Source organism: Sorex araneus, chromosome 6 (genome assembly GCF_027595985.1).
Source record: "Sorex araneus isolate mSorAra2 chromosome 6, mSorAra2.pri, whole genome shotgun sequence".
In the NCBI taxonomy this organism is placed as follows: Eukaryota; Metazoa; Chordata; class Mammalia; order Eulipotyphla; family Soricidae; genus Sorex; species Sorex araneus.
The window spans coordinates 100,596,447-101,087,036 of NC_073307.1; the positions used below are offsets into that span (position 1 = coordinate 100,596,447).

Genomic DNA, 490,590 nt, shown 5'->3' on the forward strand with positions numbered 1-490,590 from the left:
CCTTCCTTCCTTCCTTCCTTCCTTCCTTCCTTCCTTCCTTCCTTCCTTCCTTCTTTCTTTCTTTCTTTCTTTCTTTCTTTCTTTCTTTCTTTCTTTCTTTCTTTCTTTCTTTCTTCCTTTCTTTCCTTTTTTCCTTCCTTCTTTCTTTCTTTCTTTCTTTCTTTCTTTCTTTCTTTCTTTCTTTCTTTCTTTCTTTCTTTCTTTCTTTCTTTCTTTCTTTCTTTCTTTCTTTCTTCCACTATATCTTTCTCTTGTTATGGATAACTGAATTTAAAAATAGTATTTCATTTAAAAATTCACATGAAATAAATTAAGGTTGCCTCTAGATTAGATGTCATGAGGGGTTCTACCTATGTTTTCCTCAGTTCTTTATGGATTCAGGCCTGATACCAGGTCTGTAGTCCATTTGAATTGACCTTTATGCATACTGTAAGACAGGTCTAAGTTCTTCTTTTCTTTTTTGCCTGTGACTGACCAGTTACCCCAACACCATTTATTCAAGAGGCTTTCCTTGCTCCACTTAATACTCTTACATTTTTCAGTTAAAGAGTAAATGATGGGGGGTATGGTGCTGCCAGCAGGTCAAACTGTATCTGCGGGGCAATTGCATCAGCAGCCTGATAGTGCCTTCAGGCTTCCTGATACCCCAAAATTGCTGCTGTGCCTTTGGCTGGACCCCAACTCTTGGGACCAAGTTTAACAAAAAATTAAAAGGCCAAAAGTTAGGTATGTGGGAGTCATGCCCACAAACCACCTCCAGTTCAGATGTACAAGCTCATTTATTGGACTTATTTCAGAGACCCATAACTAAATCTCAAAAGAGATCTAAAGCCACAGTCAAGCTTGGACCCGTGCATGGCTGAACAGACCAGGATAAATCAGAGAGGGGCGGGCTGGCCTATGCCCACCCAAGCAGAGCCCCTGACAGCTGCTTGCTTCCACAATCCAAAATCCAAGGTACTCATAGTTTTGCTCCCTGACATTCGGTGAGGGCAGCAGAGAGGAAAGAGAAACCTCCACCATCTCAGGATGGACCTCACCAAGATATAGTACTGCAGCACTATCCTCCCATTGTTCATCGATTTGCTTGATCAGGCACCAGTAACGTCTCCATTGTGAGACTTGTTACTGTTTTTGGCATACGGAGTACGCCACGGGGAGCTTGCCAGGCTCTGCTGTGCAGGCAGGATACTCTCGATAGCTTGCCGGGCTCTCCGAGAGGGATGGAGAAATTGGCCCAGGTCGGCTGCATGCAAGCAAACGCCCTACCCACTGTGCTACTGCTCCAGCCTCACCAATATATAATCTTTTGAAAATTCTTTTATGCAGGTTTTGTGACTGAAATCTCCAGGCAGCCTTCTCAGGGTTGGGATGGGCTACCTCCCCGCCACTTCCCTGTACTTCTGGAAACTTCAGCAGTCACATCCATATCCCAAAGTGGCCACCAGCTACTCCAGCCTACCATTCTGATAAAAATACCAAATGCCCTGAACAAACACCATGACCTCTTAGCACCTGTACTGCAAACTATAATGCACAAAAGGAAGAAAAGGAGAGAGCCAGAAGGATAGTGCCTCCCATAGGGGGAGGCTGGGGGTGGGTGTGAGAAGGTTGGGGCCTGGTGGTAAGGAAACGGGGGACACTGGTGGTGGGAAATGTGCGCTGGTAGAGGGATGGGTGCTGGATCATTGTGTGACTGAAACCCAATTATGAACAGCTTTGTAATGGTCTATCTCATGAACATCCAATTAAAAAAAATTTAAAAAAGTAATGTGGAGTTCATGTCCAATTCAATCAGCTTAATCAATGGCTAAATAAGTAGCAGTACTCCTACATTTAAAAGAAAAAGAGTAAATGATGATACACTTGAGGATCTAGCTATGGGCTTTCAATTTGACACCACTGGTCTGAGAGTCTGTCCTTATTCCAGCATCACATTTTCTTGATTAGCTTTTCTCTGTAATGTGTTAAATAAATCTATCCTAACAGCACTCCTTGCCCCTGCCTTTCTACCCACCTTACCTTTTCTCTACTAATAGTGTTTTTTTTCTTGGTGTGTGTGTGTGTGTGTGTGTGTGTGTGTGTGTGTGTGTGTGTTTGAGCCATACTTGGTTGTGCTTAGGGCTTACTCCTGGCTTTGTGTTTAAATCAATCCTGGAGGTTCTCAGGAGTTTCAGGTATTGAAGGGGGGCCGGCAGCACCTCACCTGCTGTACTGTCTCTTCTGACTAGTTATGTCTTTCTACCACTTATATGGGATGATTTACAGATGGGAGACTTCCTCTCCAATATATTTTGATAAATTTTTCATACAACGATCATTTACTAAGGTTTTGCTTTTTTCTGGAGCTCGGGATAAAACCCAGGACCTTGGACCTTCTGCTTGCTGCTCTGACACTCCAGGTGAGGTGTGCCTTCAGGTGACATCACTGGGCCTACTCTGGAATGGGGGGTGGGACCCCTCCCTTTCCAGCTAGGTCCCAGCAGCCTGTCAGCATTCCCACCAACATCAAAGGAGAGTCCCTTTCTTCCTGAATCCATGCCATATTAATGGCCTGTACCACAGGCTCTGAAGGATCAATATACTCAACAAATTACAAGCTACTCACGGTTGTGCTTCCTGACAGTCAGTGAGGGCAGCAGAGAGGAAAGAGAGAAACCTCCAGCATAACTACAAAGTCTTACCCTCAGCACAGAAAGAACACTAGAAAACCAATGGTGAAAACCAACCAGCTCAGAAAATCCTCAACAATGTCTTTAGTGACACCATGATGAGGATGCTTAATGATCTCAAAAAATGATGGCACAGGTCATCAGCAAAGCACAAAAAAAGTATAAGAGTCAAAATTAAAAAGCAACTATAATCAGAAATTATAGAAATAGAGAGTATGGCAGATGATATTTAAAAAATTATGGAAGTTCTGAATAATAGCAGCTGAGTAAAATATCGAGGAGCTCCAACATGTGAAGGAGAAAATCACTAGGGAACAGCAGGAGGTAAAAAATAGTGTGAGGGGCTGGAGCGATAGCACAGTGGGTAGGCGTTTGCCTTGCACGAGGCCGACCCGGGTTCGATTCCCAGCATCCCATATGGTTCCCTGAGCATCGCCAGGAATAATTCCTGAGTGCAAAGCCAGGAGTAACCCCTGTGCATCGCCAGGTGTGACCCAAAAACCGAAAAAAAAAATAGTGTGAAAAGAAATGAACAGCATACTAGAGAGCTATAGGATGAGTTTAAGAGGAGCAATGTAAGAATCATTAGAGTCCCTGAAGAACAAGAAGGGAAACATGATGGAGAAACAATGGTTAAAGAAACCATTGATAAGAATTTCCGAGAGGGGCTGGAGCGACAGCACTGAGGGTAGGGCGTTTGCCTTGCACGTAGCCAACCCAGGTTCGAATCCCAGCATCCCATATGGTCCCCTGAGCACCGCCAAGAGTAATTCTTGAGTGCAGAGCCAGGAGTAACCCCTATGCATCGCCAGGTGTGACCCAAAAAGCAAAAAAAAAAAAGGATTTTCCGAGAACTGAGGAATACAGTACAGCGATCCAAGGGGCCTGAAGGGTCCAAGCAAAAATAGACTCAACTGAGGAAACGCCAAGACACATTGTACTCAAAATAACAAAATCTAAAGACAGAGACAGAATATTAAAAGCAAGAAGATCATAAAACAAAGTTACCTACAAAGGAAAGTTCATAAGATGTACAGTAGATCTATCAAATGACACTCTAGGAGCCTGAGGAATATAGAAGGATATAGTACAAACACTCAAGGAAATGAACATCTCATCAAGAATACACTATTCAGCTAGATTGTCATTCAGATTTGAAGGAATGGTACAGAGCTTCATGGAAAGGCAACAGCTTAGGGAATGCATAGCTTTAAAACCAGATGTGTTAATAGAGCTCATTTAAGGGACAGGAAAAGTTCCCAGTATGTGGCATTGACTGTGGCACTTAGTAATGGTGCGTATGATTGTCCTCTATTAGATTAAGAAAGGGTATAAACCTAGAAATCAATCATCACAACATAAATTTTATTGATTCATTTTTGTATAATTTTATTTACCATTCCTTTAAATTTTGTTGGAGCAAGCCATATGAAATAAATTTATCATATTCCTGCTAAGGGGGGCAGGCTGAGGGATGGGAGGGATTCTGGGTGGAGAGAAGGGGATGTTGGTGGTGGGATTTGTGTTGGAACATTGTATTCTTGAAACAACTGTATTATTTGTAAACCACAGTGTCTTAATAAGAAAAACAAACAGACAAACTGCAAAGAAATACTAGTATTAAAGAAACTTTTGGAGTAAAAAAAAAAAAGTAAACCCAGGACAGGACCTTATGCACTTACGCATGCTAGGTTTGTGCTCTACCCCTTAGCCACACATCTGCCCCAACTGCTGAATTTTAACAAGTGCATTCCCTAAGAATAGATGGAGAGCCCCTTTGCAACATCCCAGAAAAATGCCTCTATCTCTTCCCAGACTATCTCCTATCTCCAGAGTCAGCCACTTCTGTGTTGTTCACCAGTAATATGTTTTAGGGAGTGGCTGGCAGTTGGAACTCTGGGAATGATGAAATACCAAGTCATTTGAGCGACCAGTCCCCCACATTCTGGATCTCCAGGAAAGGGAAAGACACAAAAGGAAACTTACATGGATTTCACTTTTTTGGAATGTGCCTACTAAAACTTTAGGACGATCTATGTGGCTCACATTACATTTTGATTGAAAACACTATTTACAATTTTTTCTCAGCATACACAAACACAATCAAGTACAAATATGTAGTTAAACATAATTCTTTCCCCCCTTTTTCTTTTAGTCACTGTGATTTATAATTTGACAATACAGTCAATAATAGAGTTTCTGAAAACAACATTTTGACACCCCCGTCCCCTGCCTGCCCCCAGGAGGACATTTCCCTCCGGGACTGAGCTTACCATGGCAGTGAGATGTGGTGGGGGGCAGGGGAGTGAAGGTGCTCAGAGACAGTGGTGGAGGTGAACAGAGGGAAACCCTGACAAGCCCTGGGGACTCACCCATGGCTCTGCAAACCCTCTGATCTTCTGAGCCTCCGAGTCACTGACGAAGTCATGGAAGAGAACAATGTCAGGCTCCAGGTGGATGACCTCCTTCCGGACGGGCTGAAGCAGCAGGTAGGGGCTGGAATTGGTCTCATAGGAGCAGGAGAGGCTGGGGATCTGGTAGTGAGTGGGCTGTAAGGGAAGTCTAGACTTAATCAAGGGGAAGGTTCTAGAAGCAACAACATAAGAGAAACTCAGTAGAAAAAAACACTTCAGGGACTAGAGCCATAGCACAGTGGGTAGGGTGTTTGCCTTGCACGGGGCCGACCCAGGTTTGATTCCCAGCATCCCATATGGTTCCCCCAGCACCACCAGGAGTAATTCCTGAGTGCAGAGCCAGGAGTGACCCCTGTGCATCGCCAGGTGTGACCCCCCCACAAAAAAAACCCACCTGAATGTATGGGGCCAGCGAGATCTGTCAACAGGCTGGAGCACATGTTCAGTATGTGGGAAGCCGGGTTCAACTCCTGGCACTGTATGGCTCCCCAAGAAATAAGCCCAGAGTAGCTGCTAAACACCACACAAAAACCAAACCAAATCAACAAAAAACACTTGAGAGTCAGAGAGGTAGTACAGGGGTTAAGGTGTTTGCGTTCCATATCAAAAAGAACAAGAAAAAACAGTGCTGATGCAGATCCAGGGAGAAAGGAACTCTCCTTCATTGTTGGTGGGAATGAGGACTAGTCCAGCCTTTTTGGCAAACAATATAGGTGTTCCTCAAAATAACTAGAAACTGAGCCTCATTTGACCCAGCAATACCACTTCTGGGAATATACCCTAGGGACCCAAAAACACACAGCAGAAACGACATCTGCACTTCTATATTCATTCAGCACAATTCGAAATAGCCAGAATCAGGAAACAACTGCAGTACCTGAGAACAGATGACTGGATAAAGAAATTATGGGACATCTACACAATGGAATACTACTCAGTCACCAGGAAAATATGCAGTCATTACATTTGTCTATAAACGGACATGGGGAGTATCATGCTGAATGAAATGAGTCAGAGGGAGAGGAACAAGCACTCATTTGTGGGATATAAAAAAGAAACAGAGTATAAGACTGATACCCAAGGACAGTAGAAACAAGGGCCAAGAGGTCTAGTTCTCGGTTGGAAGCTTGCCACAAGCGGAGGGATTGGGGAGGGTAGTTAGGATAGAGAAGGGATCATGAACTGAGTGTTGAAAGTAGGTAAAGGGTCGCCTGTAGTGCAAACCATAATGCCAAAAGAGAAAGAGAGAGAGAGAGAGAGAGAGAAAGACAGAGAGAAAGACAGAGAGAAAGACAGAGAGAGAGAGAGAGAGAGAGAGAGAGAGAAATGTACCTGCTATAGCGGCAGTTGTGGTGGGAAGGTGAAAGTAACTGGGGACACTGGTGGTGGGAAATATACACAGGTGAAGGGATGGGTGTTGGAACACTGTATGACAGAAACCCAATCAGGAACAACTTTGTAACTGTGTATCTCATGGTGATTCAATTAAAAAAAATTTTTTACAAAATTTATCTGCCTTATAAGCAGCTGACCCTGGTTCAATCCTCTGTACAGAATATGACACCAAGCATGATTCCTGAGCATGTCAGGAATAAGCTCTGAGCACGGCCAGGTGTGATACAAAATCCAAAACGTGGGAGATTCAGAATGTGGTCACTCATGGTAGCCAAAGAGTTTGATAAATATTTTCAATGCCACAGTCCGTACCCCTTACACTGTCCCAAGTTAACCTTTTCCCTCTCTAGCCAAAATTATTCTACCCGTGTCTGTTTCGAGGAGTCCCACCTGAGAGCCCAGGGTCTGGCACAGCTCCTCGTAGACGTCTCTGGTCTGCAGGTGCGGGACATTGGGCCTCCGGATGGCAGAGTTGGCTACTGCCTTTTTGGAGTCCTCTGCCAAGAGCTTTTCGTATTTCAGGATATTCCTGGCCATCCTCTTATTGTCTGGGCCTGGAGAATTCAGAAGAGGGGACATTACAGATGAGCAAACTGGCCCAGAGGTGCTGCCAAGGATTCCTATAACCTCACTGTTGCAAATGGCAAAAATGTTCCTTTACCACCTCGAGTGGCAAATGATCACAGGATAGGGGCTCCAGGGCAGTGTGGTGGTGGCCAGTTCTCTGCATTCATTTGTTAATTTATCCATATTTTCAATAAATCTTCAATAAGTGGGGCTGGAGTGATAGTACAGCGGGTAGGGCGTTTGCCTTGCATGCGGCTGACCCGGGTTCAATTCCCAGCATCCCATATGGTCCCCCGAGAATGGCACTGCCAGGAGGAATTCCTGAGTGCAAAGCCAGGAGTAACCCCTGAGCATCGCTGGGTGTGACCCAAAAATAAAAAAAAATCTTCAATAAGTATCTACTATGTACCAGACACTGTGTTGGAAATCCCAGAACACAGAGTTTAATGGATAAACACAATAGTGTGAACTTACATAAGGTGCAGGAGATAGGATAGAGGAGTTAAGGTTCTTGTCTTGTGGCCAACCGCAGTCAATCCTGAGCACTGCAGGGAACAACTCCCCAGCACGGAGCTGGGAGTAGCCTCTGAGCACTGCCAAGTCTGATCCACACCCCCCTCCCAACCCTGCCTGAAATAAAACTACTTACATACAAACATTGGGGCTGGAGCGATAGCACAGCAGCAGGGCACGTGGCTGACCCAGGTTCGATTCCTCCGCCCCTCTCAGAGAGCCCAGCAAGCTACTGAGAGTATCTCGCCCACACGGCAGAGCCTGGCAAGCTACCCATGGCATATTCGATATGCCAAAAACAGTAACAAGTCTCACAATGGAGACATTACTGGTGCCCGCTCAAGCAAACTGATGAACAACGAGAAGACAATGACAGTGACAGTGACAGTGACATACAAACATGTCAAGTAAGTGCTCTGGATAAAAAGTGTGTAGAGCCAGGGCCAACGGGAGAGACCCAGGCTACTCTCCCTTGGAAAACTGTAAGTGAATTTGTTCTCGATTCTACTGGGTCCTTCAACATTCCTAAGACATGAGGCAGAGGGATAGAAACAAAGGGTTCCAGATTTGGTTCTAGCCTATGTCACCGTGGGGGTCTCATATCTATCATATTCGGGCCACCTGTTTGTACCCACTTTGGCTGCACAACGTCCGCTGGGTTGGCAACCAGCCCCACCCCCAAGATGGCTGACTTTTGCTTCTCTGCACAATTCTCAGTACATGTCGGGAGATGCTGAATTGATTTATTTTATTTTGGGGGGCTTGGGGCCCACATTCAACACCTCCAAAATGTTTCTGCTCAGGGCTTCCACCTGGATTTGCACCAGGAATCACTCCTTGGAGGGCTCCAAGATGACCTGGGCCAGCCATGCACAGACAAGCGCCTTTGCATTCTCGCTCCATCCCCATGCAGAACTGATTTAATGCCCCCACAGGAGTTAGCTCTTAGGAGCTCAATGTGCTTCTAATCACCATCACCCTGGCAAATGAGTCAGGGAAGGGGCAGAACTTACCACCCTTTTGCAAACAAGAGGAGAGAGAGAGAGAGGACAGAGCAGGGGAGATAGTACTAGTTAGGGCGCATGCTGGACAGATGCCAGCATAATCCCTGGCATGACCCCTGAATGCTGCTGTCTGTAGCCATGGTGGCCCCTATCTCCAGGTAGCCCTGGGGGTCCCCAACACCACAGAGCCTGCAGAACTCTGCATCCTTGGGCTCTTGCAGTCAACCACACCACCCAGTTGGTTGAGAATCACGGGGAGTAGCCCCTGAACACCCTGAGCTCTGCTCCTGAGGATTCCCCTCCTCCCCTGAAAAAAAAAAGAGAGGAGAAATAAAGTTTAGAAGAACAGAACACCAAGTCAGCAATGGAACTGGGAATCTTCCTTTGTTGAATCTCACCTATCCAACTATGACTGACTGCTCATAGTTGGGGTTTTCTGTAAAATGCAGAGATTTTAATAGATCTAGCACAAAGGAAAAAAGAGGGGTCAGGTTAGAGCTTTTCCTGTACTATTAATCACCCACATTTCTAATCACACAGCTACTTCTTTATCCTATGGTTAGCTGCTTTATCAGAAAGGGATGTTATTAAACAGATTCACTAACAATAAGTACATATCATTTCCTACATTAATTTGTGAATTTGAAAACATAATAGTGATGTTATTATCTTAGTATCCAAATATATTATTAAAGAAAAACTTATCCAGTTTTCTACCACCAAAACTTTAAGCAAAAGTACCTAAGCAGAGTTAAACTAGAAAGTCTTTTTCACAACTTGCAAAATAAAAATCCAACCAACTTAATTTTAAAGGTCTAATTTGCTTTAGTGAATAATTCATGGACTGGACAGTACCACATCTAGCAAGTAGAAGAGAGTTCCGAAGGCTATACCAGGCGCCAAAGAGACAGCACAGTAGGTAGGCAGCTTGCCTTGCACTCAGCCAACGGGGGCTCAATCCCCAGCATCTCATATGATCCTTCATAGCCAGCCAGGAGTAATTTCTGAGAAATTACTGAGAAAGTGCACAAGAAAAGGGAAGAGGGAATTATTTCAGGTTTAGGTACTATGCCTATAGGGAATGGAAAAAGGTCTCCTGGCAGATTTTCTCAGCTTCCTTTGGGGAATAGAAAGATTGGCTGCTGATCACAAAAGTCCACACTGATCTTTGGAGATTTTAAACTGTCAGCTAGGTCAGGTGTTAAAGCTCAGTGGGCTCAGCTTGAGCGCCTCCTCACTGAGAGCATCAATTTTCCTTCCTAACAAACTAGCAAAGGGCTGCCTGAGAGAGTTACAGTTGATCCCTGAGGCTGGCTGGGCAGGATACTTGCTGTGGGTTCAGGGAAGAATTGAGGCCTGTTTGTTGCTAAGTAGTCGAGGTGAACACTCCAGCTCACTCTCCGTACTGACTGCCTCCATTCCCTATCATCTTCCTGAGGTTTAAAACATTTTTAAATGTTTGCACAAAGTGGCTCCCAATCCTGCACATACGCCCCCGCAAACACCCAACTGGGATGGGAGTGGAGGAGAAGGGGGGAAGGTAATATCTCCCTCTTAGCAATTTCCCCACTAATTTCAAAACTGCCCCTAGTACGCTGATGCATTAAATTCAAAAATTAGTGATGAGGCCGCAGCAGTATCTCAAAGAACTGGAGGTGCACACACGCTTTGCAGGCGAAGAGCCCTGGGCCTGATCCTTCCCTAACACTGAGCTGGGAGTAGTGAGACAAAGGAAAAGAAATATGCCTTGGATGGAGAAATAAGTTAAACATAATCAGGTAGCTGCATTTCACTTGCAGAGACGAAAGGCCCGTGAGCAGAAGAGATTTCCCATTGAATCAAGCCTTTGGCTTGTCTCTTATTATCACGTACTGTAGAGGAGAAGCTCTTGAGACAGGCTGAGGGCATATGAGACATTTCCCGCCTACAAAAGAAAAAAAAGAAAAGGAAAAGAAAGAGTTAACTACTAAGGATACCTCCTGTGGTAAACCACTAAGCAGATTTTTTTTTAAAAAAAAGAAAAAACAACTATAAAACAGTCTTGCCCCAAATAGGTAATCTGATATATTTCCATGAACAGCAGCAGCCTAGAAATGAGAGATTCTTGTCTAAATTCAGGATCAGTTTCTGCAGGCAACTCGAGGCTCCGTTACCTCCATCACACATGACTTATTACCACCCTCCCCAGGAAAGGGAGGAAAAAGAATGAAAACATAATTTCTAAAGCACCTTTAAATCTTACAGCATGCAATGTCGTGGGATTACAGGGTGTTGCTATTCTGGCGCATTTAATTATTAAACATTTGGAACTATGATACCTCTAGTAAAGGGGCCAGAGAGCTAGTACCAGGTTAAGGCACAAGCCTTGAACACGGCTGACACTGATTTAGACCCCAGCACCACAGGGTCTCCTAAGCATACCCGGGTGCAGCCCTGGGGGTCCTTGAGAACCCAAGCAGCAGGACTGAGCCACTGGCCCACTCAGCCAAGTGTCAGTGGGCCCTGGCCCTGGGTTTCCTGGTGGTGACTTCGTTCTACACTGTATTCAGAAATATTTTTATACTGTCACATAGTCTTCAAAGAGAATGTTTTTCAATATTACTTTTAATTGTGGTTTTACAAAAAGAGAACATCAATTTCATTTTGAAATTGAAATGCGGGCCAGAGTGATAGTACAGCGGGTAGAGTGTTTGCCTTGCACGCAGCCCACCCAGGTTCAGTCCCTGACATCCCAAATGGTTCCCCAAGCACCACCAGGAGTAACCCCTGAGCATCCCTGGGTGTGACCCCAAAAGCAAGAAAGCAAGAAGGCAAGAAAGCAAGAAATTGAAACTCTATGGGCCAGGTTGATTTTCAGGGGAGCATAGACCAAGTTCAATCCTCAGCACTACATGAGCCCCTGAACATCACCAGGTACTTCTGTGAAGACCCCCAGCACTTCAGGTGACTCTGGTGTGCCCCACCCCGCCCCTTTCTGCCCTATCCCCACTCCCACCCACTGGGACCAAGAATTCAACTGTGTTACCCAGGTGACCAGTAGAGTCCCCAAACTCCCTAAGCATTGCTTGGGAAAGTCCATCCAAAAAATAAAACCTAAACTCAAACTCTTATAGGCAACATCACTTCAACACCCAATTCCCTTAGCCCCTTCACTAGCCCTGAAAACCCAGCATTCTCTTCGTTTAAGGGTCATACCGGCTATGTTCAGGGCTTATTTCTGGCTCTGTGCTCAGGGATCACTCCTGGTTGTGCTCAGGAGGACTATATGGGGTTCTGGAAAGCAAACTCAAGTTGGTTACGTGCAAGACAAGCACCTTACCCACAACACTATCTCTCTGACCCCTAAACACATCATTTGTTTATTTGCTTTTGGGCCACACCTGGAAATGCTAAGGGCTTACTCTGGCTTGGCACTCAGGGATCATCAAGGATCATTCCTGGTGAGAGTGTAGGATCATAGGGGGATGCTAGGGAATGAACCTGGTCAGCTGCATGCAAGGTAAGCACCCTATCCACTCTACTATTGCTCTGGCCCCCAAAACAACCATTCTTGTTTTTAAATTAATTAATTTATTCTTTTATTGAATCACCATGTGGAAAGTTACAAAGCTTTCAGGTTTAAGTCTCAATCATACAATGCTCAAACACCCATCCCTTCACCAGTGCACATATTCCACCACCAAGAATCACAGTATACATCCCCCCTCCCCCCTACCTCCCCAGTCCCCCTCCCCGCCTGTGTAACTGATAAATTTCACTTTACTTTCACTTTACTTTGATTACATTCAGTATTTCAACAAAAAACTCACTATTATTGTTTGGATTTTTGCCCCCCTAAAGTCGGACCTGCTGAAAAGGAAGCATTTGATAATTTGTTTTCCATTGCTGAGAATGAAGAGATATGAGGTCAAGGGCCGCACTAGCAGCCGCACGGTTTTGTATTTCTGTATTTTAGTATTTTAGTAACTAAGTCCAGAGAAATATCTGCCAGAAATTGGATCCTTGCAAGCTTGTACCTCTCAGCTACTTTATATTCCACATATGAGTGCAATCTTTCTATGTCTGTTTCTTTCTTTCTGACTCATTTCACTCAGCATGATACTTTCCATGTTGATCCACTTATATGAAAATTTCATGGCTTCATGTTTTCTGACAGCTACATAGTATTCCACTGTGTAGATGTACCAGAGTTTCTTTAACCAGTCATCTGTTTTTGGGCACTCTGGTTTTTTCCTGGTTGTGGCTATTGTAAACAGTGCTGCAATGAACATAGAAATGCAGATGTCATCTCTACTATACCTTTTTGCCTCTCCGGGATATATTCCCAGGAGTGGTATAGTTGGGTCAAATGGAAGCTCAATTTCTAATTTTTTGAGAATTGTCCAAATTGTTTTCCAAAAGGGCTGGACCAGTCGGCATTCCCACCAGCAATGAAGGAGAGTCCCTTTCTCCCCACATCCACTCCAATGCCGGTTACTTTTGTTTTTGGGGATGTGGGCCAGTCTCTGTGGTGTGAGATGATATCTCTTTGTTGTTTTGATCTGCATCTCCCTGATGATTAGTGATGTTGAACATTTTCTCATGTGCCTCTCAGCCATTTGGATTTCTTCTTTGGGAAAGTTTCTGTTCATTTCATCACCCCATTTTTTGATCGGGTTGGCAGTTTTCTTCTTGTGGAGTTCAACGAGTGCATTGTATATCCTTGATATCAACCGTTTATCGGATGGGCACTGCGTAAATGTCCTTTCCCACTCTGTAGATTCTCTTTGTATTTTGGTCACTGTTTCTTTTGAGGTGAAGAAGCTTCTTAGTTTGAGATAGTCCCATTTACTTATCTCTATTTTCACTTACTTGGCCAGTGGCATGTCAGCTTTGAAGATACCGTTGGCTTAAATGTCGTAGAGGGTTTTGCCAACCTTGTCTTCAATGTACCTTAGGGATTCTGGTCTGATGTTGAGGTCTTTAATCCATTTTGATCTGACTTTTGTACATGGTGATAGGTGGAGGTATAAGCCCATTTTTTTGCATGTAGCTGTCCAGTTTTGCCAGCACAGTTTGTTAAACATGCTTTCCTTGCACCACTTCACATTTCTTGCTCCCTTATCAAAGATTAGATGATCGTGTATTTGGGGGGTGCAAAACCAACATTCTTAATGCTGACAAAATAGAAATGGAGCGGCAAGCAAGTAACAGAGGGATCAGAGGGCTTGGAGACCCCTCACGGTATAGTCGTGAAGTATACTTCCAGACCACTAGATATCAAAATTATGAGACCCCAACGGTGACAAAGTTTAATGTAACTGTCAAGGAGTCAGTTGGGGCTAGGAAAGAATCTGGGGTACGTGGTGAAGGGAAGGGAACAGCTGGTGGATGTGTTGGAGGGGGGAACATTGTATGCCAAAGAAGCCATTGTAAGCAGCCATGCAAATCACAATGTCTAATTATTATTATTATTACTATTACTATTATTATTATTTTGATTTGGGAACCACACCCAGTGGTGCACAGGACTTATTCCTGGCTCTGCACTCAGGGATCACTCCTGGCAGGGCTCGGGGACCATATATGGTGCCAGGAGTCAAACCAGTCAGTCACATGCAAGGCAAGCACTCCACATACTGTACTATCTCTCCAACCCCATAAATAATTTTTTCTTTTTTTTTCTTTTTTGGGAGGGCCACACCCGGCAATGCACAGAAGTTACTCCTGACTCATGCACTCAGGAATTACTCTTGGCAGTGCTCAGGGGACTATATGGAATGCTGGGAATCAAACCCGAGTCAGCCATGTGCAAGGCAAACGCCCTACCCACTGTGCTATTGCTCCAGCTCCAAATAATTTTTTCTTTAAAAAAGCAAGCAACAAGGGAAAAAGCAATGACCAAAGGGGAAAAATAAAACAAATATCCCACCATCCTTCATCCAGGGAACTAACTCCAAAGACTGAAGTGCCGACTTTTCATGTAAGAGGCTCAGTTTCAATCCTCAGCACCGGATGTCCCCTGAGCACTGCCAGGAGAGACCTTGAGCACTGTGCTTGGTGCGTAATCTTTGTTACTGCTAGGTTTGTGGCCCTAAGCCTGGGGCCTCTCCAGGTAATACTCAGCCTGGCCATGCCAGCAAGCTGAATGGGCCAGTGCCTGGGCACATCATGCAGCCCGTAGACACTGAGGGTTCCCTAGGGGTATGCAGGAGTTCATGGAGTGCTGGGGATCAAATTCAGGTTTTTGAGCCTGCTTGCCCTGCACCCCAGCCTCTGAGCTCTCTACCAGCCAAAAACACCAGGCTCTACATGCACCTGACTCCTCAGGGTCACCTGGAAGGAGAACCACACAGGACACATCTCGTGATTGCTCATTGCACTCACTGGGGCGTCCTCAAGGTGTCACCAAGGGCCAGCATGGGCACAATTTCCTTTCTCAGGCTAAGTGCTATTCTACTCAATGTTTATCTATTAATAAAATGAGTCATTTGAGAAGGACTCATTCTGGGAGGATTAATGTGAAATAGTATGTGAAATTTTGATATTTTGGAATATTACCCAGGTCTGACTTAAGAACCTATGACTTTCAAAGACTGTACTATAAAGCCTCTTATTACAAACAGGTACTGAAATAATGCTTTCCTTAGAATGTAGCGTGGGGGCTGGAGTGATAGCGCAGCAGGTAGGGTGTTTGCCTTGCACGCAGTCGACCCAGGTTCAATTCTCAGCATCCCATATGGTCCCCTGAGCACCGCCAGGAGTAATTCCTGAGTGCAAAGCCAGGAGTAACCCCTGTGCATCGCCAGGTGTGACCCAAAAAGAAAAAAAAAAGAGATGTAGCATGAAAAATGTTACATAACTTTTTTCCAGTTAGGCATATACATAACATAGATATAAAATATTGCATGATAATGGCAGGTACACAAAGGGACATTTATCTGAGGACACAAACGGGGCCATACATCATCTGGAGACTATGCCTCGCATACTGTGCTTTTTTTTTTACAGGTGGGTTGAGGATCTTTTTTAAAAAAAAATTTATTTTTTATTGAATCATTGTGAGATACAGTTACAAAGTTTTCATATTTGATCCACCACCAAACCCCGCATACCCCCCTCCCACTCCCCGGACATTTTTTTTTTTTTGCTTTTTGGGTCAAACCCAGCGATGCTCAGGGGTTACTCCTGGCTTTACACTCAGGAAATACTCCTGGCGCTGCTTGGGGGACCATATGGGATACCGGGGATCGAACCTGGGTCTGCCGCGTGCAAGGCAAACGCCCTACCCGCTTTGCTATCGCTCCGGCCCTCCCCGGACATTTTTCACTTTACTCTATCCTTACTTTGATTACGTTCAATTTTCAACAAGAATCTCACTATCGTTATTTGGAGATTTTCCTCCAACAGTCAGACATGTTGGATGGCATCAATAGATTGTATGTTTTCAATTTTTAGAAAAGGTTGCGTGGCCGCATTAGCAGCTTCGCGGTTCAGAGTTGTCCCAGTCCTGCATCCCGGAGCCATGTTAGTCGTTGCTCATTGTCGCCGGGGCTCCATCTGGAGAAGGTGTACCGGCTGTGCCTCCTCCATCTGGCTCCCCGGTGTTGCTGGCCCGGTTTGGGGTCCGGAGCAGTCTCCGGCCTGCTGCGCTGCTTACCAGATCGCCCGGATTCTTCTCTGTTGAATGCGGCAAGATGGCGCCGAGTACTGGGCATTTTTTTAAAAAGCTTCAGAAAGTTTTGAGAGCACAAAGAAGTCAAGTCTGAGGACCATCAGAGAGATTTCACAAAATTGGTGTCAACTGAGCTATGCCCTGTAAGATGAGTAAATGAACCAGACAAAGCTCAACTATGAAAGGGTCCTTCAGGGCCTGAAAGTAACATGGGTCTGGATTTAAAACCGCCTTTTCTGCATTAATCGCTTTTAGTTGCTCTCAGTCTCCACGCCAAGGCTCCATTTTCTTCCTCTATTAAAATTCAATTATTTCTTGCCCTTTGTGATGTCATGGGGATTCTATTTCCATTTGAATATGTTGCCATAGAGCTGGAGTTGGGAAGAACAGCCTGGAAGATTTTACTCCAAAGATCCACTTACCAAGAACTTCCCTGAGAGAAACAGGGTCATTTGCTGCTTCCAGAACGAATCTGCTTTGGCAGCAACCCATAGGTGAGGGCTACCCAAATTCTCCCTCGCCAAATTCTCAGGAACATGACAGAATATAAATGTATCAGAAATAGATGTATTTTAGGAAATGATGGCAACGGGTATGGCGTTTGCCTTACACTCGGCCAACCTGGGTTCGATTCTTCCATCCCTCTCGGAGAGCCCGGCAAGCTACCGAGAGTATCCTGCCCACCCGGCAGAGCCTGGCAAGCTACCCATGGCGTATTCAATATGCCAACAACAGCAACAAGTCTCACAATGGAGACGTTACTGGTGCCCGCTCGAGCAAATTGATGAACAACAGGATGACAGTGCTACAGTGCTGATGGCAACTAGGTATCAGAAATGGGTGTGGTGGGGAAGGCATACAGTGTATAAAGGTTGATTAGTACTGGGAATTCTGGGTCTTCACTCTTGTAATTTTTCCAGGCGGTTTTTGAAAACTGTTCAACTTTGGTGGGAAGTGTGGTATTTGGCTATTCCAAAGTGTGGCAGCTCCCTTATTTAGGAAAATGAGGTTCCTCCTAGGCAGAACTGATTGTAGATCAACTGTGCCAGGGAAAACCTACAGCTGGAGGTGGCACAGAATCTGGTACTGTGCATCAGGCCAAGTCAGCTCTGGAGCTGGGCGTACTGGCATTCTCAGATGGTCCCCATTGAAGCTGGGAGGAGGCAGCAATCCAGAACCTCCCTTAAGAACTTGGTGATATTGCGGCCTAACACTGGTGTGTTATGACTGCTGGGAGCGCAGAAGTGTGACTACACTAGCAACCCATCAAATATTTGTTCATAAAGTGAGCCCCTCTCTCCTACCTGGAAATAGGCAAAGGCCAAATGATCCAAGGCGTCCTCCAGACTCGCCTCATCCTCTGTCTTCCACTCTCCGTAAGATCCTTTGAAGAGACTCACAGACTCCTCCAGCCACAGGATGGCGTGATAGTAATCCCCCATGTCATAGGCCACCTGCAGGGCACATGAGAGGTGCCATGAAAACCAGAGCACACAGGTAGAGGTAAGGGGACAAGGAGAGAAAGAGAAGTCCTTTGGAAGCCAAGCAAGTGCATTATCATCTCAACTGTGATTCAATTCAAGTTATTAACATCTGCTATATGCAAGGCATTGTCCTTGATGCAGAGAAGTGGCACCTAAGATGGGCCTACTTAGAAGAACAAAAAGAATGAACAGAAACGGAGCAGAAACCATTTTTTAAGATAAGAGAATAATGGGGCTGGAGTGATAATACAGAACATTGGGCTTTGGCTTTGCACATGGCTGATCCAGCATACCCATATGGTCCCTGAGCACCACCAGGAGTAATTCCTGACTGCAGAGCTGGGAGTAACCATTGAGCATTGCCAAGTGTGGCCCAAAAAACAAAACAAAACAAAAAAGATAGTGAACAATGAAAACTTTTTCTAAGGAGCAAAGGATAAGAACACTGATATCTGAAGCAAGAATATATTCAAATGTTCAATGTGGCTATAACCTGCAACGAGGAGAAGCAGGAAAGGAGACTGAAATGCCAGTTATGCATGCCATATTGTAAGGAAGACTTTGTCAGTAGTACTTGAATGCATTACATTTATACACTTAACATTTATTCAGTATTTTCAATGTATCTGGCGATTTCTGCCCTAATAGGTCTTACAATCAAGTGAGGGCATATGAATAAAGTATACCTTAAGCCTGGCCCCATAGGGGAATAGTATGAAAGCTCAGTGGATTTGCTCCTTATTAAATGTTGGAACGTGCGGCAGATGGCCACTCATTCATTACAGGCATTAACTCCCACCTAACATCTTACAGTTACCAAAAATACCAGCCCTGCTCGTGGGGGTTCCTGGGGCTTGATTTTGGAGGCAGCAAGGAATGGTGAAGTCATAGAGCTGGAAGAACTCCGACAACACAATCTAATTCTGGCATCACTTCCTTACAGGTAGAAAAACAGGGACAGAACCAAGAGACACTACCATAAATCACTTGCTGTCCCAGGTCTGACAATACCCTGTAGTGTTTTCTCACTGGCCCTCAGGTTTCTTAGTTGTATAAAGGGTGAGATGAAAACTGATCATTACAAATAGCTAAACTTTTTTTTGTAAGTGAATTTTTTAGTGAAGCACTTCATGCCCCGCCAATGTGTTGGTTGAGATGACTTAGAACCGTTTCAGTCACCAAGACTTAGGCATTTGAATAAAATATAACAAAATGTAAATATATTGAAAATAGATATATTTTAGGAAATAATGGCAAATAACTAAGTATCAAAAAAAGAAGCTGAGGGGCTGGAGCAATAGGACAGTGGGGAGGGCATTTGCCTTGCATTCAGCCAACCTGGTTCCATTCCTGGCATCCCATATGGTCCCCTAAGCACTTCCAGGAGGAATTCCAGAGTGCAGAGCCAGGAGTAACCCCTGAGCATCACCGGGTGTGACCCAAAAGGCCAAAAAAAAAAACTAGAGCGCTGGAGTGATAGCACAGCGGGTAGGAGGTTTGCCTTGCACACGGCCAACCCGGGTTTGATTTCCAGCATCCCATATGGTCCCCTGAGCACCGCCAGGGGTAATTCCTGAGTGCAGAGCACAGGAATTACACCCTGTGCATCACTGGGTGTAACCTAAAAAGAAAAAAAAAAGCTGAAATTCTACACACTAATCTTATGAGCGTATGCAGAAGCTATGCAGGATGGGTGGTTGCTTAAACCATAAATACCCACATAAGAACTGAATATGAACTTTCCTTACATTTCCCCAAATCTAGGAATTGAAATTAATTCATAAGGGCTGGCAAGATAATACAGGGGTTATGCACTTGTCCTGCATGCAGCCGACCCAATTTGAAGCTCCCCAATTTGGGAGCAATCGCTGAGCTCAGAACCAGAAGCAGCCCAGGGAGGCACCTCCTCTACCTCCGCTAAAAACAAACAAACAAACAAACAAACAAACAAACAAAAAACAACCCACTACAGAATCAAAACTCAAAAAAACCGACCCACTGAAGAATAGCTGCTTTGGGATATAAAGTTTCTCCTTAGACCATCCACTATGTTGACAGGTACTTCACAATTGGATGTGCCTTATTCATTTTTTAAAAAGCCAGGAGCTGGAGAGATAGTATAGAGACAATACAGTGCTTGCCTTGCACACGGCTGATCCAGGTTCAGTCATAACACATATGGTTCCTGGGCCTGTCAGAGTGATCCCAAAGTGCAGAGCCAGTAAAATCGGGTATGCTGTCCCCTGCGCCCCCCCAAATAATAACAACAACAACAAACCCTAACCAATCAACATTTTTTTTAAAAAACAGATCTGAGTCCAGTGATATCACTAGGGTTTCTGGGAAAAGAAAACCCAGTAAACTGTGGAGAGATATTTCCACCACTCCCTGTACAGAGACTGTCTGAGGGGAAAATAAGCCTTCAAAAAATGAACACACAGTCAAAGAGGGGAAACATATCAGGCACATATCAGGAAAGAGTCAACAGACAGAACAAAAGGGTAGGATCACAGATGTAACTCAGCAATAAAGCACTTGCCTAGAATGTGTGCAGGGCTGGTTTGATCCTTGGCATGGTAATTATAGGACTGGAGGAACAGTTAAGGCATTTTCTTTGCTTGCAGCTGACCCCAGTTCTATACCTGGCACAGGATATGGTTCCTCTGATCACTGCCAGGAGTGATTCCTGAGTGCAGGGCTAGGAGTAAGCCTTAAGCACCACAAGGTATGCTCCAACCCTCCCCCTCAAGATGGTAGGGTAATAGAAGAATTCAACAATTAGGAATTTCATGACCAGTGGTGAAACACATGGGTTTAATCCTGAGAGTCACACAGAAAAAAATAAAATAAAAAGGCTAACCTGGTTTATTTTACTGGTGGCGAGTCCCCCTAATGGTGTTAGGGACCTGGAGGCTGTGAGATTTGCTTGCTCAGTTCTCGAGAAAAGTTCTAGGGAAAAGCCCACATTCTCTCTTAAGCATGTTATTCTCTCTCCCACTTCTCTCCTTCATTCTCCTTCTTCACTCTCCTCCTTCCAATAAAAATCTGTATTTACTTCAAAACCATGAATAACAATAGCAGCTTTATGCCCAGTTGCCCTTGCTAGAAACAATGGGCTGTGTTGGGGCATATGGAATTTTAAAAAATCTGAAACAGCTGGAAAGATAGTACAGTGGGTAGGGTGCTTGCCTTGCATATGGCTGACATGGTTCAAACCTGGGCACCCTTTATAAATACTAAGTCCCACTTATACTGACCCCTGAGCACAGAGCCAGAGTAAGCTCTAAACACACTGGGTGTGGCCCCCAAACCAAAGACCAAAACCAAAAAGAAATAAAGGTAGGGAGAGAGAGAGAGAGAGAGAGAGAGAGAGAGAGAGAGAGAGAGAGAGAGAGAGAGAGAGAGAGAGAGAGAGAGAGAGAGAGAGAGAGAGAGAGAGAGAGAGAGAGAGAGAGAGAAGAGAGCTGACACAGTAAAGGGGTCAGGGAGCTAGGACAAGCCTTGTAGGCTTTGCATGCCCCCAACCTGGGTTCAATCCCCAATACCACGTGGCCTCCCCTGGACCCCCGAGCACTGCTGCGCAGGACCCCAGCATCCCTGCATTCCTGGGCTCTGACACTGAACCACAGGTCGGGGTGACCTAGAATCACCGAGAGCGGGCCCTGGGTCTCTCGAGCACCACATTTAAGACACCTCCCAAATCCCACTACTTAAAGTTTTAGAACAATAGATTCCAGAAATGATTCCCAAGGAGGCACTCAGTGACTTCCTAAATCTTCAGCACACGGTCGCAGTTTCAGAAAGGCCTCACTGATGAGCTTGTGTTCGTGCATCCATGGGGCTCGCTTCACTGGCCTACAGTGAAATCAACCATGAACAGGATTCCATTCAGAACCTCAAAAGAAATAAAGGAAAAGTGGCACATGGAGAGGCTTAGGGCAAGCTACTCTGCCTTTAATGTGGAAGAGAGGTTCCCTCAAACTGAAGTGGGAACATAAGTGGCTCGCGCTCAGATCTAATGCATTCTGACAAGGGCTAGAGAAAAATTCACTTTCCTGTCATAAACATCTTCACATAAACAAAATCCTGAAGTAAAGCAGGATTTACTTCATTGTTTCTTTCCCTTCAATAAAGCAAAGGTTAATAAAGAGGATACTGTAAAATAACTATTACAAATTTTAAGTTTGCTTATAACTTTCTATCAGAGTTCAGTTAAAGGGGCTGGGGAAATGGCCTACAGAGCTAGAACACTCTAGAACATTTGCTTTGCCTAGGGAGTCCTGGACAAACCCAGAAGCAAGCACCAAGTAGCCCGCAAGCCTGCTGGGTATGGTCAGCCAAACAAACAAAAAGATGAATGAACTACCACATTTAGGAGGTTCCAAAAGTCTAGGGCAAGTTGGGTTTTTGACCCTACTTTAATCGAGTGTTTCTTAGTGTCCAGAAAATGTAAGGGGTTCTAGAAAGTCTCAGGAGACTGAGTTCCTGGGCACTCACTTCATATCACCTTCTCTTTGCCCTTTCCCGCAGCCTTCAGCCCTGCTTCCCCTTCCCACCCTGTGTTTCATCTACCTGCAGATGCTAGAGTTACGGTCACCAAAGGCCCAGCTGCCAAGGACAGCCCCAGCCTGTTGCTACTAAGCAGACCACTTCATTCACCAGATGTAAGAATATATGTGACCACCACCTTTGTGGAAAGAAGCATGGGATTCAGTGTTCACAAAATGCGGCTCCAAAATTTATTTTTGGGTCAGGGAGGCAGCTCAGTGGTAGGGCTTATGCCTTAGAAGCATAAGACCCTGGGGACTACCTATCCCTGACCATGCAAAACAACAACAACAATAATATTTATTTCCACTACATAAAACTGGGTGACCTTGGGCACACGATGGTAAAGTTATCAACCCTATCTGAAGCTTAGTGTCTTTCTCTGAAATCAGAGCTAAGATCACATTTTCAAACATGCTGTCAGGATGGGGACACACCCAGAAGATAGGAATAGAGTGACTTTGCCTGTTCTGTGCACTCTTACCTTGCCGACCTGGAAGCAGTCATCTGCACTGAGGGAGAACAGCCGTGTAGGCCTGTACAGGTCAGTGACCGCAGAGCCAGTGACTCTCTGGAACAGGCCCTGGGCGAGGCCCTTCACACTGAGCAGGTAGACATCCTGCAGCCGCATCAGGGCGCGCGCCGCGCCCTCCAGGTCCTCAAAGGCTGGCAGGTCTTGCTCCACCTTCTCATAACCATCCTTCAGAGCTGGAAAGATCCAGAGTCGTCATCTCCGTGCACACAATAGGGCGCACGTTGAGTGTGTGCTGGCCTGAGTACCTGTCCCTACTTTTCACAAACAAAACTAGGGTTCACTTTGTTCCAGTGGCGAGCACAGTCCCTGGCCCAGAGCAGATGCTTAGTACCATCTTCTGACTGAGGCACAAGGTTTCTGGAGTTCAAACCGAGGCCCACCCCTCCAGCACCTCTCCCCACTCTGTTTTCCAGAAGCATGACCTTTGGAAGGAGATACTCTTCCTCTACTTCTGAACTTCCCCAATACCTACAAGTGTCTCACAGTACAAAGTGGAGTAAATTAGGAAAGTGACTTTGTTACCATGACAAGTGTTACCAAGACCAGTGTCTTCACTGTATAACTATTTCACTGTCATCCCATAGCTCATCGATTTGCTTGAGCGGGCACCAGTAATGTCTCCACTGTGAGACTTGTTACTGTTTTTGGCATACCGAATATGCCACAGGTAGTTTGCCAGGCTCTGCCGTGTGGGCAAGATACTCTTGGTAGCTTGTTGGGCTCTCCAAGAGGGGCAGAGAAATCGAACCTGGGTCGGCTGCGAGTAAGGCAAACGCCCTATCTGCTGTGCTATCACTCCAGTCCACTGTAGTGTCTTAACTTCATAAAACAGAAATTAGGAGAAGCTATTACTTCCCGTGTATAGGCAAATTGGGTGATGTAAGCCACAGTTAACCACAGGTTTATAGTAAAGGTCAAAATGAGGTAACAGAATGAAAGTGCTCTCTACGTATAACATATTAACCACAGTCATTTAAAAAACACATCATTGAAAGGAGTGGTTTGTATCACACCCAGGGTGGTCAAGGGCTATTCCTGACTGAGGGGACCATTAGATGGTACTGGGGGTTGAACAGACATTGATTGCATGCAAGTCAAGTATCCCCTACATTAGCTCTCTAGCCTCACCGTGATTGCTAATAACCATGTTAACAACTAATCTTGACAATATTAGACCTACACAGATCAGGCAATACTTGAAGACTTCATTGCGCTTCATCCCATCAGTATCTCTCTCCTTGTCCCTGGGTCTAGAGACAGAATCTTCTCCTCCCCGCCCTCCTCCCCCAGCCCTCCTCTTCGTTACCTTGGATGTTCTCACTGGCCTCCAGACTGTGCACCACGTTCCTCCAGTCAGACTGCAGGCGCTTGATGAGAGTAAATGCAAGCAAAGGATTAGACACAGTGACGGCTGAGTCCTCATGCAGAGAAAGCACCTTCTCATAGAACCTGAAAGAGAGAAGTAGAACCTTCTCAACTACTAGGCCAACCGCCATGCCAAGCAAAGGTTGCCATGGTGCATGAATATAAATGCTGAACCCTGGAGCTCATGTCATATTTTAACCAACACATACAAAGCATGTGAAAAACACCCACACAACCAACTTAGGGCCACCCAGTTATTCACTCATGAGCCAGTCTCTACTGGCAACGACCATAAGTCAGACAAAGGGTTATGTACTAGAGATATAAAGTCCAGGGGGGCGGTCAGTGCTTAAGGAGCTCACAAAGAAGAAAAACTAATCTTCTTCTCACCAGGCTACACCCAATACTCAGTCTACGGTACAAGCCCAAAGACACTGCACAATTCATTCCTATCCTGCAAGGCAAGCTATGGAGGGAGGTGGGCACATCATACCAGGTAATGCCATGACAATTGGTAAGCAGGGCACCTAACTCTGGTGGGAGTTAGAAGGGCTGAGGGGGGATTCTGATCTGAGACATGAGGATTAGTTCAACATTGGGGGCTCCTGCTTACCAAGCCCTTACATGTATTAGGCACCCTGCAAAGTGCCTTAAGAATATGGTCTTATTTAAGCCTCCTTTAACCCCTGAAGCCTTTGAGCAGGTATATATATAGAGATATATATATATAGATATGTAGATTATATCTATATCTATCTATTTATCTATCTCTATATATATATATATAGATTCACTAGTTAATTCTTCCAAATCTTTAAAGAGGACTTACTCCCAATCCTCTTTAAGCTTTTTCAGGAAACTGAAGTATCAGAAACACTTCCCAACAGTTTCTATGAAGCAAATATTACCCTGATAGCAAAAGGAGACAGAGATACCACAAAGAAAGAGAATCACAGACCGATAACCCTAATGAACTCAGATGTAAAGATCCTCGAGCAGGTTTTGACTCCTATTTTGCGAGAGGACACACAGGCATACTGCTAGTGCGTGGCAAGGCCTGGGATGAACCAGAACTACCTGCCCAGGAAGCCTGATTTCTCTGTGGATTTTGCTATTCTGAGTTTTTGTTGTTTTTTGTTTGTTTGTTTGTTCTGTTTCTGATACTGCCCAAATGACCTGGGACAGAACTCCTCCTGCTTTGAAATCTCTTTTAACCTTTTTAAATTTTTGGGTTTTCTAATGCCCTAGAACAGACGATTGGTTGAAGAAACTCTGGTACATCTATACAATGGAATACTATGCAGCTGTTAGAAAAAATGAGGTCATGAACTTTGCATATAAGTGGATCAGCATGGAAAGTATCATGCTAAGTGAAATGAGTCAGAAAGAGAGAGACAGACATAGAAAGATTGTACTCATTTGTGGAATATAGAATAATAGAGTATGAGACTAACACCCAAGAATAGTAGAAATAAGTGCCAGGAGGTTGACTCCATGGCTTGGAAGCTGGCCCCACATTCTGGGGAGAAGGCAACTCAGATAGAGAAGGAAACACCAAGTAAAATGTGGTTGGAAGCCATGCAGGGGAATAGTGATGCGTGCTGAATGTAGACTAGAGACTGAACACGATGGCCACTCAACATCTTTATTGCAAACCACAACACCCAATTAGAGAGAGAGAACAAAAGGGAATACCCTGCCACGGTGACAGGGTGGGGTGGGGGGAGATGGGATTGGGGAGGGTTGGAGGGATTCTGGGTTTATTTGTGGTGGAGAATGGGCACTGGTGAAGGGATGGGTTCTCGAACTTTGTATGAGGGAAATATGAGCACAAAAATGTATAAATCTGTAACTGTACCCTCACGGTGATTCACTTATTAAAAAATAAATTTAAAAAAAAATAAATAAAATTTTGGGTTTTGTTATGGAGCCACAACCAGATGTGCTCAGGACTTATTCTTGGCTTTATGCTCAGAGAACACTCCTAACAGTGCTCACTGGACTATATACAATGCTGGGGATCAAATCTGCGTTCACTGGTGCAAAGCAACCACCTTATTAGCTGTTACTTCTCCAACCTCTTTTTAAATTTTTTTAATTTTCATAATGTTATTCACAATAATTTATTATGTTCAATATTTCAACAGCAATCCTACCATTATTACATCAAGCGCCACCATTATTTTGAGTTCTCCCACCACCACACAAGCCTGACTCAAGGCAGATGCCAAATAATTTTTTATTGCTTGTTATGAATAATTCACTAAAAATGATCAAAAAAAGCTTCCTTAGAGGAATGTGTGTGAAGATTTTTGCATCCAACCCTGGAGACATTAAGCCTGGGGGCTGGAGCGATAGCACAGCGGGTAGGGCGTTTGCCTTGCACGTGGCTGACCCAAGTTCAATTCCCAGCATCCCATATGGTCCCCTGAATACCTCCAGGAGTAATTCCTGAGTGAGGAGCCAGGAGTAACCCCTGAGCATCGCTGGGTATGACCCAAAAAAGCAAAAAATAAAAAAAAGAGAGAGACATTAAGCCCTTCTATAAGAGATCACTAACATGTTCTTACAGGTTGAGCTTTGGATGCACATATGTGCGCACACACACACACATATATATGTACACTCACACACACACATATATATGTGTGTGTATATATATATTTGTCAAGATTAGTTGCCTTCTACTTTATACCTCATGCAATGTGTTGGTACTCTTGGTATATCAGTGATTATAAAGTATATGATGCACAGCTGAGAATGTGGCTGCGTGCTCCAGGATTTCTAAAATTTTAAATAGGGTGACAGAGCTGTAGTTAAATTTTTAACTGGATGGTGATTTGGTGTCCCAAGGCATCTCTGCAGCATGTTTCTCTCTTCCAAGATTTATTTGTGAGTCTCTGGATCATGGCCTTAATGAGCTTATAAGACACCCAGAGGTAGTTCGTGGGTGTGACTGCAAAGTACCCGGATGCACAGGGAGATGAGGGGTGGGCGTTCGTATCTGATTCCAGGCGAGCCTGGAGATTTCAGTCACAAAACCCACATACCTGGGTTTTTCAGTGGATTCATTCTCATGCATGAGGGGCTCAGGCATGGAGATCGGCCATGAGCATGATGGCACTGGATTCTGGAGGTTCTCGTCTGCCAGGATTCTGTTGGGGCAGGTGGTGAGCTCACCACCTGAGGTACCCTGGATGAAGTCAGCCTGTCTGGCCTCTCTTTAAACCTATTTTCCCAACCAGCCCTATGTTACTCCCCAGCCTTAATTTGCAAGTAAAATGGTGTTTTGAGGGACATAAATCTACCATCTTCTCAGGTTGCTAGTCCCTAAATAGTTGTGTTTTTTATAGCAATGCTTGTCTCTCAAGTAACTGGACTTTAAGTCATGAGCACCCAAATCTGCATCCAGAAATAAGTTCATACTGATTACTGTAGGCAGTGGACTCAGGCTGATACAAAGGCAAGAGTGAGTTAAGGCTCAGTGAATCTATGGGCAAGAAAACAGCTGTTATTCTCATCACTCCATACTTAAGCTCAACTTGGAAGTCTATGAAAGAATAAATCAAATCTATGCTTCCAAAATCTAGTGGGGATCTTTGAATAAACTAACAACATGGTTTCAAGGTCTTGCAGTGTAGAAGGAAAGATGGACACTGATAATTATATTACATACTTGATATCAGATTTCAGAACATGACTGGGAGCTAGTGCAGAAAGCAAGAGGTTGATTGGGCAATCATAGCTCATGGAAGGTTTCAGAGAGGCTTAATGAACTGAGACTTCAAGAGGCAGGGAGGGAGAAGGGGAAGGAGGACGCCTTCTGGGAAAGAGGCGTCCTCCTTCCCAGAAGGCGGAGGAAGTTCCACTTACGTGAAGGTCCACAAGGGCACAGTAGGGGAAATATACACAGCTGGGTATTGATGGAGCTCAGGGGTTATGGGGAGCCTGGGTAGGAGAATGGAGAAGTGAGCAAGACCTCGGCAGTCTGCTGAGAATTTGGGTTTAATCCTGAGTGTAATTAGGAGTCACCAGTAGATTGTAAGAGGGAGCGCTCCGAGACGTTCATTTACATCAGTCTGTGAGCAGATGGGAAGAGGGTTTTGAGTAGACAACAGACACTGGTGGTGCTTATAATGGAATGAGGTGGTGTCTGTTGGACATGCTTCCAATCCTCTGGCTTCCCAACATTTGCAAAACAGTAAAAGGGTGTGTGGGGAGGAGGAGGGGACTCAGAAATGGTGGGGCCCAAAGAGATCCTTTTTCCAAAAATGTCCCTCCTCCTGGATCTAGAGTATGTCCACAGAATCAATTCATCTGCTCCCTTTTCCGTGAACTAGGATACTCCACTTCCTTTCTCTTGTTTATTGAGGGGTCACGTGCAGTGATGCTCAGGGGTTATACCTGGCTCTGCACTCAGGAAGGACTCCTGGTGGGCTCAGGGGTCTATGGCCATACCACCCTGAACGCGCCCGATCTCGTCTGGTGGGCTCAGGGGACCATACTGGGTGCCAGGGATTGAGCCGGAGTTGGTGGTGTGCATGACTAGCTCCCTACCCATTGCACCACCCTCCAGCCCCCAGGTTATTCCATCTCAACACACTACTGGGACTTACATTCTAGAACCTTATTGATTTGTAAAAGGAAGGTTTGAGTTCTAGTTTTGCCTTCTAAGAATTTTTCTCTTGCTTTAAATGATTTCAGGCCAGGGGCTGGGGCAATAGTATAGCGGGTACGGCATTTGCCTTGCATGCAGCCGACCCAGGTTTGATGCCCAGCATCCCATATGGTCCCCCAAGCACTGCCAGGAGTAATTCCTGAGCTCAGAGACAGGAGTAACCCCTGAGCATCGCTTTGTGACCCAAAAAGCAAAAAAAAAAAAAGATTTCAGACCAGAGAGGTAGTACCGCTGCTGACCCAGGTTTGATCCCCAGTACCACATATGGTTTCCCAAGTATCACCTGAAGTGGCCCCTGAGCACAGAGCTTGAAGTAAGCCTCGAGCAGAGACATCTGTGGCCCAAACCCCTTCTCCCCAAAGAGACTGATTCCAAGAACAAATTCACCACAATGGAAGAAAAAGCGAAAAGGCTATGGATTTCTGTGAACGTGTGTGTGAACACAGCAGTGTTCGAAGCCCTTCTGCCCTCCCCTCCAGTCCCTCCTTTCTTCATTTGTCCCTATTTTCCCTTGTCAAAGCCTCCTCCTCCATCAGAACACTCCACGGAGGAGGAGGCTTTGACAAGGGAGGATAGAGACAAATGAAGAAAGGAGGGACTGGAGGGGAAGGCAGAAGGGCTTTGGGATCTTGGGGGGGAAGGGGTTGTTGTTTTTTCTTTTTTTGCTTTTTGGGTCACACTCGATGTTTCACAGAGGTTATTCCTGGCTTTGCACTCAAGGCAGTGCTCAGGGAACCATATGGGATGCTGGGAATCAAACCCGGGTCAGCCACAATGCAAGGCAAATGCCCTACTTGCTATGCTATTGCTCCACCCCGGGGATCTTGATTTTTTGAGCAGAGTCTAAGCTAAGGATTTCTTAAGGGTAGGGCCCTCCACATAGAAATGGGGTCTAAATAAAAGCTCGCCTAAGAAGAACAAAATCATGCAATGTGCCACAACAGAGATGCAACTAGGGGATATCATGCTGAGTGAAGCCATTCAGAAGGAAGGAGACTGACACAGAGGATAGCTCTCATTTGTGGGACTCACAGATACACAGCTTGGGGCTAAAGAAATAGTATAGCAGGTAAGGCACTGATCTTGCGAGAGGCTGGCCTAGGTTCAATTCTTGGCATCTCATATGATCCCCTGTGCACAGCCCGGTGCAGTTCCTCAGTGCAGAGGCAGGAATAACCCCTAAGCATTGCCAAGATGGCCCCCTAAAAAGCAGAAAGTTACACAGCTAGGTAACTTCAAATAGCCAAAGGCAATCCAATAGGAGAACTGACCCACACAGTTGAGTTCGGGGAGTAACTGAAAGGTAGAGGTGCTGGGGCGGAAGGTTACACTGGTGAGTGGTGCGGTGTTCGATGTATGTGCATGGGAAGCCATCATTCACAGATCAACAGTACTGTCAATCACAGAACCTCAATCAACTAAAAAAACTGAGAAATAATAAAGCTGACTTCCTTTGTGGAGCTTAGGAGACTCTGTGCCTGGGGACCCCAGAGGAGGGAACTGGAAACCAGGGTGTCTTTTTTTTTTTTTTGGTAAGTTACCCATTATTTCCTGCTTTCAGCTCCATATGGTTTTACTTAGTAAAACATTTTCTATTGCTAGATGAAAAAACTTAGAGACTATGGCTTGAGGCCAGCCTGAAAAGTAAGTGTCCCGTGACAAGTGAGGCTGAGTGGACAGTGATTCGACGATTTTAGAAGGCGGCTGGATGGGGAGGAGAGCTGTGATGTGTCCTGACCCAGCCCCCAACATCCCTCAGTTTCCTCCTTTGTGGAAGGAGGGACCTACTCTAGCCTCGCTCTTTGTGTCTCCTTCCATCCCGAAGGTGCTCTTGTTCCTACCTTCTCCACAGCTGAATAAATACATCCCTCTTTCATGTTTGAAGACTAGTGTTCATTACGTATCAGCAGAAACTGAGGTTGTGCCAGAGGGATAGGACAGGGGTTAGGGCATTTGCCTTGTATCCTGCTGACCCCAGTTTGATTCCTGGGCACCATATATGGTTGGTCTCCTGAGCACAGAGTCAGGAATAACCCCATGTACTTCGAGTATAGCATAAGAAACAAAACCAAAATAAAATTTTTTAAAGGAAACAGACACCAAGAGACAGAGATGAGGCAGAGAGATTACTCTTTTCCAAGCCATCTCAGATGACACACACAACCTCCATAGTGTTCTCAGGGCAGCCTGCCTTGTACTGGGGACCAATTCTCTTAGACTTGGGCTTGAGTCTAAACTACAGCAATACTTTAATTCAGTATTTAACTGTGCATTTTCTGTCACACTAAGGAAAAACATAACTGATATCTGAGGCTGGTTTGGAATCTAAATGCTGGCATTATGCCCAGTCTCTGAGCAAATAGCTGATTTCCAAAAGACCGAGTTACTGGAAGCTAAATTCAAACAAATGCTGCTGAGAGTGGAAAATCAGATCCTTTCCCTCAAAAATCTGCACATAAAATATGCAACCAATGCCTGCATGAAACATAGTCTGGGCGGGTTTTCCAACAGCAATGCAAGAGCTATTTGAATTCAATATGTTTCTCCCTGTAGTTCAGAGATGATTTGTTTCAGCTTTTCTAGATCATCTGCATGCTTAATTCTTTACAGAGAAATAATTGAATAAACTCTTCATGTTGGTGGTGTTTAAGGCTGCAACAACAGTTAGGGAATAACTACCGAACAATATTAGTTTATTCCATAATAGCTATGTGCTCGCATACCGTATATTAGTGTATAACTGGAGCAATGATAACTTGTATAATTTTTATTTAATACCTTGGGTTAGGGAGTAGTTTCAACACTTAAAAATATTCCATTTTGGCCAGCATTTTGGCTCAGCTGTAAAGTACACTTCTTGACCATATAAGACCTGGGTTTGGTCCTCTGGCATGGCAAAAAAAAGAGGAAAAGATGGCCAGAGATGGAGTTGAGCAGTAGAGCACTTGCTGTGCAAGGCTGCAAGGCCCTGGGCTCCATCGCTGGCATCCAAGGAGGCATTGATGGTATAATAGTGAGCAAAGCTATCTTCCAATGCCTGGCATCAAAGAATCTTATTTAGATGTTCAAGGAAGACTATTAGATAAACTCCTTAGGAACAACATCTTGAGATACATAAAATTACTAGATTAGGAAATATAGGACTATGTTGTATAGAAACTGCCAAATTTCTTGTTTTAAAAATTAATCATCTGGGGTTGGAGCGATAGCACAGTGGGTAGGGCATTTGCCTTGCATGCAGCTGAGCCAGATTCGATTCCCAGCATCCCATATGGTCCCCCAAGCACCACCAGGAGTGATTCCTGAGTGCAGAGCCAGGAAAAACCCCTGAGCATCGCTGGGTGTGACCCAAAAAGCAATAAATAAATAAATAAATAAACATGAACATTTACTAAGAAAGAGTCACTGAAACATCAAAGTAAACTTTATGAAACAAAAGACTGAAAAGTCATGTGAGAAGGGAATCTAGAATTTTCTTGTTCTGTCTTATTACCTGGATTTTATAATCCTAGTAATGTTTAAAACCAAAAGGGGAGACTACTTTTACAGCTAATCTTAAAATAAACAACGTTGACAAAATGCCAGTATGTGTTGAGCAATTAGTACCTTTCAAACACAATGACAAACAACTTTATGTGGTTTAAAATCTTTTTTAACAACTTTACAGGAAGAGGCACTATCATTATCATCATTTTATGGGTTAGAAAACTAATACATATAAAGTAAAAGAAACTGGCCAGCGTCAGAGCCAAGAATTCACACAGAGGTTCATTCAACTCCTGAATCCAGACTCATAACCACTATATAATTCAGATGCTCATAAAACTGCAGTAGCTCTGGGGTTTGGTTTGGGTCTTGGCATATTAGAGAAAGCACGAAGTTAGTACAGTTGAAAGAAACAACCATAAAAATCGTATCTTAGACCTGGATTTGCTACCTACTCGATTTGAAATATTGAACAAGGCACTAAATTAACATATTCTCATCTTTTATATGACTTCCATGTTATGAAGAGAATAATACAAACCTATTTCAAAGCATTGTGTATGAGAATCAAGTGACATAAGGTGTGTGCAAAGACATCCCACTGAAGCAAAGCTGTGGCAAGGGCAATGCTGACAGTGAAGGAGAGGAGCGTGCAGAGGGAACCCTGGTGAACTGCTTTGTCCTTCTGCTTAGTCTGTTCCCAGAGAGATGCCAGAAGCGGGATTCCGAGCATAGCCCATCTCCCTCTGAGTTACCCACAGAAAGTGGGATGAAAGATGAGTGGTATGGCAAAAGCATACACATGCCAAGGAAGCACAGCAGGATCTGAAACCAAAGAGAAAAAGTCTGTCCTATTTCTACCAATGAACTTAATTCTGACTCAGAATACATGAAAAAACATTTTGTTCTACCAACAGAGCCCACAGAATAGGTCCCAGGCTACCTCCACAAGTGGCAGAATTTCTGACAGTGTCTAAATATGTTGTTAAAGGTAATGCACATGTTTATATCTATCGAGCTATTTCAAATTAACAGCAAATTAAATATGCATGACTGCTTATATGCAAACTACAGACTTGTACCATGTACCAAATTATCTCAGACTTCAGCCATCAGTGAGTAGCACAGAAGATTTCACTCCCACATTTCCATACACCAACGTGGCTGTCTATACTGTCCACAAGCTTTCTCACCTGTCAGTGTCCCCTTACATACACCTTCCCACCCACCTTAGAATGGGGATGACTGTCACACACACATACTGGCAGTTGTCATCTATATTCCGTGCAGGACCATGTGGCATCAGAGCAGTATGAATACATTCAGATGGCTTCATATTACCCCACTGGCTTAGTGGTTACCCTGCTGGTTTTCACTTTGAGGACTTCTCAGTGTCTCAGGCAACATTCCTACGTATGCGACCATATATAACCACTTGTCTTTCCTAGTTTGTCAGTCTGTGCTGGAAGTCCCCACAGTGTTCCAAAGCTCACAGAAGCTCCCCTCACAGCGTGGAGCATTAGTGTGTGACAGCACTAGAGTGTTATTACACAACAAAACAATATTGGCCGAGCATCCTCCTGTCTGAACGAGTCGGTGTCCTCTGACATCAGTTATAGTTTGCTCTCATGTTTCCTTGGTTTCAAATACTTTCCTATCCAGGCAACCTCTCCATTGCCATGCTCCTACTGACAGCTCAGGAAGGTGTCAAGAAAAGGGTGCATATCATGGCGCCACAGACTCCAGGACTCCGATGGGCAGGCTGGGTCTTTTTCACTCTCTTGCTCCCCAGTGCAGGATCAGCGCGGGCTCACACACAGAGTTGGTTTTTTTTTTTCTGTTTTTCTGTTTGGGTCACACCCAGTGATGCTCAGGGGTTACTCCTGGCTCATGCACTCAGGCGGTGCTCGGGGGACCATATGGATGCTGGGAATCAAACCCGGGTTGGCAGCGTGCAAGGCAAACACCCTTCCCGCTGTGCTATCCCCCCAGCCCCTGAACACATAGTCTTACTCATATGGGACAATGTGGGGATCTTGCCATGTGACATTCAAAGTGCCAAACCCCACCAGTCCCGGTGACATGAAAATATCCCATCCAGACACGGATTGTTACCTCATGCAAACATTCACTCCCCAGATCACATGGAGAACACGTGTGTGTGTGTGTGTGTGTGTGTGTGTGTGTGTGTGTGTGAGACAGAGAGAGAGAGGGGGGGGGGGCGGGAGAGGGAGAGAGAGAGAGAGAGGAGAGAGAGAGAAGAGAGAGAGAGAGGAGGGCCCACACTGTCACTTCTTTCTCCCCATCCCACTGTCTGTGGCAGTGCGCCTTCAGTCTCACCAGACTAGACTCAAGCCCTGGGGTGTCCTGCTTGGTGTGGAGTCGCCCCACACTGTTACACGCCCAGCTTTGCTGTGTGATGCTGTACCTGGGGTGCCCCCGGGCTGTGCCCACAGCGTTCCGGGAGTCCTCATGGTGGACACCGGATCTGCGACCCCTGCTAATGAGCGCCAGAGTCCCTCTCCAGCCCGTGGCACAGTGTCTGGACTCGCCCTGGGACAGCGCCCGGTCTCGTCCATCCGCCCCATCTCACCTGGTCAGGTCCCGCAGCCGCGCCTCCTCCCCGCGCAGGTAGCGCCGCAGCAGCCCCAGCAGCCGGCGCTCGGGCGCCAGCGCACGCGCCACGCTGGTCAGCGCCGAGAACGTGTCCCCCCGCGTCGCGGCCCCGGCTGGGTCCCCAGCGCCGAGCGCCAGCGCCAGCAGCAGCGACGCCAGCCGCGCCGCGGGGCCCATGGTCGGCCCGAGCGCGTCCCCTCGGACAGTCAGGGTACCCGACGCCCGTTGCCCAGGCCACGCCCCTCAAGATTACCCCGCCCCGGACACGCCCGGGCCCGCCCTAATCCCCGCCCGTCCCAGTTGCCCCGCCCTAGACACGCCCCAGACACGCCCTCTCCTGCCACCGGGCTGTTGGGCTGCTCTGTCGGCTGGGGTCTTCCCGCACTTCGAGGGTCCACCATCTTTGTTCATTTTGTTGTTCCCTCACTTTGTTGTTTTATATCCCATGCATGAAAGAGATCACTTTGTGTCTGTCCCTCTCCTCCTGGCTAACTTCAATCAGCATGATACTCTCCAGATTCATCCATGTAACAGCCAATTTCATGATTTCTTCTTTCCCATAGCCAAGTGGTGTTTCATTGTGTCTATATACCGCAGAGTCTTTATCCAATCCTCTGTTTATGGACGTTTGGATTCTTTCCAGATTTGGGCTATTGTTAATAGTGAGGTAATAAATATCGGAATACAAATGTCTTTATAAGGTAGTGGGGGGGGGCTGCAAGAGAGGAGGGGTTAACTTTATCATGGTAAAGAAGAGCAAGGAGACTAGGAGTAGGGAAGGGCTGTATTATGCAGCGTCCTCTGGTTGGTACTGGTCAGGCACTGGATGCTTCTCAGCGCAATAGTGTTCTAAAGGTTCCAACTTGGCTCAATCAGAGCAAGAGAATGCAAAAGGGCAACTTCTCCCAGAGAGAGAACATCACACCCTCCAAACTGTAAGTCTCAGGCCAGTTTGTTTTAGCTTTCCCCAACCCAAGATAACCCTAGATTTTAGGAAGTAGAGAGGGAAAAAGAAGTGGTAAAGTTGCAAAATGCTTTGACAGGATTTTTTATGTGCTTGTTTTTTTGACCCTATTATTAAACAACACCTATTTTTGAGTGTCAGAAATTGCAAAATGCATTTTAGCTCTGAGGGAGTAATACTATTGTTATTTGCTTTTTAGTGCAAAAAATGTGAAAGTTTGAAGTAGGAACAAAACACGAAAGAAAAGATTGAGATTTTTCAATAAATATCAAGACAAGAAATAAGAAAACTTCCCAGAAATAATACTCCTCTCAGCTTCATGTCATGCCACTTTGCCTGCTCACACCACACCAGCCGTGCTGGTCTTTTCGTTTTCTTACTTCTGCCAAGTTATTTCCTTATTCATGCATAATTTCTGACTCCTACTCATCCTTGAGTCATTTCCTCAAGGATCTGTTATTCGTCTGCAGACTAGGATCAATCTCCCCTTAAATAATTCAAAACACCCCCTACATGTTCCCTAGGTTACATGGGTTATGATTATAACTCCGGATATCTATCATGAACGGTGATCTGCTCTAGTGAAACTTAGGTAGGCTGGGTATAGGTAAGGCTGCCTGCGAAGGTAGTGCCATGGTAATTTCTTATAAGTTCTTGTTTTAAAATAGGATAATGGAGTAGAAAGAGCATAGCAAACAATCCCATTTTGTTCAGGGCTCTCTATGTTTCTGTCTTCTTCCAAATCCTTTAAAACTTGTATGTCTCCTACCTCTTCACTCTGTGATTCATCAGTATTGCTCGGCATCTTGCAGGTAAGAAAATGTAGTTCACTCAAGTGAAGTGATTCAGGAGCAAGATGAACAGCCTGAAAATGAATCCTGGTCTCCAACTCTCTTTCCCTCACTTGTCACTTCAGCAGTCCTGTGGTCAGCGCTGGCACACCCGCTTACTACATCTGGGGAGAATATCTGGGAGTCTCACTGACATCTCAGTTTTTCTCCTCCATACAACTGATGAGTCAATGTTTCTGAAGGAAAGCTCCACAGTCCCATGTCAGCTTCAAACAAACCAAGTGGGTGCACTTGCGAAAAAACTCAGATTCCAGAACTCCTCTCAGGCTCACTGACTCAGGCTATGGGAAAAGAGAATCAATGTCCGGGGATTTCATTTGTAAAAGACACTGAGAGGTGAGTGTTGGGCACATCTCAGTTTTGATTCTCTTACTAGGTGATTTCCAGGATTATCTTCTTTTGATTGTTTATTTGTTGAATGTCAATTTCCCTAGCTAGCAAGGTCAGGGCTTACTCCTGGCTCTGTGCTTAGATGTCACTCTTGGCGGTTTTCAGAGACCATATGTGGTGCTTGGGATTGAATTAGGGTTGGTCAGGAGTAAGGCAAGCCCCTTAGCCCCAGGACTGTGTCTCTATCACTCCCCTCACCCCCAGTTATAATATTTAAGAGGAAAGGAATAAAATTATTTCCATCTGGTTTCCAGCTGTTAATGTGACCTATGAGGTAAATCATGTTTCTGAAATTTCATAATCCATAAATCCAAGTTGAAAATTCCTGCCTGTATCCAGTAGACACTAACAGGCTAACTGCCTTCAAATTCATGGTGACTCAGCTACTGCTCTCTCCAGTGGACCAAAGGGTGAATTTATTCAAATGCAAAACAAAATCATCATCAACTTTGAAGTTCGCTTTTTATTCAAAGTAGGTTGGATCATTCCCGGTTAACATGTTTTGCTTTTTGGGAAATCTGAAACATTCCCATAGTGCCCCCTAGTGGAATGCTGAAGCAACTCAAATGGATCATCATGAATGAGGCAGTGAATATAGTCTGTCTGTCTGCCTGTCTGTCTGTCTGTCTGTCCTCTGTGTACACTGTAAGATTTTGTGCGCCTTCTCTTTGTTCTAAGAGCTCAGAACTCACTGATGCTTCCCTTCAAGCATTACTGACATTTGTTGGTGCCAGGTGCAGTGCTGGGCACCAGGAATGCAGCAGGGGAGCAGGATGGCCTCCCTCCTTCTCTCTGAGCCCTCTAGTCAAGACAGGCCAGCAAACAGCCTCCAACCCCTTTCATGATAAGGTTTTTTTTTTTTTAATAAAAACATGCCGAATTTGAAATCATAACTTGGAGCAAAGGAGACAGTCACTGAGATGAACTGTGTTATTTATGGATATCAAGTTGAGCCTCCAACTGGGTGGAGGTTAATAGAAATTAAAATGGAGGTGACAGGGATGGTGGCTCAGAGGCAGAGTGCTTCCCTAGCATGTGAGAGGAGCTTGGCTTTATTCCCCAGTCCCCAATATGCAAAAAAAGAAGGGAGGGAAGTTGTAGGGGGAAGCACCAAACCCAAAACAAAATAAAACAAAAGCCCAACAGCAACAACAAAAAATTTTCAGGGGCTGGGGAGATAACCTAATCGACTAGAGTACATGGCTGGCATGTGGCATTGATTCTGGACACAACATGGTCACAGAGCACTGTGCAGAGAAACAGGACAAAAGCCAACCCCAAATATGGTGGTGGTGTGCTGCGGGAGGGGAGAGGGCTAACAGAGGTCACTGACACTGCGTATGGTCTCCTGTGCACCACGGGAGATTCCTTGCAGAGGCAGGAATAGTCCCTGAGCAATGCTTGAAGCTTGGTTTGGGCTTATTTTTGGTCACTCCTGATTGTGCTCAGACGTTACTCCAGGCACCATGTTTGGGGGTCACTCTGATGTAGGCAGGCAGGCAGACAGGGAAGGGACCCCTCCCCGGGCAATGGCAGCAAATTTCCTGGGAATAGCCCTGAAGTGGCTAAGGCCAACCTAGGAGAAAACAGAAACTAAGGCCCGGTAAGACCCTCATCTGGTACCTGCAACAGATCCGGAGAAGGCTGACCCCTCTCTGACAGCTCCAGCAGGAACAAAAGGCCAGGAAAGGAATTTCAAAGAAGATTCCCAAAACCCTTGGTAACAGCCTTATCAACGAAATCTTACCTAGCTAGAAGCCCCACATGGGGGCAGGTTGGAGAAACCCTCTAAAGGCCACCTTGAGCAAAGGAAGGGCGAGCATCTGCTGCCTGAGCCCATGTGCTATTTGCAACTGAGTGCAGGTGGTGCCCGAGCACACGTGTCACCTGCATCTCCCCTCTTGAGATGTGTACTTCCATGCTTTTGTGTCTAATGCTGGATGTGTGTAGGGGCTCTCTGCGCTCAGAGATGCCCAGGTTACTCTCCAGGCTCTCCCACTTCCTCTTCCTCCTCCCCTTCAAAACCTCCAAATAAAATCTATTTTATTTCACTGCTCGTCTACTCCTGGAATTCCTTTCTGTGAGGCGAGACAAGAACCCAGTAACCCAGCAACCCGGGTGGCAGAGGCAGATCGAGAGAAAGTGGCATCTTTCTCCTCTCCACTTCATATGAGCCATCCATGGGGCCCACCAACATCAATTCTTGGCAGTGTTCAGGAAAATGTGAAATGACGGGGCTGGAGGCCCTGCCACCAGCATCCACACTGCCCCTCTGGGCTCTCTCCTGGACCCATCCAGAGACTTTTGTGTGCTTGGATAATTCAATCTTGAATGACACTCAAGGGTCAGGCAACACTGGACATCCATGGGGGAATCCCACTCCATTCCCTCCTGCCCCTCCTTCCACCCCCACAGACCACAGCACTTGGCCCATCCAGAATGGTCGGTGCTGCTGGGTTCCGGGGCAGGTCTGTGTCCATGGTGACTGGCTGGTCCCTGTGGGCAGTTAGAGCCATGGAGGGACTGTCCTGTCCTGTGTGGCTCTCGATTCTGGCCTTTTCTCTCAGGAAGCGGGTGATGCTGCCGCCCCCAGGGGCCATGAGGCCCTGGTGTCCACTCGGAGGGCTGCCCCTGCAGGTGTGCCTGCCCTGCTGGCCTCAGGGCGCTGCTGCTGCTGGCCGGGCCGGCCCCGTGTGTGAGGAGTGGGCACCAGCGCAGAGGGGAGGAGCGGCTGGCGGGAAGCCTGGCCCAGCTGACCCAGGAGCGCTGCTGCCTCGTGGACGGGCTGTGCGCCCTGAAGGAGGAGGACTCGGGGCTGCAGGCCGGCCCGGGGGAGCCCAGGCTCCGGGCCCCGGCCCAGAGTGACCACCGCGAGGTGGACGTCCACCTGGGCCTGACGCACAAGGTCAACGCTTTGGTTCTGGAACTGGATGAGGAGAGACGCCTTCGCTGTGGCCTGGAGGGGGAGGTGGTGGAGATGATGCTGGGCTCCAGGCCCTGGAAGGGCCCCAAGGAAGCCCTTTGTCCACCTGCCTGGGGCCCAGAGCCCCTCCCCCAGGATGGCTCCCCGGGAGCAGCCAGGGCTGTCAGAGCAGCACAGGGCCCTCCCCTCCACTCAGCCCAGCCTCCAGGCTGTGTTGGGTCCCCTGTGGTCACCTGAGCACTGGAGGTCAGTGGGGGGCAGGGGGGCCCCCACTCCATCCCCGGACTGCAACTCTCCCAACTTTATCTGGGGACACAGCCGCCCCCTCCCCTCTATAAGGCATTGGGATGCCTGCGGAGGGGAGGAGGTGTTTGGCTCGGCCCTAGCTCTGTGCCTGAACTTCAGAGGCTCCCAAGCACGTCCTGGTGTGGCCCTGGTGCCCCCCAGCTCCCTCCTATAGTGGGTCAGAGCATGGGCTCCTCTGCCCCCTTTGCCCATCTTCATGTAGGATGATGGCTTGGGAACCCCCACAGTCCAACTCCCTCTAATGATTGAATTGCTAGAACCCACTGGACGTGCAGACTTGATGTTATTCACAGATGGGGTCATCTCATTTGCAGAAATGTGCTAGAAAAGAGTCTCCTTTTCTTCATTTCAAATCTTATTAAGTCATAGATTTCAAGATCACTCCGGGAAAGTGGGTGACTTACAAATTTGGTAATATTACCTATTAGAAGTATACCAGTCATATCTGCTTACCCTATTGTATTATAGTTTAAAAATTAATAAAACGGAAAAAAAGAGAAAAAATAAAAATAAAAAAATAAAATGAAATAAAAATTTCGATTGACTATATTATTATGTAAATATATTATGTGCATCTTTGGTTTAATAGTTGAGTTATGGCATATATGTTAAAGAGTTGATTTCGCTTGTGGGTTGGGTTGAAAGTTTTAAAAAGATGCCCACTTTGTCTGTATTGGGATTACTATTCTAAGCTTAGAAAATGCTGATTTTAGGAAACCATAACCATCCTCATGTCATGATGTGTGAGCCCCCATAATGTCTCAGAGTGAAACAAATTCATGATGAGTTTGTAATAATTTTCTATCAAAAAGGGACCCCTGAGTGTTGTGTAAGGTTTCAAGTGCTTGCCTCGCTAGACCCACATGTCTGATCAAATGGTATAATAAAGATCTTCTATTTCTCATGAGTGAAAAAGAGAGAGACAGACGTAGAAGGACTGCACTCATTTGTGGAGTACAGAATAACATCACATGAGGCTGACACCCAAGGACAGTAGATACAAGGGTCAGGATTGCCCCATAGCTGGAAGCCTGCTTCATGAGCGGAGGGGAGAAGGCAGATGGAATAGAGAAGGATCACTAAGAAAATGATGGCTGGAGGAACCAGCTGGGATGGGAGATGCATGCCGAAATAGATAATGGACCAAACATGATGACCTCTCAGTGTCTGTGTTGCAAGCCATAATGCCCAAAAGTAGAGAGAGAATATGGGGAACATTGTCTGCCATGGAGGCAGGGGGAGGGTGGGAAAGGGGATATTGGTGATGGGGAATGTGCACTGGTGGAGGGATGGGTGTTTGATAATTGTGAGATTGTAACCCAAACATGAAAGCTTGTAACTATCTCACGGTGATTCAATAAAATTTAAAAAATTAAAAAATCTATTTCTCCCATCATAAATTGCCTCAGCATGTTAGATTAAGGAAACACCCTTTACAACAATATAAAAGAAAAATGTTTGCGCTCTCCTCTGCCCCAACGACACCTGGAGTTGCCGCCCACGAACGGCTCTTCTAGCTACTTATTGAACTCCGTTAACGGCCATGATCCCAAAGCACACAAAGGAATCTTGGAACCCAGCGGCTTTTGGCAGAAATCCTTCCAGACCTAATTATTAAAATATCAGAATTCCAAAATCTGCTCTTCATATGCTCTTCATAATAAGCAATAGAAAACAAATTACCTAATGATGCCTTTTCAGCTGGTCTGTTTGGGGAAAATTCCAAATAATGATGGAGGGTCTTTTGTCAAAATATTGAATGTGATCAAAGTAGAGAGAAAGGTGGAAATCATCTGCACACAGGCAGGGGGAGAGGTGGGATGGGGATATACTGGGGTTCTTGGTGGTGGAAAATGTACACTGGTGAAAGGATGGGTGTTTGATCATTGTATGACTAAGATTTAAACCTGAAAGCTTTGTAACTGTTCTCATGGTGATTCAATAAATTAAAAAAAATTTTAAAAGTTTGCTTTTAAAAATCATTTTAAAGGGCTGGTGATCATATAACAGTAGGATATTACCCTTTCACATGGTCATCCCAGGTTCAATTCCCAGCACCACACATGGTTCCCTGAGCCCCAATGTTGAAAGGGAGTTTCACAAGACACAGGTTAGCCAAACTGGGAGTCGTTATTAGAGAAGCTGGTGACTAGGAATGAATAGAGTCCCAAATTCAAGGGCCCAAAAGGAGTTGGGGTTGAGTTTCTAAAGGCAAAAATCATATTCTATTCTGAGCATGGATACAATGGGTAGATGGCTGCAGGAGCTGAGATCAGCAAAGCAAGTTACAGAAGCATAATTACCTAGTTAAAGGGTGATTAATGTCATGGAGATGCATTGGCCTGCAGGAGACTATCCCGATTGAGAATGGAGTGATTTTGGAGCTGTAAGTTTGTTTATGGACTGTACTTGTTAATGGTTTACACCTGACCCCTGGAATAACGGGAGGCGTTTCCTTCCTGCTGACAGGCTTGAAGAGGATTCAAGATGGAGCCCCTTACATCAGGAGTCTTTGTTAGTTCCTCACAGAATTTATGACTGTGGAATCAAGTCGTTGGGTCCTCCATGTCTTCTGCTATTAAGGGGTTATACTGAGACTGATATTGCCCTATGAGTTGTCTATAATGGAAAGTTTCACAGACCCAGAGTAGACAGAAGAATTCCCGAACTTACAGTTAAAATTGACTTTTCTAGAGCCGGGGTGAATGCAGCGACAGATTTGTCGTGCACCCTTCTATAGCCGCTGCCTAAACCCAACCCTTTCACCCTCTGGGTCACCATGGGGCCTTTCCTGAGACACGGGCACCACACCTTTGAGAAGATCACATTGATCCAGTTTGAAATCCTTTTTGACACCCAAAGAATAAGCTAGATTAGCATAGATCTCCCCAGTTCACCCATTCCTGAAGGTGAAATCTCAGCATTCTCTATGCAGCTGCCCTGTCCAGGCTCTCGACCCAGACCAAGCTGAGACTGGTCTCCTTGGTTTTTCTCTTCGTTGAATGCTTGTTCAGTCATTTCTGCAGATCTGAGATCTAATTTTTGCAGAAAAGCAGGTTACTGTAATCTGGTCTTTTTACCTTTACTGGTGATGTACTGAATAATTATGGTAATGGGTTGTTTACTTTTGTAAATATTACTAGTCATTTCACATAAGCACAGTAAGAAATAGATTCCTTTCCCTTAACACTTAGATTAAGCTTCAGTGATCTCTCTGGGCGCAGGTGTAAGGTTAGAGCAGGGTAGCTTTTCCTGGAGACATCTTCTTATATTCCCCAAACTACGGGCCTCAGGCCAGTTTGTTTCAGCTCTTTCCAACCCATTTGGATCCTTGTCAGTTGTATTTTTTTCTTCCCCCCACTTTCCTCTTTTTGGGCACTTGAGTTGTTTCCAGATCTTGACTACTGTAAATAATGCTACAATGAACACAGGTATGCATGTTTGTGAATTAACGTTTTTCATACATTTCACACATCCACATACATTAATGAATCAATATATGTCACAAAAATGACTTTGGTTTGACCTGCACATGCCCTATAGCAATCCTTCAAAGGACCTGGGGATCTCCCTTGTCCCTCCTGTGTGCACAGTGCTGGTCTGTCCGTAGACAAGGCCATTGTTACAGCAAGCTCACAGAGGTGCTCTGTGAAGCTCTGTAGAACATGCAAATAGTCCCTTTTCTGCTGGGGTGCTTAGCAGTCAGAGATGCTGTCATTTCCCATCCCTGAGGCTTCAGTTGTCATGTGATGCTGCCTTGTTTTCATTTGTCCTTTTTTTGTACTAGCGATTGAATCCAGGGCTCCCACTTTTGTTCCTAAGTTACATATCCACTGTTTCCATGCATTTGGAGGTGAGATAATAGTATTTATAGTCACAAGAATATAAAGGATAAAGGAGATGTGACAAGCACGGTATCCAAACAAAGACTCAACGAATATGTATTTCAGCCTCCATTCATCAAGACCAAAGAAGTCTCACCTCCTAGTCACCGTCTCTTGCTCTTTCAAGCCAGTTATCTGGAGCTGGCGGGCTATTACAGAGGGTGAAGTGTTGGCTCTGCAGCATTTGGCCAGACCAGTCAAATATGGTTCCTGCAACAGTCCTAGAGATCACTCCTGAGCACAGAGCCGGGAATACTTCCTGAGAACCAGTGGGTGTGGCAAAAAAACCCCCTAATAATCTCAAGTTAAAACTCAGGTATAAGAACCAAAATTTTACTGCCCAGGGTCCCCCTGTATCCTCCAAGAGGAAGTATGGAGCAGAAACACTAGGTTTGGATTTTAACACTAAGCTGTATGAATTTGGTAACTTTAACTTCCACTTAAAAGGAAATCACTTACTTCAGAGGGTTCTTGTGAAAATTAAATGAGAAGTGTCTAAAGTGATTTAGAGGATGCTCAAAGAATTGTTTTTTCATGATTATATCTTGCCTGGTAAACACACGAGGCTGATGAGTGTCCGGAAATCCATACATGTGATCATGCTGCCCCTCTGTGGCGAGAACACAGCACAGCAGAGACACACCCAAAAGGGCTTGGAGAGATAAATCAGATCGCCATGGCTGTCTGGGGACACACTGCACAGGGTGCCTTTTTTCTCTCTCTCTTTTTTTTTAATCTTAAGGGAGCTTATTTTACCCTGGAAATATTTAAACCAACAATCATCAGAATAAATGTGCTTGTTAGTATGCAAGTGAGAGGCCAGAGAGATAGTAAGATAGTACAGCAGGTAAGGTGCTCGCCTTGCATGAAGCCAACCCGGGTTCCATCCCCTATGGTCCCCTACGCACTTAATAGATGGGACAGAGTCTAGCAAGCATCCAGATAATACTGCCACTATTGGTCCACCAACCACCCGAGGACACAATCAAAAAGCGTCATGCCAGAAACGACTCAAGAGCCATCAGCAGCCAGTTACTGAGAGAGCCTACCCACCTGTATTCACATGGCATTGTGAAGGAGAGGAACTATTTATCTCTTTTTCATATGAGCAAACTATAGCACAGAAAGTATGTAATTCGCTCATATTCTAGTAAGAGTGGGTTCTGGGTTCTAATCTAGGTAATCTAGCCCCATGGCCTACGAGAAGAGCACTGACAGAGCAGATCACCCTCGGAGGCCAAGGGCTGTGGGGGTGAAGCAGGAACCCAGGGCAGGTCTCTGTATCGGTCCACGGCTCCAGGTTCTTCAGTAGTTTCCAGAATTAAAATATTAAATAAAAAAGATGCTCACATTCAGAATTGGAAAGACAGAGAAGTTGACTGATAAATGTAAAGGAAACAAACTCCCCAGCCGAAGAGAAACCCAATTTAGGACTAAGTATGGAGTTTTGGAACGTGTGTGGCTTGTGTTATCACATCAGAATTCCCAATTGTTTTCCAGAGATGCCATTAATTTAGGGGCCATCTGTGTTGCTAAAATCAACATCTTTCATTCGCACTTAGGCTGGTGGGAACTAAGGCTGTTTAGGTTATATATCTGGCCATCTATCCCTTACCTCTGTCTCCTGTGAGCCTAGGACCGGGGGTGGAATTTACAGCCTTGAGAAACTATAGTGTCAGACAGAGCCCAGAAACCTGCAGGAATGTTTAAAATGGAGAAGCCAAGCTAATGTGGAGTTGCTCACAGCTGGCAAATGGGAAGTGACAGCTTCCTTTTTCAGAGGAAAGCAGTAAGGGTACTGAAGTGATCCGAAGCTAGGGCAGGGGGTGTAGGACAGAAGGGACACGTAAAGAGAAAGAACAGTTTGGCAGCTGGGACATGGACATGAAGCTCTCTGAACCCAATTTCCAGTCGTGCCCAGGCTTCCCTGTATCAACAAACAATTCTTGGATGCTAACAAAGCTCAATGATTCAACTCAATTCTGACACTACCAGGAGAGAACAGCACACTTAATAGGTTCAAGGCTGCCTCATTCCCCAAATTGAAAAAAAAAAAATCATGTTTGGGTAACCCAGTGATGCTCAGGGGTTATTCCTGGCTTTAACACAAGGATCACCCCCAGGGACCATAAGGGATGCTGGAGATGGATCCTGAGTCAGCATGTGCAATGGCAAGTGCCCCACCCACTGCACTATTGCTCGGGCCTCACTTGCCAAACTTTACATATCGGTTGCCAGCTCAGGCTCTTATCTATGCATCTGGCCAACTAGCTGCAGTCCAGAAGTCAATTCAAGGGTCACTGGGCTTAATGAAGTCAGACATCCACACACTCACCTCATCACCGATTTATTAGAAAGGACATCCCTCAGAACAGCCAGGTGAAGAGATGCACACAGGGCGAGGCACGGGAGAGGTGCAGAGCTTCTGTGTCTCCTCTAGGTGTGCCATCCTGCCCTCATCTCCACGTGGTTGCCAACAAAGCAGCTCCCGGGATCCTCCGAGAGCTTTTATGGAGGCATTGACTAAATCATGGAATACTGGCGACTGATGACAATCACTAGCTTCTCTCTTCCCTAGAGCCCTGGGGTGGGTAAAACCATGAGTGCCAACCCCCAGACTGCAAGTCTGGTTCTCCAGACAACTGGCTGCTCTCCTTAGACAGGGAACATCATCAGCATACACAAGACCTAATTCGTGACAAACTCCAAGGGTTTGAGGAGCCAGAGCCAGAAGTAAAATGTACTTTGACCATCTGATGTGTTGGTCTGGGGGCCACACCCAGCAGTGTTCAGTGATCACTCCTGATGCCCCCCCCCCCCCGCCGCAGGGGAGGGAGGAGAGGCGGGGGGAGGACAGGAACCATATGGCTGGAGATTGAAAATGAGTTTGCTGCGAATAAGGCAAGCACCCTAACCACTGTGCTATCTTTCCGGCTCCTGATACCTACTTCTTACAAATCACTGTATCCCAAGCTTAAGAGAGGGAGCCATTCAGAGGGGACCCTGGCTAACTAGTCTGGACAAATTTGAATGGTTACTTACTGTAAGACAAGAACAAGTCTCAGGGTAAGGTGAGTTCAATTCAAAAAATTGGGAAGAGACCTCTGTCCATGGCCGGGTATCACTCAAAAAGGAAAAAAAAAAAATTGGGAGGAGGGGGAGGTTAGGGCCATACCTAGATGTGCTCAAGGTTCTCTTGGCTCTATGTTCAGGGATGACCCTTAATGGGACTAGGGGTACCACATGTGGTGCTAGGGATCAAACCCAGAGACAAAAGGTGGACACTGCACTACTGCTCTAGGCCTAACTTTAGAAATGGTCAATTTAAGGGGCTGGAGCAATAGCACAGTGGGGAGGGCGTTTGCCTTGCACGTGGCCGACCCGGGTTCCATCCCCAGCATCCCACATGGTCCCTGAGGACCGCCAGGAGTGATTCCTGAATGCAGAGCCAGGAGTAACCCCTGAACATCGCCAGGTGTGACCCAGAAAGAAAAAAAAAAAGGTCAATTTAAGGGTTTTTTTTTTGTGCTATGGGAGAGAAAAAGTCAGGTGAACAAAATCATCCAGATCCAGCAGCTGACTTGGTTCTGTAGACACACTTTGGGAGCTGATATATGTGAAGCCATAAGTGTCATACATCGGTCTCTTCTGGGCCAGAGTCAATCTATCAAGTCCTGGCTAGAGATGCGACTGGAATCCAACTCTCCCAACTTGATTCCACTGAATCTTTAAGGCAGAATATAAGATAATGCTGAGTGCAGGGATGGCGTCCTGAAACACTGCGGCGGCTAGATCCAATGAACTGTTTCCTGCTCCTGGATCAGCAGAAAACACCACCACAGAGAAAGAGCAAACCAATAAAGGTTGGGAGATATTTATTTTCTTTAAACAAGGTCATAAATAACAAATAAAGTAGGTCCCAGACTCCAGACCGTGCAGCAGGACAGGGACAGGAAGTTGGTGGGTGACAGGGTGGAGAGCATGGCTTACGCAGCACACAGAAGTGATGGGCTCCAGAGCCGTTCCCGCCCTGCCGGGGAAGGGGCGAGCCTGGGCAGCAGGGGGAGGCTGCGGCACTGTAGGAAGCAGCTGAAGAAGGCAAAGACTGAGGGCGCTGGGCTGTCTGATGAGGAGCGACATGGATTCCACACACGGCGATCAGCTATGGGTCTAGAAGAGGCGAGCGGGCACGCTGCACACCTCCAGGGACCAGTGATGAAAATGGTTCAATTGGACTCTTAAAAACAATTCCACAGCAGCAGGCTGAGGCTTTGTGCATGGGCTGTACTTAACCTGGGTTGTTCTGTGGCAGGTGAGGGGAGCAGCCTGGCCTCAGCCCAGGGCAGGTGCCCAGTGGGAGCGGGACGGGGGGCCATGTGCTTTGACTGGCCGGACCTGGTTTTCAGCTGGTTTCTTGTGATGCAATCCACCACCCCTCCCTGTACAACGAAGGACAAGAGGGATTCAGGCCTCTCTGGGTCCTCCAAGCCTGGAAGAGTAAGACTAGATAAAAATGTACCTGACTGGTATTTTTTGAAAGGGGGAAAAAATAAGAACCACCCCGTGCGTGGCCTAACCTGTAAGGCAGGGCAGGACCATGTAAGAACAATTCCAAAGAATGGAGGTCCCTGAGTCTGGGGAGACATTTGGACCCAGGTGCATTGCCCAGTGCCAAGAAGAGGGGCCAGGGTAGCGGTTCTGATGGTGGCTTCACCCTTGGTGAAGCTAGGAGAACTGGCAGGAGCTGCCCCCACACAGGGCAGGGGCAGGAGCTGGGGACCCTGAAAGACAATGCATTTGGCAGGAATACACACAAGGATTTGTACATCTGGGGGTGCCCATCTACAGGGAGCCGGTGTCACGAGGCTGGGCAGGGTGGTAAGGAGACAGCGGCATCACAGTGGCCTCTGGTGCAACGTATTTGAACAGCTCAATGTTGAAGGAGGGAGGGACGAACAGCAAGTCACTAACAGCCAGGAAACACACTGCAAAATGGAAGGAAGACATAAAACCATAGTGACAATCACAAACTTTCCTCCCGCGTCCCTGCCTCCTCCAGGAAGCCCTCCCTTATGAACACCATGGCCCACATCTCCCCATAGTCCCACTCAGAGTAAGACACAGGGTCTGCTCACTCTGTACTGACGATTGGTCCAAGGCTCCAAATGATCCAGGGGCCCCATCAATCACTGTTTGCTAAGAGAAATGAAATCTTTACTGATCTATGGGGTCCGTCAAAGGCCTGTTGCCTGAGAGGCCTCGTGTCCCCAGTGCTCACCCTGCCTGTCGCCCTCACCTCCCTCCCCGTACTGCGAGCTCTGCAAGCACAAGTCTTTCCCTCCTGTTCAAACCTCCTAAGACTGCGGATCAATTCCCTAGTGTCCTCACCAAAGTCTGGTAAGAGACTTCCTAGTGAGCCTGGGGGTTCCCTGAGGATTAGAGTGGCAGGGCCAGGAGCCTGGTCTGGGTCACTGTGCTCTCCCTCCCTCCTCATACAAGAGCCCAGCTGTCTTCTCAACGTTCTTCCTCTGGTCCAATATTTCCAAAGCAGACAGTGCTACTGGACGTTGGAATGATTTAGGGTGGGGGGCGAAGGGGGCAGGGAGGGGAGGGTGGTAGCAGACTCAGGTGCAACTGGGGGACACTGTTTGCTTACTTAAAATAAGGTACATTTCCAGGGGAGTGCTCTGTGTGTGTATAAATTACACATATATATATAAAATTATAAATATGTTTATAATGTATTTATCTCCTAGTGGTAGGCCACATGAGTTTGGAAAACCTCATTTGATGAAATAAGGGTGATTTTGTTCCCTTGAGAAATTGGGTAAAATGAAATGAGGTGCTCTTGGCCAAGGATGTTGTTAAATATTCCACATAGTACAGAACAGCTCTCCACCACGGCAGCAGTGCTGAGGGCAAACCCTGCTCTGGGTGTCTCTCCCCACAGTATCCACAGCCTGCTCAGCTTCCTGAGCAGCCAGACAGAGGGCACACAGGACTCCTCGGAGTCTGGGGGAGCACAGAGTCCCGCCCCCGCTCTGCAGAAGCGCTCCTCACAGTGGGCAATCTGGAGGGGGACTAGGCACACTTCATTATATCTTTTCTTCTTCTCTTTTGTTTAGGGGTCATACCCACAGTGCTCAGAGTTTACTCCTGACTCTGTGCTCAGGGCCACTATCTGTGGGGGCTGGGATGACTTGCGTGGTGCCAGGGATAAAATGTCGGTGGATCACATGCAAGGAAAGTTGCATTCTCTCTCTGGCCCACCAGGTACACTTTAAGGTCCTCTGGACCAGAGTCCATAGAAACAAGCATCCACGTAGCAACACACACGCCACGTAGCATAGCTTGGAGACCCAAACTATGCAGGAGGAAGGCAGAGATATGTGCAACTTTTTGCAAAAAATTTGCAAGATCTTTTTTGGAGGGAGGGAGGAGCGGGGGTGGGGGTGGAACTTGTTGGCATCCTTACCACTGGAATCCACCGATAGGCTCTGCAAACCTGTGCCGGATTAGGAAAGCAGCGACAGCCTCAGCTACCTGGAGAAGAGACATCACATGAGCAACATCAGTCCTGGAGGGTCCGGGCTCGACAGTGACCTCTTGAGGCCTACAGATGGGGTGGGGGGGAATCAAAACCAGGACTCCAGTCCTGGCAGGGCTAGGAAACCTCCCCATCATCTTTGCAAGGGATGGCTGCAGGGAAATCAAGAGAAATGATGCGGGGCCCAGAGATGTAGTACAGTGGGCAGGACGCATGCTTTGCACATGGCTGACCCAGGGTTAACCCCCAGCACCACATATGAGCCCTCAAGCACCATCAGCAGTGATTCTTGAGCAGGAGTAAGTCCTGAACACTGCCAGGTCTAGTCAAAATATTAAAAATTTAAAAATACATAAAAGAGAGAAAAAGAGGTATGATGTGAAGTAGTTATCTTTTCAGAACCACAGATTACTTCCTGTGACTGTTGGTTAGGGAGTAGTTTCTAGCTGAAACAAGCTTCCAATTTGGTCTCTGGGGTCTTGATGGAAAAGCGGGGTGCCGGCAGCTCTGCAGCCCACACCAGCAAGCAACACACAGGCACTGCATAAAGAGCCCTGGGAAACTGCAGCTCCACAGCAGCTCCTGCAGGCTGACCATTCTAGCTTGTTTCAGTCGTCACACACCAGACTCACCTTGTCTGGGGCATCTTCATGGACTGCATGGCCACACTGGGGCAGGACCTGCATCTGGAACTTTCCTAGAGAATAAACAGATTCAGGCACCCTCAGGGACGAACTGCCAATTCTCACCCACTGCGGCAGGCTCCAGGTCTCCCCAGGAGTCCCGGCCCTACCCTCACCCCGTTTATCACAACTTTGAGCAAATCATTTATTTCACTTCACTATTTCTGCAACTATTTCCTACGTATACACTTTAAACCAGACAAAAAGAAACAGTTCTTGGTTATTCTCAGGGACTTAAGAGTCTAGACAGGAAGCAATTTTAACCACAGCAAGTAGTTCCTATGATCAACCTGAGTATCATAGGAAGAGCAGAGGAACAAGGAATCAAGGAAGGTTTCCTGCACGGGACAAACAGGCTGCACAAAAGGAACAGCAGGAAGCAGGACCTGTGGGGCACACACTTGTGACTGTCAACAACGGAGCCAGAAAGGTAAGCAGGGACCATAACTGTATGGGTTTGTGAGGTACGTTAAGGCTCTAAGGTTTATTAACACACTAATTCACATTGTTTTAACAATGTGCCAGACACTACTAAATAAGCACATTTCCAAACTGTGGAACTCTATAGGTTTGCTACTAATGCGACAGCTATAAAGTATGAAGAGAGAAGGGTAAAGCAAGGTTAATGAAAGGTAGTGGGACCAGGAGCTCCCACAGGTAAGAGCAAACTCTCAGAGCCTCAATGACTCTGTTGACAAAGACGAACTAAGTGCTGCAGTCCTGGTCATCTCATCCTTGATTCTTAGCACAGTTACAGACCTTTGAAAAGTTTCAAAATCTTCTTTATCTGCTGTTTTCTTCTTCCAGTAGGGGCCATACCTGGCAGGACTGGGGGGAGGAGGCTGTGGTGCTCGCTCAGGCCTGTGCTCTACCATTGTGAAACTGTTTGTCCCTCAGTTGAGAAAAATCTAAGTCTGATTAAGGGGACTGAATTAACCCAAGAACCCAATACATGGGAGGTAAGTACTCTACCACTAAGCTGCACCCCCAGCTAGCCATTTTTGGGGGCTGGGAAGGGGAGTCAACAAGAGGCATACCCAGTGGTTCCTGGGAGACCATAGAGTGCTGAGGGTTAACTCAGAGTCTTGCACACGCACTGTAGCCCTTTGAGCAATCTCCCCAGCCTCCCAGCTACCCCATTTTCCTCATTTATTCTCAAATCTACACTAAAATGTAAGACATATATTGATATCCCTTTTCTTTTAGTGACTTTTTTACTTTTTGTGTGAAAACTTTTGGTGAGATGCTGAAACTAAAATGATCCCATTAATAAGTTGCTCTGGGGACCTAACCTAGCCTCTCTAACTTATTCCTAACGTACTATTTGTAACACATTAGGATCCTGACGGCAGTGTGTGCTCAAGTGAGTCTTGGATGAATGCATGAGAGTGAACAACTAGATTCCAACCTAAAATTCTAACGCCCTGGCCCTATGAGGTAAGTCTCCGAATAGGAAGCATGTATTTTTAACCTCACTGGAAGAAGTCAAGTACACATACACTGACATGATCATGGGTAATTCTCATAATTCCTCTATAAAGTGGAAATATTTCTAAGCTCAATTCTACTACCTTACACAAAAGAGGAACCTTTAGGATCAGTGAGTTTATTCACCAAAATTGCATCATGAATAAGTAGCAGGTTTCTAGGATTTCGTAACGATTTCATCAGGCTTGAACACAGTACTGACAGGCTGTGGCTGGTAATCTGTGTCAGCCTAGCCATTTCCCTCTGCTTCTAGGGTACCCTTCAACCAAGCCGTTTATTCTCTATACCCATGAGATGCTTTTGAAAAGGAAGACTGTCTTGGCATAATCCTTACTGGAAGAAATGATGGTATCGAATGAAGAATCAGGAGTCACTTGTCAGACACTTCACCCACATTTCATCATTTAAAATCCACACAATTATACTGAATTCCATCATTTCTACTTTAGAGAGATGAATTCAAGATTAAAGAAGCCAGCAATTCACTCATTCCACAAAAATTTTAACAGCGATATAACAAGCCCAGGACTGTCTGATTCCAGGGCTGGTAATCAACACTAGCTACAAATGCTATTCCAGTACACTCCAGTGCTTTCTGCAGGGACCTGGCTGTGACCTATCTGTGCAACATCAAGCAAAAGTTGTGTGCAGAAAAAGTGCTAAGAAAAGATTTGCTTGAATGGAATTCAAAGAAAGGGGTCTAAGTTCAGAATTATCAATACCAGTACATCCCCAGCTTAAGACAGTGTTCTAGACTTCAGGATAATATGTAAGTGGAGGAAGGGAAAGGTATGAGCGGCTGATAAATTATTCGGGAGTCAAAAGGAGAGAGAGAGCAAAAGGGAATGCACTGCCACAGTGGTAGGGTGGGGTGGAGTGGGGTGGGGAGGGATGCTGGGACCATTGGTGGTGGAAAATGGGCACTGGTGGAGGGATGGGTACTCGATCATTGTATGACTGAAACGCAAGCACAAAAGTTTGTAAGTTTGTAACTGTACCTCACTGTGATTCACTAATAAAATATTTTTAAAAAATTATTCAGGAGTCTTTGAACATATAATTGTGGCAGATTATCACTCCCTTTTCTCATAAAGCTTTCAGAGACCAAAGAACAGTTTGAGGGTCCAAGAAACGTGCAAGTAGACATGGCCAGCAGATTGGATACTAAGAATAGGCTTAGAGCTGAGGAGAGAGCTATGGGTTGGAAATTTTATTTGAAGCTAGTAGGGTATAAAAATAAAGCAAGAATGAAGCCAGAGAGAGAAAGCAGAATAAGTATAAGGTCAAAAGAAAGGCCAAGTTGGGGAGTACCTGGGAGCCTGACACAAAGAGCGCCCTCCACTGTCTGTCTGTGTGTCTATCCTGAAGCCCAAAAGCCATGGTCCCCTTGCTCCCCCTCTCACTTCCCGTGTGCTAATATGAGTGCCCGAGAACAGATGAATGGATAAAGAAACTACGGTACACCTACACAACGGAATACTACACAGCTGTCAGAAAAAATGCAGTCATGAAATTTGTCCATAATTGGAGAGACTTGGAGAGCATCATGCTGAGTGAAATGCGTCAGAAGGAGGGGGACAGATTTAGAATGACTGCATTCATTTGTGGGATTATTTAAAAAAAAAACACACAGTATTATATTAATATCTAAGGCCAAGGAAAATGGGCTGGGAGGACTAGTCAATGGTGGGTCAATGGTGTGGGAAATGGAGGGTAGTTAAGACAGAGGAGGGTCCATTATGACAATACTAGTTGGCAATGATCACTCCGGGCAAGAACTGAGTGTTGAAAGCAGGCAAAGGAGTATAGATGATAACCTTTCAGCATCTGTACTGTAAGCCATAATGCTTAAAATGAGAGAGAGAGAGAGAGAGAGAGAGAGAGAGAGAGAGACAGACAGACAGAGACAGAAAGAGAGAGACAGAGACACAGAGAGAGAAGAGAAAGGAGACGTACCAGGCTGGGGTGGGGGGGAAACTGAGGACTCTGGGAAATTACATTGGTGGAGGGATGGGTGTTGGAACATTATATAACTGAAATGCGATCATGAACAATTTTGCAATGCTTTATATCAGTGATTCCATGAAAATATTTTTTTTAAAAAAAAGAAAAAAAAAGAAAAACCAAGAACAGAATCTGTTTTAAGTCTGAGACCTTGGGGTTGGCAATTCTTTCCATTAACCCACAGATTAAATGCTGACCAATTTCACCTTCACTATGCCCTTCATGCATACACAGGAAAATCCAAGAGCCTCCAAGCTGGCCCCACAACTTCGAGGTCATCTGAGCCACCCTGCACTGGAGAGCAACAAGTTCCTTTCCTATTCATTACGCCTCACCTCCTGTGAGACGGCCATCCATCTTCTCATCTTTCACAAGAAAGACAAAGCTAAGGGGAGGCCAAGGAATTTGCCAAGATCAAAATATGAGTAGAAAAGAGTTAAACTAAAACTCAGTGCTCCCAACAGCCGAGCCCTAGTTTGTGCCACACCTCACCGCACTGTCCTCTAGTGTTTTCAATGATCTTTGGTTTGGGGGCTACACCCAGCAGTGCTCAGGGCTTACTCCGGCTCTGTGCTCAGAGATCACTCCTGGTGGTAACTGGGGGACCATATGTGTTGCTGAGGATCAAACTTGTGTGTGCAAGGCAAGTGCCCTCCCCTATACTGTTTCTGCACCTTTTTTCTTCTCTTTTTTTCTATCTTTGGACCATACCTGGCAGTGCTCAGGGGTTAGTTACTCCTGGCTCTGCAGTCAGGAATCCCTCCTGGTGGGGCTGGATGCAATGCCAGATCAAACATGGGTCAGCAGGGTAAGCACCTTACAGGCTGTACTGTCTTTCTGGCCCACCCTTCTTTTTATATCTGAATTATTATGGATATCTCTAAAAATTCTAATAAAAATAAATATATGTGGAGGGGGGGTTGTGCGGGGACCTTCCCTTTTTCTTGACTCTGTGCTTAAGCGGTCATATGTTGTGCCAGGGATCGAATCAGGGACAACTGCTTACAAGGCAAGTGCTCTACCTGCTGTACTGTTACTCTGGCCCCTGAGTATTTTATAATGCTTCTATCAATAATATCTTGTTTTAATATACCTAACTGCGAAATAGGAGGTAGTCGAACTATTTTTAGATGGTCAAAGAAGAAGAAAATTGAAGCCCAGGACTGCACATGAATGGGAAACACTTGCCTATAATCATAGTGGGTCAGGAACAGAGATGAATGCCAGTTAGGTCTGACGCTAAAGCGCATGCTCTCTCCATTGCTTCAGGCGCTCACCATCTTAGAACCGTAATTTTTATAGGACAGTGTTCCTTCCTTTGCCCTCAGAGGACTCAGAATGTAATGTCTTGATTACTTACCTTGCATTTGGCCAATAGTCAGATCTTTATCCAATCTATCAACACCTAAAACAAGAGAATTCTTAAGTAGTTTACTAGAAATGATGTCAAAATAGATTCTGCTATTTAATTATGAAGTAAAATTGTTACGAAGTTGTATACATGGTGACATTCTCGATTTATGCTAAGGTCTAGCTTAACTCCCTGAGGGTAGACTCTCAAAAGAAACTTTTGAGGTTTTCTGCAATCATTTTGCTCATTTACTCTGGACTAGGAAACATACCCACTAGGGTCCCTGGAGCTTCAGCACCAGTGCCTCTCCTAGTGATGGGCCTGGTATTGTGGTCATGATATACCCAGGGGCCACCGGGCCACCCAGAGATGCTCAGAAGCCAGTCATGTGGTGCCAATTACACGCTGGGCATGTGCTCCACCCACTGAACTATGGTCCTAACCAGTTTTATTTTTTTGATTTTCATTATACTCTGAATATCCTTACAATGCAGTAGGGGAAAGACTTGGGCTTGACCAGGCATGGAAGCCACGTTAGAATCAGGCCATCCTAGGCAGATGCTTATGCTCTAGTTAGGTTGAGGTATTTGTCAGGGGGAGGAGAGAGGGCTCAGATAAAGGGGGATGGTACTGCACTTTGGAGATCATTTAGCAAGTAGTTACTTACATGACAATAGATTTACATTGCTATAAACAGAACTGTGGGCTTCAAAATTAAATGTGGAAGTAATATGGATATAAGTAATTTTGGATAAATAAGGAACTAAGACTAATTAGGCAATAGGAGTGTGACCCTCCTAAGACAGATTTACTGTCCTTTTAAGAAGAAATCCCCAGAGCCTGCAGTTTCGTTTTCTCTCTGCCACGTTAAGAACATAACAAGGGAGCTACCTGAGAACCAGGAAGAACGTTCCATCAGAATTCAACCATGCTAGTGCCCCGATCTCAGATTCCCAACTCCAGAACTGAGATTAATTTGCTGTTTAAGCCACATAGCCTGTGGTATTTTGTTATAGGAGCCAGAGATAACTAAATCAGATGTATGTATGTGTGTGTGTCTATTTAGACTTACCAGCCAGGAGCAGCAATTTAGGAATAGGACAACTAAGAAAGAGATTGGATAATCCTCGGAACCAGCCATCCCAGTATTTTTCTGTTTTTGCTAGCTCAATTCTCCAAGTGTATGGATGATCTTTCTTGGTCTGGAGAAATGAAAGCAAGTTTTGAAAAATCCCTAAAGGAACAGAATAAAGACTAGGCCCCTGGGTAAAAGGGAAGAAAACCAGGACTTTTTAATGGCCTACAATGTCTCAGACATTTGAAATTTTTTAAAAGAACCATTATTTACAAAGTAACAATATTTCAACACCAATCCCACCACCAGTGTCAACTTTCCCCCACCAGTGTTCCCATAACCCCCGCACCCCCCGCCCATCACCTTGACAGGCATGCTTCGAACTGGCTGTAGTATGGATCTCATGCTCTCAGTATTGCTGAGTCTGTGCTCTGGATAGATGGTTATACCACTCTCCCACCTTACCCGTATAACCAAGGCCCCTGACCTCTGTTCTGCATTACTTCCCTTTCTCATCTTCCTTTACCCCTTGATTTCTTTCTTTCTCTGTTCACCTCCCTATACTCTGGGGCCAAGGCTGATCTAGACATCTCCTTTACTTCGTTACATTTCCTTGTCCAGTTATTCTATATACCACTCATAGCTGAGATCATCCTGTGTTTGTCCTTCTTCTGGCTTACTTCACGATCAACATAGTTATCTTTCAGTTCCAGACATTTTACTAGATATTTAATTTTTAAACCTTGTGATACAAGTTAATATTATAATTTCATTGATATCTGTAATTTCTATTTTTACATAATTACAATTTTACTATGTACTTCTATTAATACACTTCGGAAACTATCTTAAGATCTTGTATCTAGAAACTGGTAGGGCAAAGATGTTAAGTTCTCAAAAAGGATAAACTATCAAAACAATAGTTAGAAAAATATGTTGTAAGTGCTGGAGGATAGTATAGCTCAATGGAAAAGTATCTTGCACGTGTGAGGACCTGGGTTTGATCCCTGGCACTAAAAAAAAACCAAACAAATGCATATGAAAAAAATAAATGCTTTGCTCTAATATTAAATGAAAACAAGCAGTATATACCAAGTTAGGACAACTCCTAGAAAATGTGATATGATTTGGGGAAGAACTGGAAGAGAAAACTGAAAATAGGTTTATCTTCTGGTAAATCATTTTGATTTATGCTAATATGTATATTAAAGTTTCTGCAATAATAATTACAAAAATAGTAATCTGACAAAACTGAGGAACTGTAAATATCTGTTAAATCTCAATACTTATGAGATAAAAACTGGTTATGCAGTCATAAAATATAAACTGAACAAATAAATGGTTATTCTTTTCTACATCATTAAAATGTATGAGCCATTTAACAGAAATAATAGAAATACCACAAAATTTAACCACCACAACATAAAAATCTAAAGTGAACTTGAGATGGCAACATATTAATGATCACTAGAGGGTTCAATTGTACATACTACCCAAAGGAATCTGCAGATCCAACACAATTCCTATCAAAATCCCAAAATCTATTTTCAAAAATAGATTCCTAGAATTCTCATGGAATTTCAAAGTACAATAGCTTAAATAGTTTTGAAAACGAATACTAAAGTTAGATGACTTTACTCTCAAATTAAAAAACATATTACGTGATTAAAACAGTACTGGCCTAATGACTGATAAGCAGACCAACAGTAAAAAGACTCCACAAATAAACCCTCATTCATGTGGACAGATGATCTTCAACAAGGATGTCAAAACCACGCAATGGGAAAAGCTGAGTCCTTCTGATCAACAGTACTGGGAAAACCAATAATCACAAAAGGAAGAAGCTGAAATCACCAAAATTAACTCAAATGGATTTAAACAAACATGACTCAAAACTGATCCTTTTTTAGGGAAAAAGCTTCATGAAGCTTTTCATGATATTACACCTGACAATGATTTTTTTGCATGACACCAAAATCAGAGGTACAAAAGCAAAATTAGATAAATGAACTACATCAAACTTAAAACATTTTGTGCATAAAAAAAAAACAGTTAAAAGGCTTTGTAAAGAGTAAGAAAAAATGTTTGCTAATGATCTATCTGATAACAGATTAATACCCAGAATACATAAAGATCCCACAACCCAATAAAAGAAAAAAAAAATCAGAGTGATCCCCAACCTGTGGGAAGAGAGGAAGGAAAGAAGAGGCAAACTGGAAATTCTGTTTTAGGACTGAAAATGTTCTAGCAAACAAAGGACAATGCTTTAGGAACCTGGACACTTTGATGTTGGTGAAGGTGTAATACCGTTATCAAAATCATAAAAGTGAACACTATTATAAGCATGTTACCTAAGCTATAATTAAAAATTTTGGTGAATCATCTTATTTCATGTGAATTATATTAAAATTTGTTTTCAAAAAACTGCAATGAGAGGATTTTTAAGAAAATATGAATCTAATTTTAAATTAAAATCAAGATATTTCTAAGATCTACAAGATAGTCAAAGAAAGGATGCTTGTTACCAATCATTAGGGAAAGGCAAATCAAAACCATGCTGAGATACACTTTGTACCTATTGGGATGGCGACTATCAAAAATGAAAATAAATACTAGCAATGATGAGGAGAATTGGAATCCTCGTAAAAATGGTAAGCTACTATGGAAAACAACTGGCAATCACTAAAGAAATTTAAAATAAGACTACTAAACGATCTGGCAATCTTCCTTCTGGATATATTAGTTACCGTATCACTGTATCACTGTCATCCCTTTGCTCACTGATGTGCTCGAGTGGGCATCAGTAACGTCTCCATTGTGAGACTTATTGTTACTGTTTTTGGCATAGCAAATATGCCACAGGTAGCTTGCCAGGCTCTGCTGTGTGGGCAGGATACTCTCGGTAGCTTGCTGGGCTCTCCGAGAGGGGCGGAGGAATTGAATCCGGGTCAGCCGCATGCAAGGCAAACACCCTACCCGCTGTGCTATCGCTCCAGCCCCAAATGCTTATAAATTTTAGGGTAAAATGTAACCTTTCCACAACCACCATCAAGGAACAATTGTACTTCCATTGCTTAGCCATACTACCCAAACCACTGCACCCCCCCACTATGTCTTGATAATCTCAATTATGCTAACTTAGACATTCTTGCATTCAGTTTTATTTTAATAAAACTCAATTTTAAAAGTCAGACTAGTTTCTCTATAAACAAGATCCTAATGTCAATCAGAAAAAAAGAATCCCCGCAGGGTGCAAACTAAAATCCAAGACACCCCCACCCCTACTCCAAAACAATTCCTAATTATAGGATTTGGTTTCAAGTCATTTATTTGGGATTGATCTGAAAAAGCTCTGTGAAAGAGTGGGAAAGAAATAGCAAAGGGAAGAATGCTAATAAAAAGGGATATTGATAAGTGTTTTCTGGTATGGACCCCTGCGCAAATCATGCTTGCTACATTACCTTTGTGCTTTTGCAAAGAGAAAGACAGAAAAAAAAAAAAGCTAGTTAGCTGGGCTGGAGCGATAGCACAGCAAGTAGGGCAGGGTCTTGAAAAGGTGTTTGTCTTACACTCGGCCGACCTGGTTTTGACTCTTCCGTTTCTCTCAGAGAGCCTGACAAGCTACCAAGAGTATCCTGCCCGCACAGCAGAGCCTGGCAAACTTCCTGTGGCATATCCAAGATGCCAAAACCAGTAACAAGTCTCACAATGGAGACGTTACTGGTGCCCGCTCGAGCAAATGGGACGACAGTGTTACAGTGCTAAGTCCATAAAAAGCACTATTCAAAACTGTAAAGGGGCTGAAACAGTTCAAATGTTGATCAAACAATACAAATGTAGATGAATAAAATAAATATGGTATTCATGATACAGATTTACTGAAAGAAATCTCATCACGTTATGCAATGAAGGGTAACTGATGACGATGTATATATGATAATCAGGGCACTATACTAAGGGAAATGCCAGTTGCAAAATAGACAAATACCCTATGGTTCCACTTACAGGAGGTATCAAATGTGAAATTCACAGAAGCAACAATTAGAATAGTGGTTAGCAAGGCTGTTGGGCAGCTGAAGAAAACTGCACGCATTTAATGATAGTGTTTCATATCTGCAAGATAAAGAGGTTCCGGAATTTTGGTTTTTGGGGGCCACACCTAATGGTGCTCAGGGCTTACTGCTGGCTCTGAATTCAGGGATCACCCCTGGTGGGGCTTGGAGGAGCATATGTGGTACTGGGGATTAACCTGAGTAAGCTGCATGCAAGGCAAACGCCCTACCCACTGTGCTGTCACTCCAGCCTAAGTTCTGGAAATTTGTTTCCCAAGATGTGACCATACTTGACATTACACTGAGCTTACATTTAGAAATGTTTAATACAGTAAATTTTGTTGTGTTCCTTAAATCACAATTAAAAAGAAGAATTGGGCTGTAGAGATGATACGGGATTTAAGGCACTTGCTTTGCAAGTGGCTGATCTTTGTTTGATCACCAGTACTCATGGTCCCGAGTACCACCAGGACTGATCCTGAGCATAGAGCCAAAAGTAAATTCTGAGCACCACACGGTGTAGTCCAAAAACAAACAAACAAGCAAAAAAAAAAAAAAGTTGAAAGAAAATGATCACTGGGTAGAGTCAGGAATGTTGAATCTTCTTCCTTTCAAACAATTCACTCTATTCATTATTTGTTTCTATTAAAAACTTTCCAGCATAGCATACTTAGAAATGAACACAATTGTCATTTCAACTTGGAACCTCAGCCTAACAACTGACACACTTTCCGTTTATGAGCTCCCTTTGTTGTTGCTGTTTGGTTGGTTTTGGGCTACACCCAGCAGTGCTCAGGGCTTCCTCCTGGCTCTACTCTCAGGAATCACTCCTGCTAGGGCTGGGAGCAGCCACAGGATGTGGAAAGCAAGGGTCTTACCCAGTGGACTATCTCTCTAGCCCCCTAAAAGCCATTTCTAAGTGCTCCACTCCATAGTCAGACTGTAATCTTATAAGCCCCTCTTCATACATGCACATTGGACTTCAAATGTAAATGATAAATTTATGTAAGGGAACATCTAAGAGTAGAAATATTGTAAAAAGAAGTTTTTGAAATAAATAAATTTTAATCCTGAAAATTGTAAGAACAAAGAAAAAAAATTGGATAGAATTAGTTCTTGTATCTAAGGTGCTGAAAATAAATTTTCACTGGAGAGAGTTAGATCTTAAAGTTAGTTGACAAGTAGGAATAAAACAGTTCAGTGCATAAGATCTAATGCTTGTGTAGGAAAAGCAAAAAGTTATCAAGGTTATCAATCTTCCTGCATGTTCTTCAACAACCGCATCTAACCAGGAAGCCTTCTACTATTTCCTAATGATTCACTTGAAAAGTTCTTAAAAACATGGGTACTGTGTCAATCGCAACTGAAACTAAATGAAAACCTTAGTTCCAACATTAACTACTATGGGTTCCTTGAGAAAATGATTGAACTTCTTTAAATGTTTTCTTAGTTAAAATATTGGCAACACTGGAACTCAGAGGATTGTTCTGAAGATGAGCTAAAAAATTCATGTTTGAAAGCAACATGAATATGACCTGGCACATAATCAAAAAATTTGGGTAAGAATATGGAATTTCAGTAATTTTTTTTTTTTTCTTTTTGGGTCACAACCTGGCAATGCACAAGGGCCACTCCTGGCTCTGCACTCAGGAATTACTCCTGGCGGCGCTCAGGGGACCATATGGGATGCTGGGAATCGAACCCGGATCAGCCGTGTGCGAGGCAAACGCCCTACCCGCTGTGCTATCACTCCAGCCCCTCAGTAATCTTTTAATATTAAGAGAATAATAAAATACAATGGTAATTGCATTAGATCAGTGGTACAGAATTATAAGAAATTCAGGTAAAAAGACTGATTTTCTGTGGTCACTTGATTTTAAATTATTTAAATAATTAGATGGGAAATAATAATCTTTTCGATAGAATGTGCAGGGACTATAGGATATTCATATGCAAAAAAAAAAAACAAAACAAAGCAAAACTAAAAAACCCCAAACAATAATAAAAAAACAAATAACTCCATTTTAAAATAGGCCCAAGTGAAGAATCTGGGCTGGCGGGCACCGCAAGCTGGAGAATGCTCTGGACCCCAGACCAGGCCAACAACACTGGGGTGCCAGATGGAGAAGGTGCAGAGTCCCCACCTTTTCCAGATGGAGTCCCGGCTACACTGAGCTTCTACTAACATGGCTCATACGTGGGACTGGGACATTTTCTCCAAAGAGGCTGCGGGACCTTTCCTGATATACAAAAAATACACTCAGGAATGGCTCCACCACCACTAAGCATCCATTATCCCAGAGGCACAGAAACCAATCTCAGAACGCAGCAGCTGCTGGCAGATATACTCCTGGACTGTGAACCAAGCTATGGCCCCATGTAGCCCCGGGGAGGGAAAGGGTTTCTGTCCCTTGGCTTTTTCCCCTTTGCGGCAGCATGTTACCGTTCAGAACCAATTGGATGGAGAGGTAGGGGCGTGCAGTGATGGGACACATGGGGAATCTCGCAATGGGGGGGGGGCAGAACCGGCCCTGCCTCCTGCCCAAATGAGACCCCGAGTGGACGCCGACGAACAGCTCCTCCCTCCTGAACAGCCACGATCCCAGAGGCACACAAACCAATCTTGGAATGCAGCGGCTGCTGGCAGAAATACCTCGACTTAATATGAGAATCCCAAAACTGGGCAGCCGCTTTCGTGACCGTGCAACATCATATGCTCTTTGTTATCGACAATAGAAAACATATGATCTAATGATGCCATTCCGACAGGTCTGACTGCTAGGGGAAAAACTCCAAATAATTATAGTGAGTTTTCTGTCAAAAATTGAATGTAATCAAAGTAAGGAGAGAGTAAAGTGAAAATCATCTGCCACACAGGCAGAGGAGGAGTGGGGGGGGGTATGTAGGGGTTCTTGGTGGTGGAACATGTACACTGGTGAAGGGACGGGTGTTTGATCATAGTATGACTGAGACTTGATCCTAAAAACCCTGCAACTGTTCTCACGGTGACTTAATTAAAAAAATAAACTATTAAAAATAAGATAGTCCCAAACAAAAATAAAATAGGGTAAGAATCTGAACAAACATTTCTGTAAAGAAGATAAATACCAATAAATTCATGAAAAAATGGCCAACATCAATAGGCATTAGGAGAGTATACAACAAAACCATGTAAGATGTCACTCTAATAGCTATATAATCAGAAAGTCACTGGTGTTGGCAAGTACGCAGAAAAATTGGAACCTTCATACACTGTGATGCAAGATGGTAAGGATACTCTGCAAAATAGTCTGGAATTGTCTCAAATACTTAGACATAGATAGAACATAATCTAGCGATTCCAACTTGGAGATATATTTCCAGGAGACATAAAAACCTATGTTCACATGAAAACTTGAACACAAACGTTGCACGAGCAACATTTCATGCACTACTTATAATAGACAGGAAGCAGGGATCATCTAAATATCCATCAACTCATGGAAGGATTAAAAAAAATTTAATGTATGTTAGGGGTTAAATAGGATGCACACATTATATATATATATATTGAACCCTGACCTGGGTTCAATCTCCAGGCCCACATGGCCTCAAACATTGTGGGCTATAGCCCTGGAGGTCCTGAACAATAACAGAGAGTGGTCCTAGAGGTCTCGGAGCACTGCCTGGTGGCCCTTCTGGCCCCTGGCACCAAACAGCCTACGTAGCCCCTCATATGTAAGTCCACTACTGAGCCACCAGCCCGGCTGGTCTTGAATCACTGGGAGTGGCTGTGAGGTTCTCTGAGCACCACTTGGTGTATCATACGAATAAGGGTATACTGTGTGCTGGCCACTCCCAGCAGACTTGGGAAACCATGTAATGTCAGGGATTGAACCTGGGGGCTCTTGCAGAAAGGCATGTCTTCCTGCCCTTGGGATCTTATTCAGCTTTTAAGTCGAAATGAAGTGCAGATGTATGCACTTGGACCTTGAAAACATTATGCCAAGGTGAAAGAAGTCAGTAAGCCATGAAAGATCACATACTGCAAAATTTCATTAAATTAAAAATACTAAGATTAGGCAAACTAGAGAAAGAAAGATCATTAATAACTGCGTAGGGCTGAAAGATTGGGGGAAATAAGAAGTGAATGATATTGAGTATGACACTTCTCTTAGAAGTGACAAAAACATTCTGAAATGACATTGTAGAAATGGTTGTAAAACTCAAGGCTATACTAAAATTCCACTGGCTTTTATGCTTTTAAATTATCTCTCAATAAAGCAGTTAAAAAAGAGATTTACAACCTAAGCTTATTCCTTTGAAGACTAAAGCTTAAATGTTTGATCCTTTACCTGCATTTTCTTTATTGCACTTAAAAAAAAAAATCCCACTCCTCATCTGCCAGGATATCATCTTCTTTTACAAAGACAATGAACGTAACTGATCTCTTAGGTATGTCTCAAGGCCATTTCAAACACTTCAAAGAACTCAGCATAGCTCCTAGCATAAAAGGAGCTGATAGTTTTAAGTCAACCAAAGATCACTTAGCACCTTGAGACAGCATCTTTCTCTCTGAATTTCTGTTCTGTTAAGATGGGAGAAAACTCTCTTCAGATCATGGTACTGGGAGGGCCAAACCATGTACAGTTTATTTTTTGTAAACCTCAGAGAGGTATAAAGTATAATTCACTGACCTTGAAGATGACAAGAAGATCCTTTTAAACAAAAACTGTGTTCAGATTTGTTTTTTTCCTGGAGGAAGTGTCCCAAGCTAAGGGAACCTGGGGACCATTCCTGGCAATACTCAGCCAACTGAGCTGGGTTCAGAGCTCAGCGACTGAGGATGCATTGCTGCTAAGACACCCAACAGAGGCACTCCAGAGGCGGGGTGGCCTCTAAGGCCATACCCAACATTCTACTGCATCCAGGGCTACACTCAGCAATGCTCATGAGACCTTGTGGTACCAGGGATTACACTCAGGTCAGGGTGCATTGGATACACTCTACACCCTGTACGAAGACACCTTATTCCTAAAAATACTGATTTAAAAAAATGTACTCTCTCCTTTCGGCTAACAGTAGTAGTTTCCAAATGTGGCAAACACTGGGTAACATATTTATAATCCATCCCAGGCAGTGTGTGCCAATGCTTACTAATCCCTTCTCTGAACAAAAACACCCCTCTTCCCAATAACTTCAAATCAATTATTCAGCAAGTACTAACAGGGCACTTAGTAAGATGTAAGGGAAAATTCACACAGAATATCAGAGGTTCAAAACACAGAGGTTATTTTTGTTTGGGAGACAATTCCTGGGCAATGAGAAGACACTGAATTTCCATTTCAGTTCAATGACTAGCTGTAACATCAAAAAAGAAAGTATCACACAGACTGAGTGCTCTACTAGAAAGTAATTGATATAAAATGATATTAAAAAGATTCTCCAAGGAGATATACCTTTAAAGATGGTCAGTTAACAGTTGAAGCTGTTCAAAATGGTAATAAAACCTGTTCAAAATGGTAATAAAACTTGTTGCATGGGAGAGGAGTGGGAAGAGGAAGGAAGACATGGGAAGAGGAGGGGGAGGGATATTAAAATATCTAATCGTGGGCCCAAAAGGACAACACTACTTCCCTACTCCACCCTCTGCACATTCTTAACCATGCTCTCTACCTTAGCCTTCCAAGAATGCAGGCCAAACTTACCTCTACGTCATCTTCCTTTTTCCTCTTGTTTACTGACTCGCTTCCTTCTTCATCTTCTTCCTCCTCCTCTATGATTCCTTCCACAATAGATTTTGAGCATTCTGGACTTGTAATTCCTTCACACCTAAGTTTAAGGGGGGAAAAAGTGCTATCACACATCTCTCTTCTATATATAAATTACTTCAAGATACTGATACGGGCTTTAAAAAAATTACGAGTTAAGGTAATGCATTTACACCATCTTAATCGCTTTTCTAATTAAATGTTAGGAAAAACTTGCCAATGTAAGGGATATTTTTAAATGTGCATATAAAATGTGTAAAACAGGTCATGGAGAATGAAATATATTCCAAGGACTGGTTTCTAATTCTTACAGCAATACTGACCCACACAGAGGGCATGACTATTTACTAAGACCTGGTGACAAGTTTTACTGGCAATATCTACTACAGCGCCGCTTTGTGGCCTTGCGGTATCTTTAGCCTACTTCTCCCTCTGGGAGAAACTGACAATCTTCTGAGAGTTTCCTGCCCACATGGGACAGCCTTGCAAGCTTCCCATGGTGTATTCATATGCTAAATCCAGTAACAAACTGGATCTCATTCCCCTGACCCTTAAGAGCCCCCAGTGCAACATCATTTGGAGGGCTGAGTTGAGATAGATTTCTAAGATCTCAGGGAAAGGACAAAATGAGATGTTACTGAGCCCGCCCGAGAAATCGGTGATTACCGGGATTTCGTTATTTTTGTGATCTACTATAGCAGTCCTCATCAATTCTATGAAGTATCCCTGAAGAGTTAAAGAAATTGCCCATGACCTCCGTGCTCATGACTGAATGGGGTTAGGAAATAAATCCAGGTCCAATTAATTTCAAAGCATGGTTCTTTTCTACTGTAGACTCCTGACAGTGGAACTAGGCTCAAATAAACGATAGAAAGTCCCAAACTTTTTCATTTGATCCAACCTATTATTGCCATTTTCCTCCCCACAAATGTGCTTATTATTGTATAATTAGGGAAAAGAATTTTTCTGTGAATAGCTACCATCATAATTTCTTTTAAAGAGTACTCATTGGAAGAAAAAACACTGACTAGTGTTGAAAGTAAAACTCTCAAGAGCCTTGGTGGCTGCCAGTGTCAGTCTCTGTTATGCATGATTAAGAAGGATCTATTACTTTGCCCTTAGTAAAAAGTTAATGGAAAAGGAGAGATTGATAAGAGAAAAATTTATCCCAAATGAACTGAAGAGTCAGTGAAACGTCAGTGGTGGATTGAAAAAAAAAAAAAAATCCAGAGAGAGTTCAGAGACAGTACAGCAGGTGGCCTCACAAGTGGCCAGCCCAGGTTTAATGCCTGACACCATTTACGGTCCCCTGAACATTACCACAGTGATTCCTGAGCACAGAATAGGCACAAGAATAAGCCCTGCATATCACCAAAAGTGACCCAACACCCTCATAAAAAACAAAACCAAATTAGTATTTTATTGTTTCATGAAACATGGCTACAATAGTGTTAGTATTTGTGAGTTTGATGTGCAAATTTACTGCACCTCACTACTCTATGTCAAGACGTAATTGTGGCATTTTTAGAACAGAAACACATTCCCTATTTTCTTTACTAAACCTCTGGAATGTTCACAACACAGGAAAACAAGGTAACATGTTAAATTACATATTGAGGAACCAATTAGCAAATCCAGATTTGGGGGAATTCTTTAGGGCAAATGACCATTAATCAGAATGTGAATATTGCACTAGAGATTAGGGAACTGTTAATATTTATAGATATAATATACAAATTAAAAATTTTAACATGATCTATGATATATATGTATATTATATAGTGTATATGTGTGTATACACATAATATGTGTTATATATGTGTACATATATAATATATATGTATATTATAGAAACCATGTCATTAAAATAAATAATATATATATATCTTGCACAAAAGCTTGACAAATAGCAGGTATTCATTAATGCTATTATCATTTTAATCAACTCTTGTGCCCCCTGTCTATTCTGTTGGGCAACATTTTCTAAATTCAGCTAAAATTTATTTTGTGACTAACAGAAATACTTAGGATGAATATTGGGAAGATCAACTGGACTAAATAATCTTCACTTGTCCTAAGAATGCAACTTTCACTGTAGTGAAAGCTTATGTGTTCCTGTTGTTTTGGTCACAATTGGTAGTGTTCAGGTGCCAGGGGGTCAAATCCGGTTGTGTGAGTGCAAGGCAAGCAGCTTTACTATCTCTCCAGTTCTACAAGGAAACTATTAGCAGAATGAAACCAGACCTGCCAGCACTACAGTAAACTTTATTTTTTTGCAGTCCTAGAGGCTTCAAAAACTCAAGGCAGCTCTACTGCAGAGGCACATTCCCAGACCTTGAATGCTTAACTTTTACTGTTGATTTTTCTTAGAGCTGTGCCAATAAGATAACTTAGGTTTTTTTTTTTTTCTTTTGGGTCACACCTGGCGATGCACAGGGGTCACTCCTGGCTCTGCACTCAGGAATTACCCCTGGCGGTGCTCAGGGGACCATATGGGATGCTGGGAATCGAACCCGGGTCGGCCGTGTGCAAGGCAAATGCCCTACCCGCTGTGCTATCACTCCAGCCCCAGATAACTTAGATTTATATGAAGACTTTGGGATCTTTTTTTAAAAAAAAAGAAAAGAAAGGAAAGCTAGTACAATCAGTTCTACTAAGCTCAGTTGTTAAAATTATGTAAATTAAGACACTGCCTAGAAGAGGAGAGGTGTAGAGCCGCATGACCAAGAACACTCTGTTTATTATTCTCACCATGTCTCAGCCCAAGGGGGATACCTACTGTTTGACTTGGCCAACCATTGAGACACGGGCAGACTCCAAATTTCTAATCTGGCCACTCTTTACACTAGAAAAGAAAGGAGAGAAGAGGTTAAACAGCATCTATTTTATCATCTCACTAGGATCAAACTCTTCAGATTTTGGGGGTTACCTTCCTCAGATTCTAAGCTGAGTAAGTCAAAATTAAGTATAGACAGAATCAAGTCATGTCAGTTCTGCAACTATTTTACTAACAGTACATTATGTACCAGGCCTTTGTTCAAAAACACATACAGGTAATATTAACATAGTAAGGCAAAGTTCAAAGTAATCATTTTATTCTGAACACAAAGCTTGGGGCTGGAGAGACAACAGCAGATAGGGTGTTTGCTGTACAAGTGGTTGACTCTGGTTTGATCCCCTGCACTACCAGGAGTGATCCCTGAAAACAGAGCCAGGAATAAACCCTGAGCACAGCAGGTATGGCCCAAAACCAAAAATAGTAATAAAATGACAACTGAGGAAGTTAAGCCTAAAGATAAAAAAAAAGAAAAGCAATGATGTGAAAGTCAAGATGATGATTTTTAAGAGGACACGGAGAAGGGGGTTGAGGGGGGCAGAGAAGTAGTGTGATACAACAGGATAAACAGGCAAGAGGCAGAATGAGTTCTTAGAAGGTTAAACATGTCATAATAGAGCTGAGAGGTTTAGAATAGGATCTTCACAAAATCCTGTCACAGTTGCCCAACTAAGTATGCCTAAAGACCAATCAAAAGAATTATATCCCAAAAATTATGTACATGGAACAGTGGGACGCTGGTGGAATCTTGAGCCGGAGCCGATACCAGCGCAAGACCTTCGGTTCCAGAAACTGCTTCCAGACACTCTACTAGTGTATCAACTAAGCCAGAGCCCCACGCCTGCTGATGACGGGAAATAACCATCCTTTTCGGTTTTCGTTTTTTTTTCCCTTGTCAGGCAGCGTGGCGATTACTAAACAGGCGTGAACTCGGTGGCGCGGGGCAAGGGGGAAAAAGAAAAGTTATGTAACAAACAGCGGGACTTAATATCTCTATATTCTTAGCAGTGGAGAACTATCAAATGCCTCCTTGGCAATAGGACTGTCTTTTTCTTTTTTGGGGGAAACCCCAACAACGGTAGTGAGTTGTGTGTTGAAACATGGAATGTAATCGAGATAAGGCGTAAACGAAGTGAAACTTATCACTTACAAGGGTGGGGACTGGGGAGGTGGGAGGGGGCGGCAGGTATACTGGGGGGGTTGGTGATGGAAGATGGGCACTGGTGAAGGGAAGGGTGTTTGAGTATTGTATAACTGACATAATCCTGAGAACTATGTAACCCTCCACATGGTGATTCAATAAAATTAAAAAAAAAAAATTATATCCCAAACGAATGGAAAATGCCAATGGGAACAGGCAACCAGAAGAACATGTCTTTATTTTATTTTTTTTTAATTTTAACTTTTTTATTAATAAGTCACTGTGGGGGTGCAGTTACAGGGTTTCGTTCCTGTGTTACAGTCATACAATACTCGAGTACCCATCCCTCCACCACCCTCCACCAGTGCCCATTCTCCTCCATCGATATAGCCCCAGGGTCCGCCGCTCCCCCGCCGACAGGGAATTCCTTAATGTTCTCTCTCTCCTTTTGGGTGTTATGGTTTGATGGTTTGAATGGAGATGGAGATACTGGGTAGCTATCATGTTCAATCTATAGTCGGCTTTCAACCTGCCTCTCCTATCCTGAGTGGATCCTCCACTGCACTAACCAGCCAACCAGAAGATCATGTCTTTAAATCTCATTTTTTAAGCTTAAAAAAGTCAACCAAAATTTAAAAAGTGTCCCCAAGGGCCAGAGAACTAGCACAAAAGAGAGGGCGCATGCCCTGCATGCAGCGATCTGGGTGCAAACCCTGGTGCACCTATGGTCCCCAAGCCCACCAGGAGTGATTCCTAAGTGTACAGTCAGGAGTAAACCCTGAGCACTACTGAGTGCATAAAAGACCAAAACATATTCCGTTAAATAATATTTCTTTTTGGGTCACACCCGGCAATGCTCAGGGGTTACTCCTGACTCTGCACTCAGAAATCACTCCTGGCGGTGCTTAGGGGACGATATGGGATGATGGGAATCAAACCCGGGTTGGCCGCATGCAAGGCAAACGCCCTACCTGCTGTGCTATCTCTCCAGCCCCGAATCTTTTTAAAAATTACTATTTTATGAGAAGTTGTAATCAGAATTACAACTGCAGTCAATTGTAATTTTTACATTTTAGTTTATAGACTATAATTTATTACGTTCAATATTCCAACACCAATCCCATCACCATTATTTCCAAATTCCTCCATCCACCACCCACACACCTGACCCAATAGCAGATCCTAAATAACTTATTTTGTATTGCCTGTTATGAATAATTCGCTAAAAATGACCAAAAGATATTTCCTTAGAAGAATGTGAGTGAAAATTATTGTATTCCACCCTGGAGCCACTAAACCATTGTATAAGAGATTACTAACATGTTGTTACATGTTGAGCCTTGTGTGCTAATATTTTCTTACTCGAGATGGTTGCCTTCTACTTTACACTCCATCAAATGTGATGTGCTACTTCAGGTTATCAGTGGTGTGGAGTATGAGAGGTTTGTGACTGTGTGCACCAGGAACTCTAAAACAATTGTAATTCTTTATGAAAATAATTTACATAAATAATGTAATGAAATAATAAAAATAATACATTTAAAAATTTACCCAAAACTCAAATAAAAATCTGGGAAAGAAACCAATACCAAGCCTCTCCATTCCGCCATAACTTTAGTAGAATATGCAGTGAATATAATCAAAGATGGAAAAGACTTATAAGTCTCATTTTGTCTAAGCTCTCTTTTTTTTTTTTTTGCTTTTTGGGTCACACCTTGCGATGCACAGGGGTTACTCCTGGCTCTGCACTCAGGAATTACCCCTGGCCATGCTCAGGGGACCATATGGGATGCTGGGATTTGAACCCGGGTCGGCCGCGTGCAAGGCAAATGCCCCACCCGCTGTGCTATCTCTCCAGCCCCAAGCTCTCTTTTTGTAAGTGGAAGAGCACTAGAGAGCAGATCAGTAACACTCTAAGTGATACTACAGTATGCTGGAAAAGGGATGGGTTTTAGGCAACTCAGCCAACTCTAAAATATTTGAAATATTTTTAAATTTTCTTTTTATGAAATGTGTCCACTCTTGACATTACATAAAAGTAAGGCTTAGAAATGACATTTTTATTTCTTTGAACTTAGTACTTGGGCTGATGAAGCTACACTCTAACACTTAGATAGAGCAAATGTAGATTTATGTGTTACCTCCATTCAATGGCATTCTCTAAAGATGTGAAGGTTTTAGGACGACCACGTAAGAAATTCTGCATGCTGTTGAGCGCATCCATGGCTGTCCCTAGAAATTAAACAAAAGAGTTAGCCATACAGACTTCTGAGCATTTACCATTCAATTTTATACAACCATCCCCAATGAGAGCAAGATTTAATACAATCTAGAGAGGAAACATCCAGTTTGAGAAATAATTTTTCAGCAGTAAGGCACTCGCCTTGCATGTAGCCAACCTTGGTTTGATCTTCTGTCTTTTGTTCTCTCAAGTGGAAGACCTCCTTTCAACACTTAGTGTAGAACAACTCAGGTAGTCATAAACTCCATTAGATTTTATTTGAAAAAATATTTATCATATTTGAATAACAATTTTGTAAGACAAAGGATTCCTTCGTGACAATTTTTGTCTTTTGGTAATATGAATGGATATGGCATTGTACTCTCACAGCCTGTAGTATTTCTTCGAGGAGTCTACTAAAAGCTTGAGAGAGATCCCTCTGTAAGTTCTTTCTTTCTTTTCTCTGGGAGTATTCAGTTTTTCAAAGAATTATCAATTTTTTGTAATTTAGCAATTATGTTTTGGTATAATTCGTTCCCTCCCTCCCCCGAGTGACAGGGACCAAATCTAAGACCTCAAACAGGCAAATACAGGCTCTGGCTGAGTCACAGCCCTAGTGTAGGTCACTCTGGATTAAAATAGGATCTTCTCTCAGCTTTCTGGACATCTATGGTTACTTTTCTCCACAAATTTGGAAAATTTCAACTATTATTTGAGTATGATCTTCTCTGCTCCCTTCATTTTCTCTTCACCTTCTAGGACCCTAATAATTTTAAATATTTTCTCTTCTAAGGGAGCCTAATATTTCTCATAGATTTCCTTCATTTTTCTTACATCTATCCTCTTCTCATCTGATTACTGTTGTGATTTATTAGTTCTTCAATTCTTTCTCCTATTGAAACTTCATGTTACACTTAATCTTATTCTGTATGCTCTTCATCCCATTTATCTGTTTAGAATTTTTTAATATCCTGTCTCTGGTGCAGAAGTCCTTGTGCTGCTGTGTTCTTGGTATCTTGAAACTGCTTTTCTGTGTTTAGTTGATATTCTTTATCGCCATTAAGTTTTGTTCTGATGAATCTTCTCTATTCTTTGTCTTTCACTTCCTCCAGTTTTGTATCTTCCTCTGGAGACCTAGTTTTTAGTAACCCCATTTTACTTTTGCACTGGAAGCAGACAGAATTTTTCTGCTTCTGCATCTGAATTACCTTCTTTCATTTTCCTGCAGGTGGCGCTGTGGCTTTAAAGTTGGAACTCTCCTGTTTGCACAGTGAAGGGGAGAAGACTAAGGACTATGACAATGACTTGATAAAATAATTTTATGAATTGGGGGCCAGAGAGATAGCAGGTAAAAGACTTGCCGTGCACATGGTTGACCTGAGTTCAATCTCTGGCATTCCATATGGTCCCCTGAGCATCACTAGGAGTTACTCCTGAGTGCAGAGCCAGGAGTAAGCTGAGTAAGGCCAAATAAAACATTTCAACAAATGAATTATAGTGCTGCTCATGGTGTGGAGGCAGGGACAGAGAAGTTTTCCACACTTCTCTATTTCTGTGGTTACTCCTGTCTCCTAATCCTGGTATGCTTACAGTCCAACCTATAGGCCCCTACTGGATGGCTGCACTATTCCTTTCACAATCAGGGATACACATGTGCTTTGGCAAACCAACCCAAACTGTGTGGGATGAGTCTTTATTTGTGGTATATAGCAGACTTCTAAACATATTTTTAGGGGGGCCTGGAATGATAGTGCAGCAGGGAGGGCACTCGACTTGCATGCTGCTGACCCGTGTTCAATATCCAGCATTCCACATGATCCCCTATGCACTTCGAGGAGTAATTCCAGAGTACAGAGCCAGGAGTAACCCCTGAGCATCACTGGGTGTGACCCCCCAAAAAAAACCAAATGTATTTTAGCAAGAATCTCTTGTTTCTTAAAGTCTGTTTCACCATTTTTTTTGAAAGCCCAACAGTTTCTAGTAATATGGAAAAATGTTTATATAGAGTGAGGACATAGGTAAATAGGGGAAGGTGGTCAAAGACACAAGCTTCTGTGGATGTACATGTTGGAGATTTAATGTAGAATATGGCCAAGAGAGTGGATCTTAGTACTTTCCATCAGAGAAAAAAATATTTTTAACTATATGGGCTAGTGGCTATTAAAATGACATGTTGCGGCGATAATTTTGCAACATATACGCTGAATCATTATGCTATATACAAACTATATATCAATTACAACTCCATTAAAAAAAGTTCTGTCACTGTCATCCCGTTACTCATCGATTTGTTCGAGCGGGCACCAGTAATGTCTTTCATTGAGAGACTTATTGTTATTGTTTTTGGCATATCCAATACGCACGGGTAGCTTGCCAGGCTCTCTGAGAGGGGCGGAGGAATTGAAAAAAGTTCTAGGTGAGTTTTTAATCACAAAATTGCATTAACTGAAAAATATGAAAGAATGTACTTCGCAATGAGTAAAATCAATAAAACACGGTAACAATAATCTGCCACAGATGTCCCTTAGATATTAATGATTCTGATTTGGTGAATACTAACACTTACCTTCCACCACATCAATCATGCACAAACCCAGAAGGCTTGGCACTAGGTTGGATGATGCAGTGTGAACGGCAATAGCACCACCCATGCTATGTCCAATCAGCATAATTGGAGGAGGAAGGTCCCCATACATGGCTTCAACCACATTGCAAACATCTCTGCAAAGGAAAGGGGAAAAGCTGAGAGCTGTCTAGCAACACTGTAAAAAATGGTTTCCTACCTAACTCCTGCATTTGGTTATAACTACAAGTCCTAGAAATACAACGGTCTACTGAATTGTCTTGCAAATCTACCTATATAACCACACCTCTTCCCCTTCTTCCCCTCTCTATCCATGTAACTACATATCCAGCTCGCCTCATAACTGGCAATTTAAGGACTGAAAATCCAAAAGTCCTTATTTTCCTTTATTTCACATTCTCACTATTATGCAACTTTAATTTTAATTCTAAACTAGAAATTTGGAACAAATCACAGAATGATTTTACTATGTTCTAGTTTAGAATGAATCTATGTCCCAGTTTCCCATCTATAAAACAGGGAAACAATTTAATTATTAAGCATTATAATGCATTGAGGTTTGGGTCAAAAGATGAACTGCAGACCCAGATTACTTGTCCTAAGTGGACCTGGATTAGCTGTTTAGTTTCAATCTGTATAAAATAAAGATAAGACTATCCATTTATTATCTGGGTTGCTTAGAGAACTAAGACAGTGAATATAAAATTGCTTTGAAAGGATTAAAATACTATACAAATGTTAATTGCTATTTACATTTTGTCATGTAAAGCTACTTGATCTTTGAGCATAAAATGTTAAATATAGTAGTCTGAGAAACTAGAATTAGTTCACAACTAATTTTTATTGGCTTCTGTTTCTAGTCTTTAACTATAAATAGATCTGTTAATAAATAGTTGAAACCTTAACCCTTTGAAAATGAGACTAATGTATCTACTTTGGTTTTTATTTGCATGCAAGCCTACTTTAGCAAGAGTTATAAGCTGGTAAAGGCATGTTCCAAGACACCATTATTCTTCTGGGGGCGAGTGAGTCAGTCATCTTCAAAGGATAGTTCTTTCTGTCTTGCTGTGTTACTATATACACCCGAAGGACTACTGAGTCCCAATATAGTAGGTGTGGATATGCGTGCAGAATCTTTCAAGTAGAGTTTCTACGGCTTTCATGATGGCAAAGGCAATGTCATTATTTCTGGAGTAATTACAAAATCTCCTAAAACAATTACAGATTTCTATAGGGAACTGTGGCATCTGCTAACAAACTGAATGTGGAATAAAGAATTTTCATAAATGAAAACAAATGATACTTTAATACTCCTCTGGAACTCAATTTAAAGGTAAAACTTTTGGTATTAACATATAATGGCTAAAATAGAAAGATACTTGTGGAAGATTATTTACGACTAATCTCATTTTGTTTTAGGTGTGAGGTGGATAGAATGTGTAACAAACCAACTTCACATGGTAGCTTGGGAATAATATATATTCAGATAAAAGACAGTTATGATCACTCACTCGAGTATCTACCACCTGGATAACTAATATTATTAGTCAAAGTATTCATTTACCAAAATAATTGCTTTTTAGAGACAAATGGGACTACAAAGAAACTTCTGCACCTCAAAAGAAAGTGACCAAGATACAGAGACAGCCCATAAAATGGGAAAAAATATTTACCCAATACCCATCAGATAAGGGGTTAATATCTAAGATATACAAGGCACTGGTAGAACTTTCTAAGAAAAAAAAATGGGGAGAAGAAATGAACAGAAACTTTCTCAAAGAAGAAATACAAATGGCCAAAAGGCACATGAAAAAATGCTTCACATCACTAGTCATCAGGGAGAAGCAAACCAAAACAATGAGATTATTACCTTACGCTACAGACACTGGCACACATCAAAAAGAGTAAGAACCACCAGTGCTGACTCAGAAAGGGAATCTCATTCACTGTTGGTGGGAATGCTGACTGATACAGCCTTTTTGGGAAAACAGTATAGGCATTCTTCAAAAAACTAGAAATTGAGTTTCCATATAACCCAGCAATACCACTTCTGGGAATAAACTCCCAGGCTGCAAAAACACATATCAGAAATGAAATCTGCACCTGTATGTTCATTGCAGCACTATTCACAATAGTCAGAATCTGGAATCAATCTGAGTATCCGAGAACAGACAACTGGTTAAAGAAATCAGTACATCTACACAAGGGAATACTATGCAGCTGTTAGAAAAAGAAGTCATGAAATTTGCTTATAAATGGATGGAAAGGAAGAGTATTGTGCTAAGTGAAATAAGTTAGAAGGACAGACATAGAATGACTGCACTCATTGGTGGGACATTAAAAAAAACAAAAAACATAGTAAGAGACTAACACCCAAGGACAGAAGAAACGAGGGTCAGGACAAAAGGCCCACGGATGGAAGTCTGCCTCAAGGGCTGGGGGAGAGGGCAGTAGGGACAGAGAAGGGACGATTATGACAATAATGTTTGGAACGGATTGCTCCAGATTGGAGATATGTGCTGAAAGTGGGCAAATGACAAAACATGATGGCCTCTCAGGATCTTCATTGCAAACAATAATGACCAAAAGAGGGGGCTGAAAAAAAGAGAAGGGGGTGAGGGAAGGAAGGGGAGGGAGGGGGAGGGCAGAGGGGGAGAGAGAGAGAGAGAGAGAGAGAGAGAGAGAGAGAGAGAGAGAGACTGCTATGGAGGCAGGCTGGGAGGGGTGATGGCTGGATGGATACAGGGGATATTGGTGGTGGGAATGTTCACTAGTGGAGGGATGGATGCTGGAACATTGTATGACTGAAACTCAATCACGGAAGCTTTCTAACTATCTCATGGGGACATGGTGATTCAATTTAAAAAAATAAAATGATTGCTTTTCTCAAGACATGTCCTGATATTCCATGGAAAAATTTCCACAGAAAAGATAAAGAGATTTTCAGAGATTACCTAACAAATCTAATCTGTAACTGTCACTGTCATCCCATTGCTCATCGATTTGCTCGAGTAGGCACCAGTAACGTCTCCATTGAGACTTGTTACTGGTTTTGGCGTACCGAATATGCCACAGGGAGCTTGCCAGGCTCTGCTGTGTGGGCCAGATACTCTTGGTAGCTTGCTGGGCTCTCCAAGAGGGACAGAGGAATCGAACCCAGGTTGGCCGCATGCAAGGCAAACGCCCTACCCACTGTGCTATTGCTCCAGCCCTGATCTATACTAGACACTGTAATTCTGATGGATGCTTTTCAAAGAGAATCTATCACATGTACTAATAAGAGTTTATTTCATGAGAAGCAATATAGCATATTACAGATACAATAGGAAAACAAGTACTATTCAAATGACACAAGCTCCAATCTTGAATTTTACTTTTAGTATAGTTGCGTCTTAAAAATAGTTAAATTCTAAAGTTGTTATTTACAACTAATTATACTGTCAGTACTAGTTTATTTTTGGTTTTTGAGCCACACCCGCCAGTACTGAGGCTTACTCCTAACTCTGCAATGAGGGATCACTACCAGGGGTGTTAAGGGGACTAGGTACCAGAGATCAAATTTGGCTCAGTCACATAAAAGACAAGCTATAATAGAGTACTATCTCTCTGGATCCTGTTAGCATTACTTTAAAGTCTGACTAATTGCCCTCTAAGTACGTACAAATTGAGATTTTTATTTCACAAAATGAATTCAGAAAATACCTAAGTGTTTTATTGCTTCATTAATTTTATCAAGAAATCAAACTGGCAACTATCTTTATCTACTGCATTTTAATAATTTATTTTTATTTTCTAGTGCCTGTTACCTTTTCCTTTTTCCTTTCTCTTAGCACCAATTTCCCCCTTCCTTGCATGTTTTTGTCCCCGAAAGTGTTTGTCCCTGAAAAAGTTAGCTTATAATGGATTAAAGATTTGGGGATATAGCCTGAAACCATAAAATGTTGAAGAAATACTCTGTAGTGGCTTCAGTGGTTCTTGGGGGATTGGACTACACTGTACACACACAAAACAAGGAAAAGGAAGTAAGATTATACGTAATTGAAAAGGTTCTGCATGACAAAAGAATAACTAAAACAAAATGACATGCTACTGAATGGGAGAAATATTAAGACCATATATCTGACAAAGTGCTAAGATTCAAAATATATAAAGAATTCACAAAACAACATCATAAAACAACCCCAGTGAAATATAAGAAGAGCTAAAGAGAGATTTCATTAAGCTATACAGGTAGCCAATAGACACATGAAAAATGCTAATTACTTATTATCAAGGAGCTACATATCAAAATGAGAATGAGGGATCACTTCATACCACTGAGAATAGCCTATATCAAAGGGTCAGAAACAGTCAGTGCTGGCAGGGGAGCAGAGAAAAGAAACTCTCATTTAGTGCTGATGGGAATGAAGACTAATCCAGCTTCAATGGAAACAGTATGAAAATTATTCAAAACTAAACTACCTTTTCATGAATGAAACACAGCAGTAGAGCACTCAACTGCATGTATGAGGCTTTGGGTTGAACCCTGGCACCACAAAAATAAATCTATGAATAAGAACAGAACTATAATGTGATCCAGCAATTCCTAGGTATCTATCCAAAGAACATAAAAACATTAATTTAAAAACACTTGTGCCCACCTATGTTCCCTGTGGCACTGTTTACCAGAGTCAAGATCTGGAAACAACCCAAATGCCCAATGAAAGATGAATGGATAAAGAATACGTACATTATGAAAAACTTCATTATAAGAAAAAGGTCGGGGCTGAAGTGATAGTACAGCGGGTGGGGCATTTGCCTTGCATGTGGCCGACCAGGTTTGGTCCCCAGCATCCCATACGGTCCCCCAAACAACACCAGGAGTGATTCCTGAGTGCAGAGCCAGGAGTAACCACAGAGGATCGCAGGGTGCAACCCAAAAAGCCAAACAAAAATAATAATAATAATAATAATAATAATAATAATAATAAAGAAAAAGGTAAGGTCTTGCTTTTGCTACAACATGAATGAAATATGCTAAACAAAGGAGAAAGATAAATACGAAATGATTTCACTTATATGTAGTATGTAAAGAAACAGTGGCCAATGAAAGCCAATCTTTAGGGCTGGAAAGACAGTACAGGGGTAAGATGCTTGCCTATACTATGGCTGACAATGGTTAGATTCTTAGCACCATGTGGTCCCCTGAGTTTCAGGAGAAGTGACCCCTGAGCACAGAGCCAGGACTAGCTGAGAACCCCAGGTGTGGCCCCAAAAACAAAAAATAACTTTTTAAAGGTAATTTTCCTTTGCCAACCAGTATGTTGCTAAGTTGTGTCAACACACTGTAGAAGTCACAGACAAAAAACTTTCCATTCTAGCACACATACACTTGGTAACATTTCATGGGGGCTCTGCATCTACTTGGAATCATGACAATGCCAGGAACTGCACTAGTAGAAATCAAACTCACAGCCTCAACTATGCAGGCAAGGTCCTGTGCCACTAAGCCATATTGCTAAGATTCCATAATAACTAAGTACAGAAGAACCATAACCACTCCTTATATAGCAGGTCTTAGGAACCATCCACCATCATTTTGTTTTATTATGTCTCTACTAAGACACTTCCACAGTGAAGTTTTCCCTGAATCCTAGAGAAAAGATTTCTGCCAGGAGCTGGAGCGATAACACAATGGGTAGGGCATTTGCCTTGAGAGCAGCTGACCCAGGTTTGATTCCCAGCATCACATATGGTCCCCTGAGCACTGCCAGGAGTAATTCCTAAGCGCAAAGCCAGGAGTAACCCTTGTGCATCACCGGGTGTGACCCAAGAAGAAAAGAAAAGAAAAAAAAGATTTCTGCCAAATTCTTCTATGATGTATCAAAGTGACTTTAAGTCTTTCAGTTAGCCCTTGTCTTTCCTACTTAAGCAACATCTGTTTCCCAACCTCTTCTATCAGTGTTCTATCTTTTATCTCAGCCCAAGATCGTAGTGGTTATCTTACCTGTTATTCCTATTGCCTTTTTTTGGGAAAAATTTTCCAGTTTTATTGATAATAAAATTGTTATATATTTAAAAGGTAGAATATGATTATGTGATATATATACACACACAGAATATAAAATGACTCTCACAATTAACCTATATTCCTCAGAATTATCTTTTTACTAGTAATTTCTAATTTCTGAAATTTCCTGTTATAGTTAATCCTGATAATAAAACTTCCTCTTCAAATTACTGTGTGGTTTCTCTATCCTGACTGCCCCAGGATGATACTTTATCAGGTAATGATTCTTTAAGATCCTCAACCAATTAGGGGGCTGGAGTGATAGCACAGCGGGTAGGGCGTTTGCCTTGCACGCGGCCGACCCGGGTTCGAATCCCAGCATCCCATATGGTCCCCCGAGCACCGCCAGGAGTAATTCCTGAGTGCATGAGCCAGGAGTGACCCCTGTGCATCGCTGGGTGTGACCCAAAAAAGCAAAAAAAAAAGAAAAAAAAGATCCTCAACCAATTCTTCAACTTCCTCTAGAATGTCAGTCAAGTCATAATGGCCCTTTGCCTTGCAGCCTGGCCACTTAAAAAATGTATTTTATTAGTTTTCTAAGAAGCCCCTTAAGTCTTTAAAAATCACTCATATAGTTTCTTATGGATATTACCATCAAGCTTGAATACTTCCAGGCTTTATGATTTTCACACAACAAATGCATTGGGAATTAAGACAACAGATTCTTGGCTCCATTTTTGTGATTATCTTAAGCAGGTGTTCACTGAATAGAATGATACCAATACACTATTGTCTCTCCTTCTCTATGGAAAGCAATCACTGTAACTGTCACTGTTATCCTGTTGCTCATCGATTTGTTTGAGTGGGCACCAGTAACATCTCTCACTGTGAGACTTACTGTTACTGTTTTTGGCATATCCAATATGCCATGGGTAGCTTGCCAGGCTCTGCCGTAAGGGTAGGATACTCTCGGTAGCTTGCCAGGCTCTCCAAGACGGGCAGAGGAATCGAACACGGGTTGGCTGTGTGAAAGGCGAACGCCCTACCGCTGTGCTATCGCTCCAGCCCATAAAAAGCAATAACGTTCAATTATCACAATTCTATTTGTGACCTCACATCGATCTGAGGCAGTTTCCACAATAGTTTAAGAAAATCTTTTTATCTATACTAGTGAAAATATTAATTTAAATGAATAATAATAATATTCAGGGACAGGAGGTATGGCACTTGTCTTGCCTGTGGCTAGCCCAGTTTGATCCCCCGCACTGCACATTGCGCCCTGAGCAGAGTCAGGAGTGAGCCCTGAGCAGACTCTGGGATAAGCCCTGAATACCACTGGGAGTGGCATAAACCCCTACCCAAATGAGAAATTATTTTCCTTTCAAATTGTTAACTTGTACTTAATGAATTTCAGCAATTTTAAAGTACATCTTTATATTTTACAGCCATACTCAAGGCCACTCTCCACATGTTCGGACGAGCCTCACACATGAAGGAACCGGCAGAGGAACCCAGGTGTGCGGGACCCAGAACCAAGATCTCCAAGGCTGCTCTGATCAGGACTGGGCCTCTTCCACCCAGATCCCCCATTTTCCAACAGCTAGGCACTCACACCCAGAGACTGCCCCAGGTGCTGTGTAATCCCATCAATGGCCAACATCCAGAGACTATAAAGCCAAGCTCCCGGAAGAGAGCGACACAGTCCCTTGCCCCCGCGCAACATCTAATAGCCTAGTTGTCCCTCTTGTCAGAACCTGACAAGCTACTGAGAGTCTACTGACCGCATGGAAGAGCCTGGCAAGCTCCCCATGGCGTATTCATATCCCAAATATGTAACAGATATATACATTTCTCTCGGAGAGCCCGGCAAGCTACCAAGAGTATCCCGCCCATACGGCAGAGCCTGAAAAGCTACCTGTGGCGTATTTGATATGCCTAAAACAGTAGTGATAGGTCTCATTCCCCTGACCCTGAAAGAGCCTCCAATCATTGGGAAAGACGAGTAAGGAGAGTGTGCTAAAATCCCAGGACTGACGGTAATACATTACGGGTGCCCACTCGAGTAAATCGACCAACAGGATGACAGTGATACAGTGATAAAGCACATCATTGTGGCTACTATGCCAATAAAATTATGACTGTACATGAATTTGGGTTTTGAAAGGAAAATAGTTTAATTTTGAATCCAAAATTAAAGCTGCTAAAATAGTAAGGGATAAAAGTTCTTGACTAAAGTTGGCCAAACACTTGAAAAAGGGAGTTTTATTTTAGGGTCACACCTGGCAGTGCTCAGGGATTACTCCTGACAGCGCTGGTAAGTCAGTCAGTCAGTCAGTCAGTCTCTCCCTTCCCTCCCTCTCTCTCTCTTCCTCCTTCCTACCTCCTTTCCTCCCTACCTCCCTGCCCCCTTCCCCCCAACACATATTAAAGCAGGGTAGTTAGAAAAATCCTGCTTTGTTATCAGTGACTGCAAATTCTGTGCCACAAGGGATAGGTGATGAGATGGTTCTTTTTCATCTCCCCATCCCTATGGGACCCTGGAGGTCACGTCCACGGGCAGCCTCCAGCTGCTATTTAAGCTCATTAACGGCCATGATACAGAGACACACAAAAGGATCTGGGAACACAGCAGCTCTCTGCAGAGATTTCTCCATATCCTAATTATCTAGCACTGTCGTCCCGTTGTTTATCAATTTGCTCAGCGGGCACCAATAATGTCTCCATTGTGAGACTTGTTGTTACTGTTTTGGGCATACCAAATACGCCACGGATAGCTTGCCAAGCTCTGCCATGCGGGCGGGATACTCTTGGTAGCTTGCCAGGCAGTCCAAGAGGGACGGAGGAATCGAACCCAGGTCAGCCACATACAAGGCAAATGCCTTACCCGATATGCTATCGCTCCAGCCCCTAATATCTAAAATTTTAGAATTCCTGGAGTGTGCAGGCAGCCACGTGACATGTTACGCTATTCATAACAAGCAACACAAAATAAATTATCTAGCATCTGCCTTTTTGGGCAGGTTTGAGTGGTGGTGGAAAGGTGTAATGGTGGTGGGACTGGTGTCGAAATATTAAATGTAATCCATTATTGTGAATAATTTTATGAAAGTAAAATTTTAAAAAAGAAAAGAAAAATCCTGCTTAAAATACAGCGTAATAGTTTCCAAACATGAGTCATGAAACAGGCTGCATCAGATCCTAGAGCTTTCTCAAAACATCAATGCCAAAATTTCACTGGTAAAACATTAGTTCAACATTTATGAGGCAGAGCCAAATCATCTGTATTTTAATCATTTAAATAATCTGATCAATGACCAGCTTTGAGATGTACTATGCACAATATACTCATTTGATATTGCTGTTTGTTTCACTTTGAGACTTAAGGTACATCTCAAGGATCTCTTATTTATAATCATTTTTCCAAATATGGGTTCCCATTATATATCCGAGTTCTAGTCTGTGTTGTCAACAGAAGAAAACTTTCCAAAAGCTAATACGAAAAATTTACCTTGAAGTAGGTGTCTCTCAATGTGAGAAGAGACGTTTCTGTGCCCGCTTGGACAAATCAATAAACAACGGGATGACAGTGACAGTGAAGTATGTGAGGACCATGACACTGGCTATAAATGAAGACTAGTTGGAGGTTTCTTTCAGGATTAAATAGTAAGAAGATCCCAGAAGTAAACAGAAAGAAAATTTTCCCTGTGCTAAATATCGTCTAACAATCTCCCACATGGTGACTCAATAAAAAATTAAAAAAAAAAATATCGTCTAACAATCTCATCAGAATGATAAAGTATATTACTAATAGTAATCAAAGTACAAGCTATGTATAAACAATATTGGTTAACTTACTTTGCCATTGTTTCTGCAGACAGGTCTTCAGAATTCTTTACTTTTGTTTCACCTAAAAAGAAATGTTTCAAACAAAATTCTAAATGATGTGAATTATAAAAGCAAAAGTATTCTTTATCAAATATTTCACGACTGAGGAATGAGATAGGTACTCATTACTGTAAATGATGGGCACAGACATTTCTATTTAAATACATCTTTACAGTTAGCAAATTTAAGGTGGATAATTACAGTAATCTAGCAAAATTTATTCATATTCCATGATAAATTTTTTTTAATTTTTTTTTGCTTTGGGTCACACCCAGCAATGCTCAGGGGTTACTCCTGGTTCTGCACTCAGGAATTATTCCTGGTGGTGCTTGGAGGACCATATAGGATGCCAGGGATCGAATCCAAGTCAGCCTCATGCAAGGCAAATGCCTTATCTTCTGTACTATTGCTCCGGCCCCCATGGTAAAATTTTTATGATAAAAATTTATCCACGCTCACTTATTCATACATCCATACTTAAGGGATGCTAAGTAAGCCTTCTCTCAAAATACCAATATAGCACAAACCAGGTTATTTTATTACTACGATGCAAATAGTAATAACACTTAAAACTACTCAATGAAATTAGTGAATACATCATTGAGTCAAAGATTAAAAATCAAAAGACCAGAGCAATAGTACAGTGGGTAGGGCATTAATTAGCCTTGCATATGGCAGACCTGGATTTGATCCTCAGCATTCCATACGGTCCCTTGAGCAATGATGTGAGTAATTCCTAAGTGCGGAGTCAAGAGCAATCTCTGAGCATCACCAGGTATGCCTGTGTTGGGGAACAGTTTTCCCGCCAACAGTGCCTGGACCGTTGCTCACCGGGTCCAGGCAGACGTGGAGCGAAGGAGAACGTGCAGGCAGACGTGGAGCGAAGGAGAACGTGCACGCAGAGAAAACCCTCTGGGAGCAGCTGATGGCTGTTCACTTTATTGCCAAATACACACAGATATCACAGAGGGTCTCCACCTCGACTTCACCTTGCATCTAAGCTTACATTAGCAGCCCTTCAAAGTTTATTGGGCCAGATCAATTGGATACGCCCACTGCTCTCTATCCCCTATTCCTTGTTAGTGCCATAAAGCTTAGAGTAAGTTAAGAGCATAGTCGTGGACAAATTCGTCATGACCCTAACAGAAGTGACTGGACAAGGGTCATGCTAGAGTTGGGAAGGATTAATCTGGCCTGAGGACTGTAATCCTAATTACAAGATGTCTCTAGGAGGAGCCACCTTTAAGCTTAATTTGTCTCCTGCTGTGTTCATGCAAAATGACTAGAAATCAATTTAATGTGATAGTTTAAACGTATTACCAGCAAAGAGAATGAGAGGGCAATATACCTTTAAATGGGATTAACCCTTTATGATCTTTATTATTTATGCTGTCTGCCTTTGATTTAAATAAAAAAGGGGGAGATGTGGAGCAGGGTGACACAAGTGCAGATAAGACCTGACCTTGCAAAGCAGCTCAGAAGCGAAGCCTTGTGAAAGGAAGTATCTGGGCAAAGTTGGCAAGAACAGGGTGTCAGCCAGCACTGGGTGTTCGGCCTTGAGCCTCACTCGACCTCCTACTCACATGAGCCCTTGGCACAGAAACTGTTCCTTATACTTAGCAAGTGATCCTAACTGAAGCATCTAGCATTGACTGGGACTGGACCGAAGCATAGCAGAGAAGGAGCAGTGATAGGCCAGTATTGGACTTTCTTGTAAAGCTGAGACCCTCTATAATATCTGTGTGTATTTGGCAATAAAGTGAACAGCCATCAGCTGCTCCTGGAGGGTGTTTCTCCACATGCCCATTCTCCTTTGCCCCACGTCTGCCTGGACCCAGTGCACAATGTTTCTGGGCACCATTGGGGGAAAAACTGTTCCCGACATGCCTGCCCCTGCCCCCCACTCCCCAATAAATGATCGGCAATATGGATCAAGGAGTACTGCACGAGCAGAGCCTGTTGAAGTCTTGCGTTTGATCTGTACTTTGAGTTTGATCTTGAGTTTGATCTTAGCACTGTACGGTGGACCCTTGAAGCACCACCAGGAGTGCCTTGGTAGGACCTGATGAGAACTGTTGGGCTATGACTACTCCAAAAACAGGAAGGATTGAAGAGATAGTAAAGGGGTTAAGACACTTGCCTTGCTTGTGGCTAATCCTGGTTTCCTAGGCACTGCACATTATTTCCCAAGAGCCACTAGGAGTGATCCCTGAGCACTGAGTCAGGAGTAAGCTAGAAGTAAACATACCTTTTGGGTGTGCCCCCACCAAAAAAATAAAATAAATGAAAGAGAAAAAGAACTTTACTCACCATGACCTCGCAGATCCAAGGCCACAATTCTACATTGAACCCTACTAATGATAGCTGCCTAAGAGGAAAAGGAAAAGTAGAAAATTACATGTTAGCCATTTTTTCTATTAATAATGATAACTGTTGAATAATGATATCTATTAATAATGATAAATTGCTGTCAGGATTCAAGGAACTCAAGAAAAAAACCAAAAAATGTCACTTTTTATTTTTAAAACACATTTCCTGCTTATCGGTGCATTTTCTAAATTATAAATTATGAATTCTGACTTAAATATATGGCTTTCTACACCTAAATCTCTTCTAAAACCTTCATCTTTTAAAATGAAACAGAATAAGCAACTTTAAGCAATGATCCTCTGAGCTCAGTTATTACCTATAATTTTTGGTCATATTCCTTAATTATTTTTCCTAGTCTGGAAGGGACATTACCTAAATAAGGACATGAATCCACTTATATCATGACTCAGGATATCATACCAACGTGATATTCAGATCCTGAAATAACCCTGAAAGCAGTATAAATGATGAAATTAATCAAAGATTCAAGATGCAGTGATTAACTTGTTTCACTAGCTTGTACACAAGATTTACCACAGTTAAAATAAAAAATAAGGGGCCGGAGTGATAGCACAGCGAGTAGGGCGTTTGCCTTGCACACGGCCGACCCGGGTTCGATCCCCGGCATCCCATATGGTCCCTCAAGCACCACCAGGAGTAATTCCTGAGTGCAGAGCCAGGATTAACCCCTGTGCACTGCCAGGTATGACCCAAAAAGCAAAAAAAAAAAAAAAAAAAAAAAAGAAAGAAAAAAGGGGCTGAAGCGATAGCACAGCAGGTAGGGCGTGCGGCCGACCCGGGTTCGATTCCCAGCATCCCATATGGTCCCCTGAGCACCGCTAGGGGTGATTCCTGAGTGCAGAGCCAGGAGTAACCCCTGTGCATTGCCAAGTGTGACCCAAAAAGCAAAAATAAATAAATAAATGAAAATAAAATGAAAACAAACGATGCCATGGAGATACATAATTTTAGAGGTTAAAACAAAATTGAAAAAGAACTTTCCTCAACTGAACAATTTTTTTCAACAACAGGCAAGAATTATTGTTAGTGAATGTCATCAGCATTTTTTTTTAACTTTTACAAATAAAATAAGAGGGAAAAGCACTGAATGACTGATTTTTCTGAAAAGGAGGTTGTATATCATATAAACTTGTGAATCTCTGGTTTAGTCTAAATATGGCAAATCAAGACTAGCACAAAATAAGACTATCCTGGAAAAAGTATACAATCCTCATAATAATCACAGAACAAAAACCTGGAGAAGACATACCCAGAAGGGGGGAGGGAGAAATTAGAATCACCAGCAAAAGTAATCAAAATAAAAAGTATATGGCAACAATGGAAAAAGAAACAACAGAAATATAAAACAAGAAAAGCAAAGGGAATGTCAATGAGCCCCATACATAAAAAACAATCCTAAATGTGACTGTTAGAAATTACCAATTCAAAACAGATTATGGTTGAATTGGTTAAAAATCAAGATCTAGGGGCTGGAGCAATAGCACAGCGGGTAGGGCCATTTGCCTTGCACGCAGCTGACCAGAGTTTGATTCCCAGCATCCCATATGGTCCCCTGAGCACCGCCAGGAGTAATTCCTGAGTGCAAAGCCAGGAGTAACCCCTGTGAGTCGCCAGGTGTGACCCAACGAGGAACAAAAAAAGTCAAGATTTATACTATGAATAAAAGCATGACATTAGTAACAAACACAAATAATGAGTCAAAGTTTGATTTTCTGACTAGGCGTCTGGAGGCAATGTGTTTTAAGCCAGTATTTCAGGGACAAGGGCTAATTTCGAATCTGATGAAAAATGTGAACTTAGATGTGTACATCTCTTAGATGTACTAAGAGAGAACTATTATATTCTGATCAAAAAGTAAAAGAAGTTATCAATATTTATACAATAAACTTAAGGGATTCTGTGTATTAAAAGAACTTAAAAGACCAAAAGGGATTCCCTGACAACAACACAATAATTATAGTGATCACAACACACCACCTACAGCAGTGGACAGATCATCCAGACAAAAAATTAATAAGAAAACATCAACAGTAAATCAAACAACTGATGAGATGGACACAACATATATAAAGATATAGCATTGTGGCACTGTCATCCCATTGTTCATTGATTTGCTCGGGCAGGCACAGTAACGTGTCCATTATGACACCTGTTGTTACTGTTTTTGGTATATCGAATACGCCACGGGTAGCTTGCCAGGCTCTGCAGTGCAGGCAGGATACTCTTGGTAGTTTGCCAGGTTCTCCAAGAGGGATGGAGGAATTGAACCCGGGTCTGCCTTGTGCAAGGCAAACGCTCTACCCACTGTGCTAAGATGTATAGCAACAAAAATTTCCATGCCTAAGATATACATTTGTGGAGAGCCTCCACAGGACCTGCTTGGTAAACAACACCTGTTTGTTAATTGCACCATGCTTTGAAAACAACTCCTAATAAGGAAACAGGATGTCCTGTCACGCCCACCACAAGGTGTAACTAGCCTATCAGCTGCAGACACTTGGGCGTAAATAAGCAGCGAGAGGTATATAAGGGGGGAAGTCACCTGGCTAGAGGTTCCCCCTCGTGTGTCCCTCTCTCCTCCTCCTTGTTCCCTCTCCTTCCCGTTTTTTCCCCTTTCATGGAAAGTCCCTGAATAAATCCTGGCAAGAAGGATCTCCGAGTTGCGTGTTTCTTCGCTGGTAGAAGCGGCGCGCGACATACATTGTTCACAATGACATATGAAAATCTCAAATACAGGCATCACCAAAGAGTAAATCAGTAAATATGTGAAGATTTAATCATGTCAAGCATCTTTTCTAATCACAATAGGAAGAGGTTATATGTCAACAAAAAGAAGATGAGAAATACTTCAACCTGCAGACAGTAAGCAACAAATTTCTGAATAACTTGTGGGTCAACTAAGAAATCAAAGGACAAATAAAACATTACCCGGAGAATTAAAACAGATGAGTTACCAGATCCTCAGGGACGCGAACAAAAGTAATAAGAAGAGAGCTCACCACTATACAGATCCACATCCATAAAAAATAAAAGTCTCAAAGAAATTATCTAACCTTACACAGGAAATACAAAAGAACATAAAACTGAAAGTCAGAAAGAAGGAAATAATAAAAAAATATAAGCAGCAGGAATAATTAATGACCAAACCAATGAGACAAATGATCAATAAAACCAAGTGCTAAGTCTTGAGGGGAAAAAAATCTTCACCTTACTCCCTAGAAAAAGAAGAAGAAAAACCCATGATAAAATGAAAAGAGAAGTTGCGACTGGATACTGGAGAACTACACAGAATCTTAAAAGACAGAGTGGGAGCCAAGGAGATGCTTTGACGTGTGGGAGAGCATGTTTTGTACGCAGGAGTCCGAGTTCTAGCTCTAACATATCATAGTCCCCCAATTACGGCAAAGTGCTCATGAGTACTGCCAGGTGTGGGCCCAAAAGAAAAGTACTCTGAATTTTTATCTGCAAGCAAATTAGACAACCTAGGAGAAATGAACAATGTTTTTAGAATCATACGACCTCCCAAGAGTGTGGAAGAAACAGAAAGCTTGAACAGACCAAACTTAAGTACAGAAATCAAAAGATAAATAAAAGTATACCTAGTAAGAAGTCTAGGACCAGATGGCTTCACTAGTGAACTCTGTAAAACTTTAAAAGATGAATACCCCTCCAATCCTAACACCTATAGAGTGAGTTATCACTCTAATTTCCAAACTAGGAAGAGACTGCATCAAAAGAGAACTAACCTTACCATGAGTCATACATCAATAATTTCAAGGGAACTACCTATAGTTTTCTCTCAACTCTTATTCAGACATAATTTTCATGTTACAGATGCAGACATTTTATAGGGCAATTAAGAAAGCTGCTCAGAGCCCAACAGTGAGGCACTGGCAAAGCCAAGATTAAAATCCAAGCAAGCTATCGCCAAACTGTTCTCAATCTTTTTTTTTTTTTGCTTTTTGGGGTCACTCCTGGCTCATGCACTCAGGAATTGCTCCTGGCAGTGCTCAGGGGACCATATTGGATGCTAGGAATCGAACCTGGGTCAGCCACGTGCAAGGCAAACGCCCTACCCGCTGTGCTATCGCTCCAGCCCAAACTGTTCTCAATTCTGATTGCATAACAGAGACATACAACGAACTTAAGCAAGTACTACTGTCCAGGTCCTAACGCCACAGAAAATCTGAGTTAAGTGCTACCTGAAGGGGCCTAATATACGTCCATACATGTCAAGAGTTCCCAGGTATTTCTAGGGGATAGCTGAAGTTCAGCCTGCTCTGAACTCAAGAATGAGACAAAATTGCAAGCTCTCATGGTAATAAAATATTTCTGTGTCACTGTTATCTCACAAAATTATCTACTAAGTAAGTAGGCTAGGAAAATAGTTCAGTTTTAGTAACTGACAAAACAGGTCCTGAGTGGCATATTAAAAATTGGTGAAGATATGAAGAAATAAGTATCCACGGACATGATACTCTCCTCTAACTTTCTAATTCTGGCAACTGTGACAAGTGGCATTCTTTTATTTTTTTTCTTCATTAACAGTAAGATGGACCCCTGAGAGCAACAGAGACGAATCGAACTGGGTCGGCCGTGTGCAAGGCAAAAGCCCTACCTGCTGTGCTATCGCTCCAGCCCCTTATGATACATAATCAAATATTTTTATCTAGCTTTTGTTTAAACTTTAAAATACCTTCTCCCCACCTCCCTCCACTTCTGCTGTTGCAATGACCGGAGGTCCCCTGCACACCTGGTTGTGATGCTCACCAAATCTGGCTGCAGATCACCACCAGGGGTTGCATTCCTTTTGATATGGTGCCACGGTTTAATGGTAGTGCTCACCAGGGGTTACTGTGTGCTCACACACATGCTTGTCAGAGGTCATGCTACACTCCTGGCCACAGTACTCATACACCCTTAGTTGTGGGACTCACCAGGATTCACACACTTCAGTTGTGGTGTTCACATACACTTGGCTACAGTGCTCCAGAAATCTCACAATCCGGAGGTGTATTAGGTGCAGGGGAGTGTATGTGTGGGGGTAGATAGCAAGCCTCCAGGACCACAGACCATAGGAAGGTTTGCAAGTAATCTTTCTTTTATGGCTTCTACCTTTCGCGGAGGAGGGCGGAAGCACACCTGGCAATGCTCAGGGATTACTCCTGGCTCTGTGCTCAGAACTCACTCGTGGTGGTGCTCAGGGGAACATAAGGATTGCTAGGGATCAGACCTAGGTCAGCGGCACCCTTTATTATCACTGCAGCCCCTATGGTTTTTACCTTTTTTGCTTTTAACTTTTTTATTGAATCACTGTGATAGACCCTTACAAAGCTGTTCATGATTGGATTTCAGTGAGATAGTATTCCAACACCCACCCCTCTACTAGTATATATTTCCCAGCATCAATGTTCCCAGGTTCCCTCCCATCCCCTACCCACTGACTACTTCTATAGCAGGTGTTCTCCCTCCCTCTCTCCCTCTCCCCCCCTTCTCTCCTTGTGGTCAAATTTAAGAAGGCATGAGTCAAGGTTATAAATGAGTGTTCTCAGAGTTTGTTTTTTAACTTCAGCAGTTTAGGGTCAGAGCAATAGTGCAGTGGCACTTGCCCTGCACACAACCAATCCAGATTTGATCCCCAGCTCCCTATCACCAGATCATCTGAGTGCAGAGCCAGGAGGAACACCCAAGCACCACCAAATGTGGCCCCAAAACCAAAAAAATAAAATCCAACAGTTTAATCCATTTGGATTAGGTGTAGGAGAGACCTTAGGGCTACTAAGTAGTGCTCCTGAGCCCAAAGACCATGACAGCAATTCAGAGATGGCCAGGCCGAACAGTTCAAAGCCAGGGTTCAAGGATACGGTGCTGCTGCTTGGGCTCTGTGATACCAGGCAGCAGCAGGGCAATGCCAATGGTGCTCAAGGGCCACCAAGGGCTAAGTGCCAGCAATCCTCAGGGAACATGCAGTACTGGGGATCAAACCAGGGTTAAGCCCATGCAAGGCATATGCCTTAACCCCTGCACCATCTTTCTAGCCCCTGGATTGTTAACTGCACACTAACAATTTTCTTATAACCCCAGTACTATCTCTCTAGCCCCTGGATTGTTAATTGTATACTAACATTCATTTCATTCTTCAAATCTTAAAAAAAAATATCACTTTTTCCCTGATTTATTATTGTTTAGAAACTCCAGAACAAGACTGAAAATAGCAACCTACCATATCCCTAACTTTAATGTTTCACCATGTTTGTGTGTGTGTGTGTGTGTGTACATGCTTTAGTATCAAGTATATTTATAAATGTCTGGTATAAAATTTAAAAATCCATGAAGAGTTTCATCTATTCTTAGCTGCTAAGATTTTCAACATGAATGGGTGTATTTGACCAAATCCTCTTTTGGCATCAAGAGAGGATAAAGATCCACTGATAGATTTTTCTAATGCTGAACTACTTTTGTTTTTCTAGTCAAACCTAGTTTATCATAGTGTATTATTATGATAATCTACTGCTGGGTCTGGTCGCCAGAACCACATATATCAATAATAAGTAGACAAACATCAAAACGTTCAATTTCCCTGAACATTAAAATCTCAATGTGTTTGCAACTGTTTCAAATAAAACATTATTTCTCACTGTCATCTTTTATACTTGGCCAGTTTTAATTTCCAGAACATACTTCACTGTTAGACTCTTCAATACCTTTGTATTTCTCCTTGAGTGCCTTCTCTACTAATTCTACTTAAAACTGAATTAGTGGGGCTGGAGCAATAGCAGAGCGAGTAGGGAGTTTGCCTTGCACGCGGCCAACCTGGGTATGATTCCCAGCATCCCATATGGTCCCCTGAGCACTGCCAGGGGTAATTCCTGAGTGCAGAACTAGGAGTAGCTCCTGTGCATCGCCAAGGTATGACCCAAAAAGAAGAAAGAAAAAAAAACTGAATTAGTAAGTAACCAGTATCAATCTTTAAAATTCAGTAACGAAGTTTAATAGGATCATGTATGTAAGCACTAGCACAAAATAAATGTATAAAATATCTGATTTTTTTTTTAAAAAAGTTATTATAGCTGAAAGCACAGAATATGTCTCAAGTTTTATTCAGGCCAAATACTAAAATTCACATCTTTCAACTTTCACTCTGATTTTCTCTTTGTCAAAAGCATTCGCTGCTTCGTGGAAAATCTGTTCTCACCCTATCTTTAGCTCTCCTCTCTAAGGGTACTAAACGCTCAGATAGGTAACATTAGCTCAGATTTTAGACCCGGAGGAATAGTGCAAAGGCTGAGAACACCTGTCTTGCAAATGGCAGGGCGAGCTGGGAAGCCTTACAGTTTGACTATCTGTCATCTCTGGCACTGTAGTGGTTTCTGGCTCCCCGACAATTAGCTGTTTGTATAAGCAACACAAAAAGTGGTGTGACTGCAGAAAAAAACAAAACTAAAAAAGATGTGTGAGTGTAACAGCCAGGAAGTACAAACTCTGGTGATTATGTGTGTGAGCACGGCATTGGCCCTCAGCAAACAGCACATAATATGTGCCCTCAACTAAGAATGCAATCCCTAGTAAGCAGGTATGCAAGAACCACAAGTAAAGGAGCACACACCTTCGTGTCAAGTGTGTTCACAACACCCAGTCATCACAGTAACTTCAGCAATAAAAAAAAGATGGGGAAGGAAGGAGGAAGAAAAAAAAATCACTGCAGCTCAGCTTTTATACCTGAGGAGTGGCTCAAACCTTCAAAGAATATAGGAAGGCTACCTCTGGACTATGTATGTTAATTTTCACCCAAATTTTAGAAGACCCATTAAATATTACTCTTTAAAAAAAGCTTTTCCTGGGGCTGGAGAGATATTACAGCGAATAGGGCGTTTGCCTTACTTACATGCAGCCGACCTGGGTTCGATTCCCAGCATCCCGTATGGTCCCCTGAGCACCACCAAGGGTAATTCCTGAGTGCAGAGCCAGGAGTGACCCCAGTGCATCGCCAAGGTGTGACCCAAAAAATCGGAAAAAAAAAAATTTTTCCTACCCTGCACTTTTTATGAGACAGAGCCTGGAGTACACCCCCCTACCAAGTTCCAACATAGTAGATGTGTGTTCCATCAATTAGGATGGAGCCTCTTTCCTCTTCCCCATCATGCAACCCTTTTCCTCTGTGGCTCCAATGTGCTAACCACCCAGTGATAGCCTAAAGCAGAAACAGGTAAGTCATAGTATCTGAGTCATTTCTGATGGTTCTGATCTTGACTCGGAGCAATCAGTATACTTAATACTAGGTTAATAAGTATACTGATTTTTTTTGTTCCTACTAAATTAGGAACAAAAACACAATGCTATTTCCTATATTCATATTCAGAATCTTCCCATAAGGAGCTAGGGACATTGTACAAGGGCTTCGGTGCATACCTTGCTTGCACAGGACCATAATCTGACCTCAAGCACTACCCAGTCCTCCGAGCGTCACTGGGTATAGTCTTGAGGGCCCTTGAGCGCTAATGCGGTAGCCTTGGTGGTCCCTGGTACTGCAGAACCTGGGCAGTACTACCATCTCAAGTCTTAATGTTCAACTGTCTTGACCAAGTGGCTGAGAATTGCCAGAATAGCCCTTGTCTCCCCTCCCCATAAGCAATGCTTTGGAGTCGCCACAAAACAAAACAGAAAATTGGTACTCGATCATTGTATGACTGAAACGTAATCACAAAAGTTTGTAAGTCTATAACTCTATCTCACGATGATTCATTAAAAAAATACTAAAAATTTTTTTTTCTAAGTAAATAAAAAAACAGAAAATAAAACCAAACAACAAAAAACCAACCAGGCCAGAGAGATTAATACAGCGGTGAAGATGTCTGCCTTGCATGCAGCCAACCCAGTCCATCTCATATGGCCCCCCGAGCACCGCCAGGAGTAATCCCTCAGTGCAGAGCCAGGAGTAACCCCTGCATTGCTGGGTGTGGCCCAAAAAAGGGAAAAAAAATTAAAAATCCCCATCTCTCCTAATTTGCTGTGAGTAAATAAAAAATGCAGTTGATTAAAAAAAAAATCTTTCTTGACTATGTATGTATAAATAAACCTGATCACTGCCTAAAAGCTAAAAAAGTCATCATCAATAGAGGAATGTAAATGACTATTGCTATATTACTTAAGGACATGGAGCGTGTCTAATCCAAACTGAGAAATAGTTAAAGCATAAAATATACAAATTTTAAAAAACTATCAGTGGGGCTGGAGAGATAGCACAGCGGGTAGGGTGTTTGCCTTGCACGCGGCCGACCCGGGTTCGAATCCCAGCATCCCATATGGTCCCCCTGAGCACCGCCAGGGGTAATTCCTGAGTGCATGAGCCAGGAATGACCCCTGTGCATTGCCGGGTGTGACCCAAAAAGCAAAAAAAAAATAAAATAAAATAAAAATAAAAAACTATCAGTAATAATGTGAAATACCTAAACAGAATTTTTTTATAGCTTTCCCATTAACACTTTGGGTACAATGAATCAAATAAAAATATGTATTACTAAATATTGTTTCACCTGTTTCTTTTTCCCTATTTAACTTCCCTGCTAAAAAATTTAAAATCACAAATGTGGTTTATATCAGCAATCTTTAAGCTTTTTACACCTGTAGACTGGCACCTGTCTTGCATACAGTCCATGAACTGGCAGTTGTATAACCAATGTGATAAGCCAGTTGGATTTCAACCGTTCTAAACATGCAACCCAGTGTCAGTCCAGTCCATAAACCAATGACTTAAGATTACTTGTTTATTTCTACTGGATAATAGTGGTCTAGAAATATGAAAGGGTCTGGCCCTTAATGGGAAAATCTTAGTTGTGTCCTGAAAGAAAGGAAATAGCAAATGAGACAGATAAAATAACTAAAAATTATTTAAGTATAAAAATAACTGAGATTATAATAGTAAATTTAAAATGATTAAGTAATCACTGCACTGCTCACTGCAATCCTGTTGCTCATCGATTTGCTCGAGCAGGCACCAGTAAACGTCTCCATTGTGAGACTTGTTACTGTTTTTGGCATATTGAACATGCCACAGGTAGCTTGCCAGGCTCTACTGTGCAGGCAGAATACTCTCAGTAGCTTGCCAGGTTCCCAAGAGGGACGGAGGAATCGAACCCAGGTCGGCCGCGTGCAAGGCAAACGCCCTACCTGCTGTGCTATCAAGTAATATGTGTAATAAATTACTTTTATTCATAGCCTTACCCTTCCTTCAGACATATAGTTTGGAAAGGCATGACTCCATCTCCTTCATTCCAATGCACATATATATAGAAAATTTTATAAACTGTTTGAAAATTCATGCACTAAAGCCCACCCCACTTAGGAAGCTCTACGGAAGCTCATATTCCTAACTTGAAACATCAAGTCAGTGTGAGCACAGAGGGAAGTTAGTCCAGTCATATTATTCAGAAGTAAACTGATTGCATTGCTATCAACTTCCACCATCACCCACTTACCGTGAACACAGCCCAGGAAAGGGCAGAATGACCTCCTCCATGCAGAAGCAGTAGGACTGGACCCTCTGAACCACTCTTATAAACTCGAAAAGTGTAAGAATAGTTAAAGAGAATCTCTAAACTTATGTTCACTGACTTTTCTGATTACTTAGTCATAATGAAGCTGGTAAGAATATTTAGGCAGCATAAAATTATTATCAAAGCTGCAGATTTTTCAAACTTAAAAAAGACAATTTAAATAAAAAGAAGTTTCTGAGATACCAAGACTGTTTCTGAGACATGGAGCAAGTATGGCCATTTTTACCAATAAAGTGTGGGAGAAATCCCATTGCCTTAATGAAAGAGTTATGATTTCTAGTTTCTAGATGCTAAACCAACTTTCCCCCTGGAAAAAAGTTTGCCCCGGGAAACCCATGAGACCTTCCCACGAGGAAGAAATAATTTCATAAATTTAAATCTTAATCCCTTTCCAGGAGATGAGACAATTATAGCCAAGTAAGAGAAATCACATAGACTTAGAGGAATATTCTATGCTGTATAAATAGCACTGTAGCACTGTCATCCCATTGTTCATCAATTTGCTCAAGTGGGCACCAGTAACGTCTCCAATGCGAGACTTGTTGTTACTGTTTTTGGCATATCGAATACGCCACGGGGAGCTTGCCAGGCTCTGCCATGCAGGTGGGATACTCTTGGTAGCTTGTCGGGCTCTCCGAGAGGAATTGAGGAATCAAACCCGAGTCGGCCACATGCAAGGCAAATGCCCTACCCACTGTGCTATTGCTCCACCCCAAGCTGGGGAGGCGGGGGGAGTGCTGTATAAGTAGGAAATACAAAATGAAACAAGCACCAAGAATAAAGAACATTTTAGAAAAGATACATCTTCTAATTTACACATTTGCTTACTAAAAATAAGCCAATTTTTGCAAAGGATATATCCTTGCCAGTTTCATTCTCTACTTCTACATCTTCCATGGACTCAAAGTACTGACTCCAAGAAACAGGAGAGAAGTCCCGCTTTCTTCCAGGGCTAAGGAAAAAGAAAAAAAGATTTCAGGTAAGAAAATAAAATCATGACCAATAAATGCTTAAATATAAAAGTTTTATGTTGTAAATTCAATATTGTATTTCAATTACAAATAAATTCCATGCACAGATATACCCCAAAGCTACCAGCTTTCTTTGTTCTTAGTGATAAGCTCATTCCTGTCCCCCCAGCCAACTTTGTATCATTACTGTTATATTTCTGAGCACTAAAGCTTCATGTGACATATAATTCCTCCATTTTTCACAAATTTGTCATTTCCCAAGTGATCAATAGATATCTCCATTAGAAGGCAAAGTGGAAATATCAATTGAACTTTACTGAAATTTTTAGGAATGAGTATGAAGATATATTCACACTGAAGTAAAATTACCTACCAAATGTAGTAAAAGTGAAAAATTGGAAAATAACTAAAATATCCAAAAGTAACTGACTAACCTGTAGTTTACAGAGCTGTACCATTTAATTAAAAAAGGAAAACTGAATAAAATTATTTACTGTTAAGATACACTACTAAGTAAACAAAAGTATTACATAATCTACCATTTTGGGGTGAAAAGGGGGAATATATATAATTGTGTATATATAATTGTGTAACTATTTCAAATATCTCTGGAAAAATATTGATAACATGATATATGGGGGAAGAGCTATAAACAGGAAACATGAGATCAGTTTTTTACTGTATTTCCCTTTTGATCTTTTGTTTTTGACCCATACATTGTTTAAAAATATAAAATTATTTTATTTATTTTTATGAGGGTGCCAGTGATTGAAACTAGGGTTTCATGCATGTGAAGCAGGCACTTTGTCAGTTATAAAATTTAAAAGCCAAAAAAAGGAAAAAAAAAAAGCAGTCAGGACTGGGTAAGACACTTTGCATGCAGCCAACCCAGAATCAATACCTGACACCCCATGTGGTTCCCCAAGTCCTGCAGGAGTCATTCTGAGTACAGCTGATTTCAAATCTAACAAAATAAACATATTTCCTTCCCACTTCCCACTAGCAGAGGAAATCTGGCACTGAGAGAATCAAATGGTGCTGTGAAAAACAAAGGAAATATAGCCATGTGATTCAAGTGATTTTTTTAATAGATCATCAAAGCTATTCATATTCTGGTTAAGAGCTATGGGCCAAGTCACTCTAGAAAAATGTTTCCATATCTATTATGCATAGACTTCCACTGGCTTTAACAAACTCACCTACAATTCTTAAATTAGAACCTTTGAACTATGGCTTGACTGTAGCTATCTATTTCTAACAGAAATAGCAAAATTTTTGATAGGTAGAAAAGGAAAAGATACTGAATCCTGAATATTTTCTGAACTTTAAATTTTCCACTTGATACCATTAAAGATTTGTTTCCATAACTCCAGTTCTGCCTTGGGTACTTAATGTCACTAAGCCTGAGTTTCTTCATGGCAGAAAGCCCAATTTTATGAGAACTGTTTTAAGTAGCCCTCATACCTCTTGGTTGCTCTCAAATTGGCATCCTTTATTTTTGTTTGTTTTTGTTTTCTGGGCCACACATTGCAATGCTCCCTGATACTCTCAGTGGTACTCAGGGGACCATGAGGTGCCAAGAACTGAACCTGGGGCTCCCATCTACAAAACGCACACTCCAGCCCTTTGAGTCACCTCTCCAGCCTAATGCCTTGTTCTATTTTTATCACAGAACTAATCATTTTCTAAAGTTAGTCTGTTCTTGTATTTGCTATTCACTAGTCACTCCACCTACTTTTCTACTTATATGAGAATCCTTAAAGCAAGAAAAGTTTCCATTTGTTCAGCAATCTGAGCAGGGTATATGTGGTCTGTATGAAGGGCCATGTGCATAAAGTACTTAGCTTGGTATCTTTAAAGGGCAGCATGGAAACCATGAAAGCTGACCATGGAACAGACCTGCAAATCATAGATTGATAAGGGATTTATTTGTATTTAGGATGTATAAAGAACACTTACAATCTACCTTAAAATATAAGATATTTTTCTGTTACTTCTATCAATACACATATATAGTATATGTATATTTTTTCTATCTATACCTTCTAATTAAGGTATTGCTGTTGATACTTTTAATATTTTTGTCTGTTTTTCAAGTTACTGATGGATTGTGGTGCTCAGGGCTTACTCATGGTTCTTTACTCAGGGATCACTCCTGGTGGTTATCAGGGAACCATTTGTAGTGCTAAGAATTGAACTGGAGTCAGCTAGCACATGGCAAGTGCCTAACTCTCTATGCTATCTCTCCAGCTCCCCAAAGAATACTTTTATCTACTGGAGAGACAGCACAGGGACTAAAGCACTACCCTGCACAGGGCTGAGTACCATTCAGAAGTGATCCCTGAACAGTCAAGAGTTAAGGTCCATCACATATGTAAATGTCTAACATAATGAGTTAAATAAACCCTGAGCATTGTCTCCGATCCAAAAAAGAAAGAACACTTTATTCACTGTAAATAGAAAAAGGTACTTCGTAAATTATATAAACTTTCTTTTATTGAATATATATCTGTAATATATGTTTTCATCCCCAAGTTGTTGCTTGTTCTCTGAAACATGAATTTGTTTCAGTATGAAATGCATCCTGTTCTTGTTTCACAGATGTTACATTGTCCCATGTCTTTTGACAAGCTGGGTTTTTTTTAGGATCTTCTTTTTGATTGATAGAATTTTTTTTTCCAGTTTTTTGGGGTTTATGTGGTTTTGGTTTGAAGGCCATATCCTGCAATGCTCAGGGATTACTCCTAACTTTGTACTCAGGAATTATTCCTGGTAGTGCTGGGAGAACCACAGTGGGCAGACAGGGATTAAATCCAGGTCAGGCAAGCAACCTACCCCCTGTACTATAACTCTGGCCCCTTATTGTGTGTTTTGTTTATTTCTCTTTTGTTGCTAGAGACTTTCTCTGGATGTCTTATGGTTTTGCTAAGTGTGGATTTTGTTGACTAGTGTTGAATATTAAGGTTCAGCCTTTCATTTTTGTTATTGTTATAATGTTACTTCCAGCAGTGCTCAGGGGCCACCAAATGCACACTTGGCAGTACTGGGAGAGGAATGTAGCACTGGAGATCAAACAAAGAGGCTCGAAGATGCAAAGCGGGCACTCTCACTTGCACTGTATCACTGGTCCACAGCCCAACTTTCAAATAGGTGTGTTCCCCCAAATATCAATATATCCATGTCTTTTCTCAGGTCAGCATCTATTCATAGAAAACCCCTTCAATCGCTTGCCTGAATGTGAGACTAGATGCTTAGCCTTCTATAAAAGGAGCTAAACTGTCTCCGTGATTCACTCACAAAAACAAATATTTATTAAACACCTACAAGATATTATTTTAGGCACTAGAAATAGTACAGCGAACAGACAAGTCACCCCACCCCTTTTCTGAAAAGGTATTTATACTCTGTAAAGTCAGGCAGCAACAAAAGCCATGGAGAAAAATTAAACCAGGAAGGAGGACCAATGACTATCAGGATGGTACGAACTGCAATAGCAAATGAGGTGGCCAGGCAAAGCATGTCTTAGTGAAATTTGAAAGAAAAAAAAATGAAGGAGCAAGCATAAACAATTCAAGAATACAGATAGGAATGTATACCTTCACTTATACCCTATTTTCATCCTGTTGCTTTATTTTTGCCTGTAACCTTGATGAAGAAACAAAAAAGACATCTTGCTGAGAGAATCTCAGAGCTGGAGAGTGCGTGCACATCCAGGAGGCCCAGAGGGTACCAGCTAAAAGTGGTACAGAGACATCCTAATCAGAAGGATGAAAATCATAAAGATAGAATAATGAAAGCAGCATGATCAAAGAAAGAAACAATATACAATGGACTATCCTGAAGATTTACAGATGATTTACCAAACAAAGCCCTGGGGAATAGAAGATGATGTGATATAGTAAAAACAAACAAAAAATGAAATGAACTCACCAAGACTACTTTACATAGCCAGACACGCCTTCAGATTTGAAGGAAGGATGCACAATTTCACGGATAAAACTCAGGAACTTCATAGATTCAAAACCATCTTTACAAAAATAACTAAAGGGGCTACTTTAAGAAAGAATGAGTTCCACAAACAAGCCAACCTCCTATAGAAAGATTGCACAAAACTCTGTGGCAATAGTCTCTTTCAGTATCAACAGGCTAAATGCACCAAATAAGAGACACAGAATTAGAAAAATGAATTAGAATGCTGAATACAACATTCTGCTGCCTGCCAGAAACATATGTGAACAGTTAAAGCAAATACAGAACTCAAAGTCAAAGGTTGGAAAACACTCAACAAAATAGGCATGGAAGGAATCTTTAAGATAGTAAAGGCACCTACAACAAGCCCACAGCTAGTATCACTCTTAATGGTAAAAAACTAAAAGCAATACCTCTAAGATCAGGTACAAAGCAAGGACGTCCATTGTCTCCATTTTCATTCAATATATGTAGTATTAGAAGTCCTGGAGATAATCACCAGGCAAGAAAAACAAATCAAAGTGTAAAAGGAGAAATCAAATTATCATGATCTGCAGATAACATAATATACATAGAAGACCCTAGAAAGTCCACAAAAGAGCTCCTAGAACAATAAATATACAGCAAAGTCACTGCTACAAAGTCAATACACAAAAATCAGTTACATTGTTATATATAAAGAATTGGTCAAGAGGAAAAAGTGACCAAGGCGTCAGTCTTATTTAAATAGCATACAAAAGCATCAAGAATATATGAATCAATGAATGACAGAGGAGAGCTATACCATAAAAACTCTAAATCATTTAAGAAAAAGATAAACGAAGAAAACAGAAAAAATTCCATGTTCATGAATTGGAAGAATCAGAATTGTCAAAAAAACATTTCATAGAAAAGTCAGTAATAAAGTTTGTATGAAATCAGAAGAGACCACAAATAGCCAAAGATACTGAAAAAAGGTAAAAAACGACGTTGGAAGGTATCTCACTACCTAATTTGGAAACTATTATAAAGCTATAGTGATCAAAACTGCATAATACTGGGTTAAAGATAAACTCTCTGATCAACTGGTCAGATCAAATAGCAAAGAGAAAAAAAAACACATATATATGGACTGATAATTTTCAATAAAGGAGCTTAGAACATGAAATGGAGTAAAGATAGACTCTTCAACAAATGGTGTGGGGGGGGAATTGCATAACTATGTGTCAGAAATTAAAGCTCGTTACATATCTCACACCTTACACAAGAAAAATCAATTTGAAGTGCACTTTTGTGTCCTATCAGAAACTATATTGTACTCTGAGGAAAATATAGGCAGAGTGCTCCAAGATTTGGACCTCAAAAGTGTATGAAATATGGGGCTGGAGAGATAACACAGCGGGTAGGGCGTTTGCTTTGCACGCAGCCGACCCGGGTTCAAATCCCAGCATCCCATATGGTCCCCTGAGCACCGCCAGGGGTAATTCCTGAGTGCAGAGCCAGGAGTAACCCCCGTGCATTGCCGGGTGTGACCCAAAAAAAAGCAAAAAAAAAAAAAGTAAAAAAAAAGTGTATGAAATATGATACTGCTGGCAAAGGCAACATAATAAAAAATAAATGGGACTACATCAAATTAAAGAGTTTCTGCACAGCAAAAGAAACAAAGGCTAAAACTAAAAGTTCACTAAATGGGAAAAATATTCACATTCAGTGCATCAGTTAAAGGGCTGATATTCAGGATCTATAAAGTACTAACAAAGATCAATAAAAAAATTCAAAACCCCTATCAAGTATTGGGGAGAGGAAATGAACAGACACTTCTCAGAGAAAGCCAGGGGTATAGCCAGTAGACAAGAGCTCAGTATCACTTACCATTAGGGAAATTCAAATCAAGATGACAATGAGCTATCTCACACCAGTGAGAAGGGCACATTTCAAAAATAATGGAAATAATCTGTGTTGGTGGCAATGTAATTTTTTAAAAAAAAGGAACTCTCATCTACTGCTGGCGGGAATGTTACCTAGTTTAATCCCAGTGAAAAGCACTATGGAGAGTCCTCAAAACTGAGGACTGAACTGAGCTGCCAGATGACCCAGCAATACCACTTTTGGGTATCTACCCCCAGGACAGAAAAAAAAAAAGTCATTCAAAAGGACATATGCACACCATTATTCATTGCTGCAGGTATTACAACAGCTAAGATATTGAAATCATATTGGAATCAACCGAGATTGTTGTTGTTGTCGTCCAACAACAGATGGATTATGAAGATGTGGTAAGTACACACACACACACACACACACAAACACACACAGAGAATACTATGCAGTTGCAAGGAGCAATGAAATAATGCAAAATTGGAAGATATCATATTGAGTGAAGTAAGCCAAAAGAAAAAAGACAAATACAGGATGATCTCACTATCTGTGGTATATAGAATAACTGGATGAGGAAATATACTGCAGTAAAGGGGGATGCCTAGATCACTCTTGACCCTCATCCAAGGGTCAAGAAGTTTAGGGAGGAAAGGGCCAGTGCTTCAGTTATCCTGGTTATGTGGGAATGGTTTAGCTATCTATCCAAAGCACAGACGCAACAACGTGAAAACATGAGCTATAGCTGCAACCACTGAACTCTGTAATATGCTTGTCAAGATGTCAGGCAAGGCAGATGAGGGGTGGAGGGGGATGGAATATGGGAAAACTGGTGGAGGCAACACCTAATCAGAGAGAGAGAACGAAAGGGAATACCCTGCCATAGTGGCAGTTTGGGTGGGGGGAGACCGGACTGGGGAGGGTGGAAGGGATGATGGGTTTACTGGTGGTGGAGAATGGGCACTGGTGAAGGGACGGGTTCTCGAACTTTGTATGGGGGAAATATGAGCACAAAAATGTATAAATCTGTAACCGTACCCTCACGGTGATTCACTAATTAAAAATAAATAAATAAATAAATAAATAAATTTTTTAAAAAAAGAAAACTGGTGGAGGGAAGTTGACACTGATGGTGGGATTGGTGTTGAAATATTATATGCATAAAACTCAATTACCAATAATTTTGTAATTCGGTTCTTTAAAGTAATTTTAAAAATTCAAACTATATTTACATGTTACTATAAAACATACACAACAAATATCAAAGAAAATAAAATATTAACTAAATTACAGTCACAGTTATAGTATTTACTTTCTTACTCTTATTTTCTTACAATTTCTATAATCAACACTTGCAAGTATAACTTTGATTTTTATGACAAATAAGTAGAATTTCAAGCATTTAAAACTCAACAAAAACTTACTCCTACATTAAGGTTCCATTTCCTAAATATTAAGATACCTTAACATAAACAAATATTTCTACGATAGTTTATGGGGAATTTTATCCTTCAAATGTTTCCTTCAACTCTACACTTGTCTCCAACCTTTTAACTTTCAATGTCCTTCTGCAGATACTTCTGATTTTGCTTGTGTTTGGTTGTAAGCTATTACTTCTTCAACCTGTCTTCCTAAATCTTGAAAGTGATTGACTCTCTTGTACTTGTTTTGGATTTATTCTTTCTTACTCGGAGAGTCTGGTAAGCTACCGAGAGTATCCTACCTGCACAGCAGAGCCTGGCAAGCTACCCGTGGTGTATTTGATATGCCAAAAATAATAACAAGTCTCACAATGGAGATGTTACTGGTGCCCGCTCGAGGAAATTGATGAACAACGGGATGACAGTGATACAGTGATACCAAATAAACTTACTGGACTTAGGGAGAGGATAGACTAGAGGTAAAGACATGAAGTAATTTCTACAAAATTCTCTTGAATGCTACTATTATCCCTGTTTTACAAATGACGAAGGAAAAAAACTCAGTCCAACAGAGGTTAAATAACTTCCGCAAAAAGAAGCTGAGTTAGAATCATGTGCTCAGGGCTGCTTCTATGTTAGCTTTTAATACTAGCCTCAAAACAATAGGTTTCCCATTCTAGAAATCACTGAAGCTCATAATGAACACACAAAAATCCCCATGGAGAAGTAGAAAATCAGTTGCTGCTCTAGGGAAAATAACTGATGGGCATTCGATATGTTATGGAAACTAAGTCAGGTTTACTACTAACTGTAAGGATAACTGTAGAGCAAGAGGGAGGAGTGAAAAGAAGAATCAAAGACAATACCTAAATGCCTCTGACTGCCTTCCACACCCAGAGATCAAAGGTCTTTCTAAAAGAGCTACAACTTACAAAGTACTGACTTATCACATGCTTTAAAGAAAGTAACATTCTTTTAACTTTTCTGTTGATTTTTGAGAAGGTTGTTAACATTCTCAAAATGGATATAGTAGCATTTCACAGAAGTACTGAATAAAGAAACTGAATACTGGTCTATTATTTGATTGCGTGCAAATAAATGAAACTTTACCTCACTTAAAACCACTTTCAGATAAGATACTTAATCCATAGGATCATTCAAGTTGCTGAGTCAAATCACACAAAAATATACCTGGCTTTAAGTGGATGAACAGACATGCTGATGCAGCAGAGGATGACTGTAATTTTATAACTCTAATAATACAGAATTCTGCTCTATCCTACTCCACCGTTCACCCAACATACTGACATGGTAACTTCTTTTTCCGGTATCTTCTAAAATTAAAGAGAAAATAGAAGGAATGATAACTTCACTTAAATGATCTGCCTCACACATCAGAATGAAAGCAAGAAAGCAAACAATACAAGGCTTTTTTATGTGTTGGTATATGTGGCCATACTCAGCAAACAAAACATGAAAGCTACTATTTACTTTATACTATGCTGCAAAAGGAAACAAGCAAACAGATTTGGCATCAGTATTTAAAAGCAAATGAAATCTATGAAGAAGTCTAATAAAGTATTACTTTGATGTCAAGAGTCATAGAAACCCCCTACCCAGACTCAACCAAATGCTACAGTGATGCTAAAACAAACCAACAAAGAAAAAAATTCGGGGCTAGAGGGATAGTACAGTGGAGTAGGGCATTTTCCTTGTACGCAGCTGACCCAGGTTCCATCCTCAGCATCCCATAGGTGATTCCTGAGTGCAAAGCCAGAAGTGATTCCTGAGTGCAGAGCCAGAAACAACCCCTGTGCATTGCCAGGTGTGACCCAAAAAGCAAAAAAAAAAAAAAAAAATTTCATGGGCAAAAAGCAAATATCCATATGGCCACTATATGAGAGTCCCCTTCCTGGCACTTATTTATATTAGCTTCTAATTTAATTCCAATTCGATTAAAAAGACCTTTCAAAACGTCCTGAATGTCAGGCCACTTCCCTAGTGCATTTTCTGGGCAATAGGAAAATCAGCAGGCCAGAAGATCCCACTGATAAAATTAGGTTCCTGCTAGAAAGCTCATGTCCAGGAGAAAATAGTCAAGTAAACTCACTGTTTAAAATCACAGCTATGACAAAAGCAAGCCTTACATACCATATACCATGACAGCTCATACATAGGACATTCAATCTTGTTGGGCAATTATGATGAATCAAGTCAGGAAAAAATTCACAAAGATGTGTAGAGTGAAGATTTTGTTAAATCAAATGACACAAATTTTGAAATATCATCCTTATTAAATAATGACTGTAAAGGGAAGAGAAAATAGAAATCTTCTAATCATGAACGAAAGATTACTATTTCCCAATATTGAAATGAGAAGCTACTACTGACATTCTCCAACTTAAAAATGGTTTTATATTTCAAAATTTTGTTTGGAGTGATAGCTCAGTCGGTAGGGTGTTTGCCTTGCACGCGGCTGACCCAAGTTTGATTCCTCTGCCCCTCTTGGAGAGCCTGGCAAGCTCCCCGTGGCATATCCGATATGCCAAAAATAGTAACAAGTCTCACAATGGAGACGTTACTGGTGCCCGCTAGAGCAAACTGATGAGCAACGGGATGAGTGATACAGTGACAGTGATACAGTAAAGCTGCCGGAAAATTAATGCACATTTCTCCTGATTAAATGTACTATTAAATATTCTCTAGTTAGCTCTACCCCTCTATCTACTTAACTACACAACACACACACACAATTTCCTATTGAAAATCAGATTAAAGTAGTATCACTCTGCTTGACTTTGATTTTTTTTCCTTTAAAAAATATTGGGGGCCCTCCTGCCGCTGCCGAGATGTGATCCCGGGGGCCGCACGCGTGTGCAGCCCCTCCGCAGCTGCACGAGCGTGAATCCAGACCCAGCTAAACCACTTTCGACATGGGCAGCTACTTGCAGAATGTCTCCAGCCTGAACTAAGCCGCGACCCCATGCCCGCCCAGGAGGGGAAAGGTATTTCTCTCTCTCGCCTGTCCCTTCCCCGGGATGAAGGGCATGGGGACCGCCATATTATGACGATCACAGATGGGGTTTACAAGCTTGCAATGATCCAACATCCGTAAGAAATCTCCCTGGACTTAGTTGTTAAAGTACAGAAATCCAAAACTGCGCGGCCGCGCTAGAAATGAGAAATGAGAGACCTCATTTCTCTTCACAATAGGTCTGACTCTAGTGGGGTGCTCCTAACAATAATGGTGAGGTTGGTGTTGAAATATTTAATGTAACCAAAGTAAATAGAAAGTAAAGTGAAATTTATCAGTTACAAGGTGGGTTGGAGGGGTGCGGGTTGGGCGGGATGGGAGGTGTACTGTGGGTTTTTTTTCTGGTGGTGGGATATGGGCACTGGTGTAGGGATGGTTGTTTCAGCATTGTATGACTAAGACTTAAGCCTGAAAACATTGTAATTTTCCACATGGTGATTCAATAAAATAAAATTCTTATAAAAAAAATATTGGGGGACCTCTCCAGTAGTGCTCAGGGGCCCAGGGGCCACTCCCAGTTGCTGGCCTAAGTCCGCAGCCCAATTTGGAATATATCTTGAAAAATAGGTTGTTTTATTTAAATTTCCTTGTTTCCATTTTATCTAAATTTTTTAAAATTTATTTTAAAATGTTTCTGCTGGGGCTGCTGTTGTGATAATGCGAGTTGCACACATACTTCTGTGGTACTGACATAGCTGGCTGTGCTGCTCACTGAAGGTTACACGCTTTTAGTTGTGGTGCATGCACACATGCTCACCAACGGCTGTACTCTTCAGCGGTAATGCCTATGTGTATTCTACAGTACTCGCAGGGGTCAGACACTTTAGCTGTGGTGCTCACAGGGGTCTCAGCCTTGACCATAGTGCTCATACATCAACTGCAATGCTTCCCACTGCACTGCTGAGCACTAAAGGAGTCACACTCCTGGCTGTACACGCTGCTGTAGATGCCAGGCATGAGAGCTGCCAGGATCTCATCCAGTGACTGTGAGCACATTTGGGATCACACTCATGAGTACCAGGTTAGCAAGTCAGGTGTGTATGCCACAGACTCATTCGCACACCCCTAAGCTATGGGTCTCATAATAAGAAAAAGATTTAATTTAAAATATTAAATAAAGCATATGCTAGGCACTTTTTATATAATAACTATCTTCATTTTAATCCTCACAGCCTGTAATTTTGGTTTTGGGTAACACCCGAGGTGCTCAGGGCTTATTCCTGGCGCTACACTATGGAATCACTCCTGGCAGGGCTTGGAGAACCATATAGGATCTCCAAGCAGGGATCAAACTCAAGTCAACTGTGTACAAGGTAAGTGCTCTGCCCACTGTACTATCGGTTCAGCCCCTACAATATGTTTTAATAAAGATAGTAGGATAGAGTCATAAGGGCCACAGTGGATAAAGCACTTGCCTTGCATGTGACCGACCTAGGTTTGATCCCCAAAATCTCAAATGGACCACTGAGCCCCACCAGGCGCGATCCCTGAGTGGAGAAATAGGAGTAAGCCCTTAGCACCGTCAAGTGTACCCCCAAAACCAAAACTAGTCACAGAAGAATATAAACAGGGTACATGCTCATTTCTATATATTCTGAATACTCAGTTTACCCACTATACTATCACTACAGCCCCTAGAAGATTTTTAAACTGCATGTGAGGTCCTGTATTCAACCTCTGCACCAAGAGTAATAAAACTAAATTTATTAATGCAAAGATTGAATACAGGGCAACCCAGGTTCTGGCACCCCATATGTTTCCCAGAAGCAACTGGGAGTAATCCTTGAGCATTGCCAGGTGTGGCTCAAAACTAAAAATTTAAAATCTCACTTTTTGACAACAGGTGTATGGCTCTTCCCGCCGATTTACTGCCCTACTAAATGCAGAGTGAACAATTCTAAACTGTTGGGAAAAAACTGCCATGCATTTACTGAATCTGAGTATCGTGCATTCATCAAATGTTAGCTGAGCTTCTGAGTTAATCACCTCTGGTATAAATGTTAAGGTACTACAAAAGGAAAAAAAAATGGAAAAATCAGTTCAAGCCAGATGGTGAGCAAAGGCTTCAGGATCTCATTTTCAATGAATGTGGTGTATGACATCCATTAAGTCAAATCCTATAAAAACACTTAATTGTGCACTACTATAGAAAACATACACCAAATTTTTTAATGGTACCTATGTCCTGGAGCCTCCCATTTTATTGATGAAACAAAAAACTTACCATTAAACACTAAATGATAATGATTAATTTTGGTAATTACAATTTTTGATTAGCATTAAAACTGCCAAAAATAAATGTGAGAATCTGATGCAATTTTAAAATGCAAATATGTCATAAGACATAGTAACTGGTGCATGGAAATGACGGATGATCAAGAAGAGACAGAACAACCTTACAATAGTCTGAAAGAGCATCATATGTTTAAAGGATGGGTAGGTGAGCAAAGGAGATAGTTCAAGTGATAAGGCGTGAGCATAGTATGTGTGAGGGCAAGTTTGATCCCTATCAAACACTAGGTTAAGCATCACCTCAGCATCACTAGATATAGTCTCTAATTACATTAGACTATGATTAATTACATTTTAATCCTGGTCTGTATGATTAAAAAATAAAATAAAGGGGCCAGAGCGATAGCAAGTGGGTAGGGCGTTTGCCTTGCACGAGGCCGACCTGGGTTCGATCCCCAGCATCCCATATGGTCCCCCAAGCACCACCAGGAGTAATTCCTGAGTGCAGAGTCAGGAGTAACCCCTGAGTATTGCCGGGTATGACCCAAAAAGCAAAAAGTAAATGAAATAAAATAAAATAAAATAAGGATTTGTAGGACTTAAAGAAGTAAAATGGAGTCACTGAAAGAAAATTAACTTGGTATTTGCTAAGTGCAAGAAACACAAAGGGTACTGACAATGCCTGGGATATGATTATGGAGAGTTTCTAATGCTTGAATTTTTGGGGGGGAGGGAGGCTTTCGGGACACACCTAGTGGTCCTCAGGGTTTACTTCTGGCTCTGTGTTCAGGAATAACTCCTGTGGTGCTCTTAAGACCATATGGAATGCCAAGTTGGCCATGAGCTAGGCCAGAGCCCTACCTGCTATATACTATCACTCTGGCCCTTTAATTGTAGATTGTTTGCTCTGTTTCCTCACTTGGTAGATATCAAAGAATAGTACTATCTGTTTGAAATAGTCTTCATTGGAATATGAAAAGAGGCAGAAGAGAGATAGTACAGAAGGTGGGGCGTTTGCTTTGAAGGTGTCTGTCTGACCCAGATTCAATCCGCAATATCCCGTATGGTTCTCCAAGTACTGCTGGGAGTAATTCCTGACTGTAGAGCCAGTAATAGTCCCTAAACACTGCCAGGTGGCCCAAAATCCAAAATAAATAAATAAAATAACAGAGTGGCCACAGGAGATAGCACAGTGGGTAATGCACTTGCCTTGCACGTAACCTACCAATCATAACATATGGTCCCTAAGCACCATCAGAAGTGATCCCTGAACACAAAGCCAGGAGGAAGCTGTGAGCACCACTGGGTGTGGCCTCAAAACCAAAAGAACATAAAAATGAATTAAAAAATAAAAGATAAATGGAGCAAGAGCAAACAAAAATAAAATCAGTCCTACAAAATGCAACTTGTCTAAAAATAATTGATAATTATAATCAGTTCTTTCACTAATGAACCTGCTTTCAGGTTTGTGAATTCAAAAAGAAGCGATAACTGTCAAATTCTGATAAAACTAACAGACAAGAACTTTATAATTCCACCTCATTTCAACCATGAGTATTTTAATTCTCAAATTAAGACATTTGTAAGCACTAAAAACACATTTTACCTAAATGCTGCTGCTGAAATAAAGTACAGCATTTTATGAAACGAAACAGCTTTTAAAAAGGGATATATGACTTTAGTTATGTCATCTTAGTGGAACTAGGGGAAAAATAAGGATTTCTTAAGAGTGGGACTGAGTAAGATTTGGGCTTCTCATTCAGTCAGAATTTAATTAAAAAGCCTGCCAGGCCCCAGAGAAATTAAAGATGTAATTCTTCTATTACTGAAAAGCTCACCAGGCTGGATAGTTACTGAGAGCTAACTGGGTAAGGCACTTTGCCTTGCACATAATTCAAACCAACCTTAGTTCTTCCTCCAGACTGCATATGGTCCCCCAGGCATGGCCAAATTGTGACCCCACAGCTCAGAGCCAGAAGTAAGCTCTGAGAACTATAATGTGTAGCCCATCCCTGTTGGGGGCCGAAACCTTGGGAAAGAGAACTTGGCCATTCCCTAAACAAAGATTAACCACCAGGATATTAAGAAAATATATGCGTCACAAGATAATAGTTGAACTGTTACAGAGACAGACATCCTGTGCTGGGGACAAAAAATCACAGACAAACCATGCTCCGGCCTGTCAAGTCCCCTTACGCAAATACCCCTCTTGACCCCCTCCAGACCCCTGTTCCGGCCTGCCCTACAGCCTATATATTTCGTGCTTCTGCCTTCAATAAATGAGACCTTGACAACACTCCCTTGCTTGGTCTCCTTCTTCTCTCTCGCCCATGACTTTTTCAGGTAGCTCCTCCTTGGAACCCTGAATAACTGGTCCCGCTGGATGGGACACATCCCCAATCCACCCAACTGTCCCCAAAAAGCAGCAGCTAACAAATGGGTCAGGGATGGCTCATTGGCAAAGCATATACCTCATAAATGTAAGGCCCTAGGTTTGATCCCTGACACCATGCACAGAAAAAAGTCACAGGTTGTGGTCTTAAGGTGATTAATTACATTTTACATTTAACCAGTATTTACAAATAAGGGGGCTAAGTGGCATACCTAGAGAAGACTATTCAGCTAAAAGGATATGCTGAGAATATGTAACATACAATGTGTGTACTACTACAGAGAACATAATGACCAAAACCAACAAAATTTTATATAATGACCTGGTAAGAAAAGGAAAACATGGTGAGAAGAGCAATGAGAGAGTAAAAGATTTCCCTAGGTAGAGTACAAGGAACAAAAGACAAAGCAGGAGTGGCAGGGACAGTGCAGTGGGTAAGATGCTCGCCTTGCACAGGGCCAACCACGGTTTGACCCTGGCACCAAGTCCCACCAGGAGTATTCCCTGAGCACGGCCAGGTGTGGTCCCAAAACAAATACAAACAAAAGAAATAAAAATCATGTGTTTTTAAGAAAAATCTCAAACCCAAATAGGTACAATAAATCCCAACATCTGCTAGGCTCTTTAAGTCTACCAAGAGTAACTGATGAGTCATGAGCACCACAATAGCAGTGGCATATCACAAATTCCCTAGTTTAGGAGTCGTAGTAGAGGCAAAATACTGATGTTTAACTGCAGCTAGTAATTTAAATTAAGGTACCATTGCTTTAATAATAATTTTTTTTTTTTAAAAGTCCCACTACCGGCTAGCAACATTTAAAGCAAAGGAAGGCAACCAGATGGCTTCTAGGGTCATGGTAATCTGGAGCATTCATTACTAATGAAGGTAATATTATTAAAGCAGCTGACTTAAAGATACTAAAAACTACTAGACCAGGTGTCAGATATCACCTAGCCCAAATCTTATTTTATAAAAGGAACTACTAATTGTCTGTTACATATCAAGCAGTATTTGAATCCTGCAAGAAAAGCACCTCCATTTTAAAATTAGAAAATACAGTCTCAGGGCTGGTGCAAATGGCACTGCGGGTAGGGCATTTGCCTTGCACATGGCCGACCCAGGTTCAATTCCCAGCATCCCATACGGTCCCCCAGCACCTTCATGAGCACATGAGCCAGGAGTAACCTCTGTGCATTGCCAGGTGTGACCCAGAAAAAAAAGGGGGGGGGGAGAGAGAGAGAGAGAGAGAGAGAGAGAGAGAGAGAGAGAGAGAGAGAGAGAGAGAAAATACAGTATCAGAGATGTAATACACTAAGATTTAAAAAAAAAAAATGTAAAACTGGCCCAAAGCCATTTCAGGTACCCCTGGAGGTTATGATCTCTGAGCAGTTGTGTGGTCCACAAACCACGCGCGCACGTGAACACACACACACACACACACACACACAAAAGCAAGTATATCCAGTGTCAAAATAGTCTCTCTGCAATGGGGTAGAAGGGTGGTAAGAATGGTTGGGAAAACCAGGAAAGGATCCACAGATGCCCCGTATAAGGTAAAATCTAGTTTGTTTTGGCTTAAAAAGTAAAAGAAAAAAAGAAAAGGTAGGTAAGATCTATCTTGATAGGACAGCCCAGAAGAAAATAATAGCCACAGCCATATGACTTATTGGCTGAGGTAGTACTTACACTTTCACCTAGTATTTGCCAAAATAAACTATGAATCCAAAAATGAACACTGGCCTAGCCTTTTGTTTTTGTGGTCCTATCACTAAGCTTCTAGGCTTCCTTAGTATGAGGGAGATCCAAGTTTCAAAGGTTTTATCACTCACAAAGAATATTACCTCCTGCCTCACAGTTATTAACCTTACAGAATACAGAATTTTGAGTATGTTTCCTCAGGCATATAGTGATGAGACTATTCTAAGGTCTCTTCCAGCTTTCTGATTTTAGGGGAATTAGACTGTGTATTATCTAACATTGACTTAAATGAGTCCTGCCTGTGTCATAATAATCAAAGTAGAAAAGAAAATACACAGAAAAAAAATCACTTCAGGACACAAAATAATCCACTAACATGCTCTTTTCTTCACAATACTACGAAAAACATCATTCTAAAGAATTTTACTGTAAGCATTAAACCTAAATTAAGGAAACCAAAGTACCTGGGGCCAGAGAGATACTGAACAGCAGGTAAGGCTGACTCCAACCTGGGTCATCACATACTGTCCCCTAAATCCCACCAAGAGTGATCCCCGAGTACCTCCCTGTGTGGCCCAAAACCCAAAAGAAAAAGAATAAATAAAGAACACCAAAGTATATAATTAAAGAAAATAAATTACACACACACACACACACATATATATACATATAAAATCTTTTGGTTTTTCTTCCTTAGTATTTTTTCTCCAATTCTTCATCTTTGGAAATTTGCTTGGACAAAGTATGACCCTTAGCTCTAAATAAATATATCGGAACCAAGTACAGCTAATCTATTTAAGTATTTTTACAAAATTAGTACTAGTATAAGAAAGATTAAGGTTTAAGGTACCAACTAAAATACATAATACTGTTACATTAATTTCACAGCTTCTGGATAATAATGTTCCTGGATAAAGTATTTTGAGTCTGTTTCCAGAACCTCTTTATTCAATTTATAGGCCTAGAGTCCTACCTCCTTTTTCAAAGCCAAACCAAACTAGATTTTACCTTATATGGCGTATCTACAGACCAATCTTCTACCAGTTAACTCATTTTTCTACCGTGTGTCTTGGGGTTCCAATTCTATGCTTGGCTTTTCTTTCCTGGTTTTCCCAACCATTCTCACCACCCTTCCGCCCCACTGTTTGAATTTTTAGATACCTCCTTTCTTTTCATTCCTAGGACACACTTGTCAAGGTTCGGCAACTCCCACCCCACCTCCTAAAAATCAGTTTTTGTACACAGTACCTCTTCGGATGCCTAAGATTTTCCTTTCCTAACCCTATTCCCAAGAACGCCTATGGACGCATCTCTCGAACCCTAAGGCTTCCCTGAACTACTACACGTACATGTCACTGCCCTCCAGAATCCTGCTTGCTCCAGATCCCACAAATCAACGTGCAAAAAAGAAAAACCAAAAAAAAAAGCCTGCCTCGTCACTCCCCCGCTCCGGCTTTCCAGCAACCGGCTCCCATGACCAGCTCGTTGCCGTCGCGTCCCTGGGTCCACTGCACGTAGCCACTCGGCCCTGTCCAAGTCCTGGGTCTCGTCTCTCCCACGGCCCAGGAAATAGGTTCGACTCCCCCGCAACATTTCACGGTCTGGCTCAGGACTCCGTGAATCCAGAGTCCTAACAAACGAATGCGTCGCCTCCCCAGACCCCGCTGGCCGCCGGAGAGCGGGGGACACGACCTCCCCGAGCCCCGGCCCTCGCCAGCGCGGCCACTCCCCCCACCCGGTTCCGGGGCCCGCGGGCTCATCAGGCGGTGCTCCTCTTGCCCGGGGCCGGTCCCCCGAGCCTGCCCAGCTCCCGAGTCACCTCTGCCCTCCCCGGAACCGGCTTCAACCTCGGGAACGCGCTCTAGAACCTTCCGGCCCGAGTCGAGCCCGAGGAAGAGCCTCGCGTCTCCCTCGGCTTTCCGGGACATCGAGCCCTCCCTGACCGCCCCCACCGCGAATCGTTCCCCTCCTTCCCCTCAACTTTCCTGCAGCCCCCAGCCTCCCCGCCGCCTCCATCCCTCCTCCAGGAGGTCCCTCCTTCCCGTCCCCCTGCCTCCGCCGCCCCCCAACGCCCATCCCCCGGCGCCTCCTCCGCGCTCTCCCTTCTCCGCCTCCGCCTCCCCAGGCCGCCGCCGACACGCGCTCGGACCAGCAGCCCCCGCAGCCCGGCACGAGCCCCGAGCCAGGGCGCGGCGGGAGCGGGAGGAGGGGGGCACCTACCCCATGCGCATCTTCGCCCCGCTCTGACTGCCCCCGCTGCCGGGGAGCGGCGGACGGGAGGGCAGGCGGCCGAGGTGCATGCTCTTCTCGAGCGCCGACATGGGAGGCAGGGGCAGAGCACGCCGGGGGCCAGCAAGCAAGCGCGTCGTCGCACGCCCGGCGCGGCCCAACCGCTCGCGGCTCGCTCGCCAGCGGACAGCACCCAGCTCCCGGCGGCACCGCGGACCGCCTCCCGGCGCCCCAGGCCCCACCTCCTTCTCCCGCCGCGCAGCCGCCGGAAGTGCGCAACAGTCCTCCACAAAGGAAGTTGGGTAACGGAGTCGGCGGCGCCGCCCCGCCCCGGAAAGAGAAAGGCGCCAGAAGGAATGCACTCTGGGCCATGGAGTCCTCGGCGGGCCCGTCCCTCTGCGCCTGCGCAGCGACCGGCGCTTCCGGCCGGGCCGGCAGAGGTGAGCAGCAAGGCCTCCTGGGTGTTGTAGTCTCCCGGGCTTGACGGCCCCCGCGGCGCCGCCCCTTCTCGCCGCTCCCCGCAGTCTGTTAGAGGAAGCGCCGCTCCTTCCTGCCTCCCAGGCTGCCCAGCGGCGCCGGTTGCCGGGGAACCCTGGCGCCTGGGGACGGGATGGCGGGAGGAACTCGGCTTGGGTGCGGGGGACCGAGTTGAGTTGGAGAAGAGGAGCTGGGGATCGTCATGAAACAACGCAAAAGCCAAGGGCCCGGGGGCGGCCGTAGCCGCAGGAAGAGAGGTAACCTGAGGAAACAGAGGTCGGGCTCCGGGCAGCTCGGGGGTGAGGAACGCTGCAGCCAGACGCCCGCACCCGCGGACAACACAAAGGAACAGGACCGAGAGGAGCCCGGGAACCCCAAGGCTCAAGCAGAGGGCGATCGGGCCTCCCATTGGACGGGGAGGAGAGGGGGGCTGGGCTGGGGGCTGAAAGTTACGAGGGTGCAGGTAGGACTGGAGTCGAGGAGGGGAACGGAAAAGTCCAGCCGGGTTTTCCTGAACCTCTTCCCAGGAGGTATGAGTGACGGAGAGTCTCTTCAGCAGCCCAATGATCATTTGATACCTGTGTCCGTTGCGAAGGGCGAGCCGCGGAAGTTCTGCTTGGCGTCCTCGCAGCTGTTTTCTGTCTCGTTTGCTTTTTTTTTTTTTTTAATAAATAAGTGAAGTATGTGCCCTGTGGCCTCGACGGTTCACATGGGGCTAGGAGAAACATCAGTGGGCGGAGGGGAGTGTGGGGATGCCCCTCTGGCAAGGCAGCGCGGTGCCCAGAGTCCCCAAGAAGTGGCGCCAAGCAGGATTTAGCAGAGGTTACCAAAAGGAGTTGTTGAGGCATGTGACAGTCTTGAGCCTGAAGGGCTGCGGAGGGATTTGGGAAAGACAGAGGTGGAGAGAGTGAGGAGGAGTCGGGAGTGACACTGTAATGCAATCCCGATGCGAAACCTTCAGAGGACGGGAGAGTGCGTCCAGGGAAGCTTTGTCGGGTTAGAATGCCCCGTGAGAAGCTCGCTCGCCAGGAGAGGCTGACAGGGCTAAGTGCCGCAAAGTGTCGCCCTGGAAGCCCAGGACAGGCAGGAACGAGACACTTAATCTCTCTTTACTCAAAAATATTTTAAATTGGTTGACCTTTTTTAAAAATCACAGGCAGGAAGGTATTAGAAATAGTAAGAGTGTATTGGATAGTGGGTTGAGGACTGAGACCCACCGTCCCGGAATGAATGTTATTGAAGTGGTTTCAAAGTAACCAGGGCAAGTTTTGAGACAGCGGGAGGGAGGCGCGAAGCGTTCAGTGCTGCTGCTCCCCTAAGTGTCAATTCAGTTGCACATATTTGGTTGATTGAAAAATCAAAATAAGTACTGAAGAGAGAGTACAGAGGGGCCGGAGAAATAGTACAGCGGGTAGGGTATTTGTCTTGCATGCAACCCACTCAGGTTCAATCCCTGGCATCCCCTATGGTCCATTCGAGCACCAGGAGTAATTCCTGAGTGCAGTACCAAGAGTAACCACTGAGTATCACTGGGTGCGATCCAAAAAGGAAAGAGAGAGACAGAGACGAAGAGACACAGGGAGTATAGGGATTGAGGCGCTGGCCTTGTACGGGACCAACCTGAACCTGAATTCACTCCTTGGCACACAGATGACCCCCCAGGTGCCACCTGGAGTGACCCCTAAGCACAGAGCCAGGAATAATTCCTGAGCACCTATTGGTATAACCCAAGCCCCTCTCCTCATAAAAATAATAATGTTTTTCTTGACTTTAATATGCAGATGATCATATACATGTATGTATATGATTTTTCTGTTGAAACTAGTCACACATTGAGATTCTGGTGGGTATTTTCTATACGATAATGAGCAAAAAGGTTGTTTAATTTCTGTAATTTAAATATTTAGATTCCTGAGCTGACAGATGCCAGTATGTTTTCTTCTTGTGAATCATAACTGCTCCCCAAGAGAAATATTATATGAATAGGAAGGTAATAGAGGAATGTTTTCTTAAATCACCTTTAAGTCAAAGAACATACAGTGGAAAACCATCAAGGTCACTAAATGAAAGTTTTATAGAAAGTCATTATTAATTGCCTCATTTTTATTTTGGTGTGTCTATTTATCCAATAACTATTATAATAGGCAATAAATATTTTGACCCTACCTATGCTAAAAATTGTGGCAGAGTACTGGAGAGACAGACGAGCAAGCCTTGTATGCAATTGACCCAGGTTCCAACCTCAGCACTGTATATGGCTCCCTGAGTACCACCAAACAACAGTATGATAAACAAACCAATTTTTTTTTTATTTTTATTAGTGAGTCACCATGAGGTACAATTACAGACTTACATACTTTCGTGCTTGCATTTCAGTTATACAGTCGTCAAGTGCCCATCCCTCTACCAGTGCCCATATTCCACCACCAATGGTCCCAGCATCCCTCTCACCACCCTCACCCTGTCCTCCCACCCCACCCTGCCTCTGTGACAGGGCATTCCCTTTTGTACTCTCTTTCCTTTGGGGTGTTGTGGTTTGCAGTAGAGGTATTAAGTGGCCATCATGTTTGGTCTACAGTCTACTTTCACCTGCATCTCCAAAAGACACATTAAAAAATGCTCCTCATCACCAAACCAATTTTTAAAAGTAGCAGAATACAGGACTGGAGCAATAGCACAGCTGTAGGGCATTACCTTGCATGCAGCCAACCTGGGTTCGACTCCCAGCATCCCATATGGTCCCCTGAGCATCACCAAGAGTAGTTCCTGAGTACATGAGCCAGAAGTAACCCCTGTGCATTGCCAGGTGTTACCCCCCCCCCAAAAAAAAAGCAGAATCTAAAGTTAATAGTTTTGTCAATTTTCTATATGATGTTGGCTGGGGAAAAAATAATTTCAAAGTTGTCTTTGTTAAAATATGATATAGACTTAATACATCATTATTTTAACTTCTCTTACTTTGAGACAAGAGAAATTGTGCTCTTTTATGTTTGGTAATGGTTTTTTGGGTGTTTTTTTTTTTTTCTTTTTGGGTCACACCCGGCGATGCACAAGGGTTACTCCTGGCTCTGCACTCAGGAATTACTCCTGGCGGTGCTCAGGGAACCATGTGGGATGCTGGGATTTGAACTCAGGTCGGCTGCAAACGCCCTACCCACTGTACTATCACTCCAGCCCCTGGTAATGGTTTTTAAGTAAGAAAGCTAGAGATAGCAATAAATGTTGAAGCAATGACATTGTTTTGTTTTGTTTTGTTTTTTTTGGGGGGGGGCCACACCCAGCTATAATCAGGGCTTAACTTCTGGCTTTAAGCTCAGGGATCACTCCTGGCCAGGTGTATGGGGAACCATATAGGTCGCTGGGGATCGATCCCAGTTCAGCCATGTGCAAGACATGCCCCCTACCCTCTGTACTATCTCTCCAACCCCAAAATACTAACATTTTTAAAATCATCTATTATATCACTATGTTTATAAATTTTCGATGGTGTCTTCCAATTAGCAAAGTGTTTGGATTAGCATGCCCAAAGCTGGTATGTTCTGTTCTCACAGTAACCTGAATAAACCCCTTGTTAGTTTATTTATGTGGCCTAAGTATGAAATCTGTGCTCTGGTTTGGTGTGCTCTTTATTTGTCATGTATTAGATTAGCAACTAAAATGTTTCTGGTTTTTTGGGATTTTTTTGGATCATACCCAGCAGTGCTCAGGCTTACCCCTGGCTCAGCACTTAGGGATTACTCCCAGAGGTGAACATATGGGATGCCGGGGATCGAATCCAGGTCAGCTGTGTGAAAGACAAGAGCCCTACCCAATGTACTATCTCACTGATCCCTGTTTTTGTGCAATTTTATTTAAAAAGCTTTATTAGGGCCGGAGTAATAGTACAGCGAGTAGGAACTTTGACTTGTATGTGTCCAGCCTAAATTTGGTCCCTGGCAAGGTATATGATCCCCTGAGTACTGCCAGGAGTGATCCCACAAATCCAGGAGTAAGCCATGAGTACTGCCATGTATGGCCCAATAATAAATAAATAATTGTTTTTTAGCACAGCAGTTGGCCTTTCGCCTTTCACGGGGCCGACCCGAGTTCAATTCCTCCGCCCCTCTCGGAGAACCCGGCAAGCTACCGAGAGTATTGAGCCCTCGAAGCAGAGCCTGGCAAGCTACCCATGCATATTGGATATGCCAAAAACAGTAACAATAAGTCTCTCAATGAGAGACATTACTGGTGCCCACTCGAACAAATCGATGAGCAACGGGATGACAGTGACCCAAAAAGCATTTTATTGCCCTCTAGCAAAACAGGTCAATAAGTTTTGGATTGCACAGGTTCCTTTCTATTTCAATAAATAATATAAATGTATTTCTCTTAATAACATTTTCTTTTCTCTAGCTTACTGAAGACTAAAGTAAGTGATACATTTATAAGATATATGTTAGACAGTTGTTTGGTTATTAGTAAGACTTCTGGTCAAATATAGGCAATTAATGGTTATATTTTGGACATCGAAAGTTATACCCAGGGTCCAGAGAAGTGGCTACGTGGCAGGGCTTCTGCTTTGCATGTGTGGAGCTGCGAGTTTGATCTCTGGCAGCTACCTCGAGTAATCAGGTGTATTTCTTGGGTTCTGTCAGTGTGATCCCTGGTGCTGCAGCCAAGTCTTTGTGATTATCAAATAAGTAAATGCCATTCGCCCCACTCCACCCCTCCCCACCTCCAGCACACCATAATAATGAAAGGAAGTGTGGGAGTTACACTCAGATTTTCGACTGTCAGAATTCAGGGCCCCAACCCCTGTAATTTTCAAGGGCCTATTGTCTATTTCATTTTAATTTTAACTTATTCTTGATTCCTTTTGCAGGTTTGAGTGACATTTCTCCATCTACAAGCTTACCACCTCTGGTTGAAGGCCAGCTACGCTGCTTTCTGAAACTTACCGTTAATCGAGTCATATGGAAGATCACAAAGCCTCCTGCTTCTGTACTTGTTCGAGTGCGATGGTGGGGAGAAACATCCGATGGAACCCTCTTTTGTCCCAGGGATGCTCTGCAGACAGAGCCAAAAGTTGTGAGGACAACCACACGTTATGCTATTCGCTGTGGTCCGAAGCAGTTTACTTCGTACCTAACAGGTGTGTTTTTGTCTTATCATTTCTCCTATAGACCTAATAAGAAGCCTGTGGATATGTTGTTAGCTGTAGGTGTTGCTTTGTACCTTCTACCTATGAGCATTTTTAGTGACCAAAGAGTTTTATAATAGCCACTGTTTACTGAGCATATACTATGTACCAGCAAATGATACGTATTATTTCTAGCCTAAGTAATTATGCAAGATGGTTATTTTCTGATTTGGATTTAGATTTTTGATTTTGGATAATGGGATTAGATTTAGAGACATGAAATGAATACTCAGTAAGGTTACATAGTTGTGTCCCCTCAGTGCTTTTCCCTAAAAACTTGAATAGGAGTGGTGTTTTGCAGTTGTGGTTCTAATTTTATAGAGAAAGTGAAGGATAAGAGTCAGAGGCCTCATTATGTAATAAGTTGTTTGTTTGAAGAAGTAATGACTGAAGAAGCAGCATGGGGTGATGAACCTAATAGTCAGCTATAACTTTTGCTTCATTTTATTTTATTTTTAAAACTGGGAGTACTTAGGCATGTCTTGTGACCTCTCTGACCCTCATTGTTATGCTAAAATGGTACCAGAATAACTGCATGAGTGCTATTTAGAGAATGCAACTGTAAAAGAACTGTAAAAAAACCTAGCTGTTAGTAAATAACTAATAGATATTGTTACGTTCCCCTTATTTCGAGTATGCAAAACATATTATAATCTAAGGAACACTGTATGGTCTGTTTATTTAGGTAAGAGAGGGACTCTGAGGGCCGAGTGATACTACGGCAGGTTAAGACACTTGGCCTTGTATGCGGCCAATCCAAGTTCATTAGATCCCAGGACCACAAATGCACCCCAAAGCCCCACAAAATGTGATTCCTTGATTGCAGAGCCAGAAGTAAGCTTTAATTAAAGCACCACCTGGCGCTCCCCTCACCCTACTCCAAAAAACAAAAAAGACAGAGACCTTGATTTATCCTAAGTAATCTTGCCGAAGTCTTCTAACAGCCATTAAAACAACTACCATGTGAGAGAATGCTATGCTGAATGCTCTCCATACAGTACCTCTCTTCCTCAAACAATTCTGATGGAGGACAACTGTAGCATACATGGAAAATACATGAATATTTGAACCAGGACACAGTCACAAGTCTTTCATCCTAAGCACTATGCTCTCTTTGCTGTAGCATTGAACAAAAGGTGAAAATGAGCCAGTCTTTCAAGTTTGATAAGAAAATAATCAAAGGTTATACTGTCCTGAAGTAATCTCATTGAATATGCATGCAATCTGTTTCTCTGCTGTCATAAATCTAGGTGCCTATTGAAGACTGTAGTGGGAACTTTTCCATTCCTTTTCGTTCCAAGTACTCTCAGCGTCTCAGTGCCCCAAATAGGATGCAGGAGTATAGTTCCAGAAAGCAGGAATCATTGCCTATGTACCAGAGAAATCCTCTAATTCAAAATTTAGAACAATAGAAATGAAAGAAATCAGAATTACATTTATATTTTAAAACCACAGCCAAAATTCTTACCAAATTAAAATAAAAACTTTTCTTTTCCTCTGTTAAATCTCTCTCTTTTTAAAAAGAGAGACTCAATTTTTTTTTTAAGTGTGATTTATAGTCTAGGTCTTTTTTTTTTTTAAATAAATTTATTTATTTTTAATTAATGAATCACCATGAGGGTACAGTTACGGATTTATACACATCTGTGCTTATGCTTCCCCCATACAAAGTTCGGGAACCCATCCCTTCACCAGTGCCCATACTCCACCACCAGTAAACCCAGCATCCCTCCCATCCTCCCCAATCCCATCTCCCCCCATCCCACCCTGTCACTGTGGCAGGGCATTCCCTTCTGTTCTCTCCCTCTAATTAGCTATTGTGGTTTGCAATAAAGGTGTTGAGTGGCCACTGTGCTCAGTCTCTAGCCCTCATTCAGCCCGCAACTCCCTTCTCCCACATGGCCTTCGACTACATTATAGTTGGTGATCCCTTCTCTGAGTTGCCCTTTCCCCAGAATGTGAGGCCAGCCTCCTAGCCATGGAGTCAACCTCCTGGTAGTTGTTTCTACAATTCTTGGGTGTTAGTCTCCCACTCTGTTATTCTATATGTCATAGATGAGTGCAATCTTTCTATGTCTCTCTCTCTCTTTCTGACTCATTTCAGTTAGCATGAAACTTTTCATGCCGATCCACTTAAATAAAAAATTTGTGACCTCCTTTTTTCTAACAGCTGCATAGTATTCCATTGTATAGATGTACCAAAGTTTCCTCAACCAGTCATCCGTTCTAGGGCATTCGGGTATTTTCCAGATTCTGGCTATTGTAAACAGTGCTGCGATGAACATACATGTGCATATGCCATTTCGATTATACTTTTTTGCCTCTCTGGGATATATTCCCAGCAGTGGTATTGCTGGGTCAAATGGGAGCTCAATTTCTAATTTTTTGAGAATCGTCCATATTGTTTTCCAGAAGGGCTGAACCAGTCGGCATTCCTACCAGCAGTGTAGAAGGGTCCCTTTCTCGCCACATCCTCTCCAACAGCGGTTGCTTTTGTTCTTTTGGATGTGCGCTAGTCTCTGTGGTGTGAGGTGGTATCTTGTGGTTGTTTTGATCTGCATCTCTCTGATGATTAGTGATGTAGAGCACTTTTTCATGTGCCTTTTGGCCATTCGTATTTCTTCTTTGGTAAAGTTTCTGTTCATTTCTTCACCCCATTTTTTGATGGGGTTGGATGTTTTCTTCTTGTAGAGTTCAACCAGTGCTTTATATGCCATTGATATCAACCCCTTATCTGATGGGTATTGTGTAAATATCCTTTCCCATTCTGTGGATAGTCTTTGGATTCTGGTCACTGTATCTTTTGCGGTGCAGAAGCTTTTTAGTTTAATGTAGTCCCATTTGTTGATCTCTGTTTTTACTAGATTGCTTAGTTCTGTGTCACCTTTGAAGATACCTTTATCTTCAATATCGTGGAGGGTTTTGCCGACCTTGTCTTCAATGTACCTTATGGTTTGTGGTCTAATGTTGAGGTCTTTAATCCATTTTGATCTGACTTTTGTGCATGGTGTCAGGTCAAGGTCTACGCCCATTTTTTTGCATGTGGTTGTCCAGTTGTGCCAGCACCATTTGTTAAAGAGGCTTTCCTTGCTCCACTTCACATCTCTTGCTCCCTTATCAAAGATTAGATGATCATACATTTGGGGTTGTGTGTAAGGGTATTCCACCCTGTTCCATTGGTCTACGGCTCTGCCTTTGTTCCAGTACCATGCTGTTTTAATTGTTACTGCTTTGTAGTAAAGTGTGAGGTTGGGGAGGGTGATGCCTCCCATCGTCTTTTTCCCAAGAATTGTTTTAGCTATCCTTGGACGTTTGTTGTTCCATATGAATTTTAAGATTGCTTGATCCATTTCTTTGAAGAATGTCATGGGTATACTTATAGGGATCGCGTTGAATCTGTATAATGCTTTGGGGAGTGTTGCCATTTTGACAACATTGATTCTCCCTATCCACGAGCAGGGTATATGTTTCCATTTCCTCATGTCCTCTTTGATTTCATGGAGTAGCGTTTTGTAGTTTTCTTTGTAGAGGTCTTTTACTTCCTTGGTTAAGCTGATTCCGAGGTACTTGATTTTCTGGGGCACGATTGTGAATGGGATTGCTTTTTTTATGTCCCTTTCCTCTGCCTCATTGTTTGCATATATGAAGGCCATGGATTTTTGGGTATTGATTTTGTAGCCTGCAACTTTACTGTATAAGTCTATTGTTTCTAAGAGTTTCTTAGTAGAGGTTTTAGGCTTCTCTAGATATAGTATCATATCGTCTGCAAATAGTGAGAGTTTGATTTCTTCCTTTCCTATCTGGATGCCCTTAATCTCTTTTTCTTGGAGAGACTCAATTTTTAAAATTGAATTTTAAAATTTTTAATTTAAATTTTAAATTTTTTAATTTTTAAAATTAAAAATTCAATTTTTAAGAATTGAATCACAGTGAGATACACAGTTACAAAGTTATTCATGATGGGGTTTCAAATACAGTGTTCCAATACCGGTCCTTCCACCAGTGAAAATAAAAACTATTTTAAAGATATCCTCCTTATCAAACACATAAGCATGCTAAATATTTCTGTTCAGTACTCCATGCAAGGTAAGTCATTGGCAAAAACTTTATAATTCTTTTGATCTTGGATTCATCTCTATCATCTCCAGAATGATTGGGTGAGCATATAATTTGTTTAAAATAAAGTAATTTTTTTAAGTAAAACAGTTGTCTAGGGGCTCAAGAGGTAGTACAGCAGGTAGGGTACTTCTCTTGCATGCAGCCAACATGGGTTCAATCTCCAGCACCATGCATGGTCCCCAGAGGCCCACTAGACCTCAGAGCTACAGATAATTCCTGAGCACTGCTGGGTATGGCCCAAAACACAAAAACAAACAAAATTTTTTTTAAAATAGTTTTCAAATATATTGCCTTCTGCTCACTGCCAAACAAGTGGGTAAAAAAAAAAATCTGTGTATGTTGCTATTATTTCTGATTAGATATGGCTGTGCTGGTACTAGAAGTTATCACCAAGCTTGATCATCTTCCAGTTGGGAGAGTTCATATCAATGGACTAGCCCAGCTTTCTCCAACCCATCACATCAGTGGACTGTTCACCATTATCTCACCAACATCTAAGAAACTTGGAGAACTCCAGGTAAAAAAATTTTAATTCTTTTCTGCTAGAATAAAACTTTTAGGACAGGAATAGGCATTTTAGAATACCTAGGTACATGACTGCACATACCTTGCTAATTCCCATATAATTTTGTTGTTTATAATTTTACAGAAAAATTCCAACCTGCCTTTATTTCCTATGCATTTAAATCCTCTAAACATTTTATCTTTCTCTTTGTTTTTGTTTGTTTGTTTGGGTTTGTTTTTGGGGTGTGTGTGTGTGTGTGTGTGTGTGTGTGGGAGGGGGGCTAAGCCTGACAGTGCTCAGGGCTTATTGGCTCTGCACTCCGGGATCATTCTCTTTTAAAAAAAAAAAAATGTAGGAGTACTGCTATTTATTCAGCCATTAATTAAGTTGAATGAACTGGGCATGAACTCCACATTACTTTTTTTAAAAAAATTTTTAATTGAATATCCGTGAGTAGACCGTTACAAAACTGTTCATATTTTGGTTTCAGTCATACAATGATCCAGCACCCATCCCTTCACCTTGTACATTTCCTGCCACCAGTGTCTCCCATTTCCTTACCACCATTTCCCTACCTCCTACCCCCTACCCCCAACCTCCCTCTATTGGAGGCACTTTCCTTCTCGCTCTCTCTTCTTTCCCTTTTCTGCATTATGGTTTGCAATACAGGTGCTAAGAGGTCTTGGTGCTTGTTCAGGGTATTCGGTATTTTTATCAGTACGGTAAGGCTGGAATAGCTTTCCAGTTGGGTAGCAGCTTTGGGGTGTGGATGTGACTGCTGAGGCTTCCAGAAGTACAGGGAAGTTAGGGGAGGTAGCCCATTCCAGTTCCGAGAAAACCTGGAGATTTCAGTCACAAAACCTGCATACCAGAATTTTCAACAGATTATATCTTGGTGAGGTCTGTCCTTAGACGGTGGAGTCAGACTCGGGGTATGGCAGCGATTTTGGATTGTGGAAGCAAGCAGATGCCAGGGACTCTGCTTGGGCAGGCACAAGCCAACCCACCCTCAGGGATCATTCCTAATGGGATTTGGGAAATCATATGGGATACCAAGGATCGAACCCAGGTTGGCTGTGTGCAAGGCAAGTACTCTGCCCACTGCACTATTGCTCCAACCCCTCTGAACACTTTGTGCTCATCTCGAGTTTAAAATGTCATAAATCCTGTTACACTTATTACTCATTTTTTCTATTCTCTTTCTTAAATTTGTAGTAATATTGAATACATAATCAATATTCAGTTACAATTCTAGTGTCCAATATTCCATTAGTGGTCTCCCTTCAATTGTTCCTTTGGTTTCTAAAGTTTAAGATAGACAGGATGATGTTTTCTACCTTTAGGTTTTTCCCATAGTTCCCAATATAACTATAACCTCTTTTAACCTCTCTCTCTTGGTATTTGGGTTACACTTGAAATGTTCAGGGGTTACTCTTGGCTCTGTACTCAGGAATTACTTCTAACAATGCTTAGGGGACCATATGGGAAGCCACGGATCGAATCCAGGTTGGCAGGATGCAAGGCCCTACTCGCGGTTCTATCACTCCATCCTGCAAATATAGTTCAAAGCAAATAACAATTTGTTTTGTTCTTTTGTTTTGTTTTATTTGGGGGACATCCTAGACAGTGCTCAGGGTTTAATCCTGCCTTCAGCATCACTCCTGGTGAAGGTAAGGGGACCATGTGGAGTGCCCGGGATAGAACTCAGAATGGCCATCTGCAAGGCAAGCACCCTACCCCCAACTGTACTGTCTCCCTGGCCTGTTGATATATATTGTGCTATAGATTTTTATAGGGTTGAACCAAACTTAAAGCATTAAGCCTTGGGGCTGGAGCAATAGCACAGCGGGTAGGGAGTTGCCTTGCACATGGCTGGCCCAGGTTCGATTCCCAGCATCCCATATGGTCCCCTGAGCACCGCCAGGAGTAATTCCTGAGTGCAGAGCCAGGAATAACACCTGTGCATTGCTGGGTGTGACCCAAAAAGCAAAAAAAAAAAAAAAAGAATACAATATATTGTGATCCTTTGCTTCAGGTTCCATGGGTCCTGGCACTGAGCTAGTATCAACAGATGCTTGTATTTTGTCAGTTACTTGCTGGGGGCCACAACTGGTATGCTTAAGGGCCATAGAATCACACTAGACAGGCTGGAGACCATCGAGGCTCTCAGAGCCACTCCCCGAGATTCTGGGGTGGACTCTTCCTGACTGCATGAAGAGTCATGAAACACCCAGGGGACTTGATTGAACAGAGGAGCCAGACCAGCCTCTATGCTTGGGTTGTGTGATGGGGGTGCCAGTGCCGGTACTTTCTCCTTTCTTCAGGGGCTGCTAGTACCCTGAGTCCCTTTGGCCTTTCAGTTCTTTTGTGTCTAGGTGTGCTTAGATAAAACAGAACTCAATGTCTGGCCAGCATATCATACTTTAAAAAAACAGGGAAACACCCAGTGGGAGTAGAGGTGAGGCTGGGTCTGGGACTACTCCTGGGGGTGCTAGATGCGTGGCCTAGGCAATGTGAGTCTGATGGCTTAGTGCTCATTTGTGTCTTGCCAAGAGAGGTTGGCAGGACGGTCACCAGGTGGTACTTAGGAGGCCATGCAATGCCCATAGTTTATCTCAGGGTCTTACACATTCTAAGCATGTGCTCCACCACTTGAACTCTCCCCTTGACCCCAGCAGGTCATTCTTTCGGAGGAGAGAATAACAAGGGGCCATGCCCAAGGGTGCCATATCTAGCAGTGATCGGGGAGCCATATGATTCTGGGATTGACGCTGGGGCTCTGAATGCAAGTGCCCCAGCTTTCAAGCCATTTTCCTCGCTCCCCTGTAGGTCATTCTGACAGAGACCAAGGATATGGATATGGTTTTTATTTCTAGACTGTGGTTGCAGTGTTTTGGGCAGGTGATGAATGGCAAGGGAACGGTTTCTGACATTTACATCTAGGCTTCAGTTGTTTTTATGTGATTGTTCCATGAGTATTCCACTGCATTCCTGTCATTTGTCTTTTAGAAAATGTTGATGCTGAATAGACTTAAGAGATTTGTAATGTGATTGAAGAACTAAATTCTCAAGGTCCTAGTATGTTTTATTGACACCGAGTCTTAACAGTTTGCTGCACAATTTATTCCATTGGCCTTTCCAGAGACAGCTTTAAAACATTCATCAAACTTCATTCTTCATCTTTTTTTGTGTGTAGGTCATTTATCAGAATTTTAGTCTATGTCTGCTTACACAATTGCTTCTGCTTTTTCTTGTCATTGGAACTGAACTTTCAATACTGCCTCTCTTTTGGTATATAATCTTCTCTTTCTTCACTCTTGCTCTAGACTTTGTTTCTTTTCTTTCATTTTTTTTTTAATTTCTCTACCAAGCTTGTCAGAAGAGTAGAGAAACTGAGCTACAAGAATGAGATAATAAACTTCTAGGAATACCTTTTCATCTTAATACTCCTCTGTCTTTACCCTGTCTCATCCCCAGCTTAAAACTAGGACCTTACTCTTCTCAAACAGCTAACAATAAGGTGCTGTGTCTTTATTTTATTTGTCAGACCTTTAGGCATTGTTAGACTTTACTCTGCATATAGGCACTGTGCTAATTAATCCAATTCAAGAAATATGAATGTGGTAGTTCATGCCTTCAAGGATTTCCTAATTAGAATGATAAGCTAGGGGCCAGAACGAGAGTATAGTGAGGAGGGCATTTGCCTTGCATGCGGCCAACCCGGTTTTGATGCCCGGCATCCCATATAGCCCCCGAGCATTTCCAGGAGTAACTCCTGATTGCAAAGTCAGGAGAAACCAAAAAAAAGGGAAAAAAAAATAGAATGATAAGCTATGAGCTACAAATATCTTCTCTAAGCTTCTACTTTATTATTAATATTCAAATTAGGGAGAAAAATGTTTTCCTGACAAATGTATAGTGTCACAGAGCTTCTTTATGAAGACAGCACAGCTGCTGGCCTGCAAAAAATCGCTTAATAAATTTACTGGTTGTATTGATAGATACAAAGGAAGTAGAAACCTGTAGAGAATATTCACAAGCATATCAGGTAGACATCTACCTAGACACAACGTAGTTTTCACAGACAGAATAAAACTAGAGGGAGCTGTATATACAGAAGCATATAAAAATGAATAAAAGATATGTTTAGAGAACCCTAAGTAATTGGTAAATCTAGAAGGATGGGAGAAGAAGGTTAGTGAAAGGTGAGGTTTTTTTTTTTTTTTAATTGAATCACTGTGAGATATGCAGTTACAAAGTTGTTTATGATTGGGCTTTAGTCATACAATGTCTCAACACCCTTCACCAGTGTACATTTCCCACCACCAATGTCCCAAGTTTCACTCCGTCCCCCACCCCCACCACTACTATCTGCCTCTATGGCAGGCACTTTTCTTCTTTCTCTCTTTTGAAGTGAGATTTCTGAAATAGACAGGGATTTGAATTTGATCCTGTAAGAAAGGGAGATCATTCATTTATAATAAGTAGGGAATCATAGGATGAGAAAAATAACTAAAATTTTTTTTCTTCTGATATGTTACATGTCTTTTACAGGTTTCACTTGCCTTGGAACCTCTGTCAGAAACATATGACAGTTACAGTCCTCTTCCCACCACTGACATGACAGATAATCTGCTTTTAACTGAGCAAGGATTCAGAGAAAATACTGAACCCAACAATATCCAGTTTCTGGTTTCACCAAAACCTCAAAGGATACCTACTGCCAAAATTGATGGAAAAGAATTAGCAGCCAATAGTAGTCGATCAACTACTCCAAAGTAATTACCACACCTGATACCAGTTGATTTGTTAGCTAAATCTTGTTGTATTTATAATTTCTGTTTTCATTAAAAGACTTTAGCAAATAAATATTAAGTACATACTATAGTCAGAGTGAAGTATCAGGTGTTGGGCATAGAAATTAGTGAGACTGCATGGGTTTGGATTTATGGCAGGTTTGTCCCCCTGGGCCTCTCATAGTGCCCCATGCCAGAGCAAACTAAGACCTCGAACCATTGCCTGGCCCTTGCCAGTGGGCTCTGGTCACTGAAGCAGGTCGCATAGTGCAAAAAATAAAATAAATAAAAATAAATTAGTAAGAGGAATCAGCTTTTGAGAGTTGCTCAGTCTAGACTTCAATATAGACATAACTAAGTATGATTAAATCTCATCAAGATGCAAAATAAAGGTAAGGAAAAAAGAGGGAGAAGACTATTTTGCGCAATAGAATAGAGTAAGAGAAATAGGTTTTGATTTAAATTGTTATTTATGAAGCATTTGTTTTGTATCAGACTCAGGACTGAGCTCTTTATTTCATCGTCTCATTTTAGCCACAACCACACAACCTGAGTAAACTAGCTGCTATTTATTTCATCTGGGTCAAACCAGAGATGAAGCTTAGTGATGAAACACTTAAACTTTCCATATGTGAGATCCCAAGCATCATTAAAAAAAGATGTATTTGAGAGATGAAAAACAGATTTATAAAGCCTATGTTACACTGCTATACTGATCCACTGTCTTTCTGTGAAAAGTGGAATGTGAGCATGGTGTCTAATATACTGCTAAAGTTCTCCCTTTTCTTAAAAACAGGGGGAAGGACCACTTGTACTTTGCAGAGACCTCTGATACAGTAAAGGACCCTTTCTTTGGACTACAGCACCATCCTGATTCAGAACAGAACTCAGACTCTATGACTCTGAAAAGCAAAGCCCCACGGAAGCAAATGTCCCTTCTAAACAGTACTGATTTACAATCTCAAATTAAGACAGTCTCCAAGAGCCACAGTGAATCATGCATCCTTTCTTCAAACAATCCCCCCACCAAGGATCTTCTTTCAGGTATATATACATTTGTAAACTCATACTGGGCTATCTTTATTAGGATTACCCACTCATTAGCTAGCCTACAAGAGAACAAAACTTCTGTTTGAACTAAATGACAGATATTGTTGAATAATCTTAGTAGACTCCAGAGTTACTTACCATTTAAAAGCAGATCCATTAAGCTCTCTAGATAACTTCTACATAACTAGATGCTTATTTGAAATCCAGGGAAGAAAATAGTTAAATTGAGCCTGAATATGGAGTGAAAGTCTTTATTATAGACAGCTTCTTTCCTAAATAATTCAAAGTCTCATTTTTTTACCTTATAAATCGCATTTACTCATTCTACCGTGCGTAGGTTACTGCCAAATCCATTTCTCATTCTGAAAACGATTGATTTCAGGGGAACATTCAGTGCACAGCAATTACTGATCTTAAATATGAAAATTAAATACGTTCTTTGATCAGATTATAATAGAAAGGAGTCAATTTAAATAACTATGTAATGGCATAGACTTTGAGATTAAGAACAAAGAAGGGGGCTGGACCAATGGTACAGAGTGTATGGTCCCAAAAAATAACCAAAAACTAAAGAAGAAGAAGCAGCAATTAGGATCTGAAACAAATTTCCTCATGTTAGAGTGGTATTATGGATGTACCTTACTTTAATTAATTGTCAACCATATTGGGTGCATCCTCACAAACAAAATTTCCAAAGTAGAACCTCTGCTTATCACTGATCTTAAGGAAAACCTTTTAAGTAACTAATCAGGTACATAATTTACATTAGTAAAATCTTTTATGTTTGTTTTGAAGCCATTCCAGTTTTGTTCAGGGCTTGCTCCTGGCTCTGCACTCAGGGCTTACTCCTAGCTAGGGTAGGAGTACCATATGGGGTGCCAGAGATTGAGCCCATGTTGGCTGTTTGCAAGGATAGCACCCTACCTCCTATACTCTCTCCAGCCCCCTATTTATGTCTATATTTATTTTATTGATTTTGGGGCCACAACGGCTGTGCTCAGAGTTTAAGCCTGGCTCTGTGCTCAGGAATCACTGCTGGCAGTGTTCAGGGATGTGGTAACAGGAATTAAACCCAGGTCAGCTGTATGCAAGGCAAGCGCCTTCCCCTCTGTACTATCTTTCTGACCCAAGAGTATTTTTTTAAACAAAAAAATGTGTACATTTTTTTTCATGATGCTTATGATCTATTGTATAAAACATACTCTAAAATTTAATTTTATGGTGGTTTTTTGTTAATCAATTGACTTTAATCTTTAGTAAAACTCGACACTATTTTAACAAGAAAAAATATTATCCTTTATACTCAACACTTGTTGAGTCACAACTGGAATGCTTTGTATATCCCTCCAGACTTTGAAAAACGTATTTGTCCGTTCACTGATTAGTCACTCAAGCCCACCAAATATGGCAGTTTTCTAGATACCAGAAATACAGGTTAAAATTTTTTAAAGCTATACATTCCAGGTGTAAGAATCTTATATTCTAAATATGATCCGTGATAAATAGATCAGTATTTGTCAAAGTGGATGATATTGTTCCTCGAGTCGAGGGTACTTGAGGAAGCACCGCCAGTAGTATTCCTGAGCATAGAGTCAAGAGTAATCCCTTAGCATCACTAGGCCAAGAGTAAGCCCTGTGCATTGTCAGGTGTGACTGCCCCCCCAAACCCCCCAAAAGAAAAGGAAGAAAGGAAGGAAGGGAAACGCCGGAGAGATAGTACAGTGTGAATAACATTTGCCTAGGGCACAGCCAACCCAAGTTCAATCTCTGGCATCCCATATGGTCCTGTAAGCCAGCCAAGAGTGCAGACCCAGAAGTCTTAAGTGCAGACTCAGACCCTGAGCACCACTGGATGTGGCTCTGTTATGCTGGGGATCACCCAGCTCATCCTGGAGGTGCTCAGAGCCTACAAGACAGCGTCCTGCCATACTGGGGGCATCATATGTGCTAGGAATCAAACTCAGATCAGCATCATTCCAGGGCCTTAGCCCCTGGACTATGTCTATGGTGTCCATCTTCCCCACTAATTAATATTTTCCTACTAGAAAGTTTGAAGCTTTTATCTGACCTTTCTCTTAACCTGCTGTGTGATGCTACAAGTCATAAAAATATTTTATTGTGCTTTTCTTTGGACTGGAGCAATAGCACAGTGGGTAGGGCATTTGCCTTGCACGAAGCCAACCTGGGTTCAATTCCTCCGTCCCTCTTGGAGAGCCTGGCAAGCTACCGAGAGTATCCCGCCCGCACGGCAGAGCCTGGCAAGCTATCTGTGTATTCAATATGCCAAAAACAGTAACAAGAAGTCTCACAATGGAGATGTTACTGGTGCCTACCCTAGCAAATCGTTCAATGGGACGACAGTGCTATAGTACTACAGTGCTTTTCTTCATCTACAAAAGTATAAATGATTTTTCACTATGATTCCTAAAAGTTTAGCAGGTATAAGTTTTTAATTGTTTACTGGGTTTTTTGCTTGTTTGTGGGCCACACCCAGTGATGATCAGGGGTTATTCTGGCTCTGTGCTGAGAAATTAACTCCTGATAGTTCTCAGGGGGCCATCTGGGATGCTAGGGATCAGACCCAGGTCGGTCATGTGCAAGACAAATACTCTACCATCTGTACTATCATTCCAGCCCCAAGTTTCTAATGTTTCTTAGACAAGAATGACATGAAGGAGCCAGGGAGATAGCTCCCAGTGCTGTAAGCACATGCTTTGTATGCAGGAGACCTGGTTCCTCCCTCCCACGGTATATGGTCCCTGAATACCAAGTGCAACCCATGAACACTAAACCAGAAATATCCCTTGAGCACTGGGATTTATAGCCCCAGAAACTATGACAATTTTTAATTCAGTGAGTTTTCTGGGTTGAAAAATAATGCGTAATAACTGGAGAGATAATTCAGATGTTAATATGATTACCTTACATGTAGCTGCCCCTCATTCAATCCCAGACACTTCAAGGTCCACAAGCACAGAACTAAGAGTGGCTCCTAAGTATGGCTGGATATGGCTCAAACCTATATCCACCCACTCAAGTAACTAGAAAATTATGTAGAGACATTACTAACCTTGTGTATGAACACCAATTGGAATGGTCAGGAATGTGTATATCATTATTTCCATGAGGAGGTCAGTTGCTCTGATTAGAGACTTTATTGCTTTTATGTTGGCATCTAAAACAGTAAATATTTACTGTAAAGTGAGAGTCCGCAAGGGATGCTCATATGAATGGGGAGGACAAGCCATTAGAGTACACTCTACCAGTTAAGTCCTGTGATGAAGGAAAAGTGAAAATTACCAGAAGTGTTTCTGTTACAAAATCATCTATGGCGTATAGATTTTCTATATTCTTTTTGCCCTCTTCAGCTTTGTTAGAACAAGGAAATAAACTGCGTAATGCCATGGTGATTTCTACAATGAAATCAACTCCAGATACTAGCATGTTGTTGGATGAAGTTGATCTTCCTATGAAGAAAGATTTTCTTACAGAGTCAACACAGTAAGTTACAGGGTAAACATAGACCCCAATAGTTTATTCCCTAATACTTGTTAATATGTCTTTTTTAGTGGATCAGGAATAACTTGAAAATATTTGGCACTTTTTTTTGGGGGGTCACACCCGGCGATGCACAGGGGTTAGTTACTCCTGGCTTTGCACTCAGGAATTACTCCTGGCGGTGGTACATTTTTTGGTAACAGAGGTAAAATTAACATGTAACCTTGTAGTTTCAGATGTATTACATAATTATATATTGTAAAATGTATATATTGTAAAATGATCACCAAAGAAGCCTAGTCATAGTTATAAAAAAAAATTTTTTTTCTTCTTGTGACATAATTCTTAGTGTAATGAGAAAAAAGTCTAAACTAGGTGCTTAGGTATTCAATAGAACACTGGAGCCTGGAGATCGTGACTCAAGTAGTAGAGCACATGCCCCTTCACTGCCCATAAATTATCAAGTATAATTGGTGGCCTTCTGGAGCGACCAGTAATAGCGTTGAACGCTAGACACAACTAGGATTATCCACTATGTCCCCACCGCCAAGTCTCTGTCATTGCTGGTACTTGATAAATATGTCAGTGACAAAATTCTTTGCTCCCTCTGAACCAGAATGTTTTCATATATGAAGTAAAAATGTTCTCTCTCCCCCTCTCGTAGAAATGAAATGAGATGCTAACATAGGAAAAGACATTAGAACAAATTGTATTTTATGTATATTCAATGTAGTTAAATCTAAACTGTGTTAAATTTTCCATGCTGAACCATCCCCTTTACCAACCCTTTGCTTAATTTATGATATAGATCTTTTCCATATACTGGCCACTGAGAAAATATTTTTCCACACCTTAGAATTAAAGCCTTGTCTAGGGATAAACTTAAAGACCACACCGAAGGCCACTTTCTTTCTCCAACTGAGAATGCGTTCTGGAAGCACGATACAAACACTGATGCTGGAGCCATCCAGTTGCTATTAGGCAGGTAAGAAGTTTTAACTAGCTTTCTTTTTGCTGTTTTATTTTGTTTGGGGGCTACACCTGGAGACATTCAGGGGCTACTCCTGGCTCTGCACTCAAGGATCACAACTGGTGATGCTTGGGAGGAGGAGGACCATATGGGATGCCGGGGATCGAACCCATGTCAACCACATGCAAGGCAAGTGTCTTACGTACCATCGTTCTGAACCCTTAACCAGCTTTCTTCTGATTGAAAAAGGGATAATTGAACTTTGTCAGAATTAAAAATGATTGTACTTCATGGGATACTAGTAAGGAAATTAAGATGATTTAAGACATGCTCACAAAATTGGAGGACTGAACTGCCCCTGACACCAAGAAAAATCCTCTTTTTTCAAAAAGTCAAATATTGACATCATGCAGCTTAGATCAGTTCTCTCAGCACCTGCATTTTTGAAGGTGGTTCATTTATAACCTGTGGTGGTGATGAAGAAGGAGCGGAAAGTCAGATTTTTGCTGCCTATAGAAAAGAGGCACACCCATATCCCCACCGTCACCAACGTGTAAGCTCATCTACCAGCCATGTTCCAGAGACTTATAATTAAATCTCAAAAGAGATCAACTAGCTGCAAAAATTTCTTGGATACCGGGTCCCAGCTGAGACTTGTGTGGCAGTCTCAGGAGCTGGTAGGACCAACTTCCAGCCCCAACACAGCCCCAGCACTGCATTCCCAACAGCTGCTGCCATGCGCTCTCCTGTCCTACCCAGCTGCCCAGTTAAATAATCTGTATTGTTTTGGAGCGTGTGGCTGCATATGCAGCCACCTGACATCTCTAAACTCTATAATACTAACATCCCAGTAGGATAGAGCACACCGGATTGGATAGGAATGTAAAGTAGAAGTCAGCTAATCTTTTCTTTTTTTTTTTACTTTTTGGGTCACACCCAGCAATGCACAGGGGTTACTCCTGGCTCTGCACTCAGGAATCATTCCTAGTGGTGCTCAGGGGACCATATGGGATGCTGGGAATCGAACCCGGTTCATCTGCGTGCAAGGCAAACACCCTACTGCTGTGCTATTGCTCCAGCCCCGAAGCCATCTAATCCTTTTTTTTAAATTTTTTTATTTTATAAAGTAGTTCACAATATTTCATTACATTTAATATTCAGACACCAATCCCACCACTATTCCACCTTTCCACCATCATATTTGGATGTTTCCATCCTGAACCCAAGTCCCTGCCCCAAAGTGAACCGTAATAATATATTTTTGTATTGCTTGTTATGAAAAACTGCTGAAAATGCTACAAAAAAGTATCCTTAGAGGAAAGAGGGTGAAGATTGTTGTATTTCACCCTGGGTCCTTTAAGCCCTTCTTTTTTTTTTTTATTAGTGACTCACCGTGAGGGTACAGTTACAGATTTCCATATTTTCGGTGCTTATGTTTCAGTCATATAATACTCGAGTACCCATCCCTCCACCAGTGCCCATTCTTCACCACCGTTGATCCCAGTATCCCTCCCACCCCCCCAATTCCATCCCCCCCACCCCACCTCTGTGACAGGGCATTCCCTTTTGTTCTCTCTCTCCTTTTGGGTGGTGTGGTTTGCAACAGAGGTATTGAGTGGCCATTGTGTTCAATTTATAGTCTTACTTTCAGCACTCATCTCCCATCCCAAGCGGGTCCTCCAACTACACTTTACTTGGTGTTCCCTTCTCCATCTGAGCTGCCTTTTCCCCCCAGCATGTGAGTCCAGCTTCCAAGCCGTGGAGCAAACCTGGTACTTATTTCTACTATTCTTGGGTGTTAGTCTCCCATTCTGTTACTTTATATTCCACAGATGAGTGCAATCTTTCTATGTCTCTCTCTCTCTTTCTGACTCATTTCACTTAGCATGATACTTTCCATGTTGATTCACTTATATGCAAAGTTCATGACTTCATCTTTTCTAACAGCTGCATAGTATTCTATTGTGTAGATGTACCAAAGTTCCTTTAACCAGTCATCTGTTCTCGGGCACTCGGTTTTTGTTTTGTTTTTTTTTTTTTAATAATTTATTTATTTTTAATTAGAGAATCACCGTGAGGGTACAGTTACAGATTTATACACTTTTGTGCTTATACTTCCCTCATACAAAGTTCGGGAACCCATCCCTTCACCAGTGCCCATTCTCCACCACCCGTAAACCCAGCGTCCCTCCCACCCTCCCCAATCCCATCTCCCCCCCAACCCACCCTGCCACTGTGGCAGGGCATTCCCTTCTGTTCTCTCTCTCTAATTAGCTATTGTGGTTTGCAATAAAGGTGTTGAGTGGCCGCTGTGCTCAGTCTCTAGCCCTCATTCAGCCCGCAACTCCCTTCCCCCACATGGCCTTCGACTACAATGTAGTTGGTGATCGCTTCTCTGAGTTGCCCTTTCCCCAGAACGTGAGGCCAGCCTCGAAGTCATGGGGTCAACCTCCTGGTACTTATTTCTACAGTTCTTGGGTATTAGTCTCCCACTCTGATATTCTATATACCATAGATGAGTGCAGTCTTTCTATGTCTGTCTCTCTCTTTCTGACTCATTTCACTCAGCATGAAACTTTTCATGCCCATCCACTTAACTACAAAATTCTTGACTTCCTTTTTTCTAACAGCTGCATAGTATTCCATTGTATAGATGTACCAAAGTTTCCTCAACCAGTCATCCGTTTTGGGGCATTCGGGTTTTTTCCAGATTCTGGCTATTGTAAACAGTGCTGCGATGAACATACATGTGCAGATGTTGTTTCGATTGTACTTTTTTGATGGGCACTCGGTTTTTGTCCAGATTCTGACTGTTGTAAACAGTGCTGCGATGAACATACAAGTGTAGATGTCATTTAGACTATACTTTTTTGCCTCTCTGGGATATATTCCCAGAAGTGGTATTGTTGGGTCAAATGGGAGCTCAATTTCTAATTTTTTGAGACGCGTCCGTCTTGTTTTCCAAAAGGGCTGAACCAGTCGGCATTCCCACCAGTAGTATAGGAGGGCCCCTTTCTCCCCACATCCGTGCCAACACCGGTTGCTTTTGTTCTTTTGGATGTGTGCCAGTCTCTGTGGTGTGAGGTGGTATCTCGTAGTTGTTTTGATCTGCATCTCCCTGATGATTAGTGATGAAGAGCATTTTTTCATGTGCCTTTTGGCCATTCGTATTTCTTCCTTGAGAAAGTTTCTGTTCATTTCTTCACCCCATTTTCTGATGGGGAAAGCCAGCTAATCTTAACTAACAAAAACATTAACACAGAAGGTTTAACTTAGTAAATCCTCAGACGAGGACTTAATGTTCCCATGACAAGACAATTGTCACAAATTTTCTTTTGCTGAAGTATTATTTGATCATTCCATTAGCCATTTAGTGGTAGCAAGCAATATAAAGTAAATTGTTTTGTGCTTGCTACAGGGGCAGGCTGAAAGGTAGCTGGAAAATGGAGACAATGATGGAGGGAAAGTGACAGTGGTGGTGGGATTGTGTTGGAATATTATATATATGCCTGTAACAGATCATCATGAACAACTCTGTATGCACAGTGTTTTAAAAAAAGTGTAGGGGGGAAAAGATATGTGGGGTAGGGAGGCAGAGAGGTACTCAAAGGTTGAGGTGCTGATAGCAGCATGAAATGGTGCAGCCAGTTTGGAAAATAGTTTCTCAGTTACTGGAGTTTACTGTATGACTCTGAAATTTAATTCCTGTGAATACCAAAGGGAAATGGAAACACAAAAACATATGAATAATAATATTAAAATGGTTGTTCATAGCTGTCAAAAAAGATTCAATATCTAGTTATTGGATAAAATATATGATATATCTTACCATGGAATCTGATTTGGGTATAGAAAGAAATATACTATTGACTCATGCTGCATCATAAAGGAACATTGAAAACATATTAATTGAAGAAGCTAGTAACCCCTTGAAGTCTTTAAGCCAACATTATTCTATTAGGAAAAAAAGAAACCAATCACAAGAGTATGTTTAATAATTCTATTTAAATAAATTTTATAATGTGCAAATCTATAAAGTAAATTAGCAGTTTCTTGAATACTATCTATTTCTCAGGGTTAGAGGGAATAATTTTAAAACATCAGTTTTCTGTTTCACATGTGTCTTCTTTTTAACATAACTTCCCTCACGTTTAGAGCTCTAGAAATTTTCATTAAAGAATGATAGCTCAGCTGAAATTTTACTGACAGTCCTTCTGCTTTGTTTTTCTTATCTCTGTAGCACGAAATTAAGCCAAGGTGATTTCTGGAATGGACTAGGCTCTCCTCCAGATTCCCCATCTCCCAGGAGTGAGGTATACTGCAGCAGTGAGCCCAGTGACCCTCAGTATGACCAGAGTCTCCTGGAGAACTTATTTTACACAGTACCTGTAAGTATGAGACACTGGGCAAGTACCTTATACTATACTGTCTTTCTAGCTATCTCTGATTAATATCTTTGCAAAATGTTTCAGGAGCCAGGGAGATAATCTGAAGAATTAGAACATAAGCTTTGAATATAGGAGCCCTGGCATTGATCCCCACATCAGATGATTTCCCAAGTTCAGTATGGCTCAAAAACCAGGAAAGATATATATTCCAGAAACAGTTCTACTAGATCACAAATACTTTTATTGAATCTTAAGAACCTTTTTTAAGTAGGAAGATCAACTTTTAAAATAACTTGAATTTTAGGACATTTAGCCATTGGTTTCTCCATTAAGATAAATTTGTGAAAAATAATAAGCAGTTCATCTTAGTGCACTAAGATAGTACAAAGGGTAAGGCCCTTGTTTTATATGCAGCTCAACCCTGATTCAATTTCCGATACTACATGTGGTGCCCCAAGCACCACCAAGGATGACTCCTAACACAGAGCCAGGAGTAGCCCCTAAGCACTGTTGGGTGTGCCAAAAAAAAACCCTGGGGGCAAAAAAGGATAGTTTGTCTTGGGCTGGAGCAATAGCACAGCGGGTAGGGCATTTGCCTTGCACCAACCGACCCGGGTTTGATTCCCAGCATCCCATATGGTCCCCTGAGCACCGCCAGGAGTAATTTCTGAGTGCATGAGCCAGGAGTAACCCCTGTGTATCGCCAGTTGTGATCAAAAAGCAAAAAAAAAAAAAAAAAAAGTTTGTCTTGCCAAGATTGAAGGAAGAGTCATTACTGGTATGGAGCGGTTAAAAAAAAATGGAAAAGAGAATAAAAGCACAGTCTTTGCAGCCATAGAGTTAAATGACAATATATCATTTTGCCTCAAACTGTGGTAGAAACTCAAGGGTATCAGAATCTCACTTTTTACAGCTGTGACTCAAGCGAGGTTCCTCGATTCTCAGCTTTCATTTCCTTATCAAAGTTTACTAAAGACACATTATAGACGTGACATTGTGATCCGAGATGCCCACATGCAAGGGCAGACAGGTAGCTTGGTGGACTGAGCAGATGCTCTCCAGTCAGGAGCCTACATTCATTTCCCACACTGCGTGGTTCCCTGAGCTATGAGCAGTTCCTGAGCATTGAGCCAGAAGTAGTCCCTGAGTATTGTTGGGTGTGCCCCCAAACAAACAGAAAAGCCACACACATAACATATGGTATAGTATCATATCCATAGACAGTAAATAGTGGTTAATATTATGGAGAATTTAAAAGAACACTTACATTTTTTAAATTTTTTTAACAACTTGTTTTTGTGAACTTTAGATTATTTTTGTAAAAGTAAGAGAAAAAGTAATTATCTCTGTTGACAGTGAGTTCCCCTTAAAAGAATGACGTATGACTGTGCAGAAAAGAATTTCATTACTTTCAGAGAACTGTTGCATTACACTATCCCTCCAGCTGTTATCCTGTAGTAGCTCTCTTTTTATTTCTTGTCCTCTTAGAAATCTGAAAGCAGTGTCAGTGATTTCTACAGTGAAGAGGATGATAACGTCACTTCTAAAAAACTGAAACAGTCAAACGCTCCTGACAGATATCCTAAGGTTCTGGAGTCAAGGGACCATAAGCTGAAGAATACAGCAGGCAAGAGAAGTAGGTGAGTCTCCTGAATGCTTGTTGAGAGCCTAGGTAAGTTATTTTCAGAAGCTTTTCTAAAGTGAAATGACCTATATTTTTCTGACTGTCAGACTGGTTCATGAGTTATAATAACTCATACGTAGGTATTGCAATCCTCAAAATGTAATGAAATGAGTAAATGGATATAATATAATAAGGGACAAGGCAGAATTTTGAATTATGTGTTTGCTACTATCATACACACAGAAATTGCATGAAGAGAGAAAATGAAAGAGAGTACACAAAAATGATAAAGATAGTTGTATTAAGGTAGGTAATGAAAAATTAAAGTATAAAGTGAATACTCTTGTTAAAAACCTCATAAACTTCATACTAGCATAGCAATTCAGTTGCTATGCTTATATGTAAGTTATCCTTTAGATGACAAGAATATTTTTACTTTATGATATTTCTTTCCATGTAAATTGGGACCATAATTATGTAATTAAAGCTATTTCTCAATCCTTGATGACTTGTGATTAAGATACATACTGCCCTTCAAAAACTCTTTGCTTCACTGTCTTGTATAAAACCCATCATTTCATGCTGGGTCTCTTACCTTCTGCTTCATTCTTTGTTAATTACTTTCAGGAATTTAATTGAACAACAGATACAATCAGAAACTCCTGAAGAAACCCAAAGGGTAACACTAAGTCCAGATAGACTGGCCCTTCTGGGTAGAACACATTCAGTCCGAATCATCATTGAAACAATGGGAGTTCCTCCACAAAGTCCTCAAGTGACCCTAGGCCAAAAAAATTTTCCTGGGAGGCCATCTAAGCTGACGCCAGCAAAAAAGCGGTATGTCTCTAACTTGAGAAAGCTCAGTTTAACATTTCTAGAAAGTGTGTCTGCTAATGATTGTAATTGTCTGCTAATCATAACATTGCATGATTTGTTAAGTGTAATTGTATGTTTCATTTAGTTAGCAAAAATGTATTGAACCACCTTCTAAGGTGGTTACTAAGCTTGGTAAGTATGAGAATAAAAAAAATTAATACCCATACTTTGTTCTTGCATACCTTACAGTCAGCAGAAAAGAGAAACATTTAAATGACTGTCACTAGCATCAGACTCTCAGGGCCAAAAAGGATATTTTATATTAAAAGTGAGGCCAGCAATCTCATAGAGTTGAGTGTGTGCAACCTCCCCCCCATCTCCCTGTTCTCTGGGAGCTTTGCAGTCACACCTACAAACTGCCTCTGGTGCCATATAAGCTCATTAAAGGCCATGATCCAGAGACACAAATAAATCTCTGAAGAGAACAACGCACTGCAGAAATGCCTCTGGACTCCAAAGTCATCCAGTTAAAAATTTAACTCTAGCTCTATCACCCTAGGTTAAATTTTAGAATTCCTAAAGTGCTTGGCCGCATGTACAGCCATGCAACATCTCATACTCTACCCCACTGATGTACCAAGAGTGGCGCACCACCTTTGATAGGGTGTAAAGTAGAAAACAACCAATCTCGCTTAAAACATTAGCACACAAGGCTCAACCTGTAACAGCATTAGTAATCTCTTATACAAGGGCTTAACGGCTCCAGAGTGAGATACAATTTCACACACTTTCTTTCCTCTATGGTTACTTTTTTGGATCATTTTTAGCAGATTATTCATAACAAGCAATATAAAATAAATTATTTAGGACCTGCTTTGGGGGCAGGTTGGGGTGGTGGTGGGAAAATTCAAAATAATGATGGTGGGATTGGTGTTGGAATATTGAATGTAATAAACGATTATGAACAACTTTATAAAAATAAAATTAAGAAAATTTTAAAAAATTTTAAACTCAGAAATTAAGAATAAATAATAAATAAAAGATAAAAGTGGGGCCAGAGCCGTAGAATAGTGGGTATAACACTTGCCTAGTATGCTGCCAAAGCAGATTCTATCCAACTCAATTTGAATCCTGGCACTCCATGTGGTCCCCCGAGCTCCACCAAGAATAATCCCTGAGCACACAGCCAGCTGTGGCCCAAAAACAAAACAGACAAACCAAAATAGCAATGTTGAAACACAAAGATGGTTGTCTTTAATTCAGCCTCATTGGATTCTGTGAAATCTCTAAAGGGAAAAGACTGGTTCTTTCAGGACCTGGGGTTCTGAAAGTAAATTCTTGAAAGGTGGCAGAGTTTTTCAGACAAAATATATATATATATATATATATATTGTTTATATATATACATATATATATGTGTTTGTTGAGCTGGAGCAATAGTACTGTGAGTAGGGAGTTTGCCTTGCACATGGCAGACCCAGGTTCAACCCCCAGCATTCTGTATGGTCCCCAGTGTACCATCAGGGGTAATTCCTGAGTACAGAACCAGTAGTAGCCCCTGAGCATCACTGGGGCCAAAAAAGGGGAAAAAGAAAGTTTGTTGATTAGGTTTGCTTTAAAGTCACTTTGTGTGTGTGTGTGTGTCTTGCTTTTTTAGCACCTTCTTTGTGAAATACCATTTTCCTGTGGGCTTTTCCAAAAGTGGAGTGGGAAAGACGGCTCTGGTCACTGAGGTTGTTCGACTTGCCTCCAGTAAGATTACAGATGGAAGTAAGAAAAAGACTGGTTTTCTACTCCTTACACATTTTGACCCTGGAAAATTTTTATATGTCAAAGAATCCTAGAGCTAAAATGAACTTTCAAATAAACCTAGTCTTATTACTTTTTTATGTGAAAAAACTTGCTGACAACTATCCTTATATAAGACATGTTCTTTCATCTACTGCCATTTTCTCTCCTTTTTTCAAAAAAGAACTTTTCAAGATATAGTTCATATGCCATGTAATTCACACATTTTTTTTTAGCATATAACTCAGTGGAGTTATTTTGGTTTTTTTATAGGATTCACAGCATTGTGCAGCCGTCTCCACAGTCTGAGTTTAGATTTAATACCCCCCAAAAGAAATTCTGGACCTCCTATTGGTCAATATGTTCATGTTTAAGTTATTTTCAATATTTTGCCATATTTAAAAAGTAAATACTCTTACACAAACATTTCTCACCACTTAATGTAAGTCCATGTAACCCAAACATTAAAACTGCCTTTAAAAACAACTTCTTATATAATTTAACACACTCATATGAGATACATTATTTAAGTTTCCCATGACCTCAACAAAGTTTTAGAGCATTTATTTTTTTCTTATACTTAATTTTTTGTTTATGTTCACATTATCAATAACAACAGAAACTGCTGTGGAAGAATATGGAATTGATCCTGTCCATTGAAAATAAATATATTTATGGAACTTTAATATAGTTAAAATATTTTTATCAAATCACCATGTGCAAAAACACAATTTTTGGATGGGCTGGAGAGATAAATAGTACAGGGATTTAAAAGTTTGCTTTACATGAATCTGACCCTGGTTTCTTCATGGCTCTGAGTATCAGCAGTGATCCTTGAACAGAAATCCAGAGTACAGCCAGGAGTGTACAAGTTTTTTTTTTTCATCTAAAGTTTTACCCTTCTACCTATGTACGTCCCACGCGGCAAAGCCTGGCAAGCTACCTGTGGCATATTCGATATGCCAAAAACAGTAACAAGTCTCACAATGGAGACATTACTGGTGCCACTCGAGCAAATCGATGAACAACAGGATGACAGTGACCGTGACCTATGTACATATAATGATTCCTTTGAGCTTCAGTTTTCCTATTTGTAAAATTGAGACAATAGAAGCACCTTAATTTCAAAGCCAGAGAAATAGTATACTGGGTAAAGAACTTGCCTTTCATGAGGCTGACCTAGAATTGATCCCCAGCACTGCATTCATCCCTCAAGCACTACCAGGAGTGATCCCTGAGCAAACAGCCAGAATTAAGCCCTGAGCAAGCCAAGTGTGACCCCAATAACACCCCCCCAAAAAAAACCCTTAAATTTCATGAGTACCTACAAAGCAAGAGCTGTCTATGATTATAGAAGGCATTAATGAACAATCAATGGTTAACGAATGAAAAAGCATTAAACTCTTTAAATAGCTTGTAATTAGTTGTAGCCCACATTTGGGGGACACTAGAATATGTGCCACGTGCACTCTACTCAGTATTTTATGTATACTTTAAGTGTACATACACAGACGGATGAGGAAGAAGGAACTGAGGCATTGAACAATTAAGTAACTTGTCTAAAAATTCACAGCTAGTTTTATGGTAGAACTTGAATTTTAATCTAAAACTTTTTTTCCAATTTATATACTCATCTATATGCTTATATATTATTTTTGTTTACTGTGTTGGTTGAGTGTTCCCCGTGTTCTTCTGAAAAGGTCATATGGAAAGTGTGAAATATTCAAGCCAAGTATTGGAAGGAGTATGTGACACACTAATTGTGGCCTTAGATTAATCCCTTTTTTCCTAGGAAGGCCTCTCTTAGCTATAATATGGCTCAGATGGGTATTTTCAGGGTTTCTTCAACTCTGTAAAATAATCTTCTGTGGACCATTGCTAACTATTGCTTGATTTTGGTCTTCCAGTATTGCCTTAACTCTTGTTTTGCAAACTGTTTGGGGGCTTACCCAGCAGTGCAGTGTTTACTGAGAGACCACTTCTGCCAGGGCTCAAGGAATCATATGTGATGACAGGGATTTAACCTGGGTTGACCATTATGCAGGACCAGCACCCTGCCTGCTGTACTATCTCTCCTGTCCATAACTTATTTTTTAAGTGCTATTTTAAGCATTAATAAACAATGTTAAGGACTGGAGTCATAGTACAGCAGATAGGGTATTTGCCTTTACATGTAGCCTGGGTTCGGTCCCTGGCATCCCATATGGTCCCCCCAGGACCGCCAGGGTAATCCCTGAGTGCAGAGTCAGGAATAACCAACCCCTCAGCACTGATGGGTGTGACCCAAAAAGCCAAAAATAAAAACTAAAAATAAAAACAAATAAACAATTATATGGTAATAGTCTAAAAACATACAAAGAGAAATAGTAGCAGCACCAGTTTGATTCACTTGAACATAGGGGTTTTACAGGGTCCAAAATGCATTTTACAGCTATTAACTCAGTCAGTTGGCTCAGCACAGCAGAGAGGCTTAGGTATTTATTCCTTTCCCCCTAGTAGGACAAATGAGGTAAACAAGTAGGTGTAGACTTCCTAGGCCCATATCTTTGTTTACAGTCCCTTTGAAAGACTTCACATAGCAAGACAAAGATCCTGTCCATAAAACTGAGAGAAGCATAAAAGGAAAAATTAAGATGGCAAAGATGAATTGATCTGTAGGTCAGCATGGTACTTTGAGTGAATGCTGGGAATGGCAGACTCTCTATCACCAGGCCTCTTGTGAGTGTTTTTAAGATCCAGTTGTAAGGGTCTAAAAGTGAATGGACAGGAATATTATTTGTAGATAAATTGTGCTAAAGTGGTCATTAGTAATTCAAATAACTAGAATTTGTGCTTATATTCTTTGATTTTAGTTCCAAATTTCTTTATTTTAAATGAGCATGAACTCAGATGCCGACATCACCATGTTCATTTCATTATGGCAGAAATGTCCCATTGTAATACAACAGAAACTCCTTTCCATCTGAGAAACAGACCCTCCCCTGCCTAACACTGCTAACTACACATCAGCTAGTGCCTCTGCTCTGAAGTAGAAATCCCCTCATCTTCACCCAGAGGATAAAATCCTTTTCATTATTGCCGTTCTGTATTAAATTCTTCTATTCAGTTATTCCTCATTGCCCCACCTCCAACTGGTCCCTTCTTTTAATACACTATCTACCAACTTGCCTTTTATTTTTTTATTTTTTTTTTGGGGGGGGGGTTGTTTTTGCTTTTTGGGTCACACCCGACATTGCTCAGGGATTACTCCTGGCCCATGCACTCAGGAATTACTCCTGGCGGTGCTCAGGGAGCCATATGGGATTCTGGGAATTGAACCCAGGTCGACCGCATGCAAGACAAACACCCTATTCTCTGTGCTATCTCTCCAGCCCCCAAACTTGCCTTTTAAATCCTTGAGTCGGACCAGAAAGAGAGCACATAAGCTGAACATATGCTGGGGATCAAACCCATGTTGACCATGTGCAAGGCAAATGCCCTTCCCATTGTACTGTCGCTCCTGCCCCATAGAAACTCCTGAGTTGCAAAGCTGAGAGTAGCCCCTGACACTGCCCATGTGGCCCTAAAACCAAAATAATAAAACTAAAATAAAAACAATAAATCATATTACCTCCCATCCAATGAAGTGTATGATACACTAAATCATGTATTCATAAACTTGACATTCATTTCTCAAAACAGAGCACCATAACCCTGCCTATTGTTCATGTTCATATACTATACACAGAGCTTCCCTTCAACACTGCTCTATAAGACTTGCAACTATATTTCTGTGAAAGTATTCTCTAGTCCTAGATTTATGAGAGAGATTTTCATTAAGATTTGAAAGGGAGTTGGGTGGTGTTAGGCCTGAGCCGAGGATGCTTTTAGTTGAGGGTCTTGAGGTGGTTTTATGTATCTGGTTCTCCTTGCAGTGGTGAAATTCCAGCATCGGTCTGTGTTTCCGGTACAGTTTGATGGCCCGATGATAGAATACTGGTGGAATTCCAGCCTCGTTTTCCAAATTTACGCAAAGAATGCCCCACAGAAAAAGGTACTTCAGTTGATTTTGACTTTTGCCTTACCAACACACCCAGGTTTAGGAACATACTTAAAATTATAATTTTTGAATTTTTAGAATTAGAATTTTTTAATTATAATTTTAGATGTTGGCCACATGACATCTCATACTATTCATAACAAGCAATAAATTATTTAGCATCTGCCTATAGGGTAGGCTTGGATGGTGGTGGAAAAATTTGAAATAATGGTGATAAGAAGGTGTAATGGTGGTAGGATTAGTGTTGAAATGTTGAATGTAGGGACTAGAGTGATAGGACAGCGGGTAAAGCATTTGCCTTGCACATGGCCAACCTGGGTTCAATCCCAGTTATTCCATATGGTCCCCCGAGCAATGCCAGGAGTAATTCCTGAGCATCACCAGGCATGATCCAAAAAAAAAAACAAAAAAATAAAAATAAAAAGGTTTGCAGCACATGCTGGTTAAAAAAAAAGAGAAAGAAATGTTGACTGTAAACAATGTGAACAACTTTATGAAAATAAAATTGAAAACAAATTTTTTTTAATTGTGGAGTTCATGCCTGCTTCAGTCAGCTTAATCAATGGCTGAATAAATAGTAGTACTCCTATATTAAAAACAACAAAAAAATTAAACTCATGCATCACATTAGGGTCTTTAAGATCAAACAACACTAACACTTATGATTGTTGTTTCTTATTTAAAATTTGTTTTCTGTTTCTCATGTTATACTAAGAGGTTCTGCACAAAATCATTACAATAACTGAATTACGTGCATTATAATCTTTATTTTATAAATGAAAAAAACTAAGTTTAATGAAGTTAAGATCGCCCAAGCTAATCAAAGACAAAACTAGATTATCACAAGTCCTTTGATCCTTAGTCTTTTAGATCCTAAGTTGTTAATCTTTGATGTTTTCTTTTGCAGATAACTAACCTTTAACTAATAACTCAGTCTATTACCCTTAATTTGAAACTCTCTGGCTCAGGTCCAAAGTAATAAAATGCTTAGCAATTTTGTTTTGTATGTGTCTGTTTTTTATAGAGGCCACATTCAGTGTTGGGAGTGATACAGAGAGTTGAAGACATGTCCCTTGGATGGAGATAAGGACATGCATTTTAGCATATGAGTTCCTCAGTTCCTAGTATAGTAATTTTGACGATACTAGTTGCAGCTGTATAAAACCTATTTGATTTAAACAAGATAGCAGTTTTTACTTTCTTTATGATCTTCAACGTCCCCTTGTATGGGTAGATTAGGAATATATCTCGTTTTCTCTTTGCTTTTTTGAGTTTCCAGAGGATATAAATATTATATATTGTTATTTTTTGAAAAAACAAATTAGGAAGGAGAAGGAACTGGATAATTCTGTAACCTCAATATAAGCATATGACAGATTCAAAATACTTGGGGCTTGATTGATAGTGGACTAATGGGTAGGGCATTTGCCTTGCACACAGCCCACCCAGATTCAATCTCCAGCATCCTATGAGGTCCTTCAAGCACTACCAGGAGTAATTCCTGAGTATACAGCCTGGAGTATCCACTGAGCATTGCTGGGTGTGGCCCAAAAGCAAAAAAAAAAAAAATGAATTAGCATTATGACATTTAGATGGGCATCATTATATAATCAGTTTTTATCCTGGTTTGTTTTGTTTTGGAGTCATACCCAGCAATGCTCAAGGCTCACTCCTACCACAGCTGAGGGGACCACATGGGGTGCCAGGGAATCAAATCCGGTTCAGCCACATGGGGTGCCCTACCTGCTGTCCTATCTCTCCAGCCCTGGCCTTATTTTTTTAATTTTACTTTGCCTTAAAAGTTTTTATTTTTTCCAGAAATTGATTTACTCTTTCCCAATTTTATAAATATTTGAAAGGTACCCTATATATAATTTGATGCCATATTTTAATCTGACATGACAAATAATGTTCACCTTATTTCAGACTTAGTAGATATCAGTTTAATGATTGCATATTAACCATTGTAAGAATGTATTATAGTTAATCTCCAATTATTGGACATCTAGTTATATGTATTTGTATATAAGCTTTTATATATTGCTTTTTCCTATAGCACAAATTTACAGAAGTAGACTTATATACCAAGAATATGAATATTTAAGTCATTTGTATTTAATAACAAATTTGCTGTCCAAATTGTTACCATCTTATCATACCATCATACATTATATCCTATTTTTTTATAAATTTTATATGCTCAGGTAGTTTTTTGGTATGTTTCTTTGTTATAGTAGCAAAATTGGTTTTGGGGTTTTTTGTTTGTTGGTTGGTTTGGTTTGGTTGTGGGGCCTAACCTAGTGGTGCTCAGGGATAACTCCTGGATCTGCACTCAGGATTTACACCTAATGGTACTTGGGGAATGATATGGATGCTGGGGATCAAATCCAGGTCAACTGCATGCAAGACAAGCATTCTACCTGCTGTACTATCTCTGCCAGCCCCAAAATTGTATGTCTGAATTTAATTTTGGGGGGACCGGAATGATAGTTCAGTGGGTAGGATATTTGTCTTGTTCATGGTCGATCCAGGTTTGATTCTCGGCATTCCATATGATCCCACATGCACTGCCAGGAGTAATTCCCAAGTGCAGGGCCAGGAATAATCCCTGAGCATCACTGGGTCTCACCCAAAAAGAAAAGGGAAAAAAAAAATGCCTTTTTTTTAAGAGTTTAATTGAACATTTTTTTTAAGAACTTCTTTTGGTTTGTTTTTGGGCCACACCCTGTGGTGTTTAGGGCTTACTCCTGGCTCTGCACTAAGGGATTAATCCTGGCAACGCTCAGGAGATGGGGGTGATCATATGGAGTGCAGGGAGTTGAGCCAACTGGCCACATTTAAGGCAAGCTCTTAACCCACTGTAAAGTCTTTCCAGTCCCTTTGAAATGCTCTTAAAATAGAACGGGGACTGGACAGACAGCTCAGTGAACTCCAGTGGATGCTTTGCAGAGGCCCTGGTTTGAACCCTGAGCACCAAGCCAGTATTAACCTTTGAGCCTCAGCACCAAGCCTGTATTAACCTTTGAGCACCAGTAGGTGGAGCCTTAACATGAACAAAGAGAAAAATAGAAACAAGTGCAAGAAATAGCTCAAAGGATGAGCACAAGTTTTGCATGCCAGATGCCTAGGTTTGATCCCCAGTACCACAGGTTCCCTGACCCTAAAAACTGCCAGGAACACAGATCTGGGTAAGGATCCCCCTGGCACCCACCCAAAAAAAAAAGGAAAGCCAGAAGACATTTCTCTTCCTCTTCAATTACTCATGAAAAGTAGTGAAGCCCAAAATGGGGACCAAATATATTTATTTGACTTCACAAATAATTTTTCAAATGATTGAGCTGTTTACTTCATCAACCATAGATTCATTTACAAAGCCATTATTACTTCAGTTAGATTCCCCCTTGGATTTGCTCTAATTTAACTAAGTTTTTTCTTTCTTCCTTTCAGCCAGAAGTTATTGGATCAGCATCACTACCTTTGCGTGCTGTCATTCAGTCAGAGCTACTTTCTTTTAATAAGCTGCTTCCAGTGCAGCAAGAAGATTGTCAGAGTTCACTTGGCCCTCTCAAGGTACATAGATGTACATGCAACTAGTCAGTTATTTGCAGTCAGGTATTACTGGCTGGTACTCACAATGTAGCAGTGAGAAAGAAAATTGGGGTCTCTGCCCGTAGACCCTTATTAAAATAAGGCAACAGTAGTGACAGTGTATATAAAAAACCATGAATGTAAACAGTGTTGCCTAAACTATAATAAGTAAATAAAAATTTAAGTACAAAAAAATAAAAACATAGCAAAGAAGTGTGCTATAAAGGAAATTAACAGTAACAATGAGATAGTTCCTAATAGAAAGGAGACTCTGGCCATGTCACCTCTAAGAAGGTGACGTTTAGAATTCGATTTGAGGATTGAGAGCCAGTCCACCTTGGGACTTTTAGTAATGGGTACATTTAGTTTTAAAGACTTATATGATTATCATTGCAAAAGTAGTATCATCAGTCTTTTGCTAGCAAAGTTTTACCTCTAATTTAAATTTTTGGCGTGTTTGTGATAACCAGGGGTTGAACCCAGGGCCTCAGATGCAGAGAATGTAATAGACATCATGCCTCTTTCCCCCTAAATTCCTGTATGTTTCCGAAGAACAAGTTATCAGCATACATCACTGTATCACTGTATCACTGTCATCCCGTTGCTCATCGATTTGCTCGAGTGGGCACCAGTAATGTCTCCATTTTGAGACTTGTTACTGTTTTTGGCATATCAAATATACCACGGGTAACTTGCCAGGCTCTGCCGTGCGGGCGAGATACTCTCGGTAGCTTGCTGGGCTCTTCAAGAGGGGCGGAGGAATCGAACCTGGGTTGGCTGTGTGCAAGGCGAAGTTCTACCGCTGTGCTATATAACTTATAACAATTTAACATTGATACTATATATATATAATCCATACTCAAGTTTTACCATTTTGTCAATACGTCTCTACTTTCTGTTTTTGCAGCCCACTATCATCCATTCCATTTAATTATCACCCTCTCTAATCTCCTTTAGTGTGTCGTTCTGTGGCCCTTCTTGGTCTTTGAGTATTAATACTTTTTTTAAAGTAAAAACCAGTTTTTCTATTGAAAGTCCTTGATGGGTCTCTACCTAAATCATTTATTTCTGTGATGATTATAAAGAAAGGGCTTTTCATCCCCTGTGCATTTATTAATTGGCATTCTAGTATACCAAATAATTGACTCTTTCCTCATACTTGTTTATATTGGTATGGACTTGGACCAAACTTCCATTACTCAGGGGTCCATAATCTGTCTCTAGTATTACTCATCATGATGCTCAACTTGTCTCAGCTTTGGCCGGCAAGAGCTCCTGCAGCTGATTGTCTTTTCAGTCTGACTTCTTACTTTTCTGAGCATGTCCTTATTTTCTGTGTTGCACAACACAATAAGGGGATTTTCAGGTTCATCTGACTAACTGATTATCTGCGTAGCTTTTAATTCTGAATGGATTTGCCACCTTACTAGTATTTTTACTCTTAAAGCATTTGAGAATGAGATAATCCCTAACAATCTGTTCTGCCTCTAGCTCCAAAATTCTAATTCTCATTCTACAAGATATTCTTACTCCCTTTTCTGTTTCATAGGTAACTGTGGAGCTTGTTCTAGATAACAAAGATTTTGCTGGTGTCACTGCTAAACATAATAGCAAAACCCATCATACCCTACTTGGTGCTCTTTTAAGTCCTGATAAGACACTGCTAGAATCTAGCCAACTTGCTTCACGTATCAGAAATCCACAGAAGCCAGAACAGATTCATGAAGACATTGCAAATAAGGCACAGAACTTGGCACTAGCTGACCCAAAGTCACCACGCCCTGTTGTGCCAAATCTTTCAGCAGACTTTGTAAATGTGCCCACCTCCCACAATGTTGTGAATCAGACAAATGGGTCATCAAAGAAGAATGCTTTGCTGTTGCACGTGCTGTTGATGGTGCCAGATGGGAAAGATTTCATTACTGGAGACTCCGAGAAACAGCCACCTTGCAATATTTATTTAAATTGCAAGCTCTTCAGCACAGAAGAAGTTGCGAAATCTGCCATCGCGTGGGGCACAACACAACCAGTCTTTAACTTTTCTCAGGTAACTTGGTACATATCTTAACATTCCATATCCATGGGGGGCTTATGAATAGAAATAGGCTTGTATTTTCTTAAATCATAATTCTGTCATAAAAGAAATCTAGAATGTTAGAACTGAGAAAAACTTTCATAATTAGCTGGTAGGCAGACCCAATCCTATTGGATGAAAAGAGGAAAAGATATTCCCAACATTTAAAATCATTTTTTCTTCTTTCTTTCTGTTCTGGTTTAGTTCATGTGGTTTCCCACTTAGTTTTGCCTGAGTTTTTAGTTCTACTCCTTTCTACTTCTAAGATTTGAACCAGTGTACATCTTCCTTTTTCCATCTCTCCAATCTCCCCTCTTTTTAATTTGTTATATGTATTTCTTATTTATCCTCCACTTATTTCAGCATACATCTCACATGTTTTTTCTATAGAATACTGATACTCTTGCTTAAATGGTTTTCCTGTTTTATTTTCATAACTGTTTCCTTCTTCCTGGCTTCACAACTGCCCTTTTGGTCCAGAGAGATAATACAGTGAGTCACAGACATCCTGGATTCAAACTCGGCACCCCATATAATCCCGCCAAGTACCACCAGGAGTGAACCCTGAGCCCAGAACCTGGAGTAAGCCATTACTTTTTGGAAAATCAGCTCAAAGTTCATGCTTCTATGTAGCTCAGTTATTTCCCTCAAGTTTTATATCTCTATATCTACCCGCCTCCTTGTTGTCACCTGATAGATGTTCACAAAGCACCTTATGCTTGACAGCTAACACTCTGACCAGCATATCACAGATATTCAGTAAAGATGCATGGATAGGGGCCGGATCGATAGCACAGCGGGTAAGGCGTTTGCCTTGCACTCGGCTGACCCGGGTTCAATCCCCGGCATCCCATATGGTCCTCCAAGCACCGCCAGGAGTAATTCCTGAGTGCAAAGCCAGGAGTAACCCCTGAGCATCCGCTGGGTGTGACCCAAAAAGCAAAAAAAAAAAAAAAATGCATGGATAAAAAAGGAATTCAGAAATGTCCAAATATTTACTCTTCCTCTGAACTCTGTTCCCCTTTCTTCAGTCTGTCCTCATTCATATTACAATTATTCAGATACCCAGACAGAACCTAAAAATCATCCTTGGTCTATCTTATGTAATGACTCAACTCAAAAAATGCTGCAAGTTTAATCATCTCTGGACTGACTCCTCTGCCCTCCATTCAGGCCCTCATTCTTACTCCATTTAACCTTTGACTGGTCTGCTTTCTAGTTTCTCCCTGCACAGTTCTTCTTTTGTGTACCAGCAGGGTGATCTTTCTCAAATACTAATCTGATTATTTTTCTCCCCAGTTTAAAGTCTTGCAGTGAATCCCTGTGGCCTTCAGGACAGACTCCAAATCCTCAATTTTTTTTTTTAATTGAATCACCATGTTGAAAGTTACAGAGCTTTCAGTCTTAAGTCTCCATTATACAATGCGAAACACCCATCCCATCACCAGTGCACATTTTCCACCACCAGGAGCCCCAGTACCCAGTATACCTCCCCGTCCCCCCGCCGCTGCCTGTGTAGCTGATAGATTTCACTTTACTTTGATTACCTTCAATATTTCAACAAAAAACTTACTATTATTGTTTGGAGTTTCCCCCCAAAGTCAGACCTGCTGAAAAGGAACCATTTGATAATGTTTTACATTGCTGAAAATTAAGAGATATGAGGTCTCTTGCGCGGTTATTACTCTTGCTATTGTGGCCGCTCGGTTTTGCCAAATCCTCAATTTAACTGATGATGTGACCCTTTATGGACTATACTTCTTAGGTTTGGGAGATAGCTTAGAGGGTTGGAGGGGTGCCTACTTTACATGTGAGAACCTTGGACGTAACCCCTGACACTGCAGGTTCCCTGGGAACCACTGAGTAGCCACTGAGCACCACCAGGTATGCCCCCACCCTCAGATAAAGATTTATACTTCTCTAGTCTCAATTCCTGCCATTCTTCATACTAAATAATCTAGCCAAATGCTCCACTACTTAGAATTTCCTAAACAGTCCCTTCTCCTACCTCTGCCTTTTTGGTTTGGTTTGGTTTCGGGTTTTGTTTGAGCCATACCTAACAGTGTTCAAAGGCTACTCCAGCTCAGTGCTCAGAGGTTACTCCTAGCAGTGCTTGGATGACAGGTGGGCCCAAGGATCGAACCCTGGCCTCCCACATGAAAAGCATGCATTCCAGCCCTTAGAACTAGAGGCCCATGCAATACCAGGGATCACACTCACTTTACTGTCTTTGCATGTGCTATTTATTCTGCCTTGAATTTCCTTTCAACCTTCATGACTTCCATTAAGTGAAGTTTTTTGTTTTGGTGTATTCTGACTGTCCTTAAGATTAAGGGTTCCTTTATCCTAAAAGCTCTCACAGGGTTCAGTGTCATACCTTTTATATATTTGGGTTTTAACAAACAGAAATGTGTTTCGGATACCTAGTGTAATTTGAATCTCTTAGATGGATTAGAAAAGTACCTCTGACTCATTTATTTATTTATTTTGGTTTGGGGCCATACCCAGCAATACTTAGGTTATTCCTGGCTCTGCACACAGAAATTACTCTTCGTGATGTTTGGGGAACCATATGGGTTACTGGGGATCGAACCCAGGTCAGCCGCGTACAAGGCAAATGCCCTACCCATTGTACTATTGCTCTGGCTACCTGCTGTGGTTTGTTTCATCAGTGGGGTTATCTCTACTCTTACATGGCAGTTGCATTACACCTGAGTTCCTTCAGATTAATGGATCCTTGATTCTGCCATTAGTTTGACTGGTCTGCTTTTGTCACTAGATCTCTGGTTGTCTTTGTGACTTTTCTTTCTCCTCAGCTACCAGCTGGCTCTCCGGTTCTGGAGTAAATTTACATGGAAAACAGGTAAACAGTTGACCTCGCTGTTTGCCATCCCTCCTCCTGGGCAGAGTGTTTGGTTCTAAACTGCTTAATCCTTATCTGGTCTGGAGGCACCTTTGTTTCAGTAGCACCTTCTTTCATCAGGGGTTTACAAATGGGTCACTTTATCCCACGTTGGATGAGTATGGTAAGTACCATGATTGATATGTCTGACAATTCTCTTTTGCACCCAGAAATGCATCTACAGGAACTTTGTCATCAGAGAACTCATACCATGTTGGTTTTGGCCTTATATGTTAGTCTCTAAAAAGGAGATGCTTGTTGAATAAAACTATAAATTGAAATCAATCCTATGTCAGAGCCAGAGCAATAGTATAGCAGGTAAGGCACTTGCCTGGCACACGGCTGACCTGGGTTCGATCATGGAATTCCATGTGATTCCTGGAGCACCGCCAGGAATGATTCCTTAGCACAGAGCCAGGAGAAACCCCTGAGCATCACCAAATGTGAACAAAAAACCAAACTGAAAAAAAATTAAGCCTATGTCACAGTTATGGGGCTTTGTGATTGTTTTTATGTTTTGTCTTTTCCCATTGTTCCTCATTCAGGTGATTCCTGTCTCTCTGTCTTCCAAATACCTGGAAAGGTTTAAAAACAATGTGATGATAATTGAAACTTGGAACAAGGTGCGGCGCCCAGGACAGGATAAGCTGCTCGGTCTGGTGAAGCTCCCTCTCCATCAGTTTTACATGTCATTCAAGTAAATGGATCTTTCAGAGTATTCTTTTTCTTTAACGTCATATGGACTGAAAAGCAATCTTTTTGGTTTCTAAGCATGACTAGTCCAGGAATTCCTGGTAGGACTTTGCCCAGCACAGCCACTGCTCTTTCTCCTCTGTTAAAGAAGTCTTAGAGACACTGCTTACCATGCGTCAGACCCTGCGCTTAGAATCTCACACACATCAGGCAGTGCATCTCATCCTCACCACAGCTCTTAGCAGCAGCTGAGTGTATTTCCCTTATTGGACAAATTAGTTAACAGAGGCACAGAGGAGTTTCATAGCTTGTCACAGAGATCATAAGTAGTAGAACCAAAGAATTTAGAAAAAGCCCACTATCCTCATCAGGAAGCTTTTCTGCCTACAAATATTACCTCACTTGTTTCCTTTTTTCTTTTCTGTTTGTTTCTATGCGGGAGCAGTGGCATCGGGGAAAGGAGTCACACTCAGCAATGCTCAGGGCTTACTCCTGGCTCTGCACACAAGGGTCATGCCTGGCAGGCTCAGGGGACCATATGGGGATGCTGGGGATCAAACCTGGGAAAGCCACATGCAAGGCAAGCGCCCAGCCCACGTTACTTTCACTTAACCCACTGGACTTTTACTGTAACTGTGCCCCAGGCCCCCACTGCTGGTTTTCTGTCACAAAACTTTAGTGTTTACACCAGCTGTTAGCTAGGTACTTATTTAGGAGTTATTTCTGTACTCATTCTAGACTTCTTTGTAATTCAAGGTGCTTATTTTTAATTATTTTCTCACTGACCTCTTTCCCAGTTGCCTTCTATGTTTTAAATGTAAGCATGTTGTTATGGTCCCCTGATCACTGCCAGGAGTGATTCCTAAGTGCAGAGCCAAGAGTAACCCTGAGGATCGCTGGGTATAACCCCCCACAAAAGTAAAAAATAAAAAACAGTAATCATGTTAGTGCCACAGAGATAGTCCATGGTGTTTGTGTTGCATGAAGCTGACTCTAGTGATCCCCGGCACCACATCTGCTCCCCCATGAGGAGTTATCCCTGAGCACTCAAGACTAAGTCCAGGGGGCCACAGCTGTAGGACAGGGAGTGGGGCACTTGCCTTGCATACAACTGTCCCAGGATTGAGCCTAAGCATCCCATATAGTCCCCATACACTGCCAGGAATTATTTCTGAGGGTTGAGTCAGGTGTCAACACTGAGTACCACTGGGTGGGGCCATAAAACAAAAAATAAAGAAGAAGGCCTGAGCACAACTAGTTCTGGCCCAAAAGCCCTCCTGGCAATGTAAAATTATAAATACGTTCTACATCTTTAAAAGAGCACTTTTGTGAGCTCAATCAAATGAAATAACTGTGAAATATTATCATTCACCTCATTTTACAAATAAGCTTTTCTTTTGGCTTGGAGAAGTCAAACTCTCTGGCTCTCTTCCCATTATCTGTAAAAAGGGTGATGAGGGGCTGGAGCGATAGCACAGCGGGTAGGGCGTTTGCCTTGCACGCAGCCGACCCAGGTTCTAATCCCAGCATCCCATATGGTCCCCTGAGCACCGCCAGGGGTAATTCCTGAGTGAAGAGCCAGGAATAACCCCTGTGCATCGCCGGGTGTGACCCAAAAACCAAAAAAAAAAAAAAAAAAGGGTGATGATACATCCCCTGTCCTCCTTGTGGCACAAGTGTCTGATGAGCCAATGAGAAGATACAATACTTATGATGGTATCTTTAGTAACGTATTGACAGAAAGTTTGTTCTAGTTAAGAAATACTGCTGAAATCATGGATAGCACCATTTGCTGTAGGCTTTTGACTTTTCCCCATGTTTTAGCTGTGACATTAGTCTGGTATTCTCCTTCCCTTCTCATTCCATTAAAACCCATTCTTTGATAAGAGAGCATAAAACAATAGTAGGCTACTAATGGCTGAGCACGTAACATGGCCCAGGCATTTTAGTTGGTAATTTGTTTCTTTTATCTGGTTAGTCCTATCAGTGGTCTTTTGATGGAAGTTTTATTACTTACACTTACATTTTAGTCACTAGCTTTAGAATGTTAAAACTGATTGCCAGCAGTCACTTTAGTTGACAGCAGGGCTAAGATGGAACATCATGTAATCAAGAGCATTTGGACTTTTCTCATTGATTGACAATGAGTTAGATAATAACTTTTACAAGGTTATAACTATAGGAAATATAAGGTGCCCATACCTTGGTGAACTCAGTAGATGGAAGATATTATTGTTATTATCAAAATCTAATCTGCCAGACTCCGAAGTTCATGCATTTCCTAATTGAATACATTGTCTGCCTATAAAATGATGCATTTCAGCAAGTGTTCTTGAGTTCGTGCTTAATCTCAGACATTGGACATGGTGACATTATGATACAGTTATAAACCAGACACATTCTCTGCACTTAAATTATACTTTATTTGGGCTGAAGCGATAGTATAAGAGGGTAGGGTGTTTTTATCTTGTACACGGACAACCCAGGTTCTATTCCTGGCATCCCAGATGGTCCCCTGAGCACTGCCAGGAATAATTCCTAAATGCAGAATCAGTAGTAGCCCCTGAGCATTGCCAGGTATGGCCCAAAAGAAGAAAATATACATAATTAATTAAACTTCATTGCTGTTTTATAATTTGTGTTTGATTACATATTTTTATGAAATGCATAAAGTCATCCAATTTTTTAACCAAGTTTTCGCTAGTTGTGGATCCTGTTTTTAACTAATGGAGAAAATGAACTAAGTAAGAAATGAAGCAAGGAGTCAGAGCAATAGTACAGCGGGGAGGGTGTTTGCCTTGCATGTGGCCAACCTGGGTTCGATCCCTGACATCCCATATGGTCCTCTGAGCATCGCCAGGAATAAGCCCTGAGCATCGAGGGGTGTGACCTAAAAAGACCCAAAAAAGAAAGAAAAGAAATGAAACAAGCATATTGGATTGTTAGTTTCTTATCTCTAATTTCTCTCCCTGTAGAGATCCCCAAATTTCTCACATACTGCTTGATGCACAGTATCCAGTGGTCGCTGTTGATAGCTCCATGCCTGTGATTGACGTGTTCTCGGGCCAGCAGAACGGGAGCCTACGAGTCTTTCTAGCCATGGGTTCTGCAGAGCAGATAATGGCACTACAGAGATTAAAGAATGAAGAGGAAGTACGTCCTCCCTTCGGTTGTAGTTCAGCTCATATCTCGAACCCACCATCAGCAGCATCTGTTGCTACGGTATTTATCAAGTACTTGATGACTTACAAAAGCCATAGTCTCATTTTAAGTTGTACAATAAGATATTTTTATATACATTTATGTTGTAGGATGATGACCACAACCAAGCTTAACATATCTATCACTTTAACTAATTATCCCTCTGTGTGTGTGTGTGTGTGTGTGTGTGTGTGTTGAGAACAAAAGGTCAACTCTTATAGAAAATTCCAAGTATCCTAATCTCATTTGACCTTGAATGTTTTACATTTCATTGCCCCAAATCTTTGTCTCAGAGGTGAAAGTCAACAAAAGTAAATAGTTGCAAACCAGTGCTTGGTATAGGTTAAAAAAATGACTAGAACTTTTAGTGTTTAAATCTTGTGAGAGATGTCCAGCCCACAAGCCATTGTAACCCTGTGAAATCACATAGTCTGGCCCTGGTCCATGAGAGCACAGACACAGATGCTTCTCATTGTTCTACCTGTAGCCTCTTTGCCTACATTGTCTGGCCCACAAATGATTATTATAAGTATCCAAATGGCCCTTGACAATAAAAGCTTCCCCACCCCTGGCATGAATGGATTTTTGTGTCCCCTCTGAGCTCCTGAATTTATAAAGAAAATCTAGTTGGGCAACCAGATTATTATCCTCTAATTAACTAATTTAATTGCTTTAAAGTTACTGGGATGAACCCAGAATTCCTCCTAAAAGCTGTCTTAATTGAAAAAAAATAACCCTGGGAGAATAAGAAATTAAATGAGGGGTTAGAGGATCAAATGAGCCAAAAGTAAGGCAGTAAAATTTTACTGGGTTTTGTTTGTTTGGTCTGTTCGGTTTTGTGTTTCTTTGTAGGGGAAGTGTTTATTTTAGGTTTTTTTTTTTCTTGAATAAGGTTCTAAAAAGCCACCCTGATGTTTCTTTTCACCTTCCTTTGTAACTGATTTATTATTAGTTTACCATATTACAGAATTTCAGGGGTATAGCTTAACGCCTTTATGTATGTATAGAATTTAGCACACCATCAAAGTTCCTTTGTCATCCTACCTCCAAAAAGACCCCTCTACCCATTCTTCTCACACTCTACCCTTACCCTCTAGTACTCTCATAGTTTTCACCAAATCTAGACATTCATTTGGTTTTATTATTGCCACTTGTTCATTTTTATTTCACATATGAAACCTTTGGTAATTGTCTATTTCCATATTTCACTAAGCATAATCATCTCAAGTTCCATCTGTTTGTCCCAACAGGAATAGTTTCATCTGTTTTTGACAGCAGAGTCATTTTCCACTGAGTGTATATCACAGCTTTTTTTTATCCAGTCACTTGTCATGAGTGGCTATTGTGAATAATGCTACTATAAACATCATGTTGCAAATATATTTCCAAATTACTGTTTGACTAAATCCATGTTGAAAGTTATAGTGAGAGAAGTTTTTCACTTTTCAGTTATCACTGTATCTCTGTCATCCTGTTGCTCATCAATTTGTACAAGTGGGCACCAGTAACGTCTCCATTGTGGGACTTGTTACTGTTTTTGGCATACAATAACTTAAAAATAGTTTCTAGGGGCTGGAGCAATAGCACAGCAGGTAGGGCATTTGCCTTGCACCCGGCCGACCTAGGTTCCATTCCGAGCATCCCATATGGTTCCCTGAGCACTACCAGCACTCTGTACTCATGAGTACAGAGCCAGGAGTGACCCCTGTGCATCACCAGGTGTTAAAAAAAAAAAAAAGCAAAAAAACAGTTTTTGTAGTGATATCCAATTGGGAAAGCACAGTGGCATTTTTTTTTTATCTGTTTAATAAATTTTATTTAAGTATTTTAATTGGATCATATTAAGATACACAATATCAAGGTTATTCATGATTGGGTTTCACTCATATAATGTTCCAATTTATCATCAGTCTTGTCAAGGAAACTTTCTGCAAACACATCCAATCCTACTGTCAACCTGTGTCCTGAATGTGTCTAATTTTTCTTTTTTTTTTTAATTTTTAAAATTTTTTTATTTTTAATTAGTGAATCACCGTGAGGGTACAGTTACAGATTTATACATTTTTGTGCTCATGTTTCCCCCATACAAAGTTCGAGAACCTTTCCCTTCACCAGTGCCCACTTTCCCTTCACCAGTGCCCATTCTCCACCACCAGTAAACCCAGCATCCCTCCCACCCTCCCCAGTCCCGTCTCCCCCCACCCCAAACTGCCACTATGGCAGGGTATTCCCTTTCGTTCTCTCTCTCTGATTAAGTGTTGTGGTTTGCAATAAAAGTGTTGAGCGCCCATTGTGTTTAGTCTCTAGTCTACATTCGGCACTTGTCACCCCTCCCCCGCATGACCTCCGACCACATTTTACTTGGTGTTTCCTTCTCTGAGTTGCCCAGAATGAGAGGACAGTGGCATTCTTTATCATCTTTATTTTCCTACCTGCATGAGGTAGGTCACTGCCATTCTGTTTTGTAACAGTTAACAAAGAGATCGTGTTACTTGTCCAAGTTCACATTGCTAAAAAGAGAAGCGGGATTCAAATACAGACCTTTTGACACATTCCATTCCATTATCTCATATCCTACTGTATCTTATATTTGGTGTCTTAATCTGTGTTGCCTTCGTCAATTTTCATACCATTTAAGTGTGTTGTATTTTTTAATATGAATCTGAATAGCAAATGTAGTGGCGCTAACAAAAACCATTAGAAAACTATTGGTAGGCTGTTGTATATGTTCTGAACTCCTAATACCTTATGATCAAATACCGTGATGAAATTATGTAGCTGCTGTGATTCTGAGAGGGTTCTTCTTCCACTCACCAGGGAACCAAATTGCAAGTTTACTCTTATCCTCATGAAGACTTTTTAGTAGATATTTCTGACATGTTTTTAGATTTCAAAGCAAATGCCTGCCGAATAATACAATCTTTTTTACAAATTTGTTAGTATATTAAACATATGTAAATTATATTGCATGATCCTTATCAGAATTCTGATTCCCCTTTAACTAGACCCAATAATTGGTTCGAGTATCTGCTGACATTATATAGAATACAGGTAAACCTTAACTCTGAGTCACACTGCCTGAGTTCAAACCCTGGTTCCATTGTTTTTAACTGTATGCGTTAAATTAGCTAATACAAGTAAAGTATTTACCTAGTAAGTGCCTGCCAAAGTAATAATATTAATTATTAATTGTTAATAGGAGTACCTTTAATAGCAATACATTTATTACTTCCCCAAATAGTCCTTACCATTAATAAAGTGGCTTGGTATTATTGCCAATATTAATGCTAGTCACTGTCACTGTCATCCCGTTGCTCATCTATTTGTTCGAGCGGGCACCGGTAACGTCTCTCTCTCTCTCAATTAATGGTAGTAACAAAGTAAATTAGGACCAGTTTGCTCCAAATATGGTTATTTTGCTTTGTTTTCTGTGGTGCCAGGGAGTGGAGCATAGGCTCCATCCTTCAGGCATATCCTCAGCTCTTCATTTATGTGTTCTTTGTGCTAGCGTGGAAATATTCTTTTACTGGTGTAATAAGAATCAGTAGCAGATGTCGTGTTTTATCAGATGCCTTTTTAGCATCTATTAAGATAGTCTTTTTTTTTCTTTGTCTCATTAAATGCACTAAACTACATTTCTAATATTGCCCCAGTCTCAACTACTAGAGCAAATCTCACTTAATCTGATTACACTGAATAGTTATGAGATTCATACAAAATGAAAATTGAATGTTTTGGTATCAGCTAATTACACTTATTTCTTTATCCTCATTCACACTGCCTAGAAAATCAGGAATATTATAAACAAGCTTCTCATTAAAACTCATTGGTGTCTCTCTTTAATGTAATAGGTGGAGGAGCAAGGAAATATATTAGCGGATCACCACTTCGAACTCCATATAGAAAAGGTTAAAGGACTAGCCCTGCTTCAGGCAACAGTGTGGGGAGAAGCAGACTGTTATGTCCAGTACTACTTCCCAGTCCAGGACTCACAGTCCAGTGTGGTGAAAGAACCTGAGCTCCTTGAAAAGGGTAGGTTTGGGACAGTAGACTTGGCCTTCCCATCCTTGCAAGGTGCTTTTGTTGCATATACGGAAGGATTTATTTTTTCCTGAATGAACTTCATATTCCTGAACGTTTCTAATATCACCTGGATCATACAGGGAATAATTCTTTTTATTGTTATTATAACCTTTTTTTCTTTTTGAGCCACACCTGGCAGTGCTCAGGGATTACTTCTGGCTCTGCGCTTAGAAATTAATTCTGACACTACACAAGAGACCATATGGGATGCCAGGGATCGAACCCAGGTCAGCAATGTGCAAGACAAGTGCCTTACCTGCTGCACTATTGCTCTGACCCTATTCTTTAAACACTTGTCTTTTTGGTGTGTTTTTTTTTTTTTTAATGAATCCCAATTTCTGGGAAAGTTACAAATATTGGACAAAGAACTTCTATATTATTCTTTACCTTACATTTGGCACCTTATATCACACATTTTTATTATCATCTGTTTTATAGTTGATTACACCAAATTGGGAAATAATAAACTATTGCTCCACATCGGTCATAATCTTGTTTTGGGGCCATACCTAACTATACTCAGGGCTTAGTCCTGGTTCTGCACTCAGGAACCACTTCTGGTGGTGTGGGACCATATAGAATGCTGGAGATGAAACCTGGGTCAGCCATCTGCAAGGCAAGTGCCCTACCTGCTGTACCATTGCCCCACCCCTAGATTGTAACCTTATATCCTAAAAGCAACATGTCCTAGTAGTTTCCAATGTTTTCATCTTACAAAAAGGAAACAGGCCAAGCAGCCAACCTGGGTTTAGTTCCCCAAGATCCTGTAGGAGTGATCCCTTAGTACAGAGCTGGAACCACAAAGCCAAGTGGAACCCAGCCTCCTCCACCTCTTTCAAAAAAACAGAAAATAAAGACAAAGAAAAAGCAAAGTTTTAAGGTGACCAAGGTTACCCTGAGCATTACCAGGTGCCAAGGTTAACATGCAGATCCCATCCAAACTGACCCCAGAGCTAGAAACTCTTACACTGAGCCTCACTGTCCGCCACATATTTATACACAACCACTAAGCCCACTGTCTTCATTCTATGTCATCTCCGAGTGCTGAAATGAGAAGACAGAATGTTGTTATAATGAGCAAATGGGGTGACTCGAATTTTTTACCTTCTGAGCTTATTCACAAATGCAGAAGTGTTATAAGTTTTGGTTTTGAGTTTCCAGTAAAAGATTTGTATCTAGAATATATGATTCAATATGAAATGTATAAATTATAACTAATAAGGAAACCTAGTTTTCAAAGTGTCCAAAGAGATGGGGCTGGAGCGATAGCACAGCGGGTAGGGGGTTTGCCTTGCACGCGGCCGACCCGGGTTCGAATCCCAGCATCCCATATGGTCCCCTGACCACCGCCAGGAGTAGTTCCTGAGTGTAGAACCAGGAGTAACCCCTGTGCATCGCCGGGTGTGACCCAAAAAGCAAAAAATAAATAAATAAATAAATAAAAAGTGTCCAAAGAGGGCATGGGAAGATAGATCAGGGTCCCTAGCCTAGCATGCACCATTGCCAGGTTCAAAACCTAGCACCACATGGCTCCCACCCACCATGGGTGTAGCCCGAGGGCCCCCAGAGCATCTGCAGTTGTACACCTGGATTTCCTCAAGTATCACTGTCACCCACATAGCCCATAGCCCCTGAGAACTGTGGGTGTGGCCCTGGTAACCCAGGACTGCCGGGCATGAACAGCACCACGTGGTCAGGCCCAAGTATTGAACTGCCCAGCCCAGTTAGCCAATGCTTCCAGGATTGTACTGCTTAGAAGAAACCCTCCCCAAAACATGAACCAAAGACCTGAAAAGACATTTCTTAAAAGACATATATGTTTGATAAACACATTGGAAGATACTTTAACAGAGTTATTCAAGGAAAGAAAGTAAAACAACCACAGGACACCATTTCATGTCAATTAGCATGGCTATTTTTTTGTTTTCCATAAAACAAATAAGGGCTGGGAGAGAGCTCACCGTTCTGGAGCATGCAAAAGCAACATGTTCAATTTCCAGCACCACATGAACCCCCAGACATCCCCAGGGCAGGCCTGGGGTAAGCAGCACCTGTCGGTCCTACACAATCAGACCAGGTAACCAAGGGGCCTGGCCCTGGCGGCTACTTGGAAGGCCTCACCACCACTTCCAACCTCCCCCCACCAAAAAAAAAAGAAAGGGAGAAGAAGAAGAAACCAGTACTAGCAAATACACTAAGGATGTGGAAAATCTGGATCCTCACTCAGAGTGCATTGTCCACTAACAAAGCAATCATGTTCCTTTAGGGGACCATAACTCTTAAGTGAAATGAACTGTAGTGTAGGAATAATTGAATCAAAGATCAAGGTTCTAGTTCCAGGCCTGTGAACTGCTCAATCTTTAAGACCATGTTAACCTCAGGGTGTCCCTAGCCCATCTGTAAAATAGTAATACTGCCTGCCTTGTTTTCTTAAGAGTATTCTTGGGGCTGGAGCAATAGCACAGTGGGTAGGGTGGTTGTCTTGCATGCAGCGAACCCGGGTTCAATTCTCAGCATCCCATATGGTCCCCTGAGCACCGCCAGGGGTAATTCCTGAGTGCAGAGCCAAGAGTAACCCCTGTGCATTACTGGCTGTGACCCGAAAAGCAAAAAAAAAAAAAAAAAAGTATTCTGAATATAAACTACAGTAGTACTAGATATTAACATACTGTCTCACTACATTAATAAAAATACTTGTGGCCAGAATGATAGTACAGCAGGTAGGCCACTTGCCATGCACATGGCCCACCCGGGTTCGATCCCTGGCACCCTATATGACCCCCTAGCATCCCGTATGATCTCCTGAACCTGCCAGTAGTATCTCCTGATTGCACAGCCAAGAATTAGCCCTGAGCATCGCTGAGTGTGGCCCAAAAACAAAACCAAAAAATAGACAAACAGCACTAAATGATTTGTTGGATTATTGTGGCTTGCTTCTCTTTCCCAAAGGAATCACTGTGAAGCCTTTCAGATCTGCAACCACTCTCTGTGTTCCTGATCCCATCTTCACTAGTGAGCACCATCACTCTCTCCTGTTGCCAGCTGAAGTTCCAGTGCAGAGACTCCTTCTCAGTGTCTTCTCTGCACAGGGGGCCGTGCCTGGAGGTGGAGTCCAGTTTGAAGTCTGGTACAGGTACAGTGGAAACCCAAATCCTGTGCATAGGAAAGAAATGCTCAATCTGAGAGTGTCCTTTCCTTAACTAGCCCAGGTTGAATTGTAAGGAAGCAATTCAGAGCAGCTCCTTTAGCCCTGTTTTACATTATCTGGCCTTGATCCAAGTGACTCATTCCGATTTTACTAAAATCTGTTAAATCATTAGACTCTGCAGTGGTTTTATCTCACACCTTTAATAATCTTTGCTTCTATTTGGAAGTGAAGTTCTGTCAGTTTTACTCCTCTTAAATGTTTCAATAATCTTTATTTTTCTGCTTATCTTACTGCTTTTTGTTCAGCTCAGAAAATTAGCATAAACTTGTAATGGTCTCCCCACTTCTACAGTTGTTTCTTGTAATCTCTTCCACCACCAGTAGTCTTTGCAAAATGGAAATCCGCTTTTGTCATAGACTATTAGATATCCAAGAAAGATAATGGAATGAATACAGATGTTCAGACTCCTCTTTTGTTGGCCCCACCCCAGAAATCAGTAGTATAAATATAAAAGAATAGGAAATAGCATCAGAAACAGAAATAGGAAAACTCCACTTTTGAGAAACTTTTCCTGAATACAATCAAAAATCAGTTTGAGGGGCCAAAGTGATAGTAGAGCTGGAAGGGCATTTGCCTGGCACACAGCTGACCCGGGTTCAATCCCCAGCATTTCATATGGTTCCCCGAGCACTGCCAGGAGTGATTCCTGAGCTTAGAGTCAGGAGTCATTCCTGAGCATTGTTGGGTGTGTCCCAAAAGCCAAAAGAAAGAAAACAAAAAATAGAAATCAGGTTTGAGTTACAACTCTGTGATCAAACAATGGAATGCTTTGAGAAGGAAATAGAATAAGTACTAATAGGTCCTCATTTCTCATCCAAATTTGAGGGACTTAGGCCTAAATAGAATATTGGGACTGCTCCACTCAGAACCTCTCTACTGAAGAATTGATGTTTTCAGAAGTGACTGCCCCCAGAGGGCTATGCCAGATGCAGCTACCATGAACTGAAAGTCCTCGGGAAGCCAAGCATTGTTCTGAACACAGGGTGTAGTTTATGTACTTGTTCATGGTGGGCAGAAAATCCACCTAGACATGAGCAGAGCTATGAACCACAGAGAGAAATCAAGAAGATTCTACAGATAGCCAGATTCTGAAAGCTGATCCCTGGAGCCATCTGAATCATTTGTCCACCTAATTCTTCAGGCTGACAGCTTGTGCTTTTGTTGCTTACAGATACTATTATCCTACTGTGAAAGACCAGATGGTTGCCAAAGGAACCTTGCCATTATCAAGGATCTGTGCCATGGTAACCACGCAGCACCATGAGGACGTGGGAATACAAACCTTCAGTCTCCCCTTGACGCCTAGACTTGAGAGCAGGAAAGAACTGAGGAACCAGTCATCAGGTAATTAAGGCCAACACATATAAATATTCTTTATCTCTAAGTTGTTGAACACATTTTGTTTTACCCTTGTAAATAATTGATGAAAACTGAGATGCCTTCTCTTAGAAAAGGTTCTATACTCATCCTCCGGATCTCACATTCAGTCATCAGTGGGTATTAAGAAAAATAGAAAAATATATCAAGGGCATCCAGGTAGGAAAGGAAGAAGTCAAGCTCTCACTATTTGCAGATAATACAATACTCTATTTAGGAAATCCTAAAGACTCTATTAAAAAGCTCCTTCTAGGAGCTAGAATAGATTTGTAAAACAAAGTGGTAGGCTACAAAGTACACAAAAATCCAGGACTTTCCTATATACAAATAATGAAAGAAAAGAAAGAGATATTTTTAAAAATCCCACTCACAATTGTGCCTCAGAAAATTAAGTACCTCGGGGCTAGAGCGATAGCACAGCAGGTAGGGCATTTGCCATCACAAGGCTGAACCAGGTTCGGGTTCAATTCCCAGTATCCCATATGGTCCCCTGAGCACCGCCAGGAGTAATTCCTAAGTGTAAGAGCCAGGAGTAACCTCTGTGCATCGCCGGGTGTGATCCAAAAAGCGGGAAAAAATAAAAAAGAAATTAAGTACCTCGTAATCAGCTTAACTAAAGAGATGAAAGACCTATACAAAGAAAACTATAAAACATTACTCCAAAAAGTGAAAGAGAACACAAAAAAATGGAAACACATCTCCTGCCGATGTATTGGGAGAATTAATATCATTAAAATGGCAATATTTCCCCAAAACACTGTACAGATTAGTCATTTTTGAAAGAAATAGCTCAGATCATCACTGTATCACTGTCATCCTGTTGTTCCAACAATTTACTTGAGCGGGCGCCAGTAACGTGTATATATATATACGTATATATATACGTATATATACACACACACATATATGTATATAAAATATGTATCTCTTCTACTATATATATTTTTCTACTATATATAATAATATATTTTATATAGTATAGTATATATTTATAAAATATATATATATATATTTCCTTTTATGATGATGTGTCGCACGGCCATGAATACTCCTCTAAAATTTATATGAAGGGGCTGGAGCAATAGCACAGTGGGTAGGGTGTTTGCCTTGCACATGGCCGACCCAGGTTCGATTCCCAGCATCCCGTATGGTCCCCTGAGCACCACCAGGGGTTATTCCTGAGTGTAGAGCCAGGAGTAACCCCTGGGCATCGCCAGGTGTGACCCAAAAAGAAAAAAATGATAAAAAATTAAAAAAAATAAATAGAATTTATATCAAACAATAACCACTCCCCTCCTGGCCCCCAAACCCCAATAGATAAAGTAATCCCTGGGGAAAGATGGGAGGGATCACTTTCCCTCGACTTCAGACTGTACTACAGAGTGGCAGTATTTAAAGCAGTATTGAAATTTAAAAAAATATATATAGGGGGCTGGAGCAATAGCACAGCGGGTAGGGAGTTTGCCTTGTACGCGACCGACCCGGGTTCAATTCCCAGCATCCCATATGGTCCCCTGAGCACCACCAGGGGTAATTCCTGAGTGCAGAGCCAGGAGTAACCCCTGTGCATCGCTGGGTGTGATCCAAAAAGCAAAATATATATATCCATATATATATAGCTTATAAGAAGAATAGGTAAAGTTCATCTCAGCTGCGATTTTTTTTTTAAAGTACTAGGTTTTTTCCTGATAGCTTGTGATCTTGGCAAGCAGTTCATCTGAGCCATTGTTTCTTGAGTATAAAGTAAAAGCATATTCTGCCTTTATTGATCCTTAAGTTATAGTAACATGATGGTTCTAACTGTGGAGAGATTCTCTCCCATTCTATTCATTGGAATTATAGTGTCTCTAATTTCCTTCATGATCATTATTTGTGTGTTTAGTAGAATGGAAATCCCTCCAGCCAACCTTTCTACCTTGTTTGGGTTTTGTTCTCGTTCTTCAGGGTTGTTGGATGTGGGCCTAAGGTATAGAAGGACTCTGAGGACAGCAGAGGGAGTTCTTGCTGCCCGGACTGTGTCTATCTCGGTCCAGATTATTAGAGCCTGTGGTCTCCAAGCAGCAGCCAAGTAAGTCAATTTTTTTTTTCTTTCTTTCCAGGAGATTGGGGGTGGTGCTCAAGGCTAACTCCTGGCTCTGCACTGAGGGACTATTCATGGCAGGCTCGGGGAACCATAAGGAGTGCCAGGGATTGAACCCCAGTCAGCATTACATTGCCAGCACTGTACTGTTGCTCTGACCCAAGCAAGTCTGTCTCAGAGAAATAATTCTCACACCTCTTCCCATTTGGTCTGCGTGTCCTCTGATACTCACAGACACAAAACTGTGAAAAAAATGTTTCAGCTTCTTACCTACAGCTCTACTCTTTTCTTTTTCTCTTTAGAAAGCATAGAATAGGAGAGCATCACTTTTAAGCTGTGTTGTTTTGTTATTAGTATTTTTTTTGCCCTGCCCCTCCCCTGTTACTAGTTTCTTTACCCTAGTCCCACAGTTTTATGCTTTACTTAGCTTAACCACTTACTCCCATAGTTAAATATCTTTGAACCCATCAGTATAACCATGTGATCTCATTTTGGGTCTCTGAATACTATCTCCTGTTTTTCTAGCTTTTTTCCCTTCAGTCTGTTCTCAGTGAAAATTTAAGTCGGGCTGGAGCAATAGCACATCGGGTAGGGTGTTTGCCTCGCACGCAGCCGACCCAGGTTCAATTCCCAGCATCCAATATGGTCTCCCAAGCACCACCAGGAGTAATTCCTGAGTGCAAAGCCAGGAGTAATCCCTGAGTACCACCAGGTCTGACCCAAAAGCAAAAAAAAAAAAAAGGAAAGAAAATTTAAGTCAGACTTTGGCATCTCTCCATAAAACCTACCAATCACTTTGATCTAATTGAAAGTAAAAGCCAGACTCTAAAATGGCTGTAAGACTTGGCTTGGTCTGATCCCACTATCTTGATCCCTCTTCCTCCAGTTCTCCCTCTGCAAACTCTCCCCAGTCCCTGGCCTTGTGCTGCCTCTGCGTGCACCAAGCTCATTTCCCGTTGGGGGCCTTTGTCCTGCTATTTTCCTACCTAGAACAGGTTTTGTATTTTCTACATATCACCAACATGGCCTTCCTTACCTCCTTGTCTTTGTTCCTGTTTCTCTGTACCTGGAATGGTACTCCCCTCAAGACTGCAGCTTTTCCATGGCTTCCTTGTGCAGGTAGATTCTTGACACCTGGTTGAAGCACACCTTGTCCTGAATGTTTTGCTTACACTGAGTTTTCTCCACAAAGCTGTGTTTCTCTAGTCAAACCCTGCCTGTACCCCTGGCTGTTTCCCTCCCAGCTAGTCTAGTTCTAGATATATCCAGTAAAAGTGGGAACCAGGTCATTTCTCTGTTGCAGACTCGTTCTCTTGAGACATAAGTGTGAGAAGGAAGCAGATAAGGGCTCCCTAACATTTTTCCTAGAAACTTAAGAGTCATACTGTTCATTTTTAACTTCACAGACTCAAAAATTGAATGATTACATATGAGAGCCAACAAAGCATCTGGTAAAGCATTTAATTTGGGTAATATTTTTCCCTGCTAATCTCTCCAAGTCTGTTTTCCAGTTCAAGAGAAAAGAAAGATCTAAGAGGAAGGGAACATGGGGCCGGAACAGCAGTACAGCGGGTAGGGTGCTTGCCTTGAACACAACCAACCCAGGCTCAACCCTTGGCACCTCATATGGTCCCTTGAGCCTGCCAGGAGTGGTCCTTGAGCATAGAGCAAAAAGCAAGCCCTGAGCACTGTTAGATCTAACCAAAAATATTGGGGGAAAAAAAAAGAAGAAGGGGAAAAATGTGGAAACAAAAAATTTTGTTTCCTCAGGGCTAGAGCTATAGCACAGCGGGTAGGGCGTTTGCCTTGCATGCGGCCAACCCAGGTTCGATTCCCAGCATCCCTTATGGTCCCCTGAGCACCACCAGGAGTAATTTTTGAGTGCAAAGCCAGGAGTAACCCCTGTGCATCGCCAGGTGTGACCCAAAAAGAAAAAAGAAAGTTCTTTTCTGTACTTTGTCTGCAAAGTACCTCATGAATTCCTGTTTAAATCCACCCTCATTTGCAGGCAGTCCCAGCCAGGGCCGGTGCTCGGCTCCGGCCGAGTTGCGACCCAAGTGCCCATGCCTCTGCCTAGCCGGTGGATGTGGAACGAGCAGGAACCAGAGGCAGCTTTAGGATTTGGGGTTCCAGCAAGTGCTTGCAACCATGTATGGAGACTGTGAACTAAGCTTGTGCTACATGCTGTTCCAGGAAGGGAAATGATTCATTTTCCAACTTAAATCTCCGCGGACTTAATTACTATAATGCAGAAATTGTAAACCGCGCATTCTCATCAGTGGAAAACTTATTATCAAATATTTCCTTGTTAATAGAGCTGTATTCTTGGGGGATAAATTCCAACAAAAATAGTGAGTCGGTTTTGAAACTCCAACAACAATAGTGAGTTGTGTGTTGAAATTTGGAATGTAATCAAGGTAAAGAGAAAAGGAAGTGAAATTATCACTCACGCACGGGGGGGGGGGGGCTGGGGGGGTGAGGGGTTGGATGTATACTGTTTTTTTTGTTTTTGTTTTTGTTTTGTTTTTGTTGTTATTAGTGGTGGAATATGGGCACTGGTGAAGGGATGGGTGTTTGAGCATTGTATAACTGAGATATAAGCCTGAGAACTTTGTAACTTTCCACTTGGTGATTCAATAAAATAAATTAAAAAAATTAAAAAATTTTAAAAAATTTAAAAAAACCAATAGGTTAAAAAAAAGATCTAATATACTTAGACTATCAAAATGCTTTCATATTAGCATGTGCTAAATATAATAAATAAATATGACCAAATAACGACAAAAAAATAAATAAATAAATAAATAAATCCACCCTCATTTGCAGTTCACAAGTAAGCCCCACTTACTCGACCATAGTTGGTTCCTAGTGGTCTTTGACTGAAGGATGTAGTCAGTAGCATGCAATGTCTGTCCCAGGAGTAATGCTCTTATAAATAGATACTATCTTCTCTTACCCCAGTATAAAACACTGTATCTAGAATACCAAGGTCTCCAGAATGGTGCTTAACCATGGCAGGGGACAGGCTGGATAGTTGGATGAAGGGGAACAGTGTTGGAGGGAAGTGGACACTCTGATGGACAAAATGGTGCTGGATGCCTGAAATCCAATTGTTAACAATTAATGTGTGCCTGAGATAGAGGAGAGAGGGGGAACACTGGGGGAGAAGGGAGACACTTTGTGGAACTTCCAAAAGCCTACTTAGGAAACCTGGAAAGCATTCTTGGTTCTTGGCAGCCTCATGAGTATCGTGGCTGTTTTGTAGCCAGTGCGAGGATTTCCAATACTGCTTTCTGATTCTCCCCTTCTCCTTTCCAGGGCTTTGGCCGAGCAGGAACCCGCTCTGCAGTTCAGTGCTGCAGTTGGAGTCAATGCCTTTGTCACCACCCACCTCTCTTTCCTGCCCAAGGGGGAACTGCGCCAGACCCGTCCTGTGGCCTGTTCCTTCTGCCCCGAGTTCTCCCATCACATTGAGTTCCCGTGTCAGGTGGTCACTCAGCATAGCAGTGGGGAGGCTTGTTTCCTGGCGGAGCTGTTGGAATTTGCAGAGGTCACTTTTGCGATTTATCACGAAAACACCAAATCAGGTTAGTAACTAATGACTCATCCAGGGATTAAGGGGAACCCTTTTTTGGTTTTGTGTGGAGACCACAGCTGCCCATGCTCAAGACTGACTCCTGGTTCTGTGCTCAGGGATCACTCCTGGCAGTGCCGGGGATTGAACCAGGATCAGCAAAGCACATGCCTTAATTCCTGTGTTATCTCACTGACCTGGAACTCTTGTTTTTGAATGTGACAGTTCTTCTGAGTACATATAGCCTAGTATTGAGGAGAGATAAGTCACAATCTGCAATTTCTTTTTTTTTTTTTTTTTTTTTTTAAATAATTTTATTGAATCACCATGTGGAGGGTTACATAGTTCTCAGGATTATGTCGGTTATACAATTCTCAAACACCCTTCCCTTTACCAGTGCCCATCTCCCATCACCAACCCCCCCAGTATACCTGCCACCCCCTCCCACCTCCCCAGTCCCCACCCTTGTACATGATAAGTTCCACTTCGTTTATGCCTTATCTCGATTACATTCCATGTTTCAACACACAACTCACTACCGTTGTTGGGGTTTCCCCCAAAAAAGGAAAGCAGTCCTATTGCCAAGGAGGCATTTGATAGTTCTCCACTGCTAAGAATATAGAGATATTAAGTCCCGCTGTTTGTTACATAACTTTTCTTTTTCCCCCTTGCCCCGCGCCACCGAGTTCACGCCTGTTTGGTAATCACCACGCTGCCTGACAAGGGAAAAAAAAACCGAAAAGGATGGTTATTTCCCGTCATCGGCAGGCGTGGGGCTCTGGCTTAGTTGATAGACTAGTAGAGTTTCTGCAAGCAGTTTCTGGAACCGAAGGGCTTGCGCTGGTATCGGCTCCGGCTCGAGATTCCACCAGCGTCCCACTGTTCCATGTACATAATTTTTCCCCTTATATCCCATTCCCACGCCACCAGGTCTGTTTGCTTAATGGACATCACACTATGTTTGACACCACGCCGCCTTTCTTCCCGAGAAAGAAGGATATTTCTTCTCAGCCGGCGTGGGGATATAGCTTAGTTCAGTCTAGAGAGATGGCTACCACTTTGATTGCCTTCAATATTTCAGCAACAGACTTACTATTCTTGTTAGGATCTCCCACAAAAGTCCGACCCATTAAAAAGGGACATATTACATATTGCTGATGCTAAGATGACATTAGGTCGCGCGGCCGCAACAGCGGCCGCGCGGTTTTGGGTTTCTGTATAAAGTCCAGGGAAAGTACAACCAGAAATAACATCACTACAAACTTTTACCCTTTTATGGTGCTCATAAGATGGAGAAGCCTAGAGAGAGGCTCGGCGTCTCCATTTTGCGCTCAGGAAAACTGCGGATCCTGCGCTGTGCTCAGGGGGGAGGTGTGGAGAGAGAGAGAGGTTAAAAGAATTGGGGGATGCCCGGCTCCCACTGTTTCAGCGCACCGTGGGGTCTCTGGTCCCATGCCGGAATTAGTTCAGTGGGCTGTTTGGAGTCCAAGAGCGCTTCCTTGGGCTCTTCCATCATGCTCGCTCCGCAGCAGGGTCCAAAGGGAAGCGCACGTGGGGGAGGTGGGTTTAAGTATCTATCTGCTGTGGGCGGGGGTCGCCGCCCCCGCCCCCTGGGGCCTCCCGCAAGCGCGCGCGCCTCCCGTTTCAGCTGGATCGCCGTCCCCATTTTGCGCTCAGGAAAACCGCGGATCCTGCGCTGTGCTCAGGGGGGAGGTGTGGAGAGAGAGAGAGGTTAAAAGAATTGGGGGATGCCCGGCTCCCACTGTTTCAGCGCACCGTGGGGTCTCTGGTCCCATGCCGGAATTAGTTCAGTGGGCTGTTTGGAGTCCAAGAGCGCTTCCTTGGGCTCTTCCATCATGCTCGCTCCGCAGCAGGGTCCAAAGGGAAGCGCACGTGGGGGAGGTGGGTTTAAGTATCTATCTGCTGTGGGCGGGGGTCGCCGCCCCCGCCCCCTGGGGCCTCCCGCAAGCGCGCGCGCCTCCCGTTTCAGCTGGATCGCCGTCCCCATTTTGCGCTCAGGAAAACCGCGGATCCTGCGCTGTGCTCAGGGGGGAGGTGTGGAGAGAGAGAGAGGTTAAAAGAATTGGGGGATGCCCGGCTCCCACTGTTTCAGCGCACCGTGGGGTCTCTGGTCCCATGCCGGAATTAGTTCAGTGGGCTGTTTGGAGTCCAAGAGCGCTTCCTTGGGCTCTTCCATCATGCTCGCTCCGCAGCAGGGTCCAAAGGGAAGCGCACGTGGGGGAGGTGGGTTTAAGTATCTATCTGCTGTGGGCGGGGGTCGCCGCCCCCGCCCCCTGGGGCCTCCCGCAAGCGCGCGCGCCTCCCGTTTCAGCTGGATCGCCGTCCCCATTTTGCGCTCAGGAAAACCGCGGATCCTGCGCTGTGCTCAGGGGGGAGGTGTGGAGAGAGAGAGAGGTTAAAAGAATTGGGGGATGCCCGGCTCCCACTGTTTCAGCGCACCGTGGGGTCTCTGGTCCCATGCCGGAATTAGTTCAGTGGGCTGTTTGGAGTCCAAGAGCGCTTCCTTGGGCTCTTCCATCATGCTCGCTCCGCAGCAGGGTCCAAAGGGAAGCGCACGTGGGGGAGGTGGGTTTAAGTATCTATCTGCTGTGGGCGGGGGTCGCCGCCCCCGCCCCCTGGGGCCTCCCGCAAGCGCGCGCGCCTCCCGTTTCAGCTGGATCGCCGTCCCCATTTTGCGCTCAGGAAAACCGCGGATCCTGCGCTGTGCTCAGGGGGGAGGTGTGGAGAGAGAGAGAGGTTAAAAGAATTGGGGGATGCCCGGCTCCCACTGTTTCAGCGCACCGTGGGGTCTCTGGTCCCATGCCGGAATTAGTTCAGTGGGCTGTTTGGAGTCCAAGAGCGCCTCCTTGGGCTCTTCCATCATGCTCGATCCGCAGCAGGGTCCAAAGGGACAATCTGCAATTTCTGAAGGGGATAGGGGTGTAGCAGAAAGTAAGTATATTGAGAAGAGAGTACGCAGAAGAACATAAAGGACTGAGGATATAATTCAATGGTCAGGCAGATGCCTTGCCTGAGGGAGACCCTGTGTTTGATCCCCAGCTTCACATGCCACCTCTCCCACACTCCTGGCCCACAGCTACCTCTGAGAATGTTCCCATACCCTTCCAACCACTGCCAGAATTGACCTTCCATTTTTTTTTATTTTTTTTTTTTTTTTTTTTTTTTTTTTTTTTTTTTGCTTTTTGGGTCACACCTGGCGATGCACAGGGGTCACTCCTGGCTCATGCACTCAGGAATCACCCCTGGCGGTGCTCAGGGGACCATATGGGATGCTGGGATTCGAACCCGGGTCAGCCGCGTGCAAGGCAAACGCCCTACCCGCTGTGCTATCACTCCAGCCCCCTTCCATTTTTTTTTAATAATAAACAATGTAGAGAGAAAATATATGATGGTGTTAGTACGGGAATCAAGATGAAAGGTATAAAGGAACTAATTGGTAAAATTCAGAACCACACTAAGTGAGAATCTTCCAAATTCTCCTAGATACCCCAAAAGTTTTTTTCAAAAGCATTTTAAGTCTTCTCTTGCAACTATTTCTATTTTCTTCTATTAAAGCAAACTCGAAACGTAACTCATCTGTAGGGAGAAAAAAAATAATAATACTGTAAAATATTTTCTTAGGTCTTATTTGAGCCTCAGTGTACCTGAATTTTATTCAAATTAAAATAATTTCATTTACATATGATTTTTTTTTCTTTTTGGGTCATACCCGGCGATGCACAGGGGTTACTCCTGGCTTTGCACTCAGGAATTACTCCAGGCAGTGCTCAGGGGATGCTGGGATTTGAACCCCGGTTGGCCGAGTTTGAGGCAAACGCCCTACCCGCTATGCTATCACTCCAGCCTCTCCATATGAAGATTTAATTAAAAATTATTTAGAGGCCAGAACAGTTTGTGTGCTTAGGCCCAGGTTGAATCCTGAAGTCACGTGGTCCCGCAAGTACTGCTCCCCCAAGGAACAGCCCTGAACACAGAATGGCCAAAAACAAAAAATAGGGCCTGGAGTGGTAGTACAGCAGGCACTTGCTTTGCACACAGTCAACCCAGGTTCAATCTCTGGCATTCCATATGGTCCCTGGAGTACCACCAGGAATAATTCCTGAGTGCAGAACCAGGAGTAAGCCCTGAACATTGACAGATGTTCCCCCTCCCCCAATATATTTAGATGGCATTTGAACTTTGGAGCAAGGGAATTTCTAAGGTATTTTCTACCACTGAGATATAGTTAGTGAGGGTTAAGTAGCTATACTGTAGGCACAAGGCTTTTGGTCATAAATCACCAAATAATTTCTTTTTTTCACTTGATTTGACAGTCGGAAATATAACGAGTATCAATTTGTTCAAAGATTATCTGCTTGGAATAGTGAAAGTCCCAACAAAAGAGCTACTAGTCAAGAGATCTGGTAAGGACCCTGGGGTATCACTTTCTAATCCTACCTTTTCTCATTTCCCTGCAAGAGATCATATTGTTAGATGACCTGGCAAGACATGCAAACAAAAATAGGGCCCTTTCATGTGATCTTCCAAATTCTCCTAGATACCCCAAAAGTTTTTTTCAAAAGCTTTTTAAGTCTTCTCTTACAACTATTTCTATTTTCTTCTATTAAAGCAAACTCAAAACATAACTCATCTGTAGGGAGAAAATAATAATACTGTAAAATATTTTCTTAGGTCTTGTTTGAGACTCATGATAACATTACCTTGCAGAGATACAACATCATGGTATATTCATTTGGCAAATAATAAAATTAATTCACAGCAATTAAAGTGATTTACATAAGCCACACAAATAGTGAATGCCACTATTGGAAATCAAATCCAGATTCATTCTTCCTAATCTCTCTTCCCTCACTTAAGATTATGAGGTAAGTGGGTGGAGCAGGTAGGGCATTTGCCTTGCACACAACCAACCCGGGTTCAATTCCCAACATGCCATACGGTCCCCCGAGCACCGCCAGGAGTAACTCCTGAGTGCAAAGCCAGGAGTAACCCCTATGCATCGCCGGGTGTGACCCAAAAAGAAAAAAAAAAAAGAACCTATGACTGTTTCTAGAATTAGTTTCAGAGATCATTATGTTCAGCATCTGAAGAAGTGAGTAAGTCTTTTTTTTTCTATCTTTTTTTGGTCACACCTGGCAATGCTCAGAAGTTACTCCTGACTCTACACTCAGGAATTACTCATGGCAGTGCTCAGGGGACCTTATGGGATACTGGGAATCGAACCTGGGTCGCCCGTGTGCAAACTGATTGCCCGACCTGCAGTGCTATCACTCCAGCCCAGTCTTTTTACTTTTAAGACAATAATTAAAACTTTTTTTTTTCCTTCTGTAAGGGATCATAGGATGGTATCCTATCATTTTGCCTGAAGACGGAACTCTACCTCACAGCCTGGATCTTATGCAGAAGATTGTGGGTGGTCTAGAGCTCTCTATCTCCTTCACCCATCCTGGAGACAGAGAACGGGTGCTGGAAGCTGCCGAGCTTTTGGGTTGGAGCTATGAGGATAAGCTCAAGGACCTAACCAAGATGAACAAGAACGAGCCAGCCATCATCACCATATCTACCCCAAGGCTGTGGCTGCCCACCCATTGTGTGTTGCTTGCTGGCCAGACACACATTCATAAGAGCACGCACTGCTACCTCCGCTACAAGCTGTATGATCATGATGGCTTCTGGACCCCTCTGAAGAAGCCCAAGGAATGTACAAACAAAAAGCTGGTCATGGTTACTTTCAAGACATCCAAAAGAGCCGAAGTGACGAGGAGTCCATCTCTGCTTTGGTACTTCAGGGAGGAGCGGTTAGAGGTCCAAGTGTGGCGGGCTTATGGCAATGATAGTGTGGAGAGGCCCCACCAGACGGACACCTGGATTGGCTCAGCCTATGTGGACCTGGCCAGACTTGGCGAGAGGTCATCTGAGACACTGACTGTCAGTGGTAAGTGAAGAGGAGCCAGTTCTCTCTTTGTTTTGAACATCTAGATGAGACACCCCCCCCCACCTTCAGCTTTGATTTGATCCTTTCCAGGAATCTCATAAGTATCAGAGTTATGAACTATTAAATGTTCTTTCCACTGTAATTAAAGAGATTTCAAATACAAAGGGTCACTTGGGTGCGTCAAAAAGTACTTTACCCGGTAGCAGTGTACCTGGCTGGGATCGGCACAGATAAGATCTAGCCCAGGAAGTAACGCAGGCACCTCACCTCCTTTCCATCTCTCTGACCCTCAACTATATAGTTCATAAAACTGACTTTTAACTTCACTCTGAGAAGAATGGAAGTCTGGGATACAATGTGGTTTTAAGGATCAACTCAAACAGATTTTTTTATTGCATTGAAATATTTTGATCATCCATTTCCCTCAGACCTCTCCACATCCTCCACTTCTAAGCTTTGTTTCCTCTTATAACAGGGCCTTTTACAAATGTGAGACCTTTGACAGCTTGTCACATGACACAGTCTGTCCAGTCACTCTCCCTCCCATCTTTGCAAATAGAGTTAAGTTTTCTAAACAGAGATGCAGTTTTGTTGGTTTCGGTGTCTTCCCTCCTATGCCTTTTCCTTACTTTCTGCTATGATAAGCACAGTATTTTATACATTGCATCGAGAAGAAAACAGTCTACCCAAACTAGAAAAGGTCAGGGAAGGGTCTCTCATACCTCCATTTGCAAATCTTTTGGTCCCATTTTCCTGAATCAAATTAAGTCTAATTAAGTAAACCTAGAAATTCTAAAATAATAATGAGTGCTTTCTTTATCAGATCCCATTTTAATGTCAAGCATGGTGTAAAGCTCCCAGATGCCTAGGTTTAAATCTGCCCTTTATTGAACAAGTAACATTAGCAGGTTATTTAACCCTCTGAGATACTAGCACAGGAAAAACACTCAGCAAATACGATTTTCTTTCCTCCAGCCACCACCTCCTGCTTCCCTCGCAAGTGGTATTCAAGGTTATTGCCAGAGAAGTTTCTCTGAAAGGGTTTGTAGAACATATGGAAGAGAAAATAGATCACTCCTAATTTCATTAAATATTTTCAGAGTTTACAAATTGGCCCTCAGCCTCTATTCCTTTCCATAACAGCTCTGTCCTAGTAGACATTTGCCTTTTGCTTTAAAAATAGTGAGCCAAGGGGCCAGAGCGATAATACAGCAGATAGGGCATTTGGCTTGCATGTGAGCGATCCAGGTTCGGTCCCTGGCTTCCTCTATGGCTCCCCAAGCACCACCAGGAGTGATTACTGAGTGCAGAACCAGGAGTAATTCCTGAGCATCGCTGGGTGTGACACAATAATAACAAAAAAATAAAATAAAATAAGAAAAAGGCCTAAGGGAGGGAGAAAGAGAAACTTAAAAAAAAATTAAAATAACGAGAACCAGGGTTCTGACTGTTTTCCAACCCGAGTTCTCACTAGTTCCATTATTAGATAGTATGTATGGTGAGCGTGTGGGAAAAATCCTCACATCGCATACTCACTTGACAGTTTCTTTTGTGAGTTGGCATATTGAGGCCTTTTGTCCTGCCAGAGGAGGGAGTTCCGAGAGCACCTCAGCAGCCCTGAGACGAGGGAGTGGGGAGTGTTCTTGGCTCCCGCGCCCCACTTACTCTTCTCCATCCTCTTGCAGGTGTGTATCCTCTGTTTGGACGAAACGCTTCTAACCTCTCAGGAGCTGCTGTGCGCGTTCATGTGGTTCTTTCCTCTCAGGCCCCACACTTGGGCCCCGTTCCTGAGGGGGACTCCATGGACTGCAGCAGCCACAGTGAGTCTGAGCAGCTCCCGCGGACGAGCACCGAAATCCAGCTCTCTCCACCACGGGAGCTCCCGAAGTCCTCTGCCTCCATCCAGGTCCCCAGCAACAGCAACGCCACAGAAGTCGACCCGGAGGAGCCTGCCAAGCTGAAGGAGACTTTCACAGTCAGTATCCTGGTAGAAAGAGCCATGCACCTGAGCCTGAAAGGTACGTATACTCCGCACACTTATCCAGGACACACATAGCCTCTCTTCACAAGTCTTCAAATCATAGAACTCGTAAGAGCTAGTTAGTGTTTACGTGTTCTTATGTAAGAGGAGGTTCCCATGCCGTGCGAGGAGGTTGAATTCAGGGCCTCTGCTGAGCAGGCATGTTCGTCAGCCCTTGAGCTATCGCCCTAGCCCCAAAACAATTATCTTAATAATTCTCTTTTTTTTTTCTTTTTGGCTTTTTGGGTCACACCCGGCAATGCACAGGGGTTACTCCTGGCTCTGCACTCAGGAATTACTCCTGTTGGTGCTCAGGGAACCCTACGGGATGCTGGGAATCGAACCTGGGTCAGCCGAATGCAAGGCAAACGCCCTACCTACTGTACTGTCGATCCAGCCCTCTCTCCTTTCTCGTAACTCCAAACGTTTAAGCAACACGAAAAGCTTCCTGGACTTAACTGGACCTTGTTAGTTACTCAGATTTTTGCATATCAAATTTCCTAGTTGAGAATCTGAATCAGTTGAGATACCTCTTCTCTTTACCCACCATCATATCCTCTGATCTGTTACTTTGTTTTTTCTCTTAAATCTGTTCCCTCCCTCGATATTTGTACCCACTCATCTCTATTCATGATGCACCTCAAGTTAAGAGTTCTGAACACTAGATCCATAATCCAGCAAGAAGCCTAAGGATAAAAGTCAGGCCAGAGCGATAGCTTCCCTGGCTGAGTATGGCTGTGCATGCGGAAAGCCTGGATTTGATCCCTGGTACCGCATGGAGCACTAAACACCAGTGGATGTGCCTCACTCTCCCCCGGCCCCCCAAAAACAGTCAGGGTTAGTGAATTGGAATAGGAAAACAATTGCATCTTTATTATCCTGTACTAAAATATAACATTTCTTCCATCTGTCAGTGAAGTAATACTCCTTGGCAATATTGACAGTACCTGTGTTGTAGAAATCACAGGTATTTTCCTATCATGTTATGATCACCACAGATACCCTATACTATCACCAGTGATCTTACAAGTCATCACTTCAGAATTATAGTAGTTATTAACCTAGAGTTGGGTGTGTTCATTTATTAAGAACTGACGTCATGGGGATTTTTTGGTTTTTTTGTTTTGTTTTGTTTTATTTTTGGGTTTTTTTTTTTTAATTTACTGGTTTATTTATTTACTTTTGGTTTTTTGGGTCATACCCAGTGATGCTCAGGGTGTTATTCCTGGCTCTGCACTCAGGAATTACTCTTGGAAGTGCTCAGGGGGCTATATGGGATGCTAGGAATCGAACCTGATCACAAAAGCCTACCCGCTATGCTATTGCTCCGGCCCCGAAGTCAGTTTTTAATGTTTTGACTATTATTATCGATATAACTTTATTTGCCTCCGTATTATATATGAAACACTTTTTGGGAAGTTTTGTTGAAAGGACAGCCCATAGGCTTTACCAGATAGCCAGATAGACATAGAGAATCCATGGCACAAAGATCCCTACTTTTCATCTACCTTCAATCTCCCTTCAAATGTTCTTTGTCAGAGCTGGAGAGATAGTACATCAGGTAAGGTGATTGCCTGGCACAGGGCCAACCCAGGTTCAATCTCCGGCGCCCAAATGGTCTCCTGAGTTCACCAGGAATCAATCCTGAGTACAGCTGGATATGACTCAAAAACCAAACCAAAACAAACAAAAAAAAGATTCAGGTCAAGCATCATTTACCAGTTTCTCTGACACAAAAAATTCCCACCTGTTTACTCTCTGAGCTTTTTTTGCTTTCTTTATCATGTTATATATCACATAGTACTGAAATTTTTCTTTTCTTTTTCACTAGATCTGATCTATTTAAGAGTAAAGACCTTAAATAAATCAACAACAAAAATTATGTAGTGTTTGCTATTTTTACGTACTGTCCTTAGTGTTGAGGGAAAGCAATGAAGGAAATAGATTTAAAAACAACAACAACAGTGTCCTTAGGGGCCATAGCCATAGTACAGCGGGTAGGGCATTTGTCTGGTATATAGCTGACCCAGTTTCCTTTTTTTTTTTTCAAGTTTTCATGTTTGGGTTACAATCTAACAATGATCAAACACCCATCCCTCTACCAGTGCACATTCCCCACCACAAATATCCCGGATATACCCCCCCTTTCCCGCCCTCCCCCTGCCTCTATGGCAGACAATATTCCCCATACTCTCTCTCTACTTTTGGGCATTATGGCTTGCAACACAGACACTGAGAGGTCATCATGTTTGGTCCATTATCTACTTTCGGCATGCATCTCCCATCCCAACTGGTTCCTCCAGCCATCATTTTCTCAGTGATCCCTTCTCTATTCCATCTGCCTTCTCCCCTCTGCTCATGAAGCAGTCTTCCAGCTATGAGGAAATCCCCCTGGCCCTTGTATCTACTGTCCTTGGGTGAGCTGACCCAGTTTCAATCCCCGGCATCCCATATGGTCCCCCGAGCACTGCCAGGAGTAATTCCTGAGTACAGAGCCAGGAGTAATCCCTGAGCATCGCTTTGTGTGACCCCAAAAAAGTAGTAGTGGTAGTGGTAGTGGTAGTGGTAGTGGTAGTAGTAGTAGTAGTAGTCGTCGTCATCGTCGTCGTCGTCCTCATCGTAGTCGTAATCATCCCGTTGCTCATCGATTTGTTCGAGCGGGCACCAGTAACGTCTCTCATTGTGAGACTTGTTATTGTTTTTGGCATATCGAATACGCCACGGGTAGCTTGCCAGGCTCTGCCGTGCGGGCTCGATACTCTCAGTAGTTTGCCGGGCTCTCTGAGAGGGGCAGAGGAATCGAACATGGGTCAGCTGCGTGGAAAGTAAATGCCCTACCACTGTGTTAATCGCTCCAGCCCAACTCAAAAAAGAAAAGAAAAAAAGAAACAAAACAATGCCTTTGGCTAGAGAGACAGTTCAAAAGGCTGAGTGCATGCTTTGCAAGCAAGATGACTAGTACACCAGATTTCTTCTCTGGTACCACAGGATTCCCCAAGCATCCCCAGGAGCAACCCCTGAGCACAGAGCAAGAGTTCCCCCTGAGTACTGAAGGGTATAGATCCAGAACCAAAAATATCAGTGTCTTTTTGGAGCATACATGAGATAGGCATGTATTCAACTATTTTGAGAGAGAAAGAGAGAGAGGGTAGAGGAGGGAGGAGAGAAAGGAGAGAGAGAGAGAGAGAGAGAGAGAGAGAGAGAGAGAGAGAGAGAGAGAGATTGAGATTGCATTGGTAGTTCCAAGATGTGTGATGGCTTTGAGAACCAAACAACTGTAGATTAATGAGTCCACTTGCAGTCAGTAACTTGGATTGTGTCCTCCCTACTTGGTGCCAGTTATCTTAGCACTGCCCTCTCTGGGTTCATGTTGTACATCCTTGTCACTTAGGAACAAAACAAAGCTCATACAGTAACTATTGCTTCATCTTTCATTCCTTCTCCCCATACGCTTACCAACGAGACATTACTCCGGGGAATTATAAACTTTCATAATGACCTCTGGGGTTCTCATTCTCATTACCTGTGCACATCAGAGACCTTAAAACAGACTTTGAAGCAGTTTATCTCAGGACAAAGTCTTCCTCAAGCATATTCATGTTTAACTATATCACAGGTACCATGCTCCCATATGAGTCAATGTAGTCATATGCCAATGTAGCATCATGTTTTTAGTTCTTTATTACCCTACCACAGCAACCTACTTTGAACAGTTTGTTTATTTAAAACTAAATGTTTTTAAAAGAATATGTATGAAAAGATACAAGAAAAGACTTAAAAAAGTCTTATTTGCAAAATTTGTCTTTGTTTATTACTGTGTTGAAAGTAAAATATACCCTCCCCCGTTTTTTTTTTTGGGGGGGGTTTGTTTTGTTTTGTTTTGTTTTACTTTTTGGGTCATACCTGGCAATGCTCAGAGTTTACTCCTGGGTCTGCACTCAGGGATCACTCATCTAAGTGTTTAGGGTCCATATGGGATACCGAGGATCATACCCGGGTAATAGAAAAACATACTAGTAATGTTATAATTAGATACTAGGTTGCATTTTTTTTTTAAATGGCTTGTCAAGGTAATTTGACAGCAAATTCTTGAGCATCATCTTGTGCCAAATTCTATACTCATTTTTGTACATTCATTACCTCATTTATTAACACTGCCACAAGTGCACTTATGGTATGAAAAGATTACATACCCATTTACAGGTTAGAATATCAAAGATCAAAATAACGCTAAACGACCTTATTTAAATAGTCAGGGCCAGAACAATAGTGCAGCAGATAAGGCACTGGCCTTGCATGCTTCCCACACGGATTTGATTACAGGCACCACATGTGGTTCCCAGAGTCCCGCTAGGTATGATTCCATAGCACAAAGCCTGGAATTAGCCCTGAGCACCACTGAGTATGCTTCTCCCAGCCCCTCCCCAAAATAAATAAATAAATAAATAAATGGTTAATCAGTTCTACAGTGTCAGAATTTGAGTCCAGCTCTGCCTGGTTTTGGTGGGAGTTGGCCTCCCAAGCAGTGCTCAGAGGTCCTAAGGTCCTTGGCAATATTTGACCCAACTGTTCCAAGGGATATAGTTAGTGCTTGGGCATGGTGGTGCTGGATGCCACCCCAGTGCCACCCCAGTGATGCTCAGGGGGCAGTGCAATGCCAGGGATCGAACTCAGTCCTTCAGCCCTTTGAGATGTCTCCCTAATCGAACTGTGTTTAAATCTGGAACCTGTTTTCTTTTTCTATCTTCCCCCTTAGACCCATCTAGTTGTACTTGCCATTTAGTGCTTTCTGCACTGTTTACCTGTCAGCAGAGCCCAAGTGGGTATGCCTTACATAGCCAGTCCTGTGCTTACGTTGCAAGAATGGTAGTTGAATTCATCAAGTACTGCCAACTCACAGATCTGTTCCATGCTCATGCCAGAGTGAGGAGCAAATCACACATAGTTTCTGTCTCCCAAGAGCTGATAACCCAGTTAAGAAGATTAATATAACCCAGTTAATATTAATAGAGATTAATAACTAACTACATGTTCTAAGGACTAAAAGGATAATACATTATGTAGTGTTTAGAGTTTAAAAACAGAAATCATGTGTTTTTGAAATTTACTAGAACTTAATAGCAGAACTCCTACATTAAAAAAAAAAGAGAGAGATTTACTAGAACTTTCTAGATTGAATAGGATATCTAAAATGTGAGAAAGTCTAGGTGTTTTTTTTACTTATGAACAGCCTACTAAAGTAGGAACTTCATGTGGGTTAGCTTGGAGGAAGCATCAGAGATCGTGATAGGCATCAGTGCTCCTTGGAGTCCATGGTGATGGCAAAGAAGATAGAAGCAGTTATGAAGAGATAACTAAGAAAAGTGGTGAGGGAACAGTAACACAGTATGCCTAAAACATTGGAACTAGTATAGTAGACTTCAATTAAATAATCTTTATTTTTGTTTGTTTTGGTGCCATGCCTAGCAGTGCTCAGGGATTACTCCTGATGGGCTCTGGGGAGCAAGCAAGCATATGGGATGCTGGGAATTGAACCCAGGTTGGCAGCATGCAAAGCAAGTGCCTTATTGGCACTTGCAAAGCAACCTGCTGTACAATCACTCCAACCCAATAATCATTTTCTTAAGAAAGACCAGAGCTGTATCCCAGTGGTAGAACATGTGTGTGAGGTCTGAGTCCAATCTCTAGCACAACCCACCACCCCCAAAAAGGAAAATTAGGGAGCAGTAGCATGAACTCGACTAGAACTAGTTGATGAGGTTTCAGAGTGACCATGGAAGGACAGTAATGATTCTTCTCTTCCTGCCATAACCAATGACAAGCCTCCAACCCCACCTGATACCCTGCCCGTCCCCTCCACTCTGTTCCAACCACACTCACATTGTTAGCTTTGTCTGGAATATGTGTCAGTCGACTCCTGCCTCAGGACCATTGGATCAGATTCTCTTCTGATTGGAATGTTTGTCTCATTGGACTGGACTGACATCACTTTGCCTCAGTGAAACTTACTTTAGCCACCTTCCTGAAGTTCAGTATATTTTAACAATGTTTCCTGTCTTTCCTAGGAGGAAAAAAAACAAGTCTAACCAGGACAGGGATTTTGTCGTGTTTTGTTTACCGCTAAGTCCCCAACACTAAAACTATGTCTAGCTAATAATAAGCAGTACTTTTTTTCACCAAGTATTAATTGAAATGGATAAATAGGAGGCTTTGCTCAAAAGCCTTCTCTTCCATCAGGCAAGGTAGAGATAGATGTGTACAGTTCCCTGAACATTGCCAGGAGTAATCCCTGAGCACCGCCAGGTGTGGCCCAAACAACCAAAAGCAACCTTGCTCTCTTCTTGTATTTCCTCCCTCCTTTTATTTCTTTCTGTACCTCTCAGGAAAGTTACTTATGGCAAATTTAGAATAAGTCACAGATTAAGGGTTACTTATGGCAAATTTAGAGTAAGTCACAGATTTAGTAAATACTTAATGAGTTCCCACTGTGTCCAGTTTAGAGTACAGAATTGCAGCCCTTTATTTAAAGTGCCTGTCACTCTCTTTTCACTGCCTTCTTGCTCATTTTGGCCTCGAAGCTTAGACAAACAGAATAGCACTCACAGTGCTCACTGCCTCCAGTGTCTTTTTCATTCTGCCAGAGATCATATGGCAGACTGACAAATAGGACCTTGTGTCTCCACGTATAAGATACTTTGCTGCAGTCTCAGTAGCAGAGAAGTACTTACAGATCTCATCATTTCCTTCGTCATCACTGACCATTTCACACTTTTTTGCCAATGACTTATTCACCTTCATCCTTCCACCGTTTTGCCATGCTGTCAACATTTGTCCAGATGCCTTTTCCTTTTCCTTTTCCTTTCTAATCTAGCAAACTTTGTCCTCATCCTTAGAGTAGACTAAAATGAGAGCAGTACATTGACGCCTCCAGACAATCCCTCTTAGAGAAAAGCCTTTCTCTGTCCCTCCAGATTTCGCCCCCCCACCTTCCCCACCCCAACAGTTTTCCCCCTTCACATCATTTGCTACTCTGTACTGAAATGGCTGTGAATGTGTCTCCAACCCTGGGCTGTTCCCTGGGGACTCTGTGTTGTTACTCTTGCACCTTGAGCTTCAGAAGTAGCTAAGCAAATGTCCTCTTGTTTGTGAGTATGATACTTAATAGCTATATCCTTGGTATGAGTGAGACATCTGTGAATCACTTGTCACCTCTCCTCTTTCTGTTGACACAGCTCAGAGAAAACACCAGGATGCACAGCTGACTTTCAGAAGCTCTTGTCTTCTGATTCCCACCTTGCAGTGATGGGCTCATGTAGTCATTCCCCTCTCATCCTGAGACATTGCTGTGTCAGTTGGCAGTGAGGTGGGGCCTGCCCGTCATCTATCTCAGTTGGGAATCAAGACTGGGTTCTGGCCCCAACAGAGCCGTTATCTTGCTTTATAACTCTGGGCAAACCTTGTTCTCTTTTTCTTTTCTTTTTTTAAATGTAGGAATCACTGTCACTGTCATCCCATTGCTCATGGATTTGCTCAAGCGGGCACCCGAAACATCACCATTGTGAGACTTGTTACTGTTTTTGGCATATCGAATACGCCACGGGAAGCTTGCCAGGCTCTGCCATGCAGGCGAGATACTCTCGGTAGCTTGCCAGGCTCTCCGAAAGGGGCAGAAGGATCGAACCTGGGTCGGCCGCATGTAATGCTATCTATTCAGCCACTGATTAAACCAACTGAAGTAGACATGAACTCCACAATACTTATTTTTTAATTTTTTAAATTTCATAAAGTTGTTCACAGTACATTTTTTACATTCAACATTTCAGCACCAACCCTGCCACCATTACACCTTTCCACCACCATTATTTCTAATTTTCCCACCACTACCCAAGCCTGCCCCATAGGCAGATGCTAAGTAATTTATTTTGTATTGCTTGTTATGAATAGTATGAGATATTGTGCAGCTGCAAAAGCAGTCACATGCTTCTGGAATTCTAAATGTTTTTAAATATTTGGGGTCCGGAGGCATCTCTATAGCATGCTACTCTCTTCCAATATTCATTTGTGAGTCTCTGAAACATGGCCTTTAGTGCGCTTTAATGGCCTGCTTTTGGTCTCTTTCAAGATTTATTTATGGGTCTCTGAAGCAAGGCTGATAACCGAGCTTGTATAGCTGAGCCGGAGGTGGTTTATGGGCATGACTCTCCCACATACCTAACTTTGGGCCATTTAACTTCTCAGGAAACTTGGTCCCAAGTTGTTGGGTCCAGCCAAAGGCATAGCATCAATTTTGGGGTATTAGGAAGCCTGAAGGCACCATCAGGCTGCTGATGCACTCACCCCGCAGCTACAGGTTGATCTGTGGCGGCACCATACACCCATCGTTCCCTTTTTTTTCTTAGTGTGATGTCCAACAAGCTCGCCTCTGAGATCCTCTACAGTGCTCAGAATCTAAGACATAGCAATGGGCAGCGTGTGTGGGCCTGTGCATCAGTTACAGTTTGTCAGCACTTATGAAAGGAGATACTCTCTTAATATCCACTTGATTTTCATCCTGCATTCAATGGTATTCTCAATCTGTCTGTCTCTCTCGTTTGTTGGAAGCCTCTTTTGGTGGGACAGGAGTGTTGAGGACCAAACCCAGGTCCTCATACATAAGTGATATCTGCAAGGCCATTGAGCCATATCCTGGGCCTGAAGCCTCTTCCTCAAGGAAGGAAACCAGCAGTCCTTCATGCTGATGGTTCACAAACAGCTCTGAACTCTGAACTTTGCCCCCAGCAAACTTAATCCCAGGACACCACGGTTGCCACAGCAGGCCTGATTTGAGAAAAACAAAACTCCCTGAATACCCTAGATACTATTTTCAGAAAAGGTTCTGGAGAATCTTTCCTTAAAAATCAGCATCAAGGGGGGCTGGAGAGATAGCACAGCGGGTAGGGCGTTTGCCTTGCACTCGGCCGACCCGGGTTCAAGTCCCAGCATCCCATATGGTCCCCTGAGCACGGCCAGGGGTAATTCCTGAGTGCAGAGCCAGGAGTAACCCCTGTGCATCGCCAGGTGTGACCCAAAAAGCAAAAAAAAAAAAAAAAAAAAAATCAGCATCAAGCTGCTTCGGGTAGGGCGTTTACCTTGCACACGGCCCACGCAGGTTCAATCCCCAACATCCCATATAGTCCCCTCAAGCACCACCAGGAGTAACCCCTGTGCATTGCCGGTGTGACCCAAAAAGGCAAAAAATAAAAATAACTTAAATCAATTAAAATCAGCATCAGTGCCAGAGTGGTAGTCCAGTAGGTAAGGCAGTTGCCTTGCATGCATCCAACCGGAAATTGATCCCCAGCATCACATATGGTCCCCTAGGGATGCTGGATTGATCCCTAAGTGCAGAGCCAGGAGTAAGTCCTGAGCACCGCCAGGTATGACCCCAAAACAAACAAACAAACAGAAAAATCAGTGTCAGCATTTTCGTGATTTATATACTTAGACTGACAGGGCAGGTGTCCTGTTTTGTAAATGAGTCAGCTGAGAAACAGTTTTCAGTGATTTGAGGTGATTACATAAATTAGAACCAGTACAAAATGAAAATTATTTTGGGGATCTTGAGGCCTTGGCAGCCGTCTTTAACCTATCCTGGCAAGGATTAGTAGCTCCCTCTCCATTCCCACAGCCCTCTGTGCTTTCGGTGTAGTCTTTCTTCTTACAGTGTTATAATTATCTGACTGTGTTCATCTCCCCAGATCAGGAGCCAGAAAATCTGACTCATCCATGCCTCTGACATAGAGAGGCAGTGAATTTAGCTTAATGTAACTGGACTAAGTTTTTATTAACTATGAAATTGGGCGTTTATTGAAAGGGAACTCTTAGTATGACCATTAACTTAAATGATTACAGTGAAGAAAAAAAAACAGAATTGTGGACACCTAAGGCGTCCAGGATGATCACAGTGTTAGAACGCCAGACACCAAACATTCTATGAGCATCTCACTTTACTTCTCTCTTCCTCCGTTTTGTTACTTATGAAGATAGAGATCCTTGTAATGTAAGCAGGCCCAAGGTGGTATCTGCACAAGTTCAAGTGTTAGAAAACAGCTTGTTGCTATAAAGCATTGTCTAAATATGAGAGGTTGTTTCCAGTTGGTTCTGTTTCATTTTGTTTTGAAGACATCCCTCCAGTTGTGCCTGGGGGCCCCTGTAATGCTAGGGATCAAATCTGGGATTCCTCCATACAAAGCATGAACTTCATCCCTTTGAGCTATCTCCCCTACCCAAGAGGTTGTTATTTTTGTTTATTTTGATTTTTTAGGTTTTAGAACCGCCCTTGGCAGTGCTCAAGACTTACTCTTGGCTCTGCACTCAGGTGTTGACTCCTGGCAGTGCTCAGGGGATCTCAGGGCCAGGATCAAACAAAGATTGGCTGGTGTAAGGCAAGTGCCTTCCCTGCTCTACTTGTAAAACATAGAAAATTTCATGAAAACACAATAAAACCTTAAAGCTGATTCGCCTCTTATTTTCTTAAGTGCTCTCAGCATGTGCCCCAACCCCATGGGAGGTCTGGTGGCTTTCTTCCCACCTGTCTCCCAAAGTGTTTCCGAACTTGACCTTTTCCAGAAGTGTAAGCAGGCCCAACTGACTTTCCATCCTGGGCCGAGCAGAGAAACCTGATAGACCTGCTCTCCCAAGCAGATTTCTTTGTCACCTGCCTGTTTGGCTGGAGTGTTTCTGTTCCGCACTGAGAGAGGAACAGTTTTCTTCCAGTGTCATAATAATAGTTTGGTGTCAAGGACTTTAGCAAATAACTTAAAAAATAACCAACCTCCAACTGGATGGTCAGGAGGAAGAGTGATACGAGAGAGAGGTCTGAGCAGTACCATGGGTGGGGGAACCCCACATTTGTCAGTGCTCAGTGGCTACTGCCCACGGTGCTAAGGAACAATGAAGTGCCACACGTGAAACCCAGAGAGTCCTAGAACTTTGTTGAGAAGTAACTTGGGACTATATACTTAGGAGAAACTGCTGCCCCGAGAGCCAAAGTGAAGGACCCGGATGTCATAGTACATCCACGGTGCACCTAGGAAGCCTCTGCTAAACTCTTCACTGCCCCTGGTAGCCACAGGAGAGTCTCCAAATGTTTGCTCTGTGCTCAAGGAACTCACCGTTTAGTGATGGCAACAAAGACACAGATTATTCTAAACTGCCATGCATGGAGGTAGACTGTCTTTGGGGAAAAAGGTCACTGAGTGACACAGAGGCTCAGGGCAAGACCTTCTTTACTTACCAGGAGAAGTGGCTGTAAGGCTCGGAGGAACCTGACACTACACAGATAGAAAGTAAATAATTAGAATCTACATTTGGAATTTGTTTCTGTTTATCAATATTGCCCAAAGTATGGGATTTTGTGCCCCCCATCCCCCACTCCCGCCAACTCCCAGGAGGCAAGCTGAACATCTGGGGAAGGGACATAATGGCTTCAGTGCAGATGTGGGTGTGCTTGATTTCTCTTTGTTCCCTTAAAGAAGGTAGATTTCGGGACTAGAGGCAGTTGTAGTGTTAAGGCACTTGCCTTGCATTCTCTCAGCTCCTATTCAATCCCTTGCACTTAGTGTGGTCCCCTGACTCCCCCAGGAGTGAGCCCTGAGCACTGCTGCAACTGCCCAAACCAAAAAAAAAAAGAAAAAAGAAAAAGGAGGAGACAATTTTTTTTTTCTGTATAGGGGGTCATAGATGAAATAAGTTTGGGAACCTCTACTCAAAGGATCATATAAATCATTCCTAAAACGTACCATTTTCTTCTCTTTCCTTCACCTATAATCCTATTACTTACAGCATTACATGAATGGGATCTAAAGAGAATGCAGAACTAGTCTATATTACATATAATCTCTATCTAGAGTTCAGCACTATCCAAAAACCCTTTGTACTCTGATGAAAATGTCCTGTATCTTCACTGTGCAATGTAACAACCACTAGTCACATATGAGCACTGAGCTCTTGGAATCGGTTAGCAGTGCTGGAGTTCCTGCTGGCGCAGCCACCCCCCCTCAACTCCCCAAGTCATCCGGGCAGGGTAACCTGTCAGAAAGCTCCAGGGGATCCTAGAGGCAAAAGCTTCCAATATGAGATCAAATACTGGCAAAGGACTGAGACCCGGGGACCTAATGTTTCCCAGAGAATAGTACAGATTAATAATAGATTAATAATTTACCATTCACCAGACTTGAGGATGTGGGTTGCCTTTGAAATAAAATCTTTGTTTAGAAAGCTTAGAGACCTGAGTGCGTATTCCCCCCAAAACTGCACATAGCCCACATAACCATTAGTTCTCCTTTTCATTACTCTTCCTTTTGCCTCCCCGTACCAAAAGTCCTCATTCTGCATGCACTGCATTCCTTTGGTTTGCCCTGAATAAACTTGTCTATTGACCATCAGTCATAGACAGCAGTAGAATTGGCTCTTTGCACCAGACTCCCTGTGCTGTCGGATGGTACAAGTATAACTAAGAAACTAAGCTTTCTCTTCTGGGAAGTAGGGAAGGAGGAATGGGCCACACCTAAAGGTTTTGGAACTGACCTGATTGTGCTCAGGGCCTGCTCCTGGCTTTGTGCTCAGGTTGCTCTCCTGGTGGTGCTCAGGAGACCATATGTGGTGACCAGAGATTGAACCAGGGCCAGCACATGCAACACAAGTAATTTACCTCCTGTACTATCTCTCTGATTCCAGGACTAAATGTTTATGCTCCTTAATTTTTGCTGAACAGCATACATACTTGTTTATCTTGGTAGACCGTATGGCATTCATCTTCATTTTACATGTCACTTCCTGCAGTTTTAATTGTTAATTGACATACGTTGCCTACTGTTGTTTTAATCCGCATCTTAGGAGGTGCAAGTGTCATATGCCCTACTGAAGGAAGCTGTCACCTAGGAAGTTCTTGCTTCAGGTCCCAGGGAATGTACAACAGAGCTGATGATTGGCCATCTGATTCTCCTTAAGTCCTGGACTCTGTAGTTGTCTCTTGCCTGTCAATCTGGTACTCTCCATCCTTCCACAACATACCAGGAGATGGGAGAAGTCATTTCTCACCAAGGGGTATTTATGAATTGAATATTGAGCTTTGGAAAAAAAGATACTGGAATAATTTTTGATACAGGAAATAGCTTAAGCAAAGACCCAAAGTTAGGGTCAGAGACCCAAAGAAAGCTAGTAATCATTCTGCATATATCTGCATTATGGGATCTGCCAGAACATCATTTGGAGGTATCCTAAGCACAGTTAGTTCTCTCTGTTCTGTTTCAGGGAGCCCCTTGACCAAGCGGAAAGTATCAGTGCCCAGTTGCCGTGTGTCCTTTGTGACAGCTGAGGAGCCATCACCTGTCTACACCCACGTGGTTGAAAACACTGATTCTCCCATTTGGAATTTTCAACAGCAGTCGAGGTTTGTATTTTATGACTTTTCTGTCTTCTAGAATGTCTCATTTATTTCAAGAAGCGAACTCGAAGCAAGAAATATAGCAGGCACAATTTTAAGCAGACCTGAAAAATAACTTCTCCTAAAATGCAGCTATTTAATCCTAGTGCTTATAAATTCATGTTAAGCAGTGGCTTAAAACTTTTGCTCTGGTCTTTTAACTCAGTATAACTCAAAACTTACTCAGTGAAGACGTTCTTTGTGCTCAGCTCTGTTCTAAGCACTCAAGTTGAAGACTATTAATGTGTTGTAGATATTGAGGACTTTATGCTTTTTCTGAGGAAAACATGAAAAATTGCAATAAAATGTGACAACTGCAGGGTTAGAATGACAGTACAGCTGGTAGGGTGTTCACCTTGCACATGACCGATGTGAGTTTGATCCCTGGCATCCCATATGGTCCCCCATGCACCAGGAGTAATTCCTGAATGCAGAGCCAGAAGTAACCAAGGAACATCGCTGAGTGGGACCCAAAAAGCCAAAAACTAAAAATAAACAAAAAAATTTTTTGTAAAGGTGCTATAATAGAAGTGAAAATTATCCTGGTGTTGCTGAGAAAGCTTATTTAGGGCCATCTGGATGTTCAGGGAGAATCTTCTTAAACACCTCAACTAAATGTCAAAAATGTAAGGTTACCTAAATGAAGACAGCAAAAAGAATCTCACGCAAGACTGTGGGTTATAGCATCCTTGGGAAAGATTGCTAATACAACGGGAAAAACTTGAACTTTGGAACTAGAGGCATTTGAACTCCTGCCTTATCTATCCAATTTATTTATTAACTGTGTAAGGCAAATTAAATAACATCTCTGATTCTCAGATTCCTCATCTGTATGGTGGGAATAATTTCACAGGGTTCTCATAGGGTCCAAATTAAGTGACACTTAGGAAAATTACCTCAGACATAGAAGGTGCACCACAAATATTAGCTCTCTTTGTGAGGACTCAGAAAAGGGCGCTGGGGAGATCGGGTGTTGGGGGCCGGAGCAGGAAGGGCATTTATCTTCATGCAGCGAATCCAGGTTCAATCGCTGGCATCCCATATGGTCCCCCAAGACCACCACGAATGATTGTGCAGAGACAGAAGTTACCCCTGAGCATCACCGGTATGCCCAACCCCCAAAAATACAGTATTGGGGTGCTCTGCCAATCTTGTTGCCATGCTGTTCAGTGGTGGAATAGACTTGGAATAGCAGCTCACTGCAGTTCTTGTTTCTGTTAACATATCTCATTAAAACTAAATTCTGGGGGGCTGGAGCAGTAGCACAGCAGGTAGGGCATTTGCCTTGAACGCGGCCGACCTGGGTTCGATTCCCAGCATCCCATATGGTCCCCTGAGCACCGCTAGGGGTAATTTGTGAGTGCAGAGCCAGGAGTGACCCCTATGTATCACCAGGTGTGATCCAAAAAGGAAAACAAAAAAAAACTAAATTCTGGGACCGAATTGAGAGTAGGGCTGGTTAAGTGCTAGCCTTGTACACGATCGACCCAGGTTCTATCCCTGGCACACTCTATGGTCTCCTGAGCCCTGCCAAGAGTAAGCCCTGAGCACAACCGGGTGTGGTTCCCAGAACAAACAGGTCAGGTTTTTTTTTTAAGTGTCAATTCAATCACTACTTATTATTGCTATTTTCTTTACTCTGCATCACTCTTTATAAAGTTTTATACTCTTTCCATTCCTAATTGAGTCTCAACACTTCCTCACATGCTCATTGCTTTGAAATTTGAGAGACATTCATAGTGCTTACCATTCAGCACTATGAATGGTAAGCCACTGAAAATTCTAGAAATTCTGTCCATGGAAGCCAAAGTCCTTAATCTAAATATCAAAGCTGTCTCAAAAGGCAGAACACCAGAGCTTTGAGCTTCTACATGGAAATGATTTGTTCGTTCAGACCCTCAAAAACTAGATGAAGCAATAGTAACAGTCTCCTAACTTCATCTCCTCGCTTTGCCATTATTAAGACTATGGGTCTCAAAGGTTACATAGTGTGTTGATAGCAGAGGGAAGATTAGAAGAAAAATGAATAACTTTAGGTAGATATTATCCCATTTAAATCTAAGAGAACAATGACTCGAAGACAGTGCTCGGCTGCTCCGCTGATAACAGGAGAGTGGCACAGTGTCACACCTGAGCATCGAGCCTCCTAGGGATCATGAGGAACTGGCTCTATTCAGTTCCCCATTCGTGTCTGGGGAAGGCAGCTAAGTCTCTTGGTCTTCTGTGGTTCTCTGTCTTCATTGCCTGGCACTTATAAATCTGTCATTTAAAGCTGTACCATGCACATCACATAAAATGCATTAGCAGTGCTCAGGGAATTCCAAATCAGCTTCTGTATCTAGTATGAGAGTTGGGCACTTATTATCTTGGTACATTTCCTCTACATGGCGTGACTCTGAAGTCAGTCAAACTAAGATTCAGCTTCCAACCTTGCGACTTACTTTTATATGACCTTTAGCAAATCACTTTGCATCTCAGAGCCCCACTTCATCATCTGTAGAATATAATAATGCCCCTGTCTGGATTTCTGTGCAGATTACAGACACGAAGCACTTGGCAGCATACCTCAGCCCCTGCCAATGTCTTTTACTCCCTCCTCCTCCCGTCTGTTCAACCCCACACCCATGCCTTAGGAAGAAAGAAATTTTATCTGCTCTGTTTATTGCATGCTGAGTACTTTACGTGTTCCATCCCTTGACTTGATCAAGTTTTGAAGGCAAGGTGCAGGACACTGCATCGGGGGAGCGTTCTTGTTTGCCTGCTTCAGGTTCTTTGCCAGTTACTTCATCTCTGAGCTTCCATCCCTCATTTAAACTGTGAAGATTAAAATGCATCCTAGTTGCTGTCTTTTTGGGGGGAAAATTCCCACAACAATAGTGAGTTTTGTGTTGAAATATGGAACATAATCAAGGTAAAAAGAAAATGAAGTGAAATCAGTTATACAGTTGGGGGTGGGAGGCGGGGGATGGAGGTATACTGGGGATTTTGGTGGTGGAATATGGGCACTGGTGAAGGGATGGTGTTTGAATATTGTATAACTGAGACATAAACCTGAGAACTTTGTAACTTTCCACATGGTGATAAAATAAAAATTAAAATTAAAAAAATAAATAAATAAATAGATAAAATGAAATGCATCCTAGTTAAAAGGGAACTGTCAGGAAAGGGCTTCACCAGCTACAAAATATTCTCTAAATCTTAAATCTCATTGTACAAAACCTTCATACTCTATTCATTTATTGTGGTTGTTTTTCTTAATAGGCTATCGAAAGAGCTCCTTCTGGACCCAAAACAAACATTGGTCTTCAAAGTTTGGCATAAAGGAGGTATGCACTCTGTTCTGTAAATATCTACCTGGTTATTAAGTAAACTCATATCCTATTAACAAATTTCTTTTTTTTTCTTTTTGGGTCACACCCGGCGATGCACAGGGGTTACTCCTGGCTCTGCACTCAGGAATTATTCCTGGCAGTGCTCAGGGGACCATATGGGATGCTGGGAATCGAACCCGGCAAGGCAAACGCCCTACCTGCTGTGCTATTGCTCCAGCCCTAACAAATTTCTTTGCTTTAGCACTTTTGGTGCTGGAAATGTTTTCATGTGCTGAAGTGTTAATTCTCCTACGTATTATAATTACAGAAATCATATTATTTTAGGGGCCAGAGTGATAGTACAATGGGTAGGGTGTTTGCATTGCACACAGCCAACCTGGGTTCAATCCTTGGCATCCCACATGGTCCCCTGAGCACTGCCAGGAGTAATTCTTGAGTGTAGAGCCGGGAATAACCCCTGAGCATTTCCCGGGTAGCCCAAAAAATGAAACAAAATTATATTTTTTGTTTGAATTAGGTACAGGTATCTAAGTACATTTATACATTTGAATCTTTCCAATTTTGTAGACACTCATAAATTACAGCTGGTCCTATACAGGTGATTTTATTTTATATTTGTATTACAATGTCTTGCCTTCTGTGAATGCTGGCTTATTAACCAAAACCCTAGCTTTTTCAGTCACTGCATAAAAAATGGGTCTCATAATTTGTCCATTCTTGGGTTGTGTGTGTGTGTATGTGTGTGGTGTGTGTGTGTGTGTGTGTGTGTTCTATCTGTGAAGCAAAATATCTGTTAAAAGAAATTTAGAGAGAGATGAAGAGGGAGAAAGAAAGAGAACGTTGTTCAAGAGAGACAATGGGTTTGAAAAAGCCAGCAAGCAAACAAGCTTGTCCTTTCTTGTTTGTAAGAACCTCCCGAGGAAAGAGATGCTGACCTCCTAGTCCGTAGCTTAGTTTTGCTGTACTGCCACTTATTAAGAAGTATAATAGAGCACAGGCTTTGCAGCCACATTCTTGGGAATCAGGTTTCATTTCTACCCCTTACTATGTAGTCTTAATAGAGGGAAGGAAGTGCCTATTCAAGACCAAACTTTACATGCCGATCTGGGTACCAGGTTCCTGACCCCCCAACAAGAAAGGAAAGGGAAGGGGAGGGGAGGGGAGGGGAGGGAAGAAAGAGGGGGGAAGAGGTAGTAAGGGGGGTAAGAGGGGAGAGAAGGGGAAGGAAGAGATATTAAAAGCAGTAGTCAGGGCTGGAGCAATAGCACAGCGGGTAGGGTATTTGCCTTGCATGTGGCCAACCCGGGTTTAATTCCCAGCATCCCATATGGTCCCCCAAGCACCGCCAGGAGTAATTCCTGAGTGCAGAGCCAGGAGTAACCCCTGTGCATCTCCAGGTGTGACCCAAAAAACAAACAAACAAAAAAAAAAGCAGTAGTACATGCTCTAAGAATAAGCATGCTGGCATATTTCAGAGGGAGTAGCACCATCTCTACACAGATGTCTAGTTTATATAGATAAAGGAAAAGGCAGGTTATTTAGGGGTGGAATATTCTTGATTTTTCAGGAATGGAGGAGAGCTCTGGGGTGGAGATTTCAAGGACTCAAGGTACCATCACATTCTGACCATACTTAGTCACTTTCTGGGTTTGTCATGGCAATTGTAAACTGTCATGGCACGAGTGAGTTTTGTCCATCCGTCTCCTGCTTCTTCATCCCCCAGTTCAAGTGCCTGGTATTTATTAAATACCATCTCAGATTTTATTTTATTATTGAATGGCAATATGCTCTAATCTGAGTTCAAGATGTTGTTAGTTGATTTTATAGATGTACTAAAGCCCAAGAATATTTAGTGATAAAGTGAGTATTTGAATCCTGAAAATTTAGATTGGTTATTACAACTTTTGTGTTTTATACTTTACCATACTGATAAGATTGGATAACTCAAAAATGAGGCCATCTTGACTCTCTGACAGCTCCTATACCTTGAAAATGTAACCTCACTAAATAAATCCCTGTAATTCTGGCCCCTTTAAAATTCCTGGCACGGACTGATTTCCAACCCTTCCATTGTTTGGAATCACCTACAACAATTTTTATTCTCCATGGTGAGTTTAGGAGCTAATGCAAAAGCCTAATAAGGACCAAACCAAATTTGGTTTACAATAGGGACCAAACAGCTAATAAGGATATGACTTAACAGTCTGACCTGCTCTGCTTTCTCTGTTTGCCAAGGCTCTGGCCTCGATGATCATCTCATGCCCGGGGTTCGCTTACCACCCCCCTCATTCCTGTCCAGTCTCAAATGCAACAGGAGCTGATAACTCTTTTCTCACAGTCAACGCAAGAGCTTCCTGCTGTTTTTAACTGTGCTCCGAATTTCTCTCTTGCTTTCTTTTCTCTTCTCTCTAAGAGATTCTCAAGCAGGCCAGAGTTTGCTTCCATCAATAGTTATTCTTACAGGAAAAATCGAGTATGCTTTGGTCTCAGATCTGGATTCAAATTTTGGCTCTGCTGTTGCAAGCTGTGCCTGAGGTGATGGCACGTACAACTCAAGGCACCTTTGTTTCTTAATAAAGTAATGGAGGGGCTGGAGCGATAGTACAATGGGAAGAGCGCTTGCCTTGCACGAAGCTGACTCAGGTTTCCTCCCCAGGAACCCTTTCTGGTGATTCCTGAGTGCTGAGCCAGGAGTAACCCCTGAATATTGCCAGGTATAGCCCAAAAACCAAAAAATTCTAAAAATGAGGATAATGGGACATACCCTACAGGGATTTTGGAATGAGAGATAATAGATAAAAAATATTTGTCACATAGTTGGAGTATTGTTGGTATCGTGCATACTATGTGTCATACTTAGCTAGAGCTGTTGGAACAGAAAACAATTTTTAAATGTTCCTCACTTTCCAGGACCTCTGGGAAAGTGTCTCCCAGCCTTTTTCCAACTGTAGCGTCGTTTCCCTCCTGTGACTTTATGCCATGGCCACCATTTATGTGATTCTCACCTAAGGCTCCCTTGTAAAATACCCGGTGACCTGCATGGGGCCATATGGCACCCTTGTTGAGAAATGCTACCATAAGGAGTGCTATGTGTTTTTAATGTAAGTGGAGATGAGGAAAATGGACCAAGTTGAGTTTAATCATCTAGCTCTGTATTTCCGTCTATACAGATCCTCTCTTAACTCACAGATGCAGCAGATCTAACTGTTACAAAAGGTGCTCAAGCCATAGCAAGTTGTATTCAATAAATATTTGAGGGGCTGGAGCAATAGCACAGCGGGTAGGGAGTTTACCTTGCACGCGGCTGACCCGGGTTCAATTCCCAGCATCCCATATGATCCCCTGAGCACCGCCAGGGGTAATTTGTGAGTGCAGAGCCAGGAGTGACCCCTGTGCATCCCCAGGTGTGACCCAAAAAGCAATAAATAAATAAATATTTGAGGCTTGTTCTTCATGCCGTCCTTACCCTTGTGTCTCTCTTGCTTGTCTCTCTCTCATTGCCTATTTCCACTCTGGAGAAGCCTGTGGTTTTTGTTTTTGCTTTTTTTTGAACACATACTTCTCTCTTTCTCTCCCCTCACGTCTCTCTAATAAGTTTCAATAAAAATTTTTCTTGGGACTGAAGTGATAATTTAAGCGGGTAGGCTGCTTGCCTTGCATGAGGCCAACCCTGGTTCAAGCACCAGCAACCCATGTGGTCCCCTGAGCACCACCAGAAGTAATTCCTCAGTGCAGAGACAGGAGTAACCCCAGAATATCACCAGGTGTGGCGAAAAAAAAATTTAAAAAAAGGGAAGAAACCATCTTGCTTCACCAAAACAATAAAATAAAATAAATATTTAAATGTTCCTGCTCTGTGCCAGACTCCGTGCCCGGTGCTACGGAGACAGAATAAACTAAGGGACTGTCTACACACAAGTACAGCACTGTGTAATCAGGCCAATAGAGGACGCTCCGCTAGGGTACATCTGCCCCTTGGTGCCAGAGGAGGGCTTCTTGGAGCATACCTCAGTTGAGAAGTGAAGGAGCAGAACGTGCAGTAGTTGGACGAGACAGCAGGTAACAACGGCTGTTGTAAGAGTCAGAGAAAAATTCCAGAACAAAAGCTACCAGATGGAGATGGTGGGTCATACTTCTAAACTAGACATTAAGGGGCTGGAGCAATAGCCCAGCGGGGGTAGGGAGTTCACCTTGCACGCGGCCAACCCGGGTTCGATTCCCAGCATCCCATATGGTCCCCTGAGCACCGCCAGGGGTGATTCCTGAGTGCAGAGCCAGGAGTAACCCCTGTGTACCACCGGGTGTGACCTAAAAAGCAAAAAAATAAATAAAAATAAAAACTAGACGTTAAATTTGGTTCTGGAATACCACTGCTTTTTTTAATGTTCAGTTTTGCTATATTTCTCCTCGAGTACATTTGGGTGTAGTTCTTTGACATTAAGCAAGACCCACAAAGCATTTCTTAATAGCCACCCCATGGCCCACTTTGAGGAACTCAATGGGCAGTTCTAGAATCAAAGCCTGTTCAGACTGAAGGGCCTCTTCACTCTGGTTCAGTACTTGTCACTGGACCCATGAAATTTGAGGCAGAGGAAGTTAAGAGTGTCGTGTTTCCAAGTCAGATTGGCTCTCCTGGCCTACTGCTGTATCACCACCCCTCACACCTGGCAGGTCACAGGTGCTTTCAAGTGTAAAATTAGGTGGGAAGATATATTGCCAGGTATGAAGAGTAGAAGGGAACATAAACATATGAGCAATACCTGCTTCCAGCTTTCATGTGGGTCGCAGAGTAAAGAAGAGCCAGCGTGCAAGCTTTTAGACAGAGGGTCACCTGTCCACTGTCACCAGCAGTGAGCTCCAAAAACTCTGATGGAAGCTCCTTTCCAGAGTGCACACCCCTTTATTTAGCAAGCTGGCAACTGACATGTTCAGTGGATTCAACTTTTGGCGTTTTATGTAAAGGATGGAGCCTATACAAAGTTGGAACTTGTCTTGACTATTGTCCCCAGCTAATTCCATATCAAATGGGTAGACAAGAACAAAGGGTGACATGTTACATAAACGCTTGTCCAACTAAAACGAGACCACCTCAGTTGTAAGGGCAGCCCCGCCCAACAGCCAAGAGGAGCACCCAAGCTTAATTTGCACCCATTTGGGCTTTTAGGTGATTGTAAATATATGTGTATGGTACAGAAAAATTGGGAAATATAGACAAATAAAAATGGAAAAATGCAAATCCCTTGTATTGCGAAGGTGATAGTGGCGTTCAGATCCCTTTTGAATACACTATGCCGAGGAAAACCATTGGTGTTTTGCATTTTGCCTGTGTCAGGAGGTGTTAACCCTGCCAGCTTTTCCCTGCCATACAAAAAGGAGATTCATACCGTGAAAGCTGGCTGCAGTTTACTCTCATTTTCATTATATTTTCTCCCTCGATTCTGGAATTCCTAGACCTCTTCAGTCAGCTTCTTTCTGTGCAGCCACATCTGATCTCAGGGGCAGGACATGCCCTGCCACACCGCCCAGCTCTGTTCTCTTTCCCCCCCACAGATGAAGAGAGGGTGATTGGCTTTGCCTCAGTGGACCTCTCCCCACTTCTTTCGGGCTTTCAGTTTGTCTGTGGCTGGTACAACATCACAGACTTCAGTGGAGACTGCCAAGGGCAGATTAAAGTTGCTGTGTCCCCCTTGGAGAACTTGATGCACTTCAAAGAAGAAAGACAAGCAAGACGTGGGGTGGAGACCCCCGGATCACGGGTATGTATCCTGATTTACACCTGAGCCAGAAAGCGTTCTGCTGTGCAGACGCGCTGTGTGAAGATCATTTACTCATGTTTGGTGCTTGCCAGCTTACGGAACACTTTATATAAGTCTTCTAATGATTATTGAACCTTTTTTTTTTTCTTTCCATGACCTTTGAACAGTATATCAAAAACCAGAGTTGAGCATTTTCAAAGGCTGAATTTTATATGTATTTTAATTTTATACTTTCCTTTTTTTTTTATATATGATATTGGGTGTCAAACCCAGGGTCTCATGCAGTAAACCAATCCTCTTCCAGCCTAATGTTTTTCTTTTCTTTTTCCTTTTCTGGGGGATGGGGGGTGGGGGGAGGAGGGGCATGTTCAGGTCATGCCCAGCGGTGCTCAGAGACATTCCTGACTCTGCACTCAGGAATCACCCCTAGCGGAACTCGGAAGACCATAAGGGATTCTAGGGATGCAACCCAGGTCAGCTGATGTAAGGAGAGGGCCTACCCACTACTATCTATCCAGCCTATCTTAATTTTATAAACAAAATAAGGTTAGCTGCACTGTGAAATCTGAAACCATTGTTTGAATTTTTTTTTAAATCCATTACTTTAAAATTATTAGTTTTTTTATTTTTAAAAAAGTAAAAGAACAGAAGGGAACTTACAGTAAAAATAAACAATTTTTTTTTTAACATTTTGAATTATTTGAGACAGGGGGCTTGGGGCCTCACCTGGTGCTCAGGAGACTATGTGCCCTATTGGGAATCAGCTGGGGTTGGCCACACACAAAGCAAGTTCCTTAATCCTGTTTTAGATCTCTGGCTCTGTTACATATGTAGACAACTCTTTCCGTGGCCTAAGCGATAGTACAGCAGATAGGACATTTGCTTTGCATGCAGCTGGCCCGGTTTCAATTCTGGCATCCCAAATGGTCCCCCAAGCACCGTCAGAAGTGATTCTAAGTGCAGGGTCAGGAGTAACCCCTGAGCATCACCGGGTGTGACCCAAAAAGACTAGATAAATTAAAATAAATTAATTTAAATAAATGAATAAAATAAAACTCAGAATATTTAACTTTTTTTTTTTTTTTTAGTTTTTGGGCCATACCCAGCAATGCGCAGGTGTTATTCCTGGTTCTGTGCTCAGAGATCACTCCTAGCAGTGCTCAGAGAAACAAATATAATGCCAGGGATCAAAACTGAGATCATCTCCTGGTCGACCACATGCAAAGCAAGCACCCTACCTGCTGTCCTTTCTCTCCAGCCCCAGGAAAACTTTTCTAGATTTCTCCCAGAGAGAGTTCTGTCATACAACAAATGAGTAGATAAAGAGACTGTGGTATACATACACAATGGAATACTATTCAGCTATAAGAAAAGTAGAACTCTTGTAGCTATAACTTAGAAGGAACTAGAGTGTATTGTGTCTGCTAAACACAGTAAGCTGGGGCTGGAGTGATAGTGCAGCGAATAGGGTGTTTGCCTTGCATGCCGCCGACCCAGGTTCGATCCCAGGAATCCCATATGGTTCCCCAAACACTGCTACGAATGATCCTTGAGTCCAGAGCCAGGAGTAACCCCTGAGCATCACCGGGTGTGACCCAAAAAAAAAAACAAGATAAAAGAGAAAATGCAAAATAAGTCTGTGAGAAAGGACATGCTAAGAGGTTCTTTCTCATGTGGTATATAAACGAAGGGAATGGACAGTGGCAAATGAAAGAAATAGAGGAAGAGAACGAACAGTATTCACTGAAAACAAAACCTTGAACTCTGACAATAGAACTGAGGTTACTTGGTGGGGGTGTGGGCATGGGGCTGGAGCTGAGGGAAAGGGGAGGACCGAGAGAACTAGAAGTGACATAAGGACTTCTGCATTGGTGGCGGTAGATAAGCACTAACTAACGTTGTATACTAAGAACATTAGCAGTGACACTGTTGTAGCCGTATTACACAATGGCAGCAAAAAGAAAAATTTTTTTAAGGATTGTTTATTTTTCACATATGCCTGGCCCAGTCTAGCAGCATGAACAGCAGTCAGTACTAAATCATGAACGCGCAAGGAAATGACAGTCAAGGGGTCCCAACTTAGGAAAGTCTTTTTTTTTTCTTTTTGGGTCACACCCAACAGTGCACGGGTTACTCCTGGCTCTGCACTCAGGAATTACTCCTGGCGGTGCTGGGGGACCATATGGGATGCTGGGAATTGAACCTGGGTCAGCCTCGTTCAAGGCAAACAAAACGCCCTACCCGCTGTGCTATCGCTCCAGCCCCTATGAAAGTCTTTTACTCAGATCAAACCTAGTAGACTTAGGGGACGGAGTGATAGTACAGTGGGTAGGGCGTTTGCCTTGCATGTAGCCAACCCGGGTCCGATCCCTGGCATCCCCTATGGTCCCCCAAGCACTGCCAGGAGTAATTCCTGAGTGTAGAGCCAGGAGTAACCCCTGAAAATTGCAGGGTATGACCCAAAAGAAAAAAAAATAGACTTGAGACAAGAACCGTATTATCTTTGTATAGATAGAATGTAAGCTGCTATCAAACCAGGGCACAGACTGACAGAGCAGTGTGTAGAAGTGGGAAATACTGCTCTCTGGGGATGAGAGGGGAGGAACGGGGAACTGCAGGTGCAGTTGGGGGCAGATTTTATTTTGTTTCCAAATGAGTTTGGGAACCTCTAAACTAAGGAACAAATATATATAAAGTAACTGAAAAACAATATGACCACAAATTGGGGATAATAGTAGCCCAAACTCATAAGATTATTGTGCAGTTTAAATGAGAAAATATATGTTGTACAGTGTTCAGCAGTGAAAATAATAAATTGCATTTATGCACATACAATAAATCTTTGAAAATTACTTGTGCATTGCTTTGTTCCAAAAGGATTTGCAGTGACTGATGTACCATTTTCCTTCTATTTTTACAGATTCCTATATATAGTTCCTTTTCCTTCCCTGCCTCTGACATGCTCCCCAGCAGCTTTGTAAGTCAGGCCCCAGAACCATTTGCTCAGACTTCTTCAAAAGAGTTTGATTTCTCCTCTACTGGGAGGTGAGTATTTTCTTCATGGAAGAAAAGAAGTCAAGTGTGGATGTATATAAATATGCTGGCTTACCCCTTCTCTCTTTTATCAGATAAAGATGCTAGAGACAAGAAAAGAGCTTTGTTGATCTATCAAAATCCCTATGGGCCCAAGTGTCTTATAAGAGCAAAATTTTGGGGCTGGAGCAATAGCACAGCGGGTAGGGTGTTTGCCTTGCATGTGGCCGACCCAGGTTCAATTCCCAGCATCCCATATGGTCCCCCAAGCACCGCCAGGAGTAATTCCTAAGTGCATGAGCCAGGAGTAACCCCTGTGCATCACTGGGTGTGACCCAAAAAGCAAAAACAAACAAACAAACAAACAAAAAAAAAAAAAAAGAACTAAGTCCAAATGTCTTAAAGTAAAAGCTAAAACTATGTAAAACTCCTAAAAGAAAATAGGAGTACATCTTCATGTCTTTGGCTTAGGCAATGGTTCCTTATATGGAATATAAAAAATATGATCAAATAAAAATACTATTTTATTAAAATTTGAAACTTTTGTGTCTTAAATACCTTCAAGGGAATGTAAGAGGGGCTGGAGAGAAAGTGTAGTGGGAAGGGCATCTTGCATTCAGTCGACCTCGGTTCGAACCCCAGCACCCTTTCTGGTCCACCAAGCACAACTTGGAGTAATTCCTGAGTACAGAGCTAGGAGTAAGCAAGCCCTGAGCATCATTGGATCTGGCTCCGCCCAAAAAGAATGAAAAGATAGTCCATAAGTACTGTTCTTGTCATTTCAGATGACTTAAACACCACTCAGGCTGCAATATGGAGAATTTATTAAGGAAGAAATTTATAAGACTGAAGGCATGGTTATTTGGGAGATAGATAGAAGCTAAGTCAGAATTGATGGAGCTAGAAGTATGGGAGTGCAGAGATGGACACACAATACTGTTTCGGGATGGTAATTTGTATGTTGGCATGTTGCGTGTCATAACTGTCAGGGATTTCCTTTGCCTCCCGTTGATTCGTGACAGAAGTGGCATCACAAGAACGCAGGCATCACGGCACGAGGAGCATGTGCAGAACATCCGCAGGTTCCACGAGTCCCTGCAGCAGGGAGAGACAGCCTTGCCAAGTGACAACGGACTGGTCAGCTCACCCTCCCGTCCTTCCATTCTGACTTCCCTCAGGTAAGACCCACTACTGAGACACAGGAAATCATAGTGGACCCCAGGGCAATGGGCACTAGCAGTGTGCAGTGTTGCTTTGCCGTCAGCTACCTGCTCTGAGGGATTAGCCTAGGGATTTTCATGCATGTTAGTATCTAGGAGAAGATTCCTCTTGGGGTTTTCTTGTAGGATTCTATTTACTGATCCACCTGCAAATTCAGGAAATTTAGGTTATTTACAAAATGTATTAATAATCACCCCCACATCCCACATCCACTTTACAATTTATGAATCCTTATCCCTACACTGTCTTTACCTCAAGCACTAGATTCTTCCAGGCCAGTGTATGTCCTACTCACACTTCCCTGTCTCTTGTCTTAGAGTAGCCAGTATCTAAACCAGAAACACTCTGTGAACCTTGAAAGGGCCACTTTGATTCCATACATTCACAATCCCTGGATTATCCAGTGAAAAATGTGGTGCAGGGAAAGAATTTGGCTCCAGAATCAGATAGACATGACTTTTAATCACAGGTCTTTCATTTCCATGGACCTTCCTGTTACCAGCCAGTTGTAATGAAATTTAATAAGAGCTGCATATTTCCTGGCAAGGAATGAGTAATAGTGTAGGCTGGTTGTAGAAAGATTTAAAGAAGTCACATTTACCAGGTTGTTGTTTTTTTGTTTTTTTTTTTTTTAATTTTATTTTATTTTATTAAATCACCGTGTGGAAGATTACAATGCTTTCGGGCTTAGGTCTCAGTTATACAATGCTGAAACAACCATCCCTTCACCAGTGCCCATATACCACCACCAAAAAAAAAAAAAAAAAACCCACACAGTACACCTCCCATCCCGCCCCCCCACCCCCTACCTTGTAACTGATAAGTTTCATTTTACATTCTGTTTACTTTGGCTACATTCAATATTTCAACACAAACCTCACTATTGTTGTTAGGAGTACACCACTAGATTCAGACCTACTGTGAAGACAAATAAGATTTCTGTACTTTAACAAGAAGTACAGGGAGATTTCTTCCAGATATTAGATAATTGCAGGCTTGAAAACCCAATCTGTGGTCGTCTTAATATGGCGGCCACTGCGCCCTTCATCCCCGGAGAGAAAGAGGCGAGAGAGAGAAATACCTTTCCCCTCCTGGGCGGGCACGGGGCCGAGGCTTAGTTCTCAGGCTGGAGACATTCTGCGAGGAGTTGCTCACACCGAAAGAGGTTTTGCTGGGTCTGGATTCACGCTTGTACAGCTGCGGAGAGGCCGCACATGCGTGCGGCCCCCGGGATCACATCTCGGCGGTGGGCTGTTGTTTTTTTTCTCTTTGGGTCACACCTGGCGATGCCTAGGAGTTATTCCAGGCTCTGCACTCAGGAATTACTCCTGGCGGTGCTCAGGGGACCATGTGGGATGCTGGGAATCGAACCTGGGTCGGCTGCGTTCAAGGCAAACTCCTTACCTGCTGTGCTATCGCTCCAGCCCTTACCAGGTCTTTGAAGGAGCTGACCAACATAGTGAAGTATATTCTGTGCAGAATTAAAAACAGTGTGCTAAGACCCAGGGACATGAAATGGCAATTCGTATTTGAGAAATTTGAGCCAAGAAATGGCAAGTTTTCTAGCGGTCAGGTCATGAAGTGACTTGAATCTCCGACTTTGAGTTTGGATTTTTGTTTTATTTTTGCTATTTGGGCCCCACCTTGCAGTGCTCAGGGGACCATGCGGTGCTGGCGGTGAAGCTCAGGCCACCCACATGTGGATCTCACACTCAGCCCATAAAACTGTCTCCCTAGTCTGAGTTTGGACTTCAAGAACAATCTTTCTCAAGCTGCAAGTGATACAGGGTGGGAAGGGAAAAGGTGTATAAAGCTTGAGAAAAAAAAATATTTATTAAAAGACTTGTAGTTGAATCACAGTTTACCTCTTGGGTTTCATAAAACAAACTCAGGAAAGACTGGCAAAATCTTCTTGATTGGTGGGACATGAGTTAAGGAGAATTGAGCAATCATTCTCCAGGCTACACTAAACTGCTGAAACTTACTTTATAAGGAAGTAGAATGTTTCAAAGTCTCATTTAATAAGATCTAGGGACTAGAAGCTTATTTAAGCAAAGCCTTTGGCAGATTGGCAGCATTTTATTGCATCAGTTACATAACACACTTTCCTCCCTTGCCCTCCCTGTGTTGTCATTGTTGCAGTGTACCAGGAATAAGTCACCTGGAGATGCGGGGCAGTGTCAGGGTCAGACTCACAGCCTCCTCTGTGCAAGGCAGACACTACCACTAAGTCACATTCTGGGGCCCCTCACAATGTACTGTAGAACCCACAGAGAAAAGAGGAGAAGGAAACCCCAAAGCAGTTTCTCTCTTCCTCACCTCTGCTGCCGTTTGGATCAGATATTTGGCTGCAGAACTCTCTCCTGACCAGTACCTACTAGATTCTAGTACCACCTCTACCCCAGTGTGACACCCAAAACTTTCTGCACACTGCCAAAAGTCCCCTCGGATCAAAATCACCAGGCAGAAAAGCTCTGCCAGAAATCACAGCTTGGGGCTAGAACGATAGCACAGCGGGTAGGACATTTGCCTTGCATGCGGCCGACCCAGGTTCAATTCCCAGCATCCCATATGGTCCCCAGAGCACTGCCAGAAGTAATTCCTGAGTGCATGAGCCAGGACTAACCCCTGAGCATCGCCGTGTGGGACCCAAAAAGCAAGAAAAAGAAAAAGAAATCTGAGCTTTTCAAACTCCATTGTCCGTCAGAATCACATGAAGGACCCCGGGGTAAAAACATTGCTGGGACCCATCTACACAGTTACTGATTCAGGACACCAAGGACAGAACCTGAGGATTGTGTATTGCAAACAAGTCCCCAGGGCAGAGACACAGTATGGGGGTGAAGGCACTTTTCCTGAGTTGCGACCTTGGTTCAGTTCCCCTCCCTGAACAGTGTCAGGTGTGCCCCCTTCCCCAGAGCACAGTGGCGGGAACCTGGGTTCAGTTCACCCTGAATAGTGTCAACTGTGCCCTCTTCCTCAGAGCTCTGTGGGAACCACGCCCAGCTCAAGCTGAGAATCCTCAGGCTAGAATCCTGTATGGGGAGTTAGCCACTTCTTGCATTCAGCCAACCTGAATTTGATATCCAGAACCACATATGATCCCCCAAGCCTAGTAAGGGATAAGCCCTGAACACTGCTGGGTATGGCTCAAAAGATAAAAAATTTAGAACTGAGGTGTTTTGGTTTGGTTTGGGGGCCACACCCAGCAGTTCTCGGCTTATCCTGGCTCTGTGCTCAGGGATCACTCGGGACAGGGCTCCGGGACTCATAGGCCAACCAGGATTGAATACTGGAAGCCCACAAGTGTCCTGCCCCTAGAACTGAGGCTTAGCCCAGTTTTCTACCAAAGGGAGCTGAAACAAGATCTTACTGGGGCCAAAGCGCTAAATAGTAGAGCAGATAGGGTGTTCAATCTCGGCATCCTTCATGGGCCCCTAAGCACCACCAGGAGTAATCCCTGAGTGCAAAGCCAGAAGTAACCCCTGAGCATCATCAGGTGTGACCCAAAAAGCCAATACCAATTGACTATTGCTTCCTTAGGTTCATGGAATTCTGACAGAGTGTTTAATTTTGTCTCTGCAATCTATGAGGACTATAGGGAAAATAGGAATAAACTTTTTCCACAGATGTGAAGATCATAGCAGGGGCGTCAGAATGTTTTTGTAGAACCTTGACAAGGCCACATGAATTTGCTGATTTTTTAAAGCTATCCTTTTGCCTTTGTTTGCACTCTTCTGCTACAACTGTTTGCCCAGGTGGCATTCACCCAGAGATAGACACCTACGTGAGTTCACCGTGATTTGATAGAGTCATGGCTTTTAGTGAAGACTAAAGATCAACTTTGTCCTCTCACCTAGTTTGGTTCTGACCCTGAGAATGCACACGAGTCTGAACAAAAGGAGAGAAAGACTTTCCATTCACTCTCCAGATGTCGAGTGCCTATTTTGTACTGGTCATTCCTAGCACGTATGCTAGGAATAGCATATATTCTAGTACATTCTTAGAATGTACTAGAGAAACAATAACAAGTTTGAGTTACTATTTTCTGTTACCAGATGCTCATTGCCTAGTTCAGAAAACGAAACTAGGGGCTGGAGCCGTAGCACAGTGGGTAGGGCGTTTGCCTTGCATGTGGCTGACCCGGGTTCGATTCCCAGCATCCCATATGGTCCTCTGAGCACCACCAAGAAAGAAAGAGAGGAAATAAAGAAGGGAGGGAGGGAGGGAGGGAGGGAGGGAGGGAGGAAGGAAGGAAGGAAGGAAGGAAGGAAGGAAGGAAGGAAGGAAGGAAGGAAGGAAGGAAGGAAGAAAGGAAATGAAAAGTGAACATAAAAACAAAAGTAAAGGGAAAATAACAGAACACTCATGAAGATGCTAAACCAAAGAAATTTAAGGAAGAGGTGGCCCAGCGGTGGAGGTGATGAACTTTGAAAGGAGAAATACGAGCTGCAGCTTAAAAGTTGAGCGGGGACAGAGCAGGGAGTAGTTTGACTACTCTTGGTAGTTCAGGTTCCAGGATGCAAGGGTGTGAGGCAGGAATGAACCTAGTTGGGTTAGAGCCCAGCTATTAAAATATATATGTTTGTGTGTGTGTGTTTGTTTTGTGTTTTATATATACGTGTGTGTGTGTGTGTGTGTGTGTGTGTGTACACTATACCACTGCTTACCATGGACAAATCAATTAAGTTTTCTGATCTTCACATTCTTATCTGTAAAATAATCGCTAATCCCATTGGGCTTTCTTTGGGTTGACTGAGAATTAAGCTGGATCATGAAAGCATAAAATACAAAATTCTGTGCAAGTGAAGGTGGTAGTGACTAGTGTGATTTCTCACTGGACAATGGTAAAAGTGAATTTAAGGGCAAGGCTTTTGACTTAGAAAAGGCCAGGCCAGTCATGTGTGATTCTTAATAAAAGAAAAGACAGAAGGGCCAAAGCAATAACATAAGCAGGAAAGGTGCTTGCCCTGCTTGCAGCCAACCCAGATTCGATCCCCAGCATTCCATATGGTCCCCCAAGCCCACCAGGTGTGATCCCTGAGTGCAGAATCCAGAATAAGCCCTGGTATTACCAGGTGTCACCCCCCCAAAAAAAAGGAAAAAAGAAAGAAAAGTCAATGAATTTTAATAGCTCCATTAAAGATTCTTGATGGACCAGAGAGATAGAACAAGGAGAAGATGCTTATCTTGCATCCGGGCAACCCTGATTTGACCCCCTAGGGATGTATTGCCAGGAGTGATCCCTGAGCACACAGCTAGGGCTAAGCCCTGAGCACAGCTGACTTTGACCCCAAACTAACCCCCAAAAAAATTTTTAATAAACTGAAGTTTCATATTCATATTTATCCATTCAGTATGCCTAAACACTTACAGCGATTTTTCATTGCTTTGATGGAGAAAGCCAGTGGGGTTCTGCCCTTGTCTCTCTTCCAGTTCCCCAGCTCTATCTGAGTGCTGAAACCGGGAGCATCTGCTGTGGTCTCTGGCACAGCCTGGCAGACCCAGTGTTTTGGGAGGAGGGTCTAGGCCCCCATAGATGTGACTGCCGCACATACCCCCAGTGAAGGCCCTGAAAATTCTCATGCCTGGCGTGAAGGCATAAATCACTGGCCACAGCCTCAGTGGGGAGAACCTAGAGGAGTTGGCACCGGGAAAAGACTGGAAAGTAGCAGCACCTGAGTAGCCTCTGGGGTTTCTATGAGAAAGAGAAGAAAAATTCAGTTTGCAGGTGTCTGTGCAAACTGAGCTGTTCAGATGGCTTTCCGTGTTTGTAAAGCACAAAAATTATTGAAGCTGATAAATTGATAATTATAATGGAAAATAAGCTCATAATATAACATGTAATAAATTGCTCATATTTATGAATGCATTGTGTATTTTCAGGATTTATATTTATTGCATGTATGGTTAACATTTAAATATTAGATATTTATAAGATTATAAGAGATTTTGTGAAAATCTTTTGTGAAATCAAAAGCCTCCATCCCTCTCGGAGAGCCCAGCAAGCTACCGAGAGTATCTTGTCCACACAGCAGAGCCTGGCAAGCTACTCGTGGCATACTCGATATGCCAAAAACAGTAACAACGAAGGTCCTCATTCCCCTGACCCTGAAAGAGCCCGTAATATACCATTGGCCTACACTAGCACACAACAGGAACGATTGGAGACGTTATTGGCGCCCGCTCAAGCAAATCGATGAACAACGGGATGACAGTGATACAGTGATCCATTCAGTAGTCACTTATTTTGTGTCCAGTGCTATACTAAATATAGTCAGCACAGAGCTCTTGGTAGATCAGGGGAAGGAGATGTGAAACAAACAATGTACAGAAGGAACTTTGCACTCAGAGAAGTGCCTGGGCTCAATTATACCAAATAAGAGGGTTAGTGAAGATTGCCAGCAGAGGTCACTAGCTTGAAAGATCCAAAGTAGGGGCTGGCCCAGAGTAAGGTGAAATGAGAGCTGAAAGATGGTGAAGAGCAGGAATTGGATTTTGGCAGATATTGAAAGAAGAGTCACATTATCGAGACAAAAGGGGGAGAAAGATGTCTCAGGCAGTGAGACTCTAGTTAAGAGAGATGATGGGTGACAGGATAGAGAGAGGTGTTGGGCCAGAGGGATAATACAGTGGTCAGTTGCTCACAGCATATGCCCAACCTGGGTTCAGTCCCCCGCACCATCCTGGTCTCCTTGAGCTCCACCAGGTGTGAACCCTGAGCACAAAGCCAGGAGTTCACAAAAAAGGGAAAAATAATATTTTGTACTATTTTTTCTAATAAAAAATAAAATAAAATAAGTTAAAAAAAAAAAAAGCCAGGAGTAAGCTCTGAGCGTGTACAGTTAGGAGTGGTTCAGATCACCCCCAACTCCCCCTCCCCCCAAATGAAGAACCAAACTGTCAATAGACTTAGCCATATCAAGGTCCTGCTCAAACTTTGGAAATATAAAAGGGTGTCAGGGAAACATAAAAGCTGCTTATAAATCCCAGTGACTAACCCTTTGCCCTCTTTTCGCTTTCTTTTCTGACAGGAAGAATCTGAGTGAACTAGATCAGATTCAGAGGTACTTCAGTCAGAAGCTCACCAAGCCTTTACCTCCCTTCAGCCCTCAGTCTCATTCCTCCAGCTTGCAGTGCCAGGAGAGCCAGAGGTACCAGCTTGGACCCAGAACCAGCAGCCTAGACCCTGAGAGCCAGTGCATTCTGGAGAAATCCAATAACCTGGTGTTGCAAGTCAGCTCCTTGATCACGGGTATGAGCAGCTCTCTTCTGTTCTGAGGGGTCTGGATTGCGGGTACCCATGCAGGGAGCCTTGAATGTCTCCCCTCAGAGAAGCCCTGTGACAGACAGATCCCTGCAGCTTCTGCCATCGCTCCTTCCTTTTCCTTCTTCCCTGCCTTTTTTCTTGGTCTGCTTGTTTCTATTTTTCTTCCTCTTTTACTTACATTCCTTTGAAAAGGAGACATGTAGTAGCATGGCCCAGGGACGTGTACTTGGAAGGTTTTCGACTGAGACGTAGGAGACCATGTCAGATCTTCAGTGGAGTCCTGGCACTGACTGTGTGTTTGGTTCTGAGCATAGCCTTTCCCCATTTAAGCTTCCATTTCCTCACCCAAAAAAAGAAAGGGGGACATTAGATGAGTTCTTCTATAATAGACTTGTAACTTGCGCCACCATTCCATTCTCAGAAGAAAAAAAAATAGCCTATAGGTACATTGAAAATTCTAATGCTCTAACCCCAAAATCTGCATTTTCAGCAGCATCCCATGTGAATCTGAAAAGTGGTCAGAATCTGCCCTTCGCAAAAAACCTTAGAAACATGATCATTGGAGGCAAAGAGATAGTTATAGGTGTTGATGTGTCTGCCTTATTCTCATTTGCAGCTCGGCATCACATGGTCCCCCAACAACCACCAAAACAACCCCACCCTGCCCCCACCACCACCACCAAAAAAAAAAAAACAGTGTTTTCCCTTTCACTGCATTCGAACCATTGAGGGAGGTGCCCAGGCCACACTCAGATGCTCAGGCTGCATTATGAACTAGCTGTATGAGGATCTCTGGGAAGTTGTTTTCTAGTTTCCCCAGATAATTCTACTGTATAGTCCAAATAAGAGATCATTCTATAAGTATTTCCCAAATTCACCTGAGGGTACAATTCACCGGAGGTGAGGCCAGAGCTATAGTACAGCAGGTCCAACATTTGCCTTGCACGCAAACACCTGACCTGGATTCAATCCCCGGCACCCCATGTGGTCCCCCAAGCCCACCAGAAGTGGTTCCTGATCACTGCCAGGGGTAGCCCATAAACCAAAACAAAAACCAGAAAAATCACCTGAGGTGCTTATTTTGAAATCTGCATTCCTTGATCCTAACTCACCCTACTAAATCAGAATTCTGGACTAAGGCTTATTAGGCTCACTGTGTGGGAATATTGAGAAATTTTTTACCCTTACTCAGTGTCATCTGTTTTATTTGGGGGCCACACCCAGCTGTGCTCAGGGCTTACTCCTGGCTCTGTGCTCAAGGATCACTCCTGGCAGGCTCCAGGAAATATATGGGATGCTGGGGATCGAACCCAAGTATACCACGTGCAAGGCAAGTGCTATACTCACTATACTATCTCTCCGGCCCCTCGCTACCATTCTTGCTCAAACAAAATGTGTAAATTCTACACATGGCTAAATAAGTGTTTCCTCTCTTTAAAAAAGAAAACCCACCGTGATTGAGAGCAATTACAGACCTCTTCTTTTCCTCTGTTCCTAAATTAACATGTTATGTTAAGAATACAAAGCCCCAAAGGTTTCCTCTGTCCTGGTCTTCTACTTGCTTAGAAATACTCTGCCAGCTATTTGAACGTTGGCTATATGGGCACTAATTTGTTGGTGGTTCCAAGATAACAGCAGTAGACAGAACAGGCATTGTGTCTGATCACATCAAATCAAACACAGCTGGAGTCAAACAAAGACAGTCATCCCTGGGAAACTAGGAAAATAGCCCAGGAGCAAACTAGGGAGACTTGTTTGGGAAAGAAGTGAGGGAAAATAGGAGATCCTTTTAAGGCCGTATTTTTTTAGGGCTTGTTTTTGTGGGTTTTTTTATTTTTGTTTTTGTTTTTGTTTTGCAAGGGGGAGCTTGCTACATCCAGCCATACTTAGGAGTTACCCTGGTAGTGCTCAGGAGGCCATGTAGTATGTTAGGGATTGAACCCACGTTGGCTGCGTGCAAGGCAAGCACCCTACCCACTCTACTATCTCTTCAGCCCCTTAATGGGTATATTTGAAGAGGAGGACAAAGGTTTTTTTTGTTTGTTTGTTTGTTTGTTTGTTTAATTGTATTGAATCACTGTGAGATAGTTACAAGCTTTCATGTTTGGGTTACAATCACACAGTGATCAAACACCCATCCCTCCACCAGTGCACGTTCCCCACCACCAAAATCCCCGGTGTAACCCCCTTTTCCCATCCTCCCCCTGCCTCCATGGCAGTCAGTATTCCCCATACTCTCTCTCTACTTTGGGGCATTATGGCTTGCAGCACAGACACTGAGAGGTCATCATGTTTGGTCCATTATCTACTTTCAGCACGCATCTCCCATCCCGACTGATTCAGGAGGACAAGTATTGAAGCTAGAGGCGGTGAACCCAAACTTAGTCTTTATCTAACCCAAGTTCAGTCTTTTTTTTCCTCTTTTAACTTTTTTATTGAATCGCTGTGAGATAGACCATTACAAAGATGTTCATGATTGTATTTCAGTTTTATAGTGTTCCACACCCATCGCTCCACCAGTATAAATTTCCCAGCACCAGTGTCCCCTCCCATCACCCTCTATCTATGGCAGGCACTTCTTTTCCTCCCTCCCTCCCTCCTCTCTCTCTCTCTCTCTCTCTCTCTCTCTCTCTCTCTCTCTCTCTCTCTCTCTCTGTCTCTGACTCCCTCCCCCTCCCCTGTCCTTTTGGACATTGTGGTTTGCAGTATTGATACTGAAAGGTTATCAAGACTATCCCTTACCTTCTTTTAACCTTCAGTCCACCATGATCATTCCCAGCTATTATTGTCATAGCGGTCTCTCCTCTATATCTTACCTACCCTCAGCCTCACACACACTTGTGGTTAGTTCTAACCATTGACCAGTCCTCCTAACCCCTGTTTTCCCTGATATTAGTCTTCTACTATATATATATATATATATATATATATATATATATATATATATATATATTTTATATACCCCATGTTCAGTCTTTATCCTGGAAGAAAATGAGGAGTTCTAAGCTAGAAGAGGACAGAAGGAGAACTGATTTTTCACATGAAAATAGATTTTGCATGGGAGAGATAATTGGATCAGGGAAAACAGTTCTTTTAAAACTCCCCTCCCTTCATCTTATCTCAGTATACTTTTTTTTTATTTGGTGGGGGCAAGGAGGGCGGAGGTTTCTCAGGGTTTATTCCTGGCTCTGAGGTTTCCTCATGGGGGTGCTGAGGGAGCCATATGGGATACCAGGATTCAAACCCGAGCAGGCTGGGTGCAAGGCAAGCACCCTACCCCAGTACTATCCTCCAGCCTCTCAGTATACTTTTTAAAAAGTCACTTAGACAGGTAGATTCGAATGAAGCTTGTTAGCCAGTGAGCCACGGAAGAGGCTCCTCTATGCCTTGTTTTTTGTCAGGTTCTTTGCAGAAAATACATCACAACCAGATATGTAGTATCTGCCTTTGAGAAGCCTGTAATCTGCTAGGAGAAACAGTTCTATAACAGCATGTTCTTAAGCGTTTCCTGAGAACAAAGCTATCTAAGCATCCGTCCCGCTAATACCTCTGGAAAGGTTTCCTGGAGGGAACACAGCAGAGCAAGGCCTGCCTTCTCGTTGATTTGTGAAAAGTTGAAAGATTGGGGCTGGAGAGATGGCTCTGCAGGCTGGAACTCATGCTTTGTCACTCAGAAGGCCAGGTGAGGTCCCCACCCTGCATGGTCCTCTGAGCAGCGTCAGGAGCCGTCATCCAGCCGGGAATAGGCCCCAAGCATCCACTGGTGTGGCCCTAAAACCAAACAAAAGTAGAAAAATTGTACTAAGGCAAGAGTAGTTCAAGCCAAAAACCAGGATCAGCTAAGAGTTCCCTTCCTTGTCCTAGTTACTAGTTACAGATAGGTATGTTCCTTTCTCACACACCTACTCACTCCCCTTTCAGATTTGATGATTGTTTGTTGGTTCAGTTTGGTTTGGTTTTTGGAGGGAGTTTGGGACTGTGCCAGTGGTGCTCACGACTTACTCCTGCCGCCTCCTCAGGGTACTGGGAATTGATCCAGTTTACACAGAGCAAATAATTTAGCCCCTGTGCCATCTCTCTCATCCTCAAGACTTGAAAATTGTTGGGTTGGGGATATCGCTCAAAGAGCAGAAGTTTATCCTTTGCATGTATAGGGCCTGGGTTTGAAGGCACCAAAAAAAACCCTTGAAAACTGTCAATATATATATATATTTTTTTTCTTTTTGGGTCACACCCAGCGATGCTCAGGGGTTACTCCTGGCTTTTCACTCAGGAATTACTCCTGGCAGTGCTTGGGGGACCATATGGGATGCCGGGGATCGAACCCGGGTCGGCCGCGTGCAAGGCAAACGCCCTACCCGCTGTGCTATCACTCCGGCCCCGAAAACTGTCAATATATTAAGACACTCAGAACCTTCTGTAGCCTGAGTACTCAGGTGATCTGAAGGAGATGTACCTTACCCCCAGAAGTAAAAATTGCCTCTCAATTCCTAACTTTATTTTCTCAAATCATCATGCAGACATACATCATTCACTCAGCGACTTAGTTAATTTTCTCAGATTTCACCCAAACTATTTGCAGTCACTTGTAGCCTCCTTTTAATAAGTGCTTACATATACATATATCACACATTCTGTGCCCTCTTATTTATCGTATGTTACCACACCATGTGAAAAAGAGGTTCTTGAACCCAAGACTGACTGGTTCCCAAGCTTCTGCTCTTTCCCATCATTTCTCTAATAAACCTTGCCGTCCTTATTGTTCGGGTGATAGATAAGCCTTGTTTATATTTTCCCAAATAAAATAGGTAGCTCAAATAGCTCTCATTAAATAGGTAAATAAGTGGATTCTCATTTTGATTTTTAATTTAGGTAATTTCTGAAGTAATTGGAAGCAATGAACATGCCCGCCAGGACTCCCCGCTCCCAAGGACTCCTGAGCATGAGCAGATAGTCTCAAAGCCTTTCCACAGACGGAACCACAGCTATAAATAGATTAGCTTCTGGGCCTCTGATACTAGAATAAAGTGCTAGAAATTGTACTGCCTTGATTATAGTTTTACTGACTCCTGGCGAATTAACGGTCTCTGAGGTTTGTTGGAAGTCTGTTCGCAAGAATCCATCTGAAGCTAGCTGGGGGCGGGGGGAAGCTGAGTGGTCTGTGGCCCCACCTCGTAGTAAGAGTGATATCTGTTGCCATTCAGATCTGCAGACCATCACCAGGAACTCTCATGCACCTCTGAGTTCTCATGGAGCCAGGAATCGCAGCCGAGACGCAGCCACCCTCCCGGAAGCTCAGGACAGTTCGACAGCCATGCCAGAACCACGCCCCGCTCCAGATCTTCCATGGGCAAGCGCTCCTGATGAGGGCAAGACTCTGGAAGCTCCAGACAAGGGCAAGATTCTGGAAGAGCCTTTGGGTAGAAGAGCGTGCCATGTGTCCCCGGGGCACACAGTCCCCATGGTAGAGGGGCAGAGCAGTGAGGGCACGGAAGCCGGCTGGGCCTACAGCGACGAGGACTATGAAGAAGACGTCATTGAGCCTAGGCCCCTCAATGAGATCACCACCATGACAGATAAAACCAGCCCTTGGTCCAGTTTGGTGTCAGAGAGGAGCGAGATCCTCAGCCCTCAGCCTGCTGAGCTTCAGAGGGAAGGTCCTCCTTGTCCTTCGCCAGAGCCTGGTTCCATAAAGGGGCTCCAGGTCAAGAGTCCGTCCCCCCCAGTAAGGACAGTTTCCCCCCACCTGGCGAGGCAGGGCCCAGCTAGCCTCAGGCCTCCTCCTCGCAACAGTCAGGCCACCAAGGCCAGGCTTGGAGACCCTGTCTCGGCAGGCCCTGCCCAGCGGAGCCGTCTCCTTAAGGAGCAGAGTCCACCCCGGGCAGCAGAGGACAGAGAGCCCGAGCCAGCCCAGCTTGAGGACGCAGCTGCCTCCAGTGAGCTCAGTGACTCTGTGGAGAGCTTTGAAGAACTCCCTCTACACCTGGCCTCCCTGGACCAAGGGGGTGACCGCCAGGGGCCACCCGTCAGCGGCCCTTACAGCCAGCAGCAGCCGGCAGCATCTGGAGCTGAGGCATCCGCACGGCAGAGCCTCCTGTATCCTTTGACAAGTCCCCCAAGCAGTGCCCTAAGCTGCCTCTCAGCATTTCAGAAGCTCAGGTGAGCTGAGGGGAGTCAGAGTGCCAGGGAAGCCCCCTCCTTCCACTCTCCTGCGCTGTCATGGTTCTGCCGCTCACTGCAGCCCCCTGCAGCGTGGCGCTTGGGACTGGTGTCAGTGCTAGTGGCACAGCCTCACCTAACTGAGCTGGTTAACCTCTAGGCAGTTTACGCAGGAAGGCAAGGCTCCAGGCGTCGGCATGTCCTGCGTCAGGCTCTTCACAGATCCATAAAGCCAGTGTCATTTCTAGTTCACACCTAAGGAGTCTCAGAGTTCAGTGGCTTCATACTAACTTTTTTTAAAAGGCAAGTGATGGGGTTGGAGGATGGAGAAGTGGAAAAGTAAGCACATCTGCGCCCAGGGATCACTCCTGGCTGGTTCGGGGGGACCATTTGAGGTACCAGGGACAAACCCACTTTAGGTATATTTTTTAACTTGTTTTGAGGCCACATCCAACCATCCTCAGGTCTTATTTCTGGTTCTGCACTCAGGGACCACTCCTGGCAGTGCTTAGGGGACCATATGGGATGTGGGGGATTGAACCCAGCACCCTGCCTGTTGTACTATTACTCCAGTCCCTAAAGGAAACCACTTAAGACCATGAATAGCCTTCACAGCTCTAGTACCCAGCCAATCGTGTCAGCTCACAGCAACAGGGGCTATTAAGTGGCTGGCAGATGAAGCTGGTGTCTTTTCCCTATAGAAATTTTCTTTTAATCAAAAATAAGGGACCCTGACTTTGCCCCTTCTAGACCCAGCTTCTTCTTACTTACGTAACTTCAGGCATAGTGTAACCTTCTGAACATCAGATTCTGTCCATCTTAAGAGGGAGACAATAATCCCTCACCCACCCGCTAAGCAGCCCACTAATGTCCCGAAGTTCAGAGACCCTTGTCATTTGGTGTCCCCAGCACCAGACATTACACAGAGAAGGGAGCAGTAAATACCAAACTGAACTCTAGAGTGAATCAAATGCATGGTATCTTCATGACCCTGGTGGCCAGGCAGAGAGACAGAAAGGGGTGGGTTCGGGCTCGGGGAGAGAGTGGCTGCTGACCACCTCCAGTGTATTTCCCTGCCCGGCCTCTCCCCGCACTGCTTTCAGTCCACCTGGTTCTGCTCAGGATGTGGTCAGTGGAGGAGCCGCTCTTTTGTGCAGGTCCTTAGAGAACTACCTCCAATCAGACCTCCCCATTGATTCATTCTTTTATTTTTTAAGAAAATTTTGCCAGGCCCTGGGCTGCACACCAAGGACAAAGATTTTAATTTAGACCATGCCTGGAGGGGGTTGAAGAGAGAGGACAGCGGGAAGGGCACTTCCCTTTGGCACGCGGGGTGATCCCTGAGCACAGAGCCAAGAGTCAGCCCTGAGCACCGCCAGGTGTGGCCCTAAAATAAATAGACAGTGCCTGGAGGAGTTCTCGTGGTGAGAAAGGGGACTGGCAGTGACCGATGGAATAACACAGGGACAGAGTTCTCAGGAGCAAGCAGAAGCAGAGGTCATGTTCCCAGGGGTCTCCAGAAGAGTTGCCAGATGGATAGTACTGCAGGTGGGGCACTTGCGGCCAAGCCAGGTTTGATCCCTGGAGCCCCATATGGTCATTCTCTGAGTACCACCAGGAATGATCTTTGAGCTAAGACTTGAGCACCACCAGATGTGCCCCCCCACAGCCCCCCAAAATAAAAGATGGTATAGATGAATGGATGTTCTGCAGGTGGAGAAAGAAGGGCAGGAGTTCTCTCCCAGTAAGAGCACGTGAGAGGCTGTCGACAGCGTGGTTGGAGCCCATGGTTAAGTGGAGTGGTACAGGCATGTTATGCCTTGCTAAGGTGTTTGCACTCAGCTACCTCATCTTTAGAACAGAGATAATAATAGTTTCTCTTGTGAAGTAGTTATAAAAATCAAACTTAGGGGTCAGAGCGATAGTATAGCGGTGAGGGCGGTGAGGGCGTTTTTGCCTTGCACGTGGCCGATTCTAGCCATCCCGTATATTCCACCCCCAGCACCACCAGGAGTAATTCCCAAGTGTAGAGCTAGGAGTAACCCCTGAGCATCACCGGGTGTGACCCAAAAAAAAAAAAAAAGAACAACTAAAGATGAGGGCGGAAGTGATAGTATATCGGTAGGGCATTTGCCTTGCACACAGTTCAAGCTCACAGCCAGGAGTAACCCCTGAGCATGCGCACACACGCGCACACACGCGCGCGCGCACACACACACACACACACACACATACACACACAAAAAAAAATAAGCCAAACAATTAAAGATGAGTGCGAAGTCTGAAATAAGATCTCAACTGCTTTATGATGAAGAGGACAGATGGGAGAGAATTAGCTAGGGTGAGGCGAGGATGGAAAGAGAACTATCAGGCTATCAGGGGTCACTTGAGCTTCCGCCACGTGCTCCTAGGCTGATGATGCATGGACTGTGGTTGAGAGCAGTGCCCATTTCCTCATTAGCAATGTTTCCAGGGGCGTCTTTGATGGAGGTATGGTGGTTTCTCTGAAATAGAGAAGAGCATCGGGGAGCGCAGGAGGGAGACCCACGTCCACTGGGTGGAGCCCAGAGCATCGCCACTATGTAGAAGGAGGGCAGGGCAAGAACAGCATGAAGGAGTGTGGAGGAATCAGGGAGAGGCCAGGATGGGGGCAGTGTGGGAGCTGAGCTCAGGGAGTGGTGGGGAGCCCTCTGATTTGACCAAGAGAATTCTAGCAGATGTGGACTGATACCCATTGGCTGGCTCAGAAGGCAGTGCCTGGTGTGGAAGCACCTGAAAGGCAGGTTTTTAGCATGTGAGGGAACCACAGGGAGGCCAGTAACAAAGGGCAATTTTTCACATTTACCAAGGACACAAGAATCACTGACACTGGGGCTGGAGCAATAGCACAGCGGGTAGGGCGTTTGCCTTGCACGCGGCCAACCCGGGTTTGATTCCCAGCATCCCATATGGTCCCCTGAGAAAATGCAACATATTATTCATTTAGTAGATGCCTGTTGCACAGCTTCTGTGTCCCTGAAACTATGCTGAGTAAAGACAGAGACAGAGTGAGAGAGAGAGACAGAGAGACAGCGCAAGGGGTGGGGGGAGAGAGGGAGAGAGGTTATCTCTGCTCTCGGGATTCAGAGACTGTCATGGAAGACTGAATCAGTGTATCATGCTTAGAACTATACCCACTCGTTGGACAGAAGAAGAGCTGGGACATCAGAAGAGCCCTCCCTTCCTCCAAACTGAATCAGTGTTCTTTGTTTCCTTGGAGGATTTTTTGGTCACACCCAGCAGTGCTCAGGGCATTACTCCTGGCTCTGTGCTCAGGATTCACTCCTGGCAGGGCTCAGGGACTATCTGGGGTGTTGGGATGAAACCCAGATGGGCCACGTGCAAGGCTAAGTGCCCTTCCCACCGTTCTGTCACTTCAGTCCCCAAACTTGTGGCACAGCATGTTCTGTCACCTGTGTGACAGCACTGGGTATCTGGAGAGGTTGCAGAAAAGTACCTCATCTTGGAGGGCTCACGTCCAAACCAGTGACCTGCTGTACCCACAGACAGCCCCTATGCAGGTCCGTCGTAGCCGGAGGACAGGCCCTCACTCAGTTCCTGAGCCCCCTTCCTGCCCTCGGTCCGACTGCTTGCTCCAGGTCAGAGTGCGCCAGCAGAACCCTGCAAGTGTCATCCAGCCCTTGCTGCCTCCCCGTTTCACACAGGGCTCTAGGAAGTGGTGAGGTGACGAAGGAAGCGAGTTTGCCTGGAAGGTTCAGGGGCTCCCAAGGGAAATGAATGGCGAGTCATGTAGTCATTAACCTGAGTTGCAGATCTTCCTCTCGACTATGAGGAAGAAGGGCTCACTGGGCCAAGATTAGTAGCAGGCTTCCTAGAAGAGGTAGGGGAGGGAGGGGCTTTTGGGCTTTTGGTTTTGTGGGTTTTTTTGGTTGTTGTTTTTTTTTTTGTTTGGAGGCCATACTTGGTAGTGATTAAAGGTTACTCCTGGCTTTGCACTCAAGTCATTCCTGGCGGTTCTCTGGGGACATATGGGGTGCCAGGGATCAAGCCTTGGTTGGCAGCATGCAAGGCAAGCACCCTACCCGCTGTCCTATGGCTCTGACCCCAAGAGGTAGGATTTGAACTAACCCACAGAGCAAGGGGAGACCATGATTTATTGGGTGGGTGGGACCACTTGAGAAATGGATTCATGGGCAGGAAAAAGTAAAAGAGCCAGGGGAGGGGGGTGGATGTGGATGGATTAGTAGAGATGCAGGTCTACAAATGGGGAAGATTTTGGGGTGTTTGTCTCTTAACCACCATCACAGCCCAGAGCCCATCGTGGTGCCCAACTTCTTTCTGCCTCCCGAGCAGTTGGAGGCATCCATGCGGATGCTCTCACTCTCTGCAGCTCTGCCCCGACCAGTCTCGACAGATGAGGTAAGAGCCGCGGGCCGAGCCTTCCTTGGGAGTCCTCTCCTGCCTGACTGCGGGTGCCGAGTGCAGGGTCTTTCCCCCAGCCCCCTAGAGAGCCGGCAGCAGAGGGCACGCTTCAGGCTTGCACCAGATCCAGATTCTACGCCCCCCTCTCATGGCCTTAGTGGCCAAAAGTCAGTGAGGAGGAGCCAGAGCAGGGGGGGCACTTGCCTTGCAGGTCACCAACCCAGGTTCCATCCCCGGCACCCCATATGGTCCCCGGGGCACCACCAGGAGTGATTTCTGAGTGCCGAGCCAGCAGTAAGCCCTGAGCAATACCAGGTGTGCCCTCTCCACCCCTGCCCCCAAAAAAGTAAGGAGCCCAGGAGAAGGACGGAAGAGCCAAGTGTGCTCAGAGCGACTTCATCAGCTAAGACTGAGAAGTGCAGAACATAAAAGGTGGGCTGGCCGCTGAGGAAGCTCCCGCTAAGCAAAGGTGGGTTAAGTGGCAAGAGCTTCTGGTAAGAGACGCAGCCCCAGGAGCCTGGCAGATGAGCAAGGGTTTGATACTGGTGGCGAACCTCTACCAGGCACTCCTCGCCACAGCTCTTCTCCATTCCGCTGAAGCCCCAGCACAAATCTAGGGCTCTCTTCCACCTTGACTCAGCACCTGACCTTTACTGTGGAATGGCAGGAAAAGAGCAACTTCTTTTCTGTTGTTACCGCAGTACCAAAGCATCCTCTGTGATTTGGACTGTTGCCAGGGCCTAAATACGGCCTCATAGTGGCTACTCTCCACCACGGAGCCACAGCCCAGGCCCGAGTAACTGGCAGTGCTTGGGCCTTCTCCTGACTCTGTGCTCAGGGATCACTCCTGGCCAGTGCTTAGAGGACCATATGGGATGCCGGGATCGAACCTGGGTCGGCAGTGTGCAGAGCAAACACGCTACCCACTGTGCTACCTGGCCCCAGGTAACTCCTCTTTAAATGTTCAACACATATGTATTGAATACCTAACCCTACCTTAGACCTCTTAGGTGCTGGGCATTCAGGAATAAATAGAGTGAAGTCCCTGACTTTGTGTAACACAAATAGTAAGCCAAAGAAATAAAGTAATTACAAGCTAGGATGGGTACCTGGTCCTCCGAGCACCCATCTCTTCCTCAAACAGGGTCTGTCATCTTAAGCAGGAAGTTGACGATCAGGTGGTTCTTGTCTGGTGTCAAGCATTGCTTGGAGCACTTTATTGAACTCACATAATTCAGTAACTTCACAGGGTGTGCTGGCTTTTACCTTTCTAAAATGAGACCTCTCAGGCACACAGGGTTAAGTAGCTTACCCTCCTCTTAAAGGTAGTGAGTGGTGGAGGCAGAATTAGAACCCAGGTGATCTGGTTTCAAAATGTTCTCACTACCGTACTCTCCTGGGGAGCAACCAGGCACACTGGGAAGTTATTCCTCCAAGGAAGAGAGAATGCAAACACCAGGCCCCCAGGCTGCAGGAACTGTATAAACACAAAAAAGATCCTCAAGGCCTGCAACTGCTGCTGGACACGTGTGTTCATTCAGTGGCCCTTAGCCACCTCCCCTGGGCTCCCCAACAGAGACACGGGGAGACGGGGAGGTTTGAGACCACAGTCTGATGGTGAAAATGGCCCCTTTAACGTAGAGTTGCTAGCAACTTATAGAACATCTGAAGGGGGGTTGAGGTAAGGACCAGTGTGATTAGTCATTTACATAGACAAACATTTGGCAGAGGAAATTCTTTTAGGGAGATCAACTCAAGGAGACACTTGTCTCCTAGGGACAACTACATTGCTTTTATGTTTCCCTCTAATTGTATAAGTTATCAATACTTGCAGTTGTTTGGATAAACACAGTAAGAGACAAAGATCCCAACACTTAGTTCTCTGGGCTGAGAGCAAGCAAGACTTTTAACACTTGGTTATCTGGGCTCTGAGGGCAAGCAAGGCTTTTACCATAAATCCCAGACTAAGTCCTCAGGCCAGTTCAGTTAGTCCTTCCCCGGCGGGGGGGGGGGGGGGTCCTGTCTCTTAAGTTGTAACAGTTTGCATCAAAACCATGCATTTATGCTTCCTAGACTGTCCCATTTTGCTGCCAGGTAGTTTTGCCACTTGTCCCGGGTTCATCCCTGTCCCACGGCGGGACCTCCCTTTTGGGGTGTTAGGAACTACAGAAACTGAAGCCTGAGTCAAGTAGTTATGACCAAGTAATTATGCCCAGGAGCAGATATATTTCAGAGTCAATCAACTCCCAAATATTAGGAGCATAGCAGTAATGGTCTTTCTGTGTTTAACCGAAGAACATTGCTCTATGGTAACGTATAAAAAGGCTATTAGGGGAAACAGAAAAGCAAGTACAAACATACAGCACTTCAAATACAAAGCAGTATAAATACAAGTTCAGAATTACCAGAAAGTTTTGTTTTACAAGTAATCGAGATAGACTTGGGGAAGTATGACAATGAGAGGTAAAATACAAGGGGAAGGTTGTAGATAAATTTAACTAAGGGATGCTAGCAAGGGTATGTTAAATTTCTCTAGGAGGAGGAAAGGAGACAGTTCACTGATAGAGCTTAAAGCACTTAGGGTTAATATCCAACATAAAGGGAAGGTTGAAGATAGACTTTGACTAAATTAAGGATGTTAGCAAGGGCATGGTAAACGTCTCTGGGAGGAGGAAGAGGGCAGTTCACTGATAAAGCCTAAAGCGCTTAGGGTTGATATCCAACAGAAAGGTCTGACCTGGGAACAGATGCGGCCAGCGGCCCTGGAACAGAGACCAATGTCAGGAAGCCAAAGGATCTAGATCACAGGAGGAAAGAGCCTTGGGAAAGAGTTTAGACAGCGGTCAGTGGCTGATGCCTGTCCAGGGCTGGGGATGGCACTCCCCGGGTTAGATCCCCAACACTGAATGGCCCCCACAACTAGCAAACCATAAAGAATCCGTTTAGGTTGTTGAGTCGAATGGGCTTTCAGGTGTGGCAGTTGATGACCCTTGGTGAGCTTTAAGAGTAACCAATGCAAAGAAAGTAAAAGTACAGCCATGTGCCAAGAGCTATTCTCGCCCCGGGCTGACCTAGATTTAAAAAAAAAAATTCTGGGGGCTGGAGTGATGGCACAGCGGGTAGGGCGTTTGCCTTGCACGCGGTGGACCCGGGTTCAAATCCCAGCATCCCATATGGTCCCCTGAGCACTGCCAGGGGTGATTCCTGAGTACATGAGCCAGGAGTGACCCCTGTGCATTGCTGGGTGTGACCCAAAAAGCAAAAAAAAAAAAAAATTCTGCTCCAGGACAAAATTTTTGGTGGGAAGGGAACAGCCAGCAGTGCTCAGGGGCTGGCCCGTATTGTAGGCAGCGTTCCCTAGCCTCTACCCCCTCAGCACTGCTTTGGAGGCACCCTCCAAAAATTGAAAGTCAAACAAAATGCTTGCCATTATCCATTGCAATGCCTAACCTCTGTTTAACGCTTTCTGTGCACTAGACATCATTCTCAGTATTTGCATGTGTGAGCTTATTTAATTCTTCCAGCAGCCCAGTGAGATGGACACTGTTGTTAGCCCCTTTTAAAACATGGGAAAATTGAAACCCAAGAAAGAGGAGATGGGGCTAAGGTCTTGCCTTGTACCCTGCCAACCCTAGTTCAATTCCCTGTGCTGTGTCGGTGCCCTGAGCACCACCCAGTCACTCGGAAGCACAGAGCCAGGAATAGCCCCTAGGCACTTCCAGTGTGGCCCCAAAACCCAAAGTCACAGATGAGAAAACTGAAGCTCTGCGTTTCCCTACCATCCTGCAAGGCGCTGTTGCTAGTCCCCTTAGACAGTGAGACACATACAAACTCAGTCACTGCCCAGGGACCCTGTCCTGCCAGTGACTGAGCCTCCCCTCCCAGTTCTGCACTTCTCGTTATCCCACTGGGAAACCATGGTACTGCCAGGTGTGTTCTTTTTTTTTTTTTTTTTAAGTGTAGAAGTACTGCTGTTTATTCAGCCACTGATTAAGGTCACTAAAATGGGCATGAACCCCTCATTATTTTTTTTTAATCTTTGTACACACTGGTATATTATTTCTAGAAAGCTCAAAGGTTGACAAAATGAAGTACTATAATGTTCTTTGTTAAAAGCAAGGCTGTGACAAATCTGAATTCAGGATGGCCCTTACTTGCATTAGGGAAGGGAGGCAAAGGAAAAGGCCTGGCAAAGGGGCATGGCACCAGGTCCTCATGCACTGGGGGTGTTAGCACTGTTGCAGGTCTTATCATACTACCAATATGATAGTGGCTTTACTATTTTTCCTGATATTTGTAGCTGATACATTTGCTATATATTTTATGCATGCCAAGTGCCACAAAGTGAAATCTTGATCTTGCTTGGCCGGCAAGGCAAATGGGCCAGTTTGCTTATGCAAATATAATAGTAAAACATTATTTGCTGACATACATGCAAAATGTATTTTGCATTTAGAAATTTATAGGCATGGGGCTGGAGTGATAACACAGTGGGTAGGGCATTTACCTTGCACGCGGCTGACCCGGGTTCGAATCCCAGCATCCCATATGGTCCCCCGAGCACCGCCAGGAGTAATTCCTGAGTGCATGAGCCAGGAGTGACCCCTCTGCATCGCCGGGTGTGACCCAAAAAGCAAAAAAAAAAAATTTATAGGCAAAGTTCACTCCTACCATTCAAAACAATATTAAAATTCAAGATTTAGTTTGTGTATAAATGAACAGATTCTCAAATTCAGGGTAGTCCCCATCACCTCAAGGGCTCTCCTTCCATTTTTGCACATAACAAGCAGAATACAGGAAGTTGGTCAAAGCATGTGAGACAATATAGTATCTAAATTTTCTTCCTAGAGTTTGCTTAAACTGTGAACTTAACTTGAACAACCTCTTGTCTATTAAGTACAGTCTTTCTCCCCTCTATTTCTTTCTTTCTTTCTTTCTTTCTTCCTTTCTTTCTTTCTTTCTTTTTTTTTGGTTGGGTAGGGGGAGGGTGAGCAGGGGAAGACAGGATTTGATGAACCCCTCATTATTTTTTTTAATTGAATACATAGTTGTTCCTACATGGCAGAGCCTGGCAAGCTCCCCGTGGCATATTCGATATGCCAAAAACAGTAACAGTGATGGGTCTCATTCCCCTGACCCTGAAAGAGCCTCCAATGTGGCACTGTTGGGAAGGACGAATAAAGAGAGGCTGCTAAAATCTCAGGGCTAGGACAAATGGAGACGTTACTGGTGCCCGCTCGAGCAATTTGATGAACAATAGGATGACAGTGATACAATGAATACTCATGAAATAGGCTATTACAAAACTGTTCATAATTGGGTTTCAGTCACACAGTAATCCAGCACCCATCCCTCCACTAGTACATTTCCCACCACCAACGTCCCATTTCCCTCCCACCAACCACTAATGCCCCACCCCCCACCCCCAGCCTCCCTCTGTGGGAGGCACTTTGCTTCTTGCTCTCTCCTTTTCCTTTTGTGCATTCTTGTGCTTTCTGTGTATTTTGTACAGATACTAAGAGGTTATCATGCTTGTTCAGAGCAGTCAATAATTTATGGGGACGGTAAGACTGGAGTAGCTTTTCAATTGGATGGCAGCTTTGAAGTGTGGATGTGGCTGCTGAGGCTTCCTGAAGTACAGGGAGGTGGGGGGAGGTAGCCCATCCCAACCGAGAAAGCCTGGAGACTCCAGTCACAAAACCCGCATACCAGAATTTTCAGCGGGTTATATCTTAGTGAGATCTGTCCTCAGACTGTGGAGTCAGATCAGGGGTATGGCAGCGATTTGGGATTGTGGGAGCAAGCGGCTACTGGGGGCTCAGCTTGGGTGGGCTCGAGGCTGACCCACCCCCTCTGACCTACCCTGGTCTATTCAGCCATGCACAGGTTCAAGATGGACTGCGGATTTTGATCTCTCTCTCTCTTTTTTAAATTGAATCACTGTGAGATATAGTTACAAGCTTTCATGATTAAGTTTCAGTCACACAATGATCAAGCACTCATCCCTCCACCAGTGAGCATCTTCCACCACCAATGTTCTCTGTATCCCTCCTGCCACCCCCAACCCATCCCATCCCCTGCCTCTACGGCAGACACCTTCCTTCTTATTCTCTCCCTACTTTTGGGCTTTATGGTTTGCAATACAGATAATAAGAGTGCATCATGTTTGGTCCTTTGTCTACTTTCAATATGCATCTTCCATCCCGAGCGATCCCTCCAACCATCATTGACTTAGTGGTCCCTTCTCCTTTTCCCCCAGCACATGAGATCGGCTTCAAAACCATGGAGAGATCCTCCTGGCCCTTATCTCTTTGTCCTTAGGTGTTAGTCTCATGATACTTTATATTCCACAAATGAGTGCAGTCATTCTGTCTGTTCCTCTTTCTGACTCATTTCACTTAGCATGATACTCTCTATGTCCATCCACTTACATGCAAATTTCATGACTTCATCTTTTCTAACAACTGCATAGTATTCTGTTGTATAGCTTTTTTTCATCTCTTTTCAGATTTATTTGTGGGTCTCTGAAATAAGGCCAAAAATGAGCTTGTATAGCTGAGCTGGAGGTGGCTTGTGGCGTGGCGCCCACATACCTAAATTTTGATCATTTAGTGTAAAAAACTAAGGTTTGCCGAGGGGCGAGTGCACTCGAGGGCTCTCCGGGCGGCTCTGTCTCACCACCCGCGTTCGGTGCCCCGGAACCGCTGTGTGTAGACTGGATCGGGACGGCCGGTAGTCAAGGACAGGCGAAAGAAGAACGAGGACCAAGCTGGTTGCTGATTAGTTACCGTTTATTCAATCTTATTCAATCTTTCATCTTTCTCATCTCCCGCACTCCCAGCTCAGCTCTGCTCCGGCCTCTCTCTGGATCAACTGCCGCTTCTTTCTCCCCCTGGCTTCTCTGTCTCCTCCTTGTCTCTCCCACCTTGCCCTCTAGGCTACACCCAGCCAGGTAGCAAAATCAACATAAGAAAGCCCTTCCTGAGGGCAGGGCATTCCAAAGCCCTTCCTCACTCTTATTCACATATGAATGCTAGTTATTTTTGTATGGACATAGCAAGGGATACATTGAGGCTTGCAAGGCAGCTCTCCTGGCAACATCTTGCCACAGGCTCAGACCACAGCACTCAGGCCAGATTAATCATTCCTCACCCTAGCAGGGTCCAAATCTAGTATCACTGTTTGGATCATGACAGCATTTGTCCATGATCAAGCTCTTAACTTATAGTTAAGCATTAGGCACTTTGGCCAGGCCCATCTCGATGCCAGGGTAGCACACAACTCACCGCTTGCCCTGGGTCCTTCTTGTCCCACGTCGTCGGGACCCTGCTTTGGGGATGCTAGGAAGTAAGGGCAGTTTAGGCTTAGGTCAAGAGAACAGATGCCCTGGAGGAAAATATCATGTAGAGTCAAATGACTCCCAGGTTACAAAAGCATAACATTTGTTAAGTCTTCCTGTGTCCATACAAAACGGACTTGCTATGAATAAACTATGCAAAGGACTCAAGGAGAAGAGAAAAACATTGTTTACAAGTCAACAGAACACTAAGAAAGAAGCTACAAATAAACACAGAGGAATGGGAGCACTGTGACAGAGTAACCCAATAAACCTAAACTACCTCAGGCTATGTTATCCTACATTTAGTTTCTTGGTAAACTTGGTTCCAAGTTGTTGGGGTGCAGCCAAAGGAAAAGCGGCAATTTGGGGGTATCAGGAACCCTGAAGGCACCATCAGGACCTGCTGGCAGTACCATGCCTGCTGTGTTTTTCAAGTTCATTGGCCTTCTTTCAAATAGGATTCATTTTCCAAGGAACATTTTTCATGCTTTTCTTCTGCTTTGATGACAGTTGGGTCATTCCAGAGCAGCCTGAGAGCCTGGCTTTGCAGTCCCGAGAGAAGCCCTCAGATCCTCTCTCCAGGTTCCTTGTACACTCAGACTGGCCACACACCAGTTTTGAGTCTGGTTTATAATTGCTCCCCAAGGACCGGCGCCCACCCAGCAGCCACCCTGCTCTGCACTGCTGTGTGGCCCCGGTTCCTCTCCGCCTTGCAGTCTGCCTGATAGGTCCTCTGCATGGTCTCACTTCAGTGTTTGTGCTAGGGGCACAGGGCGGTGTCCATCAGGAGGGGTGACAGACTCAGGATACAAAGCAGTTAAGTATCAGCTGGGGCAAGTGATTTGACCTTTCTGAGTCTTGGTTTCCTTATAAGTAACATCAGGCTAATCTACTTATTACCTAATCGGATGATGACAAGAATTAGCCAAGGGGGAAAAAATAGACTGTTAGTTCCCTTTCTCTCTTCCCCTGTGCCAAGTGGGTGAAGTGTCAGCACCCTGCACCCCTAGGCAGGGCCGAGCTGTCTCTCACCCCGCCCAGCAGAACCACTGCTCCTGCTTTGTTTGGGCCTCCATCAATCCTGTGCCAACTCAGGGGCAACTGTCAGTGCTCTGTTAAGCATAGGACACAAAGGGTGGGAAAGACGGTATAAATTAAAGAGAAAATCTAGCTTTGAGAGGACAAAAAGCCTTATACATTTCTTGGCCCTTTTATTTTTTTCCCCCATTTACTTTCCTAAGCAAAGCAAATGCCATAGTTTTTTTTCTCTACTCTCAGGCCGGTCTTCTCTCCCCAGGACCTCACTGGGGGTCCCAAGTAGGGGAAACTTGTCCCAGTTTACCACCCTTGTTGGCACCGCAAGCCCCCGGCCTGGGACCTCGGCAGAGGCCTCTCACTCTAGGCGCATGACTAGAGCCAGCTTCTGAATCCTGCACTCCCGCCTCGCTGCCAGCCCAGACTGGAAAGCTTAGCGATCAAATGAACTGTGTGTTTCAGGCACCGACAAAGAAGGAACCAAACTTTAAGAGGGGATATTGTGAGAAGCATGTAGTGTGGTGAAGTATTAAAGAGTTGCCTTGGGGCTTTAGCCCTGGCGCTCCCTTACACTTTTGGTTCCTTTAGATTTCTTGAAGGATTAAATTTGGGCAAGTGGCATCCCACCTGTCGTCATCTCAGTTTGGGGACTCGGAGGTCTTTTGGTTTTGGTTTTAGGTTTTGATTTTGGGGCCATACCTGGCAGTGCACAGGACTTAGTCTTGGCTCTGCACTCAAGGATCACTCCTGGCAGGCGAGAAGGACTATATGTGGTACCGGGGGTCAAACCAGGATGGACCAGGTTGGCCACAGGCACATAAGCGCCCTGTCCACTGTACTATCCACTGTACCCAGTGGCCACTGTCCACTGGGCTGTGGAGCGCTTAAACATGGTCTCACTTTGGAGATTATTTTCAAGAGGGCACTGCTGGCAGAGCTGTACCCTGCTTTGCTCCAGGTCCCGGGCAGTGCTCAGGGCCAGAACCAGGGCCTGGGAATTACTCTGGCAGTGCTGGGGGACCAGATGGGCTGCATGCAAGGCAAGCACCCTCCCGACTGAACTATTTCTCCAGCCCATCACTTTTGAATAAATATTTCTTTGTAGCACCATCAGTTACAGATGCACCAGTAACTGATGTTCTTTGCTTCAGTTATCTAAAAGTACCTTTTTTTGAAAGATTGTCTCCCACTGGCATAGAGTTCTGACTCATTTTGTTTGTCCTTCATTTCTGTGCTCACAAACTCTCTGCTGACTTCCTGATGAGAAGTTCTGAGGTGAAGCAGCTTGTCACAGCCATTTTGTTGTCTTAATTATAATGTGACCTTTATTCTCTGACTTTCCATATTTTTATTTCTTTGGTTTAACTCTGATGCCCATGGTTGAAAATAAGCTTCCAGCTGAGCTAGGAGAAAAAGAGTACATATGTCTCTTCAACCACATTAGCAGTGTTTACTGCTTAGGTTGGAATGTAAGTGTACACGTGTTCATTTACTATGCTCATCAATGTGCTGTATTCATTATACAGTGAAACCACGGAACGCAGTGTAGTGAAAATGTTGAGGATTGCAGCACCAGAACAATAGCACAACTTCGGGTAGGGCGCTTGCCTTGCATGCTGCTGACCTGGGTTCAGTCCCCGGTGTCCCATATGGTCCCTTGAGCCCACCAGGAGTAATTTCTGAGTGTAAAGCCAGGAGTGACACCTGAGCACTGCTGGGTGTAAAACAGAAAAAATAAAAAGAAAGAAAAAGGGGCTGGGGAGATAGTACACAGGTAGGATGTTTACCTTACACACAGCCAATCCGGGTTCAATCCCCAGCATCCCATATGGTCCCCCAAGCATCACCAGGAGTAATTCCTGAATGCAGAGCGAGGAGTAATCATCAAGCACTACCATGTGTGGCCCCAAAACCAAAAAAAAAAAAAAGTTAAAATGTTGATGATTGGTAACAAAATGGAGAGACACCAACTCCTTCCATAAAATTGGCGGTGAACTATAGACCACAGCGTGGATAGGGGTTGGGGGGCTGGGAGGTGTCCTGGAGCATGTGAGATCCAGGGGGGGGTGGGGTGGGGTTGAGGTAGGTTTTTCACATAGGACTGCTACCGCTTTCTGTAGAGTTGGTAGAGAAGCGAGAAGGGGAAATGACTGGACACAGGGCGGGAGAGAGAACGGAAAGTACAGCCCGTCAGAGATTGCAAGCACATGAGAAGAAAGAGGAAACCCGTCCTGTCCCAGGATGAGACAGAAGGTGTGAGGTGTGGCGTGTGCCCTGTGCTCAAAGCCACTGTTTCTCCCTGAGGTGAGAGGTGCGGCCCAGGAGGTGAGAGGTTGTCTGGAAAGCGGGCAGCCTCGGCCTAGACCTCCCCCTGTGGGGCCCACCCACTTAGCCTCCTCCGAAAGGCCACAGGGAAGCAACCTGAGAGGCCACTTGGCCCTTTGCAGCCTGTCCTGGGACCGCTGTGCTGTAGCTGTCCTGCTCCAGAGCCGCGGCCAGCGTTCTGTCCCTGAGGAAGGAGAATGTCCACGCTGCGGCACCTACTGGGCCTTCGCCACCATCACGGCGGAAATGCCGAGTCCCACTGCCCACACCAGAGTGAGGCCCCGAGCCCAGCAGACTTCAGCGTCCCCTTCAGCCCCGTGTGAAGCCGGCTTTGCCCCTTCCCTCACCCACAGGCAGCAGCGCAAAAGGGAATGAGTCCAGGGAGAGGAGGGCAAAGCCCCCAGGGTGGGCGGAGTGCACGCAGCGAGCGGAGATGGAGAAGAGGCTTCACGGCCCGCAGCCCTGCAGGAGGGGGTCTCGGGCCACACAGTCCGAAGGCATGAGAGAAGAGGCGGCGATGGGGCGGAGAGCAGGAAGCCTGTCTGCCTGCCAGCACGGCAGCCCTCACCCGGGGCGGGCCCTGTCTTGCTCTGTGCCTTATGCCCAGCTCTGCCCACACCGGGAATGAGCCCCTGCCTTCCCGCATAGACCGGGGCCAGATGACTTCTGCATGAGTATAGGGGGCCGGCAGGTGAGCAGAGGCCAGGCCGTGCCTGTGCCTTGGAAACCTCTGAGCGGCGCCCCCCTTCACTTGGCCAGACCAGACTGTTTCACACGTCACCAGGATCGAGGGGCCCCCGGCCAGCTGGAGAACACAGGCCCCGTCTCGGCCTGGCCTCAGCCTCTGGGGAGGCTACACAGCCGTGATCTGTGACTGTGCGTTCGTCTGTCTGGTCTCACCGACCAGGCATTTTTGTACGGTGGTTCCAGCACTGCCTCGGGGTCCACATGGCCCATTTCAGACTCTGCTCTGACCCTGCCTAAGCGTTCTCACCTGGCCGGGGCATGGTCGTTTGCTTCTCGGTGCTTCTGTCCCTTTATCTGAAAACTCAGTTAAGAAAACATTATCTCAGCTGGCTCCATGGGGTGTGTAGGCTGATCTGCGTGAGAGATGTGAAGTTCTTAGAACCTTCTGAGCAGAAAACACAGAACTCTGAGTATGAACTTGTATTATTTTATCACAATGATGATGGAGGTGTCTTCTCAAACACTCCTGTTTGAGGTGCTCGAAGGGGGCCCTCACTGGACGGAAAGGCTGAGGGATTGTGATGGGAAATGTAGCAGGAGTGGGGAGGTGACATTCCCCCCACCTGCCCGCAGGGTAGCCCCGAGGTCTGGAGAGTTCTCAGGCTCACTCGGACCCTGAGCAAGAGTTGGGGACAGCAGAGGTCCATTCAGGAGGCAGGAACCCTAGCCTGGAATCCACAGCCTGGTGGTCTAAGAATCTTAAGGCTCCAGAACTGCTGTTTTTCTCCCAGGAACCCAAAGCACCTTTGTCACAAGCCCAGAGGCGTTGGGGACTAGGGTCCCGAGAGAAGAGCTCCACTCTCCACAGTCACCCGAGCGTGTCACAACCACAAAGAGGGGCACGGCCCTGGCCCCAGTGTCCTCTCCACAGAGCCCGAGGGCCAAGCTCCCCTCTCTCTTTGGCAGGGTGGCCCTGTCTATTGTGTCATTTCTTTGAACCAAGTCCCTGGCCCCCTGAAAAACCCTGATTTTCTAAAGATCAAGATTTTCTGCTAAAGGCCACGGAACCTTAGGGAGGAGGTGAGCACTCTGACCAAGAATGTCCAAAAGTCAGGGGACACCGCCATAGATGGCTGGTGTCACCCCCCAACCCCAGCCCAGAACGCCATCAGGGAAAGTGCCCAGTAGAAGGGTGCAAGGGGCAGGTTCACCTGAACAGCTTGGGGCCCAGGACCTGGGAGGACCCAGGAGCTCTCCCGAGCCCTCAGCCCTTCCTGCCCAGGGCTGTGGACTTTGGGCCCAGGCACCCACAGGTGGGGGTTCGAAGGTTGAAGGGCTTTGATTGAGGCCTTTCAGCAGCATAGAAGGGGCAGCTGAGTTGCTAATCGAGGGAGCGAGCCCGGCCCTGTGGGGTGGACCGGTGCCAGGGAAAGCTTCCCGGACGCGCCCGGGGAGGCCTGGGCTGGTGAGGACAGAGGCAGCCTGTGGGCGGGGAGAGCTCTGAGGCAGGAACGGAAGGTGAGCATAGCGTGGAGTCCAGCTCTGCTGCAACTGGTGGGGGCCGGGGGTCAGGGTCACCACCTGCCACTGGCCTGGGGGGTCTTGTCTCCACTAGCCCCACGCTCCAAACAGCTGCTGAGTCTGCTGCTCTCCAGCACCCAGGAGTTCTCAGTCCAGCCTTGGGAGAGGACTCCTGGGAGCTGTGCCAGGCGGGCAGCCGGCCAAAGGAGTGAAAGTTGAGCCTGGCAGGCAGCGAGGCCGAGCTCTCCCTCGTGTCTGGCACCGCGCAGTCCCTGGGCAAGCCCACCTGGCCATCGCGCAGCGCACGGCCGCTCTTCGGGAGAGCCGGGCCTTCAGGTCATGCGGGGGCCGTTGTTCTCCAGCAGAACAAAACTGTAGCCCTGTCGCTCCTCCCGGGAGCACGTGGCCCCGTCAGGAGACCCACCCAGGGCCTGAGCCGAAAATGGCTCGGACCAGATCACATTTCAGGCCAGAGGGAGCAGGAGGGCCCTCGTGAGAGAAGTGGGGGGAAGGGCCTGGCCCACCGGGGAGCGCAGGTGGGGACGAGGTCTGGAGCACAGAGCCCGGCGCTGGCCCCAGCACTTCTCCCGAACCAGTCTCAGAGGAGGAAACTAGGGCCCGAGAGAAACGACTTTTCCGGCATGACTTGGCTCAGAAGTGGATGAGCCCAACACGACCCAAGTCCCCAGCCAGGGAGCCACTTGATCCAGAGCCTCAGAAATCCTCACATTCTTTTAATTCTTTTAATATTATTATTTTTAAATGGAATCAATGTGAGATACACAGTAACAAAGTTGTTCATGATTGGGTTTCAGCATACAGTGTTTCAAACACCCATCCCTTCACCAGTGCACACTCCTACACTCTGCTCCCAGCCCCCTGCTTGTATGGCGCTCTCTCGCTCTCTCTCTCTCTCTCTCTCTCTCTCTCTCTCTCTCCCTCCCCCCTCCTCCTTCTTCCCTCCCTCCCTCCCTCCTTCCTTCCATTATGGTTTGCAATACAGGTACTGAAAGGTTATCACGTATATCCCTTTCCCTCCCTTCAGCACTCAGTTCTTGTCCAGAGTGATCATTTCCAACTACATTGTCATAGTGGTCCTTTCCCTGTCCTAACTGCCCCCCCCCCACACACACACACACATACCTGTTTTTTCTATCCTTGGACATACTCTATTTTTTTTGTTGTTTTTGGGGTCACACTTGGCGATGCACAGGGGTTACTCCTGGCTCTGCACTCAGGAATCACTCCTGCCAGTGCTCAGGGGATCATATGGGATGCTCGGAACCGAACCTGAGTTGGCCACATTCAAGACAAATGCCCGACCCGCTGTGCTATCACTCCAGCCCCCCTTGGATATAGTCTTATACTAGTTTGTTTTGTTTTGTTTATCCCACAAATGAGTGCAGTCATTCTGTTTGTCCTCCTGACTCATTTATACTCAGCATGATGTTTTCCAAATCAATCCATTTATAAGCAAATGTCATGACTTTACTCTTCCTGGTGGAGGAAGCCCCACCTTCTCCTTCCTCCACCTCCTGCTGGATCTTCCCCGGCAGAGTCCTCCCTCAGCGGACAGCACCCCTCTGCATTTGCAGAATCAGCCAGAGACATTTACTCATGCTCACGGCTGGGTAGCCAGACACCCTCATGGAAACCATCCAGTGGGGGAGCAGGGTAGATTTTATGGGGCCTCGGAGCACCGTGGGCCTGTGGCCAGGCCTAATCCTCACACCATAGAGAAGACGGTTCTGTCCTGCCCAGATGCAGGGGTCCCTCGACCTCTAGATCCTGAGTTCTGACAAGAAGAGGCATGTGACAGCCCTCTGCAGTGTCAGGCCCTCTCCAGGGAGGTCACGCCTGTCCCTGCCACCCCACATCTCACCCAGAAACTCCCTGAGCCCAGTGCATGAGCCAGGCTTCCTTCTGCTCCCCTCTCGCCTCACCCCTGGGTGATCTGCACCGCTGCAGCCGGCTCACACCGCCCCAGAAGGCTGAGCCCCCTGTTGTGCCAGCCATGGTGATGGTTTGCTCGTAGGCCAGTTTCCCCTCGCCTCTGGCTAGGTCAGTTGGCACAGGTAGGATGTCCCTCTAGCAGGCCCCCACGCAGGGCCGAGTAGGACGGTAGCAAATTGGGTGAAGAGAAAGCCTCTTCCAGGCATGGTGTTTTCAAGCCCCATGGAGGTCAGCAAGACACAAACACTGCTGAGTACGTGTTCTCTTCCTTCCACACCCGGCCGGGCCCTGCAGCCACAGCTCAGCCCTCTGTTCCCTGGGCCTGGCCATGCAGATAAGGCCTCCCCAGAGTGCCGGGTCCCTGCTGGGTGGAGGGAGGGGGCTGAATCAGCCACACTGATCTCAGCTCCAGCCTGTGTGTCTCCTGACCATGGTGCAGCCTGTGCTCGGGCCGTGCCCTCCCACACATGGCCTTATGACCACCCCAGCCCTGAAGCCCTGCACATCTCAGAACCCATTCGTGTGAGGCCTCCCAGCCATCCCAACTGTTAATCATTACTCGTGTCCACACCCCACGCCCCAGGACGCATCTCCATGATTCCTGGGCCAGTCAGCACCTCTCTGCCCTTTGGCAGCCCCATGAGGGCAGGAGCAGTGCCTCCCTGTTGGCCTTCAGCATTTGTCAGGCGAGGAGGGGCCAGGGAGGTGGCTCAGAGGGCTGAAGCCGGGCTTTGGATGCAGAGCCCCAGTTTCAGTCATACCAGTAGGGTACAGGCTCCAAACGCTGTACTAGGAGCGGCCTCAGAGCACCCAGAAGGAAAGAAAGTCCAGAAAACAGGTTCCAAAAGGCAAGAGGGATCATTCAAAAAGGTGATATGGTCTGAGAGTTTTTTTGTTGGTTTGGCTTTTTATGTTTTTGTTTTCGTTTTTTTTAATGGGGGGGGGCACACCCTGTGATACTCGGGGCTTACTCCTGCCTCTGCGCTCAGGAATCACTCCTGGCGGTGCTCAGGGGTCCACATGGAATGCTGGGGATTGAACCTGAGTAGGACACAGGCAAGACAAGTGCCCCACCCACTGTACTATCACTCCAGCTCCCCGTAAAGGTGGCTTAAAAGCCAGTTCCTGGACTGAGACCCTCAGCCCTCCCACTGCTGAATTGCAAACCTGCTAGAGCCCCTTTACACCAGTCACGTGAAGGTTGCTTCCAGCAGGGCACAGAGGCCTGGTTTTAGGATTTGAGGTGAGGCCCGTGCATTTAGACTTGCTTTCCCATCTGGCTCGGAGAACTAGCTTCTCTCTGCTCCCCTCTCCTGGAGCAGAGGAAGAAGAAAGGTCAGACCCCACTGGTCACTGCACACATCACCAGGGCATCAGGGTATCGGAGGTGGTGACTGCAGAGCTTCCACTCGGGACAGCCAGCACGCACGGGCTGCAGAGCAAACGTCAGCGAGCCTTCCCTGTCCCCAAATTAAGCCCCTGCAAACTCCTGTCTTGAATCTGGTCTGGTGGAGTCCCTGCGACAGTATGAGGTGCAGCTCCCTTCCGCATTCAGAAAGGAAGCCAGAGCGTGAGTTTTCTTTTTCCCCTTGAGCCTCAGCCACCTGGGAGATGGGCAGCTGTGCCCTGTGTGAGCTACCCTGTCCTCGGTGCCCGGAACCCTGTGGGCCTCAGTGCTGGCCACTGACTCGGGCTGTTGGCAGCCCCGAGCGTTTTCCGTCCGAGAAGAGCAGAGACCCCGAGAGTGGCCGTCCCTGCCGCCTTCCCAGTCTTTCCCACCACGCACGCTCCCTCAGCAGAACCCTTGGCCGTGGAGCCCAGAACTGAGTCTGTTCACCTCCTCTCCCTCTCACTCTAGACATTGGCTTTAAAGGGGCTGGAGCGATAGCACACGGGTTGAGCCAATTGCCTTACCCCAGTTTGAATCCTCAGTGCCGCATCGTCCCCTAGCACAGCCAAGAATAGTCCCTGAACGCTGTGGGTGTGGTGGCAAAAACAAATCTACAAAAAAAAGTAAAAGAGGGAGATGGCTCAAAGGATGGGCAGTCTTGCTTCACGTGACTGTTCCTCTGAGCACCACCGGGAGTGCCCCTGCCCAAAAAGGAAGATAAAAGATGCGATTCTGGGGGCTGGAGTGATAGCACAGTGGGTAGGGCGTTTGCCTTGCATGCACCAACCCGGGTTCGGTTCCCAGCATCCCATATGGTCCCCTGAGCACCGCCAGGGGTAATTCCTGAGTGCAGAGCCAGGAGTAACCCCTGTGCATCTCCAGGTGTGACCCAAATAGCAGGAAAAAAAGAAAAGATGCGATTCTTCAATGTGACTGAGCCGAGGCGGCCCAGCCTGCTGGGGCTCCAGGCCTGGGGACTGGACAGAGGCCTCGTCTGCATGTGAGATCTCAGCTCTCAGAATGTGGGCCCGGCAGCAGCCAGGATTGCCTGAGTGGGTGACTCCCCTCTCGGCCTGGCCTCTTCCCCTCACACGCCTCCACCTCTTCCCCAGGCCGTGACTCCCAGCCTGCTGCCGGGGTAAGCCTGGAAGAGCACACACTGCCCATCTCAAGCGTCGAAGGGGCCCAGTGCAGCACTGTGTCCTGATGCCAGGGCTGGGGCCTTGAAGGAGGAACACAGGACGCCCTTTTGGGAAGAGGTTTGGCATTTGCATCCTGGGCCATCCGGAGTGTGTGTCTCACAAACAGCTCCCCGGCAGCAAGTTCACCCCAGACCATGTGCGGGAGGAGCACCCCCAGGACAGACGTGGAGAAGGAATGAGGCATCAGCACTGCCCTGACCGCTTCTTCCTCCAAATGATCAGAGCTGGGTTTTTTTGCTGTTTTGGCTTTTGGGTCACACCCGGTGTGCTCAGGGCTTTCTCCTGGCGGTACTCGGGACCATATGGAATTCCAGGGATCAAACCTGACTTGGCCACATGCATGGCAAGTGCCCTCCCTGCTGTACTAGCGTTCCGGCCCCCAAACAATTGGAGCAGGGGGGTTAGCTCTGGGCATCGAGGCATTTTCCCCTGAAGTTTTCTCCCCTGACACAGTGATGGGCGCCTAGGGTGCAGTTACGCACAGTCAGCCCCGCGAACCCATCAGTGCTGCAGCTTTAGCCCAAGGGATGCAAGCACTCGCACCGCTGCCCTGCTGTTCATGTCCTGCTAACCTCCCTCGCTTCTCCCTCCAGGTCAGGAGTGAGGCCGCCAGAGGAGCCCCGTCCCGAAGGTCTGGTCGCCCCAGACCTAACTCGCTCCCTCCCGACCTGCCTGAGGAGGAAACTCGTAGGATTGCTCGGATATTCTCTTCCCGGATCTCTCAAAAGGACTAGAGCAACCTACAGGCTGCAGGAAGGACCATCTGCCTCGTCCATGGGCACTGGAGCCCCCGTCGGCCCAGACTGCCCCACAGGCCACGCTTCCTCCTCTGGTGAGGCAGAGGCTGGATGTCTGCGCCTGCGTGGCCCGCCCAGCTGTAGGCCGTGGGTGATGCTAAGCAAGCATCTCCCACTGAGATTCTCCTCCCAGTGGCCTTGGCGCGGCAAACAGGAGCCCACCTGGGTCCCGGGGGAGGGGGAGCTGCAGGGGATTGTAGGTTGTGTGTGTTGCAGAGCCCGGGGAATCCTAGCAGTTTGTGGGCTCAGCATGAGAGTGTTTCCTAGATTTAAATTATTTTTTCACTATGTTGGACTTAGTTGAAAGGAGAGGAGGGGGAACGCCCCTTCGACCATTTTAGTGATTGGAGTTCTAACCATGCTTTTAATTTATTGTTTTTACGCAGCTCTGAAGGTCCTATTGTTCCTGCCTATGTTTGAATAAAATTGTGTTGATGTTTGTATTCAATGTTCAGCAGTTCCTGGGCTGGCAGGGTCCTGCAGCACTAGGAATTCACTTGTGCGCTGACAGCAGAGGGGAAGCTGGGGGCCCTAGTCACTAGCCGTCTCTGAGCCCAAAGATCAGGTGGGGCCCGGAGCAATAGTACTGCAGGGATGGCACTTGCTTTGCATGTAGCCGACCCAGCTTCAATCCCCAGCACCCCAGATGGTCCCCCAAGCCCACCAGGAGTGATTCCTGAGTGCAGACCCACAACCCCTAAGCATCACCAGATCTAGTGGCAAAAAGAAAAAATACAAAGATCATGTGGGTCCACGTTCGAGTGGATCAGTATTTCCTCGGCTGGTTCCTTGAGTCTGTCTGCAAAGGGGACCCGGGTCCCCAAAATCTACCCTCTCACGGGAGCGGAAACTGACTTGAGGGTGTTAGAGCAGGCCGGGAAGACAGGTCTGTGCGGAAGGGAGGCGGTAAAGAGTGCAGTGTGGCCACCAGAGAGGGCTGGGAAGGGCCTCCAGGAGGGGCACTTGGTCCTCAGGACACCCTCAGACCTGCATGTCACTATTCCCATTTCCCAGACGTGACGAAGGTCACATCCATTTCTGCAGCAAGGAAGCGAAGCTCCACAGAGACCTCAGCAGTGCCAGGAGGCTGGTGCGCCCAGGGTACAGCCCACGTATTGAGAGGGGGGTTGTGGGAAAAGGGGGCTGGTGCACTCAGGATACAGCTGATGTGCTCTGAGCAGGGAGATGGTGGGGAAAGTGGGCTGGGGGGCTCAGGCTATAGCTGACACACTCGGTGGGTGTTTGTGATGCCGGAACAGCCTGGGATGGCTTCCTAGGAGAGCTACTTGTGGGTTGAGGCCCAGGGCCCCACACCGCAGAGGGACACAGATGAGATGGGGCGTCCTCTGCCACTTCCCTGATAGGTCCCCTCCAGCCTCTGAGCCTCTGCTGCCTCATCTGTAAAACAGAGATAATGACCCCCTTCACGGGGTTGCTGTAAAGATTAAACGATGACATTTGTGAAAGTGCTTCGCCGGCACTTGGCACCAAGGGGAAGCTTAGGAAATGTCAGCCCCGCCCACAGGCCCCCATCTCCCAGGCCCACAGGCTGGCACACCCGCAACGCTGCCCGTCAGGCCCTGAGGGTGCCCGAATACAGGAGCCCTGAATCACGGCCCTCCTTAGCCGGGAGCTGCCTTGCCCACTTCTCCAGCCCAACACACCTTCCTCAGCTGCCAGGGCCGGGGTGCCACTGCGCCTTGGCGTCAGGGCCCCTGGCTAGAGGAGTCAGGCCTCAGGTGAAGAACCTTCCTTCCTTCCTGTCTAGAGCCTGCTGGGACAGGAGGGAATGAGGACAGGGGATCAGGCACTGGGCCGCAGGTCCAAGCAGCCTCGAGAGGGAGGAGGCTCCCTCAGGCTCGAAGCTCCAGGCTCCCGGGGTGTTACTGTTCGATATCAGCCCACGGTGTTGTTTATCAATAACTTCTTCCTGGGCTCTGGGATTGTCCCTGATGGTGGCTCAGAGGGACAAAGGGCGAAGGGCGTGAGAGATGTGTCTGTCCCCCAGCAGATGAACTGGCCAGTCCCCACCACTTCTCTTTGGACAGACCTAGAAAGGGGCATCTGCTCTCCCACAGACCGGAGCTGCCGGACCCTCCAGCAGGAACTAGATTCTGGGGACGTGAACCAGAGTTGACCTGGCAGAACCGCCCTCCAAAAGCTCCCTTGCCCGAGGGAGCAAAGTTTAGTAAAAACAGACCCTTTGACTCTGACCCCGACCTTGAGGTTACCAAGGGGGCAGGGGTGGGGGGGTGCGGGAGCAGGGAGAGAGCTGAAAGGCCCAGTGGGCTATGGTGGAGGGATATTGATATTTTGGTGGTGAATGTTGCCTCAATAAAAAATAAATGAAAAAAAATAAATAAAATAAAAAATAAATGTTAAGGGCTGAAATGTTAAAGCTGAAAGGGCTGAGCACATGTGGGAACATGGGTTTGATCCCTGGCACCACATGATGGCCCCCTGAGCACTGCTAGGCAACCTCTGAGCACTATACCAGGAGTAACCTCTGGGCACCTTTAGTTCTGACCCAAAAAACAAAAATAAACTTTAATTGAGTCACAGTGAGATCCACAGTTACAAAGTTGTTCATGATTGAGTTTTAGTCATATAATGTTCCAATACCCGTCCCATCACCAGTGTACATTTATTTTTGCTTTTTGGGTCACACCTGGCAATGCTCAGAGGTTACTCCTGGCTCTGCACTCAGGAATCACTCCTGGCGGTGTTCAGGGGACCATATGGGATGCTGGGAATCGAACCTGGGTCAGTCGTGTGCAAGGTAAATGCCCTAACCACTATATTATCACTCCAGCCCCAGCAATGTACATTTCCCATCACCAATGTCCCGGGTTTCCCTCCTGCCTGCTACATAAACTTCCTGAAGAAAATTTTTTTTTAATTAAATAGAAAAATGGGGGGCTGGAGTGATAGCACAGCGGGTAGGGCGTTTGCCTTGCACGCGGCCGACCCGGGTTCAAATCCCAGCATCCCATATGGTCCCCTGAGCACCGCCAGGAGTAATTCCTGAGTGCAGAGCCAGGAGTAACCCCTGTGCATCTCCAGGTGTGACCCAAAAACCAAAAAAAAAAAAAAAAAAATGGGGCTGGAGTGATAGTACAGCAGGTACGGTGTTTGCCTTGCATGCAACCAACCTGGGTTCAATCCCCGATATCCCATATGCTCCCCTAAGCATAGCCAGGAGTGTCCTGAGTGCAGAGCCAGGAGTGACCTCTGAGCATCATTGGGTGTGACCCAAAACTAATTAAAAATAAATGAGAAGGTCCAAGGCCAATGTAAGCCTAGCCCACCCTCTGGGTCTGCCCAGGGCCAGCCCCTAAGCCAGCAGCCTCGCACCCCGCCCAGGTATACAGCGGTTCTCACACACCATCTCCATGCCACAGTTGCATAGTGGCGCCCAACCACCTCCTGGGCACCCCTCTTCCCTCCACAGCCCTGGCAGCCCCTTCTCCCCCACACCCTCCCCCCTGCCACAGCTGTTCTGCTACCTCTCAGGAGCACAGCCCAGGCTCCTAACTCCGGTACCTACATCTCGGCTACGGCCCTGCAGCCAGGGCCCAGGACGGAAGTGCCTTCTGCCTACCCCTCTGCCCCCTCCCTGTTCCCTTCCTGTTCCCTTCCCAATTGTTTTCTTGTCACCTGGGTCCCAGGCTCAGCTGTGCCCAACCTTACCCTACCACCAGAGCCCCCGGTAGCTGCTGCAGTGAACAACCCCACCCCCAAAGTCCCCATCTCCCTGGTGCCGGCAGGGCTGATGCAGAAGCCCCCAAAGGTCCCGTCATCTAGAAGTGGTTTTGGCATGAGCATTCTAGGCCAGAGGGCGCACTGGTTGTATGAGCCAGATAGACCGTTGTCCCTCCCTGACACTCCGTGTTCTCGTCAAGGACTGAAGAGATAGTAGAGGGGATAAGGCACATGCCTTGCATGCAGCCCACCCAGGTATAATCATGGCACCCCAATGTCCCCTAAGCCTCACCGGATACAGCCCGGGAAGCCCCTGAGCACTGCCGGGCTGACCGGGTAACCCCTGACACCGCAGGGCCTGGGCAGCCCCACAGTCTTGGCCCTGACATTGAACCACCAGCCCCATTCCTCAGCCAAGTGCTCACAAAGGGCCACGTGCTGGATGAGCACTGCCAGGAAACATCAGGAACAAGCCAGTCTGTAGAGACCAAACGTGGCCTTGAGTTGGCCTGGGGCTGTGTGGGAGGGGGACAGGGAAGTGACTGCCGATGTGTCAAGGCGTTGGAGTGCAGGGGGTGAAAGTATCCTCAAGTGGATGGTGTTGACTGACTTGCATAACTGAATAGATTAAAAGCCATTGAAAAAGGCACATGAAAAAGTGCTCCACATCACTAATCATCAGGGAGATGCAGATCAAAACAACCATGAGATACCACCTCACACCACAGAGACTGGCACACATCCAAAAGAACAAAAGCAACCACTGTTCGAAAGGATGTGGGGAGAAAGGGACCCTTCTACACTGCTGGTGGGAATGCCGACTGGTTCAGCCCTTTTGGAAAACAATGTGGACGCTTCTCAAAAAATTAGATATTGAGCTCCCATTTGACCCAGCAATACCACTGCTGGGAATATATCCCAGAGAAGCAAAAAAGTGTAGTTGAAATGACATCTGCACTCATATGTTGATCGCAGTGTTATTTACAATAGCCAGAATCTGGAAAAAACCCGAGTGCCCTAGAACAATACCACTGCTGGGAATATATCCCAGAGAAGCAAAAAAGTATAGTCGAAATGACATCTGCACTCATATGTTCATCGCAGTGTTATTTACAATAGCCAGAATCTGGAAAAAACCCGAGTGCCCTAGAACAGATGACTGGTTGAAGAAACTTTGGTACATCTATACAATGGAATACTATGCAGCTGTTAAAAAAATGAGGTCATGAACTTTGCATGTAAGTGGATCGGCATGGAAAGTATCATGCTAAGTGAAATGAGTCAGAAAGAGAGAGACAGACATAGAAAGATTGCACTCATCTGTGGAATATAGAATAACAGAGTAGGAGACTAACACCCAAGAATAGTAGAAATAAGTACCAGGAGGTTGACTTCATGGCTTGGAAGCTGGCCTCACATTCTGGGGAAAAAGGCAGCTCAGATAGAGAAGGGAACACCAAGTAAATGTGGTTGGAGGCCACGCGGGAGAAGGGTGAAGCGTGCTGAATGTAGACTAGAGATGGGGGGGGAGATGGGATTGGGTGGGGTGGGAGGGATGCTGGATTTATTGGTGGTATTGGTGGTGGAAAATGGGCACTGGTGAAGGGATGGGTTCTCGAACTTTGTATGAGGGAAACATGAGCACAAAAATGTATAAATTTGTAACTGTACCCTCACGGTGATTCACTAATAAATAAATTAAAAAATAAATTAAAAAATAAAAATCGATAAATGTAAAAAAAATAAAATTGATTTGCATCTTAAAAAAAAAATAAAAGCCATCGAGCATCTGCGCAGGTAAGGCAAGGCCTGAGCAGCTCAGCACAGCAGGTGAGACACTTGCTCCGCACACAGCCAGCCTGGGTTCAATCCCCAGCACCATAATGGGCCCTCAAGCCCTGCAGGAGTGATCCCTGAGCACAGAGCCGGGAGTAAGCCCTGAGCACTGTTGGGCGTGGCCCAAAAACATATAAGTGTCGTGCTCCAAAGGCATAAATATTTACACCATTGTAAACTGGTACTACAACTAAAAAATTAATAAAATTAGAAATAAAGCTTTGAAGGCTGGGATCTATTTGAAGAGGCAGAGCACCTCCCCGGCATGTGTGAGGCCCTGAGTTCCAGCCCCTGCACCGCATGGATCCCCCAGACCAAAGCATCAGCCCCAGTCCCCTGGGCTGCTAGGCCACTGTGGGGAGTGGTCCTGGATACCACCACCCCAACCACTGCTGGGGATGGCCCCTATTATAAAAATCACTGTCACTGTCATCCCGTTGTTCATCAATTTGCTCAAGCGGGCACCAGTACCATCTCCAGCGTGAGACTTGTTACTGTTTTTGACATCGAATATGCCACGGGTAGCTTGTGGGTGAGATACAGTAGCTTGCCGGGCTCTCCAAGGGGGCAGAGAAATCGAACCCAGGTCGGCCACATGCAAGGCAAACACCCTACCCGCTGCGCTATCGCTCCAGCCCATTATAAAAATAATGATTTTTTAAATTATTTTTAAATAATAAAGAGCTTTAGGCCCATAGTGATAGGACAGCAGTAGGGTGTTTGCCTTGGACACAACAAACCCCGTATGGTTCCCGAGACTTCCAGGATGATTCCTGAGTGCAGATCTCCTTCAGGTGTGGCAAAACAAGGAACAACACACAGCCTTAGAATCCTGATAACCTACCTCATAGGTCTGTGAAAAAGAGAAGAAAAACAATGTGTGTGAACTGTCTTGCATACAGTGGGCAATAAGAAATGACCAGGACCAGGATGGGGCTCAGCTGAGGAGCACAGGCTCTGCATAAGTGAGACTGGGTTTGAATCCAGCAACCAACATTTATTTAAAGAAAGAGACAGAGACAGAAAGGGAAGGAAGAAAGGAAGGAAGGAAGGAAGGAAGGAAGGAAGGAAGGAAGGAAGGAAGGAAGGAAGGAAGGAAGGAAGGAAGGAAGGAAGGAAGGAAGGAAGGAAGGAAGGAAGGAAGGAATGGAAGGGAGGGAGGGAGGGAAGGAGGGAGGGAGGGAGGGAGGGAGGGAGGGGAAAGAAAGAAAGAAAGAAAGAAAGAAAGAAAGAAAGAAAGAAAGAAAGAAAGAAAGAAAGAAAGAAAGAAAGAAAGAAAGAAAGAAAGAAAGAAAGAAAGAAAGAAAGAAAGAGAAAGAAAGAGAGAGAGGAGAGAGAGAAAGAAAGAAAGAAAGAAAGAAAGAAAGAAAGAAAGAAAGAAAGAAAGAAAGAAAGAAAGAAAGAAAGAAAGAAAGAAAGAAAGAAAGAAAGAAAGAAAGAAAGAAAGAAAGAAGGAACACAGTATCGTTTCAGTGAGGAGGCCAGGAGAGGCGGGGCCAGCCTATCAGGAGAAGCCTTGACCTTTGGATGGACTCTCAGAGGGGGCACCCCTACCCCAATATATACCTTATCACCAGAGGTTGCTCTTCTTTAGCAGCTGGAGGGAGCTCCCGGGAACTCTGACCTTCCCCTCACCTCCCTGCCCCTCACAGCCGCCTCCCGTCCAGTGCGCAGGCTGTCAGCTCTCCTCTGGGGTAAAGTTTCAGGTCAGCAGGGCTATAAAGAGAGGTGCCAAGCCCCGGCAGGCAGAGCAGCAGTGAATGGCAAGGAGGCCAGTCGCTCTCTGCTCCCCTTGCCGGGGCGGAGCCCTGCAGAGCCCTCAGGAGCCCGGGGCTGCCCTGGCCCAGGCCCGCCGTGCAGGTAAGGTCCTCCCGCCCCGCTGCAGAGAGCCGGCTAGGGAGCTTCCGTCCAGCGCCCAGCACCCCTGTCCAGATGAGGGAGCACCCCCACAGCGCCCCAGCCTGAGGAGGGCATGGTGGCAGGGCACGGTGGCAGGGCCAGAACTCCCCCTGCAGCCCCACCCCGAGTGCCCCCTCCCAGTTCTCCCTGCCCCTGTCTCGGCCAGGCGACAGCCCTGTGGATTGTGGCAGATGTGTGCCAGAATCCCAGCATGGGCAGGAAGGGGCGCCAGGAGGGAGAAGGGGGTGGCAGGGGGCCTGACGAGATCTGGCCCAGCCTCTATGCTCGTAGAACTGTCCGCCCAGGTAGCCCCTTCTGCAGGGCTGCTGGGGGCTGGGCTTGCGGGCGTGGGGCTAGAGCTGGAGGGTGATAAGGGAAGGGGCAGGCAAGGTGTCTGGAATCGGGTCCTACAACCCCTCTTCAGAGTCACCGCCAGGAACACGCTTCTGACGAGGGCTCCAGGCCGGCCCAGCCCTCAGCAGCTCTGTGGGGCTGAGCGGGGAGGATTCATGCTAGTGGCGGGGATGCTTCGCTCTCCCGAGGCCGGACTCGGGGTGCTCGAGCACGCCTGGCTCCAGCCCACAGCCTCCGCCCGTCCAGAAAGCAGGAATCACGCGGCAGTCACCAAGTTGGGGCCACAAGCAGGGACATCCCAGGGGCCACTGCTCCTCACGCCAGCTCCCCGTTCTCCACTGCCTCTCACTGGGCCCAAGGCCAAGGGCCAGTGGCCTGCTGGGTTCCTCAGGTCCCACGCAGGGGGCCTGAGGGGAGGTTGGGGAACACCCACTCCGGCAGGCAGCACCTCCCACGTGTCTCCCTGGGCTGCTGGGAATAAGATCCAGCCCTGGCTTTCGGCCTTCCGGAAGGCTTGGCCCACTCAGCAGTTAACGCCTCTCACTGCTCCACTGCTCCAGCTGAATCCCCGGTTCCGGGCACCCCCTCCCTCCTGGTCTGCACCAGCCCACAGCAAGCAGCTCTGCCTGGATGCCACCAGCCACCCCTGCCCGCCAGACTCAGGCCTGGCTGCGGGCAGCTCAGATTTCACTCCCCACGTCCCTTCAGCAAGTGGGGGGTGGGGGATCTTTGTCAACTGGTTGTCCTGAGGACCCTCCAGCTCTGGGTCATCCCAGTAGGAGGCTGCAGAGAGGAGGGGGCCCGCTCTGAGCCCCCACCCCCAGACGGTAGACCGTGGCTGAGCTAACCCTGCGAAGAGTGGGACAAGAGATGAGGTCAGGAAGGAAAGTGCCACCTGCTGGTACATCCTTCAGGCCAGGGGTCCCAGGCTTCTGCGGAGATCTAGACCCTGCCCATAGTTCCATGAAGCACAGCTGGCACCGGGCATGCTCTACCGGGAGCTGAGGGCACAGCATGCCCTGGTATCCCACGGCCCTGACAGGCGTCCTCTCTAGGCTCACCTCCCCGGGCTCACTGTGACCCAACAGGTCACAGGGCACTTTGAAAGTAGAATGGAAGGGGCTGGAACGATAGCACAGTGGGGAGGGCGTTTGCCTTGCACATGGCTGACCCGGTTCTATCTCCATCATCCCATAGGGTTCCCTGAGCACAACCAGGAGTAATTCCTGAACACTGCTGGGTATGGCCCAAATATCAAGCAGAAAAAAAAGGAGAGAAAAGTGGAGTGTGGGGGGGCGGGGGGGTAGAGCAATAGTACAGCGGGTAGGGGGTCTACCTTGCATATGGCTGACCCGGGTTTCATTCCCAGAATCCCAATGGATCCCGAGTACGATGAGGAGTAATTCCTGAGTGCAGAGCCAGGAGTAACTCCTGAGCATTGCCAGGTGTGATACGTCCCCCCACCAAAATAAAACATGACATGTTTTTTTTAAAAAAGTGGACTGAGGGGCCACATGATATTATAGCAGGAAGGGTATTTGCCTTGCACACAGCCAACCCGAATTCAATCCCCAGCATCCCGTATGTTTCCTCAAGCACTGCCAGGAGTTATTCTTGAGTGCAGAGCCAGGAATAACCCCTGAGCATCTCCACGTGTGACCCCCCCTAAAAAAAATATAGGGGAGTGAGGCTGGAGAGATAGCACAGCGTGTAGGGCGTTTGCCTTGCATGAGGCCAACCCGGGTTTGATTCCCAGCATCCCATATGGTCCCCTGAGTACCGCTAGGGGTAATTCCTGAGTGAAGAGCCAAGAGTAACCCCTGAGCATAGCCGGGTGTGACCCAAAAAGCAAAAAAAAATAAAAATAAAAAATAGGGGAGTGAAAATCTCTAGCTCCATGCATAGTCAGCAGGGGTTCTGGAGGACACCGCAGCAGCCAGCAAGAGGCCGGGGAAGTGCTCCTCAGCCTCCTTCTGATGGCAGCCCCTCCCTGTAGCAGGGCTGGACCCCGAGAGGTATACAGTGGTGTCCTATGTATGCAGTTTTTACCTGTGGTCCCCCTGAAATATCCTGGGAGCCTACAGGGGGGCATACAGCCCTCAACTGAGAAATACTGCTCTGGAGAACACAGGCCCCAGGGCTGGCCAGTGGGGAGAGCACTGCAGAGGGACTGAGCGCTGCCTGGGGCACGCAGAACCCGCCCCCCCCCCCCCCCGCCCAGCCTTCCTCACTACTCCTGCATGGGCTCAGCCCCCAATCCCTACAGTTGGGCGTGCAGAGCGTTTAATTCCTGCCCTGGTGGAAAAGGCGCCCATCCCAACGCATCCCCAGGGCCCTTGCAGTGAATGGTGGTGGGAACATTTTTGTCTTCCAAGATCTGGTCAGACATGTTGGCATTCGTGTGGGACACCCCCACACAGCCTGAGGGGCAGAGCGCAGATGGTTTGCCCTCGTTTCCAGAGCTCTCCGAGTGCCAACAGCGGGAGCCAGAGCAGGCGTGTCTGGGGCTGCAGAGCCTACAGCGAGGACTTTGGATGTTGTTCGGAGTGAGGGGGTCATTGGAACCAGGGAACATGGGAGTGGCATGCTCTGATTCACGTGTGCTCGGACACCAGCCGAGGTGTCTGCAGCATCTGCCCGCAGGCCTGACACTCTAACTCAGAATCCCGTTCTCTTTGCTGCATGGGCCATGCAAATGCTGTGCCGTTATGTGGAAATGACATCACTGTGATTTTTATTTGGGGACACACCTGGCAGTGTTCAGGGCTAATCCTTACTAAGTGCTCAACGGTAATTTCCGGTGGTGCTGGGGGACCATGAGGTCCCAGGGGTGGAACCAGCCACATGCCACACTTGTGCTCTTTGCACCCTCTCCCCAACCCACCCCCATCCACTGGGTCCCGGTTTCCTTCCAAGTGAATGGCAGGTTCTTGTCCCTATTGGACCAGGAGGGTCAGTGGTGTCTCTGAGGCCTGAAGACAGGACAGGAGCCCAGCTCTCCCCCTTGCCCCGAGATGTCCTCCCTCCCTGTAGAGGACTCACTCTGCCCCCATCAGTCCTGCAAGACTGACCCAGATGCGAGGACACTAAGGCCAAGGATCTCCGCACTCTGAGGAGTTGACAGTGGGGGTGCCAGTGGGGGTGCCAGGAGAGAGCCTTAGCACCAAGGTCTCAGATATCTGGGTTCTGGAAAGTAGAGCTACCCATGACGGGGTAGCAGTCCCCAAGGCAAGCAAGGCTGATCCAGGACCATCAGAGGCCAACGGGGTCCCATCACCAATAGTGAGAGATGGGCACAAGTGTACCTGGCACACACTCTCTCTGTCCCTCCCTCCCTCTTTCTTTCCCTCCCTCCCTTAACCTCCCTCCCTCTCTCTCTCCCTCTCTCTCTCTCCACCCCTCCCCCCCTCTCTCTCTCTCTCTCTCTCTCCCTCTCCCAGCTCTTTAGTTTTTGGGTCACACCCAGCAGTGTTCAGGAGTTACTCCTGACTCTGCACTCAGGGATCACTCCTGGTGGTGCTCAGGAAACCATATGGGATGCTGAGAACCAAACCAGCATGTTGGCTGTGTGCAAGGCAAACGCTCAACCTGCTGTGGTATCTCTCCGGCCTGGGGGGAACATTCCCTTGGCCCACAATGAATCTACCTCTAAGAATGGCACCTTAGGAGGGCTGAGAAAGATAAAAGCATAGTTCCAGACATCAGCCATGGAAGCCCTTCAGCCCCACGTTTCCTTGCGTCCTGTAAGAGACATACTCTGAGTTGCAGAGATAGCTCAGGGGTTGTGCCTTGCATGTGGTGCACCCAGGTTTTGATTTCTGGCACCACTGCATATGGTCCTCTGAGCCTACCAGGAGTGATTCTTTGGTTTTTTGTTTTTTTGGTTTTTTTTTGCTTTTTGGGTCCCACCCGGTGATGCACAGGGGTTACTCCTGGCTCTGCACTCAGGAATTACTCCTGGCTCAGGGGACCATATGGGATGCTGGGAATCGAACCCAGGTTGGCCGCGTGCAAGGCAAACGCCCTACCCACTGTGCTATCACTCCAGCCCCACCAGGAGTGATTCTTGAGCACAGAGCCAGGAGTAAGCCCCAAGCACCACCCCGTGTCATGCCCAAAAGAAGCTGCAGATGGAGTAGTCACAGACTCCAGACGTTGGACCCACGGCAATCCTGCTGAGATTTTTTTGTTTGAGTATAAGGAAGTGAATAATCAGTGGGGTGTGGAGAGAGCTTGGCAGGTACCTGAGATCAAACCTCGGCACCACGTGCCTCCCCTGCCCCCAGAAAGCTGGTGGTCCCCAGCATTGAACCACCCGGCCAGCCAAGTGTCCCCAGAAGTAGCTCCTTGGCCATGGAGCGCCACATGGGAGACCCCAGCAGAGCCTGTCCACGCTGCTTTGTAGCACAGAAACATGGTGATTGGTGGGTGTGGGGGGCGGGGGCTCTGCTGACTTCCTTCATCCGGGATGAAAGGCTGCAGGGATGAGGGGACGCAGCCCCCCAGGAGCAAGCCATTCCCAGGAGCAGGAGCTGGGCAGGAGAGTGGGACTGTGGGGTGGGCGTGGAGACAGGCGTGGCCCCCACTGAGCCCCTTGGTGTCCCCTTCTATGTAAGATGAACTGCCCAGCTGGGGGAGTGAGAGGAAGAGGAGGTCAAGGGGCTCACAGGAGGGAAGGGACAGGAGAGGGGTGATGTTTAATAGCGAAATCCACCCTGGGATCCTGGGGACAGGCCTGAGGGCTGGTCCCATCTGCCTCCTTCCTCTGTGTCTCCCGCAGCCTTCCCCCTGCGCTGAAGCCCCTCCCCACCCCCTGTGCCCTGGGAGGGACAGGCAGAGCCTTCCAGGACCATGGTGGCAGTGACTCCCTCAGAGGTGCCGCCCACCACGGCGGTGAAGTTCCTGGGAGCGGGCACTGCCGCCTGCTTTGCTGACCTCCTCACCTTTCCGCTGGACACAGCCAAGGTCCGCCTGCAGGTAGGAGCCCTCTCCTCAGCGCCTCCTCCCAGGAGCCCTTCTCCCCCTCTCCTCCCTCCTCTTCCTCCTCCCAACCGGGGCACCCCAGACAGCGGTTCTGAGTTCCCTTAGGATCTAGCCCCGCGCCCAGACTAAGACTGGGCCCTGTCCAGCAGGAGGGAAGCGATGGGTCCGCTCGGCCCACCCGTGCCCATAACGCGGACGCCTCGCTTGTGGCCCAAAGCGCCGGGCTCTTCCCGGACGGGCAGCCCCCCGCGAGGGGACCCCTCCCTGCCTGACCCAGCGCCCCCAGCCCCTCACGCCCCCGCCGTGGGTGTCGCTCAGATCCAGGGGGAGAACCCGGCGGCGCGGAGCGCGCAGTACCGTGGCGTGCTGGGCACGATCGTGACCATGGTGCGCACCGAGGGCCCCCGCAGCCCCTACAACGGGCTGGTGGCGGGCCTGCAGCGCCAGATGAGCTTCGCCTCCATCCGCATCGGCCTCTACGACTCGGTCAAGCAGCTCTACACCCCCAAAGGATCGGACCGTGAGTGTCCGGATCCCGGGGATTCCGAGGGGGCGCGGGCCGGGGGCTGAGGTCACTCTGAGCAGCTGTCCAGGAGCTTCCGGAGCCCAAGGCCAGCGGCGGTGGGCACGGCCAGGGCCGGACACGGGCCCGCACACCAGCGCTCCTTCCTCCCGCAGACTGCGGCATCACCACCCGCATCCTGGCCGGCTGCACCACGGGCGCCCTGGCCGTCACCTGCGCGCAGCCCACCGACGTGGTGAAGGTGAGGTTCCAGGCCAGCGTGCAGCAGGGACCCGGAAGCCCTCGGAAGTACAATGGGACGATGGACGCCTACAGGACCATCGCGCGGGAGGAGGGGCTCCGGGGCCTGTGGAAAGGTAGGTCCCCCTGTCAGGAGCTTCTCCTCCCCAGAGCCAGGCAGAATAGTGAACTCTGGGGCTGGAGACATAGTACAGTGGGTAGGGTGCTTGCTTTGTATGCAGTGGACCCAAGTTCCATATAGTCCCATGGGGTCCTGGGACACCCCACAGTGACCCTCCCACATTGGGGCCTGGGGTTATGCAGACAAAGGTCCCTTTCCCCACTACCCCATCCATCAACCTGTCCCCCTCTGCACAGGAACTATGCCCAACATCACGAGGAATGCCATTGTCAACTGTGCTGAGATGGTGACCTACGACATCATCAAGGAGAAGCTGTTAGAGTACGGACTGCTCACGGGTGAGGCCCTCACAGATGCCCCCTGCCAGCAGGGGTGGGCACCGCTCAGAGGCGAATGGCCGAGGGAAGGGGCAGGGAGAGGAGCTCAGGAAAAGTGCTGGCCTGGTGGGGGGAGGGAGCCCAGCAGGGAGGTGCAGCAGGGCAGCTGGGTGAGTCAGATTCAATCCCTAGCACCCCATAAGGTTCCCCAAACCCTGCCAGGAGTGACCCCCCAGTGCAGAGTCAGATGTAAGCCTTGGGCACTGTATGTTGCCGTTGCGCACACACACACACACACACACACACACATACACAGAAAAAAAATTTTTTATTTAGTGAATCACTGTGAGGTACAGTTACAGACTTACAAACTTTCGTGCTTGCGTTTCAGTTATACAATGATCAAGCACCCATTCCTACACCAATGCCCATTTTCCACCACCAATGGTCCCAGCATCCCTCCCACCACCGCCACCCCATCCCCTCCACCCCACCCCACCCTGCCCTGCCTCTGTGGCAGGGCATTCCCTTTTGCTCAGAGAGAGGAATTTTTTTTTTTTTTTTTTTGCTTTTTGGGTCACACCTGGTGATGCACAGGGGTTACTCCTGGCTCATGCACTCAGGAATCACCCCTGGCAGTGCTCAGGGGACCATATGGGATGCTGGGATTCGAACCCGGGTCGGCCGGGTGCAAGGCAAACGCCCTACCCGCTGTGCTATCGCTCCAGCTCCAGAGAGAGGAATTTTTTAAGTGGCCCAGAGCAATAGTACAGCTGGTAAGGAGCTTGCCTTGCACACAATCAACCCACGTTTGATCCCTAGCATTCCATATGGTCCCCTGAGCACTGCCAGGAGTAAATCCTGAGCACAGAGGCAGGAGTATCCAATAATCCCTGAGCATTGCCAGGTGTGTGGTCCAGAAAACCAAAAGTTCTGGCCAGCACCACTTCCGAGACAGACAGTATTTGGGGGCGCTTTGAGGACTGTAAGGTGCCAGGGTTGGGACCAGGACTCCAGCTCCCCCCTGCAAAGCAGGTGCTCAGCCCTTGAAGCCTGTCCATGGCCCCAGGGTGCCCCTATCTGAGGGCCTCGGGCTGGAACAGAACCTGCCCAGAGCTCAGCCGTGGGCTGTGGAGACATGGAAAGTCTGTCCTTTTCCTCAAGTTGGGGACCAGAGAAACACAAGGGCAACAGAGTGCTCAGGGCAGGGCTGGAGAGATAGCAAAGCGGGGAGCGCTCTTGCCCTGCACGCGGCTGACCCAGGTTCAATCCCCATCATCCCATCTGGTTCCCTGAGCACCAGCAGGGGTGATTCCCGAGTGCAGAGCCAGGAGTAAGCCCTAAGCATCGCTGGGTGTGCCCTTCCTCCCCCCAAAAAAATAAAAAGAAAAGGAGAGCCAGGACAGTCCCTTCTCACTGCCCAATACCCACTCTTCCCTTTGCAGACAACTTCCCCTGCCACTTCGTCTCCGCCTTTGGAGCCGGCTTCTGTGCCACGGTGGTGGCCTCCCCGGTGGATGTGGTGAAGACCCGGTATATGAACTCACCCCCAGGCCAGTACCGCAGCCCCCTGGACTGTATGATGAAGATGGTAGCCCAGGAGGGCCCCACAGCCTTCTATAAGGGGTGAGCCTCCCAGAGGACCCGGCACCTGGCCGCACTTCCCTCCCCAGCTCGCCCAGTGTCCCCCTCTCTCTCTCCACCCCTCTTCCTTCCATTAGAAAGTACCTACCGCGGCTCAATCTGGGGCTGCCGTGGGGAGCAGTACAGACGTGAAGGCCACAGATGAGTATAAAATGAGGGAAATTTAGAGAACAAAAAGTGGATCTCATCTGACTGGGAGCATCAAGGAAGGCTTAACCCCTTTAAAAGAAAAAAAAAGTACAGTCAGAGGTCAGAGTTCACAGTATCCCCAGAGGTACCAGGAGGGAAGGGTGGTTGATGCTCCTGACATGCTCCCCCCGCTCACTGTGACTGACTCACTGACGGCAGCTCACGGGCCCATACGTGCCTTGTTTTCTCCCTTCGGTGTTGTAGTGTTTCCTGTTCCCTCTGCATGGACGCGTGTCCCACAGCCTCGACATGCTCTACACCTTAGCCATCCTGTGAGGCCAGTTCCAGTGGCACCTCCTCCCGGACGCTCTCAGGCGTAAGCCTTCCCAACTCCCTGTGTGCTTCAATACTACTTCCTCTGCGCTGTTCTGACAGGACTTGCTGCCTCCTACTTTGTGTTACAGTGTTTGTGAATCTGTGTGACTCCCCAGGCTTTGAAGCCAAGGTGTGGTGACTTCTAGACTTTCCATTCTCTGGGGTCCCTGGCACAAAGCCAGCACCTCAGATAGGTTCTGATCACCGTGATCGCTCAGTCACTACTAGGTGTCATTCAGACTGAGCACGTGACTTATGAGATCAGCAACTTCCCACACGGAGGAAGAGACAGAGACGTAGGCTAAGTAACTGGCCCAACGAGAGAGTCCAAAGGGACAACCCCAGCTAACACCAGCTATTGACACCCACCCCCCCAGTACATGTTGTCTAAACTGGTTAGTTCTTTGCTTGGCCACCCACTTCCCCACCCGATGACCTGTTTACAATAGAAAGCTTCCGGGTGCCCAGAGTTCAGTTCACTGGACCCAACAATCTGGTTTTCGACTCTGGGAAGAACAAAATAACCCATTTCGCTTAGCTGTTCTTTTCCTGGAAGTACCTCTATTGTGACAGTCTTTGGCTGCAGCCACTGTCTCCAAGCTCTGCTGGGCTTCCCTCAGAGAGCTGTGACAAGTGGGTGACATCTGTAAACATTCACAGGCCTTGGTCCTGTGCTAAGTGCGTTAATGAGTTCCCTTCACTCCCCACCACAGGTCTGTGAGGGAGAAACCGATTTTTGCTTTACAGAGGAGGAAACCAAGGCCCAGGAAGATTAAACAAAGGTCCTAGAACTACACACGGGTAAACCTATGATTTGAACCCAACTCTGACTTCAGGGTTCATGGTCATTGCCGCCATGCTGCCTCCACTGAGGGGTGTCAGCTCAGGGTTCAGGAGAGATGTTGCGAGGCATGAGATTATGGTGCCCTGGCTGTCCCACAGAGCCCAGAGAAGCCAGTCAGGGAGGAAGAGACAGGAAGACTCTCCAAGAAGACACATCCATGTAGACAAAGGCCGGAAGTGCGAGTGTGGCCAGGCCAGTGTGGACTAGCAGAAGAGTAGCGGAGGAAGAGGCTGAAGAGGAGGGCCAGGCAGGCTAGGCCCCACTGAAGGGAAGGTCTCTATGGAGATGAGCTCATGTGGTGTCCCACTATCTTTATCCTGCCTTCACCCACATTCTCAGAGTCCAGACTCGACGTGAATGACCCAGAGGCAGCTGGCAGCAGGTCAGACAATTCCCTGGAACCCCGTCTCTGGCCTTTGATGCTCTCTGTGGTTGCAACACAGCTGAGCTCCTTGAGTTTGATTCTGGGGAAGAGAGTTGGGGTACAACCAGCAAGGGGGGTGAGGTGGGGCTGCCTGACAGTCACCCGGCTCACAACCTTTCCTTTCCTTTCCTGACTGCCACCTCCTCCTCAGACCCGCAGCAGAGACAGAGAAGCCAGCACTTCTCAGACAACGCGGGTGACTCGCAGGAGTCCAGGCCCCTCAGCCCTGCCTCTGAGAGAGGCCCCTGTGGGACTCTGCATCGGTCCCCTCACTCACGTCTTGGTCATCTCCCTCCTTAGGTTCACACCCTCCTTTTTGCGTTTGGGGGCCTGGAACGTGGTGATGTTCGTCACCTTCGAGCAGCTGAAACGGGCCCTGATGAAAGTCCAGATGTTACGGGAATCTCCGTTTTGAAGAAGGCTAGCGAGGTCAGCGGAGAACAGACTGAGGCAGCAGGGGGCCACTCTGAGAGGACAGACCAGCGCACTGTGGGGAGCTGAGTCCTGCTGCTGGGTCAGGAAACTCGAAACTCAAAAGGATCCTGTCTTCAGTGCTGTCTTAAGAACAGCTCTGTGTTTTGCACTGACAAGAAGGAAAATAAATTATGTTAATTTTTGTAACCCACTGGGTTGGATGCCTAACATTTAGGCACAAGGAAATAAGCCAAGACAGATCCATATGGATAAAATAAATGGACATTTACAAATTTAGCTCCCTGAAAAAAATCAAATTAGATGATGGGTTGTAAAGGGGAAAGTGGAAGTCGCCAGCAGTGGCCCCTGACACCCTTGTTGACCCGCTAAACTGTCTCCAGAGACACGTTCCAGGACAGCTCCCAGTGTCCTGTGGATCACTGGTCCTGAGCCCAGTGTGGGCACAGCCCAGTGGATTCTGGGAAATGTGAGAAAAGACAAGAGGAACCCTTGAACCTGCACCCATAAAGTGCCACTGGGCCCTGTAGTGGACACTCTAATGTCCCCTAGTGACCCTGAGTGTCCAATGCAGCCTCACCCACTTTCCTGTAATATGGGGCAAGCCCCACCACCACCTCCAGGGAAATGTTGAGAAGGTGAGGCAAAAATATTTTTATAAAAGCTAAATTGTCCAAATGCAACAGATGACTAGGGGAACCTGAGAGAGATCTGGCTGGGACAGTGAGAAGCAGTCAGGGAACTCGGGGATTTTTTGTTTTTGTTTTTGTTTTCATTTTTGCTTTTGTTCTCTTCTTTAAACAAGTGTGACCTTTAAAAAAAAACTTTCTAGGGGCTGAAGCGATGGCACAGTGGGTAGGGCATTTGCCTTGCACACAGCTGACCCGGGTTCGATTCCTTCGTCCCTCTCGGGGAGTCCGGCAAGCTACCAAGAGTATCCCGCCCATACAGCAGAGCCTAGCAAGCTACCCGTGGCGTATTCAATATGCCAAAAACAGTAACAAGTCTCACAATGGAGACGTTACTGGTGCCCGCTCGAGCAAATCCATGAACAATGGCAAATCCATGAACAATGGAACAACAGTGCTACTGAGATAGTGCTACAGTGCTACTGCATTTTTGCTTTAGGGGCCACACTCTGCGATGCTCAGGGCTTACTCCTGACTCTGCACTCAGGGATCACTCCTGGTGGTGCTGGAGGACCATATGAAATGCCAGGGATCAGAGCCAGATTGCCTACATGAAGGTTTTGGGGTTATTTTTGGGTTTTGTTTTTTTGCTTTTGGGGTCACACCCGGCGATGCACAGGGGCTACTCCTGGCTCTGCACTCAGGAATTACTCCTGGCGGTGCTCAGGGGACCATATGGGATGCTGGGAATCGAACCCGGGTCGGCCGCATGCAAGGCAAATGCCCTACCCGCTGTGCTATCACTCCAGCCCCCAGAAAGTGTTTTTAAAGGTCACATTTGTCTAAAGGAGAGACCAAAAGCGTGAGAGGCCCCAGAGGTGACACGGGGGCAGGAGCCCCAGTCCACGCAGCCCCTGACCCCCCTTGTGAGGCCCCTTGAAGCTGTGAGGCTCTGTGGAGAGAGGGACAGCCAGGCGGCAGCTCAGACTGACTCTCCGGAAAATCATCATGACTCAATAAAGGAACTCACGCCCTGGACGTGGGGGCGGAAGCTGCCCCCGTCTGCCCTGCCTCTGTACTGGGCAGGTTCCCTTCCTCCCACCCAGGTTCCGGTGCCGCTCTGCACCTCAGCGGGCCACCAGAAGCCGCTTCCTTTCTGAGCCTCAGTCTGGGCATCCTTCGGGTGGCCACTGAGGGTGGGGGTGGAAGGGCTGGAATGTCCTTGCATTTTTTTCCCTTTCCGCTTCTTGGCCTGTGAGGTTCTACTGACAGTCAGAAGGTGGGTTCAAACCCTCCCACTGACCAACCACCGGACCCTCACTAAGAACCATTGCCCCTCGGTGCCCTACCTGGGGGGGACAGGGTACCCCTTCCCTGCTCCAGATGCAGGAATTGTCAAATACCCACATGCTGACTTTCTTTGTTTGTTCTGTTTTGGGGCCACACCAGGTGATGCTTAGGGGTGACACCTGGCTCTGCACCCCAGGAATCACTCCTGTGGCGGTGCTTGGGGGGACGTACGAGACGCTGGGGCTCGAACCTGGCTGCACCACATGCAGAGCAAGCGCCCGACCCCTTGCATTATCGCTCCAGCCCCCATGCTGCTGTACTTTTAGACAGTAACTCACATCAGTTGCCTTCTGCAAACCCAAACCGGAAAGTCCAGACAAAAGGAAAAAAAAAATAAAAGATTTTTTAAATATCTGGTTTGGCTTTTTAAAAGAGCAAAACACCCACATGTGTAAGGTTCTTCTTCTGAACTCAGCGACGTGGGCCTCATTCCGAAAGTCCCGGCCTCAGCTTGGAAGTTCCCAGAAGCCTCAGGCTAGCAGCCATGACTTTTCACAGTGACGTTAACTCGTTAACTCATCTCTACCCAGAACCCAGAGCTAAGAGATGGAAACATCCTCCTCATTTCATGGGGTGCAGCATCCTCGTGACCCCAAGTCCAGGTTTTGAAGGAGGGAAAGGAAGGATAATAGGAGACCTGTGGCTTCCTGGGCAAAATTCCACATCTTCTCTCTTCCTTGTGCCCCTGCCCTTTGTCGCTACTGTAATGACCACAGATTGCTCACACTGTAGCACTCGCTGGGGATCACACAGTTGAGCTACAGTGCCCACACACACACCTGGAATGGTACCCCCAACTGGAGTGGCACCCCACACCTGGGGTGGCTTTTCAGAGGTCCTTCACTGTGGCCTCATCAGGGCTAAAAGAATAGAGCTCTCTGGATGACCCTAAAAGCATGTGTGTGGTGCCAGAAATAAACTTGTGGCTTCACACTTGCAAATTGGGTGCTTTTGCTACTGGGCCATCCTCACTTATTTGTTATTATTATTATTATTAATTATTTTTATTATTGTTATTATTATTTGGTTTGGGGGCCACACCCAGCTGTGCACAGAACTTACTTCTGGTTCTGTGCTCAGGGATCCCTCCTGGCAGTGTTCAAGGGACCATCTGGAATGCCAGGGACTGGATCCAAGTCAGCCACACAGGTGCAAGGCAAGCACCCTATTCACTCTAGCTCTGGCCCCTTGGTTCTTGGTGACACCTGACTGCTCAGGCTTACTCTTGGCTGGGGATTGAACCCAGGTTGGCCACATGCAAGGCCAGTGCCCTACTCACTGTACTATTTCTCCAGCCCTTCCCTACTTCTTAAAAGTTGAAGCAAACTGCTTGAGCAATAGTACAGCCTTGCACACAGCTGAACTGGGTTCAATCCCCATCACCCTATATGGTCCCATGTGCACTCATGAATCATTCCAGGGGGCTGGAGCAACAGCACAGCGGGTTGGGCATTTGTCTTGAACACAGCCGACCCGGGATCGATTCCCAGCATCCCATATGGTCCCCTGAGCACTGTCAGGGGTGATTCCTGAGTGCAGAGCCAGGAATAACCCCTGTGCATCACCAGGTATGACCCAAAAAGGAAAAAAAATCACTCCAGGAGTGATTCTTGAGTGCAGAGCCAGGAGTAACCCCCTGAACATCACAGGGTGTGGTCCAGAAACAAAGCACAAAACAAACAAAAAGACTGAACAAAACGGCCTAAGACAAAAGTTCTGTGACTCTGAGTATGAAGAGACTCATCTGCCATGCCATGGTGAGTGGCCCTCCCAGCCTGGCTCCTATGTCTGCCAACAGGAAGTCAGGGACATGGGCTCGTGAGCAGGTCAGATGGTCTGTTGAAGAGCGCTCTGAGACAGGTTTTTCCTCTTGCTCAGTCTCCCCGCGCCCTCCACAGAGGCCTACCCCCACCTAGGCACCCCCCCCAAATTGTCTTTCCTCTGACTCTTCTAGTGGGGCAGGTGACACTGATCGTTTGAGCCCTGAGCCAGTGACATTGTTGGCATCATGGATGAATTGACTTCACAGAAATTTTGAAAATAAAGACAATATTTTTGTTTATTAAAAGTTAAACTTGTGCTTTTCTAGATGGTGATAGTCGGGATTGGACGCAAGTGCTCACACATGCAAAGCAAGTGCTCTACCACTGAGCTGTATCCACAGTCCTACTTTTTTTTTTTTTTTTTTTTGCTTTTTGGGTCACACCCAGCGATGCTCAGGGGTTACTCCTGGCTTTGCACTCAGGAATTACTCCTGGCGGTGCTTGGGGGACCGTATGGGATGCCTGGGATCGAACCCGGGTCGGCCGCGTGCAAGGCAAACGCCCTACCCGCTGTGCTATCGCTCCGGCCCCCTATTTTTTTTTTTAAGTAAAAAAACTTTATTTAGGAACTATGAGAAGAGAGGAGAAAGAGAGATAGAGAGAGTACCATAAGGAGAAATTGCATACCCCAAACTGGGATACAGGCGCCTCCAGCGTGGGTTGCATGAATAAAGGTAATATTTTTGGTAGCAGGGTGTTGAGGGGAGTGAGTTGGCCACACTGGGAAGTGCTCAGGGGCTTTTACAGGCTCAGTGCTGGGGTTGTTCCAGTGGTGCTTGGGGGACCATATTGGTGCCAGGGATCAAACCTGGGCCTCTGACATGCAAAGCATGAACTCTAATATTTTTAAGATATATTTAATCAAGCAGGAAAGCAAATGTTAGGGAACTATATGTCCATAGCTCAGTCACTTCATATCAGGATGCCTTGAGAATTGCAGATGCTGTGAAAAGACTCACTGAAGGGCCAGAGGGATAATACACTTGCCTTGCATTTAGCAAATCTGGTTTCACCTCTAAGCACTGAATCAGAAGTAAGCCCTGAGCACTGCCAGGTGTGATCCCCTCCCCCCCAAAAAAAATAAACAAGAAAGAAAGAAAGAAAATACCCATTGTACAAACAGTATAATCCACACGTTGAACTGGGAGCTGAGAAGAGCGAGGTCAGACCTGCCTCCTAGGAGGTCCCTAGGTCAGGCGTGAGGGGACAGGCGAGGCAAATAAAACCTGCAGAGGGACAAAAGCCACAGCAGAACTATGCACAGGGTACCTGGGAGGAGGAACACAGGCAAGGGACATCTAACCTAATACGAGGGCCTTGAAAAAAGACATCTGCAGGTAATAGGAATTGCCCAGATGAAAGGACATGGTAGAAGTCATGCTAGACAGAGGGTCAGACTTATGCGAAGTCCCAGAAACAAGATGAGAACCAGGTACGTTCAAGGGATCACTTGCAGCCAGCAGGGATGGATTGCAGATCTGAAAAGATGAGGCAGGGAGATAGTACAGTAGTGGCAAGGTGCCTGCCTTGCCTGCAGTAGATCCGGGTTCAAACCCTGATAGACCATATGAACCCCTCAACCACTGCCAGGAGTGACCCCTGAGTGCAGAGCCACAAGTAAGCCCTGAGAACTTCCAGGTATGGCCCACAAACTCCCCCATCCCCAATGCAGTGAGAGAGCGGGCAATAAAGAAGAGAACTGGGGCTGGAGTGATAGCGTAATGGGTAGGGCGTTTGCCTTGCACGCGGCCGACCCGGGTTCAAATCCCAGCATCCCATATGGTCCCCTGAGCACCGCCAGGAGTAATTCCTGAGTGCAGAGCCAGGAGTCATCCCTGTGCATTGGCAGGTGTGACCCAAAAGCCAAAAAAAAAAAAAAAAAGAGAGAGAACTGGGGGGCTGGAGCGATAGCCCAGCGGGTAGGGCATTTGCCTTGCACGCAGCCGACCTGGGTTCGATTCCCAGCATCCCATATGGTCCCCTGAGCACCGCCAGGAGTAATTTCTGAGTGCAGAGCCTGGAGTAACCCCTGTGCATTGCCGGGTTTGACCCAAAAAGTAAAAAAAAAAAAAAAAAAAGAAGTAGAAGAGAACTGGGGTCCCCAAAGGCTACAGAGTTCTACATGTTAGGGACAGAACAGACACTCAGCCACCCGCCAAGTGCATTGGTTGTAGCTCTAACTGCCCATACAAGTGTGATGTACCTTGAGGACAGTAGGTCGTCCTCTGTCAGCCTCATCCGCAGGCTCTTGCAAACATAGATTTTAGGTAAGGCGCCACAGAAAACAGAAACATGCTTTTGTTCAACTCCCTAGGGAATCAAATCAGCCAATTAGCCAGCCAGCCAGCCTTTGTCTGGCACTTCCCAGACTCTAGCACAGAGAGTAGTTCATTTCTCTGGAGTCTACCATCAAGTCTACGAAACCTTGTTTTTTTGGCTTTGTTTTGTTTTGTTTTGTTTTTGTTAGTTTGGGTCACAGCTGGCCATGCTCAAGAGTTATTCCTGGCTCTGCACTCAGGAATTACTCCTGCCTTTGCACAGGGTACCACGTGGGATGCTGGGGATCGGACCCGGGTCAGCTGCATGCAAATGAAACACCCTACCCGCTGTGCTATCACTCCAGCCCATAGAAGGAGTAGTAAAAGAAAAGGAAGATATTCGCCTATTTGAAATAGCTTAGCACCAGCCTTGAAAAGATTCCCATTTAATCATTTTTTAGCCTCTGAACCAAACTACGTGGCAGTAGCATGGTCACCATCTCCAGTGCTAACTAGGAAAAAACCCTGATGAATCCAAGGCCAAGATCTCTTTCCAGTCATTGCTGCCTACTTCTAGTTTTTCCCTTTGACATCAGTGGAGTCTGACATTTCTGGAACTTAGCAATTATTGTTTGGTTGTTTGTTTTTGTTTTTTGTTTATTGTTTTTTTTGGGGGGCGAGGAGGGTTGCTCAGAGCTTACTCTTGGTTCTCCACTTACTCCTAGTGGGCTTGCCACATGCAAGGAAACCTCCCTACCCGTGGTGCTGTATCTCTGGTCCCATCCTTGGGGAACTTAAACGTCTCACTGTATCTCCCTGTCAATGGCCTATTGACTGGCCGTTTGCCTGCAGGCTCACACATGGCCAGATTTACAGATGAACCATGTTTTAGTAAATTTTTTTTCTTGGCTTTTTGGGTCACATCCAGCAATGCACAGTGGTTACTCCTGGCTCTTGTACTCAGGAATTACTCCTGGCAGTGTTCGGGGGGCCATATGGGATGCTGGGAATTGAAGCCAGGTTGGCTGAGTGCAAGGCAAACAAACGCCCTACCCGCTATGCTATCGCCTTAGCCCCTTAGTAATTTTTTTTTCTTTTTGGGTCACACCTGGCAATGCACAGGGGTTACTCTTGACTCTGCACTCAGGAATTACCCCTGGCTGGTGCTTAGGGGACCATATGAGATGCTGGGAATCGAACCCAGGTAAGCCGCGTGCAAGGCAAATGCCCTACCTGCTGTGCTTTTTTTTTTTTTTTTTTTTTTTTGCTTTTTGGGTCACACCCAGCGATGCTCAGGGGTTACTCCTGGCTTTGCACTCAGGAATTACTCCTGGCGGTGCTTGGGGGACCATATGGGATGCCGGGGATTGAACCTGGGCCGGCCTCGTGCAAGGCAAACGCCCTACCCGCTGTGCTATCACTCTGGCCCCCCTTAGTAAATTTTTTATAGTAAAATTTAAAATATACATAAGCGGGAGAACTAGTACATCAGCTAAGGTGCTTGCCTTGCACATAGCTGACCCAAGTTTGATCCCTGGCTCACTACATAGTCCCCCAAGCCCACTAGGAGTGACATCTGAGTGTGACCCCCCCCCAAAAAAACCAAAATGACTAAAATAAAAAGACATGCACAGAATTTAAAATGTACCATCTCAACCACTTTTAAGTGTAGAGCTCAATAGTATTAAATTCATCTTGTGCAAATACCCAACCCCAAACACTTCTCATCTTGCACAACTGAAACTCAAACATTCAGTGATAAGTACTCTGTGTCTCTGAAATTGATTCTTTTAGGTGTTTTGTATGAATGAGATCATGTATTTACACTTACATTGTTCAGACAGGCTGATTTTGCTTAGCAAAATATCCTCAAAACACATCCTTGTTGGAATATATTTCAGAATTTCCTTTTTATTCTTTTAATTTGTTTTGGGGCCACACCCGGCAGTGTTCAGGCTTATTCCTGGCTCTGCACACAGGAATCACTCCTGGCAGGCTTCGGGGACCACATGGGGTGCCAGGGATCAAATCTCGGTCAGCCACGTGCCAGGCAAACACCCTATCACTGAACTAATGCTCCTGCTCTAGTACTTCCTTCTTTTAAAAATTTGGGTACCAAAAAAATAAAATAAAAATTTGGTAACAAATAAATAGCAGTACTCCTACACGCCTGGCTGTCTTTCCTGGGGCCCCTTGGAGGGATGGGCTCCAACTCCCCTCCCCACCCTGAGCAGAGCTCCTGGCGGCTGAAGACCTCCGGAACCTAGCCACAGCCATGCTCAAGGTCCCTCTCCAAACGTTTGGACAAGCCTCATGCATGAAGATACTGGCAGAGGAACCCAGGTGTGTGTAACCCCATCAACGGCCAATGGCCAGAGACTTAAAAGCAAGCTCCCAGAAGTGCATGGCCGCAAAGCTTATAATCTTTTTTTTTAAATTTTATTTTATTGAATCACCATGTGGAAAATTACAATGCTTTCAGGCTTAAGTCTTAGTCATACAATGCTGAAAAAACCATCCCTTCACCAGTGCCCATATCCCACCACCGAAGACAAAAAACAAACAAACAAAAAAACACAGTACACCTCCCATCCCGCCCACCCCCGCACCCCCCCTCTCGCCTTGTAACTGATAAATTTCACTTTACTTTCTATTTACTTTGGTTACATTCAATATTTCAACACAAACCTCACCATTATTATTAGGAGCACCCCACTAGAGTCAGACCTGTTGTGAAGAGAAATAAGGTCACACGGCGGCCGCGCGGTTTTGTATTTCTGTACTTTAACAACTAAGTCCAGGGAGATTTCTTCCGGATATTCGATCATTGCAAGTTTGTAAACCCCATCTGTGGTCATCATAATATGGCAGTCCCCACGCCCTTCATCCCCGGGAAGGGACAGGCGAGAGAGAGAAATACCTTTCCCCTCCCGGGCTGGCATGGGGTCGCAGCTTAGTTCTCTGGCAGGAAACAATCTGCTAGGAGCAGTCCATGTTGTAGTTGGTTCAGCTGGGTCTGGATTCACGCGGGTGCAGCTGCGGAGGAGCCGCACACGCGTTCGGCCCCCGGGGTCACATCTCGGCAGCGGTGGGAGGGGCCTGTGCCTCCCCAAAAGCTTATAATCTTATAACCTACTTCTCCCTCTTGGAAAAACTAGCAAGCTACTGAGAGTTTCCTGCCCACATGGGAGAGCCTCGCAAGCTTCCCATGGTGTACTCATATGCCAAAGCCAGTAACAAGCTGGATCTCATTCCCCTGACCCTGAAAGAGCCTCCAATGTGACATCGTTGGGAAGGCCGAGTAGAGAGAGGCTTCTAAAATCTCAGGGATAGGACGAATGGAGAGGTTACTGAGACCGCTCGGAATTCGACGATCAACAGGATTTCGTGACTCATGATTGGTGACTCCTATGTTATTGGAAAAAAAAATGGGTAACAAACAAACAACACCAACCAAAAAATAAAGATAAGTAAATAAATAAATAAAGATTGGGTAACATTGCATAAGGATATACACTTGTCCTTACCCCTCCATCTGTCTGTTCACATGGGTTGCTTCTACCTTTCGCCTATTGCAAATAGTTGCTATGGACACCAACGCAGTGTCTCAAGCCTCTGTTTCCCATTGTGGATATATCAGAAGTAGAATTGATGGATCATATGATAACTGTTTTTGTCTGTTTGTTTGTTTGTTTGGAGGCCACACCTGTCAGTGCTCAGGGATCACTCCTGGCAGTGGGCTCAGGGAGCCACATGGGGTGTTAAGGATTGAATCCAGGTGAACCTGTGCAGGGAAAGCATCCTACTTGCTGTACTACCATTTCTGTCCATACATGGTAATGATTTTCACTTTTCCTTGCTCCCCAGTGGTGCCTGGGGCTCCATAGATTATACCCAATGTTGCTCTAGGGTCCATGAGGTACCAGGGATCAAAATCAGGGCATAACATGTGCCAGGTATGCACTTTGAACCATCTCCCCAAACCTGGTAACTATTTTTACACTTTGAGGAACTGTCATACTATTATCTATGGCAGACATTTCTTCCAACAGCAAAAGGCGTCCAACATTTTTACATCTTTGCCAACTCTTATTTTCTCTTAGGGCTGGAGAGACAGTAGAGGGATTTAGGTGCTTGCCTTGCTTGTAGTAATCCAGGCTATGCATATGTTTACCCCAAGCACAGACATGACCTTTAAGCACAAAACCAGGAGTAAGGCCAGAGCACAGTTGGGTGTGGTCAAAAAAACTCCTAAAGTGGGCTGGAGCGATAGCACAGCGGGTAGGGCATTTGCCCTGTATGCGGCTGACCCGGGTTCGATTCCCAGCATTCCATATGGTCCCCCGAGCACCACCAGGAGTAATTTCTGAGTGTAGAGCCAGGAGTAACCCCTGGCACAAGTGTGACTAAAAGAGGGAAATAAAAACCGAACAAACAAAAAACCTAAAACAAACAAATAGCCATCTTAAGGGGTGTAAGATAACAGCGCACTGCGGTTTTGCTTTGAGAGTTAGGGTTTTCTGCTGAAAGCCATCTTGGTTTAGACCCTGTGGCTTGCAGCAAAGCTCTAGATAACAATGCAAACTGCTTGTTCCTGTGGCTTCTCTTCTTAATGAATCCTTCCCTCACAGGCTATAATATTAGACAGGATCCAGAAATCAGAGCCCTGTTTCTTTTACTTACCAAAGGCGTCAGACTACCAATGTCAGGCATATTTCAGGGCTAGTATTGAACATATTAATGCCTTGGAGCCATAATACTTCAGATATGCTCACAATGTTGAATGATGGGATTATACAGAACTTTGCAAATGTTGGGGCTGGAAAGATGGTACAGCAGAAAAAGGGCTTGTATGCAGCCGACCTGGGTTTGATCCCTGGCATTCCATATGGTCCACAGAGCACCACCAGGAGTGATTCCTTAGTACAGAACCAGGAGTAATCCCTGAACATTGCTGGGAGTTGCCCAAAGACAAAACAAAACAAAAAAGAAATATTGCAAATGTTAAGGACCAGAGTGGGCTTATAGGGACTTTTGTGGTTATATCACATCGAACACTTCTAGTCACCTAACACAAACAATAACTCAGTGACTCAGTGACGCATCTGAGAAGAAAAGAGAAGTTTACTTAAACTCCAACCCAGAGCAACTGAAAGTACAGAACCATTTTAAACGATCATTGAGGAAGTAACCGTGGTTCAACAACAAAACAGCACACTGATGTTGCCACAACAGAAATTTACCGGTTTCCTCTTAAACTCTGTTTTGCTGTAAATTAAAGGAAAAAGTTTGCAAGAAAAGCTGCTATACATAAACTTTGCAGAAGATAAAACCTCAAAAAACAATGATATGCTAACAATAATTTAATATATATATACATATATATATGTTCTCTCTATATATTCTTTTGTTTGATGGTTTTATTTTGTTTGAGAGCCACGCAAAGCCATGCTCAGGGCTTACTCCTGACTCTGTACTCAGGGATCACTCCTGGTAGGGATTAGGGGACCACATGGGATGCTGTAAATTGAACCTGGGTAGCCCAAATGCAAGGCAAGTGCCCTACCTCCTGTACTCTCACTCTGGCCCCTTACAAATAATCTTTTGTTAGTGTTTTTTTGGGGGGACGGGCACTTAGCTGTGCTCATAACTCACTCCTTGGCTCTGTACTCAGGGATCTCTTTTGGGGGGAATTGGAAGACCATGTGGGGTGCCAGGGATTGAATCCAAGTCAACCGTGTGCAAGGCAAATACCCTACCCACTGTACTGTCACTCTGGTCTGCCTACATATTCTTAACTTTGATCTTTTAATATTTGAAGGAGCTTTAGCATTGAACAGTCACATGAAGGACAGTTTATAAGTTTTCTTTATCATCTTACATTGACATGAGAGATCCAGTTCCCCCGCCAGTAGTGAGCAAGTATATCTTATCAGAATGAAAAAGACATTCAGTTGGCTTCCATTTGCAACAATTAGATTGTACTAGTAACAAACAATTAATTCTTAGGGGTTTTTTTTTTATTCTTATAGTCTTGTTCAAAGCATCATTTCAAAGCATCCTCCCAGTAAAGTATAACTTGCCAGAGTGTGTGATGGGGAATGTGGAAGTGACTCAAGTTGTCAAGCACATCCAGGTGTGTCTCCGAGCATCACAGGGGGTAGCCCCCACAACTAATTCAAAACCGTATGCTGTATTAGAGTTTGGAAAATATTTAAAATTGCTGGCATTGGAGAGAGAGAGTGCACTGGGTCAGCTCATGTTTGCATGCAAGAGCCCCAGGTTTGAGTCCTAGCATGCCTGCCCGGTGCCCAAGGACTGCTTAAAGAGACTATCCCAAACACAGAACTGGGAATAGTTCTCCACATGCACACCACTACCACGGAGTGTGGCACGAAAAAGCAAAAACAAAATTGTTTATAGGGCCTGGAGAGATAGTATAGTGGGTAGGGAGGGCACTAGCTTTGCACACAGGGCAGGCCAGGGTTCAATCCCGCATGGTCCCCTGAGCACCGCCAGGAATGATACCTGAATGCAGAGTCAAGAGTAAATCCTGAGCACCACTGGGTGTGGTCCAGAAACAAAAAATTGTCTATAGTCTGTCTTTTTATAGTATGTACTATTGAAAAAACAATTGATTACAAGAAAAACAAAACCGGGACCTAGAGAGATAGGCACTTGCCTTGCTCATGATCAACTCTAGTTCAACCCCTGGGCACCACATGTGGTCTCCTGAGTGCTGCCAGGAATGACCTCCGAACATACAGCAGGAGGAAATCCTGAACACCTCCGGGTGTGGCCCCAAACAGAAACAAAATCAAAATTTGGCTGCATATTCTTTAACAGAACTTTTTAGCAATCAACACTGTATTTTCATCTTCAGTATTAACTTTTCTTTTGGACACACTCAGCAGTGCTCAGGGACCAGGATTTGAACCAAGTTCTCAGCTATAACTGCATTCAAGGCAAGAACCTTAACCTCAGTACTGGCTCTCTGGCCCTTGAGTTAATCTTTATATTATTTTATAAATCTAAGGAGAAAATTTATAGGCTTTATGCAATTCATATTTGTGAGCAGTGACTATAAATATTGTAATGCTAGGGGGCAGAGAGATAGTACAGTTGATGGGGTGTTTGCCGTGCATTCAGCTGACCTAGGTCTGATTCCCAGCATCCCTTACAATCCCCTATGCCCCCCAGGAGAGATCCCTGAGCTCAGCGCCATGAGTAAGCCCTGAGCAACACGAGTTGTGGCCCAAAATTCAAAAATAATAAAATTAAATACTGTAATGGCCACTTTTTTTCCTTGGTGTGGGGATGGAACCCTGAGCTTCATGAATGCAAGTATGTACCTACCACTGAGTTACAACTCCAGACTTTTATGTCTTTTCATGGCTAAGTAAAGATTTACATTTAGGGCTGGGGTGACAGTACAGTGGGTAGGGCGTTTGCCTTGCACAAGGCTGACCCGAGTTTGATTCCCAGCATCTCATATGGGTCCCTGAGCAGCGCCAGGAGTAATTCCTGAGTTCAAAGCAAGGAGTAACCCCTGTGCATTGCTGGGTGTGACACAAAAAAGCAAAAATAGAAAAAGATATCACATTTAAAACATAAGATTTGGGGGCTCTACTACATGCAAAAAGCTCAGCACTGAGGCAGGAGTAACCAGAGCACTATCATGTGTAACCCCAAATCCACTCCAAATTAAAAACATGTTATTTGGGCTGGGTGTAGTTCAGTAGTGGAGACCATAACCATACTTCACAAGAATGAGACTCTGAGTTTAACTGGGGCAAATTGTTAAGCACATAAACATGGAAGAAAAAAGTAAAATATATGATGCTAGTTGAAAAAGGATTTATTTATATCTTTTCATGGTTTTTGTTTTGCTTTGGTTTGAGGGCCACATCCGGTAGTGCTCAGGGGTTATTCCTGGCTCTGCACTCAGGTATCACTCTGGCAGCTTTCAGGAAGCCATATGGAATGCCAGGATCAAACCCTGATAGGCCATTTGCCCTAACCACTGCACGATCTCTCCATCCCCTAAATCATTTCATGTCTTTGTTGTTGCAAAAGTATTTCTATCTGGCTGTCTGTTACCATTTTCTCCTCTTTCTTATTTAGAAACCAAAAGTCACTGTCACTGTCACTGTCATCCCGTTGTTCATCGATTTGCTCGAGCGGGCATCAGTAACATTTCCATTGTGAGACTTGTTACTGTTTTTGGCATGTCGAATACTCCATGGGTAGCTTGCCAGGCTCTGCCGTACGGGCGGGATACTCTCGGTAGCTTGTTGGGCTCTCCAAGAGGGATGGAGGAATCAAACCCGGCACGTGCAAGGCAAATGCCATACCCGCTGTGCTATTGCTCCAGTCCAAAAGAAAAAAGAAACATTTTTTTGCCTTGTTTTGTTTTGGGGCCACTTTGGCAGAGCTTAGTGACTATACATGGTGCCCAGGATCAAACCTGGGTTGGCTGCATGCAAGGAAAGCGCCTTACCCACTGTACTACTGCTCCAGTGCATAGTTCCATGTAACATTTCGAGTGGATTTAAAGAACTTCATCATTTTAAAAGTATAAAGCCATGGGCCAGTGACTAGGGGCGCATGACATGCTCCCTCAGTGAACCCCACTGACTATTACTTTGGTGGCCCCCAGCACTACAGGATGCAAACTGCACTGCATCAGTGCGTGTGAGCGTTAAACCTTTCAGCCCTACTAGCTGAGTATTAGTCAAAGTAGCACCCCTGGACTGGAGAAATAATACAATGGGTAAGGCGCTTATTTGCTTGTGGCTGACCCAGGTTCGGTTCCTAGCATCTCATACTGAGCCCGCCAGAAATGATCCCTGAGCACAGAGCCAGGAGTAACCCCTGAGCATCCTTGGGTATGGCCCAAAAAACAAACAAACCAAAGTTCCAAAGATCAAAGTTCATGTCTACAAGAGCCTCACATTCTTCTTGAACTCTCTTCTCCTGAGCAGTGGCAGAAAGGGCAGCATCTGCTGCAGATACAGAACTTGCCTCAGGGAAGGTCTAATGACCCAGGTTACAGGTGAGACTCCCATTGTTTACTTTGGCCTGAGTCTTTGCAAACAAGTCTGGTCAGGAAGATTTAAAGTTCTCACCCACTGCTTTAATGAGGCCATTGATCCTGGCCTCCATCATCATGCAGGAGGAAGGCCAAGTCATGCAGGCAAATTCCAGAACCAAGCTGAATCCAGGTGCTCAGGTCAGCTGGACAAGTCTGCAGAAATAAAGACCTCACCCCAAGAGACCTTTCTTCTTAAGAACTGAGTGCTTTAACTGTTGCTAAGGCAAGGGGAGGTTTTCTAAATTGTTTTTGTCTTTTCTTAAGATGCAATTAGGGCTGGAGTGATAGTACAGCGGGTAGGGTGTTTGCCTTGCGCCTGCCAACCGGGGTTCGATTTCCAACATCCCATATGGCCCCCTGAGCACCGCCAGGAGTAATTCCTGAGTGCAGAGCCAGGGGTAACCCCCATGCATCACCGGGTGTGACCCAAAAAGAAAAAAAAAAGATGCAATGAGATCATTTCGTGTTTGGTTTTGGTTTTGAAGTAATGATTAATCATCATCATCATCATCATCATCATCATCATCATCATCATCATTATCCCGTTGATCATTGAATTTCTCGAGTGATCTCAGTAACATCTCCATTCGTGCTAGCCCTGAGATTTTAGAGGCCTCTTTTTACTCGTACTTCCCAACGATGCTGCATTGGAGGCTCTTTCAGGGTCAGGGGAATGAGACCCAGCATTGTTACTGTTTTTGGCGTATGAATACACCATGGGGAGTTTACTAGGCTCTCCCATGTGGGCAGCAAACTCTCTGTAGCTTGCCAGGTTCTCCCAGAGGCAGAAGTAGGGTATAAGATGTCACGCGGCCACAAAGCGGCCACACGCTTACGGGAGCTTGTTTTTTATTTTTTTATTATTATTTTTTTAATTTTTATTGAATCACCATGTGGAAACTTACAAAGTTCTCAGGTTTATGTCTCAGTTATACAATATTCAAACACCCATCCATTCACCAGTGCCCATATTCCACCACCAAAAACCCCAGTATACCCCCCGCCCCCAACTGTATAACTGATGAATTTCACTTCATTTTCTCTTTACCTTGATTACGTTCCATATTTCAACACAAAACTCACTATTATTGTTGGAGATTCCCCCCAAGAAAGACAGCCCTACTACCAAGGAAGCATTTGATAATTACTTTTCCATTAAAAGATTGTATGTTTTCAGTTTTTAGATAAGGTCAAGCGGCCGCATTAGCAGCCTCGCGGTTCTGAGTTGTCCCAGTCCCGCATCCCAGAGCCGTGTTAGTTGTTGCTCAGTGTCGCCGGGGCTCCATCTGGAGAGGGTGTGGTGGCTGCACCTCCTCCGTCTGGATCCCCGGTGTTGCTGGCCTGGTTTCGGGTCCGGAGCATTCCCAGGAGCTTGGTTTTAAGTCCCTAGATGTTGGCTGTTGGTGGGATTACTTCTGCTTCTTCCATGTGCTTGGTTTCTCTGCTGTAATTTTTCATTCTAGCTGTCTTATCTCCAACTGATTAACTTGTTGGCTGTGGAAAATGCTGCCAGTGGCCAGTGTTTAGTTTTAGCATACCACCTCCCAGGGGTAGGTGACTTGATGCTCTTTGGGATCATTCCCTTATCCATATAAAGGAAGTTTCTCCACATGGAACCTGAACAGAGCAAAGGCACTCACAATTCTCCCGTGACATATGTCAAGCAATTTCCACAGCAGCCTAAACATCACCCATGGGAGCACGTCATATCTCCACTCTTGGGGTGCTGTGATATTAAAACTATAGGAAAGGACTTAATGTCCTGCGGGAACTTGGTGCATTTTCAGGTGTGCCCAAAAAAAGAGAAAAATAGAGAGAATGAGGGGGAGATGGAGAGGGGGAGAGCCAGTGAGAGGAAGAGGGAGGAGGAGGGAGGGAGAGGAGGGAGAGACAGGGAGAGAGAGGGAGGGAGAGGGAGGGAGGAGGGAGAGGGAAAGGGGGAAGGAGAGAAAGGGAGAGAGGGAGAGAGAGGGTGTGAGAGGGGGGAGGGAAAGGGGGAGGGAGAGAAAGGAAGAAGGAGGGGAAGGGAAGGAGAGGGGGAGGGAGGGAGGAAGAGAGAAAGGGAGGGAGAGAGGGGAGGGGAAAGAGGAAGAGGAGGGGGAGGGAGAGAGGGGGAGGGAAAGGGGAAGAGAGGAAGAGAGAGGGGGAGAGGTAGAGAGGGAGGGAGGGAAAGATGGAGAGGAGAGGGAGGGAGAGAGGGAGAGAGGGGGAGGGAGGGGGAGGAGAGGGAGGAGAGGGAGGAGAGGGAGAGGGGAAGAAGGGGTTGTCAGCACACCCACGAGGCCGAGGGAAGCCCAGGCGGCCTGAGATGGGGCTTTTCTACTCAAAGGCACGATTTTTTGTCCCAGTCACCGGTAGTACTCTTGGGGGTCACCGCGCCAAAACCCCTGCTCGTTTCCCAGCCCCTTTCCCCGGCAAGTCCTGCTCTGCCGAGGGGCCCGACCGCCGGCTGCCGTCCGTCCTGGTGCCCCGCAGAGGGCCGGGCCAGAGCGCGGCTGGAGACGGCTGGAGACGGCGGGAAGGCGGGCGCGCTCTGCCCCGTTGGCCGCCCGCACCTGCCGCGGCTGCAGCGGGTTGGCCCCTCGCCTTGGCAACGCGGCGCCGGAGCCAATGGCCCGCGAGGACGGCCGGGAGGCCCCGCCCCGCAGACGGCGCGTGCGAGGCGCGCGGGCTGGCGGCCGGCGGGGGTCGGGCGCGGGCCGCGCTCGTGAGGGAGGAAGCGCCGGGTCGCGCGAAGCTCGGCGCTGCCGTAGAAAGAGCGCGGGGCCGGGGCGGGGCGTGGCGGGAGCCGTGGCTGGCCCCGGACAGCTCCCGCTTCTTTCCTGGTTGTCGTGTCCTTCTCACCATGAGGCTGGCGCTCGGGGGCATGCCGGGACGGGAAGGGGAGACGGAGTGGGGGTGCCTAGGGGGTGACTCCGGCCCGCCAGCGTGAAAAGTTGTGGGAAACGGAGAACCCCGGGAGCAGCCGCCTCTGCTCACCAGCCGCCGTGCGAGCCGCGGGCCCCGCCCCTCAGCCCAGGCCACGCCCCTTGATCCGGCCGCGGCCCCGCCTCCTCAGCTCAGACCACGCTCCCTCTGTTGGTCCTGAGCATAGCCCCGCCCACTCAGCCAGGCCCCGCCCAACCCCGGGCTAAAGCCGCGCGGCGGGCCGGGCGCGCCCCACTCCGCGCCAGCCCGCCGAGCTCTCGGGTAGATCCCCGCCTGCGCTCCCTCCACTTCCCTTCCGCCCGCCGACACAGCTGCTGCACGCTCTTGTTCTCCCTGTGGTCCGGTGAGCCCGGCCCGCCTCGCACGCGCCTGACTCCTCTGCACCTCCTCCCCGCCGGCTTCCTTGCCATTCATTCCCCGCTAGCCTGCCTGTACCATCCGCACGCGCTTCCTCTGCCTCTCCTCTCCCTTATTCCATCATCTTTTGTTGCTGGAACTCTTTCTGCTGGGTGGAGGCCATAAGCTCCTCGCTCCGGCCCCCGGAGGCCCTGTACCCCCTGTTCTGGTGGTTTCTGGGTCCTTGGCTCTCATCCAGTCGCACCCTTCCCAGTGCTCCCACTCATTGTCCGCTGTCTGCGTTGGGGTGGAGGGTGGGGGGCTTCCTTTAAGGAATGTCCACGAAAGCAGCCGTCTCTGAGGCCGTCGGCGTGTGCTATTGGAGCAGATGGCAGAGGGAGGACTCCTGTGGAGTGGGCTGTGTATCTCATGTCCCTTTCCTTGCCGGGCTCTGCTCCTTGAAGGTGACCTTCCCTTTCTAAACTGTGCTCTTTTGCCCTCATCCACAGGACACATAGTATGACCGTTAGGTGCTTCGTCTCCCAGTCATTTTTTATGGAAAACCACGGGGATCAGGCCATGCTCGCCTCTGGCAGCTTTGAGGAATGGGATGCTTTTAGAGAAGCTTGATTTCCATGGCCTTGGCGTGAGTCCTCCCAAAGCCAGGTAAGACTCCAGCCTAAGGGAGGGTTCTGCCTACTTGCCTTGTGGGCTGGGGGTCTGCTGGGCATGATCCCCAAATCAACCCTCTCCACAGCCCTACATCTCTGCTCACGTTCTGGCATGAACTGGCTGCCCAGGGTGGTGGTCTTACAAAGAAGAAAGCATTCTCCCCATGCGACCTTGAGAATTAGCAGAGCTGTTCCAGGAACCTGTTGTTCTAACTCCATATTGCTGACGTCAGCATCAGGCCCTCAGTTGAGATTAGGAATCAGGAAACCTGGCTGTTTGCTGGGGACTGCAGCCTGACTCCTTTTCAGCTGCTCTGTACTTGTTCCTCTTAGTAGGAGCTATGGTTCCAGCGGTCTTTACCCTGTACCCATGGCGCTGAAGGACCTGATAGGTGGCAAACCCGAGGCATGTCAGGAGAGTGGCAGAACCTCTGCTGGGAGGCCAGGCCTTTCTTCTCTGGTGTGCACAACACCTTGCAACCCGCTCAGATTAGGACACAACAGTCTTCTGTCACTGTGTGTCTCTGTTAACTCGAGGGAGGACGGTAGTTTGATGGACTCTCTCAGAATTATATTGGCAGGGGCCGGAGCCATAATACAGCGGGTAGGGCATTTGCCTTGCACGCGGTAGACCCAGATTGGCATCCTGTATGGTCCCCTGAGCAATGCCAGGAGTGATTTCTGGAGTGCAGAGCCAGGAGTAACCCCTGAGCATTGCTGGGTGTTGCCCTAAAACCAAAAAAAAAAAAAGAAAGAAAGAAAATAGAAACATTCAACTTGCATATTGAATAATGTGGAAAGGTGCGTCTTGTGCAGGGGCCTGAGGAAGCAGCGGGGAGCAGTGCTCTGGTGTCTGTGCCCAGAGCCTCCACCGTGGAGCCACAGAGCGAGCAGGGTCCCCCTCACTTCCCTCTTCTCGACACAGCTGAGGGCTGTTCTACAAAGTGAGCTAAGAGTGCCCCTGACATTGTGAGGCTGAGGGGAGCGAGCCTGGACCACCTTTTGCCCCTCCATTCTTCACTGGGCCTTAGATGGGCCAGGCCCCGCCCTGCAGGCGATCCCCAGGCAATTACTGGAGTGCTGAGTAGCCTGTGGTTTCCTCTGACCCCACCTCTAGGGTGAGACACCCCAGAGGGAAGGCTCTGGTGAGGCTGTTTGTGTTCCCCAGATCTCTATGTTGTTCATAACAAACCCTCACCACACCCGCCCGCCTGCTGCAGCCCAGGCTCTGCCCTCCGGCCCAGCGACAGAGGCAGCCAATCACCTCAGAGCGAGCCCCGCTGGTCTCCCTCCCCCTCAGGGTGCTGGGCACACTTCCTCTTGCGGCACCAGCCCCGGGAGGAGGGTGGCACCGGGCCAAGGCTGAGAACAAAATGGAGGTTTGGGTTTCCTGTGTCACTTGAGCTCTAGCCGGCCCTCCCTGGCCCACCTCTCTTGTGGCGAAGCTGTAGCTCGCCCTGTGTCTGAGGACACTGGCCAGAGAGGGAGACCATGCTCCCTGCTCATGATGGCCCTTGTTCGGCCTGGCCGAGTTCAAGGCCTGCTGAGATGTGACCTTTTCTAAGTTCCTTTTTTTTGTTTTTGTCTTGGGGCCACACCTGGTGATGCTCAGGGGTTACTCCTGGCTCTGCACTGAGGAATTACTCCGGGCAGCTCTTGGGGGAATCATTGGGGTGCCGGAAGTCAAACCGAAGATCAGACCCCCTTGAGCCACATGGGTGGCAAGCGCCGCACCCACGGCACTTAGAGAAGTTCTTTTGCCATCTCTTCGTTTCCTTCTCCCCGGTGGAGTTGGTTGTTTGCTCCCATGCATTCTGAAAGTATGTTCTGCTTGATCCCCATCCACCCCGTGCCCACCTGCCTCTCAGGGTAGATTTCATCTTCTGACAGATACCTGCCGGTACACAGCAGAATGACTGCTGGGCCCAAGCGATGCAGGGGCAGGGGAAGAACTCTACGGGTGCCGGGGAGAAGGTTTAGATTGAGCATCTCCATTCCTTTCCAGCGAGGCTTGGGAAATTGCAGGCCTTTAGGAACTTCTGTTTAAGAGATTCAGGGCAGGCTAGAAGGAGCTCGTACCAGGGTTAAGGTACTTGCTTTGCATGCCGCCAGCCCCAGTTCTGGCCCCAGTACCACATGGATCCCCAGAACTTCTGTGCTCAGTGCTGGGAGTAGCTCCTGAGCACCACCAGGTGTTGCCCAAGTCCACCTCGCCCCTGAATATCAGTCCAAATGTGGGGTCGTCCAGAAGGAATTGCTCCCTTATCTTCTCTTGGTGAATTTTTTTTTCTTAACAGTTTTTGGGCCACACCTGGTGATGTTTAGGGCTTACTCCTGGCTCTGTGCTTCTTCTTTTTTTTTTTTTGTTTCTGGGTCACACCCGGCGATGCACATGGGTTACTCCTGGCTCTTCACTCAGGAATTACCCCTGGCGGTGCTCAGGGGACCATATGGGATGCTGGGATTAGAACCCGGGTCAGCCACGTGCAAGGCAAACGCCCTACCCGCTGTGCTATCGCTCCAGCCCCCCCTGGCTCTGTGCTTCTTATGGGGTGCCAGGGATCAAACCTGGGTGAGCTGTGTACAAAGCAAGCCCTGCCCACTGCACATCTCTGATCCCTGGGGAATTTTGGAGCGGAGAATTGCTCCTGTTTTCCTCCCGTGGACAGTGCTCTGGGAGGAGGTGGGCGTGGTGAAGGGAGGCCGTGGGGTTCTTGCAGCTGATGGGGTTTCTGTCCCCTTGCTCAGACCCAGCAGAGTTCCTCTATCTCGTCTCGGGGCTGACGTGTCCCTTTCTCCAGTTCTTCATCTCTCGGGAGGCAGCAGGAAGTCAGCATCATGGTGGGGTTCAAGGCAACCGACGTGCCCCCCACAGCCACTGTGAAGTTCCTGGGGGCGGGCACAGCGGCCTGCATCGCAGATCTCATCACCTTTCCCCTGGACACAGCGAAGGTCCGGCTTCAGGTGAGGGGGTGCAGCCGGGGGCCTGGTGGTGCCTTGCTCTGCTCCCCGCCCAAGACAGACCCCTCAGGGGCCCAGGGCCCTTTGGGAGGATCTGCTTGGGGACCCAGTGGCTGCCGGTGGGGGCAGAGAGACCTTCTGTTTCTCCCTCTGACCACCCTGCCATGACGTTGCAGATCCAAGGAGAAAGTCAGGGGCCAGTTAGGGCCGCTGCCAGTGCACAGTACCGTGGCGTGCTGGGCACGATCATGACCATGGTGCGCACTGAGGGTCCCTGCAGCCTCTACAACGGATTGGTGGCAGGCCTGCAGCGCCAGATGAGCTTTGCCTCGGTCCGCATCGGCCTCTACGACTCGGTCAAGCAGTTCTACACCAAAGGCTCCGAGAGTAAGTGGCCCCTGAGCCTGGAATCATGCCTCATAGACCCCGGGGCTAGAAGAGCCCCTGATTCTCTAAGGGGTCTCCAGCAACGCCCCAACCCAGGACAGTCCCCGCAGGCAACTCGAGAAAGGAGGGGGGCACCCTGCAGCTCAGAGGAGGAAACTGGGGTACATGGGGCGTCAAATGCTGCCACCCCAGCTCCTCAGCGGGCCACGCAAACGGGAGCCTGGACCGAAAGGTTCGCTTTGCCCATGATGACGTGGCAGAGCAGTATATCTGGGATGCGAGCCTGTCGCAGGAAGCCCCATCCGTGGGGGCTTGTCGCTGCACCTCAGTTTTCACATCCTTGCACAGAAATGATGTGGGTTCCTCGGGGCCATTGAGCAGGCTCAGTGTCGTCAGGGAAAGCACGTCCTGAACGGAAGCTCCGAGTTTCCTGCTGTCCCCCTGCCTAGCAAGTAGTGGGCCCCAGAGCGATACTTTGACAAGAGTCTTAGAATCCGTGATCCCGAAACCGCAGTGTGCGGGGTTGGAGGAGAGGCGAGAGCACGGGGCCAGCGATACTCAGCCTGGCTCTCCCATAGGCGCCGGCATCGGGAGCCGCCTCCTGGCGGGCAGTACCACGGGTGCCCTGGCTGTGGCCGTGGCCCAGCCCACAGATGTGGTCAAGGTCCGCTTTCAGGCTCAGGCCCGGGCCGGGGGTGGCCGGAGGTACCAAAGCACCGTGGAGGCCTACAAGACCATCGCCCGTGAGGAAGGCTTCCGAGGCCTCTGGAAAGGTATGTGCCTGGGCTCCACTCCCCCCTGGGGCGCCCTTCTTCCCGCTCCCCCTGGCCTCACAGGTACCCCCACCCCCTCTAGGCACCTCTCCCAATGTGGCTCGGAACGCCATTGTCAACTGTGCCGAGCTGGTAACCTATGACCTCATCAAGGACATGCTCCTGAAAGCCAACCTCATGACAGGTGAGCGCGGACGGGCTTGGCTCTCCTAGAGTCGGGGTCGGGGGGCTGAAGACCACATCCCTCATCCTGCCTCCCCCCACTGCCAACTGTCTTGCTCCCACACTGAGTTCTTAGGAGCCCCCCAGCTGGGACCTCAAAAACCACAGGACCCACAGGGGTCTCCCCTGGTGACCTGATACCCCCGCCTATCCTCTCCCTCCCAGATGACCTCCCATGCCACTTCACTTCCGCCTTTGGGGCGGGCTTCTGCACCACCGTCATCGCCTCCCCCGTGGACGTGGTGAAGACGAGATTCATGAACTCTGCCCTGGGCCAGTACCGCAGCGCTGCCCACTGTGCCCTCACCATGCTCCAGAAGGAGGGTCTCCGAGCCTTCTACAAAGGGTGAGCCCCCAGCCTGTTCCTCCCAGCCACCCGGTCACACAGGTGGGTGGGAGCCAGCTAGGACAGGATAGCAACCAAGCACCAAATATTGGTTTCTGGGATTGGTCAGCCGGTCCCCAGTCATCTTCTCGACTGAATTCAAGCTTCACGTAGGTGGTGCCGGAGACGGAACTGCATGCATGGCCCTCACCTCCCCCCTGCGCCGTCTCTCCGGCCTCCTCACTCCTGTCCCCGCTCATGCCAGGGCCCAGGCTGGGGAGCGGGAGGTGAAGCTGCCCTCGGGGGCAGCCCGGATTCCCTGTGACCTGTGTTTCCTCCCCTAGGTTCATGCCCTCCTTCCTGCGCCTGGGTTCCTGGAATGTGGTGATGTTTGTCACCTACGAGCAGCTGAAACGGGCCCTCATGGCTGCCCGCGCTTCCCGGGAGGCTGCGCTCTGAGCCCCGCCTGCTGCTGATCTGGCTTTGACTTTGACTCCGACCAGGCCACCGCACTACCCTGTTGCTCCTCCTCCCTCCCCGCTACCTCCTTCCCCCACATCCACCCCTCCCTGCCTCCTCTCCCCGGGCTCCGTCCTGGTGGCGGTAACCCCAGTGGACACTGGCACCAGGATCCCAAGCCCTTGGGTCCTTGGAGAAGCTTCATCCCGCCCCCGCCCAGCCAGCTTGTCACCTCGATAAAGCACTCAGCCCTGGAGTCTGCCCTCGTAGCTGTTACCTGAGCTCTTGGTCTGAGGGGCCCTTGGGCCCCTGCTGGTGCTGGTGACCGTGACCCACCTTCCCCTCGACCCCAGGCCTGGATGTCTTCTCCAGACGAGAAGGAGCAGCCGTCCCAGCAGGGGCTTATCCATGCCTCCCATCCTGCCAGGCCGCTATCTGGCTTCCAGCCCCTGCCGGCCCAGGCCCGTTAGCCCTGCAGCACCTCTCAGGCTTCCTGGAAGATTCAGAGGAATATTTTATTTTGTTTTGGGGGGCCACATCTGGCAGTGTTTCCGGCTTACTCCTGGCTCTGTGCTCAGGGGTCACTCCTAGCAGGGCTCTGGAGACCCTGTGGGGTACTCAGGAGGGAACCAAGTCAGCCTGTGCCAGGCAAGCTCAGTACCCACTGTGTTGTAGCCTTGGGAGTAGTTTTTGTGTGTGTTTGGGGAGCCACAGCCGGCTGTCCTCTGCACATGCAAGGCAAGAGCCTTACCAGCTCTACTGTCCCTCCAGCTGATTGAGAGGAACCGAGACACTAAGACGCACATCACACATGGGAAACTGCCCTCCAGGGTCCGAGCCCCTTTTGAGCACAAGCCCGGCTGCTTCCTCCTCAGTCTGTGTGGGCACATCCTGAGGCAGGGTGACAGTCCTGATCAGGGCTGCATGTGTGCCTGACCCCTGAGGAGAACCCCATAAGGAGCTTCTCTCTGGCGTTGGGCTGAGATATGGGAGACTGAGAAGCCCCATGCCAACCTGCACCCCCTCTCCTGCCTGGCAGGGAGGGACTCAGCTCAGAATCCCAGCACATCCTGGGCAGTGCTGAACCATTAGGTTAAGTCTGCGAGGCTCCTGCTCCTCTTGAGGAGGGTGCTGGGGATCAGACGCAGGACCTCACATGTGCAAAGCACAGAGCCGCAGCCCAGCCCTTGCAGGCCACTTTACAGGAGCGATAGCACAGCGGGTAGGGCATTTGCCTTGCACGCAGCTGACCCAGGTTCGATTCCACCGTCCCTCTCAGCCCGGCAAGCTACCGAGAGTATCCCGCCTGCACGGCAGAGCCTGGCAAGCTCCTTGAGGCATATTTGATATGCCAAAAACAGTAACAAGTCTCACAATGGAGACATTACTGGTGCCCGCTCGAGCAAATTGATGAACAACGGGACGACAGTGCTGCAGTGCATGAAGAAACAGGTGGAACAGGACCCGCAATGATCCGCAGGAGTCATCGGAGACTGAACCCGGACCAAGACTAGGCTGCTCTCTGCTGGGGTGCAGGGGGTCAGCATAGACAGGGGTGCCCTGTTGGCACACCTGAGTCCCCACACAACCCAGTGAGGTTTGCCGGTCACTGACAAGGGCGTGGGTTTGGTTTTGTGGGTCACTCCCAGTGGTGCTCATGGGACCATGCAGTACCAGGAATAGAACCCGGGCCTTGTGCCTGCCAAGCTCTCCCTGGCCCTGAAGACACCAGTGGTCTTGTCCCGGGGGTGTAAGGAGTGTCAGCTGCTCTCCAGCCTTGGAGTGAGATGGCTAAAGACAGGCCACCAGCCACCGTGGCTCTGAAGCCGTAAAGAGCTGGGAAAGGGAACAGGCCTGACTCCTCGCCCTTCAGTACTCACACCTGTTAAATGGGCCCATCACGAGCCCAGCTGCGCCTGGCTCTCAAGGTGGTGCTGAAGATCACTGAGGTCCTCAGAGTCCGACTCTGGCCTGGCCTCTGTGCCCCCAGTGAGATTAGGGGTCTGAGTACCTGCTGCCCTAAAGGAGGTTAGTGTCCCAAGGCTTTGACTTGCAGCCCACCAAGTCAGCGCAGAATAGTGCTCTGCACCCCTAATTCCAGCTCCTGCCTCAGGGCAGGTGGCCTCACCCCTTCCCAGAAGGAGTTCAAGTTGTGCTGGTTCATGCTGTGAGACTAAAGCTCAGAGAGGTGCAGTAACTCACCCAGGGGCACACAGCTGATACACAGCCCATCAGTGCCTCTGACTCCAAGGCCGCATTTTTTTTTTTTTTGGTGGGGAGTACACCCAATGACGTTTAAGGGCGACTCCTGGAAGTCCGCTGAAGACCATGTGGTGCCTGGATCGAACCCAGGTTGGCCACGTGCAAGGCTACAGCTCTGGCCCAAAACCACTTTAAGGCTTTGCTGGTGTGCAAATTTGTGTGAAACCGCATTTGAGTGTGCACCATGTACATGCCAGTACATGTACATGCCAGTATCAGTGTGTTGATGTGTGCAGAGGTGCTTCCTGCAACCCTGGACCAGTTCTGCAACTCAAGGACTGAAGAATGGCAATGAGTCTACTTGGCCCTGACCTAGGGCCCAAACTTAAACTAATACTGTGAGCACTGAGAAGGACTCAAGCAAGGTGGGCCCTTGTGGAGCCTTGCCTGACACTCAGGAGTCAATGAGGCTGATCCAGGTTCGATCCTCAGCATCCCATATGGTCATCCCCCTGCCCGCCCAGCACCACCTGGAGTGACTCCTGAGTGCAGAGCCAGAGTAGAAGCCCCTAGCATCGCTGGGTGTGGCCCAAAAGCAAAAAAGTAGCCACTTAATCAGTGCCACCCTTGGGCCTCTTCTAGCCCATACACGAGACTGGCACAGGAGAGTGGCACTGGGCACCACTGGAAGCCAGGTGAGCCGCCGGAAGCCTCCGGCAGGCCAGTGATGCTGGGCCCTGAGCCCTGAGCCAGTTCACCAAGCACGTTCCTCTCCCCCGCACGCCATCCTCACCCACAGCCTGAGAAGGGCCATCAGAGCTGGCCCGGCAGTGTCTTCCAGGGCCCTCTTGCCTCACTGACCACCCGCCTAGAGGCTGCCCAGGCCCCCGAGGTAGAGAGCATGGCCTCCGCACAGCCTTGGGTTGCCGTGAGAAGGCAGTGGGTGGAGCTTTGCCCCGAGCCCTGGACTGTCCCTGCAGCTCCTCTTCAGTGGGACCTTGGCACGCTGCTCAAGGCCGTGGGTCGAAAGAAATCTGAGCTTGGGGGCCCCCCAGGTCACACTGGAATGAGCGGGAGACTCGAGTCCCTGACCTCCCTGTGTGCCCACAATAGGAGCAGCACAGGGACCAGGCACTCAGCGTGGGGGACCCTAATGCACCCCCCAGCTCCATCTCTTCCTCCCCCCCACACACACACTGCTGGACGCAACCGGGGGCCAGGAAATGAATCTTTATTGTGACCCGTAAAAGGTCCAAGTGGCGCCACCCACACCCCTGAGGCTGGGTGGGGGCAGGAGGGGTCCCCAGCCCCCAGCTAGGTCAGCAGAGCCTGGCGTAACAGCTGCTTCTTCTGCGGGGTGAGCCGAGTTGGAAACTGGATGTCGAAGAAGATGAAGAGGTCCCCCTTCTTGGTGGGGTCCTCGGGCAATGGCATGCCTTCATCCGGTACCCTCTTGAAGTACTTGGGACTGAAACGGGGAGGCCGAGAGCAGAGACCTCAGAGGCTCAGAGCACACAGCCAGGACAGATTCGGAGCCAGCATCAAGCTCACGGGGCCCCCCAGCCACAGGCTGAGCAGCCCGACACCCGGGAAACGAGCCTGTCCGGCACACCTGGCTTTCACCCGGGCCAGGGCATTACATCTCTGGGGAGGCTCAGGGAGTGACGGCTCACCAGGCTGGGCTGCACCCTGACTAGCAGAGTTAGCGCCCCGAGTGCCTCCCAAGACGGGCCTCTGGGGACGGGAGATGGCCGCCCCACACTCGGGTCTGACTGAGCAAGCACGCCCCCCATCCCCCGCCCCCGGTCTGTGGCCGGAGCCATCTCTCATCCCCAGGGCCCTTCCTGGGAGGGACTCGGGGCTCAGCACGCTGCTCTCACCAGCGCCATGGAGCTGACGGCAGACGGCAACAGACTGACTGCCGGCACTGAGGGGTTTCTCTCAGGGACGCTCCGTCTCTCCGGGAAAGGCAGCTCCCAGCGAAGCCAGTCCCCTCCTCGCCCTGGCAGCTACCCCAGCACCCACCCCACCCCCAGTCCAGCCCCTGTGGCCAGGACCCTGCGGCTGGACTCACTGGACGATGTCGTTGATGGGGATGTTGAGCAGACGGTCATCCAGGGTCTTCACCTCCACAGTGCAGCAGGTCAGGGCCTAGGGGGCAGGAGGGGCAAAGGGCACGCTGGGGGGGAGGGGGTTAGGTCAGTTACCTGGACGAAAGCAGCTCCAGGGCAGCTGAAGGATTAGGGCGGTGGGGGGGGGGCACCCTCTGCCTCAGACGCTTGTGGCAGGAGGAGGCACAGGGCTTTGTAGGAGCCTAGGGAAGACTCCAGACCCCCAGTGGTGAGGGCCTAAGGCGGGGCTGTCGGCTGGCCACGATGGCACAGGAGGAGGTGTAGCCCGGCAGGCTGCCATGGGTGGGGGCGCGGCGCACCTTGCCCAAGGGGATGGGGTACACGAAGAAGAGGTTGTCGCTTTCCCTCCGGAAGCGCGCGTGCAGCTTCTCCTTCACGATGAAGATGATGTCAGCTGGGATGATGTTGGGGCCCTGAGTGAGGGGCGGAGGGGGGGGGGGAGCAAGGACTCACTGGCCATGCAGACACGGCCAAGCTCCCGCCTCCACCGCCCTGCATCCTTCAGGGAACAAGGAGGCGTTAGATCAGCGGTGGAGGCATCTGCCTTGCATGCAGCCAACCCCAGTTCCGTCCCAGGCACTACCTGGTCCAACACAGAGCTGGGGGTGGCCCTCAAGCTCTGCCAGGTGTGACCCAAGCTGCCCGGCCCCCGCACGAAAGAGAGGAATCCAGGAGCAAGGCGAAAAAGGGGGAGGAGATATTCTTGGTTTGGTCGCCACTGAGAAGCCTCCTGTCCCCCACCCCCATCTGCCCAGTCCCAACCCCCACTCAAAGTGAGAGTGAAACCAGAGTCCCCAGTCTCATCAGCACCCCAGAACTCTGCTGAAGGATTTGGAGTGCCGGGGCCTAAACCCAGGCCAGCTGCATGCAAGACCAGCTCCCTGCCCACTGCACTACCTCTCCAGTCCCTCTTTCCAGCTCTTCCCTCCCTGAGCCTCAGTTTTCCACTCTGCCAAATGGGGAGAAGCCCCGGGGCTGCCCGGTTACAGAGGCATATGTGACTGTCTCCTGAAAGGGACATTAGGTGCCCACCCCCCCGCAGGCAGGCTCCCTCCCACATGGGGGTATACAGGCTTGCCGCCTTCCCCTCAGCTCCTTGCCTGGGCGCCTCCAGGCGTCAGCCCCCTCCCCACCTGGTCCCCTTCCTTCTCGAAGGTGATGCGGGTGCCCTGCCTCCAGCCAGGCTTCACGTCGATGGTGAGGATCTTGTCCTTAATGGTGGAGGAGTACCCGTCCTCATTCAGCACCTGCGCACAGGGAGGGGGCCGGCTTTCCCAGCCGTCTGGGGATGCCCCTCTCGGGGCCCCTTCAGCATGGGGAGACCCTGCCCACTGCGGGGCTCACCCCGTGGGATTCTGGGGGAGGGGCGGGACAAGGCTTGGAGCTGAGGGCCCAGGCAGTTGAGTAGATCAAACTCAACTGCTTCAGCCTGAGACTAGCGGTCTGCTAGTGCCCGAGGGGAAGAACATGGAGGCCACTTATCCCGAAGCACTGCCTATGGTGTCCTCTGTCCATCCCGCAGCCACAGTCCCAAGGGCCACCAGCCATGCAAATCAGGGTCACAGCTGGGTTCTGGGTTGGGCAATGGTGTGTGTGTGGTGGGGGGACGGTGGCCGGGGTGGGTTGTGCTTATGGATTACTGGTCCCTTGATGCTGGGCCAATCCACTGAGGGTCTTCCTCATCCAGTCCCCTTAGGACCGCATCCCAGCCTCCCCTCCTAGCCCACACTGCTCCTTCGTCCTCCTGAAGGGGGTGAGATGTGGCCCGGTCCAGCTGGAACGTCCCATGAGGGACCTGCAGAGCTGAGAGGGCGAGATTCTGATTCTGGCACAGGGAGGGCCACAATTGAGGGGTCCTTAGGAGAGAAGTGAGCTAATGCCTTCAGAACCCCTTTCAGCCTCAGGGAATCTAGAATTCCACAATGGATCACTGGCTCCCTGACTCCTCAGAGACTATGGCGGCAGGTATCCAGGGGTAATCCAGGGGGGCCTGGCTGGGGGTGGGGTACTTGTGGGCTCCCAGGGGCAGCAAGGGAAGGGCTCACCCTTCGGGAGATCTTAATTTTCTTGGTGCAGCCAAAGAATAAGTCCTCCAGGGATAGGTAGAGATCTCTTTCAATGGAGGGGTCCTGTTTCTTGACCCCCCGACCCCGGAGTCCCCCAAAATTTAGGTCCACCTCCTTCCCTTCTTCATCATAAAATTCTGCAGGAAGTGGGGAAGAGAGGAGGAAGAGAACTGTCAGCACGGATACTGAACAGCACAAATACCACCCCCCCCCCCACACACAAAACCACCCCTCCTTGTACCAAAAACACTGTTTGGCTTGGCCAAGAAGTTGTCCTGAACAGCAGACAATTATCACCATCCCCTGACACTCCCCACTGCTTCATCCCCCCTCTGACCTCCATCCTTCCCCATCCTTCCCCATCCTTCCCTATCATTTGGGGTACAGCCTCGCAGTTGTCTTCCTGTGCATAGAGGGGTGCCCCCTGGTGGAAGTAACTGGCAATGCCAACATAACTCAACTTTTTTTTTTTTTTTTTGCTTTTGTTTATGAGCCACAGCTGGCCATGCTCACAGACTGGCTCTGCACTCAGGAATCATTCCTGGTGGCGTTTGGGGCTGGGAGTTGGGGACATATAAGGTGCCTGGGGTCAAACAGCCACGTGCAAGGCAAGCGCCCTACCTACTGTACTGTCTCTTCAACCCCCCACCCCATAAATCCCCTCCACGGACAACTCCACTTTCAGTGGGGTCAGTCCTTCCTACCTCCCCACAGGGCCCTCTCCTCCACTGTCCACCCCGCCCCAGGCCACCGAAGAACCCAGATTCAAGTTTCTACAAGACCGGCAGCTGAGATGGCGGTGGGGTAGGGGTGGTCCCTAGCAAATGAGAGGCCACCAGCGTATCCCACACAGCATCTGCTGACCTGCCCCACAAGCACACGCCTCCCGCGGCCCATCCTTCCATCACAGCCCAGAAAAGACCCGTCTGCTCTGTCGGTCACGACAGCTTGGGCTTCTTTCTCCAGCAGCTGGATGAGCCAGGGCCACCACGCCCGCCCCCCTCAGGATGCCATAAGATGGGGAGGAAGAATGGACACTTGCCGAGTGTCCCATGCACAGTTTCCACCTCCTCAACTATATTATCTCATGGATCCAGAGAAGCCGTACAAAACACGTTCCCTCCCATGGCTGGCAAAGCTGTGGAGTTGGAATCTGAGCGTGGGGCCCTTGGATGATTACAAAGCTCGAGCACTGGAGAACTGGGCTGCTTGCAGGACTAGAGGCCTTTGTGCCAGCTGTGAATGAGGGTTAGTGCCTTGGGATGAGCCACTGGAATCCTGCAGAGGGCTTCAGACTAAGGCAGCTTCAGACTAAGTCCCCCTCTTGTACTGTTGAACTCACTTACATATACATCCTTTCAGTGTATAGCCATGCCAGTTGTGATACAAGATCCCCGAGGATAGACCAGAGAAAGTATATAGCTGGTAAGGTGCTTGCCTTGCATAAAGACGACCTGGGTTCAATTCAGATACCCAATATGTTTCTCTGAGCACTGCCAGGAGTGATCCCTGAGTACCAAACCAGGGGTAAGCCCTAAACACTGCCAAGTGTGGCCCCCCAAATAAATGAGTAAGTAAGTGAAAACATTTTGGAGGTGTAAGAGTGATATTGCTTAGTGGTCTGAATGCAAGTATACTGAATTTGAGTCACCTGATTTCGTATGATCCCTGAGCAACATTCAGAGCCATCCCCAAGCATAGGACTGGGAGCAGCCCACCAGCTGTGGCCCAAAAACTTAAAAAAAAAAAGAAAAAAAAGAAAAAGAAAAATTGGGGCTTGAGAGACAATACAGCAGCTAAGGGCCTTGCTTTACACGCAGCCAACCTAAGTTCAACCCCCAGCACCCCATATTGAGCTCCCAAGCCCTGCCATGAGGGACCCTGAGCACTGAGTCAGGAATAATCCCTGAGCACAGCTGGGTGTGACCCAGAAACAAAAAGAAAAAATACATACATTAAATTTTTCCCTCTTTATTACCATGCAATGAATGTGTATATATAAAATGTAGGGCGATGTCCTTATAGCCATGTCCTATCCCCAAAAAGCAAAGGGACAGGCAAGGCCTCTTACCACTGAAGGGGTTGTCACCCCCAAAGAACTCATGGAAAACCTTCTCAGGGTTGCCGTGGAAGACATAACCCGTGGTCCATGGGGTCTCAGATCCAAATTCCAGAGGAATGCCCCCTTTCAGGCCCTCTTCTCCGAATTTGTCATAGATGGCTCTCTTCACAGCTGTGGACAGGTGTGACCATGAGCGGGGGTGGGCACAGTGAGGGCCAGGACAGACAAGGGCTGGGAGTCTGCGGCTCTGGGGAGGAAGGAGGCGCAGACTCAGCGCCTGCCACTTTGCACAGACACCCTAGAAATGGGGGTTCCATCTCACTCAGGATGGCCCTAGGTATAGCCCGAGAGTCCAGAGAGGAGGTGGGAAGGGCTGGGATCTCTGCTGGGGGAGGGACGGGGAATGGACGAGGAACAGAGATGCTGAGGGTCTGATAGGCCTTCTGGGACCTGGTTGAAGTCACTCATCATTGTTGTAAACAGATCCTTGAAATGTTAGAATCTCAGAATTCTAGAGCCTTCCAATTCTAGAACTTTCTGAGACTTCCTAAGGGCTCTGAAGTGTTGAAAACTCAGGGCTGGGGCCCATTTGGTAAGCTTCTAGACATTCTTTTTGACTGGATCTAGGATTACAGTCTACACTGAATCTAAAGGGGATCTACCCTGGATCTAGGATTAGTCTCTACACTGGATCTCGGATACACACTAGATCTAGGATTATAGTCTCCACACTGGATCTACATCTACACTGAATCTAGGATTACAGTTTCCACACTGGATCTATAGAGGATCTACGCTGAATCTAGGATTACAGTCTCAATACTGGATCTATAGAAGGTCTAGCCTGGATCTAAGATTACAGTCTCTACTCTGGATCTAAGATCTACACTGGATCTAGGGTTATAGTCTTTACAGTGGATCTATAGAGGATCTACCCTGGATCTAGGATTAGTTTCTACACTGGATCTAGGATACATACTAGATCTAGGATTATAGTCTACACACTGGATCTACATTTACACTGGATCTAAGATTACAGTTTCCACACTGGATCTATAGATGATCTACCCTGAATCTAGGATTACAGTGTCTACTCTGGATCTAGGATCTACCTTGGATCTAGGATTAGTCTCAACAGTGTCTACTCTGGATCTATAAATGATCTACCCTGGATCTCGGATTAGTCTCTACACTGGATCTAGGATTACAGTTTCTACACTGGATCTATAAATGATCTACCCTGGGTCTTGGATTAGTCTCTATACTGGATCTAGGATTACAGTTTCCATACTGAATCTATAGAGGATCTATGCTGAATCTAGGATTATAGTCTCTACTCTGGATCTAGGATCTACCCTGGATCTCAGCTTAGTCTCTACACTGGATCTAGGATTATGGTCTCCAGGACCTGCTGTTTCAGCTCATAGGGACTCCCTATGAGTCTCCCCCACGAAGGGGAGACTCACAGCCCCACCCCTTCATGGTTTTCAGACAAGAGAGATTTTCTCGCCTCGATGCCCACAAATGGGCCTCTCTCAGCCGCTCAGCCTCCGGAGGCCTTTGTGGAGTAGAGACTTCTCCAGGTCAGCACCTGCCTCTGCCTCCCGCCTCCCTTCGCCCAGCAAGCTCTGAGGGGAGCGCAGCGGTTAGCCCAGGCCTGGCCAGCCTCGCCTGGGAGAGGACATCTTCCTTTCGGTTTCTTCCTCACTGCCTCAGATGCTGGGTAGGAAAGAGAAAGAATTTCTCCTCTGGGCCCCTGGGCAAGCCCAACACCCAGGGGGAAGGCGAAGGGGAGGTGGGGACCGAGGCTGGGACGGCCCCACCCCGTGACTCACGGTCACTCAGGACATCGTAGGCCTCTGCGATCTGCTTGAACGTCTCTGCTGCCACTGGCTCCAGTTTCTTCAGCGGGTGGGTCTTCAGGGCGAGTTTACGGTACCTGCAGGGGCAAGGATGGGGGGCTGACAGCGCGCCTGCAATTCTCGCGCTCCCGGGGTACATCAGGGTCATGGGGGTCAGTGCTCAGAGTCTCCGTGGCCACTCTCCTTTCTAGTATTTATCTTTGGCCTTGAGGCCACACCTGGCCCGGTGCACTTGGGTCACTCCCACCTAGCGGACCATGTGGAATTGGGGATGGAACCCCGGGCCCACACATGCAAGGTAAGTGCCCTGCCGCTGAGCCCTGACCCCCACTCTCTTGCACATCGCCGAGGCAGGGTAGACATTCCGGCTTCTTGGAGGGATTAAAGGCAGGGGTTTAGGGGCTTGTTGCCTTGCACAATACCAATGAGGTTCAATCCTGTCATCCCATCTGTCCCCCTAGCCCACCAGGATTGGTCCTTGAGTGCAGAGCCAGAAGTAAGCACTGGGCACTTACAGCACCCTCCCACAGACCTTGGCTCCTTTTCTGCCCAAGATAACTTAAAACCTGCTCAGCCTCTCAAGGCGCAGCTCTACTCCAGCCTCACCAGAGGCATTAGGCCCCGCCCGGGGTGCGCCCCAACAAACTTCTGACTCTTCACTTTACTTTCCTCTGTCCCTCTGTCTGCGTCGGACAGGGTCCTCAACCTATTGGTCTAATACAGGCTCAGGTATGGGGTCTGATACAGACGCAGGCATGGTGTCTGGCACAGGCATGGCTTTAGGATGATGGAGAGTATCATATTCATATCAGAAGGTTTTGAGGATTAAAGCCATGACTATCTCTGCACAATCGACAGGGGGCTTTATGATCCCAGCCCAGCCTTGCCGGGACCTGCTGGTGACTCTTTACTTTCCAATAGGCCAATCACTTCCAACTCTGTTCTCTCTTTTTCTCCAGCCCATGGCCCATCTTTTTCTCAACACAGCCTTTGAAGGGCCCTACTCCTTCCACTATAACATCAGCAGCACCCTGATTCCCCCTTTTGTAACATTGTAACAAGGTAACATTCACTTGCTGGCCTCATTCAACATCTGTATTTAACAAAATTAAGCCACTGGTCAGAGTCACAGTTGTATCTCCAGCTGCTACCACCACACCTGAACCATACTGCAGCTACTCAATACATATTTAACAAAGAATATTTCTTTTTTTTTCTTTTTTTGATGCACATGGGTTACTCCTGGCTCTGCACTCAGGAATTACTCCTGGCTGTGCTCAGGGGACCATATGGGATGCTGGGACTCGAACCCAGGTTGGCCGCTTGCAAGGCAAACACCCTACCGGCTGTACTATCGCTCCAGCCCCCAAAGAATATTTCTATTTTTTATTTATTTTTTAGATTTTTGGGCCATACCTGGCTATGCTTGGGGTTTCCTCTGCATTCAGGGGTCACTCCTGGTAGGCTTGGGGGATCATAGGGAGTGGCAGGAGATCAAGCTCAGGTCCGCTGCATGCAAGGCAAACATCTAACCCCTGTACTATCTCTCTGGCTCCACAAATACTTCCATTTTCTAAACAAGAATTAAAATTCCATTTTCTGAAAAAAAAATGTACTAATTACTGTGAATACCGTCCTAGACTTTCTTAGAAACAAAACACAAAGTCCACAATCCTTGTCGTAAGTATTCAGAAATATAGTATAACAGTACATTCAATATCAAAATCTCAGATCAGGGGCTGAAGAGATAGTACAGTGGGGAGGGCACTTTGCCTTGAATGTGCCTAACCAGTATCTGATGCCTAGCATTACATATGATCCCTTGAGCATTACTGAGAGAGATGCCTGAGCACTGCTGGGAGTAGCCCCAAACAAAACTAACTAAACAAAAAAAATCCAGGTGACTGCAAACACAAAAGTTCATAAGTTTGTAATTGCACCTAACAGTGATTCGCTAATAAAAATTTAAAAAAAAATCCAGGTGACTGCTAGAATGAAACTGTAAAACATCCATCTGTCCAAGTCATTCTCCCATTTTTTTTTTGTCATTCTCCCATTTATCCTTTTTTTTTTTTCCCCTTTCTTCTGGTGTTGGGGATTGAACCTAGGGCCTCACATATGCTAGGCAGACAATCTACCACTAAACCACTTCCACGGCCCACTTTATAATCTTTTTTTTCACTCCTGGAGGTGCTTGAGGGACCATATGGGATGCTGGGATTCGAACCCGGTCAGCCGCATGCAAGGCAAACGCCCCACCCGCTGTGCTATTGCTCCAGGCCCCCACTTTATAATCTTTTGATTCTCCATAACACACAGGATAAAGTTCAAATGCCCCATTTGTCCCTACTTCAGTTCCAAGAAGATGAGAACATCCAGGAGTCAGAGACCAAAGGGGAAAGAACATGGGATTTGGACAAAGACAAGACTCAGCCCAAAGCCAGAAGGTATGAAAAAAGAAAGAAACATGGTTAGAGTTTGGATAAAAGGGCGGGACCCCCCAGCTCAGTCCTAAAACGGTGCTTTCACGCCAACTTACGCCTTCTTGATCTGGACATCGTTTGCATTGCAAGAGATCTGGAGAACAGCATAATAATCCTGGCCCATAGCTGGCCAGCTGACAGTTCAGAGCGACCAGACTCCCTGCAGGGCTGTTAGTCCGCATTCCTCGGTTGCTCCTAACAACTGTACTGGGGCATTCTGGGAAGTGTAGTACTTCCCGCCTGCTCAACTGGCCGCCTCAGCTCTGTCCCAGGAACTGATGAGGTACCGGGCTGCTCTCTCATATGTGGGACCTAGAAGGTACACAGCAAGGGAGCAACAAAAACACCACGGCAACATAACCGCGGAGGAACCCACACAACTGAGTTGAGGGGGATGGGAGGGGGCCTGAGTTCCTTGCGGGAAGAAGTACAGTGGTGATGGATGTGGTATTGAAATTATGTCCGTGAGAAACCGTTAATAGTACTGTAAACCAAAAAATAAAGAAATGATTTTTTTAAATTTTAAAAAGGAACATCAAGCTGAATCTCTGACCCTACAAAAGGTCATTTAACTCAGCGTGACTGTTGTTTTATTTGTATGAACAGAAGAGTTTTAAAGAACAACCGGTTTCGATGAAGTCTTTTTAAATTTTGGGGCCACACCCAGTAGTGCTCAGGGATCATTCCATACAGGGTGCTGAAAACTGAACCCAGGTCTGCCCGTTGCACAGGAAGCACTTTAACTCCTGTTTTATTTATTTATTTTTGTTTTAATGAATCATCGTGAGATACAGACTTACAATTTTTTTTCTTTGCTTTTTGGGTCACACCCAGCAATGCATAAGGGTTACTCCTGGCTCTGCACTCAGGAATTACCCCTGGCAGTGCTCAGGGGACCATATGGGATTTGCTGTGTGCAAGGCAAACGCACCCTTCCCGCTGTGCTATCGCTCCAGCCCCATCAGACTTACAAATTTTTTGTGATTAAAAAAATATGGAACGCTTCCCGAATTTGCGTGTTATCCTTGTGCAGGGGCCGTGCTAATCTTCTCTGTATCATCCCAATTTTAGTATATGTGCTGCCGAATCGAGCACTTAATTGCTGTTTTATATCTCCAGTCCCTAATCAGGAGTTTCTAAAATTAGATTTATAAAGACACTTATTTTAGAATAGATGTTCCAAGAAGTTGTAAAGGCAATGCCAAAACGGGACCATAGTGACAGTACAGCGGGTAGGGCATTTGCCTTGTACGTGGCCAACCTGGGTTTGATCCCTAGCACCCATATGTTCTTCAGAGCCCGCCAGAAGTGACTCCTGAGTGCAGAGTGGGAGAAAGCACACAGAGTGTGGCTCAAAACCAAAACAAAAAACAAAGATAACACCAAGTTTCTGTCTACTCTGCCCTGGTATCCCCTACAATTAATATCTTACATGAGTATGGCACATTTTCTCAAATAAAATCAATATTGCCACATCATTAATATTTCAGGGAAGGTGGTTCACCGGAAGGTGCTCAGAGCTTACTTCTGGCTCTGCACTCAGAGATCTCTCCTGGAAGTGTTCCGGGGGTCATATGTGGTGCTGGGGATTGAACCCAGGACTACCATGTGTGATCCAAGCCCCCTCCTTGCTGTATTATCTCTCCGGCCTCATATCACTCTGCATTCTAAACCTCAACTAATTGTGGATAGAGAAGCTGTCCCTTTGAGGACATTTCTCAGTGCCAGAATGATGGCGCATTAGTGTCTGAAATATTTAATGACCTTTTCCAGGCGCTTTGAAACCGCACTATTTCAGAGACAGGCCTGCTATAAAAGAGCTCTTCCTTACTATTTGAGGCAAATGACCTTTATGTCTATTAGAAGACAAAACACTTTCCAAGTTGGGAGAATCAATTCAAGTTAAGAAATCAAAGAAAGAGCTAAAAAAAAAAAGACAGGTATTCGATGAATTGCATAGTCAAAAATGACCATCTTGATACTGTTTTCCATTTCAGTGAGTTTATTTCATGGTCTAGCTCTAAGTTTTTTCCCGTAAGTGAGATGATTATTATCATTTGATTTGGGAGCTACACCCTGTGGGGCTCAGAGCTTACACCTGGCTCTGTGCTCAGGGGTCACTCCTGGTGGGGCTCAGGGGACCAAACGGGGTACTGGGGGACTGATCCTGGGCTGGGCATGTGCAAGGTAAGCACCTTACCTTCTGTTCTATCTCTCCAGCTCTTGATGCTTTTCCCCCTATTTTCTTTCTCTTCATTGAGGTACTGTGATTTACAATACTGTTAATGATGGTTTTGTGAGGACACCATTGCAACACCATCCCCCCCCATCAGAGTTCCTGCATCCCTCTACCAGGGTCCCACAGGCCCGTCAACCCCCTCCCCACACACATTCAATTCTATAGACCAACCCAACTCTCCAGTTCTCTTTCTGTTTTTTCTTCTTGAAGGTAACAATAACTTATAAGGGTAGGGGCTGGAGCAATAGCACAGTGGTTAGGGCGTTTGCCTTGCACACGGCTGACCCGGGTTTGATTCCCAGCATCCCATATGGTCCTCTGAGCACCTCCAGGAGTAATTCCTGAGTGCAGAGCCAGGAGTAACCCCTGTGCATTGCTGGGTGTGACCCAAAAAGCTAAATAAATAAATAAATTTACAAGTGTATAAATGTTTTATATTTTAGGCACACAATGTTACTGCATCACACCCACCACCAAAGTGCCAATATCTTTCCACTGCCTTCCATAGGTCCTTCCTGTTTCCCTGGATGCACCCCCCCAGCAGGTAACCTTCGTTCTGTGGTCAGAGTCTAGGGGTTTCCAACAGGATGCTTGGGGAAGGAGGTGGAGAATAGTGACAAAATACATGACCTGAACCTAACCAATGAGGATACAACAAACTCAATTTCCTTCTATAAATTGACCTATATTCCAGAAATATCAGGTATAAAAGACGTAAATGAGGACCTTCTCCAGAGTGGAGGCGACGCAAAGGATTATGCAACTCTTGGTTAGAGTCTGGACCCCAGGGGAGAGGGATTATCCAGGAAACTGTTCCTGGGATGTGGCTCAATGGAAGAGCATCTTTCTCGTAGGGTGAGATTCTTGGTTGAATCCCCAGCCACCACAAAAGTAAAAACATTGTTGGGGCATCTGGCGAAACAGGAATGGGGTCTGCAGACTGGATGAAAGTAGAGGACCAGGCTGATTCCCTTATTCTGACAGGCTGGGTTATGCAGGAGTGCCTTTGGCATTGGCAAAAAGTGTACTGAAGGCTTTAAAGATAAGGGCCCAGAGAGACAGTACAGTGAGCAGGGAGCTTGCCTTGCACACAGCTGACTCGGGTTCAATCCCTGGCACCACATATGTTTCTCCTAGCCTCACCAGGAGTGACTCCTGAGCACAGCCAGCTATGTTCCAAAAACAAAAACAAATGAAAATCACTTCAAAAGGGTCGAAGAAACTGTGTGGGTCAAACACTTGCCATGCCTATGTCTAACCTGGTTTGAATGCCCAGAACAGGACCATATATGGTCCCCAGCAGGAGTGATCCCAGAGCCCAGAGCCGGGAATACTACTAGGAACTACAGGAAGTGACCCCAACCCCGTTAAAATGTACTTCAAGACATAAAGTATAAAATATTTAAAATATATTGACCAAGAGACTCACAAGAAAGTAGCTTTATGTTGCAAAGCTCTGAAGCTCATCCCACTGCCAACTTTTCAGTGGAAAAATAGCGGCACATCTCTCAGGAGGCCTCCAGGGGGCATCCGAGAGCCAAGTAACAAAGGGGCGCATCTGCAGCCTGCGACGCTGAGGAGGGGCTGGTTCACCTCCCTACCCAGAATGCACTTCTCAGCCCTCACTGGAAGGAGATAAAAAGCAAAGCGAAGCATTGTCTGCAGCGAACTGTCCTTCACAGCCTACTGAGCTGGGGGCACCTGAGAGCCAGTTCCTGCTCCGTTGTTCTGGGTCTGGACTTCAGGGAAGGTGCCACGGGGCACCTCATGGCAAGCAGAATATCAACTCGTAAGACCTACTGAGTATACATCATACAGATGTATGGATATTAACCCTAAGTGTTTTAGGCTTCATCAGTGAATTGCCGCTTTTCCTCCTCCCAGAGAAGCTTACCGTGCTCATGGTAGCATCCCTAATTTAGTTCGTTTATCTTTAACCTTTCCCTTGTGTTTTACCTCTCATTGTCACAGTTCCCCAAGTCAGTCTTCATTACTTATAAGCCAAAACTTTCAGGTAATTCTGGACTTTGTATTTGCAGTGATTTCTATTTGAAGTGTTGTGTATTTTTACTTGCTTTTCTATTTTCCCTATAACCTTTTAATATTTTACTATAGACCAATGTTCTTTGGTTAAACATAGACCATTAATGCTATGCTCCTAATATTTGGGAGTTGATTGACTCTGAAATATGTCTACTCCTGGGCATTGTTCTTTTTTTTTCCCGCTTTTTGGGTCACACCTGGCTCTGCACTCAGGAATTACTCCTGGTGGTGCTTGGGGGACTATATGGGATGCTGGCGATTGAATCCCGGGCCAGCCACATGCAAGGCAGACACCCTACCCGCTGTACTATAGCTCCAGCCTCAGGCATTGCTCTTAATTACTTGACTCAGGTTTCAGTTGCTGTAGTTCCTAACACCCCCAAGGGGAGATCCTGCCATGGCACTGGGATCCACCCAGGCTGAGTAGTGAAGCTATCCTCACATCAAAATGGAACAGTCTAGAAAGCATAACTGCATGGTCTTGATGTAATCAAGTTATGACTTAAGAGACAGGACCTCCATGGGGAAGGACAAGCTGAACTGGCCTGAGGAGACTTAGTCTGGGATTTGTGGTAAAAGCCTTGTTGCTCTCAGAGCCCAGAGAAGTAAGTGTTGGGATCTTTGTCTCTGTGTTTATCCAAACAACTGCAAGAATTGATTAGAAGTAAACTTAACTGTTTAACATATACAACTAGATTTGAATAAACTGCAACTGATAACAACCAGCCGGGCCCTCATTTCGTCCTTTGTCGACCCATGGCCAGTGGCCGTCCCGGGTGGGAGAAGTGGCCAGAGACCCGATTCTCCCCCCCATTATCCCTAATTCTCTCTCTATTCTCCTTCATCCGCCTCCTCTCGATTCTCCTGGATTCCTCCTGGATTCTTTCTTTCTGATTCTCCTTGATTCTCTTCTCAATTCTCCCTTATTCTCCCCTTGGATTCTCCTCAAATTCTCCTGGGTTCTTGTCCCCTGGCCCACTCTTCCAGCCTCCTCCTCCCGATTCTTCCTCCTGGATTCTCCCGTTTTTCCTCCCTGATCCCTGCTCCAATCCTCCCCTGCCCATTCTTACAGCCTGAGTTATATCCCAAGTCATAGGAAACATCATAAAATTTATACTAGACAAGTTGATCCCCTTGTCTACAATGTCAGAACAAGGCCCCCTCGGTAAAACCTATTTTGTTTGTACCAAGGTGTTGGGTGTGCTACAAAAGTGCAGCCAGGAAAGAAAAATCCTGGTAGTGTGACAAGTTCCTATGGTGTCAGTCTATAAGGGAAAGTCTTTGCCAGTGTCCCGGCATTTGGACTTCACGAGTGTGTTAAGTTGTACTTTCTGGATCTTCTGGTGAAAGCCAGGAGGAAAGTGAATTTAAAAAAGGCAAAACAAAAGCCCCTCGCTCAGGGCTGTCAAGGCTCATACTATCTCATTCTTTGACTTGACTTTTTTAAAAAATATTTTTGGTTCAGAGGGGAGCGGGAGAGAACCCTCTCCACCCCAAGGGACCTAGCTCCAGCAGCCAAGCTCCACTACCCAACCACCGCCACACTCCAGGCCGATTTCTACACACTCAGGCTGAGACTCATGCATGAGTGAACATATTTCTGGACACGACACATCATCATAAAGGGAAAATACACACACACACACACACACACACACACACACACACACACATACATATGCTCTCGGAGAGCCTGGCAAGCTACTGAGAGTATCCTGCCCACATGGAAGAGCCTGGAAAGTTCTTCCGTGGCATATTTGATATGAAAAATACAGTAACAATATCAGGTCTCATTCCCCTGACCCTAAAAAAAAGAGCCTCCAATCGTTGGGAAAAATAAGAAAGGAGAGTAAGGAGAGTAAGGAGAGGCTGCTAAAATCTCAGGGCTGGGACGAATGGAGATGTTACTGGTGCCCACTCTGATGAACAACGGGATAACAGTGATACAGTGATACAACTAGAAGGAAAGACAAAAGCAACGTAGATGTCCCTGGGAGACAGTGTCTCCTTGAGTTAACCTCCCCAAGAGAATTGCCTCTACCAGATGTTTTTACCTCTGTAAATGACCCATCACACCTATGTCCTTACCTCGACCCCTCTCAGATGTTCTATAAGTCTGCCAGCAGCTCTGCATTAAACAGGGCATTTTCCCCATCAGGCCGTGGTCCCCCGTCTCTTTGTCTCTCTGCCGGGAAGGCCTGGGGAGGGCAGGAGGCGGCTCTCACCGAACGCATGGGGCGTTGCAGCACTCCCACACTTGTGAACACACTGACACATAACAAGTTACGGTATTTAATTTCCAAAATTGGGTTTAGACATAAATAACAGGATACAATAGGAAATGGGTTTCATGAATGTGATGGCAATGGAAAACAGCTATCCCAGGATCTACACAGGTTCTGTGAATTTGCCTACACCTCCCTCATCCCAGTATTTTGTTTTAATTTCTGTTTTGGGACCGCCCTCAAGAGTGTTTGGGGGACCATGTGTTATCAGGAATGGAACCACTGCAAAGCGCATGCTCCTGGCCTGAGTCACCTTCCTTACCCCCTCATCCTTCTTTTTTCGGTTTATTTTTGGTCACACCCAGCAATGCTGGGGTTACTCCTGGCTCTGCATTCAGGAATTACTCTTGACAATGCTTGGGGAAACATAGGGATGCTGGGGATTGATCCCCAATCAGCTGCTTGCAAGGCACGTGTCTTACTCTCTGTACTATCTCTCCAGCCCTCATCCTGTCTTCTGAATCTCATGGTCGAGAGATTTCCCTTCAGCCTCCTAGTCTTTGGACGCTTCTGAGTTCAGGAAGATGTCCCTTCTGGTCTACCTAACCCTGTTACAAAATCCCTCCTCAACTGAAACTGTTCTGGTCCAAGAGGCCTCAAGAACAGGTCTAGTAGTGAAAGCAGCAGAGGCCTTGGAAGACAGACCAAATGAACTACAAATCAAGTCTCTGGCCACTTCCTAAGCCTGTTTCATTATTGCAAAACTGGAGTAATGCCACTTATTATTATTAGTTTTTTTCTTTTGGGGTCACACCTGGCAATGCACAGGGGTTACTTCTGATTTATACACTCAGGAATTACTCCTGGTGGTGCTCGGGGGACCATATGGGATGCTAGGAATTGAACCTGGGTCGGCCATGTGCAGGGCAAATGCCCCACCCACTGTGCCATTGCTCCAGCCCCCATGACACTTATTTTTGAAGAGTGTGAGAATTAAATGCATAAGTATAGTGCCTAGTACTGGGGATTATAGAGTTATGTGTAAGCCTGGTGGGGGCTACAGTGATAGTACAGTGAGCAGGGTCATATGGGATGCCAGGGATTGAACTTGGATCAGCTGTATGCAAGGCAAGCAACTTACCCACTGTACTATCTCTGTCTCCAACAATCCAAATCTCAGCCTACATTACCTGGCTCAAAATACCCTATAAAATAGAAATAATATAAAACAAAAATAAAAAATAGAAATAATTTTTCTATTTATAAAATTTGGCTTATATTTATAAAAATTATAAATAAAATTATAAATTATTTATAATTTACATTTATAAAATTTCTATTAAATATAAATCTAAGTTAGACATAATATGGTATTCACATCCTATTTTTATTGTAAAAATAAAATAAGGTAGATCAAAACATACTGAGGATCAGAGAGAGGCAGTACAGAAGGTCGCGAGCTTGCCTAGCATGTGGTTGACTTGGGTTTGAACTGATACCACATAAGGCCCCGGAGTCCATCAGGAGTGATCCCTAAGCACAGAGCCAGAAGAAAGCCCTGAGCACAGCTGGATGGTGGCCCCCAAGCAAACAAAAACATCACACACATAAAGACTACTGACAGAAAGAACTCACAAAGTGGAAATAAAGCTATGGGATGTTATGAATGCCCTTTTGTATTTAAAAGGAAGAGGTGATGTGTCATTCCCTTACTCAGACTCCTTCCATGGTTCCTCATAGCTAACCAAGCAAAGTTCGAGCTCCTTTCCTGGCACCAAGAGACGTCACTAACTGGGCCCTGCCAACGTTTCCAGCCTCTTCTGCCATAGCCCAGCCTTGGCAATCTAGGAGTCCAGGACTCCAGCTGTGACTGAAGAGCTTCTACCATCTCTTCCTCTAGGTTTCAACCACCTGGAGAGACTTTTAAACTACAGATGCTGATATGTTGTGGGCTACTTGGGGCTGAGGGTGGGGTCACACAGCACAGTATTCAGTCTATTCCTGACTCTGCTCAGGAGCGACCCCTGGCAGTGCTGCAGGGCCTTATCTGGTGCTGGGGACTAGAACGAGGGTAGGCAGGATGCAAGGCCAGTGCCTTCATCCCTGCACTATCTCTTTGGGTTGGTAATAGAATTTCTAATTTAGGTTTTGGAAGCATGGGGGTTGGGGCAAAACAATTCTATTTCTAGGGCTGGAGAAATAGTACGAAGGTTAAGGTGCTTGCCTAGCATGTAGCTGTAACTACCGCAATCCTGGCACTGTGCTTGGCACTGGAATGCCACTGTGCTTGGCTCAGGAAATTTCCTGAGCACTGCCAGGAGTGATCCCTAAGCACAGAGCTAGGTATAGCCCTTGAGCACCACTGGTGTGGTCCCAAAACAAAACAAAAAACAAAAGAAAAAAATAAAAGGAAAATATTTAACTAAAAACAAAAGCTGGGAACCAGAGAGATAGTACAGTGGGCAAGGAGCTTGTCTTGTAACGGCCAATCAGTGTCTAATCTCTAGTACCCCATATGGTCCCTGAAGCTTGCCAGTAGTGATTCCTGAGCACAGACCCAGGAGTAAGCCCTGTGTATCACCAAGTGTGGGCACCCCATCTACCCACAATAAATAAATAAATAAATAAAGAGGGAGAGAGAAAAATTTCTACTTCTAGTAAACTCCTGTGTGATAGTGATGCGGCTATTCCAGGGACCACATGATTCCGCATCAATCACTCGTACACAGCAAGTTGACTGTGTTGATTTGCCTGGGTTGTCCCAGTTTCAGTTCTGAAAGTGTCATTTAGGAGAAAATCTTTTAGCATAGGGAAAACTGGGGCAACTGTTTACTCTGCTGTTTGGGGAATCTTTCCCAGACTGTGGCTTATTGAACTCGTACTGTGACCTGCCCAGCCGTCCTGTGGCCAGTGTGAAGTCCCAGAAAGGCACTCCATGAAGTCAACTGGCTTTCTGCTGAAGCAAGCATATGAAACAAAACTGTATAAATCCAGACTCCTCCAAATATATTCCCTTTATTTCCTTCAGAAAACAGGCTTGTGTCTTCTGATGCTTGTAAACTGAACACAATTGGTGTGAGATGGCTCTAAGCACACATATCTTTGCTCTGTGCTGCTGGGGTGAATTTATTTAAGAAGCCAGAGCAGAAGCACATGTGGGCTTCTCGGCTCTCTTCAAAGTAAGCCTTATCATGGAATGATTGTTTCACGGGGGATACAGTATTTGCTTTCTAGAAGTCCTGAAAACTGCCCCTGACATTAACAGGCGAAGGTTGCTGGGAACCTCTCCTGCTTCTGCGGGTCAGGTTCATCTTTTTCACTGACTGGATCCTTCTGCTTCCCAGGGTCTAGAGGTCAGACAGCTGATAGCGACGGATAAGACCATCTCGGCTGCATGTGTAGATCTGCTTCTCCCACGTGGCTACCTGGAACACAGGAGTTGCGATTGTTCCATATAAAAGAGATAGAGGGGCCAGAGAGACAGTAAAGGGGTTAAGACACTTGCTATACCTGTGGCCCAACCCAGTGAGATTCCCAATACTACAATGGTCCCCTGGCACAGAGTCAGGAGTCCCACTCTGTGTGATACCAACTCCCCTGCACCAACCACCCCCCCCAAAAAAATAAGACTTTTCATTGACCCTCATTATTCTAATGGAGTTGAGAAGATTTATCGACTCCTCTGTCACAAAAAGAATCATACCCACGATGCCTTTTAAAACAGCTGCCATAGGGCTGGAGCAACAGCACAGTGAGTAAGGCACTTGCCTTGCACTCGGGCAACCGGGTTTAATTCCCCAGCATTCCATACTGTCCCGAGCCCACCAAAAGTAATTCCGGAGTGCAGAGCCAGGAGTAACCTCTGATCATTAGCTGGGTGTGGGCCCAAAACAACAACAACAACAAAAATTAAAAAGGCTGGCAGGACTCGGAGTACTAAACTAACTGTCCAGGAGGCAGAGGGCAAACCTATTCGATCAGGTGTAGTTTCATGCAGAGGATCTGGACTGGAAGGAGGTGGTCAGGCACTCTTGAACCTCGTGAAACTTTAATGCAAAGTGCCTCAGTTTTCCTCGAGGAGTTTTTCATTAACTCAAAGCAGTCTGAGGCTCAAAGAAGGCGATGAACCACTTAGTTAGCAGAAATAACATAAACTCTAGAGTTAGCTTCCTCTCAGGGCTTGCTAGCATGTAGTGCATGTTCTCTGACAGCTTGCTCAAGCCCTTGGGGCTCCAGTTTACTCAGTTTTATTTTATTTATTAATGACTTTTTTTTGGGGGGGGGGGGAAATACCTGATGGCTCTGCATTCAGGAATCACTCCTGGTGGGCTCAGGGACCACACGGGATGTAAGGGATAGTACAGCCCTAGCTGCTGTATTATAGCTCTGGTCTCAGTTTATTCATTTTAAAAATGGATTGTCGTGAAGGGGAAAAGGCCAAGGGACAAAAACCCTTCCCCTCCCGGGGCGGCACAGGGCCATAGCTTAGTTCACAGTCCAGGAGCATTTCTGCCAGAAGCCGCTGCATTCTGAGATTGGTTTGTGTGCCTCTGGGATCATGGCCATTCAGGAGCAGAGGAGTTGTTCGTGGGCGGCCACTCGGGGTCTCGTCTGGGCGGGGAGCAGGGCTGGTTCCACTCCCCAACCTCGAGATTTCTTGGCAACCGCCATCTTTTAGAGCCTATTGGACCCTACTGGACAGAGAGGTAGGAGCTTGCAGTGACAGGGTGCACGGGAAATCTTGAGATGGGGGGGGGAGTGGAACCGGCCCTGCTCCCCACTCAGATGAGACCCCCAAGTGGCCACCCATGAATGGTTCCTCTGCTCCTGAACGCCCACGATCCCAGAGGCACACAAACCAATCTCAGAACCCAGCGGCTTCTGGCAGAAATCCCTCTGGATTTCATTACTTAAATACCAGACATCCAATACCATGTGACATCATATGTTCTTCATTGTCAGCAATAGAAAACAAATTATCTAATGATGCCTTTTCAGCAGGTCTGATTGCTGGGGAAAAATTCTAAATAATAATAGTGGGTCTTCTGTCAAAAAATTGAATATAATCAAAGTAAAGAGAGAGTAAAGTGAAAATCATCTGCCACACAGGCAGGGCAGGGGTGGGAGATGGGTATACTGGGGTTCTTGGTAGTGGAATGTGCACTGGTGAAGGGATGGGTGTCTGATCATTGTATGACTGAGACTTAAATCTGAAAGCTTTGTAATTGTTCTCATGGTGATTCACTGTCACTGTCATCCCACTGCTCATCGATTTGCTTGCGCGGTCACCAGTAACGTCTCCAGTGTGAGACTTGTTGTTACTGTTTTTGGCATATTGAATACGCCATGGGTAGCTTGCCAGGCTCTGCCATGCAGGTAAAATACTCTCGGTAGCTCCAGCCCCATGGTGATTCAATAAAAATAAATAAATAAATAAATAAAATCGAATCTCATGTTAATCCACTGTATAGAATGCAATATAAGAATTTTAATAAAGGAAGTAGATCTAGAGGGTGCGGTGCAGCTGGCAGGTCAACCTGTACCCACAGGGCAGGTACATCAGCAGCCTGATGGTGCCTTCAGGGTTACTGATACCCCAATATTGCTGCTGTGCCTCTGTCTGGACCCCAATAACTTGGGACCGAGTTTCCCAAGAAATAAAACGGCTGAAAGTTAGGTATGTGGAAGCCACATGCACAAAATACCTCCAGCTCAGCTATACAAGCTCATTTACTGACCTTGCTTCAGAGACCCGTAAATAAATCTCAAAAGAGATCTAAAGCCACAGTTAATCTCGACTCCATACAAGAATCTCCCAGGCCTGTACCTTGTACACGGGGTCACAGTCAGCCCCAGTGAGCTCAGTGACATAGTCCAGGTCCTGCTGGACAATGAAACAGCTTCCATCACCTGAAGGCAGAAAGAAAATACAGGTAACTGAAAACTACACAAAGAAGCTAAAAGGAATTCAACGCTTTGATTTATTTCTATACATCACCAGCCTAAAGAATACTGTACAGTGCAGAGGGAAAGGCTTGTCTTGCAGGAGGCTGACCTGGGTCCAATCCCAAGCACTCCATCTGACTCCCCAACACTTTTCCAGGAGTGATCCCTGAGCACAGAGTCAGGAGTAAGTCCTGAGTACTCCCAGGTGTGGCCCAAAAACCAAGAAAAAAAATATATTGTCCTAGGGCTAGGGAGATGGCTCATAGCGAGAGCTCTGCACACAACAGTCGGACCCCTGACTGGACCCCTGGCACTGCAGTTTCTCAAAATCTGCTGGTATTGCTCAAGCACAAAGCTGGGAGCAGCCCCTGAATACCACTTTTGTGGCCCCAAAACAATAACATACACTCAAAAAAAGAGAAATCCCAACTTGAGGAGCCAGAGGGTAGTACAGCAGAGAGTACAGCATGGAGGGCATTTGCCTTGCACACAGCCAACCCGGTTTGATCCCTGTATCCCACATGGTCCCCTGAGCACTGCCAGGAGTGATTCCTGAGTGCAGAGCCAGGAGTAACCCCTGAGCATGGCTGAGTATGGCCCCAAACAAAACAAAATAATTAAATAAACAAACCTTCCCTCAAAAAAAAAAAAAAAAAAAAAAAACAAGCAAATAAAAAAAATCCTAAGACCCAGAATGACAAATGACAAACAGCTCTCATTATGTTAGTTAAATACTAAGACTTAGAGTGGTGAGAATCTGAGAATTCTGAGCTGGAAAGAATTTGCAAGCTCTGTGGCAAGAAAGGTCGTCTTTAATTAGCAATACCTGCTGTGTGCACAGAGCAAACAACTGTAGCCTTATGTATCTATTTGCAAACCTCTCTTAGATAATAATTTTTAACAAGGAATGTGTCTATATCTTCTTTGAGAAATTTATGTTGGGGTTGGAGAAATCGTACATTAAGGCACTTGCTTTGTACCCAGCCAACCCAGGTCGATTCCCGGCACCACAGTTGGCCCTCTGAGCACCACCAGGAGTGATCTCTGAGTACAGAACCAAGAGTAAGCCCTGAGCACCAGCACGCGTGCTCAAATGACATACAAAAAAAAAAAAAAAAAAGGAAATAAATCACTCAATTAATATACTCAATTATTCTTATTTTTTTGATGATGTTTGAGTCATGCCCAGAAATGCTCAGGGTTATTGCTGGCTTGGCGTTTACTCCGGGCTCCGATGCAGGGTCCCGCATGCAACACATGCTCTTCAACACTTTGAAACCGGTCCTGTTTCATCTCCTTTTTTTTTTTTTGCTCTTTTTGGGGCCACACCCAGTGATGCTCAGGGGTTACTCCTGTCTTTGCACTCAGGAATTACTCCTGGTGGTGCTCGGGGGACCATATGGGATGCTGGGAATCGAACCTGGGTCAGCCGAGTGCAAGGCAAACGCCCTACCCGCTGTGCTATTGCCCCAGCCCCTGTTTCACCTCTTCACATAATTTTAAATCTTTGTTTTTGTGTGCGTAAAATGTTATTTTACATAGCTAATAGCATAGTGCATAAAAGAGTATCTTCACGTAAAAAGAAATATTATTTATTTTGTTTTTTGGGACACACCTGGCTATGCTCATGGATTACTCCGGGTTCTGCATTCAGAAGCATCCTGGTGATGCTCTGGGGATCATAGGATGCTGGAGACGGAACCCAGGTTCTGCTGTGTGCAAGGCAAACACCCTACTTGCTGTACTATCTTTCTGGCCCCAGGAAAGCTTTATTAGTATTAGCTTCTAACAATGCAGAATTCTGGTAAAGAATACAAAGATATTAGTCTTTTCAGCTTTTTGGAAATATTAAAAACTGCCTTTCAAATTTATCTGTTCATAAATCTACATTCCGTCTGAAAGCAAACAAAGAGGCGATACCTTAGCCTCTGCACATTATTGAGAATAGTCTTTCCCAGTATGATGATTACCTGAAGGGATGGCATGAGGGTTAGGAAGAAAGGGCATAGGGGGTGACCTGATAATGGGAATGGCACCAGAACTGTGGGGGTGGGGATGGTTAGGCTTAGATGCTATAAGGTGTCATTTATATAATACAACAAACCATGATACTACATCAAATTCTTAATGAAAAAAATATGGTGGATGGGGGTATACTGGGGATATCGGTGGTGGGGAATGTGCACTGGTGGAGGGATGGGTGTTTGATCATTGTGTGGTTGTAGCCCAAACATAAAAGCTTGTAACTATCTCACGGTGATTCAATAAAATTTAAAAAAAGAAAACTATATGGTGGAGGATGAGGCTCAGCGGGAGGGTACATGCTCACACGCCTGGCTTTCTGGGTTCAATCCCCAGCACTTCACAGAAAAAATTATTTTTTCTTTTCCTTTTTTTAATTAAAAAATTTTTTTGACTTTTTTTTTTGGGGGGGGTGGGAGTCACACCCAGCAATGCACAGGGGTTACTCCTGACTCTGCACTCAGGAATTACTTCTGGCAGTGGTCAGGGTACCACATGGGATGCTGGGAATCGAATTCGGTCGGCTGCGTGCAAGGCAAACGCCCCACCCACTGTACTATCACTCCAGCCCCCGAAAAATATTTTTTTTGAGGGGGCCATACCCGGAGTTGCTCAGGGCTTACTCCTGGCTCGGTTTTTGGAAGTTACTCCTGGCAGTGTTCATATGGGATGCTGGGATCAAACCTGGGTCAGCCATGTGTAAAGCAAGGGCCCTAACCACTGACTGTACTATCTCTCTGGCTCCCACCCCACAAAAATCTTGACAAAGAAAAAATAATAATCTTTTGTAGTTAAGTGGATGGGCATGAAAAGTTTCATGCTGAGTGAAATGAGTCAGAAAGAGAGAGACAGACATAGAAAGATTGCACTCATCTATGGTATATAGAATAACAGAGTGGGAGACTAACACCCAAGAACTGTAGAAATAAGTACCAGGAGGTTGACTCCATGGCTTCGAGGCTGGCCTCACGTTCCGGGGAAAGGTCAACTCAGAGAAGCGATCACCAACTACATTGCAGTCGAAGGCCATGTGGGGGAAGGGAGTTGCGGGCTGAATGAGGGCTAGAGACTGAGCACAGCGGCCACTCAACACCTTTGTTGCAAACCACAACAGCTAATTAGAGAGAGAAAGCAGAAGGGAATGCCTTGCCACAGTGGCAGGGTGGGGTGGGGGGGAGATGGGATTGGGGAGGGTGGGAGGGACACTGGGTTTACGGGTGGTGGAGAATGGGCACTGGTGAAGGGATGGGTTCCCAAACTTTGTATGAGGGAAGTGTGAGCACAGAAGTGTATAAATCTGTAACTGTACCCTCACGGTGATTCTCTAATTAAAAATAAATAAATAAAAAAAAAAAAAAAAAAAAAAAAAAGCTTGTAACTATATCTCATGGTGAATCAATAAAATGTTTTTAAAAATCTCTAAAAAAAAAAAAAAAAAAAAGAAAAAATAATAATCTTTTCCACTAAAGAATCTATCTTTCAAAGACACTGAAAAATACTGACAGATGAAATATGATGCCTGTGATATATTTTTTAATATTTGAAGTACTGCTAGAGTAGTGGCTCAAATAAGCTGAAAAAAGCCAACTATAAATTAGTAAGTGAACAAACACTAGATAATGGATATACCAAGCTCAGCAAGCTATTCTTTCCTCCTGTAATAATTTTCAAAATAATTTGCTTGCTTTTGGGCCACACTTGGTAGTTCTCAGGGCTCTTAGTCTTTTCAGCTTTTTGGAAATATTAAAAACTGCCTCTCAGGAATCACTCCTGGGAGACCATCGGCTATGGCAGGGCCAGAACCGGGTCAGCCACATGCAAGGCATGGAAGCAGCTTAACCTCTGTACTATCCTCCAGCCCCAAAGTCAGCAGCTTAACTTCTGTACTATCGCTCCAGGCCCAAAGCAAGCAGCTAAACCCCTATACTAATCATTCCAGCCCCAACGTAAGCAGCTTACCCCCCTATACCACCACTCTGGTCACAAAGTAAGCTGCTTAACCTCTTTGCTACCACTTAAGACCCAAAGTAAGCAATTTAATTACTATTTCCCTGCATACCCCAAATTTAAAAACAAAAACCTGTTTTGCTTATTTGGCACCTTTAGAAATTTTAATTTCCTGTTCAATGAAGCAAAGAGTTTCAAAGAACCTCCAAGATGATCGGTTTCCAATATCTTTGTTTTTGTATTTTTTTGTTGTTGTTTTTTGACAACTGGTGATGCTTATAAGGACTTATTCCTGGCTCTTCACTCAGGAATGACTCCTGGCGGTGCTTGGGGGACCATATGGGATGCTGGGAATCAAACCCGGGTTGGCCGCGTCCAAGGCAAACGCCCTACCCGCTGTGCTATCTCTCTAGCCTGTTTCCAACTTCCAAGCCAGTAGAGTTCCCATCTACAAACCCTACAGAGCAACCCAGCAGCCTTAGAGGTGCCTACCACTCCAGTACTAGCTTCTTTCACTGTCTTCCTCTTCAGGGTTAAACCCAGAGTCTCCCACACGGGGGCAGGTACTCACCACACAGCCACACCCTCACCCTGAATGTGGCCCTTGTTAGCTTTTCTTTATAGGTCTTAGTTTTGTCCTCCAAAAATAGAGTGAAAATTTTACTCCCTTCGCTTCTAGATGTTAATAACGAAGGTATGCCTGGCCCTCTTTCCAGCAGAAAAGAATTAGAAAAAGTAAGACTGTGACTTACCTCTTTCCCACAGGTGCTTGTCACTGCTCTCCACATCATCCACACAATTCCTTGTAACAAAGATGCCTTAACCCTGTACTATCTCTCCAGCCCTTTCAAAATCTCATTTTAAACCAAAGGTAAAACTAAGCACAATCTGGTTTTAGGGGCTGGAGAGCTAGTACAGTGGACACGGCGACTGCCTTGCACCTGGTTGACCTGGGTTTGATCCCAGGCACTCAATATGGTCTCCTGAGTCCTGTTAGGAGTAATCCCTGAGTGCAGAGCCAGGAGTAAGCCCTGAACACAGGCAGGTGTAACCACCACACCCCCAGCAGCTAGTATCAATTTCTCCTATTAGTAGTTAAATGGAGGGAGAGTCTGGCAAGCTCCCCGTGGCGTATTCATATGCCCAATACAATAACAATGATGGGTCTCATTCCCCTGACCCTGAAGAGCCTCTAATGCGGCACCATTGGGAAGGACGAGTAAAGAGAGGCTGATAAAATCTCAGGGCTAGGATGAATGGAGATGTTACTGGGCCTGCTCGAGCAACACGATGATCAATGGAATGACAGTGATACAGGAGTTAAACAAGTAATTTGTTAAGTAACTTCTTTAACTATATTTGTAGTTTATTACTTAAATTCTTTTTAATGTTTCTCTCTCCTCTCATAATATGTATGAATACTGGGGCTGGAGTGATAGCACAGCGGGTAGGGCGTTTGCCTTGCACGCGGCCGACCCGGGTTCGATTCCCAGCATCCCATATGGTCCCCTGAGCACCGCCAGGGGTAATTCCTGAGTGCAGAGCCAGGAATGACCCCTGAGCATCGCTGGGTGTGACCCAAAAAGAAAAAAAAAAATGTATGAATACTACAGCTCTTCTGTTGTTCCTCAAGCTTCCATATGGAAACATCTACTTGATAAGTCCAATTGTATTTCCAGATCCTCTAAGAAGCCTTTTGAGCAACCCACCTCTCTCCATTGATCTCTTACTAAGTTACTGTTACTTCCACCTCTGGTTCTGTAGCACAGTTCTACTAGTTGTGGGTGAGTGCCTTACCTCTATCTCTAAAACAAAGAAACAAAGTGTGTTTCTCTCATCTTATTTTTTTGTTTGTTTTTTGTTTTGGATCACATCTGCAGTGCTCAGGGTGCTATTAGTTTTAAGAAGGACAGAAGAGAAACACAATGTATCACCACTATGATGCAATGAAATATAAGCTATATACTCACTCATGCAACAGTGGCCAAGGTTATTTCTTCCTGTGCAAGGGCTGGAGAACAGATGAAGCCGTGGCACCTGCCTTCAAGGAACTCTACGGCCTGGTGGGCACAACAGGCAGGGACACATCTTATCTGGATTTCACTCATCTTTAATGTCCTGTACCTAATCTATTGATTGAGCTGTCAAATTTTCTGTTTCCATTATTATTTTTTTCTTTTTTGGGTCACACCCGGCGATGCACAGGGGTCGCTCCTGGCTCATGCACTCAGGAATCACCCCTGGCGGTGCTCAGGGGACCATATGGGATGCTGGGATTCGAACCCGGGTCAGCCGCGTGCAAGGCAAACGCCCTACCCGCTGTGCTATTGCTCCAGCCCCCTTCTGTTTCCATTATTGACTTCATTCTCAAACTACTAAGTTTAACTGGAACCCACCATAACCTGGGTGTGTTCAGGAAGAAGGACATGTTCCCAGTTACTGAAGCCATTTCCAGCTGGGTGATCTAACAATCAAATATTGTAACTGATGACAGAAATCCTCTGGTTGGGGGTCCCTCTCAGTTGCCCAGACCTGTCCTCCTCCTCATCCCCATGAGGATGTTCCCCCTAACAGACACTGTGTTTCATGTGTTTTTCCCAATTCACTTCCAACTTTGTCCAAGTATTTGGTCGTGGCTACACCAAGTACTCAATTTATCTGTATTATGTACATCAAGTATCAAACACAATACCTAGCACACAGCAAATGCCTTTTGAACGTTAGAGCCCTTCCTTTTGTTTATCTTTCTTCATCTAAGACTCTGCATATACTGTAATTTTAGCTTTTGAGGTTGATCTTTACATCTCCAGCTAAAGAAATACCCACTGGCTTAAATAGCCCCTAGTCTATGAAGATAACCCTACACCCACTAAAGTCAGCTGTTCACCATGTTCCCATACAGTCTTTGACTGTGGTTCTGGTTATCTGGTACAGTCATCTGGTATGGCAGTACAACTATGGTAGTACAATCACAGCTCTGCATGTTTGCCTGCCTTCCTAACTCTAAGCTTCAGAGAAAAGACTCTAACAGATGTATAACTGAATCCTCTGTGTTATGCAATAAGGGCCAATCTATTTCTTTGAATAATGTTTACTGAGCACCTACTACATAATGGGTACTGCACTAACTGCTAAGGAGACAAGACAAAATAGGCTACTATTCACGAAGCTCGGCTGGTAAGAGACATAATTACAATGGAGGGTGACAAATCATAGGGGACAAACAGCATACTAAAGCATGGTGAAGAACCATGCCCCTAGCCCAACCACACACCAGGCACTTAAAACTATTCCTTAATTAGGCCTTGGACCCACCTTGGCTAGCAATAAATCCATCTCTGAAACTCAGCAGGGACAGAACTGGTGCTCCTGATCTGTGGATGACTTGGACTGGAACCCTAGGATTCAGAGGGAAAGGGGTACTTTATTTTTTCCTTCAAAAGCAGTGCTTGACTACATTCAACATCTAAGTACATACAGTATTTAGCACATAAAATCAAATATGACTAATGTGGATGGAGACAAACACTTATTTGGCTTCTTTCCTGACAAAATCCTTAGCTGGAAGGCCAAGATAATTTATTTGAAATAATTATGGAGTAAGTCAAAGCATGTCTCTAAACATACCACTGAGCTCAATAAATTAGGTCACCACCAGTCTCTCTAGTTTTCAGAGGAAGCTGAACAAGGATTGTCACTGTCACTGTCATCCCGTTGCTCATGAATGTGCTCGAGTGGGCACCAGTAACGTCTCCATTTTGAGACTTCTTACTGTTTTTGGCATATCGAATACCCCACGGATAGCTTGCCAGGCTCTGCCGTGAGGGCGGGATACTCTCGGTAGCTTGCCGGACTCTCCAAGAGAGGCAAAACAGAATAAGGATTGAAGATATCAATTTTAGTTTTTTTGGGGGGTGCATACTTGGTGATGCTCAGGGATTACTTTTGGCTCTGAACTCAGGAGTCACTCCTAGAGGTGCTTGAGGAACCATACAGGATGCTGGGGCTCAAACCTGGGTCGGCTGCATGCAAGGCAAGTGCCCTATCCACGATACTATTGCTCTGGCCCCAGGTATCAAATTTTTTTTTTTGGAGGGGGAGGGTCACAACCAGAGTTGCTCAGGGGTTACTTGGCTCTGCACTCAGGGATCACTCCTGGTGGTTCTTGGGTGACCAGAGTGGTGCAAGTGATTGAACCCGGGTTGGCTCGCAAAAGGCAAATGCCTTAACTCATTGCACTATTGCTCCAGTCCCTAAGATATCAACTTAATACTGTGCTCATCGTTTCTTCTGGAGGGTGGGTCACACACAGCTGAGCTTAGGACTTGTTTCTGGTTCTGCACCTAGGAACCACTCCTGGCAGGGCTCAGGGATCATCTTCGGTGTCAGGGATTGAGTCCCAGGCAGCTGTGTCGAGGCCTCTCCTGCTATACCACTTCTTCAGCCCAGTGTTAATTTTAAATTTATATATAAAATTAGAAATGTAGATAGGTTTATAGACAGAAGTATAGTCTGACTAATTATAAATTCTGAAAACTGCTGGAACTCCATACAATACAGGAGAGAGATAGCTGAGAATAAACTTCCTATGTAAAGGTGATATAATATAATAGAGCCTCTCTCTCCACAGAGTCATGCACAAGTGTGAAACTAATTTAGATTATGGTAGAAAAGGGACAAGCTGCTCACTCTTCAGCTGTAATTTCTTCACTGCTCTTGGAACAAAGTCCAAACCCCTAACAGAGCTCTGACTTCCTGCTCTGGAATCGTTTTCGCCACTGCCTCATCTATAAGGTATATATACATACTCATGATGTTTAACTACTCCAGGATCCCTGAAGAGGGCCATACTTTCACAGGCCTTCACGCCTCCATAGATGCTATGCTCTGAAGTCTGCCTGCCCCTCTTCTTTATTTGTTAGCATCCTACTGGACAAGACCCGTTAAGAGTTGTGGGTTCTTGCCTTTAGTCGCCTTAGGGCTTCTCAACTGCAGGCGAACAGTCCTTTGGATCAAGGATCACACTGACTGTTTATCTCTACAGTTGAGATAATATTCTGCCTCAGGGCAGCAGGACCAGGATCTTTCATTCCTGTCTGAGCGCTGTGCAGAGATCTCAAGCCCACAGAAATCCACCCGGGAGGATCCAGTAACAAAGGAGAACAAGAGGAGGAAGGAACTCAAGTGAAAAATGTTCAAACCTTGGAGAAAAAGGTTGTGTGATGCTCTGGATAGGGCTTTGTTGGCTTGGTTTCTGGGCCATACCTGGAGTGCTCAGGGCTAACTCCTGGTGGTACTGAGGGTGCCAGGGATCAAACCTGGGGCAGCTGAATGCAAGACAAGCACCTAGCCGCTGTGCTATCTCCTTGGACTCTCTCTGGATAGTTTTTTAAATTTTTGGATCACACGCAGTGACGCTCAGGGGTTTCCTGGATCCATACTCAGGAATTACTCCTGGCAATTGTGCTTGGGGGACCTTATGGGATGCCATGAACCTATGTCGGCCGCAGGCAAGGCAAACACCCTACCTACTGTACTATGTATGGCTCCAGTCCCACTAGATAGTTTTAGGACCAATACAAAGTCTGTTTTTGTAGAGTCTATTTATTTCTATTATGAAATAAATAGAGCTGGCTTACTTAACAAGTTCATTCCTAAGTCATCTGGATCTAATACTACAAAGAAAATAACCAAGCTTCTTAAAGTTAATTGTTCTGAAGTGGTGTGTGTGTGTGTGTGTGTGTGTGTGTGTGTGTGTGTGTGTGTGTGTGTGTGTGATATGCATGCAAGGTAAGTGCTCTATCACCACACTACAATTATTTAAACTTATTTTTTTTCTTTTTGGGTCACACCCCGAAATGCACAGGGGTTACCTTCTGGCTTTGCACTCAGGAATTACTCCTGGTGGTGCTCAGGGGACCATATGGGATGCTGGGAATTGAACCCAGGTCGGCCGAGTGCAAGGCAAACGCCCTACCCGCTGTGCTATTGCTCTAGCCCCCTAAGCTTAATTTTTGCAAAACAATCTTTACTATAGGAAAGTCACAAGAGCATGTATTAAGACAATTCACACCAGAAAAACTACACCAATGGAAACTATGGAATCCTTAATTCCATTGCCCTCTCCATGCTAGGCTAAATCAATGCCAATGCCAATAAAAATTCCCACAATGTAGAAAACCTGCACCATGCCAATGGATGGCGACGCACCTTGGATTCCTCGCGTCCAGCTGATAAATGTTTCCATCCTGGGTCCCAGCCAACAGCAAGAAGCCAGAGAGAAAAGTACAGCAGTTGAAGGCATCTGAGCCAGGAAAGAGGAACACCTGGAACAAGGCGGAGACAAGAATGCTAGTTCAAGATGAATTTATTTCCAGAGATAAGCAGGTACCTTGAAAAGGAAATTTTTACTCATTTCTTCCTTCCTCTTTCAAGCCCCCTTCATCTAAGCTAAGCGTTCACCAAAAGCTGAGGCGGCAACGCTCCCAGGATTGAGTACTCACTCGGTTCACTTAATACCATGCTCTCGGGGGCAGTTTTCAGACTACTAACTCCTTGAAATAATGACTCCTAGGATCCTCAACACTAAAACCTTCTTCTCCCTCTTTTTCCACTACTAACCCTCTGAGAAACATTTGCATTTCACACATTGAAATTTTGCTTCTTGCCACTTCTAACAATCTTTTGAAAGGAGGCACTTTGCAGATAATGAAACAAACTTAAAGTGACAATCACAATTGTCCCCTGAAAAAAAGAAATTACAGATTTTAGTATAGTCCTTCTTGTTAACCATACTATCTTTTCTCCCTGAAGGGTTCTAAAAAGAAAGGAAAAAATACACAACTAAAACAAACCCACTGATTTCCCTTTGGAAGAAAAAAGCCAACATGGAAACACAGAGCATAAAGGCTCTATCAGCAAAAATACAGACATTCTTAGAACTGTAGCACTGCACTGTCATAACACTGTCATCCCATTATTAACCAATTTGCTCGAGCGGGCACCAGTAACATCTCCATTGTGAGACTTGTTGTCAGTGTTTTTGGCATACTGAATACGCCACGGGTAGCTTGCCAGGCTCTGCCATGTGGGCAAGATACTCTCAGTAGCTTGCCGGGCTCTCTAAGAGGGATGGAGGAATCGAACCTGGGTTAGCTGTGTGCAAGGCAAACGCGCTATGACTGTGCTATCGCTCCAGCCCCGTTCATGTCATTTTAGATAGCCTTTCAACTGGGGTCATAAGGCCTCCAGGTGGAACCCCTCAGAATGTCCTAAAAGGACCACAGATGAAATCTGAGTAAATTGAGGGCTATGGCTTAAGTCTAGGAGGTCAACAGGAAGACGGGCATCAGGGGCGGAGAGGTCAGAGGAAACAAGATTGAAAAGGCCCCAGGCAAATAAGAAGGTTTAGGGACCTTTAGAGGAGGAGAAATCTCTACAACCTCGTCCTTTTACACCAAGTATGCCAAGACCCAGAGGGAAAGTGACCTCAACCAAGGCCACAGAGCAGTGGAGCATGTAATCCCCGTCACATAAATGCTACCAGGTAAGGCCCACTAAGACACAGTGATGAAGAAACTGAGGTTCCAAGAGATGAAGGACTCTACCCGAAGTCAGACCTTACATGGAAAAGCTGGAAGTTAAAAGGCGCCTTTATCCCAAAGGCCAGACTCTCTCAGTCCACGGCACTGCCTCCCACTCATGCAGCCTCCTTAGATGACAAACACAGAGTGAAAAACACCTCCTTAGACGACAAACACAAGTGAAAAAGTTCCTGAAACAACTTTCTCAGAATCTCGAGTGACTAGTAAAAACATTTATGAAGGAGTGACTCCAGCAGCCCCAGGACTTAGAGAACCACTTGCCGGCTGCCTGCTCTGGAGTCCCAGGCACTGAAGCTTCTTATCTTCCCGGGCCAGCAGAAGCATTTTCGACTCTGTTCCAACCTCCCGTTCACCTGCATGACAGATGAGCTTGATTAATAACGAGCAATATAACCAGCAAAGACACAAACTAAATTAAAACAAACTTTTGGGTCTAGAAAAATAGTAGAGCAGATAAGATGTGTGCCTGACACATGACTGACCTGGGTTCAATCCCCAGCACCCCACAAGGTTCCCCAAACCCTAAGTCCCGCTGGGTGTGCCTCAAAAACAAAACAAAAACAGAAACAAACTTTTTGGACTGTGACAACAAGGTGAAGGATATCAGAGGGGAAGGGGGACATGCTGGGACAGGCAGAGGGGGCTACTGGCAGTGGGGGGTGATAATCGGTTTCTGAGGTAAGACACTGTATGCCTAAAACCTAACAAGGAAACTAACATTAACTCACTTGGGTTAAAAATAAAAGCAGAAAGTAAAAGGGCAAAAAAGCAAAAATAAATAAATAACAACAAAAATTTTTTAAAAGCAGAAAGAGAGAAAAAAACAAACAAAAGAAAAGAAAAAAACAGGAAAGAAAAAATAAAAAAGAAGAAAGAAAAAAAGAAAGTAAGAGTGTAACTATTTTTGGGTTGATTTGTCACTTTAGTGTGGCCACACCTGGGGGTTGCATGTAATCCTGGAAATCAAATCCAGGGCCTCACACACTTTGCAAGGCATGTGCTCTACCACCTGAGAAACCAGAAAGAGAGTTGACTTTCACTGCATGTAAAATATACCTCAATCAATTCAACTTTAGAGCATTATTATTATTATTATTATTATTATTATTTTTCTTGTTGGGTCACACCCAGCGATTCACAGAGGTTCCTCCTAACTCTGCACTCAGGAATCACTCCTGGCGCTGCTCAGGGGACCATATAGGATGCTGGGAATCGAACCTGGGGTCAGCCGAGTGCAAGGCAAACGCCCTACTCACTGTGCTATCACTCCAGCCCCAAATTTAAAGTATTACTAAGTCCTTCGTAGCACTGTAGCACTGTCGTCCTGTTGTTCATCAGTTTGCTCGAGCGGGCACCAGTAACGTCCCCATTGTGAGACTTGCTGTTTTTGGCATATCGAATATGCCATGGGTAGCCTGCCTTCGTACTATGACAAAATACCATCTTAGGAGAAGGGGTACTAGACTGAACAAACTAGTCTCTGACCCTCAAGACTCAGAAAATCAGGAGGAAATAAAATATGTTCATTCACCAAACACTTATTTATTTTTTTACAGGCATATGGCATATCATACCCTACTCCAGGCACTGAGAATATAGTGATATACAAACAGGCAAGGTATTAGTAAATAAAAATGTGGGATACTTTCAGACAGACATGAGTTTACAAAAGGAATAAAACAGGAGAATATGATTCAATGTGAGTAGACAGTGAATGGTGACTGAGGGAAGTAACTCCAGATTTATTTATTTTTGTCCACACCTGGTGGTGCTCAGAGTTTCTTTCTGACTCTGAGCTTTTGTTTATTTGTTTTGTTTTGGGGCCACACCCAACAGTGCTCAGGGATTACTCTGTACTAAGGAATCACTCCTGGTAGTGCTCAGGAGACCATGTGGGATGCTGGGATTGAACCCAGGTCAGCCTCATGCAAGGTAAGTGCCCTCCTCACTGTACTGTCTCTCTGTGCCCCTCAGGAATCACACTGGAAGGGGCTCGGGGGACCATATGGGATGCTGAAGATGGAACCTGGGTGAGCCATATGCAAGGCAAGCTCCCTACCTGCTGTACTATTCTCTGGTCCCGCAACTCTAAACTTAAGCCTCAGTTGGGTTTTTTTTTTTGTGTGTGTGTGTGTGTGTGTGTGTGTGTGTGTTTCTGCTTTTTTTGAGTCACACCAGCAATGCACAGGGTTACTCCTGGATCTATACTCAGGAATTATTCCTGGTGGTGCTTGGGGGACCATATGGGATGCTGGGGATCGAACCCAGGTCGGCTGTGTGAAAGGCAAACGCTCTACCCACTGTGCTATTGCTCCAGCCCAAGCCTCAGCCTTAAAGATCTGAATTGCACATATGAAGAACCTAGAGAATGTGAAGAACTTGGACACGTGAAGTTAGAAAGGTATCTTCCACATAAAGCAAAGAATAAAGCAAAGACCCGGGGGCTAGAAGCATCTGCAGGAGTGAAATATAGCAGCTTGTGGCTACAGCCTGGCAGACCTGGCAGAGGGAGAGAGCCATGTGATGAGGCATGAGAGAAACAAAGGGTTCAGAATACACAAGGATGCATAAGGCCAGGGCAGGCAGCTGCCGGTCTCACCTAGCTTCTCCAGGCTGTGCTGATGGTGAGTGCAGCTGTGGCACCTGCAGCATCTCTGGGGTATGGGCAGGTGGCCCATGGCGCTGCTCAGGGCTTTCTGGAGTCTACTGCCTGCTCTTACTATGAAGTGATCTCAGTGTGTGTGTGTGTGTGTGTGTGTGTGTGTGTGTGTGTGTGTGTGTAAGCAGAAACATTGAGCTGGGGTCCTAAAGGGATACGGTTAAAGATGACGGATTGCTCGCGTGATGTATCCTGCTATAACCACTTTTTCTCGATTCTGTAACGATACTTGCTTTACTGTGCTTGCGTGAACTTACAGGGGAGGAGCAGGCTGTGGACCCTGGTGGGCAAAACAAGTTTTGTAGGTGCTTACAAAAGTGCTCGGAGCACCAGGATGAGGTCTTTCCGAATAAAAGGCCAGTGCTTCTGCTGTGAGACCGCTGCTCCTGCCCAGCAGGTGAGCCCACCGGTGGTGTCACCAAAGCTCCTCCAAATGCTTCTTTCTGGCATCTGGTGGTCTTTAGATCCTGACCTCACAGCAATAAATATTACATATGTATGTGTGGGAGTGTGGGAGTGTGGGAGTGGGAGTGTGTGTGTGCCCAGGGTTTACTCCTGTGTCTGCTCAGGATCACTTTTGAAGGGGCTCAGGGGATAATGTGTGGTGCTGGGGATCAAGCCCAGGTCAGCCGCGTGCATTGTAAATGCCCTACCCACTGTACTATCTCCTCCCCCCGCCCCCTTCTCTCTCTGGCCTTTGATTTATTTTTATTTATTTATTTATTTATTTATTTATTTACTTTTTTTTTTTTTTTTGCTTTTTGGGTCACACCCGGCAGTGCACAGCGGTCACTCCTGGCTCTGCACTCAGGAATTACCCCTGGCGGTGCTCAGGGGACCATATGGGATGCTGCAAATCGAACCCGGGTCAGCCGCGTGCAAGGCAAACGCCCTACCCACTGTGCTATCTCTCCAGCCCCCTGATTTATTTTTTAAGTAAATACAATGGCTGCCCTGAGAAGAACCGACTATGAAATAAATAACACATGCAAAGTACCAGGGAGGGAACCTGGGCCTTGTGCACTCAAAGCATGTGCTCAAGCCCTTGACCCCAAGTTGTGTTCCGATTCCAATTTTTTTCTGGGGGAGGGGATGTGTAAGTGTCAGGGATAGAAGCCAGGGTCTCACACATGCAAGGCAAAGCTTCTCACCCTTTTAAAAAATTGAGTCACTGTGAGATAAACAGTTACAAAGTTTTTCATGATAGGGTTTCAGACAATGTTCCAATACCTGTCCCTCCACCAGTGTCCACTCTTTCCACCAATGTCCTGTTTTCCTCCTGCCACCCCCGCGCCTCCGTCCCCTTGCCCACCCCCCCCCCACACACAGCCTGCCTCTACACACTTTCCTTCTCTCTGCAAGGCAAATGTTCTGTCACCGAGCTATCTTTATTATACTTACAGTTATCAATAGATTCAGTCACTCAGTAACCATGACATACACATGCTTTGCGGATGTCAAGGCAACAGAAACATAACAGGTTTGCAATAAATAATATTCTTATATGTGAAGATAAAATGCAAATTATAGAGTAGGGAAAGATGAGGAAGGAAGAAAGACATAAAGCAGGGGCTGGAGTGATAGCCCAGCGGGTAGGGCATTTGCCTTGCATGTGGCCAAACTGGGTTTGATTCCCAGCATCCCATATGGTCCCCTGAGCACTACCAGAGGTAATTCCTGAGTGCAGAGCCAGGAGTTACCCCTGTGCATTTCCGGGTGTGACACAAAAAGAAAAAAAAGAGAAAATAAAAAACTACATAAGGCAAACACTGACAGGGACTTAGAGAAAATGAAAGTAACTCCCACTGCTATCCACTTACTGGGCACTTGCTCAGGGGAGCCGAGGTTTATGGAGTTGTCAGCAGCACCCACAGCCACGCCATTGATGGCAGCACCACAGTCTCCAAGGACGCCCAGGCAGGCCGAGCGCCCACAGTCCCAGAGTCTCGCCGTCCCGTCCCGAGACCCAGACACCACATTCCTTCCCCGATCAACGATGGCTGTATCCAAGACACCTGGCAAGAGGAACAAAAGCACCCTGAGATGGGGCAGGCCACGGAGAAACACGACGGGCAGAGCAGATGGAGCTGTGTGGGCGACTCTGCAGAGAACGCACTCCACCCTGAACTTGTCACAGAACTGAAGGGACGGAGCCCCTGCCGCCACCCACGCCCCCCCGACAGCCAGCCAGGAAACAAAAGCAACTTCAGGTTGAATTTTTTCAGTGGCGTATTTGAGAGCAGTGATTTTCAAGTTGCTGTTTGGTGGGATTTTCTGGGGGGGAGGCGAGTTGGAGATTCTCCCGGGCAGTCTTCCTGGTGGTCCCCAGCCAGCAAGGCTGACGCTTCAAAGGTTGGGCCTGGCAATGCTGTTTTCCGGCGCTGTCAGTGCCGGGCTTACCACGAGGCAGGGCTCATATTTAATTCATTTCCCACTTTCCTTTCCCTTCGTGGTTGATACTGTTTCAACAGCAAGGAACTCACACACTGGTTGCAGTGCTCTCTCTCTCTCTCTCTCTCACACACACACACACACACACATACACACACAGTCATGGTACAAGAGATCTCAAACTTTTTGTGTGTTGCTGGGAATCACAAATAGCAGGGCTGTGTATCTCATGGTGATTTAATTAAAAAGAAAAAAATAGCAGTGTTGCTGGGATACGTTTACGGTGGTGCTCATATAGTGTATGGGTGGTGTGAGGGATCAGACTCTTGCTCTACCACTGAACCAGGCCCCTTCATTACTGTTTTATTCGCTTATTTATTTATTTGGTTTTGGTACCATATCCAGCGACGCTCAGGAATCACTCCTGGGGATGCTTGAGGGATTGTATGGGGTGCCAGGGGTCAAACCTGGGTTGGTCACATGGAAGGCAAACACCCTACCGCTGTACTATAGCTCGGGTCCCATCACTCTTGTTTTTAGTTTTGTTTTAATTCTGAGTCACACCCAGAGGTGCTCAGGGGTTACTCCTAACTCTGTGCTCAGAAGCCACTCTGCAGTGCTTGAAAAATCATGTGGTTTCAGGGATCAAACCCATGCCTCCTGAAATAAAAGTATGCTTTGCAAGCACTCCCCCACCCCCCAATAAACTATGCCTCCATCCCTTAAAACTTTTTTTTTGCTTTTTGGGTCACACCTGGCAATGCACAGGGGTCACTCCTGGCTCTGCACTCAGGAATTACCCCTCATGGTGCTCAGGGGATCATATGGGATGCTGGGAATTGAATCCGGGTGGGCTGCGTGCAAGGCAAACACCTAACCCGCTGTGCTATCTCTCCAGCCCCAAAACTTATTATTTTTTAAGCAAATATTAACTAGGCATTTCATTAAAGGAGTTCACTTTAAAAATCACTCTCTTAGAAGATTTTTCTGCCTTCAATGAGAACAGATTGAAATGCTTAATCTCTCCCTATCAAATAAGATGTGACTACTGATCTGAGAGACTGTACAGGGGTTAAAGTGCTTGCCTTGCCTGCGGCTGACCCACGTTCAACCCTCAGTGTTGCATATGGATGCACGAGCACCACCAAGAGTGATCCCGGAGTAGGGAGTTGGGATAAACCCTTTGACACTGCTGTGAACCAGAAGCCAATAAATAAAAGGCCACAGAGCACAGCAGACAGGACGCACAGTTGACCTGGGTTCAATCCCTGGCATTCCATCTGTTTTTCTGAGTACACAAACAAAGGAATCCTTGAGCACCACTGGGTGTGATCCAAAAACCAAAAGCAAAAAATACAAACAACAAAATCAGAAGCACGGTCCCCCCAAAAAATATCAAAATAGGCTCCAGAGAGAGTACAGGGGTTAAGACACTTGCCTTACACGCAGCCCACCCTAGTTTGAGTCCCCAGCACCCCTGCCTGGGGTTACTCTTGAGCACAGAACCAGGAATAGAGGATGAGAACTGAGACTTTGGAGACTTTGGGACTTTGAGGTCTCTGAGGACTAGAGGGTCTGTAAGGACTAGAAGGAGGACTAGATGACAATGATGACTGGACGTAGAGCACTAGGAGACTATGACGAAATGAGAAAAAAAATGTAACAAGGTAGAGACTTTGAGGTCTACGGGGAGACTAGGATGATGGAACTATGATGACCGGGTTTATGACCAAAACCATGACTACAATGATTGTAGTCATGTAAGGCGAGAGATCAGACTACGCTGGGGAAAAGAGAGAAATAAACTGCCTACCGATCAGCTGGGGCTTGGCCCAGTTTAAACAAAGAATCAGGAATAGCCCCTGAGCATTGCTGGGTATGGCCCACTCCCACCCTCCTCAAAGTACGTCGGCCAAGGGCCCAGGGTCTATCTGAGCCACTGACCATGGCAGGGTGTCCTGTAGTGGGTGAGGTGGCCCAAAGGGAAGAACATGCAGAAGTGGAGATCTAAGGGGTCCTTCATGTCAAAGAATACAAACTGTCACTCATCCCCAGAAAAGTCACTCCTGCCACAGCCTCAGTCAGATGTGGCCACCTGCCCACAGTGGGCTCATGAGAGCCCCAGCTACCAGGACAGGCCGGCCTTCTCCCAGGAGGAAGAGAATATCTATATACCCCTGCTCCCTGATCCAGCACGGGGTGTGTGTGGGGGGGGCGGGCGCTATCCTTTTGCAGTCAGATGTTCAGTGAACAGAGAGGAGGAAGTGGGGCCAGGGTGAGTAGGGGCACTGACACTGCCATCTGGTTAGCCCCAGAGCATCACTCACTCCTGCTTCCTTTTCGGTGGGGGAGGAAGGGGAGGCAAATGAACTCCAACCACACAGTCCATATGCTTCACGGGGCTTTGGGGGAAATTCTTTTATCGGGGTGCTCACCCTCAGAATCACCAGTGTCACAGAAAATGTCCTGAACACAGAAATAATTTTCCTATTATTTATTTATTGGTTTTGGGTCGGGCTGGGGCAATAGCACGTGGCCGATCTGGGTTCTATTCCTCTGCCCCTCTTGGAGAGCCCGGCAAGCTACCAAGAGTATCTCGCCCACACAGCAGAGCCTGGCAAGCTTCCTGTGGTGTATCCCATATGCCAAAAACAGTAACAATAGGTCTCACAATGGAGATGTTACTGGTGCCCACTCAAGCAAATTGATGAGCAATGGGATGACAGTGATACAGTGATACAGTGGTTTTGGGTCACACCCAGCAGTGCTAGGGTTACTCCTGACCTTGCACTCAGGAATTACTATCTCGGGGCTGGATCGATAGCACAGCAGGTAGGGCATTTGCCTTATACGTGGCCGACCAGGTTCAATTCCCAGCATCCCGTATGGTCCCCCGAGCACCACCAGGAGTAATTATTGAGTACATGAGCCAAGAGTAAACCCTGTGCATTGCCAGGTGTGACCCAAAAAGAAAAAAAAAAAAAGACAGGAATTACTATCTCTCTGGCTCCAACAGTATTCCTTTTTTTTTTTCTTTGCTTTTTGGGTCACACCGGTGATGCTCAGGGGTTCCTCCTGGCTCTGCACTCAGGAATCACTCCTGGCGGTGCTTGGGGACCATATGGGATGCTGGGAATCGAACCCGGGTCGGCCGCATGCAAGGCAAACGCCCTCCCCGCTGTGCTATCGCTCCAGCCCAACAGTATTCCTTTTTAAGAAGGTTCTATAACTATTTTCCATGTCACTGTGCAAAGATCAATTAAACATGAGCCTAGGGCTGGAGCAACAGGTAAGGTGTTTGCTTTGTATCTGGCCAACCCTGGTTTGATTCCCAGCATTTTATATGGTTCCCCCAAGCCCACCAGGAGTGATCCTGAGTGCAGAGCAAGGAGTAAACTCCTGAACATCGCTGGGTATGGCTCAAAAAGCAAAAACCAAAAACCAAAACACCCAAACCAAAACACTGTGAGCTCAGAATGACTTTATTCTGGTCTCCTCATAATCCACTTTCGGAATAGGGTGCTGATGTAAGACTTATCCTAAGTCATGGACTGCAACAAAAGGCCAAAGAGGCACATGGGGCAGCAGCGCTGTTCTGCTCTGATGCTTGCTTTCCATTCTGGGCCAACACAATTTTATCTATTTGCTCCCTGGGATAACTGCACCATGGGTTCCTTTCCTGGAATGCTAACTGCACGACAGTGTGTGAATGGCATGGCGTATCTCCTGCACTGTAAGTTCACTGCATAGTATGTTCTGGTGTTTTCATTCAATTCCTGTACCACGTTCTTAGAAATCTCGGCGCCATCTCATGGAGAAGCTGGCGGTAGCTCAAAGTTTGCAGAGCAGGAACACTAAGTTGTTTCACCAGAGAGAAAACAACCTGGAGTGTAGAGTCTACCAAACCACCCCCTTTTTGCCGATTAAAACTAGTTTTTCTGCTGTTATATCCTCTCAAAACCCCTAAGCCTTTATGGTTTTATTTTCATTGTTTGTCGTTCCTCCTCCCTGTACCCCCGCCCACAGACTCAGCTTTAGGAGCACACCTACAATGCTCAGGGCTTACTCCCAGCTCTGTGCTCAGGGGATGCCAGGCTGGCTGGTGCAAGGCAGGCATCTTCCCTGCTGTACTCTTTCTCCAGTTCCTGCCTTTTAAGTGTTTTCACAGGAGACAAGGTTTTGAATGGATCACCCACTTTCTGGACTAGATTTCCAGAAAGTCTGGAACTTGGTCTGTATGGGAAAGGGGGTGCAGAGAGATTAGGAGAGGTCAGGCCAGGAAGCCAAGATCAGATGAGGTCTTTATATGTGATAAAGGATTCCAATCCCAGACCTGTAGAGGGAGGGACATGGGACTCCCTTGACACACCAGATTGATCTTCATGGGATCAGGGCAGGTTAACTCATGTGTGCAACAGACTGTGTGTGATATAAACTTGGAGAACCTTTCTTGATGTGTGGGGTCTTCAACTACCCTGTCTTTTGTGCCCCCCTGATGCCCCTATATCCTATTTTGTTTTAAGTTTGTCTTTTTTTTTGGGGGGGGGGGGTGTTATGCCAAGTGGTGTTCAGAGCTTACTCCTGGTGGTGCTCAGAGGATCATAGGGAATGCTGGGGATGAAACCTGGGTAGGCCACATCAAGGCAAATGCTGTACCCACTGTACTCGCACTCCAGCCCCCTATTTCCTATTTTGAATCAGTTTTTTAGTCCGTCAAAGAACTATCATTTCCTTGATTCCCCTGGCAGACCCCTCTCTGCCCCTCAAAGCCCATAAGCCATACACAATGTTGTGGTGTGTCATTACATATCTTGAAATGATTTAAAAAAAAAAAATCTTGAGCTAAGAACACACCATCCTTTTTACGGTGGTGGGGGGGGGGGCGGGCAGAGCAATGTTCAACAGTTACTCCTGGCTCTGCATTCAGGAATGCAGAGGACTCCTGGAGGACTCAGGGGACCATGTGGGATACTTGAAACTGAACCTGGTCGGTCACATGCAAGGCAAGCACCTTACCTGTAGTACTATTACCCCGGCTCAGAACACACCACTCTTTATTCCCAATGTCCCAACTAAGGACTAGCTTTTGATATTTTTCCTGCGAAACACACACTGCTATATTACTTTTATTTTGAATATTAGCATAGAGGGAAGCAATGGAGAGGCCTTCCATAAAGAAAGTAGGATCAGGAGACCAAGAAAGGGAAGATAAATGTATATTCAAGTCACTCGGGAATTAAATTTATGCAGGTTCAAGAAACAATTCAAAGTGATCATAAGAATACTTAATAGGAGATGTAATTCTACATTTTCTACTAAAAATCTTAAATCCATGTATGCATTCTTACTTGATTTGTGTGAAACCTTGAGTTTGTGGGACGGGAGGGGGGAGAGTATAGAAGCACAGCCTGCCTGGTCTTCCCTATCACCTCCCCGCAATCCTGAACTGCAGGAGACTGGACCCTCCTCGGGCTCTGGTGACCCCATTATTGGGAAATGTTTATTTGTTGGTTGATTTTGCTGTGGTGCATACTTCCTTTCCCATTTGCCATCAGGTGTTACACATGCTGGTCTTTCCCCCAACTCTTTCCTCTGGGAAAATACAATGAATGAAGACTTATTGGCACTGAAAATAGAACAAGAACAACAAAAAAGCCACCCTACATAGATTTACAAAACAAGGGCTGGAGAGATAATACTACAGGTGGGGCACTTGCACTGCATGCGGCCAACCCAGGTTTGATTCCTGGCATCAGCATCCTATCCCTGAGCACAGAGCCAGGAGTAAGTCTGGGTTCACATCTGTGTCCACCCAGAAACAAATAGGAGACACCAGGAAAAGTTAATCACCACAAGGCAACAAGAATGAAAATGAGTGAGGTGGCCTAACTGACAGAAAACCTTTTTGGTGATGGTCAACTTGCTTGGACTCCCCAGAGGCAGTCCTGGCTTGAGTGGAGCTGACCCAAGGAGACCCTCTAGCCTGTCCCCATGAGAGCAGGGGGTAGATTCCCCTTGCTCAGTGTGGGTGAGCAGACCCAGTGGGGTATTGTCTGTGTGGAGCGGGACGACAAGGTAGCAGAAAGCACTCTACACCCAGCCTCTCCTGAGGTGAGTCACAGAGACTCAACGTCCAACACGGAGCCTCCTTAGTACCTGAAGGCAAGAGGTGGTGCAAGTTAGTACCTGCTTTCACCAGGACGGGGTCAGCAGGTAAAACCGGGCTGCTTCTTCACCTACTTGCAATAAGAGAGGGAAAACCAGTGTTTGGCTTTAGTCAGAGTAGCGTCAGAGGGGCCTGAGCAGACAGCTTGCGGGTCCTTTCACTGACAGGAAGCCGCCTGCTAGTGACACGGTAAGAAGACTGCAGAGACAGTCCCGGGCTAGGGCGCAAGCATTCCATTCAGCTGGCCCCTGTGTGATCTGAGGCACCACAAAGTCCCATAAGCATCCTGGGCTCAGTGATATAAGACCCTGAGCACTGCTGGAACAGACCCTGGGCCACAGTGAGGTAACTGCCAATTGCCAGGTGGGGCCCCTAGGCCTCAAGAGAGGAGGAGCCCACCCCTCAGACCAAACAAAACTAAATAGGGGCTCGAGCAATAGTACAGCAGGGAGGGTGTTTGCTTGGCACGCAGCCAATCTGGGTTCAATCCCCAGGATCAATATGGTTCCCAAAGACCTCTAGGAGTGATCCCTGAGTGCAGAAACAAAAGCTCTGAGCACTGCCGGTATGGAGCAAAAATGCAAATAAATAAATAAAAACACAATAATATCCAGAGTTTTATAAAAATCCAAACGTCTGCTAGTTTTATAATCCTTGGAGTCCTTTATTACTGGTCATCTGGATATCTGTTATTGTTCATGGTCTCAGAGGACACAGATTAAAAAGAATTAAAAAGTCATGAGCATAAGCTGCCAGATAACACCAGGTTATAACCAAGCAAGATGATTCCGGCAAGTAATACTTATTTTATTAAACTCCATTAGCTAATCCTATTATAGGAGCTCAATAAATAACTTGCAGTCTAAATAATAAGAAAAGCTGGCCCAAGTTTATGTACTGAATTAGTGACCCGTGGCCTGCTGCTGTTCCTCTCAAGATGAGACAATGTCACGTATCGAATACAAACTCCAGCTGCAGGCTAGGCTCCCCCAAGCAGCTCAAGGTCACGTACAGGCGAGGTATGGCCCATGCCATTTACCACCAAACTCTCAAATCATACGGGAAAACTCATTTTGGAAAAGCCTTTCTCAGCAAAATGTAACTTTCTCAAACTACCACCAAATGAAAAACTAGCCAATTTAGGCCTATTTGAGAAGACATGATTGGAGACTACTAGGTGACTACTATCCAACAAAACAGTCCATGCGGCTGACCATAGCTGGAAAACAACATGTAATTGTTACAGTCACAGTCTCACTGACAAAGATAAGATTTTAAAAATAGCCTCTGGAAGCTGAAGAGATAATATAGTGGGCAGGGCTCTTGTTTGTGGGCTCTAGCAGATGACTCAAGTTTGATCCCTGTCACTTCATATGGTCCCTTGAAGAACTTATCCCTGAGCACAGAGCCAGGAGTAAGCTCTAAGCACTGCCAGGTGTGGTCCCCTCCAGGCTGGGGAGTTGGTTCAGCAGAATGAAGCACAAGCTTTATATGCAGGGCCCCCTGATTCAATGCCTAGCAGCATGATACCCTGAGACTGAAGAGGGTGGCCCCAAAACAGAGAGACAGAGAAGACACAGAGAGATGGGGTGGGGGGGGGAGAGGGAGGCTTAAAGGGAGGGAGAGGGGAAGAGAGAGAGAGAGAGAAAGAAAAAGAAAGAGAGAGAGAGAGAATGTTCAGGTGAATCACATTCAAATATCCTAACCAAAGTTGGGGATGGGACAGTGGGGAACATTAGAATAACTTCAGGAGACCAAAATAATTCTTAGTAAAGAGACAGAATATGGGGCGAGGGAGAAAAAAAACAGAATACATTTCATATTTCTTTCATTTTGTGGAGTGGTGGTGGTGTAATGTTCAGGCCACACCTAGCGGTGCTCAAGGCTCACTCCTGCTCAGCAGACCATATGGGATGCCAGGGACCAAACCTGGGTCAGTCGCAGGCAAAGCAAGTGTCCTACCCACTGTACTATGTTCCAGCCCACATTTCATATTTCTCGGCATGTGTTTGTAAAAACTATCTGGTGTTATTTTGATTGGCTCACAGCTTGATCAGTAAAACCTAAAAAACAAAAGATGTTACACAAGTTGCAAAGAAAGTATCCTGGTGCTGACTGACATGATAGCAAATGGGTATCAGTTGTTTTGATGCCAGCTGGGAACAAGGTACAAAGGTGTGTACATGGGACAGTAATGGCTGTGATGCCGTTCAAAAATCAGTGTCCTGATGTGCCTACTGGCACTTGGAGGCAGTGTATCCTATTTCAAATAAAGTATGTCAGAGTTTGAAAACAATGGCCCAGGGCCTGAAAATGCAACCTGATTTCTTAAAATTACCCTACAAATTTCAGCCTCTATCATACCCTGGTGAGCAAAATAACTCAATGAACTAAAACGGTGTTTTCATTTTGTCTCATAGATCCATCTATGTCTCTAAACTCACCAACCTAATTAATTGACCTGGAAATTCACAAACATTATATGTATTAAAATGTTGGGGATGCTCTTTACACCAAGTGATTTTATTAGTGTGCTAACAGTCCTTTTTGTAAACACAAGGCTATGGGCAGTTCAATCTTCCTGGGGATTCCTTTTTATACTGTTTGCCAGTGGCTGGCTTTAGGCTACAGACAAGGCTTGTTTTCAACACTATTTTCAGCTGCTCTTAGTCATCATAAACCAGTAAGAATCACAAATGTTCGTAATTACTTTTAATTGTTTTTTTGTTTTGGCAGTGTTGGGAATTGAACCCAGGACTTCATACATGTAAGGCAAGTGCTCAACAGCTGAGCAACAACCCCAGCTCCCGTTTAATATTTTAATGTGTTTTTGTGGGAGGCCTCACCCAGGTATCACAGGACTTACTCCTGGTTCTGCACTTAGGGATCACTCCTGGCAGGTTCCACGGTCTTTATGGAGTGTCTGGATCAAATCTGGATTAGCTGCATGCAAGGCAAAGCATCCTACCCACTGTGCTATTTCTGGTCCCTATTTTCAAGTGATTCATGGATTTTGCTACTAAAATGTGTGAAACCTTGTGGGAGGGTGGGGTCACTGAGTCAGTGGTGAAGAGAAGCAGACGCTATGCTGTGGGGTATGATGCTGGAACGCTGTATGGATAAAACCCTATCATTAACAGTACTATAAATCATGGTGCCTCGAGTGAAAATTAAGATGGCCAGAGACACAGTGTAGAGATTAAGGTGCTTGCCTTGCACACAGCCAACACTGATTTGATCCTAAGTGCTGCATAAGGTCCCCAGAGCACTGCCCTGACAAAAAAGCCAGGAGTAAGCCGTGTGTGCCTAAGTATGATACAAATATGATAAAAAAGGGGGAAAAAACTGGGGGTATGTGACAGTACAGTGGGTAGGGCATTTACCCTGAACATGGCCAACCCAAGTTCGATCCCTGGCATCCCATATGGTCCCCTGAGCACTACCAGAAATAATTCTTTTTTCTTTTTTTTGCTTTTTGGATCACACCCGGCGATGCACAGGGGTTACTCCTGGCTCTGCACTCAGGAATTATCCCTGGCGGTGCTCAGGGGACCATATGGGATGCTGGGAATCAAACCCAGGTCGGCCGTATGCAAGGCAAACGCCCTACCTGCTGTGCTATTGCTCCAGCCCCACTAGCAATAATTCTTGAGTGCAGAGCCAGGAGCATCATTGGGTGTGGTCCAAAAACCAAAACCAAAACAGCATATTTAGGCCAGAAAGATAGTTCAGGGGTTAAAGTGCTTGCCTTGCATGCAGCTGACCTTAGTTCAGTCTCCTATGGCATATTGTCCCTAGGGTACCACCAGGGGTCACTACTGAGTAGAGAGCGAGGAATAGACCTGAGGATGGTCTGGTGTGGCCCAACTACCTGCCCACCTGGCCCAAAAATTAAAAAAATGTGGGCAGATGTTTTCATTCTGTTTCTACAAAAGTCTGATGTTAACTGGTTACATGGTAAATCCATTTTTTTAAATTTGAACTTAAATTTTAACTAAGTGGTTTAAATTCATGGGAGGTCAGACCAACCCTATATGCGGGAGGCTCTGACGCCAATCCCTGTATCACTGTATCACTGTCATCCCGTTGTTCATCAATTTACTTGAGCGGGCACCAGTAACATCTCTATTACACTCAGCCCTGAGATTTTAGCAGCCTCTCCTTACTGTCTTTCCCAACGACTGGAGGCTCTTTCAGGGTCAGGGGAATGAGACCTATCGTTATTGTTTTTGGCATATCAAATACGCCATGGGTAGCTTGCCAGGCTCTGCCGGCAGGAATACTCTCAGTAGCTTGCTGGGCTCTCCGAGAGGTATGTATATATCTTTTATTGTATTTGGGATAGGAATACGCCATGGGGAGCTTGCAAGGCTCTCCCGTGTGGGCAATAGACTCTTGGTAGCTTGGCAGGTTCTCCAAGAGGGAGAGCAAGGCTATTAGATGGCCAATCCCTAGTACCACCAGAAATAAATAAATCTATGAGAACTAACAATAAATTTCTATCTTTTCCACCACCATCTATGGCTCTGGTGACCCCTCAAGCACCCCAGGCCCAAGGACACCAGGTATGACACCCCCAAACTAAATGAAAAATACAAACAAAAAGTAAATAATAAAAAAGTCTCTATCACTTGGGGCCAGGGGGTGGTTCCACGGTTGAGTGCCATCTTGTAAGTGTAAGACGGCAAGTTCGATCCCCAGTGCTGCCACATGCATTGATAAACAAACATGATTCTTGCATTTCTGTGGTCACTAGCACTGCCTGTGATTTCTTTTCTTTTTCCTTTGATTTTGGGGCTATACCCAGCAGTGCTCAGAGGTACTCCTGGCTCTGTGACCAGGGGTGGCCCTCAGAAGTACTCAGGGGACCACACTATCTAGGCTTCCCACATGCAATGCACTCAGCTCACTGAGCACTCTCTCTAGCCCCGAAAGCTATTTCTGGACGCACACAGCCAGGTGTGTATGAGCTGCATACCCACACAACTAGAAGCTCCCTAGAAAGCACCACAACTCACTCAAGATGTATTAGCATCACAAGCAGATTGTGCAAGCCTAGCCAGCACTGTGTGAGGACAATAGCGCCCCCTAGAGAGCACTACAACCAGAATGCGTGAAGCACAACTAAACAGCCTGACCTCCATCAAGCTTGCAGGCCACCACTTCTAACGGAACACCATGAACTGTCACCAAAACAACAGCAGAAAGGCAACAGGAGAATGCTTGACCTCCCAGTTTTTACTATCACCTCAGCCATAACATTAAGGACTAAAACAAAAAGGTGGTGGTGGGGGGAGGCTGAGAGATGGTACGGGGGTAGGGCACTTATCTTGCACACGGTCAATCCCCTGGGTTCAATTCCCAGCACCACCTATGGCTCCGCAAGCCCTGCCAGGATGCTCCTTGAGCACAGAGGCAGGAGTAAGCCCTTAGCACTGCTGGCTTTGGCCCAAAAACAAAACCAAAAAAAAGTGGGCATACGTCATTCTCTCTCATTTCCTCGCTCTTTGCCCCCTTTCCTTCCCTTTGTTGTTGTAACTACACACTGGTGCTCACCAGGGAATGCACACGTTAGGAGCAGTGCTTGAGTTGAGTTGTGGTGCACTGAGGCAGCACACATGGTTGGTGGTGGTACTGGGGATCACAACCATAATGCCAGTGGACTGTATCCAGCATGTGCGCAGTGCCAGAGCTGGAACTCTTGGCCCCTGGCAGATAGGCAAGTGCTCTATCAGTGGGTCAGCCACAGGCCTATCTTCCTTTCTTTGCCTCTGCACACAAGTGCATGGTCTCTAGGAAGGATTTTTCCCCCTTACTGATTGTGGTAAATAGCTTTCTGTGTAAGGCAGTTAGATCTAGGTAGCAATAAGAAAGACAAGCAAAGAAATTCTTCTATTCCTTGGGGAAACATAAGCTTGTCTACACGTCCAGTTGGAAACATTATTTATGGCTGTGAATAGTTAGCTTCAGTTTCTACCTCTCTGGCGATGTCCCTGGGATCATAAGAGAAGCCTTTTGGAGAAATCACCCTTCATACCTCTTGTGTGACCTTTGAAGGTCACCACGCAGTTAGCATCTTCAGCTGACCAGATCTTCAGCTGAGCGTCCATCCCCCCACTCAGAACCACAAGGCCTGATGGGAAAAACCTGCAACAATTCACATCACACACATGTCCTTCCAATACTCTCTGGAAAAACAAAAGAAAATTCCATGCTAGTTCTCTTGTCAATGCCCCGAAGCCCACTTACTTCCCAATCTGAAGTCTGTCCTAGGGAAATACACAACATTCACATGCTGAGTTTAATGAAACCCAAAGATCTCTAGTTCATTTGTGTGTTAGATAGTGTTCTAAGAGCTGCTGGCCACTTCCCTGGAAGAGCCATAGGTTTAAACCCCCAAATTCCCACAGCCATGCTTAGTCTAGTTCCACATATAAGCTGACAAGACTGGAGAATGCTTTTACTCATCTCTATATGTAAGCTGGAAAGCTCAACCATGTGTTCAATATAACGGGATGCTATTCTGTTTTAGAAACCAATTACTTAAAGCAATTCATGCCACTTCTTACCTGGGGATCAAGCTGGTGTCTAAACTGGTAATTCACTGGCCTGACTCTTCCATGGTTCTAATCCCTATTTGTTCTAGTGGATCATCAAGCTTGACCATGGTTCTGAGATTACCACATAGGAGATTAAACTGTAATGTGACTTTTTTAGAATGAGCAACTCTTTCTTTCCATGATCCAGCTCAAGATGCTTTTCAGGCCACCCTTCATGTATAAAATCCAAAAAGTTTCCCGAAGCCTTACTCTGAGCTCTCCGTTGGAAGCCTGCCAGACCTTCATCGTCCCATCGGCACTACAAGACACACCAAGGCCTCCTCCACTGGAAACGTCCAAGCATGTTATCTGTTCAAAGATAAACTCATGAAAATGACAAATATTCAAATGCTCTTTTCCACTGAAGTACATTATGAATGTCCTTTGTCTCATATTCTGCAACAAAATTGTAAGTCAAATTAACATTCCGTACTTCATTCTGAACCAAGTGGCACTCATGTGTTCTTTGGGAGAATGAAGAATGCTGGGAGATTTGTGAGTCCTGACAACGTCTGTCTCCAACACCAAGAACATGAGCTTCATCGTAAGGATGAACTGTTATCACCAATCTCCCAACAAGGCTCACCTTCCATTTCTCTAAACAAATAAGATCTTATAATCTTTTACTGTCTCCTGCTTCAACTAAAAAGTTTTCTGGTATACCAAAAACATAAACATTAACAATTATAAAATAAAAATATGAAAGATAATACATATGGGGCCTGAGAGCAAGAACACCAGACAGGGCGCTTATCTTGCACAGAGCTGGCCCAGACAGCTAGGCAGGAGGTTCAATGCAAAGGCCTAAGAATGTAACTGTAATTATTTTTAATACAGGCTATTACTACAAATTTTCACAACAGTTATCTTTAGATTGAAGAAATCGAAGTGATTTTCACTTTCTTTCACATTTCCTAAATTTGTTTACTTTGAGGCTACACCTGGCAGTATACTGCTGGCGCTTTAAAGACCATGCGGTGCTGGGGATCAAAACCCAAATTTCCTGCATTGCTGGGGATCAAAACCTAAATTTTTTCTTTTTATTGTAGCTATGCCATTTTATTATTTATTCATTGTCACATATGATTGGACATACAAATGCATCTTTGCTGTGCTGGAAATTTCATGACTACTTTCTCTTTTTTAATTAGAACTGAGAAAATATTTCTCTTTAATTTACATGGGAATTAAATTATACATGTTCAATTAACAAAGTTTTATAACTATACTTTAATTTTCTGTAAAGTTAAGGAAAAAAAAACCCCAAATGCTTTTCATAATCACTATAATGGAAAATACCATCTATATCTCATTACTTTTACATACTTTGCTTTCATTTTGCCCTTCAAAACCTAAATTTACAGAGCTGGAGTGATAGCACAGAGGGTAGGGCATTCCATTCGCCTTGCATGCGGCCAACCCAGGTTCGATTCCCAGCATCCCATATGGTCCCCCAAGCACTGCCAGGAGTAATTCCTGAGTGCATGAGCCAGAAGTAACCCATGTGTATCGCTGGGTGTGACTCAAAAAGCAAACAAAACAAAACAAAACAAAAAACAAACAACCAAAAAAAACCCCCAAACTTCCTGCATGCAAAGCACATGTTCAGAAAATTCTGGAAATATTCTGGAAATACAGTACTTTTGGTACCATATTTCCTAAATTTTCATCACTGGAAAAAAATTTTTTTTAAAGAAAGGTGAAAAAATCCTCCCACCCCTCACCAATGAATTCTCCTTTTCTCTCTTTTTGTTGTTGTTGTAATTATTGGAGATCACTCACTCGCTTGACTGTGATGTTTGCAACGTTATGGTGCTTGCTCACCAACAGTTGCATTCTTTATCGATGGTGCTTACAAAAACCCTGGCTGTAGTGCTCACGAAGAGCTGCTTACTTCAGCCGTGGGGTGACACAGCTGGTTGTTACCACTTGTAATGCTCACATATACCTTGCTGCAGAGAGGTACCCCAAAGAGCAGAGCCATGGAGACTAGAGCTGGCACACGTGCACAGCACTGAGGGTGAAAGTCATGGATTCATGTTTTCAAGGCAAAGCTTCTTGTCACTGAGCCTCCGGGGGTCCAAAATGCTATTTTTTGTTTGTTTTTGGACCACACCCTGCAGTGCTCAGGGGATCATGCAGTGCTAAGGATCAAACCTGGACCTTCTGTCTAATATGCAAGGCATGTACTCTAGCCCACTGAGATATCTCTCTAGTTTCCCAAAAGCTATTTTTTTGGGTGACACCCAGTGGTGCTCAGGGCTTACTCCTGGCTCTGTGCACAGAGATCCCTCTTAGTGGGGCTCAGGAGACCATACGAGATGTCAGTGATAGAATCTGAGTCATGTGCAAAGCAAACACCTACCTACTCTACTATTGCTCTGGCCCAAAAGGTATTCTTTTTAAGTGCCAGAGAGAGCATTGTGGGTAAGGCTCTTGCCTTGCAAGTGGCCAACCCAGGTTTGATCTCCAGCACTACATTTAGTGCCCTAAGCAACTCCAGAGATGATCGCTGAGCACAGAGCCAGGAGTAAGCCCTAAGTACAGTTGGGTATGACTCAGAAAAACAAACAAAAAAAAGTGCCCCAGGACAAAAACTGGAAAACTTTAATAAAATCAATTTCTTCATCTATCTTCCTCTTCTGCTTCCTGAATTTCTCTTTCATGGTACTTGAGAGGGTTTCATTATAAAGGCTTTCAGAAATTATTTTTCAAAATCATGTGCATAGGAAACCACCAAAAACTGTATTGCAAATCAGAATTTCAATCAATAAAAATATAATTTTTTTTTTTTTTTTTTTTGCTTTTTGGGTCACACCCGGTGATGCACAGGGGTTACTCCTGGCTTTGCACTCAGGAATTACTCCTGGCAGTGCTCAGGGGACCATATGGGATGCTGGGATTCGAACCCGGGTTGGCCGTGTGCAAGGCAAACACCCTACCTGCTATGCTATCGCTCCAGCCCCATAAAATAATATTTTTAAAAGGAAAAAATTTATTCCTCAATATACCAGGCCTATAATTTTGAGAAAATAGCAAGGGTATTTTCTGGATGTCCTTGATATTTTCCAAAGGAGACAAACATAAGCAGCAGTTCAAATAATGCAAACATCAGCTACTGTTATTATCTAAGCTGGTGAGAAGCTTTGCTAAAACACGTAGAAGGAAATTTCATACAGTTCCTTCCTCTAAGATTTGTACACATATTTTATAAAGCCACAAACTGCTTTTGCTAAATATATTTCTTCAGCTGTGCTACCTTACAATGCATAGTAAATGTAAAACATTAATTATGCATATGTGTGTAGCACTAGATAGAAAAACGAAAAGCAGGCTATTACATTTTCACCTTATTTAAACAAGATACTTACACTCTTTCCATGAATTCTGGAAAATGTAGTATACGGTGCCAAAAACTTTGAAGATGCATTTTCTTTTGGACATGAAATATGAATGCTTTTCTAAATAGAAAGGGAAAGATAAAATTCATCAGTAAAACTACTCTCTGAGAATCAAAGTCAAAGTCTCATTTAAAAAAGATAGGGGAGGCACCAAAGAGATAGTACAGTGGGTAGGGCTCTTGCCTTGCACACAGTGGACCAGAGTTCAATCCCTGGCATCCTTATCATCCCCTGAGACTGCCAGGAGTGATCCCTGATTCCCTAAGCCCAGAGCCAAGAGTAATAACAGAGTAGGGATGGATGTGGCAAAAGACCCAAAGTAAATAAATAACAAGAGATACTTGATTCAAAGACTAAAATAAAAACTGATACTTGATTCAACTGTTGAAAAAATTTTAGGTATGTCTGTAATACTTGGGCATAAAAATCTATATTTTCTTTTCTTCTCTTTTTCACTTTTCTGGACCACACCCAATGATGCTCAGGGACTGAAGATCAAACTCAGGGTCTCATACATTACCAGGCATATGTTTTACCCTGTGAGTCAGACCCTTGGCTCCTAACTATAAGTTTAACAAAACCTATGTATGATATATCATAATATGTAGATATATCATACATATTATGTATTTCCAATAAGAGATTAGAGTCAGAGTGGAAATGTGCTTTATGAAGTTGAAATACATGAAGAATCTCAAAGACTAAGAAAAAAAGAAATGTAAAATAGCCCATTTTTTAAAAAAAGTCATTTTAATTTTATTTTGGCAAAACTCAATGGTGCTCAGGGCTACTCTTGGCTCTGTGCTCAGGGGTTGTTCCCGGCAGTGATGCAGGGCATCAAACCCAGGCCTCTAGCATCCAAGGAATGAGCTCAGCCTACTGTTCCAGCTCTCTGACTCATCAATAATAATACTGAGATATTTTAGAGATTTGAGTTTAATGTGTCACTAAAATTAATCTCACTTATTTTAATCTTTCACCTCTCTTCCTTTCCCTTTTGTTGTTGCAGTGACCCTGGGTTGCACAGAGGCTTGGTTGTGGTGAGTGCACACTTGGCTGTGGTGTGTACTGAGCTAGCATACATTAGTTTCAGTGCTTGTGCACACCTGAGTATGCACTAGACATCACACACTGTCCCCGAAAGGAGAGCATGCTCAGCAAATGTGAGCGGCACTCGAGATTCAACTCAGCCTTAAGCCTGCAAAGCAGACACTTCTGCTGCTGAGTCATCCCCGAAAATTTTAAAATTAAAAAAATTTTGACCACTCGTAACAGTGCTCAGATGTAACTACCAGCTCTGTGTGTGTGGGGGGGGGGTTGCTCCTGAAGGTACCTGGGAGACAAAGTGACACTGGGGATCATACCCTGGCCAAACAGGAACTCAGCCCAAGGAACTATCTTGCCAGTCTGTGGGCCATCCTCCCAACCCCCTGCTTTTTTTTTTTTTTTAATTATTTTTGTGGTTACTAGAAACATTTAAATTATATATGGGCTCACATTATCTACTTATTGGACAGTGCTGGAATATGGAACTTATGAGGAAGTTTGAGCTTCTTTTAGAAACTGCATCAAAAAATATTTGTCCTAGGGGCCCAAGACATAGTAACGTGGGTCGAGTTCCTGCCTTGCACAGGGCCAATCCAGGGCTGGATCCCCAGCACCTCATATGGTGTCCTGAACACTGCCAGGACTACCTGCTGTACTACTGATCTGGCCCAAAAGCTATTCTTCCCTTTGTGAGCCAGGTATACTGCTGTGTATGGCTCACAAAAGAACAAAACCAAAAATACCCACAAATATAATTGTATAAATATTTAAAGTAGGCATAAAATACAAAGACTAAAGTAGACAGTGGAGTCTGCCATAATTTTGAATGCAGTACTAAGACATAAATCCTACCTTATTTATTTCATTCACAATGAATCCTTCTGAAGCTATAACCTCTGGGATGCCATCGAGGCCAAGTCCTTGACAGGTCAGGCTGCCATAAAGAGTTGGTTTCCCTAGATAGCACAAAGGAAGCATATCTCCAAAATAACAAAAATTGAACATTTTTCTCTCTTAAGATCCAATTCAGAGTCTAGAGGGAGGGAAACTGGCTCTTGAAAGAAAAGAAAGCACTTGTGTTAAAAGAGAGATCAAGCAGAAAGGGCCCTAGCCTAGGAGAACCTAATTTGGAGGTAAATCACTCAAGGGTTAAGAGTCAGTAACAATAATTTAAAGATACAATAGAGGCCACTGATACACTCAGCTCAACCTCAGGCTTATGGTCTGTGAAATGAAACATTTCCAAAATAAAAGGTGAAGGACACTATGCATATACTGATACACAGTGTGTGGATACACTGCTTCTGCAGTGACATAGGCTAAATAATATCTTCTACAGGAATATGCAAAAGTTAGCATGAAGTTTAAGGTATTCTATTCTTTTGCACTGTGTATGTGCAGTTCCATAAATACACATATTTCTCATCTTTCTGGGGAACCATGAAATCCGAGGTCTGAAGAGAGGAGGGTGTCACAAATTACTTAGCAAATCATTGTGTACCAAACTGAAACTCTGTAAGAGTAAGATGTATGTCAAAGCTATTATGTATGTCAAAGCTATATTTCAAAGTGGGAGGGCTTCTAGCAGAGAGTGGGGCTTGAAAAAGACAAGAAGATAGCACTCAACTTGGGGGACGTTAAAGCAAAGGATACTGTAAGTCAGGGAAGGGCGTGTTAAGAATAAAAGAAAATCAGAACCAGGCTGGAGTGATAGTGCAACAGGTAGGGTGTTTGCCTTGCATGTGGCTAACATGAGCTTAATCCCCGGCATCCCATATGGTTCCCTGAGCACAGGCAGGAGTAATTCCTGAGTGCAAAGCCAGGTATAACCCCTGAGCATCACCAGGTGTAGTCTGAAAACCAAAAAAAAAAGGAAACAAGAAAAAAGAAAATCAGAACCAAAAGATAGCCCAATCGGCTGAGCTCACACTTTACATGCTAGAGGTTGGACTTTGACCCCGACACTGCATGGTTCCAGGAGTAGTCCCTAAGTACTGCCATGTGTAGTCAAGAAGCAAAAAGAATAAACTACAGGGCTGGAGCGATAGTAGAAGGTGAAGTGCCTTCACCTTGCACATGATCCACCTGGGCCCCACGGACCTCCAACACCACATATGGGCCCCCCAGCCCCTCAGGGAGTGATCCCTGAAAGCAGAGTCAGGAGTAAGCCCTGAGCATTGCTGCGTGTGGCCCCAAAACAAAATAAATATACACTCAATTTCTCATAAAATAAATTATTGCATTAAGATATCAAGGTAAAATAAAAATAATTTATGAGAGAATGGTGGAGGGAAGTCAGCACTATGGTGGAGGATGTGGTGCTGGAACCTTCTACATACAAAACCTTACCACTGACAGTACTGTAAATCATGGTGTCTCAAACAAAATTTTTTCTTAAACGTATTTAAAGGTCAGTCATAGCTAGAATGAATGATTTGCAAGACGGAGCCCTGGGTCGAATCCCTAGTACCACATCAAAGTACGCGAAAGTCCCACTGGGAATGACCTGCAAGCACTGAGCTGGGAACAGCCCCCCCCAGCTATTTGGTGTGGCCCCCCAAACCAAAAATATCAATAGATATAATAAGTAAAACAAAACTTCTCCCACATATTTAGTTTGGTTTCAGAGCCACACCCAGCTCCTCTGCCCTTTTCTTTTGTTTTGGGGCCACGCCCAGCGATGCTCAGGGCTCACTCCTGGCTATGCACTCAGGAATCACTGCTGGTAGGCTTGGGAGAACACCTCAGGTGCTGGGGAATGAACCCGATTTGGCCATTTGCAAGGTAAAACCCTACCAGCTGTACTACCGTTCTAGCCCATAACTTTCCCAAATATTTAGAAGGATTTTATCTTTTTCAGTCAGTAAAAACATAAGAGAGCCACTCAAATGAAAACCGACAGAACCTGGGAGCTATCTGGATACCATAGGGTGAAGTGATGAGAATTTTCAATTTGAAACTTGGAATAAGAGTAATTTAAAAAAAATCAAGAAGGAGAAACTATTTCACAACAGAAGTGCTTAACTTGTGTTTGAATAAAATCAAGATGACAGGGAGAACTTCAAGTATAAACATCTAGCAAACAACTCTTCAGTCTCTGCTTGAACTTGAAGAGAGGTCAGGGCTAGAAATACAGATTTAGAAATCATCAGAAAGGTTACAGTCAAGGTACAGAACTGCTTAAACTACAATAATATGTGGCCAAGGGACCTGATTTAGATGAATCAGCAAGGTCTCCATGAATAAATCTATGGCTTCCTAATAGAAAACCAATCTGAAAGCTTTCTCCTGGAATAAATGCATTTAGATGGTATCAGTAGAATACCAATTGTCAAGAAAATGTAAAGATTACAAGCACCATGCAAGGAGTGTGGCTTAGGGAAAGTACGAAGTTCTCTTCTTAGAAATAGTAAATTTTCCTCTAGAGGGAAGGTATATATAGATTCATGGACAGTACCTGGGGGGTGACAGCTCAGCCAGGCCTCTCCTTCATCCTTCCTGTGAAGAGACAAAAGCTTAATTAATGACTTAATGATGAAAAGGATGCCAAGGGTGCAAGAGGAGAATGAAGATCATATTAGCTCCATTTAATTTATTCGTTTTATTTATTAGGCTTTTGAGGTCTACAATTTGCAGTGCTCAAGAATTACTGCTGGATCTGTGCTCAGGGATCATTTCTGGTTTCGGGGACCTTATAGGGTACTGGGAATCAAACCTGGGTAGGCTGAGTGCAAGGTAAGCACCACACACCTGCTATATCTTTCCAGCCACATGGTCTTAAGTTCTGGACATAATCTAACAGCTCATCCAATTACAGATCGTTTTTATTCTAAGTCAAAGTCTACTCACTGAAAAAATATTTGTGGTGTTATAGGTATTATAGGTTGATTAAATGAATGCTCATATATTGCATCAAAGTTTTATTATTTATTTTCAGCTCCACACCTTTGAAAGTTAAGGTTTTATATTTAGATATTTACTATAATCACTGTTAGCCAGGCCTTAAGCAAGACACTTTGCATGTCACATTGCATGTGGCAACATGAATTCTCACAACTTAACAAAATATCTTTTATTATCCCAACCTTACAAATGATATTCTGAAGTTCACAGAAAAGTCACTTGCCCAAGGTCACCTAGGTGTGAAGCAGGAACACAACCATGGGACTTGTAAACAAAGATCTGGTTTTTAGCACTTTAAACTGACTTTTGACATGTTTTAGAATGAACCTCTGGCAATCATTCAGACCCATGTTTGTTATCCTTCGGTTTGCACAGTGTAGGAAGTACCTATGCTTTTAAGACATCAAGTTCAAGGCAGGCAGTAATTCTCTCACCTATTAGTGTACAGTTGATTACTTACTGGGTGTTTGATTTGGGGCAAGTTACTTCTGATTATGATCCTGCATTACCTCATAGGCATCCACTGGCTCTCAATGAACTTGAGTGTTCATCCTTTATAACTTATCACATTCTGTGATGCTATGTAGCGCGTATGATACGTCAAATAGCCTAGAAATGAGTTGTTTCAACTCCATGAGGCTAGGTTTTTTTCATCTTCACCACTGTTTCCATTTGACAAACCTGACTAGTAGTAATTGTTGCCCTTTGTGGCACTGCTATATGCGTTCTGTTTAAGAGTGATGACTTGCACGGTCTGTGAATGCATGCAAAATGAATTTCGTGCATTTCCGTGGGAGTTGTCAGCATCTGAGGACAGGAACCACCCCCACATCTGACGTATCTTTAACCTAGTATCCATCTGGGGCAGGGCCTGGGAGTGGCTGGCCGTTGTTCCCTGCACGGATGTCCAACATTAATAATATAGTACTAGGGATCAAGTGGGATGGAAGATTCCATCACAAACTAGTCATGATGCATAATGGGGCTTGGCAAATAGCGAATTACTGCTAAATATTATGACTACTCAGTCAAGGTCGTCCTCCAGCTTACTCCTAGTTCCTGCGCGTAGATACTGCCTCAGGAATGCCCTTCCGAGAAAGAAAAACAATGACCATGTGCGTTTGCGACTTCCTTTCCTACCAGGCTCCCCTCAACACCTGATGAGGTAATCCCGGTGACTATCTGGGGTCGGGCACGGCTCTCCTAAACGCAATGGCAGCGTCCACTACCCGCCTCCTCCGTCCGGGGTCCGGGCCTGGCTTCACCTGATGGCTTGCGCCCAGTCGCTCTGAATCCTCAAAGGCGCCGCCATCTTGGCCCCGCCTCCACCAGCCCGCCTCTTCCGCTCTCTCCCGGAAGTGGGCGAAGGCAGAAGGCGGGCTCCGTGGAGAGGGCACCAATGAAAATGCTGCCTCCCGACCTGCGCCCCCACTAGAGGCTGGTTGGTTTCGGACTGCGGAGCCGGAAGAATTCCCAGTACCTGCACGACCCACGCTGCCGCGCAGGAGCGCTCCTTCAGGGCCTCTAGTGCTTCTTGTTCGGTGAGCACCGTGTGCCGTAGTACCCGCGCGCGCACGCGTCCTCTCCTCAGTGTGGGAAAGCATCCTCCGGTGACTCGGCCACCTGAATTTTGCTGCTTTCCCGTCCTTGCATTCTTTCCTGTCCGGGCCGGCCTCTGCGAGTCTGCTGCCGGGCTACCTAGCTTGGCCGGATCTCAGCGCAAGCTCCTCCTTGACGCCCCTAAAACAGAGTGCAGTAACGTTCATTGATGCTGTATCCATGCACTTTTATTTAATCCTTGCAGTAATCCTGCGAATTGGATTTTAAGGAGGAAACTAAGAGATTGCATGATAAGGCGTAATGGGGATATTAAGCCCTCATTTAAAAAAGAGAGAGAGAGAGAGAGAGCAATCTTGAACACTTTTCCATAGTGCTTGCACTAGGTTTGTCCCTTTTAAAGAACCTAGAGTGTATGCAGGAAGTGGAAACGTGCATGGTAACAGAAATTGTATTTAATAAATCCTCTGGACTTACAGGCTCCTTGCTTTTTTCTCTTGTTTAGTCTTCAGCCCTGTGTAGTAGGTATCTGTTTCTCAAGAGAGGTTACCGATTTTCCCGAGGTCATGCCAGTGAGTCAGTGAGGAAGGTTTCCAGCCCAAGTTTTTTCAAAGTCATTCCCTGCCCACCCCTTACCCCTTATAAGTTATAGTGTCTCCAAATGTATTTTCGTTTGGGCTATGAAGAGCTAAATCCTTCGTGTGACTTACCCCATTGAACCCTGTTGACCTCTAAAATCCCTAAAGTGACTAAGAAGGGCTTGCTATGCTATATATATATTTTTTTATGTTGTCCTTTGAATTTGTTCTCTTCTGTGTATATTCTGGTCCCCAGTCATTCAGAACTTGCAGTTTTTCTCTTATGTCATATTTTTGTCACACCTCTTGCAGCTCTTCTATTGACCAGGAATATTCTTTCTTCTGTCTCTGACTCCTACGAATATTTCCAGTTTTAGTTTATAAGTCATTTCCTCCAGGAAGTCTTCCATGCATATTCCTGCTCTTAATCTGGATTAGGGTATTGTTCTGCTGTGTGTGTTCTAGTCTTAGCTATTTCCACACTATAGTAAATACTCTGTTGCCTAGATTCATGATGATACCAACTTATCTGTCCTGGTCACTCCTTTATCTTCACCTCTAGCATAGAGCTTGTGCATGATAGGTACATAAATCATTTGCTGAATGATTCATACAAAAAATGTATTAATAAGTCCTAGCTCCTTACAGCCTGTCATGGTGAAATCAGTACAAAGGTTGAGGTCCTAGCTCTTGTCACACTTGAGTTCCTTCTTCATGCTTCTTTAACAAAGGCTCTGCAGCAGATGATCTTGGGAAGACAGGCCAAATACATTTTATTTATTTATTTATTTATTTATTTTTATTTATTTTTTTTTTGCTTTTTGGGTCACACCCTGGCGATGCACAGGGGTTACTCCTGGCTCTGCACTCAGGAATTACCCCTGGCCATGCTCAGGGGACCATATGGGATGCTGGGATTTGAACCCGGGTCGGCCGTGTGCAAGGCAAACGCCCTACCCGCTGTGCTATCGCTCCAGCCCCAGGCCAAATACAGTTTATGTTAAACATTTTTACTTAGTATATAAGCTCATCTCGTCCTCACCCCTGCATGGTCTCTCCCAGGAACAATGAACTCTCCCCATCTTCTCATGTTAGACCTAGTTATATTGGTGTCTTCCAAGTGTAAAATTGGCCTTTTCCAGCCTTTGAAGAGGCAACTATGAGTCAAGAAGAGAATGATTTGGGGGTTGGTCAGAGATAGCTTATCCAGAAAGGTGACTTTACCTTTTTAAATTTTTTTTAATCTAATTCAAATAGCAAAGTCAATTTGAGCATATTTGGTGCCAGGCTAAAAATTCCCATACACTACTTCATTCTAATCTCACTTCAGATCATTTTTGTAGGTCTACTTTCTGCCAGGTATAGTACTGGGGGCAGGAAGGTGAATCTGGCCCATTATCTGTCCTCAGATAGTTTTATCATCTCCTAGGAGAAACAAGGCATATAACTAGGCTATGAGCAATGGTTTAGTGAGTATTTTTTTTTTTTTTTTTTTTTTGCTTTTTGGGTCACACCTGGCGATGCACAGGGGTTACTCCTGGCTCTGCACTCAGGAATTACCCCTGGCCATGCTCAGGGGACCATATGGGATGCTGGGATTTGAACCCGGGTTGGCTGCGTGCAAGGCAAACGCCCTACCCGCTGTGCTATCTCTCCAGCCCCTGGTGAGTATTTTTTATAATAGAAGAACTCCACTGGAGTGAGAGTCCAGTAGGTAGGGCACTTGCCTTGCACACGGCCAACGTGGGTTCAATCCCCAGCATCCCATATGGTCCCCTGTGCACCGCCAGGAGTGATTCCTGAGCAAGAGCCAGGGGTAAATCCTGAACAATGTCAGGTGTAACCCAAAAACAAATAGAGGAACTCCACATGTAACCATGCCCCTGCTCTAATATTTTCCCCATTTATCTTCCAGAGACTCGCCCCGAGATGTCAGGTCCAGGCCATGCATGGGTCCGAAGAGTGAAGAAGGAAGATGAGGAAGAAGACCCCCTGGACCAGCTGATCTCCCGTTCTGGCTGTGCTGCTTCCCACTTTGCCGTGCAGGAGTGCATGGCCCAGCACCAGGACTGGAGACAGTGCCAGCCGCAGGTGCAGGCCTTCAGGAACTGCATGAACGCACACCAGAGCAAGCGGCGGGAGGAGCTTCAGAGAAGGAAAGAGCAAACTAGCACCCCGCACTGAGACTTCAGGCCATCTCTGCTAGAAACTAGCACCCAGTAAAATCAGCAGGACGAAGAAACACTAACAGTGGAAGTGTGAGCCAAGAAACAGAAGACTTAGGGAGAGTCTTGTGACATGTGTATTGATAACCGAGCAGCTGTGGGTTTGGACATGAGTGAACGAAAGAGCTGCCCTGTATTTATGGCAAGAGCAAACACATCCTCGCCCTTCGTATTTCCCTAATTTTAAATATTAGGCAATATTTGTCAAGTAAAACGAGTAAAGGGATGTTATTCTACCTTGAGTCACTGTGCCAAGTACTGATTACTTAGACATTTAAAAGTAAATCTATAGGGGTCAGAGTGATAGTACAGTCAGTAGGGTGTTTGCCTTTTATGCAGTTGACTTGGGTTTGATCCCCAACATTCCATATGGTCCCCAAACCCTCCTGGAGTGATACCTGAGAACTGAGCTAGTAGTAAGTCCTGAGCACCACTGGGTATAGCCTAAAAACAAAGCAAAAAGTGAATCTATAAAGATTAGTTAATTTGGTCTTTATTTAATCATGGATTCAACAATAAGAAGTTCTGTGACCTTCTCGGGGACCAGACACTGTTGGAAACTGATGTGAACAGGATCTCTGACTTAAGGTTGCTTAGTCTAATTTGAGAGAAAAATGAAAATGAGGAGAGCCAGTGAGATGTTTACACTGCTTAAGGTGCATGCCTTGTATGTGGCTGACCCTGCTTTAGTTCCTTGGCACCACATGGTCCCCCAACATTGCAGCATGTGGATGTGATCTCGGTGACTCCCAGCACTGCAACACTGGCCAGTGCTTTTGAGCAAGCCAAGCATTGTGGGAAATAGCTTCTATTTAACAAACCAGATTTCAGTCTTAGAACAGTAAAGCGGCTAGAGAGTACAGTAGGTAAGATACTTGCCTCACATGTGGCCAACCTGGATTTGATCCCTGTTATCCTATGTGGTCCTCTGAGCCCGCCAGGAGTGATTCCTGAGTGCAGAGGCAGGAATGTGGTTTCTGAGCCCTGCTGAGTGTGGCCCCAAAAAGCTATGGGGTACTTAACCCAAGCTGGTTGATTTCAGAGTTTCTTCTCAATCCCTGCCATATGTTTCAAATTTCACTGACTGCCACTTAACTAGCTGTGTAACAACAGTTTGCTCAACATCTCAGGTTCTGTTGACTTCAGTAAAAGTACCTTCCTCATAAGCATCCAAACTAATAAATGTAGACCTTCCTCATAGAGTTTTTTTAAAAATTAGATAAGAGCTGGAGAGGTTGTACAGAAGGTAGGCTGCTTGTCTTGCACGCAGCTGACTTTGGTGCCATCCTCAGTATCCCGTAAGGTCTCCCGTGCACTGCCAGGAGTAATCCCTGAGCATTCCCAGGTGTGGAAAGGAAGGAACGAAGGAAAAGATAGCTCGAGACTGCTGCTTGTGATTTTGTAATAGAACTTTTAAAACCTAAAGTAAAAGAGTATCCTAGTTTCGTTTATATTATCTCGATTACTTCTAACACTCCAGTAGCTTCCCCTACTGAGGAGGAAATAAACGCCAAATTGAGGAGCAAACACCAAGTGTATACGTTCTAAGTTTTGCACTATGCTCTGGGCGGGCTCTCACAAGCAAATTGTGCTTAATATAGTCACTAATTACACACACACACACACAAACACACAAGGGGTTGGGAAGCTTTTTAAAAATATCCAGGAAAGGAAATTCACTGTACAAGATGCCCATTGTGACTTAGATGGGTCGATTTTTGTTCCATGTTGTTTTGTAGTCTACAGCTATGCAGTTAATGTTTTTAAGTTTCAGTGCCTATTTCATACAATGTACACTACCTCTGCGGAGAAGCCTGGTGCCAGCGATCAGGTGGAGAAACTGGCTGGGTGTTCTTGGCTAGGCCCTGGAAGACTCATGATTTGACTTTTCCCTACAAGGTCCTTGGTGGGGGACTTGGCCTGTGCTCAGTGGAAAGGTGCACTGTAATGTGTTTGACGGGATGAGTAATAGGATGCTATTCCCACTCTCCCTCCCTCAGGTAAAGTTGCCAGACTTAGTACTTGGGCTGCTGACTTGAGAAATCCAAGGAGAACTGGAGCGAGTCCAAGCTGAAACCCTATGCGTTTCCACTGCTCGGAACACTAGGGTTCACTGCTCTGCTCCAGAGGAACTTCCAGCAGTCAGAGGAAGTGGACGTACATCTTGCCTTCACTGGCAGCTACCTCTGGAATGGGTCTTCGTTTTTTAGAGCTTCAGCATCTCTCAGAGCCTCTGCATTGTCTCAATGGTAAGCTGAGTCCTTAAACCTGAGATGTCGGAAAAAATAAAAGTTATTCCAGCAGGATTATAAGAACTAGATAGATAATTTCAGATTCTCCAGGGCACGATGTACAGACGGAAGAAACACAAGACATACTGACTGCCTCTGTCTGCACTGCCTCAATCTACAGGTCGGGCTAGCCAGAGGTAGCTGGTGCAACTTGATTTCCTTCCTTATATACACTAACATCCTAGAACCCAGAGAGGGCGTCTCTGAGCACTGCTACTGTTGAACTAGCCAACAAGTGCAGATTCCATTGGTTCATTGTTTTGTTTTTTCTTTGCGACTAAACTATACCTTTTTGCTTATTTTTTTATTTTGTTTTTGGGCATACCTGGCAATGCTCAGGGCTTACTCCTAGCTCTGCACTCAGGAATGACTCCTGGCAGTGCTTAGGGGGACCATATGGAATGCCAGGGATCAAACTAGGTTTGACCAAATGTAAGGCAAGCACCCTACCAGCTGTACTATCGTTCTGGTCCATAAAATGTACCTATTTTTTTAAATTAAGTTTTTATTTTATTGAATCACCATGAAAAAAATACAAAGCTTTCAGGTTTAAGTCTCAGTCATATAATGATTGAACCCAGTGCACATGTTCCACCACCAAGAACCCCAAAATACCCCCTCCAACCCAGCCCCCACCTAAGTAGCTAATGATCTTCACTTTATTTTCTCTGTACTTTGAATACATTCAATATTTCAATAGAGAACTCACTATTTAAAATATACCTTTTAAGAACCCACAGTTTGGGCCAGGGCTGTGGCTCAGTGGTAGTCAGTCTTGCCTTGCATGTGTAGGGTTGTGTGTTCAATTCCTGGGAATGCCTCTGATTCCTGCCAAATGTGACCCCTGAGCTGGGAGTAGCTATCAAACACCACCCTCACCCCCACTAAACAAACCTGTAGCTGGTATTTTTGAGTTCCTAAAGTGAAAGAACAAAGCCCAGAGGAAAGGGACTAAACAAACTGAGGCATCGACTGATTTTTTTTTTCTTTTTGGGTCACACCAAGAGATGCACAGGGGTTACTCCTGGCAGTGCACGGGGGACCATATGGGATGCTGGGAATCGAACCCGGGTCGGTCGCGTGCAAGGCAAATGCTCTCCTCGCTGTGCCATCACTCCAGCCCCTCGACTGATCTTTTTTTTTTTTTTTTTTAATTTTATTGAATCACCATGTGGAGGGTTACATAGTTCTCAGGATTATGTCGGTTATACAGTTCTCAAACACCCTTCACTTCACCAGTGCCCATCTTCCATCACCAACCCCCCCAGTATACCTGCCGCCCCCTCCCACCTCCCCAGTCCCAACCCTTGCACATGATATGTTTCACTTCATTTACGCCTTATTTCGATTACATTCCATGTTTCAACACACAACTCACTACCGTTGTTGGGGTTTCCCCCAAAAAAGAAAAGCAGTCCTATTGCCAAGGAGGCATTTGATAGTTCTCCATTGCTAAGAATATAGAGATATTAAGTCCCGCTGTTTGTTACATAGTTTTTCTTTTTCCCCCTTGCCCCGCGCCACCGAGTTCACGCCTGTTTTAGTAATCTCCACGCTGCCTGACAAGGGAAAAAAAAAACCGAAAAGGATGGTTATTTCCCGTCATCAGCAGGCGTGGGGCTCTGGCTTAGTTGATAGACTTGTAGAGTATCTGCAAGCATCGACTGATCTTAATTAGGAAAACTGACCCAGGCATTTGGTCCTTCTTTAGAATTGCCAATCTATATAAAAATCCTTTTCTAAAAATCTCTGTAAGATGCATTGAGCCAGGAATGTATTACTAGGTTGGCCCAGGGACTCCCACAGTACCGTCTGCATGTGGGGCTCGTTAACCCATGGCCCAGGGATTTCTCTTTATCCCCGGAATTTCTTCATTTCTGAAACCTGCTCCAAAGCCCTGGAGCCAGCCTACTCCTAACCCCAGACTTCCTGTGCATCACTGTAAATCCACCCCAGAATGCACATAGGGTGTTCCTTCACTGGGGCTTTGAGGCCGGTGAATCTCATCCAGGAGCATTTCAATAAACCCATTCCAGCCTGATTTTTCTTTTGGTTCTCTTTTTTTCCTTTCTGTGAGCCTGTTCCCAGACCTTTCAATGACCTGGAATTATCCCTGGGGTGGGGGTAGGGGGCTTTGGAGAGGCCACACCCAGTGGAACTTTGGGTTTTTTTCTGGTTCTGCATTCAGGGATCACTCCTAGCAATGCTTGAAGTGCTTGGGTGACCATATGGGGTACTGAGCGTGGAACTCAGGTCAGTTGTGTGCAAGGCAAGCTCCCTGCCTGCCTGCCTGCCTCCTATTTCTCCAGCCCCTGGAAAGTTTCTTGGATGAGATAACTCATATGTAAAATGAGGACCAAAACAGATTAACCAGAAGTTTTGTACTTAAGCCAAATGTATTAGAGCCCAAACTGAAAGCCAGCCATTCTGGTTTTGTTTGTTTGTTTTTGCTTTTGGGGTCACACCAGAGATGCTCAGGAGTTACTCCTGGCAGTGCTCTGGGGACCACATGGGATGCTGGGGGAACAAACCCAGGCTGGCTGTGTGCAAGGCAGACGCCCTTCCGCGGGACTCACTCTGGACCAAGTCAGCAATTCTGATCCCCACTCTATAGAGCTTCCCTCCCTCTGTCTTGCCTGTCCCTTGTGTTTTCACATAAGCTCTTGGCACAGATTAACCCTGTCTGGAACCTTTCAAAGCCAGTAGTATACTTTAGGATTGAATTACTGATACATGCAATACATGAATAAAACATTAGGGCAAATGAAAGAGTCAAACTCCAAAGGGTACATGTGGGATGATATTTATATATAGTACTAGATAGGCAAAATTAACATGACTCTAAAAATGAAGTCAGTGGTTGCTTCTGGGGCAGGAAGACTAGGAAGGAATGTAAGAGATTTTTCTGGGGTAATGGAAATATTCTTTAATAGAATCAGTGAAGGTTCTGGACTGAAGAGATGGTTCAAAGGACTGGAGCATATGCTTTGCATGTAGAAACCTGAGTTTGATGCCCCCCCCACTGAATGGTCCCCAGGCACTGCTAAGTGTGTCTCCCACCCCCAATAACAGCCACACACACATACGAAAAGTATAAGTTTCATGGATGACTTTGTTTTAAAAACCAATCAAATACACATTTAAGCTTTCTGTGTTTCACTATATTTAAAGTATATCTCCATGGAAACAGTATTTGATTTTTGCTGGGGCACGGGGTAGTCCATAGTGTGTGGTGTTCAGGAATTACTCCTGATTCTGTGTTCAAGGAACATTACTGGTGGGGCTCAGGGGACCATCTAGGGTGCTGGGGATTTAATCCAGGTTCACCATATGCAATGTAAGCACCTTACCTGATGTCCTAGTACTTTGGTCCCTGAAAAGATTTTTTGTTTCTTTGTTGTTTTTTTTTTTTTTTTTGGCTTTTTGGGTCACACCTGGTGATGCACAGGGGTTACTCCTGGCTCTGCACTCAGGAATTACCCCTGGCTGTGCTCAGGGGACCATATGGGATGCTGGGATTTGAACCCGGGTCGGCCGCGTGCAAGGCAAACGCCCTACCTGCTGTGCTATCTCTCCAGCCCCATCTTTGTTTTGTTTTTAATATGCTGAAGCTTAGAAGTGAAAATAATCTAAAATCTAACATTTACTAAGTGCTTTCCCAGACCATTATCTCCAACTCAAACTCTTTAAAAGAGATTATTTCCACTTGATACATCAACTGAAGATTTAAGAGATTTAAATAACCTCTGAGGCCTCAAACTAAATAGACACTAGGAATAGCTCAGTTTTCTCCACCTCTTACCTTTACAGTTGTTTGTTCAGGGAGGAAGATGGAACGATTTTTTTTTTCTTTTTTCTTTTTGGGTCACACCTGGCTATGCACAGGGGTTATTCCTGGCTCTGCACTCAGGAATTACTCCTGGTGGTGCTCAGGGGACCATATGGGATGCTGGGAATTGAACCCGGGTTGGCCTCGTGCAAGGCAAACACCCTACTCGCTGTGCTATCGCTCCAGCCCCTGGAACAATCATTTCTTTCTATTTTTCCCCCTAGGGTCTCACAGATAATTTATTACTGAGTTGGCAACTGGGTACAGAAGCCAAGAATTAAAATGGATTCCCTAATGAAACAAACAAGATTCCAGACTTGTGGTACCTTTCCCCCACTGGTGTCTAAGATCCTAGTGGCCTGTCATGGCACACACACTCCCATGAGACCCTCCTTACAGACTCAGCTTGGTTCTTCCCCAGCGCCCCCTCTTGGAGTTGTACCTGATCTTATTACCAGTTTTCTTCCAAATCCACTGAGGAATGAGCCGATTCTGCTTTTGTTTTTTGTTAGGAACCGCTTGATCCTAAAAGGCTTGTGAAAAAGAAATGGTGAAGAAGAGCCACATTTACACAGTGACCAAGGCGGAGAAAAGGAGAGAAAAGGGTGGAAGGTTGTTCAGGAGCCAGGAAATGGTGTTTCATGAGCCTTCACTGTCACATGACCAAAGAAAAGCCCTTTCCTTTGGGGCCCTCATTCAAGTCATCTGAAAGTCAATTATAATTGTTTTTGTAACTCTTGGGTTCTAGCAATCAGATTATCTTGTTGTTTTTTTTTCTGTTTTGTTTTTGTTTTGTTTTTTGGGTCACACCTGGAGATGCACAGGGGTTACTCCTGGCTCTGCACTCAAGAATCACCCCTGGTAGTGCTCAGAGGACCATATGGGATGCTGGGAATCAAACCCGGGTCAGCCGCGTGCAAGGTGAATGCCTTACCCGCTGTGCTATCACTCCAGCCCCAGATTATATCTTGTCCCTCTGACCAGGATGAGGCATCATGAGCAGTTTCCATTTCTGGACAAACTAATAATGAGCAACAAAAGCTCTTTGACTCTGGTGAGGGTAGTCCTCAACTAGTGACACAAGAGCTCCAAGATGACAGAACCCAGATGCCTCCTTTTTGAGAGATAAGCCTGACTCATCACTCAGCGATGTAATAGAGAGGGGCAGATGGGAATCCAGAGAACTGAGTCCTGCTAGCTGGCCCTGAGGCGCCCGTGACCTTGTGTAAAGCAACTAACTGCCCAGTATAGACCCTTCCCCCCACACTAGGTTAGGGAGAGGGCTAGGGACTAGGGAACTGAGTCAAAGGGCTGAGCACATGCTTTGCACATAGGAGGTCTGGGGTCAACCGCTGGCACCACATGTCCCCAAGCACCCCTGGGAATGACTCCTGAGCACTGCAGCAGGAGTGACCATTGAGCATTAAAAATAACAGAGAGAGGGAGAATGTGTGTGAGGGAGGCTGGGTCTAAGGTACCTCATCTAATACTTTGTCAGTTTATGAAACCCTGTGCCCTACTTTCATAACTAATGACAAGGGAACAGAAGCAACTGGACAGTGATGTGCTTCGCATTCCTCAGTGACGCTCATGTGACATTACCCACCACGCCTGTGATAGGGTGGTGTGTATGGATTTATAGACTTTTTGTTCACATTTTATCTCCAGGTCATTACATGTCCACCAACTTTCCACTCATCCGTTGCCTCTATTCTTTCACCTAACCTAAAGAAAACTCAGCAATTAGCAATTCTGCAACCAAAATTAGTCCTTGCTGGAAAATTCTGCCCACACTTCCTGTGGGCTTCACTTAGAAGTCCTGACCTGCTGAGCCTTGAACTTGAATTCAGAGAAACATTTTAAGTGAGGGTGCCTGTCATTCTGACAGCCTCCCACACTACACCTTGGGAAGAATCTTGAGTTTTGGGGGGCTGGAGTGGCTGTACAGTGGGTAGGGCGCTTGCCCTGCACGTGGCTGACCCAGATTTGATACCTGGCATCCCATATGGTCCCCCAAGCCTGCCAGGAGTGATCCCTGATCACTGTCGTGTGTAGACCAAAAATTTTAAAAAATAGGGGCCAGAGAGATAGTATAGCAGGTCAGGCAGGCGCTTGCCTTGCACGCAGCTGACCTAGGTTCAATTCCCAGTATCCTATATAGTCCCCTCAGCCCTCCAGGAGTAATTCCTCAGTGCAAAGCCAGAAGTAACCCCTGAGCATCGCTAGGTGTGGCCCAAACTCCACCCCCCCCAAACACACAAATATTTTTTTAAAGAAAAAAGAAAGTTATGAGTTCTTGTTGCTTTTGGGAATTAAGAGGAAAACCAAAAATCACCAGAAGCTAGGCTGTGGCACAGCGAAACAACACATGCTTTCTATGAGTGAGGTCCCAGGTTCTATCCTTGGCACCCCCCCCCCCCGACACACACACACATGACAACATCAGACCTAAAAATGATGAATCTCAGAAAGTACCTGCAATGCTGAGAACACTCTGAGCTCTGAGACTTCTACATTAGGGGTACCAGAGACCCAGTGAGGTACAGGGAAGAAATGCCTGTCACTAGCTTTGTTGATGTAGAAAGTTGTTCCATCTTTCCAAACTGCAGTTTCTTCTGAAAAACTATTGAACCAGAGGTGGCAGCGGCCCACCAGTATCCAGGTCGCAGCCCTCAGGCTCCCCACTGACCAGGGCACTGAGCTCCCCGCCCTAACGGTGCTTGCTGGGCAATGCTAAAGGCCTGGCAGTGGCCCCCATGTTGATTTTGCAATTTTGTGCTTTCGGAGTGGCTCCACAGGGCTGCCTGGAAGGTGACAACCTCTGCCCCCACTCACTGGCAGCGGGAACCAGGGCAGCAGCGACAGCAGTGGCAACTCTTGGGGCAAGTCACAGAGCAGGAGCTGCTTCCAAGTGGCTACTGCAGAATCTCCTTGCCCTGTGTCTGGCTGTCTTCACCTTGGCCCCTTGGAGCGGGGCTGGTTGAGTCTCCCTCCCTGCCCCAAGCACAGCCCCAGTAGCCAAATACCTCCAGAACCCAGCCACAGCCATGCTCAAGGCCCCTCTCCACACATTCGAACGAGCCTCATGCATGAAGGAACAGGCAAAGGAACCCAGGTGTGCGGGACCCGGGGCTGAGACCTCCAAGCCTGCTCAGATCGGGACTGGGCCTCTTCCACCCAGATCCCCCGTTTTCCAGTAGCTAAGTAGTCACACCCAGAAACAGTCCCCCCCCCCCCCGCCCCCGCCCCACTCCACCCTGCACCATGTAATCCCATCAACGGCCAAGATCCAGAGACTATAAAACCAAGCTTCCAGAAAAGAGCAATGCAGAATCTCCTGCCCCCATACCTGGCTGTCTTCACGGGGGCCCCAAAGGGGGCAGGCTGAGTTTCCCTCCCCACCCCAAGAAGAGCCCCGGCAGCTGAAAACCTCCAAAACCCAACCGTAATAATGCTCAAGGCCACTCTCCACATGTTCGGACGAGCCTCACCCATGAAGGAACCAACAGAGGAACCCAGATATGCGGGATCTGTGACTGAGATCTCCAAGCCTGTTCAGATGGGGACTGGGCCTCCTCCACCCAGATCCTCAGTTTTCCAGTAGCTTGGCAGTCACACCCACAAACTGCCCCCTGACGCCATATAATCTCATCAACGGCCAAGACCCAGAGACTATAAAACAAAGCTCCTGGAAGAGAGTGATGCAGTTTTTCCTCTTGGAGAGCCCACCACGCTACCCATGACATATTTAACATGCCAAAAACAGTAACAATAACGGACCTCATTCCCTGACCCAGATAGAGCCCCCAGTGAGGCAGTACTTGGAAGGACGAGTAAGGAGAGGCTGCTAAAATCTCAGGCTCTTCGTGTTCCTGAAGCAAACAGGTGCCATTGGACTACACTAGCATGCAACAGGGATGAATGGAGGCATTACTGGCGCCTGCTCAAGCAAATCAATGTACAATGGGATGACAGTGATACAGTGATATAAAATAAATAATATTCCAATAAAATTAAAACTTGTAGTTTGGAACTTAAGGGTTTCTTGTTAAATAAAGCCAGAGAAGGACAAATACTAGATGATCACATCAGTTTTGTCACATTAAGAGACAAAACAAGGGAATAGACCATATCAAATGATAACAAACTCTTGGCAAATGATAACAAACTCTGGATTACAAAAGCCAAAGCCAGAACACAAAGCAATGAAGGGAATAGGTTGGGAGAATGGTGAGGCAGGCTATGAAGTAATAGGACCATGGGGAAATGGTGGTGATGAGGTGCAGTAACTGTACCTCAAAGCCAGAAACACTAAACACTATTGTAAACATGTGACCTAAACCATAATAATAAAATAAATAAAGCCCTCCAGGGGTGGAGAGATAACAGTGGACTGGGCACATGCTCTGCTTGCAGGAGGCCCAGGTTCAATCTCTGGCACTATATGGTCCTCTGAGTACTGCTAGATAAAATCCTTGAGCATAGCACTGGGAGTAGTCCCTGATCACCACCGTGAATGGACCAAAAATAAAAGAAATAAAGAATAACTAGCCTCCCTAAAATAATGTCATTTCTTTTTAATACATCCAATGTTTATTAGTAGTAAATATATCATTCTAAACAATAAATGGATGATTCTGATGCACATCTAAGTTTAGACTTAACGATTTAGGTGCAGGTGTGACAAACTTTGTTTGCTTTTTGTTTTGGGGCAACACACTGGTGCTCAGTAGCTACTCCTGGCTCAGACCTGACTCCTGACAGAGTTTGAGGGGCCATGCATGACAGGGAATCAAATCTGGGACTCCTGCAGGCAAAGCATGCACTCCCACCATTAGCACTATCTCCCTGACAAACTTTTCTTTTCAAGTAAATATTTTAATTGAGGTTTAACATATATAGAAGGGTACACACTTAAAAGATAGAATTGACTGAATTTTAATTAAAAAATTTAAGAACTTAAATTAAAATTAAAAATTTAAGGGCCGGAGCGATAGCACAGCGGGTAGGGCGTTCGCCTTGCACGCGGCTGACCCGGGTTCGATCCCCGGCATCCCATATGGTCCCCCAAGCACCGCCAGGAGTAATTCCTGAGTGCAAAGCCAGGAGTAACTCCTGAGCATTGCTGGGTGTGACCCAAAAAGCAAAAAAAAAAAAAAAAATTAAGAACTGTGACTCATAAAGTTATTGATAGTTGAGTTTTAGTTATTTTAGGTATATAATATTTCAACACCAACCCCACCACCAGCGTCCACTTCCCTCCACCAGTGTTCCCATATTCCCTCACCACCCAAACACCTGCCCAACCCTGCCTGTCAACCTGACAGGCACATCACAGAGTGCAGCTTGGATCTCATTTTTCAGGGTTGTTGAGTCTGTGTTTTAGATTTATGGCTATACCACTCACCCATATCACCAGTATAATGCAACTCTGGCTTACGTCACTCAACATGATATCTTCCAGTTCCAGCCAGCTTGCAGCAAATTGCATAATTTCATTGTTCCTTGCAGCTGTGTAGTATTCCATTGTGTATATGAACTACATCTTCATAATCTATTTACCTGTCATTGGACATCTAGGTTGATTCCATATTTTGGCCATTGTACTGAGTACAGCAATGTCTACTAGTGTGTATATGTCCTTTTGAATGAATGTTTTTATGTCCTGGGGGGTAGATGCCCAAAAGTGGAGTTGCTGAGTCAGATGGCAGTTCAACTCTAAGTTTACTGAGGACTCTCCCTACTGTTTTCCACAGGGGTTGCACTGAAACATACCCCCCTAGGAATGGATGAGAGTTCCGTTTTCACTACACCCCCACTAACACAGATTGCTCCTATTTTTGATACGCGCCATTCTCACTGGTGTGAGGTGATATCTTATTGCCTGACAAACATTTTAAAAAGGGTCATGTGAGGACTGTTTCAGCACTGCACTATCTGCCACCTTGACATGAAAGCCATGGCCAACATGTGAATGAGCGAGCAGGACCCTGTTCCAATAAACCCTTTTTTATAAACACAGGCAATGAGATTTCCTAACATTGTAAATATACTAACTACCACTAAACTGTTCACTTTAAAACAGACAATTCTGTTATTTAAAAATAAAAGAAACTGGCAGGCAATGGGATTTGGCTCACAGGAAGTAACTGTGTGACTCCTGACCAAGATCAACCTTTAATTCTTTATTTAACTTGTTCTAGGCAACCCTACTTAGCAGTTATATAACATCTCCTTGAATATTTATGAAGTTGCTCACTACCCCTAAAAGCAAGTTTTTTTTGTTTTTTTTTTCCCACTTACATACAAACCCTGAATCTATCTGGAGTTTTTTTTTCATATACAAAACCAAAATCTAGCCATCCCACAGGCCTTCTGCCCATAGTTTTTGTCATTTGGGGGTGGGGTTGGGGACACACTTGGCAGCGCTCAGGAGACCATACATCATGCCAGGGATTGAACAGGGGTCAAGCCACACACTAGAAAAATGTTTTAACTTCATACTATCTCTCCAGACCCAAATAATTTATTTGCTGAGTTCTTTTTGTTTTTGTGTTTTATTTTTTTTGGGGGGTGTGGGGTTAGGCAGAGCAGTGCTATAGACTACTCCAGGATTAGGGCTCAGGGGTCCTCCTGGCAGTGCATGGGGGACCTTGCAGTGCTGATGTCTGCTGGCCGAGCATGCATTCAGCCCATTGAGCTATTTCCCTGGGTCAGAGTTTTTTATGTTTTATGATCCTTCCTTCACGAAAGGACTGCTTTAAAACAGAGGTTCTCAAACTTATTTGGGCTACAGTCCCTTTTTCAGAAAACAAACTAACAAACAAAATCCAGGAAGCCTGTATTATTGAGGTGGACAAACAGAAAACCAGCCCTCTCCAACTGCACCTGCAGCTACCACCGCGTCCCTGGATAGTTCCGGGGCCTCTTGGGGGCCCATATACTCACTACAGGCAACTTTGCTTGTAATGATGAGTCCACTCTAACTAGAGAAATACTGAGGTTCTTCGGCTCCAGGCAAAAGCACCAAAGAGAATCCCTTAAAAACACTTCATAGAACTGGGGCATTGGTGGGGAAGTGGACACCAGTGAAGGGACTGGCAGTCAAACACTGGCACACTGCATGACTGAAACTCAGTCAGGAATAACTTTGTAACTTTGTAATTAACAGTGAACCAATAAATTTAAATAAATGAGTTAATTAAACAAAAACAAACTTCACAGAGGCCGGAGAGATACAGGGGTTAAGGCACTTGGTTTGCACATAGCAGACCACAGTTTGGTTCCCAGTACCACATGGTCCCTTACGCACCACCGGAAGCAATCCCAGAGTGTGGTTAGATACGGTCCAAACCTCCTCCCCCAAAAGAGAAAGGAAAAATAAAGTTCACAGGCTGGACTAGCTTCTCACAAATACACACGCACTGCACACACACTATCAACTGTCAATTTTTATTAGGTTTGTTTCAAATAGTGATGTGGGCAAACACTCCTCCACGAAAGAGAGGAACTGTGGGCTGTGGGAGGGATCCTGATGCCACCTGAGGGCCAGGCTCTCCAGCCGAACTCTGACAACCCTTGGCACTCCTTGGCACTCACTATCACCAGGGCTGGCATGCAGGAATCTGCAACAAGCTAGTTCAGCTTAGCCAATAGTTCCTCCAGTTCTGGCCGAGCTTTGAATCTTCCCTTGAAGTCCTCTTCAGTGTGCTGGGGAGAAGAAAAAGAAAGTGAGTGGTAATCAATTTTCAGTTACCCAAATAACTGAATAACAACATCAAAGGATGACTTTGACGACTCCGTCATCCAGCCTCAACTTAAAATGATGCTCTCTACTATGTGCCACATTTATATTACTTACTAGGAATTCAGAGTTGAACTGAACTTCCTCTATGTTAAATCAACTTAAGAGTTTGGGAAGAGAAAACTGACATAAAAAATACTAACATCAAAATGTGATATGTATCACAACAGAAGCGCTTATTTGATTTGTCTTTGTTTTGGGGCCACACCCAGCGATGTTCAGGGGTTACTCCTGGCTCTGCACCCAGGAATCTCTGCTGGCAGGCTCAGGGGAACATATGGGATGCTGGGATTGTACCCTCCCCACTGTACTACAGCCCTGACCTAAAGAAGCACTAATAAAAGGAGATAGAAAGCCAAAACTCGACAAACAATAGGAGATAGGGGCAGGATGGAAATGTTCAATTCCTATATGCAGCTCTTTGTGCAACCCAGACATCAGAAGAGGCTCACTCAACACAGATCAGAACAAAGGGAAACGAGATCAAGCCAAGGGCCTCAGTCTGAGATGACTTAATAGATCTGTGTCAGGAGGCTCATCTTGGTAACTGGTCCTAAAGACCCAGTCTCTACGCTAAGGTTCCTACTGTCCCCACATTCCCAGGCTAACCTCCCTTCTGATTGGTACTCTTTACTTATTGCACTACCAACACAGTCAACCAGAAACCTTCTCGCATGTATTTTCCTATTTGTGTCCTGATCAATTACACTATATGCAATCTTAAATCATATTCTTTCTGCTACACAACTGCCTAATAGGAAGTCATCTGGAGTGTGATGGGTCCAATCCCAACATCAGGAAGCTTTTTCTTTCTTCAGGGTTACCCCTGGCTCTGCACTCAGGAATTATTCCTGATGGTGCTCAGGGGACCATAGGGGACGTTGCAGATTTAACCTGGGTAAACCGCGTGCAAGGAAAGCACCCTACCCGCTGTACTATCGCCCGGGCCCCAGCATCAGTAAGCTTTGAGGATATCGGCTTCCTGTAACCCATAAAGCATTATCCCTGAGCCTTGGAAGAGTGAGAGCAAAGATCACAGTAATACCTGTTTGCACACCTTTCCTGACCAGTGGTGCAGCTACCCAATGTTCTCTGTTGTTTCGAAAACCAGGCAGGCCAGACCCTCCTGCAGCTGGAGCCCAGAAAGCCCCCACACCAGAGGCCCAATTCTGAGTTAGCACTTACCTCCTTCACTGACAATCTGACTCCTTCCGGAAGATTGTTCTGGATTATTTCCAAGAAAATCTCTGCAAATGTAGCACTCAGACCACTGATCTACAACAGGAAAGAAGATGCTCTCAGAGAGGGCACTGAACGCCAGTGAGCCAGCAGCCACGGCCTGGGCTCCAGAATCAGGTCCAGCAGAGCCAGAGGGCTCAGGCCAGGACTCTCAGCCCCGGGTCCACACGCTTTCTCTTGCTAAAGAGTGTACTTGCTGAGGAGACTGCCGATGGGTCTGTTCTGTCATGTTGGATTAGGAGGTTACTGTTTTCTTGGTTTTTTTTTTTTTTTTTTTGCTTTTTAGGTGACACCTGGCAACGCACAGGGGTTACTCCTGGCTCTGCACTCAGGAATTACTCCTGGCAGTGCTCAGGGACCATATGGGATGCTGGGAATTGAACCTGGGTTGGCCGTGTGCAAGGCAAACACCCTACCCACTGTGCTATCATTCCAGCCCCAGGAGGTTACTGTTAAGACATTCAGGAGACTTTCCCTACCCAACTCAAGTTTACTCAGACAGCCAAGTGGCAGATCCCGTGCTGAGAATGTGGAAGGGATGAGATGGGAGAGCAAGCAGCGGCCGCAATAGGAATACCTACCACATCTGGGAAGATCAAAGGGTGCTCCCAGAAGAGTTAACATCTGGAGGCTATTTTGAGAGTGGGGGGGGGAGGAGAAAACTGGAAGAATTCAACAATAGAACAGGGGGAGACTCAAAGCATGCATTCAGTAAATCTTAGAGGGTTAAGCACAGTGTTAGGGAATTAAAACTAGTTCCAGTATCCAGAGAGGTAATACTATGGTTGGTGGCAAGTTCAATTTGTCATATATCTAGAGTGATTTATTCCTGATAATATTTAAAGGTGTTATAACTTTAATATGCCTCCTATTACCTTGCTGATGTATTTCTTGAGTGAACCAAAAGGGGATCTACACACAATGGAATAGCATTTGTCAGTGAGAAGGAATGAAGGACTACTCAGCTCTAAGATGAAATCATACAATTTGCTACTCCATGGGTGGATTTGGAGAGTATTATGCCGAGAGAAGTTAGTGAGGAGAGGGACAGACACAGAATGATCTCTCACTTGGGGCATAGAAAGAAACTAAATAGGGGCCTAAGAAATGTCCAAAGGCAACAAAAACTGCAAACTGGTGGTCTTCAGTCAGAAGGGGGAGAAACAGGACGGGGAGGGGGGGACACTGAAACAACAGTGCAGGGAAGCAGACACTTTGGTGGCGAGTGTGCTGCTGGAATGATTTATGCAAGACACTTTATCATCAAGAGAATTGTAAGCAAGAGCACCTAAAATAAAATTTTGAAAAAAAAAAAGGAATGATGGGGCCAGGATCAGTGGTAAACTGCATACTGAGACACGTGAGGTCCTGGGTTTGATCCCTGTCTGAGTTGCATGCGTGCACATGCATGAATGAATCACTACACATGATACAACCTGGGTAAACCCTGGAAATATGGCAAATGCCATATACTGCACAGTTCCATTTACATGAAGTTCCATTTACTTCATGTAAAAGAAGAGACAGAGACAGAAAATAGTTCAGCGGTTGCCAGGAGCGAGGGTGGTGGGGAAAGAAGACCGACTATATTGGGTACAGAATTTCTTTAGGGGTAATAAAAATGTTCTAAAAATGATTGCACTGCAGGTTGTATAACTCTGAATACACTAAAATCTGTGTGCTGCCTGTGAATACAGCTCCCAATAAAGCTGCTACACAAAAGTGGGATAACGCTAGTGTGAATTTTTAACAACTCTCAGTACCCTCATGGAGGTACGATTGTCATCCATATGTCTGCAGTAAAGAGAGAGAGAGAGAGAGAGAGAGAGAGGGAGGAAGGAGAGAGAGAGAGAACTGGTTAGAGTTCAAAGGAATCAGGAGAATGACATGATCACACTGATATAAAGGAGAGCAAAGTGTATGAATCAGAAAGATCTTTAGGAGTAGTAGGTATAGAACTTAATAAATGAGTGGCCAGAGAGATAGTACAGTGGGTAAGGCACTTGCCTTGTATACAGCCGACCTGGTTTTTCGTTTGTGTTTTGGATTTTTGGTCACACCCAGTGATACTCAGGGGTTACTCCTGGCTGTGCACCCAAGAATTACTTCTGGCAGTGTTCGGGGGATCAGATGGGATGTTGGGGATCTAACCCAGGTTGGCCGCAAGGCAAATGTCCTCCCCACTGTACTATTGCTCCTGCCGGCCACCCCCAGCCCCCAGCAGGGTTCTATCCCTGGCATCCCATATTGTGCTCTGAGCAGCACCAGAAATAATTCCTGAGCACAGAGCCAGGAATAAACCCTGAACATTGCCGGTGTGGTCCCCAAACAACAAAAAAATTGATAAATGAGGGGCTGGAGCAATAGCACAGCAGGTAGGTAGGGCATTCGCCTTGCACGCAGCAGACCTAGGTTCGATTCCCAGCATCCCATATGGTCCCCCGAGCACCACCAGGAGTAATTCCTGAGTGCCTGAGCCAGCAGTAACCCCTGTGCATTGCCGGGCATGACCCAAAAAGCCAAAAATTAAAATAAATAAATAAATAATTTTTAAAAAAATTGATAAATGAATGAATATCAGAGAGCAGAGAAAAGCCAACATTAGGCTCAAAGATGGGGAGGATTCTATACATAGAGCAACATCAGTCCTGCTACAATTCACTCTGTATACACTGAGTATAAGACACATGGAACAGCCCAGCTAGAGAAGCCGCCTAACAAATACCAGGACTGAAACTCAAGGAAGCATTTTGGAATATAATGCACACACACACGCACACACACACACACACACACATACACACACACAACCACCAAGACTGCAGACATAGAGGGCATTACATGAGGAGGGATGCAGGACCAAGAACCAATCCTGGAGAATGTCATCATTCAAGGGGCAGGCAAGAGAGGGAGAAGGGGATAACAGAGGAGAAAAAAACCAAAAGAACCAAAAGAGGCCAATACACGCCCAGTTCTCCCTGAGTGCCCACCTGAACCACTCGCTCGTGGGTGGTCAAAACCGAGTCCAGGAACATTTTGCTGCCTTGATCCTGCAGCCGCAGCACCTCCATGGTCTTAGTGGGCATCGCATAGCTGTGGGAAGGGGCAGCCAGTGATTAGAGGGTTCTCAGCAGAGCAGTTCTGGGCACAGGCCCTGCTGTCTGCAATGGATCCTGGCAAAACAGGCTCCTTATCTGAGACCAGGGTCAAACTAGAAATGGGCCAGAGCATTAGCACAGGGATTAAGGCGTTTGCCTTGCACATGGCTGACCCTGATTCAATCCCTGGCACCACATGGGCTCCTGACCACTGTCAGGAGTGACCCCAAACACAAAGTTGGTCCCAGAACACTGCCAGGTGTGGCCCTCCCAAGCCCCCAAAACAAAAACAAAGAAAGCTCTCCAGAAGTTTCTAAGTTGCCCAAAGGGTTAGATCACCACTAATGACTTTCTGCATATCCAATCATGTCTATTCAGAGTAAAACCTGGTAACTACTGACATTTTAGATCAGATAATTCTCTGTTTAGGGGGCTACTTCAGGCATCCCTAACCTCTGCCTAATAGATGTCAATAGCAACACCAAAATGGTAACAAAATTATCTGTAGACATTGTTCTACATCCCCAGGTTGAGCCATCATTACAGATTCTATGCTTCCTCTAAGCATCTTCAATAAAGCTACGTGATGCAGGGTAAAGAACAGTGAACTTGGGGTGCCAGAGTGATAGTACAGCTGGCAGGGCTTGTACTGAGGTTGAACCGGGTTCCATCCCTAGCACCTTATAGTACCCTGAGCCTGCCAGGACAGTTTCCTGAGCTCAGAGCCAGGAGTAAGACCTGAGCACTGCTGGATATGACCCAACCAAAATAAAACACAAACAAAAACAAAATATAAAACAGTGGAGAAAGCTCACGAGGGTGCAGTGTAGAGTTTGCATGTGGGACCCAAGTTTAATCCCCACTGTTCACAGCCCCTGAGCACGGCTGGGAGTGACCCAGCACTGCTGGCCGTGGCGGGAAAACAATAGAACAAAAGACTGTGGATTTAGAGTCAAGTCTTGGTCCTGACACTTGTTAGTGGTGTTAATTTTGCCAAGCACTTTCTCCTCTGAGCCTCAGTTCTTTCATGGGAAAAGAGATTACAATCTAGGCCCCAACCAGCAGATCACTGGGAGGACCGGGAGTGCTAAAGAGATCTGGCTGGTGCTGATCCTAAAAATGGTCCTAAAAACAATCCCAAAAAGGTAGTATTGTGTTTATCCCATCAGAAAGTTCATTTAACCAGATAAATCAAATAATCCTAACAAGAGAACTCCTGACTTTTCATGCCACATCAAACTGCATCAGTTAATAGCACGGGAGATACGGCCCTCTAGAGAGAAAGCCATAAAAGCTTGTCTAATGGAAATGGATTAGGGAGACTGACAATCAGTTTTAGATTTAAATGCTGGCTCTGTAACCCCTTTGATCTTGGACAAATTGAGTCAGCTGTCTGAGTATGCTTCTTTAGCTATAAAATGAAGACAGTAACACCCAGTTCTTAGGGCTGTTGCTATCACTACAGGAGATCACGGAAAGAGGGTGATCTTTCTACTAGGGCCAGTCCTCTAGCCGTATAGTGAGTTCAGCTAGGTATCTCAAACTTCCAGGAAGCTTAAATAACATCCTTCCCACTTTTCAGCACAATCTATAACCTCATTTTCCAAGTCCAAATTTATTATATAAGTATACATACATATAAATATATGTAAAAAACAAACTCATAGGCTTGGTACAGAAGTTTAAATACTGTAACTATGCAGATGCAATTGGAAAAGTGAAAAACATTCTAAAACATTACGTCTCCTGGGGCTGGAGATATACTACAGCAGGTAGGGAGCTTACCTTGCATGCAGCACACCCAGGTTTTATCCCCAGGATCCCACATGGTCCCCCCCCACCCCCAGAACTCCCAAGAGTAATTCCTGAGTGCACAGCCCTGAGTAACTTCTGAGCATCACCAGATGTGCCCCCTCAAACAAAAAGTTATGTTTCCGGAATGGCTCCTCTGGCTCCTCAACGGCCGTGATCCCAGAGGCATACAAACCAATCTCGGAACCCAGCGGCTTTTGGCAGAAATTTCTCCAGACTTATTACTAAAATATCAGAAATCCAAAATCATATGCTCTTGGGGCTGGAGAGATAGCACAGTGGGTAGGGCGTTTGCCTTGCACACAGCCAACCCGGTTCGATTCCCAGCATCCCATATGGTCCCCTGAGAACCACCAGGGGTAATTCCTGAGTGCAGGGCCAGGTGTGACACCCAAAAAGCAACAAAACAAAACAAAACAAAACACCCCACCAAAATCATATGCTCTTCATAACCAGCAATAGAAAACAAATTATCTAATGATGCCTTTCCAGCAGGTCTGATTGTTGGGGAAAATTCCAAATAATAATGGTGGGTCTTTTGTCAAAATATTGAATGTGATCAAAGTGGAGAGACAGTCAAGTGGAAATCATCTGCCATACAAGCAGGGGGAGGAATGGGTTGAGGGGTATACTGGGGTTCTTGGTAATGGAAAATGTGCACTGGTGAAGGGATGGGTGTTTGATCATTGTGAAGGGATGGGTGTTTGATCATTGTATGACTGACACTTAAACTGGGAAGCTTTGTAACTGTTTTCATGGTGATTTGATTAAAAAAAAAAGTTTTCTTTTGATACTCTGCAGGTATCAAAAGTAAAGTAGGAGTTGCCTCATACTCCACTGAGCATGCAGTTTATTCTTCAATAGATATCTGAACAATATTTATTGATTTATTTGTTCATTCATTCATCAAATAGCAGTTGAAAATCTGGTTTGTTTGGTTTCGGGGGAATGAGGGTGGGGATGAAGATTAAACTCACGATAATCACAAAACATGCACTCTCTCACTGAGCTATGCCCCTGGTCTGTTCCATTTTAGTTAGTTATTTGGTTTGGAGGCCACATCCAACTATGTTCAGGGCTTACTCCTGGGTCTGTGCTCAGCCATCACTCCTGGCAGGGCTGGGAAGGCTGTATGTGGAGCTAGGGATTGAACTTGTGTCAGCCACATGCAATGTAAGTGATCTACCCTCTATACTACCCCTCCAGCCCATTATTTAATTTTGTTATTTTAGTCTGTCACTGTCACTGTCATCCCGTTGCTCATCAATTTGCTTGAGCGGGTACCAGTGACATCTCCATTATGAGACTAGTTGTGGGGCTGGAGTGATAGCAAAGTGGGTAGGGCATTTGCCTTGCACGCGGCCAACCCGGGTTCGACTCCCAGCATCCCATATGGTCCCCTGAGCACGGCCAGGAGTAATTCCTGAGTGCAGAGCCAGGAGTAACCCCTGTGCATCGCCAGGTGTGACCCAAAAAGAAAAAAAAAAGAAAAAAAAAGACTAGTTGTTACTGGTTTTGGCATATCGAATGGCAGAGCTTGCCAGGCTCTGCCATGTGGGCTAGATACTCTCAGTAGCTTGCCAGGCTCTGCCATGTGGGCTAGATACTCTCAGTAGCTTGCCAGGCTCTGCCATGTGGGCTAGATACTCTCAGTAGCTTGCCAGGCTCTGCCATGTGGGCTAGATACTCTCAGTAGCTTGCCAGGCTCTCCAAGAGGGGCAGAGGAATCAAAGCCGGGTTGGCCACATGCAAGGCAAATGCCTTACCCACTGTGCTATCACTCCAGCCTTATTTCAGTCTAGTTTATTTCATTTCATTTCCCCCTGCTGTTTTCGCTCCAATGACCAGGGCTTGCACTCATGCCTGACTGTGGGGTTCACACATTATAAAAAAATAATTGAGTCACAGTGAATTATAATGGTACTCATGATTGAGTTTCGGCTGTACAATATTTGAGCACCAATCCCTTCACCGGTGTCCACTTACTTCTAATGATGCCCCCAGTTTCCCTCCCACCCATCTGCCTTTATGGCAGACACTTTTTTCTTTTTTCCTTTTAGGCACAGTGGTTTACAATACTGTTACGGATAGGGTTTCATGCATATCCCTTCACCTTCACCTCCTTTTAGAACCCAGTCCTGCTCCTGACCAATGGCTTCCTCTATTACTACTATGGTGACCACACACTTCAACTGTGGTGCTTGCTGGATGCTGCATATCCGGTGAGGTGCTTGCACTCACCCATGAGCACTTAAATTGAGACCACAAGTTATGGCTGTGGTGCTCATTTTAGGTCACTGTGGTGCTCACCTGAGCTCAACACATTTGGGACACAGGAATTTGAATTTGTGACCATATGCTCCAAGGCAGGTGGAACTCTAAGTTACTGTGTTATTTGTCCAGGAACTTGCTAGGAATGAATCTGCAAGACTGGGGCAATAGCCACCCTGGAAGTGGCCAACCTGGGATTGACTGGTTCCCAGAATCCCATATGGTCTCCACATACCTACCCAGCACCACCAGGAGTAATTCCTGAGCACAGAGACAGGAGTAAGCCCTGGACACCACAAGCTGTGGCCCAAAATCAAAACAAACAAACAAACAAAAGAGTGAATTTGAGAGAGAAAGCACACAAACACCAGCACTATAGTAAGGAAAAGATAGTAAAAGATAAGCTCTGAATGTTCTGAGGACAGAAGAGGACAAGTAGGGCCCAGGAAAGGCTTTGCAGCTGATGTCATGCTTTGTCACTACTCAAAGAATGAACATGAGTGGTTACCTGGAAGACATTCTAAATAAAAAATAGAGGTCCTCAAAAAGAACCACAGAAAAACCAAACATAGTTTGATAAAGAACCCTGGGCACTCTGATTTTTTCTTTGACAGGGGGAGGGTCATACCCGGAGATGCTCAGGACTTACTCCTAGTTCTACACAAAAGGATAATTTCTGGGGCTGGAGCGATAGCACAGCAGGTAGGGCATTTGCTTTGCACGTGGCTGACCCGGGTTCAAAACCCAGCATCCCATATGGTCCCCCGAGCACTTCCAGGAGGAATTCCTTGTGCAGAGACAGGAATAACCCTGGGAATTGCCAGGTGTGACCCAAAAAACTTGAAAAAAAAGATTACTCCTGAACTGGATCGGGTAGAGTGTCTGCCTTACACAAGGCAGACCCAGGTTCGATCCCCAGCATCCCATATGGTTTCCTGAGCACCGCCAGGAGTAAATCCTGAGTGCAGAGCCAGGAATAACTCCTGTTATTCCTGGACCCAAGTGTGACCCAAAAAGAATAAAAAAATTACTCCTGGTGTGCTCGGGAGAACCAAATGGGATGTTGGGGATCAAACCCAGATCAGTTGTGCGCAAGGCAAATGTATTGCTGTGGCCCCAGTCTGATCATTTCAAAGCAGAATAGATCTTTGAGTCATAAGACAATAGGTAATTCTCTCTTTGGGGGTGCCTGCTTGAGCAAATCGATGAGCAATGGGATGACAGTGACAGTGACAGTGGTATCAATAGATTTTGTTTTCTCCAATCTATTAAAAGGGCAGGGGGAGGGGATAAAGAGATAATACAGCAGGTAGGGCACCTGCATATAGCCAACAAGATTTGATCCCTGGCACCACACTTGGTCCTCTGAACCCCCGTCAAGAGTGATCCCTGAATGCAGAGCCATGAGTAAGCACTGAGCACAGCTGAGTATGGCCACACACGCCCCTCCCCAATTTTTCCCCCACTGATCACACATTAAAAATGAAATAGAAATCATTGATTTTAAAGAGTTGAATATACCAGCATAACCAAACATAACAGAATCGAGCTGTTGTTGATGCACATTGCCAGGGGAGGGACACAGAATATTCTCCCAGGGTACCAGAAAACTTACAATCTGTGGACTCTGACAATTGTAAGGCTCCAATTAAAAAAATAAAATAAAAAAGGAAGTGGGGACCAGGGATACGGCTTACATGGTTAGAGCACATGCCTAGTCTGTGCAAGGCCCTGACTTTGATCCTTGCCACCACAGAGCCTGCCATGGGTGTAGCCCTGGGAGCCCCTGAATACTTATTATCCATACTCTTTGGAGGAGCATCACCAGGAGTGGCCTATGCCCCCGCCCTCCCTTGCACCCCTGGGAGTGGTTCCTATGAAAGAACAAAGGAAGAGTAATCTCACAGAGGGAAGGAGCATGGGACCCGGGGCAGAGCGTGCAGGCTAGCTCAAGCCTAGGAAGGGGCTCCCAGATTAAGAAGGTTTCCGTCTCTCCAGGACGCAGCTCAGCTGGGGCTACTGGCGACTGCAGGATGGGCAGGAAAGGCCTCTTTCACTCCTCTCCTGGGTGAGCTGCAGCTGCAGCCATACAGACCATTTATAGAACAAAAGCTAGCCCAATTCCATCTCAAGGTCACAGCTCTGCCCCCATAATCCCAGAGGACAAATAGATCAAGATGAAATGAAAATCAGAAGAAGAGAAAATCATTTCATCTCTGAAAAAAGCTGGGCAGTGAGAATGCCTGATAGGAGGATCTGAAAACCTCAATCAATACAGAGAAGGCAGCTGCTGAAAATGAACATCTCTTTATGCTCGCAGAATCTAGAGCAAAGAGCCAGGCAAAAGGCAGAATACCATTCAGTCTATTGTTCTAGGAATCATGCTCATTTCAGCTGAAACGCAACCCAAGCCAACAAATATTTAGTCAGTGCAACTCTGCAAGGCTTTTTTTCCCGGAGCGGTGCTGATTCTGGGCTGGGGTTCAATGTGAAGGTCTGAGGATGTGGCAAGGCTCAAGCCCTGCAGTGTCAGGAATTACCTAGGTCACACCAGTGGTGCTGGGGGCCACCAGGGCTGCACCTGGCAAAGCTGATACTCAGGAGACCATCTATGGGGTGCTAGGAGCCTCCTGCCAGATAAAAAGCCCCGTAGTATCTCTCTGGCCCCAGGACTGACATCTGATGAATAAAGAAATGTTCCTGGCCTTCACAGAGCTTAGAATCAAAGAAGGAAGAACTAAAGCCAAGGGTCTGGAACGATGTTATAAAAAAGAAGTTACAGACATCTCACAGCTGCCGCCCTGTAAACTCAGCGGCCCAGCTTTTCAGATTCATGACCAATCTCGGAAGAATTGCAAGCCAAGCCATAGATATTCACGGGTACACTGGCTTATGGTTGGAGACTCAGGCAAGCCACTGGGAGCGGGTGGGCTGAATCCTACCCTGCCGAAACCCTGGCAGCCACCCCTGCACCCAGAGCTGCCACCATGCTAATGGCCCAACTGTGCTGCTTCATGACTAATCTCTGCAAAAAGGCGCACCTGTTTTCTTTCTTTCTTTATGATAAAAAATACACATGTAGGGTTAGCCAGCTGGACTGTTTAGATGACCTCGATTTTGTTGACACTATCCAAGGCGCCATAGCAGGAGCTGCCGGGATATATGCCCTTCTCTCTCCACCAGGCCTAATCTGGGTGTGACCTTGGCCATGTCAATGTCACAGACAAGGCCTGTGGAATCTGGCGCTTGTTGGCCTTGACACCCACCACGAACATAGTGTGTTCTGCACAGCTGGCTCAGCGGTCAGAGGGAACTCGAAGATGGCATAATGGTCAAGCTGGTTCCTCGGGGTGGGGGTGGGGTGCTCTTCCATGGATACTTGGGCTGCCTTCTCAGCCGCAGCCTTTTGGGTCTTCAGAAGGTGGGTGATATGCGAATCTTCTTTCTGCAGCTGTGGACACCTTTCAGCACTGACTTCTTGGCCTTCAGAGCTTCTTTGGCTTCAACCTTTAGGAGGGTAGGGGCTTCCTTCTTGGCTTTCGGTGGCATTTTCATAAAAAGCATATACCAGTTTTCAGGCGGAAAATTCCGGGGTCTTCTTGGAGTGGGGGAGAGTGGCTTCCCTCCATCCCCGTACTTCCAGAAGCCCCAGCGAACACATCCATGTCCCATACCCACCACCAAGTAAACTCACTGGTCTGGTTCTACGGCTCCCAGACAGAGCCCCGGGAGTACACGGCTGCTCTCAGCTCCTCCAAGTGCCACAATACTGACAGCACAGGAGGAGCACACCAAACTAGAGGGGACCGTGACACAGAAGCCAACCGAGCTCAACAGAAAAACAACAGCTTAGCAAGCCCTCAGGGAAGGACTTGATGACCCACGGTGAGATGATACAATTTTCACAGATTTCATTTTACTGGATAATTCTATTAGCCATTTAGTTGTAACAAGCAGTATGAAATACATTGTTTTGTGCCTGCTAAGGGGTCAGGCTTGGGGCTGGGGGGAAACTGGAGACAGTGGTAGAGGGAAGGTCGCACTGGTGGTGGGGTTAGTGCTGGAGCACTGAACGCCCATCACAATTGCATTACGAACGACTTTGTAAATCACGGTGTTTAAATACAGTGAAAAAGAGGCAGCAAAATTACTACCTTTATATAATAACTTAAAGAAGCTCCTTGAAGGGGTTGTGAAGATGGCATCTAAGAAAAAAGCTGACGTTAGGTGAAAGGTAACCTAAGCTTTAGATAGAATATGAAAAGAGGAGGGAGAGACAAATAATCCCTAGAGGGAGAGGGAGAAGGAAAGAGAAATGTGAGTGAGAGAGAGGCAAGCCCAGCCCATGAAACACTTAGCAAGTCACATGAGGAATTTCTTACTTTCATTGCAAGGGCCTGGGAAGCTAAGCACAGGAATTATGTGATCATTAGTTCCACGCAAGAAAGATCACACAAAGGGTTAAGGGGAGAACCACTGATGGAACTGAGAATTTGGGGGTTAAGTAGGGGTCTGTATCTAGGACTTACCTCTTAGTACAGACAAATTTCTATTGTTTTAGCATTAATAATTGTAACAGTAGCCAAAAGTTACAGGGCAAAGTTGTAACTACTTCAAATACATTAACTCTCTTAGGCCAGAGATGTAGCTCAGTTTGCATATAAGTGATCCTGATTTTAATCCCCACAAATTAACCACCATACACATGTGGTTTATTTATTTCAAACCACAAATAAAAACATGTATGTTTTAATTTATATAAAATACATATATATATACACATACATAAAGATTTGCATACAGATCTTTGCATACCTATGTGCATGTGACTCCCTTAGTTTTCTCTACAGTCTTCTGTCTAGGTATTTTATTAATCCAATTTCACTGACAAGGAAATCAGGACACAAAGAGGTTAAGTAAACTGCCCACTGTCACACAGCAAGAATGCAGCAGGACCAGAGTAAAGGACAGGGAAGTCCTGCCCGAGAGCCGGCCAATGCTTTGGACCCACTATGTTCACAGTACTTGTTTGAATTTTTTTGTTTTGTTTTGGAGGCCACACCTGGCAGTGCTCAGGGAAGTACTCAGGAGCAACTTCTGGCTCTGTGCTCTGGAGCTAGAGGGGACGATGAAATGCCAGGATCAACCCCCAGCCTCCCACATGCCAAGCATGCACTCAGTCCACTGAGCTGGTTCTCTGGCCTCTGCATTAACATAACATATAGAAAAGTACTTAGCAGAGTGGTGGGCTAACAGTAGCAGATCCACAGATATAATCATCTACCAGGCTGCCTCAAATTCACCGGTACTTTTGACAGCTGGCTTTTAAATCTGGGTTGGCTCAGCGGCAATGTGCCTGCCTCACAAGTATGGGGTCGTGACTTCTATCCTCAGCATCCGACATGGACTGATTCCAGAGACATCATTTGGGATCTCCAGCACCACATCGTGTTCTATGGAACACGATGACCAAAGCCTTTTTTCTTTCTTTTGTTTTGTTTTTAGGTCACACCTGGCTGTGCTGGGGGTTGCTCATGGCTGTGTTGTGTCCCTCCTGGTGCTGCATGGAGGATCACGTGACGTCAGGGCTGATCCCAGGGCTCCTGCTTGCCAAGTAAGTGCTTGAGCTCTGTGAGTCATCTCAAAGACGACTCGGTCCCAAATTGTTGGAATTACATTCTAGACCTTTTTTGTATTTTTGAGTGTGCGGTGGCAGGGCCTCACACAAACGAGGCAAGCACGTCCTCTACTACTGAGCTACATTGCTTGCCAGCTTAACAGTTTCATGTAAATTTAAATATTCTTTTTTCTCTTTTTAAATAATGTACTGCTATTTGTTCAACAATTCATTAAGCTGATTGAATTGGGCATGAACTCCACATTACTTTTATTTTTAAATTGTATCACCATGAGATAGAGTTACAAAGCTTTCATGTTTGAGATTCAGCCATACAATGATGAAACACCCATCCCTCCACCGTGCACGTTTTTCACAACCCATATCCCAGTCCTCACCCTGCCCCTATCGCAGACAGTTTCCCCAATACTGCCTCTCTAATTTTGGGCGTTATGTTTTGCTCGAAAATTCCCACAATCATTCAAGCCTACCTGCCAGGGGTAGATGCTAGATAATGTTCTTTCCATTGCTCATTTTGAATATGATGAGAGCTCACACAGCCGCAATTGTACATGTAAATTTCTAGATTATAAATGGTTGGGTTCCAGAGACATCTCTGTATGGCACTAATCCATTTTGGGATTCAATTGGACTTTCTGGGCCAGGGCTATTGGCAATTTAAATATTCTTGTAAATTTCTTATTAATTATTACTCAGCTTTGATCTAGCATTCGTGCTACTACAGAAATGAAAACCGAGAAACTCTCATAAAGAGAAACTTGCATTAAAAAAAAAAACCCTGTACAGGGGCAGGAGTGATAGCACAGCGGGTAGGGCATTTGCCTTGCACATGGCTGACCCAGGTTCAATCCCCAGCATCCCATATGGTCCTCCAAGCAATGCCAGAAGTAATTCCTGGATGCAGAGCCAGTAGTAACCTCTGAGTATCGATGGGTGTGATCCGAAAAGCAAACAACCCTCCCCCACCACCCCCTCAAAAAAACCTGTACACAAATAGTCTGGCTGGGCTACAGACAAACAAACAAACAAAATACCCAACCTTGTACTTGTTTACCATGTGCATAAACACAAAAAGGGACATTGGCATCCTATCTCTCCCACCACCCATGTTTAGTAGTCTCACGTCACTTCCCCCAACCTGGGGAGGTCGATGGCAATGGGCAGGGGGAGGAAGGAATGAGGGTCAGGCTGGTTGGTCTCAGTTGCAGTTTATTCCATTCCCGTCTCCATTCTCCTCTGATTCTCCTCCTGCTTCTCCCTCTCCCATGCTACTTCATTCTCCTTCTTGATCTCTCATCAATCTCCTTCTGGCTCTCTCATTCTCCTTCTTCTCCTGCCTCTTGATCTGGAACCCCCAGCCCACTCTTACAGCCTACTTAAATCCCCAAGCATGAGGGGTTGGGGCTTACACATAGGTGTGGTCACAGTTCTTTCCCTCAGGGGATGCTGCTTCTAGGACAGATTCTCATACAGCAAGATGACCCACCTAAGGGCGAAATACCATCTAGGGGTGCATTTCTCCTTTCCTTAGTCCAACAAGCAAACATTCATAATATTAGTCATTTTGTATGGACACAGTAAGAGATACATTAAATTTATAGAATTGCTCTCCTGGGGTCATCTTGACCTCAGACTACAGTGCTCAGGCCAGATTAGTCTTCCCTATCCCTAGCAGGGTCCTAGTCTCATCGTTACTTTTGGATCATGACAGCTTTTGTCCATGATCAAGCTCTTAACTTATAGTTAAGAATCGTGGTGCTTTGGCCTGGCCATTTCTATGCCAGGGTAGCTCACAGCTTGCCCTGGGTCCATTCAGTCCCTTATCAGGACCCTGCTTTTGGGGTGCTAGGAACCAAGGGCAACTGAGGCTTAAGTCGAGAAATCAGATGTTTGGGAGGGAATATTATTCCGAGTTTTAACTCCCAAGTTACAAAAGCATAATATTAACTGTCTTCCTATGTCCATACAAAAAGGACATTGCTTTAAAGTAAACTTTTCAAAAGACTTAAGGAGAGGAGAAAGACAGTATTTCACTCATACATATAAAATCATAGATTTCTGAGTTGTTTGACTTTACAAGTTAACAGAGTCTGATTAGGAGAAAAAGGTTATAAACCGACTGGGGAAGAAAGCATAGAGAAGAGGTTACAGTTAAACAAAGGAATGGGAGTGACTCAGGAGCACTGTGATGGATGTAACCCGATAAACCTGAGCTCCTTGTGGCAAGGAAGAAAGGACAGAGCAATGTTATCCTACACCATGACTTTACTATAACTGCTCAGAACTTGAAACAACACAACATGTTTCTACAGGTGGATGGATAGATTGGCACATCATCCATCCAGTGAAATGCTACTCAGTATCAAAAAGGAAAACAGGTGATACTGGCAGGGAAGTGGATTAGTCCCAAGTATATCTTAAGTGAAAAAAATCAGAATTAATACGAAAAATACTATACTACTCCATTTGTAGAATATTCTGGAATTGGCAAAATGGTGGGGACATCAAACAGATCAGTAGTTGTCAGAGATTGGGAGTGGTTGGAGGGACTAATAAGGCAGGAAGAGATTTCTCAGAATAAAGGAAATGTTCTGTATTTAACTAGAATGTATGTGCATGTGTCAAACCCTTACAACTATTGGCTAAAAGAATGGATTTTATGTTTGATCTTTGGTAGTTTGGGGTAGGAGAGTGATGCCACGGACTGAACCCAGGGTCTCATTTATATAAAGTTATTAACTGTACCACTGAACTACATCACTAGTCCAAAAGAATAAATTTTATTGACTATAAACTACAGCTTAGTAAGTAAGCTTAACTTTTTTTTTTTTAACTGAGTCACTATGAGATGCACATTTGTTCATGATTGGGTTTCAACCATACAATGTTCCACCACCCATCCCTTCACCAGTGTACATTTCCCATCACCAGTGTCCCCAGTTTCCCTCCTACCACCACCCTCAGCCTGCCTCTTTGGCAGGACAATTTTCTTCTTTCTCTCTCCTTCTTTCCCTCTCTGTCTCTGTCTCTCCTTTTAGGTAATGTGGTTTGCAATAGAGGTACTGAAAACTATCGTATATCACTTTACCTCCATTCAGCACTCAGTTCTTGTCCAGAGTGATCATTTCCACCTATCATTGTCACAGTGGTCCCTTCTTTCTTTTAACTGTACTCCCCTTCCAAACCCTCACTTGTAGCAAGCGTCCAACCATGGACCAGTCCTCCTGGTCCTTGTTTCTACTGTCCTTGGGTATTAGTCTTATACTATGTTTTTTTAATATCCTGCAAATGAATGCAACCATTCTATGTTTGGCCCTCTCTCTGTCTCCCTCTCCCTGACTCATTTCATTCAGCATATTTGGCATGATACTCTCCATGTCCATTCATATAAAAACAAATTTCATGACTTCATTTTTTTCTTAATGGCTGTATAGTATTCCATTGTGTATATGTACCATAGTTTCTCCATCCACTCATTAAGTGTTCTTAAGCACTCAGGTTATTTTCATATTCTGGCTATTGTGAATAGTACTGAAATGAACACAGGAGTGTAGATGGCTTTTCTGTATTGCATTTTTGGGGGTTTGGAGTGGTATTGTATTGCTGCGTCTAAGGAAAGCTCAATTTCTAGGTTTTATTTCTTTTGCTCTTTTTTGGGGTCCACCTGGAGATGCTCAGGGGTTACTCCTGGCTCTGCATTCAGGAATTACCTCTGGTGGTGCTCAGGGGACCATATGGGATGCTGGGGATCAAAACCGGGTTGGCCACGTGAAAGGCAAACACCCTACCCATTGTATTATTGCTCCAGCCCTCAATTTCTAGTTTTTTTGAGGAATGCTCATATTACCACCAGTCATGAATGAGAGTCCCTTTCTTCTCACATTCTCACCAACACGGGTTGTTCTTGTTCTCTTCTTTTTTTGCTTTTTAGGCCACACCTGGCAATGCACAGGGGTTACTCCTGGCTCTGCACTCAGGAATTACCACTAGCGCTGCTCAGGGGACTATACGAGATGCTGGGAATCGAACCCGGGTCGGCAGTGTGCAAGGCAAACGCCCTTCCCGCTGTGCTATCACTCCAGCCCCTGTTGTTGTTCTTTTTGATGTGTGCCAGTCTCTGTGGTGTGAGATGCTATCTCACTGTTGTTTTGGTTTGCATCTCCCTGATGATAAGTGATGTAGAGCATTTTTTCGTGTGCCTTTTGGCCATCTGTATTTCTTCTTTAAGGAAGTTTCTGTTCATTTCTTCTCCTGATTTTTTTGATGGGGTTATTATTTCTCTTTTTTTCTTGTAAAGGTTTGTCTGTGCCTTATATACCTTTGATATTAAGCCCTTAACAGATGGGTGTTGGATAAATATTTTTTTTCATTCCTTGGGCTGTCTTTTTTTTTGGGGGGGGGGGTCACACCCAGCAATACACAGGGGTTACTCCTGGCTCATGCACTCAAGAATTACTCCTGGCACTGCTCGGGGAACCATATGGGATGCTGGGAATCGAACCTGGGTCAGCTGCATGCAAGGCAAACGCCCTACCCATGTGCTACTGCTCCAGCCCTTCCATGGGCTGTCTTTGTATCCTGGACATCATTTCCTTTGAGGTGCAGAAGCTTCTTAGTTTAATGTTGTCCCATCTGTTTATCTTTGCTCCCATTAGCTTGGTCAGTGTTGTTTCATCCTTGGAGATGCCTTTAATGTGAATGCCACAGAAGGTTCTGCCTATGTTTTCCTCTATGTATCTTATGGATTCAGGTCTGATATCAAGGTCTTTACTCCATTTTGATTTGACTTTGTGCATGACATTAGAAAGAGATCTGAGTTTATTATTTTGCGTAGAGCTACCCAGTTTTCTCCAGCACTATTGTTGAAGATGAATAAGCCCCAATTATATCTCAAAGCCAAGAAGGCCGTATTATGGAGCTGAGAGATAACTCAGCAGGCTGAGTCGAGGCTGGATCACTGGCACCACATACTCCCCTGAGTATAGAACTGGGAATAGCTACTGAGCACTGTTGGGTATGACCCAAAACACAAAAGAAGACTATATCACTACTGTCACTGTCACCCCGTTGCTCATTGATTTGTTCGAGTGGGCACCAGTAACGTCTCTCATTGTGAGACTTATTGTTACTGTTTTTGGCATATCCTATATAACACGGGGTAGCTTGCCAGCCTCTGCTGTGTGGGCGCGATACTCTCGGTAGCTTGCCGGGCTCTCCAAGAGGGGCAGAGGAATGGAACACGGGTCGGTCGCGTGAAAGGCGAACGCCCTGCTGCTGTGCTATCACTCCAGCCCATCACTACTACAAATGAAAAATTAGTATCAGCTTCCATAACCAGTAGATAAATTAAAAACAAATGTAACTAAAACAAAATGTAAAATTCTGCTAACTGATGTTCAACAGAATCTCTGAGCCCTAGATCTCTGGTAAAAAGACAGAAGTGTGAAAGCATTGTTAGGGACATACCAGCACCACACCAAGAATTTCTCCTTGACATAACTGGGTTAAGAATTTAAAAAGAAAGATATTTCTCACCATGTGATTCAATGTTATTTAAGGCAAATCACAGGACACTCCATATTTTTTGAAACACTAAGATATGTAAAATGCCCGGCTTAGAATAGAGAGTTAATAATGTTAATTCCTTCCCCTACAGTTTTCCAACAATTCCAAACAGCAAGTGAAAAGCACAATAGGAAGGAAAACACTAAATATATGGAGAGATATCCCATGGTAATGAAAGAGAAGGGTGAAAACTGATCTCAATTCTTCTCAAATTGACCAACAGTTCAACACTATGACAACAAACTTCTCCCAGGATACTTTCTGTGGAAATCAATAAGCTAATTCTGTTATTTTTGTTTGTCTTTTGAGGGAAGCACACCCAGCAATGCTCCTGGCTCCGCACTCATGTATCACCCCAAGCGGGCTCTGGGAACCACATGGAATGCTGGGGATCAAACCTGGGTAAGCTGCATGAAAGGCAAACACCTGACCCACTGTACTATTGCTCCAGCTCTGGAGCAAAACGCAAACTGAAAACAACTGTTATCCAAAAAATAGACAAGAACTCTAATAACTCAATAAAAGAATAAAAAATCCCAATATTAAAAAGGGACCAGTGAGATAGCTCAGAAGGCTAGAATATATGCTAGGCATGTTAGAGGCCCCGAGTTCAGTTCTCTGGTACCACACAGACCCCAGCACCGTTGTGGAGGCCCCTTGGGGTGATTGTGACCCAGATGGCGCCCAGCACCAGTGGGCCTAAGCAGCACTGTGTGAAGAAGCTCAAGATTTAAACATTCCTGCCCAAACAGTCAAACCCAGTACTGCCAGGAGTGGCCCCGAATACATAGAGCATGGCTTGCGAGGGTCAGATCCCCCCAAAAAAATGAACAAAAGATTTCAATAGGCATGTCATCAAAGAAGATATGCACATGAAAAACTCATGAAAAGGGGGCTGGAGAGAAGGCTCAACGGGGCAAATGGAGGCCTTGGATGCAGGAGGCATGGGTTTGAGTCTCAATACCACACGATCCCCTAAGCACTGATAGGAATGACACTCAAGCATAGTCAGGTGTGGCTCAACCCCTGCCCAAACAAAAAACCTAAACACATGAAAATAAAATGCTCAAAGAGGGGTCGGAGCGATGGTACAGCAGGGAGGGCATTCGCCTTGCATGCAGCCGACCTAGGTTCAATCCCCAATATCCCATATGGTACCCCCTGCACCACCAGGAGTGATTCCTGAGTGTAGAGCCAGGAGTAAACCCCTGAGCATCACTGGTTGTGACCTAAAACAAACAAACAAAAAGCCTACTACACTGTTTATTAAGGAAATGTAAATTAAAACTCTCAGTAATGCCACTATATACTTCTTAGAATAGCTTTCAGCAATTTTATAATACTTGGTGCTAGCCAGGGTAAGGAGCGACTGAAGTTTCATTCATGACTGATGGGCATACACAATGGTGCGGCTACTCTGGGAAAGAGTTGACTTTCATCTGTAAGAAATAAACACACACACCCCCCCAAATTCTCTCAGATGACAGTATCTAAAAGAAAACGCCTATAGTAAACCTATCTGAGAATGCTACTGGCAGCTTTATTCATAGTCATTAAAATATTGGAAAGAATTCAAATGTATATCAGCTGGTGAAGAGAGATGCCAATTAAGGCCTTCCATTCTACTTTGTTTTTTGTTTTTGTTTTGGGGGCACAGCCAGCGGTGCTGAGGACTTGTTCCTGCCACTGCTCTATTCTGCAATAAAATACTTGCAAAAACACTAATGAATCTTAAACACACTACTAGGCCAAAAAAGCCAGAGCGACATACTTGAATACTTTACATGGTGTTCTGGAAAAATTTTAAAAATAGACATAAATTCAATCAGTAATCACTGGGGACAGAGGAAAGTGAAGGAGGAAACTGTCGACACCTGGGCATGGCAATCTTGTTAACGGCAACATTCTATGTTTTAATTACAGCAAACTGCATCCTACAAAAGAGTTAATTTACCACAAGTATTACATCCACAAGCTTTACTATTATTTCGGTTTTGGGGCCACACCTGGTGGTGCTCAGGATAGCTCCTAGCTCTGCACTCAGGAATCACTCCTAGCGGGCTCGGAGTAGTATATAGGTGCCAGGGGTCAAACGCAGGTTGGCTGGGCGCAGACAAGCACCTTACCCGCTATGCCATCACTCTGGCCCTTCCACAAGCTTTACTGAACAATACCAAAAAGCAGACAGAGCATGTACCCACCCTCAGAACATCGATGCAAAGACATAACCTCATACCTTTCCTCGACTTTAATGGCGAGATGATTGCAGAGGTTGTGAACATACTGGGCATAACTCTCTGCCAGGGCCATGTCATAGGCAGTTAGGTGAATGTTTAACACCCCATATTCATAATCTGTCCCCATATTAATGGGTCTCACTTCCACTTTTGCCCTTTTCTTCTTAGGCTACAAAGAAAAAAAAGAGGGGGAAAGAAAATTAAAATGTTATGCTAGAAATCCTAATCATACCATCTTCATAATAAGACGAAAATTAACTTTTCACATAAATTTGTTCATCATTTTCCTTCCGATTTACCCTCTACAAACTGACCTCCTCCAGGGAAGGGAGGGACACTCCTCTTGCCAGTCTGGGCTATGACATCAGCAAATGAAAGGAGGGGGAATATGGCTGGAACTACCACCTGACTACAAATGACGTCTTCTGCCATGAACTTCCTTAAAGGCTCCTCTCTTATCTTTAACCCCTTGGTTACCCAATTTTTAATTCCATAGGATTATGCTGCATCACAAATTCTTTTTTTTTTTCTTTGTTTTTTTTGTCTGGGTTACACTTGGCGGTGTTTAGGGTTTACTTCTGGCAGGTGTTGGGGATCAAACAAGTTTTAGTGGGGCTGAAGAAATAGTACAGTGGGTGAAGCACTAGCCTTGCATCTGGCCAGCTCAGGTGCAATCCCCAGCATCCCATATGGTCCCCTGTGCACCACCAGGAGTAATTTCTGAGTACAGAGCCAGGAGTAACTTTTTTTTTTTTCCCTCTTTGGGTCACATCTGGTGATGCACAGGGGTTACTCCTGGTTTTGCACTCAGGAATTACTCCTGGCAGTGCTCAGGGGACCATATGGGATACTGGGAATCGAACCTGGGTCAGCCGTGTGCAAGGCAAACGCCCTACCCACTGTACTATGGCTCCAGCCTCCAGGAGTAACTCTTGAGAACCACTGGGAGTAGCTCAAAAAAAAAAAAAAGTAGTAAATATATTCACATTGCTGTGTGCATATGTAGTAAGCATACAGCATTATGAACCCTGAAAAGAATAGATTACCTACACCTCAGAGCACTCCTCCTGCCACACTTGGTACCCACTGTGCTGACTCAAAGCCCACAGCATCATTCTGCTTGTTTGGGAATGATACATTACATTCCCTCTGTGGGGGAGCAGAGGATACACGCAGTACTCAGGGGTTACTCCTGCCTCAGAGCTCATGAATCACTCCTGCAGTGCTACGGGACCCATATAGGGTGGTCATCCAGCCCCTGGTGGTGGACATTGTTTCCAGAGCCATTGTGAACAGTGAACCGAGTCATGTATGTTCTTTCATTAAAAATACTGAGAACAGGGGCTGGAGAGACAGTACACTAGTAGAATGTTTACCTTGCACACAGCCAACCCCATTCAATTCCTGGACCCCACATGGTCCCCAGAGCTTGCCAGGAGTAATTTTTGAATACAGAGCCAAGAGTAACCCCTGATCATCACTGGGTGTAGCCCCAAGAGCAATATACATCTCACAAGCTACCGAGAGTATCTCGCCCACACAGCAGAGCCTGGCAAGCTACCCATGGTGTATTTGATATGCCAAAAACAGTAACAAAGTCTCATAATGAGAGACGTTACTGGTGCCCGCTCGAGCAAATAGATGAGCAACGGGATGACAGTAACAGTGACAGATATATACATATAATGTATATATAAGGATATAGCTAAAATATGAACTACTAAGCTTTTAGAGCTTATATATATTCATCTTTTAAAAAATATGTTTATCTTTAATATGACACGGTACAGGCTGGAATGACAATACAGCAGGTAGGGCACTTGCCTTCCATGCAACTGACATGAGTTTAGTCCCAGGTATCCCATATGGTTCCTGAGCCCACCAGGAGTGATCCCTAAGCACAGAGCCAGCAGTGAGCCCTGAGCACCACTAGGTGTGGCCCCAAAACAGAAACAAAACAAACACACAAACAAAATATATATGTGTGTGTGTATATATATATGTATACATGTATGAAACAGTACAATTGGTACTCCAAATTACAGGTCCTGATTCAACCAACTGCTGAAAAGTAAGTACTGTCAGGAATGCAGCTCATGGTAGAGCACTAGCCTTGCATGTTTGAAGTCCTAGGTTTGGTCCCCAGCATCTCCCCCCAAAAAATATACTGTGTAATAAAACTTTCAGTGAAAATCTAAACTGAACATATAATGACATTTTTCTTATTACTATTCTCTAAACAATATTGCATAACAAGCATATACATGCTCTTTTAAATTGATTTAGGCATAAAAGTAATCTAGAGAGGGGGCCGGAGCGATAGCACAGCGGGTAGGGCGTTTGCCTTGCACGCGGCCGACCTGGGTTCGATCCCCGGCATCCCATATGGTCCCCCAAGCACCGCCAGGAGTAGTTCCTGAGTGCAAAGCCAGGAGTAACCCCTGAGCATCGCTGGGTGTGACCCAAAAAGCAAAAAGGAAAAAAAAAAAAGTAATCTAGAGGTTATTTAAAGCGTGTAAGAAGATGTATACAGATTATTTGCAAATACTGTGCTATTTTACATAAGGCACTTATGAGTATCTTCAGATTTTGGTACTTAACAAGCCAGGGATACAGCTCAGCAGTAAAGCAAATGTTTTGCATGTGTGAAGACCTGGGCTTGATGCCCAGCACACACACACACACACACACACACACACACACACACACACACACAGATTCTGAACCAATACCACGGAGATAAACTGAACAACTATACACTATATAGCTAGATTTTCTGGCTTATTTGCATGAATTTATTTTGATTTTCCTGTTAGAATGAAGTGAAAATACATTGAAGTTTTTATTTTATATACTGGGGGTGGGGGCAGTGCTGATCCACACGCTGCAGTGCTCAGGGCTCACTCCTGGCTCTGTGCTCAGGGAGCCATATGTGTTTCTGGGAAAGCTGAACCTGGGTCAGCAAGGCAAATGCCCTGTCCACTGTACTCTCTCTCAGGTCCTGCAGTCACTGTCACTGTCAATCCCGTTGCTCATCGATTTGTTCGAGCGGGCACCAGTAACGTCGCTCATTGAGAGACTTATTATTACTGTTTTTGGCATATCCAATACGCACGGGTAGCTTGCCAGGCTCTGCTGCGCGGGCTCGATACTCTCGGTAGCTTGCTAGGCTCTCCGAGAGGGGCGGAGGAATCAAACTCGGGTCGTCTGCGTGAAAGGCAAAAGCCCAACCGCTGTGCTATCGCTTCAGCCCCGGATCCTGCAGTAAGGTTTCTAATTTTTAACTATTAGTTACGGGGCTCATTCTTGTGGGTGCTGGGGGCGGGGGTGGGAGGAAAGCAACAGCAAGGATAGATGCCAGAGTCTTGCACACGTGCAGGCACTTGAGCCATATCCCCTCTCTACACTGAGGTTTTGATGTGAATTCCCTTGAGTCTACTGAGTCTGAGTCTCTTATGATAGTCTCATATAAGCTGCCCATTCGAGTATCCTGCCTATTTTTCAGACTGGATTGACTACCTTTTTCTTATTGATGTATAGAGGTTCTTTCTATATTTATTTTTTTTCTTTTTGGGTCACACCTGGCGATGCTCAGGGGTTCCTCCGGCTCTGCACTCAGGAATTACTCCTGGCGGTGCTTGGGGAACCATATGGGATGCTGGGAATCCAACCCAGGTCAGCCGCATGCAAGGTAAATGCCCTACCCGCTGTGCTATCGTTCCAGTCCCTCTTTCTATATTTTAGATATTATCCTGCAACTATCTTCTCTGTAGTTTCCACTTTCACTTTTGCTTTTGAATTTTGGGCATACTGAGCAGTGCTCAGGGGATACTCCCAGCTCAGAGCACAGAGGTTGTTCCGGCAGTGCTCAGGGCATTCTTGTAATGCTGGGAACTGAACTGGACATCCCGAGTGCAAAGCATGTGCTCTAGTCCTTTGACCTATCTCCCCGGTCTCTACAATTGATTTTTATATGAATTTTATATAGAAAATAAAATTGGAGTTAAGAGACATGACCATGCAGTCAACTGCTCCAGCACCGTTATATTAGGAATGCCACCTTGGTCCTCTATTAAGTGACCACAGACATACAAGATCTGCTGAGACCAGAGCAATAGTAGAGCAGGTAAAGCATTTGTCCTGCATGTATGTGGCAGGACAGATCCCCGGCATCCCATATAGTCCCCTGAGCACCTTCAGGAGTTATTCCTGAGTGTGAAGCTAGGAATAACCCCGAGCATTGCTGGGTGTGGCCCCAAAACAAAGCAAAATTCTGGAATCTGTTTCTGTATTCTTCATTCTGTTCCCTTGGGTTAATTGTCTAATAATCTGTACTCTGCCCTGGCATTAGAGATTTATAACATGTATTGCCACTCAATAAAAAGATTTGTTCTAAGGAGAGGAATCTATCTCTGCATCCTGCAAGTTACCCCTATCAATAATCAATAAACTGGTTTCTGCCATAGATGAGAGTTATTTCTGTAGGTTTTTGGTGGTTGACAGGATGGGAGGGAGGGAGGTACCCCAGTGGTGCTCAGGGATTAGAACCTGGGCTTCCTGCATGAAAAGCTCAGTCTCTTGAGGGATCTGCTGCTGGCAAAGCATCCGAAAGGATTCTCTGACATCCCTGCCTCTAGGTCCACATAAGACAACAGGAACTCAATCTGGGGAAACAGAGGGAGGACCCAGAAATGGTGCCATAACAAGGCCTCTACGACAAATGACAGAGGAGGCCTGAGAAGCCAGGCAGGGCATTCCGTGTGAGGGTTCAAGGACTGAGTGCTGCTGGGGCCCTGAAGTGCTGGGGATTACGCGGGTCATCCTGACAGTGCTCGGGGGCCTCCCAGGCTACGCCCAGTGATATCCAGGGCCATGTGGTGCTGAGGATAGAACTTGAGTTGGGGGGATGCAATGTGTGTGCCTTAACCCCTGGGCTATGTCTCTGGCCCCGGACACACCTATTCTTACCTCAGCAAGTGGATCAAAACACTGCACCGAAAGGGGTTAATCCAAACTGTGGCACAAAATATTTAGCCACTCCATAAGTGGTTTTGTTCCTGTCTTGCTTTTACATTCCTCTCATCTAGCCCAAAGCCTGGCAGAGAGAAAATATGTTATGAATTGCTGTTTTTTAATTTTAGAACAGGAAGGCCTTTCAAGATTACTTTGTCCCAGTTCTTCATCATTTCAGGGGAAAAATAGGAAGCCGAGAGGGAGGAGATCTGTCTCCCTGACTCCCTAAGTGACAGAGCGAGACAGGACTGACCCTGAGAATTCAAGGCTCGGCCTCCTGGCCCCGCGTCAGGGGAGTTCCCACTGCAGCCTCTGCATCTCTCCAGTTCTGAAGCAAGGGGCCACTCCAGGGGCTAGATACAACCAAGAAGAGAAAGGGCTTCAGAATGGAGGGCTTGGGCCGCTCTTCCCAGAGCCCCCTCACCCTAAGCAAAGGGACCCACTGCGGCTTCTCGTCCTGACGTCAGCACTGCAGTCGGAGCTGTGAAGAATGCTAAAGTCGGAGGCAGTGAGGAGCAGCGAAAATTTTCCAGAGGAGAGGGGAGGGAAGTCTCTGAAGCCTATAGGAGGCTTTTCGGCACCAGAGCAAATGTCAGGGCTCTTTCAGGGTGGTGCTTGGGGGAAAGAAAACAAAAAAGCTGATGTGGTACCCCACCTGGCCGCGCACTTGCTCTTCTGTGCTGGCCTAGATCCGCCTGGAGCGTCCACCCTGCGAGTATCAGGTTTTAGCTCTGCAACTGGGCACAGGCGTGGCAAAGCCAGCACGAGCCTGGCAGCGTGAGAGCAGACATCAGTTCCTATCACCTCACCTGCTCGTTTCTATCCCACACCTCTCCCCTCCTTCCTATTTCTACTGCCTGAGTGCAGGTCTCTGTGATTACCAGGGGGAGTGACTGGGAGGGGATATTTGAGCAAGGGGCGTCTAACTAGAACTGGGGTTTGGCCACACCCAATCATGCGCAGCGAGCTCAGGGGACCCCGGGATGCTGATGCATGGGGCCCCCGTATGTAGAGTATGTGATCCAGCACTTTTTTTCATTAGGCTTTTGTTTTTCCTTTGGGGGGAGGGAGGTCACATCTGGCATGCTCAGGAATTACACCTGGTAGAGCTTGGGGGAACATACAAGATGCCAGGGATCGAGCAAGGGTGAGTTACATGCAAGGCAAGTGCCCTCCCCACTGAATTGCTCCACCACTTGGACTCATCTCCCTGGCCCCCTGAGATGAGCTTTGGGACAGTCATCCTGACTGCATGTGGAGGAGGCAGGAAAGGAAGCTAGTGAGGCCAAGAGAAAGATGGCAGTGGAGCCAGAGTGATAGTACAGTGGGGAGGGTGTCTGCCTTGCACATAGCCAGCCTGGGTTTGATCCTCGAAATCCTACATGGTCCCCCAAGCACTGCCAGGAGTGATTCCTGAGTGCAGAACCAGGAGTAACTCCTGAGCATCACTGGGTGTGGCCTAAAAAGAGAGACAAAGACAGAGACAGAGGCAGAGACAGACAGAGACAGAGAGATAGAAACAATGGGTTACCAGCCACCACAGAGCTGGCATTCCTGTGACCAACTGGACTCACTGTGGGAGGCCCAGATTGGTTATTCTTAGCTCCCTACAGCACTGCACAATCACCCCCTATGTGCCAAGGGACACATTTCTGTACCAGTTTTGCATAGAAATGTACACATTAGTACGTGTACAGCTGGAGCAATAGTGCAGCGGGTAGGGCGTTTGCCTTGCACACAGCCGACCTGGGTTTGATTTTGCCGCCCCTCTCAGAGAGCCTGGCAAGCTACCGAGAGTACCTCACCCACAGAACCTGGCAAGCTCCTCGTGGCATGTTCGATATGTCAAAAACAGTAACAACAAGTCTCACAATGGAGATGTTACTGGTGCCTGCTCGAGCAAATCAATGAACAACAGGATGACAGTGACAGTGACCATCATGTTATTTATGATGGTCACACCCAGCTGTGCTCAGGAATCACACCTGGTGGTGCTCAGGGAAATATATGCAGTGTCAGGGCTCCAAAGCAGGGTTGTAAAAGACAATGTTGTCTCTGCTTCTTCTCTGTAATTGTATTGATTGATTGACTGGTTGGTGGTCAGGGCTTAGCCCGACTCTGCACAGAGGGATCACTCCTGGCAGGACTTAGGGGACCATATGCTACTGGAGAATCAGACCTGGATCAGCTGCATGCAAGGCAAACTCCCTACCCACTGTACTATCACTCCAGTCCCTCGATCTGTAATTTTAACAAGGGGTAAATTTCCCTAGAATTTATGGCTACAATAATAAAAACCACCACCAACAAAACCATGGCACTTAATGTCTAGCAATAATTGGAAGTTGCATCTATGACCCCCAAGTACAGATTCTCTGAGAGGACAGAGGGGTGGGGGTGGGGGTAGGGAGGGGAGAGGGAGTGGGGGGGGGGAGAGAGAGAGAGAGAGAGAGAGAGAGAGAGAGAGAGAGAGAGAGAGAGAGAGAGAGAGAGAGAGAGAGAGAGAGAGAGAGTGCACTCTTCAGGGTGGGAAAGAGCCAGAATGGTCCCGTTCTATTTCTCAAATAAAAAGGCTGATATGCCTGCAGCATAGTAAGCTTCAAGAAATCCTAGTGGTAGAAACTTAAATGTGCATCTGAGGCGGTGCATGATTTGGTGATGGTATTCTGAGCAGTCAGTAATGAGCTCTGAGCAGCAGAGACACGAAGCGATTATGTTTATACCGCAGCATGGCACGGAGCAGACACACGCCAGACAGAAAGGCGGGCTGAGGGGGACGGCAGTGGCAGACCTGATGCTGCACAGAGCACAGGCCTTAGCAAGAGCCAGCAAATCCCCGGACCCCGGTCCTGTCTGCTGAGCCACTACCCAGCAGGGCTGGGAGCGATTTTGGCACCTGTAATGTCTAAGACTGTTATGAAACTCGAAACACTGAATTTATATGAAATGGATTTTTTTTTTCTTTTGGCTTTTTGGGTCACACCCAGCGATGCACAGGGGTTACTTCTGGCTTTGCACTTAGGAATTATTCCTGGCATGCTCAGGGGACCATGTGGGATGTGAGGGATCCCAGGTCAGCCGCGTGCAAGGCAAATACCCTACCCGCTGTACTACCGCTCCAGCCCTAAAATGGATCTTTAATACATCTAAGGGGCCTTAGATGTATTCTGACTATTCTTAATTCAAATATTGGCTCTGGAAATTACTAAGCATCTTGGGCAAGTCATCACTGAGTGTTAGATACCTTGAACAGGGTTTTAATAACCACACTATACCTGAAGATTAATTAAAGTTGCTATAGTACTTCTATTTATTATCATTAATTTTCCAGTGCTGGGGGCAAACTCAGGGCTTTAAACATGAAAGACTTATGCTCTAGCCCAAACTTAAAATAGCACTTTTTTTTTTTTGCTTTTTGGGTCACACCTGGTGATGTACTCAGGAATTACTCCTGGCAGTGCTCAGGGGACCATATAGGATGCTGGGAATCGAACCTGGGTCAGCCGTGTGCAAGGCAAATGCCCTACTGGCTGTGCTATTGCTCCAGCCCCAGTACTTTTATTTTCTTTAATTATTTATTTATTGGTGGACAGGGAGGTATGGGCCACACCTGGCGATGCTCAGGGATTACTCCTGGCTCTGCATTCAGGAATCACTCCTAGTGGGCTCAGGGACCATATGGGATACCAGGGAGTGAACCCAGGTCAGCACATGCAGGACAAATGCCCTCCCCATTGTACTATTGTTCTGGGCCCATAACATTCATTTAAAAATTTGCATTTCCTAGTTAATCTTGCAGCTAAATATGGTTATGTGACTAAGTTCCAGCAAGTTGAATATAGACTCAAACACACAGCTCATCCTGCTGGATGAAATGTAGACATAATGGTGGAAAAGGGAAAAATCAATTTGGACCAAGAGACAGGAGTATGAAAATGTGGCAAAACAAAAAGTTGGGGGGCTGGAGCAATAGCACAGCAGGTAGGGCGTTTGCCTTGCACTCGGCCGACCCGGGTTCGATTCCCAGCATCCCATATGGTCCCTGAGCAACGCCAGGGGTGATTCCTGAGTGCAAAGCCAGGAGTAACCCCGTGTGTGACCCAAAAAAGCAAAAAAAAAAAAAAAAAAAAAAAAGTTGGAATATCTACTTTTACTTTTATCTGCCAGGGAGAAATAAATTTCTAGCTTGTTTAGTTCCCTTGAGTAAGTGGATCTTTCTATTATGGCAACCATGCCAGTACTTCAGCTTCTATAAGAAGGTCCTATGTCTCAGGCTAGGGAACCGGTCCAAGTGCTAAACACATGCCTAGCAAGCTCAAGGCCCTGAGCTGAATCTCTGACATCTCATGTCCCCCCTGCCAAGCACAGCCAGGGTTAGCCGTGGTGGTCCTCTAACACCACTTGCTCACATATCAAACTGTCAGGCCCAAACTGTACCACATGGCCAAGCATAGCTGGGAGTGCCCCCGGGTCTCTGAGCACCTGGGGAGGAGTCCCCAAGGAAGGAAAAAAGAAGGGAGAAGAGGAAGGAAAGAATGAACAATTGAGGGATGCCACATTCATTTCTCTGTTCCTAGAGCATAGCATCTCCTGTACTAACCATGTGGCCATAGGAATCTGCTTCCTCTGCCATGGCACCTGTACCACAGGGTAACTGGTGAATCAAAAAAACATGGTTTTCAAACTTGCCAGCTGCAAATTTTTTTTTTCTTGAAATGCTTGTCAGCATGCTATCATCACATACAACAAGCCTGACTTTACTAGCAGAAAATACGGTTGTATTATATAAATGAATTTCACTGCATCTCAAAAAAAGAAAATATTTTTGTGTTTCTCTGTCAACATGTTTTCAATAAAGTAAAACTGATGGGGGGAAAAAAACCCTTAAAATTTAGACAGTTCTATCCATAAGTGTGTGTTTTTTCTCCACCATGGAAGACTGAAATAATTGCAGTTACAAAGGGTTTGGCTCGGGATCATCAAGATTCCGAAGGCAAATATGGCATGCGAGGCACTGAAGGGATGAAGGGGAAGCACTTGAAAGATGGAACAGGATAGGAGGGAGTGCAGAGGTTAAGGTTATGTGCCAGACAAGCCCTGTTCGATCTACAGCACCCCACAGAATCCCCCAACCACCATCAGAAGTGATCCCTGAGCAGAGCTGGAGTATACCCTCAGCACCATCAGGTATAGCGCCAACACACACACACACACACACACACACACACACACACACAGAGGAAAAAAATTATTAATTTATTCACATCAAATATGAATCTCTTGAAAGCTAGCGGACAGGGCATTTACGTTCCACAGAGCTGACCAGGGTTTGATCCCCACGACTCCGAGCCTACAGAAGTGACCACTGAGCAGAGCCAGGAGTAAATCCTGAGCACCATCAGCTGTGAGCCAAAAACCAAAACCATAAAGACCCCCCCACACACCCACATCCACACAAACACAAAAAAGCAATCTCTAAAACTCTGACACTGTGATGACGTGGGGTTGGCCGGGCAGGATGAGACTGTGCTGCGGGCAAGGTTCTTCAGCACGGCGGGCACTCTCCACAGCGCCACTGTGCCAGGGAGACTCGAAGCTCTTTACAGCCTCAGTGTTCCCAGCCAAGCTAAGCGATGGGATACTCCCCAGCGTAGCAGTTCCCTTTACACACCCGGAGCCAGAGAACTGATAGTATTCAATAAATGTATGTTAAACTGAAAGTGTTTGTGGCCCCGACATTGAAGCCAAAGGTATCTTCAAAGCTGACACGCCACTGGCCAAGCAAGTGAAAACAGAGATAAATAATTGGGACTATCTCAAACTAAGAAGCTTCTGCACCTCAAGAGAAACAGTGACCAAAGTACAAAGACAATCTACAGAATGGGAAAGGATATTTACGCAGTACCCATCCGATAAAGGGTTGATAACAAGGATATACAATGCACTGGTTGAACTCCACAAGAAGAAAACTGCCAACCCGATCAAAAAATGGGGTGATGAAATGAACAGAAACTTTCCTAAAGAAGAAATCCGAATGGCTCAGAGGCACATGAGAAAATGTTCCACATCACTAATCATCAGGGAAATGCAGATCAAAACAACCATGAGATATCATCTCACACCACAGAGACTGGCCCACATCCCAAAAAACAAAAACAACCGGTGTTGGCGTGGATGCGGGGAGAAAGGGACTCTTCTTCACTGCTGGTGGGAATGCCGACTGGTTCAGCCCTTTTGGAAAACAATATGGACGATTCTCAAAAAATTAGAAATTGAGCTTCCATTTGATCCAGCAATACCACTCCTGGGAATATATCCCAGAGAGGCAAAAAGGTATAGTAAAGATGGCATATGTATTTCTATGTTCATTGCAGCACTGTTTACAATAGCCAGAATCTGGAAAAAACCAGAGTGCCCCAAAACAGATGACTGGTTAAAGAAACTCTGGTACATCTACACAATGGAACACTATGTAGCCGTCAGAAAACATGAAGTCATGAAATTTGCATATAAATGGATCAACATGGAAAGTATCATGTTGAGTGAAATGAGTCAGAAAGAAAGAGACAGACATAGAAAGATTGCACTCATATGTGGAATATAATGTAGCTGAGAAGTACAAGTTGGCAATGATGCAACTTCTGGCAGATATCTCTCTGGACTTAGTTACTAAAATACAGAAACCCAAAACCGAGAGGCCGCTAAGTGTGGTCACTCGACCTCATACCTCTTCATCCTCAACAATGGAAAACAAATTATCTAATGCTTCCTTTTCAGCAGGTCTGACTTTAGGGGAGAGACTCTCCAAACAATAATAGTGAGTTTTGTTGAAATATTGAATGCAATCAAAGTGAAAGTAAAGTGAAATTTATTAGTTACACAGGCGGAGGGCTAAGGGTGGGGGGGCTAGGGGTGTGGGGGGGTAGGGGTGTGGGGGTGTGGGGTAGAGCTATACTGGGATTCTTGGTGGTGGAATATGTGCACTGGTGAAGGGATGGGTATTCGAGCATTGTATAACTGAGATTTAAACCTGAAAACTTTGTAACTTTCCACATGGTGACTCAATAAAAAAATTAAAAAAAAAAAAAAAGAAGTGTTTGTGGCCCAAGAACAAAAGAAAAAAAGAATATACCACTTCATACTGGTATAGAGCTAGGTCATTTTTCCCAAGACTGCCTGTTTATCCTCAATCTTGTCCAGCCTCCAATCTTAAGATAATAGCAGCTCAGGAATCAGAGGCTTGCCAAGAGCCATTTGTGACAGGATAAATTAGAAGCAATAGAAATTGCTGTCAGTTTCTAGCTGTCTGCCTTATGTTCTGTTTCCCAGGCTCAGGTGTGAGAGAGAAAAATGTCTTTTTCTTCTTTCCTTTTCTTTGGCGGGGGCGGGGGGGCACACCAGTAGGGTTCAGGGCTTACTTCTGGCTCTGCATCAGGAATCACCCCTGGAGGCGCTCAGGGACCATATGGGATGCCAGGATCAAACCTGGGACAGTTGCATGCAAGGCAAACGCCCTACCCATCGCACTTCCACTCCAGCCCCAGAAATGTCTTTTTTAAACTCAGGCAACTTACTTCCTCTTTAGATATTCACCTATAAAAATCAAGATACCTTTTCTTTCAGACACTTTCTACTGTTTTCACTGCTGAAATAGACTGTCTGTCATTCATGATTGTGGGACCCCTAGATAGAGTAAAGTCCCAAGTCTTAGGAGACTGGCATTACTCCCAGAAAACTCAGATTAGAATCACAATATGGTAACAGTTCTAGCTTCCTGAGATCCAAATAATAATAGCACTGTAGCACTGTCGTCCCATTGTTCATCGATTTGCTCGAGTGGGCACCAGTAATGTCTCCACAGTGAAACTTATTATTATTATTATTGTTTTTCTTTTCTTTTCTTTTTTTTTTTTTTTTGCGTCACACCCGGGGATGCACAGGGGTTGCTCCTGGCTCTGCACTCAGGAATTACCCCTGGCGGTGCTCAGGGGACCATATGGGATGCTGGGAATCGAACCCAGGTCGGCCGTGTGCAAGGCAAACGCCCTACCCGCTGTGCTATTGCTCCAGCCCCCATTGTTACTATTTTTGGCATGTCGAATATGCCACGGACAGCTTGCCAAGTTCTGCTGTGCGGGCGGGATACTCTCGGTAGCTTGCTGGGCTTTCTGAGAGGGACAGAGGAATCAAACCCAGGTTGGCCGCATGTAAGGCAAACGCCCTACCCACTGTGCTCCAGTCCAAATAATAATAATAATCATAATAATAATTGCACTCATCAGTTTAGTGACTCTAAGACATGAACTTTAAGATAGGCATAGGGTTGCTATATTTTAAAAAATTATTTTTGGCTTTCTAGGCCACACCTGACAGTGCTCAGGGGTTATTCCTGGCTCTGTGCCCAGGGATCTCTCCTGGTGATGCTCAGGGGACCAGATGTGGTGCCAGGGAGTCCAGGTCAGTCATATGCAATGCAAAGGCCCTAACTACTGTACTAGCGTTCTAGCTCCAGGATTATGTTTTCTTTAAACCAGAATTTATGTTTTCTCTCAAGAGTGCTTCTTGCAAATCACCAGAGAGAAAACCATCACTGGGCAGACATTGGGAGTCTAGATGCAGCCTAAGACACAGTTGCTTCCTACAGGAAGAATACAGCAGGCTGGGAAGGATAGTATATTAAAAATGCAGGGCTTGGGAGATGGCTTAGAGTGCTGGGGGCCACACCCTGTAGCTGTAGAGCTATACCCTACAGTGGTCATGTGGTTTCAAGGCTCAAACCTGGGGCCCGGCATAAGCCAGCATGTGCTCTGGCCCTGTGAGGTCTTTTAACATCAACAGATAATGCAGGGCCACGGAGACAGCTACACATGGAGACACAGTGTTATGTCTGGAGAAATACTGGAGACAGGACACCAGAAATGCAATCCCCCACTGTCAAGAAAAAGTGTCATCCCAGACAGAGGTAAAGAGCATGTGCAAAGACTCAATGGTGTGAGAGAGAGCATGCTGCTAGAGGAAATGTGCCTCAAGCATGGGGCAAAAAAGGACATCTCTGAGAAGAGATGCCCCCGGGCACAGCCAGGCACTCTGTGCTTAAGGATTAACCCTTGTAGAGCTCAAGAGAGTAGGGGGGCCAGCTGAGGATGCAGAAAGGAATGGAAAAGGAATCAGGCTGCTTATTGTTCTTCCTAGGTTTGAGGCTTGGCTGGAGCAATAGCACAGCAGGTAGTGCATTTGTCTTGCACGCAGCTGACCCAGGTTCTATTCCTCCTCCCCTCTCGGAGAGCCCGGCAAGCTACCGAGAGTATCCTGCCTGCATGGCAGAGCCTGGCAAGCTCCCCGTGGTGTAATTGATAGGCCCAAAACAGTAACAAGTCTTACAATGGAGACGTTACTGGTGCCCGCTCGAACAAACTGATGAGCAATGGGATGACAGTGAAACAGTGATACAGGTTCGAGGCTTAAGGCAAGAGAGGACAAGATGCTTTCTAGCTTACCCAGCCCAGAGACAGGGCCTGGGACAGAATCTCTGTAAACTTATCGCAGGGTTCTGTGGTGTAAGTGAAGAGCTGGCAACAGCTTCCACCACTTTAAAGCACTACATGCTAGCCACACTGGAACATGAGTGTCACCTTAGACAAGCCTGCAGTCCCAGAACTGGGCCATCTCATTTGTGCAGGCAAGCAAGGTCAGCTGGAGCCAGCTGTTGCAAATAGTGGGTTGCTTCTGTCAGCTCTGATTGACGACTTCCGGGAAACTGCAGGAACTCATTTCAGTTCAAAACAATCAATATACCTGATGCCAGGGAGCTGTGTGCTAGACACGAAATGCTGGACACTGATGGTTCAGAGACCAGTGTAACATGGCCTCCTCCCCTAGGGAGCTCACAACCTAGAAAGGAGCAGGAGGTTGTTCTGTTTTGATCACTAAGACAGAACAGACAGTTGACACTGAGTCGTGCGTCCTGGGACAGAGGAAGCTGAGAAATTCCTGCAACTCACAGAAGGGCAAGTCACCTGTGCCTGGAATCCTGGGAGGCTTCTCAGACAGGGAGATTCACCCTCCTCTCCTCGCCCTGCTTCCTTAGTGGGATTTACGGGGTTTATTAGCGAAGAAGAAATCTTCCAATTAGTCAGAACTGCATTTGAGAGGCCTTAAAAACACCATAAAGATCTTAAAAACATCAACAAAGAGAAAGGCAAGACGGCCCATGCAAGGTTTCCATGAAACAGAGACAGGGCTGAGCAGATAGCACAGTGAGCTAGGTGTTGCGTTGCACCTGACTGACCCAGGTTTGATCCCTGTACCCCATAAGGTCTCCGAGGCCCAGCAGATGGAGCATGGCAGCGCTAGGAAGGCCATGCAGCAATGGGGTTTACACTGGGGCCCTGAGTATATCAGGCCGAGGTTCCAGTCCTTCCGGTTAACTCCCTGGATCCAAATTCCTTTTATACCAAGCTAAGGTCAGAGCAAGGCATCTGTAGAAAACTATCTTTGAGAGAAGACCTCAAGAAATTCAAAAATACAAAAAAAGCACACACTCAAAATGAATTTTATTTCCTGCTAATTTATGTGGAACTTTTAGATGGGATCCCAATATAAATCCCAAAATAAAACAACTCCAACAACTTCCTCTAAGAGGTCACAGCTCAGGAAAGTGTAAATCACTCCTGAAGTTAATAAGCGGTGTCTTCCTTTCAGCACTTGTCACTCTCGGATGGGGAGCATAATTATCAGCCTCATCACTAATGGTTTGCCAGCTCCCTCTGAGCATGAACTAGGCCCTGCTCATTCACTCTGTTAAATGCCACCACAACCAAGGCTGAATAGGCAAAGCACCTGATAGAGCTGAGCACCTCACAGGTGTTTAATAAACACAGTTTGTAGCATCAAGGAGTGAAAGGATGAACTGAAAGACTCTCAAACATCTTCCATCCAGTGTTTTTCAGTCCCTGAGAGTCGGATAAAAGCAAAGGGTTCTCTTGCCGGGAAAAATAAATCAAACATTTTAGAAAACATTTTATATATAATTGTAGAGTCCACCATGGCCAGACGGGTATGATGAACTGAGCCAACGTTCATCAAAGTTGTGACAGAATCAAATCTGAAATGCCAATTTCCAGGTTCCCTCTTGGGTACTTGTCCCACTGCTGAGTAACAATTTCAGGAGGACCGTTTCCTGTGGTTTTCTGCTTTTGAAATGTCTTTCTTTTCATTTTTTAAGCTTCTTGAATTAAGAATGATACTCAGGGGAATGGAGCAATAGCACAGCGGGTAGGACGTTTGCCTTGCATGTGGCCAACCCAGGTTTGATTCCCAGCATCCCATATGGTCCCCTGGGCACCACCTGGAGTAATTCCTGAGTGCAAAGCCAAGGGTAATCCCTGTGCATCACCAGGTGTGACCCATAAAAGAAAAAAAAAAAAAGATACTCAGGAGAACCTGGCAAGCTTTGCGGTTTCTGTTGCTTGAATATAGTGGCCTAGGATCTCTGCAGAGGAGCGAGGTCACGGGACACGTGTATGGTTTCACAGAAGCATGAAAAGAAGCATAAGGAGGCCACACTGCTCAGCTGAGGGGGCCTTGCCGTGCACGTAGGAGACCCAGGTTGTGGGGACTGGAACTTTGTTTTGTTTGGGTGTCATATCCAACTGTGCTCAGGACTTTCCTCCTGGCTCTGTGCTCAGGGATCACTCCTGAAACAGGGCTTGGGGGCCCAAATGCAGTGCTACTCTACTATCTCTCCCCCACCACACGCAATTTTTTTAATACATAAAATAAGCCAGACTTGATGTGAAAGTCTTCCGAGCAGAGAGCAAATTCTTCTCATATGTTTTTTTTACAGGAAGCCAAAGATTTGTGACTCGAGATCAGACCTCTGGCTTCCAAGGCAGCACTATGCCCATCCCACCAAGACATCATCTGCACTGCCAGGAAATCCACCACCACAGAGCCACGCTGCAGCTGGGGCCAGCGAGATCTCTGACAATGCTTAGAACTCCAGGGGATCTGGGAAATGGATTCAAGGAACACATTCAGATAAGTCTGCAAATGCTTTAAGATTTTAAAAAGTCGTTCTTGACTGGGGCTGGAGCAATAGCATAGTGGCAGGGCGTTTGCCTTACACGTGGCTGACCTGGGTTCGGTTCCTCTGCCCCTCTCGGAGAGCCCAGCAAGCTACCGAGAGTATCTAGCCCGCATGGCAGAGCCTGGTAAGCTACCCGTGGTGTATTTGATATGCCCAAAACAGTAACAAGTCTCACAATGGAGATGTTACTGGTGCCCGCTCGAGCAAATCAATGAGCAATGGGATAACAGTGACTGAGTTCTTGACTGAGAATGTCAATCCACCTCTACTTGCCACAGACCACGCACTTAACAAAACTGAATGTAGCATTTTCACTGTGCAGTCCATACTGAACAGGAAGGTAACTGAGGAAGGGTTGCGGGGGGCGGGAACAGTCTCATAAACAATACAACTTAATGACCTGCTTTTCATTTTCACTGTGATAACATGGCCTAGAGCTGGGATAAGACAGAGCTGGTAGGATCATCCCCAGCCTAGAGAATACCCAAACTAAGTACCTGGCAAAGACTAAGGAACAGCCAGCTGTATTTCTAGCTCTATGGCTCCAATACCCTCCAACCCATGCAGTTGGATTTTCAGGCCTTTGCAAAAGCTGCATACCATCCTTTGTTTGTTTTGGGGCCACATCCCCAGTGTTTACTCCTGGTCCTGTGCTTAGGGATCACTTCTGGTGGTGCTAGGGAGAACATCTGGGGTGATGGGGATCAAACTGGGATCAAGTGTGTGCAAAATAAGCACCTTAAGTCTCTCTCTGGCCCCCACTGTCTTTTTTAACAGGCGCTCCTGCCCCCTTTACCTCTTGTGCTTGAACTAGGTGCTTGTACCGTCCAATGCCATGGGTGGGCTTCGACCTGTGCTGCCGACTGCTACTCAGCAGAATGCCACCTGGAAGAGAGATAAAACACACCCGTTTCAAAACCCCTCCAGAGCAGTGTTCATGTGCGAGGAGACACTCGCCCCACTGGAAGGCTGAGGAAATGTGAGCAGCAGCTGCTGGTGGGTTTAAGGAATAAGAGAGAGACCTTGATCTTCAAATAACTCAGTCTGACCCTTTTCTCTCTCTTTGGCCCCTGGGCTATGTTCAGTCTCCACATTATTTATTTACTTCCTTTTGAGAAACACTGATGGTAAGAAAACAAAATATATTCTCACAGGAGTCCTGTTTTACCTTGTTCTTCATCAGCAAATAATCCTTTTGAGGGGCTGGAATGATAGTACAGAGGGTAGGGCACTTGCCTTGCATGCAGCCTACCTGTGTTTGATCACCAGCATCCCATATGGTCCCCCGAACACCACCAGGAGTAATTCCTGAGTGCAGAGTTATGAGTAACCCCTGAGCATTGCGGGGTGTGACAGTGCCCCCACGCCCCCACAACACACACACACACACAAAATTTTTTGAAGTTTTCTAGTTAGTGTTATATAGTGAAAGAGACTGGTGGCAAATATAACCAGGAGGGTTATATTTCTAAGTGAAAAACAGAATTTCCATATATGGACTATTCACTTGATAGATGCACAGATGCTGAATTCATGTAACTATTGGCATGCAGAGATAAGATTTTCCTTTAATTCTCATTATTTTTTGTTTTATATAGCCCCACGCCAGCCGAGGACAGGAAATATCCTTTTTTCTCATCAGGCGGCATGGCGTCAGCCATAGTATGAGGACTATTTATTAAGCAGGCATGAACTTGGTGGTGCGGGAAGGAGGAAAAAAAAAATCATGTACTTGAAACAGTGGGACTTCATATCTCTCCATTCTCAGCAATGGAAAACTAATTATCAAATGCTTCCTTGGCAGTAGGGCTGTCTTTCTTGGGGGGAAACTCCAACAATAGTGAGTTTTGTGTTGAAATATGGAATGTAATCAAGGTAAAGAGAAAATGAAGTGAAATTTATCAGTTATGCAGGTGGGGGTGGGGGAGCGGGGGTGGGAGGTATACTGGGGATTTTGGTGGTGGAATATGGGCACTGGTGAAGGGATGGGTGTTTGAGTATTGTATAACTGAGACATAAGCCTGAGAACTTTGTAACTTTCCACATGGTGATTCAATAAAATAAATAAATTTTTAAAATTTTTTTTAAAAAGCATATTAAACATGATGGGAAAACCAATGATCAAATTTTGGTGTATGAAGTATTTCAGTGGATAAATGAGCAAGTTTGTGAGTACCTAAAGAATGGACAATCAACTATGTTTTGGGGGAGACGGGGTTGAGTACAAAAATAATAGGATCAGAAGTGGTATCAGCTGATGGGGCCAGATAGTGGGTAAGGGTTCAATCCCCAATATTCCATATGGTCCCGGAGCACCACCAGGGGTGATTCCTAAGTGCAAAGCCAAGAGTAACCCCTGAATATGACTGCATGTGGCCCCAAACCAAACCAAAAATAAGTAAAATTAAAATTAAAACAAAATAAAGGGTTGGAGCTATAGTACAGCGGGTAGGTAATTTGCCTTGCACGCAGCCAACCTGGGTTCGATCCCCAGCATCCCATATGATTTCCTGAGCACCGACAGAAGTAATTCCTGAGTGCAGAGCCAGGAGTAACCCCTGCCATCGTCAGGTGTGACCCAAAAAGCAAAAAAAAAAAAAAAAATAGTAAGTGGTACCAGTTGTTTTAGGGGTCACATCTAGTGGTGCTCATGGACTATTCCTGGCGTGTGCTTGGGGATCTACAGTGCCAAAGATTAAATCTGGGGCTCCCAATGCAAAGCATGCAGTCCAGTCCTTTTGAATGAACATACAAGGCATGTTTATTTGATAAATATTTATGATCTCCTATCAGCAGAGCCAGCAACAATTACACCCTTTCATCCACATGAAGGACATGCACTAGATTTGTGAATTGTTCAATCTATCCAATATCCACAGTGGCCCCAATCTGTATCCAGCAATGCCCAAGAGTTGGGGTTAAAAAATGGACAAACACAGTTTCTGTATTAAAGAACCTCTGACCGAAAAGGCAAACAGGTGCATAATAAGGGGTGGAGAGAGGGAAGGCATGTGTGACACAAATGCCATCTAGAATAAAAGCTAGTGATGAGAGGAGCACTTAAGCTGGAAGTGACAGGAAAGGATTCTAGGGGGACAGCGGACTCATTAGCAAATCTGTTAAATTTTTAAATTACAAGTTGTGATAGACAATAAAAAGAAAAATCACACAAGGTTATAGCAATACAAAACTATTAGGTAGATCAATTTTAGACTGGCATTTCTGGGAAGAACTCTGAGAAAATGACATTTAAATGAAGACCAAAATTCAGAGAAAAACAGTAATAGTAAAAATATCCCTGAGGAGAAAAAAAGTAGTTAGAAGGTAGGAAAAAAGAGAAGACTTAGTTTTTTTGTTTTTTTTTTTCAATCTTATACTCTTTCGTATCTTTAAAAAACTTGTTCAGGGGCCAGAGGTAGTACAGGAGGAAAGGCACTTGCATTACAAGTGGCCAACCCTGGTTTGATCCTGGGTATTGCACATGGTCCCTTCTGCACTGCCAGAGTAACCTCTGACATCAAAGTCAGGAGTAAGCTCCAGGCAATGCCGCAAAAGGCCTAAACCTCCCTGTCAAACAATAACAACAACAACAAGGGCCAGAATTGAGCCCCAGGTCCCCCAAGCTCTGCTGGGAGCATTCCAGGGCCAGGAGTAGTCCTTGAGCACTACCAGGTATGACACAAACGTACTGTTTCATATATATATACATCACACTGGTTTTTTTTTTTTTTTTAAGTTATACCTAGAGTTGAGGTATTTCAGGCACAGGGAACAGTGTGTCCTACTGGCACAAAAGTCCCAACATGAGAAACAACTTGGGGCAGAGCTTGGCACATTGCAGGACTGGAAAGACCCAGTGCCCGGAAGGAAATGTAGCAAGATGGTACTGAGTACCTAGAAACTGAACACAGTGGTTTAGTCTTTGGACCTTGTTCAAGATCTTGGTTTCAGGCTAAACTGTCATAGGCAGGGGAGTGGGTGTCTGCTGTTTGTAGATCACTCTGGTTGCTGCATGAAAAGGGAGCGGGCAGAGAGTGTGGGGTTGGGGGACTCAGCCTCAAGCTGGCAGCCTTAGCTGAGCTGGTGATACTCTGGGTCCACACTCCTCTCTCTATTCCTTCCTCTAAAGCTGATCAACTCACTTTTCTAAAAACAAATCTAACATATCCTTTTTCATTAATTCAATGATTTACTCTCTGGACACACACTATTTTATGTGTTTTGTGTTTGCTTTTTGTGTTACCAGGAATCAAACCCAGACCTCCACGTGTGAGGCATGCATACTCCCGCTGAGACGCAATCTGGTCCCAAACACAGACGTATTCGATCTGCATATAGTGTTTGCTTTTCTGAGCTACACCCAGTGGTGCTCAGGGCTATATCCTGGCTCAGCACTTGCTCCTGGTGGTGGCCAGGGGACCATGTGGTGTGAGGATTAGGCTTCCTCACGCAGAGCCTGCACTCGGCCCACTGAATATCTCTCTAGCCCCAAACACAGTATTTTAATGTACCTACTACGTGCCAGGCACTGAACTAGACACCACAAAGATGTTCATAAGTGAGACAGGAAAGGTGTTTGTCATATGAAAAAAAAAAAAGAAAATGTTCAGTGGTTGTCCACAGCCCAAAGAGCACACTCGAAGGAGTATTTAAGCAGCCTGGTGGTGTGATCTAGGTACAGCCACTTCGTCTCCCCACTCCCACACTGCCCCAGGCCTCGACAACCCTGTTCTCTGCCAGAGCTGAGCTTGCTTTCTGAGAAACCATGCAGTTTTCATGCCCTCAGTAATCCCGAGGGGACTGTCCCTCTCTGGAGAAATCCTGACAGCTTCCAGGGCCAACTCAAGTGTTACTGATTCAGTGAAATGCTGCTGCTGCCTAAAGAAAGGCCGTCAAGAGTCACTTCACTGTCAGGACAGCGAGACAGTTCAAAGGCTGGATCGAAGCTCTGGGTGTGGAAGTCCCGGGTTTGATCTCTGAGCACTGGGTCAGGAATGACCAGGCGTGCATCGCCTGGTGTGCGCCCCCAAAATAAATAAAATAAAATAAAATAAAATGAGTTACTTCACAGTTTCAGCAATCCCATGCCTCTAATTATATACATATACATATATATAAATTTTTGTCTAAATCAAAAATGAAAACTCATCAGATACCAAGTACCATCTTTAAGCACACAGAAAACTCAATCACCCATCAGTTTTAAACAGCAGAATCCTAACTGATCTTTAAGGTGATGACACATCTTAGATAAAAATGCTGCAAACACTCTCCCCAGTCTCTCATCTACTGCAATTCCTCCACAAGGAAGCATTTTCAAATTCCGTTTGGGGCAATTCCTATCATTAGAGCAACTGGTAAATTAAGATGCTGGTTCAAGCCACGGTTAACATTTTTCCCCTTCAAATGAAAGGTTTGGGTCAAATTACCAGTGGTTAAACTGCTTAATTACCCCGTTGTTTTAATTGTGAAATTTACAAGTCTGAAAGCCTCTGATTTTCACTAAATTCTAGTGTCCACCACCCGGCAGCTCCTCACCCCCTACACTTGTTGGCATCCTGGGTTTCTTGCTGTCACAATAACAGACATGGCAGATTCCTGAGAGAAAAGGCAACTCTTTTCATGGAAGAAGACACAAAGCCCCAGGAATTCAGAAGAACACTCTAAAAGAAGGCTTTAAAAAATGTTTGAATTTAGCACTGGTACGGGGTGCAATCACTGAAGCACTCCTCACAAACCTGCCCCTTTTCTTCTTCTCTAGCAGATCCAAGGGCCAAACGAGAGTAAACCCATCAATCTACACTGGAAGGAAACAACTTTATTGTAATTATTTCTCCTTCAAAACTGAAATAAGATTTTATTTTATTTTATTTTTGGTAAAGCAGGGCTGTGCAGCAGGGAAAGAGGAAAAACTCCTTCAGCCAAGAACCTAATTACTGGCTATTCTCTCTATGGAATCCCTGGAGGGCTGACGCTTCCCCACACCTGGTAAAGTGTCTGCTCAGTAAGTGCAGATTTAAGGTGGAGGGGGGCGGGGGGCCGGTATTCTGAACATGTTATACCTAGACAATCTGCAATGATTTGGTCTTGGCAGCCACCTGCTGTTTTTAAATTTTCTTTTCAAGCTTTTTTCAGTTTTTCTAATTACAGTGAATTACTTGGATTGGAAAGTGCAATGTCTGTGAGCCTACCTTTTGGTTCCTGCCGTAATGAGAAAATGCTGAGTTCCCTTCATTTAACCCCTTTTATTATATATTTACTTCTACTCGTCCATCTATGCTTAAACTGGAAAAACATGGTCATTTCAATCAGCTGATCCCTCGGGGAGAGCAGCTGGAGCACCAGATCCCGCAGAGCACGGGGGTGACCGCAGGACTAGGACACTGTTCCCTGCTCTGCTTTCCTGAAGATTCTGAATTTCCTTCTTGAATTTCCGACCTAATCTCTCAACACTTACTTGTCTTGCATGTGGCAAACTATGGTTTGATTCCTGGCACCCCATAAGATTCCCCCAAGTACTGCCAGAGATCCCACCTGGGCACAGAGCCAGGAAAAGCTCGTAAGCATTATTAGGTGTGGCTCCAAATCACCTCTACCCATCCCCCAAACTTTGAAGAAGTGAGTCAGAGAGACAGTACAGCAGATTGTCTTGCACGAAGCCCACCCAGGTCCAATCCTAGCACCACATACAGCGCCTGGAGCTACACCAGGAATGATCCCTTAGCACAAAGCCAAGAGCAAGCCCTGAGCACAGCCAGGTGTGGCCTCCAAAGCATAAAAAAACTACTTAAAAAAATCTCAGCTCATGGAAAATGCTACAGAGTTGTGTCCTTTCAAGTAGAATTCTCCCAGCAGGCCGACACTGGTGAGTAACCTGGGACTTGGCATCTTTTGGCCTCGGAGTTCCCTGACCATAATTAAAAACGGGGCAAAGAAAAATAGAAATTGCCAGTAAATGTGTAAAAATACCTTTAACCAACTGGAAATAAAATTCAGGAGCTGGAGAGATACCGCCAGGGTTAGGGCAGTGGCAGATCAATCCCCAGCACCACATATGGTCCCATAAGCATCACCAGGAGTGATCCCTGATCACAGAGCCAGGTCTGAGTACTACTGGGTGTGGTCCAAAACTTCCTTCAAAATCATGCAAACTGGACCAGTGAGAGACCTCAACAAACTAATCTCATGCTATGTCAGCAGGAGTTCTGGGCTCTAGGTGTGGTCCCTGGTGCCACATAACCCCTAAAACACCAGCAGAAGCAAGCCGCTCTATCTAATGTTCATCGATTTAAAGAAGGCCTTTGATTTGTTGAGACTGAAGTGGTCATCGAAGCCCTAGTCAAATAGAGTGTTCAAACAGTACATCAGGATCCTCCGTGAGCTATATTATGGATTCACCACCAGGATTACTTGTCACCTCACAAATTATTTCCATCACCATTCTACAAAGAAGTGATCATCGACATAAAGAGAGGGGTTTGGCAGGGCGAAACCATTTCACCGAAACTCTTCAGTGCCACTCTCGAGAACGTCATGTGATGATTGGAATGGGAAGGAATGGGAGTGAAGATAGATGGTTGGCAACTACACCACCTCTGCTTTGCTGATGATATCATTCTAATAACACCAAAATCAGCCAAGCAGCACGAATGCTGGCCGACTTCGACCACGAGTGTGGAAAGGTTGGTCTCCAGCTGAATCTCACAAAGACAAATGTTCATGAGAAACGAACTAGTCCTTGACGTTCCATTTGCTCTCAATGGAATGAACATCTCCGAATGCAGCAGCTAATGTGTACCTGGGTCGAGAACTCAACATGACAAACGACCTGGCACCCGAGCTGCGCAGGAGGAAGAGAGCGGCATGGAACAACTTTCAAAAGCATCAAAGAAGTGGTTAAGAGGACAAAGAACCTCCGGCTTTGGGCACATCTTTTCGACTCCACCGTTCTTCCTGCACTAACATACACCTCAGAGACCTAGGCCCTATGAAAACAGGATGAGAACGCTATTCGGGTATTCCAAAGAGGAATCAAAAAGAGCTCTGTTTGGAGTATCACGTTTTACTCAAGTGAGAAAAGGAATCTGGAGTTCCAACCTCCATTGACAATCGAAAATAAGGGACACTATCTCATTTACCAAGGTGTCAAAAATCAGATGGGCCGTACACGTAATGTGATTTAGAGACAAGCACTGGACTAAAGCTGTTACTGAATGGATTCCACAGGACATCAAAAGAACACCTGGTCGCCCACCTCTGAGATGGTCAAGACCCTGAATGAACAGTTTGGTGCTCTTCATGTTCCTGGAGCGAGTGGATGCCATGGGCTACACTAGCATGCAACAGGGACGAATGGAGACGTTACTGGTGCCTGCTTGAGCAAATCAATGAATAATGGGATGACAAGTGACAAGTTGTTCTGAGGACATACCCAGAAGTACTCAAGGCTTACTCCTGGCTCAGGATCACACCTAGTACTTAGGAGACCAACAGCAGTGTCAAGAATCAAACTAGGGTTGGTCATATGACAAGGCAAGCACCTTAACCCATTTCTCCAGTTCCAACAGTTGATAAATTTTAATAGCATTTTTTTCCCAAAATCTTTCCTCATATTTCATAACAGTTTGAAATGAAATTTGCCTCTAAGCATGGGATAAGGGAGAAAAAAGTGACGGGGCCCTAAACACACATACACACACACACACACACACACACGCATGCACACACATGTGTGCAATTTTTTTAATATACATATGTATTTTTTAATATACATGTGTTTTACATGGGATGACAAATGACAAGTGACAAATTGTTTTGGGGACATACCCAGCAGTACTCAAGGCTTACTCCTGGCTCAGGGTCACAAAACAGTATTTTATTTGTTTTTGTTTTGTTTTGGGGGTCACAGCCAGTGACATTTAGGAATTACTCCCAACTCGATGTTCAGGATATACTCCTGAAGGTGCTTGGCGATGGGAATTGAACCTCTTTTTCATGCATGCAAAGCTTGCACACGAGTCCATGAGCTTTCTCTCTCCAGCCCATTATCCTTTACATTTTATATACCAAAAGATACAAAGGTTATCAAAGTGTTAAACTCACAAATCTGCCTCTTTTATTTTCCTCTATTTTTCTATCTTTCAAAATAAAAGAAAAGACATTTAAGAGGGAAATAATCACTTAACAACAATCTTTCCTTTACCCAATACTCACTCAAGCTCTTAATTCTCTTTTCTCCAAGTCAGGCAAGCCCTGTAGTAACACTGTATTTAAAGGATTCTTCTAATTCCTGACTTTTCTTTCACTTGTCACCTCACAGATAATTTCCATCACCAACTGTACCCCATCTGCAAAGCTAACTTTAAGATTCCCTAATGTTGCCAATGCCCTCTTTACTGCTAAAGCTAAAGAACAACACTGAATTCTTATTTATTTTGTGGGGGAGGGTCACACCTGGCGATGCACAGGGGTTGCTCCTGGCTCTGCACTCAGGAATTACTCCTGGCAGTGCTCGGGGGACCATATGGGATGCTGGGAATCGAACCTGGGTCAGCCGCGTGCAAGGCAAATGCCCTACCTGCTGTGCTATTACTCCAGCCCCAAATTCATATATTTTGTGATCAGTCAAGAGCACACACTTGACGAATACTTTAGTTGTGCACTTTTTTCTTCTTGAACCACATCTTTAGACCGCCACAAAACCACACTATTTGGGTTTCTTCATACCACTTGGGTCAACCTTTTTAAACTTCATTAGCCATTTCTTCCACCTCTATCCAATTTTTAAATTTTTGTTTATCTTTCACATTGCCTGGGATCAGACCCAGGCCTCATATATGTAAGGCAAGTGTCTTACTGATGAGCCATGCCCTTTCATGTGGAAGCCCTTAGTGCCTGGTTCTTGGGCCTCTTTCCCCAGATAATCTCATTCATACCAACAGCTTCAATTAAAATCAATATGATGGTTTCTGAATTTACATTTTCAACCCAGTCCTGTATTTTGAGCTCAAAGACTGTGTATGCAACAGAAAGCTTAATATAGCCTCTTCACAGGCACGCCAACTCAACATGTACAAAACCAGACAAAAAATTCTTCCCCTCCTAGTTGTTCAATTTAAGGCTGTATTTGAATGTATTCAAAGTAATAAATGTTTAGGTTTTTTAAATTGTAATGGAAACATGTTCACTAAAGATTACATAGAAAAATGCAGATTCTAAAGTATTCTCTATCATTTATGACAATTACTCCCAGACCCAAAAATACTTAACATCTTCTGCGGTCAATTTAAGACAACTGTGCTTTTCCCTCGAGGGATGAACCCTGTGTGCAATGCCTGCAGACAACAGCCTCCTTGGTAGTTTTCCTGTTACCTCTTGTCTGTGTGGGTTGCCCTAAGGAAACTTGAAGACTGCGTTCTCCAACGGACATTCTATCTGCTGTTCCTCGGGCTGTTCCCAGTTTTAGGCTCCTGACAGGTATACAGACCACATGTTCTACAGAACAAGGAACTCGTGAATCTAAGCACTGGGTTCACTGGGTTCTATGTATATCTACAAACATCTGTGTTTGTTTCTGTTTGGGGCTCAGGGCTTACTCTTGCTTAGGAATCAATCATGGACAGGCCCGGGGGACCATATGGGTTGCCGGGAATCTGAGTCAGGTGCAAGCACTAACTGGATAAGTCCCTTACTATCTCTTTGACTCCCATGATATTATTCTTAAGGGGAAAAATATTTCTTGTAAGCTTCCAAATGACAAAGACTCTTAATTTTGTGACCCCCTAGCAAGTGAAATATAGCCTGGTATAATATCTGTTGAGATGAATAAAAAGAAAACCATATTCTATTGTTTTGGGGTTTCGTTTTTGTTTGGGGGCCAGGGGTTACTCCCGGCTCTGCACTTAGGTTATCACTCCTGGTAGGACTCAGGAGGCCGTATGGGGTGCCAGGGATTGAAGCCAGGTCCTTTGTATACAAGGTTAGTGTCTGATCTGCTATACTATCACCCTGGCCTCAAGACCATATTTGAGATGCTGGGCTTTGGGATTGATGAAAACATTGATCGGCTATATACTGAACCATCTCCTGAAATAATTAACAAACATAAAGTTGCTTATACTCTGCCCAGCAGATTTTAAACACTTGGTAAATGTTCGTTTCCTTCCTTCTTCCAATCCCTTGCCTTCAATACTCTTCATTTATCTATTGTGATTTGGGGCCAATATCACCTGGGTTCTGGGCACCCAGGGGGTTCCAGAAATCTACCCAGGATTGGCTGCATGCAAGTCAACTTCCTTACACCCTTTCTCTCTAACCCCATTTAATCAAAGGGCAGATGTCATTAAAATCTGATAACTGCTATTAAATGTCACAAAATGACAAAAAAAAGCAAATACATTGGTCAAGACCGAGACAAATTCATTGAGTCAGACTGAATGGACATTCATCTTGGATAAAATATTGTAAGGAAAACCATAATCTGGTAGATGATAGACAGGAAAGCAAATCTGGAAAAGCAGCAAAAAAAAAAAAAAAAAAAAAGATAAAAGGGCTATAGAGCTAGTATAGGGATTAAATCAGTGTTCTATTCCCATTCAATCCCCCGAGCCCAGGGTTGAAAGTAGCCCCTAAACACCAGCAGGTAGCCCCTGCACCAAGAAAATGATAATAAAACTTATTTTTTAGCACTTTATCCCATTTAATTTTAAAATAACTCACTGAAGCTTGTATTATAATTATATTGTTGGACTTTTTAAAAATAAAAATATTTAAGTCAGGAAACAAAGCTACAGACAGGTAGCTGAATGTCACAGAAGTCATAGAATAAATATGGGATAGAGCTGGAATCCAAACGTTCTACAAAGCACTTGCTCTTAACCACTATTTTATGTTCTCACCTGTGATGCTAGTCTATGTGGGCAAGGGCTGCAGGGGGTGGCGGGGAGGGGATTTAGTCCTGTCCACTCCTCTCAAAGATATGTTAAGCATTCTTCTAGAACAGTATTTAAGAGAGCATTAGAGGACACTTAAAGCAGACAGACTACTTTGGGAAACACCTGCTTACCTGCAGAACAGATGGGATTTTCTCCAGCAGTTCTGATCCTAAGGAGGAAGAAGGTATGTTGTATAAATCAGATAGCCACACTTTATTTGCACAGTCACCAAAATGTGTAGGGTCCTCATTAAAGAAACTCTGCCAGAGCTAGATATTTCCTTCTCCTTCTTTTCCCATTTTCTTTCCACAAACATATTTATTGACAATGTATCAGACAATGTGCTAGGTTTTCAGGATGCAAAAATAAGTAAGATAATCTTTTTATAGTCGGGCTGGGATAGATACAAGTGCCCAGACAGCTCTGATCCTGAACAAAGCAAGACTTGGTAAAAAATAAAAGGTGGTCACGTCCACCAAAAAAGCAAAATTATGAGTTGAATTTTCAGACGTGAAAATTGTCTGGCTGGGAGATAGCTCAAAAGGCTAGATCTCCAGTATGGCACAGTGCCCCAAGTACCACCAGTAGTGGCCCCCACCCCAACTGAGCCAGAAGTAGACCCTAAGCACCACTGAGTGTGGCCTCCAAATTCCCTCTCAGAAAAAAAAAGGGGGGGGGGCTAAAGCCATAGTACAGTAGGCAAAGAGTGTTTGCCTTGTTTTTTTTGTTGTTGTTTTTTGGGGTTTTTTTTTTTTTTTGGCTTTTTGGGTCATACCCGGCGATGCACAGGGGTTACTCCTGGCTATACACTCAGGAATTACCCCTGGTAGTGCTCAGGGGACCATATGGGATGCTGGGAATAGAACCAGGGTTGGCTGCATGCAAGGCAAACACCCTCCCCGCTGTGCTATCGCTCCAGTCCCCAAAGAGTGTTTGCCTTGTGCAAGGCTGACCTGAGTTTGATCCCTGGCACCCCATGTGGCCCCCAAAGCCCACCAGGAGTGATTCCTGACTGCAGAGTCAGGAGTAAGCCCTGAGCACTGTTGGGCATGCCCCAAAAACAATGAAGAAAGAAAGAAAGAAAGAAAGAAAGAAAGAAAGAAAGAAAGAAAGAAAGAAAGAAAGAAAGAAAGAAAGAAAGAAAGAAAGAAAGAAAGAAAGAAAGAAAGAAAGAAAGAAAGAAAGAGAAAGAGAGAGAGAGAGAGAAAGAGAGAGAGAGAGAGAGGGAGGGAGGGAGGGAGGGAGGGAGGGAGGAAGGAGAGAGAAAGAAAGAAAGAAAGAAAGAAAGAAAGAAAGAAAGAAAGAAAGAAAGAAAGAAAGAAAGAAAGAAAGAAAGAAAGAAAGAAAGAAGAAAGAAAGAAAAGAAAGAAAGAAAGAAAGAAAGAAAGAAAGAAAGAAAGAAAGAAAGAAAGAAAGAAAGAAAGAAAGAAAGAAAGAAAGAAAGAAAGAAGGGAGGGAGGGAGGGGCTGGAGCCATAGCACAGCAGTTGGGCATTCGCCTTTCACCCGAGTTCGATTCCTCTGCCCCTCTCGGAGAGCCCGGCAAGCTACAGAGTAACGAGCCCGAGCGGCAGAGCCTGACAAGCTACCCGTGCGTATTGGATATGCCAAAAACAGTAACAATAAGTCTCTCAATGAGAGACGTTACTGGTGCCCACTCGAACAAATCGATGAGCAACAGGATAACACTGACAGTGATTATATGTGAATAGAACGTAAGCACAGCAAAGGGACAAGTGAAAAGACATCATAGGGTTAGCCATTTAATTTTAAAAACAGAATCATAGGCTGGAATGCCCAATGCTTAAATGCCCAGTGCTGGAATGCCCCATGTGACGACGCCTAGTGCGGGAGGCAAAGAGCATGCTTCCCTGACCATAGGATCTAAGGAAGCCAACACTGGGCCTCCGTTTAACTTTCCTGGTCATTTGGGCCTCCACTCCCTCCTCCAGGATTAGGAGGGGTCATAGGTGATTCCAGGCCTGGTATGTCTTCAGTTGGAAATAGTGGTTGGTCAGGTTTAGGACAAAATGTTCCAGGTTTTGGAGGTGGACTAAATAATGTAAGGGCCAGGACTTAGAGGGGGCCCTCAGAGTCTTGGAAATAGTCCTGATAGCTTAGCTGGCCCTCCTGGTCGTGGAGTGCCTTTGGGCCTTTGGGTGAGCCACCAGACCTGGGCCTGACTCTGGGCCAATTCACATTAGTGGTACCTGGTTTTGGGTCTAGTTCTGGAAAACCAAGAGGAATAGTAATTAAAAGTGCAGAATATCATTGCAGCACTCTTTACAATAGCCAGAATCTAGAAAAACCCGAGTGCCCGAGAACAGATGACTGGTTAAAGAAACTTTGGTACATTTACACAATGGAATACTATGGAGCTATTAGAAAGGATGAAGTCATGAAATTTGCATATAAGTGAACTGACATGGAGAGTACCATGTTAAGTGAAATGAGTCAGAGAGGGACAGACATAGAAAGATTGCACTCATTTCTGGAATCTAAAGTAACAGAATGCGAGACTTACACCAAGAACAGAAGAGATGTGTACCAGGAGGATTGCTCCATGGCTTAGAAGCCGGCCTCGCATGCTGGGGGAAAAGGCAGCTCAGATAGAGAAGGGACCACCAAGTAAAGGGTGCTTGGAGGGCCCACTCAGGATGGGAGATGTGAGCTGAAAGCAGACTATAGACCGAACATGATGGCCACTCAATACCTATATTGCAAACCACAACACCCAAAAGGAAAGAGAGAGCAAAAGGGAATGCCCTACCACAGAGGCGGGGTGGGGTGGGAGGGAGAAGGTGGTGGTGGTGGGAGGGATACTGGGATCATTGGTGGTGGAGAATGGTGGAGGAATAGGTACTCGATCATTGTATGACTGAAACATAAACACAAAAGTTTGTAAGTTTGTAACTATCTCACGGTGATTCATTTAAAAATTTAAAATTTTTTTTAAAAAAGTGCAGAAGATGACCTTAAAAAAAAAAAAGATACCTGTAACAGTGTATGGGGTAGTTCAGTATCTCATGGAACTAGAACTCTTTCTTAAACAATATATACATATATTTTTATAGAAAGATATATATGTATATATATGTGTGTATATATATATACATATATATATATATATATATATCAAATTGAGGGGTGGCCACACTTGGTGGTGCTCAGGGCTTACTCCTGGCTCTGTGCTCAGACAGAGTCAACAAGGTTTGTTAAAATATTACATACAGAGTGAGAGAAGTAACAGTGTAAGAAATAACTCCAAGGACTGTGACCTGAGCAACTACATAAGTGTTTCCCAAAGTGGGCGATATCCCGCAGGAGGCAATGGGATGACAGCCTTCGGTGCAACTGGGCAATGCCATCTGTTTGTTCACTCAAAACCAGTAGATGTCCGGGGAGGTGATGAGTGATTTCTTTTCTGAAGGGGGGAGTGGGGTGGGGAGGGATAGGCCATATAAGTTTGGGGAGCTCTAAAATAGATACCATAAGTAGATTTGCCATTTACTAAGAATGAGATAGGAGCAAGATGGCATGGAATGTAATGCTTGAAATGCAAATAGAATTGATGAGAGAAAATTTACTCTCTGAGCATGCACAGGGCCGCAGGTGCAATCCCCAGCCCCACACAGCTCCCTGAGGTGGGCTTCATAGCCTCCAGCACTTATGACGGACGTCCAAAACCAAAAAGGAAGACACAAAATGAAAATGATCTCTGAGGGGCCGGAGCGATAGCACAGCGGGTAGGGCGTTTGCCTTGCACGCGGCCGACCCGGGTTCGATCCCCGGCATCCCATATGGTCCCCCAAGCACTGCCAGGAGTAATTCCTGAGTGCAAAGCCAGGAGTAACCCCTGAGCATCGCTGGGTGTGACCCAAAAAGCAAAAAAAAAAAAGAAAATGATCTCTGAACAACCTAGAAAAGTATAAATATTAACTAGATTTCATTGTTGTTACTACTGTCCCCTTACCTTAAGATGGAAAAGACTTGCTTACAAATTGTTTCATTTCTTAGGTACAGCACCTATAACAAAAACAATCAGGTTGTGACAATCTCAATCATTCATCATTTCAAGCACCTCTTTACAAAGAGTCTCACACTCAAACATAAGCTCAAAAGGGCCCAAGGGTTCATATACAGTAAAGAAGTTGCCCTACATTAATACCAAACATGCTGGCAAATCCAGATTCTTTTATTTCCTATTCTACACTGTAGGAAATGCTCAAAAAATAGAAGTACCATTCTTTAGTACTTTTCCCCTTTTATCCTTTTCTCCTTCCAAATTCAATCTTTTTTTTTTATTTTCTTCTGTTAAATTATTGATCGGCTGGAGCGATAGCACAGTGGTTGGGCATTCGCCTTTCACGCAGCCGACCCGAGTTCAATTCTTCCGCCCCTCTTGGAGAGCCCAGCAAGCTACCAAGAGTATGGAGCCCACGCGGCAGAGCCTGGCAAGCTACCCGTGTGTATTGGATATGTCAAAAACAGTAACAATAAGTCTCTCAATGAGAGATGTTACTGGTGCCCGCTCAAACAAATCGATGAGCAACGGGATGACAGTGATGACAGTGAAAAACTATTGATCAGTATCAATTGGTAACTATTACATATCTGTCAAAACACCTACACCAGGTAAGGGGCTTTCTATTTTCTTTTTTTGGTTTTTGAGCCACACCTGGTGATGTTCAGGGTTTACTCCTGGCTCTGCACTCAGGAATCACTCCTGGCAGTGCTCCAGGGACCATATGGAATGCCAGGGACATATGGAAACCCAGGTTGGCTGTGTGCAAGGCAGGCGTCCTCTCCGCTGTACTATCACTCCGGTCCCTGGTAATGGACTTTCTTGCTTCCCTGATTCTCAAAATTGCAAGACAGAACAGGGCCCAGAGAGGTCATGTTCCCAAAATTATAGCTACTAAGGACTGTTTCACTCCAACGGTTATGACTAGTATAGCACACTGTCTCTCTTAAGAATGATGATGGTGGGGGCTGGAGCGATAGCACAGTGGGTAGGGTGTTTACCTTGCACGCGGCCAACCCAGGTTCGAATCCCAGCATCCCATATGGTCCCCTGAGCACTGCCAGGAGTAATTCCTGAGTGCAGAGCCAGGAATAACCCCTGTGCATCACTGGGTGTGACCCAAAAAGCAAAAAAAAAAAAAAGAATGATGATGGTGGGGCTGAGCGATAGCACAGCAGGTAGGGCGTTTGCCTTGCACTCGGCCAACCAACCCAGGTTGGATTCCCAGCATTCCATATGGTCCCCTGAGCACCGCCAGGAGTAATTCCTGAGTGCAGAGCCAGAAGTTAATCCCTTAGCATTGGCGGGTGTGATCCAAAAAGCAAGCAGGGCTGGAGTGATAGCACAGCGGGCAGGGCGTCTATCTTGCACACGGCCGATCCGGGTTCGATTCCCAGCATCCCATATGGTTCCCTGAGCACCGCCAGGGGTAATTCCTGAGTGCAGAGACAGGAATGACCCCTGTGCATTGCTGGGTGTGACCCAAAAAAAAAAAAAAAGCAAAAACCAAAAAGCAAGCAAATAAATAAATAAATAAATAAATAAATAAAATAATGATGGACCAGAGAGCCGGGTGTGACCCAAAAAGCAAATAAATAAATAAATAGATAAATAAATAATAAATAAAATAATGATGATGGACCAGAGAGATGCAAGTAGGAAGCCCTGTTTCAATACACAGCAGTGCATGTCTCCCTACCACCACCAGAAGCACTTGAGCATAGAGCAAAAAGCCTCTCAGCACCACTGGGTGTAGGCCTCAACCCCCCGCCCCAAAAGATGATAACGAAAATGATGCCACACCAATAAAACAAAGAGAGAGAAAAGAAGACAAGACAGCTGCAGCAGTTTCCGCCCTCAACCTCCCCTCTCCCGGTTCTTTCCATCTTACTTTGCCCTATTGGCATTCAACAAGAACTGTTCTATACGAAGCATGCAGCTCTGCTAGTGGCACACGGAACAGAGAGTGGTCTAGTGAGGACAACGAGTCACTGCAGCACGGCCACACCCTGCTTTTAAGAAATACTGTCACATTTCTTTGAAAGCTTCCTAATGCTGCACCCCACTTTTTTAATACCTCCCCCCAATTGGCATAAAATCTATGCTGAGAACTGGAGACATTATACAGAGAGTAAGGTTCTTTCCTTGCTTATGGGCAACCCGGGTTTAATCCCCAGCACCACATATATACCACAAGCACCGCCAGGAGGGATTCCTGACCCCAGAGCCAGGAACAAACCCTGAGCACCGCCAGGTATAGACCCAAAACCACTTAATAAGAGAACCAAAAAAGAAATATATATAGTAAAAAAAAGACCCTTTAATTAGCAATAATATCAGTTCATTATTTATGAACCAATGTACCATACTAATGTAAGATAATAATAGTGAAGACTGTATACATAGGAATCCTCTGAACTATCTTTGCAATCATTCTGTAACTCTAAAACTGTTCTAAAATGAAGCTTATATAGCTCAGTGACAGAAAGCTATTCAATGCATATATGGCATTCAATTTCCCAACACACACACACACACACACACACACACACACACACACACACACATGCACACACTTCAACCCTAAAATAGTTCATTTATTCTTAATTTGGGGAGGCCACACTCTGTGGTGCTCAGGGGCTATTGCTGGCTCTGTGCCCAATAGTCACTCTGGGTACTGTTCAGAAACCATACACCATGCCAGGGATCGAACCCAGGTCAGCCACATGCAAGGCAAGCACCTTACCGCTGTATTATCTCTCTGGCCCCAAACAAGATAACAAATTATTTTTTGTTGTTGTTTTAAATTTTTTAAATTGATTTACGATATCGGTAATGCTAGGGTTTCGCGCATGACACATTCTACCAGCACACCATGAATGCCTACTTCTCTCCACTACTGTCACAGTAGGCCCTCCCATCCTATTCCCCCTGCCCATTTTTTGTTTGTGGGCACTCCTGGTGGTGCTCCGAGCCTACTCCTAGTTTTGTGCTCACTCCTGGCAGTGATGAAGGAACCAAACGCAGTGCCAGGGACTGAACCTGGGTCATACATGCACTAATTCTGCAGCTCCGCTGCATCAAGATTTTTTTGTTTTGTCTTGTTTTTTTTTTTTTTTTTTTTTTTTGCTTTTTGGGTCACACCTGGCGATGCACAGGGGTTACTCCTGGCTCTGCACTCAGGAATCACCCCTGGCGGTGCTCAGGGGACCATATGGGATGCTGGGATTCGAACCCGGGTTGGCCGCGTGCAAGGCAAACGCCCTACCCGCTGTGCTATCGCTCCAGCCCCCTGTTTTGTCTTGTTTTGGGGCCACACCTGACAATGCTTAGGAGTAACTCCTGATTCTGGACTCAAGAATTATTCCTGGAAGGATGCAGGGGACCCTTGGGGATGTTGGGGAGTTGACCACATGCAAGGCAAATGCCCGACCTCTATTAAACATTGTACTATATCACTCCAGCCCAGCCTTCATGTTTTTTAAAAGTCTATTAAACACCAACTGCTGCACTAAATAAAAAAGGGATATTAGGGGCTGGAGTGATAGCATAGCGGGTAGGGCATTTGCCTTGCACGCGGCCGACCCAGGTTCAAATCCCAGCATCCCATATGGTCCCCTGAGCACCGCCAGGAGTAATTACTGAGTGCAGAGCCAGGAGTAACCCCTGTGCATCGCCAGGTGTGACCCAAAAACCAAAAAAAAAAAAAAAAAAAAAAAAGGGATATTAGAAACTATAACAACTTGGATCCACCTTGAAAACATTATTATTAATGAAAGAAATCACAAAAGACCAAATACTGTACACTCCATTTATTTGAAGTATCTATAACAGACAAGAGCATTTTAGAAAGAAAACTTAAGAGTCGGAAGATCTAGGAAGCTGGGGTACACGGTTTCTTTAGGGGGTAATGAAAATTTCAAAATCGATAGTGCTGAGTTCTACACGACAACTCTGAAGATGCTACAAGTCGCTCTACACTTTGTATGGGTGAAATGTGTGGCATGTGAGTTTATCTCACTCAAACCATTTCAAAAATGTAAGCAGAGGGTCAGAGGGATAGTCTCAAGGGCTGAAGCACATATTTGTGTGTGAGATGCCTTGGGTTGATCCGATACTGTACAGTTCCCAAAGCATCGCTGGAAGCAATTCCTAAACACTGAAGCAGGAATAGCCCCTACCCGCTCCCCAAGCACTGCTGGTGTGGCCCCAAAACAGAACAAACAAAAAAGGTGTAGGTAGATGACAGAAATATACTTTCAGGGCCAGAGTGAGAGCTCAGTAGGTGAGCACATACTTGCATACGGGAGGCCCAAGTTCCAGACCCAGTACCATATGGTCCCTGCTGGGAGCAGCCCCCAGCACTGCTGGGAGTGGTCCAAGACCTAAAACGGGCGAGAGAGACAGTACGACAGGTCGGGTGCTTGCCTTGTACACAGATGACCTGGGTTCCATCCCCAACATCCCATATGATCCCCTGAGCCCTTCTAGGAAGTAAGCACAGGGCCAGGAGTAAACCCTGAACATTGCCGGACAGGGCACCAAGCAACAAGAGAAAATCTGCAAAATGTCCTCCAAAGAACATGAGGTCCTGGAGACTGGAAAGGATGTGAACAGGCGCAAGCGAGGGCAAAGGGCACCGCAACTAGGAGTGAAAGGACATAGGAAAGTATGTCTGCAATATGCTTATCTAATATTGGGCTGGCCTGAAAATCTGGGGTAGGGTACAACTCCAGGAGGGAAGGGTTCTGGCCAGCTTCCTGCTTCCCTCACAAACCACGATGGCTCAGCTATTTCCTCCCCTCGCTGGAAAACACAAGAGGGGCCAGAGAGACAGCTGAACAGGCTGAGTGCACACTTTGCACATGGGAGGCCTGTGTTCCATCCCCAGTCTCCCGAGCACAGAGCCAGGAGTCACTCCTGAACACAGAGTTGGGAGTAGCCCCTGAGCACAACCAGGTGTAGCCCAGAATCAAAATGAGAGAAAAGGAAAAGAAAAAGCAAGAGCACCGGGCTCCTAAGGCTCTTAAATTCTTCCCAGGCCTTAGATCTATCAACCATGACCGGCAGAATAGAAGAGATCCTTAAATTGGTCACTTCATACAAAAGTGGTATTGTCTGAGGAGAAAGATCTGGGTAGACTCATTTCTCTTTAATTGTTCAGATTTCTCTACAAAAGCTAAAGATTTAATTACCTGAAAGCCAGTCCTAAGCGTTGACAACTTTCTGGAAGACATTCAAATTATGGTGTAAAATCTCCCTTTCAGCACTGGAAAATGCGCTTCCTCTCCCTGCAATGCTTGGCATTATTTATCCGGACAAAAGTCATCTATTTTAGGACTGGATGCACACAAACACCCTTCCCTCAGTCAGCAGATAAGAGCAGCTCCAGCCCTGAAGCAAACGGAAGAGGGCGGTGATGCTGCTGAATGAATGAATGAGGACACAGCTGCCGCAGTAAGTGACAAAAATACTTGTTCCCATGGGCTGGGGAGTCAGGAACCAGGGAAGGACTGGCCAATACCAAAGAACTGAAGTCACAGAGCAAAATCTATACTGGGTGAGCAGCTTCAAACACCAGGGCCGGGGGCGCCGGTGACACCAATAAGTCAGGCACCTGAATGATTTTTAAATCAATATTAACAAAACATATCTGTATACTAACAAATGTTATTCATAATAGCACTGCTGGGGCCTGAGCTGTGGCACTACTACAAGACGCTTGCCGTGGTGCAGGAGACCTGCATTTGATCCCTGGCACCACACACACATGTGCAAAATTGTTACTCTCACTCGGAATATGGCCTTGGTGCTAAGCACTTTATATATTTTTTAATCTTTTTGTTGTTGTTGTTGTTTGTCTGTTTGGGGGCCACACAGAGAGATGCTCAGAGATAATGCCGGGCTCTGCTCTCTGGAATTACTGCTGGAGGTGCGTGGATGACCATATGGGAAGCTGGACATCGAACCTGGGTGGGCCACGTGCAAGGCAAGACAAGCACCCTACCAGCTATACTATTGTTTCTGCCCCTTTCCATCTTTATGGCCATTCTCTGATTGTGGCATTATTGAGTTAATCGCCTCTATTCCACAAAGGAATAAGAACAGAAACTTCAGTAAGTTGCCCAGAGTTAGGGGTTTGATAGGAGATGCCAAGAACTCAAACCTAAGTCTGACTAAATCCAAAGGCTATGCTTTCACTGCTACACTCTCAAGGGGGGAGGGCACACCCGTCGATGCTCAGGGGTTACTCCTGGCCCTGCACTCAGGAATTACTCCTGGCTGCACTCAGGTAGCCAGCCATAAGGAGTGGCAAGTATCGAACACAAGTCAGCTACATGCAAGGTAAGAACCCTCCCCACTATTTATTTCTCCAGTTAGTACTATCTGTACTAACTAGGATGACAAGAAGTTCTGGAATTAGATAACAGTGATGACTATACAACTTTATGAATAAACTTTGTGAAACACTAAATTTTCCAGTTTCAAAGACTAAAAGTTATGATATATAAATTCTCTCTCTCTCTGTCTCTCTCTGTCTGTCTGTCTCTCTCTCTCTCTCTCCTTTCCTCCCTCCCTCCATCCCTCCCCCTTCCCCTCTCTCTCAAAAAGAAATCTCTTCCTTCACACCACCATCACTGCGGGGGGGGGGGGGGGGGTTTAGGCCATCTCTGACTCCCATGAACGCCCTATTTCTCCCAACTTTCTATTTCTCCAGGACTTGATTCACTTTCAAAAGACCTGTGGTGGGGCCACATATCAACCCCAGGGCATGGAACCTACAGGGTACATGCTCTACTGGCTGAACCATAGACATCCCTGGCCTAGGCACACTGCCAGTGATCAGATCAGCTGTGGTGATTATCCTCTTCTATTAGGTAACACAAACCATCAAAATTACAATACTAGATAGAAAATCACTGCTGCTGAAAAGAAATACTTGTACAAAACAAACCAAAAACCATTTTCTAGGGGCTGGAGTGATAGCACAGCGGGGAGGGCGTTTGCCTTGCACGCAGCCGACCCAGGTTCGAATCCCAGCATCCCATATGGTCCCCTGAGTACCGTCAGGAGTAATTCCTGAGTGCAGAGCCAGGAGTAACCTTTGTGCACCACTGGGTGTGACCCAAAAAGCAAAAAAATAAAAAATAAAAAAATTTCTAGAAATCTTCCAGTATCTGTCTTCCAGAACTTACAGTTTATGTAAGAACCAGAAACATAGCTCCTATCTTGACCTTTCCCCTGCCCTTCGAAGCAAGTTGAAATCTGCATCCTCTGAGTCCACAACAGGACTTTCTGGTTCATTCATGGCTGTTGGTTTGACATTTGTTTCAATGCTCACTGCTATTTCTTCACATGAACTGTGCATTCAGATTTTTCACTGGAAAATACCTCATCATCTAGGCGATTAGACGCCAAGCTTTTCCTTCTGGACAAGTTAAGATTCAATCTTTTGTGATTGCTACTGCTTCCCGAATTACGTTCTCGTAGGTCAACATAATCCTGGCAAAAAAAAATGGGAATCTCAGGGTAGACAACACCCAGACTTCAATCTAACAGTCCAAGGCCATCCCATTTTTCTATGGAAATCAATTCAGAAGACAAGTCATTATCCATTCCCTGGTGTATTCTGACCTCCACAGATAATATCCTGTCATCTTGACTAATCAATATGCATTCTGTGGCCTGATGAATATCAGCATCAGTATCTTAATTGGGTCCACCCTGCTTGATTACTTCTGTTGACACAAAGGGGAATGTGATTCCACCCAGTCTTACTCCAGTATAGCGGGCCTTTCACTCACCTAAGGGCTTCTCACTCATTTAAAATTTAAGACAATTTGCTAAAGACTGACAAGCACTGAACTAAAGAGTTTAAGTTCTCATCACAGTCTCTTCTTTTCTTTTCTTTTTTTTTTAATTGGTTGAGGTTCTGTGGGTGGTTTTTGTTTGTTTATTTGTTTTTTGGGTCATATCCAGCGATGCTCAGGATTTACTCCTGGCTCTCCACTCAGGAATTATTCCTACCAATGCTCAGGGGACTATATGGGACACCGGGATCAAACCCAGGTCGACCTCGTTCAAGGTAAATGCCCTACTCACTGTACTATTGCTCCGGCTCCTCGTTTCAATCTTTTCTGTACTTAAATGCCAACATTTGTTCATTACTTATTCATTCAATACTGATCAGCTACTTGCTTTAAGCCAAGAACACTGTAGGCTGGTTACATAACGACATGAAGAAACTATAACCTCCTTCGAATTTTTTTATGCAGGAAAGTAGATGTTCAAATTATTTCCTATTTATTATTGATTTGGGGGCCATACCCAATAGTCCTCAAGACTTATGCCTGGTTCTGTGCTCAGGAATCACGTCTGCCTTTTTTTTTTTTTTGCCTTTTTTGCGGGGGGGCGGGGGGGTCACACCTGGCAATGCTCAAGGGTTATTCCTGGCTCTGCACTCAGGAATCACTCCTGGTGGTGCTCAAGGGACCATATGGGATACTGGGAATCGAACCTGGGTCGGCTGCATGCAAGGCAAATGCCCAACCTGCTGAACTATCACCTCAGCCCCCCAGAAATCACTTCTGCTGGAACTTGGAACTTGGGGGACCATATGGGGGTACTGGGGATGAAACAGGTGGCTGTGTGCAAAGCAAGCTTACCCACTGTACTATTTTTCTGGCTCCATGCAAACAATTTATTACATTGCAGTATGAGATCAGTATAATAATGCTGTATTGGTCACATAAAACAGAAGTACTGACAATTGGGAACATCAAATAATTTTTTACTTCTCACTTCACTGATGAAGAAAATCAAGATTATTATCAAATTAGTGAGATGTGAAATACTTAGAAAAAAAGGCATTGTCTTTCTTATGCAGAAAGGAGAGAAAATTGAGGGTCCAGTCTAAATACTACCACGTAAGAGCTGTAGACCTATAATCAAGACATTCATTCACTCAGGCTTTCCAGAGAACATATGAAAATACATTATATAATAGATAACTTGCTAGTAACTTCCATTTCCTCATTTGTTGTAGTACCTGCCAAGATTCTCTCATAAAATTGTGAAGAAAAAAAAATAATGCAAATGAGGGGCTGGAGCGATAGCACAGTGGATAGGGCGTTTGCCTTGCATGCAGTTAATCCAGGTTCAATTCCCAGCATCCCATATGGTCCCCTGAGCACCGCCAGAAGTAATTCTTGAGTGCAGATCCAGGAGTAACCCTTGTGCATTGCCCGGTGTGACCCAAAAAAGCCAAATAATAGTAATAATAATAATAATGATGATGCAAATGAACATTTATCCACTAAAGAATAATATAAATATTCCTCCATACTTTACAAAGTACCCTTACATTGGTTTCTTTTGATGGGGGGGGTCAGTGATTGGAGCCACACCCAGTGGTGCTCAGGGTTTACTTGCTCAGGGTTTACTTCTGGCTCTGTCTTCAGGGATCACTCCTGATGGGGCTTGGGGCACCATATGTGATGCTGGGAATTGAACCCAGCCTTAACCCCTGTGCTACCCCTCTAGTCCCTACATTGTCCTTCTGAATCTCTATAATCCCATATTGTGGGTATCATCTGAATTTTTCAGTCATGAAACTAAAGCAGAAGTGGAGCGAGAACAGCAGGTAAGGCGCTTGCCTTGCATGCAGCCAACAAGGGTTCGATCCCCAGCCATCCCATATGGCTCCCAAATGGATCATATGAGTGATCCCTAAGCATAAAGCCAGGAAGTAACTCCTGAGCGTCACTGGTATGATCCAAAACCAAAAAAACTTAACTAATAAACATAAACTGCTTAAGACCTCAAAATCAGCAAGAATTAGAATCCAGGAATGATACCTAGTCAGTGAAGTTTCTTTATAAATTAGAGTATTAACTAGTACTTCCACACAGGCTGAGACAAAGATGATCATAAATAAAACTGCATATGATTAGATGCCAAAAGATGAACTAACAAGACAGGTCAGAATATAATTAGGAAATTTAGCAGAAGGGGGCTAGAAAGGTGATTAGGAAAAAGATATTTGTACAGGACCTGGAAGCATGAAGCATTTTGATAGGTGGTAATGAGAGAAGAAGCCTCAGTTTCCCTCTGCCAGCTGATAAGAGTGGCTCCAGGGGCTGGAGCAATAGCAGAGCAGGTAGGACATTTACCTTGCAGGCAGCCAACCTGGGTTCGATTCCCAGCATCCCATATGGTCCCCTGAGCACCGCCAGGAGTAATTCCTGAGTGCAGAGCCAGGAGTAACCCCTGTGCCTTGCCGGGTGTGACCCAAAAAAGCAAAAAAAAAAAAAAAAAAAAAAAGAGTGGCTCCATGTTGGCTGTCTCCATTCTACATTCTAGACATTTCTGCGGTGTCCTGAGCTCTTTTTGAAACTGAGGGGAGTCTATAGTTTCCCACAGCCATACCTTAGGACAAATAGATTAAATGATGCCCCAGACCTTAGCTGGCTCACAGAAGACTAAAAGACAAAGACGTTTGTGTCAGGGCAGAAGGTCAAAGAAGTCCTAAATGACCCAAAGCCAAGGAAGATGACATTATCCCAGGCCTCACCGGAAATAGAGGGATGTTAGACTTATCTAAACAACATGAAAGGGACCCCTTTCATCCTTTTCTTATTACCTAATCACTTGGTAAGAAAAGCACAGACCCAATTTTCCTATAAAAGGTCCCTACAAAACAAAACACACTTTAACTTAGTCTTACACTAAGTTCCTCCTGGCCAGGAAATTAACTCTTATTTTGTTTTGGTTTAGGGGCTACACCTGGCCAGTACTTAGGATTTATTTCTGGCTCTATGCTCAGGGATCACTTCTTTTTTTTTCCTTTTTTTTTTTTTTAATTTTATTGGATCACCGTGAATAGTTACAAGCTTTCATGTTTGGGTTACAATCACACAATGATCAACCACCCATCCCTCCACCAGTGCACATTCCCCACCACCAATATCCCGGGTATACCCCCCTTTCCCACCCTCCCCCTTCCTCCATGGCAGACAATATTCCCCATATTCTCTCTCTACTTTTGGGCATTATGGCTTGTAGCAGAGACACTGAGAGGTCATCATGTTTGGTCCATTATCTACTTTCGGCATGCATCTCCCATCCCAACTGGTTCCTCCAGCCATCATTTTCTTAGTAATCCCTTCTCTATTCCATTTGCTTCTCCCCTCCACTCATGAAGCAGGCTTCCAGCTATAGAGCAATCCTCCTGGCCCTTGTATCTACTGTCCTTGGGTTTCAGCCTCATGTGATGTTATTCTATACTCCACAAATGAGTGCAGTCCTTCTATGTCTGTCTATGTCTTTCTTTCTAACTCACTTCACTTAGCATGATACTCTCCATGTCTATCCATTTATAAGCAAATTTCATGACTTCATCTCTCCTAACAGCTGTGTAGTATTCTATTATGTAGGCGTACCGAAGTTTCTTTAACCAGTCATCTGTTTCAGGGAACTCAGGTTGTTTCCAGATTTTGGCTATTGTGAACAGTGCTGCGATGAACATATAGGTACAGATGTCATTTCTATTATGCTCTTTTGCATCCTCGGGATATATTCCCAGAAATGGTATTGCAGGGTCATATGGAAGCTCAATTTCTAGCTTTTGAAAGACTGTCCATGCCCGGGGATCACTTCTGACAGTGCTTAGGGGACAATATGGAGTGACTGAGATCTACTCCCGCCAGGCCGAGTGCTCTACCAGCTGTACTATCTCTCAGGTGCTGGCAAGGGAGTTTTTTTCTCCACTACTTTTCAATAAGCACTGTATTTTTCTGAGTCTGAGTATTTCTATTTGAATAATTTTTTTTTATCTTTCTAAATCTGAAAATATTGAAGAACTTGAAACCCTCTAACCACCACCACTGCCATCACCCCCACATGAGTAAAAGGGTGAGAGCAAGTCAAGTAAGGATCCACAGGGTCAAGGATCAAGAGTTCAGTAGTAAAGGGCCGGAGCAATAGTACAGCAGTAGGGCACTTGCCTTGCAAGCGGAAGACCTGTGTTCGATCCCCATTGTCCCAAATGGTCCCAGAGCATGCCAGGAGTGATCCTTGAGCCAGGAGTAACCACTAAGCATTACCAAGTGTGACCCCCAAAAAAACAAACAACAAAAATATATTTTTTTTAATTTACTTAAAAGTCGAGGAGAAAAAGAAACGTGTGTTCAAAAGAACTCGGGTAGGACTGAAGAGATAGTACAGTGGGTAGGTGCTTGCCCGACATGAGGCTGACCTGGGTTCCATCCTCAGCATCCACAGAGTCCCCCAAGCACTGCCAGGAGTAATTTCTGAGTGCAGAGCCCAGAGAAGCCCTTTATCATCACCATACGGGGTCCAAAAACAAACAAACAAACAAACAAATAAACAAATAACATGGGGCTTCTCCACAACGGGACAAGTCAAAACTAATTTTCTACACCACCAGCACAAAAACTCATAACCCAGCTCTAGAGAGGAACATTAAGTTTGATAAAGGAAGAAGTGAGGAACAAACCTGGACATCCAAGAGTTACATTATATCCATGAGCAGAGGTGATCATGCCAATTTATGTGTAATGGAGATAGTCTACAGTGAATGCCTAAAATAATTTTCTACCATAAATTACTAAAAATAAGTCTTTTGTTTTGTCTTGGGGTCACTCCTGGCAATACTCAGGCTTACTCCTGGCTCTGTGCTTAGGGATGACCCCTGGTGGGGCTCAGGATATCATATGGGATGTCAGGGATCGAACCCGAGTCACCCCACATGTCTTAGCTGCTGTATTACCTATCCAGCCCCCAAAATAAATCATTATTTTAAGCAGCATGTTACAACTGAGAGAGGACAATGGAATCTTAAGAGATATGGAACAGCTCTTGCCAACAACACTTACAGAGGTTCACTGATTTGTTAGTCTCTAAAATAAGAATTGCAAGTGAAAACATAATTTACTACCCTTCTTTTTCTATTTTTAACCATTCTTATTGAGGCACAGGGATTTCCAATACTGTTAATGATGCTTTTCTTCATTAGTACTGTTAGTGACCACATTTCTTCATGGGGGAATACATCATTCCAACACCTTGCCCACACCCAGAGACCCTGATTCTTTCCTCCCGCCACCCAGGGGATCAGCCCAGTCACCACCATCCCACCTTCCCCCTCTAGGCTCAGTTCCATAGACAAAACTCCCTGGCTTTGGCCATTTGTTGTTCCCTTATTATTTTTCTCTCTCTCTTCTTTTCTTTTTTTTTTTTTTGTTTCAGGGCCACATGCACCAGTGCTCAGGGCTTACTCTTGGCTCTGTGCTCAAGAATCACTCCTGGCAGTAGTCGATGGACTATATGGGGGTCCCAGGGATGGAACCGAACCTGGGGTGGCCTTGTGCAAAGACCCACTGTCCAGAGCCTTATTATGTTTCTTTATATCCCACATGTGAAATTTGGGGGTTACACCCCACCATGCTCAAGAGTTACTCCTGGCTCTGCACTCTGGGATCACTCCTGGTAGTGCTCAAGGCACTGTGATGGGACCCAAGGCAGCTGCGAGCAAGGACCCACTGTCCTACTGTTACAATGTTTCTTTATATCCCATACATGTGAGAGGGACTTTTAATTTTCGTTTGGTTTTGGGGGTGGGTAGGGGAGCACATCCTGCGATGCTCAAGGGGTTACTCCTGGCTTTGCACTGAGATCACTTCTGGTGGTGCTTGGGGAACCATACGGGATGCCAGGGACGGAACCCAGGTTAGCTGTGTGCAAGGCAAGTGCCCTACCCACTGTACTATCTCTCCGGCCCCCGGTAAGAGATGTATTACAGCGGTGGTGACACATACACACAATACAGATGAATAATGCTAAACTCCTGACATCCACAAAACTGTACATTAAATTTTTTTCCCCAAAACTGTATCTTTCCCTCATTACCCTTTTATCCTCACGTTGCCACACATTCTTTTTGTTGTTGTTGTTGTTGTTTGCTTTTTGGGTCACACCCAGCGATGCCCAGGGGTTACTCCTGGCTCTGCACTCAGGAATCACCCCTGGCGGTGCTCAGGGGACCATATGGGATGCTGGGATTCGAACCCGGGTCGCTCGCGTGCAAGGCAAACGCCTACCCGCTGTGCTATCACTCCAGCCCCTGCCACACATTCTAATCCGTGCATCAATTTAAATAAAACTGTTAACGTTAACTCGTAAAAAAGAAAAAAAAAAGAAGGTATTCTAAAAAAAAAATTTAAATCTGTAAATAAATGACTTTACACCCAAATAAAGTGACCTACTCAAGGTCACACAGAGGGTCAGGCCCAACCCCAAAGGCGCGATTCCAGCGCGCGACTCTCCACGCTGCAGGCCCGCGAGCGGCGCGGGGGCAGCGCAGGGGGCGGGGCGCGCGGGGGGCCGCGGGGGCTCCTGGGAAGCGCGGCCTGTCCGGGCTCCGGGTTCCAGCCGGGCCACCTCCCCGCGCCGCCGCCCCGCCGCCGGGATCCCCGTTACCTTGGCCAGCGCTCCGCTCATCCTTCAGGGCTGCGGGCCGCAGCGGCGCGAGCGGAAGCACGAGCAGGGCAGCCGCGATCCCCGGACGTCGGAGAACACTGACGGAACGACCTCGGTCGGGTCCAGGAACGGTATCCGGCCGGGGCCGTCGGCTGCCGCAGCACCTTGGTTCCGGCGGCTTCAGGGACGCGCGGACGTCCTCCCGTCGCCGCCCTCGCTGCGGCTGTCTCCTCCACCACCTCCGCCCCTGGTCCCCTGCGGAGGCTAACTGCTCTCTCGGTGTCGTCCCGTCCTTTGCAGATCCTGCCATTGCATCGGCGTCTTGTGCGTTAGTACCGTTTTCCCATATTGGTCTGGAAGCTCCTCGAGGACGGGATTCCTGACTCATTCATCGCAGCTAGTTAACACTGCACGATGACTTCTGACCTGTTTAAGAAGCGATTGATCGTAACAGAAGCTTTCTGGCTTCCAGTTGTCTCATAATAATCGATAACTACTTTATCGAAAGGCCACTTTGTGCCGTGCGTTATGCTCAGTGCATCTGTCACTGTCATCCCGTTGCTCATTGATTTGTTCGAGCGGGCACCAGCAACGTCTCCATTGTGAGACTTGTTTTTACTGTTTTTGGCATATCGAGTATGCTGTGGGAAGCTTGCCAGGCTCTGTCTGTGTGGGTGAGATACTCTCGGTAGCTTGCCAGCCCGGGCTCTCTCAGAGGGGCAGAGGAATCGAACCCGGGTTGACTGCGTGAAAGGCAAACGCCCTACCCTCTGTGCTATGGCTCAGTGCATTACTTAATTTATTCTTTTATTCTTTTGAACATGCCAATTAGCAAGATATTACCACTGGACTTCACACTCTAAGTTGTGGTGCTTACTTCCATTAAAGATGCTGCAAAAGGTTAATGGACCAGTCTGGAGTCAACCACAGAAAGCAGGACTGAATTTCAAACTCATTCTCTCATCAGCAAGATGGCTTCCCTCAGTCACACCTTGTCTCACATGAGAAAATGCCACTACACACATTCATTTACCTGTCTTAAATCCATCAATCAGAGGCTAGAGACATAATGCAGGGGGGGGAAGGTGCTTGCCTTGCACAAAGCAACCTGGGTTCGATATTCACCATCCTATGTGGTGAGTGCAGAGCCAGAAGTGCAGTGCAAAGCTCACACCCTGAGCATCACTATATGTGGTCCAAAAACAAAAACTCACCAAAACATCCATTAACTTACCACTACTTTATGCCAGTCTTTTGATTGGACCCTGTAAACACAGAAATGAATAGGACCTGATCTGTGCTCTTTGGGGAATCATAAATGATTGAATTGCATCAAACAAAAATTTTTTCTTTTGTAGCAAAATAATAGAATAAAGAGATAACCTACAAAGAAAGAAAAATGTAAATGATAAACCTGATAAGGGGTTAAAATCCAAAATATATAAAGAATTCATCAACTCAATAACAAGTCAACAAATAACCTGATTTTAAAAGGGGCAAAGGAACGACCAAACACTCCTTTCTCTCTCTCTCTCTCTCTCTCTCTCTCTCTCTCTCTCTCTCTCTCTCTCTCTCTCTCCCTTCCTTTCTCTCCCCCAGCCTTACACAAGCAAGACAAGTGCTCTACCATTGATCTACTTACCTTAAACTTTTCTCAAAAGAAGACATACAAATGACCAACAGGTGTTTGAAAAAAATGCTCATCATCACTAATCATCAAGAAAATTCAAATCAAAAGAACACTGAGGGGCTGGAGTGATAGCACAGTGGGTAGGGCATTTGCCTTGCATGCAGCCAACCCGAGTTCGATTCCCAGCATCCCATATGGTCCCCCGAGCACCGCCAGGGGTAATTCCTGAGTGCAGAGCCAGGAGTGACCCCTGTCCATCCCCGGGAGCCCAAAAAGCAAAAAAAAAAAAAAAAGAAGAAGAAGACTGAGCTATCATCACAGATGTTAGAAAGATAATTGCTCCCCACCCCCCAAAAAAAGATAGTAGTTGTTGTCTAAGACTTGGAGAAAGAATAAATTTAATTAGTACCTCAATTATAAAAATAGCACAGATTTACCTTAAAAACTTAAAAATACAAATACCTCTTCTATAGTTGCTGAAACAACCAGCTCATTCTAGGTCTATTACTCAAAAGAAACCAAGTCAGAATTTCAAGAAAATGGCTGTACTCCCAAGTTAAATTCGGCATTTTTTTCTTTTTTTTTTCTTTTTGGGTCACACCCAGTGATGCTCAGGGGTTACTCCTGGCTTTGCACTCAGGAATTACTCCTGGCGGTGCTTGGAGGACCATATGGGATGCCAGGGATCGAACCCGGGTCGGCCGCGTGCAAGGCAAACGCCCTACCCGCTGTGCTATCGCTCCAGCCCCTAAATGCGGCATTATTAATGATACCCAAGATAAAGAATAAACCTAAGTATCCATCAACATATGAAAAGATAAAGAAAAATATGTAACATATTTTATACATTTATCTAAATCTATTAACTATAGATTTATTAAATATATTTAATGTTTAATATATATTTAATCATTCCATCTTTAGAAAGAAATCTTAACCTTTTTGGCAGCTTGATGAATCTGGAGGATATTATGCTAACTGAAATCAGAAGACAAATAATACAAAATAATACATGATCTAATTTGGTTTTTGTTTTTGTTTTTTTGGGTTTTTTTTGTTTTTTGGGTCACACCCGGCGATGCACAGGGGTCACTCCTGGCTCATGCACTCAGGAATCACCCCTGGCGGTGCTCAGGGGACCATATGGGATGCTGGGATTCGAACCCGGGTTGGCCGAGTGCAAGGCAAACGCCCTACCCACTGTGCTATCACTTCAGCTCCACATGATCTAATTTGTATATGAAATCTAAAGAGTCAAACTCAGTGGAATATAGTTTTCTAGGATTTGTGGGAAAGGCCTGGGGAACAGAGAGATATTTGTCAAAAAATACTAAGTTCCAATTTTATGAGATATCTAAGTTATAGACTGATGCCTACAGTTAATGTGTGGATGTGAGTGTGGGTGAGAGAGTGTTGGAGATCATACCCAGAGCCTTATCACGTGAGACACTCTACCACTAACCTATATCCCTAATCCCAGCATGATGCCTGCCAATTGTTAATAATACCTCACAGAATACCTAAAATGTGCTAAAAGAATAGATTTCAAATGCTCTCATCACTAATAAAAATTAAGGTCTATAAAGAGTTTGGGTTTTTTCTTTTGTTTTGTTTTTTTTTAAGTTTTTGGGCCCCACCTGGTGATGTTCAGGATTTCCTCCTGACTCTGCACTCAAGAAACACTCGTGGCACTGCTCAGGAGACAATATGGGATGATGCTGGGGATTGAACCCTGGTTAGCTGCATGTAAGGCAAGCACCTTACCTATTGTACTATTTCTCCAAGTCCATCTCTGAAGATTTTTTTTTTAAGTTTCTAGTCCAGGAAATGATGTTGACTACCTGCACTGTAAATAATCTTTTGTTTTGTTTGGGGCCACACCCAGTGATGTTTAAGACCTACTCCTGGCTGTACTGCTCAAGGATTACTCCTGGTAGTGCTCAAGGTTGGCCGAGATCTAACTGCCAGGCAAGCACCCAATCTGCCATACTATCATTCCAGCTTCAGTAATCTTTTCACTTTGATAAACTGCTTCAATAATCTTTTCACTATGCCAAATCATTGTTTATACCCCTCAGATACGCACAATTTAAATTTTATTCCCCTTTACTACCCTTAGAAGCTTTTGTTTTATTTTGTTTTTGTGCCACACTCAGAGTTTACTCCTGGCTCTGTACTCAGGGAGTCAAGGACATATATGTGGTGCCAGAGATTGAACCCAGGTCAGCTGCATGCAATACAAGTACCCTACCCACTGTACTATTGCTCCAGTTCCTGCAGTTCTTATGATAACTGGAGGTATTTCACACACACACACACACACGCACAACTGCATTACACATTTTGGTTGTGGTGCCATGTTCTCAGTCCAGAGACTAGCAGGAATTGCTTTTAGATGCAGCGTGCATGTACCTGCTTAACATTTGTGTCACCCATTCCAGTTGTAGTACTTACTGTGGGTTACACACTTTAGTTCTGGTGCTCACACACAGCAGTGTGTGGTGGTCTGGAGATCACAAGATGTTGCAGAATCAGGAAGATGAGCTTGATTCATATGGGTAGCACTGGGATTCCAACTCTCTAGCAATATGGTCCCCCAGTCCTTGCCAGGAATTATCCTTGAGTGCAAAGCTAGGAATAAGCTCTGAGGACTACTGGGTGTGTCCCAAAAACTAAAAACAAACAAGCAAACAAAAAAAACTAAAGAAAAACCAGGATATTTTTACCATGAATCTATCTTCCCAGTCCCAGCGATGCTCAGTGGTTATTCCTGGCTACCTGCTTTACTATCGCTCCACCCCCTGATCCTGGACATTTTAATTATTGAATGCAGCTCATAAAAATTAACAGGGAGGTCAAATAATAAATAGATAAGTCATGGGGGAAAGGAAAATTCCAATTAATACAATAAGGGAGCAATAATACTGGAGCAATAGTACAGCAGGTAGGGCACTTACCTTATACAAGGTCGATCCAGGTTCATCACTGGCATCCCATATGGTTCCCAGAGCACTGCCAGGAGTGATTCCTGAGTGCAGAACCAGGAGTAACCCCTGAGCACCCCTGGGTGTGGCCCAAAACCACATCTAAAATAAAAACAATTATTATAATAAACAACTCATACACATATTCTGTGGATAAAAGGAGTATGTAGAAATAAATTTAATATCAAATGAAAGGGCAGAGAATCTCTTGCCCCCACACCTGGCTGTCTTCACTGGGGCCCCTCAGAGGGGGTAGGTTCAGTCTCCCTCCCCGCTCCGAGCGGAGCCCCCACAGCCTAAGACCTCTGGAACCCAGCCACAGCCATGCTCAAGGCCTCTCTCCACATGTTTGGACAAGCCTCACACATGAAGGAACCAGCTGAGGAACCCAGGTGTGTGGGACATGGGGCTGAGATCTCCAAGGCTGTTAGATCAGGACTGGGCCTCTTCCGCCCAGATCCCCCATTCCCCAGTAGCTAGGCAGTCACACCCAGGGACTGCTCCGCACTCACCCCCCCATCAACGGCCAACATCAGAGACTATAAAACCAAGCTCCTGGAATCATAGTTTATAGCTCCCGACATCTTATAGCCTAGTTCTCTCTCTCAGAGAACCTGGCAAGCTACCGAGAGTTTCCTGCCCACATGGGAGAGCCTCACAAACTCCCCGTGGCATATTCATATGCCAAAACCAGTAACAATGATGGGTCTCATACCCCTGACCCTAAAAGAGCCTCCAATGCAGCACCATTAGAAAGGACAAGTAAAGAGAGGCTTCTAAATCTCAGGGCTAGGAACCGTTACTGAGACCGCTCGAGAAAATCGACAATCAACGGGATGATGATGATGATGATGATGATGATGATGATGATGATAAAATGAAATACTGTGCATTTATTTAATTGTCCTCATTATTATTATTATTACTTAGCTACTATCTTTATTATTATTGTTCTTAGCAAGGAAAAAGTAGATATTGAACAAATATGGGACAAAGAGATAGTACAGGGGTTAAGGAACTTGCCTTGCATTCTGCTGACCCAGGTTTGAATCTCAACCATCACATATGGTTCCCCAGTGCACTGTCAGGGTTCCCTTCTAAGCACAGCAAGGAATAGCCACCTATCATCACTGGATGTGGCCCAGATCCCCCCAATAAAATAAGATGAAGCAAAACTGATTAATATGAGCAGGATTTCATAACACAAGTTTGCTTTGTTGTTGGAATTCCTGCCATGAATCATTGTTCTGTTTTTGCATCACTTCTCCTAATGATGAAATTTCAAGGAGCTACAAAGAGCTAGGTAGGTAAATCTATGTCCCCCAACGGTACCCCCAAGGCCCCTGGGAACAGAGTTGCTATGAGAACATCTAAAGAGACAAGTACACACTTAAGTGATACTTTGAGCATAATGCGCTTCACAAAGTGATCATTCAGTAAAAAAAGTAGCTATCATCATTTACTATCACCCCATTAGAGGTCAGAAAGAGTTACTTTAGGTCAACCATCTCTTTAAGGAGGTTTAAAGTCAGATTTTTGCATCTTGTGCCAGCCACTAAAATGATCTACTAATCTCAGCCCTTGAGGAGCTCGCATTTCAACCTGGGGGTTGAATAGTAACAAGTAATATAAAGGCAGATGAGAGAGTAGGACTCTGTACAAAATATTGAGACAACAGAGAGAGCAAGAGTTTCTGCTTGGGGGCTGGAGCGATAGCACAGCGGGTAGGGCGTTTGCCTTGCACGCGGCCGACCCGGGTTCGAATCCCAGCATCCCATATGGTCCCCTGAGCACCGCCAGGAGTAATTAATCAGTGCATGAGCCAGGAATGACCCCTGTGCATTGCCGGGTGTGACCCAAAAAGGAAAAAAAAAAAGAGTTTCTGCTTGAAGAAATAACAGACATCATAGTTCCTTCATGACAGTGACTGATTATTGTCTGCAGGGCTGTTTACATGCTGTTGCAATCCAGACATGGCTCAATGGGCTGACGTGCCACCTTTGCATGTGGGAGGCCTGGCTCAATCCCTGACATCACACGATTCTTCCAAGCATTGCCAAGAGCAACCAAGCCCAGAGTAGCCCCTGAGCCCAACTGAGAGGGGCCTCCAAAGCAAAAATAAATAAATAGATAAAATAATAAATAAAAACTGTTGAAACATTAAAAGAAAATTGTTATCCTCTTTGGCCCCCACTGCACAAGTGAGATGACAAAGGGAACATCATTTGGGAAGCATTGTGACAAGATGCACACGATGTGCTGCTACTGTGGCTCCAAGGCCTGCCACCTGCAGAAGGACACCTGTGCCAAGCACTAGAGAAAGGATAACTGAAGTGCCAAGGCCAAGAGGAGGAACACAGCCAGGACCAATCACACGAGGCAACTGAAAATTGTGTACCTCAGTCTCAGGCATGGACTTCATGAGGGAACAATGCTCAAACCCAACGGAGCAGCTGTTGCAGCATCTAGTTCATCTGAAGGATTTCAGCAAGTTTTGTGAATAAATGCTCTGGTTTAAAAACAAAAATACTTTTTTTTTTTTTTTTGCCTTTTGGGTCACACCTGGAGATGCACAGGGTTTACTCCTGGCTCTGCACTCAGGGATTAATTACTCCTAGCGGTGCTCAGGGGACCATATGGGATGCTGGGAATCGAACCCGGGTCGGGTGCATGCAAGGCAAACGCCCTACCCGCTGTGCTACTACTCTAGCCCCCAACAAAAATACTTTTTGTAAGTAAATAGATTTCTTTAGGAACACAAGAGAGAAAGGAAATCCCATTAAGTAAAAGAAAAGAATTAACTGCCAGTAGGACTTGGCCTGCACGAAGCTGACACGGGCACCCCCTGTGGTTCCCTGAGCCTCACCAGGAGTGATCTGTGATCCCAGAGCCAGGAGTCAGCCCTGAGCACTGCCAGCTGTGGCACAAAAACAAAAACAAAGAAAGAAAGGGAAGGACCTTAATTGGGTGTCTGTGATTCCAGAATGGGAGCATGTCTAGAAATGACTTCTTGTTTTGGTTTACTTTGTTTCGGTTTGAGTTTGTGTCACACCCAACAGTCCTTGAGGGCTGTATTCAGTTCAGTGTTCTGAGTTGCTCCTGGTGCAACTCAGGGACCATATATGGCGGCCACATGCAATGAAAGTACTTCCTGCTATACTCTCCCTCTCTGGTCTTTCAATCCTCTTTGATGAATCCTATGTAATATTCTCAAAGGTAGATCTACTCACTTTGAGTATGACAAAGGTAAAGATTTGCCTTGTCTTGTCTTACCTACGCTCCATTTTAGTGAACGTCCCTGCTACTCCTGTAATAAATCGCAAAAACAAATTCAAATCTCTGTAGTATCCCTATTGCCAACTCTAGATTTCAAACCAACATTTGAATTTGCATCACAAGCAATTTTACTAAAGAACCAGCAATGAAGTCAACCTTTCCCCAGACAAGGCTAAATTTACTGAAGCTCTGACCTTTTCTTCAGCCCTTAATTTCTCCTTCACATCCAGACAGATGGTCTCCCAAACTTTGCTCGCTTGTCTTATACTTAGCCTTGAGCAGCATATTCTTAAAGGAGCAGTCATCTTTTTTTTTTTTTGGTATTCCCAGCATTTGGCACAGGTCGTGAAGCATAAAAAGGCTCAAAGAAATGTTGATTGAAATAATGAGAGTTAATATTTAAGATGTAATTATGGATTTTCAAATTTTCCAGAATTTTGTACCACACACAAAGCAAGATGGAGAAACTTTGCCTTTCCGTATTAATATGCATAAGTCAGGCTTCTTTAAAACCAAAAAGAAAAAAGAAGTAAAAAAAAAAAATAGATCTGCTCCTGTCCTCTGTGTGACTATATCAGAGAAAGCCTTAGGGATCAAGAGAGAATAAAGGGAAGTCCTTCGAATGAACATGTTTGATCTCAGGTTAAAATTCCTTTAAAGTAATAATTCTATGGTACCTATTGTAAAAAGTTTCCCAAGGGTACTAAATAGCTCTCATTTATGGCATAAGTGAAAGTATATGCATTAAGCTACCTCAAATTGAAACTATTTTAGTGTCAGTGGGAATTTTCTGCTTCCATTTTTGGGTATGGCTTTGGCACAGAGAACATCATACATAAGAGGTGGGGGAAGATAAAAGGTCAGAAAAGGAAGAGGATTGGCTGCCTAGGAAACCCAAGTGGGGGGGTGCTGACCCCAGCTTGTTCTTTAGCTGGTATCTTCTTCTCTACACGACTGAGCTGAGTGAGTGACTATTGCCTAAGCCTGGAGAGAGGGAGAAAGGATGATGAAAGAGGCTGCAAGAAGGAAGCTCAAGTGGTTAGTGAGGACACAGGGGGATGTGGAGAGGGAGGGAGAGGGACAGAAGACAACCCACCAGGCTGTAAGGTTTGCAATTCCAGCTGGAATCTTTCCAGAGAGAATCCTAGAGCTGGAAATCAGATGGAGCCAACTCAGTAGACCCAGTGCAGGGACCCTAGGGCCCCCCGAGAAACTATCTTGTCTACCCTCCTCCCACCCTTTCAGATTAGTCTGCACTAAACCACAGCTCACACCATTACTCAATAGAAGGAAAGCTTTTTGTTGTTGTTAGTTTTTATTTTTACCTTTAGGCCACATGGACAGTGCTAGGGCCTTAGTACTGGCTCTGCACTCAGGAATCACACCAGGTGGCATTCAGGGGACTATATGGGGCTTCAGGGATCAAACTGGGTTCAGCCACATGCAAGGGAAGTTCCTTATACCCTGTACCAAGCACCAAGAAACTTACAGCTTAGATGTGCTGGTTTTTGTATGGTCTTGTTCAGTTTGGTTATAGGGCCACCCTCGGCTGTACTCAGGGCTTACTCCCTGCTCTGTGCTCAAGAATCACTGATGGTGGTGCTAGGGTTCCTTATGGGATGACATAGATTGAATCAGGCTCTGCGGCATGCAAGGCAAATGCTGTACCTGCTATAATATCTCTTCTGCCCCCCAAAAATTATTTTGAACTAAGAATAATTCCATGTTGCTGCTACTTGAAACTCAAATATCATATGTATACCAGGAAGCAAAACAGAAAAACTGTAATTCTACTCTAGCAAACTGCTTGTAGTCTAAAGTGTAATTCTCCTGCCTGGCAGCCTGGGATCAGAAGATGAAAGTGCCAATTCAACAAAATCATGATTTAGAGGCAGATTCTGAAATGAACTCCTCAGAACACAGTAGTACCTCCTTGAGGCACTGAAGGAGGAGCTTCTAACCTTCACCTCCTTTTATCTCTTTACTTGAATTTTCACCTCTTTACCTCCGTGTTTACTTCTCCAAATTCAGTCATCATCTCTCACCTGCCTAATTGACTGACCTAATTAACCTATCAGCTGTTAATCTAATCCCATTCCAGTTTATTTCCAAAAGTTGGCTTTGGGGAGCACATATCATAGATCACATAATTTATTAAAAAAACAAAACAGGGGGGGCTGGAGCGATAGCACAGCAGATAGGGGGTTTGCCTTGCACGCGGCCAACCCGGGTTCGGTTCCCAGCATCCCATATGGTCCCCTGAGCAGCGCTAAAGGTGATTCTTGAGTGCAGAGCCAGGAGTGACCCCTATGCATCGCTGGGAGTGACCCAGAAAGTTAAAAACAAACAAACAAAAAAAGAAACGAAACAGGGGCTGGAGCGATAGCACAGCGGGTAGGGCATTTGCCTTGCACGCAGCCGACCCAGGTTCGAATCCCAGCATCCCATATGGTCCCCTGAGCACCGTCAGGAGTAATTCCTGAGTATAGAACCAGGAGTAACCCCTGTGCATCGCCAGGTGTGATCCAAAAAGCAACAAAACAAAACAAAACAAAACAGGGACCAGGGGCTAGTTCCAGCAAAATAGTGCATGGCTAACATGTGCAAGGCCTTAAGTACCATTTCTGTCACCATGCGGACTCCAAGCACTAGTGAGGACCTAGTTAAAAAAAATAAACCTGGGCTGAAGAGATAGTGCAATGGGTAGGGCGCTTGCCTTGCACGCAGCCAACCAGGGTTTGATCCCTGGTATCCTATATGGTCCCCCAAGCCCATCAGGTATAATCCCTAAGTCCAGAGCCAGAAATAACACCTGAACAGCATCTGGATATGTCCCAACAACAAAAACAAAACAAAACAAAAAGTCCTGTAAATAATAATCATAAAAAAATCCCAGAGGGCTGGAGCAATAGTACAGTAGGTAGGGTGCTTACTTTGCTTGTAGTCAACCCAGGTTCAATCCCTGGCATCCCATATAGTCCTTTGAGCTCAGCAGGAGTGATCCTTGAGCACAGAGCCAGGCGTAAGCCCTAAGCACAGGAATATGTGGCCTCAAAACTATAAAAATAAAAATAAACCAGGGCTTGGGAGATAGTGCAGAACCACCTCTAGAACCACTGGCCCCCAGAGCATCACCAGGTGTGTCTTAGAGCCCCCTACATCATGGGCCTGAGCAGCTTCACATCCTTGGACCCCAGCATTAAACTCACAGTCTAGTAGGCTGCGTATCACCAGGAGGAGTGGCCTGTGGGTGTCCTGAGCACTGCTTGAGAAGTTCTTCCCAAATATATTAAATTAAAAAATAAGCCACCCTTCAACAGCTACTAACAGCCCCCAAATCTAACAGTATACTCCTTATCTTGACATTTCTAGCTCTAGTAATCTGTTTAAAAGACACTGTTTGGGGGCTGGAGTGATAGCACAGTGGGTAGGGCGTTTGCCTTGCACGCAGCCAACCCGACTTTGAATCCCAGCATCCCATATGGTCCCCTAAGCACCGCCAGGGGTAATTCCTGAGTGCAGAGCCAGGAGTAACCCCTGTGCATCGCTGGGCGTGACCCAAAAATCGAAATAATAATAATAATAATAATAATAAAAGACATTGTTTGGGTCTGGGTAGCTAGCAGGTAGAATGATTGTCCTGAATGTGACTGACCTGGATTCAATCCTGCCAGTATCCCACGATCCTCTGAGTCATCCCAAAATGATCCCTAAGCTGGGAGCCAAGAATAAGCCCTGAGCATTTTGGGTGGGGCCCAAAACCAAAGATCTTTCCTCTCCACCCCCACCTTAAAAAAAGAAGAGGGGTAGGGCCAGGGATTCGGCTCCTTGGTCAAGTGTAAATTTGCATGTAGATCTGGGTTTGAGCTCTCGCCCCATAAGAAAAACTAATGAGCGTAAACTCTCTCTGCAAGGAATGAGAATAAGTACTTGACTTGGTCCTCATCTTTCAAGAAAACCTATAAAGAAAACTTGTCCCAATGCAAGGCACTGCCCAGCCTATAAATTGTTCAGGCCGGTAAGTCAGATTTTGTGACTACAAACTTTCTCACCCCCCTTCCATACCCCCTTCCCCACCCCGCAATGCTTACACAGCTGTAGTAAACTGTCAGTCTCCATGGGGAGGCAGTAATGAGCAACTCGTCCGGAGACTACCTTTGCTTTCCAGGAGGCGTGCACCACCAACAGTGCACGTGCCACATGCCACGGCAGACCCCAATTAAGCAAGCACAGACCACTTGACCATGCACAGTTCTTGGAGCCAACTGCAACAATTCCTGGCAATGGACAAGGGAGTTACCAGATAAGACAGATGCTTTGAAAAGCCTCAGATAAGACAGATGCGGGGCCGGAGCGATAGCACAGCGGCGGGTAGAGCGTTTGCCTTGCACGCGGCCGACCCGGGTTCAATCCCCGGCATCCCATATGGTCCCCTGAGCACTTCCAGGAGTAATTCCTGAGTGCAGAACCAGGAGTAACCCCTGAGCATCGCTGGGTGTGACCCAAAAAGCAAAAAAAAAAAAAAAAAAAACAGATAAGACAGATGCTTTGCCTGACTCTTCTTCCTTCTGGGAATCAGCCATGATGTCAGCTCTACTGTGTGCTGACTCCCTTGTGCTCGGGCACAGGTCTTCCCCAATCTTTTTACAAACATCTTCCCGCAGTAAAGTTTGTCTGGGAAGAAGGTAATTAATGGATAAAGAAATAAAATTTCGGGGCTGGAGCGATAGCACAGCGGGTAGGGCATTTGCCTTGCACTCGGCCGACTCGGGTTCGATTCCCAGCATCCCATATGGTCCTCTGACCACCATCAGGAGTAATTCCTAAGTGCAAAGACAGGAGTAACCCCTGTGCATCGCCAGGTGTGACCCAAAAAGCAAAAAAAAAAAAGAGAGAGAGAGAGAGAGAAAGGAAGGAAGGAAGGAAGGAAGGAAGGAAGGAAGGAAGGAAGGAAGGAAGGAAGGAAGGAAGACAGAAAGAAAGGAAAAAGAAAGAAAGAAAGAAAGAAAGAAAGAAAGAAAGAAAGAAAGAAAGAAAGAAAGAAAGAAAGAAAGAAAGGAAGGAAGGAAGGAAGGAAGGAAGGAAGAAAGAAAGAAAGAAAGAAAGAAAGAAAGAAAGAAAGAAAGAAAGAAAGAAAGAAAGGAAGGAAGGAAGGAAGGAAGGAAGGAAGGAAGGAAGGAAGGAAGGAAGGAAGGAAGAAAGAAAGAAAGAAAGAAAGAAAGAAAGAAAGAAAGAAAGGAAAGAAAGGAAAGAAAGAAAGAAAGAAAGAAAGAAAGAAAGAAAGAAAGAAAGAAAGAAAGAAAGAAAGAAAGAAAGAAAGAAAGGAGGAAAGAAAGAAAGAAAGGAGGAAAGAAAGAAGAAGATTTCTTGGGGCTGGAGCAATTATACAGTAGATAGATTATTTGCCTGGCGAGCATCACCAGGAATGATTCCTCCTGAGTGAGAAGCCGGGAGTGAATCACCTGAGAAACCTCTGAGAATCACTGGATGTGACCCAAAACTAAACAAGCAAACAAACAAAAGAAACAAAATCCTGGGTTCAGGGAGCTAGTCTAGGGGCTAGGGGCCCATGCAAAACCAGACCCCCATTTAATCCTTAGTGTTGTGTGGGATCCCCCAGCATCACTGGGTGTAGTGCTGGAGATCACCTGGTATGACCCTAGAGTCCCCGGCACTGGTGCATGTGGCCTTAGTGGACACTGTGGGCCCTGGCTCTGTAGAGTCACATCCTTGGCCCTGGCATTGCAATGTCTGGACAGGCTCACTGAGTGTTACTTGCATTGGTTTCCAGCCACTGAGGACTCCTTGGGATTCTCCCCCACCAAAAAAAAAAATATATATATATATGTATATATATATATATACATATATATATGTATGTGTACTCCTTGGGATTCTCCCCCACCAAAATATATATATACATATACATATATATATATATTACTATTTAGTCATTTCGAGGGTTGGAGCGGTAGCACAGCAGTTGGGCAGTTGCCTTTCACGCGGCTGACCCAAGTTTGATTCCTCCGCCCCTCTTGGAGAGCCCGGCAAGCTACTGAGAATATGGAGCCCAAGCGGCAAAGCCTGGCAAGCTACCCGTGTGTATTGGATATTGGATATGTCAAAAACAGTAACAATAAGTCTCTTAATGAGAGACGTTACTGGTGCCCGCTCGAACAAATCGATGAGCAACAGGATGACAGTGACAGTGACAGTGACCCATTGCTAAAATATTCTGTTCAACATATTTTCCTCTCCCTCCCTATGGACCTTATTTCCAGGTCTATTTCATCTGAACTCTACACTGTGCCCCTTGATTTCAGCATCCTCATCTGATTGATTCTCCTGGCATCTCTGAAGCAGTTTGGAGGCACCAGAAAACATGTGGAGCTGCTGAAGAACGCCTTCTGTCTTAATATTTTGCTGATAGCTCTAGGGCCAGAGAGGACCTAGAGCACAGAGAGCACAGGAGGAGAGCCAGGAACAGCCCCTGAGTACTCAGTATGTGGCCCCAAACCCAGCTTCACCTTCCTGCTCCCAACTTAGTTGAAAACTCTTAATCATCTTTTTTTATTTTTTATTTTTTGCAACTCCCCCTCCACCCCCAGCAATCTCTATCCCCAGGGAGAGGTGAAAGGGACCAAAAGAGACCAAAACTTATTTTTCTCCTATCAAATAAAAAGCCAGTCACACCCACAAACTGCCCCTGTTGCCGTGTAATCCCATCAATGGCCAAGATCCAGAGACTATAAAACAAAGCTCCCAGAAGCGTGTGGCTGCATTTGAGGCCCCGAGATCTCTTATAGCCAAGGTCTCTCTCTGGGAGAACCTGGCAAGCTACCAAGAGTTTCCTGCCCACACAGGAGAGCCTGGCAAGCTCCCCGTGGCATATTCATATGCCAAAAACAGTAACAATGATGGGCTCATTCTCCTGACCCTGAAAAAAGCCTCTAATGCAGCGCCATTGGGAAGGATGACTAAAGAGAGGCTGCTAAAATCTCAGGGCTAGGATGAATGGAGACATTACTAGGGTCCACTTGAACAAATTAATGATCAATGGGATGATAGTGATGAAGTGAAACAAATTATTAAATTAATGGAAAACTTTCCCTCCCCTATCCTGCTTCTCTGCCTAATTAGAATGGGTATTGCAAGACAAAGCTATTTGGATTTAGGGAAGCTAATAGCAAGGAAGAAGTTTGAGCCCTAAATTCTAAATTTTTATTTTTTAATCCTTTCCTGTATAATCTCCCGGTAGCCCGGGGAGGCACCGACAGCTCTCCCCCTTGCCACCCAGGTTCAGTGGGTCTTAGGCCACTCACCCAGCCGGGACGGCCCGTGCCATGGGGCCATGAGGAGGAAACGAGGGCCAAGCCAGTTGATTGATCAGTTGCCATTTATGCCATTCTCCTCAAGCGCCTGTTCCAGTCTCTCTGAGCTCCCTATTTTAGCCTCACACTGTCCCTCGTTCCCGTCTCCTCCTGTCTCTCCCACTCATCTCTCCGCGCTCCATCTTACTCCCTGCTCTCTCTCCCAACTCCTCTCTGTCTCCCCAACTTCTAGCACTCTGGGCAAATGCTACACCCAGTCAGGTAGCAAAATTAGCATAAGAAAACCCTTCCTTGACTGCCTATCAGGCTCAAGGGTGGAAACACCTCCGAAGGGTGTTCCTCTTCTCCTCAGTCCAATAACTTAATTAACATCTTAAGTAACATCTTAATATTAGTTATTTTTGTATGGACACAGTAAGAGACACATTGAGGCTTGTAGAGCAGCTCTCCTGGGAACATCTCGCCACAGACTCAGACTACAGTGCTCAGACCCTAGCAGGGTCTGAATCTAGTTATTACTTTTTGGATCATGACAGAATTTGCCCATGACCATGCTCTTAAGTTACAGTCAATCATTATGACACTTTGGCCAGGCCTATCTCGATGCCAAGATAGCACATAGCTCACCACTTCTCTGGGTCCATCCACTCCCTGGTCAGGACCCTGCTTTTGGGGGTGCTAGGAAGCTAACTAACTGAGTCTTAGTCGAGAGAACAGATGCTCAGGTGGTAAATATCACTGAGAGTCAATTAACTCCCATGTTACAAAAGCATGGCATTAACTGTCTTCTTGTGCCCATACAAAAAGGACACTGCTATGAATTAACTATGCAAAGGACTTAAGGAGAAGAGAAAAACAATATTCACGTCAACAAGGCACAAGGAAAGAAGCTACAAATAAACACAAAGGAATGGGAGCACTATGATGGGAGTAACCCAATAAACCTAAGCTCCCTGTGGCAAGGCAGAAAGGACAAACCAATGTTATTCAACACTTCCCTTCCCATTAGTTATTTGTTGTCTTTATTGTTGTTGTTGCAATGGCCAGAGGTCACACATTTACTTGAGATATTCTACCCTCTAGTTGCAATGTTCATATACATTTCGCCGTGGTGTGCTAGATATGACACACTCTGGTCATGGTACCAGGCATGGCACTCAGCCTGTGTAGGGGTTGCAGGGGATCAAACTCAGACCTCACACCTGCAACGTATGCACTCAACACAGGACCCTAAAGTCCTATTTTTTTTTTGGCGGGGCCAGGGGGGCACATCTGACAGTACTTCTGGCTCTGTGCTCAGGGATTATTCCTGGCAAGCTCAGGGGACCATATGTTAGAGATCAAACATGGGTCTGGTGCATGCAAGGCATAAAGCCTACCCAGTGTCCTATCCTTCCAGCCATGAAGCCCTAACCTCTTGACCAGTCTGTGAAGACTCATTAAAGCCGTGTTGACATAGAGACTGCCAGTAGGTTAGTAAAAGATGACATTCAAAATGGTATCCATTGGACATGGAGAGCATCATGCTGAGTGAAATGAGTCAGAGGGAGAGGGATGAACATAGAATGATTGCACTAATTCGCAGGATATTAAAAACAACAACAACAACAACAACAACAACAGTATGAGGCTAGTACCCTAGGGTAGTAGAAATGAGGGCCAGGAGGACTGGTCTATAGTTGGAAGCTTGTCACATGGGGTGGGGGTAGAGGGAGGGCAGTTAGGAGAGAGAAGGGACCACTATGACAATAATGGCCAGAAATGATCAATCTGGACAAGAACTGAGAGCTGAGAGGAGGTAAAGTGATATCCATGATAATCTTTCAAAATCCCCAAAAGGAAAAGAAACAGCAAGAGAGAGAGAGAGAGAGAGAGAGAGAGAGAGAGAGAGAAGAAAAGTGTCTGCCATAGAAGCAGACTGGGGTGGGGCGCAGGAGGTGGCAGGAGGGAAACTGGGGGCATTAATGGTGGGAAATGTGAACAAACAGGTGTTGGATGACTGAAAGGGACATTGTATGACTGAAACCCAATCATGAAAAATTTTGTAACTGTGTATTTAGCAATTCAATTAAAAAACTAAAAAATCACTTATTAATTTGCTTTCTTTGGGTCACACCCGACAATGTTTATGGGTTACTCCTGTCGGTGCTCGAGGGACCATACGGGATGCGGGGGATCAAATGTGGGTCAGCCGATTACAAGGCTAACACCCTCCCAACTGTCCTATCACTATGGCTCTAATTTTTTTTTTTTATAAAGAAATAGTAGCATTGTAGCACTGTCATCCCATTGTTCATAGATTTGCTCTAGTGGGTACCAGTAACGTCTCCATTGTGAGACTTGTTACTGTTTTTGGCATATCAAATAAGCCACAGGTAGCTTGCCAGGCTCTGCTGAGCGACTGGGATACTCTTGGTAGCTTGCCAGGCTCTCCGAGAGGGACGAATGAATCGAACCTGGGTTGGCCGCTTGCAGGCAAACGCCCTACCTGCTGTGCTATAGCTCCAGTCCTAGTAGCACTGTAGCACTGTTGTTCCATTGTTCATCAATTTGTTTGAGCAGGCACCCGTAACGTCTCTATTGTGAGATTTGTTGTTACTATTTTTGGCATATCAAATATGCCATGGGTAGCTTGCCAGGCTCTGCCGTGCAGGCGGGATACTCTCTGTAGCTAGCCAGGCTTTCCAAGAGGGACAGAGAAATCGAACCCGGGTCAGCCGCATGCAAGGCAAACCCAGTCCTAGTATCTTAAAGAAATAATATCCTAAATAAATAGTATCCAGGGATTTTTTGTTGTTTGTTTGTTTTTTGTTTGTTAGCTATACCGAGTGGTGCTCAGGACTTACTCCTAGCTCTGTGCTCAGGGAGTGTTTCTGGTGGGCCCTGGGGACTATAAGGGCTGCCTAGGATTAAACTTGGGTCCGCCACATGCAACCCTACCCACTGTACTGTCTCTCCAGTTCCATGGTTTTGTTTTTGTTTTGTTTTGGTCTGGTTTTGGGACCACACCTAGTGGTGCTCAGGGATTACTCCTGGCAGGGGTCTGGGGACCATATGATGTGCCAGAAATGGAACCCAGGTCAGCCACATGCAAGCAAACCCCCTATTCACAGTACTATGACTCAGGCTTTTTTTTTTTTTTTTTTTTTGAGAAGGCTCTGGTTGGTTGTTAGACACTTTCCAAATTTGATGGCCCTTTCCACTTGTTTCTTCAGGGATCATTATCAGCTCCAAGGCATTATGATTCTCATGACTGTAAAACTCCAAAACCCTAAGACTATAAAGCCTCCAAAAGGTCTTGTAATTCTTGTGGAACCGCTTTACAAAGGGAACATGAAGTTGTGAAATACCTAGTTCATAGCTTTTTCTCATCTACCTGCCCCACCTCCCAAGGAATGTTCACAAGTTCCAAAGTGCTTTAAATGTCTGTTGGGAACCTGAGAATTGGCTTACAGAGGGCGATTACCGAGGAGGAAAGGGGATTGAAAGTGGTGAATGGGAGGGAGGGGACACAGACAATGGTGGAGGGAAGGGGAGCCTGGTGGAGGGTGTGGTGTTGGAACACTGGATGCGTGGAACCCTGTCATTACCAGTATTGTAAATCTAGGTGCTTCAAATAAATTATAATATTAAAAAAAAATTAAGTCTATTGGGGAAACAGATAAATGTTTATTGGGGAAATATACATATTAAGGTAAATTCATCTAAGGAATACTTTACACTCCACATATAATTAAAATGAAGAAAAATAGTATGTAACCAGCAATGTATAACTTTATATTGTCTCTGTTGTATTAAAATTAATACGGGGGGGGGGAAGGAATAAGAAAAGCTAATCAGGACTGGTGCGGTGATAAATCACTTCCCTCCGTTCCCCTCCCCCGTGATTAATCGCGTTTCTGCTCATTATGCTTTTCCTAACTTCCCCGTGTGCGAATTTAGGCGTGTATTTTTACAATCAGGAAAAAGAAAAGGAAAAACATGTGTTAACGTAAACGTGTCAGGCCACACCAGGCATCTGCGATTTATCTGGGAACTGGGAGTTTGTAAAGATGAGTCATCCCCAGGGAGAAGGAGGGGCTCGCTGGGCATTGAAAGGGGCCACTCGGAAGGGGGACAGCACTCGGACGAGGCGTGGACTGAGCATCTCAGCTGGAGTTCAACCCGGAAGCGCTGACGGTGGCAGCCTCCGGGGCAAACTCCAGCCGGAAAGCTGGGAAGAACGTGGCAGCCGTAAGAGGCCAGCAGAGCCAGGCCGGCCGCGCTCCCGCCGCAGTCCTCTCCGCCCAAGCCGCCGGCTACTCCCCGCCCTCCTCCCTCCCCATTGGCCCGATGACGTTGTAGCCCCGCCCCTAGGGTCTGGTCCCGCCCTATCCCGGAAGAGGCGGCCATGCTGAGTGTGGCCGCATCGAGAAGGGTGGGGCCGTATGCTCTTACTGTCTGTACCGTCATGGTACCTGTCCTCGGTCACTGGCTTTCTGGACGTCTGGGAAAGAATGTTTTGCCACTTAGGAGAAGGGCAACAGTGAGAAGCTGCAGATGTCTCCCCCACTGACTGCAGTTCCCTGGAGGCGGGAGGGATTTTAGATTTTCAGAGGTGATGTCATCCTAAAACCTTTCCCAGGTCCTAATGCCCGTGGGTATCATCTCAGAAACGGAAAATCGGAGATCTTTAGTGACAACATGACCATATAATATATTCTGACTGGGGCAGCTTTGAGAGTGTAAGGGGATACTAGCAATAGTTAACGATTGCACATCGGTCAGAAGGACTGCTTTTGAAATTGTAGCTACCTTACTTACAGATCCTACTAAGAGAGATGGGTCAAAGTATTGTGAGTAGTGAAATGTACATAACAAGATATTCTATTTGGAGGCCTAAGAGAGTTACAGAGTTAAGGCATTGCCTCGCACGGGCTGACAACTGATCCCTGAAAACAGCTGGGTATGGCTCAAAAAGCAAAACAAAACAAGATTTTCTATTTTAACCAATCAAGCAGTGTCATTAATTATATTCACAACGTTGTGCAAGCATCATCATCTATTTCCAAAATTTCCTGTCGCTCTATTATCTCCTCCATTATTAGCCATGACTAATTTCTAATCTACTTTCCATCTTCTTTAGTTTGTCGATCCTAGACATTTCACATGAAATCTTGCAATATTTTTCCTTATGTGCCTGGCTTTTTTCATTTAATATAATGTCAAGATTCATGTTGTAGCAAGTATCAGTATTTCCATTTTATGACTGAATAGTATTCAATTGTATGGCTGTAGGACAATTTATCTATTCATCAGCTGATAGACATGTGACTTGTTTTCTAGCTTTTGGCTGTTGTGAATGATGCTACAGTGAATATTCCCATACAAATATTTGTTGGAGTCCCAGTTTCCAATTCTTTTTAAAATTCATTTGTTTTTTGGACCAGAGAGATCACATAGCTGGTAGAGCTCTTGCTTTGCATGTGGACAAACAGGGTTTAGTCCCTGGCATCCCATATGGTCCTCCAAGCACTGCCAGAAACAATTTCTGAGTCCAGAGCCAGGATTAACCCCCAAACACTGCTGAGCATGACCCTATAACCAGTAAATTAATTAATTAAATTTTTTCTATGTATTTATTTCTGCAGCCCTGGGGATAGCAGGCAGCAGATTCCAGGATCATGTCAGTGCATGTTGAATTTTGTTTGTTTGGGACCCACACCTGGCAATGCTCAGGGGTTATTCCTAGTTCTGCACTTAGGAGTCACTCCTGACAGTACTCAGGGTACTGTTTGGGATACTAGGAATTGAACCTGAGTCTGCTGCTTACAGGGCAAGCACCTTACCTACTATACTATTGCTCCATCAGTACATTTTGAATATACTGGCAAGGGCTGGAGTGATAGCTCAGAAGGTAGGGCATTTGCCTTGCACGTGGCCAACCCAGGTTCGATTCCTCTGTCCCTCTCAGAGAGCCTGGCAAGCTACCAAGAGTATCCTGACCACACAGCAGAACCTGGCAAGCTATACCACAGCATATTCAATATGCCAAAAACAGTCACAACAAGTCTCACAATGGAGATATTACTGGTGCCCACTTGAGCAAATAGGTGAACAACAGGAAGACAGTGCTACAGTGCTATACTGGCAAGGTTGCAAGGCAGTTGCCGTAAGCCACTGCACTACTCCTCCAGATCCAACATTTTAACATTGTTTTGTTGAACACCTCTAGAGTAAAACAGGGAGGTAGAGGTTGTAGGTCAAGCTGAAGATAAAATGTATGTGGTTGAAGGATTTAAATGAAAGAAAACAGGATACTGAAATTATATGCGAATAAAACCATGTATAATAATATTACTAGGGGGAGCTAATTGTCACATTCTGTCATTCTGTATAATTTATTTATTTGAATTGTATTGAGCCCTTCCAAATACAGTCATCATGGCATAATAATATTTCAATCAACAATACAACACATTTGGGAGGGGAGTCAAATATATTGTTTAGGTATCTAGTAGGTTATACATCAAAGTTTGTGTTATATATTCACAGAAAGGTGAAATTTCTTGACAATGCATTACTCAGAACAATGCATTTCTCAGAAGTTATCCCCATCGTAACAGGAGACATGACTACATTTGTAGTTATATGAACAGAGTCCTTGTGTAGTATGGCTCTATCTTGAAATCAGCATGGCTTTTGCCTGTTCATTTGCATAAACACTAGAATTGAATAGGACAATACTTTAACTCTTATTGATCTCAAACAAAAGATACTATATATTTTAGACAAGAAAGAGAATATATTTGTAAACAAATCAGAAGAGGAGGCAGAGTGCATTCATGGTGAGAACTATGTATACTTCCCTGAATCCAAATCGACCACCTTTGTCTATAACCCAAGGACCACCCTTACATGACACCAGAGAAATGATGGGAAATACAGGCATATTTGGAGTCCTGTATCTTAGTGATTTATGTTTGGGTCAACTTTCCCTTTTTTTCTCCCCAAAATAGTGTTCTAAATAATTATACCCACACTCTCTATTCAATAAGGCAGAAATTTAGAAAATGAGACACTTAAAAGTTCTTTTTCCATTACAATTACAAACTTGCTCTATCTTATTACTTATATTTAACTAATAAAAATTTACTACACTTGAGCTTTTGTCTTCTGTTAATAATTTAATAATTCCTAAGCAAAAAATTTTCTGCTACTTGGGGGTCAGAGAGATAGTACAGCGAATGGGAAGCTTGGTGACCCAAGTTCAATGCCCAACACTTAATGTAGTCCCCTGAACACACCAGGAGTGATCCTTGAACACAGAGCCAGGAGCACTAAGCACCACTGGGTGTGGTTAAAAAGGAAAGAAATTGAGGTTGGGGGGAAGAAGAGACAGCAATGAGGGCCAGGGGTCAAGGGGATTGGGGTATATTAGTAGTGTAAAGGAAGAGTATAGTTAAATATCCAAACCACAGAGTCAACAATACTGAAATCATCAGACCCAAACTTTAACAACCAAACTTAAAAAGGTGCTTGTCAAGATGCAGGCTGGCAGGGATGAGGCTGGCCACCTGGGAACATTGGTGGAAGGAAGTTAACACTGTTGATGGGATTGGTGCTGGAACACTAAGTCTAAAACTCAACTATGCATAATTTTGCAAATCATAGTGCTTTAATACAATAAAATTTCTAAAAAAGAAAGGTTGTTACTGGAGTACTGGAGCCTGGAGTGATGGCACAGCAGGTAGGGCACTCACTTTGCTTGTGGCTGACCCAGTTTCCATTCCTGGCAGCCATATATGGTCCTCTGAGCCCACCAGTAGTGATTCCTGAGGGCAAAGCCACGAATAAGCCCAGAGCGTCCCCACAAAAAAAGAGAGAAAGAAAGAAAGAAAGGTTATTACTGGTAAGACAGCTGGAAAAAATCATAACTCTGAGTAATACTTCCATTTTAAATTTATTTACTTTTTATTTCATAATCTTAAACAACTCTGCGATCCAGCTAGACTTGGATGAGGTACAGGAAATGATGGACACCTGGGCTGGAGTGATAGTATAGCAGGTAGGGTGCTGCTGTATCGCCTTGCATGCAGCAGATCTGGGTTTGATCCCTGACAGTCCATATGGTTCCCTGAGCACTGCCAGGAGTAATTCTGAGTCTAGAACTAAGATAAATCCCTGAACACCACCAGGTGTGGCTCCCAAAAGAAAACAAAAGAAAATTATCGCACCCAAAGAACTTCAGGGAGAACCCAAGGAGTTTGAACATTTTGAGCAGATGGGGGGAAAGAGGCTCTCTCCTAAGCTACAGAAGGAATGGTCAGTGGTTAAAAGACAAGTCATATTGCTTACACTTGGCCACAGTTGGAACTATTTATCTTCTCACTGTCTTGCTGTTCCTAGGCCCACAGCACTCCATGTCTCCACAACACTCATGCCCTCTTCCACGTTGTCCCAAACCACTCAGTCTTGGCAGTGCTGATGAAGAACTGGAAACCATTTATACTGAGTTCAGCACTTGCCACCAACAAGTGCTTCCGGGTGAAAGTCTCATCATCAAACTCCCCCTAGATGGACTTGCAGCCCGTGCCACTATGGTGAGTGAAGTCTCCACCCTGACACATAAATCCTGGAATGATTCTATGAAAGTAGAAACCAAATCCTTTCTCCTCAGTGCCCAGAACTCAAACATTTTCTGCTGTCTTTGCAACTTTGTCTGCAAACAGCTCAAAGGAGACTGTGTCCAAAGCCTTCCAGTGGCAGTCCCTCGTGTAGAAGTACATGCGCAAAGTGTACTGACCACAGCTGCGCAGCAGGCGAAAGCAGCTGCTGCAGCTGGTGGTGTCTGCAATGCTAATACTTCTATTTCTTATTCCTCTAGGGACTTCCAAAATTGGTAAAAAAATTTTCACCAGCCTGCAAGGGCTCTATGAACCTCAGCTTAAAGGAATCAACATGCAAAAATAATGCATTTGCGAAGGTCTGATTGGAAGATCTGGGTAATAATGCACTTTCACTGGCAACCTCAGAAGCTAGGGCTGGAGAGACAGAACAGGGTCAGGGGAGCATTCACTTTCATTCCCCAGCACCACATAACAACTGAGTTATAGTGATAGTTACACTGGGTGTGGCCCTGGGGGCTCCCAGCATCAACAGATGCCCCTGCTCTGGAGGTCTAACAGACAAAACCTACCAGCAGAAAAAGCACAATAGCATGAGTTTCAGATCAGCCAGGAGGAACAGTGCAGGAATTTAGAGCCCTTGCCCTGTAAACGCTTGATTCAGACCCCCCCACCCCCCGTGCTCCACACAGGGTGTGAGACAGGCCTTCCTGCTGTCTGTGAATCCCCCATGGCAGCAATTTCATGCCACACTGCAGCCAGGTGTGTGTTCGGATTACCAAAAATGGGCACCACTGGCCCCCTCATCCGACCCCAAGAGTACCACCTGTGAGCACATGGGCTGGAGGTGCGAGCTCAGATGAATGAAGACGTGGTGCAGCCTGCAGCAGCCCCATTGTGCACCACACACCTTGGGTGTCTGCGCTGAGTGGGAGCCTGCAGAGAGCATGCTTGCAAGCTCCACAGTCAAAGGAAAGTGTGGCTCGTGTGCAACACCCACAACATCGATAATAATAACAAAGGGTAGAAGATAGAAAAACTAATAAATTTTTTTTTGCTTTTTGGGTCACACCCAGTGATGCACAGGGGTTACTCCTTGCTCCGCACTCAGGAATTACCTCTGGCAGTGCTCAGGGGACCATATGAGATGCTGGGAATCGAACCCGGGTTGGCCACATGCAAGGCAAATGCCCTACCCACTGTGCTATTGCTCCAGCCCCCTAAAAACTAATAAAAATTAATAAGAGGGCCAGGGTGTGGCTCAAATGGTACAATGTGTACCTGGTAAGTTTGTTTGTTTGTTTAAAATTTTTTTTTATTGAATCACCATGTGGAAAGTTACAAAGTTCTCAGGCTTATGTCTCAGTTATACAATATTCAAACACCCATCCCTTCACCAGTGCCCATATTCCACCACCAAAAACCCCAGTATACCTCCCGCCCCAGCCCCCCCACCCCCAACTGCATAACTGATGAATTTCACTTCATTTTCTCTTTACCTTGATTACACTCCATATTTCAACACAAAACTCACTATTGTTGTTGGAGTTTTCCCCCAAGAAAGACAACCCTACTACCAAGGAAGCATTTGATAATTAGTTTTCCATTGCTGAGAATGAAGAGATATGTAGCCCCACTGCTCCAAGTACATAACTCTTTTTTCCCTTTTTCCTTTTCCTTTTTTTTTCCCCCTCACCCCCCTTCCCGCGCCTCATAGTATGGTGGACACCACGCCACGTTTCTCCCTGAAAATGGGAAACAACCGGGAAAGAGGGATATTTCCTCTTCTCAGCCGGCGTGGGGCTGTTGCTTAGTTCACAGTCCAGAGAAATGGCTGCTATTTTGATTACCTTCAATATTTCAACAAAAAAACCTCACTGTTATTATTTGGAGTTTTCCCCCCAAGTCAGACCTGCTAAAAAGGAACCATTTCACATTGCTGACAATTAAGAGATGTTAAGTCGCGCGGACGCTGCGCGTTTTGGATTTTTGTATAAAGTCCAGGGAAAATTCTGCCAGAAATGGCATAGCCCATCTCACAGTCCCAGTGCATTGCTGTAAGAAGCTGCGCTGGATGCCAAAATGTGTTAGAAGGTCTCTGGAATCAAAGTCTTTAGGCACAGAAGGTCCATTACCTGGTATGTTTGAAGCCCTGGATTAAATCTCTAGTACCTGGTAGACCTGAGCTCCACTGGGTATGGGGCCCCACAACTACAAGAATTAAATAATTTCTGTTTTGGAGCTACACTTAACGGTGCTCAGTAGACCATTTATGATGACCAGGGTTAACTCCTTCTTGGCTACATGCAAGGCAAATGCCATAACTCTGTATTATCTCTCTGACCTCAGTTAAATGATTCTAAAAAATAAAATAAGGTGTTTAAAGTTTTGCATGGGAGGGTAAAAAAAATAGTTTTAAGTAGAGAAATAGATCACTGGGCTGAGCACATGCTTTGTGCACGGTGTCAATCCTTGGCACTCCCGGGGCCCCCACCACTGCAGGGAGTGACACAGAACCCCGAGCTTGGAGTAACTTTGAGCAAACCTAGGTGCCACCCCAATACAAAACCAAACACACAGAAACTGAGTTTGAAATGGTTAAAGTGGTAAATAAGATATTTAATGTAAATGTAGACAAGCTTCCTATTGACAAAGAGATGGCTCAGGGCGAGTGAGGAGATTTTCTTTATATAATGAAGAAGTAGAGTTTATTTGCAAAAAAGTTGTCAAAGGTTTACAACTCATAGATACTTTCTGAGCTCAGTAATTCCAGGAAAAGAGTTTGCTGAGGAAATCTTGACCTGCTCTGTATTGCTCTTTCTAGAAGACCCATTATTACGCAATCTTGTACCAAGAAATATGCTGCAATTTCTACTTCTAAAAAACAAAAGTAAGACTGGGGAGATAGCTCAAGGGAGTGGAGCCCTGGTGGCCCCCTACACTGGCTGGCCCTGGCCGACACTGTCAGGCAAGCCCCCACGTCTTGCTGGTAAGCTTCCCTCCACTCCCAAATAATACAAGAATTCATCAGTACCTCGTTATTTGGAATCTTATGTCAAACAGGGTATAGCTAAAACTAAACTTCCTTTTTTCACCTTAATAGGTCTATTGGTCTCCTTAATGACTGCAGTTTTGTTTTTCTTCCTTCAGAATTAAATTCTTTAAATGAAAGAGTCTTTTCTTCTTGTCTCTTTTCTAGTGGGGGGCACACGTGGCAGTGCTCAGAGGTTACTCTTGTCTCTGAGCTCAGGAAATCAGTCCTGCTGGTGCTTGGAGAACCGTGTGGGATACTGGGGATTTGAACCTCATTCAGCAGTTTGCAAGGCAAACAAACACTCTACACACTGGGATAGCTCTCTGGCCCCCTCTTCTTTTTTGTTTTTTTCTTTTTGGGTCACACCCAGCAATACTCAGGGGTTACTCCTGGGTCTGCACTCAGGAATTACTCCTGGCGGTTCTTAGGGGACCATATGGGATGCTGGGAATCGAACCCGGGTCGGCCGCGTGCAAGGCAATCGCCCTACCCACTGTATTATCTCTCCAGCCTCCTGACCCCCTCTTTTTGTCTCATTTTGAAACCTCCCATTCCTCCTAAACCCAAGTCTGGCTTCTATCCCCCTCATGCCAGTGACACTTAACTCAGGACACCATTGACCCTTAAAAATATTATTGATATGATGTTACTTGTTTTAAGCATATAATTAAAAATTTTAGTAAATTTATAGAATTATACAATCATCATGCCAACCTTGTTTTCTTTTATTTTTCTGCAACGCCATAAATCAAACCTAAAGCATGAAGCCACCTCCTGGCCCCCGCAATGCCTATCTGGGGTGGGTTTTGGGTCCACCCTACAGTGCGCAGGCGCTAGTCCTGGCTTTGTGCTTGGAAGTGATACCTGGCAGTGCAGGGTTCACCCCTATGTGGTGCCACGGATTTGAACCTAGGTTGACGGGATGCCAGGCACCTGACTAACTCGCTGTACTATCTCTCCAGCCCCACAACTGATATTTGAACATTTCTGTCACCTCCCCAAAGTGCCCAGAGTTGGAGAGATAGACCCAGGTTCCAACCCTGCCCAAGCCCTCACAGAAGTGAGCTGTGAGCTCAGAACCAGGAGTAAGCCCTTCCCAGGGAAGGGAGCTGAAAAGCCTCCACTGACTACACTCCTGGTTTTCTTCCAAGCTTTCTGGTTCTTCCTGGTTGACATTTTCTTTCTTTCTTTCTTTCTTTCTTTCTTTCTTTCTTTCTTTCTTTCTTTCTTTCTTTCTTTCTTTCTTTCTTTCTTTCTTTCTTTCTTTCTTTCTTTCTTTCTTTCTTTCTTTCTTTCTTTCTTTCTTTCTTTCCCTCTTTCTTTTCTTTTTTTAAGGGGTGAGTGCGAACGCAGTCCCCCATTGCCAAAAATTATGCAGTCGAGTCTCCCACATTTGGGGAAATTAGGGGTTAGCACATCCAGAGTGCAGTGGATAAGCCTCATCCTAGGAAAGCCACATTCGTGATCATGGTATCTCTCCTGCCAGGTAAGCATGATGACATTCTTTTCTTTTCTTTTTTTGGCTTTTTTGGTGATACCCAGTGATGCTCAGGGGTTACTCCTGGAAGTGCTCGAGGGACCATATGGGATGCCAGGAATCGAACCTGGATCGGCCACGTGCAAGGCAAGTGCCCCACCCTCTATACTATCACTCTGCTCCTTGGATGGCATTCTTAGTTTGACTTGTGACACTGTTATTCCGTTGAGTTCCTTTGACCTTTCAGCCTACATGATGCTTAGGTGACCTCATTGTCCTGATTTCAGCTGCCACCTGTGAACTGAAGATGTCAAAATATCTACTTGCGGCTCAGACTTGAGTACTCACCTCCAGCCTGGAGGTAGAGAGGTGAGACTCCAACCTCCTGATGTACAAGTGACTGGAGTTCTCTCTGGCTCTGGCTCCAATAAAAAGAATATAGGAAATGGCCAATAGTGGATAATTGTCCCTGACGGGGCACAGTAGTTTAGGTTGCACTTTGTAGTGTTCTACCTCAGTTTGACCTCCAGCACCCGTGGCCCTCTGAGCACTCCTAGGCATAGCCCTCCAGGGTTGGAGCCCACTCTGAGCACTGCCAATGAGCCTGAAGGCCCTCAGCACCACAAGGCTGAAGCAGCACCAGCTCCTGGGGCCCTTGAACCAGTTAGTCAGGTTGACCAAGCACCCTGGGAGTGACCCTAGGCCCCCTGTCATTTGCAGGATTCTCCCCCTCCCCCACCCATACTTAAGAGATAGATCCAGTTCATTTGGAGGAGGGAATTAGGATTCTTGGGACCAAGTACGTGATCAGTAGTAAAGCATAGGCCTCACCTATCTGAGGCCTTATTCAACAAAGCATTGCAAAAAAAGAAGAAGAAATTCACCTGTTTTTTTTTTTTTAACTTTGGGCCAGGGCTGGAGCGATAGCACAGCGGGTAGGGCGCTTGCCTTTCACGCAGCCGACCCCTGTTCAATTCCTCCTCCCTTCTCAGAGAGCCCAGCAAGCTACCGAGAGTATCTTGCCCACATGGCAGAGCCTGGCAAGCTACCTGTGGTGTATTCGATATGCCAAAAACAGTAACAACAAGTCTCACAATGAAACATTACTGGTGCCTGCTAGAGCAAATCAAATGAGCAACGGGATGACTATGAGTGTGACTGTATCTTTGGGCCACACCCAGCAATGTTCAGGAGTTACTCCTAACTCTGACCTCAAGAGTGAGTCAGAGCTAGGCAGTCCTGAGGGGACCATATGAGATGCTGGGGATTGAGCTCAGTTTGGCAGCATGCAAGGCAAACGTCCTACCCATTGTACAATCACTCCGGCCCTCACCTATATCTTATTAAACTTCTAAGTGGTAGAGGAGATATGAAAAAGATACGCTCTTTGATGTTTACAGACCATAGTATGCTATTTTTTTATTTTTGATGTCTACAGACCATAATATACTATTTCTTTCCCCTTAGGCCACTCATAGCGGTGCTCAGGGGTCACTCCTGATCCTGCACTTGGGAATTACTTCTGGCCAGGCTCAGGGGGAACTATAAGTGATGCTAGGAATCAAAGCCAGGTGAGCTGCATGCAAGATAAACACTCTATCTGCTGTATTATAGCTCCAGCTCCTCCCATAATATATTCTTTTTTAAATTTTTTTTAAATTTTTATTTTCATAAGGTTGTTCACATTAATTCATCCATAGTATATTCTTTTTGACAGATTTCATAAGGCAAAGAACATTTTATTTACATTCTTTTTATTTTTGCTTTTTGGGTCACACCCAGTAATGCACAAGGGTTACTCCTGGCTCTGCACTCAGGAATTACTCCTGGCGGCACTCAGAGGACCATAAGGGATGCTGGGTATCGAACCCAGGTTGGCTGCGTGCAAGACAAACACCCTACCTGCTGTGCTATCGATCCAGCCCCCCCATTCATTCTTAATTAATTATTTTAGGGCTTGAGGGTCACAGCTTAGCATTTGTTGTGTGCTTGGGGGGTTCCTCCTGGCAGTGCTCAGGGGACCATGTGGTCTTGGAAATCAAGCACAAACGTCACACATGCAAAGCTCTTTGTGTTGTCTCTCCAGCCCTTATTTACTTTTTTGTTTGTTTTTTGCTTGTTTGTTTTTGTGTTTTGGGGCCATACCCAGCAGTGCTCAGGGCTCATTCCTAGTTCTGTGTTCAGGTATCACTCCTGGAGGAACTCAGGGAACCATTTAATGGTGCCTAGGTTTGAACTCAGGTTGACTGCAGGTAAGGCAAGCTCCTTATCAGCTGTACTATCTCTCTGGCCCCTAATTTATGTTTTTTTTTTAAATTTCTCCCCCACCCATCTTTGCCTTCATTGCTGTTATCCATGACCTGGAGTTGCCCACCCGCATGGCTGTGATACTCACGCGGTCACCTGTGGTGCTCACCAGGGCTTCCACATCAGGTTGTAGTGCTTGCACCATTGACCACAGCGCTCCCCAAGGTTTGTGCTCCTTTAGTTTGCATGCATGCCACTGTGGGCTGGCACTCTTCATTCAGACACACACGTGATGACTGTGGTGCTGCTGGCAATCACTGTGATGTTGACATACGTGTTCATCAGAGATCACACTTCCTGACCACGGCCTTCACACATCTTTTTAATCACCAAGGTGCTTGCTGGGGGGTGTAGTCTTTGTTTTGTTTTGTTTGGGGGTCACACCCAGCGGTGCTCAGGATGTACTCCTGACTTTGAGCTCAGGGATCACTCCTGGTGGAGCTTAGGGAACTACCTGTGGTGCCAGGGATCAAGCCCTGGTTGGCCGGGTGCAAGACAAGTGCCCTGTCCATTGTGCTATAGCTCTGGCCCCTGATGTAGTCTTTTAAGGGACTGCAATGCAGTGGGATGTTGCTTGTGCCAGGATGGCAGACAGCAGAGCTGCCAGGCTCAAACAGCAGGCAAGCACTCATTGCATAGGGGATATTGGGGATACAGACTGGAGACCATAAGCCAGCAAGGTCAGTGATCTAAACCCCTGAGCTGTTCTGAGAGAAATAGCTATGATTTTGCTCTTTTTTAATTAAAAAAAAGTTTTTTTGGCTTGATTTTGGGCATAGTGCGCAGGTCTTACTTCTGGCTCTGTGCTCAGAACTTGGGGGCCCTAAGGTTGCCAAGGATCGAGCCTAGGTCAGCCTCAGTCAAGGCAAATGCTCTACCCACTGTACTATTGCTTCAACCCCATCATCGGGTTTTTTTTATTTTCTTGTTGACTGTGCTTGGGGATACTCCTGGATTATTGCTCAGAGGAAGATTCTAGCAATGCTCAGCTGAAATCAAGGATTGGGCACGTGCTTAGGCACGTCAAACTATCTCTTCAGCCCCCAAATAGTTTTAGTGTACCACATATATTGCTTTATCGAAACTTATATTTATTTTTTTTATATTTGTCTCATATGGAGATATGAGACATGAAGACAGAGCATACTGGAAAATTACTGGTATGGTGAGGGCTCATTTTCCCTTCCTTTTAAGAAAATTGCAACTGTTTTTGTCTTTGTGTCATACCTAGAAGTGCTCAGGGATAACATACAGCTCTGTGCTCCGGAGTTGCCTTGAGGAACCACATGTGGTACTAGGGATCAAACCTGGACCTCCCACATGCAATGCATATGTTCCACCCTATCTTCTCCTAATCAGTATTATTATTGTTTATTTGTTTGTTTGGGGCTGTGCTCGGGGCTAGCTGTGCTCAGGGCTTACTTCTGACCGTGCTCAGGGCCACTCCTGGTGGAGCCATGGGATAATATGTGGTATTGGTGATTGAACACAGATCAGCCATGTGAAAGACAAGATCTTCCCTGCTATATACTCTCTGGCCCTCAGCCATATAGTTTTGTGTTCCAGTCATAACTATCTTAATTTGTCCCATCATCTACCAATTTAGGAAGGGCCTATGAAGCAATTCGGACAATAAGATGTAATAGAGAATGTGCTAGGGGGGTTCTGGGGAAATTTTTCACTCATGGATATACATAGAGACCTATTTTCCTTCCTGTTCCTTTATAGTGTCTGCATGTGTCAGTGGAACTGGGACAGCAGTCTTGTGATCATTGGGAAAGCTGGTATCCAAGGGCAAAGTCAATGCACTTGTTAAAGCACTACAGAGAGACAGAAGACATGGTCCTCGCAGATGTGGCTGGCTGAAATGAGACTATTCTGAAGCTGCCCTAACTTGAAGCTTCTTCATGTGTTCTGCCCTATTTAAATTATTTAGAACTGGGTTTTCTACTTCTTGTAGCAGCAAGATTGCTAACTGATAATGAATGGATAAGAGCAAACAACCTGTACTTCAGTGTCTTTTTTTTTTTTAGCTTTTTGGGTCACACCCAGTGATGCACAGGGGTTCCTCCTGGCTCTGCACTCAGGAATTACTCCTAGCAGTGCTCGGGGGACGATATGGGATGCTGGGAATTGTACCTGGGTCGGCTGCGTGCAAGGCAAATGCCCTACCTGCTGTGCTATTGCTCCAGCCCCTCTTTAGTGTCTTTTTAAAAAATTTTCTTCATCAGAATCAGATTACAGTAAAGTGTAGACAAAGGGCACAGGTCAGCTTTGTTGTCTGTATTGAACTACAGCTGCAATAAAGATGTTTTTGCAAGCGTCCTTTGGAAAAGGCTTTTAACACACTAACCTTGATACTCTCAGATCTGGGCAAGCAAGACAATTAGTATGTCAGGTAAGGTTAGTAAACGAGAATGTAGGATCAGTGCTATGGAAGCCTTTTGCTTGCTTTTTATTAGTTTTATTCTTTTTCCTGGGACTAGAACCCAGAGTCTCACACATGTAAGACAAGTGTTCTACTGTGATGCATCCCTCCACCCCACAAAGAGCTTGCTTTTACGGATGAAAATAGTGAGAATGTCAGCCAGCCTCACCTCCACCTAATGTTGGCATTTCAGCCCAATTGGAGAGTGTGGATTATAATATTTTCAGGATACTCGAAGATATGTATACATATATACATGTATATATGTGTGTATGTGTATATACACATATGCTGATTCTTGGTGGTATTAATGTCTTTATGCATGTTTCAGTACATTTTTTGCCTTTTTTGGCAACTCCTGGTAGTGCTCAGGAGATACGCCTGACTCTGAGCTCAGGAATTACTCCTGGAGGTGCTCAGGGGACCATATGGGATTCCAGGGATCGAATTAGGGTTGGCTGCTTGCAAGGCAAGCACCCTACCTGCTGTACTATTGCTCCTGCCCCATATTTCAGTACTTTGATATCTTTTATTAAACTTTCCCTTCTATATGCTCAAATTCTGCCTGCATGCAAAATCAGAGCTGAGATTTCATTTTTGTCATAAACATAAGGCCTCATGAAGTAGTAACCTTTCTCTCCTCTAATCTTACAGTGGTAATTGCCTTTGTACTTTATTTGGCAACTGATTATGTAATACTTTGTAAGGTGTCTATTGTTTGGAAATGCTGTTTAAATTTGTTAAAAAATTAAAGATGATAAAAGAGTTCCTTTAAAAGGCAAGACAAATTTCTCAGCACTTGGCATTAAATATGGCATTCACAGGGCTGGAGCGATAGCACAGCGGGTAGGGCATTTGCCTTGCACGCAGCCGACCCAGGTACAATTCCCAGCATCCCATATCGTCCCCTGAGCACTGCCAGGAGTAATTCCTGAGTGCAGAGCCAGGAGGAACTCCTGTGCATTGCCAGGACTGATCCAAAAAACGCAAAAAATAAAATAAAAGTATGGCATTCACTTATGGTGCTTTCTTACTAGAAGTAAGAAAGGTTTGTTTACTCATAACTTTCTAAGGGATTTTTATAAATTTGCAATGATGAGTTAATGTTTAATTTGTGTGGAATGTCCTATATCTGATAAGCAGTCTATTCTTTATATCCATAGAGATTTTTATAAGAATATTTTATTGATGCAGAAAACTAAGCAGTATCTATAATGGAATATTTTCTGACATCAAGCCAATATTCTTTTTTTTTAAATTCCCTTTATAGAATAAAATACACTACTATACTTTTATGCTTTTATAGGCCTGTTCAGATTTTCTTCTTAAAAGTTTTCTCTTTTTTTTTCCTTTGGTTTGTTTTTGGGCCATACCAAAAGAGTGGACAATAGTCAGGGATTACTCCTGGCTCTGCCCTTAGCTCTTATTTCTTTTTTTTTTTAATTTTTTTTCTTTTTTGCTTTTTGGGTCACACCCAGCAGTGCATAGGGTCCACTCCTGGCTCTGCACTCAGGAATTACCCTTGGCGGTGTTCAGGGGACCATATGGAATGCTGGGAATAGAACCCAGGTAGGCCTCGTGCAAGGCAAATGCCCTACCTGCTGTGCTATCACTCCAGCCCCCCATTAGCTCTTATTTCTGACTGTGCTGGGGGACCATGTGGGATGCCTGTAACTGAACCTGGGTTGACCATATACAAAACAAGTAACCTACCCTCTGTACTATCTCTCTGCCCCCCTGAAGTTTTCTTAATTCTCTTCACTCTTACTAAATATCATATTTTTTAGGATTTCTCTACTTCATGTAAGTTTTAAAATATATCATCACAGAATATTCATAATACTAATTTAAAAAATCTATGTACTATAACAATAGGTTTTGAAAAATATTTACTTTATCAGCTTTTATAAATTTTTTAATCAAATTTTATGAATTTCAGATTAGCTCTCTTTCTGTCACCACAGCTAAAACTAAAAGGGGGGTGGGCAAAACAATAGTACAGTGGGCCTTGCACATGGTTGACCCCTGTTTTTTCACAGGCATCCCATATGGCCCCCCCAAGCACCTCTAGGAACGATTCCTGAGTGCAGAGTCAGGAGTAATCCATGAGCATCACCAGGTGTGGCTCCAAAACAAAACAAAACAAAACAAGCACATTATTTGCCAAGGCCAGTTAAAAGGCCAATTCGAATGGCTTGTATGTGGGAGGACTGGGTTCAATTCATTTTTTTTTTCTTTTTGGGTCACACCCAGCAATACACAGGAGCTACTCCTGGCTCATGCACTCAGTCCTCGAGGGACCAAATGGGATGCTGGCAATCAAACCTGGGTCGGCCGTGTGCAAGGCAAACGCCCTACCCGCTGTGCTATTGCTCCAGCCCCCTGGGTTCAATTCTTAGCACTTCATGGTCTGTTTCATGACCCCTAAACATTTTGCTCAGAGTAGCAGCAATTACTCCTGGTGGTGTTTGAGGCACCATATATAGTGCCAGGAATTGAACCTGGGTTGGTCATATGCAAGGCAAGTCACCTCCTATTCTATCTCTATATCCTCAAGCACTGTCATTTGGAGCAATGTGTGCAATCTCTGGTGCTTGACAGCCAAGTGTAGGCAAGCATCTAAAGCTACAATGTGTTATCCTTGGTGAGCACAAAAATTAAAAGTACATAAACATGGTACTAAATGCACATGCCTGGTCACTGTAACAAAACAAAGGGAAGGGGAGAATTGTTTTGTTTTGTTTTTTGTTTGGGGATTGAACCCAGAACAGCCACCTACAAGGCAAGTGCGTTACCCATTGTGCAATCACTCCAGCCCGCTTTTTTCTTTTTTTAAATTTTGGGGGTTTGTGCCACATCTGGCAGCACTCTAAAGAATACATCTAGCTCAGTGCTCAAGATTTTCCCAGAGGTGTTCAAGGTATCAGGTGGTGCTGGGGATCTAATTCAGGCCTCCTACAGGCAAAGGATGGATACTACCCTGACCCGGGTTCGATTCCCAGCATCCCATATCATATGGTACCCTGAGCACTGCCATGAGTAATTCCTGAGTGCATGAGTCAGGAGCAATCCTTGTGCAACACCAGGTGTGACCCAAAAAGCAAAAAATATATATATATACATATATATACATATATATTTAATGAAACTGATATATCAAACTGGGGGGTGTTGTTTTTTGGGTTACACATAGTGATGTGCATAGTTTACTCCTAACTCTGCACTCAGGAATTACTTCTGGCAGACTTGGGATACTATATGGGATGCTGAGGATCAAACCTGGGTTGACAGCACGCAAGGCAAAAGCCTTACCTTCCTTACTATCTCTCTGGTCCTCTCATGTCCATTTTCTATACAGTTTAATCTCTTGCTTGAAGGTAACTTCAAAACTTTTGAGGCTACAGACATAGTAGAAGATTAAGACACAATCTTGCACGTGGTCAATCCTGGTTTGATTCCCAGCACTTAGTACAATTGCCTGAGCACCTTCAGAAAAAAAATCCTAAACAGAGAGCCAGAGTCGCTTTTGAGCATTGCTAGATGTGCCCCAATCCAACAAAACAACAACAACAACATCTTTTTTTAAAAAAAGAAAATACTGGGGCTGGAGCGATAGCACAGCAGGTAGGCGTTTGCCTTGCACGTGGCCGACCCAGGTTCGACTCCCAGCATCCCATATGGTCCCCTGAGCACTACCAGGAGTAATTCCTGAGTGCAGAGCCAGGAGTAGCACCTGTGCACTGTTGGTTATGACCTAAAAAAAATAAAATAAAATACTGGGTTTTAAAACCTTGCATATCTGGAAATATTTTTACTTTCCTTGCACATTAGGATGATAACTTGCCTAGGAATATAATTATAAACTGAAAATCATTTTTCATTCACTACTTCACTGCCTCATGGTTTCCAATGCTATTGTTAAAAAGGTTGATAACAATTTTGATTTTCAACATATATCATTTTTATTTTTGGGGAACATTTTCTTTTGATGTTATACCTCTTACAAATGATGCATGGGCTTACTCCTTTGAGCTGTATTTTCTGTCCCCTGTATAACACTTTTGCAATCAAAGTTTCTTTGTTCTCTCTAAATAATTCCTATTATTTGTACTCTAAGTCTCCTGGATTAATGTATTTTTAAAATTACATAGTGTCTATCTTAGCTTTTGCTAAGATATGCATTCTGGAAAAGTTCTTTAATGTCATTTTCCAAATCTTTTATTTTCAAACATTGGCTGTAATAATTTCTAAGAAATCCTCTGAGTGTGTGTGTGTGTGTGTGTGTGTGTGTGTGTGTGTGTGTGTGTTTGCAAAATAGGATCTTGGAATTGAAGAGATAATACAGTGGATAGAGTGCTTGTCCACCTGGGTTTGATCCCTGGCACCACATATGGTCCAATGAGCCCCACAATGAGTAATTCCTGAGCATAAAGCCATAATAAAGCCCCGAGTGCCACCAGGTGTAATCTCAAACCAAAAAAAAAAAAAAAGGATCTTGCTCTTCTTTCACATATGAAAGACCTTTTTTTTTTTTTTTTTTTTTTTGCTTTTTGGGTCACACCCGACAATGCCCAGGGGTTACTCCTGGCTCATGCACTCAGGAATTACTTCTGGCGGTGTTTGGGGGACCATATGGGATGCTAGGAATCAAACCTGGGTTGGCTACGTGCAAGGCAAACGCCTTACCCGCTGTACTATCGCTCCAGCCCCCAAAGAGCTTTTGTCTTATCATAGAGTTTTCTTTTTAAAAAATTTTCTTTATTTTACATTGGAGACATTTCACAAGTATATGGAATAGAGAACCTTTACACTTTGTTCAAGAGAAAACATTAAACTAATTAAAGCATAACATGAGTGGATGGCACTGATTAATGAGAATGACTTAGAAGATGGTTGGTGGCAAACTGGTTCCGTGTGTGTGTGTGTGTGTGTGTGTGTGTGTGTGTGTGTGTCCACGTGTATGCAAAGTTGAATGACTGTTTGGAACTGTAACAAGAAACTGCTCCTGTGAGAAGAAAGATGAAAGAGAAATAAACAGAGAGAGGGCAACTGTGATGTAATTTCGATAGATTCCTCACCTGTTCAGATAAGAAGCTTTCGGAACTGAGACAAACCTTCACATTCTCCAGAACTGATGCTAATGGTCTGGCCTTTGCAGTTCTGTATCCTCAGCAGATAAATCCGTTCATGGATGTGGACTGCAAGATCACTGGTCTATTATGAAAGGACATAACTTAGGTGCAGCAGGATTGAGAACTGTCTAAGGCAAGACATTTGGAGGGACATGCTACTTTCATGCTCTCTCCAGGAACACCATTCTTCCGGCACCTCCATGTGGTTATCAATCCAGAATGATCATCAATCCATCAATCTTAAGCTGGAGTTGACAATGGAAGACACACTGTATTCAGGAGGGATGGATCATTAAGATATACAGTGCTTGAAAGAGATTTTTGCTTAACAACACCCCCCTTCTCCATCTACTAATAGCATCTCTGATGTACCCTAGTACTCTGCTATACCTTATGTGTTCCATCCATTCTTAGAGTCAAATGGGCTTATAATTACATTGTATATGGTTTTTGATTTCTACAACCCTCTACTTTACCTCCATCTTCTCTTATACCTATGCTTCACCTTCCTGAGTCTTTCCAGGATTCTGCTTGCTGACTGGATTGTTTCTTGTCTTTTTTCCCTTCAGTAAGCACTTTCTAAGCTCTATTTTGTAAGTTACCACTGCTCTATCTTTTTTTACCCACTTAAAATAGTATGGTCTTGGGTTAGTGATGTCAAAGCTAGAGATTGCATTTTAATTTTTATTCTTGTTTTGGAACAATTTCAGAAAAGGAAGGGAGTGAAAACATCTACGACCCTGAAACTGGATGTGTGCTCCATTTTGCCAAATGATATTGTCGTTTACCATCTTATGGATAGTTGAAGTTACAAAATACTGATTTGTGTATCTTTTAGGTTTTTATATAAAGTCTTGGCCACTTGGTGCTATTGAAAAAACTGAAGGAATATTCACAAAATGAGAGTTTCACTTGGCATCTCAAGTCACAATATCACTGTGCAGTCTGTTGGCATTTCAGTGGAAACAGTATTGGTCTCACTTCTCTGTCCTAAGATGCTCTGTTCTCTACATAAACAGCACTTTAAGCAGTTGTTCTCCTTCACACTGGGAGTGATTATCTCCTAGTCACAGGTGGAGTGATTCATTCTCCTGTACATCTTAAAGGAGGCTATCATTTGTGGGGGATGGAGAGTGGGGAGAGAACTCCAGCAATGTTCCAGGTATTACACATCCTAAACTAACATAAAAAGAAGCAACTTCATCTCCCATTGCAATTTCAAAGCCTGGAAGTAATACTCCACTTATAAGGCTCTGAGAAGTCACATTATTCATAACAAGGACCCATGATTCACAAGAAGGGAACAAAATGGAATTATCAAAAATAGATTCTGTAGATCAATCTGTGGCAAAAATATCTTCTGACTTAGTGCATGAATTGGCTATAATCACAGGAAGGAGAACTCCACTTGAGTTCTACCACCTTCTTCTCCACCTTGATTGAATAACCTTTATCCTTTTCCCATAGCTTATCTTTGTAGGTCAAAGTACTTGGAAAATAGGTTTTGACATGAATATTCCCCCATCACCACCACATGCATATCACTTTCCCCTTTGCAATCCTTTTAAAATAAGATTTACTTATCATTAACATACCTGTGTTAATTGTGCTCATGTAATTTATTACCTTGAGTCATTGAGCATACTTTATGATTTATATATTGACTCACCATTATTTTTAGCAGCTAAGATTATAGTAACCCACAGAGTGGGTTAAAAGGGCTTCACATCTGATGGAATTTGAACTCCTGCCAAAGCTATTATTTGTTTCAAATATGGGCAATATGATTTCGGTCCTTTTACCTGGGCAGTGTTTCTCTTTCTATTGATTCCCTGCCTCTCCAAGAGTAGTAAATCCTTTTTAGGGAGTAGTAAACAGAAAAAGGCAATTCCAGTTTGGTAACTATTACTGTATTATATATTACACATGCAGTATTGAGTGCCTAATGTTAAAGGAACTGTGCAAAGTGTTTTAAAGAATTTTAAAGATGAGAATGTCAGATGCTTTCAGCTGCAAGTAACAATGATAAAGATATATTATGAAGATATTATTAAATATAAACCTCTTTTTTTGTTGTTTGATTTGGGACTCTTACCCAGCTGTGCTCAGGGCTTAATTCTGTATCTGCACTTAGGAATCACACTTGGGAGTCTTAGGAGACCATATAGGATGCCAGGAATTAAACCTGGTTGGTCCAGTGCAAGGCAATCTCTCCAGCCCTGAAGATATTTATTATTTTACTTAGAAGAAATCTAGAGGAGGGCCAGTCCTAGGGTTAGTACAATGACTGAATGATGACTTTCTTTTTTTTTTTAATTTTTATTTTTTTTTTAATTTTATCACCATGTGGAAAGTTACAGAGTTCTCAGGTTTATGTCTCAGTTATACCGTATTCAAACACCATCCCTTCACCAGTGCCCATATTCCACCACCAAAATCCCCGGTATACCCCCCGCCCCCCACCCCAACTGTATAACTGATGAACCTCACTTTATTTTCTCTTCACCTTGATTACGTTCCATATTTCAACACAAAACTCATTATTGTTGTGGGAGTTATATCCCCAAACAAGATAACCCTAATAAGGAGGCATTTGATAATTAGTTTTCCATTCAAAGATTGTATGTTTTCAGGTTTTAGAAAAGGTCGCGCGGCCGCATTAGTGGCCGCGCGGCTCGGATCTGTCCCAGTCCCGAATCCTGGAGCCGTGTTAGTTGCTGCTCAGTGTCGCCAGGGTTCCATCTGGAGAAGGTGTGCAGGCGGCACCTCCTCCCTCCGGCCCCCCAGTGTTGCTGGCCCCGATTCGGGTCCGGAGCATTGTCCGGGCCGCGTTGCTCACCAGAATGCCTGCCGCTTCTCTGTGGGTTGTGGCATCAAGATGAATGATGACTTCTAAATTTCTTTCTAGTCACCATGAATGGGTTGCCATTACTTTCTTCAGGCCTCTATGTTCACAAACTGTCTTAGCTCTAGCTGTTATGTCCTCATGCAACAATATTCAGTGCCAGATAAATGAAAGATAAATAAATAAACAAATTATTGTCAATCTCTTTCTTTTGTTATTTTATTTCTAATTCTTAAAATCAAAGAACTTTGAGTTATTGATAGTTGAGTTTTAGGCACCTAATATTTTTTTAAATTTTTTAAAAATTTTAAAAATTGTTTTATTAGTGAATCACCATGAGTTACAGTTACAAACTTGTGAACTTTCATGTTTGCATTTTGTTTACCAGTGCCCAGTCCCCTCCATCAATGTTCCCAGTATCCCTCCCACCCTCCCACCCATCCCCACCACCCCACCCCACCTCTGTGGCAGGGTATTCCCCCTTGTTCTCTCTCTCTCCTTTTGGGTGTTGTGGTTTGCAACAGAGGCACTACGTGGTCTATATTCTATTTTCAGGTGCATCTCCCATCCCGTGCGGGTCCTCAAACCACACTTTACCTGGTGTTCCCTTCTCTATGCGAGCTGCCCCTTCCTCCAGCATGTGGGGCCAGCTTCCAAGCCTTGGAGCCAACCTCCTGGTACTTATCTCTACTATTCTTGGCTGTTAGTCTCCTATCCTGTTATTTTATTTTATATTCCACAGATGAGTGCAATCTTTCTATGTCTGTCTCTCTCTTTCTGACTCATTTCACTTAGCATGATACTTTCCATGTTGATCCACTTATATGCAAATTTCATGACTTCATCTTTTCTAATAGCAGCATAGTATTCCATTGTGTAGATACACCAAAGTTTCTTTAACCAGTCATCTGTTCTCAGGCACTCGGGTTTATTCCAGATTCTGGCTATTGTAAACAGTGCTGCAATGGACATTCAAGTGCAGATGTCATTTCGACTGTACCTTTTTACCTCTCCAGGATATATTCCCAGAAGTGGTATTGCTGGGTCAAATGGGAGCTCAATTTCTAATTTGTTGAGAAGCGACCATACTGTCTTCCAAAAGGGCTGAACCAGTCGGCATTCCCACCAGCAGTGTAGGAGGATCCCTTTTTCCCCACATCCACGCCAACAGCAGTTGCTTTTGTTCTTTTGGATGTGTGCCATTCTCTGTGATGTGAGGTGGTATCTCGTAGTTGTTTTGATCTGCATCTCTCTGATGATTAGTGGTGAAGAGCATTTTTTCATGTGCCTTTTGGCCATTCGTACTTCTTCCTTGAGAAAGTTTCTGTTCTAGGCACCTAATATTTTAACACCAATTCTACCACCAGTGTCAACTTCCCTCCATCAATGTTCTGCATCTCTTTTTGTCAGAGAAAAACATTTATCTGAGAAGTCTCTGGCACATTTTCTTAATCTCCCTTGTCTCACATCAAGCCAAGTGCTTATACGTTAGAGTGTGTGTTTGTGTGTATTAGAAGTGTGTGTTGTTGGATAGGAACTAATAGTGTTTAAATCAAGGAATTAGATGAAAATTTCAGTACTTCTTCAAAAACACTTGTATCTCTTAGGCTATCTGTAATTATGCTACAATATTCATGTGGCATATTACTGGACAGATTGATCATTCATGGACTTCAAATGAATGATCTCAGACTGAGGTGTAGCTCAGCAGATAGAACAGTTGTCTTACATGTTTGAGGTTCTGGTTTTGAGCCTGGCACTGCAAACACACACATACACACACACACACACACACTTAACAATTTTTTAAAAATTTGATCAAATAAAACTGCTCTACATTATAAGCTATAATACTTCAGTTTTTAAAAAAATCATTTAAGGAACTGGAGCAATAGTACAATGGGTACCGTGCTTGCCTTATATGGGCCCAACCCTGGATCGATTCCTGGCACTATATATGGTCCCCTTAGCACTGCCAAAAGTGATTCTTTGGGCTGGAGTGATAGTACAGTGGGTAGGGCACTTGTCTTGCACATTGTCAAGCCGTTTCTATCCCTGGCATCCTTGAGCCCACCAGGAGTAATTCCTGAGTGCAAAGCCAGGAGTAATCACTGAGAATAGCCGGTGGGGCCCAGACAAGACCTAAATAGCAATAACAAAAAAAGAGAGATCCCTTTGGGGCTGGAGCGATAGCACAACAGGTAGGGCATTTGCCTTGAACGTGGCCGACCCGGGTTCGATTCCCAGCATCCCATATGGTCCCCTGAGCACCGCCAGGAGTAATTCCTGAGTGCAGAGCCAGGAGTAACCCCTGTGCATCTCCGGGTGTGACCCAAAAAGCAGAAAAAAAAAAAGAGAGATCCCTGAGGGGAGAGCCAAGAGTAAGCACTGACCATCACCTGGTATGCCTCCTAAACAAAACAAAAAACAAATTAAAAAATGTAAAAATCATTCAACAGAGGAAATGCACATTCTTTCCTATTGCTCCCCATTTTTAATTATGACATTTATTCTGGTCATCTTTTCCATAAGTAATATTATGGGACGCAATATAGATTTATATGATGTGATCTTAAATCATTCTCAAAATGCTCTATGTAGAAGTACTTTCTTTTTCTTTTTTTTTTTTTTTTGCTTTTTGGGTCACACCTGGCGATGCACAGGGGTTACTCCTGGCTCTGCACTCAGGAATTACTTTACTCCTGCCAGTGCCCAGGGGACCCTATGGGATGCTGGGATTCAAACCCGGGTCGGCCGCGTGCAAGGCAAACGCCCTACCCGCTGTGCTATCACTCCAGCCCCTCTATGTAGAAGTACTTTCAAGTGTTAGGAATATAAGATGTGAGCTCAGACTTTATGGGGCCTGTAGTCAATCTGGGAAGATACACACAAAAAACAACTAAGTGATGAGAAAGTATAGGGCACAATGGAAGACAGGCAAGGATATTTAGACTATTGACTGGACAGAAGAGCAGATAGAGAAGTCTTCCAGACATTTGCTTTGTGTTTTGGGGCCATACTCATCAGTTCTACTCCTCGGTTCATATCCCATGCTGTGCAGGGGATGAAATTGGAGTCAGCCACATGCAAGGCAATCGCCTTTCCTCTCGTACTATCCTTCAGTATTTGGGGAGGAGAGGAAGGGAAAATTTTAAGGAAAGGAGAATTAAGAGTGCACAGATAATTGGGGGCTGGAGCAATAGCACAGCGGGTAGGGCGTTTGCCTTGCACGCGACTGACCCGGGTTCGATTCCCAGCATCCCATATGGTTCCCTGAGCACCGCCAGGAGTAATTCCTGAGTGCAGAGCCAGGAGTAACCCCTGTGTATCACCGGGTGTGACCCAAAAAAGAAAAAAAAAGAGTGCACAGATAATTATGGAGGTGAATCACTTGTATCACTTGTCAATTTGTTGATCTTTGATTTGCTCGAGTGGGTGCCAGTAACGTCTCCCTGTCATGTGCAAGTGTAGCCTAATGACATATGCTCGCTCCAGGAACAAGAAGAGCCTCAAACCATTCATTCAGGGTTTTGACGAATAAGTCTGACCATCTCGTTAATGGGCGGCCATGCGGTCTTTTGACATCCCGTGGAATCCAGTCAGTAACAGCTCTAGTCCAGTGGTAGTCTCTGAATCGCATTACGTGTTCAGCCCATTTGATTTTTGATGCCTTGGCAAACGAGACAGTGTCCCTGATTCTTGACTGTTGACAGAGGGTGGAACTCCAGATTCCTTCTCTCATTTGAGTGAGACGTAATACTCCTAGCATAGCTCTCTCGATTTCTCTTTGGGATGCCCTAATAGCATTCTCATCCTGTTTGCGTAGGGACCAGGTATCTGAGGCATATGTTAGTGCAGGAAGAATGATGGAGTCGAAAAGATGTGCCGGAGCCAGAGGTTCTTCATCCTATTAACCACTTCTTTGACGCTCTTGAAGGCGTTCCTACAATCTCCAGCGCCCGCCCCAGGGATCAAACCCAGATGACCCACTCTACTGGAGCCAGACCTCTCGCTCACCAGCAGTCCTCCACTACTTCACTACCCAGCCACCGCCACGCTCCAGGCCGCGTTCCGGACACAGCATAGGACACTCAATACCCATTTTCCATAATTTTTGCACCATATTTGATGGGCTTCAGATATGGTATAAACCATGGGAACACCTGTAAGGGAGATTGGAGACCGCCCTAAAAGCCTCCATCCCTCTCGGAGAGCCCGAGCCCCGTAGGCTACTGAGAGTACCCCGCCCCACATGGCAGAGCCTGGCAAGCTACCTGTGGTGAATTCGATATGCCAAAAACAGTAACAACAATGGGCCTCATTTGCTTGACAATGAAAGAGCCCCCAATATGGCAGCGTAAGAAGGATGAGTAAGGAGAGGCTGATAAAAATCTCAGGGACGAACTAGACTGCCAAAAGGAATGGAGGGGCTGGAGAGATAGCACAGCGGGTAGGGCGTTTGCCTTGCACGCGGCCGACCCGGGTTCAAATCCCAGCATCCCATATGGTCCCCTGGGCACGGCCAGGGGTAATTCCTGAGTGCAGAGCCAGGAGTAACCCCTGTGCATCGCCAGGTGTGACCCAAAAAGCAAAACAAACAAACAAACAAACAAACAAAAACAAAAGGAATGGAGGTGAAAGTTAGTGAAAACCTTCCAAGGACTGTAGTGATAATACAGTGGGTAGGGTGCTTGTCTTGCATACAGAGGACTCCAATTCCATCTCCAGCATCACTCCAGAGTACTTCCAAGAGTGATCCCTGAGTAAGGACACCCTGGGTAAGGACAACCTCCCCCCCAAAGGAAAACACTAGTTAAAAGACCTCTTTAATTCAACCTTTTATCCATACAATTTCTCCATTAGTTCAACTCCACTGCACTTAATATACAATTTTTATATCAAAGGATCTTTGAAGGCAAAACATAAGACTTATACTGAGTACTGGATAAATATGACTAAGGCTTCAGAGGAGAATGAGATTATATGTGTGTCAATGCAAAAAAGCTGAGTTTAAACACTGAAACATCTAAGAAGAAGATGATAGACCTCTCTTCAAAATGATAGGGAATATCATCACCTATCTAGGTGACTACAGAGACCAAACAGCAGGGAAGAATTGATTCATAAAGTGCAAGAGGAAGTACAAAGTAATTATAGTTCCAGCCCTGAGATGTTTCTTGAAAGGCCATTTCAGGAAACATAATGAAATCCTAGTACCCATCAGAAAGAAAAAAAAAAAGTCACTCAATTTTGTTGGCAAGAATTTTTCCTTTTAAATGGTCTCTTGGTATTGGTAGCTCTTTGTATGTGCCAGGGTTCTGGATTACTGGTGTGGAGGGCCCTACCTGACCTGCCAAACTAGATGCTTTAAAGAATTGTTGCAGCTGGAGAAACAGTACAACCTTGCATGTGGCTGACCTGGGTTCAATCTCCAACATCCCATATAGTAAGCAGATGTGGCAAAAAAAAAAAAAAAAAAAAAGAAAATTGTCTCCTCCAGAGAAGATAGTATAACGGGGTATGGCACTTGCCCTGTATGTGGCCTACCTGAGTTCCATCCCCCAACACCACATATAGTCTTAAACTCTGCCAGGAGTGATCCCTGAGAGCAGAGCCAGGAGTAAGCCTAAAGCAACTCCAGGTGTGGCCCCAAAACCAAACCAAACAAACAAGGAGCAAGTCAAAACATTGCTTAAAAAAAAATAAATATTTCAACACCAAAAATCTATTATTATTTGGAGTTTCTCCCCCCTAAAGTCGGACCTGCTGAAAAGAAAGCATTTGATAATTTGTTTTCCATTGCTGAATGTAATCAAAGTAAAGTGAAAGTAAAGTGAAATTTATCAGTTACACAGGCGGGGTGGGGGGCTGGGGAAGCGGGATGGGGGGGTGGCGGGAGGTATACCGTGATTCTTGGTGGTGGAATATGTGCACTGGTGAAGGGATGGGTGTTTGAGCATTGTATAACTGGGACTTAAACCTGAAAGCTTTGTAACTTTCCACATGGTGATTCAATAAAAGAATTGAAAAAAAAAAGCTAAATAAATAAATAAATAAATAAATAAAATTTTAAAATATGGTCTGAGCATTGAACCAGGTTAGCTGTATGCAAGGTAAATGCTTTACCCTGCTGTACTATCTCTCCATCCCCAAGCTACTTTAAAAAGAAAAAATATTTAAATAATCAAATGTCCATGTCATGATTCTGGTTTTTACCACTTCATTTTAGGTGTAGCACTGTAACACTATTGTCCCATTGTTCATGGATTTGCTTGAGCGGGCACCAGTAACGTCTCCATTGTGAGACTTGTTACTGTTTTTGGCGTATCGAATACACAGCGGGAGCTTGCCAGGCTCTGCCATGCTTGTGGGATACTCTCGTAGCTTGCCGGGCTTAGATGTGTGTTTCAAAATTCTTCTGCCACTGGCCAAGAACCAAAAGTGAGTAAAATGCTGATAGAAAAGGAGGTTTGGGGATAGAGTAGTTGCTTCAATAGGCTAGAATAGAGCTACTTTAAGAAACTCTATTATTTCTCCTTAATTTATTCTAGTTCCACAAAACATCTCGTTTGAATAGATACTTGTTTGATGCTGCCATTTCTACAGTTAAGCAAATAACTTCCCAGTGATAAGAAAAGGTATATAAGTGTGTCTGGATATAAAATTCTCTTATTCTGTGGTTCTTAATCTTTCATGTATCTTTCACTAATAGATTTTTTTTTGGTGGGGGGCGTCACACACAGCGTGCTCAGAGGTTATTCCTGGCTCTGCACTCAGGAATTACTCCTAGCAGTACTGGGGGACCATATGGGATGCTGGGGACTGAACCCAGGTTAGCTGCATGCAAGGCAAATGTCCTACCCACTGTACTTTCACTCTGGCCCTTAGATTTGTGGTTCTTGATTTTTCATGTATCTTTTACTAATAGATTTTACTCACTTATTTAGTAAGCAGTGCTTACTCTGGGCTCTGCACTCAGGGAGCACTCCCAGGAGTGCTCAGGGGACAATATATGGTACTGGGGACCGAGCCTGGGTCAGCTGTGTGTAAGGCAAGTGCCCTAGCTGCCTGACTCTCCAGCTCTTAGATTTTAATTTTTAAAAAAGGTTACATTTACAGAACTAGTATGCAGACAACATAGAAAAATCTCCATAGTTCCTTCTTTCTTAACTTTTTTCTACAGTGATTAATCTGAGTTAGTAAAATACATTTGTTGGAATTAATGAACCAGTATTGATATAATTTTTATTTGGGCTTTTTTGTTTTTTGGTTTTGAGGACACATCCAGTG

At 45.1% G+C, this 490,590-nt stretch overlaps 10 protein-coding genes, 4 non-coding genes and 1 pseudogene across 25 annotated transcripts in view; 7 read left to right on the plus strand and 8 right to left on the minus strand.

Annotated features, from left to right (window-relative positions):
* The window catches only part of P4HA3 (prolyl 4-hydroxylase subunit alpha 3), a 47,233-nt gene extending 12,076 nt beyond the window's left edge, over positions 1-35,157 (minus strand). For all 3 annotated transcript variants that reach the window (XR_008630759.1, XR_008630758.1, XM_004618190.2), the window contains exons 1-7: positions 34,909-35,157; positions 24,093-24,235; positions 22,736-22,959; positions 17,524-17,673; positions 10,438-10,489; positions 6,872-7,035; positions 5,045-5,221 (exon numbers count right to left, since the gene is read on the minus strand). Coding sequence is in view for 1 of the 3 variants with exons in the window: in XM_004618190.2 (XP_004618247.2) it covers positions 5,045-5,221; positions 6,872-7,035; positions 10,438-10,489; positions 17,524-17,673; positions 22,736-22,959; positions 24,093-24,235; positions 34,909-35,108 (1,110 nt within the window). In the remaining 2 variants the exon portion in view is untranslated. The remainder of the gene's footprint in view (positions 1-5,044; positions 5,222-6,871; positions 7,036-10,437; positions 10,490-17,523; positions 17,674-22,735; positions 22,960-24,092; positions 24,236-34,908) is intronic.
* Positions 35,158-48,107: 12,950 nt separating this feature from the next.
* Positions 48,108-118,870, minus strand: PPME1 (protein phosphatase methylesterase 1). Its single transcript, XM_055142298.1, has 14 exons — positions 118,592-118,870; positions 99,657-99,751; positions 98,722-98,813; positions 88,166-88,223; positions 85,826-85,877; positions 75,964-76,118; positions 73,318-73,408; positions 69,979-70,044; positions 67,137-67,260; positions 57,395-57,524; positions 56,332-56,376; positions 51,429-51,493; positions 50,725-50,792; positions 48,108-49,234 (listed from the first exon to the last, which is right to left on the minus strand). The coding sequence occupies exons 1-14, from the start codon at positions 118,690-118,692 to the stop codon at positions 49,216-49,218; spliced, it is 1,161 nt and encodes a 386-aa protein (XP_054998273.1). The 5' UTR covers positions 118,693-118,870; the 3' UTR covers positions 48,108-49,215.
* A 254-nt stretch (positions 118,871-119,124) lies between these two features.
* Positions 119,125-249,955, plus strand: C2CD3 (C2 domain containing 3 centriole elongation regulator). Of its 3 annotated transcripts, XM_012934930.2 has the most exons (33): positions 119,125-119,334; positions 123,939-124,208; positions 128,735-128,892; positions 133,435-133,658; positions 134,473-134,720; positions 138,095-138,227; positions 139,081-139,209; positions 143,435-143,582; positions 145,071-145,222; positions 145,834-146,043; positions 147,680-147,792; positions 151,725-151,843; positions 155,297-155,419; positions 156,987-157,484; positions 160,959-161,110; positions 164,082-164,328; positions 168,159-168,339; positions 171,340-171,523; positions 172,770-172,942; positions 174,920-175,043; positions 178,374-178,642; positions 182,964-183,053; positions 183,983-184,585; positions 186,271-186,603; positions 199,899-200,037; positions 203,332-203,396; positions 208,953-209,158; positions 212,079-212,203; positions 213,214-213,369; positions 220,447-220,667; positions 225,887-226,778; positions 231,149-231,260; positions 249,309-249,955. In XM_012934930.2, exons 1-33 carry the CDS (start codon positions 119,280-119,282, stop codon positions 249,447-249,449), a joined length of 6,993 nt encoding a protein of 2,330 aa, XP_012790384.2. In that variant the 5' UTR covers positions 119,125-119,279; the 3' UTR covers positions 249,450-249,955. The 3 variants fall into 3 exon arrangements, with proteins under 3 accessions (XP_012790384.2, XP_054997908.1, XP_054997909.1); XM_055141933.1 differs by lacking the exon at positions 182,964-183,053; XM_055141934.1 differs by lacking the exons at positions 119,125-119,334; positions 123,939-124,208; positions 128,735-128,892; ... (2 more) ...; positions 138,095-138,227; positions 139,081-139,209 and adding an exon at positions 139,262-139,383.
* Positions 133,813-133,946, plus strand: LOC129406338 (small nucleolar RNA SNORA42/SNORA80 family). Its single transcript, XR_008630945.1, has one exon. It is a non-coding gene; the product is annotated as a small nucleolar RNA SNORA42/SNORA80 family (small nucleolar RNA).
* A 6,857-nt stretch (positions 249,956-256,812) lies between the features above and the next one.
* UCP3 (uncoupling protein 3) lies at positions 256,813-267,572 on the plus strand. Its single transcript, XM_004618194.2, has 7 exons — positions 256,813-256,910; positions 262,084-262,280; positions 262,605-262,806; positions 262,965-263,165; positions 263,407-263,508; positions 264,933-265,113; positions 267,204-267,572. Exons 2-7 carry the CDS (start codon positions 262,155-262,157, stop codon positions 267,316-267,318), a joined length of 927 nt encoding a protein of 308 aa, XP_004618251.1. The 5' UTR covers positions 256,813-256,910; positions 262,084-262,154; the 3' UTR covers positions 267,319-267,572.
* An 18,009-nt stretch (positions 267,573-285,581) lies between these two features.
* Positions 285,582-291,807, plus strand: UCP2 (uncoupling protein 2). Of its 2 annotated transcripts, none has more exons than XM_055142114.1 (8): positions 285,582-285,678; positions 286,263-286,419; positions 289,173-289,388; positions 289,562-289,772; positions 290,351-290,545; positions 290,628-290,729; positions 290,933-291,113; positions 291,437-291,807. In XM_055142114.1, exons 3-8 carry the CDS (start codon positions 289,263-289,265, stop codon positions 291,549-291,551), a joined length of 930 nt encoding a protein of 309 aa, XP_054998089.1. In that variant the 5' UTR covers positions 285,582-285,678; positions 286,263-286,419; positions 289,173-289,262; the 3' UTR covers positions 291,552-291,807. The 2 variants fall into 2 exon arrangements, with proteins under 2 accessions (XP_054998089.1, XP_004618252.1); XM_004618195.2 differs by having other exon boundaries at positions 285,604-285,760.
* A 3,170-nt stretch (positions 291,808-294,977) lies between these two features.
* Positions 294,978-304,541, minus strand: DNAJB13 (DnaJ heat shock protein family (Hsp40) member B13). Of its 3 annotated transcripts, none has more exons than XM_004618196.3 (8): positions 304,415-304,541; positions 301,849-301,952; positions 300,023-300,184; positions 297,931-298,088; positions 297,019-297,132; positions 296,185-296,298; positions 295,828-295,904; positions 294,978-295,221 (listed from the first exon to the last, which is right to left on the minus strand). In XM_004618196.3, exons 1-8 carry the CDS (start codon positions 304,480-304,482, stop codon positions 295,068-295,070), a joined length of 951 nt encoding a protein of 316 aa, XP_004618253.1. In that variant the 5' UTR covers positions 304,483-304,541; the 3' UTR covers positions 294,978-295,067. The 3 variants fall into 3 exon arrangements, with proteins under 3 accessions (XP_004618253.1, XP_054998795.1, XP_054998794.1); XM_055142819.1 differs by having other exon boundaries at positions 295,081-295,221; positions 295,828-295,932; XM_055142820.1 differs by lacking the exon at positions 300,023-300,184.
* An 805-nt stretch (positions 304,542-305,346) lies between these two features.
* LOC129406187 (U6 spliceosomal RNA) lies at positions 305,347-305,453 on the minus strand. Its single transcript, XR_008630850.1, has one exon. It is a non-coding gene; the product is annotated as a U6 spliceosomal RNA (small nuclear RNA).
* An 8,408-nt stretch (positions 305,454-313,861) lies between these two features.
* On the minus strand, positions 313,862-355,906 carry PAAF1 (proteasomal ATPase associated factor 1). 2 transcript variants are annotated; one of them, XM_055142817.1, is made up of 12 exons: positions 355,816-355,906; positions 354,105-354,145; positions 351,500-351,603; positions 349,571-349,660; positions 346,410-346,508; positions 345,638-345,788; positions 332,864-333,058; positions 328,646-328,737; positions 326,991-327,106; positions 324,096-324,178; positions 316,693-316,775; positions 313,862-314,286 (listed from the first exon to the last, which is right to left on the minus strand). In XM_055142817.1, exons 1-12 carry the CDS (start codon positions 355,860-355,862, stop codon positions 314,182-314,184), a joined length of 1,206 nt encoding a protein of 401 aa, XP_054998792.1. In that variant the 5' UTR covers positions 355,863-355,906; the 3' UTR covers positions 313,862-314,181. The 2 variants fall into 2 exon arrangements, with proteins under 2 accessions (XP_054998792.1, XP_004618254.1); XM_004618197.2 differs by having other exon boundaries at positions 313,862-314,290.
* Positions 355,434-359,152, plus strand: LOC101538480 (cytochrome c oxidase assembly factor 4 homolog, mitochondrial). 2 transcript variants are annotated; one of them, XM_055142821.1, is made up of 2 exons: positions 355,434-355,715; positions 358,601-359,152. In XM_055142821.1, exon 2 carries the CDS (start codon positions 358,615-358,617, stop codon positions 358,867-358,869), a length of 255 nt encoding a protein of 84 aa, XP_054998796.1. In that variant the 5' UTR covers positions 355,434-355,715; positions 358,601-358,614; the 3' UTR covers positions 358,870-359,152. The 2 variants fall into 2 exon arrangements, with proteins under 2 accessions (XP_054998796.1, XP_004618316.1); XM_004618259.2 differs by lacking the exon at positions 355,434-355,715 and adding an exon at positions 355,955-356,091.
* Positions 359,153-365,371: 6,219 nt separating this feature from the next.
* LOC129405913 (60S ribosomal protein L39-like) lies at positions 365,372-370,482 on the minus strand (annotated as a pseudogene).
* A 1,981-nt stretch (positions 370,483-372,463) lies between these two features.
* Positions 372,464-442,802, minus strand: MRPL48 (mitochondrial ribosomal protein L48). 3 transcript variants are annotated; one of them, XM_055143933.1, is made up of 8 exons: positions 442,251-442,421; positions 427,701-427,753; positions 423,860-423,897; positions 412,592-412,680; positions 394,694-394,863; positions 377,064-377,166; positions 374,020-374,109; positions 372,464-372,740 (listed from the first exon to the last, which is right to left on the minus strand). In XM_055143933.1, the coding sequence occupies exons 1-8, from the start codon at positions 442,269-442,271 to the stop codon at positions 372,666-372,668; spliced, it is 639 nt and encodes a 212-aa protein (XP_054999908.1). In that variant the 5' UTR covers positions 442,272-442,421; the 3' UTR covers positions 372,464-372,665. The 3 variants fall into 3 exon arrangements, 2 of the variants coding, with proteins under 2 accessions (XP_054999908.1, XP_054999907.1); XM_055143932.1 differs by lacking the exons at positions 423,860-423,897; positions 427,701-427,753 and having other exon boundaries at positions 442,251-442,763; XR_008630794.1 differs by lacking the exons at positions 377,064-377,166; positions 423,860-423,897; positions 427,701-427,753 and having other exon boundaries at positions 442,251-442,802.
* Positions 422,070-422,209, plus strand: LOC129406306 (small nucleolar RNA SNORA70). Its single transcript, XR_008630920.1, has one exon. It is a non-coding gene; the product is annotated as a small nucleolar RNA SNORA70 (small nucleolar RNA).
* A 6,268-nt stretch (positions 442,803-449,070) lies between the features above and the next one.
* On the plus strand, positions 449,071-449,364 carry LOC129406106 (60S ribosomal protein L37-like). The gene is given in 1 exon segment (XM_055144048.1): positions 449,071-449,364. A coding segment is annotated over 1 exon segment (294 nt).
* Positions 449,365-470,443: 21,079 nt separating this feature from the next.
* On the minus strand, positions 470,444-470,605 carry LOC129406298 (U1 spliceosomal RNA). The gene has a single exon (XR_008630914.1). It is a non-coding gene; the product is annotated as a U1 spliceosomal RNA (small nuclear RNA).
* Positions 470,606-490,590: the final 19,985 nt, after the last annotated feature.

Coding starts and splice junctions, on each gene's coding strand:
- PPME1 (XM_055142298.1), bottom strand. CDS start 118,692: ATGTCGGCGCTCGAGAAGAGCATGCACCTCGGCCGCCTGCCCTCCCGT. Junction 98,814..99,656: donor GAATGAAACTGGCAAGGATA/TATCCTTTGCAA, acceptor ACTATTCTTACA/CTTTTCGAGTTTATAAGAGT. Junction 56,377..57,394: donor TAAATTGCTGCTCCTGGCTG/GTAAGTCTAAAT, acceptor CTCTTGTTTTAG/GTGTTGATAGATTGGATAAA.
- C2CD3 (XM_012934930.2), top strand. CDS start 119,280: ATGAAACAACGCAAAAGCCAAGGGCCCGGGGGCGGCCGTAGCCGCAGG. Junction 133,659..134,472: donor AGTCGATCAACTACTCCAAA/GTAATTACCACA, acceptor TCTTAAAAACAG/GGGGAAGGACCACTTGTACT. Junction 226,779..231,148: donor TCCGCACGGCAGAGCCTCCT/GTATCCTTTGAC, acceptor CCACCATCACAG/CCCAGAGCCCATCGTGGTGC.
- UCP3 (XM_004618194.2), top strand. CDS start 262,155: ATGGTGGCAGTGACTCCCTCAGAGGTGCCGCCCACCACGGCGGTGAAG. Junction 263,166..263,406: donor GCTCCGGGGCCTGTGGAAAG/GTAGGTCCCCCT, acceptor CCCTCTGCACAG/GAACTATGCCCAACATCACG. Junction 265,114..267,203: donor CCCACAGCCTTCTATAAGGG/GTGAGCCTCCCA, acceptor CTCCCTCCTTAG/GTTCACACCCTCCTTTTTGC.
- UCP2 (XM_055142114.1), top strand. CDS start 289,263: ATGGTGGGGTTCAAGGCAACCGACGTGCCCCCCACAGCCACTGTGAAG. Junction 289,773..290,350: donor CTACACCAAAGGCTCCGAGA/GTAAGTGGCCCC, acceptor GCTCTCCCATAG/GCGCCGGCATCGGGAGCCGC. Junction 290,546..290,627: donor CTTCCGAGGCCTCTGGAAAG/GTATGTGCCTGG, acceptor CACCCCCTCTAG/GCACCTCTCCCAATGTGGCT.
- DNAJB13 (XM_004618196.3), bottom strand. CDS start 304,482: ATGGGCCAGGATTATTATGCTGTTCTCCAGATCTCTTGCAATGCAAAC. Junction 300,185..301,848: donor CTACGATGTCCTGAGTGACC/GTGAGTCACGGG, acceptor ACCTGTCCACAG/CTGTGAAGAGAGCCATCTAT. Junction 295,905..296,184: donor ACCCCATCCCCTTGGGCAAG/GTGCGCCGCGCC, acceptor CCTGCCCCCTAG/GCCCTGACCTGCTGCACTGT.
- PAAF1 (XM_055142817.1), bottom strand. CDS start 355,862: ATGGCGGCGCCTTTGAGGATTCAGAGCGACTGGGCGCAAGCCATCAG. Junction 349,661..351,499: donor TTGTGAATGAAATAAATAAG/GTAGGATTTATG, acceptor CTTTCTATTTAG/AAAAGCATTCATATTTCATG. Junction 346,509..349,570: donor CCAGAATTCATGGAAAGAGT/GTAAGTATCTTG, acceptor ATCTTTGAACAG/ATAACATGCTTGGACGTTTC.
- LOC101538480 (XM_055142821.1), top strand. CDS start 358,615: ATGTCAGGTCCAGGCCATGCATGGGTCCGAAGAGTGAAGAAGGAAGAT.
- MRPL48 (XM_055143932.1), bottom strand. CDS start 442,638: ATGAGTCAGGAATCCCGTCCTCGAGGAGCTTCCAGACCAATATGGGAA. Junction 412,681..442,250: donor TGAGCGGAGCGCTGGCCAAG/GTAACGGGGATC, acceptor TCTCTCTTCCAG/GTGGCATTCTGCTGAGTAGC. Junction 372,741..374,019: donor TCAGATTGTCAGTGAAGGAG/GTAAGTGCTAAC, acceptor TCTTCTCCCCAG/CACACTGAAGAGGACTTCAA.